General features: G+C 40.5%; 12 protein-coding genes and 1 long non-coding RNA gene across 25 annotated transcripts in view; 7 read left to right on the forward strand and 6 right to left on the reverse strand.

The window, feature by feature from the left end:
* Positions 1 to 9,061: 9,061 nt before the first annotated feature.
* On the reverse strand, positions 9,062 to 23,056 carry BTF3L4 (basic transcription factor 3 like 4). 3 transcript variants are annotated; one of them, XM_063138920.1, is made up of 6 exons: positions 22,990 to 23,056; positions 18,701 to 18,764; positions 15,859 to 15,972; positions 14,603 to 14,804; positions 12,365 to 12,424; positions 9,062 to 10,865 (listed from the first exon to the last, which is right to left on the reverse strand). In XM_063138920.1, the coding sequence occupies exons 2-6, from the start codon at positions 18,752 to 18,754 to the stop codon at positions 10,819 to 10,821; spliced, it is 477 nt and encodes a 158-aa protein (XP_062994990.1). In that variant the 5' UTR covers positions 18,755 to 18,764; positions 22,990 to 23,056; the 3' UTR covers positions 9,062 to 10,818. The 3 variants fall into 3 exon arrangements, with proteins under 3 accessions (XP_062994990.1, XP_062994973.1, XP_062994981.1); XM_063138903.1 differs by lacking the exon at positions 22,990 to 23,056 and adding an exon at positions 21,805 to 21,908; XM_063138911.1 differs by lacking the exon at positions 22,990 to 23,056 and adding an exon at positions 21,820 to 21,857.
* A 117-nt stretch (positions 23,057 to 23,173) lies between these two features.
* On the forward strand, positions 23,174 to 33,163 carry TXNDC12 (thioredoxin domain containing 12). The gene is made up of 7 exons (XM_063118341.1): positions 23,174 to 23,356; positions 26,099 to 26,159; positions 27,767 to 27,819; positions 29,762 to 29,835; positions 30,432 to 30,501; positions 30,589 to 30,672; positions 32,212 to 33,163. Exons 1-7 carry the CDS (start codon positions 23,263 to 23,265, stop codon positions 32,289 to 32,291), a joined length of 516 nt encoding a protein of 171 aa, XP_062974411.1. The 5' UTR covers positions 23,174 to 23,262; the 3' UTR covers positions 32,292 to 33,163.
* Positions 33,164 to 37,610: 4,447 nt separating this feature from the next.
* On the forward strand, positions 37,611 to 152,290 carry RAB3B (RAB3B, member RAS oncogene family). Of its 2 annotated transcripts, none has more exons than XM_063118360.1 (5): positions 37,611 to 37,756; positions 49,667 to 49,894; positions 92,037 to 92,155; positions 147,479 to 147,603; positions 152,049 to 152,290. In XM_063118360.1, exons 2-5 carry the CDS (start codon positions 49,667 to 49,669, stop codon positions 152,234 to 152,236), a joined length of 660 nt encoding a protein of 219 aa, XP_062974430.1. In that variant the 5' UTR covers positions 37,611 to 37,756; the 3' UTR covers positions 152,237 to 152,290. The 2 variants fall into 2 exon arrangements, with proteins under 2 accessions (XP_062974430.1, XP_062974422.1); XM_063118352.1 differs by lacking the exon at positions 37,611 to 37,756 and adding an exon at positions 38,006 to 38,059.
* Positions 152,291 to 161,038: 8,748 nt separating this feature from the next.
* Positions 161,039 to 198,699, forward strand: NRDC (nardilysin convertase). Its single transcript, XM_063138934.1, has 31 exons — positions 161,039 to 161,403; positions 165,593 to 165,866; positions 166,353 to 166,434; positions 168,713 to 168,866; positions 169,641 to 169,714; positions 171,071 to 171,166; positions 172,638 to 172,760; positions 174,110 to 174,167; positions 175,664 to 175,737; positions 175,923 to 175,992; positions 176,424 to 176,501; positions 177,374 to 177,494; positions 177,585 to 177,643; positions 178,652 to 178,706; positions 180,452 to 180,556; positions 180,800 to 180,923; positions 181,574 to 181,660; positions 182,389 to 182,508; positions 183,471 to 183,522; positions 183,924 to 184,074; positions 184,163 to 184,290; positions 186,106 to 186,268; positions 187,453 to 187,484; positions 188,502 to 188,640; positions 189,268 to 189,315; positions 191,313 to 191,365; positions 191,956 to 192,039; positions 195,627 to 195,717; positions 196,581 to 196,697; positions 197,477 to 197,566; positions 198,336 to 198,699. The coding sequence occupies exons 1-31, from the start codon at positions 161,054 to 161,056 to the stop codon at positions 198,528 to 198,530; spliced, it is 3,447 nt and encodes a 1,148-aa protein (XP_062995004.1). The 5' UTR covers positions 161,039 to 161,053; the 3' UTR covers positions 198,531 to 198,699.
* Positions 198,700 to 200,580: 1,881 nt separating this feature from the next.
* On the reverse strand, positions 200,581 to 280,854 carry OSBPL9 (oxysterol binding protein like 9). 4 transcript variants are annotated; one of them, XM_063138948.1, is made up of 24 exons: positions 280,675 to 280,854; positions 265,858 to 265,908; positions 258,584 to 258,662; positions 247,938 to 248,014; positions 243,262 to 243,357; positions 242,167 to 242,214; positions 239,505 to 239,534; positions 238,058 to 238,108; positions 233,320 to 233,358; positions 224,900 to 224,993; positions 224,246 to 224,347; positions 222,864 to 223,023; positions 221,783 to 221,895; positions 221,393 to 221,511; positions 216,047 to 216,132; positions 215,469 to 215,643; positions 214,335 to 214,419; positions 213,997 to 214,107; positions 212,709 to 212,772; positions 212,484 to 212,624; positions 211,917 to 211,995; positions 211,231 to 211,322; positions 201,320 to 201,455; positions 200,581 to 201,234 (listed from the first exon to the last, which is right to left on the reverse strand). In XM_063138948.1, exons 1-24 carry the CDS (start codon positions 280,783 to 280,785, stop codon positions 201,160 to 201,162), a joined length of 2,214 nt encoding a protein of 737 aa, XP_062995018.1. In that variant the 5' UTR covers positions 280,786 to 280,854; the 3' UTR covers positions 200,581 to 201,159. The 4 variants fall into 4 exon arrangements, with proteins under 4 accessions (XP_062995018.1, XP_062995028.1, XP_062995036.1 ...); XM_063138958.1 differs by lacking the exon at positions 233,320 to 233,358; XM_063138966.1 differs by lacking the exons at positions 247,938 to 248,014; positions 258,584 to 258,662; positions 265,858 to 265,908; positions 280,675 to 280,854 and adding an exon at positions 245,946 to 246,048.
* On the forward strand, positions 280,707 to 307,040 carry LOC134407285 (calreticulin-like). Of its 2 annotated transcripts, XM_063138985.1 has the most exons (11): positions 280,707 to 280,796; positions 284,570 to 284,682; positions 288,467 to 288,609; positions 291,077 to 291,178; positions 293,126 to 293,329; positions 294,989 to 295,083; positions 297,378 to 297,587; positions 299,447 to 299,560; positions 301,434 to 301,577; positions 303,841 to 303,933; positions 305,796 to 307,040. In XM_063138985.1, the coding sequence occupies exons 2-11, from the start codon at positions 284,657 to 284,659 to the stop codon at positions 305,925 to 305,927; spliced, it is 1,263 nt and encodes a 420-aa protein (XP_062995055.1). In that variant the 5' UTR covers positions 280,707 to 280,796; positions 284,570 to 284,656; the 3' UTR covers positions 305,928 to 307,040. The 2 variants fall into 2 exon arrangements, with proteins under 2 accessions (XP_062995055.1, XP_062995064.1); XM_063138994.1 differs by lacking the exons at positions 280,707 to 280,796; positions 284,570 to 284,682; positions 288,467 to 288,609 and adding an exon at positions 289,351 to 289,596.
* A 7,810-nt stretch (positions 307,041 to 314,850) lies between these two features.
* On the forward strand, positions 314,851 to 376,110 carry EPS15 (epidermal growth factor receptor pathway substrate 15). Of its 5 annotated transcripts, none has more exons than XM_063139015.1 (26): positions 314,854 to 315,018; positions 328,175 to 328,216; positions 331,537 to 331,626; positions 332,424 to 332,471; positions 334,256 to 334,351; positions 335,468 to 335,530; positions 337,552 to 337,677; positions 339,327 to 339,386; positions 341,090 to 341,290; positions 341,378 to 341,523; positions 342,465 to 342,618; positions 346,078 to 346,163; positions 350,502 to 350,574; positions 355,717 to 355,878; positions 356,406 to 356,450; positions 357,034 to 357,231; positions 359,104 to 359,301; positions 360,371 to 360,451; positions 361,020 to 361,110; positions 363,377 to 363,412; positions 364,691 to 364,821; positions 365,751 to 365,820; positions 367,700 to 367,776; positions 370,319 to 370,481; positions 371,081 to 371,247; positions 373,862 to 376,110. In XM_063139015.1, exons 1-26 carry the CDS (start codon positions 314,992 to 314,994, stop codon positions 374,006 to 374,008), a joined length of 2,778 nt encoding a protein of 925 aa, XP_062995085.1. In that variant the 5' UTR covers positions 314,854 to 314,991; the 3' UTR covers positions 374,009 to 376,110. The 5 variants fall into 5 exon arrangements, with proteins under 5 accessions (XP_062995109.1, XP_062995085.1, XP_062995076.1 ...); XM_063139006.1 differs by having other exon boundaries at positions 314,855 to 315,018; positions 342,465 to 342,624; positions 346,081 to 346,163; XM_063139039.1 differs by lacking the exon at positions 371,081 to 371,247 and having other exon boundaries at positions 314,851 to 315,018; positions 342,465 to 342,624; positions 346,081 to 346,163; positions 373,862 to 373,955.
* A 5,499-nt stretch (positions 376,111 to 381,609) lies between these two features.
* On the forward strand, positions 381,610 to 434,950 carry TTC39A (tetratricopeptide repeat domain 39A). 2 transcript variants are annotated; one of them, XM_063118375.1, is made up of 18 exons: positions 381,610 to 381,674; positions 393,633 to 393,737; positions 403,909 to 404,040; positions 405,846 to 405,922; positions 407,802 to 407,869; positions 410,527 to 410,591; positions 411,232 to 411,331; positions 413,529 to 413,594; positions 419,960 to 420,068; positions 421,301 to 421,368; positions 421,484 to 421,543; positions 422,082 to 422,243; positions 423,933 to 424,024; positions 424,524 to 424,644; positions 427,376 to 427,487; positions 430,193 to 430,307; positions 431,230 to 431,346; positions 434,720 to 434,950. In XM_063118375.1, exons 1-18 carry the CDS (start codon positions 381,631 to 381,633, stop codon positions 434,838 to 434,840), a joined length of 1,734 nt encoding a protein of 577 aa, XP_062974445.1. In that variant the 5' UTR covers positions 381,610 to 381,630; the 3' UTR covers positions 434,841 to 434,950. The 2 variants fall into 2 exon arrangements, with proteins under 2 accessions (XP_062974445.1, XP_062974440.1); XM_063118370.1 differs by lacking the exons at positions 381,610 to 381,674; positions 393,633 to 393,737; positions 403,909 to 404,040; ... (5 more) ...; positions 423,933 to 424,024; positions 424,524 to 424,644 and having other exon boundaries at positions 419,964 to 420,068.
* Positions 434,951 to 438,628: 3,678 nt separating this feature from the next.
* Positions 438,629 to 472,336, reverse strand: RNF11 (ring finger protein 11). The gene is made up of 3 exons (XM_063139051.1): positions 471,750 to 472,336; positions 444,572 to 444,741; positions 438,629 to 441,090 (listed from the first exon to the last, which is right to left on the reverse strand). Exons 1-3 carry the CDS (start codon positions 471,870 to 471,872, stop codon positions 440,919 to 440,921), a joined length of 465 nt encoding a protein of 154 aa, XP_062995121.1. The 5' UTR covers positions 471,873 to 472,336; the 3' UTR covers positions 438,629 to 440,918.
* Positions 472,337 to 477,540: 5,204 nt separating this feature from the next.
* LOC134393354 (uncharacterized) lies at positions 477,541 to 505,195 on the reverse strand. The gene is made up of 7 exons (XM_063118385.1): positions 505,141 to 505,195; positions 497,350 to 497,529; positions 491,406 to 492,227; positions 488,185 to 488,290; positions 484,147 to 484,273; positions 480,882 to 480,915; positions 477,541 to 478,123 (listed from the first exon to the last, which is right to left on the reverse strand). Exons 3-7 carry the CDS (start codon positions 492,103 to 492,105, stop codon positions 477,642 to 477,644), a joined length of 1,449 nt encoding a protein of 482 aa, XP_062974455.1. The 5' UTR covers positions 492,106 to 492,227; positions 497,350 to 497,529; positions 505,141 to 505,195; the 3' UTR covers positions 477,541 to 477,641.
* Positions 505,196 to 530,490: 25,295 nt separating this feature from the next.
* On the reverse strand, positions 530,491 to 536,000 carry CDKN2C (cyclin dependent kinase inhibitor 2C). Its single transcript, XM_063118396.1, has 2 exons — positions 535,722 to 536,000; positions 530,491 to 531,553 (listed from the first exon to the last, which is right to left on the reverse strand). Exons 1-2 carry the CDS (start codon positions 535,848 to 535,850, stop codon positions 531,164 to 531,166), a joined length of 519 nt encoding a protein of 172 aa, XP_062974466.1. The 5' UTR covers positions 535,851 to 536,000; the 3' UTR covers positions 530,491 to 531,163.
* A 9,201-nt stretch (positions 536,001 to 545,201) lies between these two features.
* LOC134407346 (uncharacterized) lies at positions 545,202 to 550,901 on the reverse strand. The gene is made up of 3 exons (XR_010026033.1): positions 550,644 to 550,901; positions 546,666 to 546,785; positions 545,202 to 545,876 (listed from the first exon to the last, which is right to left on the reverse strand). It is a non-coding gene; the product is annotated as an uncharacterized LOC134407346 (long non-coding RNA).
* Positions 550,902 to 551,248: 347 nt separating this feature from the next.
* FAF1 (Fas associated factor 1) overlaps positions 551,249 to 576,716 on the forward strand; it is a 201,166-nt gene continuing 175,698 nt past the window's right edge. Inside the window, exons 1-2 of the mRNA XM_063139063.1 lie at positions 551,249 to 551,354; positions 567,608 to 567,676. Of these exons, the coding sequence (XP_062995133.1) occupies positions 551,310 to 551,354; positions 567,608 to 567,676 (114 nt within the window). The 5' untranslated portion in view covers positions 551,249 to 551,309. The remainder of the gene's footprint in view (positions 551,355 to 567,607; positions 567,677 to 576,716) is intronic.

Consider the following 576,716-nt stretch of genomic DNA (forward strand, 5'->3'; position numbering starts at 1 on the left):
ACCTCCTGCATACAAAGCATGTGCTCTATGACACTGAGCTATGCCCCCTCTTTATGCCATAATAGATGCATTCATCTTTCAGGTGCCATAAGGCTCTTTGCTGTTTTTGCTGCAACAGACAAACATGACTACCCCTCTGCATATAGGGTTGGCCTCAAATGTCACACAACATACAGCTCAAAAATTACTGTGTAGATATACAAATGCCATTGATGCCACGTACTTTAGAGCAGCCTTCTCAAACCTGGTGCCCTCCAGATGTTTTCGGCAACAACTCCCAGCATTCATGACCACTGTCCATGCTGGCTGGGGCTGATGGGAGCTGCAATCCAAACATCTGGCGGGCACCAGGTTGGGGAAGGCTGTTCTAGACTGTATTCCGCATTACTTCATTCAAAATTATTGCCACATCTTTGTTTATAGGAACATATATCAGACTAAAGCAACAGGAGAAATGTGTTTGTTTTAGAAGTATTCTGTCATTCTTGGAGATAGCAGGAAGGAAATTCAACAAGGAGACGGCTACTAGAGCAAGGACAAATATTTTAGCAGTCATTAGAAGAAAGAAGAAGGGGCAGGCCTCAGATGTGTTGAAGCATAAGAAGTTATTTGACAATGTTTGACAGATAAGTAAGTCTTCCTTTTGCTGCACACAGCTAAGGTATGACTGCCCAGGTGAAATACAATGTTGTTGTTGAAGGGAGTTATTATCCCCATGGTACTTGTGTCTCAGGGGTATCCTATTTGTTCCCAGCATCCTGATCAAATATACACATCTGGCCATACATACATAACTCAAAGAGGGGAGAGCTGGAGACAACCAAAACAAGTATACATTCATTGCAAAAACCCAACAATTTTTTTAGAATAAACAGGTTAGGAAACAAAAGCCAAGTATTCCACTTTAAAATGGTCATGGCTTGGGGCAGTGATGAAATTTGTAGTAACTTAAGTTTGATGGAACCATTGTTATAATCTTAGTTAAGCCATGTTGTTGTTGTCATTGTTGTTGTCATTGTTCTTTCTCCAAGCTTCTCTTAAATCATTCCTTTGCATGGTAACAGTATGTATATGTATGTGTGTGTGTATATATATATATATATATATATATATATATATATATATATATTGGTGGAATGATTCATACTTCAGTATTTTCACAATGATTATCAGCTCATCAGCATCTCTCAGCTGGAGTTTGCTTTTATATATTGCAAAGGACTGTGTGCTTTGGAGCATGGTCTGTCAACTTGTTGTGCTTATACATGGAGCACAACAGGAGTTCTGTTCCATAATTGTAGCTTCAAGTCACTACCTCAGAAATACATTTCAAAACAACATAACAATTTGCAAGACCAACTTTGCAGATAGACCGATTCACCTTGAAATGTTTTTCCCACCTTTCTTTTATCAAAAGGAGAGGATGAGACTCACATTTTACAAATATTATTTTAACACCACATTCCTATGCATGTCTCCTCAAAAGTAAGTCCCACTAAGTTCAATTAGATTTGCTATGAAGTATATACAAGATTGCAACATAAATGTGCTGTGCATCATTTATTTTATTCATTTATTTATTGCATTTATATACTGCCCCATAGCTGCATAGAAGAGAAAGGTCTTAACCTGGCGCCCAAAAAATTAACAATGTTGGCACCAGGCGAACCTCGTCGGGGAGATCATTCCATAATTGGGGGGCCACCACTGAAAAGGTCCTCTCCCTTGTTGCCATCCTCCAAGCTTCCCTCAGAGTAGGCACTCGGAGGAGGACCTTAGATGTAGAGCGCAGTGAGTGGGTAGGAGGGCCTTCTCTGCTGTGGCACCCCGGCTGTGGAATGAGCTCCCTAAGGAGGTTCGCTTGGCACCTACATTATATGCTTTTAGATGCCAGGTGAAGACCTTTTTATTCTCCCAACATTTTAACAATCTATAAATACATTTTAACATGGTGTTTTAAATTTGTAAGTTTGCATTGCTGCTGTTTTTATCTGGTTGAGCTTTTATATTGTATTTTATATTATGGTTTTATACTGTTGTTTTATACTATGAATGGTTTTAATTTTGTGAACCACCCAGAGAGCTTCGGCTATTGGGCGGTATAGAAATGTAATAAATAAATAAATAAATAAATAAATAAATAAAATAGGTTCATCATTTCAAACAGGGAAGAATTGCACAGCCTGCCATCATTATGAAACTCATGAGTGCTGATGTAGAATCTGGAAGTGTGAGCTTGGAAAACCCAACTGAAATGTTACTTCATCCATTAATTCTTCAGATGGCCTTTGATAAATTATTCCCTCTCCATCTCTATTTGTAGAATGGGACTAACAATACTGCCCTAATGTACAAGGCTGCTTTGAAAAGAGATGACTAAGAATGTACATGAAACACAAACACTCAGAAAAGGTATTGTATAAATGCAAAGTATGTTTTTATTATGATGATTGTATACATTAAGAGCAAAACAACTCCTCTTTTGGAAAAAGGGGATATTTTGGTTTTAATTATTTCCCCAAAGGCCATTATAAGTCAGTGGACAACGTAACAAAAAAAAATCCATAATAACATAGTACAATTCACTTTTCAACTGTAACAAATAGTCCATGCAGTAGTTATACAAACAATCCTTTAAAATCTACAATTAAGAACTGTTAGAATCATTAATAAAATAAAAACAGAATTTCCTACAGCAAAAAACTGCTACTATATAGGAGATATAGGATTGATGGTCTCCTAGCAATTCCATGAAATGCAAAGGAAATGTATTGTCAAAGGTGCCAAAGGGAAACTTCTTTATTTGAACCCAAACTGTTTGAGACGCAAAGGGCAGCTAAGACATCCCAGCCAACAAGCCATGCAGTATGGGTGGAACAACCCATGATGGACCCGACAGACGATCAGGCTTGCCGTGGCTTGTTGTCCCTCTCCTGCTTCCAGTCTTCCTGCTCATTGCACCACGTATCCCAGCTGACTTCCCAGCGGAATCCATATCCTGTGATCCCTCACTATGTCAGCAGCCTTGTTTTGATTGGTCCACTTTTGCTCAGGGTGTGTTCTACCTCTGCCAGCTCCTGTTGGGAAGATTTCTTATTCCCACCCACTCTGTGCCTGCAGATACCTGCCTACGCTTGTCTTTTCTAATGAGAGCTGTAAACCTTTTCAGCGCCTTCTGTGTTTTTTATTACTGCGCTGCTTTCTTTCCAAGCCCATGCCAGTTTGGGTTGCTACCTCGCCCCGCCCCGCCCCATCCCATCCCATCCCATCCCATCCCATCCCATCCCATCCTGCCCTGCCCTGCCCTGCCCCACCTGCTCCCACCCCATGGCCCAATTTCTCAAGTAGTTTTTCTTCCAAAGCCAGCCTTCCTCTCCCAGCTCTCCCCCCTACCAGGGAACTTATTCTACAAGAAAACTCCACAGTGTTTAACTCCAAAGAACTTTATTGAGACACAACTGGGTTGTAACCCACAATGGCTTATTTGGCCAAAATAACCCACAGTCTGCGGAGTGGGTTATTTAACCCATCACAGGTTATTGTCTTGTGTGGTGGTCACAATGGGTTATTTTGGTCGCCTACAGAGGCGCTTGGCAAGAGCGGTCAAAACCACTGCCACTGCGCTCCTCCAGCCAGCAGATCTGTTTCCATAATCAGCCTCATAACTGATTGTGCTTGCAGCCTGAGGCCACCTTTCCCCTTCCCCCAGCAGTGCACTCTCCAACCTCCCCAAGTGTCAAACACCATCTTGGTTGGGTGGCGGCAGCTCAGCAGGGTTGTTATTTGGGATGCTGTGTATGCATTTTTGTGTCACTCCTGCACACTTCCATGGAGTTTTAGCCAGCACCTCCTTTTTGGTGAAAAGATGCTTTAATTTGTGTGACTTTAACAGTGTGCAGAGTTTTCAATGGGTCTCATGTGCATCCCTGCTAGGGGAGGCTGTGTATAAAGTTTGGTCCTGATCCTGCAAGCTTCCAGGGGTTTATCGGAAACACCGTTTTTGGTGCACGCAGGGGTTTGATAGTACATTGGATGCCTCCTGACTAGGGAAGGCTGTGTATTAAGTTTGGCCCCAATCCTGCATACTCCCAGCACTTTAGTGCCACCCCTCCCTTGTTGGGGTGGTGCTGGAATCATGGAATTAACCTCTCCCCTCTCATTAGGATATTGTGGAAAGTTAATACAGGCTGGGTGAAACAGCACCATTGCTGGGACAGGACTGCAACAGGATGGGGAGATGACTCAGATTACACACAGCAGCTATATAAAACTACACACAGTAGGTTATTTGTCTGATCATGTGGGGGATAACAGTAACTTATTTTCAGACTAAGCTACTGTTAGTAGCTTATTAATTCATCATGGCTTAAAGTGATGTCCGAACACAACCAAACTTCTTTTGCCTGCTCTAAGAACTAGAAATCTGTTATCTTCTGAAGGCACTATTAGGCATCAGCTGGATGAAGATGCTGATGACTGCAGAGGGCAGCTTATGTGGGGGATGCTATGCTTCTACAGATGCTTAGCAGGGAGGGATGCTTATATGGGGTGGCAGTGATGTTTGTATTTCAGGAGTTGGTAGGGATGGTTGTAGTGGGGGGTGGAAGGGGGGCTTATATTGGGGGGGTGCTTTGCAGTAATGTGTACATTGCTGCAAGAATAGCATTTGATGATGAAAAAGGAAGATCTGCAGCAGGGGTGGCAAAAGGGGCAGCGGGAAGCTAGCATCATTAACATAGCAAGTTAGGTGGACATGGTGTGGAATGTGATTATTGCCTGGAAAATAGCACACTCTAGCCTCTACAGCCTACAAACCGCAGCAAGTAGGTCTTCATTCATAGATCAAGAACGTTCTGCAGCAGGTACTGGCTGAGTGGTTTGTACTGCCTCTCAAAAAGTTGAACTAGGGTTGTGTTAACCAGCTGGGTGGGGGAGTAACAGGCAGAGAGTATGAAGAAACAAAAACAAAAAATTTGGAGCACATAAGCAGTACTCCCCTTTCTGTCCTATCACCTCCAGCAGAAAAGCAGCCACACACCCCACTAGCTGTAGATACACCTTGCCACCCAAGTCACTGGGTTTTCCAGTGCTGACACATGAACATACGCAATAAGTGGACAACAGCTCTTCTGTTGTGAGGTGCTTCTTTGGCTCTAGGAATGACAAACAGTTCCAAACAGTCCCTTAAATCTCCCAATCAAAATGAAATGCCCACAGATCAACAAGGTTGCTTTTTGCTGTCTGCAGGTGTCCTTGAAAGAGCAGGCAAAACATTACTGTTTTAGTCTTTATTAACTAGTGAAAATCCCATGTCACCACTGGGGCTAGTAGTCTTTGAGAAAGTTCTTCTTAAAAAGAAAATTTACCATTTCTTGACATTTGAGGTCAAAAACACAGGATGTATGATTTTTCTCTTCTCCCTCTAGTGTCCTTTCAGCTCTTTCTCCTCAGCGTTTCTTCCTCCTCTTCTATCAACAACTGATTTTTCTTCAGCCCCTTTCCCAACATTATGTGTCTCTCCTTTCATTGGCCCAGTACTCTAAAAGCTCACAGGAGTCAGCCTTATTACATGTCCCTTCACATGTTGTGTCACACACACGCATAGCAGCAACAAGCAAAAGAAATCAGAGGAGTGGGGCTGGTGTGGTGTGGCTGGAAAGAGAGTTACTGAGCGCCACCAACATTTCAAGTTGCCAAATGTACCCTATTTCTTCGATTCTAAGACACACTTTTTTCCCTATATAAATATCTCTAAAAATGGAGTGCGTCTTAGAATCGCAGGTGTGTCTTAGGTTTTTTTTTTTCTGTTGGTGGTACTGAAATTAGTGTGCGTCTTACAATCGATGGCGTCTTACAATCGAAGAAATACGGTACTCAAGTGCATTTGCACCCGTGACAGAGTGCAGGAGGTGAGGGAGGAGACTGCTGAGGAGGGAGGGTGCAGATGACATGGCACAATCTGTTGCTAGGCAGACTTCAAGAACCAAGAGTAGTTACAAGGAGAGGAGCGGTTCTGTTTTCTGCCACTCTTGCCAAGTGGCTCTATAGCCCATCATTGCAAGCCATTATAAGCTTGCTGTCCTGGTTTGGATGACACAAGAAACCATCATGGGTTAAACAAGCCATGGTTTGTCAGCATGGCTTATCTGTGAAACTTAAGCCACCCTTTAGGAACAGTTTCAGGTTTGGCTTACAAGACAACCCACTGTGGCTTGTTTCAAACAACAAGCCACAATGGGGTATTGTCTTGTGCAAACCCAGTCATAAGCTCAGTTTTCACAGACAAAAGTTGCATTTATGAATAAGTTGAAAAGCATTGGTCTCAGATCAGATCCCTGTGGACTCCACTGTTTGCATCCCTCCATTGGGAGAATTGACCATTTATTCCTACTCTCTGCTTTCTATTCTTTAATTAGTTACTGATCTATAAGAGGACCTCTCCTCTTATTCCATGACTGCTAAGTTTGCTTCCAAAGAATTGGGTGTTATAAGGACCTTAGTTCCTACAGCTATTACTAACAAATGTGGAAGTCCAATGGCCGCAGTGGGCAAGCTTTGATCTGATGTTTTTGTGTAATCCCATTGTCATTGTGATATTTACTTGCAGTTAAAAAAAACCAAAACCTTCTACCGTGCAATTTACTGTATAGGAGACATGAGCAACAGAGGGGTATTTTGGTCAAGATTCCCTTGTAGGTAATCTGTCATGTGTTGCATGTCTGAGGTGGGTGGGGCCAAAGTAGCTGGTATGGCCAGAGCCAAAATTGAGTGGGTCAACTTTTCTCTCTCTTCCTCTTCCTTCCCACTCAGTGGCCTGACAGGGAAAAAACAAATAACTTATCAGAGATCTGAACTGATTGCATGCAGAGGGCTTTTGAAATTAGGCCGAGGGACTGCATGCAACCCTAGACTAGTGCTGAAGGTTGCTTACCCCTACTATATAGGAAATTAGAATACTTATTGGGACAAAAGCAGAAAGGGAAAGGAAGCAGTTAAGTTGAAACCTCAATAATACACATTGGCATATGCCTTCCCACCAGTAGTGAGAGTCTGTACTTGGCTGCATCACAGGTTTTGGAGGTAAGGCCCCAGTTAGGTTCCACCCAGTTGAAGTATTAATCAACAAAGTAAACAACCATTTCCTATTAATTTCCACCTAAATGTTCATAGCGGTAGTTGTAGTGCTCTTGGCAAGCTCTCTGTAACGAAAGGGAGCAGAAAAAAAAAATACAAACATCCCCCATGAATCCAGTCTATGTATTAAGCAGCCTCATCAACAACTCTGAACCAATTTGCCATTTTTGTCTGAAATAGGCAGTTGCAATATAGGCAGGATTTCATTGACAATTATGCCAAAAGCCCCCTCCCCACAATTTTGTATCTATGTCCATTAAATATTTGTAACAATCAGAAATTTCCAGCCTGATGAGTATTCGTTTTTTCAAATATACTGGTTGCCCTCACATAGAGGCCCAGATGGTCCTTTATAGTATTTCAACCAGAGCGGATCCCTTTATATTTGTTGTTGTTGTTTTCCTTCTGCATGATACTTAGTTTTCCTGCAGCAAAGCTCCTGGGAAACATGTTGCTGACAAGCTTGTGTCAGAGCACAGAGATTTAGTACTATGGTTTAAATATAACCGGGATACATAGGTTTTAATCATTGAAAATGGGAAATGAACAGTAACTCCAGGAAACTCCAAAAAAGAATTGGTGGTTGTGGGAAACAGGTAGGGCCAGAGGAAGAGGGTATGGCCTTCAGGGGAACCCCAGAGGGCTAGGTTTGGCCCCCGGGCCTGAGATTCTCCTACTCTTGTACTATGCAAGTTAATTCTAAAAATCACACACACTTAAGAAATAAGTTCAATTTACATGAACAAGTTTAAAGTTAGGGTCCCAGTGATACATAATTTAGATTTCAATCAATTGCTTTAATATTTGTTTAACCTTCAAGAGACTACATAGTATCATAGTTGCTAGAACATTGCTACTTATAAAAACTTGATGGGGTTTACAAATTCTATTTACTCAAATATTTGACATGAACAAATAAAATTACCACCTTTATGAGTGAAGAGCTGTGTCTGATCAGTGTGCCATGTGGCATCAGAGGTGAATGCATGGCTTGATGGTTTGCTCCAGGGGGCTGTAGGTCCCAGACAAGTATCAAGAGAGGATTGGGCAATATCACAAGAGCCTTAGTAGTTCATGCCTTCAGTTTTTATCAGTTTAATGATTTTCTGTAAGCTATAGTACTTTAGTAAAAAATAGTAAGCAGTCAACAGTTCTTTGCATACAGTAAAAAGTAACGATCACTATGTAAATTATGTTTTGAAAGAAGCAACCTAAGTAACAATAAGGATTACAAATAAATTGGCAACTGAAAAATTAATAGCTGGAGGTTTATGTGTTTTGTAAATAAGCAACCTAAATGTAATCCAAATGCTTACCCTTCACTACCATGAAAAGTTTTCAAATTCCGTATTTATTGAAGAAAACCATGTTTATATTGTAAATTTTCACTAATTAAATCAAAGAAGTGAAATAAAAATTTAATTTGTAAGAATGCAGTGAAAATTTTAGTTTCATTCACACTAATCAGTAAAAGCTCTCTTCAAAAAGTTATCTTGATGTTCATTTGATGTCTCATGGGGAAAAAACGTATGTGCCAGTTCACATGTAATGGCAGTAAATTGTGGGTTAATTAATTAACCCATGATTGTCCAGGTTGTATGCCCAGTACATGCCACTTTGCAAAATCAACCTCTGATCAAACCAATTGGAGATTGTTTCGTGACATGTGAACTCAAGACACTATGGGTTATTCATGGATTAAACGACCCACAGTTAACCTATGAGTAGGTTAATTAACCCACTATTTGCCATCTGGGTCATTGTAAAAAAGTATGCCTATAATTTGTGTGTGTGCAGAAATAAAATATATACCTCATAAATGTAGCTTGACAAGTGTATTGCTGATTAAAGCATCAGCTGCATCCACATCTTGCTCCTCTAGTAGTGCTGTTGTGAAAAGGAGATAACACACATGAGGGAACATTGCCTCCTTTGAATTATTTTATTAAGATCCATGTATTATATAAAATAGAACAAGAAAACCAAACAAATCTATAAAATCAAGTGAGCAGTCCAGATGACAAACCACTTCAAGCGCTGCTTTTGTGGTTCAGTTTGATGTCACTAGAATGCTGAGAGACATTCTGTATAGTTGCTGAGTGTATATAGCTACATAGAAAGCTGATATGTCTCAAAAGTATGCCAAAGTAAGCCGATAAGAAAGATGGCTTTCTCAAGCCATGATTGCTCTTGACAAAAGGTTACAACGATGCTAAACTGTAAAGATTACATCAAGCACCATTGAAGAACCATTAGGAAGAGCTTCACATTGAGCATTTTGAAAGAAGGTTCAGCAAATACCGCACCGTACCTGTGATACTGCCACTATCCTCTGTGTACCAGAAAAGGGCTTTGTTTTCAAAATAACCAGTACATCCAACCCAAGTGTAGGATGCAAATAAAGGTAAGGAAATGTTACCCTCAAAATTAACAGGTTAAGCCTTTCATTGAAAAGTTTGTGCATCCAAATGACACTGCCAGATTCTAGTGCCCTGAAATAACAGTGGCTCATATGCTCTTAATTGTTACACTAGAACTATTTTACATCTTCTCACAAAATAATCTAACTGTGCTTAAAGATGCACTATTTCCTATCGAAAATCTGAGCAGAGGAGTGCTATCCTCTTATCAAAGTGAGTAATGCCACTAGAAAATATACCCACAGGTTAAGAGGAATACTGTTTAGTTGAGATGAAAAGGGTCAAAACAGCACTCAGGACTTTGAAGAGGGATCTAACTGAAATACAGCTAATTGTACCAAATAGAAACCACAAGGTATTAGATTCAGTATTGAGTAGAGTCTAACCTCCAATCTTTATCACAGTCATAAATATTGTGACCTTTTCCCAGCAACCCTAAACAAGCCCATCATCTGGCTTCTTGCAAAAGTACAGGGTTGGCACTTGCTTAGCCCATACACAGTACTTCACAGGATAGTGGTTTTATCCAAGACAAAATAGATTATTCCATAACATGTGAATGCAACATAAGTTAAGTATTAAGGTGAATGAGAGAAGAGCTCTAAAGAGAAAAGAACAAGCTCTTAAGTATAATGTTGTTTAAATGTTGCAATAAACATGCATGTTAATACCCTGTCTTTGGTACAATTTAAAATCAAAAGGAGGCCGGATGAGAAACAACACATATACACTGTCAATATGAAAGAGAAATACATTTTCAAATACAATTGTTAACACAAAATTAAACCCAAACGTTAATTAGTAAGAAATATCGAGTTCATGAAATGTGGACAAGACTCACTGTTCACTATTTTATGAGAACTGTTTGGTTGCAATAAGAAAGGTTACTTTAACCAAGTTAAAGACTTGTTTTATTTCTACTTTAGAGGGAGAAGTGAAAGTCGAACAGTTCTGTTCTCCGATTTCATCTCAACTGTACGTAAAAGCCACATACATACATCCACACACATGCACACACCCCTTAATCGGAACTGAAAATGACTTATTTTTTCGTTTTTAACTGAAAAGGTAGATCCTGGGAGTAAGTGCAAAATGCAAAAATCAACTGACAGGAAATGCTGAACAGGCAGCATAATTAAAATACAAAATATTTTATATTATTGAACTATTAAACGGGTAATGTTCACTGTTTCTGTAAAACTTTGGAACCACACAGCTGATTTCTTAAATCTAGTCCATGTCAACTTCCAGAACTATTAATGAATTAATTAGCTTCATTTTTTGATGCTTCATCGAAGTTTTCTACAAGATCTGAAAAAGATGGAAATATATAATACTGGAATGTTAAGTAGCAGAGTCAAAAAGAAACATTTTAATTAAAATAAATATTTTACCTAGAAGACTAGTATATATAATATAATTCCTTCAAAATATAATAAATGTAGGATTAAATTCAATGTTATGGTAGCAGAAATCTGCTAGCGCAGCAGGACTCCCTCCCTCTCTCCTTCCTCCCACAGCCCTCTGTGCTAACCAAAAATCTGCTCCTGAGGATTTCCCAGCCAGCCAAAGAAAATTTTGAGGGCACGCAGGGGGCTGCCAGGTGAAGGACGACGACACACAACTGGATTCAACCTATTATTCATTTTTACCTCTTTTTTGTCTTTCAGTGACTAGCATTTTTATTGCACATCCCCTGACTTACAATTGCACTAAGTCAGCAATAGAACAATCACCTTGTAACTGCCATCTTTATGCCTGCCATCAGACAATGGCAGCTCCTAGACTTAAGTCTTTTGTAGGGCCAGCCTATGAATAGTCATTCTACCAAACAGATCTGTAGCTCAATTCTGTGCTTTTTTACTTGGAAGTAAACTCCACTGTACTCAGTGGGTTTCACTCCCATGTAAAGTTGTAGCCCTAATCCCCATCAACATGGCAACCACGGAAAACACAAAAGAGACCTCTGCACAGCAACTGACAAGTACAACCAATATTTTGTCAATATTTTTCAGGTGTTTACCAACGGTGGCCTCAATACATGAAATCTTTGGACCTTAGTTGCAAATAATTTAGCTGCAGTTGTAAGTGTGACTTTTCTAAAATATAATGAATAAGGGGCTAAATGGCTTGAGGTTGATTACCAATTAATGTATGTATCTAGCAAGATTAAAAGTATTTGAAAGACAAAAGATGCAACAATGAGTAGCTCCCAGCTACTGTTTACTTTAGCTAAGTGCAGCTATCTGGGCTTGCTTGTTTTTAAAAGATTATGCTAACATTGAACCTACGATTTAAGTTATAAAACATCAGTTTAATAAGTTAGAACAAAATTTAACGGTAGGAAAATTCTTACCCTTTGCAGAAATGTTTTTCAACAATGCTGCAACAGGAATGTTTTTAGGAGACAACTGCAGAGTGGTAGCTAATCTACACTGTGAACTGCTGAACATGAGTTCACTGTAAAGTGCAGTTTCCTTATGGATGCACTGAACCTTAAGACAGGGAACAGAGGGGACAAAGGAGATGCCCATGATCTCACCCCATCTGAGAAGTACCTCTGTCTTTAGCACAGAGTATTCTTTAGAAACACGGCAAGCATACAGCCTTCTGTGCTTGCTTCCCTGGATTGAAGACACTGACAGTTACATAGTGTGTTATTCATATGATGCATCTTTCTGGTAATGTGTATGCTCAATCCACTGAACGGCCTCGCTAATTATGAAGAGAGCATCATTATGTATCCAGTCAAATAAACACCCACTAAAAAGCAGATTTATATATATAAAAAGGAAGCGAAATAATCCTACCGGGAACGTCATCATCTTCTTCATCAATATCTTCTGATTTTGGTACTTTGCTATCCAACACTAGGAAAAATACGTATAATAATTTATATATGGAACAAACAGAATTCTCTCAGTTTAAGACAATATGCCATGGCTAAGAAAAAGGACGTAGTTTATAGAACAAAAAGTGCAACTTGGCAAATAAAATTGGATTGTTTTTAGTGCAGACTTTGGCTCAATTCAGACAACACGTTAGTCAACGCAGTGTGAAAATTCCACTCAATGGTTGAGTTTTTAGAAGGTACTCCCCACACATGTTCTAACTCTACTGTTGTGTGACTGTAGGCTACTGTGGAATTAAAAACAGTAAAACCAATTAAAACGATTAAAACTATGTACAGGCTTGGTGAATTTAGCCATCAAAGGCTTTGTTAAAAAGCCTTTTAAAACAGATGTTGATGCATGTTCTTGCTTTTTAAGAGCTAGTGCCGAAATGGAGCTTGCCGCCGAAATGGAGCCAGCGCCAACACCAGTCAGGCCTCCATGGTGAGGGCATTCCACAGCCAGGGTGCCACAACAGAGAAAGCCCTCTCCCACGTCCCACCATAGCATACATCTTGAGCTGGTGGGACACAGAGGAGGGCTCCTCCAACAGATCTCAAGTCTCAGGCAGGCATATATAGGGAGAGGCACTCCCTCAAGTATCAAGGTCCCAAGCCATTTAGGGCTTTAAACAGCATTACCAACATCTTGAATTTCGACCAGAAGTGTATAGGCAGCCAGCGCAATTCCTTTAAGATCAGTGTTATATGGTTTCTGTGAGATGTACTGGTCAGCAGTTTAGCTGCTGCATTTTGCACTAGCTGTAACTTCCAAGTCGTCTTCAAGGGCAGCCCCACGCAGAGTGCAAATTAGGAAAATGCATCTTTGCTTTTAAGCAAAATGGCTTTTCAATAAAACAAAATATATGGTTAGTGAAAACTACTCTTTTTAAATTCTTCTATTAGGATAGTTTTAAAACAGTTTGATCATAAGCGATAAATAAATGCATTGCCTTCATGATTCTGAAAAGCAGAGCCTTATTTAAATTTTAGTAAGTGTGGGCAGTGTGATGTGTAGTGGATGCAGTGTTAGGTTCAAAAATGGGTTAACCCTAATTTGCCCCCTGAGATCCTGGGAGGAAGTATGGGATAAAACTGGAAGTTTTCAAGGCTGCAATCTGATACAGTTATCTAGGAGTAAGTTCCATTGAGCTCAGTGGGACTTAGTTCTGAGTAGACATCTCTAGGATTTCACTATGTCTCTAACTTGTTTTGGACTACAACTCCTAGCATTCCTGACCACTAGTTCTGGTAGCTGGGGCTAATGAGAATTAAGTCCAAAGCAACTGCAGGACACCAGCTTCGGGAAGGCAACCCACAAAGATCCATTTTCTCTTTCCATTACAACTTCTGTTCAGTACAACTTCTCTTATATTCATAGCACTCCAAAAATCACTCCTATAAGTATCTCATTAATTAGTGTGCACAACACCATTTTCAAAGCCCCTTCCCCCCCAATGTATAAGCCTTCAGTCATGAATCTGGGATGTGGAAAAGTCCACATAAATGATATAACGAACGAAAGCACAATACAAGGCACCCATAGAGTTCATAAAATCAAGGGAGTAAGCAAGCAAACTATTAAAGGCTTGATTTTAATTAAACGCTGTAGTCCTGTGTATAATTAACATAAGAAGAGCCATGCTGAATCAGACCAAAGGACTATCTAGTCCAGCCTTTCTCAACCTGGGGCGCTCCAGATGTGTTGGACTGCATCTCCCAGAATGCCACAGCCAGCAGAACTGGCTGGGGCATTCTGGGAGTTGTAGTCCAACACATCTGGAGCGCCCCAGGTTGAGAAAGGCTGATCTAGTCCAACCTTGTATTCATACAGTAGCCAACAAGCTGCCTGTGGGAAGCCCACCTGAATGCAATAGCACCCTCTAACTCGTGTTCCTTATTTAGGGGGAAAAAGTCCATTAAACACAGTAGGACTTACTTCTGAATAAAAGCAGTCATGCTACAGAAACTCTAGAGAAACTATGGATGCAATAAAAATTTCAAATCAGATGGCCTGCAGCACAAAAAGAGCTATCTAAATTAAGAAAAGCTGATCCTTATAGCTAAACAGGAGATTTGTGTTAATAATAAAAGCATGGAAATAAAAATCACACAATTCAATTTTTGGGGGGTTGTTGTCTCAGACAGGGATACCTACCTTGCCTTGGGAACTGTTCAGCTAACTTTCGGAGACTTGTTAAGCTGTCAGCACCCAGCTGGCTTAAAATGCCAGGTAGCATTTCCGTGATTGGTTTGGCTTCAGCATGACCAGTAATAGCAAAAGTGTTTGCGGAGAGCGAAGCCTGGACCTTGGGATTGTTGAAGTGAATAACTGTTCCATCGTCTTTTATCATATTCACCTGTTTTAAACATAGATCTATTAAAAGGCATGCATCTTAATTAGTACATGAGAAAGTATTATCAAATTAAAAGCTATCCATAACAAAAGTTGCACACATAATTGACCTGGCTTGAAAATGAGAGCGAGATGTATATACTGTATGCACTTTTATTTTATGTATATTAGCATCAGCTGAGAGCACAAGGTGTTGTAAAGCAATCAGAATTCAGATTAACATGTAACTAAAGCATCAGCTTCAGATAAAAGGAATCTTTATAGCTTAACATTTTGTTCTACATGCTACATATTTTGATCAACATCAAAAAGGAATGATCAGACTTCAAAGCAAAAGCTTACAAATATAAAGGCACATCAACAATACAATTGTAAACTTCTTACAAACATGCCATTGTTTTTTATCAACATTGCAAAAAATAACTGGAAACTGATAGATCTTTAACACTTTGATAAAACTAACAACGCACTCTCAGGATTTGCAGACCTATGATTCATTTTCTAAGTTTTATGAAATCAGCAGGCATTTTAAATTGATTTCAAATTGGTTAAGTGTTGTAGTTTGGATGTGCCCCCAGGTAGCAATCCAGGCTGTCCTTTGTTTAATGCCCCTTTATTGCCTTATCCAAACTCAGAATGCCATACTGTCAAAGGACATCAGCACATTTTGAGGCCCAGCAAGACCTCTACAGAACACATTAGTGTCACTGTCCCTCCTCTGGAAGAGGCCTAAACCACCCAACCAAGTGCCAAACATGATTCAGCGGGTTTGCAACATTTTTCTACTTTCCCAAGTATCTTCTATATAACATTCATAAACCTACACATTCTCAGAAGTTCCTCTATTTCTCCATGACTTGTGAAACTCTCAGACTTTGAACCTCATGATGTTTAAAATTTGGTAAGGTTGCCAGGGGCCAGGAAAAATTGTTCCAGGGATCTGATCTAGCCCACAGGCCACCTTATGGTAAACCAAAATGAAAGATTTTACATTATTTCTATGATTAGACAAAGAATAGATAATTCAGATACGACAGAAGATATTTATACTGATATACCTCTTCAATGCCAGCAATATTGTTTACTGCCAATTTTTTGAGCGAACTCTGAAGTTTTTTATCATCAGCTGTTGCGGTTCTGTGGACTACCTTCTTCTTTCTACGAGCTGTACCCTGTACAATAAGGAAAACACACATTTCTCCTAGATGAAGAAAAATGTATCTAACACATCGACTTATCAAAAATAACAAAGCTATCCTGTGGCACTAATAAATGTATACCAACATATACACACACACACACACATTAGGCAAGAGCCTATTTCAATAGATGCTTGTCAATGTATCAAACTTAGATGAAGGAATGGCAAAGTAAGGCATTCCACATCATCCCAGTTGTTGCCAACATGGCAAAAAGGGAAACTTCATTCAATGACAGGCTCCACTAGGGAGAAAAAAGGAAAGTTGAGGGTGCATGATCATATGCCAAAAGCAGTGGAATTGCTTAGACTTCAACGGGCCTCCAGTTGCAAGGGTCAACTCTGTTTCTGCTGCCATTCCTTTAAGATGGAGACAATCCCTTTCCAGTCTCATGTGCTCTACGCCCTTAAAAACTTGCCAGTAATAGACGCTTAGGCACCACAAGACATACTACTCTAGTTATTTTAATTTATTATGAATACACATTGATTTGATTTATACCCCACCTTTCTACCAAAATATAGCACTCAAGGTGACTTACAAAAACAATTTAAAATAAATTAAGGCTGCAATCCTATCAACTGCACCCTTGATGAGCAAAAGCCCCCAAACTCGGAGGCTTCTGATCATCCAATGCGAGGTGGGAGGGCTAGTGGAGTGGATCTTTGCCTCCTTGTCCTCCTAGCCCTGCTTTTTTTGGGGGGGGGGGGGCTATATGGACTTTTTGGCCTATCTAGCGATGCCATTTCAGAGGAGGAGGAAAAGAGGCTGAAACAGGTGCAGGACAGCTAATATGCTGGCCTCTCTGCTCTCCTCCCCTTTTTCTCCTCTCGGAGGTCAATTTTCTGACCTCAGAGAGCAGCCATTGCAGTTCTTTCTGCACCAGCTATGAGGAAGCTGGGGAGGAGGTTTGATCTCCAACTCTCCCTTACAAGGTCGGAGTGTTGTCTCTGACCTCAGAGGGGAGAATGCCCAGTATCCTTTGGCCCCTAAGACACTGTCAGGAGACCATAGGATTGCTCCCTAAAATAATAAAAAAGCATTAAAATATAATAAAGACATAGCAGCTCAGTTCAGACAACACATTTCTCAACGGTGGTTTCAGAATTCCACAGTGGAGGGGGTTTTTTTAGAAAACACTCCACGCTGAATATCCACACTGTGCAGAGAAGAGTTCCTGCACAACTGTTGTGTTGTGTGGAGGGCTCCATGGGAGTTTTCCGTTGAGTTGACTTTTCCCAGTGGCTACAGAGTTCTCTGGCAAGAGCGGTGAAAGGAACGAATGCTGCTCTAGGAGAGCTGCTGGGATTGTGATTTTTTGCAGCAATGGCTGATGGGATACAATCAGGAGGACAGGGGGAGGAAAGAGGGTGGAGGAACTGTCAAACAAACATCTTGTTGCCTTTTACGCAACTCCACAGTACCCCACAGTCACACAATGGTGAAGTTAGAACATGTTGTGTGGTGAATACCTCCTAAAAACTCAACCATTGAGTGGAGTTTTCCCACTACATAGAGAAACATGTTGTCTGAACTGAGCCAGCAACTTCAGAATAAAAGCAGCAAGCAAACCAACAGACCCACTCCCAGAGCCTGTCTAGACAAGAGGTTTGCCCTGGAGTGGATTCAGAGTGGTGGCAGGTCATTTATATGATACAGCCGTCATCCCGCAGCCATCCAGGGGCAAACCCCCTAAACTCTACTTTAAAAAAGTTGGGCACTTACCCTGACTTTTTTTTAAGTGGAGGCGTGCCACAGCCAATGGCGCCCCCTGATTGGTCACCATCAGCTGGAGAAGGGCTGGTTAGGGTGCTGCGCATCCCTTTCTTCCTCCCCCTCCAGCTGCCCTGTTGCTCCCCGCCCCCAATTAAAAAAAAATAGGGAGCGAAAGGAACAGGGCAACCAGAGGGGGAGGAAGAGGGAGACATGCAGCACTCGAACTGGAGTTTGGGCATCATGCATCCCTCCCCCTCTGGCTGCCCCATTCCTCCCCCCCCCCCCGCCACTGTTGTTTTTTTAATCTGTAGATGAGAAGGTTCACATCTATAGATTAAAAAACAAAAAAATGGGGTGGGATGGGGGAGAGGAACCGGGAGGCCATAGGGAGGAGAGCCGGCTGCCCTGTTCCTCCCCTCTCCCCAGTGCTTGGCCAAGCAGCGGCAGCAACTCCTCATTGGTGCTCCTTCACGTGCAGATGCCAAGAAGGAGCACCAATGCAGGAGCCTGATGCCTCGCAGTGCCAATATCAAAACAGGGCCTCAGGCTAAAGGCTTTCTTGAATAAAGTGGTCTTTGCTTGCCAGTGGAAGGATGGCATTATATTAATGCACCATACTGTGGCTTCCTGTGGGAAAATCTGCTTTGCTTTTGGCGGGTACATTTTGCCATAAGATAGCTCAAGAACAACAAGACAACCTGCACCTATTTCCTTCTAAAACAATGTAGTCATCATTATTATAACTTAAGGCATGAATCAGGCTGGACATAGGCCTGTGGAAAACAAAGAGCAACAAACCCCTAAAGTTTGGGAAACACACACACACGTGTGTTCACATGCACACACGCGTGTGCGTGTATGATATATATATATATATATATTATATATATATATATATATATATATATATATATATATATTAATCCTATTTACATCCAATAATTATAAAGGAAAACTATGATATGCCTATATTCACTACTCATACCTTTCCACCTATTCGGACCTGAGCCTGAAGTTTAGCCAGCTTTTCTTGATTCATCTTGCTTTATCTGAAAAATAAATATAGTGACTAGGTTTACAACGTATCGAGCCTGTTCAGTCAACACACTAAGCCATGGTTAGGCTGCTAACCCTTTTGCAGCAAATGGTGAGTTTAAACCATGGTTATGTATCCACCCTGGTTAGAAATGGTTCAAATTACATGCTAAGTCATATTTCACAAGACACGCTAAGCCGTTCAGCTCAAAATGCCTAATCACAGTAGTTTAGCATGTCATTTGATTACTGGAATCTCACTGAGATTCCAGTATTTCACTGCCTTTCAAAACAGCAAGTATATGTATTTTAATACACCGTGAAAGACAAGTAACTTTCAACTCAGCTTCTGAGAGGCGGTTGAAGCATCGAAATTATATTGCTGTTTCCCACTCCCTAATCCTGGATTGTCTTGCCCCTTCCCCCCCCCCCCCCACATCCCTGTTGCTGGTAATTGGTTTTACAGCCACAGCACTGACCTCAACTGCAGCACCTGCTTTTCCCTATATGGCCTACAAGATTGAATGGCACCCAAGCACTCATACAGGAGAACACAAAGGCATGCACTCAAGAACATGGGAGCAAGTGAGCTAAATGTGACCCCTCTGGGCAATCCCAGTCTCTGGAGTAAAAAGGGTTTTGCCCGTTTCAACTGTGTCCCAAACGGAAGCCTGTTTAAGTTGTCACATCGCAACAGAACTTAGAAAGAATTAAACCTGCCTCTATCAGCATATTCCCACATTTTTATCTGCATAGTTTCACCTGGGTACCATTTCTTAACCATGGTAGACTATGACAGAAAGTTGGGAATATGTGTGACAAAGACAGAAAATTTGGGGAACTGGATATCAGTTAGTTACATCCATATCTTGCTCATCCGCTAGGGAGCTTATAGAAGCATTTTACCCGTCCTATGGTGTAAATGACATAGAGACAGTGACTTACCCAAAACTACTTGGTGACCTTCATAGCTGAGATTTGAACCTGGGATTCTCAATCTACCATAATAGGTTCACTTTAAAGCAGAATTCTAAACATATTTACAATGGGTTCAAGTAAGTGCGCATAGGACTGTTGCCCTAAAAAATACAGAAGGCCCAATCCTAAATATACTTACATGCAAGTAAAAGCTAACTAACACATTATGCTTTTGTATACAGTGGATCATGCTCATATACAAAGATATGTATAATATATCATAGGACTGTAATTGTGAGCACAAATTGGGGAACCAATAACTGAATCACGAAAATACACACTCATTCAGCCTTTGCTATGTAACATATCATAGATGAGTCTACCCTCTATAGAAAAACACTTAACCAGATAAGGAAACCATTCCACCTATTTTAATGAAATTTATGAATATGTTTTGCTTAGAATTTTATGATTATTTTCTTCTTACTTAAGAGTACAGTCCCACAGATCCAAGTATATCTAGGACTGGGGCAGAAAAATATTAATAACCAACAGAGACACATCAAATAACTAATTTGCACTTGTACTATTTGGGGTCTGCACTATTCTGCACCTAGCACTATTTTATGTTTGTTTACACTGGGGTACGAATTGCTTCCATTTAATTTTTTTTAAGTCCATCCCATATTAGAGTCTAAGCCATGACATTAACCAATCATCAAGTTGCTATGGAACTAGACAGATCTCCAAGTTAATAATCAGCTTAAATCTTATCAGAATTGGAATCCCTGTAGGATGAAAATGACGTCTAATTGTACATTTGGCAGGGAAGCACAAACTTCCCTTTGATGAGTTGAAGGAGAAAGACGTTCTCAGAAACAAGAAACCACAAATCCTTTATCAATGACTTGACAGAGAGATTTCACCATATGATATACTGAACCCTGAGATTATAAAAAGCTCAATTCACAATGGAAAGACACAATGAAAATTGACTTTATTTCAACCTTGAATAATGGAATCTTTGGCACATCTACAAAAGAGGATGAAACAAGCAAGAAAAGTACCTCCTCGAAGAAGAAAATTAATAGTCAGAACCTGGACACTGGGAAATCCAACTCTACAGTAGGAAAACACCCAGATGAGACGCTTTCCATTCCAGGATATCAGAGAAATCTAAATGCTGATTCAGAGGATAGTAACCAACTAGTCATGGGAATGGAGATTTTATTATTCAATCTCAAAAGGAACAGGAACATTCCTTATTTCAGAATATTATTACTCCACTGATCCTTATTCCATTACATTTACACATAAGGTATACTACAAGTCCTTAAAATGAGAGTGCCAACAAATAGTAAGTCTGCATAATGTAGGATTCAATCTTACAATATACAAACTCTAATACAAAGGAGCCCATGCACTGAAGACCAAAACCAATTTCACCAAAATAAAAACATGGCAACTGATTGGGGGAAGAAATCTATACATGGGGAGTGCAAGCTACCCAATGGGTGGAACGCCCCCACATTACCAATTTCCAGAGACAGTGATAGGGAGGGAATATTTCCTAAGGAATAAAAAAAACGATTTCCCAACGAGGAACCCCCTACGCCCGTGTGGGGACAATCCCTCAATATCCATCCCTGAGGAAACAGAAGCCCGTCACAACATTATTCCCCTCTAAAGGAGGAGATGGGGCCCCAGGAAAGCGAGGTCCTGAAGGAGTATTTATCCTTACGGGCAAAAGCGTCCCCGCTGTGGGCTTCAAGAAAGAGGAGGAGCTTGGAACCACAGCACCCCTCGCTAGCCTGATTCTGCTGCGGAAAGGAGCTTGAATAAAAGAAGGGCACACACAAGCCAACCCTGGCGAACGGAATAAAGGGGGTGTTATGGCCAAGGGCCCCACAGCTTTAAGTACACAAGCAACCCATAATAGGGGTTACCGTGGGCGACTAATGGCCAGGCCCACTCTCCTTACCCCCACCCCTCGCCACTTGCTCCTCGGCCCACCACCGCTCATGGTGCTCCACGCGGGCGGGAGTTAGAAGAGGGGAGACCGTAATTTCGATCTGTGTGGGAGTCATGAGGGGCGCAAGGGACACAGGGAGGGGGTGTCAAGCAGGAAGTTTTCACCTCAGTCCGACGAACCTTCTGAAGGCAACACGCGGCAAGAACAAGATGGCGGCTAGGTGGGGGAAAGAGAGGGGCCCAGAGAAAGGAGGCCTCGGACCACGGGATCGTTGCCCCGCCCCTCTCCTCCGATTGGAAGAAAAACAGGACTCGTCTGCATAATACGGGCGGGGGCCACCTTCGTCCTCTCTTACTGTTTTCCCTACCTAGACAATACAACTACAAGCCTCAGCCGGCAGTGCCGTAGTAGTATGATAGACGGGAGGAGAAAGGGAAGAGAGGAGACGTTTGGAGCGATGTATGCTGGGAGTTGTGGTCTTCCTTAGGAGCGGTGCGGAAGAATAGTATACCGATTCGGGGTAGACAAAAAATATTACTTGTCTGGCATGTTGTAGGAAAAAAGTGGTATTTTTAAGTGCATTTGGATTTTTATTTATTTATTTTACTACATTTATACACCGCCCCATAACCAAAGCTCTCTGGGCGGTTTACAGAAGTTAAAACAGTGAACATTAAAAACAAGTATACAAAATTTAAAACCATCAAGAACATAAGAACAATATCCTTTTTAAAACAACTATTCTGGGGTCAAGTAAGGGCAAACAAACTCAGTATATGTTGTTTTCCCAGGTTATGTTGTGTACACTATTGGGGGGGGGGGAGAGACACAACCTGCTGTCCTCCAGATGTTTTGGATTACAACTCCCATCAGGCCCTGGCAACATAGCCAATGGTCAGAGATGATGGAAGTGAAAGCATCAGGTTGCCTAGCCCTGCAATAACCCATGTCGTGGATGAAAATGAGTTTGAATTTCTGAGACTAGCTTTTCTAAAATTATTTTCTTTCCCACTCCCCTGTCACTCTCTAAAACTTCAATCCTATATATCCACTTACCTGGGAGTAAGTCCCATTGAACTCAATAGGATTTTCTTTTGAATAAGTCCTACTGAACATAGAGTTTGCAGCCAAGTAAACACGCAAAAAAAAAGTATGTTGAAATTGGACAGGTTCTATCTGTGTTTAATTACATTTTTTCAACCTTAGCAGCTTTAGATAAAATCCTATTATTCGAGTCTTATTAGTGCCTTTCACGAGCCATCGGCGCAGAGTCTGCCTTTTAAAATATACATGAAACGAACCGCCCAAATAATTTTCCTTGGACAACAAAAGCGACTTTTTAACAATACCTGTAGGTCGAATTTCCAGTGAGGAAGGAAGGAAGACACTTGAAGCAACTTTCTCATGTAGGGAGTGTGAGAGCGGTGTCTACCCCCACTTTTTTTAAAAAAAATAACTAACCCCGGACCCAATTCTACGAAGCACCTCCCACATCCGTCCGATAACATCACTTCCTTTAAAACAAAAAAGCTGACTTGGATCAATCGGATAGTGCTTAGGCTGAGAGAGGTTCGCGTATACTGAGTGGAGTAATTGTCCTGGTAAAGATCTCGCCGGGCATCATGAAAGTTCAATTAGCAGCGCTGTCCCCTTTCTGCGTGTCCTTCATTTGCCAATTGCTGGTCGCTGTTTCTGCTGGAGAAGCGTTTGGAAAGGGTTAGACATCAATTTTCTTTCCGTTTTTGTCTTGACGTGCGTTTTTAAATGAATATATTTTGCAAAATTAAATAAGCAAAGGTTTTCATACCGAGGGTTTCAGTATCCACAAACGGTATTTTTAAAAAATCTTTACCTTTTCCTTTGTAAACAAAATTCTTGTCGGAGAGAATCGGTTTCGAGAGAGGAGTTTTCCCTCCTAGGCCATGAGTTATTCATGAGTAGCCAAGGAAATCCATTCATAGGAAAGAAGAGGCGGAGTTGGGTGGGCTCCTTTATGTTTTCAAAGTTCCGTTCAAATACAAGATTTGTAGTCTGAAAAAAAAGAGAAAGAAATGAAGAGATGATCCCTATTAGTTCTGAAAAACACTTAAACTGTTCTCCATTGATAAATTCTGTAATTAGCTTTTCAGATAAATTAAAATTAAATGTTTTTCTTTCCTTGCAGAACAATTTGTCTAAAACGCTTTTTAAAGAGTGGTGTTTTTTTTTTTACTTGCTATAATTAAATTAGGTCAAGATGTCATCTCCTCATCCTGTCTTGTCTGTTAAAATTTTGCTTCTCTCCTGTTTCAGTGTGTAAATCTTACATGACATGTAAACTTGTTTAGAGGGTGCCGCACTGAACTGAGTTGGGCTTATTTCTGAGTAAGCATGTATACCAAGGGTGGCAGCCTTGCAATTGCTGTCTGTCTGTCTGCACCAGTTTTAAAAGCCCTGTATAAATGATCAATCCAACCTATTTACAAGAGCAATCTCTCTTTCCCTGGTAGCCTGCATGTGGGAGAGGGGAGAGAGAATGAGGAAGACAAAGAAGGGGTGTCAGAAAAAGAGAGGAGATTGTACTTGTCTACCAACAGAATGTAGCCCTCAATAATAATAATGATGATATTTTTTTTAAAAGGTTCAACTGCCTGTGCTATTTTGAATATTGTAGTTATTTGGCCTTTCATGTTTCTTATGATTTCTCAGATTTTCCTTGTCTGCGGTATTCAGGCCCTCACACAATGACTGAAAATACATAAAAAGAAACATGTGTATGGTTACGTTTATTAACAAAATTCAATTATTTTGCATTCCAGCTTATTCTGTAGTTATCAAGCAATAAATAGATGTTCGTAGGTTGAAAGTGGGAAATAAAAAGCGACTATTGATTATTGCATATGTGTTATATAGTTTGTTTTCTGTCCTGCTTTGTAATGTAACGGTTCAGTCCCAAAAACAGAAAATTGGCCATGACTGCAAAAAAACCCAATTTAATATTTATAAAATTGCTTTTCTACAAATGTACACAAGGAGAGGTATATCATAAGCTGGCAAACTCTATTTCAAATACAAGTCCCATGTTTAAAGAGGGAAAAACCCAACAATAAACATACATATGTGGATTTAGGCTGGGGTCCCCAACCTTTTTGGACCCTTTCGCACATACAGGAATTTGAGATAATGCTGTAGGCACCACCACAAAATGCCTAATCAGTGGGTTGCTGCTTTGGCATCTACCTTTCACATCTATGGATCTTAGGCTGCTTCTTATTCAACAAAAACTTTTGTGTCTATTGGACATTGCAATGTCTCTTTAAAAAGGGATTGTCTAATTCAGCTAATTGCTTTCAGAGCAATGCTACTTTTAAACATATGTTTTGTCAATATCTTGTCCTTTTACGCAGAAAAATATTGTACTGGAACTGTCTTTAATATTCCCTGATGCACAACACCCTTTTAAATTATTTACCTGATGCATTGAAATGAACAAATGGATTTTCTGCATCCTTTTGATAGCTAAAATATGAATATTACAACAATGGAAGTATAAACACTCACCTCCTATAATGCAATGCATTGCGGACCTTACCATACTTTAAAAGGGTAACAGACATCACTTTCAAGCAGATACTTATTTGGATATTTGGTCCCATTTTGTTGCAGCCCATGTATAATTGCTAGACAGTTGTATAGATTTCATACAAATCCATGTATGTATATTTTTTAAAAATGAGAATTTTTTCATCTGATACCTAAAAATCTGCTGTACTTGTACCTGCAAAGCAGTCTTAAAATAATCAGTATTCAGTGGAATTTTAATAGTACAATTTGGAGGGATGGATAGATTGCAAATTGGGATTACAGTTCTTAAATTACTTCCTCCAGAATAACTTCACTGAACTTCCTGGAGTCAGAGGATATTCTGAGTAATGTTATCTGTGATAACCATGCATTTATTTCATCATACATGATTAAGAGTGCAATCCAATCAGATTCTCCTCTCTGGGTACTCTTAAGTCTCTAAATTTGGTGGCTTACAAGTATCCAATGTAGAGCAGCAATGCATTGTGCCTCCCATTCAGCTTTTAAGCTAGACAGGCATTTTCACACATTTAGCAGTGGCTTCAGGGAGGGGAAGGGAAAGCAGCTGGGACAGCCATAGGATAACTTGTATGGCTTCCGCCCTGATCTTCTCCAGTCCCCGCCCCTAGAACTGCCCCCGTTTCCCTGCCTCCATGCTCCTATTTTCCAAGCATGGTGAGGTAGCTGATGCAGTTCCCCATTCCCTGGGGGGCGTGCATAGTTTCCTGGGTCCAAAGTCAGAGCCCTGTTTCTCACCAGGAAACTGAAATATCCTCTGTCCCCCATACTCTGTCTAGGGGACATAGGATCACACCCTAAATATGGGAAATTATTTTTCCCTCCTGTGATAAATGTTCTAAATTATGTAACATATATCTATCTTTCCTTTCCAAGGTTTTGGAGATCATATTCACTGGAGGACACTAGAAGATGGGAAAAAGGAGGCAGCAGCCAGGTATGTTGAAATCTTGTTTTATTTATTTAAACAGATATATATTATAACACTATGCAACATCAAACAAAAAATAAATTCCTTCTGAAATGAAACACAAAGATCATTTCGTAGTAATGAAGAAAGAGTATGGATTAATATCTTGAAATGTATCATTCCAGAATGAAACAAATATTACCCATTTTTCAGCAAACTTATTTTCCAGTAAGTGATTTTCCCTCGCACAAATATAATAAGTCTGTTTCATCATTGCAGCAATATCCTAAATTCTCAAAAAACAAAAACAAAAACCATCAACCACCAATCTGTTCGGGGGGAACCCTACACTTCTTCCAATGAGCAGCTATTGATATTTTGACAGCCATAAATAAACTGTTTCTACATCACAATTCTCTGTGTGAGCTTTAAGATTATTTAGCAACATTTATGTTCTTATGTCCTGTGATTTGTTCAACATATTGTAAAATTCTATGCCAGAATGGCTTGATTTTTGTCACAATGCCAAAAAGATACGTAGATAGTCTGCTCTTAATTGTCCACACCTCCAGCACCTCTCATGCTCTAATGTTTTAACTTATACAGTGTTAAGTAACATTTTTGCAATGCTTAAACATTTCGCTTTAAATTCCTTGCTATTATGTTTCTTCTGGTATTATACCATGTAGTGATTAGGAATGCTGCTCACATGACACTTGTAAATTCCAGGCATAATCCTACAAATGGCTTGCACATCTAGAAGTGAGTTCACATGAGGAAATGACACCATTTCCCCTCTGAGGTGATGAGTTACCCTGTACCCACTTACCTGGGAATAAGCCTTTGGAAACTCAATAAGTCTTACTTCTGAGTATGGGGTGCTAGTTGGAATTGCTGAGTGTTGTAGTCCAACACATCTGGAAGGCACCAGGTTGGGGAAGGCTGGTATAAGGAGACCACCTTCATATAAGCAGTCGTAAAATTACCACTAAGATGAATAGTGTTGCAACAGACTTGCAAATGGAGGGGGCATGGAATGTGAGAAGACATTCCTATCTCTTTGTCCCCACAATTTTCAGCATGGTAGGTGGATCACATTTCAACTCAACCTGGAGTTTACAACCAGGTGTAATCTCTGAGATTAATCCTGCAATTCTAACCACACTGGCTTGGATCCTAAAGTACTCTTATGTGAGTTGAAGGCCTGCTTTTTCCATATACTGTCTGCTCCAGACGATCCCACTAAACCCCAAGAGTGGGTTTGGGGTGACTGCATAGAGGAGAGGGAAGCCCTATTTCATGAATGGAACAGACAATCAATTCTAAACCACTAACTAGAGAGTAAACCCTGTTTCAATCTGTGGAATTTTCATCCTGTGCCAGTTTACATGGAAGCATATCTTGTACTCTGTATATAAAAAGAGCAAGATGTAGTAAAGATAAATGAAACTTCTTTCCTTATATAAACTACATTCTGTAGCTGTACTTTACAGTGCAATCCTATGAATATTTTCTCCAAAGTAAGTCTCACTGTATCCAACAGGGCTTGCTCCTTAGTAAGTATGTTTAAGATTGCACCCTTAAGAGGTATAAGGTAAGCTAATTTTGTGTTTCAATGTCTTCTCTTTTTTTAGTGGATTGCCTCTCATGGTAATCATTCACAAAACCTGGTGTGGCGCTTGCAAGGGTAAGATAAATTAATCTTCCTTGACAGCACTTCAGCATCCTTAACTGGACAGATATGTAATGTTTGTATAAAAGGGAATACAATTTTACAGATTTTTTCATTTTATTTAAAGTGTTACAGAAAAGAAAATGAGTACAAACAATCCCCTAATACTTAATATCAAACCAACAATTATATAGATATGTATAATATACAAAGGAAAAGGGGGAAAGTTTGATTGATATAATTACTATGGGAAGAAAGCTTAATCGAAATTGAAAGAAAAGTTAAAAGGAAAAAAAGGAAAAGGAAAATTAAAAGAAAATAAATAAAAAATATACATGTGCTGTAATCCTTCATTTGTTGTTACAATGTCCATATACTCAGAGCTGAAGCAGGCATACATTGTTGTACAGCCGGTTGTGATGCATATTGAGCGAATCTCTTCTATATGGCATTGAATGATGTTAATTCTGATTTTCCTTGAATTTGAAGCAAGTCATAAGTTATTTTTTCTGATATTGCCACAGACCATATATTTCTATACCATGCAATTAAATTCAAATTGTCAAATTTTTTCCACTGCTGCGTAATTGTCTGACGAGCTGCCGTCAACAAGAATATTATTAGGTCTTTACGTTTCAATCCAGTATTAAGTCCTTTGTATATTGATAATAAAAATAATTCTGGATCATATACATTTTTTCTTTAGTAATAACTATTAATTCTCTATGTACTGCTCTCCAGAATCCCTGTATATATGAGACCATAAATGAAAATACATGCCTTTTATCTTGCAGCCTCTCCAACAGAGGGGACTGCAAGTTTTAGTGATGTGTGCTAGTTGTACTGGTGTTTGATGCCATCTATGCAATATTTTCAGAAAAGTTTCTCGAATAGAAGCTGATATTGAGCTAAATGGTCTGTTGTCCCATAATTTGTTCCATCTGGCTTCCCCTAGCTCTCTTTCGAAATCACCTTCCCTCACTTTCCTCAAGTCCTCTACTGTGCCCATCTGGGCGTCTGTTAATATAGCATAAACTAAAGATACTATTCCCTTCCCTCCTTCCCCTACCATTAACAGTGCTTGTTCAAGTGGTGTTAAAGTTCTATGTGCATGTATCTTTGTGTTAGTATCCCTAAGGAGATGGGGTAATTGAACTTTTTGTAGCCATCCCAGGCCTAATTCTCCTATATCAGCTCATACAATTTTACAGATAATGTAACTTGTATATATATCCATTCATATGTAAACCCATAAGAATATACTAATTGTGGACACAAAATCAGCTACAGTAAAAAAGTAGACATGTAATCTGCAACATATACTGATGAATAAAGTTGCTTCAAGCTTGAGTGAGAAGGTAAAATTAATACAAACTATATACTTGTAGTTTAGCCATTTATTTTGCTTTTGGATCTTATAAAGCTGGAGGAAAATGTTGGGCAATGTTGGCATTGATGTAAGTATTGATCATGTAGATGTAATGGTGTTTTTCTTTTTGATTTGTATAATGTCTGTTTTGTACTGCTTTTTTATTGTATAAAATTAACAAATGCATGTTTGTTAAAATAGCAAGGTCTTTTTTAAAATGCAGGGATACTAGATTTTCATGACAAATTTTGGCTGTGATTCAGTAAGGGTTAAGTCACACTGAAATATATAGTGAGCTATGACTTGCCCTATGTTGGTTTCAGTGAGATTGACCTGCACTGCGATCCTTCCATGTCTACCCAGAAGTATGTTCCATTACATTCAATGAGGATTACTTCTAGGAAAATGTGCATAGCCTTCTTTCCCATTGAAATAAATAGGACTTTAGTTTGTCAGGACTAACTTTTCATGTTGATTTCAATGGGATCTAAACACGACAAACTTAGTCTACATCCAACCCTGTGAACCTTGTTTGCCACTTGTTTACTTTTTTGTCTTATTTAATTTTCCTTTCTATCCTTTTCTTAGCTTTAAAACCAAAGTTTGCAGAATCTAAGGAAATCTCAGAGCTTGCCCATAACTTTGTGATGGTCAATCTAGAGGTACGTTTCAGTTAAGATAGTTGCTATGATACCAAAATGGAGCATTTTCCCATCTTCATTTGCATGCTCTTTTTCATATATAAGTTATGTAGATACAAAAAACATAGTTTTAAAAAGTTATATACATTTCTGAAAAAAGAACAGTCTTCATTGATTTGTTCATAATTTTGCATTGTGCAGTCCTAAACATATTGAGTGGATGAACTGTTGTCCTAAACGTATACCCTGCTATTTTCATTAAGGGATATTATTGACAACAAAGTATAAGTAATTGTAGCAATTTGTCCTTTTCAAGTTATTTTTGCTTCCTAAAACCATGACTACCTTAAGGTGTATTTTAGGAAGGTAGGAATACCAAGTTAGACCATCTAGCTGAATATTGTCTACACTGAGTGGCAGTAGCTATCCAGGGTTTCAGGCAGGATTTTTTCTCAGCTTATCTGGAGACATCGGGGATTGAGCCTAGGACTTTTGCATGCTGTGTGTCTTTTATGTGCTATACCACTGAACTAGGGCTGTTCCCTTTTGATATACAGTAAGGCCGATTTTATGTGGAAGTAGGGCTAATGTTCTTTGACTTTATATTTTACTTGCAGGATGAAGAAGAACCCAAGGATGAAGCTTTTAGCCCTGATGGTGGTTACATTCCCAGAATCCTTTTCATGGGTGAGACATAAATGCAGTTGCTTATTATTAGGGGATACATTGTTGTTTCTATCATATTAATGTGTTTCATTGTTCTTTGTTTTATAGATCCCAATGGAAAAGTCCATCCAGAGATTATAAATGAGAGAGGAAACCCCAGCTATAAGTATTTTTATACCAGTGCTGAGCAAGGTACATGTTAATTAAGTTTAAATTGTTCTTAAGATTAGATGGCCCTGGCCTGAGCAGCTTTGTGACAACTTGTGTTTCACTAAAGATGGGCTTATAAACAAGGAATACAAAGAAGGTGGAGATGGAGCTCAATACCTTGAGGGGCCCCTTTTTTTTAAAGGCAATCTAATCCAGACACTGATTTTGTGCATTATCTATCTATGTCTTCCCATATATCAGGGTACAAAAACTCAACAGCCCCCGCCCCAAGCCCTGTCTAGTGACCTCCCCAGGAAGAAAAGAAAAATGCACTAGGAGTAGGTGCTGTGGTTCCTGTCATAGAAGCCTCCTTCTTAGAGCATCCCTAGAATGTCCTAGGAAGCAATGCTCAAAGGTTCCTGCCTGCTTCCTAGGATGCTCTAGGAACAGAACTTCTATGGCAGGAGTCATAAAGCCTATTTTTTCTACACTATTTCTGAAAATGTTCCAGTTAACAGAGTATGGAATGTCAGGATCTTTCAGCAAGGGAGTAGATTGCAGGGGTGGTGGAGGATAATGGCCAGGAATGCTAGGAGTTGAATTCCAAACCATCCGGAGACCTACTTTCTTCCCACCCCTACAAAAAAAGAGGTTGCTGAGCTAGGAGTCAAGATTCCTAGATGGCTGGCTGGTTTGAGAATGGGGGTTTCTGGAAGGGGTGTTGAACCTCTTTCAACAGGAGGATTGAATTCTATTTCAGAAAAGCTTTCAGAGGTCACATACCAATGGCGGGCATGGGCAAAGGAAGCGGGGCCAAGTACAAAAACAATGGCAGGGTATTTTAGCGTAAAGCTCTTACTGCCAATAAGTAAGCCTTAGGTGAGGCATTTCAACATATTAGAATGAGGAAAACAACACACACAGGCTGAGAAAGTAGCAAATGGTTGGTGGTCAAGGGAAGGAAAGTTGGGGCCAGGGGAAGGGGTGTGGTCATCTGGGGAATGTCAGGCAGGCTGGATTTTGACCCCAGTCTTGAGGTTCTGCACCCCCTCTCTGGCCCAAATCTATTTTCCTGCTGACTTGACTACCCAGGAGGGTACTATGAATCAACAATAAAAAGGGGAAGTTCCCCCAAAATGAATAATTCCCTAAAATAACAGAATGTGAAGAATTAGGGCTTAATTTTATTTTCCTTGTGATTTTTTTTAAAACTTGGTTATGCTGCCATTATATTTATGCATTTTGTCTCTGCTGCCATGAGGGATACACTTCAAGCATTCTGTCACAGATAATAGAAGCTGTATCAGGGTATTGACAAAGAATCACTGGTTTGTCAGCCCTCTTCTCTTCTTGTCAGCTGTTAGGAACAACAGGGGAGGGAAAAGTTGAACCTAAGAAGTTCATGGGAGTCATGAAAAGAAAAAGGGAAAAAGTCAAGGATTTTGTTGATACAGATAACCTGACTATTATTTCTGTGTGTGTTCCCCCAGTAACTTATGAAAGCTGTTAATTTTATTATTGCTTTGCTCAGTCATGTGAACTGAACCCAGTAATAAGCATCTCTTATACTTAATGTTGCAGTCATCCAAGGAATGAAGGAAGCCCAAGAGAAGCTGACAGGTGATGCTTTCAAGAAAAAACATCTTGGAGATGAATTATAATACACTGGAGATCTGTTTTATATAGGCTCAGAATCTAAAATAAGATATGAATCTTTATCCTCCCTAACTTTTTCAGATGAGGAACTGTAGCTGCACTGAAAAAAAAACTTTTCCTATTGATACCACAAGATCAAATGCTGTCTAATTTTCACACAATGAAATCAAATAAAGCATGATGTCCTCTCTTGTTTACATTTAAATGCCTATTTATAAGCGAAATAAAGCTAACACAGTAACTAATGAACAAATGAATAAGTGCTTCAACCGCAACAACATGACAAATCAGAGTTTCAATGGAATTTAAGACTTAACTCTTCTTAAATTACATTTTTCTATATTAAGAAAAGGCTGATATGTGATTTATAACGAGGACATTAATTTTATAGAATAATCTTTGACTATTATAAATATGCTTACAACTCTTGGTCATTTCAGTAGGAATTTCATCATCAGGAAGTTTAGGACCACAATCAATGATTTTGCTGTTACTATTTAATATGAACTAGAGCCCCAAGCATGAGCCTCAACCAAACCACATACACTAAACTGATCATTCTGCCATGAATACCATAAGTAGACTTATTTTCCTGCCTGCTCAAGGAGTGTCATGAAGAATATTGGACGTTCAAGTACATGTGTTCTGTTTCCCCTTATATATTGCCTGTTGTCCCTTCTGACTGCATTTAGCCACAAACATTGCTTTTACATTTGTGCATTAATCTTTTAGTTCTTTTGCAAAAGGAAGAAATAACATATTTAAATATTTTGTGTGAAAATCTGTCATGCTGAATGTTCTTGGTGGATGCCTTATATCATCATATTGTACTGTATTTTTGTACCAGGGTAAACAATAAAATTGATTTTTAATTTTTTTTTTAATTTTTCATTTCATTTTAAGAGGAGTGGACTAACATCCCCCTCCTCCTTTTAGGGACTGAACGCTTAATGTTGAAGTCATGGCATTAGTATTGAATGTCTCATCCTTTTTTTCTAAATGCTTATACACATTGACATCTGTAATTCTAAAATTCCCTTACATTCAATGGCTATGTCAATAATACTATTTTGTCAGCATTTAATAATGCCTCTTAGACCAGGGAATAGGTCTAAGAATTTGCCTGTTATGAAAATAAAATGACTTCTAATGGTTCTAAATAAGTAATAGCATTGGCATCTTACATTAGGTAATAATTGTGCAATCAGCCTTTAACAAAAGCAATACACTTCTTGCACACAAGGGAGAAACATACTGTATGCTAGCCAGGATGCTCCCAGATGATAGGCTTCTAGCACTACCAGTCAAAAGGCATTGGACAGCTATTCCATCTTTCTACTTAACAGATTTTCTGTGGTGAAATAGGCAGAAGTGAGGGGTAGAAATCTAACAGGCTGTCTGTAAAGTTTTGTGAACGAGGCAAAGGGGATTGCACAATCAAAGCCTCATCTGGAAGTACCCCTAGCTGACATAGTTAATTTACTGGTGCACTTTCCCCATTCAGAAAGCTAGGTTTCAGATTGAACATTTTGCTTTAGCTGACGTTGGTATCCCCTCTTAATACAATATAATCAAGAGTGGTTGCTTTGCTCATCTTTAGTGCTTAAAGGCAGAAAATGATCCATTAGACTTAGAGCAAAGTGAAGAGCTTTGATTAGTTATTGCTTTATACATGCTAAATCCCTAAATAAAAGAAATTAGTTGCCTATATGATCTTGGATTATGCAAATTAGATTCTCTCCCAAGCAATCTCTTTCTCTTTAGCTTGGTGGTCTATTCTCTACAACAGGAAATCGGGTGATAGTTCTGTCAGATGTGGTATGACCTCCCTGAGAAGGCACAATTAGATTCACTTTTACTAATAGTTCCTGTGTGTTTCAGGGCTGCCCTACCCATAATTTCCATTTCCCCTCACCAGGTGTGGTACTGCTGCCCTACCTGGGCTTATTTGGCCACACTGACCACAACTTACTATGCGAGGGCTAAGTGAGAGGGCTGCCCCGTGCATGACCCTTTTCTGTTTTTAATTAACCACCTACAATCAGCCAGGTCATATCTTGTGAGCATGATGTGTGAACACAGATCACTAGGTTAGACAACACAGTAGGCTGGGCTCGCAAGTCATGCTCAACACTCTATAACCTGGCCGATTGGACGTTAGTGGTTAAAAGCAGCAGTGGCTGATGCGCTGCAGCAGTGCACCTGCACTCCCTCTACTTATGCACAGCAAATTGTGGGTTGCCAGTTCACACATAATTTGCCATTATGTGTGAACTGACCCATTATTTCTGTAAATCAGCAGCTCTAGGTAAGTTCTCTATTTTGCTGCCCTGATTTTCCAGTTGTGTCAGTGATTGAGAAAAATGCCGTAATCATCATGTGAATCAGAATACTTGTCTAAAGACTACTCATAGTGGCCCTGGTTCATACAATTGGAGTTTCACCCAATTTGGCAATATGAGAGCTGTACATGTGAATGGGACCTGGGTCTGTTTATTTCTATCCCGTTTTGTAGGGCAAGCCCTCCAAAGGTGCCTTACAATAAAAACGTTAAAAACAAAAATGACAGCAGAATGAATAGAGCAGTTGATAAAATCATATGAAGGGGACTATGGTGGCGGGGGGAGAATAACCAAATGCTTGGTGAAATAAAAAAGTTTGGGTCTGCTTAAAGTCCATATGTGCAGGTTCCAGCAGAGTTCCCAGGGGAAAGGAATGACCAGTGCAACTGCTGCAAAATTGTTGTGATATGATCAAATTCCCCACAAACAATCTGGTAGCTGAATTTTTCACCAGCTGAAGTTTATGGATTGTTTTTAAAGGCAGCCCTATGCAGAGAGCATTACAGTTGTGTAGTCAAGATCTAATGAATCTAATGCATGTGTAATTGAGGCCAGTTTCTGCATCTGCTAACAGCAATGATTGTTGTCCATTTCTTCTTGATGTATTGGTTGGCTTGAGAATTGTGATTTAATGGGTTAAATTCCACTTTGGGAAGAAAAATAAAATATGTTGTAAACCATCTACTGTGCCAAGCAAGTGAGGAAGAGATTATCTTAATTATAGCACATTTATTTCCATTAACAGGTTATCTTACATGTGTAAAATTATTGCTTAAAATGTTTCCAAAATAACCGTACTAGCAAAGTATGGAAAGTTAGAACATTATTTGAAATTTCAAAAATATTCTTCATTTGCCACCAGGTGGTGCAGTTTGCCTTTCTCATTGTTAAGTACTGTATGCAGTTCAAAGATCAAGACTTTTTTTTGTATATCAATGCATTATCAACATTTTCACAGGATGCCAGGGGCTCTTTCAATCTTTTTTGGTGCTATTGTCATTCTTCATTCACAGTATTTCCTGTGTGAAATACACAATATTTCACACTGAAATGGCTGTTCCACACTTTCCCCCTGTTTTTCCTGTGATATTTATGTAAGCAGAAAATGCAGTATTATCTGCAGCTGCACAACAGATCCGCCATCACCTGTCCATATATTGCTGGTAGCACACTACGACACGCTTTGTGTAGGTGAGTGTTGGGCGGTGCAGTGGTGACGTTACCTAGTGACAATAATCAGGTGGCAATGCCACCCTCCTGCGCCTCCCTTGACCTCCAGTCCCTTTGCCATTCCACTCCAGTGAACAACAAAGAGAGCTTTGGAAATGCAGTGTACTGGCGTTTCAGCATGTAGTACAGCATGGCAGAGACCATTGCTGCTCCAAATGCCCACAATGTTGCAACGTATATACTCAAAGAAGAAAAGTGTTGCATCTTGCTTTTATAAGGACAATACTGACTTGTGCATCTGGGTGGCGGGGATGACTTCAGAAGTGTGGTATATAGGAGTTTTACTAGAACAGAGTGGCAGAAACCACTGCTGCTTCGAACACCTGCAATGTTGCAACCCTTTCCACTCAATCCCTTCTCCCAATGAATGAAAAAAGTGTTACTGCTTGCTTTTACAAGGACAACACTGACTTTTACACATGGTGGGTGGGGAGAGCAGACTTCTAAAGTTGTGGAATTGCTGCTTATGTAGGAGTTGCTTATGTAGGGATAGGAGGCAGTGAAAGTGAAAAGTAGGGGCAAGTAAGTTGAAATGGAAAAGTTAATGCTGAGACGGGGAAAGACAGTGGACGTAATCCTGCTGACATCTGATAATACCCCACTAGGTTTCACCCACCAATGTAAATGTCAGGCAGCGTTATGCAGTAAAATAAAAGCCAGCTGCGAATCCTGCAAAGGATCTGGAAGCAGAAGCCCCAGTAAGTTGCAGGATAAAAAGCTTGGTGTGGTGAAGTCCTAACTGGTTTGCTAATTCAAATCAGGCTGACAAACAATTCCAGATGAATTGAACAAAATCTAAATGAATAATGTTAATTGCTCTTTTTTTCCTTTGCAAGTTTATAAAATATTCCTTCCCACCCTTCTTCGAAGGCATTTTTAAAACTATGCGTAGGGTTGTTGAGGGGGTCAGAAATACCTCAGTGGGTGTTGTTTATTTGTTTTTTAAATGGAGCATCTTGTAATCTTTTATTTAGTCGTGTTGGAAACTAATTTTTAACGTTTCTGTCCGTCCCGCCTGTTCTTTGCCTGCCTCTTATACCACTTAGCTTGATGAAGAGATCTGGAGAACTCGAAAGCTTGCACAATTTTGTGAGATTTTTGGTGGGTCTTAATAAAGGTATTCTCTAACTCTGGTTTTTGGCTTTATCCGAGACTTATAATTAAAAATAATAATTTTTACTCCACCATGACTGTTTTTGTTTTGTTTTTAGCGTTTGTGTGTATGCCTAAAAACTATGTGGTTCAGAAAGGAGAATATAATGGGGCAGAGACGTGTAGGTCCGTAGTCAGTCTAAAAGTTCGGGGTGGGGGCGCCAAAAAGTAGCGAGGGGGATTCATTTGGTTTGCAAGTCTTTTAAGGGCAAAATTGTAAACCGTTTTTTAAATTACTTGTTTGTAAAAAAATAATAATAATAAATTAAGCAGGCAGAGAGAAATTAGGGAGGATCACCTTCCCTACTCCCAACCCTGGCTCTGGCTACGTGCGTGTGCACGGTCGGTGAGGGAAAGGTGGACGTCCATTGAGGGGACGTTCTAGTAGAGAGCTTGATGAAGAGATCTGGAGATCTTTAGCCGTGGCTTGGCCCCGGGGGTCGGCTAAGGGCCAACTTTGCCTTCCTGGCTCGGCCTCCCAAAAGCCACCACTGATTTCTCCTGGCGCGAAAGAAGGCGGGAGGTCTTCACCACAGCTCCGCCCCGAGGACCATCCTCTGAACGCCGAGCGGGCGGAAGAGCTGCTGGCTGTGAGGCGAAGCCGGACGCAGCTCTTCTCCGCCCGGAGGTCTCTGTGGGCAAGAGGAGCCTTGCTCGGGTTCGGCTGAGTCTCCAACCAGCGCCGCCTCCGCCTCGTAGAGCTTGGCTCCCTCACTCGCGTTGCGGCTCCATCACCTGCGCCCCAGGTAAGAGCGCGAGAGGAGAGGAGTGGTCCCCACCCAACTTTCCCCGCTCCCAGGGCAGCGGCACGCTTCAAATCATCCTCTCGCCGCTGCAATCGGAGGGGCCGAGCTATCGCCGCGAGCGCCAGGGCGAAGTATCCTTGCAGAGCCAGGCAACTCTCCCAGGCTTGTGTGTGTGTGTGTGTGTGTGTGTGTGTGTGAGAGAGAGAGAGAGGTAACGGGAAAACCTTAAGCCCCTCTGTACGAAAGAAAACAGGGTCTCTCGGGGTTAAACGTTTAGCTCCGGAAGCTGCTTTCATTGCTAAGGTAAGGCAGTAATAGGCGTGCCTCTGAGTACGTACAGAGCGCCTTTTCTGTAACTCTCAGCCAATCGCCTCCCCTTGTCCAAGATTTGAGGCAGATCTTTCCGGCGCAGATGTTTGATTTCCAGAGGCTTATGTAGTGTGGGACCCCTGTGGTAATTATAAGAGGGTTCCTTAATCTATCTCCTTGATTTAGTAGCCTCACAGCAATAATAACGCGCGCCAGAAGGTACCATTAAGGAGCTGATATTTCTTACACTATCAGGTTGGGCTTTAGTTTCTTTCTGCTTCATTTTTCTTTGTTCAAAATAAGCTGTTCCCCATAAAATGGGCCATTTAAAAACAAACCCAAAAACTGTCAGTAGCAGCAACAACAAAAGATTATCTCTTTCTCATTGAAGGCTTGTGCTAAGAGATTGTATCTTGCCACTTTTAGTATCTTTCATTAGCTTTTGCATCCCCCCACTGACTGGAAAGTGTAACAGTTTCCTAGCAAATAGGCAAACGTAATAGGACATGTTTAAAATTTTAGCGTAGGGAGTTTTGATTTATCCAGCCTAAATATATCAGTATTCATAGTAATCTGTTAATATATATAGCTCTGCTGATGGTGTAGCTATTTGCCATTTCTTGTTTCTCAAAACGAATTAGTAAATCACCCCAGATTTCATTAAAAAAGCCACCTAATTTATTTGAAAACCAGTGCTCTTCCCATTGTTTTGAATGGAGACTTTTTTCAGACCCTCTTCTTATAGAATATTTGTGGCATATCAGACAGCAATTCACAATGTACCGGCCTTTAAATCCATTTATACTAGGTAAATATGTTGAGTCTTATCTGCTGTGTACATAATATTAGCAAAATACAAATGGAAAGATAAAGAAATATTCTGGATATGCTAAACCATATTAATGCAAAACTAATCTCAAGATAAACATATGAGCTGTCTTCTCAGGGTAGTGGTTACCATAGTGCATATTAGGATTGCCATATTAATTAAAAAAAGGAGGGGACAGTCTGGAGCTGGAAAGACTATTTTATGGAGCTGGTGTGTCCTAAAACAAAGGACATACTTGCACAGTTTGAGTAAGCTGCTGGGCACAGGATTGGTGATTTTGCAAAATGCAGACAATTAATAGCCAGAAAATTCAGATAATGCGTTAAGAGCATATTACGCTGACCAATGTGTTATGCAAATGACATGAGTTTCTTAATGTTAGGCTCTATACCAGCCTTCCCCAACCAGGCACCCTCCCTCAGTATTTGACTGCAAACATGTTGGCTGGGGATGATTGAAGTTGTAGTCCCAGACTTATGGAGGACACCAAGCTGGGAAGGATGCTCTCTATAAAAAAATGAACTATAGATATATCTGTGACTGTTGTGGAATATGGAATTTCTATATATGTTTTGGGATGAGTATGAGAAGTGGAAAAAGTGTTGGAGCCTTTGAGCATCTAGGGTGCAGAGAGATGTGAGACTGAGAGAAGGGCAGAGTAACAGAAAGCATTGCATTTGACTGATGTGGCCATTGGGTTCCAGAGCAGCCTCGTCTCTCAGTTGTGGGGTTGGCGAGTGAGTGACAGTGGTTGGCAGCTGCACAAAAGAACAGTAGGAATTCTGTGGGAAATTTTGCAAAAAGGTTGGCTGAATTGCGAAAGACCACTGATAATAGGGTACCCAGGTAGGAGAGATGAGGGAACATGTATATTACAGATAAGTTAAATGTTTAAGTTGAAGGAAGAATCTTTGTCCTCACGTCTCCTTTTTACACATTGCCAATCTTACGTTTTAAAACATCACTACATCTGCCTTCAGTAAATAAATATTATTTAAAATAGCAATAAAATAAAAATCATAATCAGAACAAACATGAAACAATAAGACAGCAGAAATAGAAACAGTTTAAAATAGCAGGAAGTTTAAAATCACAATTTAAAAGCATGTAATCAGAGTAATCCATTAAAATCAACTTTAGACAATCAGGTCTTTAGAACTGATTTAAAAGCAGTCAATGAACCAGTTTGGATAGTTGTTTGTGAGCAACTGGGAGCAAACAAGCATGTTGGCTCCTGCAGCCCCATTCCTTGGTTGTTCACCATGACATCCAGACCTGGAACTCCAGACTGTTTAAGGAGAAACAACCCAGACTATTAACCCAACAACAAAACCATGGGTTAAAAGTCAGGGTTATTTCTCCCTCAACAGCCCAGAGTTCTGGGTCAGGAATGGGTCTTCTTAGGGTATTTAGCAAATTGGGAGTGGACGAGCAGGTGGAAGCCAGTACGTTTACTCACTTCCATGTGCTCACAAACAATCCATGGTATGTTAACCATGATTTGTGTAATCATGCACAGTGATGGAGCCAAGACCTTTCCTGTACTGATGAGGCCACCACAGAAAAGGCCCTATTTCTTGTGCCTACCAACCTGAAAGACCTTACTAGCAGGCCCGTAACCAGGGTCCAAAGCCATTTAGGATGTTAGAGGTATCCCCAATACTTTAAATTGCGCTGAAAATGCACTGGCAACCAATGTAGGATGAGTCTTACATGCTCTGATCACCTAGCCCCCAGAAGCAACTGGGTGCCTGCATTCTGCTCCAGTGGAAGCTTCTAAACTGTCTAAAGGCAGCTCCACATACAGCACATAATAGTAGTCTAGTGTGAATCTAACTTGCACATGAATGACTGTAGCAAGGTCCACTTTCTCTAGGTGGGAAACAGCTGGCAAATCAGCCAAAGCTGATTAAATGCACTCCTGACAACTGTCCTCATGGATAGTGCAGGAGTATCTCAGGCTGTACATTTGGTGCTTTACGGGGAATGCAGCTCCATTAAGCACTGGTTGGTCACTTCTGTCCAGATCAACAGGTTTCCCCACCCACCATACCTCCGTCTTATCTGGATTAAGTCTCGTCTTATTTGCCCTCATCCATCCGAAAACTGCCTCCAGACTGGGACTAGATGGAAAAGATGTGTGCCACTGAAGACACTTTATTATGTATATATTTGTTAATTTATATTCCATTTTTCCTCCAAAGAGTTTTAAGGTTGTGCGCATGATCCTCATCTTCTCCATTTTATCCTCAAAATAACTTTATGAGATAAGTTAGGGTGAGAGACGGTGACTGGTCCAAAGTCACCCAGTGAGCCTCATGGCTGATTGGGGACTAGAACTTGGGTGTCCCAAGTCCCAATCCAAAATCACATTGGCTCTCTTAAGCTCAAACCTCCAGTTGACTTCTCCCAGCAGCTTCATGTAGATAATGAAAAGCATAAGGGATGAAATAGAACTTTTAAGCATCCCAAAGGCCAATGTCCATGGGGTAGAACAGGAGTCTCCTCAGCACCGCCATCTGGATATATCCCTCCAGAAAGTACTGAAGCCACCTCGGTGGTGGGCCTCCTCTGTGGCAGCACCTACCCTCTGGAGGACCCTCCCTCGTGCAGTTCCGGAGGTGGAAAACATATCTTTTAAACATTTCCTGAAGACATACCTTTTTACACAGGCTTTCCCTGGTCTTTAATGTAGCTGGTTTTATATTGCCTTTTCAACTTTTAATGTTTTAAATTTATAGTTGTATTTTATGGTTTTAATTGTGCACAACCCAGAAAGTGTCAGCTGATGGGCAGTATAAAAATGTAATAAAATTTATTATTTATTATTTTATTTATTTTATTTACAATATGTATTTACTGGAGCGGTGTACAAGATAAAATACCAAAAACCAAAACAAAAACACACACAGAATAAAACACCTTAAAATAGATTTTTAAGGTACTTTATTCTGTTTTTATCAGGGTGGAATGATTTAAAAATAATTTTAAAAAATTAGATTTTTTTTTAATTTAAATTGGATTTTTTTTAATAAAATGCTTTTTGAGGAAAAATCTATCTAAAAAAGTTTTCTATTTAAGATACATTATAGTCCGAAGGTTATTCATCATGAAATAAGGATTAATTTTTAATTATGTAGCATGAGGCCATTTAATTTTTTTGGTAAATGAATTCCATTAATCCATTCACAATGTCATGCTCTTCCAGAGGTTTTTGGAATATTATTTTTCTCCTTCCAGTAAAGTACAGCAGGAAAGTTGTCCAAATATGAATGATTAACCTATTAAACTGGAGATAGTTCACCTCACAATAATTTCATAATTATCTATCTATGATGTGTTTCTAATATTATAACCAAATCAGTATTTTTTGATATAACTGTAAAACTAATCTGAAAAGTTTCTATTCTAAAAATGAAAACTTCAACTAGTTGTAAATCTTAAGATTATACCCAGCAAGAATGAGTCTTTGGTCACTCTGAGTTGTGTAAAATATAGCGAGGAAGAGTGCACATTTTTTTGCTGGGGGGGGAGTCACATGATTAAATTGAGTCTTTCTGAGTAGTGATTTAAATCAAATCCACCCTGGTTTTTATTGTATTTTATTTTTAAATAAATTAAGGAACCTCCCCACCCCAGTTCTACCTGAGCTAGGCAACTCAGAAGAATACCATGGTCAATGGTATTGCAGGCCGCATACGTTTTACATAAATACATAAGCATAGGCTTTAAAGTCTAAATACAAGCACATAAATTTATAACAGTTTATAAATGGAACATTTTGTAACGCCAAATACCTTATACATTTCAACTCCATTCATAAAAAATATTTGTTTGGATCCATATTTCCCTCTAAAAGAACTCCACTGACCGGATCCTCCCACCTGCAAGCAGAAGCGGATATGATCTTTGCCTGTTCACCTTTCAGACCCCTATGCCCCACTAAAATCTGTGCCAGAGGGTTGGGGGAGTCTCTGAAATAGCATGGGGGGTGGCACTGGGGGCTGCAGGGGGAAGAGGAAGCCGGTGAATTTCACCTCCTCTGCCTTCCTGCAACAGGAGCCTCCACGAAATCTGAGTCACTTCCATGAACAGAAACAGCCCTTCCATACATAGAGCAGCAGGTCTGGATCTGATCCATTGTGTTCTGTCAGCAGATCGCAAGATATATATATATATATATATATATATATATATATATATATATATATACATACACACACACACACACACACACACACACACACACACTTACTGCTTTGAACATTGCTAAGCATAATATGTAGTATTGGGAGCATAACAAAAAGGTCAGATTATGAAATATTTACACCACCAATATGGCAGCTTTTGCTCCCATATCTGCTATGGATCCAAGAGGCATAGAGAAAACAGAGCTGAGGAACAGGGCAGTCGTCTAAGAGGCTTGGGGAGCTGACAAAAGCTCAAGGGGGGAGGGCGGGGAGTTAGTGTTTTGAGTTATATCATATCTATCTATGCATATGGTTTTGAGTTATATCTATCTATGCATACTATATTGGGACAAAAATATATGAGTATCCATAGGATATCGGACAAATACCAACTTTGGTGGAGTTGGGAACTGTGAAAACTGCATGGGGGAAGGGGTTAACTCTCCCCTGTCCCAGTCCTGAGTCAAATCAGAGGGTCCCATGATACCCATTAACAAAACGCAGGAGACCCTGTGTATGGATTTATATCATGTCTAGTTTAGCCCTGTCACCTCTGACTCAGTGAAGAAGGTTAGCTATTGTTCACCATTGACTAGCTTTGGCAGAATCTATTTGTGTATTTATTTATTTATTTAAAGTATTTTTAAGTACCATCCCAGGAGCCTTTTTAGCTCTTAAGCGAAATCAGTAAAAGAAGAAAATTCCTGGAATCAGTAAAAGAAGACAGTCCCTACCCTCGGACTCTTGGTCTAAAAAGACATGACATGCAAGGAAAAAGGGGCAGGTAGGGAAGAGGAAAAATAAAGTAGTCTTTCAGCAGGACTGGTGGAATGGCCCTGCTTCACCATCTCCTTCCCCTGCTGGGGTGGCTGCTGGTGATGATGGTTAGGAGGGAAGGAGTCTTCTAGGGGGGAGGTCTGCTGTTGGAATGGCCCCACTTCCCCCCCTCATCTTCTCTTATGCATTTCATCACTCCTACTAGGCTCTGGTTTCCACATGTGGCTTGGCATCTGAAATGTATAAGGGAAACATCCTGACAATCTCTGTTATTGTTCACACTGAGGATTAAGGAACCTGCTGCCAGTCTCTGAGATTGCACATGAGAAAGCTGCCAAAATGAATAATAAAAGAGAAGGGTGTCCATGCAGACAGGAGCTATACTGTTCCTTCTGACATATTTAATCAACATTTGTATCTCTTATCATTGCTAATAAAGTATATTTTGATTTTTACTTGAATTAAGTTGGTTCCTAATACAGTCTGTAGGTGTGAATGCTCCCTCACAATGTAAAAAATGAAAGAAGAACAGCTCCCTGCTTGTAGAAAATGAGCACATCAGTGAATTGATCAGACTAAAACCGTTCTCCATGATGAGCAGTTAAATATGCACTCCCCTATTTGTAGTTCGAATTGGTACACACCAGGAAGGACTGTTCCATTTCACTTATTATATTTCTATACTGTGAAATAGCCAAATCTCTTTGGGCAGTTCACAAAGATTGAACACCTTAAAAATATAATTTTGCACATAACATAAAACCACTTACATACAGACATATAAGCAGGCAACACACACATGTTGGAGGGAGAATGCTGGGAGTTATAGGCCTTTGTTCCTGTCTAACATGCATAGCATTGCACCCTTAAAGTCACAATATGCTTAGGCAGCTCCAGTGGACCCTGGGTAAACATGACACACATGGAAGAACTTGGAGTTGCCTTGTTTTCCCCAACACAAATGTCTGTGGGTCAAAGCAATTATTCTTCTCAAGATCTTGGTTTAGAAAAATCTGGCTGCTCTAGGTCATGGATATGACTAAGAGAGAAAGTCTTTACTTATCCTACATGGGAGACATGTTTGTGCTTCAGCTGAACTTGATGCAATTGCTAGTCTTCAAGAAGTAGGCTCTAGTAATTTATAATAAGGATTTAAATTAGATTACTGTAAATGGCAGATAATCTAATTTTGTAATGAAGTTTGTCTGGCGATTGTAACAAAGCTAGGAAGCTCTTTGCTTCAAAATGTTTTTGGATATGTAATAAATCACCATTGAATGAATGAATGAATGAACATCAAGTCGTAGGTTTTGGTAGTTGTTTAATTGACATAGAACCATCTCCCTTTCTTTATTACTACTGGTAACCCATACCTTTATGCTCAATCATAGAATGAAATAAAGTGGGTTGTAATTCAAGGAACCCTCTTCCAGATGTATATTTTTTCCTTGCGCACACAGTTTTTACAAGAATCACATGTGAAGAAATCAAACAACATCTCAAGAATCTGTTTAAGAGTAAAAAGATGTATAGCTTGTGCACATGAAGTAGGAGGGTTTATTTTATTTTATTTTAAATTTTGTTTTAGTGTCTACTCATGTCTTTCAGTTGCCTGCATAGAGTCGGTTGCCGGATTCCCCTGCAGCTGAGGATGGGACATGGGCCCTTCCTTGTGTTGTGTTTCTAAGCCCTCCCACTGCGATGTGAGACAATAAAGGGGTCTGCCAAGTAATCCAGAAAACTTTATTCAGCAAATAAACATCTCTTAGCACCTGAAGAGTGTGTAACACTAGGAACTTTCTTCTAGGCTAAAACTTGGCTAATTAAGCTAGACAATTGTCCTTTCAACAAAAGGGAAGCTTTTTCCTCTGAGCTCTTTAACTTCAGGGAGCGTTCCTCTGAAGAAGCCTTTGGCAAGAAGCTAGCCAAGCTGATCGCCTCTCGCCTTCTTTTAGCTCCGCCTGTTTGAATTGGCGGCTGATTCTGGAATTGGTCAACTCTGAAGTCCCTTCCCCCTCTGAAGATTGCTGAGTTCCCACAGACTGGGTTTTTAGCATTTTCGTGATGAAGTCTGGTGACTATTCATCCCTGGCTGCTGAAGAGCCTGGGAGAATCTCTGCCCCCACTTCTGGGTAGGCCAATACATTTCTAGTCCTTTTTTTTTTGGTTCAGAATCTGATTCTGATTGATAACCTGAAACGCCTTCCCCCACACTAAGGAGAACAGGCCTGATCATGACACATTGGTTGGCACCCAAAATAGCCAGAGTGTAATAAAAGCATTAAAGTAGATTACATCTCCTAGGAACAAAATGGAGCTCAACCATATCTACATCTCTGATGCACAGACCACTTTTTAGCTATTAACCCTTACATGGGACTGCTGGGTCCTAGTACCTGACCTACCCTGGCAGCCTCTCTCAGCTTGCTGCTTTCTAAGTGTGTTGGACTGCAATCCCTATCATCTTCAACCAGCACAGTCATATGCCAGGAGAGATGTAGTCCAACACATCTGGAGGGCAACAGGTTGGGACTGCACCATGGCCATGAGTATTTCTTGCAAAAAACTCCATGACTGCCAAATTCTGTGAAAGCTCCCCAAAATGGCAGAATATCTAAGGTCATATAATCAAATCATAGTGAAAAGATGCAGAGCAACAATTGTGCACTGATGCTTATACATTATATTGATTCATTTGACTATTTTGAGGGGTGTGTTGCTCTTCTCAGCCCATGTCAACTTTTTCCTGTATGGACTGAAAATTTCTGTGCCTGGTAATCTGTTCATGAGCTGCGTGACAGAATCCACACAACTCATTGTATGCATGCTATCCCAGTGGTTTGTGCTTATGACAAATGCTTTGTCTCCCATGCAGTCTGTGTGAATTGTCCCCTTTGTATTAGTGACTGTTGCATCAATAAGTAAATTTAACTGAAGCTATAATGGGATTTATGGGTTTCATTTCATTCCCAACTCTGCTTCTGCCCTGACCTCTCTATTGCGGTTCTCCTTCCTTCTATGTGATTAGGCTGATGTTGGGAGCAAAAGTGCTTTATTTCCTTGCTGCAAGAGAAATGTGTTGACACGCTAGAGGCAGCACCCTCAGTCTAATTTGTTTATATTAGCTTCCCTCTTGTACAGAAATACTAGATGTCAAATGCATAATGCATCTTATGACTCATAGTTGAACCACAAAATAGTCTGAGCAGTACTTTATGCCTCTGATCCATTTTTTTTTAAAAAAAACACATATAGCTAGGATGTGTGTTTCATTAAACAGCCCCGACTAACCAGTAATTGGGAGGTCATTCTGTGTGCTGAATCCTTAATAGGTGAGCTTGATCATTATATGTAGGCCTGCTGCGCTGCTTGTGGCTGCTTCCTCTAATCACATATTTACATTGGGCTATAGATCAGTGGCAGGGTCCCAGGTTCAGGAACACAGGAAGCTGTCTTATATTAAGCCAGACTGTTGATTCACCAGAATTGTCAGCACTCAGTGGTAGCCGCCCTCCAGGGTTTCAGGCAGGAATTTTTCCTACTCTACTTGGAGATGCCGGGGATCAAACCTGGGACCTTCTGCATGCAAAGCAGATGCTCTGCTGCTGTCATCTCCCTAAATAATGGAAGAAGGTTATAAGTATCCAAAGATACATGCAGCTAATAACAACATAAACATCTGGCCAACATTGCTTGGGGACACTGCAACGCAACTGGGATTAGAGACTAGGAAGTACACAGGACTAGGCATTACACCGAATGAAATCCTACCCGTAGCATTCTTTGACCAACCTGTCATTTTCTAGACATCTCTTTTAGACTTTTTTCTGCCACTGTGATTTCAGAAAAACAAAATGAAACTGTTCCATATTCTGAATTCCATGGGGACTATTGTACAAGACGTTTTGTTGCCTGAAGCAAAGGATAACACGTTGTCCCCTCCCATTTCATGTACAGAAGCTGACCAGACTGACAGTTAAATCTTACTTTGACACTGATGATGGGCAAGCAATTTCCACTGTGCTTGAGATCAGCAGGCTTGCTTAAGGGAAGCAGAATAGGACATGTAACACACACCGCGCCTAGTAACTACTACCTAGGGCAGCCATCTCACTTTGCATAGAGGTAGGCAAAGTGTTCAAACTATATCCAACCCTGATGGTTTGAGTAGCTGCCATTTGAGGTAATTGTTTCCAGTCAGGAATCAGTACCAAATAAAAAGAGGTGAGAGACATAGGAAGCAGATATCCCAAGTGTATCCCATTATAAATTGTTTAATATATACATTTTTTGGATGGATGGAATCCAATGCTACATTAGCAGAATGTACTCCCTCTCTCCTCCCTTTGAAAATCTGCTCTGAAGGGTCCCCCAACCTTCTGGAGCAGATTTTTGAGGGTGTACTGCTGGGTGCTGGTGTGGGTGCGGGTGGGCAGCAGGGTGAAGAAAGAATCTCCCCCTTCCTGGTTCCACTGATGCAAGTAGTTCTATCATTGATTGGATAAACCTATAGATTTATCTCCATGCATTTTGAGTATCTCTTAGCACATTAATAGTGCAAAAGATCTGTGTGGGCATGAGCATATGTGAGGGCAGTTATTACTTTATTGCATACCCCTACTATTTGTTTACATTGATATTTATTTATTTAAAGTATTTTTACCCTGCCTTTCTTCATATAGTTCAAGATATGTTCATAAGCTTCTCCCTGCCACACTCATGGATTTTTTATTTATTTTTTGCTATTATTATTAGATTGCAAAGAAGCACAGTGCTTTTTCCTAAGGGAGAAACATACAAGCAATAAACCTTGCAATGCCCACTTAGAGTGAGATTGACATGGTAAATGGGAAACCACTATATTATCAAGAACTAGTGAATTTCCCAGTGGGGGAAATGTACAAGGAGCAAATCAAGAATAAGTGCCAGATTTAAATTGACTAGGTAATTGGCAGCACTACTTTGAATGGGGAAGATCTTCCTCAGTCACACTGAGGTTTCTCAAATTAGTCTACCATAAGTCAGTTTTATTGTACTTAGCACCTCTACTATCAAAATCTTACTGGGAATCTTTTCTTCTTGTATTAGTGAAAAGGCTACTCATACCTTGTCTTGGAATTTTTTTTAGCAAAATGTAATAGTAACAATGCAGTATCACAATGATAAAACATGCACAGAATCTCTGTTCTCGTGGAGTCTTACTACTTATATTTCTTGTGCACTCAGGATTAACACAGAAGTAGGCACCTTTTCACTTTAGGTGCCAGTCAGTAAAGAATACAATAATTAAGGCAATCTGGAAGCCAGGTGGCCCCATCTCATCTTGGCACAAATTTGGATGTTTTTTCCTTTCAACTTGGTAAAATGTTAGCTAGTAATGTTGAAATCTAATAATGAAATTCAGTTTGTTCAGTCCATATTATCTAATATAGGCAGGATTAATAATCTTTTAAATATCCTAGCTGTTCATAATTAACCCTAGAGGCATGCAGGTGTCTTGGCTACATCATCCAGTCAGCACCCCTGCCAAGTTTTTTGTAATTCTTGCCTGATGAAGAGATCTGGCGATCTCGAAAGCTTGCACCTTTTTTGAGATCTTTGAGTTGGCCTAATAAAAGTATTATACTATATCGATTTTGGCATTTTTCTTATGGCCAACACAGCTGCCTTTGTTTTTTGTTCAGTGTATCCCTGGATTGTGGGGGTGGGGGTAGAACATGTCAATGGGGATCACAAAGAGCGTGTACTGTCCTTGAATGAAATAAATCACAGAGAAAGAAAAAATGGGTGCTGTTGTTTTCTTAGATGGCTTCCGTAACAGATGCCAGATATGGACACAAGGATGCTTCCGACCAGAACTTTGATTATATGTTCAAACTCCTGATCATTGGCAACAGCAGCGTGGGCAAGACATCCTTCCTCTTTAGATATGCTGATGACACTTTCACTCCAGCCTTTGTCAGTACAGTGGGAATCGACTTCAAGGTGAAAACTGTTTACAGGAATGACAAGAGAGTAAAACTGCAGATTTGGGTAAGTACCCAACAATTCCTGAATCATTTATCTTATGCACTAAATGACCAATATTATTCCCAGATCCCAGCATGATTATAGTTCACAGGGTGTTCGTTTGTTTGCATTTTGTTTGAACAGAAGATTTATTTATTTTTAACCTCCTAAAATAGAGACTTTTGAAACAGGGCATTGCATTCTTTTTAAAGTCTGTGTCTGAAACTATTCCCATTGCCCTTTATGGGCTGCTGAAGTTTGTCAGTAGCATTGTGGCCGTGTGTTCCTTCTTGTGTATGAATGCAGATTCAAATACTCCTTCTTTCAGGGATGCTCTCAAGTTTTTTCCTCTGGAATTTTGACATGCTTTGGTGACCCTCTTTTTATGGAGCATTCAGACAAAGATCTAGAAAGCTCATTGTACAGTGTTTTCTGTTTTGTCCTGCTGTGGTTTTTTCCATACCTGATTTGTGCTGATGTTTTTGTAACAATACAATTGCAGCATCAGCCTGTCCAATGAAAACAGAGAAATTACCATTAAGGCTTGTAGGACTCCTATTACTATAAACCAGGGTGTTGAATCTCAGGCCTGTGGGCCAAATCCAACCCTCCTGGGTTCTCTATAGGGTCATGCCCCGTTCCTCCCTTTCCCTCAATTGTTTGGTGGTTTCCCAGGTTTTGCACAATTTTTACCCATTCTAAAAGGTTGACATGCCTCTCCTAAATCCTGATTACTAGCAGTAATAGCTACAAACTAGAATATGCAGGATTTTTTTGTATTTTAGCTTTGCTCTTTTTCTCTTTGGCCCTGACCGTCACTGAATGTGGCTCCCAAAAGCTTCTCTGAAATGGAATTTTCATCCCTCAGGATGGAAGAGATTCAACACCCCTGCTTTAAAGGAACATTTCATCTTTGAAGATATAGCCCATTTTATATTATTCCCTGCTTATGCTAGCTGGGAGAGCTAGTGATGAATAGCCACTGAATTGCCCCTCGAATAGCCTCTCTGAATTGTCCCATGTCAGCTTCCTTTCCAGGGGTGGGGAAGGCTTTCATTACTGATTTTCTATCTATGTTTTCCTTATTGTATAATGAAACAGAAATGTTTTTCTGTTATAAAAAGAAACAAGAAAATGCGGTGGATCCAGATTTAGGCACATACAACTAGGCTGGCCACCCCCTCCACCCCATGGCAGCCCCTCCAGCCCCCTGAAAATGCTACACAGAGGGCCAGGGGTCCATGCTGAATGAGGTGAGCTGTGATGTGGGGAGACGGGTGTTACTCCAAAATTAGGTGAAGGCACCTTCCATGAGTGGAGCGCTTTTTTCCACAGAAGGCACATGCTGGATCCAATCCAATGTAAGGAAATCAGTAATGCATTCTACCACCAACACAGGAAGAAAAACTGACATGCCAATTCAGAGTGTTATTGAAGGAGCTATTAACAGGGTATTCATCACTAATCCTGGGATCAACAGGAAGCAATGAAGTGGCATTTACCTGCAAACAATGCACTTTTAGTTGAAGTCACTAGCGATCATTACAAAACAAGACTTATTTGTGTGCAAAACATTATATAAGGACATTGCCCATGGGGAAGGGCATTGGTGTATAATACAGTGCTATATTAAGTGCTGTGTGGAACTTCAATTTTAATTCTGCTTTCAGCTAATTGCATAAATGCAAAGCCTCCAACAGTGATAAAGACCTATGGAAGCAACTAGTGGGGGGTGAGAGCATTTGGTGTTTTGGCCTTTCAAGCCAAAATAGTGGAGAGAGGGGGGAGATTCCACCATAGCTTATTTTCCTATCCCACATGCACCACCTAATTACCCAAATCACCTTCCCTGGGTGTGGCTTGTTGTAATGTCTGGACCTGGCGAAGGTGGGAGGCCAGTGTGGTTTGCATGGATGTGGCTTATCATGACAAGCCACACACGGCGATGGCAATTATGTTAATTAAGTGGTGCACAACTGTCATGCGCAGGGTGGGAAAATAAGCCATGATGGCTTATTTTCCCACCTTGATCACAATGTGGCCCATGAAGGTGAATTGCTTTCCACCTCTGGAGCATATTTCAAAGGAATATTAGCATTGGCAATGAATTCAGATATGAATTAGATATTATGCCCCATGCTGAGGAAGAATTTGCTATACCTAAATCAGCCTTCCCCAGCCTGTTGTTCTCCAGATGTGTTGGACTGCAAATGGCCATGTTGGCTGGGATGGATAGGGGTTCCAGTACAACACATCTGGAGGGCAGCAGGTTGGGGAAGGCTGATCGAAATAATATCTGTAAGAAGGTTATCCTGGCTTCTAAAAGAAACTTATACTACCAGCTTTATAGTCAACGTGGACCATTTGGCCATGCATACTGATGAAGAGAAATCCTATTGTAATCTGTAATATAGAAGTATCCTTTGGGGAAACCTGTTGCCCTTTTTTCACCAGTGGGAAGAGCGGCTCTCTCTCTTTTAGCTATTGTTGCAAAAAATCTGATTGTGGAGTTAACATAGTACCAGTCAAGAGTATACAGTATCAAACTGTATCATTGATGCTTCATTCTGGCCACCATCCTTAAGAGAAAAGAGTGCTGGCTGAGGAATGCTGGGAGTTTTAGGAGTTTTTTCTGTCTAAACATGCATAGGGTTGCACTTTTAAAATGTTAGTCCTGCAACACTCTGTAAATAGAAGTCACCAATAGCATTCTGTTTTTCCATATATGGTCTTATTCCTTTCCATACATCATACCCGGTTAATGGCTTTTTCCCACTAGAGTAATTGGTAGCTGAAGTTTTCAGAAAGCAGAGATTGTGTTAGAAAAATGCATGAGAAACACTTAACTTTATTGTGCTAACAAATTGCAGTGATTTCAATTACACCTCTTAGATACTGTTCTTTTTAGCATTATTAGTGTTAAAGATGTTTCAATGTTATTTCTAAATAAGGAATTAATGCAAGTGCTGAGCAACTCCATTCTGCTATAGATATTAATTTATTTTTTAAGGTGTCAAATTTGTTTCACAGATCTAGGTCCAGAAGCTGCAGCCAGTGCAACAATGAGGTTGCTAGCAAGGGTCTCTTTCCAGCAGCACATTATACATAGGGATATACGAATTTGGTTAAAACTGTTCCATCTCTATTGTGTAGATTGACTGGTGTCTTTCATCCCATTCCATTCTAAAACAGACATGACACGCAAGGAAAAGGGGATGGGGAGGGAAGAGGGAGAAAATAAAAAGAAATTCAGGAGACTGTTTAGGCTGGTGGGAAGGCCCTGCTCCGCCCTCTCATCTCCAAATGGAGGGGCAGACCAACAGCTCCTTCTTCTTCCCCACAGGGTCAAGATGACAATTAGCCTGGGGTGGGTGGTCCAACTGAAGCAGGTTCTGATGGTCTCTGCCTGCTCCTGTCTCCCTCGCTTCTTCTTTCCATAGGAAGAAGATAGGCACCCACAGTTTTGACATTTAGGGCACAATCCTATGTATGTTGAGACATAAAAAAGTCCCACAACTCCCAGCATTCCCCAGCCAGCTTCCCCAAACATGCTTAGGATTCCATCTTCTTAAGACCCATTTCTTCACACAGACTTTCCCTGAGGTGTGACCCATCATGTTAGAGTCTGTAGTGCACAGTAGGGTGTATAGTTTTATTACTAATTAGTAATGATTTACTATTGTATGGCTTTATTGTTGTGTTTTATTTGATACCTTTGTGGAAATTGGTATATGATGTTTATACTGAAATAAATAAATAAGGGCTGGTCCGATGGTAGTGAGTTATTACAATTTCAATGGATCGTTCACAATCAGTTACAGAGAATAAAATAAATAAATCAAGAAACATGACTCAAAAGCCTTATTCCAGTCATTGGGAATTGCCTTTCGAAACATGTTTATTCTTTTCAATACAAAACCAGTCCCAATAGGCACTGCTTTGTGCTAATATAACCCAATGGACACATCGTTTGGTCCACCCCACCCCTGAGCCTGTGATAATATGAATATTTTAGATCTATTTGGGATAAATGAAGTTATACATGGGATTTATTTGAGGTTAATGAAGTTATCTGTAATAAAGCAGGTGAAAGACCACACAGTCCTCATGTCAGGTATTCTTTGTTCTGGGTTGTTGTTTTTTCTACTCAGCTTTGTTGTCTACTTAGTTAAGGGATTTGTGCCTAAAAAGAAAAGTCACCCTTATATATAAGGCTGACTTCTCCATTTAGGCCAGCTTTCACCAACCTTGTGCTCTCCAGAGGTGTTGGACTATAAAACCCCGTTTTTCCTTGCCAACGTAGCCAAGTCTGAGGCTACAATCCTATGCCCATTTACCTGGAAGTAAGCCCTATTGAACTCAGTAGGGCTTACTGCTCAGTAGACCTGAATAGAACTGCACTGTTAGATTTATTTTCCTTACACAACAGTACATCCAGAACTGCTTTTGGAGTAGAGGTAATTTTCTTGTGTTTACTGCTGCTTTTCTAATGTTTTATTGTTGTTTGTAGCTTATGATTTTCAGTTGTTGTTTTATTGTGAGCAGCCTTTTGTGCACGCCAGTGTAGGTGGATGCAAATTATTTCAATAAATATTTTGTAACAATTGAGGAGTTTCAAAAGAAATTTGTATTTAAATATTCCTTATCAGCTGCACAAAGAAAAAATATCAAAAATTATATTGGCTATCACAAATCCCTTGTGTGAGTCTATACAGTTCTTTGGATCCTGGCTTATATGTTTAAGGCTGCTGTTCAACACCTATTTACCTGGGAGGGAGCCTCATTGAACTCAATGTGACTTACTTCTGAGTAGACATGTATAGGAGTGTATTGTAAGAAGGTAATTTATAACATTACTTTGTCTCCCAAATGAGTATTCTGCAACACTCTATTCTGAACCCTCAAAATATTAATTATTGATAAAAAAAAGAAAAGAAAGACGTATTTGTGGACAGTTTTTTTTATTTAGAAAACAAACCTACAAACAAAGCAACCCAAAAGGTAAGCTAGCACAGCCCAGAACAGATGGCAACAACATTATTGTACATTCAGGTTGCCTAGCAGCCAGAGAAGAATGTTTTGCATAGGCCAGGAGGGAACCAGAGTGGATGAATGGAAATGGACTTCAAGTGAGAAATGTCTACTTTGTACTGAAAAATCAAACCAACTCCTATGAATTTATTTGGTTGTTTATTACTGGTATTAAGTATCAGGAAAAATAACAGATAACAGGAAAACCTTAACCAAAGTTACAGGAACGCAGATCTCAATTGAACTTTGAGAAAAGCTTTCTAATGATCAAAGCAGTCACATAATGGAACCCACTGCCTAGGGAGGTGGTGGGATCTCTGACACTGGAGGTATTCATGCAAAAACTGGACAGCCATCTGTCAGGGATGCTTTAAACTGGATTCCTGCTCTGAGCAGAGGATTGGACTCAATGGCCTAAACAGCCCCTTCCAACTCTATAATTCTATGATTCGTAATCACAGGGTCCTTTGTCTGTCATCATCTCATGGCTTAACCTATCTTGCAGGATTGTTGTGAGTCTAAAATGGGAGCCGTATACACAACCTTGAGCGCCTTGGAGGAAAGGGGGGGGGGAATATAAAATTATTATTATTATTTGTTATTATTGATGATGTCTTCATACTGCCATAGTGAGATCCAGTTTAACTCTGCTTGTAACTCATTCCAGAGTTGATTTATGCTAAATGCATTCAATAAATGCCTGGCAGGTATGTGGCATGGTTCTGGCCCAAGTGAACTGCAGCATCTTGGCACCATCTTGATCATTGCTTACTGACTGTGAATGGCACAAGAGTAGTTCCAGGAGTTGGACTAATCCAGGGAAGATTTTGACTCTTGGAAAGTATACTAATATGCATCTTAAATGTTCCTACCAACCATATTTCTGGCATCAAAAATATAAATCCTTAACATGCTTAACTGAGTGTTCTTTCCCAACTTTGCTATTTGTCTGAGGACATCAATATTGCATTGCTGTCAGATGCTTTCAGTAGGTGAGTTTGTACATCATTAGCCAGCCTGAAAACAAACCATGGTAGGTTGATTGTTCACATGCTAACCCACGTTACTTCGCCAGATGATCAGGCGCTCTGTGATGTCCCCCCCCACCCACCCCGTTAGTCCTCCAGCCTGCTCCCTGCACATATCCCAGTGAACTTTGCAGTACAACCTCTCTTGTATCTTCATCCCTACAGAGGGAAAATGTTTCTGGCTTTCTGCCCCACTCTGCGCAAATTTTCTGCGCAAATTTTCCATTTACACAATAATAATAATAATAATAATAATAATAATTCAGTGCCTTGAAAGTAGGCAAATGGATTTGGTTATTTATTTTCTGTCATTCACAATTGCACACATTTGCCTGTCCACTATTTACTTTCTTTTGTCTTATCAGAAGTACTGCTGTCGATATCTGGAGGTTCATATTCTGGTTGTACTTTTATATTTATTTTATTATTTACATCACATTTCTGTACCACCTCATAGCCGAATCTCTCTGAGTGGTTTACAAAAGATTTAAAACCAATATACAAAATTTAAAAACATAAAAACATAAAACAGCATACAAAGATAACATACATTTAAAAACAGCTTTGAACTCTCAGCCGAACCTAAAGATAGAACTGGGCTTGATTAAAAACTCAACATATGCTGATAAATGCCTGGGAGAAGAGAAAAGTCTTGACCTGGAACCAAAAAGATATAAATGTTTGCACCTGGCAGGCCTCGTCGGGGGCATCATTCTATAACAGGGGGAAACCACTGAGAAGTAGGCACCTGGAGGAGGACCTTAGATGTTGAGCATAGTGTATGGATAGATTCATGTTGGGAGCGGTGTTCCATCAGGTTGTGGTCCCAAGCCATGTAAGGCTTTATAGGTTAGAACCAGCACCTTGAATCAATAGTGCCAATATGTTGTTCTTCCAGATCTAAACTGAAGTTAAAGAGCATGTATCACAAGAAACATGTTGGCCTGCTGAGTGGGTGGGGTGGGGTGGGGTGGGGGCAACTGTTTATTGAATGTGGACGGAGTTTTCCTAATGTTAATTTTCTACACAGTTTTCAAATAATACAGAGTGCATTAAGTATCTGCATATACGGAGTCTATCATAAAGACCATATTGCTGTCTAAAACGTTATCATTTCCTATTGCAAATAACACTTGTGATGTAAGCAAAAAGATAAGAGGAAAAAAAATATTTTTAGCAGCTTATTTTTACATTGGACCATTCCTTCAGATTTAGACAGTTAACAGGCCAAATTGCCCTGGTATTTGTGTGAACTTCTCATGTAGCAAGAGGAGAGATAAATGTTTAAAAGATATAACAAGTGATTGTAAATACCACAAAAATCTTACGAGCAGATGTTTTTGAAAGTAATTTCCATAAGCTCTAGCCAATATGGCTTTTGGTCAGGAATGCTGGGGATTCTACCCTCCTGCACAGCTTGGGGAATGCTGTGTGTGTGGGGGGGGATTGTTATTATTACACTCTGGGGCAGGAGTGATAAGCACAGAAACAGGCTTTCACACATGAAGGGCCCAGATGAGGGGTGCACAACCTTTTTGGCTTGGAGGAACACATCCAGTGTTTGCTGGAGGGCCAAGGGCCACACATGAGTATGCATGCATGCATGCATGTGCACGCACACACACTACCACTAGCAGGGTGTGTAGTTTTTATGCCACCATTTCTATTTGTAAGTAAACAGGACACTCAAGAGCACTGTCTACGCTAGGGCTGGGCACCTCTTTCAGCCTGAAGGCTGAATTCATTTTCAGATATGTTCTAAGAGGGCTGCATTTCAGTGGTGGGTGGAGCTGAAGGCAAAAGGGGCGTGGCCGAAAATACCAGCATATTGTAGCGTAAAGCTTTTACGGCCAGTAACTAAGCCTTAGCCAGAGGCATTTGCTAAGGGAGGAAAACTACACAACAGAGAAATCATCAAATGATCAGTGGTTTGGGGATCAGAGGAAGGGGCGTTGCCTTATGGGGAGCCCAGAGGGTTAGATTTGGCCTTCAGGACTGAATTCCCTAACCCCTAATCTAGGACCTAGATGGCTGAGGGGCTGTGACTGCAAACTGGACCTAGTTGCTGTGTTGTGCACATGGTTCCTCTCTCCCCCACCCAGGGCTGGTGCCAGACTATTTTGCGCCCTAGGCAGGTGAACTGCTTTCACCCCCCACCCCCACCCCAGTGTACCTAGGCGCAGGGCGCCATCTCGCCTGCCCAGCTGAAACAAAGCCAGGACGCTGGGTTGGGGTGGGCGGCTTTGGAACGGCGCATCCGGCCGGAAGCCACTCTGGGAGAGCGACTTCCGGGCGCGCTGTTCCGAAGCTGCGCCCCCCCACCCCAACATTCTGGCTTTGCTTCGGCTGGGCACCCATCCAGCCGAAGCGAAGCCAGGACACTGGGGTGGGCGCGTGGCTTCGGAACGGTGTGCCTGGAAGCCGCTCTCTCAGAGCCGTTGTGGGAGAGCGGCTTCCGGGTGCGGCGTTCGGCGCCCCCCTTACCTTGGCGCTCTAGGCGGCCGCCTGAGTGGCCTCTATGGTAGCACCGGCCCTGCCCCCACCCTCTAACTCAAGCTGCTAGTCGGGTTGCACACATAGAGACCGATTGCAGCTGGCAATAGTACTGAGCAGCTATTTAGGAAGGGCAATTGGAATGTATTTCCATTTCTCCCACTTCCACATACCTGCCAAGAAGCAGCTGATATTGATAGTTAGTGTCTTTCTAACTGGGCTCTGCTCTGGAAACTGTCCACATTATTATTTTAAAATAAACAGTTGATTCAAAGGCAATTGTGCTATTTTTAGTTGAAAAAGGTATATCCAGATTTTAGAGTGTCACTGAAAATCTATAGTCATCTCATATTCAGTTTTTTAAAAAAGACATATTCAATGAACTAGACTTCTGGGGGATATTAATAGTTTTGATGAATGGTAGAGATACAGTTCTTCAGCAATCATGTACAGCTGCAAGTAGAAATATAACATCATCCTATTTTTGTGTGGATAATTCAAGCAAATTGAAATTTGACAGCCACTAATTATGTTGAATGACTGTTTCTTTCTTTTTCTTTTTTTTTCAAAATCAATTTTGCTGCAGCTGCCTACATGTAAAATCTGTTAATGTTTTTTCTTTCAAAAATGCACTTTACATTAATTGGCAGGAACTATACAATGGTGAGAGCTTAGCATGCTCAATTTTTATTTCTTTGAATGAAACAGAAATCCTGTAGTTGTAGTTTTGTAACTAGATATGCATCATTTCATAGCGCGAGGTTACAAATATATAATTTTATCCAAACAGGAATAATTGTGCACATTTAAATTAAATGCTCATCTGCTCTCAGAATTTGCCATTTCCATTTCAGCTGTGAAAAATTCTTTTTGAAAAGCTACTCTAGAACTGATGCTTGTATCAATTCATCCCTGAGAGATGCCCAGCTAGTGGGTTTGATATATGAAAAATGAGTAGTATATAGTTTATAAAGGATATTTACAGTTTGACACGTCTTGCCAAGATGAATTAGGCAGTCTCCCCTAACATGGAACCCTCCAGATGTGTTGGATTACAATTCCCATCAACCATGGCCAGTGTGACCCTGCTGTGTGGGAATGATGGGAGTTGTACCTAACTCATCTGGAGGGCACCAGGCTGGGGAAGGCTGATTCTAGGGAGACGAGGCAGCCCCCCCCCAAAAAAATACTGTTCCAGAACTCAGCCCTCTGATTCTGTCTTAAGTCTTCCTCCAAAACTGTCCAGATTCTTTGTAGACACAGAGTTTGATGACCTCATCCCCAGGGAAGGGAGTGTGGAAAAGGTAACTCCTGATTCTCAAATGGTGCTCATCCCTTCTAGAAAAGTCTATCCATTCAGAGATTTATTTTGTTAAGTAGATTTCTTGACCACTCCTATCAAGATTATCTTCAGAAGTGCTACTGGCTCCATTATTTCTCTCCTGATCAAACCCCAAACTTGCGACCAAGGATCACAGAGCCATAAAGAATTTCTGAAAGATCATTTAGACAAACTCCAAATCTTATTATACTGTATATTGCAATTGGAAGGAAATTATGTGCACTGTATTTCAGGAGTTCATATTCCCCTTTGATCTTTTTGTTATTGCGCTTGGTTACCATTATGTGATGCTATTAAGACATTACTTTCAGATGTTGTCTTGATTCAGAGGAGCAATGAGATAAGCAAAACCAAAACATACTTATCTTTGAATAGCAGCATCTAAAACCATTAAAGTATATTTCAGAGTTGCAGAAATTATGGAAATTGCAACAGCTGACATTTTTGATCTTTAGCTTGCATGTTACATTTTTCATACATACATATAAATAAATAAATAAATAAATAAATATCACATGAGTAATATCTGAATTGACCTAGTTCTATCAGTTGACTCAAACCACACATTAATGTAAGCAAATACTTTAAGGGTGCAATGCTACGCATGTTTAGACAGAAAAAAAGTCCAACAATTCCCAGCATGCTGGGAGTTGTAGGACGTTTTCTGTCTAAACATGCATAGGATTGCACCCTAAAGTGCATGCTTGTAATTTAAGCCCCAGAAGGTCCCAGATTCAATTTCTGACATCTCTGCATAGGGGTGGAAAAATTCCTTTCTGAAACCCTGGAGAGCTACTGCCAGTTAGGCCATAGCTAGACGGGGTGATATCCCGGGGATCGTCCCTGTGCATCTACATGATGCATTGGGGATCCTGGGAGCAGGGAGGGATGATCCCTCCCTTTCCCTGGGATATCACCCTACCCTTTTTTCACGGTTTTTCCACGGTAGCGATGATCCCGAGACAGTGGAAAGTGTGGCCTGCTGTCGCGGTTTGTTCTGGCTCCTCGTGAGTAACCGCGAGGAGCCGGGAACCAGGCATGGGGCACATCGGGGGGGGGGGAGTGGGGAAATTATTATTTTTTAAAAAACCTTACATTCAGCGATCGAGCGCTCCTGCGCTTCTTCTCCTTTAAGAAAAAAACAAAATGGTGGGCGCAACATCCTGTTCCTCCTAGGACGTCGCACACCGTGTGTAGACAGAGGGGAGATCTTGCGATAACCACATTGCGAGATCCTCACCCCTCTGTCACGCTAGACTAAGTAGGTCTAGCCATGGCCTTAGTGTCAACAATACTGGAGTAGATGAACCAGCGGTCTGACTCAGCATAATATAATCTGAAGAAAATATGGCTCTTCTAAATGCACATCCCACCACAGCACATGAATGATCCAAATTACATACAAAGTGCTTTCATCTCAAACATGTATGCAAGGATACACGTAATATATTCATATATATGTATGAAACACCTGAGAATATTTATTTATTTGTTGTACTTGTATATGGCTTAATATAGTCGAACCTCTAAGCAGTTTACATACAATAAAATCAACAAAGAATCCAACTACAGAATGCCAGTACACATCCATTTCTACAAATAGTCTTTATCAAGGTCTTATGATTAATTCTAATCATAAATCTAATTCCTATGGGAAAAAAATTTCTGTTGGAATCCAGTTTTGTTGTTATCAAGCTGAAAGCTGCCCACTCATCTCGTGGGATTTATGCCTATCAAGCCTCCTACAAAGAACATCACAATAACTTCACACGCAATTATATCACACATGGTAAAACTGAATTAAGTTAATACCCAAGTGTCAAACTCTGGACACTCAGTATGAGGCAGCTACCTATGTTCATAACTACAACCCCTTCCTTTCTCAAAAAACAGCTGCAGCACACACACACACACAATCTGGATTGGGTCCATGTTGTATGAATGAGAGGATTTACTCTTGGGGGTACTATACTGGGACCCTTTTGTAAATAGCTAAAGTAGAATTGGAACATGCCCAGGGAATGCATATTTGACTTGGCTTCCTTTTAACGATTCATGCTACAGCAATTAAGCAAACTAATGGTGTGAATAATGAATTATTGGGGCCTCACTCTTTCCATCTTTCATAATAAAGTACTGTGCTGTCATGCAGTATTAAACAGCCACCTGAACGACTACCACAAATAAATGGATGATATTACTGAGCGTTGTAGATGGTCTGAATTTACCATTTCTTTGCCTTGAGGTAAAAACGTTACTGAAGGCAGTCTCCTCCAAGCATTGCACTTGTGCAAATCCTATTCGTTTTTTCTAACGGCTGGTGTGTTTTATACCTGGTGGATTAGGAGAGGAGCAAGCTTTAACCTACACAGTTACTTGTGCCAGACTTTCCTGTCAAATGCTGTGTTATCTGAAATTCCAGCTGAACTGCAGCCACAACTAAAACCTCCCCAGCGTAACGTCAAGGGCTGCATTTGTCAAACACCTTTTTTCTTTCTGCAGAACTAGACCCTCCGAAACCTGTCCTCTGTTCATGTCTCAATTTTGCAGCAATGTCGACTTCTTTATTAGATGAGCAATCTCTAGCTGACAGCGACGAAGAGCTACAAAATGAAACCCGCAAATGTGAAACAGGTATGGAAGTATCTTTTCATGCCAAATAAACATCAAAGACGAATCTCAGGGAGAATCATGTCATCTTTCCTTAGCCATCAACAAGAAAACGGAGCCTGAGGTGCAGAGGAAAGGCCAACAATTTTCCTGTCAAAAAAATAAAAGTTGAAGGATAAAGGTCAAGATTATTACTGTCAAAGAGGTTTAATTGATGGATCAAAGGGAAGAGAAGCATTGTTACAACAAACAAAAGCTCACCATGCTGATAGAATAAGGAAATTGACCAGCTCTCTGTGATTGCATTTATATTTTCTGAAGGAAAAGACAGTCCAATGATGAAGAAGCAGGCACTTGTGTTCTTCACTTCAAGGAAGCAGATTTATTAAGCCAAGGTTACTAGAATAGCCCTACTTGGTAACTTCTAAAATATAATGGGCTGGATCCAGAGTAAGGCTTAGTGGAGTTCCACTTGTGCTGAAAGAAGAGGGCAGGGAGGCAATTCCTGTGACTTCTCCTTCCCCCAGCAGCTTGCTGTGCCTCCTGAAAAGCTGCGCTGGAGGAGCAACATGAGAGGTGATACACAGGGTTGCAGGGGGGAAGAGGGAATCATGCAGATTGCCTCCCTGCCCCCTTCCTTTAGTGGAGAAACTCTGCAGGATCCTAGTGCTTCCTGTGAATAGAAGGAGCCCTTCCAGTCACAGAATGGCCAAGATGTTGCTGCCACTTTGCATTCACAGGGAGATCTCTCCATACAACCAATATATGTCCTCCATATAACCACTATAACTACAGGCGTGTGGTAACAAAGTGAGATGCTCATTTGCCCAAGTGCCTACAGCATATTGTTGGACTGATATCGTGCCTGCTCTACTCATAACCCACCAAACTAAATGCAGCCCAACATCCATATATCAGAACCAGTCAGGTGCTTGGCACTCCACCATCCCCTATTTTATTTTATTCACTGTTTTATATGATCAACAATCAGAAAGTATTAGTTCAGATTTGCTGTCCTGACGTAATTTCTGTCTACATGAACAGGAAATTCCAGAAAGTTTTATCCAAACTCTTGGTTACAAATCATTATGTTTTTCTATGGAACTGTGCACAGTACCCAATAGAAATAGCAAACCTACTACTGAACATCTGAGGGATATATATATATCCTCTGGGAATACTCCCAGTTATGCTGTTTAGGATGTGCTCCTCTTCTGTTTGGGAAGGATATGATAGCCTGCAAGGAAATGGTTACCCAGCCAAATTATCACACAAGAGAATAGCAATGAAAATGCTACAATTTCCTACCCTGTTCTTATCCAGATTTTCCAAAACAAAATGACTCGGGACTCACATTTCTATTACCTTTTTAAAAAGTAGTGATGAAGGAAACATCCTGTTGGTTCAAGAACTCTTCAGAAGGCTGGAGAGACAATGGATTGGATGCAGATTTTAGTCATATTTAGAGTAGACCCATTGAAATCAATGGGATTACTACTTTAAGCATGAGTAAGTCTGGATTCAACTCACGTGTATGTGGGGCAGATGTATTCCTGGAGCAAAGATCTTGTTCTTAGGGTGGTTCAGCCAGGCTTTTCAGGGGGCTGTAGTGGGAGGGAAGTGGTGGGAAATCCCCATACATGGATGGATGCCCTTGCTCTCACCTTGCATTGGATTCAATCCTATATCTTATAGGATTGCAGTGCAGGGAGAAGGGATTACTCTTTGCCTCTTTCCCCCTTCCCCTACAGAAGCCAAAGAAGAGGAGCAGAAAACAAGAATGGCCAGAAATTGTGGAGAAGGGCACTACTGGCTGTCCCAGAGTTTAATATTTAGAAGACAGTGGTTTGTTTGTTTAAAGTTTAGTTAATATATTACTGTATGCATTTAAAAATACATTTGTTGCTATGGTGTTACTTGATATCAAGACGACATATTTGTGGAGGAGAGATGGTTAATCAGTAGGTTCATAACACGAACATGTGTCTGGATGTGCTTTTATTCCCCTTATTCCTGCAGGCACCTCTGATGGGAAATAGTATCATGATTGCCTAGTTTCTGTTCATGGCACACTATGGGTGAGTTCATACATGCAGATTCATCACTTGATTGCTGGAATAATAAGTGACGGCTTGCATGTCTGAATCAGCTATTGTAGATCAATCACGATAGACCTTTATATCATCTCAAACGTAACAGTTTTTTAATGGATGTAGTTCACATGTTGAATTGTCAAGTGATGAGGCTTGAATTGTCAAGTGATGAGATATATTATGATAATAACAGTAATAGCAATAATGAGGATGAAGTAAATGCATTTATGAATCAGGCCTATGGTGTGCTATATGAGAGCCCTTTTAAATCTTTGAGTCCTTGATAGTGCAGAGCAGTTGGACGTGGTTTCTTTCACAACCCTTCCTAAGCCATGATTTTATTTATTCAGAATGACTCAAAAATCTGAAGCATATTGTATACATATTCTTTATGTTTTTAAGGAGATTTGCAGTAGAATTGTTGGAAGTACTTCTGTTGGCATGTTAGGGGGGGAAAGCACCCTGAAAAAGTATCAATTGTCATAAATGAACAGGTTTTAATTGTTGGATTAAGAAACTAGGAAGATTATCAGATCTAACTTGAGTAGTTTTTGTACATACAGTTGAGGTTTGATAAAAACCTTTCATTGACATTTTGGTCTACTACTGCTTAGACTGTGCATATTCTCATTTTTCCCCATAAGAAAAATCTGTTACAAATTATATCTCTAAGGAATATACTATTGAATCTAGCCAGAATTAGAATTCAGTAGAGCTCAGGTTAACTCCTTATGTAAATCTAATCATGTGCATTTATTGAAATTGTGATTAAGTATCATAGCAAAGTGCCACTTGGAAAGGTTATACTGTTGGAGAAAAAGGATGAGATCTGTGTAATTCATTTAATGCTTTTTCTCAGAAAATGAAAAAAAGGGCTTTTGATTTCTCAAAATATTTATATTGTGCAAAATGAAATTCTGAATTACATTTTGGGGTTAAGTTGTATTGTAGGTCCAATACAAATTTTAAATTCCTGCCACCCCATATATAGGCAGTAGTATTAAACTCTTGGAAAATATCCAACTTTCAAATTAAAAAGGTCTAGATCCAAGAGATATTAAAATCTGGCAAGAAAACAAATCAAATACCTGGGAGAAAACTGACCAGATCTAAGAGATCAACCTGGAATAGGAAAGGGAGGAGACAGCACATTTTATTTATTTATTTATTTATTTATTTATTACATTTTTATACCGCCCAATAGCCGAAGCTCTCTGGGCGGTTCACAAAAATTAAAACCACAAAAAACATCCAACAGGTTAAAAACACAATTACGAAATACAGTATAAAAAGCGCAACCAGGATAAAACCACACATCAAAGTTGATTATAAGATTAAAATACAGAGTTAAAACAGTAAAAATTTAAATTTAAGTTAAAATTAAGTGTTAAAATACTGAGTGAATAAAAAGGTCTTCAGCTGGCGACGAAAGCAGTACAGTGTAGGCGCCAGGCGTATGTACACATATGTACACTATGTACACTATGTACACATATGTACACATATGTGTGTACATAGATATTACATCTGGTTTTATTATTAGCTCAGATTAGCCTAGGTGTTGCCTTTCTTGGGCTGATTTCTGGTTATAGCCAAAGATTATTAATTTATATTTTCTCAATAGGAGATGGTGTCCTGATAGCTGGGAATCTCTTGAATGTTTGTAGTGACATCCCCATCAGATCTTAAAGAAAGTAACAACTCCTCTGTCTAAGGCGAGGAGGCAAAGAAATGCTTCTCATGGTGTCTCTGTCCACCAACTCTCCAAAAAGCACAGGGGCCTTTGGGGGAAGATGGAATCGATGGAGATTGCCTTCCCATCCTACCCCCTTCCTCTAATATGAATGGAACTATCCTAAGTGTGACTCTGGGTGCTACCCAATTTATTTAGTAAATTTATATCCAACATTTCTGTTTGCAACTCAAGGTTGCATACATGGATCCGACCCCCCCTTCCCATTTTATTTCACAACAACTCTTTACTTGATGTGATGTATGTGAGGTATGTGAGGCTGAGAGAGTGGGTTGGTTTGCACCATCACTGAAGATTAGACAAGCCACTGTGGCTTGTTTAATCCTTGGCACATGCTGGTGCGGGTGGGACACAGTTTGCTTAATTACCCTTGTTGCTTGTCGTGTTTGGCTATGTGGACTGCATGATGAGCATGACATAATTGGTGCTACTGCACTCATATCCTGCTTGTAGGCTTCCAAAAAGTAGCTGGTACCCCTTGTGTGAACAGAATGCTGGATTAGATAGGTCTTTGATCTGATTCATCATGGCTTTTCTTAATGTTCTTAATTTTTGGCACCATTGGTTGTGAACAGCTCCCATATGCTTTCTCTAGAAGATTTTGCCCCAAACTTGTTGTCACCTGGCTTAAATAAACCCACAGAAAACTGCCTCACCCTCCTGGAATTTTTTGTTGTTGTTGTGTAAATGCACAACTAAAGTGTAGGCCTATTGTCTTCAAAATATAAGTTTTAGCCACTAAGGCTCACACAACTTTCTCTGGAGGTAAAATACCTGTGATCATTATGTCTTTATTGGTATGGGATCTGCCATTGTTAGACGAGCTGTCATGTCTCCCTCTAATCTTCAAGGGAGCTGTCTCATTGCCACTCTGGAAATTTGTCTACAATTTGTTCTCCTGTTTTGTCTTAGTCAGATTGCTGTAATGTGTTTCAAAAATGTCTCTTTCTTTGTTGAAGTTTTATTAACAGTGGCATTAGCAATTAAGAAAGGTGAGTTTTGCATATGGTGAGAAATTCAAACCACTGTTGCAGTAGCTCTGTAAGGGCGCAATCTTATGCATGTTTAAACGTGGCTAGCTGGGAGTTGTAGGACTTTTCTCTTTCAACATCCATAGGATTGTGCCCCAAGTTACTTCAGCTAAGCTCTGCGGAAGATTATCTGCTCTATAGGTGATGATAGAGCACTTTGTTTGTTTTTAAAAAAAGCTTACCTGCATGTATACTTTTGATTTTTTTTGGTGGAAGGCTAAATATCTGGTTGGCCAAAAAAGTTTCCTAAAAACGAGATCCAATCAGCCATAGTTTTTTTTTTCTCTTTTGTACTTCTAACATTATTTTAGTATATCAAATATATGCATTTTCTCCCAGAATATTTACCCATCTCCAGGATCTCTGACATATCTTGAACTTCAAGCACAGAACATAATGAATCATCCAAGTGTTCTCCAGACATCAAATTAAGCAAAAGTCAGGAATAGATTTCTAGAAGATTGTGATGAAGATTGAAGTAATATAAAACCCATGTGCTTAATCACTGTGAGGATCAGAAATACAAGGCACTTATATTAATACTTCTGATCAAGCTGTGGTTTTGCTCTTTATAAATGAATGAGCACAGTATTCCCAACTGAGATTTTAACAAGCATGTTCACTTTAATTACCAGATTTCCCCTCAAAAAAGTCTTATTTGAAAGATGCCTTCATATTAAAACTAAACTTCTTGGAAAGGCTCAATAACGAATGGCTATGCATTTTATGTTGTCATTTAAGTCAACAATGCAAAGGCTTTTTTAAATCTCCTTTTGCGACTTTAGGTCTAGTTTATCTTCCAAGATGTCCCCATCCCCCACTTTATGAACTAATGATTCAAACTACATGTCACATTTTTTCTTTACTTATATCTGGGTGACTAATGGATTTTCAATAGCCACGGTAGGAAGTCAGGAAAAGTAATAATGCATATAAACATTATTTTGGGGGGAAATATATTACATTGCTTGTGGAACACTGCTTATAATATTGCCTTTGAAATTAAAATGCTGGCAACTTTCCGCAGTCATACTATTTGAAAAAGATTATGGAATTCATATTCAGAAATAATGAACAAATCTTCAGTGGTGGTACATGTGAAACTTTTTCTCTGAGGAGTTGACAAAAATAAACAAACATTATTGCTTTTAATAATACAGGTTTCACCAGCACAGTAGCTTTCTTAAACTAGATGTCGGACTGCAAATAAATTGCCAGATTCAGAACTCAAAACTGAGGCTACTTCAAACCAATAATTATTTTTGAAGTTTTATGTAAGCAGAATAGAGATCATCTGACCTAGAATAAGATCCAGGTTTTGTGTATCTAAGGAGTGCTAGATACACAAAGCATTGCACTTCCACTGGAACCTACAAGTAGAACTGCAATTGACCATCCACACTCCAGAGGTTTAGTGCGTTAATTGCTTTGTGCATCTCAAAATGTTCCCTCTACAGGGTGGGCATGATGTAGATATGGGGACAGTGTTGTCCCCTCCCCTTTCCCCCTCATTTGTCACTCCCCCATCTCGATACATTTGGAGCTGGTGCATCTCAGCACCCTGTTTTGTGTCTGTGTTGTTGTTTTGAAGTAGCACAAATGCAAACTAATTGCATTTCCAAAAACAAATCCAAAAACAATGCCTGAAGCACAAGGCAAGGAGATTGCCACAAAGCTTACTTTCTTGTAAACCTGAGCTTTGAGCTCCATTAGGCTAGAGTGAAGAGAAGGCTGTAGGAGAGATGGATACAGTGAGTGCTGCATTTAAGGGGAAGAGCCATGGCAAGAGAGCTCTCTATCACTGGATAGTTTAAAATTAAGGATCTCCTAACTACACTGGCTTTGATCTTGCTTTTCAATTCTGCTTTGTCCCCTTCCTTTACTATATCAGTATTCTTTCACTGTAAGGCTTGGCACTTATTGCATGACCTTCAGGCTGTGAATCCATTTTGTAGGGTGTATGTGAGAAAAGGTCAGATGCTACAGGACCTAAATAGTGATGAATAAGGTTGTTTATACCTCTGTGAGCTTTAGTTCTAAGCTGCGACACACGTAAGCATGAGCAAGCTTCACTATATCAAATATCTGGCCGCTCTGTTTGGGGCTCCTGCCAAGCTGTCAGAGCCAGAAATGCATTTTTGAATTAAATAAGAAGACTTAAGAATGCAGAAGTGGCAGACTAAGGACTGCCCTGTTATTATGTGTGTGTGTGTGTGTGTCTTTTTACATATTCATTTACATTCACAAATACATAGATTATTCTTGTATGCTTTCATCATCGTTAAAAAGTCACCCCTATTTTTTTAAACTAAACATTTACATTATCACTCATGATGTATTTCTTACCAATTTCATTCCTATTTAGAGATAGGGGACTCTGGAGTTTATTATTTATTTTTATATTCATTTATTGAAAACATTTCTATATTGCTTTTCTGGAAAAGCCTATCAAGGTGGTTTACCCCCCAAATTAAAAAAAGCACATAAACGAATACGTAGGAAAATGTTAAAAGCAACCTGAAAAACCATAACAATTTCAAAAGCTGGATGAGCAAGATTTATCTTGAGCCCCTTCCTGAAGGCAGAGAAAGTGGTAGGGTTCAGCCACTGCTGGCCTACCATTAGGCAAAGCAATGCAGCGGTCTCAGGCAACAGATGCCTGGAACCAGGGAGTGGAGGCGAGGTGTGGAAGGACAGAGTTGTGATGGCAAGCTTGCTCTGCATCCTAAGCTAGCCTGTGGTAGAGGATGCCTTTCCATTCCAGTGCCAGTGTTGAAGGAAGATTCAACTGCCAGTCCCGTCAGATTTGTACATGGAATATGGGGGCAGAGTGAACAACAGCATCTTGTCTTTTACCTCAGGCAGTGAAAATATCTTGGGCCAGCCCTGGCTTCAACCACAGTCTTTACAGACAAGATGAGTTTTGAGGAGGGAACCGAAGGAAAAGATCACATTAGTATTCAGGGATGAAGTTCCTGGCATAAAGAGCAATATTGGAAGAAGTTGTCTGGATTCAACTCAGTGAATTTGTGGTGGCTGTATAAGGGAATGGGGGAACCGATTAAAAAAACTGAGTGTAGATATTAATTTTCTGGTTAATGGCATGCTGAACTGCTTTTTCTTGGGTTAGCATTCCAGTGTTTGTTAAAGAGAAACGGAGAATATGATAAGTCTGCATTATTTCCCTGCTTTTAATTGGTTTTTCTATCTTCTGCTTTCTGCCCTCCTTGAAAGATGTTGCTTTACAGGTAATACTCAATTATTATTATTATTATTATTATTTATTTATATAGCACCATCAATGTACATGGTGCTGTACAGAGTAAAACAGTAAATAGCAAGACTCTGCCGCATAGGCTTACAATCTAATAAAATCATAGTAAAACAATAAGGAGGGGAAGAGAATGCCAACAGGTACAGGGAAGGGTAAGCAGGCACAGGGTAGGGAAAAACTAACAGTAGAAAGTAACAGTAGAAGTCTGCACAACATCAAGTTTTAAAAGCTTTAGGAAAAAGAAAAGTTTTTAGTTGAGCTTTAAAAGCTGTGGTTGAACTTGTAGTTCTCAAATGTTCTGGAAGAGCGTTCCAGGCGTAAGGGGCAGCAGACGAAAATGGACGAAGCCGAGCAAGGGAAGTAGAGGCCCTTGGGCAGGCGAGAAACATGGCATCAGAGGAGCGAAGAGCACGAGCGGGGCAATAGTGTGAGATGAGAGAGGAGAGGTAGGAAGGAGCTAGACCGTGAAAAGCTTTGAAGGTTAACAGGAGAAGTTTATATTGGATTCTGAAGTGAATTGGAAGCCAATGAAGAGATTTCAGAAGCGGAGTAACATGGTCGGAGCGGCGTGCTAAGAAGATGATCTTTGCGGCAGAGTGGTGAACAGAAACCAACGGGCTGATGTGAGAAGAAGGAAGGCCAGAGAGAAGAAGGTTGCAGTAGTCCAACCGTGAAATAACCAGTGCATGAACAAGCGTCTTGGCAGAAGAGACAGACAAAAATGATCGAATCCTGGCAATATTATACAGGAAAAATCGACAAGATTTAGCTACTGCCTCAATATGAGGAATAAAGGAGAGCGAGGAGTCGAAGATAAAGCCAAGGCTACGAGCTTCCTTGACCGGAGTAAGCGTAACATCATTGACAGTAAGAGAGAATGAGAGATGAGGAGAAGGTTTAGGAGGAAAAACAAGCAATTCAGTCTTTGCCATGTTAAGCTTCAAGCGACGATGAAGCAGCCAAGCTGAGATATCTGAAAGACATGCCGAGATACGATCGTGAACATCAGGAGAAAGTTCCGGAGATGACAGATATAGTTGTGTATCATCGGCGTACAGATGATATTGGAGACCATGAGATTGAATAAGCTTGCCCAAGGGCAACATGTATAAGGAAAACAACAACGGGCCAAGCACCGAGCCTTGCGGAACCCCTACTGAAAGGGGAAAGGAGGAAGACGAGCTGCCATTAGTCAACACGCTGAAAGAGCGACCCGCTAGATAGGAGGCAAACCAGTTATAGACAGAGCCACAAAATCCAAGGTCATGAAGGGAATCTAAGAGAAGATCATGATCAACCGTGTCAAAGGCTGCAGTTAGATCAAGGAGAATAAGAACGGAATAATGGCCTTTAGACTTGGCAGTAAGGAGATCATTGGTGATCTTAGTAAGGGCTGTTTCGGTGGAATGCAGAGGACGGAATCCAGATTGAAATGGATCCAAAGCAGAGTTACTAGAAAGAAAGTCAAGACAGCGAGAGTAGACCGCACGCTCCAGGATCTTTGAAACAAACGGCAACAAAGAGACAGGTCGGTAGTTAGACAGAGATAGCCTATCAAGAGTAGGTTTCTTGAGAATGGGAGAGACTGTAGCATGTTTAAAAGCAGAAGGAAATGAACCAGAGGACAGAGAAAGATTAATAATATGTAGCAAGGAAGGGAGGATAGCAGGAATAAGATTAATAAAGACGCGAGAAGGAATCGGATCACGAGAACAAGTGGAAGGCTTCGAAGAGCGCAGTATTGTAGAACTGAATTCATGTGCATCTGAGGAAGGTGTCCCCAAATGCATTGGGAATTTTATCATTTTATTAAAGTTCCACATTTTTAAAAAAAATTTACTTTGAATCCTGTCCCTTTGCCTCTTATTTCTCTCCCTCTCTTTTCTCACCTCAGCCCACTTGGTTTCCAATCCTACTTGTGGCTGCTCACAATTTGTCATAATCTGGAGCCTTTCTACATGTCAATGAAATAATAGCAGTACACAAGATCATGTAAAAGACTTTGCCAATCTCCCATTTCCCCGCAGTGTGAAATTAACCTGGATGGATGAAGCTTTCCAACCTTTTGTCCTGCATTGGCTGTAGCAATCTCAGTGATAGGGCTGACCAGAAGGCAGAGTAATAATCCAGCCCAATGTTCCAGCAGAGGTTTCAGTTCAAGGGTGTTCATGCAAAGGCAGAAATGATCAAGATAATAGACATCATGCTATGCCATCACAGTTAAGGGTTTTGGCCTAACTATGGCGGTTTAGCATGTAGTGTGTGTGTGTGTGTGGGGAGAAAACTACCATAAGGATGGTTAAGGAACTATCCAGGCTAAACATCCCAATGCAGTAGCATTAAAGGGCACTGGGGTGGCTTACTGTGACATGTGGCAGGCTCCCTGGTAGTTAGAACAGGCTCCATTATGTTTCTAGGCTATGACCATAGAGTCCACTGGGAAGAGCAGAGTTGCCACTTCTGGTGACATTCTTGCTGCCGCAGAGTTTCTTTATGGTTGCCATTTTTTTTGTATTTTTGTAACAAGAGAGCCTGTTTGCACAGCAGAGAAGGCCAGGATACGTGGTAAACTGCATCAAGATATGTGCTCCAACAATGGAGGAGGGTGGGTAGTGGAACCACATGGTACAGTGGTTTTGCCACCCCTCCCCTCTCCATTGTTACAATGCTCCTAGTGGTCAGGGGGTTGCTCAGTCTCTGCTTCAGAATCAGAGTCCCCTCCCCCTGACAGGGAAGGACTTAGAGCCATCTTCCCCAAAGGCCCAGGCTCTTCCTGGTCTGGTGCCAGTGACTGATCTGTTGTGTCCTTGGTTTCTGGAGGCTCTGGTTCTTCCTCTGAGGAGGATGCCTCTAGTGAGGGCATGACGCATTTTAGGGGGAATAAGGCGGTGAGGCAGATGGGCTGACCCCCTCTGTTTTGCTTCAGAACTTCCCATTTTTTGTGAACAAAAACTATAACTAGAATGGTAGTCTAGGCACCATTCCTCGTTTTCTTTGGCTGTGGAATATGATGTTTGGGTGTGTTTAGAGAGCTATACAGTAAGCAAAGGAGTAGAGTGGACCCATTGGTAGGAAAGAGGAGACAGAGCTCCTGGGAGAATATGGAATAGATGGGACACAAACTGGGGCTGTTCACACATCATATTAACTCACACTCAGTGGTTGAGTGTGGGCTGTTGTTCAGATGTAGGTTGTTGATTGAACTGTAGGTTAGCATGTTGTCTGAACTCAGGATATTTTCCTCAAGGTGACTTGTTAACCACCCTGAACAACCCAACAACAAACCATAGGTCCTCAACATGACTTTCTTTAGAAAAAAATAAGCCAAACTATTGTTGACAAGCCATCCTAAGAAAAATGTCCTGGGTTCAGACAACATGCTAACCTATGGTTCAACAACAACCTACACTCAACCACTGAGTGTGGTTTAGTGTGTTGTGTGAACCCAGTCAATGTAAAAGATATGGGGATAGCCAAAAGAAAAGGAAGAAAGGTGCGCAGGACAGTCAAACGTTGAGGCAAATGCAAGTGCCATATATAAAGAGGGGAAGGTAAGGGAAAACAAGGAAATATAACTATGTAATATTGTACTGGAGAATCAAATGGATGTGTGATAGCACATTTCATCCAATACTTCATTCCTGGCCTTTTCACAAGTTGCAACCAATGTGCGAACCAATCCCTTCTTTGCATGACCTACTTTATTAATAGATTCTGTTGTAAAGGAGTCACATTTGCAGCTTTAGGTTGCACAGGGTATTCACTATTTGGAGAATCTGCGATTTCTGGTCCTAGCATTTGACTAGCTTTGTCATCGAATTCAAATTGTCATAGAATTCAAAGGAGAGAGATTCAGGAAGGTTTCAGGTGTTCACAGATTCAGCAAGAACAATAAAAAAATTATGAGGCACAAAATGTTTACTATCATTAAACTGTGAATTTTGTTTTTGTTGTCATTTTCTTGTAAAAAAATACCATCACATATAGCCAACTGAAGGGGTGGGGGACTATAAAATGTAAGGAACAATTTTCAAAAAGGTCATTTAAAATAGAAAGACACAAATTACACTAATGCAAAGGCGAGTTGCCTAAATAGAGCCTCCAAATGGACCGTTCCGTCCTATATACCCGCAGGTGGCAGACTGAAATGTAACCTCAGTCCTGAACTGTCAGGAAGAAAACGAAGCAGCTGTGACTACTGTATACTGCATTGCATACCATATTTTGTGCTTTAACATCTGGAGCCTGTAATTAAAATATTGCTGTAGCTAGCTGGAATTCTCATGTTTTGTTTTCTGTCAGCACTGAATGATAGCAGAGACAAAGCCTTCCATCTGTAAAACTATTTGCAAAAATCCTCCCCCACCTGAAGTCCAATTCACCTGGGAATTTACCTTAAGATCATAAGAAGAGACCTCCTGAATCAGACTAAAGCTCTATCTAGTCCAGCATCTGGCTTCCCATGATGGCCAATTGCTCTCCACTGTTATCCCCGGCAACTGCTATTCAGTGGACCCTTAGCATGCAGTTTCTGAATAGCCCTTGATAGACTTTGAACCCCCATTGTTCCCCCATGAATTTGTCTATTACCCTCTTAAAGCCACCTCAGCAGTTATGCCACCACTTGCAGCAGTAGTTTCCATAAATTACGTACTGTGATCCTGAGTTCCAGTATTGTAGGAGAGAAAGAAAAAATTCTCTATACCCACTTTCTCTGTGCATAATTTTGCAAATCCCTATCCTATATTTTCCCAACCTGGTGCTCAGTCATGAAACTCATTGACCTGGTTTGCATGATCACAGTGTGGTTAACAAGGCACAGTGTCTTATTAACCCTAGTGTATGTGCAATGGGCTGTTGGATAATTTGAGGGTTGCTGCCTCCCTCCAACAAGCCATGCTGGCCACGTTCGGATGATTCTGCAAGCTGCGCAGGTAAGGGTAATTAGAGAAATTAATCCGGCACACAATAGGCACAGCAGGGGAAATAAGACACTGCGGTTTATTTCACTTGCTGTGATCATGTAAACTGGCCCACTGGGTGACCTTGGGGCAATCTCTCATAGGGCCAGTTTGTATGATCAAACATGCCATGGTGAGGGAAACAATCCTCTAATGACCTAACTACAGGCCATGGATTATTTGAAAATTTGATGACACAACAAGCTGTGCCTGGGCAGATAATTAGGCAAATCATGCCCCACACATTCTAGCACATGCCAAAGATTAAACAAGCCATGATTGAACAAGTCACAGTGATCGTAGTGACTTGTTCAATCATGGCTCGATTTGCATGACCAACAGGGGAAATCGTGCCCCTACGTATACCCACCATTTGCTTAATTGTAGGGGTGTGTAGTGTGTTAGAAGCCGCTCCCTCCATGAACCTTGCTGGGTTCAGATGACATGGCAACCCGTGATGCATGTGGATAATTAAGCAAATAGTGGGCATGAGAGCAGCATTGGTGGGGACAGGGGAAACAAGTTACAGTTGAGGTTTTCCTTGCCAATTGTGTGAACCAACCCACTCTCTCAGCCTCACATACATCACAGGGTTGTTGTGAGATAAAATTGGGAGGGGGAGATCCATGCATGAAACCTTGAGCTTCTTGGCAAAAATGTTGAATATAAATTAGTTAATAAATTGGGTAGCACCCAGAGTCGTACTTAGCAGAGCTCCATTCATATTGGAGGCAGGGGGCAGAAAGGCAGTCTCCATCGATTCCACCTTCCCCCAAATACTCCTGGGCTTCCACAAAAGTGTTTTGGAGTGTTGGGAAATAGGGACATGAAGCACCATGAGAGGCAGTTCAGGAGGATGCAGGGGGAAGGGGAAATTTGTAATGATCACCTTCCCCTCCTTTCTCCAGTAGGGAGCCTTCATTTGATCCGGTTGCCTTCCCTGAACTGGAGCCCTCCTATTCATGGGATGGCCAAACTGGATCTAACCCATGACGAATTGTGCTTTGCACATCAAGCTGCTTGTATTTGTTGGCTTTTTATGGTGAATTACTCTAAAAATAACATTTATATAAAGGAACTGAGAAGAAGGTGCTTCTTTGCTGTTCCTAGAAATCCCAGAGGGCTGTGGGTCAGTCTTGCTTGAGGTTGATGCATCTTCCAGTATAATTTAGAGCAGTGGTGGTCAGAAAATTGGGATCTGCTGATAGATCTCTGAGTGATTTGCAGCCAATCAGCAAGGCTTTCTGATTCCCAATAGTCTAACAATACCAACAGCTAAAAAGCTTTACCGCCACCACCAAATCAAGTTGCTGCAAAAGAATGCTTGGGGGAAACCATGAGGCTTATTATTATCATTATTTATTGCATTTCTATACCAGTCAACAGCTGAAGCTCCCTGGGCGGTTCACAAAAACTAAAACCATTCAAAGTATAAAACAAACAGTATAAAAACATGATATAAAATACACATTAAAAACTGATTAAAAACATACCATACATGATTAAAACATCTTTAAAACATCCTAAAAACATTCTAAAATTTCACTGGATAGGCCTGCCAGAATAGATCAGTCTTTATTGCTTTTTTAAATTCTAAAAGACAAGTTGACGATTCTCCTCTGGCAGGCCATTCCACAGTCTGGGAGCAGCAGAAGAGAAGGTCCTCTGGGTAACAGTTGTGTGAAAGGACTTGTAAGCTTAGTTTTGGTACTGAACAAAAATTCCTGGGCTGAGCATGTGCTCAAAAACACCTTGCTTCTTAGTGGTGGAATGGTAAATTTTGAATGCAGTTGCTCATCATAACAGTCCCCATAGCAACGCCCCCAAGGAGAGTCCAAATATTCAAACAGCTGTCTTGATCAATATCTACAAACCAATTCTAGCAGTTTTCCTCTCCACCAGGAACAGGTCTTTTGTATAGCTAATGGGTCTCAATTACCTATTCAAGACCAAGCCACTCCAAAATACTTTGCATTAAAACAGGGAACAATATCTTGACGCTGGGAAAATTAATCTCCCCACTCCCAGAGCTACTGTGAGAATTGCAGCTAAGCTCAGAGGCAATAGAGAATTCTGATGGGGTGGCAGGTGATGCCAGTGTCCCTGCTAATGAAAAAAAGCGCAGGGAGCTAAATTCTTTCAATACTGTAACTTAATTGTGAGCATATGTCCACCTACTTGAGCCGTTGTTTTGCATCTGGGTATGATTGGTGGATCTCAAGGTTCTAGTAAAAAATAGATCCCACAAGCCTGATGTTTGCCACTGCTGAGTTTGAACAGCCTTTAACTTGAAATGATAAACTTCTTGGATGTTGTATAGTGTTGTCCCAAGCAGTGAACAACAGCTGGTCTCCCCCTGCAGATAAATTACTGCATCTGGTGGGAATAAATTTCTTCAGATCTCTTACCTGCTTCACATGATGATGGGTAGTGTGATATTTAAATAAAACACATTGTCTCTAATATTGCTGTTAACATTTTATCCGTTTCAGAATTTGAAATGGTTAGCTAGTCAGACATGATTTTACTCCATTAGTCACAACATAATCATTCATATTGATAGCTTCATCCTCTACATTGTTCATTAATCTTATTTGTTAACTGCTATTGGGTACTAAAGAAACCAGGGGACTGTCTATATGTTCAGGAAGCGCTGAGGTGGCTCTGCGGTTGTGCTGCATCAATTATACGATGCAACATCCACCTCAAAGCCATTGTGGTTCTTTCCAGAGAAGCTCAGCATTTTAAAAGTTGGGGATTTACCCCGACTTTTCAGGATGGAGCTAGACGAACATGGCCCTTTCTGCCACCTAACTTCGCTCCATCCTTGATGCAGAGCCATAACCGGGCAGATGGCAACCCCTGATTGGTTGCCATCCGCCTGGGCAGAGGGAGGGCCCGGCTGCCAGAAACCCCGTGCTTTCACTGTGCATGGGGATTAGTGCCCCATGCACTGCGCCACCCCGACGCAGCAAAAGTGTGGGGTTTTGCTTATTGTGGCGGCAAACCACCACCATATGTGCAGCCCCCAAGCCAAACAGATCCTGAATACAGCTAAATGTGTCTTTGCATCCAGTGACACAGTATGCTTTGATATGGGAGATAACAAGAGCAAGAAGAACAAACACCATTATAAATTGCTGGGGTTTAAATCCCTTTGTTGATACCTCTTTTTCAATCAGCTTAGAGACAGCAGTAAGTGATCATGGTGTGATTCTAAATGCATTACAGAAAAACCAATCCCATTGATTTTTCAAGGTATTTACTTGAATGGACATGCCCCAAAGTTCATGGCCTTTGCTATGTATTCTGAGATAGATAGATAGATACATACATACATACATACATATTCATTCCACACATCACTGTTTCATAAATCCTATAAAACCTTTAATAGTCCATTAAAGTGATAAACAGTGTCAGAAAAGATGTTTGTACAGAACACAGCTGTGTTTCTAGTTCACTTGCTGTTTGATACGCTGAGCAGGCAAATGGTAGCTAATCCCTGCTGCATTCTCAAAGGAACACAAAAAACCTAAACCATTTACTGTGTGATAAGTCTTATAATTAATCAGAGTTTCATAGCCCCACTCTGCACTGAGATAACTGAGATATCTTATATTCAAAAGGACTAATTTTGTACTAATTTTTTGACTTTTAAAATGAGGAAATTCAGGGCACATTTTGCTCTGTGTTTCCTTTCTACATTTTTTTTTTAAAAAAATGGTCCCTGAATCTCCAATATTAAGGAATTGTAGAACTTTGTAGAATTTTGTAATGTCATAATGTGACATTACAAAAACCAGTTACCTTGTTAAACTTTGATTGCCCTGAGCCAGTTGAAGGATGCCTAAATGAAAGTACCTGCACTTTTATAATCGAAGAATGCATGTATGCAATCAATCACAATTTTGTGGGAGGTACTAGTACCCAGGCATTCAAGTAAATGTTCCTCTTTCCATGTAAGTTAAATATTTTCATCCTATTGTCCTAGAACTCTTGCTCCAAGGGAAGAGTTGTCCAATATAGTTGGGCACAGTACCTCTAATGTACACTCAGAAAGGCTCCAGAGGTTTTAATGTATTTGTAGTTGGCACAAGAAATGGGTGGTTCCTGCATATTCAACTCTTGTGGTTGATAAAGAGTGATTTCAGATAGATGACTCCTAGCATTGCCAATCAAAAGACATTTGCCCTGTTCTGACAACACACTAAGACCCTGTGGATCACTCAAAAACATTTTATTTATTTATTTGTTTTATTTATTTATTTATTTAAGGATTTTTATGCCGCCATTCAGCCAAAAAAGGCTCTCACGGCGGCTTACAAAAGTATTTCTTGACAGTCCCTGCCCACAGGCTTACAATCGAAAAGACATGACACAAAAGGAAAGGGGATTGGGAGGGAGGAGGAGGAGGGGGAAAAGGAAAGAAAATTCAGGCACTACAATCTTAGTTGCAAAGTTCAGCAGTTACAGTTGACAGCAGGAGGGAGGGGGCTCTCAGCTGGAGCTGGACCCAGGCACGGTGGAGAGGTGCCTGGCTGCTGCTTCCTCTCTCACTGGTGGCCTCTCCAGAGACAGTTGGTAGCAGGAGGGAGGGGGCTCTCAGCTGGAGCTGGACCCAGGCACAGTGGAGAGGTGCCTGGCTGCTGCTTCCTCCCTCACTGGTGGCCTCTCCAGAGACAGTTGACAGCAGGAGGGAGGGGGCTCTCAGCTGGAGCTGGACCCAGGCACGGTGGAGAGGTACCTGAAAACATGAGCCCTGGTGGCTTAGCGTGTCCTGTGAGGTGAGAATCCTCCTCCAAGGTGGGCAGACTACCTACACCTGCAACCCACCGGATGCAAGAGGGTTAGTGGGCATTCACACTAGTTCCTGTTTCACCTGGTGGGAACTCTGTGGTTATTTTCATCATTTTCAATGGGAAAAAAAGAAAAGAAATGGTGGCACTCATAGAGTCCATCACAGAGTTTCTCAATGGTCACACAATTTTTTTTTTACATTTTTTCTGGCGGTTTGGCTACTGGGTGCCCGTTCAGGGTGCAGAGGACCCCAGGAAGTACAGAACCATGTGGAGGTACAGAATTTAAGGCGGGAATCACTTGGCACTGGGTGGTTCCCATTCGTGTGATGGGCCCCCTTGTTGTGGTTAACATCTTGCTGCACGGTTCCATTGCCCCTCCTCCATGTATGTCTGAATAGGGCTGTTGACTGGGTTTGCATAACATGTTAACCCATGGTTGAAGTGGGTTATTGTTGAATTTCTGGTAATTTATTGAACCGAGAGTTAGCATGTTGTCTGAACCAAGAACATTTTCCGCAGGGTGGCTTGTTAGCCATGCAGTGTAGCTTATTTTTTCTCAAACAAGCCACCTTGAGAACCCATGGTTTGTTTTGGGGTGGTTCAGGTGGTTAACAAGGCATGCTGCATGATTAACAAGCCACCCTGTTGAAAATGTTCTGGGTTCAAACAACCCGATTCAACAATCAATCCATGGTTCAACAAAAACCCACACTCAACAACTGAGTGTGGCTTAACGTATTGCGTGTTCAGACCCATTGTGCAACTACTGCATTTCCCCCTCCTTAACAGATATGTTTGTGGAAAGAAAAAAGGTAGAAAAAGTTGAAGGAAAACACAAGCGGGTTATGAGTTGAAGACATCGGCATCTGGACCTCACTTAAAATTCTGTGAACAAGACAGGGTACTTGTACAACAAAAACCTAGCCTGAAAGCAGCCTAATTCTCCAGAGCATTGAGCTGATCAGGGCTCCCCAGTTACCTCTTTCCTTCTGCTGTCAGTGCCACACTCTGAAGGGGTTTTACCATAATTGGCACTGGCAGAGTGTACATGTGGCCACATACTGTGGGAGCCATACACAATAGCTACCTGGGATAATGACAAGCCTGTTAGGATGACAGCATTTCTGCATGGGACTTTTAACAGACTGAATGTGCTATCTGAGCGCAGCTGATCTCTACCTTTGGCCTGGAATCATGCCATGTGGTGTCAAAAACATTATTTGTCTACTATTAAATTCCTCCTTTTGTTCTGGTTTGGTGCTAAACCGAAATAAGAAAAGGAAGTAAGTTATGTGTGTAGACTATCCTGACAAACACTCCCATTTTTGTTTCAGCTAATGAGCAGCAACCCACAGCTGTCTGGACAGAACATTGGGATTAGGTCAAGGTTCCGTTTGCAGCCGACTTGCTGGCTCACTGGCTTTGAACATATTGCCCTATTTTAGTTTGTCTCTTTGTTCTGCCTTACAGGAATGATTCATGACCTACCTCACAGACAGAGCAGACTTTATAGCAGAGCGACTTCATTCTTCAAATAAAAACATCACTTGAATGTAAAATAAAAATGGATCAGATTGGAATTATTATTTTTTAATTATTTTTTAATTATTTTTATTAATTACATTTCTATACCGCCCAATAGCCGGAGCTCTCTGGGCGGTTCTCAAAAATTAAAAACATTCAGAGTATAAAACAACAGTATACAACCATAATATAAAATACAATATAAAAGTTCAACCAGATAAAAACAGCAGCAATGCAAAATTGCAAATTTAAAACATTGGAAAATAATAATTGCAATACAATTGGGTCAGACACGACACTTCATAGGCATAATACATACTTATATGCAATAGTCGGCAGTAAGGTTCAGGACTACTGGGTTCAGACATAATGATAAATCATGGCTTAGCACTGGGTGAGTTTGCACGACACGAACACCCACCCTGAAAAATAAGCTACAACGTGTGAGTTGTGGTTGGAAAGTATGACAGATGATCTCTCCCTCCTTCCCACTAGGTCCTCCAGCTGGCTCTGGCATGTATCTCAGGGGACTTGGTGGCAGAACCCATCTTGTCTGCTGCCAAGTCCCACTTCCTGCTCTGATATCACCCCTAGTTGTATTCAGTTTTGTGTGTGTGTTTGTCCTGACATTTGTGCAAAACTGGGCCAAAAAGTACATTAAAAAAAACAGACCCAAGAATGTGCAGGTATGTCTTTGGAATCTCTCTTCTTCTTCTTTTTGCAATTGCGGAGGTGCACAACTATGACTGTCAAATTATATATAGCCATACCTTCTTAATTAAATAATTCTAAGGGTGATCTAGGGTCCATCCCATTTTCGGACCTCTCATTTGCACTAAAGGGGAGCTCCAAAGATGGGCTGGACTCTAGATCACCCTTAAAAACACTTAGGGGAGGCTCGGGGAAGGGTGGAATGTAAGGGGAGATCTCCAAAGATAAACCCCACACTTTAAAACTTCTGGATAACTTTGCAAAGGGACCAATTTTGTGTCCTTCCCCCCACCTGACCTTCAGCTGTCAAAGGCTGTTAAACTAGCATATACATAGCCCTATCTTGTCAATTGCCTTGTAGGTATCCTAATATTCCTTCCCTTTGGCAGCTGAAACATAAACAGCGATAGAGAAGGCAAGGCTATATATAGTTTGACAGCTGCAATTGAGCACCTCTGCAATTGCAAAAACCCCGACCAATTTTAAAAAATATTACAAAGACATTTCTGCATATTCCCGGGGCTGCAAAAATAATAATTAAAAAAGTTAGGCCCCATTTTGCACAAATGTTGGGGTGTTATTACTTCTTCTTTTTTAAAAGCTTGCTGAGCACTCCAAAGTGCTGCTTGGGAACCAGTAGAGGGTCTGTCACTGCAGCATGGTAGAGATTTCTTGGCAAGAGCGGCAGGGGGTTGTGCTGCTCTTGCTGAGTGGTTTGCTCAGCAATGCCCGCAACCCTAAAACAATCCATGGTCTAAATTGGTCTGGGTTCACACAACATGACAACCCACCATGGCTTGTCACCCCTGATGGGTTGTAGAGTCATGTAAACCTGGTCGTTATGTGAATGAGCCTGCATGAGTCTCGGGCTCACAGATTCATCCTCCCCTCTATTTCCTTGCATGTATGAGGATAAGATTGAAAGCTTTGACTTCTAAACTAGCCAAAGTTTTTGGTCATTTCTGAACTTGGGAAACTGTGCCTTCCTCTGAATGTGGTTAGTTAAAACAGACCAGGATCACAGTGTGGTTTGATATCCTGGTTTGTTAACTTATCGTGCTCTTCGCTCCTCTGATGCCATGTTTCTCGCCTGCCCAAGGGTCTCTACTTCCCTTGCCCGGCTTCGTCCATTTTCTTCTGCTGCCCCTTATGCCTGGAACGCTCTTCCAGAACATTTGAGAACTACAAGTTCAATCGCAGCTTTTAAAGCTCAGCTAAAAACCTTTCTTTTTCCTAAAGCTTTTAAAACTTGATTTTGCTCTGACTTTATACTGTTAGTTTTACCCTACCCTGTGCCTGTTTGGTGCATTCTCTTCCCCTCCTTATTGTTTTATTATGATTTTATTAGAATGTAAGCCTATGCGGCAGGGTCTTGCTATTTTACTGTTTTACTCTGTACAGCACCATGTACATTGATGGTGCTATATAAATAATAATAATAATAATAATAATAATAATAATAATAATAATAATAATAATAATAATAAAACTCACCATAGTTCCCTGAGTCTGGGGAATTGTTCTTCAAAATGGATTATGGATGCTTTTGATCTCATGTACACAAGGGAACAGGAGTGGAGGAGTTCATGAATCCAAAGTTCATGTAGGCTTGTTCTCATCTGAACCTGGCTATAGATAGAAGAGGCTAAGACCCATTTACAAACAATGGGCACATTAAGATGACCATATCTCATCTTAATAAGCCAAGAAACCAACAAGCTTTTGGCCTGCACATCCAACCCCTTAGCTTCCCCATTTGGAGTACATCCCAATAAGCCAGAAAGTTTCAAATGAACCAGAGTTTCCTGAATTTGAAAACTGTGGTTATCCATTTTGGAACAAGCCTGAATCTTAAATCATGGTTTCAAGGTGGTTGTTGTTTTTAAAGTTCCTGGCTTGATAACTGTTGGTTCCCAGTTCAGTTCAGACAAAATGGGAAACTGATTCATTACATATTTGTTGGCTCTTTGAAGTGTACTATGATGAGATAAGCAAAGGCTCAGGCATATCTTGGCTTATTAAGTCAAGTTATGGTAATCTGAACCTGACAGACCACCTATGCCCAAAGGGCTGCAGGTTGCCCACCTCTGACATATATATTGGAAAGCAGCCAGCACCCATGTTGCTAAGGTTAACATGTAAACAGTTTTTATATAGACAAGGTAAGTTTGCTCTAACATGTCAGGTATAAGAGGAATTCACTATAGGCTGATTCGCCAGGAGTTTGGTGAATAGGAATAATTGGTAGGGAGAAAGAGAGAAATTACATGGCTAACTCTTTTAAAAGGAAGTGCTTTCAGGAGAGCTAGGCTCTGCAAATACTTTGACATTTCTTCCTAGCCATTGGGGGTGTGGGGGGGTTAATCTGCTCTGCCAGCAGGTGAAATCAGAAAGCAGCTTTGGAAGTGATTCATATTTTCTTCCCATGGTAGCCACTGAGTCATCATCTGCTCCTGTTCATTTCTATTTCTAGATTGTAGCAGGAACGCTGGATGACTGGTGACCAACCATGTAGTCCTTTGTTGTTTGTTTTGTACATTTCCCTGAGGGCAATATGGGACATCGTTCCTCATAAGCAAAGGCTAAAGATTCACACTTTAATTTTGTGCATTCCTCCCTCCCCCGCCATTATTACTGTTGGTGGACGGGAATGTTCCTTCCCCCCTTTTTAAATTTTTATTATTTGTATCTGCGCAGATTACTTCTCTTCCATCCCACAACCCCTCCTGCAAGCCATAGCTTGTGGCCTGGGTAAGAAGCCACCTCACCACGCACTGTGCTGGGTTTGGCCTGTATAGCAACCCATGCTGCATCATGGGTAATTATGCAAATTGTGGTTGCATATGTATGGGCAAGGGAACAACCCACAATGGGTTCTTTTGCTCCCACAATCGTCCACACCTGCTGAATGAGTTTAACTTCTTTCAGTATCTCTAAAAGGCATATATATTGAATTTTTGGTAAATGCATTTAAATTAATCAATATACCAACTAATTGGTAAAAGGGCATGGAATTAATCACCTATCCTTCTTTAATTGGTCGACAGCCTAACGTACAACCACAGCCTGCATTCCTAGGTAGTCTAGATACGCCTTTGTTTGTACAGATAGCTAATCTGAAAAGGATGTTCACTCAAAGAGCAAGTTGTTTGTTCTAATATTGATCACATATGCTCCTCCTTTCTCCTGCTCAGAAAGGAGATGGCTAAGAAGTGATATGATAGAAATATATAAAATCATGAATGGTTTCAGCAAAGTGTAAAGAGAACAGCTGTTTACCAGTTTACATCACAACCCTTTGCAGAAATCAGCAAACAGAAATTCAACAAAAGAAAAGCTTTTGTTTGACTGCACATTTCACACAATTAAATTGTGGGCCCCTGCCATGGGATGCAACCTTAAGGGCCAAATGCTGTGTATGAGTTGAGGAGAAGAGAAGCCTATAATTCAAGAAAGAAAGCAAGGAAAAATAAGAAGCTCCGCTTGTGCAGATGCACAACTAAGTGCGTCACAAAATGCACAGATTACTTAGGATAAGATGGATCTTGAATGATGCCATTGCTCGCTGTACTACTTATTCTTCAAAATGGCTGGATTATATTTAAGTGATTTACTACAACAAAAGTCTTCTGTTAAATAGAATGGGAACTGATTGGTTCTTCAGGACATTTCATATTTCTAGGGGCCCTCCCACACTCAAAACAGCTCTGTTTCCTAGCAAGGAGGGCTGGCCCTAGCAAAGAGGGCTTGCAGAGTGAGGTGGCTGCCTTAGATGGCCGTTCTTGAGGGATGGTGAGTGGCAGCAAGGACACAAACTGCCCTGCAGCTCCTAAGCTATCCTGCTGCCCTTAGGTGCAGTAAAGGCAGCCAGCACTGAAAAAAGATCCAACTGTCGGCCTGGTTGGCTTCTGTATATGGAATTCAGGGTGGGGCGTGGGGTGCCATCTTGTCCTTTGTCCCACAAAGTCTGCTAGCAAGAACACATTTGGACAAAGCTACAGCCTGATGTTATGCCCATTTACTGAGAAGTAAGCCCTACTATGTTCAGTGGGCTTCCAGGTAAATGTGCATGGGATTGCAGGTTTGGTATCAGGTTGTCTAGTTTAGGCAAAACCTGTATATATTTCCCCAGCAATAAAACAACAGCCCTCTCTGGTAATTTGTCTAGGCAAATTAGAATTGCAGCAGAGTCATCCACTGTGTTCCTTGCTTTTTGCTTGCCACAGCATAAGGGTGAGCGAGATTTTTAAAATGCCAGTTCTTGTTTCTATTACACTTTGTCTCTATCCTCTCTTTTACACTGACCTAGCTACACAGAACACAGCAAAATCAGTGCAATCTTACGTCTGTGTACTCAGAAGTACATCCCTCTCTGTTCATGTTCAATGGGGCTTCCTCCCTAGTAAGTGCATTTGGGATTGAAACCTAACAGCACAACCCTATGCATGTCCATTCAGAAGTAAATGTTATTGAGCTCAATAGGGCTTACTCCAGGGAAGTATGTATAGGATGGCTGCCTACGGCTGCAGTACTACACACTTACAAGAGAGTGAGCTCCACTGAAGACAAAGGAACTTATGTCCATGTTTAGGATTGCACTCTAAGGGTGCAATCCTATGCATATTTGCTTGCCACAGCATGGCTGGCTGGGGAATGCTGGGAGTTGTAGGACTTTTTTTCTGTCTAAACATGCATGTGCTTGCACCCTAATTCTAAAAAGGCCAACATCATCCCCTGCATATCTGAGAGATGGCTGGTACAGATAGTTTTGTTTGCCTGAAAGCCATTTTGCTAATTGATGGATTTTCTGCCAAAGTTATCTGAGCACTAAGGACCTTTCAGACTTGGTCTTTTTTTTTCTGGAGTGGGTAGAAAAAAGAGGAGACTTCCCCATTCATCATGTTTGATGCTTGAGACTTTTTTTTTAAAAAAAGAGAAGCTAAGCTTGAGAACCAGTCCTTTGCCATTTGACTAAAAATGTAACACGTCGGGGAAGAACTGCCGCTGTAATGCCAAGCGTGTGCCTCTAAGATAAGGCCGCTGTTTTCTCTACCGCCAATTCACAGCATTTCTGTGGCTGCTGAAATTTGTGCAAATGGAATATTTAAAAAAACAAAGAACATAAAATGGACATGCATTTTTAAGCACTTGGAATGTCTGGTCAAGAGACACTGAGGGGAACTAATTAGAGTTGTGCTGAGCTGCAGTAAAATCCCGGGAAAAGGACATTGAACCAGAGTAACTTTACAACATGGACATTCCTAATGCTGTTGCATTAGGGGGATATACTTGTCTGAAAACAATATCTGCCTTTTGTTTTTAAATTGTTTGGTGTGTTTATTCTTTTTAATTTTGATTGTGTTTTTTCACTGAAGACCAATAAGGCCCCGTGATTTCTCAGCCACAAAGGTACTTAAAAGAATATTTATAGGATTAATACTCAAAGCTACTTAAGGAGCACACAGAATGTTAACCAAGGCATGTATAATTCTTTTCCTCTACCGTAGCTCCGAGTGGTTATGAGAAATCCCTAATAGTATGTTAATAAGACAGCCAAGTGGTTTATTTCATTTATTTATTTATTACATTTGTATCCCATCTTTTTTTCCTTTTAAAAGGAACCCAAGGCGGCTTATATGGTTCTCTTCCTCTTCCCCATTTTATCCTCACAATCACCCTGTTAGTTTAGGCTGAGAGTTAGTAAATGACCCAAAGTCACCCAGTGAGCTTCATGGCTGAGTGGGGGACTAGAACCTAGATCTCCTGAGTCCCAGTCCAAAACTCTGTCTACTATTATACCGACCCAAATTTGAGTCCTTACTCTGCCATGAAACTAACCATGTAACCTTGGGCCAGTCACCAACTCTCAGCCAGTGATGACTCCAGGTTTCTGAGGACCCTCAGTGGGGCTCCTCGCTTAATGAGTCTACCTTCTCACCAACATTGTCACCAGCTGCTATTGTTGCAGCTCCTCTTTCTTATTTCTCATCATTGCTACCATTTGTTTGTTTGACAGGCAGTGCACTAATGGGTAAGTAAGTAGTGCTCCTCACCACCACCATTGTCTGGGCAGGAGTGAGATGCAGGTGAAGAAGCAGATTACAATAGTGAAGAGGAGCAGCAACTCCAGGGGAATTCTTATCAGTGGAACCCCCAGCTGGTGCCCAGCCAAGCCTACTCTTCACACTGGCCCTGACCCCAGCATTTCCTTTGTCCCAGGGTTGTTGGGATGATCAAATGGGCCAGGAATCTTGTATGACGAGATCCTTAGAGGAAGGGCAGGATAAAAATAAATGAATGGTGCCAGCATCTCCTGTTGCAGCCATTAAAAATATATTGATGTGATCAGAAATAAATGGGTCACGTATTATACTCCCACTAATACCAAGGGAAATAACAGTACTGTGGCTGGCAGGTAGATCTCTAAGCACTTTTGTTGTTATCTCTCTTTATAATTGAAAAGCCCAGGCTCAATTTCAGATAGGTGTCCTTACTTAGTCCACTCTACCCCACCCATCTGGAACTTGAAGTGCATCCTTTCCCCTTTCAGTAGGGGTTCCGCAAGGCTCGGTGCTTGGCCCGTTGTTGTTTTCTTTATACATGCTGCCCTTGGGTAAGCTTATTCAATCTCATGGCCTCCAATATCACCTGTATGCCGACGATACACAATTATATCTCTCATCTCCGGAACTCTCCCCCGATGTTCACGATCGTATCTCGGCATGTCTTTCAGATATCTCAGCCTGGCTGCTTCATCGTCGTTTGAAACTTAATATGGCAAAAACTGAACTGCTTGTTTTTCCTTCTAAACCTGCTCCTCACCTCTCATTCTCTCTTACTGTCAACGATGTCACGCTTACTCCGGTCAAGGAAGCTCGTAGTCTTGGCTTTATATTTGATTCCTCGCTCTCCTTTATTCCTCATATCGAGGCAGTAGCTAAATCCTGTCGTTTCTTCCTGTATAATATTGCCAGGATTCAACCATTTTTGTCTGTCTCTTCTGCCAAGACTCTCGTTCACGCACTGGTTATCTCTCGGTTGGACTACTGCAACCTTCTTCTCTCTGGCCTTCCTTCGTCTCACATCAGTCCGCTGGTCTCTGTCCACCACTCTGCCGCTAAGATCATCTTCTTGGCCCGCCGCTCTGACCATGTCACTCCACTTCTGAAATCTCTTCATTGGCTTCCAATTCACTCCAGAATCCAATATAAACTTCTCCTGTTGACCTTCAAAGCTTTTCACGGTCTAGCTCCTGCCTATCTCTCCCCTCTCATCTCACACTATTACCCCGCTCGTGCCCTCCGCTCCTCTGATGCCATGCTTCTCGCCTGCCCAAGGACCTCCACTTCCCTTGCTCGGCTTCGTCCTTTTTCTTCTGCTGCCCCTTACGCCTGGAATGCTCTTCCAGAACACTTGAGAACTACAAACTCAATCACAGCTTTTAAAACTCAGCTAAAAACTTTTCTTTTCCCTATAGCTTTTAAATATTGAGTTTGTTCTGACTCTATACTGTTAGCTTCACCCTACCCGGTGCCTGTTTACACTTCCCTGTGCCTGTTTGCATTCTCTTTCCCTCCTCATTGTTTACTACAACTTTATTAGATTGTAAGCCTATGCGGCAGGGTCTTGCTTTTTACTGTGTTATCTGTACAGCACCATGTACATTGATGGTGCTATATAAATAAATAAATAAATAAATAAATAATAATAATAATAATAATAATAATAATAATAATAATAATAATAATCCATCTTCCTTTCTTCCATCTTTAAGAGCACAAGCACATCAACTGTTGCACTGGATAACACTGCTGGGCTGCCATCTTAGGCTGTTTCAACAGCTGCGTTACTCATGCTATCTATTATTCATGGCTTCACATGACTACTTACATGATTTTTGCATGCATGCCAATGGGAGTAACTATCAATAAGTATCCAAGATAGTTGACAAAGTACAACATCTGGAACTACACCATTTCTGAAACAATCCGTCTGGGATAAGCAATTATCCACAGGAGATCAATAGCTGGTTGCCTGTGGCTAACTGCCTCTCCTTAAAAAGGAGTCTGCGATATAATGTGCTAAAGCTGGTTCAAATTCCCTAGCAGAAGCATCTGAACAATTTTGCTCAGGCAGAAATGAAACAAGAGCACTTAAATGGGGACAGCTTGAAACATCTCAAAAGCTTGCATTCTGTTGTGAAGGCAAGTTGACCCATGGAGGGGGTAGCACTTTATCCCCAAATCGCAGGCCAACTATTCTGTTTATCAGGCTGGGAACAGATAATTCCATTAAAATATGTGCTTAGATCACTGTGCTGCTACTTTAAGCTGTAGTCTTCAAAGTAGCCAGACAGAAGTACACGCTGACTGTTATTATTTGTTTATTTATTTGAAGAATTTTTGCATACACCCATCTGCAGCTGAAAAAGGATCCCAAAGTGGCTTACAATTAAAGCTCCATCACACCAATGTTATAGTCTGCTGTCGCAGTGCATTGCATGCAAAGGACTCAGATGACATCGACCAGGTCCTGCTGTGATCGCGGCTGTTTCCCCCCTCTTAGCAACATTTTTTGGCATGCGGAAAGTCTGGTTCTTCCGATAATGCAAAAACACGCCACTCAAACTTCAATGTGTATTTTCATCCATCGTTTTCAATCCGATGTTCTGTGGGCATGTTTTCAAGGGGTGGTATTGCTGACGAAAGAGAGGGACATGCCTTTTCTCCAGCGGGTGTTTCTAAATGTAAATTCACATCCTTTCCTCCTCCTGCTTCCTGGCTGCTGGGTTGAATGAAAGAAGGATCTATTGTACTTTCGTTCCTCCACCTTTGCTTCATGACTTGCTTTGGGGTGGGGGTGGGGGTGGGGAAGCAAGAGGGGGATGCATTGGTAACATCATAGAGTGGGGTAGTGAGGGAGGGTTGAGCCCATTGAAATGAACAGGATGCAACTGTGAATAAGCATGCCCAGGCAGCTGCAGTGGCTTCTTTTCTTATTCCAGGTGCCCCCTCCCTCTGTTTTGCATCAAGGGGAGGCGGGGAAGCAAGGAGCTTGATGGAGCTGACCTCAGCAGAGCTGATGGTGGCCCTGCTTCCCTTTCTCCTTTGCCTCAGTATATTTTATGTTGGGGAGTCATCTCTGTACAGGGCATGCATTGGTACATATGAGTACAATATTTGGTCACTACAAACACAAGCATTGGCATTCAACTGTTCTCCTGCAGAGTACGGGCCTAAACAGACATGTCATAACAATCCAGAGGGTTATTTAAACGTTGGTTGTTGTGAATAAGTGCCCGATCGCTTCAGCTGTGAGTGGGAGATGGTTAAACAAGCCAGGGATGCTGTGCTTCAAACAAAACTGTAAACCCATGTTTTCCCAGCAACATTACCTCTGCATAAGAAAAGTTCAACTTATGAAATAGCCCTCATGCTATCTATGGGATTTTGTGGTTTCAGTGAGAATACATACACTTAATGCCTAATTGCTTCTATTTGTTGTTTTGTTTAGGACACTGCTGGACAAGAAAGATACAGGACCATTACTACTGCCTATTACCGAGGAGCCATGGGATTTATCCTTATGTATGATATTACTTGTGAGGAGTCCTTCAGTGCTGTTCAGGACTGGTAGGAATAGTTCATTGTTGCAGTTTATTTTAGTCCAGTTACCAGGTAATCATGTCACTTGTCAGCTCATGCCACATCTTTGAAGAGAGGAAAGGAAACCCAATAGTTAATGAAACATCAATACATGTACTGCTTGTGTCTGTGAATTCGCACATGGACCATTTAAAACATTTCTCATTTATCGAGGAACAGAATATATTTTAGATATGCAGCATATAAATATTGTAAATAAATAAACACCTGCCACTTTATTCAGTGGGACATGATCCCAGGAAAATATGCATAAGATTGCAGCCTTATCCTCAAAGATGCTCCATTAATGCACATCAGGGGTGTGTTTCCCCCCTCCCCTGGAACTATTTTGCAGCCAAAATATTCTACTGGTGGCATTCACTGTCAGCCTCAAGTTCATTTCATGATGTCAGTGAATAACATCAGTTCTTGTCTAATGTTTATTTATGAGATCTCAGAGTCACTCTAATTATGCAGAAAGCTTATGTATTACCAGAAGCTATACATCACTTTACCATCTGTGTGACAGTATGTGGTTCAACCTTCAAACACTGCAACAATATAATTCAATATTGCAAGCAATGTAATTCTGATTCAAAACATCTGGCTTTGACCCAGTGTGCCTGATTAGATATCAAACGTGGATGGAAAAATATGTCTCATGCTAATAAAAAACCATAAATTTCAGAAACTCTCATTTGTTTTGGTTAAGCAGCCTGGTGCCCTCCAGATGTTTTGTGCCACAACTCCCAGAAGCCCCAGACAGCATGGCCAATGATCAGGGATGATCGAAATGGTAGTCTGAAACATCTGGGGAGCACGAGGTTGCTTATCCCACTACTCTTTGTAGAAAAATATGCTCATCAGCCTAGGCACATTGAGCTAGTGAGCACACATTTCAGACTTCCTTCTAGTGCCTAAATAAGGTATCAGTAGCCAGATCCAAGCTGCTTGCCTTTTGTGATGTCATGACAGCCCACCAACAGATACATCTCTTGGTTTGCTATCTGCTGCTTGTGGCTGCTATGAATGCAACTGCCCAGAAGGAGGTACTGCGACTGGTTGACTCATCAGTTATCAGATGACACAAGGGGCCCATGGGGGTTCACCATGCCATATAATGGGTGGGCTGCAGAGGCAGATTGGGATCTACTGGTAGATCTCTGGGTGATTTGCTGTAGAACAACAAGGATTTCCATCTCCCACTTGTTTAACCATAGCAAGAACAAATTATACTGTTGAAATGAAGGATGCTTGAGGTAACCAGGAGTTGTTTTTTGTATGGAAGGAGGACTGGGAGCTCCCTTCAGTTCTGGTACTGAAAATCAATTCTTGGGCTCAGAATTGTTTAATTCTAAGTGTATGTCTTTGCAACCAGTTGGTGGGTCTTGTGGTTCTAATAAAATGTCTAAGTAGATCCTGTAAGCCTGTGGATTGCCTACTCCTACCCTATAAAAACATCTCCGCCCTGGCTTCACAGCCTGCACAATTAATCCTGGGAGGCATGTTTCAACTGTCTCCCTTATCCCCTCCATTGTCTACTTGTGCTACCTCCAGTATCGGAGGCAGTAAGCCTATATACACCAGTTGCTGGGGAACATGGGCTGGAGGGTGCTGCTGCATCTGTGTTCTGCTTGTGAGTTCCTGATCAACAATTAGTTGGCCGCTGTGTTAATGGACCCTAGATGAACCCTTGGTCTGATCCGACATGGCTCTACTTATGTTCATACTTGGTGGTGACTGTTCTTTTGTTTTTACACTGCCTCTAGCCTATCTGCCTTGACAGCCCATCACAGTTTTTCCTAAATGATGGACCAAAGTAACTGTTATGTCATGAGATAAGGATTAAAGTATCGCCATGCACCGAGCACTGGAAGCCTGAGTACAGCTCAAGGGACTTGGAGCCAGATACACAGAAAGAAACAAAAGGCTTAGTGATACAACCCAGACAGCAGCTCATCACAAGCCTTTGGCGTCCTCTTTTGTAGGGGTAGCAGAATCTCTTTCAGCCTGAGCTCCAAGTTTAATTTAAGAGATGCTCTTGGCACCACATTCCAGTGGTGGGTGGAGCCAAAGGGGAAAGGGGCAGGGCCAAACCCCCAAATATTTCAGCATATTTTAGCTCAAAGCTCTTATTGCCAATGACTAAACCTTAGGAAGGGCATTTCAACCTTTTAGAACAGGAAAACCCCATGCAAAAGCCGGGAAACCATCAAACGACTGGTGATCAGGGAAAAGGGCGTGTGGCTATTTGGGGATCCCAGAGATTACCCCAGGTATCTTGAATGCGAGATTTAATTTCCCCCCCCTGTATTTAGTGGCATAGAATGGCTTTGATGGATGCAGGAGTGGGCAAATGGCGACCCTCAAGACGTTTCAGACTACAACTTCCAACACCCCTTACTATTGGCTGTGCTAGCTACAGCTGATGAGTATTGTAGGACAAAACATGTGGAGGGCTACAAGTTGCCCACTCCTGTGATAGAGAGCATGGCTGCAATCCTGTACCTACTTATCTGGGAGTAGGACCCATTGAACTCAGTGGGGCTTACTTCTGAGTAGACATACACAGCATTGTGCTGTACATCTGCAAAATTATGGCATTATACTGAGAAGCACATCCTGTATACATGCCAGTTCATATCAGTACTTGTTAATTGCCAAAGACTGTTTGGCTTCAATCTTCTCCTTAATTTCCATGATGGGCTTGCACATTGTCTTGTTTTCTTTTAGACCTAGAGCTCTCCTTTGCTTCGGATAATTGTATGTAACAGGCAAAAATTGAACAAGCACATGAAGAAGCAATGAATTCAATATTCACCCATTGAATTTCTGCCTGTCATGCAGCTGTCAATAATGCAGGAGCCCTGCCACAACTCCCCTCCAAATACAACCCCCCGCAAATGGCAGGAGCCCTATCTGTGTGAGAAACTGGCTTACCAAGAAGCTTATGCCCTTTTCTCTTTTATATCACACCTCCTTGCAATAATTATTTCACACATCAGAGTAGTGATTCTAATTAGAGCTATGGCTTTTCATTAAATCAGAAATATTTTTCTTGTAGCACAGTTGTACTATGTCAGTCAGGATGATGTGGTCACTGCCCTCTAGAACGCATGCAGACGGAGTCAAACCTTCCCCATTAGTGAGCCTAATAGGATCACATGGGTCAGCAATGGAGCCTGCAACTTTATTCAAAGAGTCTGTCAGCTTAAGCTGTGTAATTAAATTCAGGGCATTTTAGGGTAGATTTGGGTGACCACATCTCCATCACCACGTGACAACTGGCAGTGAGTTGGAAGTCATTGTGTAATAGGTAAGAAAGCTTTCTGAATCAACTCAGTTCCACCAAAATGTAATAAATGGTGCCAATCATTTGCACCATTAGAGTGCAAGTGTACATTAGAGTAAACTTTAGAGGATGTTTAGACAGAAAAATATACTACAGTTCCCAGCATTTCTCAGCCAGCACAGCTTTGCACCCTTAATCATGAATGGCTCTCATAAATGAATGATAGTCACTGTGAGTGATGGAACAGAGTCACATATATGGGTAGCCAGCTAGGTGTGCCACTTGGCAGAAATCTCTGCAGCAGCAGTGCCTTCAGTTACTTCACACACATACTTTCTGTACAGATTGTGTTTTTCTCTGTTTATTTCAATATGCTTTGTTATTTCTATTATGAGTAACACTTAGTAGAATGTGATCTATGATCCTTGTTTGGTAGATGGTTGAGGACTACTGTAAAATAAATACTTTGTGTGGACTACTGGTTTAGGCTTGCTTAACACAACTAGATTCAAAGTGGGAAGAGTCAGGATAAGTTTTCTCTCCTCCCCCACCCCTTGTTTGGCAAAATCACATTGCCACATTTTGAAAACTGATCAGTGTTTAGGAGGCAGACTTGTAAATTTTCTACTGTTTTTATGATTTTATCGTAAATCTTGAGGACTCATTGGGTTGGTCTGCGTGATCATCCTAGGCTAAACAAGCCAGGGTGGCTTGTTTAAACTGTGGTGCATGCTGGAAATGACTTGCATAATCCCCTGGCCGACCATGGCTTGCTGTGTTGCCTGAACCTGAGTGGTATGGTTTGTTTGAGGGGGAAACAGCCCTTAGCCCATGGGTTGTCCAGCTAAGTCATTGAATGGAGGGCAATACAGAAATATATTAAATAAACAAACATTACCAGAATGGATTGCTTTTAAAAGATCACTGTAATCCATTGAAATCCATGGAAATAATATTTCAGAGACTTCCCCCCCCCTCAAAATTGTTTCTTTCAGACATTCCTTAATATTCTTTCCAACAGTAGAAAGTGCCAGGCACGGGAAGTGTTCTTCAGGAACGTCATCTGTCTGTTTATGGATGGGTTTAAAGGAGGTCGCTGAGCAACTGTATAGCAAGCTGTGGCCTAACTGTGTTCAGTCTGTCGTGAAATTTAGGGCTTAGATCTCAGTGAAATTCCAATTGCTTTAGCAGCCAATATTTTCTTTATCACATTTCTTTGTTACCAACTTTTAACACAAATGTCTCATGAGGTGGCTTACATACCAATAACATGGCTGACAAAGTCTCACTGGGTTGGATCCAGGATTAATCATGCACCAGGAGCGCAGAGCCCCTTTCAGACCAAGGGCTGACTATCATTCTGGAGAGCCACATTCCAGTGGTGAGGAGGGCTAAATGCAAAATGGGTAGGATCAAACAAAAAATACCAAAAAAAACCGCCCCATCATATTTTAGCTTAAAGATTTTATGGCCAATAACTGTGGAGGGCAATTACCAAACAACTGAACATAAGAAGAGCCATGCTGGATCAGACTGAGGGTCCATCTAGTCCAGCACTCTGTTCACACAATGGCCAACCAGCTGTCGACCAGGGACTAACAAAACAGGACATGGTGCAACTGCACTCTCTCACCCATGTTCCCCAGCAAACTGGTGCATACAGGCTTACTGCCTCGGATACTGGAGGTAGCATATAACCATCAGGGCTAGTAGCCATTGATAGCCTTTTCCTCTAGGAATTTATCCAACCCCTTTTAAAGCCATCCAAATTGGTGGCCATCACTACATTTTGTGGGACTGAGTTCCATAATTTAACCCAAGGGACAGGGGAAGGGAGCATGGCTACCTGGGGAACCCTAGAAGGCCAGTTTGGGCACCTAGTCCTGGGATTCTGCACCCTTGGATTAGCTCCACTGAATCAGTGTGTCTACTGTAAGCATGATTAAGTCGGATCAAACCCATTGCCCTCTTTACACTGAAATCTGTGGGAATGTAACATTGGGAAGCTGAACAGGAGCTGGGGAAATAATGATTTTAAAAAAAACCTGTACTGCAAGAATGTGTCAACTGCTAAAAGATATTGAATGTTAATACCACAAGCGCTTCACAAGTGGTAACGTGCTATGAGAAGTTAAAATGTGTGCAGTCAGCTCCCAAGAAGTGCTGAATTCCTTCCAAAGCTAGAAAGGCACGTGATAAGAACTCACAGCAAAGGCCAAATTCATCTCGGTTCCATCATCTTGTCGCTCTATGGAAGTGATTGCAATTGAGGGCAACTATTGCTCGCAAGTTGTTTCCCCTCCAAGTGCCAACTTCCTTTGCTTGGCTGACAGTGGAGTGCTCTTGTTTCCAAATGCAGTGAGCCAGACCTTATGTAAATAAGAGATTGCTGCAAATCCTGTGTGGAACAGAAGGCTGGCTGACACCTAAGATACTGGGAATAAATCAAAAACATCTAAGAACATTTTACCAACCAAGGCACTGTAAAGCCAGCAGGAAATCTATAAAACCAACTTTGCAAAGAAAGCATTCTCAGTTATTTTGGAAAACACGAACAATACTTTTAGCCTTTTATAAAAAGAGATTCTGCAAGCTATTGAAAGAACTCGTTTAGTTTGCTATCTCCTGTGATTTTTTAAAATGGCTTTACAAAGAGGTTGCATATGGCCTTGAAGAAAGCAATCTTTTTAGAGCTAGAACATTAAAAGCCTGTAAATTAGTTGGTGCACTCTGATCTGATTTAATTTAATTTGTTTCTGAGAAACCAGGAGAACATATTTCAAGAAAATAGGGACAGGAATTTTAAGCCTAAATGAGAGGAAACATTTCTTTTGAAATGACTGTTGTATTGTCAGTCAGTCAGCGGATGTTATTGTATGTAATCATAGGTTCTTACAATTTTGCCGTACACACACAGACACACACACACACACACACACACACAGAGATCCAGTCAGAAAAAGTCTGAACAAACTACTCAAATCAGCTCATCATACGCACAATTTATAGCCACAGTTTTAGGACTGTTGTTATAATTTTTTTAGCAGCCACTGCTAAGGAAGACATTTACGGAATTCTGCTTCCATACTATGCCACCTGCATATTTAAATGGTAGGTATACAAGTATTCCCATATTTCAATGGCTTTATATATATGGGGCTCTACAAAAGAGGAGTGATGTATTGAATAAAGACCACACACACATACACATACACACACACACACACACACACACACACGGTGGCAAGAGGCTTGCATACAATGTTATGGTCTTGTGAGGAAACGTGTGCTTGCGCAAAAACAAAAGTAATATGTTATGGCCAACATGTTAAGTTGGGACGTACTAAACCGAAGGACACCGAATGGCCATTGAAGTGCATTGTGTCATTCTGAATGGCCATAGGAAATCATTGAAGGAGTTTAGGGATCATCTACAAATTAAAATACCTAAAGGAGTTAAACATTTAGTTTTCATAGAAAACCACACAGAATCAAAATACAAACCAACAAAGTGGTTTTGGGGAACAATTCCTATGACCCCCAACACAGTGGTTTCTAGGGATCATCTCCAAACATAAAAAGAAAACAGAATACAATAAAGAGAAGGTGACTGCCGTTCCATGCAATGCTTCATAGGCGCCAGTTTTAAAAGACCAAAATAAGTGGAGGGGGGTTTGCCAAAAACTGTCACAGATTATTTCCATGTTTACAAATCCCCCCCCCCCCCCGCACCCTCTCCTCACAATTGGCTTACATTTCAAAGTGGTCATAGGAATACATGGGAATGATACCACAAGCCCCTTAAGAATCAGATGAAGCTGAAAATGCTTACGGAGGTTGAAATTAGAAACCCAAGCATCCTAAGACTCTGTGCTTGATACATGTTGCATTGGACTTGCCCCCAACTTGCGCATAGCCATAATACGGGGTGTCATTCAGAATGGCCATGGGAAAGCATTAGGCTGTCACAAGCAGGCATGCAGAAAAGAGGGGGACCCCAAAACGCTCATGGAGATTTGAACTAACCCCCCCCCAAAAAAACCTAAGAGTTTCTACTGGAGACATGCTCCACCGGAAAGACCCCCACTTTGCACATGGGCCCATAAGGTTCCATCAGAATGACCATAGGAAAGCATTGGACAGTCACACAGCCCCAGAAATCAAGGGGAGCCCCAAAATTCTCATAGACATTTGTAATGAGACCCTAAGCATCCTAAGAGTTTTTGCTGCAGACGTGCTCCATTGGAATGGCCCCTAAGCTGCACACGGCCACGTGAGGTTTCTTCAGAATGGCCATAGGAAAGCATGGCGCTTTCTGGCAGCCCCAGAAACTCAGGGGGAGCCCTGAAATTCTCATAGATGTTTGTAATGAGACCCTAAGCATCCTAAGAGTTTTTGCTGCAGAAGTGCTCCATTGGAATGGCCCCTAAGCTGCGCACGGGCACATGAGGTTTCTTCAGAATGGCCATAGGAAAGCATGGCGCTATCTGGCAGCCCCAGAAAATCAGGGGGAGCCCCGAAATACTCATAGAGGCTTGTAATGAGACCCTGAGAATGCAAAGAGTTTTTGCTGCATGTGTGCTCCATTGCAATGGCCCCCAAGCTGCGCACGGGCACATGAAGTTTCTTCAGAATGGCCATAGGAAAGCCTTGCACTTTCTGGCAGCCCCAGAAAATCAGGGGGAGCCCCGAAATTCTCATAGATTTTTGTAATGAGACCCTAAGCACCCCAAGAGTTTTTGCTGCAGATGTGCTCCATTGGAATGGCCCCTAAGCTGCGCACGGGCACATGAGGTTTCTTCAGAATGGCCATAGGAAAGCATGGCGCTATCTGGCAGCCCCAGAAAATCAGGGGGAGCCCCAAAATTCTCGTAGAGGCTTGTAATAACACACTAAACATGCTAAGAGTTTTTGCTGCAGGTGTGCTCCATTGCAGTGGCCCCTAAGCTGCGCACGGCCACATGAGGTTTCTTTAGAATGGCCATAGGAAAACAATGGGCTTCTCTGGCAGCCCTCCCAAATTAGGGGGAGCCCCAAAATTCTCGTAGAGGCTTGTAATGAGACCCTGAGCATCCTAAGAGTTTTTGCTGCAGACGTGCTTCATTGGAATGGCCCCTAAGCTGAGCACGGGCACATGAGGTTTCTTCAGAATGGCCATAGGAAAACAATGGGCCTACCTGGAAGCCCCCAAAAAACAGGGGGAGCCCCAAAATTCACACAGACATTTCTAATGAGACCCTAATTATCCTAAGAGTTTTTGCTGCAGCCGTGCTCCATTGAAATGGCCCCTACGCTGCGCATGGGCACATGAGGTTTCCTCAGAATGGCCATAAGAAAACAATGGGCTTCTCTGGCAGCCCTCCCAAATCAGGGGGAGCCCCAAAATTCTCATAGAGGCTTGTAATAACACACTAAGCATGCTAAGAGTTTTTGATGCAGGTGCTCTCCATTGCAATGGCCCCTACGCTGCGCACGGGCACATGAGGTTTCTTCAGAATGGCCATAGGAAAACAATGGGCCAATCTGGAATCTCCAGAAAATCAGGGGGATCCCTGAAATTCTCATAGACATTTGTAATGAGACCCTAAGCATCCTAAGAGTTTTTGCTGCAGAAGTGCTCCATTGGAATGGCCCCTAAGCTGAGCACGGGCACATGAGGTTACTTCAGAATGGCCATAGGCTTGTAATAACACACTAAGCCCATTCTTTTCCTATGGCCATTCTGAAGAAACCTCATGTGGCCGTGCGCAGCTTAGGGGCCATTCCAATGGAGCGTGACTGCAGCAAAAACTCTTAGCATGCTTAGTGTGTTATTACAAGCCTCTACGTGAATTTTGGGGCTCTCCCTGATTTTCTGGGGCTGCCAGAGAAGCCCATTCTTTTCCTATGGCCATTCTGAAGAAACCTCATGTGGCCGTGTGCAGCTTGATTTTCTGGAGCTTCCAGATTGGCCCATTGTTTTCCTATGGCCATTCCGAAGAAACCTCATGTGCCCGTGCGCAGCGTAGGTGCCATTGCAACGGAGAGCACCTGCATCAAAAACTCTTAGCAGGCTTAGTGTGTTATTACAAGCCTCTATGAGAATTTTGGGGCTCCCCCTGATTTGGGAGGGCTGCCAGAGAAGCCCATTGTTTTCTTATAGCCATTCTGAGGAAACCTCATGTGGCCGTGCGCAGCTTAGGGGCCATTCCAATGGAGCACGTCTGCAGCAAAAATTCTTAGGATGCTCAGGGTCTCATTACAAACATCTACGAGAATTTCAGGGCTCCCCCCTGATTTTCTGGGGCTTCCAGATGGCACCATGCTTTCCTATGGCCATTCTGAAGAAACCTCATGTGCCCGTGCGCAGATTAGGGGCCATTCCAATGGAGCACGCCTGCAGCAAAAACTCTTAGGATGCTCAGGGTCTCATTACAAACATCTATGAGAATTTTGGGGCTCCCCGTGATTTTCTGGGGCTTCCAGATAGGCCCATTGTTTTCCTATGGCCATTCTGAAGTAACCTCATGTGCCCGTGCGCAGCTTTGGGGCCATTGCAATGGAGCACGTCTGCAGCAAAAACTCTAAGGATGCTTAGGGTCCAATTACAAACATCTATGAGAATTTCGGGGCTCCCCCTGATTTTCTGGGGCTGCCAGAGAAGCCCATTGTTTTCTTATGGCCATTCTGAAGAAACCTCATGTGGCCGTGCGCAGCTTAGGGGCCATTTCAATGGAGCACACCTGCAGCAAAAACTCTTAGGATGCTCAGGGTCTCATTACAAGCCTCTACAAGAATTTTGGGGCTCCCCCTGATTTGGGAGGGCTGCCAGAGAAGCCCATTGTTTTCCTATGGCCATTCTGAAGACACCTCATGTGCCCGTGCGCAGCTTAGGGGCCATTCCAATGAAGCACGTCTGTAGCAAAAACTCTTAGGATGCTTAGGGTCTCATTACAAACGTCTATGAGAAATTCGGGGATCCCCCTGAATTTCTGGAGCTTCCAAATTGGCCCATTGTTTTCCTATGGCCATTCTGAAGAAACCTCATGTGCCCGTGCGCAGTGTAGGGGCCATTGCAATGGAGAGCACCTGCATCAAAAACTCTTAGCAGGCTTAGTGTGTTATTACAAGCCACTATGAGAATTTTGGGGCTCCCCCTGATTTGGGAGGGCTGTCAGAGAAGCCCATTGTTTTCCTATGGCCATTCTGAAGGAACCTCATGTGCCCATGCGCAGCTTAGGGGCCATTCCAATGGAGCACGCCTGCAGCAAAAACTCTTAGGATGTTTAGGGTCTCATTAGAAATGTCTGTGTGAATTTTGGGGCTCCCCCTGGTTTTTGGGGGCTGCCAGATAGGGCCATTGTTTTCTAATGGCCATTCTTAGTAAAACTCATGTGCCCGTGCGCAGCTTAGGGGCCGTTCCAATGGAGCGCGACTGCAGCAAAAACTCTTAGGATGCTTAGGGTCTCATTACAAACATCTATGAGAATTTCGGGGCTCCCCCTGATTTTCTGGGCCTGCCAGATAGCACCATGCTTTCCTATGGCCATTCTGAGGAAACCAAATGTGCCCGTGCGCAGCTTAGAGGCCATTCCAATGGAGCACGCCTGCATTAAAAACTGTTAGGATGCTCAGTTTCTCATTACAAACATCTATGAGAATTTTGGGGCTCCCCCTGATTTTCTGGGGCTTCTAGATAGGCCCATTGTTTTCCTATGGCCATTCTGAAGAAACCTCATGTGCCCGTGTGCAGCTTTGAGGCCATTCCAATGGAGCACACCTGCAGCAAAAACTCTTAGGATGCTTAGGGTCTCATTACAAACATCTATGAGAATTTTGGGGCTCCCCCTGATTTTCTGGGGCTGCCAGAAAGTGCAAGGCTTTCCTATGGCCATTCTGAAGAAACTTCATGTGCCCGTGTGCAGTGTAGGGGCCATTTTAATGGAGCACACCTGCAGCAAAAACTCTTAAGATGCTCAGGGTCTCATTACAAGCCTCTACGAGAATTTTGGGGCTCCCCCTGATTTGGGAGGGCTGCCAGAGAAGCCCATTGTTTTCCTATGGCCATTCTGAAGACACCTCATGTGCCCGTGCGCAGCTTAGGGGCCATTCCAATGGAGCACGTCTGCAGCAAAAACTCTTAGGATGCTTAGGGTCTCATTACAAACATCTATGAGAATTTCAGGGCTCCCCCTGATTTTCTGGGGCTGCCAGAAAGCGCCATGCTTTCCTATGGCCATTCTGAAGAAACCTCACGTGGCCGTGTGCAGCTTAGGGGCCTTTCCAATGGAGCACGTCTGCAGCAAAAACTCTTAGGATGCTTAGGGTCTCATTACAAATGTCTATGAGAATTTTGGGGCTCCCCTTGATTTCTGGGGCTGCGTGACTGTCCAATGCTTTCCTATGGTCATTCTGATGGAACCTTATGGGCCCATGTGCAATGTGGGGGTCTTTCCGGTGGAGCATGTCTCCAGTAGAAACTCTTAGGTTTTTTTGGGGGGGGGGTTAGTTCAAATCTCCATGAGCGTTTTGGGGCTCCCCCTCTTTTCTGCGTGCCTGCTTGTGACAGCCTAATGCTTTCCTATGGCCATTCTGAATGACACCCCGTATTATGGCTATGCGCAAGTTGGGGGCAAGTCCAATGCAACATGTATCAAGCACAGAGTCTTAGGATGCTTGGGTTTCTAATTTCAACCTCCGTAAGCATTTTCAGCTTCATCTGATTCTTAAGGGGCTTGTGGTATCATTCCCATGTATTCCTATGACCACTTTGAAATGTAAGCCAATTGTGAGGAGAGGGTGACGGTGGGGGGGGGGGCATTTGTAAACATGGAAATAATCTGTGACAGTTTTTGGCAACCCCCCTCCACTTATTTTGGTCTTTTAAAACTGGTGCCTATGAAGCATTGTATGAAACGGCAGTCACCTTCTCTTTATTGTATTCTGTTTTCTTTTTATGTTTGGAGATGATCCCTAGAAACCACTGTGTTGGGGGTCATAGGAATTGTTCCCCAAAACCACTTTGTTGGTTTGTATTTTGATTCTGTGTGGTTTTCTATGAAAACTAAATGTTTAACTCCTTTAGGTATTTTAATTTGTAGATGATCCCTAAACTCCTTCAGTGATTTCCTATGGCCATTCGGAATGACACAATGCACTTCAATGGCCATTCGGTGTCCTTCGGTTTAGTACGTCCCGTACATAAGGTTTCTTCAGAATGGCCATAGGAAAGCACTGGGCAGTCAGGCAGACCCAGAAAAAAAGGGGGAGCCCCAAAATTCTAATGGAGGTTGGTAATAAGACTGTAAGCATCCTAAGAGTTTTTTGCTGGAGGCGTTCTCCATTGGAATTGTCCCCATTTTGTGCATGGCCACATTAGGTTCCACAGCCCAGTGCTTCCTGTGGTCATTCTGAAGGAACCTAATGGGCCATGCGCAAAGTGCGGACCATTCCAATGGTGCACGCCTCCAGCAAAAACTCTTAGGATGCTTAGGGCCTTATTACAAACCTCCACGAGAATTTTGGGGCTCCCCTTTTTTCTGGGGCTGCCTGACAGCCCAATGTTTTCCTATGGCCATTTTGAAACCAGCCTGTTGTAAGGTGTGGGCGCTGTGGTGGGGCATATAGAAACATTTAAATAATGTTTGGCATGTTGCGACAAAATTCCTTTCTCATATTTGGGTGTTTTAGAACTGGTGCTTATAAAGCAGTGTATAAAACTATTACCCTCTTTTTATTGCATTCTGATTTCTTCTTGAATTTGGGGGTGATCCCTAGAATCACAGTGTTGGGAGTCATAGTAGTTGTTCCGTAAAACCACTGTTAGTTTGCATTTTGATTCTGCGTGGTTTTCTATGAAAACGAAATGTTTAACTCCTTTAGGGATTTTGATTTGTAGATGATCCCTAAACACCTCCAATAATTTCCTATGGCCATTCGGAATAAACCAATGCATTTCAACGGCCATTCAGTGTCCTTTGGTTTAGTATGTCCCTCTTTCTAGTTCACACTTGTTACCAGCTTCACAATAATACATATTGTTGTGGCTTTCCAAGAAAATGACAAAGAGACCAGTGAGACACTAGCAACAGCTTTATTTTCGGCAGCAAAACAGAGCACCTATGCGGGCTGAACCCCGAGAGGAAAGGCCCAGAGAATAGCTATGGCAGGCGTTTTGTATTGCTGAGTAAACAACCTCAGTGTGTGTGTCTTTTTTCCATGGGAACTAGCTAAAATGCATTATCTAATAAATTTCTATTCCATAGTTCTGGCTTATGTATGTGCAGCAAGAAGTGTTAATCATGGCACAGACTCTTCTTCGTGCTGCAAGTAAGACATCAAGGGTCATGCAGTTTTGTAGTGTGACTTGTGAAATCTCTTGTTTCAGCTTAAAGGGCAGAAATGGCATCAATTGTGGCAGTTTCAATTGGCCTCTGCTGTGTCAGAGGTTTACTGGAAGCAAGATCTTCATGAATTCATGGGATCTAGTGTATCCCGTTTCCAAAGGATTATTAATAGCCCTTTTGACCTTATGGTTGTAAATAATGTCTGCTGTTAAACTGGTGTGTGAACTGAGACCAGGCAATAGTTCTATGGCAGGATCTTATATGCCCATGGTCCACATAGCCAATAGAGTCTGTGGACATTTAACACTGGATAGATTAACCATTTCTCACCTTTCGAAAAACATACTGGTAGAGGAATATGCTCTGCACCTTCTGGAATACCATATAACAGAAGAGGGAGATCTCTCTATTATTTGGTTGTAATCCTTACGGCATTTTGCTACATTGGGTTTACTGATTTTACCATTATCTGTCAGTGTGTAACTGCTTTTGAACACGACAGTAAAGGAGGAAGAACAGTGCTACTAATAAAGAGGTCTTTGTATTTGCTAACCATCTCTAGCTTGAATCCTCCAATTGCAGGAAGTGTCTACCTGAAACTTGAATGAAGTCTAAAAAATTAACATTGTTTTATCTTTAAACCAGCAAGTGCAATCACATTATGGTCAAAGGAGAGTAGACAAAGAACTCGGAAACCCAAAATCTTGTGCAGCGTTCTATCTCTTAAAGCTTTCCCATAATTAGTGCCAATCAAGGCCAAATCTACACATCGTACTGAAGGCGCTTGTGTGCGCCGTGAAAACGATGGTGTAGACGGCGAAAGAAGAGATGGAGGAAGAGGCGGCTGGGGAACCGGCTGCGTCCTTGCCGCTGCCGCCTCCTGCTGCCGGGGTAAGTGCCACCCAGGTCGGAGAGCTCGGCTTCCGCCGGCGGCAGCGGCAGGGATGCGGCCGGTTCCCCAGCCTCCTCCTCCTCCACCTCTTCCTCCGTCTCTTCTTTTGCCGTCTACACCATCGTTTTGACGGCGCACTGGAGGCGCACGCGAGCGCCTTCAGTACTACGTGTAGATTCCCTCCAAGTAATCCACAATAACTTTTGCTGTTTGCCTAACTACGGGTTGTCACTGAGTATGTGTGGCATTCTGATATGGGCCATTGAACTGGCAGCGTAGAGGGGTTTCAGACTGGGATGGATTATATTCCATCCTTTATTTCCTTATTTATTTATTAAGCACTTTTATCCTGCCCTTTAGCCAAAAAGGCTCTCAAGGCAGCTTACAAAAATGTTTCTTAAGACAGTCCCTGCCCACAGGCTTACAATCTAAAAAACATGACACAAAAGGAAAGGGGGTGGGGAGGGAGGAGGAGAAAAGGGGATGGAAGCAAATTCAGTCACTAGATTCTCAGCTGCAAAGTCTATATATCTCTGTACCAAAGTTTGTTCATTTTCTTTGGTGATGTTTTGTTCAAACTGGTATGCCTTCTACCCTTCTTTTGCCCGAGATAGGCAGGCACACCAATTACAGGTATGCCTTGTTCATGATGGGCTGGCATTTTTTATTATTATTATTATTATTATTATTATTATTATTATTATTATTATTATTATTTATTACATTTATATACCGCCCCATAGCCAAAGCTCTCTGGGCAGTTTACAAAGATTAAAAAGATTAGATTAAAAAGACTGAACATTAAGAATCGATATACAAATTTTAAAAACAAAAGCATAGGAACAGCTAAAGTTTAAAACAATAAAAGCACACATCCAACAGTTTAGTAAGGTTAACTAAGGTTAGTAAGGTTAGTAAGGTTAACTTTTATATGCCGCCCCATAGCCGAAGCTCTCTGGGCGGGTTACAAAGATTAAGACTGAACATTAAAAATCGATATACACATTTTAAAAACAAAAGCATAAAAACAGCTAACACTTAAAGTAATTAAAGCACACATCCAACAGTTTAATAAGGTTAACTATTTCTGCTACTGCTATACTTAGTTGTACTATTCCCTTCTTTATTTCCCGTAAAGCATAGTTCAAAGAGAACAAGACCACCGTACTGGAACAGAGCGGCCATCTCAGTCATCGTTGGCTGCCTGGCGAAGTCTGTCTTCATGCAGCTGGCTGGACTTTTGCCAACTCTACCAGTAGGATGAAACCTTTTTGGTTTCTGGAGAGTGGCTGGGCATTATTATGGCCCTTAAATATTTGTAGAGTAAAGTTAGGTGGTCTCCGGGCATGATCCGCTGGGTCTTGGGAGAAGCAGTAGACACCTGCTGTTGGCCGTGTCGAGGAGAAATCGCCTGCGTTGTCCTTGAGAGCACCGCCTCGGTTGCTGTCTACACTTGACTGGCGAAATCTGGGTCAACGGCCCTCTTGCAGGGTGATGTGTGGATCTGGGAAGATCTGGTAGGGACCTTTCCACCTGGACGCCAGGGCACTCTTGTCCACTGAAGAACCGTGATGCCGGTGGTCGTGGCAGGGCTCATCTGGGTGTCTTTAATCTGTGAATGACAACCTAAAACTACCTCATTAATGCACGGCCATAGTCTTAATACTTGATCATCTGTTAGCTGGAGTTCGGTGGCCTGAAATTTAGTAGGGGTGGGGGGAGAGTCATTGGTTTACCCATGAGGGTTCCCATAAGGACTAATCTCTTGTTCGTAAGTGCCAGAGGCCGGCCACACACCCAACTGCTCTGCCCAACTAGAGTAATTACGCTGTTAATCATGGCGTTATCAACTGCATATAGCTCAGACTACACAGAAGGTATGAGCTTGCCCTTTCCTGGAAACATGGTGTGCCCTGATATCCTTGATAATCCCTTTTCTTAATTGCAAAAAAAGGATTTCATCAAATTCCAAGACCCCCAGGTGATCAGGCTGGAAGTTTGGATTTCATGAAGCGGAATCAGGAGAACACACACACCATGCTTTGCAGCAAGGTCACAACATATTTAGGGCATCAAGAAATGCTTCATGTGGTGAGTAAACCTTTATTTACAGAATAGCTTTCTGCTTAAAGAGGAAGCATGTTGGTCTGGATAGTGAGGCGGTTAGTTAAGAAACATGCCTACAACAGTTATAGTTTTTTTAGTAGACATTGTAGCTGTAAGGAAATCTTGAAACGTTAGTGTAGATCAGCTAGCTTTATGAGGTGTCTGCATAAGCTGGCCAGGCTTATTAGGACACTCATTTTCTAGCGACCAATTTCACCACAATAGTGGCAATATCCTAGGGTGATTTTGCTTTTTGCTCACACCATGTTCTCATCCATCGCCTCTGCCCTTGAATCTACCATGGATTCTGCATTGTTCTTGTTTTGTGGGCTTCTTAAAAAATGAGATTCTTAATTGCTTGAACTCTAAATGCAATTTAACTCTTCAGAGTCTGAAATTTCTACTCCTACAATTCAATACTAGTGATACATTTAAAAAAAATGCAGGTAGCTTAAATATACAACAGCCTAAAAATTCTTTCTTTCTTTGCCAGGAGAAATCTCCCTCCCCTTTCTTTCTCGGTTCTTGTCTCTAGGCTCCACAACACCTTTTGCTAGGTGCCAGATTTAAACTCTTCTTCTTCTTCCTGTCTCTTTGCAAACTAAGCCACAAACCATTCAACTTCTTCCTAGCTATCTTAAAGAGAATCTGAACAATTTAAGTGTTTTCGAATTTGCAGGTTCTGGCCCATAACTTTTGTACATATACACCGTGGGTGTCAACGACAGCTCTGTTCACTTGCTTCCTCAGGTACCTGTTTTACTGACCTGTCTTTTGCACTGGGCCCAGCCATGTTAAACCTCATCTGCCCCTCCAATGGACCAGGCCCACTTTTCTAAGTCTGTTTTGCTGGGTCTCACAGAAGTCTTGGGTTGGGAGTCCAGTGTGAACCAGACCCACGGTGTCACCTGAAACAGAAGGCTAAGCCAATAGGGATTTCAAAAGGTCTCTTACCTTGGGTACGTGCTGGAATGGCAGTCCCCAGAGAGCTTCTGCCTGTGTGCTTCTGACGAGTGCTGTCAAATCCCAGACGAGGCTCCCCAGGTATTGTCGTGGATCTCCAACGCACAGACAAAGAGACCAGTGAGACACTAGCAATAGAATTATTTCCCACAGCAAAAGAGAGTTTGCACAGCGGTGGGCTGAACCCCAATAGGAGAGGGAAGGCCCAGAGTACAGTTAGAGCAGCATTTTTATACTGTGAAGTAAACAATCTCAGTGCAAATGTCTCTTTTCTGTGAGAACTATTTAAATACATTCTGAACTCAGCCTTCAATATTAGAAGCCTGTGTTCTGTTAACTCCAAATTACAAGTTTGTGATCATGCCTGTCAGTTCTGAAATCAGCCATCCCCATGAAGAGGCAGGCCAGGCTGCTAAGTCCCTGAACTTCAAGCATGGCCTTCTCCATGAAGGAAGAGCTGGCTCTGCTTCCTAGGGCACCTTCACTGGCCTGAGACATCCCATGAAGGGAACCCTGGCTGTGTGTAACACAGTTCTAAGTCCAGGTCTGGCCCAAGGTATTTTGCTGCCCGAAGCAATCCCCAAATTACTTTAGCAATCCCCAATAAAACATGATTAGGTCATGAAACAATTAGGTCGACCTGAGCCAGGTGAGGGACGTGCAAGCCTGCTTGTGTCCTTTGCCGGGAGAAGGACCTGCAACCCTGTGGACTCCCTTGGACCTCTTATGCTATCCTTCTGGGAAGGCTGTCTTGGGTTGGGATGTGAAGTCGTGTATTGCAACAGTTCCACTCCTGCCTAGAATGCCCCTTAGAGAAGGTGGTGGCAGGGGATAATGGGTCTGTCCTATGGTGGTCTTGCTACAGGGTGCCTCAGGGCTGTAGTTGACCCCCATGCTTTCCAACATCTACATGAAACTGCCGGGACACGTTAACCAGGGGTGCGGGCTGAGGCATCACCAATGACACGTAGCTCCACCTCTCCTTCTCAGCTAAACAGAGGTGAGGCAGTTGAAGCTCTGAACCAGCGCATGGGCAGAGGAGTGGGCTGGATGAGGGCCCAATAAACTGAGATTCAATCGAGACAAGACAGAAACACTGTTTGTGGGTGGCTCATCTATCCGGTTAAGTGTCAGTCACCCTGTTCTGGAAGGGGGTTTCAGACTTCCTAAAGGGCGAGGTCTGCAAGTTGGGGACGATGATGGATCCGTCATCGTCCGCAGAGGCGCAGGCTCCCTCAGTGGTTCAGAGCACCACCTTTTAAAGGGATGTTTTTACTTCTTCTTAGTTATTTTAAATATTATTAGACACTCAGCGATTTTAGTGATTTTCTCTCCTGCTGGTTTTAGTTTAGTATATTTATTTCTGTTGTTTGAATCTTGGCTAGTTTTATTCTGTTTTAATTTCTTATTATTTTAAATGCTTGAAGAACTTTGGGATTGGGTCCAGTAAATAAAAAGAAAAAAATGAACTAAAGTAAAATAAAACACAACTAAAATACAAATGGAAATTAAAAAAATGGTGACCTCAGTTGTTTTGGACTACAATCCCCATCAGCTCCAGCCAGCATCGCCGATGTAAGGGGATCATGGGAGTTTTAGGCCAAAACAACTGCAGCTGTTCCTCCCTGGCCTAAGCTAGTGAGAAGCTACTCTGAGCCACGAAGGGAGCCTGTGCCTCTACGGGCAACGATGGATCCATGACCATCCCCAAACTACAGACGTCACTGATTGGGAAGTCTGAAACTCCCCGCCAGAACAGGGTCAATGTCACTAAGCCGGAATGATGAACCACCTGCAAACAGTATTTCTGTGTTGGCTGGATTGAATCTCAGTTTATTGGCCCTCATACAGTCCATTCTCCTGCCCGTACGCTGGTTCAGGGCTCCAACTGCCCCACCTCTGTTAGCTGAGAAGGAGAGGCGAAGCTAGGTGCCATTCGTGACGCCTCAGCCCGCACCCCTGGTAAACGTCTCCTGGCGGTTTCATGTAGATGCTGAAAAGCTTGAGGGTCAAATAAAGCCCTGAGACACTCCGTAGTAAGACTGCCATAGGACAGATCCATCATCCCCTACCAGCACCTTCAAAATTCTTGGCAGGAGCAGGACCATCACAATAATGACTTCACATCCCAACTCAAGGTAGCCTTCCCAGAAGGATGGCATGAGAGGTCCAAGGGAGTCCACAGGGTTGCAGGTCCTCTGTCCTTCTCCTGGCACAGGTCGACCCAAGAGTGACCCACCCTTCTCTCAAACAGGAATTTCTGAACACCTGGACCCAGCCGTACATCCTCTCTTAGATGAACGCTTCTTGGCTAGGGATGTGCGTTATCAGGAAATCCAGTCCTTTAAGGGCTCGTGGGATTTCCAATAGGAATCCTGGACATATGCTAAGAATTTAGGAATTTAGGCACATCCTCAGTAGAGGAATCAAGCGTGATCAAGATCACAAGTGTGCTCACATGTAATTTCACACAAGAATACCACTCTTAGTACTCCCCACAGTCAGCCATGAAATAAAATGTAGTACACAACAACTAAAACCCTCAAAACGCATGAAAGAGGGGCTGGCTCTGCTTCCTAGGGCACCTTCACTGACCTGGGATATCCCCATAAACACAGTCCTAAGTTCACAGTCCCTGAACTTCAAGCATGGCCTTCTCCATGAAGGAAGAGCTGGCTCTGCTTCCTAGGGCACCTTCACTGGCCTGAGACATCCCATGAAGGGAACCCTGGCTGTGTGTAACACAGTCCTAAGTCCAGGTCTGGCCCAAGGTATTTTGCTGCGTGAAGCAATCCCCAAAACTGTGCCACCCCACACAACCCCCCCCCCCCCCAAAGTGACTAGGTAATGCAACAATTACCAGTAATGCAGCAGGAAAACCAACAATGTCTTACCTTCCAAGATGTGATGGGAGCAGGCCTGGTCCTCAAAATCTGCAAGCATGGAAGCTAGGAAGGAATCTTGGTAAGGGGTGTTTAACCCTATCACTGCCAACCGTTCTTCCTCTAAATCACCCTTCCCCAACCTGGTGCCCTCCCATTTCACAGTCAAACACATTAGCATTTGCTTCTAATTAAACACACATAGGATTGTGTGATAAACCCTAAAAAAGGGCACAAACCAACTCTTTGCAGTGAAGCACTTTGGGCAATTCACAACAATTAAAACCACAAAATGCATGAATGCTGGCCATGCCTGCTAGGGCATCTTCACTAACCTGAGACTTCCCCATGAAAGGGACGCTGCCTGTGTGTAACACAGTCCCAATCAGTGGTCCTCGTGAAGAGGAGGCAAAGAAGTCCGCTAAGTTCCAGCACTTAGACCATAATGTTCTCCGTGAAGGAGGGTCTTTGGAAGGGCACCATAGCTAACCTGAGACATCCCATAAATGGGTTGCAAGCTGTGTGTAACACAGTTCTAAGTCCAGGTCTGGCCCAAGGTGTTTTGCTGCCTGAACCAATACAAAAAATTGCACCACCCCGCACAACCCAATAAAACGTGACTAGGCAATATAACTATTACGAGTAAAGAAGCAACAGAACAATGTCTCTGGTAAGTTGAGTTTTTATGATTCTGCTTTCACACATGTAGAAATTATACACTTACCTTGTCAGAAGAGATGGGAGCGGGCCTGGTCCTCAAAGTCTTCAACTGATGGTAATGATCCTGTTTGGACACGTCATTCCTATGCACAATTACCTTGCAGAAAGCTTGATTGGGAACTGAACACTGTTAAGCTTTATCACAAAGTCAGCACAAACAAACTCTTACAACCAAGCTCTTAGGTCTCTATATCTGAGAACTTCAAGCATAACTTTCTTCAGGATTGCAAGTCAGGATTGCTAACCTGACATATCCCCATGTAGGGGGATGTAGGCTGTAACCCAGTTCTAAAGCCAGGTCTGGCCCAAGGTATTTTGCTGCCTGAAGCAATCCCCAAAACTGTGCCACCCCACACAACCTAATAAAACATGACCTGGAGCGGATCTACACAGAGTCATTGGGGCACCCTGAAGGTGCTGGCGTGCGCCTCCAGGGCACCCCGAAACTCCTAGTGTAGATACCTGTAGATACCTGTCCAGAAGAGGAGGAGGCGGCAGCGGCAAAAAGTTCCCAGGGCTGCTGTCGGATGCGAGGGTGCCTAGAGCGTCCTTGCCGCCGTCGCTCACCTCCCCGCCGGCCTCCTGCTGCCGGCGAAAGAGCCACCCGGGTTGGAGAGCTCGGCGGAAGAAGCTCTCCAACCCGGGTGGCTCTTTCGCTGGCAGCAGGAGGCCGACGGGGAGGTGAGCGACGGCGGTAAGGACGCTCTAGGCACCCTCGCATCCGACAGCAGCCCTCGGAACTTTTCGCCGCCTCCGCCTCTTCAGGACAGGTATCTACACTAGGAGTTTCGGGGCACCCTGGAGGCGCACGCCAGCGCCTTCAGGGCGCCCCGACGACTGTGTAGATCCCCTCCTGGTAGTGAAACTATTACCAGTAAAGCAGTAAGTGAACTAACAATGTCTCTGAGAAAATATGTACATAGGACTAAGCTGAGTTTTTATCATTCTGCTCTCACACATGTACAAATTATACACTTACCTTGACAGAAATAATGGGATGTGTCATTCCTATGCATACTTACCTTACACAAAGCCTGATTGGGAACTGAACACTGTTAGGATTTATCACAAAGTGGGCACAAACTCTTTACTCTTTGGTCTACTGACAACCATTAAAGGCACAAAATGCATTTTGAAATAAAATGCAGATAGCCAAATTTTGGAAGGGCGCAAAAGGTTTAAACTAAGGACGACGGTACAATACAGTATGGGAAATAGCATTTGCCAACTGTTGGAAGGATGCAAAAGGGTTTAAACCTAAGACGACGGTACAATACAGTATGGGAAATAGCACTTACAGAGAAACATACTCAACATTTTAGACTATTAAGAAAGCAAAGGAAGGAGATGCTTTTGCAACAGAATGCCGGTGTTTTATTATATACACACAAACAAAATAAAAGTACCAACACAGGTTTCAGATGCTTTTATTAGGTTATGGTTTCTCAGGAGAGAAAAATTAAAGTACATAATAATAAAAAACAGTCTTCCTTTCTATTTGATACCTATCCTCCCATTAATTTATCTTATTTTAAACCTGCCTAATAATTAATGTTAAATTCCTACTGGGTATTTATAGTGTCGGACTCTTTCTTTTAAATATATATAGCAATTTATTACTTATTCCTTGCTTTTAAGATTTCTGTATTATGGTGATATTTAAGTTTTATAATAAAATAATAAAAATCAATACACAACAATGAAAACGTGCAATTAGGAAACTTGGTAAGGTGTATTTAACCCAATCACTGCCAACAGTCCCTCTAAAACACCTTTAACCAAGCTGGCCCCTCACCCACCATTTCACAGTTAAACACATTGCGATTTACTTCTGTCCACTTTGCAATAAACCCTTAAAAAATGACACAAACTAACTCTTCCAACAATGCTCTTTGGGCAATTCACAACCATTAAAACCCTCAAAACACATTGCAAAATAAAATGCAATGCACAAGAATTAAAACCATAAAATGTTTTGCAATATAAAATGTAAAAGCGCAGTCCTGGTAAGGGGTGTGTAACCCTATCACAGACAACCACTCAAATTCTAATCCAAACTTCACCAATTTGGAGTCCTCGCATTCCACAGTTAAATGCATTGGGATTTACCTCTGAATAAACACAAATCGGGCCTTGCGATAAACCCTAAAAAAAAATGACACAAACCAACTCTTACAACTAATTTCTTTGGGCAGTTCACAACAATTAAAACCACAAAATACTTTGTAAAATAAAATGCAGATAGCCAAATGCACATAAACAAATTTTGGAAGGATGAAAAACATTTCAACATAAGATGATACATTATAGCATGAAAAATGGCACTTTCAGAGAAACTTAATAAACTTTTTAGAGTAAAAGAAAAATGACACTTTTGCAACAGAATGCTTTTATTACATATTCACAGGCAAAATAAATGCACACGGACAAAATAAATACACCAACTCAGGTTTCAGATGCCTTTATTAGATTGTTACATTAATATCTCAGGAGAAAAATAAAATAAAATTCATAATGAAAACATTTCTTTTGCTTTAATATCCTCTCATTAATTTATATTTTAAATCTGCCTAATGACTAATGTTAAATGTGTACAGTAAATGCAATACACAACAATTAAAACCTCCATAATCCACGAAGACCATTGCTAACCTGTGACGTCCCCATAAAGGCGACGCTGCCTGTGTGTAACACAGCACTAGTCAGCCAACCCATGAAAAGGAGGCAAACAGTCTACTAATCTTTGCACTTAGCGCATAACGTTCTCCATGGAGGAAGGCCAGCCTTGCTTGCAAGTGACCATTGCTAACCTGTGACGTCCCCATAAAGGGAACGCTACCTGTGTGTAACACAGCACTTAGTCAGCCAACCCATGAAGAGGTGGCAAGTAGACTGCTAAGTCCTTACACTTAGCGCATAACGTTCTCCATGGAGGGCCAGCCATGCTTGCAAGCGACCATTGCTAACCTGACACATCCCCATAAAGGGAACGCTACCTGTGTGTAACACAGCACTTAGTCAGCCAACCCATGAAGAGGTGGCAAGTAGACTGCTAAGTCCTTACACTTAGCGCATAACGTTCTCCATGGAGGGCCAGCCATGCTTGCAAGCGACCATTGCTAACCTGACACATCCCCATAAAGGGAACGCTACCTGTGTGTAACACAGCACTTAGTCAGCCAACCCATGAAGAGGTGGCAAGTAGACTGCTAAGTCCTTACACTTAGCGCATAACGTTCTCCATGGAGGGCCAGCCATGCTTGCAAGCGACCATTGCTAACCTGACACATCCCCATAAAGGGGACATTACCTGTGTATAACACAGCACTTAGTCAGCCAACCCATGAAGAGGTGGCAAGTAGACTGCTAAGTCCTTACACTTAGCGCATAACGTTCTCCATGGAGGGCCAGCCATGCTTGCAAGCGACCATTGCTAACCTGACACATCCCCATAAAGGGAACGCTACCTGTGTGTAACACAGCACTTAGTCAGCCAACCCATGAAGAGGTGGCAAGTAGACTGCTAAGTCCTTACACTTAGCGCATAACGTTCTCCATGGAGGGCCAGCCATGCTTGCAAGCGACCATTGCTAACCTGACACATCCCCATAAAGGGGACATTACCTGTGTATAACACAATCCGAAGTCCAGGTCTGGCCCAAGGTATTTTGCTTCCTGAAGCAATCCCAAAAACTGTGCCATCCCACACAACCCAATAAAACATGACTAGATATTTAAACAATTGCTAGTAAAGAAGCAACAGAACTAACAGTGTCTGAGAAAAGATGTACATAGGACTAAGCTAAGCTGAGTTTTTATAATTCTACTCTAATACATGTACAGTCTTGCACTCACCTTGTCAGAAGTCTTCAACTGATGTTAATGATCCTGATGAGATGCGTCATTCCTATGAACACTTACCTTGCAAAAAGCCTGTGGGCACAAACTCTTATAACCAGGCTCTTTGGGAAATTTACAACAATTAACCCCCCATGCATAATTATGTCGAATACATCGACACCTCTGGCCATTAAGCCAAATTATTATTATTATTATTATTATTTATTTATTTATTTATATAGCACCATCAATGTACATGGTGCTGTACAATTAACACCAGCTGTCTGATTGTATCCTGGTGTCAGGGTGATGGTGTTATCATTTACCTTGTTTACTGATAATGCAGTTGCAGCTTTTTGCAGTTAAATTTATTTTGACCCCACTGTTCACAATTATCCCACTATCTGTATTGTTCTATGTTGTTCCCCGCCTCAATCCAGAGGGAGAGGCGGTTAAGAAATAAAATTATTATTATTATTATTATTATTATTATTATTATTATTATTATATGGATTCCTGCACTGAGCAGGGGATTGGACTTGATGGCCTTATAGGCCCCTTCCAACTCTACTATTCTATGATTCTATGAGCCTGGAATTATTTTTTTGTGAACTTCCCAGAGAGCCCCGGCTATGGGACAGCATAAAAATTTAAGAAATGAAATAAAACACAATAAATTGCAACACACAACAATTAACCCTCCAATTTGAATAGTAAAATCAAACACAATACATAACAATTAAATCCCCAAATTGCATAGTAAAATCAAACATAATACACAATAATTAACCCCTCAAATTGCATAGTAAAATCAAACACAACACACAATTAAACCACCAAAATGCATAAAAACACAACACACAACAATTAAAACCACAAAATATGTAATAAAATGCGCTTTTACATATTATATTGCAAATAGGAAGCAAGGAAGGAATCTTGAGTTTACATTTTATATTGCAATTAGGAACCAATCTTGCGATGTCCAGCCCTGTCTCTGCCAATGACGCCCTTTGAGGAACTCACAACAATCAAAACCACACAACAATTGAACCTCCAAAATGCATGTTCAAATAACACGCAATACACAGTTAAAACCACAAAATCCATAACAAAAAATGCAATGAAAACCACAAAATGCTTTATGAAATAAAATGTGCTTTTACATTTTATATTGTAATTAGGAAGCCAGGAAAGAATCTTGGTAAGGGGAGTTTAACCATATCACTACCAGCCATTGCTCCTCTAAACCACCCTTCCCCAACCTGGTGCCCTCCCATTTCACAGTTAAACACATTGGGATTTGCTTCTAATTAAACACACATAGGATTGTGTGATAAACCCTAAAAAAGGGCACAAACCAACTCTTTGCAGTGAAGCACTTTGGGCAATTCACAACAATTAAAACCACAAAATGCATGAATGCTGGCCATGCCTGCTAGGGCATCTTCAATTAACCTGAGACATTCCCATGAAGGGAACGCTGCCTGTGTGTAACACAGTCCCAAGTCAGTGGTCCTCGTGAAGAGGTGGCAAAGAAGTCCGCTAAGTTCCAGCACTTAGACCATAATGTTCTCCATGAAGGAGGGTCCTTGGAAGGGCACCATGGCTAACCTGGGACATCCCATAAAGGGATGTATCTAACACAGTTCTAAGTCCAGGTCTGGCCCAAGGTGTTTTGCTGCCTGAAACAATCCCAAAAACTGTGCCACCCCACACAACCTAATAAAACATGACTAGGTAATGAAACAATTGCTAGTAAAGAAGTAAGAGTACCCACAATGTCTTACCTTGTCAGACGTGATGGGAGCGGGCCTGGTCCTCGAAGTCTGCAAGCGAGGAAGCGAGGAAGCAATCCCAACCACACCATCACTGCTCTAAACCACCCTTGCCCTGGTGCCCTTCCATTTCGCAGTTAAACACATTGGGATTTACTTCCAATTAAACACACATAGGATTGTGTGATAAATCCTAAAAATGGCACTATCAATTCAATTCTTTTTATTACAGTCAACAGACCAATAAAACACATGAAAACACATAATAAATATTTAAAATACATGGAATTAAAACTGAGTATGATTGCATGAAGCCTCCTTAAAGTTCTGTACTAGAAGCAAAAGGAAGTCCTGCTCCTCATTCCCTGCAAGGGGAAAGGGCAAAGTTGGCACTAACCAACTCTTACAATTGAGCTCTGTGGGCAATTCACAACAATTCAAACCACAAAATGCATCATTAAATAAAATGAAATACACAACAATTCAAACCACAGAACGCATCATCAAATAAAATACAATTTAAAATGTGAAAGCACATTTAGGAAGCAAGGAAGGAATCTTGGTAAGGGGTTTAAGTTTAACCCTATCAGTACCAATCATTCTTCCTCTAAACCACCCTTCCCCAACCTGGTGCCCTCCCATTTCACAGTTGAAGACCCTATTGGCCCTGTTCAGAAGGCTCCTTAAACCACAGTGGTTCAGACTTTTTTGTTAACAAAAAAGCCTGAACCACCGTACTTTAAGGTGCCTCCTGAACAGGGTCATTGGGATTTACTTCTGATTAAACATATGTAGGATTGCGTGATAAACGCTAAAAAAGTTACACAACCCAACTCTCACAATAATAACCATTCAAAACACAAATTTCATTACAAAATAAAATGCAACCCACAACAATTCCAACCCCAAATGCATCAGAAAATAAAATGCAACCCACAACAATTCCAACCCCAAATGCATCAGAAAATAAAATGCAACCCACAACAATGCAAAACACAAGAAACATTATAAAATGAAATCCCAGGCACTTAGCTTTCTTTGATGCAAGTAGATCAAGCAGACAAGCTGAGAAGAGAAGTGAAAACGTACAATTACACACAAGAACAAATAAAACACTTAAGACTAATGCAAACTAAAACTTACTAATTGCAATATCCAAAGAGACACCTTTAGTTTTCAGATGTCCCTCAAACAGAAGCTGCATTTCAATAGGGCTTGTTGGCTCGTTTGCTGTTCAAGACAACCAGGAGGAGAAGGGGAGCAAAGCCACTGGCCAAGTAACTCTCTGACCACCCCAGCCATAACTACAGCAGACTAGCCAAGAGAGCAGAACCCTATTTTATTCCTTTATTATATATTTATACTGCCCAACAGCCAAGGCTCTCTGGGCAGCTCAAATCATAATACACAAAATCAAGAATAACGATTTTAAAATGTCATATAAAACCAATGCAAGTTATAGTCCAGGGAAAGCTTGTCTAAACAGGTACGTCTTCAGGAGGCTTTTGAAGGAAGTTTATTTATTATTTATTTATTTATTTATTACATTTTTATACCGTCTAATAGCCGAAGCTATTTCCGCCTCCCAAACTGCACGAGGGAGGGTTTTTCCAGAGGGTGGGAGCTGCTACAGAGAAGGCCCTGCCGTCGAGGATCTTCATGACAATAGTCTGTTCTTCTTGGAACGAGAAGCAGGGCCTCCCTCTGATGATCGTAAATGTCGCCCGTGTGTTGAGGCTTGCCCCCGAGTAGCAGGGCTGGTGGTGTTTTTTTTAAATGAGCCTCTTCCAGGTGAGGCTCCGGCCCAATCCCCCCACCACACAGTCCCCAGAGGCAAACCCTTACCAGCCAAGCTGCAGATTGAAGCCGTCCAGGTCAGCAGGCAGGCCAAGCGAGAAGGCACTCTTGCTAGCAGGTAAAACGCAGCTGAGGCAGAGGGCTGGGTGTCTCACGCTGCCAGTTGGGCCTTTGTGCTGCTCCCAGGAAGGAAGGACACAGCAGGGCTAGCTCTTTTATGAGCCTCTTCCAGGTGAGGCTCTGGGCCAATCCAGCCACCACAGAGTCCCCAACAGCAAACCCTTAGTGGCCAGCTGCAGGTTGAAACAGTCCCGGTAAGCAGGCAGGCCAAGCAAGAAGGCGCTATGCCATGTGGTGGCTGTGCCCGGCTATGCCCCCTCGTGGTGGCTGTGCTCAGCTGTGCCCCTCGTGGCGGCTGTACTCGGCTGTCCTCCCTCGTGGCAACGTGGCAGCTGTGCCCCCCCACAAGGCTGCTATGCCCGGCTATGCCCTTATGAGGCAGCTATGCTCCTACGAGGCGGCTATGCCTGGCTATGCCCCCATGAGGCGGCTATGCCCCCACGAGGCAGCTCTGGTTTTTTTAAATGAGCCACTTCCAGGTGAGACTCTGGCCCCACATGGCCAGTTGGGCCTTTGTGCTGCTGGCATAGCAGGGCTGGTTCTTCGTTTAAGTCTCTCCCCTGCGCAAACTCTCCACCTAACTGAGGTCCTGAGGGAGACGGAGAGATTATGCGCACGCTGGCTCTGTTGCTGCAGCTGAACGGAGTCTGGCTCGTTGGCATTCACAGCTGGTCCTTCCTTCTCTTGAGTAGACCCCTTCAGTCTCCACCCATTCGATGCTTTGCAGCACTGAAAGCAGCTATTAAAAAAAGAAGGGGAAAAGAAACTTTAAAAGGACTGGTTCCTTCTCCTCATGAGCAGGCTTTTGCTCCTGAGTGGAAATTTTCAGCCTCGAGCCTTTGTGTAGTCTGTAATGCTACAAAGTGGCATTAATATATAATATAGATAGTGGGGAACTGGTTCTTCCAAAGCTGATTTGGAAGCGCTTTTTAACAGTTTTGACAACTGTTGGGGCCCAGGACACACTGCATATACAGGTTTCAAAACATTTTCAAAGCGCTTTAAAACGCTTTAAAAGCAATAGTGTAGATCCCCCCTTTCTCACACAAATTAGGTGCTTTTCCTACTGAAGCAATGCCCCAGTCCTTAAACCCCTTTACCTCTGTGTTTGGGAAAGGGGGAGGATTGGGCCCCTTCTGTAGCTGAAAGCTCTAGATTGAGGAAAACCAGGACTTGTGCTCCTTTTCCATTAACTTCATTATTTTATGACATTTAGATACTTCCCCATAGCCAAAGCTCTCTGGGCGGTTTACAAAAGTTATAAACAATGAACATTAAAAACAAATATACAAAATTTAAAATCACCAAAAGTTTTTTTTTTAAAAAAAAACTTTACTCTTGAGTGCGTGATTTTGACTGGGCGATTTGTCTTAAAAGGGGACATGGAAGTTTGGGTGTGTGGTGTGTGTGGGGGCCCCTGAGAGAGATTAAGGACTGAAAGTGTGGGGTGCAGGAGACAGCAAGAACTCCAGACCTGAGGGGACCCTAATATTTACTTTAGGATTTTCAAGATTGCTTGGTGGCAACTCTGAAGGACTACAAGCAGCAATAGTGATTTTTTAAAATCGCTGATTAAATCACTGATTAAAAATCCATGATTTTTAAAAAAAATCCAAAAAAAAATATGGATTTTTTAAATTTAAATTTGATGCTTTTGATATGTTTTTTGAGGAAAAATCTATCTAAAGATAGTTTTCTATTTAAGATACATTATAGTTCAAAGGTTATTCATCATGAAATAAGGATTAGTTTTTAACTACGTAGCATGAGGCATTTTTAATTTTTTGGTAAATGAATTCCATGAATCCATTCACAATGTCATGCTCTTCCAGAGGTTTCTGTAAGATTATTTTTCACCTTCCAATAAAGTACAGCAGAAAAGTGGCCAAATATGAATGATTAACCTATTAAACTGGAGACAGTTTACCTCACAATAATTTCATAATTATCTATGATGTGTTTCTAATAGTATCACCAAATATGATACTATTAGAAACTATTAGATACTATTTTTTTATATAACTGTAAAACTATTCTGAAAAGTTCCTATTCTAAAACTGAAACCTTCATCTGGTTGTAAATATTAAGCTTATACCAGCAAGAATGAGTCTTTGGTAACTCTGAGTTGTGTAAAATTTAGCAAGGAAGAGTGCACCTTTTTTGGGGGGGGGTCACCTCAAAGTCTTTCTGAGTAGTGATTTAAATCATGATTTAAATCAAATCCACCTTACAAGCCTCTTAATACTTTTTTCCCTTTCTTTTTTTTTACCTCAGGCCATATTCCCTAAACCCTCACTCAGGTCCACCTCGCCTTCCTCTGGCTCCCAGCAATTGTGAGACTGAAGCCAGCTGTTATTAATTGCATTCTATTATTATTATTATTATTATTATTATTATTATTATTATTATTATTATTATTACTATATTATTTATTTATTTATATAGCACCATCAATGTACATGGTGCTGTACAGAGTAAAACAATAAAATTCCTTCTGAGGAGATTTTTCTCTCTCTCCTCAGCACTGGGGTTTCTTATTCATGGCAAATGCCTCTTATTTAGGGTGCCCATATGAAAAGGAGGACAGGGCTCCTGCATCTTTAACAGTTGCATAGAAAAGGGAATTTCAGCAGGTGCTGAACCTGGTGAACCTGGAGAACCTGGTGAAATTCCCTCTTCATCACCACAGTTAAAGCTGCAGGAGCTATACTAGAGTGACCAGATTTAAAAGTGGTCAGGGCTCCTGCAGCTTTCACTGGTGTGATGAAGAGGAAATGTCACCAGATTCTCCATATATACAAATGACACCTGCTAAAATTTCCTTTGCAATACAACTGTTAAAGATACAGGGGCCCAGTCCTCCTTTTCATATGGTCACCCTACTCTTATTTCAGGGCTTAAGGAACTCTCTTGTTCCAAAGCAGCTCTTTTGCAAGTGAGAAGTAGCGGCTCCCTTTTGAGGCAGCCCAAAAGCCAAGACGTCTCCATCCCCCCTTGGGAGAAAAGCCCAGGGAACAGGGCTGAGAAGAATCAGCGAAGCTGGACCAAGCAATTCAGTCCCTAACAGACCTCTTAAAAATGTATTCTCCAAAGGCAAAAGTGTGTGGTTTTATTTTAAACCCGAGCAGAATATGAATGCTGGATAGCCAGAGTGATCGTTAGTGACACACCTGGTCAGTCTGCACACCTGTATTTTAAGGCAGCCATTAGCATGTAAGGCCATCTTTTGTTAAAAGCAGGTTTCTGGCAACTACAGCAATTATTCCCTTTGGTTAGATGGGATGGAAAGGCGGCCCAGTTTTTCTCCCATATCAAGGAGCATCTTTTCCAGGGCTTAGGACCCATGGCACTGCACTTCTCCATGGCACTGTGTAAGTACCTTCATGTCTGGGAGAGTCCAGACTCCCCTTCTTCCCAGAGGCATTTTATTTATTTATTAAAACATTTACATCCCACCCTATATCACAAGGATCTCAGGGCGGCATACAGATAAAACCATACATATAAAATAGAATAAATATACAATCCTAAAATAAATTAAAACATTAACATGTTAAAACCAATATGAAATTTTAAAATCCAATTAAAAGAAGACAGTGTGCCTTACCCCCCCCCACTCCCCAGGGCAACTGAGACTCTCTTCCCAGAGGAAAGGCTCCTGCTGAAAGCACTAGGCTTCTTGCTTGCCAGAGCAAAGTGCCATTGTTGGGTGTCTCGCCTCTTCTAGTCAGGCCACACACACAGACACACGTTTTCCTTCCTCTTCACTGGCCTGGCTCAGACAACATGATAAACCATGCTGCTTAATCACAAAATGGTTGATGGAATGCATTGACCTTAATGCATTCCATTAACCATTTTGTGGTTAAGCAGCATGGTTTAGCGTTTTGTCTGAACCAGGCCACTGAGACCAGGCACTGCAACACACACTAGTTGCAGTCTATAGGAAAGGGTTTCAGCAAAGGGAAAGGTGTCTTGCTTTTGGGGGTTCCCTCCCCTCTTCCCCCTACATGGTGTGTGCATGAGTGTATGATCTAAAAGCTCCATCACACCAGTTTGGGTTTGTTAACAAAGGACAGTACTTGCCCATAGACAAACCGTACTTGCCCATAGACAAACCATACTTGCCCATAGGGATCCAATGCAAACCACTTGCCCATAGAAAACAATGGGACAGAATTCTCCATAAGAGAAACCATACTTGCCCATAGGGATCCAATGCAAATTCTGTCCTATGTTTCCCTATGGGAAAGTGCTTTTCAATGGATCCCTATGGGCAAGCATGGCTTCTCTATGCAGAATTCTATCCTAGGTTTCCCTATGGGCAAGTGCTTTTCAATGGATCCCTATGGGCAAGCATGGCTTCTCTATGCAGAATCCTATCCTAGGTTTCCCTATGGGCAAGCATGGCTTCTCTATGGAGAATTCTGTCCTAGGTTTCCCTATGGGCAAGTACTTTTCAATGGATCCCTATGGGCAAGCATGGCTTCTCTATGCAGAATTCTGTCCTAGGTTTCCCTATGGGCAAGTACTTTTCAATGGATCCCTATGGGCAAGCATGGCTTCTCTATGCAGAATTCTGTCCTAGGTTTCCCTATGGGCAAGCATGGCTTCTCTATGGAGAATTCTGTCCTAGGTTTCCCTATGGGCAAGCATGGCTTCTCTATGCAGAATTCTGTCCTAGGTTTCCCTATGGGCAAGTGCTTTTCAATGGATCCCTATGGGCAAGCATGGCTTCTCTATGCAGAATTCTGTCCTAGGTTTCCCTATGGGCAAGTGCTTTTCAATGGATCCCTATGGGCAAGCATGGCTTCTCTATGCAGAATTCTGTCCTAGGTTTCCCTATGGGCAAGTGCTTTTCAATGGATCCCTATGGGCAAGCATGGCTTCTCTATGGAGAATTCTGTCCTAGGTTTCCCTATGGGCAAGCATGGCTTCTCTATGCAGAATTCTGTCCTAGGTTTCCCTATGAGCAAGTGCTTTTCAATGGATCCCTATGGGCAAGCATGGCTTCTCTATGCAGAATTCTGTCCTAGGTTTCCCTATGGGCAAGTGCTTTTCAATGGATCCCTATGGGCAAGCATGGCTTCTCTATGCAGAATTCTGTCCTAGGTTTCCTATGGGCAAGTACTTTTCAATGGATCCCTATGGGCAAGCATGGCTTCTCTATGCAGAATTCTGTCCTAGGTTTCCCTATGGGCAAGCATGGCTTCCCTATGGAGAATTCTGTCCTACGTTTCCCTATGGGCAAGCATGGCTTCTCTATGCAGAATTCTGTCCTAGGTTTCCCTATGGGCAAGCATGGCTTCTCTATGGAGAATTCTGTCCTAGGATTCCCTATGGGCAAGTGCTTTTCAATGGATCCCTATGGGCAAGCATGGCTTCTCTATGCAGAATTCTGTCCTAGGTTTCCCTATGGGCAAGCATGGCTTCTCTATGCAGAATTCTGTCCTTTTTTTTATATATATAATAATTTTTATTCATTTTCAACACTATATAAACATAGATAAACATTTCCAAAATATAACTAAAACAAACACAATAAGAAAAAAAAATACATCAAATATCTGCTGCATACATATTGAATAATTGTTGAGTACAAATATCAAAAACTATTACATATGCCTTATCACACTACAACATCTTCATTCTTAACATAAATGTGCACCCCCCACTTCGGGATCATTCTTGAGTCCAAAATCTAATCATTTCTTCTGCTGGTGGTTTCCCACTTCCCTTAGTAAACACGAACACTAGGAACTGTTTCCAGATTCCTTCGAACTCATTTATTTTAGTTACGCCTTTTCTCCACTTAATATTGCATGTCAGTTTATCATTAATGGCTATGTCCCATACTACTTTATACCATTCCTCAATAGAATATTCCCCTTGGATCTTCCAGTTCCTAGCTATCATCAATCGTGCTGCAACCAACAAACTCGATATCAGCTCTATAGTTCCTTTTCCACACTTTATATCTTCAAATAGTGACAGCAATGCTATTTTTGGTGTTTGTTCTATTTTCATTCCCACTATTTCTTCAATTTCTGAAAACACCATCTTCCATAATCTTTGTACATATTTGCATTGCCACCACATATGTAAATACGTTCCTTTTTCCCCACATCCTCTCCAACAATTTGCTGAATGTTGATCACTTATCTTATTCAATCTAACCGGGGTTAGGTACCACCTCCATAAAATTTTAAAATAATTCTCCTTTATTCTTACTGATAAACTTCTCAACACTCTTTGTTTCCATAGTCCCTCCCAGCTCTGTCGCCCTATTTGTATCTTCAAATCTGATTCCCAAATCATTTTCTCTGTATTCTCTCTAAACTCCTTCTCTAACAATATTTTATATATTTCACTCATTAATCCTTTTGAAACTATACTACTTCCTTTTCCTTTCTCCTTACTTACTACTAATTCTTCAAACCTCGTCATCTTTCTGCACATTCTATTATCTTTAATCCACTTTTTATTCCATTGTTCTAATTGACCATATTCTAGCCAAGATAGCTTCTTCTCCTTTAACAAATTTTCCATATCTTCTCTTGTTTTAATATCTCTTACCCAATCCTTTAATTTTATTTTATTTTTCTCTTTTAATATTTTACATAATCTGCCCTTTAGATCCTCTGGGAAATTCTTTAACATTATTATCGGTGCTAAGGGAGAGTTGCTCGGAAGCAGCTTCCCTTTAAATTTACTCCAAATTTCCCATTGAGTCCTCAGGAGTGGATTATCTATACTTCCAACCCACTTTCTTCCTCCATCTTTAAAAAAAACATTCTCCAAATTCATCTCTACCTTACTTATAATTTTTTCTTCCATCCAATATAAATCTCCTACTCCCATAATTGCTTCTACAACATGTCTTAATCTATTTGCTACGTAGTATAATTTTATGTTTGGGAGACCCATTCCCCCCTTTTTTTGGCTTAGGTACCAATTATTTTTATTCACTCTTGCTCTCTTTTCTCCATTACAATATTTATTAATAATATTTTGCCAACTTTTTATCTCGGTTTCTGATATTTTTATAGGTAACATCCTAAATACAAAATTAATTTTAGCTAATATCTTCATTTTTATCAAAGCTATTCTCCCAAACCAAGATAAATTTAATCTTTTATATTTTTCCAATTTCTCTAGTACCTCCTTCTTTAACCTCGTTAAATTTTCCCTTTCTAAATTCTCTAGATTTTTTGTAATTTTAATTCCCAAATATTTAATCTCGTTCTTAACTTTCAATTCCATTCCCTTAAATTCCCAATCCTTTTCTTCCTTCTTAGTATAGTTAAACAACATCATCTCTGATTTAGACCAATTTATTTTTAACCCTGTAATTTCCTCAAATTCCCTCAACTGATATTTAATTCTTTCTAATTTTCTTAATGGATTCTTAATGGTCAATAAAGTATCATCCGCAAACATGTTTAGCTTTATTTCCCTTACCTCTCCAATTCCTTCTAATTCTTTATCCTCCCTTAGTGGCTTCGCCAAAACTTCCATAACCATTACAAAAAGGACCGGCGAGAGCGGACATCCTTGTCTTGTTCCTCTGGCTAGTCGTATCTTTTCAGTAAGTCCGTCATTTACCACCACTACCGCCGTATTTTGGGAATATAGCTGTTCTATTACATTTTTAAATTTATTTCCAAATCCCAATTTATCTATAATACTCTTTAGTGCCTGCCAGCTCACACAATCAAAAGCTTTAAAAATATCTAATGCCATAATACCTGCCTTAATATTTGCTTTTTTTATTACATTTATTACATTTAAAACTCTACCCACTAAATTATGCATATGTCTTCCTACCACAAACCCACATTGATCTGCTCCTATATATTCTGCCAAAAATTTATTTAGTCGTTTGGCCATAATAGATGTAAAAATTTTAGCATCCTGATTTATTAAAGAAATAGGTCTATAAGAATCGGGATTAGTCAAATCTTTATCTGGTTTTGGGATCAGAATTATCACTGAATGTTCCCATGATTCAGGTATCTTCTCTCCTGATAATATCCTATTATAAAGTTCCATTAATTTTGGAACTAAACAATCTTTGAAGACCTTATAATATTCTGGACCCAAACCATCTGCTCCTGGTGATTTACCCACTTTTAACTTATCAATAACCTCTTCAACTTCTCTTTGAGTTATTACTGACTCCATTAACTCCTTATATTCTGATTTTATTTCCTTCTTTATAAACCTTCCAATATACTCCTCCACCTTTTCTTGTTGAATTTCTTTACCCTTGTACAATTCCTGATAAAATTCCTGAAAATTTTTTATTTTAGCTTTCATTGCATGACAATAATTCCCTCGGCTATCTTTCAACGTTTCTATCCCATTCCTCCCTTTTTCTTTTTGTGTGAGCTTGGCAAGCAACCTCGAGTTCTTGTCACTGTTTTCAAAATATTCCCTTTTCATATACATTAAATTCTTTTGAATCTCTTCTATATTTAAATTTTCTAATTGTTTCTTCTTAGCTTGTATTTCCACTAATTTATATTTATCTTTACTTCGCCAATATCTTTCCTCCAAGTTTTTAATTTCTATCTCTAACTTTTCCTGTTCTGCACGTTGTTGTCTTTTTAAACTACATGTTTCTCTAATACAGATTCCTCTTGCTACAGCCTTCATGGTGTCCCAAATGACTGACCCAGCTGTTCCTCCTTTTTCATTAATTTCCCATGACTCCGACAGTTCCTTCCGAATTTTATCTACTATTTTATTGTATTTCAGTATCTTTGTGTTCAACTTCCATCTATATGCCTCTTTATAATCTTTCTTAACTGTAAATTCTAAACTTAACAAGGCATGATCAGTTACTTTTATTACCCCCATTTCCATTTTACAAATCCTCGTTGCAAAGTCTTTTGAAACAAATATATGATCTATCCTGGAGTATGTATGATGAACTGGGGAAAAGTATGAGAATCCAGGCCTATTCCCGTTAAGTAAGCGCCACGAATCTAAATAATCATTTTCTTTTACTAATTTATTCAATATAGTCATATTGTTCCTCTTTTTAGCATTAGTGGGATTTGACCTGTCTCTTTTATTATCCATAACCATATTAAAATCCCCAGCTAATATAACATACCCCTCCTTAAATTCTTCTATTTCTTTAAACAACTTTATAAAAAACTCTCTATGCCTCTCATTTGGGGCATAAACATTAATCAAAGTATAGACCTTTCCCTCAATTTTACCTTTTAACATAAGATATCTACCCTTATCATCCTTTTTTACCTCTTCTAATGTAAACCCACTTTTTTTTGAAATCAAAGTGGCCACTCCATTTTTTTTTGATGTCCCTAATGACTTTTCATAATAGGCTAGCCACTTTAATTTTATCATATTCGAATTCTCGGAGCCTTGGTGTGTCTCTTGGATCATTATAATATCTGATCCCTCTTTATTAAGCATTTGTTCTATTCCCTTCCTTTTCACGACTGCCCCTAAACCTTTAACATTGAGTGTTGATACCTTTATCTTTTTATCCATAATCACCCTTTTGAAATCTCTTCCGATCCCTTGTGCTCAGCAGTTCAAACTTGCTTACATAAAAACACAAACTCCATACATAAAACCCCCACCCTCCTACCCCAATCCCTCCTCCCCTACCTTCCCCCCCTCCCCACCCCCCCACTCTAATCCCCCCCCCATATCCCCGTGAGTCTAGTACTCCAGCCATCTACTTTAAAGGGGGAGGGGGGAGGCAGTGCTGTGCCTGGCCGGCACGTTTCTATATTAGCATTTTTATTTGCAATTATCTCCAAACATAATTAACAATTCTCTTACTCTCCAGATGTCCCAGAATTCTGTCCTAGGTTTCCCTATGGGCAAGTGCTTTTCAATGGATCCCTATGGGCAAGCATGGCTTCTCTATGCAGAATTCTGTCCTAGGTTTCCCTATAGGCAAGTGCTTTTCAATGGATCCCTATGGGCAAGCATGGCTTCTCTATGGAGAATTCTGTCCTAGGTTTCCCTATGGGCAAGCATGGCTTCTCTATGCAGAATTCTGTCCTAGGTTTCCCTATGGGCAAGCATGGCTTCTCTATGGAGAATTCTGTCCTAGGTTTCCCTATGGGCAAGCATGGCTTCTCTATGGAGAATTCTGTCCTAGGATTCCCTATGGGCAAGTGCTTTTCAATGGATCCCTATGGGCAAGCATGGCTTCTCTATGCAGAATTCTGTCCTAGGTTTCCCTATGGGCAAGTGCTTTTCAATGGATCCCTATGGGCAAGCATGGCTTCTCTATGGAGAATTCTGTCCTAGGTTTCCCTATGGGCAAGTGCTTTTCAATGGATCCCTATGGGCAAGCATGGCTTCTCTATGCAGAATTCTGTCCTAGGTTTCCCTATGGGCAAGCATGGCTTCTCTATGGAGAATTCTGTCCTAGGTTTCCCTATGGGCAAGTACTTTTCAATGGATCCCTATGGGACAGCATGGCTTCTCTATGCAGAATTCTATCCTAGGTTTCCCTATGGGCAAGTGCTTTTCAATGGATCCCTATGGGCAAGCATGGCTTCTCTATGGAGAATTCTGTCCTAGGTTTCCCTATGGGCAAGCATGGCTTCTCTATGGAGAATTCTGTCCTAGGTTTCCCTATGGGCAAGCATGGCTTCTCTATGGAGAATTCTGTCCTAGGATTCCCTATGGGCAAGTGCTTTTCAATGGATCCCTATGGGCAAGCATGGCTTCTCTATGCAGAATTCTGTCCTAGGTTTCCCTATGGGCAAGTGCTTTTCAATGGATCCCTATGGGCAAGCATGGCTTCTCTATGCAGAATTCTGTCCTAGGTTTCCCTATGGGCAAGTTCTTTTCAATGGATCCCTATGGGCAAGCATGGCTTCTCTATGCAGAATTCTGTCCTAGGTTTCCCTATGGGCAAGTGCTTTTCAATGGATCCCTATGGGCAAGCATGGCTTCTCTATGGAGAATTCTGTCCTAGGTTTCCCTATGGGCAAGCATGGCTTCTCTATGCAGAATTCTGTCCTAGGTTTCCCTATGGGTAAGTGCTTTTCAATGGATCCCTATGGGCAAGCATGGCTTCTCTATGCAGAATTCTGTCCTAGGTTTCCCTATGGGCAAGCATGGCTTCTCTATGGAGAATTCTGTCCTAGGTTTCCCTATGGGCAAGCATGGCTTCTCTATGGAGAATTCTGTCCTAGGATTCCCTATGGGCAAGTGCTTTTCAATGGATCCCTATGGGCAAGCATGGCTTCTCTATGCAGAATTCTGTCCTAGGTTTCCCTATGGGCAAGTGCTTTTCAATGGATCCCTATGGGCAAGCATGGCTTCTCTATGGAGAATTCTGTCCTAGGTTTCCCTATGGGCAAGTGCTTTTCAATGGATCCCTATGGGCAAGCATGGCTTCTCTATGCAGAATTCTGTCCTAGGTTTCCCTATGGGCAAGCATGGCTTCTCTATGGAGAATTCTGTCCTAGGTTTCCCTATGGGCAAGTACTTTTCAATGGATCCCTATGGGACAGCATGGCTTCTCTATGCAAAATTCTATCCTAGGTTTCCCTATGGGCAAGTGCTTTTCAATGGATCCCTATGGGCAAGCATGGCTTCTCTATGGAGAATTCTGTCCTAGGTTTCCCTATGGGCAAGCATGGCTTCTCTATGGAGAATTCTGTCCTAGGTTTCCCTATGGGCAAGTACTTTTCAATGGATCCCTATGGGCAAGCATGGCTTCTCTATGCAGAATTCTGTCCTAGGTTTCCCTATGGGCAAGCATGGCTTCTCTATGGAGAATTCTGTCCTAGGTTTCCCTATGGGCAAGCATGGCTTCTCTATGGAGAATTCTGTCCTAGGATTCCCTATGGGCAAGTGCTTTTCAATGGATCCCTATGGGCAAGCATGGCTTCTCTATGCAGAATTCTGTCCTAGGTTTCCCTATGGGCAAGTGCTTTTCAATGGATCCCTATGGGCAAGCATGGCTTCTCTATGCAGAATTCTGTCCTAGGTTTCCCTATGGGCAAGTTCTTTTCAATGGATCCCTATGGGCAAGCATGGCTTCTCTATGCAGAATTCTGTCCTAGGTTTCCCTATGGGCAAGTGCTTTTCAATGGATCCCTATGGGCAAGCATGGCTTCTCTATGGAGAATTCTGTCCTAGGTTTCCCTATGGGCAAGCATGGCTTCTCTATGCAGAATTCTGTCCTAGGTTTCCCTATGGGTAAGTGCTTTTCAATGGATCCCTATGGGCAAGCATGGCTTCTCTATGCAGAATTCTGTCCTAGGTTTCCCTATGGGCAAGCATGGCTTCTCTATGGAGAATTCTGTCCTAGGTTTCCCTATGGGCAAGCATGGCTTCTCTATGGAGAATTCTGTCCTAGGATTCCCTATGGGCAAGTGCTTTTCAATGGATCCCTATGGGCAAGCATGGCTTCTCTATGCAGAATTCTGCCCTAGGTTTCCCTATGGGCAAGTGCTTTTCAATGGATCCCTATGGGCAAGCATGGCTTCTCTATGCAGAATTCTGTCCTAGGTTTCCCTATGGGCAAGCATGGCTTCTCTATGGAGAATTCTGTCCTAGGTTTCCCTATGGGCAAGTTCTTTTCAATGGATCCCTATGGGCAAGCATGGCTTCTCTATGCAGAATTCTATCCTAGGTTTCCCTATGGGCAAGTACTTTTCAATGGATCCCTATGGGCAAGCATGGCTTCTCTATGCAGAATTCTGTCCTAGGTTTCCCTATGGGCAAGCATGGCTTCTCTATGGAGAATTCTGTCCTAGGTTTCCCTATAGGCAAGCATGGCTTCTCTATGAAGAATTCTGTCCTAGGTTTCCCTATGGGCAAGCATGGCTTCTCTATGGAGAATTCTGTCCTAGGTTTCCCTATGGGCAAGTACTTTTCAATGGATCCCTATGGGCAAGCATGGCTTCTCTATGCAGAATTCTATCCTAGGTTTCCCTATGGACAAGTACTTTTCAATGGATCCCTATGGGCAAGCATGGCTTCTCTATGCAGAATTCTGTCCTAGGTTTCCCTATGGGCAAGCATGGCTTCTCTATGGAGAATTCTGTCCTAGGTTTCCCTATAGGCAAGCATGGCTTCTCTATGCAGAATTCTGTCCTAGGTTTCCCTATGGGCAAGCATGGCTTCTTTATGGAGAATTCTGTCCTAGGATTCCCTATGGGCAAGTGCTTTTCAATGGATCCCTATGGGCAAGCATGGCTTCTCTATGCAGAGTTCTGTCCTAGGTTTCCCTATGGGCAAGCATGGCTTCTCTATGGAGAATTCTGTCCTAGGTTTCCCTATGGGCAAATGCTTTTCAATGGATCCCTATGGGCAAGCATGGCTTCTCTATGGAGAATTCTGTCCTAGGTTTCCCTATGGGCAAGCATGGCTTCTCTATGGAGAATTCTGTCCTAGGTTTCCCTATGGGCAAGTACTTTTCAATGGATCCCTATGGGCAAGCATGGCTTCTCTATGGAGAATTCTGTCCTAGGTTTCCCTATGGGCAAGTGCTTTTCAATGGATCCCTATGGGCAAGCATGGCTTCTCTATGCAGAATTCTGTCCTAGGTTTCCCTATGGGCAAGTACTTTTCAATGGATCCCTATGGGCAAGCATGGCTTCTCTATGCAGAATTCTGTCCTAGGTTTCCCTATGGGCAAGCATGGCTTCTCTATGGAGAATTCTGTCCTAGGTTTCCCTATGGGCAAGCATGGCTTCTCTATGCAGAATTCTGTCCTAGGTTTCCCTATGGGCAAGCATGGCTTCTCTATGGAGAATTCTGTCCTAGGATTCCCTATGGGCAAGTGCTTTTCAATGGATCCCTATGGGCAAGCATGGCTTCTCTATGCAGAATTCTGTCCTAGGTTTCCCTATGGGCAAGCATGGCTTCTCTATGGAGAATTCTGTCCTAGGTTTCCCTATGGGCAAGTGCTTTTCAATGGATCCCTATGGGCAAGCATGGCTTCTCTATGCAGAATTCTGTCCTAGGTTTCCCTATGGGCAAGTGCTTTTCAATGGATCCCTATGGGCAAGCATGGCTTCTCTATGCAGAATTCTGTCCTAGGTTTCCCTATGGGCAAGTGCTTTTCAATGGATCCCTATGGGCAAGCATGGCTTCTCTATGGAGAATTCTGTCCTAGGTTTCCCTATGGGCAAGCATGGCTTCTCTATGCAGAATTCTGTCCTAGGTTTCCCTATGGGCAAGTACTTTTCAATGGATCCCTATGGGCAAGCATGGCTTCTCTATGCAGAATTCTGTCCTAGGTTTCCCTATGGGCAAGTACTTTTCAATGGATCCCTATGGGCAAGCATGGCTTCTCTATGCAGAATTCTGTCCTAGGTTTCCCTATGGGCAAGCATGGCTTCTCTATGGAGAATTCTGTCCTAGGTTTCCCTATGGGCAAGCATGGCTTCTCTATGCAGAATTCTGTCCTAGGTTTCCCTATGGGCAAGCATGGCTTCTCTATGGAGAATTCTGTCCTAGGTTTCCCTATGGGCAAGTGCTTTTCAATGGATCCCTATGGGCAAGCATGGCTTCTCTATGCAGAGTTCTGTCCTAGGTTTCCCTATGGGCAAGCATGGCTTCTCTATGGAGAATTATGTCCTAGGTTTCCCTATGGGCAAGTGCTTTTCAATGGATCCCTATGGGCAAGCATGGCTTCTCTATGGAGAATTCTGTCCTAGGTTTCCCTATGGGCAAGCATGGCTTCTCTATGGAGAATTCTGTCCTAGGTTTCCCTATGGGCAAATGCTTTTCAATGGATCCCTATGGGCAAGCATGGCTTCTCTATGGAGAATTCTGTCCTAGGTTTCCCTATGGGCAAGCATGGCTTCTCTATGGAGAATTCTGTCCTAGGTTTCCCTATGGGCAAGTACTTTTCAATGGATCCCTATGGGCAAGCATGGCTTCTCTATGGAGAATTCTGTCCTAGGTTTCCCTATGGGCAAGTGCTTTTCAATGGATCCCTATGGGCAAGCATGGCTTCTCTATGCAGAATTCTGTCCTAGGTTTCCCTATGGGCAAGTACTTTTCAATGGATCCCTATGGGCAAGCATGGCTTCTCTATGCAGAATTCTGTCCTAGGTTTCCCTATGGGCAAGCATGGCTTCTCTATGGAGAATTCTGTCCTAGGTTTCCCTATGGGCAAGCATGGCTTCTCTATGCAGAATTCTGTCCTAGGTTTCCCTATGGGCAAGCATGGCTTCTCTATGGAGAATTCTGTCCTAGGATTCCCTATGGGCAAGTGCTTTTCAATGGATCCCTATGGGCAAGCATGGCTTCTCTATGCAGAATTCTGTCCTAGGTTTCCCTATGGGCAAGCATGGCTTCTCTATGGAGAATTCTGTCCTAGGTTTCCCTATGGGCAAGTGCTTTTCAATGGATCCCTATGGGCAAGCATGGCTTCTCTATGCAGAATTCTGTCCTAGGTTTCCCTATGGGCAAGTGCTTTTCAATGGATCCCTATGGGCAAGCATGGCTTCTCTATGCAGAATTCTGTCCTAGGTTTCCCTATGGGCAAGTGCTTTTCAATGGATCCCTATGGGCAAGCATGGCTTCTCTATGGAGAATTCTGTCCTAGGTTTCCCTATGGGCAAGCATGGCTTCTCTATGCAGAATTCTGTCCTAGGTTTCCCTATGGGCAAGTACTTTTCAATGGATCCCTATGGGCAAGCATGGCTTCTCTATGCAGAATTCTGTCCTAGGTTTCCCTATGGGCAAGTACTTTTCAATGGATCCCTATGGGCAAGCATGGCTTCTCTATGCAGAATTCTGTCCTAGGTTTCCCTATGGGCAAGCATGGCTTCTCTATGGAGAATTCTGTCCTAGGTTTCCCTATGGGCAAGCATGGCTTCTCTATGCAGAATTCTGTCCTAGGTTTCCCTATGGGCAAGCATGGCTTCTCTATGGAGAATTCTGTCCTAGGTTTCCCTATGGGCAAGTGCTTTTCAATGGATCCCTATGGGCAAGCATGGCTTCTCTATGCAGAGTTCTGTCCTAGGTTTCCCTATGGGCAAGCATGGCTTCTCTATGGAGAATTATGTCCTAGGTTTCCCTATGGGCAAGTGCTTTTCAATGGATCCCTATGGGCAAGCATGGCTTCTCTATGCAGAATTCTGTCCTAGGTTTCCCTATGGGCAACTGCTTTTCAATGGATCCCTATGGGCAAGCATGGCTTCTCTATGCAGAATTCTGTCCTAGGTTTCCCTATGGGCAAGTGCTTTTCAATGGATCCCTATGGGCAAGCATGGCTTCTCTATGGAGAATTCTGTCCTAGGTTTCCCTATGGGCAAGCATGGCTTCTCTATGCAGAATTCTGTCCTAGGTTTCCCTATGGGCAAGTGCTTTTCAATGGATCCCTATGGGCAAGCATGGCTTCTCTATGCAGAATTCTGTCCTAGGTTTCCCTATGGGCAAGTGCTTTTCAATGGATCCCTATGGGCAAGCATGGCTTCTCTATGCAGAATTCTGTCCTAGGTTTCCCTATGGGCAAGTGCTTTTCAATGGATCCCTATGGGCAAGCATGGCTTCTCTATGCAGAATTCTGTCCTAGGTTTCCCTATGGGCAAGCATGGCTTCTCTATGCAGAATTCTGTCCTAGGTTTCCCTATGGGCAAGTGCTTTTCAATGGATCCCTATTGGCATGCATGGCTTCTCCATGGAGAATTCTGTCCTCGGTTTCCCTTTGGGCAAGTGTGGTTTCCCTATGGGCAAGTATGGTTTCCCTATGGGCAAGTACTGTCCTTTGTTTTAGTACGTCCCTTTGTTAACAAGCTCTTGCTTCCTAATCAACTGCCTTTAGATAGAGAAAGGACTACAAAAGTAGAGCCTCCAACTGCAGGAAGTGTTTACCTGAGACCTGAATTAAGTTTAAACATTAACACTGTTCTGCCTCTAAACCAGCAAGTAATATCGGATTACAGTCACCAGAGAGTAGACAAAGTATTGGAAGCCCAGAATCCTGCGCAAGCTGCCTGTGTGAAGCCAAATATTGGTACCACTGTACTTTTATTTTTAAATGCACCTTTGGCTTCTCAACATCACAGGTGAAACAAATCCAGACCAATCAGTTTGCAGACAGAATGCTCACCCATGCCAACGCCCTAGGAGGCAGTGAGACAGTTATATTTTTGTGCTTTAATAATCTTCCTTTGTTTTAAAAGCCGTGTAGACAGACTCAAGACTAGAAAGGTGTAAACCCTACTGATCTTAGTGGGGCTTACTTCTTAGTAGACATATTTAGGATTGTGCTGCAGCTCTGTTTTTAAGGTGACACAAGATATACACACACACACCTCATGTTTACCAAAAGAACAGTTTGCTGGTTACTGCATTATTTTTGCATGAAAAAAGGGTTTTTTAGACACCCTAATATAAGCAGGGGCAGATAGGAATTGTTTTAGGAAGCCCTCTGGAAAAGGTGCTACTGAATCCTTTTTAGCCAGGAAGGACCTAGGGCATTGCAATTTTCTCCTGATCCTGCTGGAGCCCAGATTTTGGGTGTGTGTGTGTGTGAGGAGAGAACACACAGAGGCCTGGTTCAGACAACACGCTAAACCATGCTGCAGCCAGAGACACACAGTAGCTCTCTCTTTAACATTTGATTTTAGCAGTCTTGTGTTGGTAGCAATCTTAATTATAGGGCTGATGGAAGGGACAAGTAATAACCCAGGCCAAAGTTCCAGAAGACAAGTTTCAGAAGCTCTGGCAAATGCAGGAGGGGTCTAGATAACAGGCACAGGGTCAAGACACAGGCAAGCAAGCCAAGATAATGTCCCTGTTCAGAAGACATGTTAAACCATGGCTTTAACCACAGTGCTTAAACCTGTGGTTTAAGGTATCTTCTGAACAGGGCCATAGAGTCAGCCAAAGCAGAAGTAGTCCAACAGAGTTAGGCAGCCCAATACATACACAATCCAATAGCAGGGTCAAGCAGGAGTCCAAGTTGAGTTCAAGATGGGCGAAGAAACCAGGAGAAGTTGGGGAGAGGCTGTTTCCAGCAGCTACCAAATGCTGACTGCTGGGCTTTTCCTAATAAAGGTTGCTGAGCCACACCCAGACTCAGCTGCTGCTGAAATTCCCTCTTCATCCCAACAGTTAAAGCTGCAGGAGATATACTAGAGTAACCAGATTTAAAAGAGGGCAGGGCTCCTGCAGCTTTAACTGTTGTGATGAAGAAGAAATTTCACCACGTTCTCCATATATACAAATGACACCTGCTAAAATTTCCTTTTCAATACAACTGTTAAAGATACAGGAGCCCTGTCCTCCGTTTCATATGGTCACCCTACTACTGACTCCACTCCATTCTATTCCTTTAGGTAAGTTCAAAGGCTGTCCTCATAAAAAAAATACTGTGCAGGATTTCATAAAGGGGGGGCATGTAGTTCTGAGGCTGTAATAATTAGGAAGCTCAGGTGTTTTTATCTACTTAAACAGTAATGGCAGAATTCAACAACTTTTGAAAAAAGTACAACTAAACCAAAATATTTTGTTTAAAAAAAAGCCCTTAAAATGAGAACCCAGTTTCAGAACTGAATAGTCAATGACTTTAAGCAGATAAAAATGTGTGGACATCTTAATCACAATAAAGCTTAGTCCTTATTAATCATAATAAAATAACATATATTGCAGTCCATGCTTTCCTATAGCCATTCTGAAGGAACCTAACGTGACCATGTACAATGTGGGGACCATTCCAATGGAGCACGCCTCCAGCAAAAACTCTTAGGATGCTTAGGGTCTCAGTTCAAACCTCCACAACAATTATGGGGCTCCCCCTTTTTTGGGGGGGGCTGCCTGACAGCCCAGTGCTTTCCTATGGCCGTTCTGATGGAACCTAAGGTGCCTGTGTGCAATGTGGGGGCCATTCCAATGGAGCATGCCTTCAACAGGGGCTCTTATGGTGCTTACAGCCTTATTACCAACCTCCCTGAACTTTTTGGGGGCTCCCCCTCTTTTTTGTGGGGCTGCCTGACAGCCCGATGTTTTCCTATGGCCATTTTGAAACCGGCCTGTTGTAAGGTGTGGGCGTCGGGAGGGGGCTCATATAGAAACATCTAAATAATGTTTGGCATGTTGCGACAAAATTCCTTTCTCATATTTGGGTGTTTGAGAACTGGTGCTTATAAAGCAGTGTATAAAACTGTCATTACCCTCTTTTTATTGCATTCTGATTTCTTCTTGAAGTTGGGGATGATCCCTAGAACCACAGTGTTGGGGGGTCATAGTAGTTGTTCCCTAAAACCGCTCTGTTAGTTTGTATTTTGATTCTGTGTGGTTTTCTATGAAAACTGAATGTTTAACTCCTTTAGGGATTTTGATTTGTAGATGATCCCTAAACTCCTCCAATGATTTTCTATGGCCATTCGGAATAAACCAATGCATTTCAATGGCCATTCGGTGTCCTTCGGTTTAGTATGTCCCTGTTAAGTTCTCTGATTTGATATAAATCAGCTGGGAAATAATTGCATGATTAACACAGGCATGTAAATTATGTAAATAACATTTTGAATGGTATATAAAATCAGTACTCCAATTAAGGGAAGGGTGGTCAACTTCTGGATGTCCAAATTTTTGGCCTACAATCCTATCAGCCCTAGCCAGCATAGTTAATATTGAGGGCTTATGGGAGTTGTAGGTCAAACCATCTGGACATCCACATGTTGCCCACCTGTAAATTATAGGCTCTCTGTTGGTCCAAATAATCTGAGAGGCTGCTTATTATGTTTAGGTATCTGCAGTCTAGGGTTATCATATTTGTTGTTGACTTTCCCATCATGTTTGCATTGATGGGAGTAGAAAATAGGGTATAATAATGGCACCAAAACGAGATACAGTGGGGCCAGTTCCATATGTTTAAACAAGGAACCGATACAAGGGGAGTAAATTCTGTTTTTACAAGCCAACAAAGGAGTGTGACTGAGCAATTGAGAACCTGTTGGGTTCTGGCCATTAGGATTTTTATTTATTTATTTATTACATTTATATACCACCCCATAGCCGGAACTCTCTGAACCAGCCATTTTTACTTCGGTGTTTTCCACCCTAGCCATTTTCTCTGGAATTTACATTGTTGGTTCACTCAGTTATTACAGAGAATTTAGATAGCGCTGCTGCCAAACAGTAGCATTCCATTGTTTTCCCCATTGCCCTCCTACATTTTTAAGACTAATTTTGTGGGATTTTTTTCTGACTTAAATGCAATTGCTATACCTGCCTGCCTGGTGCGCACTGGCAAAGTACTGTTGATGCACCTGGTTGGAAAAGAGGTGGGTCGGAGCCTTTCTACATGAGGCTTTTATTGTGCGTTTGTGATTGCTCACTCATGGTAGTTTGCAAGTCCTTCACATGATGTCATCAACCTCCAAGGCTTCTCCCATGTTTTGCAACCATTCCCGTGGCTTTATTTGTAATGGGGGAAATGCAGTATTTAAAAATGGCTATTTAAATCCCTCTGTAATTATAGAGATGTGCTACAACCACACGTCATCTAGTGGCTGTATAATGAAACATATAGAATTTTCAGAGAAATGAAATTCTCGGGGGATGGGAGGGGAAGCGCATCTAAAGGGCTGATCTTAATCCTGCAAAAAATCTGGAAGCTCTGGTAAAGTTGCAGGATAAAAAGCCTGGTGTAGAGAAGCCCAAAGTGGTTTAAATGTTCTATGAAATGTGCTATGAAAAATTTAGAAGATTAAAAATGAAATCCTATGTATGTCTTCTCAGAAGTAATCCCCATCAACTTCAATGGAACTTCCCAGTGTGTATAGGATTACAGCCCATAAGAGAAACAATTTATTTTATTTATTTATTTATTTATTTATTTATTTATTACATTTTTATACCGCCCAATAGCCGAAGCTCTCTGGGCGGTTCACAAAAATTAAAACCACAGTAAAACACCCAACAGTTTAAAACACAATTACGAAATACAGTATAAAAAGCGCAACCAGGATAAAACCACACAGCAAAGTTGATATAGGATTAAAATACAGAGTTAAAACAGTAAAATTTAAATTTAAGTTAAAATTAAGTGTTAAAATACTGAGTGAATAAAAAGGTCTTCAGCTGGCGACGAAAGCAGTACAGTGTAGGCGCCAAGCGGACCTCTCTGGGGAGCTCGTTCCACAACCGGGGTGCCACAGCGGAGAAAGCCCTCCTCCTAGTAGCCACCTGCCTCACTTCCTTTGGCAGGGGCTCACGGAGAAGGCCCCCTGTAGATGATCTTAAGGTCCGGGTAGGTACATATGGGAGGAGGCGTTCCTTCAGATAACCTGGCCCCCAACCGTTTAGGGCTTTAAATGTTAATACCAGCACTTTGAATTGGGCCCGGACCTGGACTGGCAGCCAATGAAGTTGTAAAAGGACTGGCGTAATGTGATCTCGCCGGCCAGTCCCTGTTAATAACCTTGCTGCCCTGTTTTGCACCAGTTGAAGTTTCCGGACCGTTTTCAAAGGCAGCCCCACGTATAACGCATTGCAGTAATCCAAACGAGAGGTTATCAGAGCATGGATAACTGTAGCTAAGCTATCTCTGTCCAGATAAGGGCGCAGCTGGTATATCAGCCTGAGCTGATAAAAGGTGCTCTTTGCCACTGAGTTCACCTGTGCCTCAAGTGACAGTTCTGGATCGAAGAACACCCCCAAACTACGGACCCGATCCTTTAGGGGGAGTGCAACCCCGTCCAGGACAGGGCAAACATCACCTCGCCGGACAGAAGAACCACCCGCTAACAGTACCTCCGTCTTGTCTGGATTGAGTTTCAGTTTATTAGCCCTCATCCAGTCCATTACCGTGCCCAGGCACTGGTTCAGAACAGCCACTGCCTCACCTGGGTTTGATGAAAAGGAAAGGTAGAGCTGGGTATCATCCGCATATTGATGACACCTCAGTCCACATCTCCGGATAACCTCCCCCAGCGGCTTCATGTATATGTTAAACAGCATAGGGGATAAGATAGAGCCCTGTGGAACCCCATGGCTTAGGTGCCACGGCACAGAGCAATAATCCCCCAGCACCACCTTCTGGAATCGGCCATCCAAGTAGGAGCGGAACCACTGCAACGCAGTACCTCCAACTCCCAGCTCAGACAACCTATCCAGAAGGATACCATGGTCGATGGTATCGAAGGCCGCTGAGAGGTCCAGGAGAACCAACAGGGTCGCACTCCCCCTGTCTCTCTCCCGGCAGAGGTCATCCCACAGGGCGACCAAGGCAGTTTCCATTCCAAAACCAGGCCTGAAGCCCGATTGAAATGGATCTAGATAATCCGTTTCATTCAAGAGTGCCTGGAGTTGTCCTGCAACCACCCGCTCAAGCACCTTGCCCAGGAAAGGGATATTAGCCACCGGCCTGTAGTTGTTAACATCTTCCGGGTCCAGATTAGGCTTCTTCAGGAGTGGTCTAATTACCGCCTCTTTTAAACAAACCACAGACATTAGATGTTAATGATATTTTACAGACGTTAGCAGTGTGAAGCTCAGGGCAGCATTCCATTTTTAACTATGCAGTATGAAAATTATTACAGCTGGCTCTTTTTAGATTATTTGTTACAAATTCTGTTCCATGGCAGAGTTTATTTAAGGTAAGCCTTACCATCACAGAGAATCCTGCCTCGTGAATATTCATGGGCTGTCTTGACTGACATTGCTTTCATATAAGATGCAGGATGTGGGCTGTCCAGATACAACTAAAAATTGTCAGGAATTAATCAGAAGGCGGAGGTTGCTTCTGAATCAGAAATCAAGCTCCACAGACGCAATCCATCAGCAATCTCTCCACTGTTAATGTTGGTGATATAAATGGGGGCAAAAGTTACAGGGAAAAATCCCCAGTCAGTTATGCTTCATGTCACTGAGAAAGATGTAACACATGGCAAAAATCCTCACTCTCCTTTACCATGAGGAGAAATTAAATAAAAATAATGACATGTAAGCTTTGTGTGTTCAAAAAACTTCTGAGTAGAAAGCCACTGCTTTTTCATTCAAGAGGAAAAAGATGTAAGAGGTACAAATATTGGTAGATATTTTTAAGTAACTTTTTTTACCTTATACTTCGCTTATGCATATATACAACCACCCAAATTTCTAAGACTGAGCTAGAATCTTCACTCTAATGCAATATAGTAATATTACAGATGAATTAGGAGCAACAAATAATCAGTTTTATATCTTCTAGCTCCCTCTGCTGGATTTAGGTTTAGGTTTTTTTTGTTTTTTGGGAGGTAGGATGTTTTCCAAAGCCAAGCTAAACAAAATAATTGCAGTGAACTATATGTTCAGTCCATAAAACTATGTTGTTAATTGGTTAAAAATGTTAGTTAATTGGTTGAAAATGTTAGTTGATCTAATCATCTGAATTCTAACAGATTAGTTAACTGATTAAATTTAAATAAATGCACATTGCTCAACTTTGTTTTCTTTTGAGCACCGAATCAAAATGTTCCTATTTACTCATGCATTTTAAACAGTTTTTCTTTAAACTAGTTTTTCCTTTAAACTGTTTGTTTGTTTGTAGAATAAATTTATGCCTCCTATGTAATTTTATTGTTGCTACAATATTGTATTTGCCTTTTTATGGTACGTGCACTACCCTGAGATCCCTTGTTAATTAAAGGCAGTTTAGACATGTCAATCAATCAATCAATCAGTCATTACAACAACCTTGGTATAGGTGCCTGTGTGAGTTATTAAAGGAAGTTTAAGATTACAATATAACAAATAAAATCCACTGTGGATTATTAGATGGAAAAGCCATCTTTTCATATTTTATTTGTCACTTCTCTATTACAGCAGAAACAGAAGAGTTTCAAAACCAAATGTGCCCTTAACTCACCCCCTCATCTAAAACTTTAGTTGATTAATCTACTAAATAAACTGATAAAAGATTACAATCTCGTGACATTTTACTGAAATGTAGGAGAAGTGCTTGAAAATGTCCCACGGTTGTAGATATAGCCAGGGCACTGCTGTTACTGTGACTGCCCTATGAGCTGTGATCTCAGAAACACAGTTGGAGCTAATGCTTATTTTAACATATGTTTTGTCAATGTCCAGTAGTTGCTTCTTTTTGCAGGGAGATTATTAAACAGATTTTTTTGTACTGAAACAGTCTTTAATATTCACTGATGTACAGACTCTTTTAAATTATTTACCTGCTTCTTGGAAATTAATGGCCACTCTTTCCTCCAAGGAGCCAAAAGTCTCGCACAAGATCCTCCTCCTCTCCATTTTATCCTCACAACAACCCTGTGAGGTAGGTTAGGCTGAGCGTTTGTGACTGGTCGAAAGTCATGAGCTTCATGGCTGAGAGGGGACTTGAACCTAAATCTCCCAAGTCCCAAGAGGACAAGTAGTTACAATTGGTGGACATATCGCGATATTTTAGAACCGTGGCAAGGGGATTATAAATTAAAGTCAAGAGAAGAGTTGCCAAAAGAAGGGTACCCATGTCAATGGTCTGAATATATGCAAATGTCAGAAAGGTTTAAAATGGACAAAAATGCCTGTGGCTTTGAAACAACAAAGTCAGAATTTGAAAGGGCATTATGTATGAATGACGAACATGTTATTGCTAAAATTTATGAACTTTTATTGAGGTTTGAGATGGAGGAAGAACAAGTGAAAGAATGTTTGATAAAATGGAGCCAGAATATGGGATATGGTATACCAATGGCACAATGGGAAAATATGTGGTCAAGAGAGCTAAAATTTACCTTAAGTACTAACCTTAAAGAATTTTTTTACAAAATGATGTATAGGTGGCATATGTCACCAGCAAAATTGGCTAAAATGTATAAAGGGGCATCAGGATTGTGCTGGAAATGTGAAGAGCAGGAAGGAACATTCTACTATGCATGGTGGACCTGCAAAAAAGCAAATACTTTCTGGATACAAATCCATTCTGTAATCCAAAAAATCCAAAAAATTAATATTCAACTGAAACCGGAATACTTTCTTTTGGGATTTATGGATGAGCAGATGAAAAAGAACCATAGGACTATATTCTTATATATGACGACAGCTGCAAGGTTACTATATGCACAAAGATGGAAGGGCAAAATAGCGACCACAATAGAGGAATGACAACTGAAGATGTTTGAGCTAGCAGAGACGGCGAAATTCATGGCAATAATGAGAGAAAAATCGACTTTAAGATTTATAACTGAATGGGAACCTTTCTGAAGGGACGAGAAAAAGATGACTTGTATATCTGTGGATTCAACCAATAATGTAGAAAATGTTAAGAGAGAAATTAGAGATTTGGATTTGACAGTGATAGAGTAAGAAAAAAATAACATTGTTACATATTTTTGCTGAGGAGAATATTGGAAGAATATTGTGGGGGGGGGTTGTTTGTTGATTTTTGTTTGATTTTTCTAGTGTGTTTGTCTATGTGTATTATATTTTGCTCTGTAGTGTATTTTATTTATTGGTGTTTGGAAATAACAAAAAGATTAAACCCAAATCCCAGTCCAACACTCTAACTACTATACCACACTGTTAGAAGCAAGTGATTGAAGGTAGTTAATAGAATGTTTACAATCTTATGTTTCAAAGGACACTTTGTGGCGTTACACCCCACAAGTCAATTCCAAATGTATGTCTGCAGTTTGTAAGTCTGTGGTTTTTAGAATGTTGGCCGGAGTGGGCGGAGTTAGAATGTCTTGGGAGGGGGGAGGAGTGATATATAAGGCAATGACTGAGGGGTTTGTGAGTTCTGTTCTTGTTCTTTTCAGAGGTTCTTTTGGAGAGAACCTTTTCAGGGAGACTTGTTAGGTACTCTTAGAGTCTGTAGTGCTCTCTGTATTTATGGTACTTAAGTTCTGGGAAATTTGAGAGTCAGAGTAGTGAGTGGTGTCTTTAGGGTGTGGTGTGCACGTAGTGGAAGTATATTAATCAATACTAATAATAAAGTTCAAGAGTGATTGTGTGAGAAAAAGGAAAGCGCGAATGTGAGAGTGACAGGATTGTATGGAAGGTTTCAAAAAGGTTTTTAAATGTTGTTATTTGAAACAAAGCTTATGAACTTTTAAAAATAAATTTTGATAGTTTTGTTTTTAAAACTACCACAAAAATCCCACGTGTCTGTTTGGCATTTATCATCTTAAGTTTACACATATAACACCCACTCTGACAATCATTCACCTAAGCAGATATAACTCACAGCGCATTATTATATATATTAAAATCCTTCTCCATTTTAAACCCCTTTCTCCACATAGTTTGGAGGAAGGTGGGCTTTATCCCTTGCCTCAGGCGTATCAAGCGCCGGGTCTGGTGTTCAGAGCCTGTGTCACCCCATAAGAAGTGGTGGCAGACGTGAGGTCTGGTGTTCAGAGCCTGTGTCGTGGCACACTTCCCTACATTAAATTCCCTAAATCAGGGGATTTTATCGGAATACAAAGGTTTTGGTTCAAATAAAAATCATTAGAATTTTTAGAACTGGGAAATTTGCTGCAGTGTTGTTGACAATATTGTCTTTTTGCAAGCTACATGATGGTTGTTTTTCATTTGGGGTTGGAGGTTTTCTCTATTCAGAATTCACGCTGTGACATATTATTGGCTACAGTTCTCTCACTGCAACATCTTTCTTCTCTCACAGGGCTACTCAAATAAAGACCTACTCCTGGGATAATGCACAAGTCATTCTGGTTGGAAACAAGTGTGATATGGAGGATGAGAGAATAATTCCTATCGAGAAAGGGAAACATCTGGCTGATCAGTTGGGTACATGTTAAAGCTTCTCTTTTCCTCGCTCTCCATTCTCCCTCTAATTATAGCCTCATCACATTTATTCAGGCTTTCCTAGATAACCTGTTCTTTATAGGCTGCCATTTTAATTGATCAGGTAGATTCATCAATTAAAAAGTCAGGCCACCTTTTAATCAATTAGAAGTTTTTTAAGAAGTTTTTAAAAGTACTATTTTAGTACAACTGCTTAAAAAAGCTAAAGATGGCAATCCCCTTTAGCTGTGTGAGAAACACTCTTCTCACACAGGAGCAGTGCTTCTTCTAATTATGCTTTTTGCTTCAGATATATTGTTTTACTCATATATACATTTAATTGATAGATGGGGAAAGGGGATATTCCTCTACTTAGGTTCCTACGTTGCCTCTATGTCTCAGCTTCAAGGTCTCCTTTCTGTCCTTAACTAAATATATCCTTCCTCATCACACCTTGCACACTACTCCGTTCTACTTAGATTTAAGTAGAACAGCCCCACTTTCCCTCCTATCTTAGTCATGTCTCCAAGGTCTTAGAGCTTCTCTAAACAAGCAATTTATAGCATGCTCATAATTGGCCACCCATGGAGGTTTGCAGGTCCATTACACGACATCATCAACAGCCAGGACGTCTCCCACGTTATCCCCTGGAAATCGTGTATTTGAAAAAAACATAGATGATGGCGTATTATCCAGATATTGCAGGATCTTTCCGCCACCAGATGGTGCTGCCTCATTAAAACACAATAGGGCCTTTCCGAGGAGGGAGCAAATCACATGGTCACATGTGAAGGAGCACGTTGTGATGGTGGGTTATTGTGAGGACAAAAGCAATGCTAAGGCACAGGCTTTTTCCTGTGTGTAGAGAAGCTCTTATTCTGGCAGTCTTACTGTATTATCTCCGTCTCTCTGCTACTTTGCAGCAGAAAGGCACAATGCATTACCGATCCAATAGCTGACCACTTCTGACCTACATGGCACTCCAGTATGAATGTACCTTGACTAACATCAAATATAAAACTCTCCTCATTTAGCTTTTATTAGTGTGCAACTTCTGATGGTTCATTTGGAAGATCTGCTCTGAAGCAGCCCCCCAAGATAATAATCTTATTGAATAGTTTCATTTTGGTCATTGTTCTGTTTCCCTTTTGCAATATTTGGAATGCCAATCAGCATAATGTCCAACATTCAAATGGCCACAACAGCTAATGCGCTCCACTACTTCTTTGCATCATATTTTGTTCTGACCCATTTCTATGTACAGTCTCACATTTTGGGGGGACAGCATGCAATATATCATGCATGCCTGTTCTTACTTTACACAACAACATACAGCTCTATAGTGTAAATATTTGCTTATTTGGCAGGGCAGTTTTTAGTGGATTTATGGGATTTCTTTAATCCCTAGTTTTATTTAAAACCTTTCACGTTGAACCCAATTCTTCAATTCTCATATCTCATGTTCTTAACGGAAGGCACACAAAATTGTTGGCAGAAAGGCATCACAATCAACCTTTGTTCCTAACTTTAGCTTCTTCCCAGATGATTTAATGAACATCTTCAGTTGTGATAACTGAGCTTAAATATTCCAGTTTTTTTAGCAAGCTATGTATATAGATATTTTTTATATTCCCCCTGATGGACCTAGATATTATAAGATAGCAGCATTTTAAAAATCTGGTAAATCTTGTTAGTTGTTGTAGGCTTCTGTTAGGGTTCTACCTATGATCTGGACCCTCTGAGCAACTCCTTAAGGATCTTTTGCCTCCTTAAGAGTCCCATCTTCCTTCCTTTACCTTCCCAATAACATGGGGTTTAGTCTGTAGACGTGGGGTGAGTGACACTCCAGACATTTGTGGCTTACCACAACAGTTTACTAGTATATTAAAACAACCAAATTACAAGTAAAGATATTTAGTCAATAGAACTGAGTGATATAAATACATGAATAGAGAAGTTGCAAAAACATTAGTTCTTTTACTCTAGCTGCACCTAGAATTCTTCAGGCTGCTTCTTTCTGCTCTTTCCTCATGCTCTGGTCTTTTCTGGCTCTCCCTTTCTATACCCCCTTTCCCCAAAACAAAGTATTGTTTCAGCCTTGAAGAAATGAAACAACTGTAGAAATAAAACTTAACTGTAAAAATCAAACTTAAGCAGGGAAATGAATCTTAGCCAGAAAAATTAAACTTCTCCTTTCAGGGATACCCCCCTCCCAACAGAAACCCCTCAGGCCACTAAGTCTGACTTAATTACATTGCCTTTGTAGGCCTCAAAACTTCACAGGCTCTCGCTAGCAAAATATTATCAGTATGGTGGACTATATATCATGTCTCCATAAAAGTGAATGTCTTCCGTTGATTTCTATGAGAGAAAACAAAAGAGCTACAAATTGTGGCAGAAAGGGACTACAAAGGGACCAAATTTGAACACTATCCAAGATACTAGTAATCTTAGTGTCAGCAGAGAGAGAGATGTACAACAACAGAAAGGAGCCCACACAGTTAACAAGCACGAAACAAGAGACCATTACACTAATAATATGAATATAAACTGTGCAACTAGATAATTGAATTAGCTAAACATTCAATTCTTTATTGTCACAACAATATATGCATGACCATAAAATGTTCTAAAAAAATTTATATATGAAAAATCAAAGCTACTTTTTTGCTGTAAGTGTAATGCACAGATGATAGATAATTATAAAGCAGAATGTTTGCTGAGAAACTGCACAAAGTGAAACATATTCTTATAAAGAACATATTTGCTGTAAAAACACTATACAGAGTGAAAACTGCACAAAGTGAAACATATTCTTATAAAGCACATATTTGCTGTAAAAACACTATACAGAGTGAAACGACTACTCCGGATTGTATTCACGTTTCATTACTTCATCAGTCACTCTGTACCAGGAAACTTTAGTTCATGTACGGTGCTTCATATCTTATACATTTTCCTCTTCCTGAGCGTTGTAAATAAAGCTACAAGCACAAAGGTGATAATTAATAAACAACTACTCATGCCTGCAAAACTTACTGAAAGGTTGCTTAACTCTTTTAATAAGGTATTCTGAAACATGGTACCTTCCTACATTAAGACTTTTAAATTTCTTAGAGCCAAACTTCAGTAACATTCTGCAGGATCTCACCTACAGGCAAAATTAAAAGGTGAGACAATTATAAATTTAACCATTCTTTTTAATGCATTATATATCAAATAACTTGCCTGTAAAAGCCACAATGTGCTGAGCTAATCTTGACCAATGTACAGGAGGAAGTAACTTACTGATAGGAAGAGGCACCATAATATATAGTGTGATTTATTGCAAACAGCTGCATTAATGAGACCATTTGGTCAGAATAAGATTGTTTAAATTTAATTGTGGTCATGGTGAGGGCTTTTTCTGAAAATTGGCTAGCAGTTAATAAGACCACAAAATATGTGTGCGTATCCAACAATTAAACAAAGTGAATATGTTTAATCACTTTCATACATTGAATAATTGATTAAAATTTATAATATGTTCAACAGGTGTTAATTTTACCATAAATTTAGCCAACTATAACCTCAAATACAGTACATGCACAACAACAGAGAGGAGCCCACACAGTTAACAAGCACGAAACAGGAGACTATTACACTAATAATGTGAATATAAACTGTGCAAGGGTGTGTCTGAGCAAAGGGGTTGTGAGCATAGACTTCAAAAATCTATTGCTTCTTACCTGCAAGAACCTTGCCATCATGAATGTCTTCCCATGGCCTCTTCAGGAGAAGATACACTGCTCTGAACACCTAATGTGACCAAAATGCACTTAACTGACATTTATACATATGATTATATCATAGATATGTCAGGCAGTTGCATAAATACTTCTGCTCCTTCTCCAGTTTTCCTGTTGCCTGTAAAGGCATTATGAATTCCCCATATGAGGATCCAGGGGTAGTGGCCCATTACTTAATCACCCTCACGCCTGTTGGTTGCTGGGATTCTTACAGAGAATGCTAGAGTAAGCGCATATTGATGAGATTTAGAAAGCCATTACTTGTGTTTTTAAACCAGAGTGCATTCTCAGAATCACTAATTATGCCCCTAATTATTAAAAGGATATTGAGTGTGTGCTGTTTCTAAATTTAAAACACAGTGGATGACCGAGCCTCTAGGTAGGATGATAAAGACTGAAATAAGCAAATTCCTGGAATAGTATATCTAGTCTGAGAACTATTGACATCTCCAATGCTTTATAATAGGAAACTCTTCTACAAGCTGTGCTAATCTCAGAAGATAAAAGACCTCCTTAGCTGTTCTGAACTTCAGGTGTCATTCAAAGATGAACCCAATGGTTTATGATCTGAACAGAAAATTTAAACCCTGCATAAAACTGAGACGCAATCTTGGAATAACCAGATATTGATTTGTGTACTTTTTTAAAAATAAAAACCAGGTTTTGATTATTTTGAAGCTAGCGCCAAGGAGAACATCAACGTGAGGCAGGTCTTTGAGCGCCTTGTCGACATCATCTGTGAGAAGATGTCAGAGAGCATGGATTCAGAAGCTTCTAGGACTACTGCCGGGAAGAACGTGCGTCTCACATACAACCCACCCCCATTGCAGCAGAAGTGCTCCTGTTAGTGCCTCAAAACCTAAAAAAAAGCTCCTGAGGGTGGGAACAGTTTATCAGTATAAACAGTCTTTAAAAGGAGATGTTTTAGTATTGGTGGAACTGGATACATTTGTTCGATGTCCCCAAAAGTTTGTTATCGCTTTAACTAATTGAATATAAAAATCAGTGTCAAGTGCAGCTAGCATTCCAGTGAAAAGTTTAAGTATTTTATATATAGTCTCACATATTTCTGAGTGATCCTTGTTGTTACTAAAGTTTTGCTACTGGGCATGACATCTGGACCCAAACAATTCTGCCTCTGCTAACTCGAAGTCACTGTTAAGAATTACCTATATTTCAATGCCTTGTTTTAAAAATAAAGCCGCAGTTTGAACCACCTGACAAAAAGAAGCAGGATGGAGGAGAACCAGAAAGGATCCAATGATGCAGTTTATGTTGCACTAGTGGAAACCAATGCTTGCACAATGTCAATAGGGCTTGCTAGTGCGACGGGAAAACTGTCATGCTACCAAGCACTATTGACGTTATGCAAATATTGATTTCTGTTAGTGCAACATAAATAGCGCTAGTGGCCAGATACCATTGGATCCCTCCTAGAATTTCCAGATTTTTCAAAAGACAAGGAAACAGCACTGTTCTGTGTGTAAACTTCTGTGGTCTCTGTGCCTCATAAGGAGTTATATAGCTAGAACACACTTGGACATAATTTCAGTCAATACCCTCCATTGTGGCAAAGCCCTCCTTGCTCAGTCACCCCATGCCAGACAGATTAACAAGTGTGAAAAGTAAATATTGGCTGGGTGAACATGCAGAATGTCAGAATTCTTGTAAAGACAGCAAAGGTTAACTAACACCAGGAGCAGAACATGGGAGCATTGACCTATAAAGCAGGTGTAATAACTCTTAGGCTGCAATCCTACATCCACTTACCTGGGAGTAAGCCCCATTGAACTCAATATGTCTTCCTTCTGAGTAGACATACAGAGGCTATCCCCATTAGTGAATGAGCACACAGATATGTAAATTCAAGAGGGCTGCATTGCTACATTAACAGGAAAAACTAATTTGTGCTGCAGCTAACTACCCCTCCCTTTTAACCCATTCTGTTAACCCTTTTATCTTTTGTGTTCCCCACAGGGTGCTCTTTTCTTGCTTTGCATCACCACATGCCTCTCTAGACCCGGCAGTGGGCAACTTGTAGTGTTCCAGATTTTCGTCTTCCCTAGCCAGCATAGCCAATGGTGAGGGATGTTAGAGTTTGGGACCAACAACATCTGGAAGGCCATACATTTCCCATGCATGCCCTAAATTCTTCTGTCAAACTTCCTTCTTTTTCTTTATTTTCCATGGCATATACACTCTTCTCTCTGTCTAGGACAGCAGGTTATCAGCACCCCATCTCTGTTGCCACAGTTCTTTGCCTTCAGCCTTTTATTTTTGGTTCTATGTCTCCCCTGCCCTCACTCCATTTTTTAGTCCTTCCTATGTTTACTGTCAACAGCACACAAAACTTTAACTGTCCCAACACTCAGGAAACCTGTGCCTACTCCTCCATATGCTTCTGAATTGAGGGGTGTGTGTAGGGGGAAGCAAACAGACATTCTTTATTTTCCCACCTTTAATGGCCTTAGCCTGGACTTTGGGTGTTCCACAAAGGAAAGGACTTCCAACGATGGGTATTTTCAACTTCCCCAGGGGCTACAATAACCTATGGGCTTTATGTTAGGCATGCCTGCTATAAACATTAGGTTTTAATTCACCCAACAAACTCCAAAGTCCACAAGATTTTTTTAAATCTTGTGAATATCCAACTAGATATTAAATGTATCACAACACTTTTGATCACAAATTGTTCCTTGGGGCAACCTCCCTCCCCCATTTAAGAATGGTCACCTTTAAAAGCTCTATTACCTACTCAAAGAAACATTGGCTAACTTCAGAAATGGGAATCTGAAAAGCTTGAGTTTCTGCATAGAATACTCTTTGGATTCTAGTCTTGGTTACAGTTGGGCTGCAAGGCTAACAATGACAAACTCCCAAAGCTGCTCAACAAGTTTATGGATGAACTGAACCTACTGCTCCTCAGGTGGATATTCAAACTGCATTCTGTTTCTTTTCATCAAATTTTAGCACTTGTTGAAGTGATATTAGGGATTTTCTACATGTGACATTTATCGTGTGCTTATCATTCCCATCTCACAATTACTTACAGATACTTTAGACAATGTTGTAACCCTCCAGTTTTGCTTCTGTGTCTAAAGAGCACTTCTGGTGAGCTTTTTTAGAGCAAGAAAATGGAGTATCTAATTGTAAAAGCAAAAGAAAATGCTTTTTTCACTTGTGTATTTGTGCTATTCCGCTAGATCACAGTGCCGTCTCGAGGTTATGTAGCAGAAAAGCTGGAAAGGAAACGCCCCTTGTGTAGTGCTTGGATTTCAGTTCTGTGACAAAACAAAGTAGATATAATGGATTAACAGCAGATTAATGGCCTCATGTAGAAAAGCTCTAGTTCACAGTGAAAGGCCAAGAAAAAAAGGTCATAAAAGTATTACTGAAAAAGATTGAAATAGCAAAAAATCCTGTAGCACCTTAAAGACTAACAAATGTTGTGGACTACAGCCCACATGCGGTGTAATCCTATGTGTTTCTACTCAGAAGTAAGCCCCATTGAGTTCAACCTCAGAACTAACCCCCAGGAAACTGTGTAGGGGATTACAGTTTTAATTGGATGTGTGAAGAATTACCAGTTGGCAAGTACACACACACACGTACACACACACACACACACACGGAGGTGCAGAGAAAACTTGGATATAGTGGGGGTCAAACAGCAAAAGGAATGCATCGACATTTTTATTTTCCTGCCAATAACCCCTCTTACTGAGGTTAGTTAATCTCAGCGACCAGTTTTTTACAATTTGCAGGATCTGCCATTTGGAAGTTGCCCTTGACAATGCTGCTATACGAAGGCTGTAAAACTATATCCCAGGTGGGCAGAACCTCACATCTGTGGGGAGGGGTAAACCCAGCCCTCCTGGTGTGAGTACCCAGATAGCCCACCCCCCTTTCCCCAGCCTCAATTCACTTGGTGATTTCCTGGCTTCTGTGCATTTATTTCTCCATTCTAAAAAGTTGTAATTCTTGTCGTCCGAATCGGCTCCCTGTGAGTAGCCATGTGTGTTGACAGAAGAAACATCAACATTATTTAACAAAGCCTGCAGTATCAACATCCAATATACATAGGTGAACTATTCACATGAAGCGTCTTTTGTATAAAGCGTCTTTTATATAAACAGTAGTCCGGTACTATTTTACTGTTTCGAGGGTTCTTCTTCAGTATAACGCTGAAACGTAATTCAAAAACACCATACTCAGCATTTATAAGCAATAACATATTATTATGGAATGCAAACAAAGCAGAAAATATTGGCCTCACCCACTAAGTTTACAGAAGGAGCCACAGCTACAATAGAAAGAAACCCACCAGGGTTTATCTAAAGAAAAAAATAATGAAAATTTATCATTATAAACAATTCACAATCTCAGTAAATGATGCACAGCCATGCTGTAAAAACTATCTAAGCTTACCACCATATCATTCTCGTTTCCTCAAGCCGACAGTAACGCTCTCAGTCCTTTAGAGGGTTTTCAAAAACGCTCCCAGATCTTATAGTATAATTAAAGTGATTTAATTGGCTAATAAATCATCCTAAGAGAGGAAAGCTGTGAGCTCTAAAGTAGCATTTAGTCCGAGAGGTTGAATGCAATTAAGACGATGTATCCATTCAGCTTCCCTTTGGAGAAGTTCCTTGTTCAAGTCACGATAATTATACTGAAGGGGAAAGATTCTGTCAATAACAAAAAACTGGAAATCGTTATAATGATGATGGTACTCAATAAAATGTTGAACTAATGGTGCCTCCGTTGTCCCATTTCTAAGTTTTGAACGATGTTCAATAATTCGTGCCCGTACACTCCTCATAGTTTTGCCCACGTAAATTAAACGACAAGGACAGATAATGATATAGACCACCTTCTCCGTAGAACAGTTAGAAAAATATTTTAAATCAAAGGTGCGATTTTTTGTAGGGTGTTGGAATTTTTTAATTTGTAATGCCAAATCGCATACTGAACAACCCCCACACCTATAATGTCCTTTTATGCTATGAGTGGGGTTCTTTGGTGGATCTATATCTGAACGTATTAGATAATCTTTAAGATTCTTAGTCCTGTTCCAGCCAATTGTGATGCCGCACATCCTGGAAGATGGTTGATAATATGCCAATGACGTCTAATAATTCTCATAATAACCTGTGCCGATGGTGAGTACTCAAATGCACATGAGAGACGGTCAGTAGTTGGACGTGAAGATCTGGTCAATAGAGAGTTCCTAGAAATTGAATTCACACGTCGCTCAGCCTCATGAATCACCCTATGGAGGTATCCCCTATCTAGTAGTGATTGACGAAATGTTAGTTTTCGATCATTGAAATTCAAGTAATCCGTTGAAATACATTTAAAGTGAAAAAGTTGACCCACCGGAAGATTATTTCGTAAATGGCGAGGATGGAAAGATGAATAATGAAGGAGGGAATTCCTATCCGTAGGTTTAACAAAAGTTTTAAAGCACAAAGCATTATTTTTCCGATATGTAATTGTATCCAAAAAAGATATTGACCTAATATCACTCTGAAAGGTAAATTTAATGTGATCATGAAGTGTATTCATCCAGTTTTTGAATGCTTCAAAAGTGGTTGGGTTTTTATAAATCAAAAAGATATCATCTATAAACCGTTTGTAGACAATTAACTCATTATAGAAGGGGTTTGTTATAGGATGGCAAATATACAATTCCTCCAAATTAGCCATGAATAGATTTGCAATGCTAGGTGAAAATGGGCTCCCCATTGCTACTCCCTTTACTTGGAAAAAGAATTCCTCAGCAAACCTGAAATAGTTTTTTTTTTTTAAATGATGTCAATTAATTGTAGCAAAAAATGAGTCGGTGGAACATTATTACTGCGCTTATTTAAATAAATTTCTGCAGCAACGCGGGCTTCATCATGTGGGATGTTGGTATATAAAGCCTGCACATCCATAGTGACCAATAAAGATTGTGATGGAACATGTAATCCCTCAAGCTTCTTGATAAAGTCCGTGGTGTCTCTTAGGTATGTAGGCGTAGCTGCCACCAAAGGCCGTAAAAAAGAGTCAACATATGTAGCCGTGGCTCCTTCTGTAAACTTAGTGGGTGAGGCCAATATTTTCTGCTTTGTTTGCATTCCATAATAATATGTTATTGCTTATAAATGCTGAGTATGGTGTTTTTGAATTACGTTTCAGCGTTATACTGAAGAAGAACCCTCGAAACAGTAAAATAGTACCGGACTACTGTTTATATAAAAGACGCTTTATACAAAAGACGCTTCATGTGAATAGTTCACCTATGTATATTGAATGTTGATACTGCAGGCTTTGTTAAATAATGTTGATGTGCTTGTATTTTGTACATTTGTAAAAGTTCTGAAATATTCATTTATGAAAGCTATTTTGATATCCTTGTGGTTTGAGTGTTATCACTCTTATTATACTGTTGTTGTTTCCAAACCACAGCCTTCTATTTTCCTTAGACAGAAGAAACACTCCAGTGGTGGTTTGAAAGAAACTTTACTTTAGGACTAAGTGACTTTCCATCCTAGGGTAAGATGGCTCAGTTCAGCCATGCGGTCAGCAGCTCATGAGGCAGGGAACAACAACAAGGAAGAAGTAGAGGGAGGAGACAGGAAAGGGAAGAACAAACACCCCACCAATCCCCTCTCACCTTGTTCAGGTACACATTAACCCTTTAGCTCCAGGTTCAGTGACCTATAGTCCGAGTTCTGCTAACAGAAATGTCTCTCCTAAGGCTTAAGTGCTTGGCAGTAAGAGCTTGAAACTAAAATATGCCGCCTCCTTTTATCTCGCCCACCACAGCCTTCCTAAGCACCTGCAAAATGGAATTTGGCCCTTGGGCTGAAAGAGATTTCGCACCTCTGCATTAGTCCCTTTGAACTCAGTGGGACTTGTGTTCAAGCGGTCGTGCATAGAATTGTACTGTAAAGGCTGCAATCCTATATTCACCTGCTAATAAATCCAACTGTAGTCCATGTGGTTTTCTCTGAGTAGGCACATGTAGAAGCACACTGTTCGTAACGTTCACACACACTCTCACTTCAGCTCAGTAGCGATATTAAATGTGAGAGTAAGTAAAAAGGCTTTCAGTAGAGAGTTTGAATTGTTCTCATTTGTGGCTTAATTACAATAAAAGTTCTATGAGTTGGTGTTTAGAAGGCACTGTCGGTGTAGTGCTTAAAGTGTATATATTGTTCTTAATTATAAGATGCTGACAAAATAAAGGATGTTATTTAGTAACTGCAGTATCAGAGTATTAATTTAGATCGCTCATTCAAACAGGAAAGACTTCTTTCATGTTTATAGCTGTGCCAGTCTATTGTTATAGTACATGGCAGAGGCAGTACAAGCACATTGTGTAGTCAAATTAGTTGGTAATTGCAAGTGCCACCATTTTCTCCCTTAGAGATCGTATATTGTTTTTATTTGCATACCACCCTATAGCTGAGGCTGTCTGGGTGGTTTACATAGGATAAAAACACTTAAAACAATATGCAAAATTTTAAAATCACAAAAACATACAATTCTAAACTACAAAAACATACAAAAACAAATCCAGGCTAATTACATATTGCAAATGCCTGGGAGAAGAGAAAAGTCTGTACTCATCCATAGAATAGTACTGAACTCATCTAGATTCTATAGTATAGTACTGAACTCATCCATAGAATCGTTCCAGAATTAGCAAATGCCTCCCTCCCTAGCGGGATTTCCAACCCTCCCTTTAATTTTTTTTTCCTTAACAAGGCTCCGCAGAAGTGCAGAGCCTCACTCCAAGCTAAAAAAGTTGGGGTAAGTACCCAACGGTTTAGTGCAGAGCTTTGGGGCTTTGCCCATGGATCGCTTCGGAGTGGCGGCTGCGTCATGTAGATCACCTGCTGCCACTCCAAAGCTACCGTGGGGAAAAGCACCCGTGTAGAAGATCCCAAAACAGATACTCTTTCCCTTTGGTGTGAAAGTCAAACCTGGACAACTCAAAAGGTGTACATTATCTTATGTTTTACATCTCAGAAATTTTTAGAATGTATTAACAATTGTTACTCTGGTCCCACTATTTTGTTTTTTATTTTAATATAGGTTTTATTGGTGTTTTTTTAATGTATTACTGTACACCACCTTGGTGACATCTGTGGTAATGTGGTATAAAAATATTAATAAATACGTAAATGTGAATGTTATATTTTAGGATAACACTTCATCCATCTGGAGAAGTGGGACTCATCTAGTCCATGGTTGCTTGTAATCAGACATTTCAATAGTCATGTGGCTGTAATACCTTTACTATGCCAACCAAAAGGTCACCCCCAAATTGTGCAAGCTTTCAAAATCCCCAGATCTCTAGTTCAGGCAAAATGTTATACAAGGCAGGTGGCAGAGGAAGAAAAATAACTAAATGTTGAAAACATATTGTTTGCAAGTCCAGATTAGTTAATTCCAGGTGTAGTGGAGGGGGAGGAGTCATGGATAGAGGAGGCCTCTGTTACCCTTGGTCATGGTGAGAAGGAAGGTTTTTTCCTTCTCTCATAATCCTGGAATCCAGGGTCATCTCATGAAGCTGATTGGTGAGAAATTCAGGACAGAAAAAAAGGAAGTTCTTGTTCACACAGTACATAGTCAAACTATGGAACTCATTAGCAAAAGATGTTGAGATGGCCACCAACTGGGATGGCTTTAAAAGGGGGATGGCTAAATTCCTGGAGAAGGTCATCAGTGGTTACTAGTCCTGCCACCTCTATGGTACCTCCAGTGTCAGAGCCAAAGCAAAATTTATTGTATCTTAGTAAATTGTCATTATACACCATTACAGGGAAAAACCACCATACAATTTGTAATTCTACTAAGGGGCCATAAAAATACAGCCTTTAAACTTTATAACACACATCTCTAAAGCCCTGTTGAGGAATTTAAATATTTGAAAGATACGTATTTGTCAGCATTAGACAATAGAAAACAAACCTTTAAATGGGATGACCTTTGTTTCAACAATCTTAACAACAAATGAATACATTAGGTTCTAAGATAATTATAGAGAGAGCATTCTAAAAGTACATAAGTGATATCTTTAGTATACCATAAGCAATAAGCCTATGTACACCAGTTGCTGGGGAACATGGGCGGGAGGGTGCTGTTGCACTCATGTCCTGGTTGAGGATTTCCCGTCGTCATCCCATGAAGTTAGCCGATATCACTGTAGTCCTCTGTACCAGATTATTGGTCTGCTTTGCTATGACCCGGCCTGGGAGATTCCATCTTTAAAATGGGCATTTTAAGTGGTCTTCACAAAGCTACTGCCCAACCGTAGATTTTGTATCCTTAACAGGCAAACTTCAAAATCCACTTTTGAGCCAGAGCAGCAAACTTGAATAAACAAACGTAGGAAAAAGCCCAAGCCAAAACGGCTACTTCGGTTCTTAACGGAACTGTATCCCTTTCCCCCACCTTACCTAACAGCAATGGTTTGCCCTGCTCCCGCCTCCTCAGGCTGAGTGTGTCCTATCAAAGTCGGCCTGTGCTGTGGAGTTTAGGATTTGCTGGCGTGTGGCACGTGAACGCTCAGAGCGGCTCTGATTGGTCCATAGTGGAGGGTTTCGGTCCTTAGCACCGGCCTGAGGCGGAGGGCTGGAGTTGCTGGGCCGGGGTTTGGCCCGCGGTGGATGCTGAGACGCGCCTTCGCCGCCTTCGCGTGCGCGAGCCCGATCCCGATCCCGGTGGCCAAGCAGCTTCGAGCCCTCAGCAGCCGCGGTCGTCGTGACCATCAAGCGAGACCCCGAAGGAGCCTCACCACCTCTGCTGCCGCCCCCGTGACAGCCATGCCGGGCCGGGCCAAGGCCTCATCCGTCTGCGGCCCCGACCAGCCTGAGGACTTGGAGGGCAGCCGTGGAGCCAAGGCCGGCGCAGTTCAGGAGGAGGCCGATGGAGGAGACGGAGGCGCCGCCACTGCCGCTTGCGAGCCCAGCCCCAATCAGGAGATTGTCAAGTCCCCCAGCGATCCCAAGCAGTACAGGTGAATGGGGGAGGGGAAAGGTCGCCAAAGGTAGTGGGCGAGTCGGGTTTGCGTTAAGCATCTAGGCCAGCCTTCCCCCAACCTGGCGCTCTCCAGATGCGTCTGGACTACAGTTCCCATTACCCCGGTGATGGCAGTTGTAGTCCAGGCGCATCTGGAGAGCGCCAGGCTGGCGGAAATGCAAGGGGTGTCACATGTGAGGGAAGGTGAATTGCCTCCACACTATGCCATCTAAGCTAATAGCCATGGGTGAATCTTCACTGATCATATAGAAGGAGCTGTTGGTCACAAGCTTAGATGCTGTCAAAGGGTGTGAAGATACATAAACTTGTACAGGATTGGTCTTTCTTTGGCTCACAGCCTTGCTGGCTGTATGGATACTCTGGCCAAGGTAGGTGATAAGACCTATTTTCATGCCCTGTTTCTGGGCATGGCAGAGGCGTCCTGTCAGCTTCTTTGTGAAACAGGATGCTGGATTAGATCAATTTTTGGTTGACCCAATCCAACAGGACAGTTTCCTTGGGTCGGTCGCCACTCATGGTGGCCCAGTTTTATAGCTCTTGATGGGACCTCTTCAAATAGAGCTTTGTGGGAATTAGTGTATTATACCTGGACAAGGAAACTTGGGTTGAAATCCCCCTTCAGGCATTGAAGTCACTCTCAGCCTAACCCCCAAGATTGTTTGAGCTTCTTTGAGAAAGATCAAATAAACATCTTTCAGTCTGATCTTGTACATCTCTGCTGTGTTGATTGAGCATATTCCTAGATAAGTATGCGCATGATTGCATCCTTTCTGCCAAAAATCCAAACAAAATTAATAAATGGGCTGTACTACCTAAGGCAGGGGTGGAGAGCCATTTTCTGTTGAGGGCTGAATTTCCTCCAGGGTGATCTGTCTGGGACTTCATGCCAATGCTGGGTGGGGCCCGAGTTAGAACAGTGCCAAACTTTTCTCTTTCTCCCTCTTTGGCACTCCCTTCTGTCTCCCTGTAAGCCTAGTGAGCTGTCTGGAAAGGGACAGATACTTTTGACAGAGGTCTGAACCCCATCGCTTCCAGAGGGTTTTTGAAATTAAGCTCAACACTGGTTGGCCATTTCTGATGTGAAGCTTTTTCACAAGTAGCCTCACATTGAGCCAGTGGAATAAAGAGACAAAATCTCGGGATGGTGAAGAAACATATGTGATTTTATCCCAAGATACACATTTTGGCCCTAAGTATGGGCTTTCTTCAGTGGTTAGATTAGAGAAAGAAAAACAGGATCCATTCTTATATATAGATGCCTGCAGAGATCTCTGAAACAGATGAACTGCCCAGAGAACTTCGGCTATAGGGCGGTATAAAAATGTAATAAATAAATAAACAAATAAATAAAAATAATCCTGCAACTGGTGACTTTACTATAGTCAATATTACTATTTTGATCTGGCCATCACATAGCGATGTGCCTCAATGGTATGAAATGTTTCAGCAGATGTTCTCCTGCAGGCACTTCACTTCTGCTGTGTATCTATGTGAGCTGAGAAGAGTCTGATTGTGAACTATTTTGGTTCCTTGGGAATGAAGGGCTGTTTCTTAGATCACGGAATTTCCAAGTGCACTGCATAAACCAGGGGTGGGGAATGTGTGGCCCTTCAGATGATGTTGGACTGTAACTCCCATGAGCCCCAGCCATCATAACCAATGATGAGGGCTGATAAAAGTTGTAATCCAATAGTAAACTCTGTATACCACCCATGTTACAAGATACACTAAATGTGAAGTGGGCCTCATCCAAAAAATAAAATGTTACCAGAGCTGTCCGTGAAATGTATTGTTTCTGAACAGCCATAGATCATGCTGGTCAGTAACTCTTCCATGACTTTACCCACTGAGTTGCCATGTTTGTGTCACAACCTATCTGTGGCTGCTAGCCATGTTGGCTATATGCTACTTCTGGAATAAGCCTTTGAATATCTCTGAAGCTTTTGAGGATCCATTCCTGAGTACCAGGTGCTGGGGAAAGAACAGTGTGTGAGAGAGAGAGCTGCTGTCCTAGTGGGCATCCCATGGCATCAGGTTGACCACTGTAGGAAACAGGATTCTGGACTTTGGTCTGGTCCAGCACAGCTCTTTTTATGTCTTAAAATCAATTGGGATTGTAGTATTGCTCTAAAGAAAAGGAAAAGAATACAAACTATCCTAGAAAGATGAGAATCCCCCCCTCCAAAAAAAAGTGTTAGGGAAATTGATTCTGAAAAGTTACACATAAAATGCCTATCAATTACTGAAAACAAACCCTTTAGGGCATAAGAGGAAACAGTTAAGCAGGTAAATTCTAAAAGATGGCCACTGTTGCCCATTAAATAGCTGACTCCTAAGATTTATAATTTGAGGAAGGTATTCAGTAAAGATAGGTTAGGCCATTAAACCTGTGCAATATAAAGCTTGTATATTGAAACTGCATCTTGAATATAAACATGAACACTGCATCTGGTTTGCCCTTGGGAGAAGCACCTATGACAGAAATAGAAAAAGAGTAGTGTAATTGCAGCCTGAATTTCTGGTGTTCAATTGAAAGCTGCCATTTGTCATCATTCTATGTGAATGAACAGAGGGGCACAGCTCTCTTCCTGCATCTCTGGAGTGAAACCTTATCTACCTCTCACTGGAGATTAGTTGTAGCTAGTTCAGTTTAATGCTGGAAGTGCTAGTATGAATTGTGTTCTGTATCTCCTTGGCCCCTACAGGGAAAAAGTGGTGTCTGTACCTCCTGGCCCCCACCGCACTTCCCTGCGCTGAATTGTGAATGTGAGGCACTGCACTCCTCTTTACCTTGCAGACACTCCTGGAAGGTAAAGAAGCAGTGATGCAGCTCATATTTGGAATCCGACCAGGTGAAGTGTGGGAGGCAGGCTGCTGGTTGGCCCTGGGACTGGAGAGCAGAAGGGAAGCACAGTCTAGCTTCTGCCATTAGCCAGGGGACTTAAGGCCACTTTGAGGCTGCACCTCTTGCTTCCCAGGAATGGCATCAAGGCATGAGGGAGACCAGCCTGGACCATCTATTGGCCAGAGAATGGGCAGCTGCAGAGCATTCACTTCCCCATCGCTGCTAGAAAGAACATTCATCTGAGCACCTGTTGTCCTGGGACTGCAGAGGCAAGGGGGAAAAGACTATCTGTCCTCATCTATTGGCCAAAGGAATCAGTGTCACCAGTTGCTATTCAAGGAAGAACAGCAGTAAGGGAAGACCCGCCTAGCCAAGACCAGATAATAATACATGCTCATAGCTCACTGCTTTGTTCTGGCTTCGAAGAACAGAACTCCCTCCTTTTTCTTTTCCTTCCACTCTCCTTCCCTTAGGTGTCTTGTCATTTTGTTTTGTAAATCTGATGGCAGGGCCTGTCCCTCTCTTTGGTTGATGTGAACTGCTTTGGGAGACAATAATTGTCTGAACAATGGGATAGAAATACAGTAAATAAATAATAAATATGTGTTCTATGTCTTAGGTTTGTGTCTTAACTCTTATTATGCTATCTATAGCTGTGCAGGATGTCCTTCCTAATATAGCGTATTTCATTTATACCAGAGGCAGGCATGCCATCCTTAGTGTCCGGTATTAAAATGTACAAACCAATCAGTCTTTATTATGGCCATATGGCCCATTCAGTTTAAAATAGAGAGCAGAAATGAGAGAACGAAACCAACTATTTATCCAGTTTAGCTAATACATTCATAAGAATTAATGTAAATTATATAAATATCAAATATTTGGGGGTCTTGGATTCAGAGTAGTGCTTGGTGGAGGTCTGTTCATGCTGGAGGAAGGAGGCAAGGCAGGAAGGTGATCTCCACAATGCCTCCTGAAAAACTGCTCTGAAAAACCACTGGAGGCTAGGAGACCCTTGGAGCAGCATGAGAGGTGATAACAGTGGGATAGAGGAATCAGCAGGGAGCATCTGCTGGATGCTGGTGACTTTTGTGAATGGAAGGAGTTCTCACGTTGATGGAATTACCAATCTAGATCCAACCTATTAACGTTGAAATCTATTCATAAAGGGAAGAATGACTGTTTACCAGATCTGATGACTTCAGTGAATAGTTCATTACAGGGGCTTAGAGTGATTATGGCGCATTTACAGGAATTTTTGTACATATTGGGAACCCATGGAAATGTTCAGTGTTTTGATGATGATATGCATGCTTTGTAGGTACATCAAGCTCCAAAATGGCCTGTGTGTGTTGCTCATTTCGGACTTGAATAACCCGGATGGTAGCCCTTGTCCACTGTCTTCCGAGGGAGAGGGTGACTCTGAAGAAGACACTGATGAAGATGAAGATTCTGGAGCAGAAATTGAAGATGATCAAGAAGGGTATGATGATGAATGCGGTGGATATGATGAGGATCTTGATGACCCTGATAGCGAATTGGAAGAGCTAGGAGATAAAGAGGAGACAAGGAAAAGGAATTGTACAGAAAAGCAGGTATGTCTAATTGATTTAGATTGAATAGTGATTATGGCTGGCTGTGAACTGATATTGAGAAAAGTACCTTGCTACTAGTCCGGAACCTTTTTGAGCTACACTTATGCCTCATCTGGGGCAAGCAATATTCCAGTCCGTAGGGTAGAGATGCAAAGGAATGAAACACAACAACGATACTGTTTCCCCCCAACCCAACCTCCAACCCTGTTGACCCCAAACCAAAACCAAGTGAGAGCATTGTTTTTGTGTGCTTTTTCTAAACCACTTGATACATGAGTAGCTCTCAACAGGTCTAGCACGCAGGTTCCTTTCTGTCTTGCAAAGAACTGAACAGTGAATTATTTATTAATTTATTTATTTATTGCATTTCTATACCGCCCAATAGCCGAAGCTTTCAGTGATCCTTGTAGATTCTGGGGGATTTGGTAGTTTTATAAGTAAGTTGGTAATGTTTTTCTAACACATTCCATGTGTCTTTTCTTCCAGTCTGCAGCTGCACTTTGTATTGGTGTAGGCAGTTTCTCTGACCCTGAAGATCTGCCTGGGTTGGCACATTTTCTGGAACACAGTATGTTTTTGTTTAAGTTTCATCTTTCTGTATTTTTATGAAAAAGTTGCTGCTGCAGAGTTTTACATCTGTGATGGTTTTTAACACTGAGACTTGAGAATTCAGCCATATTAATGTTCCAGTTGCAGATATGCAAAATTAAGTATAGTATATTGCTGGAATAGGAATAGATATCTATAACATCCATATTTTTTAAAAAATCAGAAAGAGCCCCATATAGCCTGTGACAGAAGTAGCCTAGGTGGGACCCTCTACTCTAGGGCAATCCCTCTGCTAACATCAAATGTGGCTCAATGCCTCTTCTTACTGGGGCATTCCTACTGCTACCACTTTTGGAGGATCACACCCCACGATTGGGCAATCCCTCCCTTCATTTCTGCTGCCACTGTTTAAACTACACCCATGTATTTAATATATGCCTTTTCTCTAAGGTAGCTAGTCATTAGGCATGAGACAAACAGATCAGAGGTCCAAGGAAAATATACAAAGATATATAGTATTTTATTCCAAAGGAATAAAACAAGAAAGTTTATTTATGATTGCTGTTACTTTACAAACAAGGTTTCTATACTATTATTTAAAAACATAGCTATATTTTTACGGTTACCACCAATCATGATTTCAAAGCCCCAGTTCCTAACCCTAACCAAACTTAAGCTGATTCCCCTATCAAGCTCCACCCCAGTTAACTGACAGGCCTAGCAATGAGGACTTGAAAGGCAGTCCTCTCTCTGGTCAGGTTTGACTTCCACCTTAAACCTCTAAGGCTATTCACCAGGCTTCTGCTGAAGTCTTCAGTTTGGTCCAGCAGCTGTTCTGTCTTCAGACCACTGTCACCAGCTGACCCTCAGGCTTCTACTCCTTCCTCCAAAGGCTTCTCCAGGAGTCTTCCTCTCTCCACTTGCAGATTTCATGTTCTCCTAGGTCTCAGGTTGGCTTCCTGGTCTTGTGGGTGCTCTTCTTCCTGGCTGACGTATTCCTCAGGCTCCCTAGACTCTTGCAAAGACACCTCCTGATGACTCAGGCAGAACTCTCCTAGGCAAACTCTTCTAGATGTCTCCCAAAAGCTCCTTATATTTGCTCCAGTCAGAATCCTCCAGCCAATCAGCTTTGATGTGGCGAATATCCCCTCTCGCAACAACTGTTTAAACTTGGAACCAATAGGCATCCAGAACAGGCCATATTTCCAATCACAGATTAGTTTTTCTACTGAGCATTAAAATCTTTGTTGGGTCTTGATTGAGTGTCAACTTGTTAGTCCGTATCCAATCCATCATAGTATCTATGTGACAGTTCAGTGTTTCCACAGCCTCCTTAGCATCAGTTGAAAAAGTGTGATAGAGCTAGGTGTCATCAGCATAGTAATAGGACTCAAACCCTGGATGACCTCTCTCAGTGACTTCATGTAAATGGCAGAGCAAAGAGGATAGAATAGAGCCCCGAGGATTCCCTTTGGCCAGCTTTCCAGATGTTTTGGATGACAATTCCCAACCATTTGCAATGCCAGCTGAGGCTGCTGGGAGTTGAAGCCCAAAATATCTGGAGGGCACCAGATTGCCATAGGCCAATAGCCAAGGGGTTGAGCAATAATCCCCCAGATCCACCTCCCTGGAGTGTTTATCCAAATCGAATTAGAGATGATGGGGGCTGTGTGGATGCAGTGGTGATGGCGAAATATAATTTCTCTGCTATGCATTAAAATGGGTGCTAGTGCATGTCTGGATTTGTCCCAAGTGGAGAAAAAAGAGACGAGCTCTGGTGCTGTGTACGAATGAAGCAATGAACGTTTTATTATTTCATGATGTAAAAAGCTTTTTACATAGTGAAATAATAAAATGTTCATTGCTCATTCGTACACAGCACCAGAGCTCATCACTTTTTTCTCCACTTTCCATTGGTGCTATTCCCACTTACCCAGCAATGGATTTGTCCCAAGCCTTTCTCCAATGCTGCTTTAGCTGTCTACTCATACATTTCATCATTTTCAGCTCCCCAGAAAACAATTTGTTCCTCCAGTGCTTGATATTCTACATTTCTTTAGTATAATGTAAAAAGAATATAAAGGTTGCAAAGGTGTTTTTTTTTAGTTTTGAAACATTTTATGTGTGTGACATGCATTGATGGAAAAATTCCACCTTGCATTTGGGTTAAAATGATGGATGGTGTGTGTGTGTGTGTGTGCGTGCTAATGAATTACTACTCATTCCTGTGGCATTCATACATTTGTTACAAGTAGAATTAATAATTGCTTCCTTAACTTTTTTTTTTTTTTGCTTAGTGGTTTTTATGGGCAGTTCAAAGTATCCAGACGAGAATGGGTTTGATGCTTTTCTGAAGAAACATGGGGGCAGTGACAATGCTTCAACAGACTGTGAACGGACAATCTTCCAATTTGATGTGCAAAGGAAATATTTCAAGGAAGCTCTTGATAGGTATCTCAATTATTTTAAATTAAAAGCTGGCGTTACAGCTGGAGTAGTACTGGTTCCCATTTCATTTGTTACTGTTGCATCTAATAGTTTTCAGCTTTCAAGTAATTGCTAAAAAAAGTGATTGTAAGCAGCTTAGTGATTAGGACCTTTTGAAAATAGGTGACTTTGCAATAAATGTGAAGGTTATTTAAGGTAACTGCTAGTTAAACATTTGCTTAATTGGAGTAGGAGAATTTTTTTAAAGTTCTATGGGAATTAGTTGTATTGAGGATTGGAGCCTTTATGTATCACTTGATTTAAGAGGTTTTTTTTGGCAGGGTTTATAATTCACTGTCAACATTAATCCACAAAATTCATAAACAAATGAATATGTGTCTTGATTTTTGTTAGAGGAAATAGTCAAGGATACAATCCTGTGCATTTTTAAACAGGAACAAGTTGTACAACTCCCAGCATGCTCCAACCAGCATGGCTAGCTAGGAAATGCTGGGAGTTGTAGGACTTTTTTCTGTCTAAACACGCATAGCATTGCACCCTTAAAGAGATAGTGTTATTCATGTTGGGTCATAAAAATGTAGTGGATGTAATTTAAGCATTTGATAGAAAGTTTAACCACATAAACGCAAGGCACATTAACATTTTCTTGCTTGCTACTGCAACTAAATGTATCTTCCATGTTCACAATTGCAACTCTTCTATATTGGACAATTAATTTCATGTCAGCTTCCCAGATTAGTAGGAAAAATAGAAGTTTACAATATTTTTCTGCTTCAGGTGGGCACAGTTTTTCATTCACCCTTTAATGATCCGGGATGCAATTGATCGGGAAGTTGAGGCTGTAGACAGCGGTAAGAATCCTAACTTTTCTTGTTGTTTTATATTTAGTTTTTAAAAACACAACTTTACTTGGCATAAAGGTTTTAGTAACGTACTTTCATGAAGCAGTGCATCTGTGCATGCTCTTATTAATCAACAACCTACATTCTAAAGTTTTCAAGAACATATAGGGGAACTTACTGTTTCTAATAAATTACTACCTGCTAGTACAGGAAAGCACTGATTCCCCCCCCCAAATTCATTGGAACTTCAAAACGATGGTTAGGTAAAATGAAGTCAGATCATAATCAAAAGGGAAAGATGAGTTGATGATGTTTCTTGTTGCGTGATATTTTCAACTCAATATTAATATTCCAGAAATTGACTAGAAGCATATGTTGGAAGGTCCTGCATGTCAATCCAACAAGGGCAGTCTCCATGAGGAAGCTGGCTTCTGTTTACAGTTTATCCTCTGGAATGGGTCTTGCACGTTCAGAAAAGTGCTTCATAGGGTAAACACGCCATGTCGTTGGGGCACTGGGGCAGTGTGTGCTGTGATCCGTGTTGGTTGGCTCAGTTCGGACAGCATGTTAGTCAGCGCAGTGTGAAAACTCCACTCAACGGTTGAATTTTTAGGGGGTACACAATATGTTCTAACTCCAGCGTTGTGTGACTGTGGGCTACTATGGAGTTGATTGACAGTTCCTCCATCCTCTCTCCTCCCTCGGTCTTCCCAATGGTACCCCATCAGCCATTGCTGCAAAAAAAAAGAATCCCAGCAGCTCTCCTAGAGCAGCACTTGCTCCTTCCACTGCTCTTGCCAGGGAACTCTGTAGCCAGTGGGGAAAGTCAACTCAATGCACTGGAGAACTCCATGGAGCCTGTGACACAATATGCAACACAACGGTTGTGTAGGAACTCTCCTCTGCACAGCTTGGATATTCTGTGTAGAGTGTTTTCCAACGAAAACCTCCACTGTTGCGTGGCGTTTTCCTGCCAGCCAACACATTTCTCAACGGTGGTGTAACAACTCCACCGTGGAGTTCTAAAACCACCATTTACTAACATGTTGTCCAAACTGAACCCCTAACAAATGGCTGGCGGTGTCAAACCTAGCTGTCCTGACCATTTCTTGATCCAGTAAATCTTCACCAGAAACTGCAAGGCTCCTTGTGCCTTTACTGCTTGTTTTGGTTTCCTCCTCCAGAAGGAAAAGCAAAACATGTGAGCCTAACATCGTTTCAGTGTTAGTCCTTCTGATTTGCTTTTTCTGTTTTGAGAAAATGAATGCTTTCCTGGGCATAGCTTCGTCATATTCTTGTAGTCAAGGCTGGTGCTCAAGGCCAGTGTTGCTTTGAATCTGAAAATGGGTTTGTTTTTTTAAACAGAATATCAGCTTGCAAGGCCCTCTGATGTAAACCGAAGAGAGATGTTGTTTGGAAGTCTTGCCAGGTCTGGCCATCCTATGAAGAAGTTCTTTTGGGGTAAGTATGTCCTACTGTGACCCTAAATACGATTGGATCCAGACTAACTGAAGTCTTAATATGTGTCTGTTAAAAAGTAAGTCACGTTGAGTTCAGTGGTGCTTACTCCTAGATAAGTGATTATAGGGTTGTAGTCTAAGGGCACAATGCTTTGTAAGTTTAGACAGAAAAAAAGTCCGACACCTCCCAGAGAACCCAGCATGGCTAGCTGAAGAATGCTGGGAGTTATAGGACTTTCTTTTGTTTAAATGTAAATAGCATTGTGCAGTCGTTGAACTTAGTTTCCATTGCTACAACCTTTGATCTGTTCCAGCAAGGAAGCTCTTAGTTATGGTAGTTAGGAATGGAACCTCTTTTTACAGAGGCACTATATCTCTGAATACCAATGACTGGGGAGAAACAACTGGAGATGATGGAAATATGAAGCCTGTTTGATTTCACAGTGTGGAAGTGCATGTAATACTAAGTGGGTGTTCTCTTCTATTGTATTCTATAGATAGCTAGGTATGAGAGAAATCGCAGAGCACAGAGCTTTCTGGCGAGGCCTTTTGCCACAAGTTGTTCTCACAGTTTATCCTGAGTCATGTATGCAGGTTTTGGAGAGATTTCCTGTCCTCTCCCATACGAATTCTCTTGGAGCCCTCCTTCCTAAGTGCTTACTGTCCTGGTGTTCTGTACAGTTTGTTCCTGGCAGCAGGACAAGGAAGAATAGTGAGATGAGAGGGCAGGGTTGGCATTAAGGGTAGGCGTGGTTGGGCCCTTGGCAAGAGATGACAACCTAGCATGGCCCATGTGGCAAGAACCTTCTGGATCTGCTCCTTCTCTTCATAATTTCCAACCTGTTTCCTCACCTGCCACTTTCTCTGGCTTAGACAGTGGTTGTGGTGGTGAGAAGGAGTAGTAGATGCCACTACCTACTTGCTCGCTGGCTGTTTGTCTCTTAAGCAAGCAAGTGGTAGTGATGATGATGATGATGATGATGATGAGCAATAGCAGCTGGTGACAATGGAGGTGAGAAAGTTGATTCACTGAGGGAGGAGGTCCATTGAGGGTGCCATGCCCAAGGGCCTTCAAAAATCTTTTGCCAGCACTGTGAGCAAGAGACCTCTTTCTTCCTACTGCTTGAAATGTCTTTCTGGCAGGTAGAGGAGAAGTAGGGGAAACTTATGTTGGCAAATGGGATGAAGTGTGGGGCAATCTAGCCAAGACATTGCCAGTCGTTTTGTCAGTGCAACGTACTTTTTGCACTGTGACTTTTGCTGTTGCAACTCTTTGTTTTAGATATAATTAATGGGGATGGGGTGGGTGGGGGAATGATGTCATTTTCCCTTAGACTTTGAATTCCTAGTGGCTTCTTCGTTGTAGATGCCTGCAAAGGATAAGAGTGTTAGGCCCTTTGAGCAAAAGTATACGAATTTCAAGCAGCATGTTTTAAGAATGCACAGCCTTTTATTTTGAATGTTCTTTACAGGTAATGCCGACACTCTGAAACATGAGCCGAAACAAAATGACATTGATACCTATACCAGGCTGAGGGAATTCTGGCAGCGCTATTACTCCGCACATTATATGACTTTAGTTGTACAGTCCAAAGGTAATGTCTGTTGATTCAAAACTATAGATGCAAACATTGCATTGTGTAGGCTGCAATCCTATATACACTTACCTGGGAATAAGTCCTATCAAACTCAATAGGACTTCTGAGTAGACATGCTTAGAATTGCACTGTAAATCAAGAAATACTTGCATGTATCTGGGTTAACACTTTGCCAGCCTATCTTCCACTTCTATATCTAAGTTGCTAGTTAATCTTGATGAGGTATTCTGTTAAGATTATCTATAAGTATGGAGGAGATGTTTTCCCTGTGGGGATCTTAGTTGTCCTGTCATCTTTGAAAACTGAAGCCTGTGCTTGGGCACTGTCATTCATGTAGGTTTCATTAACTGCATCACTTAGCCCCCTTCTTTGGTCCTAATTAGATTAAATGAACTTTGCTATATTGGATGTATCATATGCTTAGGAGTTTGTTTATAAAAAGACATAAATGGTCTCGAAGTCAAATGTACTTCTGAGTTTCCAGGTTATGATATGGAAACTGCTGGTATATCACTTGGGATCCAGACTTGGTATGTGAATTTTCCTAGTATTTTGTATGCTGTTACAAACATTGTAGTGATGTCTCTTCCTCAGAAAGGAAGGAAAGATGGCTCTCCCTGCAACTCTGTTCTAAGGACCAGTCTGTGTGTCTACAGCTGCTCTGTGGAAGCTGCTTGAAAAAGCCTGTGCATGTTGCTGCTGCCATGTGAAATATTTCTGGTAACATCTTCCAGGAATCCCAAGTGGCAACCCACTTGTGGCAAGCAGCTGACACATGGAAGCTGTTTCTGATAGCTTTGAAATGGGGCCCATAACATTTAGACTGGCCCTATTTTTGTTTGGGGTAGGGTTTAACTTGGCCTTCCCCAACCTGGCATCCCCCAGAGATTTGGAACAATGACTCCCATAATCCTCAGCCCACATAGCTAGCGATCAGGGATCATGGGAGTTGTTGTTCAAAGCCTCCAGAGGACACCAGGCTGGGAAAGGCTGATGTAATTGATATAACCTGATTGGGGAAGTAGGAGAGCACAGAGATTTACTGCAGCCAGCTGCTCCCTAGGCTTTTGAATGCCTATTGTAGGAAACACAATTTCTACTGGGTTCAGCCACAATCCAAAATGTAACCCAAGTACCAGATGCAAGTGCAGGTGAGTATATTGAGGCAATTGAGCCTACAGGTCTTACAGTGCTTACATCCCTGCTGTAGGCAGTTGATCAACAGGTTTGCCATCCTGAAAATGACTAGAGAATGAATGGGTTCTCCAGCTTCCACCAGTCTTTGTGAGAACAGGTTTCTTGCCTTCCCTGAGTTGGATTCTGAGCTGTTTTTCCCCCCTCCCTAGAAACCTTGGATATCCTGGAAAAATGGGTGACTGAAATCTTCTCAGAGATCCCAAATAAGTAAGAATCTTTTTTCCTACTGGTTTTCTAATAACTACGACGTAAAATTGTATCCTCCAATTTGCATGCAAGTCCTATGAGGAGATCACATTGTACCCCCTGCTCTGCCCATCGTTTTGTTTCTGACCCTTTCCCCAACATTCCAGTGCTGCTACCTTACTTTATCCCACTCCCCCCACCCGGGTGCCACAACTATCTTAATGCCTGGGGAGAGGGAGAAGGGAAAAAGGTTGACCATCATCGTATACTGAAGCCTGGATTTCCCAGCTGACGTAAAAGAGCTCAAGAAAATTAGAGAAGCACATTTTGCATAGTCATCAGAAACCTATTCTATGCTTTTTAACTGTAAGTACTAGTCATCAGAAATCTATGCTTTTTAATTGTAAATACTAGGTAATATTTTAATTTGGAAGCAACATGTAACGTCAAGGATGATGGGAACAGGGAGCCTATGTGGGCATCATTTAATTGTCATTACATTGTATGTTGCTATGTGGAGTTGGCTGAGAAATAGCCTGCCTGTGCTGGCTAGGACCCTGGTCCCCTTTGCTCTGAGCAGAAATGCTGAGAACAAATTGTATCATATTATCAAGTTAAGACTCTCAACAAACATGTCAAGAAGAGCAAAAGGTATGCAGTATTTCCCCTAAACTATAGCTATTCCATCTCACCTGGTTTAGCTTTCTAGTGTTGATGGGTAGTTCATTATGTTTCTAGTTGTGCCATGTTTACGATACAACACAGGCTTACTAAGATAAGTAGCAATGCAAATCTATCTATCTCTATCTAGAATGCTGTTCACTTGGGCTTAATTGTATAAAGTCTGAACATGGTGTTTGATGACTTCAGTTCACGTGTTTTTCATACTCTTGTGGTTCGTAGTGGGATTTTTTTCCTTCTTCCTGAGAATGCTACTTAAAGATACCTTTGTGCCTAAGAGCAATAATTTCTGCCTTGGAATTTTTTTAAATTATTTTTTAAAGGCAGAGTCTGTAAAATTGATTAAGTATTACATTATCTGGTCAGTCTGCTGATTACTTTTTAGGCACAATTTTTTATTGTAGGAAGTGTGTAGGGGGAAACAATGTCTGTCATTTTTCCCTTCAAATTTTGTGGCAATTCTGAATAATGAGCAGGTGGTAACACCAGTCCAGAGATCTTTGTTCATAGCCAAAACAGCAAAGAGTCTTTTGTTACCTTAAAGACTAACAGATTTCTGATGTGGCCTGTTTGCTTCTACCCCTCTGGAAATAGTTCAGTGCAGCTGACTGTGTGCATGTTGTGCTACATAAGTTTCTTCCCTGCCAAACACATGGCAGCATTTTCACCTGCAGTGCCTGGTATCAAATCCTTCCCCCACAGCAGGTGGTCGGAAAGTACTAGCTATGGCGGCTATATCCAGAAAGATGATTCATGCATCGGAGTGTGATTTGGCGTGTGGATCAATCTTGCTGGGTTAAGACGATGGCATATAACTTTTTCTTTTGTTTTTAAAGTGATTTACCCAGACCGATATTTGGCCACCTGACCAAACCTTTTGATACACCGGATTTTCATAAACTTTACAGAGGTGAGTGACCAAGATGGGCAATTCCCAAAGTGCTGACTACATTGAATACACCTTGCATTTAAACCTAGCAATTTTTAAAAATAATAGTCTGCTTTTCTTTTGAGAGAGAAATTATGATAAGAAAGTTGATTAAGGCAGGAATTAATCATGCGTTTAAATTTACGTTTGATGTTTTTTATCTCTAGTTGTTCCAATCAGAAAAACGCACTCTCTAAATATCACTTGGGCTCTTCCTCCACAAGAACAACATTACAGGTAAATTTAGTCTCTTGCTCTGATAGAATCCCTCATGTAGATACCATAAAACTGAATTACTGGAATAAATTAACAGTGCAATCCTATACATCTCTACTCAGAAGTGAGTCCTATTGATTTCAATGAGGCTTACTCTCAGGTTAGTGCGTATAGGATTACAGCCTCAGTAGTTGAGATAGAATGAGCACTCTGATGCTTTCAGTGATGTCAATTTCATTTGTATAATTGTATCTTGTATGCTTAAATGATTTATATTTTCAGTTGTTCTCATTCTCTTTCTCTCTCTTGATAGTGGTGGTAGGTGGTGTTTGTAATGTACTGATCCCCAAATCCTAGCATTCTGATTATGGCTGTTCTGCTTGCTAATTTCTATGATGGTTAGAAACTAGAATGTTCAAGGAATATTTTATGGTCTCTCCTTTCCCCTTCAGGGTGAAGCCACTTCATTATATTTCCTGGCTTGTTGGACATGAAGGAAAAGGCAGTGTTCTTTCGTTTCTTAGGAAAAAGTATGTATTCTGACAGTGCAACGTAATGATGTTGGCAATGACAAAGGATGAAAGAACAAATAAATATATTTTTAATCCTTAATTCCTACATTGAAAAGAAATATACACTTTTTATTATTTCTGTAATGCAGACTGTTAAGAAACAATAGTTTCCACAGTGACGAAGTTAAAGGAAGTCAACCACAAGGCATCTTGAATTTGTAAACTGTATAGAGAAGTGTCTATTTGTTAAATAGGCAAAGGCAATCTGTTAACAGTAACACTGATGTCAATCCTAAATCCACAGTTGTGCAAAACTTTTATTAGAATCCATTCAGTATGCAAGCTTTCGAGTCCTCCAGAGCTCTTAATCTGGCTAAATGTTACAAAAAGCATGGGATGGGGGCATAAATAGAAAAATCCAAAAAATTAGGCAGATGTTGTGACTGTGAAGTTTGCAGTTTAGGCCCAGTGTCAAAATGGAGATTTGCAGACTAAATGAATGAGGGTTCACTCCTAGGCATGTTTAGACAGGAAAAGAAGTCCTACAACTCCCAGCATTCCCCACGCTGGCTGGGGCATGCTTGGAGTTGTTTAATATTTTTCTGTTTAAACATACATAGAATTGCACCCTTAATCATTTATAGGTATTGCATGTATTAGATTACAGCTAGCAATGCATTCTCGATTAGAGAAGAAATGGCCTTTCTGCATGAACGTGTGACAGTGACTGAGCATGATCAAATAGGTGACCTTGAAAATGTTCAGTCTGCAAACCTCCGTTTTGAGACTGGGTCATAAGCTAAAACATCTGTCCAAAAACATGTCAATAATTCTAAGTTCAGCTGAATTTTAACTTTTGCAAGTAATGATATGTTAAACTTTTCTGACAGATTCTGGGCACTTGCGTTGTATGGAGGAAACGGTGAGACAGGATTCGAGCAAAACTCCACATACTCTGTCTTCAGTATTTGTGTGACTCTGACAGATGAGGGTTACAAGCATTTCTATGAGGTAAACTTTAGTTGGAGCTTAGGAGTTTTTATTCTTTTTGCTTATTTTAGCGGCCCAAAACTTTAAAGTGCTTTGTCTTCCCACTTTCAGGTTGCTCATGTTGTATTCCAGTATCTGAAAATGTTACAGCAAACAGGACCTGAGCAAAGGTAACTAAAGCTTTTCAGCTTGATTCTAGTGAGGGACAGATGTTACTGGCTTTTGTTGTGTGTTTTATCTCTCATTCCTATGTTTGAGCAGAAATAGGAAATGGCAGGAAATGGTTGTTAAAAAGAAATGGAGGAATTGGAAGTCACCCTAACAAACAACTATAGGAAAAAAAATAAATGAACATTAGATAATTAAGGGTACAATCCTATGCACGTTTAAAAAAACCCTACAATTCCTGGAATGCACCCATCCAGCATGGCTGTCTGAAAGGATACTGGGAGTTGTAAGACTTTTTTCTGTCCCTTAAGTGCTTGAAGATGTCAGAGTCAGTTTAGAGTAATTGGATTATTCACTATCCAGAGACACTATCTGTAATTGAAGTATTATTAGTAATAGTCACTGTATCTGTATACTGTATACTGCTTGTCTTTTATACATTACCCCCAAAGTGGTTCGCAACAAAAATAATGAAGAATTCCAACCCAAAAATACAAGGGTACAAGAATACCTTGCTGTCTTTTCGAGAGAGAAGGTACAGATAATTCAGAACAACTTAATAATAGATACATAATAAAACATCAACATCAAAATAATCATTACTAATAGGAAGAGACCTAGGTGGTAGCAGCAGCAGCAGAATCAGCCGTGAAGGGCCACGGGGTGAGCTCTCAGTCCCAGGTGTGGCAGGAATGGGCTAGAACATCTTCTGGCCTAGATGACAAATGGCAAAGCTCCCCGCTCTGGCATAGTGGTCAAACTCCCATGCATTTTTGTTTTGAAGTTTTATATCTGGAAGTTGTTCCTCTTGAATGCCTCTAGTTGTGCCTCCCACACTAGAGGCCTTCAAGAGGCAGCTGGACAACCATCTGCCAGGGATGCTTTAGGGTGGATTCCTGCATTGAGCAGGGGGTTGGACTCGATGGTCTTGTAGGCCCCTTCCAACTCTGCTATTCTATGATTCTATGATTCTTGACAAACGTGACTGATTTATCCTGTATTACCCACAGAATATGGGAAGAAATCCAGAAGATTGAAGCCAATGAATTTCATTACCAAGAACAGGTATTTATTTTCTCAAGTGTCTGTGACACCAAATTTTAAAACTGTCTCGGTGGTTTTGCCTTGCAATTTTCCTGTTACTTTCTGAAATGGGTGGGTCCTGCATCAAAATGTTGCAGTGTGGAGTGCATTTGCTCCAGTCTGTTAGCCATGGACTCCTCCATCATATTGCACTCTATTCCTCTTCCTACTTGGGTTTTCCCTCACAGTAGTCAGTCAGAATTCTGTAGCCAATGAACATGTTCAGTCCTCATTGGGCTTTCTCCGTACCACCCTTTGTTTGTTTGTTTCCCTGTAAATATTCCTTTTGCACTTCAGCAACCTTTGGGGTTTCCCAAGCTCTTGTGCCTGAGTGATGCTGTTTTAGCTGCATATTGGTCCACACTCACCTCTGAATTTCAGAAATAGAGCAAATGACACATGAGGAGAATGAGAATTTGTATGCTGCCATTGATGTATTTCTCATAGACTCAACATGTAGCTCATTGTACTGTCTTTTTGTTTTTGTTTTTCATCTCTATTTGATTTAGTTTATGTTGTTGTTTATTCGTTCAGTCGCTTCTGACTCTTCGTGACTTCATGGACCAGCCCACGCCAGAGCTTTCTGTCAGCTGTCGCCACCCTCAGCTCCCCCAAAGTCAAGTCTGTCACCTCCAGAATATCATCCATCCATCTTGCCCTTGGTCGGCCCCTCTTCCTTTTGCCTTCCACTTTCCCTAGCATCAGCCTCTTCTCCAGGGTATCCTGTCTTCTCATTATGTGTCCAAAGTACTTCAGTTTTGCCTTTAATACCATTCCCTCAAGTGAGCAGTCTGGCTTTATTTCCTGGAGTGTGCACTGGTTTGATCTTCTTGCAGTCCAAGGCACTCTCAGAATTTTCCTCCAACACCTCAATTCAAAAGCATCTATCTTCCTTCGCTCAGCTCTCGCAGCCATAGGTTACTACGGGGAATACCATTGCTTTAACTATGCGGACCTTTGTTGTCAGTGTGGTGTCTCTGCTCTTAACTATTTTATCAAGATTTGTCATTGCTCTCCTCCCAAGAAGTAAACATCTTCTGATTTCCTGGCTGCAGTCAGCGTCTGCAGTAATCTTTGCGCCCAGAAATACAAAGTCTGTCACTGGCTCCACGTTTTCTCTCTCTATTTGCCAGTTATCAATCAAGCTGGTTGCCATAATCTTGGTTTTTTTGAGGTTTAACTGCAACCCAGCTTTTGCACTTTCTTCTTTCACCTTTGTCATAACGCTCCTCAGCTCCTCCTCGCTTTCAGCCATCTAAATGCTACGTAGGCTAAGCATCCTTCCAGGTTTCATGTAACACTTTTTTATCTGGCTGGATCTCAAATCTTGATTTTTAGAGTCCTGTTCGGGAAGCATTCATGAACTTTTTTGCTGAAATTTTGGTTCTTGTTGAGCCTATGGGGGATTTGGATAAGCAAGCCCCTCCCCCACCCCAAACCCAAATATGCATTGACTTCTGCAGTTGCTGTGCATTTGGGAATAAGGTGAATTGGGTACGGCAGAAGATGGGCTGTCCTGCCAATGCTCATGTGGAGAAGCGGCTGTAATCTGGGACTTCTTGACTAGTTGGACTTCATTCTTGATACACAGCAACTGCCAAAGTCAGTACCCATTGTGTGGGGAAATGGATGGTCTGTATCCATCCTTAAGCTCAACCAGAAGTAAGTTTAAAGCAGAGGGGCAGGGAGAACGTTCAGATAGTGAAAGGTAACTGTTTGTTTTACAGACTGATCCTGTTGAATATGTTGAGAGTCTTTGTGAAAATATGCAGCTGTTTCCAAAGGAGGACATTCTGACAGGAGACCAGCTTCTCTTTGAATACAAGCCGGAGGTAAGCAGACTTTCTGTGTCTTGGTATGTGGGATGAACGGCCTTAGAAGAGTGAATTTGAAAATAACTTTAAATCAGTCAGGTTGAAATCTGTTTCAGATTTGGAAAGCAGATTCTCCCAGTTAAAGGGTCACTGTTTTTACAGTCTTTTATGTTCTGTTTTCAGAGTGAAATAATGGAATAAACTGCTGTCATTTTGCATGAATAGAGAGACAATAAGTATTTGACTCCTTTACCTTTGCAGGTCATTGCTGAAGCTCTTCACCAGCTCTCTCCCCAGCAGGCCAACCTGATTCTGTTATCCGCTGCCCATGAGGGCCAGTGTCATCTGAAGGAGAGGTGGTTTGGGACACAATACAGTGCTGAAGGTACAACCACTTTGAGTCTTCCTGAAGCAAAGTCAGGTGCAGAGAGAGGCCGTGAAAGGCACTGCAGTGTGGGTATATTGGAGTTAGACTGTCCTGTGGGGTGTTGAGCCTCTGCTCCTAGGAATTGAGAAACCTCTAGACCAGCCTTCCCCATCCTGGTGCCACCCAGATGTTTGGGCCTTCAACTCCCATTAGTCCGAGTCAGAATAGCCAGTGATCAGAGAATGCTAGGATTAGTTGTCCAAAACATCTGGCCGTCATCAGGTTGGGGAAAGCTGTCCTAGACAGTGGAGAACTAGGGTTGGATCCAGACTTAGTTGTGCTTAGAGTAGATGCATTGTAATCAATGGGACGTGTTTGCCATGATTTAACTTGATGCATTGCTTTTAATTGCTCTATTCTAAGCATGAGGAAGTCTGGATCCATGGAATTTCTGTCATGGTTTGCGAAAGGCCATGATTTGGATCCATGAAGTGTGTAGGAATCTGGTTAATCAGCTACATGGATGACCTGCTTGCCTGCACAATGCAGAAATGTGTTGTATGTGTTGGAGAAGAGGAGGATCAGCGCTGTACCTTGTCTATGCGGATCTCTACAGCATCCTCATCACATGCACTTTTACTGAGTCCATCTACTTTTAATATTCACAGATATTGATAAACACTGGAGTGATATATGGGCCAGTGACTTCATGTTAAATCCAGACTTACACCTGCCTGAAGAAAACAGATATATTGGTGAGTGAGACATGGATTCATACATACTTAGTATAGGGTTGAATTGTGGCTATGTTTCTTTGTCTATATGTTAAACAAGCGGCACCCACCCTCTGGAAAACCCTCCCTCACGTGGTTAGGGGGATGGAACGGAAAATGTAATAACTTTTAAATGCCTCCTAAAAACATATCTTTTTAAACAAGCCTTCCCTGGTCTGTAATTTATTCTGGTTTGATGTGATTTAAAATTTTTAATACGGGTTTTATGGTTTTAGTTTTAAACTACCCAGAGAGCTTAGGCTGTTGGGCAGTATAAATATGTAATCAATCAATCAATCAAGCTGTTCCCATTTTAAACTGACGACAAACCACCTCTTAGGTTATAAGTGAAAGGAACATATTTATTTCATTGGACCTATATCGTGTTGTATCCCAAAGAATCAGGGCGGATTGATTATACAGCAGGATTTGACATTTAGGATGCAACAACCCATTGCATCCTAAAGAAACTGCAGCGGATCCTAAGAAACTGCTCTGTCACTACCAGTTGTATCCTTACACTGGTGCTGGGATGCTTGAACTACTTAATAATAGTAATAATAATAGTATATTAATTTGTTACCCCGCCTCTCCCTCTGGATCGAGGCGGGGTACTTCTCCAGTTCAAAGCCACCTAGGTTAATTAAGAGATGTACTTGTACTGTTGATTTGTGGATGTGAAGTAGTAACTCCTCCTTTCTCCATTTTAGCTACTGATTTTTCTCTGAAAGCCCCTGACTGCCCACAGACAGAATATCCGCTCAGCATACTGAGCACCCAGCAAGGCTGTTTGTGGTACAAGAAGGATGATAAATTCAAAATCCCTAAAGGTATCATTTTTATATGTGTCTTTCATTCAAACTTGTAATGTGCTCCCATCTTATAAAATAGTGGACATTCTAGAGAGTACTCTTTCTCCTTTAGGTTTCTCAAATGACTTCTTTTGAAATTACTTCTTTGGTTTAACAGATGTTTACCCTAACATTGGTGTCTCGCCTGAATCAACATAGATGTTTAAAGTGTGTGTGTGGATATCTTTTTGCACATCTATATCACCATTGAATTACACATTTGCCTGGCAGCTTTAATGGTTTTTAGAACATACTTTTTAGTAGTAAAACAGATATAAATTTAAATGACACCTTCATGCATCTTAGAGATCCATGTCCTAAAATGAATTTCTGGTTCCAGACAGAATTAGACCAAACTAAGCAATCTATTAACATCATAAAGCACCCCTTTGTTTCCATTTTACTCTCATGCCTAAGTTGGCTGTGTTGGTGCCTTGTCTTTAGAAAGTGAAGGGTTGGAGCATTTTATTTGACATCTATGCATTGGTTTGGGGCTGGGGTATTTCTGAAATTCTCTGTACCATTTTCTTGATGCTGGCCGTGGAGTGTTCTGATCACAATGTTTCAATCACTGATTTGTGGAATTGCACTGCTCTGCAGACCTCCCCTCTTCTGAAAGCCAGGGGCAGACGCATTGCCCTAGTGTTGGGTGCAAAGGTGTGCTCCTTTCTTCTTCCCTGCAACATACAGATTTCCATCCCTCCTCAGTGCCAAACCAGGATTTAAAAGGTTCTCTCTGAATGCCAGCATGTCCTACAGCAATCCATTTGGATTGGAGAAGTCAATAGGTCTAATCAACAGTGGTGTATCTAACTGAACAGCCAGGGTGTCATGCGTTTAAAAAAGACTGGGAACCATGGGTCTGGATGTCCCAAAGAGAAGTAACTACCTGACGAAAGCGCCCTATTCTTCGCAATTGATCATTATAACCTTTCTTTCAGCTTATATCCGTTTCCATCTAATCTCCCCGCTGATCCAGCAGTCTGCTGAGAAGTAAGAGTGACAGTCTTATTGCCTATTATTTTCTTTACTTTTATTTTTCTGCTGTAAAAAGTTAAATTAACAAAGCATTTAACAAATGGATTCTGTTTAGTTTGTAGGCCTCTAAGGGTCTCTGCTGCTTTAGATTACCCCCCTTACTAATACATACCTGGAGGATAATAGGTGGTGGCAGTGAAATTCCAAATGCCAAGCCTTTACATTGCATAAAATGGAGGTGTATATTGTGCAGCTTATGGGCTAAAAGTATTACGGTCTGATATTGTGTAATCTCTTGATATGTGGAATGCAGTCTTTGCCAATGTAAATGAACTGTATCATTCCAAAGAATTTTGCTAGGAAGGAATTCAAATTCTTACCTTTGTTTCCCCACCATCTCAAATTATTGTGTCCAGTTTGGTGCTCTTTGATACATTTGTGAACATCCTTGCGCACAACCTTGCTGAACCTGCTTATGAAGCGGATGTTGCTCAGTTGGAATACAAGCTGGTAGCCGGCGAGCATGGATTGATCGTTCGTGTGAGAGGATTCAATCACAAACTGCCCGTAAGTACTGGCAAGAGTTTTGCGTTGGAAAAATGGTCCTATTTGATTTACCTGCTCTTGGGAATCAGAGTTTAATTTTCTATTGTAGCTGCTGTTTCAACTCATCATTGACCACTTAGCTGACTTCAGTTTTACTCCGGAAGTTTTTGAGATGATAACCGAGCAGCTGAAAAAGACTTACTTCAACATCCTCATCAAGCCAGAGACACTGGCCAAGTAAGTCTCTGGAGCGCTTGAAACAATAAGCAATCTCTGGGCTGAAGTTGTAGTTTGCAGTTAGAGACAGGATTGTGCTTACTCTGTGGAAGGTAAATCCCAGTTCTGAACTCAGACTGCACAGTTGTGGAAATGTAAGTCAGCTTGCTTCTTTTCATCAGATGTCAGTGTTTTGGTTTGTATGTCAGTATTTTTGGCAAGGAATTGGGTAATAGGAGCAAACAAGTAATGGGAGAGTTGTTACTTGTTTTTGAGGGGAGTTCAAGACAAGGGTCTAGGAACTAGGGAAAAGACGTTTTGAGGGCATGCAGTCTGCCAGTGGATGGACACTTCTGAATACTGAAAGCTGTGCTGATTGTTCCACTACTTCTGCCACTGGGGAATATCCCTGGCACAAAAGACAACAGGCAGATGCTAGCCCTGAGAAAGGAATGGAATACTAGGATTTACTAGAATAATAGGGATAAATGCCAAGTTCTACATCTAGGAAAAAGAAACCAAATGAACAGTTACAAGATGGGGGATACTTGGCTCAGCAATACTACAAACGAGAAGGATCTTGGAATTGTTGTAGATCGCAAGCTGAATATGAGCCAACAGTGTGATGTGGCTGCAAAAAAAGCAAAAGCTATTTTGGGTTGCATTAATAGAAGTATAGCTTCCAAATCACACGAGGTACTGGTTCCCTTCTATTCGGTCCTGGTTAGGCCTCATCTTGAGTATTGCGTCCAGTTCTGGGCACCACACTTCAAGAAGGACACAGAAGCTGGAGACTGTTCAGAGGAAAGCAACGAGGATGATCAGGGGTCTGGAAATAAAGCCCTATGAGGAGAGACTGAAAGAAATGGGCATGTTTAGCCTGGATAAGAGAAGAATGATAGCACTCTTCAAATACTTGAAAGGTTGTCATGCAGAGGAGGGCCAGGTTCTCTTCTCGATCATCCCAGAGTGTAGGACTTGGAATAATGGGCTCAAGTTACAGGAAGCCAGATTCCGGCTGGACATCAGGAAAAACATCCTGACTGTTAGAGCAGTGTGGCAATGGAACCAGTTACCTAGGGTGGTTGTGGGCTCTTCCACGCTAGAGGTATTGAAGCAGCAGCTGGACAACCATGTCAGGAATGCTTTAAGGTGGATTCCTGCATTGAGCAGGGGGCTGGACACGATGGCCTTATAGACCCTTAGACCCTTATAGGCCTTATAGACCCTTATAGGCCCCTTCCAACTCTACTATTCTACATTTAACCCACCCAAGGTTGCTTTGGCAGTGATGCGCATCTGAGCACTTCCTTCTACGTTGGGAAGGCGCTCAGAGAATGCCTCTGAGTTCAGAGAACTCCTAGTAGAGACATATCATTCTTTAAAGGAAAGTTACATCCATCAAAGTTGCACCAAGCACAATTGACATGGCAGTGAGGGGCATCTTGTTGTGGGACGAAACAAGGTTGAGAGTTCTCTGAGCCAAGTTTCACCTCCCCCACAGAGTTAGAAGATAAAGGAGGGCTTCGGCATCACAGCTACTGTTGGGGAAAGGGCTCCATGCAAATTTTGCAAGGTCCCTGCACTGGTTGCTTATATACAACAGTCCACGTTAGCTGCAATTACGATGGAGTTATAAAAGTATGCTAGGTGTCTACTCTGAGGAGTCTTGGTTTCTTTTTTATTAAAAATGAGGAAATGAGCAAGAGGCAAGATTTGAATGACAGCAGTTGCAAATACTTAGCTTACTTTTGGACTGGGTTGTAGCTTATTGAGTTTCACAGGTAAGCCATTTTGAGTTGATGTGCATTCACCACAATTTCTCCTTGGCCGTAGAGATGTACGCCTCTTAATACTGGAGCATGGCCGGTGGTCTATGACCGACAAATACGAGACACTGATGAAGGGCCTCTCGTTAGATTCTCTGCTCTTGTTTGTGAAGGCTTTCAAATCTCAGCTCTTTGCTGAGGGCCTTGTCCAAGGAAACTTCACAAGCAGCGTGAGTACAAATTCATCTGTAAGGTCTGCCTCTGAGAACTGTCTTGCGTTCTGGTGAGAAATCCTTATGATTTACTCTGCTGAGCTACAAGTAGCCCCATATCATACAAGCTATTGGTGATTTCGACCTCCCAATTGTGACTATGTCTGTTCATAGCTGCTTTAGTACCAAGCCATGCAGAAGAGAGCCTGTGAACAGGTTATTTGCCAATAAATGCACCCAAACAGAATATAAATGAGCTATTGTGCAGCTGCAAGAGAAGAGCGCTTTTCTTTGGGAGTGATCCATGTGATGGAGAGCAAAATTGCAGTGTTGTCTTCTGCATGTGATGGTCTAATTGCTGGTATCTCCTGCTTCAGAGCTATGTGATGCTAGTGTGCTAAAGTACCATGCATTTAGATCAAGAGTGAGGAACTTGTGGCCTTCAAGATGTTTGAGCCTTCAACGTCCATCATGTCTCAGCATTGGCTGGCTGGGACTGATGGGAACTGTAGGCCTACAACTTCCTTATCCTTGATCTAGATGGACAGATACAGAAGAGGCACATGGTAAAGTGTTTCCCACATGAGAAAGGACTCCTTAGTGATAACCACAGGTAGTGACTAATGACACTTCATGGCCATTGCAGGGACAAGTTGTTGTTACAGGCTCATCCCTGCTAGTTTTCCTCACACGCATCTCCTCTTTGATGTTTGGAGAGGAGTTGCTGAAGGACTGGGATCCATGTAGATTTACAGAAATACAGCAGTAGTGTGACTTGTGCTCATTCACAAAATATTTGTTGCACAGCCTGTGACAAAACTGTTGTTGTACATGAAGAGAGACCGTTGGGTTGTCTCTTGGTTTTAAAGTTTTGAGGCAAAAATCCCTGGTGTAATATTGCAGGGGGCTTTTTTCAGGGAGGAAGTGTATCATTAATATTCTCCTGATGGCCAATACAGAGTAATCTGGAGAAGGGTTTATGATTGCAGCTTTGTGGTGAGCATATAATAGGTTAGAGTGGAGTGGGGGATCAGGGCCCTAGGTTATTCTGTAGAGAGGGGGATTTATGTGCAGCAAGTTCTCTCTACCTAGTTTATTTCCTTAGTGTTGAGAGTACTGTGGGCAGAAGACTGTTATGTATTACCACATGTTGGCATTACGTACGTGTGTTAGGAATAAAAATGTCTATGGTTTTATTTTAGGAATCAAAAGAATTTCTGCATTATGTTGTTGAGTGAGTATATTTACCTTTTATATTAGATAAAGGAGGAATTGACAACTTGTGGCCCTCCAGATATTTTGGCCTATAACAGTAAATGGCTGTGCTAACTGGGAATGGTGGGAGTTGCTGAACCATTAATCAGGGGCACCCATTTAGTTAATGGGATCGACCCATTTAGTCGATCAAACATTGCAGCCCTACTAAAACAGAAGTTTCTCTTCCTAAAATTAAGTTTTCCTTTTTCATATGATTGGGGGTCTTCCTCAATGCATACTGGGCAATCTGGTTTTTGTCTTTTTCTTTACATATATGATCTATGTAAAGATTTCACCACCACAAGATGTAGTGGCGGCCACCAATTTGGATGGCTTTAAAAGGGGGTTAGATAAATTCTTGGAGGAGAAGGCTACTAGCCCTGATGGTTATGTGCTACCTCCAGTATCCAAGGCAGTATGCCTGTGTGCACCAGTTGCTGGGGAACATGGGTGGGAGGGTGCTGTTGCACCATTCCCTGGTCGACAGCTGGTTGGGCACTGTGTGAACAGAGTGCTGGACTAGATAGGCCCTCGGTCTGATCCAGCATGGCCCTTCTTATGGTCTTCTCTAGCCTACTGAATATTTATAGCATCTCAGACTTCAAACTTGAAGGATCTACTTTATTTTTTACTGAAACCCTGGGATTCATCAACTAGAGCTTGGGGCAGAAGAATCAAAGTATGCTGAGCCTAGGAATTTGTTTTGAGTACCAGATCTGAGTGGAGCTCACAGTCCTTCCACACAAAAATCTACTCCTGGTTGCCTCCAAGCTGCCATTCAGCAATATAGTTTTGTGCAGTCAGTGGGGTGGGAAATGTCATTTTGCTGCTGCTATTGTTAAACAATTAGGAGTCAAAACCCCTTGCCAGCCTATTGCAAATCACTGAGAGATCTACTAGTAGAGCCAGATCTACTTCTGCTCAGCCCTGGTCTAGATGACATTGGTGTTAAGGAAGGAGTTTGCAGCTAATGCGTTGTTTGGACTCTTTTCAGAAAACTGCAATTCCTTCCTCTGGTACATCCATGTCCAGTTCAGTTCCAGGTGATGAACTTGCCAAGTGACCATCTGCTGTGCAAAGTGAAAACACTTAACAAAGGAGATGCAAATTCTGAAGTGACAGTTTACTATCAGGTGCTGTGGTGTAAAGAGTGGGTGTATTAATTTCTCCATTGTGCATTTTTGGCTTGTTGTTAGTGGGCCCTCCAGTATGATTTGGAGACATGATGTGATAATATGAATACAAATGTTATTTGAGAACATATATATAAATGTTGTGCTAACATGTGAAAGAGTAGATTTGTGACTTGTTTCCTTGCTTGCTATAGTCAGACTATTCCTCCCTGCCCCTCCCAACACTTTCTGATTTGAGCACCTGCTTTAGAATTGAGAAATTGCCTATCCTGTAATCTCTGAATCAGTTTACATTTTGTTTCTTTAAAAATCGACCTGCAGATACAAAATAGTACACCAGGGCGAAGGTTAGATTGAATCCTTTCCCCTGGTAGTCAGTTTTCTATGTGAAGTCTCCTCTTTCATGTGTTGTGTTTGACGTTTCGGCCTCTCCACATGTCCTGGTTTTTAGGTTCAGGTGGGAGGCTGGAAAGCCAATGTGAGCTTCCATCATAAACTTGTAATGTACATAGTATTGACATAATTTCAGTATCTTCCATCTTGGGAAATAACTATTAACAGAATTTTCAAAACCATGGACTTGGTAGTGAATTAAATCTGTGGTGTTTTTCCCCCCTTTTACTTTAGTCTGGAGCCAGGAATATAAGAGAATATTCTCTCATGGAATTGCTTGTGGTAAGTTTGTATTGTTTCCTAGAAACACCAATAGGTTAATCTCTCACCTGCATCGTTGTAATGGTAAAAATGGGAACACTTGAGTGTAGATTCATCGTACTTGTAAGTGGGTTTGTGCTAAAATTGTACTGGGATAATAGATGGAAAGTCTCTGTAAAGGGGCAGAAAAGTGATCTGTATGGGAACTGATAGCAATGTGAGGAACAGAAATCACACCTGTTAGGGTTTTTGAAACCTCTGTCTTACGGGTCTTAATCAGTTTATTACACAGTAGAATGTGCACGTTTTCAACACACTCTACAAGCTGTGCCTGTTGTGAAGGCTCCACACTTTATCGGCATTTAAGCTGCAATAACTTTTGGGAAATCCTAGTCTTCTGCTAGGCATTGCAATTGCTGCGTGAACCGTGCTTGTGCATCTCAAGGGCCGTATGGGGACAAAAATTGTCTGCTGGAACAAGGCTCTTTTCTCCCATTCCTCAGTTAATCTGTGATGTGTAGATGGGACACAGGGCCATTGTAACTGAAGACCCTGTCATACAAAAGCTAACATGCAATTGAGGTGCACAGTTTGTAAAACATAGTTCTCGAGTCTTCAGCTGAGATTTCAGGCACTCTTTCTTGTAAGTCGGTACAAGCAGCAAAATGAAACTTAGAAAGCGGCTTTCTGCAGGAGCAATTTCTTATGGAATCAAAGGATATGCAAGATTATCCTGCACGTGTGAGGATCTGGAATATGCACAACCCTTTTTCTATCCACTGCTGTATTTTATAAAGAGGTTTTCTGGAAGCTTTCTATGTACACTTTAGATATGGCTTTCAAACTAGATTTATTTATTTATTACATTTCTATACCGCCCAATAGCTGGAGCTCTCTGGGCGGTTCACAAAAATTAAAACCATTCAAAGTATAAACAAAAGTATAAAACCATAATATAAAATACAATATAAAAGCTCAACCAGATAAAAACAGCAATGCAAAATTACAAATGTAAAACACCAAGTTAAAATTTATTTATAGACTGTTAAAGTGCTGGGAGAATAAAAAGGTCTTCACCTGGTGTCTAAAAGCATATAATGTAGGTGCCAAGCGAACCTCCTTAGGGAGCTCATTCCACAGCTGGGGTGCCACAGCAGAGAAGGCCCTCCTCCTGGTAGCCACCTGCGTCACTTCCTTTGGCAGGGGCTCACAGAGAAGGACCCCTGAGGATGACCTTAGGGTCCGGGCAGGTACATATGGGAGGAGGCGTTCCTTCAGATAACCTGGCCCCAAGCCGGTTAGGGCTTTAAATGTCAATACCAGCACTTTGAATCGGGCCTGGACATGGACTGGCAGCCAATGAAGCTGGAAAAGGACTGGCGTGATGTGGTCTCGTCGGCTGGAAAAGGACTGGCGTGATGTGGTCTCGTCGGCCAGTCCCTTTTAGTAAACGGGCTGCCCTGTTTTGTACCAGCTGAAGCTTCCGGACCGTTTTCAAAGGCAGCCCCACGTATAACGCATTGCAGTAATCCAAACGAGAGGTTATCAGAGCATGGATAACTGTAGCTAGGCTATCTCTGTCCAGATAAGGGCGTAGTTGGTAAATCAGCCTGAGCTGATAAAAGGTGCTCTTTGCCACTGAGTTCACCTGTGCCTCAAGTGACAGTTCTGGATCCAAGAGCACCCCCAAACTACGGACCCGATCCTTTAGGGAGAGTGCAACCCCATCCAGGACAGGGCAAACATCACCTCGCCGGACAGATGAACCACCCGCTAACAGTACCTCCGTCTTGTCTGGATTGAGTTTCAGTTTATTAGCCCTCATCCAGTTCATTACCGTGCCCAGGCACTGGATAGATGTACGTGATGTGATACAACATTGCTAGGGCCAGGGTTTTTTATTACTTGCTTTTTGAAAATACCTTCTCTGAACCCTTGGGGATACAGTGGGTTAAATATTGTTTCTCCTCCTTTCCCATTAAAAAGCCTGCCTTGACTGAAACACTACTTAATTTCAGATGTACATGGAGGAGCCTTGTTTTGACTTCCTACGAACCAAGCAAACCCTGGGGTAAGTTCCCATTTAACTGCCTTATTAGAAGTGAGGAAAGCTGTCTACTGCATTAATGTGGAAAGTCCCCATTGCTGGGTAGCAAATTATAAAATACTGTAATATGGTATTACTGAAACTGCCAGTCGTGCTTTGAATCCGGTGGTTCCCTATCATAAGCAGAAGGGACTTCCCCTCATGTAAGAGGGAGTCCCTGACTTTTGCTGATTTCCCCTTGCCCATATCCCTTGCCATTGCAGAGGGATCCTCCAATCCTCAGGAGCAGCCGATGGTAGTTCCAACCCTAGCCAAAACATTTCAACAATTCCTTAATTTGAGTTAATCCAGCAAAATTGATAGAATTTTTTTTCTATAGTAAAAACACAAAAGCACCCAGCACTGCTTTGAGGATTTTTGGGAGCCTTCCCAGGCAGAATGTTCACTTGGCACATGTACCAGTGAAGCTTGAACATTTGAGTCTTAAGTTGGTATTCTTAGATCACAGTTATATTAGCATCCATATGAAAGTACCTCAAAACAGACCATTCCTAAAATGAAATGAACCATGTTCATGGAGTGATCTCTTTCTTCCCCACCCCCTTCATTTTTAGATATCACGTGTACCCAACATGCAGGAACACATCCGGGATCCTTGGCTTCTCTGTTACTGTGGCAACACAGGCAACCAAATACAAGTGAGTGGTGCATTTTTTTTCAATTACATTTCTATCCTGTAAGCCCAGTGGTTCTTCAGACTTCATATTTTAGTTGCAGCATTTCCAGAATGGGACTATATGAACTCTTCCCTAAACCCTTCTCTCTGTCCATCCCCCGCACCCAAAACAGTATAACATTTTGGGGGAGTGTATGCAGCCTTCTCTCCACTGCCAGATGTGGGACAGTAAAGCAATTCCTTATTCTGTTCAGGTGTCATGCTTTGCAGCAGCCTTTAACCAATACAATCAATTGGTCTCTCTCCCCCCCCTTTTTTTGTTGAGCCGCTTGCTCCTGGGGACAAAAGTGGCCATGAACAATTCTTGTTCTTTTGTACCTCCAGTTCACTATATCCTTGCTTTCAAAATACCTGCAGATGTAACTATACTGAAGTTTTTAATCAAAAGAGCGGTGGGGAAGGGGGGGCACTGTTCCAGAGAGACTACAATAAGCAGCCATGTGCCTCTAGTAGCCCATCTTGTCTATGCTGTTGACAGAACAACAGAAGAAACCCTGAAGCAGAATGGTGGAGAGAGATTCTCCATCTCCTGTTGGGGTGGCATAGTCATTCTACGGATTGTTCGTCTGGTTGATACATTAATATTCTAATTTATACATGAGGTGTGTATGGGGATCCGCAAAATAAAAAATAATGGTGGACGGAGGAAGGAAAGAGATTTGTTTCACTCCTTGTCTCTATGTTCCTCCCCTCTCTTCCTTGCTTCCGGTGCTAGGTTCTCCCTATGCATGTATGTGTCTTGACAGGGGTGGCATGAATGGGTGGGGATTTACCTTTCTCCTTCCACTGGTGAAGGCCAGTCCCATCACTCTAAACCCATCAGGGCTAGGAATTTTTTGGTTCAGTTGGTTAGTGCTGCAGCAGCTGCCTGTGCCTGTGTGGCCCATCGACACAGGTGCCGCAAACATGGACCTTGGTGCTGCCGTAAGCATTGGAACCAAGAGGTATACATTCATGTGCCCGTTCCTTCCGTGCTACAATATAAAAGGTGATGAGCATGTGAGCGGCACCTACAGCACGTGCTGCTTTTCTGTTTGGGAGCCCAGGCTCAGCCAGCTTTAGCCTTCAATCTCCCCTATCCCCATCACTATTAGAAGTGAGCAGAAGACCACTTAACTTAGCCCTCATGCTACAGCACAGGTGCTAAGCTTGGCTTTCAAGTGAGTTCCAGTACCTGAGTTGTTTGTGCATACACTAGTGGCAGCCATTGAGTGTGGACAGGAAGTAGCTCTGACCTTTTGTGTTTTGGGGTTAAAGTAGAACAGGTGTGCCCAACCTTTTTGGTACCATGGACAGATTTGGGAATCTGACAAACTTCTGTGGGCACCACCACAAAATGGTAGGGGATGTGGCTAGTTCACATAAATGGCTGCCGTGGAATTCTGGCTAGTCACAAACGGACAAGTAACCCACCCAAGAAACCAAATACAAACAGAGGTAGGATCTAAACACCAAAGCCAATCCACAGAAGCACAACAAAATACCCATTTCGCAGAAGGTAAACTGGTGAGGCTGAGAGACAATCTACCTTGTCATGTCCATCCGCTGCGTGTGCATGCACGCACGCACACACACAAATTCCTTCTCTCATCTATCCCACCCATCCTTTCTAAGGTTGCAGTCTGATAGATGCTTACATGGAACTCACTTTTGAGAAGACCTACATAGGATTGTGCATCCTATCCACACACATACACCTTCCACAACCCCGAAGGAAAAAAGTTTTCCCTACCTCAACCACAGCCACTGTTCCCCAGCTAGCCTTCCTGCTTCCTCCTCTGCCATTAAAGCCCCCCCCCCCCGAAGATGTTTTACATTTGGGTGTGTTGAAGAACAAGAGGAGAGAGAATCAGTGAAGTAAGAGGGGGCAGGGGAGAAAAAGCAGGGCTAGGGAGGGATATAGAGGAAGTGGTTACAGATGGGAAAGGGAGAAAGCACAAAGGGAAACATTGTGAGTGGGCAGAAGATCAGAAAGAGCCAGGAAGCAACTATTTCCTGCTCTTCCTACATAACAGCTGATCAGCAGCAGGAACGGGAAGGAGAACCTGTTATCCTAACCTTTTTCAAGGTTTTTATTAAAAATATTTTTTCAAAGGGGTCAAGGAGTAGAGAGCTTCATGGGCACCATGTTGGAGACCCCAGGGAGAGGGCCTCAAGACTGCAAGAGACCCCAGCTGTATCAAAGTCTTTCCTTTTGAGATCTCTTTTGTAGCCATCATAAGCCAAAGCAGGGACGTCTAACCTTTTTGGGCACATCAGGCATTTCAAGTGTCCTAGGTGCCTCCACAAATCAACTGTTGTTTGGAGGTGGGAGGCCAGTCACAAAAATGTTAGACATGTCCCCTTATGTGTTCGTGTGTGCATGAATGTGTATCCTGTGTATGTGCTACCACTCTGTCATCTCTCTCTTCCCCCACTCCCCCCATCTCTGGTTTTTCGTCACTAACTTTCTCTCTCTGGCTTCCCCCCCCCCCTTCTTCCTTCTGTCCTCCCCTCTGGGTTTTTCTTTTTCTTCCCTTCTTCTGTCTTTCTGGCTCCTCTGCTTTCTCACTCCTATTTTATTCCTTCTGTCTCAAACACCTTCTTCCTTTCTCTTGCTATCTAGCTTTATCTCTCTCTGTAGCTCCTGTCTTTTCATACTTCTCTCTCTCTGCCTGTTTTTCTCACTTTTCTTTCTTTCTTTCTTGGCAAGGGGCAAGTCTCACCCCTTGCCAAAGACTCTGTTCCTCCAAGGGTCTTAGGTGGTGGGAAGGGTGGATCCCCACCACACTCTAGCTGATCTTTTTAGCATAGGAGCTTTTTTGCTCCCTATACAAACCCATGGAACAATCTCCATTGGCTTTTATAGGGAGCGAATGCCCACCTGGAGAAAATTGGCTGGAGAAGCTCACCCCCTCTCAAGGAGAATCACTGTGGGTACACTGGTGTCCTTGGGCATCACATTCAGAACACCTGAGCCAGAAGTTTACTAATACATAGAATGCTAAAGAAATTTTCAATCATAAAAAAGCTATGTTAGTGATTTGTACCTGCTATGAAATAATGCACTAAGAGGATGTCAGATGAGATAGATGGTTGAAGTCCCAGCTCAGCAGACATCATAATATCCTTTGCCTGAAGGCTGATTTTTCTTACTAGTCCCAGGTATGGTGATATTTTCACTTGAATTAATTATGGTAAAATTGCACTCAAATTTAATATTCCATTTTTTGATATTTACAAAGGGAAAATTCAGCACCCGTGCTCCTTTCTCAAAAGGCATCAGTTGATTTTAATATCTAACTTGGAACATTGTTTTTATCTTTCCATTTTATTGTTTAATGCATTTTGTACACTACACTATGATTTGCTAATGAGCAAATAATGAGCATTGGGCAAAAGATGTGATACAGAAAATTTAATAATAATATAATGAAGGGTGGTATATACTTTAAACAACTAAAAGAAAGATGATACTTTTAGACTTCAACTTCTATTCTGCTAGGCCAAAGCGTTTGAAAATTGTGTCCAGAAGGAATACATGGTTGAGTGTAATGATATTTCTCTCAGCTCTGAACTAGTGGATGGGAAGATAGAAGAATTTCTTTCATGCTTTGATGAAAAAATCAAACATATGACTGAAGAGGCCTTCAATACACAGGTAATCAATGTAAAGACTTTTCTAGAAGTCTTCTCTAATGAAGTCTTGATCAGGTCATCTTCAGTTTGTGTATGCATGTACCAGTAATAGCTTCAATTTTGTTTTACTCATTCTGAGACAGAGAAGGGCAAACTTTGCATGTTGGAGCTTTTACCATTGAAATCCTGAATGGACAGAAGTCATACGTGGTAGAATTTCCCCCTTTGTGCAGTGCTTAAGTGCACCTGCCAATCCTTGTGATGTGTTAAAATGGACAACACATGAAATAGGACTGTTACCTAAACAATGGGTCTTAAAAAACCAGAACCTTGCAACAGGTCATGTTATACTGCTAACTAATATTTTTGCTACCTATGTTTAGCTGATGTATATACACTGTCAGGTTCTGGTGGTGGTGGTGGGTGTATCCTTGATGGTTATGTGCTATCTCCAGTATCCAAGGCAGTAAGCCTGCTTTGTTGCTCCCTGGTTGACCACTGTGTGAACAGAGCGCTAGACTAGACGGATCCTTGGTCTGATCCAGCATCAGGGCACTTCTTAAGTCAGTCCTTCAGTACACATCTCAACTTCTCAATGTCTGCAGTGTCCATGTATGATTTTTCTTTGGAGATGTGTAGTTGGAAAGAGCATAGCACAAGGTGGGATAGTTTCATTTCATTGTACCACTCAAATTTATTTACTTAAAATATTTATAAAATGCTTTGTAATTGAAAGATTCAAAGTGGTTAAGAACTGCACTGTGTTGAATTATGAGAATTATATTAGAGTAGCAAAATACTAGAGGAATCAGTGGTAGAGAGATCTTATTTGTTCTAGAAACAGTGACTGCTCTGTAATGGTCTGACCTACCTTTTCTATCTCAGGTCACAGCTCTCATTAAATTAAAAGAATGTGAAGATTCCCATCTTGGTGAGGAGGTGGATAGAAACTGGTCAGAAGTGGTGACTCAACAGTATCTGTTTGACAGGCTAGTCCGGGAGGTATGTCTCTCTCCCCCACCCCAAAATTGTAATATCCAAATTCCTTTATGGGTCAGGTTGAAACTTTTATTTTGGGACTTTTGTAAATATCATAGTTGAATCCCCAAGCACTACAGGCAAATGTATCTAGTGATGACAGGATTGGAATCAAATTGAGATGAACAAGTGGAAGGTATCAGCATACTTGGGAGAAACCTGAGGTGTGCACGAGTACAAAGCAAAATCAGAGGGACTGAGCATACTCCGTGGCCTCCCAAGAGTCATGGCATTAAGCATGAGTTGGAAAAGAAAACTTGAGTGGGGGATGAGTGAATTGGCCTGCTTGAGGTCCTTACAGTATTGCAAAGGAAGGCATAACTGGCTGGAATCCTGAACAGGAACAATAGGTGATGAGGATACGCTGCAACATTTTTGTTGCCAGTCCCACTTGTTCGTTAGATTTCTGAATAGAGATAACTATTGGCTCACCAATCTATTTATTTGGAATACTCATACATCGCTTAGTCTAATACTATATTTTAGCGGTTATAAAATTTCTAACACTTGTATGATATTCCAACTAGCCTTGTGCAGGACTGTTTGCTTCAGTAGTCAGTACAATCTTCTGCAAAATGGCCCACCTCACACATTCAGAGTTAATCATAACTCAGGAACCCATGTAAAACACCTTTCCGTCTTGAACTTTAGAGGTTCCTCTATATTTAAATATAAAAGAAAATGGCTCAGGCTTTGGGCTGTTTCCCACATTACTAGTAATATACTTGTTTTTATATCCTTAGATTGAAGCTCTCAAATCCCTTTCTCAGTCAGAACTAGTTGCCTGGTTCCAAGCCCACAGAGGTAAAGAGAGGAAAGTGCTTAGTGTACATGTGAGTATTCATGGCAAATATTTAAAGGATGATCAGCTTAGACTGAGCTGTATGCAAGTGCCAGGCCTAGATGCTGAACAGAGCATGCCTTTAGAGGGGGCTGAGGGAAAGCTTTGATACCTTAGAAGTTTCAAGTTTCAATTTAGAAGTTTCAATTTACTTATCTCTATTGTGGCTTGGTGTGGGTACAGGGTAGGTTTACTTTGACTCCCAATTGTTTAACAGCAGCAGCAATTTTTTTAAAAAAAACCTCTGAAATAGGTTGTTAAAATCCTTCTGTTGTAGTCCTTCAAAAGTAGATTTGCATTTGTATAGAAAGAACATCCCAACTCACAACATGGAATAGAAAACTGGCTTCCTTTAAGCCACTTTTCTGCACCTAGCTCTGCTTAGTTGCCCTTAAAAGTTCTAATAAAAAAACAAAGGAAAGTATCCAATGCTGCCACAAGTGCCACACCAAAATTCAATAGCAAATCACCTTTTTCTCCCTTTGGTTTATGCTAGCACAACCTCCCCCAATCTAACACCTCCAGATGTGTTAGACTACAATTCCCAGAATTTCTTACCATTGATCATGCTGGCTGGGGCTGATGGGAGTTGGAAGTCTAAAACATCTAGAGGACACCTGGGAAGGTTGCACTAGAGCAATGAGAGCACTGGACCATTCAAGGGTTTATGCCTGGTTGAGGTTATGAATATGGGCTACTCTTGCTGTGATGGTGGATTGTATTGTTTACCACCTGGTAACTTTTATATTTTCACACTGCAGGTGGTTGGATTTGGAATACATGAAGGTGATGTAGAAAGTTCAACTCCCTCCAATATTCACAGTCCCTCATGCAATGAAATACCTCAGCTAATGTTCCTGGACCCTTCCTCTATGACGGATGCCACGTGTATCAAGGACATCAAAATGTATACATCAGCTCTCAATGTTCTCCCATACCATAAGATATTAAAATAACTCATCTCAGACTGCAATAACGTGTAGTACAACTTAACTACTGACCACATGGGGGAGATATGCTTTCCACGAGGAATCCAACCCACCATATATAATTGAATATTCTCTACAGTCTAATCTACTACAAACATGTCTTTGAAATGGCATGGTATTCATAACTGTTATTGGTTGAACATACACAAGATAGCTGGCAGGTGAAATGTCTAGGAAGACTGAAAACATACATAGATACCAGCCATCTAATGTAGTGGGTCCTTTTGCTTGAAGTGCTACTTGACCTAGACATAAGGGTGGATATGCAACTTCAAGTCTTCAACTCAGTTTGTGTTTTTTAGGGAATGCCTACTATTGCTTACTATCCAGAGAATTTGATTAGACTACTTAAACTTGATAAGCTGCCTGTGTGCAACAATTTAAAGAAAGAACATTGCTGACTTCAGAAAAAAAAGAATAATCTGCATGAGATAGTTCAGGAGGAGTGCTGAGATACCATGTGCAATAAATTAATTACTCAGATGTTAAGTTCTGTTTTTATGTGCAGGTTGTTGGAAGGTATCATAAGGGTTCCTGAAATCTTCCCATGAGTCATCTTAATGTTTTTTTAAAGCCTAGCCCTTGAAGAAAAATTTGAGAACACTCATAGTTTGATGAAATGAAACATGATTAGAAGACAGAATAGTTAAGCAACCCGCTCCAATTCAGCAGATCTGCATATTTGTTGTTTATGCCTGATCTAATTAATCTCTACTGCACATTTCAAGGCAGAAGTCATCTTATTTCTGCTCACTGCTTGGAATAGGACACATTCAGCAGTACGGCCACAGCTAATCATGTATAAACACAAGCCTATATTCTCTCCATTATTGCAGCCATAATCCTTTCACCTATACTCTTGTTTTCTGAGGGAGCAAATGGTAACTGAAAACACAGGTTTACAGATTCTACACAACAATGTTCTATAATGACCAGAAAATAAAGGAGTGATTTTGCACAGAATTTAAGAGCAACTTGCCACAGCGTTTTTCACACATACTTCTCCCCTAGGCAACAATGCTTGTGTTCCTGTAGATTAAAACTGTGCCACAAGGATAACTAGACAAGATCAGAGTCTGGAACACTCCTTATATAGGAAACAGAAGAACTGATTACATACATTTGCCCGCTCAAAATAACCCACAAAATTCTTAAAATGATTTCTGCAGAGGCTATCATGTGTCCTTAATCCCAAGCAGACTGAAGTGGGGAGTTAATCAAACAATCTTAATTCTTGGTACAGCACATACTGAAGGAAAGAAGCAGTCTTTTACTCATTCTCCTTGGATAGGCCAGTTGCATTGGTTAGAAGAGTAGGCAGCCTCCCCCACCCCCAGGGACAGACATTTTACATTTTGGGGGAGTGCACTGGAACATTTTCTTACACCCCCTTCTTGGATTTCCTTTTTTCTTGTCCCTTGTACTCTTACTGCCTACCATTGCAGCCACAAGAAGTCAGTTGATTGGGATACTTCTTGGCTGCAGAGGTGAGGAGAAGCAGCATCAGGTGGGAGGGAAGGAGTCGGATGCTGGGGTCCCAGTGAGTGTAAGTGCAAGGAGTATTGCTGACTTCTGTGTTGGAGGCTTCAGGCTCAAGCATTTTTGTGTGTGTTCTCTCCCCCTCCCCCCCACAATACTTTTGGCCACTTATAAGACCGAAGGAAATAGTAGTAAACCAATAAATAAACCCATTGAGTTTAAAGCTATCACAACTGCCTGGAATAAAATCAACCTGGCTGCTTGCTTTTCCACTTCTGAGTAACCATTGTATAAGCTAGCACTGACATAACTGTAGGAAACTGTCATCTAAACTCCACTCTAGATCATGTTCCAGGTGACTGCCGTACATGAAAGACGATCTTGAGTCTGCTGTATTTCCCAAACAGATCTGGGTAGTGAAATTAGTATTTCCTATTGAAGAGAATTAACACATTATCAGCATAGTCGTAGCTTGAATATAATGCTGCTCCAAAGTACTCCTGCTGTGAAAAGGTTTACCATGAAATAAAACAATGCATACGTTTGAAAATCTATTTTATGAAGCATTATAGATGCACCAGCAAGAACCAAATGGTAATCTATAATTACATTTTCATTTCTAAAAATACCAAAGTTATTTTGGGGAAACAATGAAGTGCCAAAAGTTTTGATTTTCTTTTAAATACACTAGTTGGTAGATTAGAATCTTGCATTTTCTAAACTGACCAAAGGAATCTTCATATTTACATAGAAACTAACTGGCTCTAATGAAGTGAAGCCATGTGTATGTATTATGTAGGATGCCAGTATCATATGTAACTGGCATCAAATGCCCCATTGCACCTTTTACAGCGGTGGCTAGAATGTACACGAAGGGGCTCAAGCCCAGGTTTTATTAATTCTCCTAGAAGCATGGGAGGTCAGACAGGAAAGGCCAATATAAATTACTGCTACACAGTCAAGGCTCTTCCTGTTTTAATTGTTCGATGCATCAATAAGTCCAGTATCCCTGAGATAGGAACGTCACTGGAGGAGACAGGCTCTCCAAAAGAAGAGGACTTGAAAGTTACAATTATCACCACTAAGCCAAGGCTTGAACTTCACAGGCATGGCCCAGTTAATATTTAGTGGCGGCAAGTCGCTTGAGTAGTGGCTCATCGTAAACCCAGCATTCTCCGTCTTCGTGGAATAGCTGTAAGAAAAGAGCACTCACTTAACAGACTCGTCACAGGAGCAGGGAGGACTTAAACTCAACTCATGGGCTGGATGGAGCTTACCCGTGTCTCCCACGGAACCTCGTTCTCTTTCCTGGCTCTAGCTTCAGCTCTTTGCCTTTCTTCAAGCCTGTGCTTAGCTTCAGTAGCTGCATCAATGTCTCTGATCTTTAAGTTGTAAGTTACATCTTTCCATAGGCTAAAAAACGAAACAAAAAACATTTATTTTATTTTTATTTTTTAAATTTTTTATTTAATACATCCAAACAATACAACAATACAATATAAAAAATACAACATAATACACAGTAATATAAAATAAACATTTGATAAACATATGTTCTAACTTAATTCTCTTTAACATAATCATAATTAACATAAAAGTGCTCCCTCCAACCACGGGATCTTATTCATATTTCCAAAATCTCATCACTTATTCTGGAGGTGTTTTCCCTCTTCCCTTTAATACAAATTCTAAAAACTGTTTCCGTATTCTTTCAAAGTCATTCATTTTTATCATTCCTCTTCTAACTTTTATATTACATGTTAGTTTATCATTAATAGCTATGTCCCATATTTCTTTATACCAGTCTTCTATATGATAATCCCCTTGAACCTTCCAGTTCCTAGATATCATTAATCTTGCTGCTGTTAACAAATTTGTTATCAATTCTTTTCTCTCTTGATTACAATTCAATTCTCTATATACTGATAACAATGCCACTATAGGTGTCTCTTTGATCTCCATTCCTAAAATTTCTTTTATCTCGTTAAACATCATTTTCCATAATTTTTGTACAAATTCACATTCCCACCACATATGTAAATACGTTCCTTTCTCTTGACAACCTCTCCAGCATGTTGCTGAATTCATCTTATTTATTTTATTTTATTTTACCGGGGTTAGGTACCACCTCCAGACAATCTTGTAATAATTTTCTTTTATCCTCACAGTAAACCTAAGTGGCAGAAAAGTCATCCTTCAAATAACACCGCTGCGCGCCTCCAAAAATTAATTGATTCTGACGGAGATAACGAAGAAAGCGATGGAGACTCGAAAATGGTGGTGAAAGCTGGCACGGAGCCAGGCTCACACCTTGCAATTATTGATGAGCTGAGAGAAATGTTGACCTGTATGAAAGAGGCAATTTTTAAGCGGATTGAGGAGCAAGCTGAAAAAATAAATAAGCGTATAGATCAATTAGCTACAGAGATTGCTCATAATGATAAGCAAATAAAGTCTCTTAAAACAGAAGAAGACCAGTTGGAGAAACAAGTGCAACAAATGGAGGAAAAGCACGTTCTGGAGTATGATGAGCACGAGAAAAGGCTGATTTTTTGGGAAGATCAAAACAGAAGATCGTCAGTTCGAGTTCGTAACCTCGCGGAGACCCCAGGGGAGGACCTCAGAAAGATGTTGCTATGCTGGTTTAAAGAATTGGTCCTAACCCTGGAAATTGGAGAAGATGACGTGGAGCGCGTTCATAGGGTCGGAGGCTTCAGACGCGGTTCAACACCAAGAGATATCCTGCTAAAATTTTCAAATTATTTTAAAAAAGAGCAACTTATGGGTAAGCTGAGATCACTGGCGGAGCTGAAATTTCAAGGAGTTACAGTTCAAGTCTACAACGATCTCTGTCAACAAACTATAAACTGGAGACGCAGTGTTAAGCCAATAACAGCAGAGCTCAAGAGAAGATCGATAAAGTATGCTTGGGGCTATCCGGTTTTTCTGCGGTTCATGTATGATGGGAAACATTACAGGGTTTCCTCTTTGAAGCAAGGGATGGAGCTACTCCAAAGTTTAGATCTGGATCCCCGAGATGGCGTTGGTTCAAAGGATGCTGATAGTGGAGAAGGAGGAGCTGCCACAAGTGGGAAGTAATTTGGATAAGACTGAGATGATAAGTAGCATTGAATTAATTAGAAGGCTTGCCGGTTCTAGACTGTTGGCTTCATTCCCCCCCCAAGGGTTAATAAATAATGGCCGGAGTGTTAGACTACCGGGGATTTAGTGGGGGGGAAAAGACGTGGGAGGGAGGGTGGGGGGAGAGGAGTATGGTTGGGTGGGAGAGAGGGATTTGAAAGGGGTTTTATGTATGTGAATTTGAGTTTCAGTGCACAAGGGATCGGAAAGAATATCAAAAAACTAAATATGGATAAGAATATAAAAATATCAGTGCTCAATGTCAAAGGTCTGGGGCCAGTCGTGAAAAGGAGGAGAATTGAACAATTGCTAAATAGAGAAGGATCTGACATTATTTTTTTGCAGGAAACGCATCAATGTAAGGATGGGGCAAATGAAATTTGTTTGAAATGGTCAGTCTATTATGAAAAGTCATTGGGGACTTAAAAAAAAACCGGAGTGGCCATTTTGATTTCTAAAAGAAGCGGATTTACGTTGGAGAATATAAAAAAGGATGGGAAAGGTAGATACCTTTTGATAAAGGGTCAAATTGAATGTAAAGCATATACTTTGGTTAATGTTTATGCCCCAAATGAGAGACAGAGAATTTTACAAAGAACTATTTAGAGAATCAGGGAGAGTCAAATCCTTATCTGACTTGGAATTAAAATTATCAACGAATACTCCCATGACTCTGGAATCCTCTCTCCTTCCAATATGGCATTATATAATTTCAATAATTTTGGTACTAATAACAATTTAAAAACTTTGTAATACTCCGGTCCTAAACCGTCTACCCCAGGTGATTTACCCACTTTCAACTTCTCTATAACCTCTTCTATTTCTCTTTGATTTTTAGAACTATGGGAGTTGTAGTCTATCAAGATGCTAATTTTTTTTCAACTATTCTGGCAAAACGATTAAATAAATGTATAGCTAATTATATAGGAGAAGACCAATGTGGATTTGTAGCTGGCAGACAAATGCATAATTTAGTGGGAAGAGTTTTAAATGTAATATAGGGCATAAAAAAGTTAAAGGATCAAAGCGGGAATCAGCGCTGGATATTTTTAAGGCTTTTGATTGTGTGAGTTGGGAGGCATTAAAGATGGTTTTAAATAAAATGGGATTTGGAAATAAATTTAAAGCTATAATAGAACAACTATACTCTCAAAATACAGCCGTAGTGGTAGTAAATGATGGAGTTACAGATAAGATACGACAAGCCAGAGGGACAAGACAAGGATGTTCACTCTCGCCTGTCCTGTTTGTAATGGTTATGGAATTATTGGCAAATGCAATAAGAGATGATGGGGAGATAGAAGGGATAGGTAGTATTAAAAAAATAAAACTGAATATGTTTGTGGATGATACATTGTTAACTATTAAAAATCCAATAGGAAAGATGGAAAGAATTAAACAGCATTTGGAAGAATTTGAAGAAATTACTGGGTTAAGAATAAATTGGTCAAAATCAGAGTTGATGTTATTTAACTATACTAAAAAGGAGGAGAAGGAACGGGAAGGAAAAGAAACAGAAATGAGAATTAAAGAACAGATTAGATATTTGGGAATTAGAATCACTAAAACTTTAGAGAATTTAGAAAAAGAGAACTTAAATGGCTTGAAAAAAGAGATATTAGTAAAATTGAAAAAATATAAAAGATTGAACCTATCATGGTTTGGAAGAATAGCATTAATAAAGATGAAGATTTTAGCAAAGATTAATTTTATTTTTAGGATGCTACCAATAAAAATTTCAGATTTAGAGTTAAAAAGTTGGCAGAATATTATAAATAATTATTGTAATGGGGAAAAGAAAGCGAGGATAAATAAGAGTAAATGGTATTTAAGCCAAAAAAAGGGAGGATTGGGAGTCCCAAACATCAACCTATATTATGTAGCAAATAGGTTAAGACACATTGTAGAAGCAATTTTAGGAGTAGGAGACTTAGATTGGATGGAGGATAAAACCACAAGTAATATTGAATTAAATCTGGATAATGTATTTTTTAAGGAAGGAGGTAGAAAATGGGCTGAAAATATAGGTAATCCGTTTTTAAGGTTCCATTGGGAAATCTGGAGTAAATATAAAAAGGAGCTGCTTTCGAGCAGCTCCCCTTTAACACCGGTAATGTTAAAGAATTTCCCTGAGGATTTAAAGAGTAGATTAAGTAAAGTTTTAATAGAGAAAAATAAAATGAAATTAAGAGAATGGTTAAGAGGGATGAATACAAGAGAAGAGATGGAAGAGGTTTTAAAAGATTATTGGCAATTGGAACAATGGACTAAAATTTGGGTAAGAGAAAACGGAGATTGTAGAGAGATGTCGAAGTCTGAGGAACTAATTGTCAAAAAAGAAATTGATAAGCGAGAAAATACAGTGACAAAAGGTTTAATGAGTCAAATATATAGTATATTACTTGAGAAAGGGTTGATGGATAGTGGAGGAAAATTGGTTTGGGAGACAGATTTGAAGGTACAGATAGGACAGCAGAGTTGGGAAGGACTATGGAGACAAAGAGTGTTGAGAAATATGTCAGTGAGAATAAAAGAGAATTATTATAAAATTATATGGAGGTGGTACCTAACCCCGGTTAGATTAAACAAGATAAATAACCAGCATTCAGCAAATTGTTGGAGAGGCTGTGGGGAAAAAGGAACGTATTTACATATGTGGTGGGAATGTAAATATGTGCAAAAGTTGTGGAAGATGGTGTTTTCTGAGATTGAAGAAATTGTTGGAATGAAGATAGAAGAAACACCAAGAGTTGCATTACTCTCACTACATGAAGATTTAAAATGCAGTAAAGAAATTAAGGAATTGATAACGAATTTGCTGACTGCAGCAAGGTTGATTGTAGCTAGGAACTGGAAGATTCAAGGTGATTATTGTATTGAAGAGTGGTATAAAGAAGTATGGGAGATTGCTATTAATGATAAATTAACATGTAACATAAAAGTGAGAAGAGGTATAGCAAAAACGAATGATTTCGAGGAAATTTGGAAGCAGTTCCTAATATTTGTATTTTCTAAGGGAAGTGGGAAACCACCAGCAGAAGAGGTGTTAAGATTTTGGAAACAGGAATGATCCCGAAGGGAAGGGGGAGCACTTGTTATTATGTTGAATTATGTTGGATTATGTTATGATAAAGTATTATATGTTAACAATTATATATTCAAGAAATTTGTTAGGTATTAGTATGTTAATTGTTATGTTGGTTTGTATTTTATGTAATAATAATAATAATAATAATAATAATAATAATAATAATAAAGGAATACTTCAGTGAACTCAAACGAAAATGGCAAAAAGAAAAAAAAGAAAAAAAAACGGAAAACCCCCCCGACATATTTCTCAACACTCGTTGTTGATGAATGGCAGAGGGCCAAAAACAGCGCAGGATGACATGCTGACTAAGCTGGCAGACATAATGGAGAAAAATAATGAGGTTCTACTCCGGAAAATGGAGGAAAATAAGGATGAGTTCATCAAAACTGTGCTGGAAGGAGTAAATAAATCAATGTTGGAGCTTAAGAAGGATGTGGAACAAAGTCAGAAATCCAACAATTAACGAAGCAGGTGGATACGAATCAACAACAGCTGAACCAACTCAATATAAGTTTTGATCAACATGAATTGAGACTGATTCGCTTGGAAGACCAATCCAGACGGCCAAACCTGCGTTTAAGAAATTTCCCTGAAATGCAAGGTGAGAATTTGAGAACCAGCATTTTGGGATGGTTTAAGGAGCTGGCTGCAGATTTAGATCTGGCACCGCAAGACGTTGAGAGAATACATTGGGTGGCTGGAGGAAGAGCTAGTGTGATGCCTCGAGATATCCTGGTTAGATTTGCCAACTACTATAAAAAGGAGAAGCTTATGAAGAAAATCAGGCAAATAACAACACTGAAGTACCAAGAAACACCAGTTAAAATCTACAACAATCTGTGCCCACAAACCATCGAATGGAGAAGTGTCAGACCAATAATAGCAAACCTTAAGAGGGAGAAGATTGCTTATTCATGGGGATATCCGGTGTTCCTGAGATTTATGCGCGAAGGAAGACAACATAGAATAATATCGCTGGAACAGGGAATGATCAAGTTGAGACAATTAGGGATAGAAGATGAGACACCAACCCAGCCGGAAGGAGAAGAGGAAGAAAGTCTGGGTCCAAGTAGGGAGTAAAAGATTTAATAAAAATTGGAGGGAGGGAAAGGGAAGGAGATAAGAAGAATGGATAATGAGCTGGAGGGCTTACTGCATCAGGACTGTGGGTTCTATCTCCCCCCCCCCCCTTGAAGGTTGAATAGCCATGACCGGGGTGGTCCACCTACGGAGAAGCAAAGGGAATAGAAGGGGGGAGAAGGGGAGGGGAGGGAATAAAAATTTTGATTGTTAGTTGGTTTAAGTTTAAGTTAGTGTTGTTAATGTGGGTGGCACAAGGGATCTACAAAATGCAAATCAATTATATTATGAATAAGAAAGTACATATCTCAACACTCAATGTGAAAGGTCTCGGGGCAGTTGTAAAGAGAAAGAGAATAGAGCAGTTGTTAAACAAAGATGGGGCCAATTTTATCTTTCTACAAGAAACTCATCAGGCTAAAGAAGGATTAAATGAGTTACGGTTAAAGTGGTCAGTGCTGTATGAGAAGTCATTGGGGACTTCAAAAAAAATGGTGTAGCTACAATTATCTCGAAGAAATGTGGATTTAGTGTACTAAAGAGTAAAAGGGATGGGAAAGGGAGATATGTTATAATACAGGGGCAAATGGCAGGGGAGTACTACACTTTAGTTAATATTTATGCCCCTAACGAGAGGCAAAGAGAATTCTATAGTGAAGTATTCAGAGAAATGGAGGAAATAAAAAAAGGGCATGTAATATTGGCTGGAGATTTCAATATGGTGATGGACAATATTTTAGATAAGTCAAACCCCACCGCCTGAGAAAGAAGGAATATTACAAGTTTAAATAAAATGATAAAGGAAAAGGATTTTACAGATGTTTGGCAAATGACAAGGGGGGGAGGTTGGGTACACTTTTTATTCACCAGTTTACAGAACATTCTCAAGGATAGACTATATCTTTGTTTCAAAAGAGTTAGCAATAAAAGTTTGCAACACACAACTAGGGGTAATTAAAGTAACTGACCATGCATTGGTAAACATGGATTTTAAAGTGAAGAGGGACTACAGAGAAGCTAATAGATGGAAGTTAAATACTAGAATATTAAAATATGAAAAGGTAGTGGAGAAGATGGAGAAAGAGTTACAAGAGATATGGGAATTTAATGAGAATGGGGAATGCCCCCATCAGTACTGTGGGATACAATGAAGGCAGTAGCTAGGGGGATTTGTATTAGAGAAACCTGTAAATTAAGGAGACAACAAGAGGAAATACAGAAAAAATTGGAGGATGAATTTAAGAAGCTTGAAAGAGAGTATTTGCAAAGTAGAAATAAACAAATGTTAACAAAATTACAAGCAAAAAAGAAGGAATTAGAAAATAGAAATCTAGAAGTACAGAAGAATTTGATTTATTTAAAAAGAGAGTATTTTAAGAATAGTAATAGGAATTCTAAGGTGTTGGCGAGGGCCACACAAATGAAAAAGACAAAGAACTCAATAGGGATAGTTAAAGATAAAATGGGGAAGCCATGTAATACGATGAAAGGAAAAATAAAGGTTTTCCAAGAATTTTATCAGGAACTATATAAGGGAAGAGTCACACTGAAGACAAGAATGGGAAGCTATATAGAAAAACATATAAAGACAGGTCTGAAGAGGAAGGATAAAGATTTAATGGAAGGATATATTACTCAAAGAGAAATAGAAGAAGTTATAGATAAATTAAAAGGGGGAAAATCCCCCGGTACAGATAGATTGCGATCGGAGTATTATAAAACATTTTTAAAAATATTAGTGTTGAAATTAATGAAATTGTATAATGGAAAAATAGAAGGAGATAAGATACCACCATCGTGGGAACAGTCAGTAATTATATTAATTCCAAAGCCGGATAAGGACTTGACATTCCCAGATTCATACAGACCTATTTCATTAATAAATCAAGATGCCAAAATTTTATCAGCTATAATGGCGAAGCAAATGAACACATTTATAGGTAATTATATTGGGATGGATCAGTGTGGCTTTGTAGCGGGAAGACAAATGCATAATTTGGTGGGAAGACTTCTAAACATAATACAGGAGATAAAAAAGAGAAAGCTGAGAGCAGGAATAATAGCTTTAGATATATTCAAAGCTTTTGATTGTGTGAGTTGGCCAGCATTAAAGATAATAGAAAAGATGGGATTTGGGGAAAGATTTAAAGGTCTAATAGAACAATTATATTTGCGAAATTTAGCTTCAGTAGTAGTAAACGATGGAGTTACAGAAAAAATACAACTTGCCCGAGGAACAAGACAAGGTTGCCCACTTTCACACGTTTTATTTGTATTGGTCATAGAACTATTGATGAACATGATAAAAGAGGATGATGTTATTGAGGGAGTAGGATGGAAAGAGGAAATAAAAATAAATGTTTGCAGATGATATGGTATTAACAATTAAGAATCCATTAAAGAAAATGGATAGAATAAAATATCATCTGAAGGAGTTGAGGAAGTGACGGGTTTAAAAATAAATTGGACAAAAGTCAGAGATGTTGTTTAATTATAGTAAAAAAGAGGAGAGAGAATGGGAGAGCAAAGAGAAGAATATGAAAGTTAAAGAAATAATAAAATATCTAGGAATTAAGCTTACTAGGAATTTAGAAGATCTAGAAAAGGAAAACTTAAATAGTTTGAAAAAAGAAGTTATGAGCAAATTAGAAAAATATAAAAGGATAAACTTATCTTGGTTTGGAAGAATAGCCCTTATAAAAATGAGGATTTTACCAAAAGTAAACTTTTTATTTAGAATGATGCCAATAAGAATATCAGAAAAAGAATTAAAAAGTTGGCAAAGTATAGTAAATAACTTTTGCAATGGTGATAGAAAGGCGAGATTAAACAAAAAAAGTTGGTATGTAATGCAAAAAAAAAAAGGAGGGCTAGGGCTACCAAACTTAAAGTTATATCACGTAGCTAATGGGTTGAGACATGTAGTAGAAAGTATGATAAGATTAGGAGATTTAAGTTGGTTGGAAGATAGAAAGGGAGAGGATATAGAATGGAAACTAGAAAATATATTTTTCAGAGATTATGCAAAGAAATGGGGGGAAGAAATAGAGAACCCCCATTTAAAAAATCACTGGGAAATATGGCGATTATATAAAAAGGACTTACTTCTGAGTATTTCCCGAATATCACCAGTGATAATGATGAGGAACTTTCCGGGAAATTTAAAAAATGAGTTGGGAAAAAGCTTAAAAGAGAGAAAGGTAATGAAGTTAAAAGATTGGCTAGAAAGGTTGAAAACTAGGGAAGAAATAAAAAAGATTAAAAGAGGGAAACATAACGTGGTTAAATTATATTCAATTAGAACAGTGGATGAAGAAATGGTCAAATGATAATGGAGAGTGTAGAGGAATTACAAAGTTTGAGGAGCTGATTTTAAAAAAAGAAAAAGAAAAGAAAAGAAACCAATAAAAGGTCTAACGAGTGAAATATATAGAATATTAGTGGAAAAGGGAGAGACGGAAAGTGTAGGTAAGACAGTATGGGAAACTGACTTGAAGGAACAAATAGGGCAACAGAGTTGGAAAGGGAAACAAAAACATTTATATGGAATGATAGAAAACTCAATTTTTTCAAAATTGCACCCATTGCACAAGTTAAAAAAATGGCCCTAGTTACAGATCCATACTATGACTTCAGGAAAAAAAAATGCCTCAAATTTGGATGAGGGAAAGAAAGAAGTCTCCCACCAAGCAATATGATAAGGTTAAGTCTTCAAGTTTGATCCCAAACTTTAGTGGACCACATAGTCTCTCATTATATGTTTACTGTTCATTCACGCCATGCTATTTATTTAATTCAGACAAATTAAGTCTCCGTGATCTCTGAATATTTTCCTGATTTTAATAGACCACTAGGGGAAGTATATTACGGTCTTACCAGCGGGATTCATGCTCTTCTTGGTCTTCTAGTTTTCTTACTTTCTTCTTAATGATAGGCATTTTCTTGGTATCTATAAAGACTACATTCTCCTAAAGAAAGAAGAGCTCTATTACTGTTTACATTTTCAACTTTATTTTTATTCTTCATCTAGGTTTTAATTATATATCAGTAGTTCTAGTATTTACTATATTTCCTGTACCAAGACAAGCACAATGCAGCTAATAGTGAAAGTAGTTCCATAGCAAAGATACCGTTAGCAGCCATGGCCCATGAATGCCTTTGACATAACCCCAAAGCATACTGTGCCTCCTCCTGCAAGAGGCTCAGTTTCTTCCACTGTCTTGAAAGGCCTTTAGAGCTGGAGTCTGAATTTATTATTATTATTATTATTATTTATTTATATAGCACCATCAGTGTACATGGTGCTGTACAGATAACACAGTAAATAGCAAGACCCTGCCGCATAGGCTTACAATCTAATAAGTTGTAGTAAACAATAAAGAGGGAAGGAGAATGCAAACAGGCACAGGGAAGTGTAAACAGGCACAGGGTAGGGTGAAGCTAACAGTATAGAGTCGAAAAACTCACGATGGATCTTCTGGATTTCCTTTTACAGGGAAAATGACAAAATGTAGTGACATGTCTGTTGATTAAACAAAACTAAGAAATGTAGGATGATTTACCCCTGTTGCATGTTTTGCATACATGACACCATTCCATTCTCCTTCAATTGAGTAGAAGGATTTCTTGTCATTAGGAGAACTAAAGGAAAGGAAAGATGAAAATCAGGAGTCATCTTGGTTTCAATCTTGTATGATGCTTACAAATACCGTGGGTTTCTGGCAAAGCACTTACAGTAAATCCCAGTAGCTTTATGCCAGGCGCGCCAGGCATCTCCCCCGCAGATGGGAACCGTCCTTGCTTCCCACACCCTACATTAAGACTTTTAAAAAGCCTAACTGCAATCTGGGAGGGTGGCATGACGGGGGTGGGGAGGAGAGTAGTGTGTGAGAGAGTGTAAGAGAGAGAATGAATGAAAATGTGGTCTGGGCTGTCATGTCAGGGTCAAATGCCAGAAGTGGCTCTGCCCACTTTGGGATGCAGGCCCCAAGGGGCTTGCTTGGAGTCAATTCGGCCCCTGGGCCAAAACATTTCCCTGCTCTACGCCATGTTTTACTACAGGTAAGATTCTTTTATGCCACAACCTTGAAATGTGTTTTAAAAACAAAGCAAAACCCAAATATACTCACAAGATTTCTGCTGTAACTCTGTGCTTTTTCCCCCCATAGAAAGGCTTTGTGTGGAAGATTATGCTAGCATTATAGCCTGTCTTGGAGCAGCTAATGCTGCATTCTCCTCCAAGCTCTATCCATGGCACTGTGAGAATAGATCTGTGAAGATAATGTAAGACACCTTTCAAGAGCTAGGCAAAACAAAATTTACAAAATTACTGAACAGTATAAAGTGTCACTTGCCTCCCGTAGCCATTGGGAAAAGTCAGAATGTAGTGCTCATCATAATCTAGGCATGACACACACCCTGTAAACAAAACAGGTATTATGAGAGTTAAACATGACTCTTGCTTATACAGAGAAAGAGAACAGGGAAACAGAAGGCTAAAAGATTAGAGCTGCCTTCCCCAACCTGGTGCCCCCAGATGCTGGTGCTGAGAACTATGGGAGTTGTAGTCTATCACATCTGAAGGCACGCAGGTTGGGGAAGGCTTAAAGAGTGATGAACAGAGCAAACTGAAACCTTGAAATCAAATGCAGTCCCTTAACTTATTGAGCCAACTAAACAGCCAACAAAAAGGTAAGAGAAGGCTGCAGAGAGTCAGACTGTTCAACCAGTATTATTATTATTATTATTATTATTATTATTATTATTATTATTATTATATAATAATAATTCATATATCTATATTGCCCCATAGCTGAAGTGGTTTACAAAAGATTACAAAGATTAAAACATTAAAATCAATACACAAAATTTAAAACCATAAAAACATTCAACATACAATCAAAGACAACGTACATCTAAAAACAACTTTGAGCAATCAGCCAAACCTAAAAACAGATCTGGGATCCAACTGGTAAATATACTGGTCTGGCAGATGTTTTCCCAGCTCTATTACACAAATGTTTTCCCCACACAGACACTTTTAGACTGGCAATGCCTGGGATCCTCTACAGACAATGCATATGAACCATGTGTCCCACAATCAATGGCACTCATGCAGTGTTTGCAGTTCTCATGGTGCCTTTTCGAGTTAAAGTCAAAAAGTTAGGCCAGGTCTGGGTGCTCTATTTCCCTCCCATTAATACAGAGAGGAAGGGAGAGCAGGCAGAATGCCATAGTGACCTACCCTCTGAAGAGACAAAACACATTGGACACCTATAGTTTTAACAGTTGCTTGGGAGGGAAGGAGAAAAACGATAGGCAAGAGGAATTACAAGTAGAGAATACTTAGAAAATGAAGGGGATCCCATACAGTTATGCAGGGCACAGAAGTTCAATCCCCATATATTGGAACCTGCAAACACTACTTCAGGGTAAAGTATAAAGCTAGAATATTTGAAAATGAAAGCAAAAACCCCAAGGATTCTAACCAATTTGTGGCAATTGCCTACGATCCTTACCAGCCTTCCAACAAAACCAATCCGTCTTTCATGAAAAATATTTCGGGAAATACTTTTGTCACAAATACATTCACAGTTATGGAAGTATGGACCAGGTAAGTTACACATTTATGGTAAGACATACCTTGGCCTATATTATGAACACCAATAGACATTCCCAGGAACTTTGACTTGGTCCAGATGTGGGCATTGAATTGTATTTTCTTTCTAGAGCATTCTGCATAAAATGCTGAAACTGAAAGGACAGGCAGATATGGTAAATTATAAAGCAGTATATTCACCAGAAACAACTGTGATACACACACACACACGGGTATTTGTTTCCCAAGAAAAACATCTGCAGAGAAAGCTTGTCTGCACTTTCAAAATTCATTAGAAAACAAAGCTCACAGAATGAGCACCAAAATTAAAACTATTTTTTTTAAAAAAAAAAACTGTAATAGTAAAAAGTTGTCAACTTACTTGGAGGGTGGTGAGAAACCTGCTCTGCTACAAATGTTACGCTGTTATGGGTTACCCAAGGAAGTGGTCCATCTGCAACTGTCTCCTGCAAAACAAAAAGTTCCCCAATTTTACATGGTACATAGCTTTTTAAATGTGTACAATAGGGTGTTTAGATATGTCCTCTACTTAAAGCCTCATGGGACAGAATAAAAGGTAAATTACACCCAACTTTTAGTAGGGTCTATTGCTTAAAACAGTTCCCGAAGTCTGCCATCTGATGTCAAGCATCTGCAACTGCAGGAAAGAAGCTGTTTTTCAAACTAGAGGATGCTACACAAGGATCAACCATCAAATAATCCATAGCTTGTTGTTGGGTTATTTGAGGAATTGTTTCCCCCTCAAATAAGCCATGTTGCCCAGGTTCAGATGACATGACAAACCACATCAAGGGCAGGTAATTAGGCAAATGGCATCTGGCATGCATTGTGGCTTAAACAAGTCACTGTGCCAAAATGGGTCATTGTTTGAATACAATTTTTATCAAACAATCATACATTTACTACATGAAGCAGTATTAGACTGAAAGGGCCCTAACAGCTATTTAACAGGCTCCTATGTATTGTATGAAGGAGGTTATAGAGAAGAAGAGAGACAAGCAGGTTGGCCAGACAATAATACTATTATCAAAGGCATCAATGTAATGCTATGCCAGTTACTGGCTATACTACTGGACTAGGGCTGGGGGTTCACCTCCCCAGTGAAGCTCACTAGGCGACTATGGGCCAGTCACTATCACTCCACCTAACCACACAGGGTTGTGAGGATAAAGTTAGTGGGGTGAGAAGAACTATGTATGCCATCTTGAGATCTTTGGAGGAAACCATCAAGTCAATCGTCTTGCAAGAGATCCTGAACAAATAATCAGAAGACAGCTGTCAGTAACACAAGACAGCACGATGGCTTGATGTTGAACAAGTAAAGCCACATTTTACACTCCGAGTGGCTCAAGGCATTTTGAGCTTAAATATTGTGAATCCTCTGCCCACTTCCACATAATGAAAATCACAGAGGGAAAACTGCTGAGAAAAACTTTGTAATTACTAAGTAGACTGCTGTTTACAAAATATACATTATTTAATTAATGTTACTAACCATATTATCTTCTTGTTCAATATTTGGCAGCATCCAGTGACATCGGAAGATTTCCCCCAAGATGGGATTGTAAGGCTTTTTAGCAACAGATCCTTTCCGTCCTGCATGGAAAGCTGAGAGGTACCACTTTACCACTTGAACCATTCGGTCCTTCGGATCTTTTTGGTCACTAATACTAGAGAAAACACACAAAGTTTAAAAAATCATCTTACTTTGAAACTACTCACAAAGTTTACTCATCATGTTTAGTTTCAGGCTGAGAAAAAATCTGACTAATGGCTTAACTTCAGAGGACCTTTCCAGTCCCCTGAAAGGCAAGCTGCTTCCTAACTAGTAAGTAACTTCCCATTTACTAGGGTATATAACACCTATATTGCCAACGCTAGCTGGAATCAGCATGCAGGTAGGCAACAATTTGTATCTTTGCACAAGTTTGACAATGGTGCCTACACAAAAATGCATCCACTGAAGTGGGAATTACACAGATGTGCCCAGGTTTGGATGTAATGCAATTGAATATCAAGCTTTGTACCCTGTAATCTAGACAAAACCAATTAAAAAATAAAAATCCTGAATACCTCACAAATAAGTCTGGATGCGCAAAGAAGTCAGCATACATTTCTAAGAGTGATCTTCTTTCCAGAATAAACGTTGGAAGAACCACCTGAAGAGAGAAATACACAAGGCTTCAGGATTGGGGTTTTTTTTTTTATAGATATTGGAATAATGAAGTCTTCAAGCATGGTTTGATGATTCTAAGGGGTTGTATTCCAAATGTGGTAATCTGATTTGCTTTGGCAAAGTAACTTTCAATTTGTACATACAGATTGCAGTTGGGCCTTCTAAGCTTTCCACAGTATCAGAGGGGGTTGGGGTTTTTGTTTAGCACAATACATCAAAGACAAATGGAAAGGAAGGATAGAACAATGCTTCAGGCTTATTATGTTTAGCGTTTTGCAAAACATGGAACCTAATAAATGTTTAATGTTCCTCATTAGACATGGCAAACTAGTACATTTATGGGGCTGAATTAACTATAAAAATTACATTGTAAGGTCTATACATAATAATTTCACCTGTTTTGAGATTCAAGAAAGTACTACTCATTTATGTATTTATTTTTAATTCACCCAATAACTAATGTTCTCTGGGCAGATTAAAACAGTTAAAAGACAAAGATAACCAGCTAAATATAATACAAATATTTAAAACAATAACATAAAATACAATAGAACTTCTAGTTTAAACGCAGTACATAATTAACTTCATACTGGTCTGTTTTTGGTACTACTGATACTAGAGAGTGGTATCTTAAACTTATTTGGCGGATTAAACAACAAAATATTCTGATATTTTTTTAAGGCCTGAAGACCTAATTTCACATGGCTAAAGACAAAATCTTATAGAGTGAAATATTATGATTAAATCTCACTGAAATTGAAGGAGTTCAACATTTAAATCAGATCAAGTCCAAAGCAGGGGTGCCAGTATCGAGGAAAGAAGACACTGCCACTTCTGAAGACAGAAACAATTTTGCACCGAATGTGAAAACACTTGCACCGAATGTGACCCTGTTGGTTCTCCTGGACCTCCCAGTGCCTTTCAATACCATTGACCATGGTTGCTTGCCTGTAACTGCAGTTCTTCAAGTAGTCATCTGTATAATTCACACATACTGGCTCTCCAACTGTGCAGAGACCCATTCAGGAAACTTCTACAACTGAGGAATCTTTGGCAGGAACCCTCCTACACAATCCTATCTGTTCCCAAGCCAAAAATTAGCTAAGGAAGTTTCCCAACATGGGATCAATACAGGCACAAAACTCATATGTATGATGCACAGAGACCATGAAGAAGAACCTTCTCTGGACTTGGGGCAACTGTGTGACAGTTGCTTCCATTCTATGTGGAGACTAGGGTTCAACAGTGGTGCTGGGATTACAGAACCAAATGAGTTTGGATTTCTATGAATCCACCCTGTGGATTCCACAACAGACTGGCTTTGGGTCATTTTTCTAACTTTTGAGAAATTTGCACAAATTTTGTTATGGAAAAATATGCAAGTCAAAAATGTGCATTTCCCCCTAAACTAAAGTTTGAAAATACATATCTGGGGGGAGTTTGCACATTGTTGCACATGTGAATTTGTGTAAATTCAGAAACTAAAAAAAATCCAGTTCCATCAATGGGCAGACAACGGAACAACAATCCGTAAAACATAGACAGAATGGATTTTACACAATCCGTATAGCCCTAGCTGGAACACTTTAATTCTATCCCTTGGCCACACATCTGGGGTGCCTCAAGATTCCATTTTATTCCCCATGCTTTTTACATTTACATGATACTGATGGGTGAACTCAAACGAAGGTTTTGTCTAAGGTGTCAAGAACATGCAAATGACACAGAGCTTTCTCTTTTCCATTTTTGACGTTCATCTAATTGATTTTGAACCAGGCTATTTGAAGGACTACCTACCATCTCTTTATGTTGGACCATATCATCCCTGACAATTGGCCATGCTCACAAGAGCTGACAGGAGATGAAGTCAATCCTCATTTGGAGGGTTACAGGTTCTCCATTCCTGGCCTACACCATACATACCTGCCCAAGCTTTAAGATCAGCATCATAGACCCTGTTCCTTGGTCCACCAGTGAAAGTGGTTAGGTTGGAGAGTACCAAGGACAACAGGGCTTGTTCAGTGTTGGCCCTGTGAACTGGCCAGAGAGCTTCGGCTATTGGGCGGTATAAAAATGTAATAAATAAATAGAATGCCCTCCCCAGGGAAATCTGTATGGCCCCTTCTCTGTTAGCCTTTAGGAAATCACTAAATACTTCTCAAATATTGCTGCACATTAGGGTGATTTTTGGTTGATATATTTAAGAACGATTTTATCTGCTATGGCTATTTTAATGTCCATTGTTTTAACTGGTATTTTAATATTTTGGAATTGTAATGTGTTACATTGATTTGTTGTAACTTGCCTAAAAGGTGGGCTAGAAATCAATTTAAAAATATAATTTCCTCACCAGTGGATTTGCCAGTTGTGTTGTTTGGATCTTTGTTTGGATGCTAAAGTTCTAGGCATCCTGATTAGGAATCCATCCAGTTTCTATACTCTTGCAAAAGGAATTCCCTATCTCAACCCCTCCCCACCCTGCAGTCTTCAGCTTGCTGCAAAGCCTCTTCTGAGGGTAAAGGGTTTGAGGGGGGCACATTGGACTACAGCTGGGAGGTGGCAGAAGGGAATTCTCCTTGTGCAAGCATTCTTGCACAAACACAACAGTTGGATGCCACCCTGTACATTGATCATGAATAAGCAGTAACATATCACCTCTGATAGACTTATCAATAAATTAGTTTAAAAATCTGCAGAGATTAAATTTCAACTATCAATGATAATTTTACTCCATTTTCACAATCATAGCTAGGATTTGGGATAAGGAAGGTACAAGAATCATAGAATCATAGAATAGCAGAGTTGGAAGGGGCCTACAAGGCCATCGAGTCCAACCCCCTGCTCAATGCAGGAATCCACCCTAAAGAATCCTTGACAGATGCTTGTCCAGCTGCCTCTTGAAGGCCTCTAGTGTGGGAGAGCCCACAACCTCACCAGGTAACTGATTCCATTGTCGTACTGCTCTAACAGTCAGGAAGTTTTTCCTGATATCCAGCTGGAATCTGGCTTCCTTTAACTTGAGCCCATTATTCCGTGTCCTGCACTCTGGGAGGATCGAGAAGAGATCCTAGCCCTCCTCTGTGTGACAACCTTTTAAGTATTTGAAGAGTGCCATCATGTCTCCCCTCAATCTTCTCTTATCCAGGCTAAACATGCCCAGTTCTTTCAGTCTCTCTTCATAGGGCTTTGTTTCCAGACCCCTGATCATCCTGGTTGCCCTCCTCTGAACACGCTCCAGCTTGTCTGCATCCTTCTTGAATTGTGGAACCCAGAACTGGATGCAATACTCTAGATGAGGCCTAACCAGGGCCGAATAGAGAAGAACCTATTAATGCAGCCCAAAATAGCATTTGCCTTTCTTGCAGCCATATCCCACTGTTGGCTCATATTCAGCTTGCGATCTACAACAATTCCAAGATCCTTCTTGCTTGTAGTATTGCTGAGCCAAGTATCCCCCATCTTGTAACTATGCCTTTGGTTTCTATTTCCTAAATGTAGAACTTGGCATTTATCCCTATTAAATTTCATTCTGTTTTCAGCCCAGCACTCCAGTCTCTCAAAATCACTTTGAAGTTTGTTTCTGTCTTCCAGGGTATTAGCTATCCTACCCAATTTTGTGTCACCTGCACATTTGATAAGTGTTCCCTGCACCTCCTCGTCCAAATCCTTAATAAAAATGTTGAAGAGCACTGGGCCCAGTTGCCTCTCCCCAGTTTGAGAAGGTTCCATTGATAAGTACTCTTTGAGTCCGATTCTGTAGCCAACTGTGAATCCACCTAATAGTTGTTCCATCTAGCCCACTTTTAGCTAGTGTGTTAATCAGAATGTCATGGGGCACTTTGTCAAAAGCTTTGCTGAAGTCAAGATATATGACATCCACAGCATTCCCACAGTCCACAAGGGAGGTTACCCGATCAAAAAATGAGATCAAATTAGTCTGACAGGACTTGTTCCTGACAAATCCATGTTGGCTTCTAGTGATCACCGCATCGATTTCAAGGTGTTTACAGATTAACTTCTTTATAATCTGCTCCAGAATTTTCCCAGGGATAGATGTCAGACTGACTGGTCTGTAGTTCCTAGGTTCCTCCTTTTTGCCCTTTTTGAAGATAGGGACAACATTAGCTCTCCTCGTCTGGCACCTCACTCATCTTCCATGATTTTGCAAAGATAATAGACAAAGGTTCTGAGAGTTCTTCCGCTAGCTCCTTCATTACTCTAGGATGCAGTTCATCGGGCCCTGGAGATTTGAACTCATTCAAGGAAATTAGGTGTTCTTTGACCATTTGTTTATCTATCTCAAATTGCAATCCTGCCCCCTCAACTTCTGCTTCACTTTCTCCAGGAGGGTCATAGACCCGCTTTTGGGAGAAGACTGAGGCAAAGTAGGAAGTGAGCACTTCAGCCTTTTCTTTGTCATCTGTTATCAATTTGCCATCCTCATTAAGCAGTTGAACCACCATTTCTTTCCTCTGTCTTTTACTACTCACATATCTGAAGAAAGCCTTTTTATTTCTTTTAGCCTCCCTCGCTAACCTCAGCTCATTCTCAGCTTTAGCCTTCCTGATGCCATTTCGGCACTTCTGCACCATCTGTCTGTACTCTTCTTTTGTAGTCTGGCCTTCCTTCCACTTCCTATATGTATCCTTTTTTGTTTTCAGGTCATCTCTAAGCTTTTTGTGGAGCCACATTGGTTTCCTCTGTTGTCTTCTATCTTTTCTCCTTGTTGGAATTGTTTGTAACTGTGCCTTTAAAATTTCCTTTTTTAAATACTCCCACCCATCCTGCACTCCTTTTCTCATTAGGTTCACTTGCCACGAGACCTTACTTATTATAGTTCTGAGTTTATTAAAATCAGCTTTCCTAAAATCCAGAGTACGTGTATGGCTACACTCAACTTTTGTCTCCTTCATAATCAAGAATTCAAGTATGATGTGGTCACTTTCTCCCAGAGTTCCTGTAACTGCCACTTTATCCACTAAGTCATCCCTGTTGGTCAATATCAAGTCAAGGATTGCCGATCCTCTAGTTCCTTCCTCCACTTTCTGTAGGAGAAAGTTCTCACCCACACATGTCAGGAATTTCTTGGAAGGGACAAGGTTTCAATTCAATTTACAAAATCGACTACGAAAATCCCAAACCTTCCATTTATTAAATAAATGAATAACCTCACATTTGAACTAACGAAAGCCACTAACCCTTATTCATCATTCATATTTCATGAAGCTTCTTTTAAATCTTACCTTTGTTAGGTCCATTCCTAACCTAACTTGTGATAAAAGGTGCATGATAACACTCTTATGTTCTTCCACTGACTCGCCTTCACCATCATCATCTCTATCATCATGAGGATCAAAAAGATCTGTAAGAATAAACTGCATTTAATACACACTTTACTGAAAAACTAGAAGATATTTAACCAACCATGATCTTGTATATCAAGATTGGCATGCAAACATGTTACTGCCCTAACGATTTGTCTACTTGTTGATTTTAACAGAAATACGAAGGCTAAAAATAAGCATGCCAGACAATGAATCTTTATTTGTACTACTGAAACTCATAGTTGCTATATGGGAGAATAAGCTTTCTTTAATACACCAAGTATCTATAATTGAACATGCTTCTCTTACCAGCATCATTTGTCCCATTAGACATGGAAGAATTGAGGGATTCTGTAGTGTCTGGCCGTTTCATACTACTTCCTGTGCTGCTACGTGTGAGGATTGCCCCAGGCCCTGAAGGACTATAGAAAAATACAAAACCATTGTGTTTGAATAAATTTGAGACAATTTAAAACACAGTAAGGGTGTGAATAACTTAGGGAATAACTGACAAAATATGTGAATATGTTCCAAGACAAATTGAGTAAGTCTAGCTTTAAGCAAGTCGAATAGTTTATATTTCATAGAATCATGGAATTGTTAAGTTGGAAGAGAATTTAAAATATTCAAAGGATTGTATCTAAAAGTTATGTAAGCAGAAGCCTGCTCACACAATGGGGCTTTCCCAGGTGTTCATATCCATGGCCAGGCGCAGGCAGCTCACACAAGAGGAAAGGTGCCTCTGTCTGGCCTTTATCAATTATCCCCTCCCACTGCACCCCCCCCCCCCCGTGCCATGTCCTGAACATTTCCTAGGGGTCTGCTGCCTCCCAGGAGAAGCTTACAGGGAAGCCCAGGGGGTTGTAGTGGATAAGAAGGCGTGGAAAAGCCCCCTTGTGTGAGCAGTCTTCCACTGACAACACCTGGATAGAAGCCAAAGTTCTCTAAATATATTGTCTGAATTTTTTACAATAGCTCTAAATGGTAGGGCAGTGTTAGCCCATATGGAGAACTAAGAGGCTAGTTGGCTGAATGCAACTCCCTATTGAGTTCATGGCAGGGGTGGTTCACTTTTTTATTTTAAAACTACTCTATGCTGCTATACCAACTTATGCATAAAACTTCATCTCTAGCAGCATCTATACTAGATAGTGCATAGTTTCCAAATGTATGCAATGCTTCTGAAGAGTTCTTTGTTACCAAATAGTCAGTTCACAATATGGATGTTACATATGCAGTGACAACTTTCAGAACCAAAATGCTGCCCTAACAATTTATTCCACAATTGGAATCTCCTGTGATAAATTCCAGAAATTATTCAGAGTTCCATACATGTCCATTTCCCCACAATTCTCAAGAGGAAATATTCTGCAAGCTTTTCATCACTTACTTCAAACATCTTTTTGGGGATGAGCTACTCTGATAGAATTCATCAGCATCATAAAATTCATCTTCACTGCTAGAATAGGAAAAGTCTGGAACTGTATTTGGAGAAAGATTGGCATGGCTCGGGGAAGTTAAACTGCTGCTAGGTGCTGACTGGCCACTTCCTGTAAAGATTATAAAAATAAGTTACAAGGAATTTGTGGTTTTCAAACAACTCATTTCCAGTCAAGATTGCTAGCCATTTATAAACAGATGGCACACATGATCTTTGACAAATAAATTAATAAAAATCCAAAGGATGGAACACACTCATAATAGATGATTGGATTCAACTCTTCCATTTATCCACATTCAATCAATGTACTCAGTTCAGATTAAATCACATGCAGGGAGCAGGACAAACTAAGTGCACTGGTACAAAATAGAGGTAACTGCTTCAAAGGTAGGCAAAAATATCCATGGTTACCAGCTAATATGATTCAGAAGAAAACTTTTACAATGACAGATTATGTCAAATGGAGGAATGAATTAGTCCTTAAAGTGGACAACTCATCAATGCTGGTGTGAATAGAAATGTATATAAAGGAGATTTTTGTGTAAGAACATATGAAGGGCAGCAAAGAGAAATGACAAGTGTATACCATGTAAGAGGATTAACTCATTCAAGAAATGCATTAAAGTGACAGCTTGGGGAAGTCGTCAAGTGACAGAAGTACTGTTAGATGCAATTAAACATTTTAATTTCAGGGTTATGCAACGCCATGTAGCCTGCTTAAAACAGATTAATTTATGCTTCCATATTTTACTGAAGTTAGTTTTGTTAGGACCAATACTCTTCTATCAGAGAAGCAATCTCTAGGGCATTAGTGTTGTAGTCTCCCTTCATTGCAGAGTTTCCGATGACCCAAACAGTTCACATACTGAACATTCGCCCTACCAGGAAGCCATTTAACTTAACACAACTAGTATGTGTTAAGTTAAATGTGTTAAGTTAAAAGCAGAAAAAATTATAGAACTGGTAGTAGGGTCTTGCCGGGCTTTCTCATCTCCACAACACTCCTTCTGTGCATCAACATGGTAACTTAAGCTTGTTAGTTCACGGGATACAATTAAGGTCTTTGCTGTAGCAGCTACAACTACAGTGTAGCTAAAAGCTTCTTGGAGAAAAGAAGAAAGACTGGTGCCTTGATCATCAGCTAGCATTTTCATTACCTCCTCTTGGAGAATGGTGGTCTACAGAATTCCCAATAAAGCATGCATTTCATGAACAGGGTTACTGTTCAAATAAAATACGTGTTTAAGCTTTTATATCAAGGTCTTCACTAACATGAATCCTAAAGAGTGCAATTTCCATATTTCAAAACAAGACAAGCAATCATGCTGTACCTGTACTATTTGGTGTTGGAGTCTGATTTCCAAGTAATGCTACAACAGGTCCAACAGGCAAGGATGAAGGTCGTTGTTCTGATTTACAAAGCTGAGCTGGTTCTGAAAGACATTGAACAGAAAAATGAAATGGAGTAGACAAAAATCTTCATGTTTTCTGTGACACACCCCTAATCAACAGTATTCAGTTATTCTACCCACCATGCAATTCCCTCTACCCTGCAATTCCTAGTTTGGGCTGTTATCGTTAAAATGAAATACACTGAAAGGAACAGGATATCAAGATAGAGAATGCAAACAGAATGAATTTAATGAAGTGAACCAACTCTAATTAGAAGCTAACCACGCTCTGTAAAACAATCCATTTGAAAACAAGAGGAGTTAAATGCGTACATCTGTAACGAGAAAAAAGGTCCTTTTTCAGAAGCAGTAGCACAGCTAGAAGAGCTTATAAATTACCTTAGCTATGTCACAATCCACGTCATTTCTATAACTACATTCTCTGAATATATGCACTCTAAATAAATAGGACTAGGTGAAGGGAAAAAAATAGCACATTTGAGCTAAAACAGAAGATTCTACTGTTAGTAGAAAGCATTACATGTTCTATTATCTAGGAGATTCAGAAATAAAAGGAGTTTTCAAATACAATACCTGGAGGTAAGACAGTCTGGGTAGGCATTGTGCTGATCACAGAAGATTCCAACAGACTAGGTTGATATATTGCATCAACAGGGTTAATAGTGCTCTATGACACACAAAAAACAAACAAATTAAACTCTTTTTGGGAATTACAGTGAAATGTGCTCTGTGCAGGAACTTTCCTAATGCAACAGCAAAGTCCTGAGAAAATTGCAAAGAGACAGAAGCAAAACAAATGTTTGTCAAGCATCAGTAGTCTGTACAGAATATTGGTTATCGTGCAGTACAACTGAATGTAGTTGATGTAAACATAAACGTGCCTCTGTAAAGATCTAGATTCCCACTTTAATTTTTAACCCTTACTGATATGGTGGCAAGACAACAGGTAATCAAGGAATTGTATAGAAGGTATCATAAAAAATTGTCAAGAGTCTTGAAGAGAAGTAACTGCGATTCATAAGGTATTTCAGCCTGACCATGAAAGGCTGTGCCGACTGGGTGAATGCAAAAAAGCTTGTTTAGTGTTAGTTTATTATATGTTGAGGTACAACTCTGTACCTCCCTCCTCTTCTGACATCTTTTAGTAAAGCAACTTGTCAAGGAGCTGACTCTTGTTAGTCTAAATAACTCCTTAAAACCTCCTCACAAGCCACCTCATTACCAGGTCTAAATATATGGGTTCCAGATTCAATACCACTGAAATACATTTAGCAATTTTGGAAACATAATATAAACACTTCTTGCCAAAGAAGTAAATCATGATAAGGCTGGAGAGACACCAGTATAAACACCCAATCAAACATGATCTTTTTAAAGCTAGCTATTGTACAATATCACATATCAAAGAAAAAGAATGAAGCTAGAAAAAGAGTAGCTCAAAAGATTAAACACAAATAGGCTGAACTGAGCATGAGCTTCTAGAACAGCAAGACAGCAACAAATATAAGTGGGAGCCCTTGAAGATATAGTGGGAAAGGGAGGAAGTTCACGGATAATACAAGAAGACACATTTATCTTTGCACAACACATTAGCAAGAGTGCCAGTTAGTTTTCTGCACATATTTAGAAATAAGTGTTGAAAGAACTGAGTAGCCATAAGCTTAACAGATACTCAAGGGGTGGAAATGTTTCTTGCAGCAAGTAAGCTGAAGAGAACTCAGTCTCAAACCACTTAAAAATAAAACAGCAAAGGCGGTTATTTTATGAGTATCTTCCTTGGAGGAAGCACTCTGTCTTGAACAGCTCCAACCTATACAAAATAAGAAATTCGGATGACTAACAATTACAATCTGGACAAGACCAAATTGATAATTTTCTTCACTGACAATAACCAGTATAACTTGCTCATTTGCACTTTAAAGGAACATCTGAATCAAATTTGAAATATTTTGAGGTTGCTTCGAAATTATGTCACATCATACAATCTTGTTTAAAGGTACGACTGTTTTGTATCTATTGCTTCAACATGATAGCATGAGAGCATTGTGGTGGACAGCTCGATGAAAATGTCCATCCGGTGTGTGTCCGCTGTAAAGAAGGCAAACTCCATGTTAGGCATTTTAAGAAAAGGAATTGAGATTAAAATGGCCAGTATCATACTGCCCTTATACAAATCTATGGTGCGACCACACCTAGAATACTGTGTACCGTTCTGGTCACCACACCTAAAAAAGGATATTATAGAGCTGGAAAAAGTGCAGAAAAGGGCAACTAAAATGATTAAGGGGCTGGAGCATCTCCCCAATAAGGGAAAGTTACATCAACTGGGATTGTTTAGCTTGGAAAAAGGGAGACTAAGGGGAGACATGATAGAGGTGTACAAAATTATGTATGGTATGGAGAATGTGGATAGGTAGACATTTTTCTCCCTCTCTCAAAATACTAGAACCCTCGGTCATCCCATGAAGTTGATTGTTGGGAGATCCAGGACAAATAAAAGGAAGTACTTCTTCACACAGTGAATAGTTAAATTATGGAACTCACTACCACAAGATGTAGCGATGGCCACCAATTTGGATGGCTTTAAAAGGGGGTTGGATAAATTCCTGGAGGCGAGGGCTACCAATGGCTACTAGCCCTGATGCTTGTGTGCTATCTCCAGTATTCAAGGCAGTAAGCCTGTGTGCACCAGTTGCTGGGGAACATAGGTAGGGAGGTGCTGTTGCACCATGTCCTGCTTGTTCATCCCTGGCCGATGGCTGCTTGGCCACTGTGTGGACAGAGTGCTGGACTAGATGGACCCATGGTCTGATCCAGCATCAGGGCACTTCTTATGTTCTTATGATTTTTTTCTAGATTTTGCCCATTTCTTCTTTGCTCTCAGACTTTTATAGAACTTGGATAATGGTGCTTTACAGCCCAGTGTCGAAATGATGTTAAAAAGTAAGCATTTATAGCAATGTATCCATTGTTAGTCTAAGTTAAATCCCATTCATTTCAATGGGTCTTCTCTAAATTGGACTAAGATTGAATACAATCCTTAGAAAATCTCAGTGCACAAAATCATACCAGTTGACAGAATGGCTGTGACAGCCAACTAACAAGGCAGGAGGTACAAATGGAACAGTAATTATTATAGTATGAGCTTTACCTAGAAAGTTATTGATCCCAATTATTGTGAGGCAAAGGAGTAGGTGATAGTGAAATTGATATTGTGGCCTCACAGTCTAATAAATGCCTCTAATAAACCTCACAACAGCACATGTAAATTGTATGCCAGAGGAAGAACAGTAGAAAGGACTAAAGGGATGGGACAAAGTACTGGGAAATTCTGCCCCAGCAATCCTTCAACCCTTGTTCCAAATGCTACAACATAACTACCTAAGCCAGAGTTGTGATTCCTCAATCATCAAATTTAGTCAAAACATGAAAGACTTATTTTTACCAAGCACAAGTCTAAACCTGAGCAAAATCTGTTAAGAACTCAACTGAAAACGTTGGAACTCAAACTAAAACAATTCAGATATCTGAAGTGATTCTAACATTCTCTCTCTTCTTCAGGCATCTAAATTTCATTAATTTCTTCTACTTCATTTGCAGATAGAGGAACAAGTGAGGAAATAACGACACGGATGCCAGAGATTGAGGAAAACTAGGGCATTTTTATTTAAAAGTGGTAATTCACGTGAAAGTGCAGTAATCTAAACATCTGTCTCCAGGCTACTAGCCTGCATTATGGGTGAGCCACTCAGCCAAGCCAGGAGTCAGGTGAACGTAACTCCTTTCTTGTGCTACACATGTGTGCTCAGGGAAAACCATCCCGTCTCTCCCCCGCCCAGGCCGTTTAAGTCTGAGTAGGTGAGGCAGTGAGGTCCCCAAAGGCAGGCCGTTTCCTGGGTTGAGAGCCACTCAGTCTCTGAGGACCAGGCCTCAGAACCTGCCAATCATCATAAAGGTGCCCAACGAGTGCTCACCAACCTCCTCTGATATCCTAAGATTCCCGTACAACCCACCAAAGGAAGGCATTAAGCCTCAGCTTTAGCACCCGGGGCCCGCTTTTAAGGCCAATCCTGCCCCCGCCTCACCTTGTCCAGATGTTGGCCATGTATGCAGTCCTTCCCGCCCGCAAAAGCCTGCCACAACCCTAGCCATGCTGGCAGGGCGAGGAAGGAGCATATTATGATTAAATTTGTATACCATAGAACCTGTATAATACATTTACAGAGAAGATGAGCAGTTAGATGTTATAGAACAGACGTATCATACAGTTTACTATGAATATTATCAGGAACTAGACTTCAAAGTAAAATTGTACTAGCTTATATAAAAGGCTTGCATACGGAAATTAAAACAAATTCAAACATGCAAATATAACCTATTGTGTCTGTTTTGAAAACATGGAGATTCATAAATAAGTACTCTTAATGAGCTCTAAATTTCACAACTCACATCTGGAACTTAATCCAGATGGAAGTACTATTTAAGTTGGGGGCTCTTGTGATCCTGGATTAAGTATTGAGCCTGTTCTGGATGGGGTTGCACGCCTCCTTAAACAGCTTTGCAATTTGAGAGTAATCCTGGATCTAGACCTGCACTTGGTTGTGTTACAAAATTTAATTTCAACCCAATTAAATCCAATAAAAAGCAATCCGGATGCATCATTTCGGGTTCAAAGAAAAAGCTTTATTTTCCACCTCAGGTACCAAGATATCTCTTTGTGCAAAGGTCCCCTCTCCCTTGCCAATTTAGAGGGAAAAGGGCATGTAACGGAAGTTTACTTCTTGCTTTATACAGAGAGAACCATTTGTACACATATAATTGGCTGCTAGCCCAAATCGTCACCTGACATGCTCAGCTGGGAAGGGAAAGGGTTAATTCTGCCCAACTCCCCTTCCTGCCCAACCCCCTTCGCAATGTCCCCTGGGACATTCCTGTCCCACTTTGCCTACGTGGCAGAAACTTTCCCGTTTCACCTTCTCTCCATCCAATCAGTATTCACTATCTCTTCCCAAATTCCCACCAGAGCGTGTGGAAAGGAAGGTGAAGAAGGAGCCCCCAGCCCCCAAAAATGACGCCTGACATTTATTTCGATGGGCGAGCTTCCCACCTCTTATTTCTCTCCCTGGTTTCCTGCCAAGCCGTGGGTAAAGGAAAAGAGGTATGTGTGTGTATGCCAGCTGCACAAGCAAGCGCCTGGCGATTTTAACCAGGAGCTAGGACTCATCCCTTACACTTGAGTAAGCAACCTTACCCAAATAGGTAAATGGGGCTTTTCTTCCCTACCTGGGAGTAGAGGGTCTACTCTACTAATCTAAAACCAAAAGATTGTATTTCGGGGCGGGGAAGGAGGATTTTGGAGAGAAGAAGGGAAGGGGAGAAATGGACGAAGGAAATCATGGAAAATCAGTTATATTTCCTTAACAGTTGCTCAGGTGATAGTAGTGACCAGGACTATTTTATCAACTTTGTCTTGTACGTTAACTGCCCTCAATTATTCAGGCTCATCACCCTCAGGTTGTAATGTGCTTTAAGTGCTGCTGCTGCTGCTCTTGAAGACAATACAGAGTATTCAGTTGATCCAGAATGTGGCAGGAAGGGTTCTGAAGTGAGCTACCCATCCAGAACATATTATACCAATCCTCTTCCAAGTTCACTGGCTATCAGCTTGCTGCAAGGCTCAATTCAAAGTGCTGATTTCAATAGATAATGGCTTCAATGCTTGGCAGGATTTCAAAACTCTGACACTTGGAACTACAATCTTATTGCACTGAAGAATGAAAATGAAACCTTTATTGTAAACAGAATGCAGACAAAATAGCGCACAAGGCACACAACTACTATAATATAAATGTTAAAGACAAAGACAGGGTGAACAGTTATAGCGAACCGAAGGTATTATAATAAGAACAAAAATTCAACATTATTGTTAAAAAAAACTGTCTTTAGCTGCTAACATAAATGTTATAAACAATTGCAATGTTGTACAATTGCAGTAACAATCAATAATATTGAGACACTGTAACCACATTATATTGTATTGTTTATTAGGTTTTGAAATATTGAAGAGACCTATACGTATATCAATATTATTGTTACTGCAATTGTATAACACTGCAATTGTTTATAACTTTTATGTTATCTGCTAAAGATTGCTTTTGTTACAATAATGTTGAATTTTTGTTATTTTAAAACCTTCAGTTCACTATAACTGTTCACATCGTCTTTGTCTTTAACATTTATATTATAGTAGTTGTTTGCCTTGTGCACTATTTTGTCTCTATTCTGTTTGTATCAACTACTGCCTTCTCTATTTATACACACCTTATAGTAAAGGCTTTTCTGTATGACAATTTTAAACAGTCTTTATTGCACTTTGCCCAAAGCTGCCATAGCTTTACTGTCCTTCCACATTATTATTAGTGCTATAAAACACCATTGCCCCTGTTCAGACAACATACTAAACATTATCGGTTAGTGTGTCACGTGTACCATGACTTAGTATGTTGTGTGAACGATTCCTAACCATGGTGGCTAGATAATCACATTCTAAACACGCTCACTAACCATTTGCTGCAGAAGGGTTAGAGGCATAATCATGGCTTAGAGCATGTTGTCTGAACATTGTGGCTTTCAGCTGTAATGACAAACCATGGTTTGCTGTTATGTGCACAAGCAGCAGACAGTTTGTGATCTCGTTTCCGGCAAGCTATGGTTCGCTATATTCAGCTGCAGCAGCAAACCATCAAGCAAAAGCTTCTAGTCTCTTCACCAGCTGCATAGAAGGGAAGGAAATGGCTCACAGCTGCTTGAGCAACAAACACTAGAGCGATATTTGCTGATATGTGTCTGAATGCAGCCACTGTCTTGAATCTCCTTGTCAGGAATATTTGATTTTAACAAGTATACATGCATTGTTTATTTTGCTACAGGAATGTATCTGACAGAACTCTTCATCTAGTGTTCATAACTTGTTTTTATAAACTAGCCTAATCTTGCATTATACACTATAACAGAAACAATAGGTGGCCTCAGTTGTAAAAAACAAGCTCAGATATTTTGAATGGAAAGTCTGGTTATGAAACGCTATTGCTATGAACAGTTATTTCAGCAGTACTGGTGTGGAATTATAAAGGAAAAACATAAATTATGCTGACTTCCATTTTTTTAAAAGCTTTCACTGTAATAGTTATGTATGCTGAGAAAGATAACAAGATTCCTGCTGATCTGCAAGAAGCACAAATTAAACAATAGGGAGTCTGAAAGTTATACATTGTGCACCAAAGGGTTCAAGCTAATAGGCAAATATCATAGACCGAATCCTGACTTGTATAGATATGCTTTAGAGATTGTAGGAATTCAATACTGATTCTATTAGAAACTGAAATGTTTAAGTGCTGTTATGGGCCAAGGTTTCCTTTACTATAGTATGCTTGTCAAATAGAATTCTGAAAATGTACTGCCCCAAAACCATTACTATTCCTTGGCAAAGTGCCAATCTCCACTGCGCCCAAAATGCAGAGGCTCTAATACTGCAGAATTTAGATGTATGATTTAACATCATGACCTGATTTACACAACACGACAAGTCACCATGGCTGATCCTCCATAGTGGTTTTTTCTGTTGTATTGTGCGAACCCAATACGGTTTCTGCAGGACGGCTTACTTTTCATGAACTAGCCACCCTGAGAAACTATGGCTTGTTTTAGGGTTGCTGATACTCATGATGGCTTGTTGTCCGAAACTGGCAGAATTACTTCATCATAGTTTGTCAGAAATGGCTACACAGCTGGCCAGCTAGAGCAGCAAAAACCAAGACAATGATCAAGGAAATGTGTTCTGTCATAAAGACACCTGGGACATATGCTCAAGCTATCATGAAGAATGAGAGGCAACGAGGGGTAGGTGGAAACAAGCCACAGCAAGCCTGATTGTCTGTGAGATTAACAAGACAATAACCAATAAACAACCCAGGGTGGCTTAGCATGATGTGTGACCCTTCCCTACCTATCCAATCTTATTTTCAAATCCTATATAGGGAAAAGCAAAGCTTACTTTTAATTTCCACTCAAAGACAAGAAACATGCAGACAATCTCTGTTTTGAGACAATGTTTAAACATACATGAATCCATACAGTTATCATTCAACTCTGAAGAGAAACTAGCTCTGCAGCTTCTTCTTATTTATAGGAGAAACAGTGAAAACATTTCTCAGGTTATATAGAAGCAAGCTACTTTATATTCACAACATTATGATACGAGAACTCTTGGAAGTAGTTCTGTACCCTTCCTACTACACTGCATTTGCATTTGGCTATCATAGGGCCCAGCCCTATAGCTTTAAGAACTTTTAAATGCTTTTCCAAGTTTCAGCAATGGGGAAAAATGGACTGGGGAGAAATGCTCGATTGTTTATTAAAATATTTATAGACTCAACTTGAAAATGGATATGGCAAACAAGTGAGTGCACAAAACTTTGCTGTATTCTTGGTTCATCTAAAATGCAAATACAGTCTCCTATCAAATGACGTACACTCAGAAGAAAAAAAATAATCAGGAAAATGTATATAAATGGAAGCTACATTAAGTATATACAACACAACATAATAAAACGCAGAACTTTGAAGAAATAGGCTGTCATTCTGACAGCAAGTATATTTTGGGTATGATCAGATTCAATCCAATGATAGTTATCACCCCTATTTCATCTCATTCACATTGGTGGCTTTAAATCTGCTTCATTAATAAGACTCAGTATTCTAATATGAGAGGAAAAGCTGGAATTTAATATTCTTAATTATGGCGGTAGTAATAGATTTTAGAAGCTTAAAGAAAGTGACAATATACAGGAAAAGAGATACTAGAAGACATGACTAAGAGAAAGAAAGAAAGAAATATAAAAAATGAGTGGAAGTTCAAGTCCCTGTGTTCACATGACTGTAGATTTAAAGTTCTGCAGAAATAAAGGGAGATAAAAGATTAGATTTAAACTTACTATACGTCCATCTGCGTGCTTCTCCTCATTACTTTGGTCCTTAAGGAAAAATGTTACAAATATTAACATATCGATTTGTTATACATGTCATTATGTTTATATGAGAATGACTCACATTTCTCTCCCCAACTCTTCTAAGCCTCATGAGATCCTTTGAGATAGGTTAGGCTGAGAGTGTATGACCCAGTCAAGGTCACATAGTGGGAGGAGGGGTTCAACCTGTTTCAAACACCTCTCCTCCTAGTTTACAAATGCCACCTCACAACTATCAGCTGGATAACTTTAAAAAGTTATCTTTGAACAGTGTAACTGAAACAGGATGGACAGGAAACAGCATTAACTCTCCAGACTGTATTTTAATATACTACCTACGCAAAATGCAACTGCTCTTGCTATTACAACATTTGAACTTAACTAGGAAGCTTAAAGGCCTACAGCTTCCTCACGTTGGAAATAACTATACAATAATTACAATACTAAGTATGAAACTTAAGACAATTCTTCTCCTACCCAAATTAAGAACACATCTGCAATTTCTCAGACCGTGAACAGAGCTCCTGTCTCCCCACTAACTTCTTAATCAGGCAGCTTGTGATCCTGTTAATTCTCCTAGCGATTTCAATACCATTGATTATGGTATCCTTCTGCCTAGGATGTCTGGTGTGGAGACTGGGATTGGGGACATGGTGTTTTGGTGGCTCCATTCCTTCCAGGTTGGTGATGCTAAAAGATACTGCTGGATAACAACTCCTTAATCAGATAGCATTTGTTCCATTGAGTCCAACATGCTATTTAACATGTACATGAAACTATTAAACGAGGTCATCCAAGGATTTGGAGCAAGGCATGATCAGTATGCTGACATCTAACTCTCTCTCTTTTATATCAAAGACAATAGGATGTGGGGTGCCAAATCAGTGTCTAGGACAAGTAAAGGACAAGAAGAGGACCATTAAACGGAAGTTCAGTCCTGATAATATGGAGATGCTGCTCGGTAGTTCATATGCTTGGGAGGCATGGTTCAACCAATTCTGGATGAGACTGCATATCCATTAAAGCAAGTTTTCTGTCTCCTTCTCCACCCATGCCCCCCTACATCTATTCTCTCTGAAGGGTTGGGGGCCCCTCCTGAACAATGTCAGATGGGATGCAGGGACTGCTGGGAGGGGCAATGACTCAAAATTGGCCTTGGTTCCTAAGTTAACTTATGGAAATTCTTGAAGTTGCCCATCCCTTCCTTCCCCAGCAGCCCCTCATTGTTCAGAAAGAACCCTAACCCTCCAGAGAGGCTTTTTAGGGTTTGCAGTTGCTGCAGGGGAAAAAGGGAATGGGAAACTTTCCTCCCATGAATTTCCTTAAATTGCCCTAAGTTATGGAAGGGTGGGCTATAATTTGATCAAATAAATGGAATAATTCACAATAAACAATCTGCTGGTAATAAATCTGCCGTAATAAAATTTGATTTGAATTCACAATATACTGGAGCAACATTATAGTGCATATACATTTAATATCCTGTAAATGTAAGAGGAATACTGAATCAAAACTGGTGTCCATGTTTAATCAAGTAAAAGGAGTCTCTACATGAATATTCAGCATGTTACATAAGAAGAATTAGCAAAGCTAATAAATGGGTATGATGCAAATGAAAATGACATGCAAGCAGTTTTTATCTGATGGCATCTGGGGGCTGCTTTTGGATAACATGAACAAGAGGCAATATAAACGGCCAGGATGCAATCACCAGCACAGCAGAGAAAGATGCCCAACTATTGTCCTTTATTAATCATATGCCATCTTTGAAACCAGAAACATTATCCCATGAAGTAGTCCTAGAATGATCACTGCTTTGATCAAGTGGCAACAGCAAAGCTAAAGAAATACAGAGCAACGATACCAGTAGCAACTGAAGGCAGTCAGCACCACATGGAAGGTGAGGTCACAAATTTGATACACAAGACTTCCTCGACATGTGAAACTGCAACATGGATTTAGCAATGGCATGGGATATGGCTCTAGATGTTTTTAGAGTAGCTCTTCATTGGGACAAACCTATAGAGTCATTCAGTACTCCAGAAATATCCTCTAAAGAATATTTGAGAAATATCTTCTATAGAATAGTTACAACAAACAATCAGTGATGAGTAGTTTAATCATAGTGACAGTATTATCAAAAGGCATATCAGAGATTAGAAACACAGTAGAATTCTGAGAACTGACCAAACATATATTAACAACTTTATTGGGGCTGTGAATAATGATGAATGTTTATATCAGATTTAGTATTTTATCTGTTGTATATCCAAATACTTGTGCAATGAGTTTCTAATAACTTCTTAAATTGCAATATATAAAGAGAATTACTTTTATCAGATATGCTGAGAGACATATTTGTTCATACGTGCAGGCCCCGCCCCACCACCTGGCCAAAGAGATTGTTCCCTCCCTGATGGAGGGCAATGTGGGGAAGCATGTTGCGCTTTGGAGGAAATTGTGCTTTACCTTAATTCATCAGGTTTTGAGATACTGAGTAAAGCCTAACATAGGCCTGTAAGGCAAAACAGGCTCCAAGTAGAGAAATGGAATAAGAGAGCACTCAACATAATAGCGAATGAGTTAAGAAAGAAGAACAGCATTTGTTGCATTTTCCTGGAAGCTTGTCTTCCTTTCTCTCCTCCCCCTTCTCTTTCTTTTCATTCTCTCTTTCTATCAAAGTTTTAACTGATATGGATGTGGGGAAACTGGAAAGGGGAGGAAAGAAGCCTAAGAAATAGATGCACGTGCCAAATTATTATACCAATCTATATTCAAAATTCTGCATAAAATACTGTTGATAAAAAATAGGTATCCAAAGTAAGGAACTATCTGGTCCTGAATCAAACCAACAGATCCACCTGACCCAGTAATGACTATCTTTAGTGGCACTAACTTCTCCAGGGTCTCCAAAAGTTACTTCCTATCCATCCTGCTGCCAGAGATCCATCTGATGTTATAACATCTGGAATCTTAAAACATACAATGCATGGTTTCTACCACTGAGCTGTAACCATTCCTCTCATTTTTTTTCCTTGGGAAATTGCCAAGGCTGGCTACAAATATATGGAATATGAGCAGCCCTGATATAGTTAGGCTTCTACAATAAAATAAATAAAATCAAACAAATATGTTATGTAATTGTAAGAAATTTTTAGGATAAATATTTAAAACCATAATTATAAGTTTGTTAATCAGTGAACAATGGCCACCGTAGAATATGGTTGTCTTTATATCACAAGAACATACTGGATAGTGCTTATGACAAGCTTTCTTTTAAGCTATTTCCTGAGTTGTAAGGCACAAGCAATACTTATGTATTTCTCTGTAGCATTCTTCTGTCATTCCAGGAACTTCGCTTATACTTATTGTTAGTTTTGCAGAGTGCACTCCCTTCTACAGTGTTGAGTCATGCACATATTTCATTCTCTTATACAACCAAAAGGAACAAATGTTATTTTACCCCCTACTCCACAGCAAGCCTCTCCCCTTTTCAACAGCAATCCATTATATGAGAACTATATAACAACACAGCTGTCTTTTAGAGAACGTGTTATAAAGTGTTGTATTACAGCACAAATACACTGGGCTCACCTTTTTTTGATCATGTATAAAAGTTCCATAATCCAATTTATGATTAGGACTTTAAGTTTCCCAGCAAAACTTAGTGGGTTTTTTCACTTCTGATATGGCAGGAACTTCAGTGCTATAGGTTAGGGATTTTTAGGCCTATTAAGGTTAAAGAATAAATCCAAAATTTTAGAGTAGATTAGTACATGCAAAGCCATTTGGACACTAAGAAATAAATCTGTTAACTTTTGTTTCTTTCTGCTTTAACTTGGGGATTTATACAAATTTGGCAAGATGAAGTTGCATGTGAATGCTTAAGACAGACAATTTAATTAAAGGACCAATCCTACAGCCACTAGACACTGTTGGATTTTTTCAAATGGCCTGTCCCACCTGCTCCCCTGCTGCTGGCACAATTTTCTCTGCACTAGGAAAAGGAGTGCAGAGAGGGTGAAAAGGGAGCACACATGGGACCAGGAAGTAGAGGAGACCATGGAAACTCCTTTGTACAGCTTACTATGCGCCACGCAGCCTCTCTCCCTCCTGCTCCACAGCTAGACGCTCGCAATCGAGCATCTAGCAAAAACTGCAGGGTGGATGGAGCACAGAGGAGAGCACTGTGCTCCGTCTGCCCTGCATTGGATAGTCATTAGCCTCTGAGGTCAGACACTTACAACTATCCCGATAGGATTGCACCCTAAACAAAGATATTGGAGAATCTGTTTATCTGCATTCTCAAACCACCCCGAAGAACACAATGACAACATTCGTGATGGTCAACAACACTCTACCATGACTAAAGGATAAGTATATTCACCACCAATTTAATATGAAGTGCACAGCATCAGTGTATGCCACCTCTGTCAGACAAGGAACTACATGCAATGACTTTTTCAAGAGTGTTTGAGAGGCTACTTGCTCAAGTTATGGAATATTTTACTTAAAAACACAAATAAACATTTATCTTCTATCCACCCACAGAAAGCAAAAGGAGGGAAAATAGTACATACACATACTTCTTCCAATTCTTGAGAACTTGAATTGTTCACCACAATGTAACAGCACAGAACAATTTATTCCAAAAACATTCTATTGGACAAACATTGTACTGTATATTACCATCAGAGGTACTTACTTTAGCAATCTGCAGCAACACAATGCAGTGTTTTATTGATTCGACCATGCTCTAAGGGGGACAAAAATAAACATTTTAGTAATTCTGAAAACTATCAACATGAGTGAAATACATACATGTTACATTCATTATCAATTTGGTACTTATTTACAAGAGATATCTTTGAGAACATTCATAACCCTAAACTGCTATACTGAAATGAGTAACTGAGTGCAGTGCAGATCTTTTCAATTACTTTTTTGCCATTAATTTTAAAGGGATACGATTTTGCCCAAAGTCTCATAACACCACACAGGCAAAGGATACTTGACACATCCCAGAAAATATAGTGAGCAGAATTGGAAAGAAAATTGGGGTAAAACTTCTTCTGTTTTGAGAATACAACAATATCCCAACAGTCTAAATCAGACATATTTTGTCTCCACTGAGGTTCAGCATGTTATTGTGTACAAAAGGTACTATCTAAACAATAGTGCATAGGTGGCCAACCTACACCCTACATGCAGGCCTTGCCTGCTCTTTCTTCAGCGAACTGAACCCTAGGTAGACCCACACACTTTTTCCCACTACCCTGATGATCCAAGAGAATGAGGGTGGAGGGAGGTTGTGTGCAAGGGAAAGAATGGCCCAGTTTGCATGACACGCCAGGTTTACTGAGGGCTATTTAACCCATGATATGTGGTGCGAATTCAGCCCTGGTTTATATGTGGGTGAAACAACCCTCACATAACCCTACAATAAACCAAGGTCTGTGTGTGTACCAGAAGAAGGATATTTGTCTGTGTGTAAGAGTGTGTGTGTGTGTGTGTGTGTGTGCACGTGTGTGTAAGGATGTATCTCTATTTCTATATGAGCTTGTGTGAGGTGGGGGAACACTGGCCCTGGTCTCACCTACTCAAATGCAGCTCCCATCCACCCACTGCCACATGTGGCCAGCAGGAGTAAAAGGGTTGCCCACCCTGCAATAGAAGGACTACTAAAGGTGTCAAATTGTTCTGCTTCAAGCTTTTAAGACTTGGTTGGTAAGCAAATCATCAGTAAACATCTAAGTGCCCTCACTATATTTCAAATTTAACATAAAGTTAGAATAGTGCCCCCCTGATGATGTTACACTCCAACTCCCATCAGCCAGCATGGCCAATGGTCAAGAATGATGGGGGGTTTAATCCAGTAACAGCTGGAGGGCTATAGGTTCCCCACCTCCAACACAGAACATAATTGTAGGGCAAGGTCTCAGTATGCTCTTCTTCTCACCTTCCTTAGAAGACAGTAGGAAATGCAGATAACTTTGAACACAGCAGTGAGAGGTTGACCCCTTCTCCTGCTGATTTAGTTCAATCTATTTTGCAAGTTACTAAAAATGTTCTTGACATAGAATACACACAAGATGCTAACATACTTTAAACGTAGTGATTACACACACACACACACACACACACTTACTTACACTGGTTGTTTCTTTGAGGTTTTCAATCTTCTACAAAAACAAGAAAAACAAGAAAAACATTTAACGATGTACTGGCCTTCAAACTGATTTGTGCTGCTTGCTGTCTATCTCTTAACGCATAAAAATCAGCTTAAGATACGAAGCTGAATTACACAATGAGTTTGATAGACCAAGTATTAGCTATTCTAATTGGGAACAGCTGACCAAGATCTCAGGCATACATTTTTCCTTCCTCTACCCAGATGGGATCCTATTAATTAAAGATGCCGGTGACCTTAAGTAGCTAAAGCATGTGCTCTACCACCAAGATAGAGCAGAGATCTTCCATCTTCATATATTGACTCCGATAGCTTGATGATTATTTCTAGCTATGAACAGAATACTTAATACACACACATTTTTTTAAAGGAGTAGCCCAAGAGGACGAGCAGCAGACTTTGAGCAAAATATATGTTGTGCAAAGTGAGCTGAGTTTTTTCTGGCATGCTTCATTACAAAGCCATTTTACTCAGGGGTCAAAGCTAATTAAGTTCTGGTTTAAATTCCCAATCCCACCTTGTACGTAAACAGTTTCAAAAGGAAATTTTGAAGGGAGTTGCCCTTAGCTACCCATGAGTGCTTCAGTTATAACGTTTTTGTCCTGAAAGTTCTTATTCTTCATCCCATACTGTTTCCAACTAAAAATATTGTCTCTGGATTTTTAGTCAGTTCAGACATGCACTTGAATGGGTTGAATCAAGCAGGATGGTGATTTTTACCAATTCCTCCTTCCCTCTGCAGCAACTGGTGCCCCTTAAAAAACTGTTTCAAAGGGACCCTCTGGAACAGCATAGAAGGTGGTACTGAGGTCTGCAGAGGGAATGGGTGAAAATTGCCTCCCTTCTCCAGTGGAGACCCTTTGCCCAGTTCTCTCTGCAAATAAAAGAAGCCCTTCAATTCAGAGGGGCAAGTCTGGTTCCAATCCATTACATTCCTTTAATCTTGCATGAAATTGTGTAGCTCAGAATTGTACAGACAACATAAACTTTCATATTGTTAATTGTTGCTTATTCTAAGATATATTGAGAATGATAATTAGCATTGAAAGGCAGGATATAAATACTGGATAGTGGGGAGAATTCTTATACTGGCAAGGCCATATGTAAGTATAATCTACTACTGATTGTGTGAAGCTCAAAGCAGATCTACAAGATCTTTTGAGTTAGACTTACACCAAACTGGTCCAATGAGATGAAGGTTCAAGCCTGTCTTTGTCCCACTAACACTTTAGCTATATACAGTAGTTGTTGTTTTTAAAATGTGGTTTTGTTTCTGATCTTATGACACTATACTGCTGTGATAGTAGAGCCATCTGGTTTTTATGCTGGCACCACAGATATGTCAATTTCTGACTAAAATGCCCATAAAGACTCAAAAGAAAATGAGAAGTGAAGCCATGGATTTCAACAACATTTTCTTCAAATTATGTTTCTACAGGAAGCAACTGCAGATCTTGCTAGTTGTTGTGGGTTAGTCGGGTTGTTCAAAGGGGGGAAAATCTATCTTTATGCTTAATCAGGAAATTCATGATGTTACCAATGGAGTTTAAAAAAACACACTTCAGGGTAAGGATAATCTGACCCTTTTTCTTCTGTCTGAGAACCAGCAGCTTTTAAAATATTGAATGCCACAACAAATCAGGAAGAAAAAAGCTCATCCCTTATAACACTAATCTGCCATTACAACAAATTAAGACTAGAGGGCAAATAAGTACAAGGTCGTACTCCTTCTGCAAGACTGAATAATGACCAGACAGTAGTAGTTTTCTATCTAAAATACGACGTATAATCAACAAATTAACCTGCTCTAAAAATAAAGAACTACTTACTTAGGACAATATCAAAGCCTTCAGACAAATAGCAAGCTGCATGGCTAGTTGGTTTAGTATCATGTTAACAGTGCTACAGGTTGTTACTGAGAACTAAGGCCCACCTACCTAGGAGTAAGCCCTATTGAACTCAATGGTACTTACTTCTGAGTAAGCTTGTATAGGATTGTTTTGGTTTCAAAGTGACAAACCAATGTGCTCCTAAACTGACATTTTTATATTTTGTTTTGTTTCAATTTTGTCTGATAGTATTTGACAAGTAAACTCCGCTATTTCATCCTCACCTTACTTCATCTGTACCATCCACTGTAGCCTTACTATTCTATCAAAAAAAATTCTAATTAGGGGGAAAGACTAACCATAGAAGATATAGATCAGAAAGAAGGAAAATTTCAACGTCTGATAAACTGTGCTAATGGCACAGTAGAAGAAGTTCATGAAAAAGCGGGACGCGTACAAGTCATTCCCAACTTCTCAACTTTTATATAAATAAAAGCCTTTTAAAGCTTTTCTGGTACTCTCCAAGCTTGGTTTCATGGGTGTTTTTAATTATACTCCAGTATAATTAAGCGGAGCAATTAAAGAACAATTTCTAGTTACTACTATAAGTATTTTCTATTACAGCAGCTCAAAGAAATCAGCATCTATAAAAATACACTCAATGTAAATTATCAGCAATTATAAAAGGACTTCTTGTTTAAGACCTTAGCCAATTATAACAGACTGAAAAGTGAACAGCCGGGGGGAGGGTGGGGGAGGTGGAATACAAAATATCTATGCAAAACATATACTTGCTTTTCTCTGTTCATCATCTTTGCAGTTTTGAAGCTTTTCATCAAAGAGCTAAAAAGAAAAGAAAAAAGACAATGACAAACATTGATAGTAGGGGTTTTAAAGTAAGACAGCAATTTCATTTTAAAAAGTACTTTTACAGTCTAAACAAATACAATTTACACAGTACTCTCCTACCAGAAACATTTTTTAAATTACCATAAATAGTAATAATTTCATCTAAATTGAACTGTTTCACCTAAAAGTTGACCTTACACTGGTTCAAGAACAGATTTCTCTACTTTAACCCAAGCTAGAAAACATTATCAGAGTCTGGTGTGGTGTGGTGGTGACAATATTAGGGCACAATCCTATTCATGTTTATACAGGAAAAAGTCATACAACTCTCAGCATTCTTCAGCCAGCATAGCTGACTGGGGAATGCCGACAGTTTTAGGATTGTCTGTATAAACATGCACAGGAGTATTCCCTTACAGAACTGCATTTAAAAAGCCAAAGAATCAGAGTAGTGCTGCAAACTGTTCACAAGCATAGCAACTGTCACTCTGATCTGTTGCTTCTTTCCCCTCAATTACGTATTTCAGGTCAAGCTGATGCCCTAGCTAAAGGACTTTAGAACAGAATGGGCTGCCCTGTTAAGTACTGAATTCAGCAACCTTAAGTCTCCAATCCATGAAAAATGCAAAAGCTTCTCTCTCTGATACACACATTTTTACTTCTCAAATGCATACTCCATTTCCAAGATCAAATATGTAAGATTTAACTGATAAACCACAAGGGGAAAAGTTTTTCCACTGTGTCACAGAAGTATAGTCCATGACATTACCATTATTTTAACTGCAAGAATAAAAAAATACAGAGCTCTTACAGAAAACTTTCTTTAAGCCAATATCCTACAATATCACAGCAAAATTTTCCACACATGTGGGAAACCCAATATATAGGAAAAATACCATTAAGTACAAGTGTTTAAAAAGAACTTTTTAAAAAGCAGAAAAAGTTGAAAAATTTATTGCAATTAACCTTACAGACTTAAAGTGCATCATCACTGAATCCACCCAGAGTGGAAGGATACAATAAGTCTAGGATTTAACATACCTTTAATTGGTCTATTAAAATTTGTAGATAAGCATCTGCTTCTGTAAGCTTTTTATCAAAATCTTGGACACTTGGAACAAATCCAGGATCCACACCCTATAAATACAAACCAAAACCAAACACAACAGTTGCAGGATTTCTTTACAGAATACACAGAACAGCAATTGATTTATTCCCCAACGATTAACTGAAAGCCATGAAATAAACTTCTTATATACACTTTCAAAAATATGAAAGATAAATTACCTTTTTGCTGCAGATGTAAATGAGAACAACAAAATTATTAACGCACACAGCAAGGCACGATGGGACCTTCTTAACGCCATTCTGAAGCCTTGATACTGTGTTTTTGCACAGTAACTATTTTGCTACCTAGTTACCAGTTTAAAATGGGAATCTAAGGAGAAGCATCTAATAAAGACATTGCTCCATGCAAGTTTCCTTGTAAAAAAGAGACTGGCACGTGAATTCTCAAATAGTAGGAAACAGAGACAACAATTCAACACAGGCTTAATAGCGCAATCCTATACATGTTTCCTCTGATATAAACAATGGCGCTTACTTAACCCTGAGGTTTCATCCACAGTTACCCAGCAAAAGAGTGCTAGAAGTAATGGGCCAAGTTAAATTATTATGTCCTCATATCTTATCATTTATAAAGAGTATTTCCATGCTTTTGCTTCTCACAGAGATTATTAACTCTGTTTTATATCTATTTCAGTTAAACAGCTCTCTCAGCATTTAAGTCACCTTCCTCTAAAATGGATGTAAATCTTAGATGCAAGACCTTGCACAGAATGTAACAAACTAAGAATACAGAATGCACTAAGGAAACATTATTTTATATTAGGAATATCAGAGAAAAAAGAGGCTTAAAAAAATCTGTGCCTCAAATTGTGTCACTCTTTTAGCTCCCCTGTTTATGCTTGTCTTGCTTCCTGCAACACTGCACATATTTACAAGGCTATCTTAATTAACTATCATGCTTGTGTAAACATGGAACAGATGTCTTTTCTTTAACTCTAAAATACTATCATGGCTTTAGGGGGTAGGGCACAATCCCATACATGTTAGGCAGAAAAATGTCCTACAACATTTTTGAATATGGAACCCTCGCTTGGGGGTTGTTGTGTCATGCAAACCAAGTCAGTGTGCGTTATGCAAAGCTGAGTTCGCACAACACTGCAACCCCCAAGTGGGGGTTGGATATCCAATGTGTGTGTGGCATGTGAACTTTGTCATTAAGAAGAAAGATCACTGGAATGCATCAATTCCTTCTGAAGTACCAAAGAAATGCATGACATGCTCAAAATGGCCAGAAAAGTTCCCTAGTGAAGCTCAATTATTATCCTATTATCATGAACTGGATATAGGGATATATATTATGGTCTTTGCAAAGGGCCATACCTTACTCTCTGAAGGTTCACTGCAATGAACTGAACTGGAATTAATTATCCTACTACATTATATCCCTTAATACATATCACAGCCACTACATACATTATACTAGCCTACCTGCTAAACAGTGTAAGTTATTTTAGCAATGTTCACAATTTTTGAATAGCTACATATGTTGGGAGGCATTTAGATCTTAATAAACGTTAGAAAGCATTAGAAGCCCACAGTGGCTATGTGTATTTCGTCCACACTGTTTCCAGTACCCATGTTCCCAATATCAACAAAAATACATTGACTTTCCAGGGAATCATAGAAACATGTTTTGCATATGGGTACTCTGCATAGGGGATTTCAAAGTATTGTAATATAAGTCCTCCCGTTCAGTGTTCCAGCTATCCATTCATTCCCTTCTTTCAGCACACTCCATTCCATTCCCCCTCCTCCTGGGTTTCTGCCTACTGATCTCAAGTCTTGTATGTGGGTGGTGCCATTTTGCTAAAGGGCCAGCAGTCAGAGAATTGACTTCACCATACTATATATACAATATAAGGTGATCACAAGGTCCACTGGTTATAAAATGTTCTAATAGTCTGTGCAGGAGCTCAGCTCCCATGTTGGTTCAAGGGCATAGGATCTTTGTGCAGGATCACAAGGTAAGTTTTCTACAGCCACTTGGGAACAATCAATGCATTTCAGTTTGCTATATAATCCAGCCCTATATAAGGAGGGTCAGAAGGAAATCAAATTCAATGGGATGTACAACATGGTAAATTTGACAGAAAACCTAAGTTGCCCCTCACCCCGCCTCCGAGCATCCAGGCTTTTATTTAGCAGTAATCGCCTGGCACGATCCAGGTACCTAGACCGGCAAAGGGACCCTTTAAGCAACAAAAATCAATGGCAGCTAGTTCCACCAGTGACCCACAGGGGAGACTGAAGTTAGGCGAAGCCTAAAGCCACATTTAGCGCGCGCACTTCGCTCCTCGTTTCCGACACCGGTCTGTAATATTGGCCCTCAGATCTACGTTTTGTTTTCCAGAGCTCTTTCTGCCGCTGCCGCCGCCCCCGCCCCTTTCTGCCCGCACGCGCCGGCCCTGACGCCAATTTCAGGGCGGGGATTTGGCAGAATCCCCCCCACACACACACACACAACGCGTTATAGATAGGATCGACCAGAGAACCCAGGCGTCCGGGTGGGCCTCCTCAGACCAGGCCCGCGGATTTCGAGGGCGCCCCCTCCTGCCAGTATCGACGTTACGCCACCCCCAACGTCTGGACCTACTCACGCAAGCCATGCTCCCCCTTCTCTCCGGGCGGGGTCTGTTTTAGGATTGGGCCCCTGCCCGCAGGGACGCCGCGTCGCAAGTCCGCCGCTCACGCGGCACTCGCCTTAACACTGAGGTGTCTCCCGATTGGCTACGGGTCAGGTGCCTCCCAGCCCAACCCTTCCTCCCCCCCCTCGCAGCGATTGGAAGGGGGGGGACACAAAATAGTCACGCCCGCTAAGCCGCTTCCTTCCAGTCGGCGCGCCCGGCTTCTTCTTCCTCTCGGGGACTCACTTTGTCCGCTGGGCTCCCACACCGGCAGACTACTCACGCAGACGCCGAGAGAGAGAGAAAGAGAGAGAGAGAGAGAGAGAGAGAGAGAGAGAGAGAGAGAGAGAGAGAGAGAGAGAGAGAGAGCTCTACCGGGAGCGGAGAAGCCGAAAAGTCAGTTCACCGGGCGAGTCAAGCAAATCCTACTGAAAAGGGCTTCCGCGGCAAGGTGGAGACGCCCGCACCCGAGCCGTTCCGAGAGACGCCTTCTATCGCCTCACAGGCGTGTTTAGAGCCTCACAGGCAATGCCACCGAAGACCTGCGTTCATTCAGAGATTTCTTCCGCCCCCTGGTTTTGTTGATCCTCTAAAATGCTTCCAACAACGTTCTCGCAATTGGCTACGGCGTTGCTCGCCCGCTCTTTCCGGTTGAGACGGCATTCATCATCCGCGTAGTTTTCTCCGATTGCCAAGGTTTCAGCTTTGCGTGCGTAGTATTATGGGCAGAATTCCCCGAACACACACATACACACACACACACATTCTGAAGATTCTTAAGTTCATGTTAAGGCTGAAAGTCCTACGTAAATTTACTTGGAAGTATTCCCATTGGCCCGGATCCAAAATTGCGCCAGCTCCGCTCACGCAACGGACTTTCCCGCCCCTCCTCAGTGCAGTCCCCCGCGCGCCCCTCCGGAAAACCGCTGCTGCTGCGTCAGCGAACCCTCCCGGAAGGGGCTACAGGAGAAAGAACCAAGGTGTCTCCACCGGCACAAAAGGCTGCCATGAGGAGGGAGGAGAGTCATACAAATTAACTGGACCGAACCGTACTTACTCCCAAGTAAAACATGCTTGCATCCCAGGCTGCAATTTTCAATGTATATACAGAGTTGCTTCACCAGAGATTTCTCACTTGAAACTTCACTATAATCAATATGCATTAATATACTAAAACACACAATCTTGTCTCCTCTGTATTTGCTCAGTAACCGCAAGATCAAAATGAAAATGCTCTTATGGGTAGTCAGTACTAATGTCTCCAAAGCAAAACCCTTTCTGTGATGGCACCTTGAGATGACCAACATCCTCGCTAGGAATACAAATTAGCTTTCACTCACATTTACCCGCTTCCAAGCAACAAAAGCACTGCGTTATGCAAGATGCATAAATGCTATGTAAAAGACTATGCCAGTTCCCCCAAATAACCTCCTCTAGATTTGAAGTATTCCAACATCCTTTAATTGGTCCATTTGTGTATCTATGCAGCTGGTCCCCACTATAGTTCTGAAAATTCTGGTGTCGATTACTTAGCTCATACACCTTCAAGTTGTAGATGTATATAAAAGTTCTCAACAGAACAATGTATAAAAAAAGTACAAGTTAAAGACACAAAATGAGCGGAGCTTACATAAGACATCCTTGCGGGTAACTTCCAATCTGTGTTAGTTTTCCAGTTCTAGAAAATTTTCTCATATATATACTGGCAATATAGTATCAATGCAAAACTTATCAACTCAAGTGCAATACTTTCAAGATGGAGACATGTTTAATAGCTTTATTTTATACTCAACATAAAAACGAATGAGCACTCATGACCTTCAAAACAGATTGGTATGGGTTATATTTTATAAAACGTTAATTATTGTATATTAAATGTAGAATGTATATATCACTATTGAGATGCTCACCTTAAATAAGTGTTCTGACAACTAATAATTCTAAATGGACTGCAGATAAGCTCACCTGAAGCTGAAGAGTATGACGAAGGATGGTTTCCTCTAAAGCATGAATCCATTTCTCTCTCTCATCAGCATCTCGAGCTGGAAGAATATTAAAAATTATACTTAAGGCAATAACTGGCAAAATTAAGCCAATCTCGGAATGGTGGCCATATTAGACTGTTGCAGCAATAAAGAGTCATGTTGTTAATTACATAAGACTGTAAATGTGTTGTTCAAAGACAGGCTGTTAATTCAAGCATCACAGATCAAATTATGCCCTAGAAATCCAAAAACAAAGGCAATTTTAGGGGCCTAATAACCTATCAGCAGACATTAGCTCAGAGTACCGGCATTGCTTTCAATGGGTCTAACACAAAATGCACAGGCCCAGATAGGATGGCATGCTGAAAAATGCTGAGGGGGACATTCTGGGGGAGAAAGGAAAAATAGATCAGTTAACATTTCTAACTTTGACATCTCTAAACTTGCTTTCATATAGTAGAAACAGGCTACAGTTGAACCATAATTTGGAGGAAAGTAAACATGCATCAACAGATTTCTACTATTTATTTCCTTTTCCCAACATTAACAAAGTTCTAAGTAAAAACACTGGAAAATTTACAAAGACATTTTTGGTTTTCCTTGACATTCCCAAAAGCAGCATACTTAAACTTTTAAATATGATAAACTAAAGTCATAAGCTGAGAAAAGTTAACACCAAAGAAAAAAGGAAGGTATTTGCATTAAAGAAAGGAATTGTCTCAAAAGGTAGAAAATGGAAGATTAGGAGGTATTTTATTTATTTTGATGGGGAAAAATCAACAGGCAACCGTTTTCCAGCTAAATACTGGAGTAGAAGTATTATGTATGCTTTTTGTTAAAACTTGGCCATACAAATTTTATCAGGCCTTTCACTCCTCCTTGTATTATTATAACTCCAAAGTGGTCAAATTGACTAGACCCGTTATGAAAATTTGCCACTTATCTGCAACTTATTTCAATTGCTTTAGGTGAGTAGGCAAATGACTCTCCTACTGCCAATAATTTGTGCTGTCCTCAGAGCCTGTCCTGTCAAACTACTGCAGGTATGAGATCAAGGTGTTGGCTTCTAGAGCAGATCTAAGTCCTTGAGAGCAAATGTGGTAGTTATAGGCCAAATCTGGGTCTATCATAAAGCTCATTGATTGGCACAGGATGCTGCTATAGCTTAATTGCTAAGCTAATAAACTGAAAGCCAAAAAGTCTCTATATAAAATCTCCTGAGCCATGATCTTACTGGTGCTCTTAGTCAAGCCACTGAGCCTCTGCCCCAGGCTAGTATGGAGATAATACCAACTTGCCTTATGATATCAGTCTTTGCTAACTTCACAAGGTTGTGGAAAAGATAAAACAGGACAATCTCATGTACACCATGTGAACAGAAGGGTCTGGATTCAAATGTGCTAAGTTTTTTTTTACAAAGATAGGCAACTATTCTCAAATACTCATTTGCAAGACTGGGCTATGTCAAATCAATAAGGTAACATGTTCCTAGTTGAATTCTCCTTCAGACAGGCCAATACCTAACCATCTCCAGGAAACTAAAAGTGCCATCTGTTGTGGGCAATTTTAGGTCTCAATACTTTATATATGTTTCAATATGTGTTGCTTATTGAACTGCAGTACACAATTAGTAAGGCATTTTGTACAATGTGCAGAAAATAACAAAAGTTTGGGATTTTTTCAGCCAGTTTAGCATGATACAAGCTTGTAGCCCTGCCCAACGTGCCATATGCAATTATTAAGTAGCAAGGACATGGGAGTATGATGGAAGTGGACAAGGCTATGCCAAAGCTCAGTGGCCCTGCACTCTTATCAACTAATCCTATCCGCAAAGTGAAGAATGCCATGCCCCTAGGCAGAGCTTGAGTTTAGAAGTGCTAGCAATAGCATATTACCCTAACCCATACTCCCCCATGTGCTGTTTATGCTAATCAAAGAAAGCAGAACAGTGTTTGTTCAGGAGTTTATGCTTTTGCGTTGGATTTGTATTTTGTTTTAATATGTCCTCTAATGATCAAGCTGAAATCAAAATGCATAGTATTAAAATAGTACTTCATTTTACAAGTCAGATGAATAGTGATGTTATGCAGAATCTACATGGAATGCTAAAGGATTGCACCAGATTTTAACAGCCTTCATATCACTGAAAGGTAAGTTTCAAAACTGTCAAAAAATTTACAGTTACTTCTAATCCATTCATATCAAGACACAAGAGCTTAAAAACATCAGTTCAGATAACTAACCCTAGAAATAAGTAGTAGTCAAAAAGCAGAATAAAAACATATGGAAGCTCGGTTCTCACATTAACAGTGCAATCCAATGCACATTTACTCAGATATCCCACTACATTCATACACCCAAATGGGTTTAGAATTTCAGTCTAAGACACCAATGGAGTCCAGTGTGTTATTATCTAGGACAAATTAGTATTATTTTGATTGTGAACAACATGGTCCGCTTTTCTATATGTGGTTTAAACTCTGAAAAATGAAACCCCTATTATACCCAATAGGGTTCATGTGGACAGTCTTACCAGTAAAAACATCATTTTTAATAATAAAAAGCCAATCCATTTACTTGTTTTGACTCAATAGCCACGATTCCAAATAATAAGCACAATACAAGATAGTCATGCTTGTTTCACATATTGTCACATTTCCATGCTGTGACATTAAAAATTAATTACTCTTTCTAGGGTGGGGGCATTTTTATTCATTTTTGACAGAAATGACCATAGAGAGTAAACTACTTAAATATTTCATGCAACAAATGCACTATCACTTTTCTTTCAATCTCATATGCTTGATCCTTACCAACCTAAACATAAAACACTCTGAATAAGTAACCCAAGAGCAGCCATGCTGGATTGGGCCAAAGGCCTGTCTAATCTAGCATTCTGTTCCTATAGTAGCCAACCAGATGCCTACAGAGAGCTCACAAGCACAGCATGAGTACAATTGCCGTCTCCTGCTCATGTGCCCTAGCAATTGGTATTCAGAGGCATACTAATGAAGAAAATATATAGGCATCATGCCTAGTAGCCTTACGCTCCGTGAATTTATCTAATAACTTTTGAAAGCCAGATGGTGGCCATCACAACGTTCTGTGGTAGCAAATTCTAACATTGAGCTATGTACAGTGTGAATTACTTCTTTTATTGTCCTAAATCAGCCACCATTTAGCTTCATTGGATGATCCTGGGTTCTAGTGTTCTGAGAGAGGGAGAAAAACTTCTCAATCCAGTTTCTCCAAACCATGCATAATTTGATGCACCTCTATAATGTGCCCCCTTAACTCACCTTTTTTCTAAACTAAACAGCCCTAAGCATTGTAATCTTTCCTTATAGGGGAGTTGCTCGAGTCCCTTGATCATTTGGGTTGCTATTTTTTGCACCTTTTCCAACGCAATATCTTTTGTGACATGTGGTGAGAACTGTACACAGATTTGTATAAAATTGATTAAGGACAGGTAATCCCAAATGGTGTAAATCCAATCTTATAAAATACAAGACCAATTATATTCTTAATTTAAGCCATTTGGCATTGTTGTTCCAAGCGTGAAGATCCCAAACAGTTCTCTCCTTTTCAATCTGTTCTCCAGAAGTTTTCCAGAGCCGGTCCTTCTCTCCAAGATCCAGAATTTAAAGTCCTTTTCGGAATGTCCCACCTCAATGAAATGTTTCACCATGGGAGCATGCAGTCTTTGATTTCTGATGCAGCTCCTATGTTCACAAATTCTTATTTTTATTTTTCTAGTGGCCATACCAACATTCAAAAGTTTTCAGGGACACTGAATAAGATATACAACTCCCCACGGACTCACAATTGTACAAATCCCTAAGGACGTATTTCTTACTATCCTGTGGGTTTGTAAAGTTCTTTGTTTTCATGCAATTCTCACAAACACTACAGTGGTGGCATGGAAAATTACCCTTAGTTGTCAGATGTAGGATTAAATCTTTACTACCCTCATTACTGCTCTTGAGGGTGCTGTGCACTAATAGATCTTTCAGGTTCTTGGCACATTTATAAACAAAAAGGGGTTTGGTTTCGCACCCAGGTACACCCACCAACAGATTCCAATGTTTGAGTATAGCAGTTTGTATACACCCATTATTGCCATTATAGGTCAGAGGTACCAGCATTCTGGAATCATGCTGTTACTTATTTTAAAACATTTTTTTCTGCTCCATTTTTCTTACTTTAAACATAGCTTGCTTTAATTTTCTTTTAGGGTACCCGCATCTGGAGTTGTCCTATCAGTATTTTGGCCCGCTTATCAAAATCGGATAGAGTGTTACAGTTCCTTCTGAGTCTTATGAGTTGAGATTATGGTAGATTCCTCCTAATATGTGTAGGATGGAAACTATCATACTTTAAGTATGAGTTGGCATCTGTAGCCTTTCTATAGGTATCTGTATATATTGAGGTACCAGTTTTAATTACCACCACGTCCAGAACATTAATTCTAGAGATGTCATAGTTAAACTCAAAATTTATGGTATCATGTATACTATTGAGATAAGTTTTAAACTCCATTAGTTTTTTTGAAGTGCCCTTCCAAATCAAAAAGATGTCATCAAGATACTTCTTGTAGGTTTTAATGTGGGTTTGAAAAGTATTCTCCCGATTAAGGATATGTTTGTTCAAAGCTGTCCATGAATAAGTTTGCAAGCTCGAGGGCAAACTTGCACCCCATAGCTGTGCCTGATATTTGCCAATAGTGTTGATCTGCAGCAAGTGAGAAAATGAAATTCGTTGGGTGATGTTTCCAGTCTGTTCTTTTATTAAGGGTAAGTTCTATAACTTCCATCGCCTCTTTGTGCATTATATTGGCATACAGTGATGCCACATCCAAAGTTACCAACAGGCAATCACTATTTTCTAATTTAATTGTATCCAAAAATTGCAAGAAATGCCCCGTGTCTTTCAGGTAAGTTGGAATCAACGGAACAAATGGTTTGAGGAAATAATCCACATACTCAGCTATTTGTTCAGGAATAGATCCACATCCTGATACAATTGGCCGGCCGGGAATATTCCCTTGTGTATTTTAGGTAACAAATAATTCGCCCCTCTGATTGTAATAAATATTCATAGATTTTACTGTTTATATCCTTCCAGTAATCCCTCTTCTTCAATTTCAACAATTTGTTTTTTGATCTCAAAACTCGGATAATTACAGGGGATATAGTGATTTTGCATCTTTAGTTGTCTTTGAGCCTCCTTTAGATAATCATTAATATCCCAGATAACTATCACTCCTCCCTTGTCAGCAGGTTTAAAGATGATAACTGCATATTTGCAAAGATTACTCAGTGCTGTTTTTTCTGGCTGTGTCAAGTTATGCCATATTCTATACCTATCTTCCTGTGGTGACTGGATTTCCTTTAGTACCATATTTTCAAAGGCCAGGATTTTATAGTTAGATGTGATAGGGTTGAATGTTGGATTTAGGCCTAAAAACACATTCCCCCCTATTTAGACAATAGTTTTGATTCTTGAACCAATCTGCCAATTTAATTTTCCAAAATAAACGCTGCACCTCAATCATGGACTCAAAGGTATCATTTCTTATTGATCTACAACATGTAATTTGTCTTCTTCACAGCTGCCATGCACTGGGTCAATGTTGTGATCAAGCTATACACCACAACTCTCAAGATCACTTTCCTGGTTAAAAGTTTGTGTTTAAGTAAATATTCTTTTCTTAACAACTTTGTCCCAAAGTATTCAAGTGACTGACATTTTTTAAAAAAATATAACAAGGTTCCCCTCCCTTTCACACCTTTTCTCAACTACCTAAAGCCTGCTGGAAGTGTTTTTAATGCCTCCAAAGATGCCCTGGCAAATCTTGCCAGGGAGGAACAGCTATCAAACAGGCTTACTATCATGCTATTGCTATCAAAGGTTATCAACAAAAGTTGATTCGCAAATTGACAGAGAAAGTGATGGTGTCTATTATGCTCAAGTTCAGATACTACGTGTATCAAGATGAACACCTTGAACTGTGCCTGAGACGCAATGGGAAGCCAGTGCAGATGTTAGCTAGAGCAATGGTGCAATTTGTTCCCAGGAACCCACCAACGTCCATGAACAGATATATCCAACAGTGCATTATCAAAGCAATTTCTCAACAGTAATCAAGAGCAGCCGCATAATAAAATGCATTATAGCATGGCCTTGAGAATTATGAAGGCATGAATAATGACAGGGCCTATTAAATAAGAAAAGACTGCAGTTTTCTAATTGGCTAGTGCTGGGCAAAAGAACACCTGATCACCACCTGAATGTCCAGCTACAACAGCTACACGAAAGACTAATGGAGATTGAACCCTAATAATTATAAACTCCTATTCCACCATTCTCCATTTCAAGGCCATTGTTACTTTACTCCTCCCTTATACGCAAACAGTGAAAAAGCACTAATTTTAGGGCATATGATGAGGCAACACTGAGCCCTTTTGTCAGTCAGTTGATGATGTTATGAAACCTAACAGGATCGTATTCTTGTTGAACAGGACAGGAGAAAACCCTGCAACTTCTGCACAGGAAAGATGCTAGGGAGATAAGTAACCACCACCCGCTGGAACCTCCCACCCAGAAATAAGCAGACAAAAAGTTGAATAAATATTTTAGATTTCCAGGAATAAGCATTAAAATTTCAAACATATGGTCAATTGCAGCCCTGAGAAGAGTAGCTAAAAATTATCCAATAAACCCTTGTCAGTGCCACAATTGGCAGTAAGGGTGCAGCTTGATGCAACATGAGCACTTTGATCCAGAGAAGCCCCAGAACCTTCTGAATCAGCATGGGACCATGGCTCAGAGAGAGAGAGAGAGAGAGAGAGAGAGAGCTGCAAATTCTATTTGCAGGGGATAATATACTGGTATACTACTCCATGATCAAACTGTAATGTCCCTTATTGAACTATTCTTACGTTAAGGGCAAGGGCCAGAAGGCATGAAGTATATTGATGCTCTTAAAAGATGCAGACCACTATGTGCTCAGCAACCTTCTAATGGAAAGAAGTATGGAAAATAAGGCAAAATGTAACTGGAGAAATCTGATTTCTTTTGAGAGGAGTACATACAAATAGCTGGCTGCTCCTTCCCATACAGGATCCCTTTCTGTGTGCTGAGAGTGCTTTCTCTGTGTGCTTTTTTCTCAGACACAAAAGTAAAATGGGCAGGATAATGGAATCAGTGGGTGGGGCCACACTCACTAATATCAGCTCATGGAGAGCCTCCAACCCAAAAATGGTCTGGCATCCTGATATAACTGAAAGCCATTCAGTACTCTAGCTTCCTACAGGGATGCATTCATAACTTTAACCAACAGTAAACACAGTTTTCCCCCAATGCCTTTCACCAAGTCAGATTGGAGTGGGATAACTGTGAACTTACATGATTCCTAAGCACACTCTGGTGATCCCCAATGACATTAACTGGTATGTATCAGAACAAATAGGACAGGACTGAGCTTTCCATACCACTGATACTGATGTTTAACATAAAATAGTAGTCCCAAGTCTATCCATAACATAGAATGAAGAGATAGGTGTGTGATCTGTTAGTCAGACTAAAGTAAATACTGTGGGGAATACCTGCCTAAATAGTATTGTGATATAAGGGTATGTATAGGATGCTTCTTATGTGGGTGGACTGTATTTTATGTTACTGTAAGATATGAATAAGGAATGTATAGCAATCCTGAAAATAACTAAACAGCATTTGAAAGCATGTCTAGATGAACAGACATTTCTATACCATCGACAGACGCTTACTACAAAGATCCTCTTCTTTCGTTCATACCTCCTAAATCTTGGGACACCAAATATCAAATGACATTGTGTCTTAGAAGGATGTATATCTGTTAAATGAATTATAAACCATCATATACCAACAGCACAAAGACGATAGAATAGGTCTAAGAAATTTTCAGAGAAGGATAGACATTACAACATGCTAACAAGGGTGGCACTGTTGTCCTAAAAACAAGAGACTACATATCTAAAGGAAGACCCAAGACAATTGAATGACTATAAAAGTCATACAAAGACATCACAACAGATCATAATGACTATATTACAAAAACTATACAAGAGTTCATTAAAAAAAAGGTATGCAATAACAAAGGGAAATGAGGACGCATTCCTCATTTCCCCTTCAGGGCCTGGACATATTATTCAATTGGGCAATTAGTAGGCAGAGCCAGGTTTTGCAAAGCAGGCCTGGGCCCATTTCAGGCTCCAACTGAGGCAAGGAGGGAGGGAGTACGTGCACATTAAGGAATAGCATGGGGGGAGGGAGTGCAGAATCATTAATCCCTTTCCTATTTACCTACATCCATCAAATTTAACAATTAAATAGCATTAAGGAGAAAACCCAGATGCTGCAATACAGTATGAAGAGAATGTTCAGTTCAGAACAAAATTCAACTTCCTATCATTCTTTCCTATGAGTAAGGCCAAATGATTTCCAACAGGGGTGCAAGAGCTCACAACCCAAATCGAGAAGTACAAAGTACTAAGACGTAAGATTCCACAATTGTTTATCATAAAGAATGTTGAGCATCTCCATTGCTCACAAATGATGTGCAAGTCTGACGTGGTCTAGAGAAGCCTTGTGAGCAGTTAAACTTTTTTTATTGTTTTAATAAGGGGGGAAAGGGCCTACAAAAACTGAAGTAGTTATGCCAAAACACGCAGGTAATGCAAGATATTCAGGTATTACCAAGCACCCTGATCCAGAAGTTCCTTGCTGGTGCATGAATAGTGATGTGCGCATTAACTCACTACCACCAAGGTCTTCCCCATTTGCTTCAGCAGAAGGGAGATCTTCATGCCAGTATACACACAGGGCATACTAAACAAGGTACAATATTAATGATAAGTTTTGGCCAAATACTGAAATAAATGTGATACTACACTGTCAGCATTCAGAGTAATTGCACTTGCAATTTCACATCTCAGGAGAATGCTTACTGAAATTAGATAAAATTTAAATAAGATAGTTGGTTATACATTAGAAGCCACAAACTCACAAGAAAACAGTTTGTAAACTATGGGTTGCCATCTTAAATAATTCAAGTCTTTATTTATTTTTTAAAAAAAATTGCAAGATCATCATGGACACAAATCTGTAGTAATGCCAACTCATAGTAAAGTTACATTTCATTGAATTAAACCCTGGCACTTTAGTTATTGTGTATAATATAGTTCTTTGAAGGCAAAAATTGTTTATCCACATCTATATATCAATCACTTGGTTCTGCTATAAAGTGACCCTCTCTTATGGTGTTTTTGTTTCTGCAGGCAGGCAACACAAAAGCTACAGAACTGCTGCAAAAGGAGAACTGCAGAAGGTGTTCCTTTAACAGTGCAGTAGGAAACTGCAGATTTTGTCCTTTAGCCACATCTACAGCCACTATGTTTTGAAGAATGCCAGTGATATAGTCTATCAACATTCATGGTTAATTCCTTTGCTCTCAAGAATAAGTGATCTGCCAGCATGGTGTTATCCAGAAATGGGAAGACTGATTCATGCTGTGATTGTTTTGTAGTACCGCAAAACTTGTAATGCAGTACTTTTTGCACCTTATGATGCTTGGCTTAATGCAGTCAGTGAAAAGCCACAGGACAACCAAGCCATATGGATCCTAAGATTTAACATTATAAGTGTTTGAGGAATATGCCATCAAACATCAGAATCTTCAATATCAGACAGAAGAAAATAATGCAATACTAACATTACAAGTTTTGCAGTATTACAAAAATAGCATGAATCAGTCTAATTTCTACAACGAAATGCTTGCAAACTTAAGGCATTTACATTGCAGCTCATCTAAGAATGAAAAGAAAAATATCAGAAAGCAGCAGGGAAAATTATGATTTAAAGTAAAACAACCATGAAAATGGTAGCACTTTATAAAAATGGCACTATTTACCAATCTTATAAATAAAAATGTATTTCGGAGACATATAGAAGTACAAATGAAAAATACAGTACCTTACCCTTTCTACTGGTGAACCATAGCATGCAATGACGAAACATAGCAGTAACAGATGGCATTGAAGTTAGTAAATATGAATGAAAAACAAACAGCAGGAAAATGGTGACTGGCAGACAAGAACTAAAAAATATAGACGACATTAATAAAAACTTGTAGATCCTGAAGCAAAAGTCCACCTTTAAATCAAACGTTCCCTCTGGTCTCCTCACATATTCAAGCCTTTAACTTCTATGTTAACAAAAGCTGCAACCTCACGCGATCTTGTGGCTTTCTTCATGCAGGAAAGCACAACAGCACATCTTGATAATAAAGATCAGTGGTGCTTTTTTGCAAGCAAAATCCATCAACGAAAGCCCATTATTCTCTCCCCCTTGACTGATATAGCCTTTAAATTTTTAATCTCCAGATCCTGCCAAAGCTACAGTCCTTTCTATCACGTATGTATACACTGCAGATATAAATCCCTGCCTAACCCACAGTGCTTCCGACTCCAGAATGTTCCCTGTACATTGATTCATGCAGTCCAGTTTCTAAAATGCTTAAATCAGACCATTCAACTGTGAATAAAGACAATTTTGTGTTATAAGAAAGAAGCTCTTATTTTAGCTCACCCTGGAAATGGAAGGTTTTCTGATCAACAGTTATTGTGAATGTGCTGTCGTCCTCATCATCTATACCAATCACAGCTCCCTGTGAAACAAAGAGCAAAAATCCTGATAAGGCAGTGTAGTGACATCAGCAGCATGCAGTCTATCGCTACACGACTAGAATGCAAAATGCATGGACAAATTTTGTAAAGCTTCCAGAGTCAATACCTGAGAATTAAATGAGATTTTTACTAAGCCAGTTATACCCCTTCTGCAGAAGAAGTATACTGTACATTTCCTTCTTCTGTGAGATTGCTATGTTTGACTTCAAAACCCAGCCAAACACTTTTTACATTTGTTAAGTATAAGAAATTACACACTTTTGAAAAATGATTATTTTCTATACATAAAGGAAATCGAAGTACCCACAAAGGAAGCCTCCTAAAATCTCTGTTCTTTAGTCCAAAAATAAAGCTTTGGATGCCTTACAAAATTCTATGGTTCATGTATTCAAGAACTACATTATTTAAGCAATTCTAAAAAAGATTTCACACCACAATTTAAGGATATATTCTTAAACTGCAAAGAATTTTTCAATCTCCAGGGCAATTATTTTTATAGCAATTGTACAATTTGGGTTTTGCACAACAGCTTTCAATTATATCTTCGGATGGCCAACAAGATTCTACAGACAGCATAGACATATTTATCAATACCTAGAGAAATCTGTGTCTGCACGCTTCACTAATTTAGAAGCAAATACATTCAAGAATGGTCAGTGTAACCCCATTTCCCCCAAAGTTATGGAAATCAGGGAATATGTTACACCACACTATTTAGAAAGTAGTAGCTATCTATTTGCATCAAATTCATCACACATCTATGAAAGATGTTACATTTCGGTCATAACTCAGTCAACTACATTTCCCCATTTCACTCGAAACAATTGGTATAAAACAGTAGGTTTTTTAAAAAAATGAGAATTGAACACAGATGGCCTCATCAGAATAAAGTCAGTAGACTTTATGAGCTATGTTCTGCAAGTTTTATCCCCCATTATAGACTTGTAACTTTCCACTTTAAGGATAAGTAAGAATTTACCCGAACAAGTAGATTAAATAGCATTCCATTGCTTGCCTGTTCATACAACTGCTACATTTTAAGCGACAGTCTTCAGTAACTCTTATATCAAACTCTCTATTTACCATTAACTTACAATCTTTTCAGTCCTCGTTAGTCAGCACAAGTAGGTAGTTTTTACATTTCTTTTAGAAATTCAACTTCCCATCCTTCACTCAGCAGTAAGTGCATATAACTCAGAAAAGCTTGTTTCTAGAAATGATTAGTCAAACCATAATGCTATCCAGTAACCTACCTCAAGGTATTTACCTCTTAAAGCATATTCATATATCACATATCACATAGAAATTTCTCCCCATTATTATAGTTTATTAATAATCATTCTTTCTTGCATGGATTACAAGCTACTAGCAGAACAAAGGGAGTTGCACACACAGCCTGAAACAACAACAGCATAAGTGATCTTTTTTTATTGCTGCTCTTGGGCTCCTGGGTCCAAGGTAATTGACAACAGGGAATTTGTTTCCCATAGGAGGGGGGCAGAACTGGCACCATCTTCCACACACTTTCCTTCAACACAAGATCCTCTGGTTCAAAAGCAGCGGTGGCAAGCAGGGGATAGCAGATGTAAGATGACAGATGGGAAGATGGGTGACCACTCTGTCTTGCAAGGCTGCTCAGCCTCCAACAGGTACTCGATATATCATCTGTGCTTGGACTGAATCAAAATAACTGCTTTACTGCATACTCACTTAGAGCATGGCCCACATTCTGCCACGCCACAAAAGTCATATCAAGGAGCACATGGACAGCACATGATGCAGTCTAGAGAAGAACAGAGTCTAGTGTAGGTCAGAGATGGGGGGGAACCTCTGGCCCACAGGCCTGGTAAGACTCACGGGAGTTCATCATCGGCCCTTGCAGCTTCTTTCCCTTGTCCCACCTCTGCCATGGAGGGAAAGGTTCTCTGATCAGCAGCTTATTGGGGAGAAGTGCCTTTCCCAGCTTAGCACTGAAAAATACTCTCTTTCTCAGTGCTCAGCAGGGGAAAACATTTATCTCCAATCAGCTACTGCTTTCAACTGAGGGCAGAAGAGGGACAAGGCCAAGAGAGGATGCAGCTGAGTGATGAGAGAACAATCTTATGATCTCTAGGCGAATGTCCCAAGGACCATAGGATGGTTCAGACAATCCTTTCCAAGGTTGGAGACAGCGCTCTGAACTTGGAAGGGGGCATTGGAGATCCGCTCCTTTACAGTCAGTGTGGAGAAAACTATGCTAGCTGCCTCTCCGAGGTCAGAAAACAATGGTGGCGGAAGGGGGCATGCCAGTGGGTGGGGAGGGAAGGAAATCAGATAAACCAGGATATGATTTACCCTGACCCTCCTCCAGCCTCCTTCCCTCCCCTCCGAAGCACCTTTGCTAAATGGGCTAAAAAGCCCATCTAGCAAAAATAAAGGAATTCGGATGACAGGGAAGCAAAGATCACCTCTACTGCTCCTCCCACCTTGTTGATTTTAGTCAGCCTCAAAGTTCAGGGCTTAGTCCTACATCCTTCTGAACCTTGTCCTGCATAGACCCATCCTACTTACTTCTGAGGAGTCATACAGGGATTCACCTTCCTTGTGAGTAGCCATGCTGCTCATGCTTCCTTCTGAGTAGATATGCTTATTATAAATGAAATTGACGGGAGGTTGGATTTTTCAGCCCTGACCACTTTTGCCTGTGGTCCCGCCTGCTGCTAGAATGTGGCCTGCCAAGAGTTTCTCCAAAAATGAATCTGTTCCTTAGGCCAAAAAAGGTTCCCCACCCCTGGTGTAGGTGCTTGTACATATTGATTACACATTCTACAGCTATAAATTCTAGTAAAGAAACAGCATCTGACAGTTAAATAAACTGAAGAATCACTAGACTCCCTTCAAACATTACACAACTAATACTTAATTCAATCCGCTTCCCACTCCACAAGTTATTAATTATTTGTGGCTTTATTTCTGAAGAGAGAGAAAAAACTTACACTATCCAGAATGAGCAATTAGCCTAGCAAACAGTGGGCTTGGATGTGCAAAGCTAAAATTATTTCCATCTATTTTTTGTGTAATATATTGCCAGTACATTACAGTTCTAAATACAACATTAGCCCAGTCCAGCAATCCTACTTGGCTCTCTGGGCTTATTCCAAATATACGTAAGGATTGCAACTAAGGCAATATTTAGAACACACTTATATAAGCCCCACCAACCTGCTTAGACTTTTTCTAAGTAAACATGGACATGAAGCCATTTTTGCTAATATGTAAATAATGCTTGACTGATACTGAATTGCCATGTCTGAAAGTCATAGTACACACCACTAGAGCCAAACAGGGCAGTACTTTGCCAATACAGAAGATCTCATTGGCAGGGAATGTCTCAGAGCAAAATGCAGCCCCCTTATGCTCTTTTGTAAAACTAGATGTGAATTCTAAAATAAGTTTGTGACTGTGAAGAATTCTAATATGAAAACTGCACATTTTGCAGCATGACAAATCTGTAGGAATGCAAAGTAGACCTGAAACACCACAGAAATTGCTTTTATCATATGCAAAAGGCTGTTTCTGCACAGCATATGAGGAGTTTTGCAATTGCACATTGCAACATACAATAAAAAGCACTTTGAAGGATGAAGTGGGAACATCCTGTTCAAATTCTATGATAAACACAAAAAGCTTTTACCAAGTTCCAAAGGTGGTTAGACTTTGCCAACGTTGCTGCCTGAATTATTTACTGTAAAACTTGCTTGAGAAGAGAACAATTATGATCAAACAAATTCTTGGCAAAAATAAAGCTCCTACCAAATCCTTTTTGGGATCCATAACAATAGAAGAAACTAACAGGGTTGGGATAGGTTAAGAGGCAATGACAAACAAATTTTAATGGGTTATACTCAATGTTAGTCTTACTTAAGAGTTCTACAGTACCTCTGGTCCTTCATGGAGGGGCCATTTTTGGAAGGTGGTGTTGGGGGATTCCTGTTCAACACTGTGACCACTGGCCTGTGGTGTCCCTCAGGGATCATGGTGTCTCCCCTGCCAGGTAAGTACTTGAAACTACTGGCAGAGGTTGTCCAGAGTTTTGGGGTTTGGGGCCACCAGTTTGTTGTTGACAACCAACTCCATCTCTCCTTTCCATCTAAATCCAAGAAGGTTGTTCTACTTCTAAATCAATGTCCTGATGTCAGGAATGGATTAGAGGAGGGCGAACAAATTGAAGCTGAATCCAGACAAGACAGAAGTGATTTTGATCAGTCAAAAGGCAGATCAGGGAATAGAAACTCAGCCTGTGCTGGATGTGGTTACATTCCCCCTGAAGACTCAGGCTCCTGGACTCAGCCCAGAACTTGGGTGCCCAACTTGATGATGCAAGGAGTACATTTGCACAGCTGAGGCTAGTGCACCTAAACCTATAGATGCCTGAGCTAGTCACAGTCACACATGCCTATCTCTTTCAGATGACGTGTTCTATGTAGGTATTGCCCAGGACCAGTTACAGGGAACATGTGACCCCATGTTGCAACAGCTTCACTGGCGGCCCAGTCTATTTCTGGGCACAATTCAAAGTGTTGTTTATGATCTATAAAGCCCTACACGGCTTGGGACCAGGTTACCTGAAAGATCTATTAAGATAATGGAAGCACCTTCTTTTGTTATCACCATCAGAGGTGCATTTGTTGGGAGACATGAGAGAGCCTTCTCAGCGGTTGTTCCCAGGCTTTGGACATGTAAGCTGGCCTGTTTGATTGAATGATGTTGTTATTCTTTTATTGTTGTTTTTCTTAATTGTGTTTTAATGTATTTGTTTCATGGTTGTTTAAATTGTTTTTATTTTAAATTTTGCTTTTTGTTATTGTTAGCCACCTTGAGCACCATTTCCTGGTAGAAATGCAGGAAATCAAATAATAAATAAAATAGTAATAGGATTAACCCATTAAAACTAAGTGTTTAAGCAATCCACACAAGACTCCATTTATTCAAAGCAAAAAGCAAAAAGTACACTATTTGGACCCACTATTTGCAGGAAGGCCTCAAGAATTACAAAATTAAGCCACCATCAGACTAGAAGCAGATCCATTTTCCCCCTGTAGTATACAAGGCAGCTAAACTCCACACATACACAGCAGGAACATTGGGTTGGATCCAGATTTAGTCTTAGAGTAAACCAACTGAAATCAATGGGACTTAAGTTAGTAATGACCAACTTGAATTAATTTCAATGAGTCTACTCGAAGTATGGCTAAGTCTAGATAAAGACCAAAGCATCCCAGCACACTGAACTGGTTTGCACAATAGGCAACCCATGGGCTGTAGAATGGTTGTGGGGTGGCTTGTAAACCATGGCAACAAGCCACCTTGCACATCACAATAAGCTGCACAACTGCCCACCGCAGCATGAATATTCACAATGGAGGCCATCACACAACACAACCCACCCTGTCTTATTTGTAGTGTATTCTGGCAATCATGCAAGCTTGCCTACCTACTTCTACTTAGTGGCTGGTTCAGATGCAATGAGCCTGACCTCCTCCTGGATTCATACAATCTCCCCTCTGGCATGGCCATGAAGAGGAGTTTTGAAGTTTTCATTTCCATTTTTTATTAACCTGCTGTGTTGTCTGAAACCAGACAAACTATGGTGAATCTTAACTACTGTTAGGAGAAGAATGCCAAGTTCAAATTATAATTTATGAAGCTGGCTTGTTTCCACTAACCACAGTTAAGATGCATCATAGTTTAGAGTTTGGATAATACGCTAAACTGCTGTTAATCTAAAATGGAATCAGCAGCTTCTGATCTCATAGTTAAAACTGTGCCAGAGGAAGAGAAGGGAGGGGGAAGCACATGGGCCAAGGGAGAGACTAGGCTCATTCTTGTAATTCTAAAGTTTGAACCATGGTTAACATTATCCAAACATGGCTTTGTTTGAAATGGCCCTTAGCCGGAGCTTTAAAGATACACATAGGTTTCACAAATGAGAAGGCAAAAATGAGAAGTTGCATGTGACAAAGAAACAAGTGTTCTAATACATTACCACTGCTCTTTTGTAATTTCAAACACTGCACAAATCTTACATTTAATAACAGTGTTTTCTGGGCCCTATTTATGTCATTCTAAATATTTTCTTATTTTTCCTGAGCTTTTGAGATCACTTCTGAATGACATACCACTGGGGCAGAAATATATATATGCAAGTGGATAACATACAACAAGGAAATTGTAACAGAACAATAAGCCCAGTAGCAGACACATCCATGTGAATAATTAGTAGTATGCTGAAGAACAGGCATCTCAGGATATATATGCACATTTTTGCTCTCAAGTCATTGCTTCTACTTTCCAAAATGTACTGATTTGTCATTTCACGCTTTTGTAAATCAACCTATTTTACTTTTTCTGTCTCATCTTATATATTGTTCAATTCAACATATAGCAGTAATGGCTGTCACCAACAATGAATGTTGAAAAATAACCAAGAACCCAAATATCAATTATGCAATGATACCAAAATCGACTGAAACAAAGATCTAGTTCCCATGACAGAACAACCCATCAAGGGCTAATTTACCCTCAAGGACCTGCAGTGCATGCCAGCTACCGTTGTGAATACGCAACTCCTGAGTGGAGGTTGTTGTGTCATTTGAACAAGGCCAAGTGGCAGTTGAGGGCTAAACAACCCTTGCATAACCAATGGTCTGTTGTAGGGTTATACAAGAGTTGTTTAACCCTCAAGTAACCCCAACCGGCTGGGTTTGTCACAAGAACCCCCAGTTGGGGACTGAATATTTATAATTGCTGCCGGCATGCACTGCAGCTACTTGAGGGTAAATTAACCTTGAAGGTCTGTTATGTTGTGCAAACTAGATTGTACAGTTGAGAGATCAGAGAATTTAAGGTGGCATTGTCACTAGAACGTTGCTGTCATAACATGGGCAAAAGCTAGTCTCAATACCAATTTTAATGAAATATTTCAACTATGTACTCCAAGCACTTTGCAATGGAGTAACTGTAAACAGTATTTGTTTTAAAGTTAGCAAAGGTTAAGATAATTTCTCCTCGGTCTTCAAAAGATCACTGATAGAACACAACACAGAAACCATTCCAACTGATTTGAGATGCCGTATGTCCAGCCACACTCCCAAATAGTCTGGGATCCCAACGGCCACAAAAAGATAACATACTTACTCTCAGTCTAACACAGCCTCGGCGCGATCCTCGCATCATTTTGTCCTTTGACTGAAATAAGAAAATAACAATCAGTTTCATAAAAATTCACCACTGCAAATTCTTTGTACAAAGTTGTTAAGATTACAAAAACATTATCAACAGCCTGTGGTTCCTTTCAAAGTGTACATATGGCAAAAACAAGATGCATCCATACGTGCTAAATTTGAAGTGGCCCACAATGATCTACAAAACAGAGAGGCTCCATAATATTCATCTTTTACTCATCTTTAAGGAAGAATCCTACTTGAGAATGCTCAAATGTTACTCAACCCTCAAACATTTATTTATGTAAAATATTTCTAGGCTGCCTTTTAGGGTAGGAGCCCTGCCAAGGTGGTGTACAAAACTTGAAGGAACAAGCTCTAGGAAATAAACATCTAAAGAAAATAGGAGGTTCCAAGAGACTCCTGGGGCAGGAGTCAAGCTACCTAATCCCTAATAAGCTATTGGGAATCAAGTATGGCTCGAGTCCCAAAAGTTCAACCAGTTAAAGTGGCTGTAAGCCAAGACTATTTTTGTTGCTTAATTATTTCTTGGATCACATAAAACTAGTTTGTAAGCCTAGAGACTAAGACTGGGTTCGGATGACACAATAGTCAACAGTTGATTAAATAGTCTCCCATTGCTTAAACAGTCAACCGTTGACTATTGTGTCGTCTGTCGAGCCTTTTAACCAAAGCACTTAATCAACGATGTGTAGAGCTGACTATCTGCACAACTATTGATTATTGTGTCATGCTCCATTGATAATTTTACATGCCTACAGAGTCGCAAGGCAAAAGCAGCAGAAACCCCTGAAGCTCCTGCCCAGCAGGGCTCTATAGGCATATGAAATAATCCCATCCTGGGAAGCATGCGGGAAGCCTCTGATCATGCCGTCCCTTGGTGGGGCACCACGATAGATGGCTCCCCACGTGTCCCCAGAGATGTGAACATCCCTTGCCAAATCGCCCCATGATCCATCCTCCCAAACTCCTTCCATACCCTCAAGCCGATATACAAATGGATTGTGGGGGGCGGGGCGAAGGATGTCCCCCATGGCTTGACGTGTATCCTTCCGCCAAGAGCGTCCTCCTACGCCCCACCATCATTCTCCACAAAGTGCTGAAGAATGGGGACGGGGGATGCTAGGGACAGCATGAAGGAGAGAGAAGTCTTTTTCCTTCGTGCCATCCCAAGATGCACAAATGGCAAAGGAGAGTGTGGCAGAGGTAGACGCTGTGAGGACAGCATCGGTCTCAGCCACGTCCTCCATTTGCCATTGGTGGGTATGGAGCACGCGAGGGAGGATCTGTGCGTTCCATACCCACCAATGGAGAAAGTGTGCGTGGTGGAGGACGACACTCGGCAGTGGCTTGCCTGCATCTTCCTTCCCTCCACCCCGCATGGTGGCAACGCTCCCATTTTCCATATCAGGATGCCATGGAGAAAGACGCAGGAGAGCCACCCACCCCTTCAGCACAAAGAACGTTCTTTGTGCTGAAGGGATGAGTGGCTCTCCTGCGTCTTTCTCCACAGCTTCCTGATATGAAAAGTGGGAACCAGCGTTGCCATTTGGTGGGGAGGGCAGAGGTGGGGGAGCAAAAGCAATAGTCAACCCTGTGTTAATAGTCTACTCCCTGGATGACTATTAGCATGTCACATTGGGGATACTGGTTAGTTTCAAAGTTAAAAAAATACTTATCAGCCACAAAATTCAGGAGGTAGTGGGGAATAAAGAAGTTTAGTAGCCCTTTTTTCTAAGTTGCAACTAGGCTATATCTTACAAATAAATGGTACAGGACAATATGTTCCACTACAGAGAAGACAGTAAACTCCATAGAAATGAATACTCGAGGGCCTCTCCCATTTGTGATTAAGAATACAAATGACAAACTACATTATTTAATTCTAAGGGCATAAGCACATAAAAATCAATTCAAGAAAACCTACAGACGTAGTAAAACACAAGAGTGAAGTTGCAATTCCAAACATGTTTTTCTTCACTTAAATAGTCTCAGGAGGTCAAATATTTCCTTCCTATTAAGCCTACAAGTCAAAGTACATATAAGGCTTTTATAACAGAAGTTAGAGCTTGATCTAATAGTATTTATTTATTCTAAGACAGATTCATGCCTCTATTCAGGATCAGTGCAAGCAACCTCGGGAATATCGGCATCATGCCAATAAACATTTTATTTACAGCCACTGTGCTAGGTACTATACACAACCATATTTATACCCAGAGGATTTAGGTAAAGTTCTCCCAAACAGCAGGTGTCTGCTGTACTCCCAAACAGCAGATCTGAGCTTGTTTCAGATTGCATCTGGGGATTCATGTAACTGAATACCTCTTCATACAATTTCTTTTTATGTCCTGCACATAGAAAACTAGCTCTCAAGGAGAAGGGTTTTAGTCTAGTATTCTCTCTAGCTAGCTAGTTCTCTATAGGAATATTTCTTGTAAAGCAGCACTCCATTTATTTATTATTTCATTTATATCCCACTTTTTTTCTCTTTCAAGGAACCCAAGGTGACTTATATGTCCCTCATGGTCCCCATTTTATCCTCACAACAGCCTTGTGAGATAGATTAGGCTGAGAGCCAGCAACTGGCCCAAAGTCACTCAATGAGTTTCATGGCCTGAACAGGCACTAGAACAGATCTCCAGAGTCGCAGTCCAACACTCTAATCAATAAACTATATTAATTCTCGTTCCATCATGTGAGCCCTCACTTGCAGTCTGAAGTGATATGGTTGAAATTTTCAGATTTATCACCTCATTGCTGTTTGTGAGAAATAGGCTTTATATTAAAAGGATATGTGGAGAGAAGGTACAATAGTGAGGATGGATGTGGGAAAAACAAGCCGGTAAGCAGAAGATGAGGCAAATGCAACTTCCCCTGAGGGATGCACATGTCTCTGGGGAAGTATTTTATCCATATATACATCTTAAAACAACTGCACACGCCCATGTCTTAAGAAAAGGCACATCTAAAGTAAGGTCACATGTTTAAGTTGATGACTCTAACCAACTGATTCAAAACTTGTTTAAAATGTTTTCAAATAACTGGCCACCATTTCAGATGAGGTACTTATGCAACTACTTTCTGTACAGCAAGGGTGGGCAATTGCAGGGGATCCAGGTGCCATTATCACCTCCAGTGGCCCCTCATGGTCCACATTCCTGCTGGCACCCACAGAATTCCCTCTATGCTCTGCAGTAGCAAAATATACAGTAGCAAAAAATGGTAATTAGGTAAAAAAAATTCTTCTCTCAAGTTAAATTTGACTTATTTACCACTCTGTAGCAGTAAATGGATTTTAAAATAATAATAATAATAATAATAATAATAATAATAATAATAATAATAATAGCAGCAGCAGCAGCCGCCGCCGCCGCCGCCATGGGCAGGGGATACAGACTTGGGTCTAACTGCACAGTTTGATCAGACTGTTCAGCTGATAAAGCCAAAGAACATCCTCCTCTTAGGCCACCAAGGAAACAGCAGCTATGGAAGTTAGGGAATGCACAAACACCATTCTCCTGGGTCCCAGCCCTCAGAAAGTCTGCTGCCAAGAATACCCTGCTGCCACTAAGATAAAACACAAACTGACTTCACTTCACCTGCTTCTTTTGCCTCTGCTGTGTGCACAACAGTACTGCTACAGCCTCTGCTGCATGTTTTGCTGTCTTTCCAATCCCTCCTGGGAGGCAAGTCAGCAAATTCTGGGTCAAGGCTAGCTTCTCCAGAGTGGGACCCAGATTGGCTAGAGTTTTTTGGCAGTAGCAGTGGAGAAGCCGGGAGTTTTGGCTTGGTGCAGCAGACCTGTGGTAAAAGTGCTAGCAATGGATCACCATCAGTAAATACAGAGTTCTTCCCACTCCGCCTGTCTCATATGCATGCCCCCTTTTATGTGTCTTGTGTTATGATCACAATGTGAGGTGTTAAAAGAGGATCGTCAGGCACCTTCCCACTGTACTTTTTGCTATCTCATTATTATGATTTTGTTCAGGCAACTTTACATTAGCCCATAAAAGTTTCTATGCTAACTTTGGTTTTTAATCTGTCCCATGTCTCTTATGCCTTTTTTTATTTCACCTTGATGTTTGTATTTTGACATGCTTTATGAAATTGTTGTTACCAGCCTTGGGTGTTGTCATTGTTGTTTTTAACGGAAAGGCAGGATATAAATTACCTTAAATAAATACATTTTAATAAGTGCTATGCAATTCCTGTGTTTATTGAGAAGAGCCACTAATTTCAATGGGACTTACTCCCAAGGAAATTTGCACACCAGTATCGCAGCCTTATAATGTGTATGCACAAGCACATTTAATCAACAAAATTCATATCTAATCAGCTAAGATTTCTTTGATCAAGTGACATTCCTAGTATGAAGCAAACTGAACTTGCAACACTACCTATACCATATTAAAATGAATTTGCCAGTCTCACCTGTATTATTAAACAAAATTCTACAATTTTGCTTACCATGGCAAGTGTCCTGCTGCCCTCTGATGAGCATGACAAACCCCACCTTTCCTCGTAACTTACAGACTGCAGAAGGGAATGAGAATTACCCCTGCATTTACGTGGCAAGCCCCATTCCCAGCTCCAAGGCTGAGTTTGTTTGGCTGCTCCATTACCAAGAAGCTAAGTGCAGTGCCAAGCCTAACAGAAAAGGGTCTGCCATCCTTTCAAAGTCCAGACTTAGAGCTGCAGAGGGGAGCAGGAGATTGTCCCTAACCTCATGAGGAGACATGAGGTCAAGGACCGATGGAGGAGCAGAGTCCTGGCAACAACTATCTTTTGGCTTGGCTACCAAGGCAATAATTATGGACTCCTGACTGAAACGCGGTTTTAGGGATAAAGATGAGAAAAATAAAAATCTGGGGAATAAACATTCATACTTACTTATTTTTAACTCACAGAAAGTCTAGACAAAGATTAATTACCTCAATAGAAATAAACTGCAATACTTAAGCACTTTGAAAGTCTAATCCACAGTCTTGCATCACTCTGCTGCACCATGAGAGGAAGACACAAAAACAGAACATTGCCAAACCAAGAAATTGAAAGTATCACATATTTTGGCTCCCTCATGTGGATGCTCAATGCAACAACAGCAGTTCCATTAATTATATCTAATTCTAGCCCTTTCCTGATCAAGCAAGGCTCCTCTGTAAAACAGCAAATAGAGAATTCATAACACCAATGAAGCATTAATATATGAACATACTTTATACTAATGAAGGTAAACCTCACCAAAAGTTAAGCCACAAAAATTAAGGTAAACATATAAGACCCTAATCCATCACAACCCTGAGAGGGATGCACGGATGGGAAAGCAATGAGTATGTAAGATGACTTATGAACTATTTGTTAATATACATTGCTAGTATGTCTCCCACATCTAAACTTTCTAGGGCTGCAATCTCTACTTACCTCAGAGTAAGCCCCACTGGATTCAGTGGCACTTACTTCTGAGTAGACATGCCTAGGATTGTGCTGCAGACCTTCAGCAGCACTCGCTCAATGAGGAAAACCCAACAATCTCACACATATCTCACAGCTTTTGCATGCCCAGTGCCATTTCTCTATCTCCAGCCCTTCTCTTCACTTTAGGTAACAGAGAGTGTAACAGTGAGGAAATCACAACCCTGCACCTTGATTTTCCTTAGTTATCACAATGAAGTGACAACCCATACCCTTGGGAAAACCTGAACTTACATTGTTTATAGACCTATTACCACCAAAGAAGCCAAAATTATTTTATGCTTCTTCCCATTCCTTTCAAACAATCTAGATATGATCCTAGGTTGTTATTCTGTTCTATTTGGGGGGGGGAATCAATTAAAATATTATAAGAAAACAAGAAACCTGGGCACACCTATAAATGCAAAAGAGTCAATTAATAACACAATACTGGATTAATGAAGCTGATCCAAGAGAGGAATTGACACAGGCCAAAAGGATGATGTATTTGATCCAATAAGGTCCATACCAAGACCCAGGCAATAATGACAACATTTGAGAGAATAAGCTACTTTTATGTTTGTGCTTAATCCAATTGTTAATCCATTCTCTTATTTACAATTGGAGAGGTAGAGATGCCCAGTTAACGCACACACACATGTACAATGATCATCTAAACCTTAATTCAAATCTATGTACGATTTTCACTCAAGTTTTATGATCATCTAATTATGAAGGAGATACATCCAAGTAAGTAAATCCCAAAGAGCTAAAGTTCATTGGCAGGTGAAATCTTAAGCATTACGCAAAACAAAAAGAGTAATCTCCAAGAAAAGATTGTTTAAGCAAAACACAATATAACACAAAGTCAGGCAGTTAATAGAGGAACAGCAACATGGTAAAGTATCTGGAGACAGAAAATACTGTGACAGGCCAACATGCATTTATTTTTTCATTTAGTCTCAGCAAACTCAAATCTACCTCACCACATTTCATAAGCTAGATCTAAAACAGGTATTCCTCCTCCAAGCAAGAAAATGCCACATCCTCCTGTATAAAAGTCTTAATGGCTGGATGTTTTGAACCAATCCAGGAGTTTTACTTTCATTTCTACAAGAAAAGAAACTTAGTTTAACATGTAGGTTAGATCCCACCTTGGTGACAGAGCATGAAAAAGCAAGTAGACTCTCACAGTGTTTGCCTGGAATCACCAAATGATCAAATCACTATTTGAAAGTATCTTCCTCCACAGATTACAAAGCAATGACACTCTTTAGCTCTCACTGCCCCTGGTATTATTTTAAAAACCTATGCTGAAGTTAAGATAAACGTCAAACATAACATACAACAGCATGCTTGCTTAATATCCTGAATACAGGCCATTCAGAGAATTTATTTGCTCTCCTATACAGCATTCCTATACAGGAATCCTATACAGCATTCCTATATTTGCTCTCCTATACAGCATTCAGGAAATCAGATGCTCTACGAGGTCAGTGGACAATTCCCAGATACAAGCCATATCCTAAGCTACAACTGAAAAAAAAGGAATTGCCAGAGGCACTCTCCTCTCTTGCAGTGCCCTAAGGAAGGGAGGGAAAGCCGACAAGAACCTTAATGTGTATGCATGCATGACCTGGAACTCATAAGCTGCTTTCCCATGCTAAAAGGTTCTCTCAACCCAGGCTGTGGCTATGACATTTTTCATTGTGTTTTACATAAAACTTAGGTAAGTATCATAATAATTCTCTCCATCTTCAGCATTCTTAGCAATATTGCTCTTCAGTATCCATTTTAAAATCTATTTCTGAAAATGATGGAAGAGAAGGACATAATAAATAATTGTAATCTTCTCTCTTTTTCCAGTCACTGTTTTTTAACCTATAATTTGTGACCGATTACATCCTACTAGGATTTAGAACACATTTGAATCATGTAGGAGGAATTTTCTGGTGCTATTTTTAAGAGGTACTGAACATAGGCGCAGGTTCCTGCAATATCTTGCAGTATTACTCCTTAAATTCCCCACTATAGGTGTAAAGAAGATCCGGAGATAGACATGCAGAATGATTGACTTCACTCAGACTCACAAACACAATGAAAACATTTATTAAAACAATTTAAGAAAGCTAAGGTCAACAGACACACAAACCTCCATTCTGCAAAACAAATTAAAAGAACATACTCACAAGTCTGGCAGATTTGGAGAACAAGACAAACATAGACAAACACAAACAATCACACACCCAATGACAACATGACAATACCACTCATACTGACTGTGTGAAGGAGCTCTTCTCCACAGAGGGACTCCCATCTCTCCCAGGCAAGACCATGTCATGTCTGAGGGAAATAGAAGACATCTTATCCCTCTGAGCTCAGCATTAAATGCCTAATTTGACATCATCAATTCCTCCTATTAATGTCTTCTAAACTCCTAAACCCATTGGACAACCTCATAATTTAGCCCATCCTCTCCTGGAAATCTCCTCCCCTTTCTGACGCTTTTGTTTACGACAATGAAAGGTCAAGCTCCCTGTACTTGTGGTTAACCTGTCTGGGTTACTTCACTGTTCTAGGTACACGTGGATTTTTCCAACCACAACCTTAACTGTACTTATCCCTGGACCCTTCCCCTAGTTACAGTTAGTACATGTCACAAGTTCTTATGATTAATGTCTTTTGAGCAATACCAAATTGCAAGTTCTCATGAGTAATGTCATTGAACAATATCAAATCATATTTCCAAATCATTTTCTAACAAGCCTTATCTAAACTAAAGCATCTAAATCTTGATACAGTGTTCTATGTGTGTATGCCTACTTGCCTATTTAATATTAAAGCATTACCCTTATCACTTTTACACCCATTTAAACCCATTCTATGCCCCAAAAGCTTCTTTCTCCATGCTATGCCAACAAACTTTTATAACCCCAATCTTACACATTAGTAAAATTTCAAATGAAGAAATAATCTTACTATCAGTAATGCTCACTTACTGTTCAGGTCATTGATACATACATACATGCATACGTAGACATACGTTCCCAACAGTCCAGCATGCTCTGTGACCAAAAATAACAACAGACGATCTATGCAAATTGTCTCAGGTTTGTCTCAGGGCCAAACTGCACATTACTTGCCATCTGATCAAAATAGTAGAAGATGTGGGATGCCTTCCTCCATGCAAGTCTCTCAATCAAAACTTCCCCCACAATTTTGTTATCCCAATAAGGGGGGAAATGCAAACAGCAGCTTGGAGGAACAATTTTGATTGGAAGTGGCAGAGAGCAAGGAGGGTTAAACACGACTGTTTCACATCATCTCCATTTGTCTCATTACACAATCAACACGACTTGTTGGGTCGTCCACATCCCGGCAGCATGGCCGAGAGAGAAACAACCCTCAGATAACACATGGCCTGTTGTTGGGCTATTTGAGGTCTGTTTCCCCCTCAAACAAGCCACACCTGGACATTTAATTAGGCAAATGGCGCCCAGCACGCACCACAGCTTAAACAAGCCATAGTGGCTTGTGTGAGCCGGGCCACTGGGTAATACTATGATCAGATGGGCAGCACTCCAAGGCTGTATTTCAGTTAAAAAGTTAAAACATGCACCAGAAAGTCCAGTTAAAAATCTCCTGTGTAACACATGGTCAGACTTTCATAACTAATTGCCAAAGTTAAACAGAACCAGGAAGCTTAACCCTACCCTAACCTGCATGAGGGGGTACAATGTGCCTCTGAATGCAAAACATAGGCTCATACTTTTCTTAGACCTAAAGGGAGGGTACAAAATAAATTAAGTGCACCTCCTAAGGATGTCCTTACAATCTATAAGTCCTCCAGAACAGAAAGAATCCACTATAATGACTAACATTTTCCTATCATTGTCAGTGGTTTCAAGGAGGAAGTATGGCGCTGCTCTGCACAAAATATGCTGAGAGATGAGAGGGTGGGAAAATGGGAGAAGAGTCTTCCATCTCATCCTCCCATCTTTCATTAGGACCACAACTACAAGCTGAAAAAGAGATGGAGCCAGAGTTATTTTCATTCCTATGTTTACTAGGATAAGGAAGCTAGGAAGTGGAATGGAAAAGGCTGAAGCAAACAAAGTAAGAGAAAGAACTGGAGTTCTCTTCACAAACTCCTCTGCAACCCATTCAAGAAATTGCATGGGCCTTTGGTTGTGTATACAACTTTTCAACAAAACCCTAATATATTATATACTAAGTTTAGTACTAAGTATTATATACTAAGTACTATATTATATACTAAGTATTAGTACTAAGTATTAGTACTAAGTATTATATACTTTAGTATTATATACTAAGTACAATTATGTAGAAAGAAAAGGTAGCCAGCAAAACAGGACATTCAGAAATAAATAATTTAAAAACATTTATTCTTCTCTCCTTTTACTAGTGATCTTACTGGTCTCATGCCTATTAGCTGGACCCCAAAACAGGACCTCTCTGGGACAAGGTAGAGGCTTCTGCATACTTACCTAAAACATTTTCATACTGCCCTTCATTCTATGTAGAATTTCAGTGCTGTGTGCAATCTATTCTTACAAAAAAGTTATAACATAAACACACAAAATAGATAAACACCTAATAATTAAAATACACACAAGTTAAAATACCTGGTCAACAAAAGTGCTTTAGTCTGGTGTGAAAAAGATTGCAACGGGCACTAAATGAGCTTCCATAGGAGGAGAATCCCATAACTGGAGTGCCACTGCCAATCAAGGCCTCTCCTTTGTTGGCACATAACATACTTTGGATAAAAGCCTTGGCAGAAGATCTTAATGTGTGGCCAAGTTGTTATGGAAAGAGGTGCTGCTCCCAGATATGGAGAAAAATATTTGTAATTTCTTTAAAAAGCAAAACACAGGAGATCGAGCTCCTCTAGGGGACATGGAATGTTGCAGGTATCAACTGAAGGGAGAAAAAAGGAAACAGGATATAGGTAAAGGAAGCCATAGCAAGACACTAAACTGTGAGGGGCAGACTCCTTAATAATTTGAAATAATCTGAAAAGAGGAGTGAAATTAGGATCTAGAGATACCATCAAGAGACAGAGTTTTCCTCACCACAATAGGAGAGGTATGTAAATCCCACAAACTCTGCCCTTTACATTGAGGGTCCCTTAAACTTCAGCAGTCAGCACTGTAGGGCTATTACACAATAGCACTAGATTGCTAAGATTCAGGGCTAAGTGAACAGGAAGCTACATATCTACTCCCAGAACTCAGCATTCTCGTGCAGTAACAAAGCACAAAAATAATTCAAGAGCAGAAATGTGAACAAGTCATTTTCTGGTATGTATTCATTGTTTTGTTTGTAAAGCAAACTAAGAACCTTCTTTATACACCATGTTAAACAGCAGCTCATTACAAGCACAAGAGTCCAACAAAAGAGATGGAATGCAGTGACCTCATTCTGGAAGTTTATGTAAGAACATTTATTTTCCTTTGTAGCAACATAGCAAACTGCTACAAACTGTTGGAAGTGTCAGAGCACGACAACAGAAATAAACTGTATATAAAGCCACCAATCAAGTTCTCTACTAAGTTTCAATACTTGTGCCTAACACAACACAGATTTCTCAAATGGCAAACTTTGCTTATTCCTCCCCCCCCCCGCCCCACCGCCGCTGTCCCAACATTCTTCTTTTATGTGTAGGCTCAAACTTTGGCAGGACAGCTGTTTGCAGCCTTTGTAATCAACTTTTTCTAGTGGTTAAACAGGCTACAATTAATTGTAGGTCTACTTCTTTGTAAATTCTGCAATAAAAAGTGAATCTGAGATAGGACTTCTTGTTAAAGCAAGTTTAAGAAGCTCCTAGGGTTATCCTGAAATGCCTATTCCACACCCTCTTCCAATATACACACCACATACACACCACAAGAGGATAATGACTTCCCAAAATAAACCCAAGGAGTAGGCTATCACACATAACTTCAAAATTCTACTCCAAGGACCAGCAATGTTACCCTTAAGGCACAATCCTATGCATGTTTAGACAGAAAGAATGCTGAGGATTGCTGGGAGCTGTAGGACTTCAAGATTGGACATTTTTCTGTCTAAACATGCATTGGATTGCACCTTGATTTGGTTATCAATGTTCCTATTTTGCTTTTTATGAAATTGTTTCAATTATCCCACTGTTCCTTCTATTTGATTTTTTTTGCCCCTTGATTTTTACAAATATTTTTAGCCTTGAATTGGTTTTATTTTTAGCCTTGAATCAGTTTTAATTATGAACTGGTTGTGTTTTTTTAAATTGTAAACCACCTTAGGAGCTATTATGAAATGTGGTTTATAAATACAGTAAATAATCGAAGGATATATATCCAAACAGATATAGGACAACTGGAGGAGATACAGAAGTGAGCAACATAATCAGGACATTAAACATCTGCATAAACCCTACGGGATGGCAAAAGAATAAAGGTATTATCCTATATGTGTTACTCAGCACTGCGTCCCATGGAACTCTTAAGTAAATATGTAAAGGATTAGAGCCCTGAATAAAAGAGAACAATTGGCCACCTTACAGATTCAGATCAAAAGCATGCAATAAATTTGAACTAAATGAGCTGAATGCTGAACTTGTTTGTTCCAGCAGGTCTTTGGAGAATAATCTGTCCCTCCATCTATGTTAATTGACTTATAATTTTTTTTCCTTTTCAATGTATGTTTTAAACAATGTATGTTTTAAACTTTGTCCTGTATTGGGCAAATGGCGGAATACAAATAAATATAATAATAATGACGATAATAATAATAATAATAATAATGAGAGATTTTTCTCACACAAAACAGTCTGGCAAGCCTGTTACTAAGAACAGTAGCAACAGACAATTTAACTGAATCTTAACTAATCAAAACTAAAACTTTACTTTAAATTCACCATTATTATTTAGGAAGTTTGGGATATCTATACTACTCTAAACAAGCTATCAAAGACAGAAGCTGAGTTTGGACGACACCCTAATCAGGGGCTTATTTCCATTTTGCTTCTATTAACACCCCACCCCCCATTTATTAGCATGTTGTCCGAACTCAGCCAGAGAGTAGAATACAGAATATTCACTACTAGATTCTGGGGGTAAACAATAGAAGATGGTTGTCTCCATCATGTCCTGCTTGTAAGCAGGCCACTGCCGCAGAGTTCTCTACAAGTTGAATCTGTATCTAGCTGTATTAGTTTGTGGTACCTTAAAATTAACAAATTTATTATGATATAATTATGCAACAATAAATTTCTTAAGATTCCACAAGACTCAATTGGATTTTGCATCTCATTCCCTCAAACAAATCTTAATGGTTTTATTAATACCCTAACCCAGGGGTTCTTAACCATTGGGGTACGCCACCCCAGGGGAGGCTTGGACTGACTCCAGGGGAGGTGTGAGTAGCCTCTCAACTATAAATTGTTTATTTTACAAGTACATAGCAGCGCAGCTTGGCCCAACCTTATTTCTTTCTACTAATCTTGGGAGCTACGACGTAGCTCATTTGTACACCACGTGCGTTATCGTAGTTATCATTACCTGCTACACATGTGTTAGTGTTCGTGAAGAACAATAAATCTTTCAAGGTAAGTGACTGCTTTGTTCTAAATCACTTTTCCCCCCCGGTTTATTGCAAAAAGTTGAGCTGGGCCGAAAGTCTTGATTGTTCCATTTTTTTGCATTTCGTGGAGGTGTGGGAGGAAAATGAAAACTCTGGAGAAAAAGGCTTGGGGAAGGTGGAATTTTCGGAGAATTTCTTCTTGGGGAAAGGGTTTCCACCTTTTGAAGTTTAAGCAGTTGTTCCTTTCTTCTTTCAATTTTTTTATATTTTTAAAAGCACCCCTTGAAAATGCAGCAGCCCAAGAGTTCTATCTGAATGCTGTTTGGAGAGGGTGAGGTAACATGGTCTCCAACTGCTCACCTAGGAGCACAGGAGAAAAGGCCTACAATAGGGTGACCATATGAAAAGGAGGACAGGGCTCCTGTATCTTTAACAGTTGCATAGAAAAGGGAATTTCAGCAGGTGTCATTTGTATATATGGAGAACCTGGTGAAATTCCCTCTTTATCACAACAGTTAATGCTGCAGGAGCCCTGCCCTCTTTAAAATCTGGTTACTCTAGTATAGCTCCTGCAGCTTTAACTGCTGCGATGAAGTGGAAATTTCACCACATTCTCCATTTATACAAATGCCACCTGCTGAAATTCCCTTTTCTAGGCAACTGTTAAAGATACAGGAGCCCTGTCTTCCTTTTCATATGGTCACCCTAGCCTACAACTCCCAGCATAGGCCTCTTCTCCCTAAACTTGATTGGATTGTGCTGCTGGGATTCACCAAGTGCTATGGGGTGGTAAACAAACAAACAAACGACTCCTCCACAGTCTACAATAGCTACAAAACTATTCATTGCTTGTGTTAGGGTTCCTTTAATTGAAAATGCATTTTTTTAGTCCAGTGACAGAACTAAAAAATGCAAACTCGTCCTGCCTAAGCCTAAATTTTGGGCCGTTAACACATGGGAGGTGTGGGTCATAAGATTTTTCACAAGGGAGGTGTGACACCAAAAAGGTTAAGAACCACTGCCCTAACCTTTACAGATTTCAATACCACCACTGTAGAGGGGCACAGCAACAAACCCAACCGCCCAATCCTGTCAGTTCATTTAGAGGCAAACTCCACAGAGGTCAACAAGGTTTACTCTCAAGTTTACGTCCAGGGGATTGACAGAGGAGAAAAGTTCTGAATTCCTACCATACCCTTTAATCATCTATCCCTACCCCAGAAGGAAGCGCTAAATCTAAAACAATCATAATGGTTAGCTTCAACCCCCGAAATGCAATCCTAAACCAGCCCCATTCTACCAATCTTTACTAAACAGAAAACCTATGCCAGAGAAACCTGTTCTCACTCTCCATCCCCGCCCCAAAGGCTAATCTGTGTTACACCAACTCTTCTCACCCTACCCCGTTTCATAATGAAACCAGGGCATTACGCCACACTAAAAACCAGGCCACCCGTTTTACCCTTCCCACCCCGCTGAGTCGCCAGTAAGTTAAATACCGCTCTCCCCCACCCCTCCCATCACATAATAAATCTCTCAAAGCCACCTCTCCATTGGCTACCACCGGAGTCTCCCCCATCCCTATTGGCTTCCTGCGACCATGACACTCCCTCTCTCAGAAACCCCCACCTCCTACCCCTAGTAAGCGGGCAGCCGCCTGGCAGACCACTCCCTCCCCACCCCCACTCCGCTCTCCGTTTGTCCCCTTCGCGGCCCCTCCTTCTCTACGCACCGTATAGTAGGAGAGCAGCCCTGCGTTGTAGTCGAGCACGAACCAGCGGTACTGCCAGCCTTTCATCACGTTGGTCCATTTACTCAGCGGGCCCTCCATGATGGACGCCATCTTGGGAGCCGGTAAGATGCCAAACAGCCCCACTGGAGCGAACGCTGGTCGCGCGGGCGGGGGTTGAGGGGAAGTGGGGGGGCAAGAGGCAGAGCGCGCGCGCGCGCCCGGCCAGCTCCGTCAATGGGCGACGCCTGAGTGAAGCAGCGCGAGACGAGGAGGAGCGATACGGCCGTCGCGGCAGGGAAAGAAGAAAGGGGAGGAAAGAAAAGAGCGGAAAAAGCAAGCTGCGGGACTAGCGAGAGGGAGGGGATAAGCAGGGAGGGGGCGTGACTTGCATAAGTAGGGAGGGGCCCTGGAGAAAACGGTAGGGGGCGCGCGCGTGGGCCCCACTGGAGAAGAAATTGGGAAATGCTTCGAAAGAGTAACGACGCATTGAAGGCCGCCTCGGGTTGGCGCAGGGGCATTTCCCCTGGCGCTCGTCGGCTTGGGACGCTACCGTATGCTTTCCACATTTTGGCGCGCCTGCTGCCTTGTGTGTTCAAGGCACTTTGGCCGTGTATTTGGAAATTCCTCGGACTTTGTAAAGCGAGACTCTTCCGTCGTTCACATCTTTGCCTCGTTGTATTTGTTATCCGTGTTCACATTTCCTTGGCATGACCAATAAACTTTGCCCCGCACCCTGTCTTTGGCTGCCTAAACTGTATTTCCAAAAGCTGAGGTTAGTGACTGAAATGTTAGGAATTTGAGGAAAGGAAAGGGAATGTCATTTGGGGAGGCACTGCATCGGTTTGCCTTCCTGTCGCGACTCCCCTGCTTGGGTGTAAGCTCTGTTGAACTCAGTGGGACTTCTTTCAAATAAAAATGGAGAGCATCAGGCAGGGCCAGGGAAGAGCGATGTTAAGGGGGGAAAGTTGGCAGAGGAGCTTTGCCTGTCGTAGCCCTGCAGTGTCTGGAAAAAGCTGTCACTGGCCAGGAGTTTTCTCTCGTTGAATGTACAGAAGTTTTTGCATGGTTGGACCACCTGGTCTCAAGCAACACTACCCTGAGTTTATTTTCTTCATTCCTGAAAGAAAAGGGGAATAAAATAGATGGGCAATTTGTGGCCCTTCTGATATTTTGGATTACAACTCTTATCAGCCCTAGCCAGCATAGGCAATGGTGAGGGGTGAGGTGAGTTGTAGGTCAAAACATCTGGAGGGCTTCAAGTTGCCCACCCCTGCAATTTATTTATTTAATTACATTTATATACCGCCCCACAGCCGAAGCTCTCTGGGCGGTTTACAACATTTAAAAATAGTAAACATTAAAAGTATACAATTTAAAAACACACACACACACACATAAAAAACAGTATAAAAACAACAGTATCCATTTAAAAACAACAATTGTGGGGTCCATTAAAAACAAACTTAACGTTGTTAAATGCTGTTAAAATGCTGTTAAAAATGCCTGGGAGAAGAGAAAAGTCTTGACAATAAAAGGAAAGGAATAAAAGGAAAGGCAAACTTTGAGCCAAGGGAAGACGTACAGAGGTCAGCTTTTTACCAGAAATGCTGGGAGAGGTTGTGCAGTGAGGACAGGAACGTACTAAACCCCCTCCTCCCCATAAGCCCTGGCTACTGTTATGTTTCAAAATTAATCCATTTTTGAGCAGGAGGAATTAACCAGGGCAGCAGGGTCAAGGTGAAGAATGTAACTCAAGCCAAAATTGCAGATCTGACTGAAAAGCACAAAGCTGAGTTTTGAGGAACTTTTCCCACTAGACACTAAAGGAATGGTTAGTGCAATTTCTCATACTGCTTCTTGGCATGTGGTAATATGTGTCAGCACTACTGTTGATAGTCTCAAAATGTCTAGGATGGGGGTAGAGAACCTCTTTCAACCTGAGAGCTAAATTCAATTTCAGAGACGCTCTCAGTGGTGCTGAAAGCCATGGTGGCTGGGGCTAAAATGCAGAAACATTTTTAAAAATACCAGCATGTTTTAGCTTAAATCTCTTACTGTCAATAACTAATCCTTAGGAGAAGTATTTCAACCTTTTAGAATGTCTGGGTGTGGGTGGGGACTGCACAAAAGCTCCAAACCACCAAACAGTCAATGGTTGCAAGAAATGGGATGAAGCCATGGGAAGCAGCCATGGCCATCTGAGGATTATCAGAAAGCCAGATTGGCACCTGAGCCTGAGGTTCCCCACCCCTAGTCTAGGGAATGTATCTTTGCCTGATATCCATTTTTCACATATGTGTTCCTGGACTATTTAGGATCTAATTCTCTGTGTAAACATGCATAAAATCAGAATGAATGTTTCCCCAGGTGTGCTTATATTATGAGGACGTTCATTTGGAAATCGGTAGCATTTAATGCACATACTAGCTAACATTACTTTTACATGATCCAACAGCCTTATGAGAAGAGACTGAAAGAACTGGACATATTTAGCCTTGAAAAGAGAAGACTGAGGGGAGACATGATAGCACTCTTTAAATACTTGAAAGGTTGTCACACAGAGGAGGGACAGGATCTCTTCTCAGTCATCCCAGAGTGCAGGACACAGAATAACAGGCTCAAGTTACAGGAAGCCAGATTCTGGTTAGACATCAGGCTGACTTTTAGAGCACTACAACAATGAAACCTATTACCTAGGGAGTTTGTGGGCTCTCCCACACTAGAGGCATTCAAGAGGCAGCTGGACAACCATCTGTCAGGGATGCTTTAAGGTGGATTCCTTCATTGAACAAGGGCTTGGACTCGATGGCCTTAAAGGTCCTTTCCAACTCTACTATTCTATGATTCTATGAACTTGCTTCCTACAAAAGCTGCAATCCTAAACATGTGGAAAATCATACTGAAATAATAATAATAAATAAATAAATTTATAAAGCTCTAACATTAAAAGATAGGCACAATACAAAAGGAAAAGGGAATGGGGAGAGAAGAGGAAAGCAGGTACTGGAGCAGCAAATCATTTTTTGACCTATGGATGGGGCCAGGTTCATCTCCTCCTTGCTATGAAGTTCTTCCTGAGAGGCAAGAGGTGTCCCATGGTCTGCTAGCCAGAGGCTGGAATTGGAGCAGAGTGTTCTTTCTGGAAGAGAGGGAGATGCTAGTTCCTTGCAGCTGCTCTTTCTGTGGCTGATGGTAGGGCCAAGTTGGTCTCCCTCTTATTTATTTTCAACTTTATATACCGCTCAATTATCTAACACAGATTCCAGAGTGGTGAAATTTTCCCTCTTGCAAAAATTTAACTCGTAACTTTCTTCTAAGTAAACATGTATAGGATTGAGTTGCATATCTGTTATCTTTCAGGCTCCAGGTAAAGATTTTTCTCTTCTCCCAGGCATTTAACAGCATTTAACAACGCTAAGTTTGTTTTTTAACAGACCCCAGAACTTTTGTTTTAAATGGATATTGTTGTTTTTATACTGTTGTTTTTATGTTTTTGATGGTTTTAAATTTTGTATTTTTTTTTTTAATGTTTACTGTTTTTAACTTTTGTAAACCGCCCAGAGAGTTTCGGCTATGGGGCGGTATATAAATGCAATAAATAAATAAAATATCTAAGGAGGACTGGAATTATGTTGATTTATAAAAGTTTGAGAGGTACAATAAACAGTTGCAAATCATAAGATTCTCTGAAAGTTCTGTTCCAAATTATATGATAGAGGTTGATTCTTCATGAAACTTTGAGTGTGTGCACGTGCTCCAACTTTCTGCTCTTATAGGTTGCTGTGAGGGGATTTATGCACATGAGCAACTGGTTGAGATAGTAACACTGACAATGTAGTCAAATTGTGAATGCACATAACTTTGCCTTATCTTTTTTTAATGTTTTCTCCTCCAGAATGCTGCCAAAAACTTATTTTGAATTCAAAAATGGAATCCATCCTAGAAATGGTAACATTTCTCTTTGGAGAACTGTTTCATTGCGATGAGCAGTATATTTCTGAAAACAAGGTAAGGTATTCTGATGTACTGAATTATAATGAGTTAGTCTGTACTTGGAGCTCCACAATGGGAAAGGTACTGGGAGGGATGTGATCTGGAGTGAGAAAAGAGTAAACAATAAACACCACTACATATTCCATGGTTATGCTGGCTAGGCTGATGGGAGTTGCAGTCTAATAACATCTGGAAAGCAACTAGTTGCCCACCCCTGACTTATCCAGACCCTATAATCACTCTGGAATTGGTGTTGTCTCTTTCAAAAACAAACTTTGTTGTAATATTACCTGCATCTGCCCATGACTGATGCAGGAATTAATCAAGCGATCAAAGACACTTTTGCTGCTCTATCTCTATTTAAAAAGCTTACAGGGGATGGAGTAAGTTGTCAGTATCCATCTAAAATCAGGGAAGAGGGAATGAGGCTGCTTGCACATATCAACAATAAATCATGGGTTAATTAATTAGTTAAACCATGATTTGCCATGTTGTGTGCCAGGTATGTTCTGAAGCGTTTTTGGATATTCAATCCGTGATTGGGGTTTGCCACCTGGCATCCAAACCCAGATGCTATAGGTTAGTCATGGATTAAACAACCTACAGTTAACCTACCTATTAATTGTAGGTTAACTATGGCTTGTTTAACCCATGTGTAATCTACAGTGTCCAGGTTCAAATATAATGTGGCAACCTCTGATTGGACCAATCTAAAAAAATAGAATATACAAGAAAGCCTTACATGTACACTTTTCAGGCTACATAAGATCAATTTTGAACTACCCAGAGAGCTTCAGCTGTTGGGCGGTATAAAAATGCAATAAATAAAATCTCTGAGAAGATAATGCATTATTCAAAATTTGCCAATTAAACCTAAGTAAATATTTTTCTAGACATCTGCATATCAAGCTTTTTAATGTGTATACCTTGCATAATATTTGTTGTCCATTCATTGATAAGTGAAAACTTAAGTACACTTTTGACCTGGAATAATACAGTCTCACACCTGTTCACTACTCAAATAACTTTTTGACTCAGTGACAGGGCTTTAACTCAGCATGTTCTCTTTGGATACTATCCAAGTCAACTTGACCCTTACTTTTATCCCAGTTACAAGAATTCATTATGAACCTGCTTGTGAACCTGTAAATAACAGCTTGTGATCCAGTTTTGACATTCAAAACAAGCAAGTAAGATAACTTAGCTGAGGAAGAGACCAGAAGAGAGAATAGGTGTAAGATGTGTAATGACTCTATCTCAGCCTTCCCCAACTTGATTCCCTCCAGATGTCTTGGTCTTCAACTCCCTCCCACCCCAGTCAGAATGGCCAGTGTTCCAGGAATGCTGGGAGTTGAAGTTCCAAAACATCAGGAGGGAACTAAGTTGGGGAAGACTATTTTACCCATTACCTGACATGTCAAACCCTGAACACCATGCTTCCCCCTACTTGTAACAACTGTTAAAGGGGTGGAATAACCTTTCCATATCATTCTTAGGGCCTTGCTAGACCTAATTTTGAATCCGGTTGGGAGGAGGGGCCCGCCCGCACTAGAAGTAGCACGGGCTGTCGCCCCAATTTAAACGTCAGACGCGTCGGGCTGCAGGAAAGCCCCGTCGCGTCCGCCATTTAATTTTTAAAGGGCCAGGTGCACAGGAGCGCACCACCGATTAAAGTAGTTTTTTTAAAAAAAAGGTTCACCACTCCCCCCTGTCCCCGATTTCCCCACCCTGGCCACGATCCCCCCCACCCGCGATCTCCCATCCCTCCCCCCCGGCTCCGTTTCCCCCCATCTCCCCTGTAGCCATTTCCCCCCCATCCCCCCTGGCTCCGTTTCCCCCCCTGCCCTGATGGCTGCAGCGCTCCTATGGAGCGCTGCGCACCATCCCCCACTTTCCCCGGCTACTCGTGAGTAAATGCGGTAGCCGGGAAAAGCGGCGGAACAGGCTACACGCCCGCGATCTAGGGCTCAGCCCAAGACCGCAGGGAATACTGGGCCACAACCGGTGCCGGTTATCCCGGGCCAAGAGAGGGTTACCCCTGCCTGAGCCCTGGATCCCCTGTGCATCATCTGGATGCACAGGGGCCGGCCCGGAGCTCACACTGGGCTACCCTGTGGTCTAGCAAGGCCCTTAGAGTTTCTCAGGCTCATAGCTCAAACATTACTGAAAAAGCTAGCTGTTAAAAGAAAAGGCTAAAAAGCAACAGTTAACTATTTAAAATCAATGAAATTCACAAACAATAGGATACAGCTACCTCATATAAAATTGAATTTTGAACCTAAATTTAAAAATAATAATCATGACTCAATAATTCTTAATCATGACTCATTCTGTTCTAACCAAAATCACCCTTCATAAAGAATTCCAAAATGCTACCCCACAGTCCCTCCCAAAAAAGAAAATGGGGTGGCCTTAAACTACTGCACCCTGGAAATAGGAATATCTTTTGGTGGCCTGATCTCCAAGCGAGAAACTATGAGTCAGCAAGAAGAATTAAATCCTTACTGGGAGGGGCAGATCCTCCAGGTTTTGCTGTTCTCAACCACTGATGTTTTCTCTCTCTCTCTTGCAGCAGAGAGCGCTAAATAGCAGTAACTCAACCCAGCAGCAGATGTTCCTACCGCTGTGGTTAAAATAACAGGAAGCTTCATTACATGAGATATATACATGTTTTATACAATTAGATTTTCTGCCTTTTAAAATATTACCTGTCCTGAGTCTTTGAGACAAAGAAGAATGCAGTGGAACACTATTCTGCTTTGCAACATGAACAGGCAGAACTCACTCCTATATCTTCCTCTGATTTGGACATCACTTTCCTGCATTAAAATACACTTAGGATGCAGTCCTATGCATCTTTAGATAGAAAAAAGTCTCACAATTCCCAAAATTTCCAAAGCAACATGGCTAGCTGGAGAATACTGGGAGTTGTAGGACATTTATTATTTATTTATTTACTCTATGGACTTGAAAACTGTACATCTGATTGTTATAAAACTTTTAGGATTTGTTCTACCTCTATTTGAGATGGTTTTAGGCATAGTGAAAATTTTGACTACTATCTTTAAACAAAATGGCGGCCAATGAAAGTTTTTACAAATTTACTGCTTCAGCACCAGTTGATCAATTCAGCACTTTCAGCACTGTAGAAAGCAGATACTAACCATAAAAAATGTGTCTGCCATTTTGAAACAAAATTGTGGCCAATCAAAATTTTTAACTATTTATAGCTTCAATACCACTGGATCAGTTTCAACCAAACTTAGCATGATGATTCAGCACTACAGCAAGCAAATTTTAACCAGACAAAAAGCACTATAAAATTAATAATGGTTAGTAAACAACTGAAATTGGCTGGAAAGTAATATAAATACAATACAAAGGTAACTCCATGGCAAAAGCCATGTCTAGGATGTGTCTCCAACTCCGTAAGGTGTGTACAGCTTTGTTGGATCAAACCAAGGGCTCCTCCCAAACCATGCAAAGCCAGGTACGTTTTCAAATTTATTTATATAGCCCCTGTCAGTGCACATGGCACTGTACAGAATAAAACAGTGAATCCCTACCAGAAAGGTGCACATTCTAATAAATCACTAAATAAAACCAAAAACGGAAGAAGAGAATACACTAAAAATAAACGTTTTTAGGTGAGATTTAAGAACAGTAGTTGAACCAGTTGTCCACAAACATACATAGGTTGTATTCGGTTTGAATACACTGTTGTATTCGGTTTGACTGACTATATCGGGAAATAAAGAAAACAATTACTGTTTTAGCTCTTTCTATATCTTTCTTGCAGATCATTTTACTTCTTCATATCTCCCAACCATTCAGTTATGACCTTCTTCTCACTCTCCCAATTACCCCAATTATATATATTTTTTGTTCTGATTCTCATAGGAGTTCCTTACAATTCATTCAATAGCTTATTGTTCAACACAAGTAAGTGTAAAAGTCACTTCATCTATATCATTGTCATTATCTTATTTTATTTAGGAAGCACCAAAATAGGAACTGTACCAGAGTAATTAAAAATTACCGTATTTCTTCAATTGTAGGACGCCATCGATTGTAAGACGCACACTAATTTCAGTACCACCAACAGGAAAAAAAAAACCTTAGACACACCTGCAATTCTAAGACGCACCCCATTTTTAGAGATGTTTATATGGGGAAAAAAGTGTGTCTTAGAATCGAAGAAATAGGGTACAGCTAAATGCCTGCAGGTTTACAATGTAAAAATTACAGACACATGAGGGAAAGGAGAAGATAGATGATATAGTATAATCTGAATCAAGGAAATAATAGTAGATTAAGAAATAATTGTATTTGTTATTTACAGGCATTTTACATTATTTCCATCTATGTTTTGAACACTGTAATTGCCACCTTCTCAAAAAATATTTCTGATTGGAAGTACAGTTAGCAGTCTGCAAAGACTTGTCTGTAGTAGGGAGCCAATGCATCTGTTGAGTGTGAATTCATCTGAATTAGGTCAGGGCACCTGTGTCTTCTCATTTCCTTTGAGACATTCCAGGTAGTTTCTGTGCTGGTCCAATTGCGTGGTCTTTTGTGATTGGTCCCTGTAGCATAATTATTCATACATTCTAGCCAATGGGAGGGATCCATCTGCTCAGCATGACTATCAGTGTGGCGACCATAGAGGCTTTGGGGCAGGAAAAAGCAGCAAAAGATTTCAGAGGAGAAGTTACTGGACTCTTCCTCCTGTAATTTAAAGAAGCCACCTACAACTTTAACTAAACTAAGTTACTATGATATCAGCAATGCAGTTGATTTGCTTAGTGGCCTTTTTGATAGGTCTAGCATTTGGGGACCTAACTGACAATGCTGATAGCTCTTCCACTGTGGTAGAGAAGCAGGAACATATTATAACAAAAGAGTATTTTAGGGAAGAGTTTGATGATGAGGGTAAGTGATATTTTACTTTTTCAGAACTGTTGACTTCTGAGTCTTCTTAAATATATATAGTCTCCCTCATTTTAAGTGTTGTTTCCTTGTTTGATTTTTAAAAAATGAATTGATAAATAATTGTGAAATATTTCTTTTCTATGATATATCTATTCTACTGACTTATATGTGTAGTTACTACCACTATAGAAAACCATATAGAACAGAAACATGAGAGAAGACTGGATTTTAGCAACATATTTCTGAGGGCAGGAGAATGAATGTTCAGAGGCAACTGTACTACAATTTTACTGAGTGATGCATGGAAGGAAAGATTCAATAACTGATGCCATCTGGGATCTCAGGGCACAATGTATCTGGAATTAATATTTTCATCTATTTAAATAAGACTAGGTGACCAAAATTAGTCTTCAAAGTAGAATAAAAAAGTTTTCATTGTATCTCTTGCAACATCTAGAGTATGCTGTCTAGAATAAGCTCTCCCTTTTACATAGAGTATGCTCTGTATAAAAAAGCATATTATTAACTATCCCAATTTAAGAGTCTTTCCTTTATATCAGTTGTATATATATATTAGTTTTTTATAGTATTACTTTATATGGAAGCAAAGTCTAATATATTTAATAATGTAATGCTAGGTTTTTGGGTTTAGTTGATTTAGCTTTGCTTAATAGTTCTTGAAGATTTGTTTCCTAAGAAGAGAGAGGCCAGAGTATGGGAGAAGACCTGCTCCATGTCTTTCATCCACCTCCCACCCTGTTTCCTCTCTTCTTTATATCCCATGGGAAGATCAGTAGAGATTGCTACAACTGTTTCTTCCCTTTACCCAGTCTTTTTATTTCCCATGAGAAGATCAGTACAAATTGTTGCATCTCTTCCTATCTTTTCTTTTGGAGACTTGCTTTTCCTAGGAGTTTGCCTTGACTAAATAATCTCTATCTTGAATTACACTTACCCCATGTCGTGATTCCCTCATAAAATGGGTGGAATGCTAATTGAATCAGCCTTTTTATTACATTTGTTTGAAGATTTAGTCCTACGTTCAGTGACTTAAATATGAAATGAACCAGGCAGTTCACCAGACATGATTCAACATGTACCAATAGTCCCTTGGGACCCATCAGCAGTTGTCTCAAGCTCCAGATGGAATTAAATGTAGGCTTTTATGATAGTTAAGCATTCCTGAGTAAGATACTTTGGGGGAGATGTTTTTAACTACATGTAATGCAAGCTTCACTAAGAAGACTTATAAAGGTCATTGGTTTATAGTTTTACAGAACTGTAAATAAGAAAAGTGTAGATGCTGATGCTCTAGTATAATTCTGTTTGTCAGTGAGTCAAGTCCCACCTTGTAACGTGGTTGTTAAAAACTGACTCTCCAAGGACAAGTTCATACACATGAGTCCATAACATTTCACATAATGAAAAATAGCTGTTTACTCTATTTTAATGAACTGTATTGCTACTTTCACTTTTTCAGATGAATGGCAGAAACGGTGGGTTCAATCTAGACACAGAACTGATTATGGCAAATTTCGGATAGGATCAGGAAGATTTTATGGAGATAGAGAAAAAGATAGAGGTAAAGGAATGCACTTTTTCCCTCCGGCAATTTTGAAAAGTGAGATTTGTGTGGAATATTCTTTAAGAACTTACTGCAGAGCTGGGAAACCATGGGAAATGTATTGGGGGCCATAACCCATCTATGGGTGGGGCCAGAGACAGTTGACCATTTTAAGACTCCTCAGGAGTAAGCAGGAAAAGGCTTCTGTATGTCGACTCAGAAGTAAGCAGGACTGAATCACTCAACAGTACTTTCAAGAAGGATCCCAAATATCAAGCCTCTGCGTATCTATTCACAAGTAAGCAGCTCTCCTGCCTGCAAAATGCACAACTCAGTTCTTTACAATTTCAGTGAACATGAAGTGGAACAGAAGTTTTCCAAAACCACGTTCTTGATCAGTCCTGCCAAAAAGAACCGGAGCCACCGTAACAGTGTGTCTCCAAGTCCCACCACAGGGAAACACTCCAGAAGAGACTGGTGGTATTGAAAGCCACTTTCAATACCACCAGTTTTCTGAAGTACTGGTTCAGAAAACCCAAAAGGGTTGCATTTCCCCATCCATTCCCTGGCATAGGTTATCTGCTAGGGCAATGAAAGTTGGAATCCATATTGGAATGGACCCAAATAATCAGCATCAAGCTTTGATTTGAACATAATATTGAGGTTGCAGTCCTTTACACACTTATCTGCGTAAGCATCATTACATTCTGTGAGACTTGCTTCTGAGCAGACATGTGTTGCAAGTGCGTTTCATTGAATTTTTTCCTTCTCAAATATTTCAGTTACTATATTAAAAACACTTTTGGGATATTTAAACAGCAAGTAAAATTAACAAGTACTTTAAAAACTTTTGTTTACTAATATGGCAAATAAACATATTAAATCAGATAGTGTCCTGTTGTAGCTGGTTCAGGCTTAGTCCTGAGACAGTCTATAAGGCAAATCTAAAGTGTCAAAAGGCAGAGGTAAGAAGCACAGGCTTACAATCCAATGCAAGTACAATCCAACATCAGGAATCAGCAGCACAAGAGATTAGTCCAAGGTAAACAAAGATTTCAAGGGACTGGGAGATGAAATAAGGTATTGTTCTTGTAACATGAGATCATGCTCTCCTTCAAAATAATGGTAAATTAAAGTCAAAAAGGCCCCATGACCACCACCTCAGCAGCTTTCCCTGCCTATGACTGAGGCTTATAAACTGGACTTCCAAAGCCCTACCCAAGACTCAGCTGCAGCACATCAGAGGCATCTGGCAGAAGTACTCCTCATGAGCAAGGCCCTACTCATAAGGAGTCCTTTATACATGAGGAACCTTCCTTTGCAAATGGACACTACTCACAGGGATTGTTCTGGCCTGCTTCTTGGGATGCCGACGCGCTCCAGCACTAGGTGGTCACTCAGCCTCTCTCTCAGAGTTGGAGTTCCCCCCCCTCATGCAAGATGGACATGCAGCCATCTTCCCCAAGAGCCCAGGCTCCTCCTGGTCATCTGACATGGGCTGCTCTTTGTCTCTGGGATATCTAGCTCGTCTTAAGAGAATTCCTCCAATCAGACATGACAGGTAGGACATTGGGGAAAAAATCCAGAAAATTTTCTGAAAAACACTTTCTGGAAAACTCATATCACTGGTGGAAGTATTCACAACACATGGGTTCCCTAGGCTTGTTGCCTAATGCCAAACCATGTCTGATGTCTGAAAAAAGTAAGGCTTGTGTTTCTTGAAATTCCTTGGAACTTCCTCAGTAATCAGCATTTTGTACATTGGTGGTTCCTGCTCTCATTAACAAAATACCTGGCAAGAGGTTAGTTATAATCATAACTACATAGTGCCTGATTGTTCTCACAGTTATGTTGAGGGAATCACACACAAAAGAGGAATGATACTTGTCTGTGTGAGAGAGAGTGAAATAAATTTTTTAAACAGTACCTATATTTAGATGCTTCATCATGATTTTGTCTTTATAGGTCTGCAGGCAACTCAAGACACTAAGTATTATGCAGTGTCAGCAAGGTTTCGTCCCTTTAACAATGAAGGCCAGACCTTAGTGCTTCAGTACACAGTAAAATATGACCAACAAGTTGATTGTGGTGGTGCCTACATTAAACTTTATTCTGCAGACTTAAATCAAGAGACTATGAATGAAGATTCAAAGTACTATATTATGTTTGGTAAGTTTTCTCGAATGTCTCTTGTTCAGTGGTCAAACAACATCCATTTCATGTAATAATATTATGTCAGTGCATATCAGGGGAGAATTGGCTCTAGTGCTGTGAGAAATGTTATCCTTCCTGACCAGAGCATTGTATACATTGGTGGCAATCATTGTTTGATCCTTTATATTTGCAAATGAGCTCACAGCAAAGTCTATACCAAAAGATCATAAAATGTTCTGGATTAGAATCTGCTGGATCAGACTGAGGACCCAGCTAGCCCAGTATTTTATTTCCCACAGTGGCAGGTAAATGCCTCCTGGAAGATTGCAAGGAGGGTATGAAGCCAGCAGTCTTTCCCTGTTATATGTCGCCAGCAGTTTGTATTCAGAAGCATAAACCAGCAACCATTTTAGTTTGTTTTTTAATGGGGGGGGGGGGGGGCAGAACAGTTGTTTTTAAATGGATACTGTTGTTTTTATGTTTTTAAATTTTGTATACTTTTAATGTTTACTGTTTTTAACTTTTGTAAACCGCCCAGAGAGCTTCGGTTGTGGGGCGGTATATAAATGTAATAAATAAATTAGCAGACTGTTTGGAGAGAGATGAGCCATTCCAACAGCCCTACTAAAGACCTCCCTCATGAAGGTTCCTCCTTCCTCCCATTCCAGCAGGCTGAGCTGTGAGAGAGCAGGGCCATTCCAAAAGAATTAATTTCTCCCTCCTTCCCTCCCCATTCCTTGTGTGTGTGTGCCAGGTCTATCTAGATTGTAAGCTAGTAGGCAGGGACTGCCTTATTTAATTAACTTTTTGGCTGAGGAGTGGCATAAAAATACTTAAGATAAATAAACAAACATGAAGATTTTATTTAGCTATCATGGCTAATAATTATCAATAGACAAATTCCAAGGTTAGGTCTAAGCCTTTTAACAACACTGAAAATAGTGGCCCTTTGCATATTTTGTGGCAATGAATTCAGTGACTTAGCTGGGCATTGTGTAAAATAATATTTCCTTTTGTCCATTCTGAACTTAATACACTTTATGTGGAACTGCCCTTGAAAAGTCTCCAGAAACTTCAACTAGTGCAAAATGCTGCAGCCAGATTGTAAATTGGCAGAAAGTGCATATTATGCCTGTTTTGTTAGAACTACATTGGTTGTGAGTGTGTTTCTGAGCTCATCTGAAGGTCCTGAGTTTTAACTTTTGAAGACCTAAGTTCGATCTGGATCCCTTAAGGACCTCCTCCTTCCATTTTCCTGCATGCTTTAACCAACTTTTGAGGACCTGCTTCAGATTCTTCAGCTGTCAGTGACAAGGCAGGTTGTTCTTAGAAGCAGGGTCTCTTCAGTAGTGGTACCCACGTGGAACACTGTTTCAAGTGAGATCCATCACACCCTCATGTTGTATGCCTTACTAAAACATGGCTGTTTACAAAGGCCCTTGATTCCCCCTGTTGGAAATAAAGTAGGATATTACCTTTTAAATAAATAATAACATGTAGGTTGTGGGGTGATTGGAAAGTATTAAATAAAAGTTCTGTTAAAAAAAGACTTTTTGGCTGAGGAGTGACATAAAAATACTTCAAACTATCATTAAATTGAGTCACTTATATTTGTTCAGGTACAACTGTGACCAAAATCATTTGGATCTTTAAGAGTATTGTTGTTGTTTTTAGGTCCCGATATATGTGGAGAATACAAAAAAATAGTGCAGGTTATCTTCAACTATAAAGATGAGTACTACTTGATTAAAAAAAACATCACATGTGAGGTAAGGCATAATTAGAGTTTCCTGGTAGCAGAAACATTATTGATCCATATTTTATTTATTGTGTGGGTTATTTTTCCTATTAATTGCTTTGTGTTGTTTGCATATTTCTGTCCTCTTGCAATTCTACTGTCAACACATAAGCAACTGTGAAAACCCTATTATATAAAAATCTGAGTGAAGCAGTGACTTCAAAGCTAATTTAGGGAGCAACGCTATGGCCCCTAGACAGCATCTGAGACAGTACTCTGACCTTTGAAGGGGAGTCGGAGATCATCCCCCTCCCACCCCCCTCACAGCCATTGCAGAAAACTGCACAAACTCCTCTCCAAGGTCAGAAGAGCAGCCTTTGAGAAGTGAGTATTTCAGTGGGAGGGGAGGGGAGGAGACTGGAGAGGCCAGGATGTGAACTATCCTGAGGCCTCTCTAGCCTCCTTACCTCCCCACTGGAGTGCCCCCATCTAGATAGACAAAAAAGCCCATCTAACAAAAAATGTTGGATGGAGGACGGGGAGCTGAGGGTCACCTCCACTGCACCTCCCGCTCTGCATAGGATGATTATAAGCCTCCGAGCTTGGGGGCTTACGATCATTGAGGGCACAATCTAGAGGATTTCGCCCTTAATACTAGATCAAGGTTTGTAGGTTTTAGATTTTTTCAAATGCCAAAACCTGACAGCAAACCATATAGAACGTTTGCAGAATGCTTACTCTCAAGAATCCTCATTTTTAAGGGGTAGTAACCGATACTACAATTATACTGGAGAGCATGAGGTACACTTAAGCTATAATTGTATGCACCCAGGGGCATTGCTCGGCCTGGACTGGACCCCTATTTCCTTGGATCCCAGAACAATTCTGCAGAGCCAGGATTTCCAGGTGGATCCCAGCTGAGAAGGGAAGGTGCCCAATAGAAGCTTTTATTCTAAGCTTAATTGCATGGGGTGTGATTAATTTTCCTTCAGGAAGGAAAGAGAGGGAGGAGGAGGAAGAAGAGACGAAAGATTACCAATTAATTGTAATTGAAGACAAACTATTGATTTGGAATTATCTGTACAAATTAATTATAGAAGGTATTTTATTTGGATGAGAAATTAATTGGCTGGCTCTGCATTCTCCAAAAATTTAATAAATGCTAGTGATTATTTCTAAATTTGCATATCTAGAGGTATAAATTAGCATATGAAAATTATGCAGATTTGTATCCTGTGGGCCTAGGCCCCAAATCTTTTAAGTGCTTAGCATTGAACTCACTGGGGTTTTATTCTGAATAAAAATGTTTAGGATTATACTCTGTCTTTATAGTGGGATAAAAATCCATAGTCTTTCTAGAGATTAGAAGTAATGTAATGGAATATATTGGATTAAATAAGAAAATATTGCTGTAAGAAAATGGAGTTGACAGCAAACTCAAAAAAATAATGTTGGTGGAAATGTGGATAAGTTGCATATTATGCCCATTCTGATGGGCATCGAATGTTAGGCTTGCCACTCTTGTGAGCGAGCAAAAAAGCCAAAAGGCAAGGGGTGGAACCAGGAGTTGTGTGTCCAAAAGGATTTTTTATTGCCAACACATTTCGGGCTAAATTGAGTCCTTCATCAAGGCAATCTAAAGGAAATTTTAAAAAGATAAAAGTTTTACAAAAGTAGGGAATTGTACAATCATAAATGCTCATACAAAATACCTTAAAACAGTTTTCTAAAATTCATTGTAATGAGACGCCAAGTTATATAACAGTTCATGTAAAATAATTAAAACAATTTAAAATGAAGTGAAATCAAAAGGTATATATCATATTACAAAGATAAAAATACTTACTCTTATAACAATATAAAATCACTTACCTCCTAAGCGATGGTGTCCTATGTGTGGTGAAACTTTGTAAAACTATATCTTTTAAAAATTTCCTTTAGATTGCCTTGATGAAGGACTCGATTTAGTCCCAAACGCATCAGCAATAATAAATCCTTTCGGACACAAACAACTCCTGGTTCCACCCCTTGCCTTTTGGCTTTTTTGTTCACTTGTTATCTGGCGTTTCCTTTCTCTTTCAGCTATTTTTTGCCACTCTTGTGACCTATTAACACACACCACTTATGCAGCATGGCTGTTCCCAATAATATGCTCATCATGAACTTTCCAGGTCTCCAGACTGTTCATCCAGTGATGGAGAACATCAGTAGACCCATTTTTCATTTTGATTATATGAAATTTAACATCGAGGCTGATGGTCAGTTTGGCATACTGGGAAATGGTTCTCTATTTCTATGTAATAATAATTATTCTTCTTTTTTGAGACCGACGACTTTACCCATCTCTACACTCTAATAGTACGTCCAGATTTAACATATGAAGTGAAGATTGATAATTATGTGACTGAGGCTGGCAACCTAGAAGATGACTGGGATTTCTTGCTTCCAAAGAAGATAATAGATCCTGATATGCCAAGACCTGATGACTGGGATGAAAGGGAAACTATTGAAGATCCCCTGGACAAGAAACCAGATGTAAAATTTCACTCTGAATATCAATGCTTTGCACTCTATATGTCAAAACTGGCTGCCTTACTAGTCATATTTGCTAAGTGATGCTCTTGTTGCCTTCATTGTCACCAGTCAGTGTTGCAGCTACATATTTAATGCTAGAATTACCTGTAACAATGATCTAGTATCCATAGTTCCTTTTTTATCATTGTTTTCATAATTTAAATAGTGCTCAATTCAAGGACACTCTCTATGGTAGGTCGTGTTTTACAGATAAAAGAAGCTATGTACGATCATTCACTAGCCTATCACTGGGTTGGGATTAAGCTTTAAAATTCTAAAAGCAATACTGGATCTCAGTGACATTTTAGTATTCTATGCTTCAGTATAAAATTGAATTATAGAAGGTTTTTTTAATAAACAGGTTTTTTGTTCATCTCTTTCCTAATCCCTCCTGCTCTCTCTGTTTCCATTGGAGTAAAGGAGGGAGGAAGAGAAGCAATTGATTCACAGACATTTATCTCAATAATATACTATTATAGATAGTATTATTTACTATTATAAATGAAAATTCTATTGACAGCTAGTGTATATAGCGCATGCGAGTTTTCACTCTGAATTGGAGCAATTGTGTAATTGCTTATCAGCCTGTTTGATGCCCACCTCATACTTGGCTGCTTCCCTCTGATAGAGCAAAACCACTGGAAATAAGGGAAGGGAAAAGAGATCTTGTCCCATTGCTGTCTTCTGGGTTAATTTAAAAATACTGTCTTAATGAAGAAACCACATTCTAAAGAGATTTCTGGTAATAGTTACTCCACAATTGTGGAACTTCCATCTTCTGAAGGATGGAATTATGCAAGTATCTACTGCAATATTTTTTTTACCAGTCTCTGCTCTTGAATATTCTGAGATAATAAATTTTTGCAGCCAGCCACCTTTGAGGTCAATTGGGCACAGGGTTCCTGAAAACCAGTTTTTAGAACCATAGACATTTGATGACAAAACACAGCATCTTGACTCTTTGACAGGGCATGGGTGGACAGTAATATATACATTATAAAATATACAGTGCTTATAGAAGTATGGTAGCATAGAAGGTTGGATCCAAAATCTACATCCTTTGGATGGAAGGACTCTAATCATGGAAGGTACCTACCCGCAATTTTTGAGGATTCCCACCTTCCCTCCTCACCACAGCTGACATAATTCAGCAGAGTCCTCAACTCTGTAGTGTTTTTAGGGAGCTGGTGGGCTTCTGTGGAAGGATGTGATGAGCAAGCCCACTTCCACCAGCCCTGTAGCACACACCCAAATCTGGATCCAGTATCTTTCTGTCATTACTGCACTGTCAGAGATCAGGGACTGAAGTTTCAGGGATCTGGATCCCCATCAGCTTGATATGCCAGCAAGACTATTATAGCCAGAAGTAGGTATTTGTCCAGTTTTGGCATTTTACATTGTTAATACAAACAGACTCCCATATCTGATAGTGGTAAAAATTATTTTTGCTGAATGTCATGTAACCCAAAATACTGTAAGTACAATTGCTAATTTATTTAATTGTAGCATATAAGTGAAAGCAAAATAACAGTGAATTCCATAAACATATTAATAATTTAACAGTGGTATAAAATGAGCAAACATTTTAAATAAATAATTAGCATTGTCTTAGTCTGTTCCTGCTAAAATACATCTTAGAGCTAACAATCTTAGGGCACAATCCTATGCATGTTTAGAGAGAGAAATGGTAATTCAACTCTCAGCATGTACCAGTCAGCATGGCTGACTAGGGCATACTGTCAATTGTAGGTCTTTTTTTCTGTCTAAACATGTATAGGATTGCACTCTTTAATTGGTTACCTTGACCATTACTATTTTAGGATTGGGACCAGCCAGAAAGAATTGCTGACCCAGATGTGACGAAGCCAGATGACTGGGATGAAGACATGGATGGGGAGTGGGCAGCACCATTGATTCCAAACCCTGCATATAAAGTAAGTTTGGTATAGGTTTACATAATAATAAATATACCCTTGTAGACACCTGGGAATTATAGACCAGTTAGTCTGACATCAATCCCTGGGAAAAATTTGGAGTAAATTATAAATAAGTCAATCTGTAAGCACCTTGAAAACAATGCAGTGATTACTAGAAGCCAGCATGGATTTGTCAAGAACAAATCCTGTTGGACTAATCTGATCTCATTCTTGGATCAAGTAACCTCCCTTGTGGACTGTGGGAGTGCTGTGGACATAATATATCTTGACTTCAGTAAAGCTTTTGACAAAGTACTACATAACATTCTGATCAGCAAACTAGTTAAAACTGGGCTAGATGGAACAACTATTAGGTGGTTCCACATTTGGCTACAGAATTGGACTCAAAGAGTGCTAATCAATGGTACCTTCTTAAACTGGGAGGAGGTAGCGAGCGGGGTACCTCAGGGCTCAGTACCCTTCAACATTTTTATTATTGACTTGGATGAGGATGGTTGTCTATGTTTTTCTTCCATTGTTATGATTTGTCTCCCATCATCCTGCCACCTTTTTGTATTGGTTTCAAATTTCTAGTTTTAAAGCTTTTCACTTCTCAGATTTCTGATTATATCTCTACTTTCGCCTTTTTCCCCACTTCTTCTTGCTTCCTCCATTCTATTCACACATCTCCTGTCAGCTCCTGTTTCCATTCCTTTTATTTCCATTATGGTAGTAAAATGGATAGCATTCAGCATGATCCACACTTGAAACATTTAATTCTATTTGAAATAATTTAAGTGCAAGTCAATAGTTTTGGTTTGTTTTTATTGTACCATAACATTTCTCTTGGCATTGACATTAGGAAGGGCCAACACTCAAAACTGTAAATAATGTGTTGCTCATTACACCATTATCATATGATCATCATGGTCCATGGTAACCTTTGTCCTCGGATGATTCTAACACCTCATCTTTAGAAGCAGAGCTCCTGAGTTAACAATTCAGGGAGAGGACTTTGTTACAGAAAGGCATCACAAGGATTCTGCCTCTTCGGGACCCATTTCTCCAGGAAGACTTGAGGGAATCTACTACCTGCTTCCAGAGGAGGCTGCATTGCTATCCTTGGACTCTGAGGATGGCTTCTACGAAGACTCCAGCATATGCCAGAACCCCAACATGGCAGTCTGATACTGTTAATACTAAGTCACAATCTGCTGTTTCTTGGAGCAATGTACAGGGCTGGTTCACATGATCAGCAGTGGGTGAATAAGTCACTGGGTTGCAGTGCATGTTAGCCGCCATTATGAAGATTCAAGCCATGGTGGGCAGTTGCTGTAGTTTATTGCAACATGCAAACCTAGATAGGATGGCTTGTTGCCATGGCTAACAAGCCACCGCAGAACTCTACTGCAACTCATGGTTTCAGGGTGGCTTGTTTCCCAAGGCAACAACACCATGCCTGAGTCTCCACATAACACTAAGCTGCAGCAAACACCTGCTACAGCTTGAATATTCACAATTGTGGCTGGCACATACCAAAACCCACCGTGGTACTGGCAATTTGTGAACAGGGTCACTAACAAGCTCCAACATCATTCTGAGCTCTCCATGGTGCTTTCCTATTCCCATTTCTGCTTTTCTGGGAAACCTCACTTGCCCAAAATCTTAGTGAAAACCTAATCTATAGTAGACACCTTGTAACTCACACAAGTGCCCAACCACACAAAGTCCCCTCACCATGATAGTGATAGAGCAGAACAATGATAGTATATTCCATTTTTTTTTTATTTGACTAGACTTTTACTCAAGGTTTATGTTGACTAACAGATACTTTGATTGATCTGAGTTTGAAAATTGGTATTCAACATTGTCTCAACTATTCTTTTTTTAGGGCATTTGGAAACCTCGTATAATTAAGAACCCCAAATATAGTGGCATATGGGTCCAGCCAGAAGTTGACAACCCAGAATATGTACCAGATCCTAATCTTTACAAATATTTTAACATTAGCGTCGTTGGCTTAGAAATTTTACAGGTGTGTATATTATTCAGTTTGAAGAATTCATTCCTTAATCAGAAAGATTGGGTAATATCTAATGATGGCACACCCAATGTGAACACAATGTTAACAAGTGCAAAGGGGGAAACTGCTGATTTGCACTACCGCTGCACCACCCATAACTTACAACAATGCCAATTAGAATTCTGTACCACTAAATTGGAAAACAACATACTTCCTAATTTGTCCCATTCTCATCTAGGAGATCAAAAGTATTAACCTGCACCTGTGCATTCATTTTAGTAAAGATGACGTCTACTGCATTTCCCATTTGCAACCTCTGTAACTAAATATACAATGGCATGGCAGCCCCAAAAGAATCTGCTTAGCTGGGATTCTTCCAACCACTTTCTCAGGAGTAGGATTATTGTGGAGTAAACAACTTGGGGAAGGTGGCCTCTGAAATGAGATGATTATGAGAAACCAGAATTGATGGGATGATGAAATTGTTTTGAGTAAGAAGGAAATGTTAATTGTGAATTTATTTATTTATTAAAAAGGGAATGCTTTACTGGTAGATGTAGTTCATTAAACTATTTTTTGTTAATATTTCTATAATGGTAGCTTTTTAGACTAAACTGTATTGGATACATTACAAATACATGTTTTTCTTGCAATACTAGCAAAATCACCTAAGTTTTAGTATTCTAATGTGTCCTTTTGAAGGAAGCACATATTACAAGACCAGTTCACATAGACACTAATTTCATTTGTCTTTACCCTTTTTTCTTGTTTTTCTCAACAATTTGAAGCTGGAATAGATTATTCACACAGTTGCTATGCCACTCCAGGCTGGGAAGCCAATATCCATGTAAAATTATAAACTGTCACTAAGTACTGTTGTGTTACCTACAACATCTAGACTAGTAGATAACTGTGATTTAGAAATTATTAAATGTATTCACAAAAGCAAAATATAGCTTCAAATTATTGGAAAACTATGGAACGCTGTATAATTAAGAAACTAGTACTTATAAGTCTGGTATCTTATCAGCATGATTGCCAGTCCAAACTTACACATGTCTACTCAGAAGGAAATCCCATTTAATTCAATGGGAGTTACTCCCAGTAAGTATGTAAAGGATTACAGCCTCAATTACATAATATTATGGGGAAGAAGAACATAGGTCAATAACCTTATGAAAAGATGGTCTTTATAATGCACTGCAATTATACATTTCAGGACGGTTTATATCATAATTATTTTCTGTTGTGAAATAGAAGATATTTGCACCATATAAAATTTCCTTAAAAATCACATATTAGGGCTGCAATCACATACCAGTTTTCAGGGAGTAAACTCCATTGAACACAATGGGACTTTTTTTTTCTCCCCACGCCTTCATTGCCAAAGGCAATTCTCAGGCAATGAATATAAATATAAAAATTAACGAGAGGCATGAAAGCTATAAAACCAGAAAATAAAAATAATCTAAAATTAATTCCGACTGTAGATTGCACTGTAGAACTTCTGATATAAAACCTGTTAACATCTCTGCAGTCGTAACCCAAAAATGTATAAGCATTTTAGATCTGGCTTCTAGTCATTGGATAATGAGACGACCCTGAGTCCTTCTCCAGGGATTCATCATCTAGTACTATATCCATTGTTTTCCAATGTTCTAGTTCAACCCTGCCTTCTTAGTCCAGCAACAGGAACAAAATTATCCAAATTCCGCAGCATGCAAAAAATAGTCAGCTAGAATAAATATAAATGCAATATTTATATGAAAGTTTTACAATATGTGTATTTTGTTCCAGTCACAAAATTTAGAATTTCTGGTTGCTCAAATTACTGTGATGTAATTTGAGTGTGTGATCTCATAGCACATTTTCTCAAAACTAGGAAAATGAAATGTTGTGCATGTAATATGCTTTCTAAATAGCAACTATTGAATGCAGACTTGAGAACAAGGAACAGAGCTGGCTACAAGTGCACTTCTGGAAACAATGTATCACCCACACCAGACTTGCAGCATTCTATTGTAACTATATTGATTTATTGCATCAGCTTTGTAATAGCATCCTTTATTTATTTTATTTATTACATTTTTATACCGCCCAATAGCCGAAGCTCTCTGGGCGGTTCACAAAAATACATATTATGCGTATATTATGAGCTATTTCTGATAAGGGCGGACAACCATTCTTGTTGATGTAAAATTCACTTATAACCTGCAAATAAGGTTGGATTGCATGCAATTAAGTAATTTCAGTTCTGCCTTTTTAATTCCAACAGGGAAAGTCTGGTACGATCTTTGATAATTTTCTTATCACAAATGATGAAAAGTACGCTGAAGATGCTGGAAATGAAATGTGGGGTGTTACATATGTAAGTGATGATGTTCTTTATGTTTGAATCTAATGATTGCATATATATTTTCCTCATTCTCTTGTATTTCTAGTGGGGTGTGTATGTGTCTCAATAAAAACATTAAACAATAGTTAACATAATTCCCTCAATTTTCCCTGTTCAGGCTATGAGCACTCCTGTTTATGTAGCCAAAACAAGTTGGTGGCCATAAAATGCTGATTGACTGTTGGGATGAGAGAAGAAAACCAGGTGGGAGGGGAAATGGAATGGAGTATTGTGGAAGAGAGCATGCCTGACCATCTAGAACAGTGAACAGAAACACTCTATGCTGCAATATTGTGTTGCCGGTCCCTCTAATTGTTATTGTTTACATGCTGTAGTACTGAACACAGGAGGGAGTGGAAGCCACTGAGGAATAAATAAACCTTAATGTTGCAAGTTGTGATGGGTATCAACTATGAGCTAGAAGTTTCCAGCGTTGTTAAGGAATCTGCCTTAATTTACCAGTTTTATCCTGTTGGTGAACAAGATTATTTGCCTTGAAAAACATTTTCACCATCCTTATGGTAACTTACCAGTGAAAATAGTTAACTCCATTTAGATATGGGGATTAGAAAATAATGGATTTTTTGTGGACATAGCTGCTTAAATGATCAGAAGGTATCTGTGTGGACAAGTAAATCAGACTACATAATAATGCCTATTTGTTTATTTAATAATATAGCTGTATTTTTATATCATTGTGCTTGTTGATATTTTGTAAGCTGTATGATAACATAAGCAGCATAGCACATAGTGGCTCAGTTCAGACAACACATTTCTCAACAGTAGTTTTAGAACTCCACAGTGGAGTTTTTACACCACCATTAAGAAATGTCTTGTAGGGCGGGAAAACTCCACTCCACAGTGGAGGGCTTTTTTAGGGAAAACACTCCGCGCTGAATATCCATGCTGTGCAGAGGAGAGTTCCTGCACAACCGTTGTGTTGCTTGTTATGTGGAGGGCTCTGTGGAGTTTTCCATTGCATCGAGTTAACTTTTCCCACTGGCTTCAGAGCTCCCTGGCAAGAGCAGCAAAAGAAGCAAGTGCCACTCTTGGAGAACCGCTGGGATTAGATTTTTTTGCAGCAATGGCTGATGGGATACCATCGGGAGGACCGGGGGAGGAGAGAGGGTGGAGGAACTGTCAATCAAACATTGCAATGGATTTTACTCAACTCCACAGTAGCCCACAGCCACACAACGGTGAGGTTAGAACATGTGTGGGGAGTACCTTCTAAAAGCTCAACCATTGAATGGAGTTTTCACACTACATTGACTAATGTGTTGTCTGAACTGAGCCACTGTTTAAGAAAATAGAGCATGAACCAGGAAGTTATGGAGGACTTGTAAGGATGATCAAGAATTATGTGAAGTGCATTTATTATTTTAGGAAAGTATTATATAACTATGGTAGTAAATAAGTCTGAGCTTATGTAGACTGTTGCATTTTCATAATGGCAGCTAGCACCATTATGATGCCAGCTGCCATAAATTACCCCATGATGGGCTGTCGTGTCATGTGAACCAGGTCTCTTTCTTCCTTAATGAAACCCACACAGACTAGGAATAATACGCATATTTTTACTTATAAACAATTCACAGAAAATTGCATGTCACAGATGTATCATTACAATGCTTCTGTAATTTTTGTATAGTTATCAATATTAAGCAAAAAATGTCAGATGGGGATGATGAGATTTTAGTTTTTAATAAAAACATTCACTGGAAGTATACTCTCTTAAAAACAGACAAGCTTTGCATGCACTGAAAGATTTTGGTCGTCAAACGGGGTTATAACTTTGAGTCTATTAATCACTTATTATTTGTTCTGTTAAACAGGAGAGAGAATGGAAGAGAAGAGAGAGACGAGATGTAGTGTATAATAAAATTAATGAAAAGGAAGAAACAAAGGGAAAGGAAAGCAAGAAAGAAAAGAAGGGGAAAGGTGTCAACGTTAAAGATGAGCTCTAATCAACCAAAACCTATTGCATAATTACTGTTACTCAGTATGTTCATCAGCTGTTCTTCACTTTGCGATTGAAATTTTTCAACTTCTAAATATTGTACTTATTTTCTAAATATATGGTACTGAAACTCTAAAATACAGTGGCAATAAAAACTCGTGACAAGTCATTTTTATACTAATAGGTAGGTAGGAAGGAATGGAAGAAGTAATGCTTAGATCTCTTACCCTATCTGTTGTACATGTCTACTCAGAAACATCCCCTTGAGTTCAATGGGGGTTACTCCTAGGTAAATGGATATAGGATTGCAGCCCTTTTGTGTTCTGGGAAGGCTATCAGCATCTGCTGTAGACACAGAAACCGCATAGATGGCAATAAGTTGTGCAACGCAGGGATGTAGAAAATACCATAAAACCACAGGCTCAATTCAGAAGTCACATTCCATGCTATTGAAACTAGGTGTGGATTGAAACAGCCACCTCAATTCACCACCCCTTTTGCAAGGGGAAAATTGAGGATGGCTGTTTTGAGGGCCACATTTCAACTTCTAAAATGGTTTGCAGGGTGGAAGGATTACCATGGGGACTGCTTAACTTTTTTTACTTTCTTTTATCCTTCCCCCCCACCAAAAAAAACCCCTTAAGTAGAGAAAGGAAGAAAAGAAGCCCCCTCCCATATCAGTCTGCCACCACTTTTAAGATCTACAACTGAGGTCCTTCTCACATCCCTGACAGTAAGAATAATGAGGTTGGCAGATAAGAGATTTTCAGTGGTGGCCCCACAGTTGTGAAGTACATTTCCAGCTGGGGTCCAGCAGGTCCCATTGGTACAGGCATTTAGAAATATCTTAAAGACCTATTTGTTTACCATGACCTTTTTATAAGAGTTTTTTTTTAACTGCTGCTGATTGGTTTGTATTTGATTTTTGTTGTATTTCTATTGGTTTTTAGTAGCTTGGGATGGAAGCTTTATTTTTGTTTTTGCTTTAATACTGTCTTATAAATGTATTGTTATGTTGAAGTTTATTATCAAATGTTTTTGGTGGAAGTTGTCTAGAGAGGTTTTACCTGTAAAGGTAACAAAATGTTGAAATAAATAAATACATTTTTAAAAACAACAACTAATCATTGGAAGAAAGACATATAAGTGAATGGCACACAGTTTGACCGTAAAAGATGAAGTGCTATATGCAGCATATGTTACAAATCTTTCTCCTTGATCTCTAGACAGAAAGAAAAAGAATCAGTGGGCCCTTACATTATCTAAATATAAAGCTGGTGCAGAAAGTAGACCAAGCATAGATCATGCTGACATTACACAATGAAATACGACAATAGTGCATTTTATTCATACCATAACGAAGTTAGATAAAATTACAGAAACAAATTAACAGCAGAGAAGAATCATTTATCCATACCGACATACCCCACCACAAAAGCATGAACTAATTTTTATTTGCTAATAGAAATTAAGGACACAATCTATGTCCCCTAGACAGCATCTGGGGGACATAATTTTTTTTGGTTTCTGTGCTCCCTGCCCATGTGCCTGCCCTCTCGTTGCTGGCATGGTTCTCTCAACACCAGCTACGCCTCAATATGGAAACGGCATGTGGAGAGAGCAATGGGGGGGTGTCCTGGGATGGGGAAGGAAGGAGACCATGGAAACTGCTTTATGCAGCTTCCTAAGTGCCATGTGACCTCCACCTTTCTGCTCCGAAACTCCCCAGCTAGTCAGGAAAATCACCTGTCTACCCAGAAATGCAGGCTGGCCTTGGATAGTCGACAGCCAAAAAAGTCCTACAGCTCCCAGCATTCCCCAGCCAGCATGCTGGATGGAGAATGCTGGGAATTGTAGGTGTTGTGTGTGTTTTCAATCTAAACATGCATAGGATTGCACCCTAAATTTATATCCTTGACCAGTAAATGTTTTCCCCACTGCAAATAGTCCTAAGGTGATATCAACTGTCCAGAACTGCAGAAGGCATAAATAAAAACATACGTGTAAATGCTCCTGACTTTAAATTTTGAAAGAACAGTCAAACATTTTAATTAATCGTTAGGCTGCAATCATATTTCCCCTTAACTGCAAATAAGCTCCATTGAACTCAATGAGATGTACATATGAGTAGACGTGCGTAATGCTATGATGTTAATTTTATCATATAATACTAGTGGATTCTTTGATTTCCTTCAACTTTGCCGTATTTCATCATATAAAAATATTGTCAATCTGTTTTTATAACTGAGCCTTATCCATATCTGTCTTAAATGATTCCAGTGAATAAATTAAATGGACAGTTCTCATATACCAGCAGAACAGAGAATCACCAGGAAGCAGATGTGCAGTTACTACTCCATCCAAACTCCTCTGACCCTGAAAGGGCAGCCACTGGAAAAAGAAAAACAATGCTGGCAGGGAAAAGCAGCCACACAGTTGGCATCCATGGAAATTATGCTGCCAGCAACAAGTAAGAAGCCCACACCCACAGCTTGCCCAGCAATTCAGGCAGACCTCCGTCCTGTCCCTCCCCCACACACACCATGCTACAAAGCCACATAGCACAATATCAGGCATTACAATAGAGCACATGTTGATTTGAGATGTGCAAAAGGAAGTTAACACAAGTAGTACAGATCAGGCAACCAGCCAAGAACACAACCAAACCCACCCATCTGTCCCATTGGAAACACAGCAGGCATGCCCCCCAGCCAGCATTGTGGATAGCTACTGGGCCCCTCAAAGACAAAGGGGGAAATCCACCACCTCTCCACACTTCTGCCACCACCTGCCCGCTCCAAGGGCTGTGATTCATCAGCAGCCTCATCTGAGGGCACAGTGACTGTTTTGCCACCACTCTCATCTCTATTCCACTCCTTGCCCCAAAATGGTCTCTGTCTTGCTGCTGCTGAAGTCACCATCCACTCCCAGCAGCTTCACCTCCCCCTCAACAAGTCTGTTATCCATCTCCCCCATGTAGAGAACCTCCTATAGAGGACTGGCTCCCTGGGATATAGCATCAAGGTGGCCACCAATGCAGTGAGAGAAAAATGGGGGAGTAGGACAATCCAAGAGGCCCATGCTGGCAATTATGAGGCCCAGAGTAAGATTTTGGAGAACAATTTAGAAAGAATCCCACCCCCACTGTAGCTCCAACATTTTAAAACATTGCTGGTTGCCTGGTTAGGCTTTATTCTAGATCGGGATAGACAATTTATGGCTCACCAGATGTTTCAGTAGGCGAAAACATCTGGAGGACCACAAGTTGCCCATCCTGTTCTAGATACTTCAAAGTTTTTGTGCCAGCCACTATTGGAGAAATGTAATAATAGTAGGAACTCTTGTTACTTGATCTCATGCTCATTCACTTTTTTTCTTTTCTGTCCTACATAACCATCTTTCTCTTATTAACATGGTTAATAAGCAACAAGTGCCTTTTACAATAGCTTGCCGAGTTTAGACCAGGCTTTTCCCCATGTGGCGCCCTACTGATGTTTTGGATTACAATTCCCATCCAGTGGTATAGCTAGGTAGTTTTAGACCCTGGATGTAATGATGTAATGCAGGACCTCTTTGTGGCCATGCACATTACTTCATTTGTAAAAACTAACATTTCTCTCCTCACCGCCCCTATTCCATGCTTTATAATGTCATCTACATTCATGATGTTAGATCAACACCAACAATAAAACTGCCAACAAAACAAGTGATTTAAAAACAAAGCACTGCTTGTGCATAGTTTTGCATTTTAAACTCACTTAAATCATAGTGTCATCATGACAACATAAATAAAATGGAATTTGCTACTTTTGCCATTATGTCATCATCAACTTCTGCTCTCTGCATAGTCATTTGGAGGGTCTTGGGCTGTGGGGCCCTAAACTTTGGCCCAAGGTCCAACCCTAGCTGCACCACTACTCCCATCAGCCCCAACCAGCATAGTTAATGACCATGGTTGATGGGAACTATAGTCCAAGTCAGTGTCATGGCCTCCCCTAGCAGCTAGTTAGGAAAGGGGAAGGCACAGCCGTCACATTTAACACCATCACATTGTGCACCTAGAACACGATCTCAGATGACACCATCCAGGAAGACTCTCCTAAAATAGGAGAAGGAATAGTGAAGACAAAAGCACACCATCACAACAATTCTTATTTTCACTTGACAAAGCAGAGAGGTTTTTGTACACCACAGAGTCTTGTGTTACAGGAGTGCTATCAGGTTTCCATACACAACTGAGAGTTTATGTTCTTCTGGGTTCATGTTCAGTTTAGCACTGGGGTTCATCCACAAGAAGAAGCTTGCTGCATATTACTTCTTGTGGTTGTGGTGGATATAGCTTGATGACAATGTTGACTCCGTGTATGGCTGCTATAAAAAAAGAGCAAATTCCATATTGGGTATCATTAGGAAAGGAAGTGAAAATAAAATTGCCAGTATCATAATGCCTTTATGTAATTCTATGGTGTGATCATACTTGGAATACTGTGTACAGTTCTGGCCACTACACCTCAAAAAAGGATATTGTGCAGCCAGAGAAGGTGCAGAAAAGAGCAACCAGAATGATCCAGGGACTGGATCAACTCCCACATTAGGAAAGGTTACAGTACTTGGAGCTGTTTAGCTTAGAAAAAAGGCAAGCAAGGGGAGACATAACAGAGGTGTACAAAATTATGCATTCCTAACCACCATGCTGACTAAGAGATCAGACAAATTCTGCCAGCCAGCCGGCAATCTTATAACTTGTTTATTTTTCTAGCCAAATTCAGACTATGCACCTTTAGTGCCTAGTATAGGCATTCCCCTGCCACCCCAAGATCAAAGTCCAAACTGGCCTTTTTTAGACAGGTGGATGAAATATTCCAACCTGGCTTTTTAAATAATAGCCTGCCTTAATGATCCATTTGCCCTCAGTAGGGCACACCAAATCTATTGTAAAATTATAAATAGGCTTTTAAGGATGGAATCATCAGTAACCCCCCCCCCCCCCCACACACACAACAGCAGTTCTTTGTTTTTGTATGTGCTGCACTTCTAACTTTTTAAAGCAAGAAGCCACTTTGCGGTATAAAAATGTAATAAATAAACAAACAAATAAATAAATAAATCTATTGGGGAAGAAGCAGTTTTTAGCAAAGTGTATAAAACCATTTGTCTCCAACTCCTTTTGCTTGGAAGATAAAATACATTATGTTGGTGTGTTAGCTTTTGCTGATTCTGCAGTGGTGTCATTTCATGCTCTATTTCTGTCAGAGTACATTACTGTGTATGAGCAGTGGCTAAACCTTTGGAAGTTATACGCTGGTTGAAGGTCATGTGGAATTCATTCAAGTTTGTACATTTGTAGAGACTTCAGATGGTAACCTTGGGTTGAATGTTTTAACCTCCGCTACTAGGCAACTTCTATGTGTTCGATTGGGGCTTGTCAAAAGAAACTGAGGAATCTGTAGATAAGTTCCTGGCCTATATACAGAAGTATCATACGTTCTTGTATTTCACAGATAAAAATAGGGACACGTTTGAAGACATGTAACACCCTTACTCAGGATCTGTGCCTCAGTACCCTTCCCCCACATTCACTATTACCTACCCTGCCTGCTGAATGTTGCATTCATTTGCACTGCAATAGTCTGGCCTTCGCTGGCACATCCCATTAGGGTGCAATCATATGCATATTTAGACAGCATTCCCCAGTCTAAACATGCATAGGTTTGCTCCCTTAAAAAACTCATTTATTTATTTTATTTTATTGATTTATTATTGTATTTATATCCCACCCCTTTCTCTCCCATAATCCTTCTCCTCTTCATTTTATTCTCACAACAACAACCCTGTGAGGTAGGTTGGACTGAGAGTCTGTGACTGGCCCAAAGTCACCCAGTGGGTTTCCATCACTGAGTGGGGACTAGAACCCGGATCTCCCAACTCCCAGTCCAACACTTTAGTCACTACACTGGCAAATGTAGTGTGTAATCCTATGCATGTTAAGGCAGAAAAAAGTCCTACAATTGTCAGCATGCGGCAATCCTAAAGTGGAGTGATGGGAACAAAGTGGTAGATGCCACTTCCAAACCCCATCCAACTCATGCAGGCCAGGCCAGGAGGTGGTGGTAGTGCTTTAATGAACTTTCAGCCCAGCAGCCGCTCTTCAGTATTTGGAATTCTCTCTCCCATTGAAACCTGGGGGGCCTACTGCTGGTGGGAACACCCGTAACTGGGCCTTTTGGGGGAGATGTTCTCCCCCCACTGCCAATGTAGTGGCATTAACCCCTGTCATCCAGGGGTTCTTCAGGTTGCTCTGTAAATATCAGTTGCCTTTTTAATTTCTTCTAATTTTGATTGGGTGACATCCAACTTTGGGTAAGCCGACTTCTGCTCGTACAATGGTGTTTTACCTTCTTCGCCTTCCTATTGCTCTATGCATGCACACAATGCCTCCAAATCTCCCCCATCCTCCAGTTCTTCTGAGCAGGCTTGGGAATGGGTGCACAGAGGAATCCATTCTGCCAACAGTGTCTGTGCAGCTGGCAAATGGTCAATATTGTAACATAGGGTGATTATATAAAAAGGAGGACAGGGCTCCTGTATCTTTAACACTTGTATTGAAAAGGAAATTTCAGCAGGTGTTATTTGTATATATGGGGAACCTGGTGAAATTTCCTCTTCATCACAACAGTTAAAGTTGCAGGTGCCCTGCCCTCTCTTAAATCTGGTCACTCTAGTATAGCTCCTGCAGCTTTAACTGCTGTGATGAAGAGGGAATTTCACCAGGTTCCCCATATATACAAATAATACCTGCTGAAATTCCCTTTTCTATCCAACTGTTAAAGATACAGGAGCCCTGTCCTCCTTTTCATATGGTCACCCTATTTTTACATTTATACCCTGCCCTTCAGCCCTCTAAGGATTTAAGTGCTGTTTTTAAACTAAGAAATGTTTTATTTAAAATGTTTTGGGGCACCTTTCAGGGTAGAAGCCTTCCCAAGGCAGCTTACAGCAATAAGATACATAGCAGAATGTTCAATATCACACTAGATTTGGTTGTACTGTTTATAAAAGAAAAACTGCAACTCAAACACCTTCAGCAATATTTTAATAATATGTTCCAGGAGAGAGCAGGAGCAAATGAAAGTACAGAAATTGTTATGTGTCAGGAGCCTTTTCCTGGAATACTATAACTGTATTTGGTCCAGGCATAATAATATACAACAGCTGTTTTGCTCTGGGTTGTGAACCGCCCAGAGAGCTCCGGCTATTGGGCGGTATAGAAATGTAATAAATAAATAAATAAATAAATAAACTCACTTTTCATAATCTATTGCCTGCACATAATCTCATTCTCTACTTGAGAAGAGACAAAGAAATATAGAATGTACTTGTGCCACTCTCATAGGCAATCAGAAATGGCTATGTTATGATCTTACAACTGGAGCACTACTACCCCTTAATTTTAGACACAGTGAGCCTAAAAATATCACCTGCATTGTCAAAAATACAAATACAATGGCAAAATATCCTAACCCCAGGTCCAAAAGTCTTTCTCTCTGATCCCAAGTGTGGCAAAACATAATGTATTTTTCCCCAAGAGCCCTATTTGTCAGCATGGTGTGATTTTGAAGTGACTGATTTCGATCTTTGGGGCGGAGGGTGGGGGGGAAGAGACTTGTGAGTCAGCAGGTGGGGGATGTTTGCATTAGAAACACAAGTATCATAGTTTGTCTCACATGCACTACAGAAGCAGATAGAGATACCGACAGGCAGCAATTTATGAAAGCCAAGTGTATCAAATATTGGAACACATCATAGCTATCAGATTTTGCAACCATGAACCAAGGAAATCAATGAGAGAGATTCTCAATATTTGACAATCCGTCCACCATAAACACATGTTCTCTGATTTACTACAAGAAAATAAAGCAATGTTCCTGGTGGCAGCTTCTGAGGGGTGAATGTGTGTCAGAATTTTTCTCCAAATATCCTATTGGAAATTTTTGCTACTCGTGTAGCAGGGAATACGTAGTAAAGCGGAGCAGTTCTCAAAGTAGCAATGCTGGACAATCAGTTTGGTGTACACACTTTAATTAATTACCCCCAGGACAAAAAACCCCCGTTTTTGATTGGTAGTCCATGCTAAAGTACTATTTAATACCTGCCCATGCAGCCCAAAGCAATGCAAGGAAGTCCTAATGAATTCATTGCGACTTTCTTCTAAGTATACTATGTACAGAGTTTTGAATGTTAAAACTACATTGTTTAAATATAAACATTGCTCTATAAACAGCTTCCTTTACTGAAGCAAAAACTATCCAGTTAGGAAGGAAAGAGAATGAATAAGGCTGCGATCCTATCTAAAGCTACTTACTTGGGAGTAAGCCCCAGTGAAGCTGAGGCGACGTGTCAAGGCTTGCGCTATTAAATGTTAGTGAAATCCGAGATTCACCCTGTGGAAACCATAAGAGAGCGAGCAGAGGCATAATTCATAATAATTTACTCTCTGATCGTAAAGTGAGCATTTTATTGAGAAAAGAAAACGTGGCGTGCAACCTAACCCAGCTTTACTATTTGTGTTGTCAGGCAGTCTCATGAACTTAGCGGTTTGTAAACTCATGTTGACATCCTACGCATGCCTGCTTGGGAGTAAATCCCATTGAGCACTGTGGGATTTACTTTTGAGACAACAACACGCATGAGCTCGCACAGCACGGCCTGCGCGCATGCCAAACCCTCCAACGAGGAAAGGCTGCCCAGTCCATCCATCTCCGAGGAGCCAGGCCACATTTTCATAGCTGCCGAGCCTTTCCAGGCCAGGCGAGCGTGTTCTGAGACCGAGCTCAAGCGGTCGGTAGGCGGCTCCAGTCCAAAGGGGCTGCCGGGAGAGATCCGGCGCCGGGATTTGCCGCGTAGCGGGAAGGCGGGGCCTAGTTAGGGTGGCTCGGGAAGTTGCTGAAGTTGGGCAGAGTGTGAGGGACGGAGCCTTCCAGCGTCTGCCTACTCGACCGGGCCTCTCTGGGTGCTTTCCAACCCCGCTTCTTCCCCTTCTTTCTGCCCGGACAGTGCATGATGGAAGCAGCATGGCCACCCATTTCTCCTTGACACAGGTAACCGCTTTCTAGGTAGTAGCGGGAGGGTGTCTCTGAGTCCCAGTTAGCTCGGGGATGTGGGTGGCAGCCGCGCTGGCCTCCTCTCGCGAGGAACCGCCGTGGGGGGGGGGGGTCTTGTCTCCAACGCTCGCCCGGTACGCCAGACCTTCCCTCGCTGCCTTGACCCCCCTCACGTCTCTCCCTTTAGCTCCACACCTTCTGCCCTCTCCGCCCCCAGCGCTTCCGCCTGGCACCTCACTCAGCTTTCCGGGCTCCATACCCAGTTATTTGTTTTTTCCTCGAAGCGTCTTGCTTGCTTCCTACTATTCCACACGGTTTCTTTCCCTTCATAAGCTCTCTAACAATCTTCCACAGTCCTTCTATTGCTTCTTCATAATCTCTTCCGTGTTCTGTTGTAGTCCCGAAGCTACCGTCCTTCACTTTGCTGCCGTGCCCACAGAGATCCACGCCTTGTGCATACAGCGTGCCTGCCTACCATCTTCCAGGCCATTTCACCTATCTGCCGAAGTGGGCTGTATCTTACAGAAGCTCGTACCGCAGTTAAATGTGTTGGGTCTCCCCACCCCACCCCCACCCAAGCCTTCTCTATAGTCCTTTCTTAGTTGTGACATGTTCTTCTTGTCACTTTTCTGTTTCCTAAGAGGCACACACTTCTCCCCTTTGGCTTCTGTTTGTGATTTGTTTTGGTTTTGTACTTCTTCTTTTTAGCAAATACCTTTTATTCCCTTGGTCCCAGAACAGACTAGGTGTGTTAAGTGCTGAATGGACACAATTGAATAAAACTGCACCCTTTCTTTGTGTTTGTAACTGATGAATAGCTTATTTCTAGAGTTCTCTACAGCATAATAATGACAAGCAACTTTACCATAAGTTAAAGGTGGGTGATAATGCAGAACTTTGAGTTGGTGGGTAGAACACCTACTCCATGATCCTCATTCAAAGGGTATGTATGTAGAGAATAATCTTGTGTAACAAATTTCAGAGGAGATGACATATAACAACATCTTTAGTTTTTGGGACAGAAGACTTGGTTACTTCCTTTTATGTTAATTGGTCTTTCCCATATAAACAAGAAACTATCACCATGACTTATGTAGGTGTTGCGTATTCCTGCTCTGCTCATCAGATACCTGATGGTAAAAATGGTTTGAATGCACATTCTTTGACCAGAAAACAAGTGTACTGAAATTGCATTCAAATCACTTCTGCTACATTTGGATGTAACATGTGTTTACTGCATTCCAAGGCATTTGTTTTTCAGTTCAGAGAACATGTGTTCAAACAGGTTTCACCCAACTCAGGTTGAAGGCATGCATAATACAACTATCACCTCTCAGCCTAACCTACTGCACAGTATTGTTGTGATGCTAAAAAGCTATGACCTCCTTGGAAGATCAAGATGTTAATGCCAACGTTTATTGAAGCTTGTGAGTTGTCATGTCTTACAAGAAAAGATAAAGTAAATAGCTTGTTGATAGCTGAGTCGAGAGATTTTACCTTCAAAATAGAATTTCGGCCTGTACTTGTGAATGGCACATCTTGCACATCTGACGTAACATTTATTTACTAAATGTTCCAGTATTTGTGTAGCAAGTGACTCTTAATGTGTAATGCTAAAAACTGGACCCATTTAATGAGACTTAATAAATGTGATAGTTTCTGAGGCCGTTGAATATCTTGACATTTATTTATTTATTTTATTTATTTAAGGATTTTTATGCCGCCATTCAGCCAAAAAAGGCTCTCACGGCGGCTTACAAAAGTATTTCTTGACAGTCCCTGCCCACAGGCTTACAATCTAAAAGACATGACACAAAAGGAAAGGGGATTGGGAGGGAGGAGGAGGAGGAGGAGGGAGAAAAGGAAAGCAAATTCAGGCACTACAATCTTAGTTGGAAAGTTCAGCAATTACAGGTGACAGCAGGAGGGAGGGGGCTCTCAGCTGGAGCTGGACCCAGGCAGGGTGGAGAGGTGCCTGGCTGCTGCTTCCTCCCTCACTGGTGGCCTCTGCAGAGACAGTTGGTAGCAGGAGGGAGGGGCTCTCAGCTGGAGCTGGACCCAGGCACGGTGGAGAGGTGCCTGGCTGCTGCTTCCTCCCTCACTGGTGGCCTCTGCAGAGACAGTTGGTAGCAGGAGGGAGGGGGCTCTCAGCTGGAGCTGGACCCAGGCACGGTGGAGAGGTGCCTGGCTGCTGCTTCCTCCCTCACTGGTGGCCTCTGCAGAGACAGTTGGTAGCAGGAGGGAGGGGGCTCTCAGCTGGAGCTGGACCCAGGCACGGTGGAGAGGTGCCTGGCTGCTGCTTCCTCCCTCAAGTAAAAGTTGACATGTAAAGTAAAAGTTCAAAACAATAGAATTTAAAACTATATTGAAAACAGAGAGAGACCCTGTTCAGATGACATGATAAGCCATGATGGTTAAGCATTTTGAGCTAAACATTATGACTTAGTGTGTCATGTGAGCCATTCCTAAGTATGGTGGCTACATAATAACAGTTTAAACATGCTCACTAACCATTTGCTGTAAAAGGGTTAGCAGCCTAACCATGGCTTAGTGTGATGTCTGAATAGGCCCAGAGTGATTCTAGGATTTTGGCAAGTATTTGTCATCTATATGAAGATAGCTCTGAATCTTGGCATTAATTGTTATTCCCTTAAAGGGGTTTGGCCTTGTTAGCAGTTAAAGAGCATGCAAGTATGCAGTTATATTCATAGTTGTACTATTTCTGTGTTCTATCTAGTACACATTTATGCTCCACAGGACTCTGTCTCACGCAGAACTCCATGTGAACTGGAGCTTTCTCATCTATTTCTTTTTGGTGGATGTGAGATTGCGGGTGTTATAATTTTGCCTTAACACATTGAAATAAACATAGAAGAGACTCTAGTCACATGAGCCTCTGTTCATTAGAAGTCCCTGGTACTCGCCAGAGCTGCTAAATCAGGGCTTTTGTATTGCAGGACTTCTCTTCCCTAGTTGTTATAATAAAGCTAGAGTAAAAATGTTGAGTGTACGTGTTCCATTAATACTGACTTGGTTCACACAACATGAGAACCCATGATGGTTTATTTTCCACAACAACCCATGATGGGTTAGTGAATTGTCTCTGGGTGCCCCCACCCCCACCGAGTGGTTTATTTCTCCCAAATAAGCCATCTTGAGAACCCACAATCTGCAGTAAGGGTTATTTTATCTATGGTTAGCATGTTGTCTGTCGTGCCAGTGTGGGTTACAGGATCACTTACAAAATTGCTTGGCAGGAGCAGTCAAAAATGCTGCCCCCCCCCCCGCTCCTCTGAAACAATCTCTATTCCCATTGCAAAGGAAGCTGTGATATCTGCCTGGCTGAGTGGGAGGACTACAGGAGGAGAAGGGGTGAGGGGGTTGAAAAAATACTCTGTTTTTTATTTGCCTTATCATCTGATGAGATTACAGTTTGTTGTTTGCATAACCACTTACCTGGCATAGCTTGCCACCCATCATGAATTAGTGTGATGTATAAACCCAGCCTCTGAGAGGTTAGAGTGTGAGGTCCTTTCTCATTTCAAATGCTTAGCTTTTGTAATTTCATTTTTTATCCTGCTTTTCTGCAACTAAGTGCAGTCAAAGCAGTGTGCAATAGGAATATCAATACTAATATTAAAAACAAATAAAAACAATCTAAAAGTGGGAAAAAAGTATAAAATGAATTACTTGAAATCTGCATGAAGAAAAAAGGCACAAACATCTGACTGAAAATGGGAAGTTTAACAGTTCAGTCCTTATTTCGCACAATATACTGAGCACTGTATTTTTTAAAATGATGTTTTCCATGGTGACAAGATACAGGTTTAGAGTGCATGCAGGGCATGATCAGCCTTCCCTAAATCATCAAGAAAAGAAGCACTGTGATGTCACCTGAATCTCCTAGTTACCCAGATTGTGTATACCATACAGAGTCTCATGAACGTTCCTTAATTATAATTTAATTGGGAACGTATTTGTATTAACTAAATTATTTGCGTTGCTGAATTTCAGTAAAGTTTTGTATGAAACTGGTTAATTGAAATAAGCTCTATAAAGCAGGGCTGTGGAGTCGGCACATGAAACCTCCAACACCAACTCCGACTCCTTTATTCATGGCATTTCTGACTCCTTTAATTATATATTGATAATAGGTTTCCTATATATTTCCTACATTGACTGCAAGCACACAACTTTTTAGAACCCTAACCTGTTAAAGCCCAGGTCTAAAGGCTATAGCTAAGCATTCTGTTTTTTTTAAATTTTATTTATTAAAGAAGCCCAAAAATGAAAACAATGAGGTTATATTTTTATTTATTTAATTGTATTTATATTTCCCCATAGCCGAAATTCTCTGGGAGGTTTATCAAAAGACTATAGAGTATAAAGTAATAGGATATGAAACTATAAAAGAAAATAAGGAACAACTTTCTCTACTAGTTCAAAAATCTAAAGTATATACTTTGATATCAAAGTCAAAACTACAAAAAAGTAAAAAACAATTGAACACCTAAAACAACTTAACAAATGACCATTTTAAAAGAAATGAACTCAGGTACATAAGTAATATAAACCTTTTTCGAGATTAAAGTATCATTTGAATATAAAATTCAAGTGAATATACATATCGCAACTCTATATACAATTTAAATTTATTAGGAGTCGGAGTTGGTACATTTTTACTGACTCCAGTAACCCAAGAATTGCTTCCGACTCCACGATTCCGATTCCACAGCCCTGCTATAAAGTATGCAATCATATTGCAATGAGAAGTATTGATTGTAATGATCTTAACAAAATGTATGTGTGCCAATCAGATTTTTATGTTCCTGAAGGAATTAAAAAGGATTAGGCATTAGTCAAGAAAAACAGAATTGTTTTAAAGATATAAACATGCTTTTTTGTTAGATTTTGTCACATCCTAACAACTTGCAAGTTGGATATTCGCTAAGTTTGACTACTACTTCTGGTAAAGTCAGTTGACTTTGACATTATCATTAGTGAAAGTTGAATATTCTTCTGCAATAATCTAACAGGATGTAGTTTAATTTTGTCTGTGGAGTGGTTGGCGTGTTTGCATTATAATGGAAAACAGAAGTTATGCTGAAATAGTGTTTTGAAGGGAATGGGTGAAACTGTAAAATCAACTTAAAAAAAACACGCCCCTGTTTAACAGTACATCACTTCATTTTAACTTTATAATTGTAAGAAAGAAGATCCATGTGAAGTATAGTACCTGCCTTAAATGTATCTTCCTTACTGTAATGAGATTTCTATATATTAATGCATGATCTGTAGACAGGACTTGTGGGTATGCAGCAATCACACAAAATGTACTATTTATGTGGCTTCTGGCATCTTTAGAACTTGGCTTTCTTTTTTAAAAGTGAGTGCTTAAGTTTGTGATGATAGGCTTGAAAGTGTGGAGCACTTCCTATGAAATTACAAGGAAAGTGGAAGGGCTAATCAGCATTTCTGGTAGGAAGGGGTGGGGCTTCAGTGTCCTCTTTGCCCCATATGACTAACAGAATTAGATAGCAATCCTATACCCACTTATCTGGGACTAAACTCCATTGAACTCAGGGGATGTGCTTCTGAGTAAACACATACAGGATTACACTGTTACAATGAATTATTCAAAACCATCACATTTATGAAAGTGGAATATCTGCATAACTGATACAGGATGTGGAATTAAGATTCTCTTGGTACAGATCCATTTTTTTTTATTTTGGTGCAGAGTACATAGAGATGTTTCTATTAATGTTCTCTGTAGAAGGGCAAACAGGGAAGAGTGTAATATAGAAATTCCTTGCAAGGAAATATCAGCACTTTAAACATTCTCTCATGTAGTTTTAGAAACATGTTAACAAAATTAGGACTGAGAGAATCAGATTTTGTTGTTTCTTGGCATTTTAAAAACAAAGACCAGTTGGTACACTGTGTGGTGGTGGTGAAGACTTTGTGTTTTTCTTTCTAAATGATATTAAGTTTGCCTAAAATCGCACTTGCTTAATCTCCATACTTCCATTTTGGTGTGACTCTAATATTGGTTTGCTAAACTTTTCTAATATACGTTTACTATGTAGAGTGACTTGCCCCTTACTAATCACCTTCATAGCAGATCTCTTAGAGTATCATTTCATAAATGGTTAAGTTCTTGGATTCTTCAAGGGCAGGTACTAATGATGTAACAGTTGTGAATTTGGTGTGAAGTGTTTGAATTAGAACAACAGTCCTAAACAAACTTTGAACTAGTGGAGAACTTAGGGTAGAATCCAACTGCAGTCTTACTTGGAGTAGACCCATTGAAATGAATGGGAATAAGTTAGTCATGACTAACTTAAGTCCCATTCATTTCTAAATAGGGTTTTAATTGGATTCTACCCAAATTTCTTTATTGAAGATAAACATTTCTTTTGGGGTAGATGCTTTATCCCTAAAATGGGCAGGGGTGGTGATCTTGGACTGGAATTTTAACCAAACCTCACTTTACACAAGTAACTAGAAAGCACTAATGGTCTGGTCTTACTCAATGATTTATGGATCATTTTAATTCCTGACATTTTAAATAATTTCTTTACCAGCTTTTGTTTGTTTGCTATGAATAGTGCAGCTCTCTTCTAAGTAAATCCATTGGATGCAGCCCAAATATATTGTCTGAAGATGTGTTGGGTCACTTAAAATGAAATAACAGATGAATGCTACAGATTTTGGCTGTTATCTTTATTGCTATGTCATCCTTCAGCATTTAATCTTGACATATAATTGGCTACAAATCTGTATAATTCTATGGCTGAGGGCGGAAACTTGCCTCTGTGCTCCCTGGTTCTGTGCCACTGAAATAGCTTCCCAGCTTTGCTATGGCTTGCACCACCTGGAAATGTCATCTGTGGGCACTGTAATGTCATGGTTAAACTGGTGGGAGAGGCTAGAAAGCCCTCACATAATGATAGCATGCAGAAGGCTGGGTAATAAACTAGAAGCAGCAGCAGGAGTAGGACAAGTCTAGTAAGTCCAGGAGACTATTCTGGGCAGGAGTGTCATGGGCCTACAAGCTTCAGCAGAAGCCATTACTGTTACTGCTTTTGTAAGTAAACTGAAAGGGCCACTCCAAATTTCTCTTTGGGGTGTTAAGACAGCTATAAATTGACTGAGGGCTTGACTCTGACATGAAAGAAGTATTCGAAAAAAGGTGCTTAACACTGCTGATTTTATTTCGAAGGGAAAGTCGATTAGTGGGGAAAAGTAATCACAAGCCCTCCTCCTTGGCCCTGCCTGTTCACTCACCCATCATCTCCTTCTGAGAAGTGGAGCATAGAGGGTTGGTCATAGAAGGAACAGCCACCCCATCCACTCACACTTACCTGTGCTCTCCCTTTGAGTGTTGTGGTGGTGAGGCTCCGCCACGACACTCAGTGGCCCTGTTCAGAACACACCTTAAACAACAGTTTTACCCATGGTGAATAAGGCCTTGTACTTTCCAGCTGCTCACCTGCCATCTCCCTCTGGAATACTCTTATCTGCTTGTGCATCATAACTCTTTGGGCCATGCAGTGGAAGAATTGCATTTAGCCATCCAATGGGAGCAAGCAAATGGTAGATGCTCGTTGGAAGAGGAGCTGCCACCATCTTTGCTTCCTCAGTCACCCTCTTCCTGGTGGTGTTGGAGGATTGGGTTAATCCCTACCACAACACCACTCAAAAGGAGAGTTGGAGGTAAGTGGGTGAGAGGATGAGGTGGCTACTCCTAGGACCAACTCTCTGAGCTGCATTTCCTCTCATGGCAACATTGTGGGCCTAATGCTTCTTACTGTGGTGCCCAGAATGGGTGAGCAAAAAAGGAGGTAGGAGCAGCGGCTACTTTCTCTTGGTTGCATCCTTCCCTGTCCACCCCCAGAAGTGGCAAATCTCAGAGGAATTACCACTGTGGGAGTGGGGCCTGGGAGCTCCCTGAACCGGAGCCCCTTCTCCCTTGTTCTTTTCCAGCCTCTACTTGAAGCGACAGGGGAAAGGAGGGTACCTTGCTTTTTGTTGTTTACTGTATTGCTTCTCACCCAATCAATGTCTTTTTCTTCAAAATAAAAGAAGCAGCGTAAAGCACACATTTTCAAATACATGTTCCATGTCACATTTAGTTAGACCCTGAGAAGTATACCCTGGAAGGGAATACTACACAAAACCTAGTGTAAGTTTGATCCTAATAAAGTTTGATCCTGCATTAATACTTCCCTGGTTTTGTGCCTGCTGAATCTGTGATGGATACTGTGCGTCAGTCCCTGGCCCTAATAACAAATACATATGTTCAACTTGTACTGCTAAAAGACACCATACAAATGAAATCCAATTATAACATCCAATCACTTACCTAAATGCACTTCCTACGCTATTTGTTAGGAAGTCAAATTACTGCTCATATATACAGGCATGAAGCTGGTAAAGCATTCATGAGGATTGTACCATCTCAAAATACATGTGGGAGTTGCTTGTTTGAAAGTGTTGCTGTGTCAGTCTTGCATATGGAAGGATAAGATATACATAGATGGTACGGTCACATGATGAATGTATCAAAGGCTGAATATTTTGAGTTTTTTGTCTTGAGGTAAGTGAATTTTCAGTGATGTCACTATGACTGCTAAGGTTAACTGAGAAGAGCTGTACAGTATGACAAGAGAGAAAATGGCAATGGAACAAGTGGGAATGAACGAATGAAGTAAGGCATGCCCTGGTGTAGGGGAATTCCATTGATTCCTATGTCTCATTTAGAAGTGTGCATCATCTGAAACACTGTACTTGGAATCTTGCAGCTAAAAAAATCAATTTATAAAACTATCTTACTGTAGTAGATTGAGATTTGGATATAAAATATAATCATTTAAAATACAGAGAAATTCAAAAGTAAGCAATTCCTGCTTTCTATGGTCAACACATAGAGTTGGATGCAACCCTTGGATGAGCAAAAGTCCACTTGGGTAATGGGACTTCCCTCCCCATGCATGCTTCAGATTTCCTCTGGAGGTTCCCCCAAACCACTGGAGCTGATTTTGAAAGCATGGAGAGTTCCAAGGGGAGAAGGAAATCTTTTCCATCAGCAGTTCTGTCTTGCTGGCAGAACAATACTGTTGGATATAACTCAATGGCCTTAAATTTTATGTTGGTTGAAATACGAGAGACATAAAGTTCAGAGAGCAACTGTGATAGTTGAAAATGTAATGCAGTTAATATTTGGTGAAATAGATGGCATTCTGTACTATGATTTTCTATTTGCATAATGAAAAGGTGATGTCCAGTTATGAAATATTTCTAGGAATAGCTTTAGAGACCTTTCATTATCTTGTGTCACAGGACAGAGATAAGGTTATTAATGTAATAAATTATAAAATTAATATATGTATATTTAATATGTTGTATTAATGGCCTGCTAACTGTAAATAAAGGTTTGTTACTTGATAATAAATTCTAGCATTCTAAATCTTCTATTAATACTCAAAGAGATGCTAAAGCCGTATAGTGAACATTGCTCAGTGTTGTATCCCTTGGTTTTTTTGTTCTTATGCATGATCTTGGCTCTTTTTTATTAAATTCTTCATAGTGTAAAAAGCTACATATTCACTTATTCACAAAGGTCCGGTTTGCACACTCAAACGACCCACCATGGCTTAACCTACAGGTGCCATCCTGAATATTCAAGCCATGGCATGTCCTTGTCATCCGAACCCAGGGACCATGGGTTATATGAGGCTTAAGCAATCCTTGTATAAGCCTGAAATAGGCCATGCATTGTTTAACCCTCACATAACCCACAGTCCGTCAGTTTGTATGACACAACAGGCCTCGACTTGAATATTCAGGATTGCACTTGTGAACATTGCAACTCGTTGCGGCTTAAATAAGCTGCGATGACTTGCGGTGATCATGTGAACCCAAAAGAGAGATGAATAGTAGCATTCTTAGAAATATTAAGAAAAATAAAATATTTAAGCATCTTTGATGAATAGCATTAGTCAGATTGGCATGTACCTAGACGGAAACTTCAAGGAGCCTTGTTGATTTGTTGGGGTGGGTGGGTGGAGAAGTAACAGAAGACTCAGTGAAGGATGGTATTGCCCTACTTTTCCTTTTGTATGTATATCAGGCATTTAAGTATTTTCCAAAAAGTGATTTCATTACTAAAAGAGGAGTTAGAGGATTAATGAGGTGACATTTGAATGGAAAACTTGTGCAAGTTGACTATCATAGAATTTTTGCAATGAGGTGCATTATGTTTAGTGGAAATCCTTCCTGATGCATTTTAAAAACTTTGATTGGACAAAACAAGTGTCTAAACTGCTCTGTGCTTCAAAGATTGGTAAGATAATTTTTGTAGCCTGTGTTCTGCCAATAGGCTTGGCAGGATTCCTACTGAAGACAAACCAACAATTGCTAAGTACTTGAGAGGCTTGGAAGTGGGTGGGTTTGGCCATTTCCCTGTGCTTGTACTGAGGTATATGTAAATATATTGAAAGAAGATGGTGGAATGGTGACAATTTTATATGGAAAAGCTCATCTGAATGGCAGATGAGAATGCATAATGTGTGAAGGGGGCATTGGTGTGGACTAGTATGAATACGTGTGTGTGGTATCCTGGTACACATTCACTTGCAATAAATTCAGAAGGTCTGAGCAGTCACAGGATGAAACAGATCCTGAAGTACAGTACTTAGGTGAGTGGTACAGTGGTCATCAATGTTCAGGAATCTCTCAAATGGCTGATGGAGGCTTAAAATGGAAAACTATCTTTATTAGGATGCAGTCATGTACTGAGTATTTGGGGGGGTAATCAAACTCATGCATTTGTAAGTTATGACTTCAAACATTTTATTAGAGATACAGAATATTTAATTGCCTATAACTTTCAGCAAGTTTATATTGTAGACCTGACACTTGAGGTTTCCAGCTGTGCTGTCTGCATCACAACAGGAGAACATAGGAGGAATGTACTGATTGTTTCTTGTCCAATTTGACTCTTTTCATAAAATGGGTCTTTTGCCAGTAAAAGCAAATGTTACATTGCCTTCCAAGCTTTCCTCAACTGGAAATGATAGTTCAACTATTCCCCCCTTCATATTTGCTGAATAGAGGGCTGCTTTGGAATTCAAAAGTGGCGTAGGTACAGGATGTGAACCACCATATGTTTCCTATTCAAGAGTAACATTAGATTTGGCTTAGTAATGTTTCGCTAACAAAATTATGATATTGCTGTAGTTGACTCAAGATGTGAGATTATTAATTGCTCTATTGGGGAAGAGCCGGAGCAGCAATGGCTCAGAACTGCAGCAGTAGTTCTGCAAAATTGTTTCCCCTCCCTAGTATGCATCATTGCTGGTGTATAAATCTTGGCAACATTTGATACATTTGAGTGGACGTTAGCTCCAGGTTCTTATAAATTGGGCTTTCTAATGATTACATTGTATATTCAGACTCCCAAGATAACATTCCGTGCAATTTTACAGGTGATGCTAGGGGAGGGGGTAATTACTATCCTATTACAAAGATGTATGATGTAAAAGCAGTTGTACTGATAGAATTTTAATACATCTGCTAACAAATTAGTCTTTGTTCATGTTGTAGTGTGTTACAAGCCAACAATAAAAGTTGCCAAGGGCTGGTTGACATTTATGTGAGCGCTTTAGAGGCCCGTCTTGGTGTTGCTGTTCTGCAAGCCACAATGACTTACGTATATAGATGGCTATGGAGATACCACTTCTCACAAATCTCTACAACAGTGCTGCCCTGCTGTGAGTCTAATAGGGGTCCCAATGTGTTTGAGTACAGGCTGCCATAGGTTCAAACTGACAGTTAAATGGGAATGTGCCTATAAGGCAAAAGAATTTAAGGCAAATCCAGATAGTTTAAAGCACCTGCTCTATGATGAATCCTGCAGGGAAGTAGATATTATGCTTTTCATGGTTTTAATTTTTGTGAACCGCCCAAAGAGCTTCGGCTATTGGGCAGTATAAAAATGTAATAAATAAATAAATAATATTTTGGTCAATATACTTATTACTTTGCTATAGAGCAGCAATTTGTTTCTTTTGTATATGTGTGTGCACTCTAAAAGCACACAGTTTTAACTTTTAGTAACCTTGTATACAATTACTATTTCAATTTATAGGCCATCTTTTGCATCATCACACACCCAAGATGGCTTATAACATTCCTTACCTTACTCTTACTTCAAAGTAAGCCACACTGTAGAACTTAATTCTGAGTATATGTGTAGAGCAGCAATTCATGTCACTGTTTAGTAAAAGCTGAAATTGTTTTAGTACAGTGTTGCTTGTCCTTGCCCGTTAGATGATCTTGTCTCAAACGTAGTGTGTAAAGTGCTTTGTCATTTGCCAGATGTTGGTATGACCTGGAGTTGTATGCACTTGTTTCCCCACTATGAAATCCTATAAACTGGACACTTGCAGGATTTATGGCAAGCAACCTTCTGCAAGAGTAATAGAAATACTTTGCATCATGAAATCTCATTGACTAAAACCGAATATGCTGACCAAGACATTTTCCTATCTAACATTTATTGAAATGAAGTAGAAACCCACACACACAAACTCGGTCAAATACTAGTGTGTGTGTGTGTGTGTGTGTGTGTGTGTGTGTGTGTCTGTCTGTCTGTCTGTCTTAATGAATGACATGTCTATTTTACTCTAATTCCATGCCAGACCAATGATTAATCTAAGGACTGTATTCTAAAGCATCTGATTATTATGACATCTTTGAACAAATTTACCTTCAATGTAAATTCCAGCAAACATCTGTTCTAGCAAAAACACTCTGATGGTATGTTAAAGATTCACAAATGTACTGTAACATGAATGTTTATGGGCAAGAATCTGTATCAGAAGTCATGCTACAATACATTTATGAGTCTTTTCACAAGCCTTCACTGTAGCTTTAGTGGTTTTCTTTGAATGCAATCTCTTGTCACGATTATGCATGTTTTCAGTTTCTGAATGCATATCTAATCCCTCTTTTAAACTTTTAATCTTTGACATTAGCAGAAAAAGCTAAATAAAACAACAGTTTTATTATACTCTTTAAAGTTGAGCAATGTTTAAAATATATTTTACAGTTCTAACTCTCTTTTTTATGTTTATATTATTTGTAGTTGTCAAGTGCAAATCCAGTGTATGAGAAGTACTATCGTCAGGTAAGTATGGTTTGTTTTCTGTGCTTTTACATTTGACTAAAACTATTGTTCCTCCTTTGATTGTTATGGATAGTCATATTAAATAGGAGAATAAAATATCTTCTTGTCTTTAGGCTATAGAATAAAATTAATAGTGAAGCTGTCAAGTTTAATCTTTGGGATATCATTTCACCAGTTCTACAATACAATGGGGTCTGGTTTATGGCATTCATTTTAATACAAATAATTACTTATACCAATACAAACCAGTAACTATTGGACACAGATGGCAATTGCAAAGGCAATTGCTCTATACCATCCACTTTTCACACCAGACAATAATGGATTTATTCTATTACTGTTTCTTTATAATGAATCCTTGTTGAAATAAGCTTGTTGAATGACTTCAGTAAAACACTATCAATAGCTTAGAACATTTATTTGAAAGCATAATTTAGCTGTACTGCTGTTGTTTTATGCCTACCAGTTTAGACAGTCCTTAAAATTTAACAAAATTATTAGATATATGTAAATATTAGAAAGGAAAGGCTTGTTGTTTTGGGTACTGTTATGTCTACCAGTATCATAACAGAGGGCAGAGGTCTGTTCTGAGTTATTTTCAACACAGTACACAGAAATGTTTATGGCCTGTATCGCCACAGGGCTAACACTGAATCTAGGTCACTCTTTATTTTTGGCAGTCTTAGCCATTGCTGCTTTAGTAGAATGGAAGTGCCATTTCATGTGGCTATGAAACTAAGTGGAACTCCGCTGCATTCCTGAAGATTATAGATTCCCATTCTGCTTTTGAATACAGAGTTGTTTGACTTCTGACATAGTTGAGTACCTTTTGGTTATCAGATATTAATTGCATTGATGCAGAAGTTAGAGAAATGTAGTAGTTTATTTCAAATGGTCATCTACCATAGAACAATAATATAATAATTGGATGGCTTCCCTCTAACAAAGTCTGGATAACTGAATGCTATTTTTTTTTCTGGAAAAAAACAGACTTTTATATTTTGCATTCTGTTTAAGGGTAGCTGTGGTAAAGTGAAAGATCTTTTAAAATTAAGGTCTTGCTCAAAATGACTATCTAGTCTATGTAGTTGAGGGTACCTTTTGGGAACCATCCGCAATAGTTCACTGTTAGTGATGGAATTCCTGAAACCATTTACTTGCTTCAGTGAGACTGATTGCCAGCAATTGGTTTCAGGGTTACTGCCTGTATGTAAAGACTCTGGTATTTAAAATGCCCCTTGGAATGCACACCTTATATCTCCTGACATAACTAACATTAAGGGATGTAGTTTCTACATAGGCTAGAACCCTGTGTCTCTCTTAAAAGTCAGCTGCTAAAGTGCTAAACCAAGATTGGGGAACTTTTTTTCAGTAATGGGCCAAATGACATATCCAACCCTCTCTGGACTGGGCAATGGCAGGGGGCATGGCCACACTCCCTGCTATCGTCTGGTCTGCAACTGAAGCACAACCAGTGCTTTGGCTGAGGTCCTAGCTTCACTGCATGCAGGCTTTCCAAGCCCATGCACAGCAAAGAATCCCCTATTGAGGCAGTGCCTGGTGGAGCACTCCAGTGCTGCCTTGGTCAGGCCCTTTTTTCTCACTGCTTCTTGATTATGGTGATAAAATGGCCAATGTTTCTAGCTACTTATATTTTTGAAGCATATTAAAATAATGCTTTGTTCTTTATGAGTGGCATTTAGACCCACATTTTCAGTTTTCTCAAGACCTTAAGAGACGTGGCACTCTATTATTATTACTCTATGGGCAGGTTCTCACGTAACGTTAAGCTAGGTTGGGCTTTGAAGTGTGGATTGTCAATGTGCCATAATTCGTCCTTTGCCATTAGATTGTAAGCTATTTTTCAAAAATTGCAAACTTCTTTGCGTGCTTTGGCAAAAAAGTGACATATAAATGTAATAAGTAAATGCGTTAAATACCACATGGTTATTCTTTCCTTTGAGAAAAGAGAAGTTTGACTTGATGCTTCAGAACAAGAATGCATTTACATTATACAGCAGTTATTAGATTGTCCCTCAGATTTGCACAGTGGTCCCATGAGTTGAGATAAAGGAGCTTAAAGTATATTTTATAGGCTATATGTTGTTGTCTACCTAAATCCTTCATTAATGTAAAGCTTCTTTTAGCTCTTTTTTTCGGCCTATGGTACAGTTACCTTTTAAAGTGTTAAACAGCAAGCAATGCAGAGCACAGCAATTATATTCAATATAATAGAAAATAGCTGCCTGCAGCTAATGATAAAAATACAAACTTACCATCCTTTTAACATCCACAATCAATTAACCCCTGGCCAATACCATCTTAAAGCTTTGCTGCTGGAGGCCCGTAAGGCAAGACCCAGGCATACCTCGATGGGCCAGAGTAACATGTCACAAACTGGGAGAGATCAGGGCAGCACTCTAACATGATGTAGCTGAAACATCGGAAGCTGTCTTATACTGAGTCAGACTATTAGTCCATCAGGTTCAATATTGTTGATGCTGTGGAGCAGCTGCTACCCTTGGTTTTTGAGGCAGGAATGTTTCCAGCCCTACCTGGGGATGCCAGGAATTGATCCTGGGATCTTCGGCATACAAATCTTGTGCTCTACCACGGAGCTATGTCTCTTCCCTTTTACAAACCCCGAAAGGTTGGGTAAGTCAGTCTAACAAACAAAAATTCAACTGATGGTGTATCTGCTTTTCTTCTTAGCCAGTAAAATGTAATGCTGCAGTCCCAGCTGCTAGTGGCCTGCCATTCTCAGTCTTTTTGACCTTAACAATAGGAGCAAGTGAGAAGCCTCATGAGTACCATGTTGCTACATTAACTTTCTTTCTCCAGGAAAACCCTCTTCCTGCGATGACTGCAATCCCCTATTCTCCATCATTGTTGCCTTCTCACTTCTAGGTTTAAAGTAGGAAGGTGGGGGGACCCCCAAGTGCTGTACTGTGTTTTCCAATATGGAGAATGATGTGTGCACCCTTATGGTAACAGCAAGGAAGTGAGCAGATACAGTTTGCCGCTTGGACATTCAAACTTAACTTGTCCTCATGAGCATTAATCTGCTTAAGAGTTCCTCTGTTCACAATATTGGGAATTATTTAGCGCTGACCATTGTTCTTTTTTGTAGTTGCATAAGAACAAGCCCACTGTTATAAGTAGTAAATGTATGGTGCTGTTGCCTATACCACATGACTATTTAAATATTTGATAATATGAAAGTAGTGTAAGTTGTAATTATATATTTACATTTTTGAAGGTTTACACGTTTTGAAGGTTTGCTTTGGAACAAAGCATCAATAGTTTGTCTTTTTTGATAGGTTGATCCTGGTAATTCTGGAAGGGTGTTGGCTTCTGATGCAGCTCTCTTTCTGAAGAAATCAGGACTGACAGACTTGATACTTGGGAAGGTATTGCTTTGTGTCAAATTTGGTGTGTGTGTGGTGGGGGAGTAATCATCTTGTGTTTGACAAGAATAAAATTCCATCAGTTGCAGAGCTTTCATACATTGCAGTTTCTTTACAATCCTTTAACTCTTGCAGTCTCTGCAGGAATTATAGTAACCTTCCTTGACAATTAAGAATTTTCATTTTAGTACTGAATAAAACCAGTATTGGGTGGTTTTCAAAGCATTCAGTAGCCACAATCCAACCCAGAGTTGAGCAGTCTTAAGCCAATTGAAATAACTAGGCTTAAGGATACTTGGTTTTCTGATGGATGTTGGCCAGTACATTTAGTATCTCTAGGAACTAATCAGGAGGCTCAATTGCAGCTGTGTGCATGCAGTGTGTTTTTAAACACATGGCATTTCAATCAGTGCACTGGTTAGATATGAAAAAGTTCAATTCACTGTAATATGTGAAGTAGTCCTCAAATGAGAGAACAGTACTGGAGCCCTTTGTCTGGAATATATAAGTGAAAGGTGATTATATCTATATTGTTTATGGGAATGTTATAATATTTGTATACTAGGTGCAGATTGTTGAGCCACAATAACTGTAATAAAGCTATTTCTTCAACAGTCAAAACTAAAGGCTTACGTTGAACTGGAATTCAAGCTATTGCTTTGAACAAAAAGAATAAACATTTTTGCTAATGTTTCATATTGTGGCTAAATATGTGGGATTATTTATTTTTATATTGCCTGTTAAGGTGGGAAGAAGATATTTCTGGCACTACTTTACATGTCTCTTCCATCTGTTTTTAGGTTTGGGACCTTTCTGATACAGATGGCAAAGGTATCTTAAATAAACAGGTAAAATGTGCTTTCTTCTTTACATTAATATGGTCAAGGAATAACAAGAGTAAAAAACCCAAAACATTTCCCCAGTAGTTTATAGCAAGTCAAAATAGGCTTATTTGATCCTCTGCGTTTAGGTTATTAGCAAAATGGAGCTAGAGCCAGTAAAGGCCTCACATACATGCTCCTTTGGCTTCACTTGTCTCCTGTTCTTCCTTCAGTGCTGCCTGAAATTGCTGAGCAGGAGAATAGGGATGCCTATGTTTATTAGGCCTGCAAACATGTGTGTTTGTCTGTCTTTCTCTTTTGCAGAGTAGTAAGACAGTGCTCATGGTGTTGTTTATAGAATGAGAGATCAAGGAACATGTGAAGAATCTCCTTCCTTCAGGAAGGAAGATGAGCAAAGCCTGGGCAGGAAGGTGCATTTCTGCCGCGTCACATACTATTCCTCATTAGTATTAAGCTGTTTGTTTCTACAGTCCACTGCCAAATGAGATACTTGGCAGCTTCATGGCTTTGATAAGTTGCATTGCAAGAACTCATTCCTTAATCTCTTCTGATTATGGCGAGCTCTCTCCCCAGTCTCCATAACTGTCTGACAGATGCATCTGGTTCGTTGATGAAATGAACTTAACATTCTGGTTGATAGAAAATATTTTCTTGAGCTGAAATTCTTCCTTAGTGCAACAACTTGGCAAATACACTGAACTGCTAACTGAAGAAAAACACAGTGACTCTGTTAGGACTCATGTGGTTGTAATCCTCTCTTAACCATTGCTAGACTATCAAGACTGCCTGCTACCTCCTCCCAATTCCTGGCAGCCTTAACTAGAGTTAATGCAAACCAGAGTTGCATCATTTAAGACTACCTTAATCAGCTTCTGGAGTATTAACTATAGCAGAGGCCAGTAGAGGACAATTGGAATAATTTGTGTGAGGATTGGGGCTGAGAGATTAGAATATGCAATTCTGTGGACCGCTCTAGATCTTGTAATGTACCTGTGATTTAATCATGGTTAAGTTGACACCGCCCCTTGTTTTGTTCTGTTTATTCTTATACATGGGGGCAGAATATTAATTAGCAATGCAAACGCTCTGTGTAGGATCCAGAGTGTGCTGCTTAGGCACATCCAAGATATTCCGCGAGTACACTAGAGCTCGTCTTTCTTGTCTCCCCATTGCCCAATTGCAATTTTTTGCACTGCATTAGAGTCTGCTAATAAAATTTACCTGCTTCTTGGGGGCAGCTAACAGGTAGCTTGGTGAGCTGCTTTCGGGAAGTGAACGTGGGGTTCAGACTCTCCTCATGGGCCTTTGGCCCAAGGCTTTGAATAGTAGCTTGTACAGCAAAGAATACTTAAGGCGTAGATTAAGCAGCCTGATGTTGTATATTATACAATATCTTTAAGATGGAAGAGGGAGAAGCTACAAGCCACAGAATGTTGAATCACACATTAAATAAAAGTTTTAAAACAAAACAAAAAAACCCTGCACAATTTAACCTTTTGGGGAAAGTGCAATATTTCTAAAGATTAGAATGCCAAAAAAAAGTATAACCAGACATAATGTCCTTTTAGTTTCATTAGCTCTTTGTATACCCCCTCCCCCTTTGCAGAACAGTGATGCACATTAAAACTGTTTAGTGAAGCATGTCAAGTTGTTATGTGGTAACTAAACACTTTTGAAAATATTACTTTAAAATGCAGCAGATATCAATTGTTCATATCAATGGTGCTTTGACTAAAAATACATTTTCTGAGATAAAAATGGTTGCATATTCACTTCTTCCTTCTCTTTAGGAATTTTTTGTGGCTTTACGGCTTGTAGCCTGTGCACAGAATGGATTGGATGTTTCGCTGAGCAGTCTTAACTTGCCTGTTCCTCCACCTAGATTTGTAAGACACTTTCTAAAATCAAGTTAACTTATTTAAGTATATCAAAAAGCAGCTCAAGTTATGTAGTGTATGCTAATAAATCATTTTAAAACTGATCCATGCAAGTTTTTCTTAATTTCTCAGAGATGGGGTGAAGGTTATTAGTTGTAGTCTGGTAAATTCTATTCCTTTTTAATGTTATAAATATACATAAATCTGGATGTTAACAGTTAAAATTTCACGGATGTTGTGGGGATGATGATGTTGATGGTGATAGGAAAATCAGGGTTCTAAATCTTGTGGAGTATCTCCATAGTTAGAAGAGGATGTGCAAGATTCAACCTTGGAAGTCCGAGGCCATTTCACAGAGTAGCTGCCATGTCCTGCACAGCCCTTGGATCCAGGGAAGAAAATCCTACAACGCCCAGCATGCCTTGGCAGGGAGGGATGGAGCTACCGGGGTCAGGGAGCAACAGGTGCTTGTGGCCTTGCTGCTATTGATCCCAGTGCATCGCCTACCCGGCCATGCGAGATCCTGCATGGCTCACCGCAGGGTCCGTGAGCGCCCTGTAGCCACCCACATCCCCTGAGAGCTGCCAGCTTCCCTCTGCTCCTTGTTGATGCTGGTCCCTGAAAAGCCATGCAGGGTCTCATGTGGGTATCCACTGGGATCAGCAGCGAGGCCACGAGCACCCATTGCTCCCAAACCCTGGTAGATCTGTCCGTTCTGCCTTGGCATGCTGGAGGTTGCAGGATTTTCTCCCCTGGATGCAAGGGCTGTGCAGGATGTGGCAGCTACTCTGTGAAATGGCCACCGAAGCCTCGGACTTCCGAAGCTAATGTCAAATCTTACAGAGTCCTAATCTCCACCCTACATGTGTAGAAGCGTGAAAGCAGAAATGGAGCTAGTGTGCTTGGGCCCGCTTCCTCATGTGAAGAGCTTTCACACGTCGCAAATGCCTGAATAAGGTTAGGATCTATAGAGACCTGTCATCGCTTGGCATTGATTACTTAAGAGAAATATAAGATACTATTCACGTTTGAATATGACCAGAATTGTTAAGACAATTACCAATCTAAATAAGAAAAACTAAAAATAATATTGAAGAGTTTTTCTTAAATTCTCCTTTCCACTAGACTGATTCCACTAGTCCCTTATTATCTGGAGGAGCACCAACTGATCTCCCATGGGCTGTTAAGGTAAGTGAATTGAAACATTGGCTAAGTGACTACTTCTTTTGGTGGATCACAACTTCTGCTTAATAACTGTTTCTTAAGGGATGATGCCCCACTGAGTTCTTTTTCCTTGCTTTGCCCATTTTTAGTGCAAAACCTGCTGCTTCGTTTGACAAATACTTCCCTGATAAATAAAATTTCCTCCCTCTCTATACTGGCTTGGCTTGGTTTTATGACTTTTGATGGGTGTAAGGACATTCCCGCTTCTCTTATCTTGGATAGCTGGTCAACATCTTGAAGAGCGCATGGGTGTGCCTTTCTCACTTCTGGTTAACTGCTGGAGAGGTCTGTGGAGTGGTAGATATGTGTGTCATTTCTTTCCCCCCTCTGTCTTCTCCTGAATGTGTGTGAAAACCATTTGGAGGATGTCTGTAAATCATAACTGGCACCAGTTACTGCTTAATATCACAAAAATGGTGCTTTCTCTTTGGGAAACCTTTTCCTGTTTGGCTTCTTTTCCGCATTTACTACAATCTTTTATTCTCTGGCCTTCCAACGGCTACTTTGCCTTTAACCATTGCTCTGCCAAAATAATTCGCCTCATTTGTCACTCTGGCCATGTGATGCCCCTCCTTAAATCCCTACACTGGCTTCTTGTCTGCTCAAAGATATTGTACAAATTCCTTGACCTTGTTGTCCATGTCTCTTCATTGCTGTCATTTCCCAGTATGTCCATATCTGCAACCTTTGCTCTCCTGGAGTGACTAACCCTATCCTTCTGAAGGTTCCTTGTTGTCTCAGAGAACTCTGCCTTTTCCCTTCTGTATATAGTTAGTTTGCAGCTGAATGGAGTGAAAGAAAGAATCCCTGTGCTTTTGAGAGCTGTTGAGATTATGCTAGGGTTTTATGGACCCAGCAGGGTCTGCCCTGCGAGAGCTCGCTCACACCCCTGGCTCACGTGGCCTGCCCCCCACGAACCAGGCCACGTGAGCCCCTGCCAAGTGCTTGTGTGGCTTGCGAGCGTTTGGCAGCTGCCCACCATGGCTTTGGCCCTTTCCCCCAGCTACTTTAATGGTGGCCACCATGAACGCAGCAGGGGAAATGCGCACTTTCTGGAGGCTCTGGAAAGCATGCTTCTCTCCCCCCTGCACCGGTGAGGGCCTTGAAGGCCCCCATCAGTGCGGGGGGGGGGGGGGAGTGTGTTTTCTGGAGTTTTCAGAAAGAGTGAATTTCCCCTCTCCATGGTAATGGTGGTTGCTTTTAAGGATCCCATTGGCTTGTGGGGGACGCGCACAATTTCCCCAAGGCTGGAGAAATTGCGTATTTCCCCCCTGCTACATTCATGGCGGCTGCCATGAACGCAGCAGTGGGGGGACAACGATCACGATCACTATAGTGCGCCAAAGTCAGAGGCAGGCTTGGGAGGGGCAAGCTGGGTCATGCAGGTGTGATGTGGTCTGCGAACTCCAGCTTGGGGTGGGGGGCAAGCTAAGGGGAGCTCGCTAGGCTTCAACCCCTGGATGGACTCTCACGCCATCCCTAATTGTGGCAGGAAAATGTTCTTTTGATGGGAAGCTTCCAAGGTTCTTTCCAGCAGTAATACTAGCACTCTCAGCTTAGAAATACCTATACATTAGATATTCAATGTATCTGATATAAAGCGTTTGTGCTTTTAGTCCCATTTCACCTTTAATTACAGCTAACAGGAATTGACCTCCATATATGCATATTTTAAGAAGTAAAGTGGAGATAAGAAAGGCACACTTTCTATATTCATTGCTTACGCATCTATTTTGTATACAGATGTTCACACCAATGTCTCCCCCCAAATCTATAAGAACTGTTCCACAGAAATCCTTCTCCAGTGTCCAGTTTTCTCTCTCTTGTGGTCTTTTCACCTGCTAAGCCTCTTGTCACACTGACTATCACATGTATCTTGCAGCAATGACTCATTCATTGTCCTTTTTTTGGTAATAATAATAGGTCATTTTTGTCTGTGCTGATCTTATTCATTAAGTGCAGCCTTTTAATCTTTCTACAACCAGCTAGAAGACAAGGTCAAGTATGATGCTATCTTTGACAGCCTGAACCCAGTGAATGGATTGTTGACAGGGGATAAAGTAAAACCTGTTCTGCTCAACTCCAAACTACCAGTTGATGTCTTGGGAAGGGTAAGAATGGCAGGCTGTTCACTACTACAAAATACCTATTTACCTTGGGCCATGGTGCAGCTAGTTAATTTTTGACCCAGGATTTAATGGTCTAACGGGAGTCCCTCTTTAGATGATCACATGTATTACTTCAGCTGTGAAGCATACAACTAACATTGCTCTTCTCCTGCCTTTCCCCTCAGTATTCCAAGCTTTACAACTAGTTCTCTATTCCCGATATGTTAGAGCAGAACAAAAACTATGCCAGCTATGGTAAACAAAAGCATACTCTGAGCATGTGCAGTTTCACATTTTATACTTAAAGGAATGAAGTGGAATTCGCTTGCTCTTTTTTTATGCTAAATAATAGCAAAAGGAGAATCTGTATCCATGTACATGCCTAGCCATCCATCACATAACTCTAGCATTTTTTAAAAAAAGAAAGAGGATGGTGTGGGCAATAGCATCAGCCCTTGTAGGCCATGGCCTGCTCATGCCAGCCCAGATGCTTGACCTATTTGCCATTGTCCCCATCACTTGCTGCTCTCTTGGTGGTCATTTGGCATCTGCCTGGGTTTGGGGGCCCTGGATTTTGGTCCCAAGGTCAACTTTAGCTGCACCCTTGACCCTGGGATTCTATAAATTAATGCTTCCTAATTGGTGCAGTGTACTCTAATTTCCTGAGGATCTCACTCTCATGCATAATTTTTATACATCATCTAAGCAACTGAAATCTCTAGAAGAAATGCTCCTCTTCCCAATCAAAATCTGCTGTTTGATTAGTGTTCTGCATGTTACACAGAGTTGCATATACATTTCCCCTCAGACCTTTTTTTTTTTTAATGAAAAGCAGCTGATTGAAGCTGCGAACGGGATCAGAGGAAGGACAGGTAGGGAAAAGATGCTTAAATTTTTACTGTCTGCCACTTTTTTCTCTGAAAATCCCTTTCAGGAATTCAGGAAGAAAAGTAGTTTAAAGGGGTAATTTTGGGGCAGGAAAGGGTTAAGCACTTCCCAACTGCAGTCCGTCTTCTGATTCCAGCCTCCCTGCCTCTGGTGGTCAAGCAGGTGTCAACTTTGTATTCCTTCCGGCACCTCCTGAAAACGTTGTTGTTCCAGGAAGCCTTCCCTTAACGACCAGCTGCAGTTTATTTTGCACTTTGTTTCTTTTAAAATGTACTTTTGAAGCATTTTTATTCTGTTTTTATTCTATTTTATTTTGTCCTCTGCTCCAAAATTCTGAATGGGGAGCAGTATATAAATATTGTAAATAAATAAATAAATAAATTGGGTACTTTTTATTTAAACAAATAAACCAGCAATCCCATGGAAATGTTTTTGGGAAACTCATATAACATGCACTTTGGCTCTTAGATAATATGGTTGGAAGGGTTGCTCTGGTAAGTTTGAGGTATCATTAAATGCCATTAAGTATTAATAGCAGTAATAGTAAAAACAAAGGTTAAAATATTTTAAAATTGTGATTTTTCCTTAAAAATTAGTTGATAACTGATGAAGTTTAGTCAAGGGCAAGACCTGAATGGGGAAGTGACATGCATGGTTGGTCTTTAACAAAATCAGATTTGTTAAGATGGCTAGTTCTGTTGACAGTATGAAGGAAAAGGCAGACTATTCTGTTGTCTTGAATATGTGTGTTTTGTGTGTGTTAGGTATGGGAACTGAGCGACATTGACCATGATGGAATGTTGGATCGCGATGAATTTGCAGTTGTAAGTATAGTGATTCTTTCTAAGTTAAGGAACTTGTAAACTTGTGTGTTTACAAAAGTTAAAGAAGGGTTAATAGAACATATCAGTTAGAATAGAACCGTTCCTCTCATTGGCCCATGGATATTGCATTTTTCCTCCAAGATGGTTCCTAAATTTTTCAAAAACAAATTCATCCCAGCTTTTCTGTAAATTGCAGCTAATTCCATGAGTGTAAGTATTATCACAAACTTTTGAAAATAATGATACAAAAAAGTGCCCATCCCTTTACTGTCATACCTAAGATGCAGTCCAGAGGTACATATGCCTCAACGTATTCCTGATATTTTCCTTCTTGGTCGTTCATCCTAGTGAACCCCTAAATTGCTGTTTAAACTGTACTATATTTACAGAGTGTTCAGCTGATCTTGCATCATCTGCCCCTAAAGGACTATTGAGAGAAGGGTAAAAAATGCACTTCTCCTTGTTGTCAAATTACTTGCGAAACAATTTAATTGCATTTTAAAATTGTTTAAAGTTGTTTGGTATGGTGGAACTCATGGAAGGGAAATACTTTACAAATTTTATGAAGTGCCTTAATTATCAGTATCTCCATGTCATTACAGCTCTTTGGGGAAAGCTTTTCTGTATGTCTTGTTAGAGGGAACTTTGTTTTTAGATCATTTGTGGAAATGTTGATTGTGATAATTTTTTCCTGACTCTTTTTTCCAGTTAGATTTGATATTTTGGTCTACATTAACTTTTTTTGGAGAGGGAGAAATTCTGTGTTTTTGACAATTTAACTTTAAAAAATAATGAGTTCTGAAATTGTAGTTTTAGTTTTCTATCCAGTTTGCTAAAATATTTTATTTTTTGTTTATTACATTTCTATACTGCCCAACAGCTAAAGCTTTCTAGGCAGTTCACAACAATTAAAACATAAAATACAACACGATAAAATACAATATAAAAGTTTAAATCTACAATATTAAATAAAGTATTAATCATATAAAACCTAGCAATAGTGCAGAGACTTAAAATGCAGTAACAGGTTTAAAATAGAAACTGAAAGACCAAAATGCCTGTGAAAATAAGGCCTTCACCTGGCACCAAAAAGAGTACAACGTAAGTGCCAGGCAAACCTCTCTAGTAAGACTTTCACATTAATACAATACCAAAAGAATGGTGTATGGCCCAGTTTCTAAACATTTTTGTTAAAAGAAAATATGACTTTCAGTTTATTTCAGAAGAGTTCTCTGAAACTTCATGGCAGAAGTCTGTCCAGTTCCTTTTCCAAAGTGAAAAATATTTTTACGTATTTAAAACTCATCCTGCATCCTTTCTTTGCCTCTGCAAGTTGAGGCAAATAATAACATTAAACAATAAATGATCTTGTCATTGAAGGTAGGTATTCTCACAGGTTTCCTCAAGTTAAGTAAAACTGAAAAGTGTAAAAAATATTGCTATTAAATTTTAACAATTAAAGAGTGCCTATTTACTGCTATAGCAGAAAATATTTTTAATTTGCAGTATTTTATGAAATTACCTAGCCTCAGACTTCTAATAGCTCTGAATGTAACTAGCAACCCAGACCGATGGAAGTAGAACTTGAATGTGTGAGGTTCCAAAGCCTTCTAGTTTGCTACACTTGATTGTATAACTGGACTTGCTTAATAATAAACTAATGTTCTATCCACCTTTTGTGCATTTTTAAAACTTTTATTCAGGCCATGTTCTTGGTATACTGTGCTCTTGAGAAGGAACCTGTGCCAATGTCCTTGCCACCAGCACTGGTACCACCTTCTAAAAGAAAAGGTGTCGGTATTCCAGGTGCAGTACAGTTGGCACCACCTTCATCATCCACTAAAGAGTCTCATCAGTCCATACCACCTATAGGCCTCTTGCCACCCAAAGTACCATCAACACAGGTATACTTGAGAATGGGCAGCACTTTGTTCTACTATAATTCATGAAATTTAATGGAAGCATGACTTATATATTGCTTTTCTTCGTAGTGGGTTGTATCGCCTGCAGATGTGAAAAAATACCATGAAATCTTTCTGAAAACTGACAAAGACATGGATGGCTTTGTCTCTGGTGTGGAGGCTAGAGAATTATTCTTAAAGACAGGTCTGCCTTCTGCCTTACTTGCACATATCTGGTAAGAAGTTTCTTTTATGGCATTTCTTGTAGGGAATCAAAATGTTCTGTTTTCTGATGAAGGGTAAATACAGAACACTCCTTCAAAGTAGAGTTGCTGTGTGGGCTCACTTTTTATAATACGTAGCAGAACAATATGATGCCTTCACTATGGAACATTGGTCACTTACTGTGAAGGTTCTTTCCAGTCTGGCATGACAGAGGCATCACACAGTGCACCATAGATTCAGTTGGCTGAATCTAACTGGGGCAGAGGCATCCCAATATATATTGTCCAATTCTGCCGCAACCTGTCATTGAGGAAGGCTTCCTTCCTTTCAACATCCTTCTCATCTGATTTGGGGGCTCCTCAGTATCTATCACATCTTTCCTTAGGCATGGGATAGAACTAAAGAAGAGGCCTCTTCTCTAACACTGTGATAAAGCTTTGTCATGTAATTCAGACTTTAACCCATTTGTGGATGCCTTCATCACACCAAACCAGAAGGAACCTTCATAGTAAGTGACCAATGTTCCGATCTATTTACCTCAGTCAGGTCTATTTTTCCCTGAAACATTATTGTAATGGCCTCATAGAACTTATTAAGTAAAGCAGAGCTTGTTTTACTTGTCTCAGGAAAAGAAACACTGGTTTGTACATCTGCATTCAATATAAAAAGTAAGGAAGTGCTATACACCTTTTCTTGTAAGAATTGTTTGCTAGCTCAGACAACGGTCTGCCTAGTCCAGGATTTTTCTGACAGTGGCCATCTGGAGGCTTCCTGAATTTCCCACCCACGTTTGTTCTTCCCCAAAGTCTGCTACTGTATGTAAAACTGTTTAAAAGTACCGAAACCACGCTGTGATGTCAGAATCCTCCTCATTGTGAAAAATACATAATTTTCATACTGGATAGCAAGTTAATATTATTATTTTTTCTTTATCTCCCTTTGGCTTCTACAGGGCTCTCTGTGACACACAGGACTGTGGGAAGCTTTCTAAGGAACAGTTTGCTTTGGCCTTCCATTTCATCAATCAGAAGCTGACAAAGGGCATTGATCCTCCTCAGGTGCTAACTGTAGATATGATTCCTCCATCAGAGAGAGCTCTACAAAAGGTGACACTTGGCATTTTATGAAAGATCTCAAGTATTTGGATATTTAACCTATGACCTTGAAAGAAGTGTGTACAGTGATTTAAACTGTGCCGCTTAACAGAGATACGTTAATCAGTTCAGTGCCTTCTATTATTTTATTGGTAATTCCTTCTTCATCACTGGCCAACCAAGCAGACACATATGGTTTGTTTAAACAAACAAAATGAAGAGTTGAAGGAATTTGTTGGGGAAAGGGACCTATTTGATGTTTACCAGCAGAAGGATGGTCAGCTTAATCTGATACTATCATGTTCTCATAAGCTCCTAGAGATCGTAATGATTCAGGACAATGCTAGGGTGGATGAGAGTCAATAAAATATTGGTGGTAGTTCCATGTACACAATGGAGACATACATACAGAATTATTCCCAGTGTTGCACTCAAGGGAAAAAGTCACTTGCATGTTGGAGTCTCTGCATATGCAAGGAACACCTGGTCAGGAAGTATTGTTTACACATAAATACTGTTTCCTCATTCATATTTTTTAAATAATACATTGTCACCTGAGAAAGGGTCTGGTTGGGGTGAGTTAGTGTCACAACATGATGACAAGCCACTCTTGGACTGATGGTGGGCTCTGGCTGCTAATATATTTGGAAACAGCTTCATCGGGATGTCTGTCAGGTGGTTGGGGATATTGAATTTAGGGCAGGACTTTTACTTGGTGAAGTTAAATGGTTAAATGCCAAGAAGGAGAAGAATGAAAGCTAGGAAGGAAGGAGAAAGATAGATGGCAGAGGTGATTAATGGAATGATGGGCTGAGGAGACAGATCAAATAGAGCCTTGCATGGAGGAAGGAAAAACCTAATAAGTGTCACAATGGATTTGGATCTGAGCCAGGTAACAGGGCAGAGCATATAAGCATGGAAGAGCCGGTGCCACACAAATGAGGCTTCCCCAAGCAGTTGGAGAAAATCCAGTCAACCTCCCATTCAAACAAGAACACGACTGAAATAAGGAACTACAGCCCAAGGAGAGGTGAACTCTGCCTCTGCTTCCCATAAATACTTTTCTTTTTGCATATATTCATAACTATATGTATATACATATTGGGCCAGTCGCACAACACCAGGATGGTTACTAAGCCACGGTGGCTTGTTAATAATTTCTGCACATGCTACCTAATTAATTTAATTTCCTTCTCCTGGTGTGGCTTGCTATGATGTCCAAATAGAGATGTTGCGGGAGTCCATGGGGGGATGGAGTCCGACAGACTCCCCCGCCTCCACCTGACCACTCAGACCCCGCTCACCAAGCTGCCAGTGCCATCTACCAAAACCCATTCACCAGGTGCTCACCCATCCCTTTAGTGAACCCCCATTTTGTGTAAAAATGGCAGCCCAGGGATTTCCAGAAATATAATATTATGTAAATGATGGCCATGAAGGAGCCATTTACGCAACATTACAGGTGTAAATAGTCATTTGTGCCTATAATGTTGAATAAATGGCCCCTTTACGACTGCTTTTTACATGACATTTGATTTCTGGAAAGCACAAACTACAATTTTTATGCAAAATGGTGGCTCACTAACGGGACAGGCAACCCACAGCATTCCCTGGGCAATCTAGCAACTCATACAGTGCGAGGAATTCATCTATCCCTTTCTCAAAATCTGGCAAGGGTGGGTGACTGGGGTGGTTAACGGTGGCTTCTGGATGGTTAGTATCACACCAGCCACCCATTAGGTTCAGATGTCATGACATGCCACACCCAGTGTTGAGGGTGGTTAACAAGCCACCATAGCTTATTGACCACACTCGTGTTGTGTGAACCCTGTCACTGAATGAACAGGACTTTAAGGCTGAAGAAAAGCTTATTCTTCAGTTACCTTGTTAGGATGGCTTTATCGAGATGGAAAAGGTGGAAAGTGGGTGTTTCACCATGACCCTGCCACCCTCACCCTGATCTTGTCATATGTGTTTGTGTTGAGGAACTGCATGATTCCTAACCTCTTCATTTAAACCAATTATACGCCATAATTTCTATTTTAAAAAGATTTAATTGCCATTCCTTATATTTGGTGGTTGTGTTGCTGTAAAAAACAAAACATCACAGAAAAATCTGATCTGTATTTGTGCCAATGTTTCCTTCTTTTATTGGCACTAGACGGTTTCTTCTTGGTTGTGCTCAGCGGTACTATCTTCAAAATAAATTGAATTTCTTGCCCAGAAATGAAACATAAAGGTTTTGCATTTTGTTGGAATTCAATAATATTAGGTTTATTTTTGCATTATTTTGAAAAACAACAACAGCCTGCTTTTATTTCTTGCTTTACTAATCTTTTTTGTATGTTTGCTTTCCTCCTATGTCTTTCCTAGTTTGGACTATATTTTCCATTCTGCACCATTCTCCTTTACATCTTTATTATACTGTCAGTTTCTTAAATCTGCCATCTCAAGGTTAGAGATTCTTCACTTTTCCAATATTGACTGTTTAATAATGAGCATCTTTCTCATGTCACATTTTCTTTGAAACAGCAGGATGCTGCTTAGTTCTCAAAGAAGTAATCCTGTTTTCATATAGCTATTCCCATCCCAAGGTCTCTGTTATATTTGAATATTTTGACAGAATATTTATTTTATTTTTATTTTATTTATTACATTTCTATACCGCCCAATAGCCGAAGCTCTCTGGGCGGTTCACAAAAATTAAAATCATAGTAAGACAATCAACAGGTTAAAAGAATAGTATGCTATATACTTGATTTTGATATCTATATAAAGATAGTAGTCCTAGAGCTGTTTTATTTATCCTTTTTTTCTATCTTCTGCATCAATTACTTGGGGTTGAATATGCCCTGATATAAGATGTATTTAACCTCAGAATTACACATTTGACTTAATTAACAAATAGTCAGTGAATGGCCAAAATACCGTAGAGTAATACAGCTTCTGTGTGGGCACATTCCGCCGTAATCAACTGATTATATGACTTAGTAACGTAGACAGTAGTTGTACCGCTGGTAGTTGAAGGAAGAAGAGTTATAAGTCTTACCAGGACAATGGATTGTAACAAGGAATTCAGCAATGACATATCTTGTTAGTAAAGTAGAACTGTACTTGTGAACCTGGAATTACCTTCTAAACAAGTGTCTTTCTCTGATTAAAATTGCATTCTAATCTGGGCTTTGACAGTTTCATTTTCTACTCTCAAATTTGTATAGGAAGGTGAATAGCTCATATCCTCATGCCTGCTGTGTAATGCACTGTAAGTTCACAAATGCAACTGCGGAATTCACTGTTACAAGTGCAGAAATTGGAGCCATATGTAATTTTCTAACCATATGTAAAATTCTAACGGGCTTTGGGCAAAGCAGGCTATCTTTGCCTCCTTGTCAGGGTTGTGTGCACCACGACAAATTGGGTTGCCCATTCTGATAGAGATTAGAGACAAACCACATTTTCTTTATCTTGCAGAACACGTTAGGACCGAGTCCTGTAGCAGATTTTTCTGCAATCAAAGAGCTAGATACTTTAAGCAATGAAATAGTTGACCTACAGAAGTAAGTAAAAATAATTATTTTGTTTGCAGCATTTTCATTTAATCTTTAGTATTTCTGCACTTTATACTTCAAAACTGTAATAGCCACAAATAATAATAATCAGGCATGGGATTTCAGTGAGACCGATGTAATGCAACAACATATTATCAGCTTTTTAAGGCTGATATAGATTTGAACATACTTGTGGAAGACAGACAGAGGAGCTAGACGGAGGGATCTACACTACTGCTTTAAAGCGCTTTAAAGCACTTTATAACAGTTTTGACAACTGTTGGGGCCCAGGACACACTGCTTATACAGTTTTCAAAACGTTTCAAAGTGCTTTAAAGAGCTTTAAAGGCAGTAGTGTAGATTCCCCCCCCCCCCCCCATAGCTGGCTCCAGTTGTGAGCAAAGCAGGAGAATGGCCAGGGGCCAGAGACAGACAAGGGGGTCTAGTGTGGAAGAAATGAGGCAGACCCTCAAGGAATGGCCCAGTTTTCAGATGTCCAACCTTGAGCTTCTAAACCATGTTGCAGTCTTGCACTTGGATTCATTCAACCACTTCCTGGTTTTCTCTCACCATTGTTTGCTGTGAAGTCTGAGTTGACAAACTATGGTTAGCACTGCCTCCAAACCATGGGTTGTGATCCTACTTCAAACCATTGACTTGGAGACAATGTGATAACCTGTTTGCCTATTGGAATGACATGGCAAATGTGGATGAAGAAAACCAGGAAGTGGAGGTGGAAACCCACATGATGCAGAAAAGGGAGCTCATGAGCCTGTGGCATGTTGCCAAGCAGTTCATGGCCTCTGAACTGGGCCAAATTAACTACATGGCTCCTGTTTTCAAGTTTTAGTTATGCTTTTTGCTGTCCTTACTGGTAGTTGAAATATAAGCAACTTGTAAACTCTTTTTATAGGCTTCCCAAAAATCTGGTTTGACAATTTGCAGTCTACCCATCTGTATCTATTGGGTGGGGAAGTGCCACCTATATGCATGCCATGTGATGTTCCCCTTACTGTTGCTCATGTCTTGATGGACTTTCAATAATTTTCAAATCTATAGCAGGACTCTGCATGCTCAATTTCTTGCTCCAAACTTAGTCTCAATTCTGGTTGGCTGTGTTGATCTACAAGCTTTATTCTTTGCCTCCAGAGTTTTAGAGCAGGTGATAATAATCAGACGCTATGTTCTATGGCAGTAGTTCCAAAACGGGGAGAGGGAACAACAGCTGCTTATCCTAGTATCAGTAGCTAGGTTTTTTTTAAATCAAAACAATGTGATGGCTTCCAAAAGGAAATGGGGTATTAACTTCAGAGAAGCAGGGAGCAGGTTTAGTTAGAGAAGGAGAAATGAGGCAACTTGGAGCTGATGGAAGGAGACGTATGTTGAATTCTCCTTGTTGTGTGAATTCTCTCCCTTGAGTAGGCTGTTCCTTTATATGATCTACTGTACATTGTTTATTTAAGTTTCTTCTGCCTTGTCTGATTATAGGAACTTATATTAATTTCTTGTGTTATTTATGGTCTTAGTCTCTTGTGGGGAGAACTCATCAGTAATAGTGCAGGGAAGATATGTAAGACCGGATGCAAACCTGCATATGAGATTTTTCTTTGTCTTGAGTATTTTGGCAAGGGAAACCTATCACTCATTGATCAAGTGGTAGCTTAGACTGGCTGTTGGGACTAATGAAATTCATGAATACTTACCAAGAGAATGTCTAAGGACTTGGGGCTATTTTTGAACCTTTCATTAGTAGTTTGGGAAGAGACTGAGGAACTGAGTCTGTGGAAAATTTAATGGAAACTGATGTTATTTGGCCTATCTCCAAATACTTGCTGGATGATTCCCTACCCCCATATCAATTTTATGAGCTATTTCTTCCCTGAAATTATTGCTTAATGGTGTTCAACTGTGAGGTGAGAGAAAAGTTACTATAATGGTACAACTACTATGGATTGTTTACAATCATCAAAGCATCACTTAGTCATTCGAATGGGCAGTGAAAAGTACACTAGACACAATATACAAAAGATCAAGGGTGCAATTCTATGCATGTTTAGACAGAAGAATTTCCTACAACTTCTAGCATTCCCCAGTTCACATGTAATGGTTTGAAAGCTGATTTGGTTTTATGTACCAATTGGTGTATTCCCCAGAGCTGAGACACGGCAATGTGAGGGACATCCAAAAAGGAAGTTGAACAACAATTGCTCAAACTCCGAGGCAGATATAGGGTTCAACACAAAGGGAACAAAGAGCTTGATGGACCCATAATAACTTAAAACAAGGATTCTCTAACTTTCTACTACCAGGGTGCACATGGGAAGGTGAAGATTGCTGGGGCCCACTAGTCACAAAATGAAAGTGCAGGGTTAGAATAAGTTTTAATAGCAATGGATAGAGGCAAGGTTTGGCATAATCATCTGGCAATTACTGATAACATTTTTAGTTATCTAAACCCTCTTTGGAAAGTACTAAATTCTTTGCTACAGTGATTTCCTTGTGGCAGGAGCGCCATAGTTGAGCTTTCCTAGAGCGAACTGCAGACATTAGCTTTGGAGGTATTGTGACTCAGCTTCTTCAATTTAGGCAGAATTGCTGGTCCAGAGGCTGTAAATGAAGGGTTTTTATTTTATATCCCCACCCCCACCCCCCCGTCTCAAAGGATTTCTATTCCTTTCTTGTGATAACTTCTCCTTTCATATTTGAGTTGTATCCTATTTCCCCCCACCCAAACTGAAAATTTATTTCAACACTTCTCCCTGCTATTTTTACATTCACTTCCTCCTGTAACTATTTCTCTTCCTTATCCCTTCCATCTATCCCCAGTTCTTAAAACTAGCATTTGTTGTAGTGTTAGTGGTGGTGGTAGTAATATTGTATTAACTTTTTAATCTCTAATTTCCTTCAATGCTCCCCTAGCCCTATCCCCTCAAAGAAGAAAAACCTCTCTTCCTTTCCTATTTCCTTCGTTCTCCCAAATATCTGTCTCCTAGCCACCTTTAATCATGGTAGAGATGGGGGTGAGTGTCTGTGAAGCAAAGGAGCAACAAAAGCCCTGTGATATATTTTTTGGCTCCGTCAACTTTGTGGCAGTTCTTTGTGGAAATTAATGTATTCTGTATATGATGTTATTAGCTGATTTGAGAGGGGAAAACAAGATGCAAATGAACTATGATGATGATGAGTTCTAGAACACCTTCCAGGCTATGCTCACTTAAGTTCATAGTGCATACTGCACATGCCTTAGTGCCAGCATAACTGGAGTCCCTCTGTAACAGGTTACATTAGCACCAGCATCCATATAAGAGTATAGTGTTTAAGGTTTATTACTAGAGATCTATCAGACCGATTTTGCTCATTTTTGTTTTAAATGGAAGCTTGAGCAGTATAGACATGCAGAAAATTCTGAAAGTTCGAGAGGAACAGGACTGCTGGCAGCCATGGCGACTAGTATGAGAGAAACTGTGAATCATGTAGTGTATAAAAGTGTCCTAGTGTGGCTGCAGCTGGATCAAAAGGTACCCTCCTACATTATGAAGGTGTCTTCTGCTTATGGAAGAGCTACCTTAAACCTCATGCTAGAACATTCCATGAGGAAAACGGAAATAGACTCCACTATCTTTCACCACTTGTGCTATAGGTTGTGGAAGCATGAGAACTGCTGTAGAATCTACCTATCTTTTCCCAGTGTGAACTTTTCTGTTAACACTTGCCCCCAAGTGTATCAAAAATTGTTCTAGCAGCTATTCCCTCCTGCTTGTAGTTTTTGGATTCATCCCATGAGCAGGAACCTTCTGTGTATAATTGCTTCCTGATGCAATTAGTGTTCACATCACTATTTGTTCTTATAATTAATACACTACTATCAACATGAATATTAGTACTTTTATAGGAAGAAAATAATGTGCTGGCAAAGATTATATATTATACATAAAGATTATATGCTAGCTTTTTAGAACAACAATTCTGGTTCTAGAAGGGTTAAACAGATGGGAGCTGATGCAATCCCTCCCCATTTTCACCAGACAATTGCTCCATAGCAACAGTGACATCACTGAAGACAGTATTTCATTGATTTCATCCTCAATCCCTCTCCCTCTGCTTTCTCTTTAAGCTGTTATTTCCACCTACCCATGAACGGGAGAGTGGACATCTTTTGTGTTTTAATTTTTGACATATGTAGAGCTTTTGTTTTGTGTTTTGTACATAAAGGAACAAAAACAGTCTCCTATAGACTTAATGTTCCACTATGTACTTAAAAAGAGAGACTGGCTTAGGGGGCTGGATAACGGTTCCTGGTGTAGCTGATGTTCTTAAATATTCTTGTATTGTTTGCTGGTCTTCTAGGGAAAAAAATACTGTGGAGCAAGATCTAAAGGAAAAAGAAGACACTATCAAACAGAGAACGAATGAGATCCAGGTAATTGAATTTGGCTGACTTAGAGCTTATTAAGAAATATATCGCAATTTGAAGTGTCCTTTTAGCAAGTATATTGTAAGGGGGACAGGGTTACGCATATATTGATGAAAATATTTTATTGCCTTTGGAAATGAGACTTGAATGAAAAGATCATATTAAATTATAAGATAATACTACTTGACAAGAGACATACTACGCAAAGGAAAGTATGGCATTTTCTTTATGTTAGATGCTTGTCTGGTGGATGGTATTACAATTTAAGCACCATGTACCTTAATACGTTAAAAATTTTCATCTTTAATAAAAATAAGGGCTTGCACCTAGACGTATACCCATTAAGGCTGCAAACCTGCCTCTAGTTTGATCTAATTAATCTAGCCATTGATCTAATTGAAATTTCCCATATGTATTTATAGAATTGCACCCAAAGTGTTTAAGGAATTATTTGATCTGTCTTGTAATGTAAATAAATCTAGTATGCTTGTTTGAAAAATATATAGATGCTTTTTTGAAAAATGTGCCCAATCCAGCCTCCCTTTTTGGAATGTCTTTTTAGATTGAGCCGCCCCCCCCCATTTATTAACCCTGTTTTTGTTACAATGCTTTTTTCTGATGAAACAAATTTAGACAGTATTTTCCACAAAGCTGTGAGCTGTTTTGGCTGGTAAATGGTGATGAAGCAGGGGTTTTCATTAGGTAATCAGAAATGCATGTCTTAATGATAGCAAAATAATTCTGATTTGTAGCCTGTATATTCCTTTCATTAAACGTGAAGCCTGAAGCAGGCCAGTTCAATAAAACCATGTCTGTCTAAAGGATTCTCCCCACCTCACTATTCTGATCATATTAATGCATAATACACACCCAGGAATTCAGATGGTTGAAGAAATTTTCTTTTCCCTTGTGGCTTCTCCTTAAAGATCCTTATAATACTGAAGGTTCAATAACAGAAAATGAATCCTAGGATTTAGAAAATGGGTTGGGCAACTTGTGGCCTTCCAGATATTTTGGCCTAAAACTCCCATCAGCTCTAGCCAGTAGTGAGGAATGATGGGAATTGTAGGCCAAAAAATCTGGAGGGCCACAGGTTGCCCACCCCTGATTTAGAAGATGCATGTCTAGTGCAGGGGGACTGTTCTGATGTGCACATATGTTGGACCCAGTCTGATTTGAACTAGATGCTACATGTGGATGCCTTTTTTTTGTGATATGGACTGTTAAAAACATGAGAAAATAAGAAGTCCCATGCTGGATCAGACCGAGGGTCCATTTAGTCCAGCAATCTGTTCACACAGTGGCGAACCAGCTGTCGACCAGGGATCAACAAAGCAGGACATGGTGCAACAGCACCTTCCCACCCATGTTCCCCAGCAACTGGTGCACACAGGCTTACTGCCTCAGATACTAGAGGTAGCATATAATCATCCGGGCTAGTAGCCATTGATAGCCTTCTCTTCCAGCTATCAATGGCTACTAGACCTGTTGTTGATCTACCTGTCCCTCTAAACTTACGTACACAGTTCTGTTAGTATGAAGACTAAATCTGCAGTGTTTCCAAGAAACTTGTTGGAACACAAATGTTTAAGATGGTAATGTAAGAAAGGCTCCCCCACTGGGGAAGTTTCTTACTTTTCTTATGGTGGGGCAGACATTGAGTATATTTCCTTTTCTACCAATCTGTGTGTGTAAGCTAGGCTCCTTATTTTATTTCTTCCAGTTAAAAGAATGCTTTACATTTCTGAGTGAGAGGCTTATTTTTAAATTATGTTGTTATAACAGGCACAAGGGTGAGCATTAAGTGAATTACATTTGAGCGTCTCAAAAGATGCTGTTGTAAAATCAGTGAAATAACTTGAAAAAGCAAGTGTAGCACTACCGTAAAGTAAATATCATGACTACTAAACCTGAAAGTGATCAAGAATCAGCTCAAATTTTAGAAATAAAACACTGATCAGATTGAAAGGTAGTTCTTCTATATATCTGCTGTTATTCAGATCTTCAAATACCTTCTTACTAGAAACTGTATGTACACATCTAATTTCCTTTTAGAAACTAGGTTGTGAAACTACATATCCATTCTAGATCATAATAAATAAGGTTTCTAATGTAAAGTCACATAGCTGACTTCACTTTAGATTGATGGTTTTGATTTTCTCTTAAAATGCCACGATTAATATACTTCAGAAAGTTTGATTCCTCCAGCAATATATGTTACATATCTCCAGCAATATGTTCTGATGTGGACATACAAAGCACATATGTGGAAAGATCCTTTTAATTAATACTAGTATATAGCATCCTCCTCATCCCTCCACCCCCATACATGCACACTTTCAATGCAACTTTTGACTTTTTTTAAAAAAAATAATGCTATGGTATCTGTGTTGAGCTTTAGTTTTGTATGAGTATAGATTATATATGACTTGTATTGAATATAAGTATAATTTAATTTTTATACATATAGGATATATGGTTTATGATGAGATTGGAGCAAAACTCTTGTTTCTAGTACAGGACTTTTATTTACATAACCTAGTCCCAGTTTAGTATCACCGCCCCCAAATCACCTCAGTTTTTCACACACACACACTCAAACACAGTGAATAGTAATTCTGCTCACCTTTTCCTTGCAGGTCTTCATGCAGCCTTGATAGCATACGTAGCTTTCTGATAATGTCATTAATGTAATAGCCATCCTTCACAAGTTCCTAGGGTGACTTACAAAAACTTAAAACTACAAGAATGTTCAAACAGCACAATATAAAAGAGTAATAAGGAGCAGACAGCGGGACTGAAAACAAATATCAACCAGCATTAAACCAAAGTACAAAGAAGTAAAAAGCCAGAGAATTTTTTTTAAAGGCACTGAAATGACACTGTTAGGTACCGGGTTTACTTCCCTTGGGAGAGTATTCCATAGTCAGTGTACCACCACTAATTAGGCACTTATCCTGTTGCTACCCACTGCACTCAGATTGTGGAGGTGCGCCTGAAGAAAGGGTCTTTTGTTTATTATTTTTTAAATTCCGTATGCCATGAGTACTTTCCAGGAATCTAATAATACACATGCATCCCTCCGATTTTGTGTGAGGCAAGGAAAGTTCAATACATGGACAGATGTAGGTAGAATTCTCCAGATAATGGAAGAAAACATTAAATCTCCAAGATGCATACAGAGCTCAGTAGGCTGATTCAGACTAACACCAAACCATGACTTGGTGCTATATGAATGAGCCTTGAAGGACTCTCGGGCGTGCCCATCCACCCCTTGGTGCATCATGGTTCCCTTCTTTCTTGATCCTGTGGCAATCCTTGACGGTTTTGGTGAAATGGCAAACTATGGCTTACTGTAAACTAGTATTGGAGGGAGGGAAGGAACTGCAGTGCATGAGGTGAGAAGAAAGTATGAGAGCCTGAAGGTCCTTCAGGGTTCATTCATATAGTCACTACATGCAAAAACATGGTTTAATGTTACCTCTGAATCATACTGTGATTTATCTGTTCAAAGTTGCCTTGTGAGGACATGACTCTAACAATCTTTTAAAACATTGTAAAAAACAACAACTAGTCCAATGTGTAAGATATCCTATATTAATCTAAATAGGCCTCTAGTAGTGATGCTGGGAAGTTCTACCCGGCAAAATTCTAAATGGATTTAAGGGTTTTGTCTCCACCAATTCTTAGAGGAACTTTTCACTAGAGAAAACTAGTGAAAAGTCCATGTTGCCATGCTCACTAAAAGGAAGTACTTCTTCACACAGCGCATAGTTAAATTATGGAACTCACTACCACAAGATGTAGTGATGGCCACCAATTTGGATGACTTTAAAAGAGGATTGGATAAATTCCTACAGGCTACTAGCCTTGATGGTTGTGTGCTATCTCCAGTATTCGAGGCAGTAAGCCTATGTGCACCAGTTGCTGGGGAACATGGGCTGGAGGGTGCTGTTGCGCCATGTCCTGCTTGTTCATCCCTGGCCGATGGCTGGTTGGCTACTGTGTGAACAGATTGCTGGACCAGATGGACCCTTGGTCTGATCCAACATGGCACTTCTTACGTTCTTAGGTAGGTCTGTTCCTTTTTTGCAACTCAGTCCCCTTACCATAGAAGGGGTAATGAATAATGCAAAAGTGTCTCATGCATAGTGAATTCCCCATCCGAAATGTTCATGTGGTGTGGGCCTGCCCCCTCCCTTGCATGCCGTAATTGGCCACCTCTGTCCCCTCCCCACTGGCATTGATAGCCTTACTAATTGGCCAAGCAAGGCCGTCTGTCATCCCGCTGGTGGAGGGGCTGCCCTGCCTGTTTGGTGTGGAGGAAATTAATTGCTGCTAAAGCTCAAGCTTTGAACATTTTCAAAGTTTCATTTTTTTCTGCACATCTACACTGCTCAAGCTTCAGTTTAAAACAAAAATGAGCAAAATTGGTCTGATAGATCTCTAGTACTAAGCCTTACACTAAAATATTCTTATATAAGAATCATAACAGATTTTGCCAGGTCTTTCTATCATGCTGAGTCTAGACAAATATCTCTCTCTTGGGGAAGGCTGATCAGGATAGCATCCATCCCCCTTGCTGGTCAACTTTTTTGAGTGAGGGCCTACAAATTGCACCAGAAGTAAACTCGGGAAGTATGAGGTCTTCCCACCACCACCACCAAGTACATCCTTCCTTTTTCTACCAGGTTTTTTACTCGTTGAATCCTAGTTAAACATGCCAGTTGTTACGTGCTGAAGATATCAGCTAATTTTCAGAGCATGTTCCATTTCTTATTTTCTTCCTTCAACCTCTTTTTCTCACATTATTTTCATTGCTAACTTTATATTTATCCTATATTTTGACTGATTTGTTTTTTCTTTCTGAAAGCATGTCCCATAAACTTCATCTGTCTCTCTTTTTTACATATTAACTACTGTAATCTATTTGTGTGCGTTGAGCTTTCCTTGTCCTTTTCCTGGAAATGGATTCCCCACCACCACCACCACATTGGATTTCTTGATTTCTTTTTTGTGTTCTATTTATACCACAAGGTTTAAAAATGCCTAAAAGGGAGCATACTTTTCTCTCTTGATGGGCCTTTTTCTTTAGAAAGGAATACAATAAATGTTTGCAACTTTCACTTTTTTTAAAAAAAAAATCAGGATCTTCAGGATGAAGTAAAAAGGGAGACCGATAGCTTGCAGACGCTGTTGGCTCAGAAGCAGGAAGCAGAGGAAATCCTTAATGGTCTTGACGAGGAGAAAGCTAAGCTGGAAGAGCAGCTTAACACCATTCGACAAAAATGTGCTGAGGAAGCTGATTTGGTAGGCATTGGTAGCTCATTTGTGAAAACCTGCACATTTTTTGCATCTCTTCCCTGAACCAATAGTAGTGTATACTTGATGTGGAAAAGAGAATAGCTGGAATAGGGAATGTGGTTGTTATTCCCAGATTTTATGAAGAGCCATAGACTGAAGATTACTTAAATATGTGTTTCAAATTTAAGCCTTAAATTTATCACCATAATTGTGATATGGTACTCATTAACATGCTTCCAAGAGTTCATGTTACTGTAATATTTGATTCACAGGTTGTAGGTTCTTTGTGGGGACTGTAAGAACATTTTGAAACTTGTTTGTTATGGTGCTTTGTTAAGATCTGTTGAAGCTAATGCTGGCTTAGATTTGGATGGACCTACTTCATCCAAATTTCTATGCCCAAGGTTTTTGTCTCTTTCATTGTATGAAAATAACTCTTTGTTGCTAAAACGTAATCATATGTTTCTAGAAATGTAAGAAAAGAAATACATAACTTTAGTTCATTCAAACTAAAGTTGCATGTGCTTGTTTAGGTCAAGAATGCAGAAGGTCCCAGGTTCAGTCTCCAGCATCTCCAGGTAGGGTTAGGAAAGAATCCTGCCTAAACTCTGAAGAGCTGCTGCCATTCAGTGTGGGCTAGATGGACCAGGGGTCTGACTCACTATAAGGCAGCTTCCTATGTTCCTAATAATCAAATCTAAAAATCAGCAGGTTTGCGAAGTGGCTGCATCGGTTCAGTTATAACATTTGTAGTACTTGTAGCCATGAATTTACTAAAATAGACAAACTAAGGAAAGGCGGGAGGGAAATCACAGTATTCCAAGGAGGAGGAGGGAGCTGCAGCAGATTCCCAGCTTTCTAGCCGTGGTTTTGCAATCAAGAACACAGGGTCTGGACTGACCAACCAAGATGACAGTGGAGATAGCATTTATGCAGTATACTTTCCATATCTCCAAACCATACCTCATAGATACAACTATTTCTTAGGAGGCAAATATCTGCAATAAAAAGCACTCTTACATTAACAGTACTTGTTGGAATATTGCAGTGAAATGTGTTTAACTTAATTCAGCTGTCTGTCTGTCTGTCTCTCTCTCTCTGTATGTATTTAAATGGGGGTGGAAGTTTAAAGTTCCTAATTTGCTTCATCTTCCTCTACAGATTTCATCACTAAAGACAGAAATAACAGATCAAGAGTCCAAAATCTCAACATATAAAAATGACTTGAGTAAAGCCCAAGAAGAGCTCAGCAGGCTACAGCAGGAAACAGCAGAGCTAGAGAAGTGTGTAGAAACAGGAAAATTGGAGCTAGGACCGCTACAACAGGATCTTCAGGATTCACAACAAGAAATTACTTCAGTAAGGACATCTCTAAAAGAGAACCAATTTTCCTTGTTGGCTTTTCCATTTTTCTTGTTACAGTGCTTATTTCCTCAGTTGCTGTTGATACATACACTGCATTGTTGGGAATAACTCTGATCTTTAAAGCTGTAATGTTGCTTGACACATAGTGGCCCCATTCAGACAACATGCTAAACCATGCTGCTTAACCACAAAATGGTTAATGGAATTTATTCCGTTAACCATTTTGTGGATAAACAGCATGGTTTAGCATGTTGTCTGAACGGGGCCAGTGTGTGCGAAAGCATAGAGGTGCGTATTGCTACTTTATCAGCATTAATCATAATAGTAAAATAACTGTAAATAACCAGAAATCTTTAGGTCATTATTTAAACAAAAAGTTAGAATACTCAAGGCTTGCCAAGCTTTAGAACTTCAAGTACCTGGACAGGAGGTTGTTGTTTTTCAGGACTGAGATGTGTAGAAATTTCCTGTGCTGTTTGAAGCTGTAGTTCTAAAAGATTCTGCTGCTATGGTTATGGGGTGTTGTATGTGTGTTTTTTAAAGTAAGCTTGCTCAGAATTCTTTGGTCTGCTTCAGAGATTTAGAGTGTACCTGCTTGTATTCCACAAACTGAATCCATCTCACATATGTTTGTTCTATTGTGTGGATTTCCTTTCATTTTTTACATAGCAGAAGTTCTCTGGATGGTTTACAGAGATTAAAAATACATTATAAAAACCATTTACATACAAACGTATAAATAAACAGCACACATAGAGACATACATATCTAAAACAATTTTAAATAATCAACAAGAAAAATCCAGGACCTATTTAAAACCTGATCAAATGCTGCCAAAAGCAAGCTGTAGACCCACCCACCCCCACTGCATGTTCTCACAACAGTGAGGATAAAAGCATGAAAGCTTGCACACTGTCAAAGATTAAAAAAATCCACTATGGTTGTAAGGCAACTCTGATTATTGAGCGTAATACAGCTGTATGGAGAAAGTCCTACAGACAAAGAACTTCTCAGTTGGCAGTATGAAAAGCAGGTATATGTATACATAGTAGCATCTTAACCAATTAGCAGTTCGCAAAGTTCTAAAGCAAAACAAAGACAGATCAAAGAAAACATCTTCATTATACCTTATTAACAGATGGCCCATAACTCTTCTGGCAGTGTCCGATTGACCTGGATTGTCAGTCCTCCTTATCAAGTCCTAGCTTATTTGTCTTCCATATCAAGAGTTCTTGACAGTTAGAAATGCCAATCAAGCATTTCCTTGCTGATATATCAGTTTTAGCATTGCAGCACATTCAGGCACGTGTATTATTCCAATCTGATCATGCAGTTCACATGTAAAAACCAAACTACATACAGAGGCCTACATATAGAGCAAGTATATCAAGGCTTCTGGACTTGTCTTTTCAACACTAATCTGAATTTTCTGGAAGAAGGATGGAATAAAAATGTAAATTTGTATAGCTGTTTCCTACGAAAGAGGGGAGACACTTGGATTGCCATAGTATCATCTATCCCCCAATTTCTTATGATGACCATTCCCCATCTTATTGGATACACTTGCCACACAAAGGGTATATTTATGGATTAAGGTCATTCTAATTTTGGTGAATTTTTGAGTTATTGAAAGAGTTGGGAGGGAAAGAGGCAGGGGACCACATAAGGGTTTTTTGCAAGAGATTTGCGAGATTTATACAAAAGTCTGGTTCACTGCAGCGGTTTTCATCTTACAGAGGAAGCTAAGTTAAAAATTAAATTCTGAAAATAAGCATGTAAGAACATGAAAGGAGGGTAAAATATTGCATGTGTTATTTTTATCCTCTTCTTTGTTGTTAGACTATGTTTATGATTTTCTCTTTACAGGTGGAAACAAAACTGTATGAGCTGAAAGAGTTGGAAAACAGCCAGTTTAACTGGGAAGCTCAGCCACATAGCACACTGCTTAATGGAAATGCAGATCATTCTAGCCTCAGCAACAGCAGCAGTGAAACTGCTAACTTTAATGAGAATGCTGAAAGAGAGAATTCAGCATATACTGAACAAATAAATCATGAATCTCCTGTGAGTAGTTGGGGTGTCTGGTTTAGTTATAAAATTGGCTCAACATATATAGTCAAGCTTTAGTTTTCATAAATACAACAACCTTATCAATAAGGTTTCTCTTCCAAGAAAGTAAAAAAAAAAGTTTACTTGGATACATGTATGCATTGATGAATTAGTTAACTCCTTTGCCAATATGCTGTCCTCAGTCAACCAGTTAATAGAGGTTTGGATGTGCTGCCTTAATCTCCTTCTGTTGTGTTCACACTTTTCAGAGATTGTAATATTAAGGATGATATTTGAGAAGGGGCATAGTTTGAACCATAGACTTTCTTTCACAAAGAGAAGTGTTGAAAACGTCTATTTTCTTGAAGAAAGGTATCATTTTTCAGCCTTAGGGTTGCAGAGGGCAGCAAGGTTTGCGTTCATGTTCTCAAGCATAAGCACCAGAAAGAACAAAACTGGTAAAATATCTAATCCATATACAAAGATTCTTTTCCAAGGACAGTCTCAAATTTTTCACACTTTAGAGGTACACTATTGGTCTACTTATAACTACAATGTATCCAATAAAGGGAACATCTGCTGCCTTTGTGAAAATGATACAATGCAATTAAAACATGCAAATTTCTTTAGCTCTCTGTGTCCTGATATTAGTGGTGAACAAATTGCACATTCCTCCTGGAATTGGAAAAAACAAAAGCTGTTACTCCACAGAGTACCTCTGGTTTTAGATTGTGTTTTATTGCCCTTTTCTGGATGTGAGTCATTCTTAAATGTTAGAAATAATAAAGCACGCTCCTTTTTATACAACGTGCTGCTCCTTCCAGCTGCTTATAGCTACATGTATAGAAGATATATAAGCTACCGCTTATAAGCTTCACTTCTGATATTGATTAAATGTGTTTGTGTAAATGCCACTGATACTGGAATTGAACATGTGCCATAAATGTATATATTGTGAATAGCAGTTGTGTTAATGAGTATACATCTCTCTTCAGTCTCTAAAATGTTGCATATCATAGAAATATTGTATATCATAGAGAAACTTTACATGTGTGAATTTACTTTCCCCCCCCACCCAAAAAAGGCCAGGAATAGTCCAGAAACAACGCATGTAGAAGCAGAGGAAGAAGAGAAAGAGGTCGTGCCATCAGATGTTACCAAAAAAGTGGGTTTGAACAGCATTTTAAAATACAGCACTGTGAAGGGTCTAAATACTTGTGCATGAGTTCATAATGAGTTTTATTTCTTAATTCTGATGGGGTAGGTGTGGGGTAAGAAGTGATGTGAAGTATTTCAGTGCTAATTCGCTGGCTTGGCTCCAGATCAGTTCTCTTTTGAATAGAAGGGCTTCTTCTACGTGTGGATGGTCTGGTGATCATGGAAGCTGGAGAGGAGGCATTTTTTTGCAAATTTCTCCCTTCCTCTTGCAAACTCATGTGCTACCTCCTATTCTTTTCAGCAGAGTTTTGTAACACGCCAAAGAAAAATTTCAAGGAATGGGGGTCAGTTAAAGTTACTTTGCCGCCAACCCCAAAATTCCATGACTGGGAGGTTCTATAACTAGAAATTCAGTGACTGGATCTCTGGATCCAACATTCTGTTTCAAGTGTGTTAATTGATATTGGGGAAATCATGTTCCACTCATCCTCAGTTCTACATATGTAAAATAGGATTAATTATCGACTTCATAAAGATATATACGGTTGAACAATAAAGAAAGTCTTTCCTCCTAGGAAGATCCATTTGATGAAGAAACCCATCAGCTCTCTGAACAGATTGCAGGATCCAATTTAGACTTCTTTGAGTCTGACCCCTTTGTTGGTAGTAAGTAATCTGTCCTTTCTTTTTGTAGTAATTTGCTAAGAAAAGTATTAATGACACTAAATTGGATTGTCATTAGATACAAGAACTGGGATATTTGGGATTCTCAAATGCTTTGGAATTGGTCTAAAGGCTAAGGGTAGGATCCAGCTGTGCCCCAGCACTAGCGCTAATGACATTGTGCTAGCATAAGCCAACACGTGCACAGCATAACTAGCACTTGCTAGGGCAATGAGAATACATTGTAATGTGGGCCCCTAAATTTGGCAGCAAAACACTGCTTTTTCCCATTGCCCTAGCAAGCACTAGTTAGATTGCACAAGCATCCGTTTATGCTAGCGCAGTGTCATTTGCACTAGCACTGGGGCACAATTGGATCCTGTACATAGTTCTCATTTTAAAATGTTTGCCCAATTTTTGTGCTTTTCTACAGCAAGAGAAGTTCTTTGAGTGATTTACAGGAAAATGCAATAAAATATAGAAATGGAAAACCCCAAGCCAAATACAGTATAAAAATAAAGACGGTCTAAGGGCCAAAGTATAAGCAAAAAAGCCCTTTTAGGACACGGCTGGGGGAGAAAGTTGGGAGGTGGCCAAGCCTTCCTCCTTGGGCCTGTCTTCGCTCCAGTGTGCTTTCTCAGTGGCTCCTTCTCTTTCACCTCCCAATCCATTCATTTCTATATGTAGTTGACGGATCTACAGACTTCGTAGGCACAGCATTGAATGGCTATTGGAGGGGTCAAATCAAGCTGAACTATTTTCTCTGATTAAGTAAGCGATACTAAGAATGTCATATTTCGCCTTTCATAATTGGCACGTGTGCTATCAGCAGACTACTGTGTTCAGAAAGGCAGATAAGTGGCATAAAGAACATTGCCAGCACTTACCATGCAGCGATCTACCTAGGTAATTCCTGATAAAATTCATGTGGGGAAATAGTAGTAAAATTACTTTTATTAAGCGTTTATTCTCTTGAAGAGCACTTTTGACAATTCTTGATTTATAAGAATAGCCTTGGCACATTAGTGCAGGGCTAACTGTGTGTCACACACCAATACTTATAAAAGTTCTTCAGCTCTTTTTTAAAAACAAACCAAAAACAAACCCAAGATCCTTTCTGAGGACAGGGAATTTGGAGCAGAGAAGTAGCAGGGGAGGAAGGGAACATTTGCCCAAGTACCTCCTCATCTCACAGGGTTTTTAATACCTTTTTGTGTGTGTGTATGCAAACATGCATTTGAAACCACATTGGGAGGGTCTCCTTGTGGTGTATGATGTGGAATAGGAATCAATTAAATACCCTCCCCGAGCCCTGTTGCTTCGCCACACTATGTTCTTTCCTCCTGAAGTGGCTTTGCTTTTTATAGATGATATCATGCAATATGCAGTTCTTCTGCATTGTGGAATTGTGTAATAGCTATACAATCACCCATAGCAGAAGGTGCAGTCTCCCCTCCCCCCCGCATGACTAATGAGCTTATATCTGCCTTTCCTCACATTTAAGCGAAAGGCAAGCACTCCTAACCTTGCTTTGCCATTATGGGGAGAAGATTGTCAATTTTTCCAGGTTTGTGTTCGCTTATTGCTGTCAGGATTGTATGGGTTTTATTTTCCTGTTTTCACTATGCATTTTCTGTTTTGTTTGTTGATATTCACAATAAAAAAAGTTTATACATTTTTAAAAAGGATTGTTAAAATAATGTTTACACAGTGATACATTCTGGAACCCCAAACCCCTTCAAGTATTAAAGGGAGAAAGGAACACATATCCAAACAGCAGAAGATGCAGCTGCCATTGCTGCCCCTGGCTTCTTCCTTTCTGCCCTTGGAGAGTGAAAACACTTGCAGTCCTGGGAGGAAGGGGTGGGTATGCTGACCTAGAGCTGTGCCATCTGAGGGAGGAGGTATACGTTCCTATATTCTCCTTAGATATCCATGCCAGAAAAGCAAGCAATGTGTCATCTTTTTTCACAAAGCTAGTAAGAGATGTTGAAGTGTAGAAGCTGATAATGTATATGTAGGGGCTTCCGCAGAACAGCTTCCTGAAAGAACTGAGGAATGTCAATATATTCCCTGTTCTCCCTGATGGGTTGAAAAGTAAATAAAACTACTAGACATGGAGGAGTCCTTTTTGCACTTTGAAGGAGTTCTGGAAAGTTCAGGCACAAACCCACTCAGTGCATAAGTATTACTTTGTTCTTACCTGTAGGATTCTGTACAAGTGATGGGGAAGGTTTATTTACATGCAGCGTTTCACTCTTTAAAATAGGTGATCCTTTCAAGGATGACCCTTTTGGGAAGATTGGTGAGTGTTGCATTTTTCTTTCTTTCAATTGTTCAGACGCAGGATGTTCAAAGAACTTTGTGGGGATTGTTAACAGTACTCAAACTAGTAATGAGACCAACTAATAATAACCTGTGAGTAACTTTGTTACATTAGGCCATGAAATGATGTTTTCTGAGAATTTCTGCAGAGAGGGCTATGGCAAATGCCAACTTTCTATTTAGGGCAAGAAACGGCCAATTTTGACATTTGGGCACAGCAACTTCCTTCCAACAGAAAATGTTTGTGGGTGTAAAGTGCTCAGACCCAACATCCTCTACTATCTGGCAGGGGGCCATGGGATGCTATTGCCTGCCAAATCTTCCCATTTTGGGAAAGGAAAAGAGAACATCCCAAAAAGATTATGAAAAGGTTATTGAAAAAATAGTTCAGGAATCTTCCATTGGATTTCAAGCCTTTTCAGAGAATTCTAAATGCAGTTACAGTAAGATTCATTTTCCTTCCCTTCTCCCATTGTGCTGAAGTCATTATTATAAAGCATTTTCATTTTATTTTTCATGACCTTTTCATAATATTTAATCCCTTCTATTGTGGATTAATAGTGTTGTTAACTTTGTCATCTTCATTTCCCAGGCTTTTAAAATTCCTTAATATTCAGGCACTCTAAGAACATCTGTTTGACAATGGTATTTCTTCCCTCACTACTGCTTCTTGATTTCTCGAACCATTTTTTTTTAAAAAAAACCCTACTGTTCTCTCTCCACTGTCCAGCACCCCAAATATACCTCAAATTTAAAAGTTTTCTTTCAAGACTGATCCACACAATGCATCTCTTGTACATGTAAGCAGGCCTGGAGTTTGGGTGGATCCATGCTTGAACAAATGTTATGTGTGATTCAGGCAATAATGACAGCTTGCAAGCATTTCTGTGGTTCCAGTGGCTGCAAAAAAGATTGTGGAAGCAAGCTACCAAAGTTTCTGTAGCAGAGTGAGATCACACTTCACATAAGTTCACGTGAATACATACCCAGGGAAGGGAAGGATGGTTCACGTTGTAAGGATTCATATATTGTATAAATCAAATATTGGTGTAAATGAACAGTGAGTGCATTTATAGGGGGAAATCATATAACAAGCTAACTCTGTAAACAACAGAGAATTATAATTGATATGGATTACTTAAATAAGCAAGATTATATTAAAGCTGAGCATATTTTATGATTTCTATATAATATATTCCCAGCAGGAGAATGCTAAAGATGCCTTGAGTAATGTAATCTTGGCTTGGTTTTCTTTAAGATCCTTTTGGTAGTGATCCTTTCAAAGGTTCAGATCCTTTTGCTGCTGACTGCTTTTTCAAGCAATCATCCACAGATCCTTTTGGAAATATTGACCCCTTCAGCGCAGCCAACAATAGCAGTAATTCCACAGTAAGTCTGGGAGAAGTGAATGTGTCCTAAGTCTGTTCTACAAACATTTTGGGCTTTGATATGAAATGCCTCCAAAAGAGTAACATAGGGAAAGCTGCTAGTTTCCTTCCCTCTGTTAACATGTTTGTTTTAAAGGCATTGGGCATTTGGCCGTTGATCTCCGCAGCTGCATTGTCATCCTTGTAAGAAGTCAATTGAGGTGCTGTGCCTAGACAGTCTGGCTCCCTCGGTCTGAAATTATAGTCTAGAATTATTAAATCATGTGGCACTTTGAAAACCAAATAGAGAGATGTTGTCACAGTTGCTCCCACTTTTTAAAAGGTGAACTTACTTGGAAGCTACTTACATGTGCAGTATGACTTGGTTTTGCAAATGTCCAGGTGATTATTTCTTCAGAATGTTGGTGCTTTAATAGCCTCTGGATAAACTTGTTTGTCAGATGGCTTGGTCTACCCAGCAGTTCTCTGAAGTTTTGTCTTCTGATCATGAGACTTAAATAGGTAGCTTTGTATCCTGGCTGCTTTGAACAATTTTTTGTTTATTATTACTCCTCATTTGAAAATAGCTTTCTGAAAAGTTTAAATACTAACAGCTGGAAGTAGTAACGAAAAGGGAAGAAGGGAGCTAAATATTTAGATTTCGCTCTTAATGGGTGTTCAGTTTCTTTTGAAAAAACTTTGTATGAATTAATGGAAATTATACTGTTATGAGATGGTTCTAGTTATTGGGATCCAAACCAAACTTTTCTATATTCTTTGGCAAACATTGATTGACTAATGATTACTTGAGCATAGGAACCTTTTAGAAATCAAGAAATTTAGGTGACGTGCAGGCCTGAAAATATTAATTCTGAAGCAAAGATTAGCTTGTCTAACACTGAGAATCTTGATGGTCTGCAAAAAGCAACCTTAATGGATTTTAACTTTTAGACCGAAACACTGAAGCATAACGATCCTTTCGCTCCTGGTGGAAATGCTGTTACTACATCAAGTGATCCAGGTAAGGAATTATAGGTATCCCTAAGTAATAAATATATAGACAAAACTTTTGTTACCTGCAGCTTATCTTGTGTGTAGACAGTGTTCATGTAAGTGTGCATCTCTTCAAGTTTGTAAAAACTAATCAAGCTCAGTCACCTAACCATGGTGCCTATCTCCTAACCATGGTTAGTCCTTATTTCTGTAGATATTTTCCAGCATCCTGAAACATGGTATCTCTCTGACATAGGTTTTTCTTGGATGCTGTCCAATTTTTTTGTAAGAATGCTGCAACACTACTTTTTAATTACTGTGTTTTTCTAACGTTGTGCTTGGTGCATCAGTTTGTCTAGGATGGGGCTGGGCAACCTCAGGGCCAAATCTGGCCCTCTGGAGTCCCAATTTGACCCTCCAGGGTTCCCCAGATGACCATGCCTCCTTCCCATGGCTGCACCCTCTTTCTCCCAAGCACTGACCATTTAGTAGTTTCCTGAATTTTGTTTCACTGTTCTAAAAGATTGAAATGTCTCTTCTGAGGCTTAATGCTGGCAGTAAGAGCTGTAAACTTCAATATGCTGCTCCTTTTTTTTTTTGTACTTTTGGTCTAACCCTTTTTGCCTTTGGCTCTGCCTCTTTGCCTTCAGCCCTGCCAACCACTGGAATATGGCCCTCGAGAGCATTTCAGAAATTGAATTTGACCACTCAGGCCGAAAGAGATTCCCCACCACGAATTGCACAACTTTTAATTTAGAAAGTAGTTATTTAAAAGATAAATAGCCATTGGGGCATGAAAAGGAGTCTAAACATAGGTTGGCAATATGTGCTGAAGGCAGTCTCCCACCCACACCCACGCTATTAAAAGAGGCTTTGCATGTGGCTTACAAGAGTAGCCAGCTAGTGGAAACCAATGGGATCATTGACCTGTACACCATGGCCACAGCTAGACCTAAGGTTTATGCTGGGATCATCCAGGGTTCGCCCCTGCCTGAGCACTGGATCCCCTGTGTGTCACCTAGATGAACAGATTTGACCCCTGGGCGATCCAGGGATAAACCTTAGGTCTAGCTATGGCCCATATCTGCCCAACTAGCTCAATAGCCTAATAAGTTACAATGCTGGGCCTTCTGACCAATCCTAGTTACTTTGGATTTTAATGCATTCATCCATCTATCAATATCCAGGACAGCCAAAAAGAAGGAATTCTTCAGACAACACCTAATACGACTGTGGAATCCATAACCATAAGATATGGCTTTATAATAGGCTTGGATGAGTATTTTTAGAAGGACTCCATTCTTTTTAATGAAAGGTAGACTTAGTAATGGATGGTAGCCATGACAAGCTATGTGGAGTTTCCATTATTAGAGTGTACTGCTCAGGGCTAAACACAGCATCAGGGCCTACCTGTGAACTTCCTATGTAATACGGCTGGCCATGTTAGAGCCCAACCAGTGGAGTACGTGGACCCTTGGTCTAATTCAGGAAAACCATTATTTACATTCAGAGTCTCTTGCTCGTCTGCCTAACAATATGTCACTCTTTCAAACTTCAAAATGCCATACATTTCATTGTGGCAGTCAGTGGACACACAAGTTTTGTGAAGCTAATCTCAAGACTTTGAATTGTGAATTTTGAGGAGTTGGCGAAGTATGACAGGAGTAAAGGTAACTCCTGCCACCTTTTGGATTGAGCTTCACAGCCTTCTTCAAATGTCATTTAATTTAACTTCATGTTATTAAGCAAGCTTGAGGCAGGTGACTTTCAGTCCTACACAGGTGTTGCCTATATCTTGCTTAAGTTACAAATGGTTCAAGAAATAAATTGACTTGTTTCCAATCTCTTCTTTCTTTAGTTAGCCAGAATTTAATTTTTCTACTCTTTTGCTCTTTTGCTTGCTTTAGCTGCAGATCCTTTTGCCTCTTTGTTTGGAAATGAATCATTTGGAAGTGGTTTTGCTGACTTCAGCACATTATCAAAGGTAATTTGAAGTGATTAATGCCTGTGGAAAAAGTATACAAATGGTACAGTAACTAAGACACTAGAGGCTCCAACCTATTAGAGTACAAAACAAAACTTCAGCAAATGTTGAATATAAATCAACAGGTTGATCACTTCTCAGATTGGTTCTGAGTTGGAATTACTTGCTTTATTATTATTATTATTATTATTATTATTATTATTATTATTATTTATATAGCACCATCAATGTACATGGTGCTGTACAGAGTAAAACAGTAAATAGCAAGACCCTGCCGCATAGGCTTACATTCTAATAAAATCATAATAAAACAATAAGGAGGGGAATTGCTGTGTAAGCAATGCAATTAATGGAAAACTACACTATTGTGACTATAGTCATTTGCATAGTATTGCTTGCTAGTCTGCCTTTTGCTTCCATTCAAAGATTGATATATCCTCTTTAGAGTGGATGCTGTTGAGTTTATTTCTGAAGCTGTTAAATTCCGGGCATTCTCACAATAGCAAAGCATTCAGCCAAGACTTGGGTTGGATTCGTACATTCTGTAACAGTGGAATTGCTGTTGAAAAAATGAAACTCTGGGTGCAGCATAGATGCTTGCACTGGTGGGGAAAATCACTACAAGTATATGGAAGCCACTTTACGCACATGGGGTTCATGCTGGTCCAGAGCAACGAATCTGCCATGCTCCTTAACTGTTGTGGAACTGTGTAGCTGCAAGACAGCATGGAAGGCCATATTTCTGACTGGCTGCATTACTTTGATTTTACAAGAAGTGGTATGCTGCAGAGAAATAACTTGACCAGTTTTCTCAAATGTACTTCACTTGGTTGAAATGTTTTTATCCCAGTTCTTGAACCACAAGGTGGCCAATATTAAACTCTAAATTTATATTTAAAAGATTAAAATAATCAGCCAATAACTAACTAAAGTAGCAGTAGTAAATAACAATTTAAAAAAACCACAGAAGGAGCTCAGTAGGGTGGCTATGGAAGGAATTCCCTTCCAATTTGGAGGTCCCCCAAACACAATCTTTACCAGGCATTGAAAGGCCAGCAGAGAGTGTGTGGAAGGGTTCTGTGAATAAATTTCCCCTGGAAAGAATTCCAAAATCTTGCTGCAACTGAGATGGCCCTGTCCCAGGTGTCCTGACCTGCAAATATGCCATAATGGTATGGAGACACAGAGTAGAACCTTCAAGGAATATGTTGAAGCTTGCACAGGTTCATTAGGCAATTCTTTTAGATATACTGGACCCAGACCATTTACAGTACAATCCTATACGTGTCTGCTCAGAAGTAAATGCCATTAAGTTGAATGGGACTTACTTCCAGGTAACTGGATATAGTGTGCTAAAGGTCTACACCAGCACTTTGAATCACACGAATTTTGTGAATCTTTTGAATTTATCTATTAGTGGTTTATAGGGAGGACACAGCTGTGATGAAAGGAGTTAAGCAAATAGTTCATTTGCTTAACTCCTTCCATCAAGTGATGTACATTGGGGCAAAAAAATGCCAACCAAGTATGACCCGATGGGATCATAGTTAGCGGTGACCAACCAAGAAAGAGTTCCTGGGATTATTGATTGATTGATTGATTGATTGCATTTGTATGCTGCCCCATAGGCAAAGCTCTCTGGGCAGTTGTGGTGGAGAGCTCAATGAAAATGTCAACCCAATGTATGGCTGCTGTAAAAAAAGAAAAACTCCATGTAAGGCATAATTAGAAAAGGAATTAAAAATAAAACTGCCAATATCATACTGCCTTTATCCAGTGGTGCAACCACACTTGGAATACTATGTATAGTTCTGGTCACCATACTTTTTTTAAAAAAGATATTGTAAAGCTGGAAAAGGGGCAACTAAAATGATCAAGGGGCTAGAGCATCTCCCCTATGAGGGAAGGTTACAACAGCTGAGATTGTTTAGCTAAGAGAAAAGGCAATTAAGGGAAGACATGATAGAGTTGTACAAAATTATGCATGGTGTAGAGAATATGGATAGGGAGACATTTTTCTCCTTCTCTCATAATACTAGAACCTAATGGGGTCATCCCATGAAACTGATTGATGGAAAATTGAGGACAGTTCAAACAAAGGATTTCTTAACACTTCGCATAGTAAAACTAAGGAACTTGTTACCTCAAGATGTAATGATTGCCATCAATTTTAATGGCTTTAAAAGGCTGTTAGATAAATTTTTGGAGAAGACTATCTATGGCTAATAGTCCTGATACCTATGTGTCTATATACTCCAGTATCTGAGGCAATAAACCTATCTACATCAGTTGCTGAGGAAAATGGGTGAAAGAATGCTGTTGCACTCATGTCCTGCTTGTGGGTTCCTTGGTCAACAGCTGGTTGGCCACTGTTCGAACAGAGTGCTCGACTAGATGGACCTTGGTCTGATCCAACATGGCTCTTCTTATGTTCTTAAACAGTGATGGTGGAAGGAGGTATATGTTTATTATGGTTAACCAACCAATAAAACAAAGATCATAACTCAGAAAAAATGTTTTTTCCTATTCTTGTTTTTTTAAGGCAAACAATGAAGATCCCTTTAGTTCATCGACAACAGGCTCTCTCAATAATGTGGTTATAACCAAAAATGTGTTTGAGGAACCTCCGGCCAAAAATGAAGATGTCCCTCCTGCTTTGCCTCCCAAAATTGGAACACCTACCAGACCTTGTCCTCCCCCACCTGGTAAGAGGCAGCATTACGTCTCTCTATGTGGTGGTGGTGGTGGTTTTTGATGTAATTATGGGTGTAAGAGAAGTGTTCTGTGATTTTCCCTTCTTGTTTTCCTTAATGTTTTGTAATTTGCTTATAAAATAATTATGATTTATATAACATCTACTAGAGAGTGTAAGTAATTCTTCCTAATTCAGGTCATCTTTTCTTAAATATATATGTCTCGAGCCATAAATTGGAGAAAAGGCTGTGATTTTAAATTGCAATAACAGTTGTAAAAGCTGGTTCCTGGGTAGCAATTTAAATTTGATAAACAAGCCAGCTTACAGCAGTTTTAAAATTAGCTAAAGCAAGCACTCTGATCTAAATGAACGGACTGGCTCCTGCCCACACTGAACCATTCACAGAACAGAAATATTGGCAAATGAATACACACACAAAAGACACCCCAAATTCTGAAAAAAAATTGAAAGATTTTAGGAACCACATTTATTTATGATGACTAATACTAAGCATTTTTTGTCTAAATAGTAGGATGGTGTATTCTAAAACACTGTTGTACACTCGGTAAATATTTCTGCCACATTCATAAAGTGGTTATTTTGATGTAGGAAAAAGACCTATCAACAAATTGGAGTCTTCAGATTCCTTTAAACTGAATGATCCTTTCCAGCCGTTCCCAGGCTGTGATGGTCCCAAAGAACAGGAAGCTGACCCATTTGCTCCCACTGGTGTGTGCAAAGAGATGGACACCAGCAATTTTGCTAATTTCAGTGCTGTAAGTAAACAGGATGGGGAAGCATCAAATTCACTTTAATGACTATTTTGTAAAGAACAGTGAATGTTACTATAAACTTGAAATGAGTGCAATGGGTTCCATACAGCAATGCATCAATACAGTACATTCTAATATTAGTACTGCCTCTCTTAAAAAGTGCATTATCCCATACATCTGGGGCATTTGCAGCCCGTTAGAGCATATTGTTTGTTGCCCGTTAATGTATTATTTAACTTCACATGAATAATTGTTGCTCTGAAAATTTCCTGGTCTTTTTACTAAACTGTAATTGCACATTGTGCCTTGGGGATTTAGTGTCTGTATATCAAGCTGCAGAACAGTTTATACCCATCCATATGTCACAGTTAGGCAGTTAGAAAATAAACAGTACAGACCTTACGTTATACTTGTAACTACCATTTGAAATACTTAATCCCATTTAGGACTCATACATATAAATTGATAGCGTAACAAGGAGTTCTTGTCCCCGAGTGCCTTTCTTGGCTACCAGCCACTCAGTAATACCCAGGTGCAACCTCTGCTGTAAGAGTAGTCTGGGGAAGGGCTCTGGCCCAGACATCTGACACAGTGGCAGGCTTGACAGGCAGGGCATCCCTAAGACCAAGAACAATGGTGGAAGGTGGAGAGGCCTTGATTGTAGAGGAAGGCTGGTGTGGACTCTGATTTGCTTGGTAGGCTGGCACAAGAAAGTGAACAGACCTAGCCAAAGAAAAGCCATAGACTTCAGCGAAGGCTTAAACACCTGGTGGCTGAGAGAATTTTATGATAAGGCACTGAGCTATTGGCTCAGCTTACCACCAATTCCCTGTTAGTAGTACCGAGTGGTTTTCAAGTAAACTCTCACAAGTGCACACCCCTAGAAGTTTGAAACTGAACAAACATGAAGCTAATTCCCCTCCAAAAACAAACAAACAAACAAAAAACCTTTTGTAAAAGCTCTCTGGGTCAAGCTCTGAGAGCATATCCAAATATTTAAGCATACTTGCCTCCGTGTATGTATGTATTTTATTTAATTTTTTAACCTGCCTTTCCACAATTGCTCTGCTCCTAAGTGTTTTAACAGCAATAAAAAATAAGAATTACAAAAATAATAAAATGCAATAGAACTACTATAAAAAGCATATAAAACAAGCACTAGAAACCATCTGCCATCATGAGCCAGAAGAACATAATCAACCTAACAGTCCAAAGATCTGTCTAAACCAACATCTTTGCCTGCTAGCAGGTTGGGGGCAACATTCATTGGGAAGGCCATCTCTCACATCTCTACTAAACAAACCTCTGAAGTTGGCCAGATGCAGAAAAGGGCCTCTCGATAATCCTAATACCCAACCAGGCTTGGATTGGAGAAGTGGTCCTTCAGATAACTTGGTCCCAAGCCATGTAAGGCTTCAAAAACCATAACCAGAACTTTTAATTGCACCTGGAAACAAATTGGCATCCAGAGAGGCTATTGTAACAAGGAATGGCATGTTCCCAACTAGCCCCAGTCCGTAATCTGGCCACTCTCTTTCTGGACCATCTACAGTTTCCATACTGTATTCCATACCATACCAAAGGCAGCCCCGTATAGAGCATGCTACAGAGATGAAACTAAGGCATATATTATCATGGCCAGACCCCATGTTTTAAAGAACAGGCACAGTTAGTGCACCTGCCTCAGCTGTGTGAAAGCACTCCAACACCTGAGAAGATAAATTACAATGATGAAATATATTATGCGCTACACATAGTTCTGCATACTTGCCCTTAGTAAACTGAATCATGTTTTAATCTTAGTACTTTGTTAATTGGCAGTTGTGGTGGTGGTGGTGGACTTAAGAGCTTTGTGTTGCTCTGTTGTATGGCAGTCATTTGAAATTATTTTAGAGCTGAGATATAAGCTTTAGAGGAAGGAAAAGTAACTTTCTGTTTTCCTTCCATAACGATGTTGATGATGATTTCGTAGGGATTTCGTTAAACTAAACCTGTGATCCAAAGCTTTCTGTGATTTTAAATATCTAGATAATGTTAATAATATAAGTGTTGCTTTCTAAAATAATTATTTTCTGTAATTGACTTGAATACATTAAACTGGCTGTGCCAAACATTGAGCAGCACGCTCTTATCAGGAACATGCTATTTTGCAAGCTAAATCCAGAGGCACACTTTCAGTTTGCCTTGGATGGTTTGAGAAAAGTAAAATATTATTGTTTCTTTTTATAAAAAAACCCCCAAATTTAGATACAGACCAAATACCTATCTCAAATCTAAGTGATACTTAACAATAACATGAATCAACTCAAAATAGAATCCTGCTTAAACATATGCGGTTAACTCCATTGTAATGCTAGGAGTGGACATCTGCTAACATGATGGAACTTCCTCCCTCCTCCCCCTGCAGCTCTATGCCCTGCCCTAACTTCTGCTGGTGGGGTTCCCAGCCCTCCAGAGCAGAATTTGAGGATATGTAGGGGGCTGCGGGGAGGGGAATCACTCCCCCTCCCAGTTCCATTGAAGTTACTGATCTGTCAGTGGAATGACAGCATTTGATCCAGTCCTAGAACTTTTACCTGCTGTTCCAGTTAACAAATCCATGGCTTCTCTATTTTAGTATCCTACTGAAGAAGACATGATTGAATGGGCAAAGAGAGAAAGCGAGAGAGAGGAGAAAGAGAGACTTGCAAGGTTAAAACAACAGGAACAAGAAGATCTAGAACTTGCTATTGCACTCAGTAAATCTGAAATATCAGAAGCATGAAGAATTGCCTCAACCATTTCTCCCTTTCCCTGGATAATTAAGCTGTTTGTAAAGCTAATCAGAATGACATATGAACAGGGAAGTACAAAAGGCTTTAAATTCCTGCAAATGTGATTCTTGAGCAACTGAATATCTTGTATTATTTTCATATTCACTATATTCACTAATCTCATCTGACAACTCTTTAATATAGCGAACTTCCATTTGTGTTTATCTTCGAATTCTTCTGTACTATAAACCATTACACCAAAGTAGCTTCTTTTAATGCAAAAAGACAACTCGATACTATTTTAAAATTAGAATATTGAGGCACAGCAGTCTGTTTTTGAAAGGTCTCAAAAGGCAATTATGTCTCAACATTTTCTTCATTGCACTGATATTTTTTTTTGTAGGATTGAAGATCTAAAATGTGCAGGTGCATGTAACTACATGAAATCAGTGCATTGTAAAGCCTTTAGTCCTATACTGATGGCTAGGTTGTATGTTACTGATTTCTCTTTTAAAAAATGACTAGATGGCTTGTTACAAGTCTTGATTAGCTGTCTCTTCAGAAGGGTCATTTTTGCAAATTGCTATAATACTGAATTGTTTTTGTTCCCCCAGATGGTCTAGATAGCAAAACATATTTTCACTTGTACGCAAAGCTGGTCATACAGCCAGCCAAATTATAGTTATAAAAAAAAGCTAGCTTGCAAATATTCAGGCAACTATAAATTTCTGATAATCCTGCCTTTTGCTTGAAATGTTCATGTCTGGTTATCACAGGTATTAGAAGCTTATCGTACATTTTACGGAGATGATGGCAACTGATTCTGAGCATATATAGTACTTTTATGACTATTGTTTTCCTCTCTTTTTTAATGAAGGCTCCAATGCTAGACTGGTTGTCTAATAGAAAGTCTAGGGTTCCAGATGCAATAAGTATTGTCTGAAACTGTTAACTGTCATTTTGCCTGTTCAGTCAGCTTTTAAAAACTGGAAATTTTAGGATTTTTCCAAGGGAATTTGTAAAATTAAACTGTTTGGCAAAGTTCACTGTCAGGAAATCTGATGCCCCACTGCTTTGAGCCAAATTTTTCTGTGAAATACGCAGCTAAACTGGGAAGTTGACAGCTGAATTTGAAATAGGGTAGGAAGTAGACTGCATAAAGATATAGTTTACAACAGACAGTTGCTGTTATGCATAATTTATTGAATGCCAACTGATAGTTGCACCTTAAACTGAAATATCGTTTAATGGTCACTGAGTCCAAGTAAGATTGAGTATTAATGAAAGTAACTTATTGCCTCTTCTGTGTAATGTGTTCCGTTCTGCAGAGTGATAAACCCATTCCAAATGACTGTTTTTCCACTCTAAATGCATGCACAGTTAGGCTACAGCCTTACAAAATTGGTGGATTCCCCCGCCCCCAAACCTGTGGTGTTTGTACCTGTAATAAAAAGTTTTAAAGTGGTTGTCCTGCTGCAAAGAGTTGCATAGTCACCACTGTCAGGCTGAAACAACTCCAGTTACCTGTGGATGCTGCTGCAAGAATCTTTTGAATATGATAGTTTTCCCTGAGTTTTCCTCAAAAAAATTGAGACTTTCTTTCTTGCACTGGGAAATGAGCATTTGAAAACACCTAATCAAAAAGTAATTTAGCAAAACGTCTTTCAAGTATTAATATCCATAATTTATCTACACAATCTTTGTAATAACATTAACCATGCATATTGTATGTTTAACTGGACTACATAAATTTCTTTTTTGTTAACTGTATACTTGGTGGACCAATACAATCTCTCTCGTGTGTGTGTATGTGTCATATATATATATATATATATATATATATATATATATATATATATTCAAGCTTTCTTGTATAGGATTGAAAGTTCTGAGTCACTTGATGTTACATTTCATGTTACTGACTGATTACAGAACCTCTACTCGAAGGTTTCTAAATAAACCACTGCTGTGTCCGCTTCAGCGGCATTACTGTTAAAAGTTTTAAAAAGGCTTTTAAGAACTTGTTCAGGTGGGGTTAGCCTCTATTTATAGACCTTTGTTTAAAAATTCTAAAATAGCCTGTAATTATGAATAAAACACTTTAAGTATATAAGATGGGTCTGTATTTCCTTCTTTTTTTAACTTGTAGCAAGCAGTAAAAATGTCTTATGGAAACATTACAGGTACATGAGTTTCTCAAGTTTGAAAATTATTTTGAACTGAACTTTGTACCTAAAAGTGTATATATGAGAAGCAGCTCAACTGTAATATTGCTGTATTGGATTTGTAGCATATCTTACTCCAAGATTTCAGGGTGGATAGACCTTATAGACAGGAGACAAAAAATGAACCCCTGTACCCAAAACTCTTCCTAATGTTCCCATGCTAGTTTTGAAACAGCAAAACCATTGTGCATTTAAACTTAACAATTATAACCTATATTTTAAGTTTCAGTCACTTCTAAAATTAAAATAGTTAAGTATTGTGATATGGATCTGGGATTCTTTTTTGGTGAGCTATCCAAATATGACTCTGTTGATATTTGTCCATTCTCTGTGCTCATAAATAAATTAAATTACAAATATGCCAGCTTTTGAACACAAACATATGCATTATAAATGAATGCTGTTTGTGTCATGCATTTCCTCTCTCTTTGGAGGGGTTTGCTGGGTGTTTTAAAAACAGCTTGTAGGCCCCTCAACACAAAATGGAAGATTGATCAATTCAGGTGCTATTTCAGGGAGTTGGCACTGCTGTCCTAGTAGACAAAATACAGGGTCAACTTTTTTAGGTCAGTAATAGGTAAATAATAATAATATCCAGCAGCATACAATTTTCTTTTCACTTAGTTTGGCTTTTGATCTATCGCTACCTCTTACTGCTTGCTTAGTCATCCTACTGATTGTCCCTTCAACCATTCTTGCCCGCCCCCCAGCCCTATGACTATCCCTTCCCTAGACATCTTCTCTAATGTACCTTTTGCCAGCTCACAGATTCAAATTCTTATAACTTTACAATTTTATTACGAAGAATTCACATCTCAAAAGCAAGGAACTAAAAGTCTTTTCTTAGATCAGTTCATTATTATATAGTTTTAATATTGCCTTCCATGAAACATTGATTCAAACCTATTGTTGCTTTGATACTGAACTTACTGGATCATCAGACATTTCAGTAAGGACTTTCCAGTGTCCATAAGAGGCAAGGTAATTGAAGTTTCCAAAACTTTTAATATGGTCAGAAAAGTGGTCAAAAAGAAGGTATTTCTATAATGCACTGAATGTGTAAAATTATTTATAGTTCTTGAGAATGTTAATAGATGGTACTATCACTAAATGGGAGCATCAAACTCACTGTTGTGTAAGATATGGAAGATATCATGTGTAATAATAATGATTCAAATCTGCTCATGCTTACGTATCCAAAACTAAACCACACACACACACCTCTAAGGAAGTGGGGGGAAACCCCTGAAGAGTCTCATAATAACTCAGTTGTAGGGAATGTTGAGAGATAAGGGGGGTTAACTGATGGACTGGGTGGGGTAGAGTAGGGAGAGAAAGAAGAATGAAGTGGCTGGAAGAGGAAGACAAAAAACATACAGGCATAAAGAATCACCTCATCTGAATCAGTAAATTCTTGGTTAAATCATTTTTAAGTGTCTCCAGGTATGGAAGAAAGCTGCCCATAGAAATTAGTGAATAAACTAAAGCATTTAATGTAGAGCCTTTAATGTAGCTCAAGATTGGGTACAACGGTATCCATCTACAAAATTGATGAAAAACCAGAACACCCAGTGAGGACTGAGCATGCTCGTGGATATGGAATGCTGATTGACTCTTAAGGTTGGGGAGAGAGAATCTGGGGGAGAAAGTGGAGTGGCTCAAACTCTGAATAGAAGTACTTTTTACTCCAATGCTTACTCCTTCTAATACCAATTCAAGTCACTCTGTGCCAGTGCTAAGGTACTAAAACTGCACCACCCACACTCAAGAGCAAATTTATTACCAGACTTGGTAATCACAAGGTTTGTAGATGCTAGAAAAATATAGGGGTCTACTAGTTAAAAAAATAAAGTAAAATCACACTGAGTTTGGACAAGTCCCTGAGTTTGCTAAAATAGTTCATTGGATTCTGGACCTGCTCTGCATAGGGGTCCAGAATCTAATTAACTATTTTAGGAAACCCAAGGACTTGTCCAAACTCAGTGTGATTTTATTTTATCTCTGGACTGTTTCAAAGAAATTAAATTTTCTTTTCCATGTCCTCATCTTCCCTGTAATATTGCTCATCCTTTTGCCACCTTCACAAGGTTTTCAGTTAATCACTGTCATGTCTAGCCCTGCTCCCCTTAGGTTGGGGGAAGGAGTTTCAGGCAATCAATCAGAATCAGACTCTGAAGTAGAGGAGACGGCGCCAGAAACATGCCAGGCTATACCTGTGGGGAGGCAGCTCTCACAGGCTCTTCACCAGCTAGGAATGAACCTTCTCCAGAGCTTATCTCCTCAAGGGTAAACAACACACAGTGGGAAATCAGTATTCTTCTGAAGGGGAGGGCACGGAGAGGTTCGCCAATCCTAGAGTACACAGCAGACTTAAATGGGCAGAGCTAAAGGAAGGTGAGAGAAAGTCGTCCGGCTAGCATCTCAACAGAAGCTGCATCAGAACCAGTCTCCCTGAAGTTAAAAAAATCACCCATCTCTTAATACAGGGATGAGGAACATCTCTTAATACAGGGATGAGCCCTACAGATTATGATGGACTTCAGTTTCTATCATCCCATACCATTGTCTATGTTGGTTGGGGCTGATGGGAGTTAGTCTTCTATCATTAAAAATCAACAATGCATGTCTATACAGTAGTCCCAATGAATTCAATAGAGCTTTTAACAGGTAATTGTGTATAGGATGGCATCCCATTTAAACAGGTTTTCAAACTTTTAAACACTACCTTAAATGGTTTACTTCAGTGACTTTCTTCACCCAAGTCAGCCTGCTTGCACATTTAAGAACTGCAACTAAAGACCTCGTGCCTACCATGGAAGGCATGAGGGAAAGGGCTTTTTCAGTGGTGTCCTCACAGTTGTAGAATACAACTCCAATTGGGGTCTGGCAAGCCCCATAAAGGTCTTTAAAACCCATTTGTTTACTGTGGCCTTTTTATAAGAGTGCTAAATTTGTTTGTTTTGAATTGCTGTAAATTGGTTTTGGTTATATTTCTATTGGTTTTTAGTATCCCGGGGCTGGAAGTTTTAAATTTGTTTTTAAACTTGGCTTTTATTAACGTTCTAGGGTGCAATCCTATGTATGTTTAGAGAGGAAAAAGTCTACAACTCCCAGCATTCCCCAGACAGCCTTGCTGCAGGGTTTATTTCTTTCTGAACATGCATAGGATTATGCCCTTATTTGTTGAAGTGTCTTTTTCTTCTTCCTGGAAGCCTCCTTTAGAGAATTTTAAAGGTAGCAAATAAAACTTTCAAATTAATAAAATTAGCAGTTGTAAATAGCAAAAGAAGTTAGAACATAAGAACCATGAGGGTTTTGCATTCACACTATGCAGGTAATGGTATATACAGATTTCCCCTTCAGTGGGATTGGTGACTGATATGCTGATTGGACGTTTCAGCATGCAAAGAGTTGAGTGAAATCAGGTAAGCTTAAAACAGATTTGATCTTATGTGCCACTGGCCTGGCTCAGAGGACACTCTGGGCTTTGTGGTTAGCTTAACCATGTTCAGCTGTGGTTAACGCTAACCACATGCAGAATGCTTGCAGGAAACACTTTTAACCCTTTTGTGGTTAAGTTTTCCTTAGTGAGCCTAATCACAATGTGGTTAACGGGGCAGATAGTTAGGGAAAACGTGTGTCAGACGACACCATAAACCATGGTTAAGCATTCCGTTAACCATTTTGTGGTTAAGTAGCATAATTTAGCGCATTGTCTGAACAGGGTCATTATGTCATACTGTTAATACATAGGGTTGGATCCAGATTTAGTCAAACTTAAGAATAAACCCATTGAAATCAGAGGCTCATGACAAACTTAAGTCCTAAGTTTACCTCAAGTATAACTAAGGGTGCTTCCAGACGAGGCTCTTATGGAATCCTGCCTCATTCATGGAATTTTATGGGAAGTCCAGATGGCGTCTTCCACTCTTAACCTTCCCATGTTTTCACTTACTGCAAAAAAATCCATTAGGAAAGAAAAGATGGAATAGCTGCACGACACCTTATTGTGATTCTAGGAACCGTCCTCCATCTGGAAGCTCACTAAATCAGGTTCCAACCCAATATAGTTGATCTAGCATAGTGGATAAGAGCAGGAGCAGCAATTGGCTGGAAGCCCTTGCTTCAAATCCCAGCTCTGTAATAAACAGGATTCAGCCTTCTGCTATGGTTATAATAATAGTGGCCTACTTGGCAGAGTTGTTATAAGAGTTGTTGATGTGCATGAAGAATGTTGACCATTTAGAAAAAGCACTATATAATTAAACACAGTGTTGCTTGTTATCCAGTATTTTGTTATTGTATGTGTGTTTCCTTTCCTCTGTAACAATTCTGCATCACCTGCAAATTTGATACCAGTCCCCAACCAGCAATGATCAATTCCTGCAGAATGGATACATTCATCCATCTAACATGCTAGTTTCTTCTCCCTCTTAGTCATAGATGGCTGATGGGTGGATTTGATCTAGAATTGCTATGATGGTCCTGCACAAAAACAAAATGAAACTCCAAAACAACACATTTTACAATGCTTGCACAGGTGCCCTAGGCACAATTGAGTTTGAAATACTTTGGCAACCTTCATTTGGACCTTAGTTCTCATGCTCTGTCAGGCCCACCCTAGCCGCTCCCTTCTAGGGTGGCCATGTGACCTCTTTTGTAGAGGACAGTCCTTTTTGAAAGGCTGTCAGAGGACTGTCCTCTCTTTTGAAGATGTCATATTTTAATGGCTGTCCTGTCCGAGTCCGATACAAAGATAAAGAAACAAACGAAAGAAGAGCTGGGTCTTGAAATTGCCAAGCAACAGCATCTAGACCAAAGACTGAGCAGGCATGCAGGTCGTGTCATCAGTCTTCCAGACTACAGTGAGATGTGCTGTATTACTATTTAAAGTATAATAATTCTTTCTAAAATTGCATCTATGCATATAAATTAGCATATGCACCTTTTTTGGCAAACAGGATGCTTTTGGGGCAATGCCTGCCCTCTTCCTTGGCGATTCACACGTGGCCACCCTCCTCCTGTCTGAGTTTGTGCCGTACCCTGACCACACGCGATGGGTGGGGCTGATTTCTTTGATCCAGCTGGGTTAGCAAACACCCTGTGCCCTTTAAGACCTAGAGGTGGCAGTCGCTGCTCTTCCTTGTCTCCTAAGAATCAGATGCCGCTGCGGCTGCCTGCCGGTGACCTATAGGAGCGGCCTCTTTAGCAAAGCGGAGGAGGAGCCGAGCCCAGCCCAGCCCAGCGGGAAGCGCACTCTGAAGCCGCCTGCCTGCGCTGATCTGACATTATGCGTGCGCCGCTGGCTATCGTGCTAGAGAGAGGAGCAGCTGGACCTGCCGCGATTTGCGTATCAGGGAAAACCCTTGGACGCCAGCCCAGAGCTGACCGTCTTCCCCGCTCTGCCCATGGACGCGCAAGGCAGCAGCAGCAGCAGGAAAAAGGATCCCAGGTACTCTAGGGGAGAGGGGCATGGATAGCGGGGCGGGAGGGGTCGGCCCCCTGTTCTCGGTTTCAGACTCGCCGCTAGGGGGGGCGCTCCTTGTGCTTTTTAACAGCTGCCTGGCAGGCAGAAAATCAACTGATGACGCTTTTCCTGACTTGGAGATGGAGCGAATCACCTGTTGAATGTTTGCACGGCTGGGCCGATCTATATAGTGGTGTATCGGTGGGTGTTTCTTCTTTCCCCCTTACTGATCGCAAGCTGCCTTGAATATATTATAGAAAGGCCGAGTATGCATGTAAAAAAACAACAACCATATATACGAAAAGTGTCGGCATTCGTGATGTGGGCTGGCCTGTGCTCCTGCAGCTCTTTCCTTGGGCTAGAAGCCTGAGCAGATGCCCGAGCCCAGGAGATCTGAAGCTGATCCTCTTGGCTGGCCACAGGAGCCCAAGCCTTTCCGGTTATGGGGAAACCAGCTCTCCAGGAATCGAGATTAAACTACAGGGTACAGGAGGCTGCTTTGCAGTAGTGCTGCTAGTGGGTGTGTAGTGCTACATTGGTTATTGGAGCAGCTGGCACCTGACTTGGTGTGTGTGCGCATGCTTTGAGTACTGTTAATGAGAAGGCACTGTGCAGTTATTCTGTCTTTTCTTTCTTAATGGGTTATCTGATGTAATAGAAAAGTCAAAAGAAGTGGTGGAAAAGCGCCCTTTAGCCTTTAAAATTCCCTAAATGAAGCTGTGCGATTGGTGTTATTAAAAACCTCATCTAGAAGCACACAGGTGACATTGGCTAGATCTACACTACTGCTTTATAGCGGTATTGAAGTGCACTGATAACTGTTTGGGCACCATCCACATTCCATATACCGCTTTCATAGAGTTATATCCTGCTTTTTATTCCACATTCGTAATGATTTCACACAAGGTGTGCAATTGAATAGTAAAGGTCAGCAACAGGCCTCTGAACCAGCTTACTTCATAGGGTTGTTGTGGAGATACAATGGAGAGGAGGAGGAGGATTACGTACGTCGCCTTGGACTCTACGGAGAATTGGTGGGCTATAAATGTAACCCAAAAAAATAAAAATAAACTCTGTCCCTGAGAAAATGCCAATTGCTCTCCATCTAGTGACTAACCTAGAGGCAAAGTCAGTGTGAGAAAGTAGTGTCCAACACAACAGACCTTAGGGCACTTTGTGGAGTAGGACTTGAGTGTAAGTCCATTGCTCCTCACTCAGTTCTTGAAATGGCCTTCCAGGAAAACAGGTCTCTGGCCAGGATCATATGGCTCCGTGAGAGATTTCAATAAGTAGGTCATTTTTTGGATTTCTGAGAGCAGTAGGCATTGCTATCTGAGCATGTAGAACGGGATGGGCAAAAGGTAGATTTGAATCTATTGGTGTGTGATTTACAGGAGGTGGGCAAGGATTTTTGAAGCCAAATATTTAACAATAAGCAACAACAAAATGAAGACCCATCTGCCACAAATTACACTGCTGTATTAAGGAAAGTTTGGGGATAACTAGGAATAGATTTTTGGGTACGAATGTGAGCTTCACTCAGTTCTGGTACTCAAAACAAATTCCTGGGCTCAGAATTCTTTCATTCTCTATCTTTTGCACTAGGCTCTGGTTGGTGGAGCTTAGGGTTCTAATAAACAAAGTAGATCCCAGAAGCCTGAAGTCTGCCCACTCCTGTCATAGAAGGCACTGCTAGTCAAAAGAATGGTGTCAGGGTTGCACAGTCCTTGCCTCACAGGTGCCTCTGTCTCATAATGAGAGGTTTGACAACCTGGCTCTGGTTGTCCAACCTGGCAGAGTTTTGCCCATATAGATGTCCCCTTTTGTGAAAAACTACAAGAGAGGTCCTTCTCCACTCCAGATACTTCCTGCTTATGAAATAAAATCTGTAGCGGCAAAGCATAGGACATTCCTGGTACTGGTGAGGGAGAAAAGAAGAGGTGAAGAAGTTAATTGAACTTGCAAAACAGGTAAGATCTTGAAAGAAAGGAAGGAAGGAAGGAAGGAAGAAAAAGAAAGAAAATCCCAGCATGTCCCAGAAGTATGCTGGGAATTCTAGGACTTTTTTCCCCGTATAAACATGCATAGGATTGCACCTTAAGAAGTACAGATGCCCCTGATTTAGAAAGTGCTCTTACACTATATACTTATTATACTAATAAGTGCTCTTATCAGTATCTACGTTTTCTGCTATGTTAACACATCAATGTTTGCCATAGTCTATTTGTTTTTTGGTTCTCTCTCTGTGTGTGTGTGTGTGTGTGTGTGGAGAGAGAGAGAGAGAGAGAATAACACTTCCTTTGTTCTTATGGTTCTGCAACACACACATCTCTCAAGAATCATTTAATCCTGCAAAATGTAGTTGAAGAGTGAAGTGAGACAGATCCCATTTTCTGTATGTGAGGACAGCATGCGTTATAGACAGATGGTTATTTGCTCTCTGTTAATGTCAGGGGGCGACAGGGAACCCCTGCCAGCCAGCAAATGTGGCAGGCTAGCAGGATTCTGGGTCTCCTTACTGTGTGTATTCAGGGGAGGGGAGAAAGGGGGTCTCGGTAATGTGTAAAATATTCCCAGCCTCTTTAGACATGCACACTGTTTCCTATGTGGATCCAAGCTGAGTCAAAATATACAGTGTGTTTCTCTACAATAATGCCCAAAAGAAAGTAGTGAATTTAAAAATCTGGAAAGGGCTAAGGGTATTATTCGGTTCCCACTTTGGTAGATTTGCCGGAAATGGATTCAAATAATAAACTACTCAATGAGTGGAAATGAATTAGATATTTACTTGTTAGTAACCTTTTAAATAGCATACAAAGTGACTGATTTCTAGCCGTTTAGTTATCCTGACTTCACAACAGTGCCATGAGGCAGCAGAGGATGTTGCTCTTCTCCTTCTATAGATGGAATAATAATAACAATAATGATAAATAATAATAATAATAATAATAATAATAATAATAATAATAATAATACAATTATTTCTTACCCGCCTCTCCATTTTGATCGGGCTCAGGAGTGGTGTTTTGCCCCAGGCAATCAGGAAGAAGTGATCCACTGACCAGCACTATCTTTTAAGCCATCAGTCTAATCAAAGCTGCCTAGTCTGTGCCCAAGTTTAATTGACACTGTAAGTAGCATCATCTGTATTGTGTTCTTCTTCAGCAGGGTTCTCTAACCTAGTGCCCTCCAGATATGTTGGCTTAAAACTCCCCACATCCTGCTAGTCCAAAACATCTGGAGGGCACCAGGTTGGGAAAGGTCATTGTCCAGTCACTCAGAAAATTGGTTGTACTTTTTTGGCTCACCACCCCGAAGGTCAGCATTGAAAGGAGTTCGCTTACAAAGCAACATCCCGCTTGCTCAAGTGAACGAGTCATGCTGCATATGTCAACAGCAACAAAAAAGAAACACACCCCTGCTCCATTGGTCAAACTGATATGAGGGGAAAACTCTCACACACAAACATAAATATCTACTTTCCAAGCTCCCTTAATGTACTCGCTGACCCAGGAATGGTGTGCTGGCGTGGACTCCAAGAGCGCTGCTACGTGGCATGGTAAGTAAGTTAAAGACACCTGTGAGCTTGAAGTGCCAGTCTGCAAGGGAAACTGCCCACTGGATCTCTGTATATCTTACTTCTCCAGCTTGGCGGTCTCGGAGTCAGTCTCCATTGAGAGCACGTAACTTTGCTGCTTCTTTACAGCAGGAGGAATTGGGCCATTTGATTACTCCTGATGCAGTGAAATGAGAGACAGACCAGGCCCTTGGAGGACGATGCCTAGAGTCTCTCTGTGTGAGTCTCAGCTGGCCTATTTCCACTCATCAGGGAAGCCTAGATCAGTGATGTGCACAGAAACACAGGATGTAGACTCTTCTGAGAGCAAGTGGAGTCAGAATTTTAGTCTTGGAAGGGACTCTCTCTGCTCAATGCAAGAATCTTGCAACTGAATGTCTCTTACAGCTGGCCACCCAGCCTCTCCTTAAATACCTCCAGCGTAGGAGAGCCCACCACCAGCTCCTGAAGCAGTCTGTTACACTGCCAAACAGCTCTTGCCTTAGAACAAGTGTCTTTTTTGGATTCGTGGGCACATTTGGGGATTTGAGATATTGCTGTGGGCACCACCACAAAATGCCTCATCTGTAAATCACCACTTTGACATCTGCCTTTCACGACTATGGATCTTGGGTTGTGTCTTCTCAGCAAAAAGTTTGTTTCATGTCTATGTATAATTAATCTAATTCCTGGCAATGCAATGCAGTGGATGCTTCTTTTAAACATACGTTTTGGCAATGTCCAGTAGTTGCTTCTTTTTGCAGGGAGGTTATTACACAGGTAAAAGTTGTACTGGAACAGTCTTTAATATTTACTGACATACATGCTCTTTTAAATTATTTACCTGCTTCATGGAAATTAACAAATGATATTACAACATTGGAAGGATAAAGACTCACCTCCTATAATGTAATGGATTGAGGATGCTTTCAGTATTTGAACTGGTTGCATATAGATTACACCTTTAAATGGATACTTACTTGGATATTTTGTGACACCTTTAAATGGATACTTATATGCTTTTATTGAAACCTATGTATAATTTAATACAAATCCATGTATATATATTGAAAAAAGGGGACTACCATGTTAGGAATTCCCTTGGAGGTACCCGATGGGCACCATGGCACTCATGGGTACTGTGTTGGAGACTGCTGCCTTAGAAGGTTTCTCCTTAATGTTTAACTGAAATCTGAGTTCTTGCAATTTCATAGAATCATAGAATCATAGAAGAGCAGAGTTGGAAGGGGCCTACAAGTCCAACCCCCTGCTCAATGCAGGAATTAACATTTCTACATGTTAATTCTAGCCCTGCCCTCTGGAGCAATAAAAACAAGCCTTAATTCTGACAAGGTGATTCTTATTAATTTTAAAAGTGAACATTTTGGATGTACGGGCAAAGAAGAAAAACTTTCCTTAGCTACAGAAGGTTGGGTAACCCTGTGCTGACTTCTTCTCCCTGCAATCCCCTCCTACCACGCTGTTCAAGAGGGTCCCCCAGCCCTCCAGAAAAGCTTTTCAGGGGGCTGCAGGGGAAGGAGTTGTTGTAAAGATTGCTTTCCACCTCCTTTCTCCAACACAAGCAGAACAGCAGTAAATGCTTCACTGAATCCAACCCAATTATCACCATCCTCACCATCATAATGAAAGTAAATCAAACAATGTGGTTCGTATATTATTTGTATTTTTTAAAAATAGAAATATGCACTACAGTTACATTAAATGTCATTACTAATAAATTATACTAAAATACATGCTGTTCAATAGCTTCAGAAGAGTTTCTGTTTCAGGTTTTGAACTTGGCTTGAAGGTCTCCTTCTAAGACCTTGGATCAGACTGATCTCACAGCTCAAATGGATGGGGTGGGTAACATTGTGCCCTCCAGATATTTTGGACTACAACTCTCACTGACCCTGGCTAGCAAGGCCAGTGGTCAGGGATTATGGGATTTGTAGTCCAAAACATTGGGAGGGTAATTACCTATACCTTTTAGCAAGTTGCGTGCAGCCAGGTTTATAAAAACCAACCAAGAAGCTTGCTAGGTTGAGGCAAAGCTCTTTGGAAGAGACCCAAGTTTTTATTTTGATTTAACAGCACCACTCACAGATACTCTTAATTGCCAAAGGCAAAGGTTAAAAATACTTCAGTGAATGAGAAATTGGCCCAGTTCCCATGACATGCTGGGAATCACCATGGGTTATTTAAGTCATGGCGAGCTATGACATCTGCTGAGTGCAATTTGAATACACAGCCTCCAATCTGGTGTTGTCATTGGGGTTATGCAAGGGATAAACATAACCCTACAACAAACCCTCACATAATCCTGATGGTTGGGTTTAAACAACATGGCAACCACCCAATTGGGGATTGCATATTCAAAATGGCAACCAGCACGCACCATGGGTCATCAGGGGGTTAAATAATGGCTGCCTATCATCCTAATAGCCAGTGTGATGACTGTATTTAATAGACAGCAATTTTCCAGCATGCACAGTCCAGAGAAAGGAAGGGTGGAGGTACAATCCAGAGAAAGAGTCTTACTAAAATCTTGGAGAAACCAGTGCTAATATCAATAGGCTTTAGACAAGTTGAGCTTTGTCTAAATTGTGCTCTGTATTAATCTAATTGATGGTTGTACCAAACTATTGATTCACTTTGGTTTTGGCAAAATAGTGTAATTCTTAATGGACAGTAACTGTGTGATTACCTTTGCTGATAGACAGATTTAAGTTGGAAGCTAAATAACACCCACAAACACCCACACCCACACCATAAGCTAGAGTGGGTGGCATCTCCAAAATAGCTTGGGTTGGGGTGTTGTTGTTGTTGTTGTATTGCATTTTGATTGGCCACTCTTTGTCCTCCTCTTCATTGTTGTCTGGTTTATGTTCACTGCAAACACTTGCTAAATGAAATCCGTTGCTAATTTGTGAATGTTGCACATTCTCAAAGGCTTCATTTCAAATATTTTGACTTCAATTATTTTCTAGGAAAAAACATTGCTGGGAATATTGTTCCATCTTCCCCCATCTCCAAATTCTGCTTCTGCAAACTTAAAATCCCAGAATCTCCCACTTATTGCTCAATTTGTAGTTAGACTGCACTAGTTAAGGGATGGACGAGCTTGTCTACGCTGAATTAGCTGCCAGCTTTCTACAAAGCACAGGAGGAGATGTAGACCTATTAAATGTTAAACAGCCCTTGGTAAAGGACAGGATATGCCAGAATTTATTCTCTCTTTAATGTGCTTATTCGTTATTGAATTATTCATAAGCTTTTAAATTGGCTAAAAAGACAGCATCGGTACGAAAAAAATTAACAGTTGTGGGGGCTGATTGTTCATTTTCTCTCTCATTTTGGCAGTCATGAGACGGCTGCTTGTATTAGATTATTGTTGAATTTGCTTTGCTTTTGTAAACTCTGTAGAACATTGAAGGGGCTCTGTTTGATCGACTGAAAGCTGTTTGGCACTTGGAGGAGAGAGTGTTCGTACATCACTTGAAGCCATGATGGGTTGATAAACTACTCTCAGTAGCTTATTTTGAAAATAAGCTAGTTATCCCCTACACAATCAGACAAATAAGCTACTGTGAGTAACTTATTAAGCTTCTGTGTGTAATTTGACTCTCTCACACACACACCGCCCTGCTGCAGTCGTCTTGCCCAAGCAGTGGCGCTGTTTCATCTCTGAAGCGCTGGAGGTTTGCAGGATCAGGACCAAAGTTCATACACAGCCTCCCCTAGTCAGGAGGCACCCAATCCACCATCAAACCCTTGTGCAATAACTCACCAAGAAGGGAAAATCCGGAGTGCCCCCCAAAACGGGAAGTGGCTGGAAAATGTTGGGGATTTGCAGTATTGGGACCAAATGCCACACACAGCTTCTCCTAGCTGGGAGGTCCCTGATCCATGATCAAACCACTCTGCATTTACTCCAGAGGAGCGAAAATCCCAAGTGCTCCCAAAAGAGGAAAGTGGCTAGAAAACCTTGGGAGTTTGCAGGATCAGGACCAAATTCCACACATTGCCTCTCCTAGTTGGGAAGCACCCCATCCACCACCTGAGCATTTATTCCAGAGGAGCAAAAATCTCAAGTGCCCCCAAAAGGGTGGGCTGGGCTGGACAAGCAAGGGGGCAGACCGGGAGCTCTAAGTCGGGTGCTGCAGGTCTCTGTAAATAAATAAATAAAGGGGAGAGAGGAGAGGAACAGGATAGCCAGGGGGCCACCGCCACTGCCGGGTCGAACACCAGGGAACGGGGTAGCCATGAGGCCGCTGCTGCTGCCGGGCTGAACACTGGGGAGGGGGCAGGAATGGGCCAGCCGGCTCTCTTCCCTCTGACCTCCCTCCAGCTGCCCCATTGCTTCACCCCTGGGTTTTAATTTTTTATTTTTTAAATCTGTAGATGTGAAGGTTTGCATCTACAGATCAAAAAAATGGGGAGAGGAACAGGGCTGTTTTTTATCTTGTTAAAAACACACACACAAAAAAAAATCGGGGTGGGGGGAGAGGAACGGGGTAGCTGGGAGGCCACCACTGCTGCCAGGCCAAGCATTTGGGACAAATGGCGCAGCCGGCTCTCCTCCCTTTGACCTCCCTGTTTTTGTTTATTTATTTATTTTAATCTGTAGTTGCAAAGGTTTAAAAAATGGGGGGGGGGGGAACAGTGCAGCCAGAGGGAGGTCAGAAGGAGCAGAGCCCACTGACCCATTCCTCCCCCCTCCTTGGTACTTGGCCTGGCAGCGACAACTCTACATTGGCACTCCTTCCCATGCAGATGCTGGGAAGGAGCGCCAATGCAAGAGCCCAACACACAACACCATAATCCATGATGGGTTATAAATAAACCACTTTGCAGACCATGGGTTATCAGAATGGATTATTTTGACTAAATATGCCATTATGGGTTAAAAAAAAATTCCCACCAGACGACACAATAACCCATAATGCTTAGTTAACCCATCATGGTTCATTGTGTCGTCCAAACCCAGTCACCTGGAACAGTTTTTTCATTTAGCTTTAAAATCTGATAGTCATTCTTCAACTCTGGAGCTAGGAGTTTTCACATTTGAAAGACTTGGAGCTATACATTGTTTTATAAACTTGATGTAACTTAAGTACTACTTGAGCTGCAAGTGGGAAAAAAATATTTTCAAATCAGCTGGTAACAGTCTACTCAAAGTATTTTTCCATTTCTGAGGCCATTCTGTTATTGGAACTCTTAACTGTTTCTCCCATTTTGGGGTAAAGCTAGAAGACTGATAATTTAATAGTAAAAACTAACATCAAACCTATATTGTATTTAAATGTAATTTGTCAAACTACATATTATTTTAATATGTAGCTTGCTGCAACACCTAGTTTTTTTCTTACTCCAAAGTAAGTGTGGGGTGCAATTTAGATTTGCACCACTGTGTGTGGAGAGGTGAGATGTAATCCTTTCCTGCCATAACGCTTCTACTCTTGTCACATGCCACTCTTGTCACATAGGGATTGTGGTTGTTGTTGATGATGATTTCAAGCTTTCATTAGTGTCTGTCATTTTTTACATGAATGGCCCAAGTTTTTTGTGTTGCACTTGACAAATTTGTCCTTGTTCCTGTACCTCTCTCAGGGATTCCAAGCCCTCCCACTCAGTAGTGATGCAATAGAGACTCCCTGTACAATCCGCAAACACTTTATTCAGTTAACAGCACCTCTTCACACCTGTAGCATCCGCAAAGGCTAGGAGGTGTCTTCTTCTAGCCTAATTAACTAAATAGGGTTTTCGTTAAGGGAGCTACAAAAGCAGAGCAGTGCAGCTATCCCATCTTTCCCTCCTGTAGATTTTCTGTAGAAAGATGAAAGACAGAAGAAATAGTAGGAAAACATGGAAGGTTGCAAGTGAAAGACAACAACATCTGGGCCTATATCAGGCAAACCAACAGTGCCGTAAAAGCCTTTTCTGGAAGTGCGCTAGAAACAGGTGGATCTCTATAGGCTGCATTAGTAGCGCTACAGCATGGCTGTGGCCAGGGTGGTCCTTCCCCCACCCCTTTGACCAGTTGCCACAGTGGTACAGATGGTGGGGTGCATGGATCTTACTACGGAATGAGTTCAACGTTAAGAGTGCTATGGGCATTTTTATTCTTTATTCTTAGCACTTATATACTGCCATATTTACTAAACAGCTATCAAGGCGGTGTACAACAACTTAAAAGAATAAAATCTTATCACAAGAAGAACAAGAACATTAAAAACAGTCAAAGCTTGAACCTACGACATAGTTTAAAAGGCTAAAATTAAAAAGCCAAGAGGGCAGGGGCCTGTCGTAGTTGTTGAGGGGAGTACATTTTGGGAGCAACACAAGAGAAAGACCTTTCAGGTATGCCTGAAAAGTGGGTCTCCATGGTGCCCAGGGCTGGTGCCAGACTATTTTGTGCTCTAGGCAAGGCGAGCTACTTGCACACACCCCCCAAATGGCAACTTTGATTCAGCTGTTCCAAAAGAATTTCTGAACTATTATATTTTCCTTTTATTATTATTTTTCTTAAAACAGCTAATTTGTATAAAACTGTGACCCTTAAAGGGTAGTACTGTGCCACTCTGAGGTCTGCACCCTAGACAGCTGCCTAGTTGGCCTAATGCTAGCGCCGGCCCTGATGGTGCCCCCTAGGGTGCCTCTCCTGCAGATCTTAACAACCAGGCAAGTTCATAATGAGACAGGTGGCCTCTTAGATAGCCAGGTCCTAAGCTGATTAGGCCTTTAAAGGCGACACCTTAAACTGAGCCTGAAAAGCAACCAGCAGATGGTGCAGGTCTTTCAAGGCAGGTGTATAGCATCCTGATGGTGTGATATGGTCCTGATACCATTTTCTTATCAATTTCACTTGAACAACCAGTAGCAACCACACCAGCAAAAAAAGAAGTATGATAGAGGGTTTTTCTTAAGAACATGTTGGTAGTCAGAACCTGGGAATAAATTGATGGCACTGCTATTCATACTGTCTGCTGCACATTTTGAGTTTTGGGATTACATTATTTTACTATTATTTTGCTCCTTGTCCTAGATGGTGAGGCAAGAGCTGGTGTGGATTGCTTCCAGCTATTCTGTGCTCTCTTGCTGTATGATGCTGACAATTGAAGCTGCTGGTTGTGCCCCAGATTACCATGTTCAAAAGACACCATGGACATGCTGGAAGGGAAAGGGCACGAAATGGATATTTCCACCTGTGTTTCTGCAGCAAAGACAATTTTTACATTTGCTATGGAAATTGCACAAGCTCCAGGAGAATGATGACTATTCAGTTTATGAAATGTTAAGTGCTTCATAGGTTAACATTTTATTTCAGATTCTTTATGGTATACAAAATGGTGGCATATTATTTTTCATAATTAAGCAGTGCAGAACATCCTATATATTAGGGAGGGCTCCATAAGATGCAGATATACATACTTTTGTGAATTAAAAGGAGTTTTTTTTTAATAAGTGCTGACAGTGACCTTTGATCATCTATTTTTATTTATTCTTTTATCCTGCCCCTCCTGCTAATTGAAGCCTGAAAATGTCATCAACTAGGGTAAGCAAGACTCTTCCAGGTCTGAAGCCAGACTGAAACGGATCTTGAAATGTGAACCATTCACAGAGTTTTGGCTATTGGCTAGTATAGAAATGTAATAAATAGATAGATAAATAAATTTACAAATCTGCTTCATCCCTTGTAATGCCAGCACTTCAATCAATAAAGATCCAACTGGTCCTAGGCTGCTTCCAGATAAAGCTTTTATGATGGCAGCACACTGCATAATGTACAGAATTTTACATGGGACTCAGATGTTTTTATATTCCAATTGTAAAGCAGACATACCTGCAGCTGGCCAGCTACCACACTCTTCGCCAACTTGCCCAAGAAAGGGATATTTGTGACTTGTGGTAGTTATCAAACACCTTTATTTACAACTGCTATCAAAAAGAAGAAAAAACCCGAAGGAACTGGAAGTTGGGCAGTTTCTCCTCTGTTCTCCCTGCCACCCCCCAGACTAGAATAGCAGCACAGATTTCCTATTCCCAGCTGACTGGAGCCCTGAGCAACAGCATGCCTAGGGGTGAGGATACGCTGCAACGTTTTGTTACAGGTCCTACATGTAGATGATGACAATAATGAATAAATGTTATCCTATCATGAGTACAAAATACTGTACCTGCTCCATCGTTTTTTTAAAAAAGGTTCTTTCAGACGAGAGTGCTTGATGATATTTTCCAATATGATGGTGATAAAAGATAGGTACCTAAGAAAAGTATTCTGATAGTTATCATGCTGACCCTTCATGGGGGAACTTTTTTTGTGTGTGTCACATCACAAGCAGAGAAGTTAGCAATAATTCTTCTTCTTTTTCCCCCTCTCCCAGACCATCTACACTGGACTTGAATGTTGCTCTGGATGAATGTATGGCAGCGGTGGATTTATTTCTAAATAACAAGTTCCAAGATGCCCTTGTTTCTCTACAAACGAAGTAAGCTGCTTGTAGCTTTCCTCTTCTAATTATTGTTAGTGTATGTATTTAAAGAAATTTGGAGACAGGCAAAAGTTTCCCCAATCTTCAAAAAGTGGGAAAGGAAGACCCAAGAAACCAGAGACTAGTCAGTCTGACTTCACTACTGAGGATGATATGAGAACAGATGATAAAAGAGTCCATTTATAAGCAACTTGACAGCAATACAGTGTTTAGCAGAAGCCAGTATGGATTTGTCAAAAATGAATCCTGTCAGACCAATTGCAGTTGATGTTCCACACTTCTGGGGGTGTAGCATTTTTCCTGTGTGTAAATCCCATAGCAAGCAGATTGTGTGGCGCAGAGCGGTAAAGCAGCAGTTTCTGCAGCCAAAACTCTCCCCACGGCCTGAGTTCGATCCCAGCGGAAGCTGGTTTCAGGCAGCCGGCTCGGGTCGACTCAGCCTTCCATCCTCCCGAGGTCGGTAAAATGAGTACCTAGCTAGCTGGGGGAAAGGTAATAATGGCTGGGGAAGGCAATGGCAAACCACCCTGCTATAAGGCCTGCCAAGAAAACATCAGCGAAAGCTGGCGTCCCTCCAAGAATCAGCAATGATTCAGTGCTTGCACGAGAGGTTCCTTTCCTTCCTTCCAAATCCCATAGCATTCCATCCCTGCAAGTAGACAGGAAAGGGATGGTTTACCTCAATGCACCATTAAAAACGGTTTAGTGAAGCACTTTTTATTTAGGTACTTTTGTACAATTACTTCAACTTTAAAATGGAAAAGGTTGTTATCATGATCAATAAAAACAGTCTGGAAAGGCAACATGTTTTTTTGTTCTTGTTCTTAACATTTTTTAAATGTTTATTAAAATGCCCTTTCCATTTAAGAGCTCCATTTGGCAGAGCCAACGTTAATCTTTTGGCTAGTCATCTGACTTCTCTCTAGCAGGAGTAGTCTTCAGGAGTAGTCACAAGTTGCCCAACCCTGGTTTAAATCTATGGAATCTTTAAAAATATAGAATTTTGTGAGTGTGTCTTGGGGTGGGTGGGGTTTAAAAGAGATGGGAGCCACATTTTAGATTTAAAAACTTCACTTTGTTTTACTGTTCATTGCAGATGTTTTAGATTATTGCATGGATGTGGCCTCATTTAACTGATCTAATGATCTGACTAAGAGTGCCTTCAGATGGGGAAATCTCATTCCCTTACCATGTCTCTGCTTCCTGCTTTTCTTTGCATTTGCAACCAGCTGTAATTACATGAAGAAGAGAGCAGTGACCATATGGCCTGTACATTTCAATGGGACAGCACCCTCTTGTGGGCATTTTATAGCGCAACTTTCCCTGAACATGGCAGGAAAATCCGACAAATATTGATATATTTGTCGGGGTGTCTGAGGTTTATTTTTAGCACTAAAACCAAAAAATGGAGTGGGAGATGCATAGGAGGCTGATGTCACCATCAGAATGAGTGGCCAGTAACGAGCATGCTATAAAATGCTCATTTAAAGAAGTCCTAAGTGGCCTCACATCATGTTTGTGTAAATTTATTTCTTACTGCACAGCTGTCTTAACTTGGAGAGCCAGACCCCCCTTTCTTTTCTTTTTGTCCTACAGTTCAGAGTGATAGCCGCAAATGAGCGTTGATGTGTGCATTGTCTCTAGAGAATTAGTAGAGGGGTTGGGCAGGTATATAAGATACAATATTTTCTTTGAGGAACATCTGTTTCTCATGGCTGGTTTTTAGTATCCTGAGTGTCTTAATGGATTTCACGGTCTATAAACACACAAACTAGTGAAAACACTTAATGTCTTGCGTAATCTGGCAGCAGAAGAAAATGGATCTTTATGCTATTGAAGCTTAATTACTCTGTGTTTAGTTTGTGATCTCTAAGTTCCATTCTTGTAAGGCTACTGAAATAAATTACAACACACTAGCTGTGTGTTGTAATTTAACCATATAAGCAAAAATGCAGCAATGTGCTCAGGTTGGCAATTGCTATTTCTTTTGTGGTTGGTGGTGCAAATAAGAATACATCCTTGTGGGGAAAGAAGTGAGCTGTGTCAGGAAGTCCCCGCGGAGCTATGGAGGGAGCTATTACTATGTCATATAAAATTCACATTTTCCTTTGGTTTGACAAAATTGTCCCTTTTTCTGGGATGTAACAGCTGCAGATTATTGCTTCTCCTAGGAGAAAACAAAATGTCTTAATTCTTTTAAAAATAATTACTGTTAGCTTCCAAAACATTTATATACCCTTTAAGTTCCCAAAAATTTATGTGGCGTTTATCCAAGAGCCAAGGAGTGAACTGTGTTGAGTGCAAGTTGGAGGAGTTGGTGTAAGCAGGGCCGGGCAGAGCTGGTAATAGGCCCGGGCCAGATAGGAAATGTAGGCCCCATTTCAAGTTCTAAATACATATGAACTAGAACGATTTATAAAAAATACACTTTTATTCAAGATGTATATATAAGACATCACTGCTTCACATTCAGAAATGCTTTACGTGCTTTTCTTTGGGCAAATTCATCATCAACAACAGAAAAATCAAGCAACTTTGCCCAGGAAAATCAAAATCATAGGCCCATGCCAACTGGCCCCACTGGGGCCCCCTCTGCCCAGCCCTGGGTGTAAGTTATGAAGTGAGTGCTGGCAGTTTTTGCAACCCTGTTCGTTTGCCAGAGCCCCTGTGCAAAAGTTATTGATAATTCCAACGTGGAAGGAAACAGGTTCCTTCCATCATAAAATGTAGGGTTAGGTAAGAAATATGTTTGCATTTTAATGCAAACTTACCAAATTCACAGGTCCTGAAACTAGACATGAACCAGAACGCATCGGAATCCAGACATTCCAACGTTTGCGATGCAGTTCATCCCGAAGTGCACACAAAAATGTTTTATTCGTTGGGAAAGCGCTTTTAGAAATGGGTAAATTTGCAAAGGGCCTGCAAGGAATAATGGTTCGTGAGTGTTTGGCCAGCTGGGGCAATAGACAGAACAGAATGCTTGTTCCATTCCAAATGTGTCTGTGTGCTCCCAATCCTTCTTACCAGAGCATAATGGAGGCATCCCTGGATGTGGAGGCTTATTGGCCCACAAGGGATCTGTGACGAAATGATAAATTGTGTTATTCTTTATATGTGGATATTTAAGTGTTTGGTTCAGGTTTGGATTTGCTGTGGCCAATTCTTTTATTTTTAGGAAATGTTAAGTGGAAGGGGGAGTTAGAATGGTGAGCAGTGTGAATGGTGGTGTCTAATTAGTTGGTTGATTTGAAAGGAGAGAGAGGAAGGGGAAGGAGAGGACAATTTGACAGTTTTGGTAGTTAAAATCAGGGAGTTGAGAGAGTTAGGGGAGTCAGGGTTGAGGAGTTACTGAGGGTAGGAGTGAGGTTTAGGAGAAGCTTGTTTCAAGATAGTATTAGGAAAGTGGGATTATAGGATTTGGAGGTGGTTAGTATTTCCTGTGAGGTTGAAGGAGGTAGATGTATGGGGATAAAGTAGATTAATCTTGAAGTGTCATTTAAAATCTTTTTCTATATAAGTTAACTTTTGTTCTTATTATGTTTATCAACCATGTCTACTCGGTCATTTGCGTTACTTCAGGTAGACAATACATATGCACACTCACGCACAAAAGGTTTATCACTCCCTCATTCTTTTAGAAAATAAAGAATAGGGTGGTGGCAGCGAAAGAGAGGTTTAATAATAGGCATCACTGAGGTTGGTGACGCCACAGGATCCTTTCTACATAGGCCTACTATGTCTTGTGGGAGATGCTACTACAACCTGTTGGGAACTGGGAACTTGTTAAATGGGTACTAATTAATTATTGGTATGGCTTTCTAGTATAAAACAAGGTGTTTTTATAATCTTTGATTGGAAGTTACCTTGGGCTGCAATAAATCCACGTGCTATTTATTTATTTCATTTCTATACCGCCCAATAGCTGGAGCTCTCTGGGCGGTTCACAAAAATTAAAAAACATTTAAAGTATAAAACAACAGTATAAAACCATACTATAAAATACAATATAATTAAAAAGAAGAAGTTACACCACCTCTTTGAAGAGAGGATTCCTCCAAAGCTCCATTCCTCTGCAGCCATCCTTGCTCCATCCACTTCTTTCCCCCCTTGCAGTGACATTTTTCCCCACTGGTGCAAGGATGTCACTATGCCAAGGTAGTTTCGGTGCTTCTGTGTCTTTCAGCTCCATTAACATGGGTCGGAGAAAGATTAGGAGCGAGCCACCTAGCAGGCACAATTTGAGGACAGGCTCAAATCTCGTCTCTTCTGCAGAAAGGGCATATAAAATGTCTACATATTAAGAGAAAGGCAACTCAAAGGAATACAAAAAAAAAATCCTTCCAACTCATAGATGGAAGACAAAGCCTAGAATCATAGAATTGCGGAGTTGGAAGGGACCATGAGGATCATCTCGTCCAGCCCTCTGCAATGTGAAGGAAAACCAGTTAAACCATCCATGAGAAGTAGCTGTCCAGACTCTTCTTAAAAAGCTCCAGAGATGGAGAACCCACAACCTCCATAGGTAGATTGTTGCACTATTTCAATAAATTCGGTATTTCAGTAAATTATGGCTCCTTTGAAGTCCAGATATTCTAAGTTAAATGTGGGATTTGGTCATTAGACTGTTGGCCGGTTAATTTCCAATTGCATTGTTTTGAGATGAACTGGAATAAAAAGCTGCAGCTTCTGATAGTCCTGGAGACACTGACCTGAGGGTTTGCCAATACTGTCTGAAAACATCACATCACTAGATTTTATTGAGAGACTGAGACTATAACACAGCTTTTCTCAACCTGGGGTGCTCCAGATGTGTTGGACTACAACTCCCAGAATGCCCCAGCCAGCTCTGCTGGCTGGGGCATTCTGGGAGATGCAGTCCAACACATCTGGAGCGCCCCAGGTTGAGAACCACTGCTATAACACAAGATAACGTTTTGATCTCTCCTCTTGTCTCGGTAAATTGAAATGGAAGTTCGCATCCATGATGTCTGTCTTTAATGTGGGAACCAAGAAAGTGTGATGATATCTAATTTATTGACATTTTGTGTTTTGTCAAGGCCAAATAAATATATAAGATGCTGGAGTGAAACAGGAATACAGCTGATGCAGTGGGGAGGGGAATAAAAAGAGAACAATTTTTATATCTTCTCTCAAAGTCAAGGTCACTGTGAACTGTAGGAACACTCCAAGAGAAGATAGAAGACGATTGGCTTTTTCACACCTTATGACTAGGTTTATTATTATCCTGTACTATCTAACACCGAATATCCACCCTAGGACATTGCAGAAGTCTGCATCACCCCTCCATTAAATAATTATGTTTACAAGCATCCTGATGCAGTAATGGGTTTGATTTTATAGTGCCATAAATGTGACATGGGAATGCTGTTGCTATAGGGGGGGAAATGCCTTAAGGGATTGCTGTGATTAGCTTAACTTACAAATAAACAATTACAAAAAAAATTAATTTTTGTGAACCGCCCAGAGAGCTTCGGCTATTGGGCGGTATAAAAATTTAATAAATAATAAATAAATAAATAAATAAATAAATAAATAAATAAAAGCACTTTGTGAGTTGCACAGGCCCATCTCTTCTCCGCCAATATTGGGTGCTCCCCACAGAATAGTTTTCTGTGCTTTCTGCAATCTAATTAAATGTCTCAAATAATAGGCCTTACTTTCCTTACTTTGGAGACTGTCATTTAATTAACACACCGCTACACGTCGCCATCTGTGTTAAATGGAGCTTTGTAGAAAGCAAGGCCTCTAACCTGAGACGCTGCTGCTTGGCTGCCAGGGAGTCGGATGGGAGACAGATGAAATAAGCCCATTGTGTCTTGGGATGATATTACACCTTTCCCCAACCTGGTGCTCTGCAGATCTTTTGGACTTCAACTCCTATCAGCCCCAGCCAGCATGGCCAAGGGTCAGGTGTACTAGGACTTGGAGTCAAAATGTCTGGAGGGCACTAGGTTTGCAAAAGCTACATTATTGTATAAATTGCAGGTGCTGTATCTTTTAGGTTTCCTTTGAAGAGACATTGAGTTTATTTATTTATTTATTACATATATATACCACCTCTTAGGCGAAGCTCTCTGGGTGGTTTACAAAAGTTAAAAACAGTGAACATAAAAAGTATACAAAATTTTAAACCATCAAAAGCATAAAAATAACAATATCCATTTAAAAACAACAGTTCTGGGGTCCGTTAAAAACAAGCAAACTCAGCATATGTTGTTAAATGCTGTTAAATGCCTGGGAGAAGAGAAAAATCTTGACCTGGCGCTGAAAAGATAACAATGTTGGCGCCAGCCGAGCCTTGTCGGGGAGATCATTCCATAATTGGGGGGCCACCACTAAAAAGGCCCTCTCCCTTGTTGCCATCCTCTGAGCTTCCCTTGGAGTAGGCACTTGGAGGAGGGCCTTGGATGTTGAGCACAGTGTATGGGTAGGTTCATGTCAGAAGAAAAAATATGGAACGCTTCACGAATTTGCGAGTTGGATCCAGATCCTTTATTCTGCAAGTGGAAGGATGATGCTTGCAGAACAGGACATCTGCATCCTCATCTGCAAACCTCTATACACCCTCCAAACTCGCTCCAGAGATCCGTCAACCCTCTGTAGCAGACTTGGAGAGCACCTGGGAGAGGGAGAGGCAGAGAACTCTAGGGAAGAAGAGAAGACATGGGAGTCCCTTTTAATGAGTGGTGTCTTTTCACTAGTAGAACAAAGGCTCTGAAAGGATCCAAGTCATTGACTGGAGAAAAGGGGATCCATTGGTCAAAAAGAATAAGGTGGCTTTGACCTTAGATAGTAACAAACAGCGAGAAATTAATTGATAAAAAAGAAATCGATAAGGGAGAGAATACAGTGACAAAAGGTTTAATGAGTCAAATATATAATATACTACTTGAGAAAGGTTCGTTGGATAGTGTAGGAAAATCGGTTTGGGAGACAGATCTGAAGATACAGATAGGACAGCAGAGTTGGGAAGGACTATGGAGACAGAGAGTGTTGAGAAATATGTCAGTGAGAATAAAGGAGAATTATTATAAAATTTTATGGAGGTGGTACCTAACCCCAGTTAGATTAAACAAGATTAATAATCAGCATTCAGCAGATTGTTGGAGGGGCTGTGGTGAAAAAGGAACGTATCTTCATATGTGGTGGGAATGTAAATATGTGCAAAAGTTGTGGAAGAAGGTGTTTTCAGAGATTGAAGAAATTGTTGGAATGAAAATAGAACAAACACCAAGAGTTGCATTACTCTCACTGCAAGAAGACTTTAAATGTACTAAAGAAATCAAGGAATTGATAACGAATTTGTTGACAGCAACAAGGTTAATCTTAGCTAGGAACTGGAAGACTCAAGGTGATTATTGCATTGAAGAATGGTATAAAGAAGTGTGGGATATTGCTATTAATGATAAATTGACATGTAATATTAAAGTGAGAAGAGGTATAGTAAAAATGAATGATTTTGAGGGAATCTGGAAAAAGTTGCTAGTATTTGTGTTTTCTAAGGGAAGCAGGAAACCACCAGCAGAAGAAACTATGTGTTTTTGGAAACAGGAATGAGATCCCGTGGTGGGGGGTGCACTTTTATGTTGAGTATGATTTATTTCTTTTTCTTAAAAAAAAAAAAAAAAAGATAGTAACAAACAGTATCAAGGGTTCCCAATTGGAGCATTCAAGATGTAGAGGAAAGAAGCTACTCAGGACTGGGTTTTATGGGAGTATGCAAATCTGCATCCTCTCTGGTGGTGTCCCCACCCAATTCCCAGGGTGGTGCAAATATCCAGGTCACCACAGACCTGTGCAGTCAATTGTGCAGTCCTTACACATGAGTTAATAATTTAAAAGGGGGATGATCAAGGAGCATGATAGATGAGCAAATATTTCCACATATCCTTGAGGACAGTCTAGTTGGGTCACCATCACTTGACAAATGCAGACATATGGGGAGGGGGAAAGAAAAATCCACGTGAGAAGTGGGAGCAGAGGAAGGAGCAGATGACAAAAGGTGAATGTGCTGTAAGCATTGCAAACTAAATCCAACAAAAATATAACCAGGAAATCCTGCAGAGCAGACACAGCCTTAGTAAAAATGTAAGCCTCGTCTCCTCGGTGCTTCTACGACAAGCACACATTACAGAAGCGGATGTTAATACTAGAGATTCCACTTTTAGTGCCAAGATTGTAGTAAAGCAGCTAGTCTTTCAGTGTGTGTGGCAGGATGGGAAGACACAGCTGCTTTGTTTTCAAGCATGTAATGAATAAAGTGAAGCCGAGGCTATGTACTATTCCTGTCAGCATCATACTGCCTCTGAAAAGAACATTATCTGAGCCTCTTCTTTAGATCTCTCCCGGCCTGACCCCTCTGCCTTGTATGAACTTGGTAGGATTGTATGGATTACAATTTTAAAAGTAAGGGCACAACAAACTTGTAGTGCCTATTCTATACAAAGGAACCACTGGCTTAGTTCACACAATCACTACAGCTTAAACAAACTATGGTGCATGTCCGGCACTATTTGCCTAATTACCCATACAGGTGCAGATAATTACGCAAATTGTCATGGGTTATTTGATTGTTGTTTCCCCCTCCAACAAGCCATGCTGCCTGGGTTCGGATGATAAGCCATGCCCAGGCTTGTCTAAATTTGCCTGAGTTTCGTTCCGAAGACTGGATGCAGATGAGGGAGTCACCCAGGCTCAGCTTGTCATGTCATCTGAAGCCGAGCAGAACAACCCTCAAATAACCCATGGCCATTTCCCTAATTACCCATGCCTGGGCAAATGGCACTTCGTGAACATACAACAACAGCTGGTTGGCCACTGTGTGAACAGAGTGCTGAGCTAGATGATCTGATCCAGCATGGTTCTTCTTATGTTCTTAAGGGAGGGGAGAAGGTAGATCTAGGGGGTGGGGGCTGGGCCTGTAGAGGGTAGATCTAAAGGGGATTTTATAAATTCCATAAAGAGAAGGCTATCAATGGCTACTAGTCCTAATGGCTATGTGCTACCTTCAGTATCAGAGGCAGTAAGCCTATATACACCAGTTGCTGTGGGTCCCTGGCCAACAGCTGGTTGACCACTGTGTGAACAGAGTGCTGAAGTGAAGACCCTTGGTCTGATCCAGCATGACTCTTCTTACATTCTTATCAGCCTTCTCCAAACTGGCACCCACTGGATATTTTGGACTACAACTCCCAGCATTCCTGACGATTGGCCATGCTGGCTGGGCTGATGGGAGTTGGTCCAAAGCATCTGGCAAGCATCAAGTTGGGGGAGTCTGATCTAGATCTGTTGGTGGATATCTATGAAGTAGATCAGCAAGTTTTTTTTTACTCCCAATCGTTTAACAATAAAGACTCCCCATTGCTCGATTGGGGTAAACAGGAGTGGGTTTTGTGTGGAAGGTCCATGAGCTCCATTCAGTTCTGACCTGCAAGAGAAATTCCTGGGCTCAGCATGCATTAATTCTTTTTCACCAGCCTCTGGAGTTGCAATAAAAAAACAAAGTAGATCTTGCAGGCCGAAAGTCTGGCTAGCCCTACATGGATGGGGCTGTGATGTTCAGAGACAACATTCGGTTCCTTAAAATAAGAGTCATCCTCCTCTCATAGATACTGCTGCTTCTAACAACCTTGCATTTTTATTATTATTATTATTATTATTATTATTATTATTATTATTATTATTATTTCTTAACCCGCCTCTCCCTTTGGATCAAGGCGGGGAACAACAGCAAGCATAAAATACATAAAATACTGATTAAAAACAAAGTATATACTGTTAAAAAACATTCTAAAAACATCCTAAAAGCATCCTAAAATTCCACTGGATAGGCCTGCTGGAAGAGATCAGTCTTTATAGCTTACTTAAATGCTAAAAGACTGTTAAGTTGACGAATCTCCTCTGGCAGGCCATTCCACAGTCTGGGAGCAGCAGAAGAGAAGGTCCTCTGGGTAATACCTGTCAGCCTAATTTTGGCTGACTGAAGGAAATTCTTCCCAGAGGACCTGAGTGTGTGGGGCGGATTGTATGGATTGTTAACTACTCCCCTTATTTAAAGTCCATCTTTTTTCCGCTTCCCTTGCTTGGCTTCTTGTACCTTCTGTGTATCTCATAGATGTATCTCTCTCCCACTTGTTCCCTTCAGAACAAAGGACAGTATGTATCATGCACTGACTTATGCTACCATATTGGAAATGCAAGCCATGATGACCTTTGACTCCCAGGACATATTGAATGCTGGAAACACAATGAAAGAAGCTCAGGCCATATGTCAGAAGTAAGCACAGAAAACTATCCTTGGTAACTGATACCATTGCGCAGAGAACCATAGAATAGGTATATACAATAGTAAGAATTAGAAACATTTGCTGTTTTTGAAAAAGCAAAGATTCTTAGGAACCTACATGTATGAAGCATTGTTTTAACACTTGGGTTCCACCATGTGTAAATACACTGATAGCCATTCAGCGTTCTACTGTTTCTTAAAGTCAAGAGGTATAACTTTTTTTAAAAAAACAACCCAGCCACTTATACATGGCCACATTTGTGAAACTGCCTCATGTTTCAGCATCTTTATTTGTTGGCATATGGTCAAAATGATATTGTAGCACTAAACACGTTATGAAGCAAGATAATGTTTCCAACTGAGATTAATTTCCGCGTCAGAAAATAATGTGTAGAGTGATCATAAATGCACTGGGCCTGCTATCCTACAGAAGTGAGTTAGATTTGATGGGTGCTCCTGCTCTGCTAACTAGACAGTCCTGTGGGCCTAAAACAGCCGGGAGGCAATTCTCACCCATTTCCCCTTCTCCCTGCTGCCCTCAGCAACCACTCTTCCAACCCTCTGGAGCAAATTTTCAGGGCCATGAGGGGCTGCAGTGGGGAGGAGGAATCAGCCGATATCACCTCTCCCCCCACCCACTTCTGACCATGGGAATCTCTTGTTGTGGGATTCTGCTCCTTGCAGGTCTGGATCCAGTCCCTCGTTGTCACCAATTTAACATCCCAATTGGCATGGGTGCACTTATAGGCCATTTTCAGAAGACACCTTAAACCACGGCTTTAACCACAGTGAATAAGGCCTTTTGCTTTATTCACCGTGCTTAAAGCTATGGTTTAAGGTGTCTTCTGAACGGGGCTTTAGAAATATTTGGTGATGTAAGTCAATAGGAATGTAAAGTGAGAAAGGTAAATTGAAAATAGTACGTGAGACCTTTAATTAAAAACCCATGTCTCCAATCTTAGGAGATTACAATCTAAATGTTGGCAGAGAGGCAAAAACAGATGGAGAGGAGTTTTAAAAAGAAAAGAGGCAAGGGTACTGGAGGAAAAATATCTGCAAAATGCATTTAGTGGTGCGTAGTCTCCAATCCTATGAACATTTACTTAGGAGTATTTCCCATTGAACACAGTTGGATGACTTCTGAGTAAACATGCATAGGATTGCCCAGAAAGACGTGGTTTCTGTAGGGTAGGAGTAGGTAGCATGTGGCCTTCCAAATGCTTTGGCCTACAATTCCCATCACCCCTCACTACTGGCAACACTTGCTAGGGCGAATGGCAGTTATAGGCCAAAGCATTTGGAGCACCACAAGTTACCCACCTCCGTTGTAAGGGGTGAGCGCTAAAGGTTAAGTTAGAGCTTTCAGGGAAAAGATTAGGGAGGTGTCTTCATGGTGCTGCTTTGGCCACGCGTTCCCTTAAAACCTCATGGCATTGCAACTGCAGGGTGGGGACAGTTAATCTCCACAGCAGGAGGGAGGGAGTGCTTTCTGGTGGCCATTTGGCTCTTTGGGCCTGTCCCATGCCCGGCTCTTCCAGTGACCTATCAGTGGTCGTGATCCACCCCCGGGATGAAGCAAGGTCACCACTGACAGACGGTGGAGACCTCACAGCAAAGCAAAGATTCGCAGTACGTCCCCGACTTTTTAAATCGATACGGCACCACTGTGCAGCCCAAGATGGCACCTGACATAGGTGTTCTGGAATATATATTGAACAGATTTCTGAATGATTAGATTAATTGTAGTATTGCAAATGGTATGTTTCAAATTACCAGCCTCTGTCCTTTTTCTTTAGGTTTCGGAAGAAATCCACTGTAGCAGATTCTTTCAACAACTTAGTGCACAGACACAACCTTGACCAATTAACTGAAGGTAACTAACTAACTAAACAGGATGATCTCATGCTGTTTCTTCTTCACACGACTAGCAAATACAATGCTCCAAGCTTCAGAGATTCAGTATTGGGCATGTTGAAGATTTAGTACTGGGTTTCATAAATACTTTCACATTCTCCTTGTGAGATGCCTGAAGGTATGGGTGACATGGCTTTGCTGTGAGGTGAATTTGGGGAGGTGCTATTATATTTCCAGGCATGCAATCCACATCAAGTGACAAGCTTAAGGTCCCTGATGGAAATTAAACGTAGCTGCAAAAAATTGGATCTGTGTTTCTGACAGAGCAATCCTATACATGTCTGCTCAGATGTAAGCCCCATTGCATTTAAGGGGGCTTATTTCCAGGAAACTGGGTATAGTATTGCAGCCTTAGGGGGAGTCTACACCAACCATTTTTTGCAGGCTTGTATCGCAGTCATCACTAATAGGGAACATGTCGTTCACCTGCTCCCATGGTGATCTTGGCTCCACCTCTCAGTTTTTTTGGAATATCCCTCACTGCTTTTGGTCCGGTTTTTCAAGCTTTCTCATTTCCATTTTGAAGAATGTTTGTGGTGTGTCCCTCCTCCTTTGCTAGGTCGTTGTTGTTCGCTGCAGGTTCCAGTCTCAGCAAACAGTCAATCAGTTGTGAGGGACGTGTGCGTGGGAGTGGCCCTGTCCACCATTACCATATATTTTGGATGGGTATCGGCATGTTTTACCGCTGAATGCATATATGCTTTTAATACAAACATATCTCTGTGCAAGAGCACATATTCGATAGAGTTCTTATCCCCCATGTGTTGCTGCACGTCTACGCTCATGCGCATGCCTCAAAAGTCATTAAAAACAACTCTGCCCCGTAGCCATGTCATCTGTCCAGCACCGCCCACTTCTGCCGATCCACATGTGCAAGAGGCGTAATGTGGCACATGTGCTCCCGCAACGACACTCCTGAAATTGCAGTACACATCAGCGTTGTGTGTCCTGTGAGTGCCGATTGCAGAAGCGGTGTACATTTGGAAGCATCCCTCTTCATTATTATATTTACTTGTATCCCACCTTTTGCCCAATACTGGGCCTCAAGGCAGCCAAACTAGATTAGCCCCTAGTATGTGAAGGGCATTTAGATTGCAAGAGGAAGGAAGGCCATTTCTGTCAGTTTGACAGAATAGTTTGTTTCGAATGTCATGCTAAACTGGGAGTGAATATTGCAGAGGGGGTAGATGTTCCCTCCACCAAACCCTCCCTGGGCCGGATGATGTCAGTGGCCATGACCATGCCTACTGACTGACCTGGCAGCAGACAGATGGCGCAAAGATTGCAGGCTTTAAAAGTGTTTGCTTGTTTACTTCTATGTATTCCACCCATGTATGTTGTTTGTTTCAGGGTGGCTAACAGAAATAAAAATGTTAAAAATAGCAAAGCAATTATTCCTACACACATAGCAGGAATAAAACCAGTTCAAAACAGTCCATCAGTCTTGGTTCAGTCATCATGGTCCACAACCTATGAAGAAGCTAATCGTAGTTCATGGAATACAAGCGAAAGTGGCGGGCTCTCTCCCACTTGACCCTGACAACCCACAATTTATTTAACTGACAGGTTCTTGGTATGTGCAAACAGGGCTGATGAGTGGACACCAGGCAAGCCACTGCTAATGTCCAAAGACCGGGGAAGGGGACCTAGAGAATAGACTCAGGAGATGATCTTAATATGTGGATAGGTCTATGTGGGACTGGAGGAGGTGGTCTATGTTTTTTGAGGCATGCTTGTTTTATGAGATGGGAGACAGTCGTGGTGATATAATGACATTGTCACATTTGATAGTGGATCCTTTCCTGCCCACTTCAAATTTGTTCCTTTTACTTTTCTAGAGGAAATTCATGCAGAAATTTGCTATGCTGAATGCTTGCTTCAGAGAGCTGCTCTTACGTTCCTCCAGGTAAGAGAATTTTTTCCTGAAACACTACTGTAAATGCAGCCATGACAATGTGAGGACAGAATTAATTTCAATAAGTCCTCGGAATATATCCACATGATCTAGAGCAGCCTTCCCCAACCTGGCACATCCCTGATGTGTTGAACTACAACCCCCATCATCCCCAACCAGCATGGCTTGGTCATGTTGGCTGGAAATAGTGGGAGTTCAACATATCTGGAGGGCATCCTGGTTTGGGGACAGCTGATCTAGGGAATGGATTTCCTTGTGATATCCAAATACCGATTTTACCTCATTAAGAAAGCTGTGAGAAACCATTTTGTGGTGGATCAGTAAATTAGTTGGTCCCCCCCACCCTCCAAAGCAGATTTGGGCTGCACACTGTGGATGGTGGGGGTGGGGGATGTGTTCCCTCAGCAGGTCCCTCTCTCTGGTGGAACACTGGAACAATATCATTAGATGCAATCCATTAAGTGAAATGTTTAGTTTGGCCCTCTTTCACAACTCTAGCGTAACTGTAGTGGAGTCTGCTTTCCTCCTCCTTTTTGCAAAGCCCCACTTGGTTTCTTTTAAAAAGGCAGTAACATATTAACAATCAATAAAAGGCTAAGCTTTAAGGCAGACTCTGATTACTTCTCACAGAGAATTCCTTGGTCTTTAGAAATCTGAGATGGGGACAGCTGCTGGTCTTTGGCAAAAGTGTACAGTTACAATGATGTTCTGGTTGCACTTTGCAAAGTTCTGTTCAGTTGAACATTGTTCAGGTACCTGTTTTCACCAAGGATTCTGGTACTTTGCAGGTGTCCAGTGTTCTGGCTTTGCTTGCTGGACAGTCAGACTTCAAGTGCACCAATACTCCATTGCTAGTCCAAGTTTGCTACAACGGCAAAGTGAGGTAGGAAGTGGCCATCTCAACTCCCAGTGTACGGAGGAGGAGACCTCAAATGCAGCGCCAGGACCTCCAATGACAGAGAAATTGAGAGGGAAATCACAGTTAGTGAGAGGATTAAGGCATCCTTTCCCATGTGGGGGCTCCCAATAAAAACTGGACCCCCCATTGTTAAAAAAAGAAAAGAAAAAGGTGGTGGATGCAGGATCCCCCCCATGGATTACATTTCCATCTCTGCTTCCCCCTGTTTGTGTCTCCTGCCATCCCCCACTCAGCTTCACATGCTCAAAGGTATGGAAGTACAATCTGTGTCCTTCCCCCACCAACTCCCCTTCAAATAAGAACAAAAGCAACACATGTTTTTAGGGAGACAAATCAATAAGGGAAGAAACACACAGCCTGTGTCTGTGATGTTGGGAGGAGCCCCACCCCCACGGAGAGCAAGGAGGGGGTAGGGGAATGGGGCAGAGTAGGATGGAAAAGGACACACACATACACACTGATTCAGAAGCAGCAAAAGGACTTTGCTTGAAACTGACAAGACATTTGGGTGAAACTGACCAGCCTTGGCTTGCTTTGAAGAGCGCTTCTACAGACCTACATAACAACTCGTTCCTTTGCAGTGGAAAATAGTTAAAAACACACTCAGATCTAAAGAGTCTCTCCCACACACACACACACCTTCCTTTCCTCCCTCGCTGTCCTGTCTGCTTGATTTGTATATATGTGGGTGAGGGTTGCTGCTGCTGCTTTTTGCTTGTTCAACTGGGGGATTTAGTGGCTCCCGTTTCCGTGCCTGGAGGGAGCGGGGGAGTTCAGAAGCAGCAGGAGGAAAGGATTTGAATTTGCACACCCTTCTCCTTCATCAGCAATTCCGTCCCTTGAAAACACGCCCACAGTACAGCGCATTGAAAATGATGAATGAAAACGCATGTTGAAATTTGAGTGATGTGTTTTCACATGCCCGGAAGAACCAGACTTTCCCCGCACCAAAATATTTCACTATAAGGGGGGGCGGGGAGAGAACTGCAATCACAGCAGGACATAGTCAATGTCATCCGAGTCCTTCGCAGTTAAAGCAGACTATAATGTCGGCGTCATTTGAGTCTTTTGCGTAGATTTCACTGCAACAGCACAATATAAGGCTGGTGGGATGAAGCTATATAAGCTCCATCACACCGGGGCGGGGGGGGATACGCTCCCTACCTTCACTTCTCAGCCGGTGTTTTCGTTCCTCAGTTACTTCCACTTTTCAAAAGAGGAAGTACAGAACGAACATGAGGCCCATTGAGTCCGCTGCTCTAATGGCGCGGCTTCTCCTACACACAGCAGGAGAGAGCAGCGATTCAGAGTTTTAAAAAAATTGGACTTAATGAGGGGTGTTTTTTTCGTGCAAGGAAGGCCAGAAGGGGCAGAAAGTGTGCGGGATGCAGATGACGTCATGTGAGGGACTTGAGCAAACTCCGTGAGTGCCCAGTAACGAGTGTGCAATAAAACGCTCATCAGATAGAGTTTAAAGTTTATACTTGAAGATCTGGAGCTCTCACAGATGTATTAACTGACTGCAAGGTCAACAAAACTAACAGTTAAAGCTGAGGGGCGTTAAATGGTGGTAAGACTTTGTCCATGAGAAAAAGACGATGCTGTAGCAATTTACCAACCTAGATTTTGTCACAGTTGTTTCATATTAAGTGATTGCCCGCCCCTCTAAAGCAAGAAGATTTTCATTTATTCACAAACTGAAATGCACAATAAGTTGTATTTTCCTCAGGATGAAAACATGATTAGCTTTGTCAAAGGCAGCATCAAAATCAGAAACAGTTATCAAACGTACAGGTATTTATTTATTTATTACATTTCCTTATTGTCTAATAGCCAAAGCTCTCTGGGTGGCATGTAGCGTATTAATGCGTGTCTTCTTTGCAGTGGAAAACAATTTTGTTCCAGATGTCTCTCAAAAGCAATTGTTCTTGGTTATTATGGACAGTGCTCTCTAATTCTCATGTGCCACGCGGGCCTAAATTAATTTTGTTTGGTCTTTGATTTATATTTCTTTTCTTTTAATGTATTTATATCCTGCTTTTTAGGATAAAACCTCCACAAAGAAGTTTAAAGCAATGAATAAATACAGTATCTGAAACAACAAAACATTAAAAACAAAACCAATCATTTAACAATTAAAAGAGCAACACCTAAAACAATGAAGCCAAATAAAGCCATCAATAAAATGCTGAGCTTTTATTTTGAAAGTGCTCTTAAAAGCCACATGCACCTCCCTCTGGGAGGGGATTCCAAATATGTGGAGCCACCACTGAAAGCCCCCTGTCCCTGTTACCTGTCTCTGATTCAGGTATGAGTTAAGTGGTATATAAGCAGTAGCCCCTAATTATTGTCATATCTTAAACATTGTAAAATCATGATTGCCTTTGTACCTGGGTTATATACTAATATTTGATAAGATCTTTTGCTTTAATAGGGAGCTGGACAGTCTAATACGTTCTCCCAACTACATTAAAGGAGAACATCACCCCCATTTTGAAGGTGGTGTAAAGCTGGGTGTTGGAGCTTTTAACCTGGTACGTAATACAATTTCTACAGGGAAAACATCTTTAAAGCTTTGAACTATTTGACGTTGGGACCAATCTAATGCAATAGATGCCATGTGGAAGTTGCTGAACTGCTCCTTTATGGGTGCAGTTCCATGCAGTGGCTGTAATATGTGTGAGTTGCTTACTTGTGGATTTTCCCATCATATGAAGAACATCCATGCCTAGAATGGGTGGGACTGGTGTGGCAACTCTCCGCAGTCTGAGAGTAATTTCTTATTTATTTATTTGTTTATCCATTTTGCCTGTGGCTCTTGAACACTGGGGCTGCTAGAACAGCAGTGGAAATGGAAACATCCTCCCTGATGTTTTGTGGCATAAAGGGTGGCAAGCACTTATTGAAGTTTATGGAATATCCGTGTGTCTTTGGACATCTCTCTTCACTTTTAAACAAGGGTGGGGAACCAGTAGCCCTTCAGATGTTGTTGGACTACAACTCCCATCAGCCCCAGCCAACATGAACATTGATCAGAGATGATGGGCACTGTAGTCCAACAGCATCTGGAGAGCCATAGGCTCCCCACCCTTGCTTTAAAACATTAATAGTGAAAATACTACAAACCCAAAGAAAATAGAAAAGGGCCAGGAGACATGGCTTATGCCTTGCATATTGTGAGAGCCTAGTCTGGCATCCAAGTGGAATTTCTGGGTGCATCTTTGGTATAAGGCTCAATATGGGGGAATCCTATCAAATTATAAGAGGCATAGCAGAAGCTCATCAGACACCTCTCTCTCTCTCTCTCTCTTCCTGCTTTTCACCTGTGCCAGTTGTCTCTCAAAAGGCCACTTATACAGAGGGTTTGGTTACAATGTTAAAATCCCAAGCACCTCTGGAACTCAAAAGAGTAATGTATGAAATGGAGCAGCGTGTATTTGAAGCTGAAACTGATCCAACTTTTCAAGATTGTCAAGAGCTCCACCCATCGTGCTAGAACTGCTCAAATTGTTCCATTAAATAAGAAGCTTATATAATTGGAACATTATAGGGACAGCATTGTGTATTCAAGAATTACTGTGTAGATGGAGGGCTGTTTTTAATGTTGCAATTTTTCATTCACATGAAGGTAACTTCCATTATAAACATTCTAATTTGGGTACAATTTATATCTGCATCCACCTGTGAGCCACTCCTAGGATTATTAGTTTGCTCATGTGTGATTGCAAGCAGACACAGGTAAATCCATCCAACATTATGAATTTCACCAGAAAAGTGACTTGAACAAAAATAATACCAGAAGTGCCTCTTACAAATGCAGAAAACTATTTTCCTGATATTTCGCTTTCATTTCTAATGTTCCATGCCAAAGTTATTATTTGCAAAATACGGAGTTATGCTATGGGCTCATAAGCTTTGTGGGTCCTTATTTTCTGCACTGACTGGCAGTGGTTCTCCAAGATCACTGGCAGAGGTGTTTGCTAGTTACTTGAGATCTTTGGAGATACCTGGCATTAAATCAGTTATACAATGTTATTCAAGTGGAACATGATGCACTATGATGCCTATGTGGGGACTTTTCATGTGGCAGTACTGCAAGGAGGCAAGGAGGCTCAGAGATCGCTCAAGGGGCCCTGGAGGCATAGAGCAGCTTGCCTCCTCAAAATCTTCTTTGCAAGCCCGGGGTATTTTTATTGGTGCTGCCACTGAGTAATGGCTGGTCCTGGCATGGAATCTCTGCTCATTATGTGTAAGAACAACATGGAGTATAAAACTGCATTAAGGGTTGGCATAGCAAAGATGCCACGCAGAGACCATTTCAAATGGCCTCTGCATAACAGTTTGGATGCTTCCAGATGGAGGGCTCCTACTGCTAGAAATCAGAAGGCATTGTGTAGCTGTTCCATCTTTTTTCCCTCCTTAACTAATTTCCTGTGGTAAGGGGGAAAGATAGAAGTAGTGACAAGAAAACATGGGAAGGTCACAAGTAGAAGATTATGACATCTGGACCCCCTTTCCTGGTAAACTTCCATGAATGAGGCAAAGTGATGATACCATAAAAGCCTTGGCTGGAAGTACCCTCTAACTAGGTGCTGAACATAGTCCTGAGAGAGAACTAGACTAGTAATTATTTTACTCCTTTTCTTTGTGAAGATTTTCTCTGAGATTTGAGAGATCGGTGATATGCCATTTACTTCATGCCATTTCTGTCTTTGGTTATTATTTCTACAGACTTTATCCATGTTACCAACTAGGATTGTACGGTTACTGGAGTTCATTGGGTTTTCTGGAAATAAGGCAAGTATTCAGTTTAATCTAAGGACTACTTCAGGTATACTTGTTTTCACCTGCTTATATTTTACAGGTACATATGTCAAGGAGCCAGGATTGCATTCATACACCCAAAGCATTCATATGCAGAGGTAAATACTTGGGGTTGGATCCAGAATTCCCATGTGTGGAATTCTGTTCATGGGACCTTCCTCTGGAGGAAGTGGGGAGACAATTTTTGCCGATTCCTGCTTTATCTTGCAAAGCTGCTCTGGAGAGTGAACAACTGAAAAATCATGGATGGTGGTGCTGGGGGCTGAAGGGAGAATTGGTTCAAAGTCCCTTTTGCAACTGGAAAGGCCCTTCTGTTCATAGAAGGGTATATCTGGATCCAACCCATTTTGTACTGCAAATGTTTGCTAGAACACGCAACTTTTATTTCCATGTTTGCTGTATGTATCATGTAAAAGCTTTTTCCACACACTATGTAAACATTTTGAGATGCAATCCATGTAAAATTATTTGGAGGAGTTCTCAGTAGGTTGTGTTCAATACACCCAAGGAATTTAAAGGGAAAATATTCTAAGGAAGTAACACTTAAGCCAAACTATGCATTGGTGCCAATGGAGTCTTCCTTGAACTGCAAAGAGCAGCTTCAGTGAGGCAGGTTTTGTCAGGATCATGGCAGATGGAGAGAGAATTCACCTCCCTCACATCATAGGATCCTGAGGCTGCTGTTTACATAACAGAAAAATGTGGAATAATTGCCTTCACATAATTAATGTCAAATCTAATTTCGCCCTAAGTGTACTTTGATTCAAAGGCATTGTTTTTAGGCCAGCCTTCTCCAACCTGATACCCTTGAGGACTGCAACTCCCACCTGGAATTGGCCGGGAATAATGGGATTTTCTGTCCCATACTTCTTGAGGGCACCAGGATAGGAAGACTGTTTTAGATGGACTCAGAACAGAGGCTTCTGATGCCAGTTTGATCACATGTACAATACGTAAAGATGGCAGCTGGCTAGTTGGAAGGCTAATTTTGTCCTTAATAGGTCAGCTAGCTTATAGTTTGTTCTAGTGTGTGTATGTAAACATAGCTCAGGCATCATTCTGCTGAAATGCCTATTTAATATAAGAAATTAGCATATTTGATCCTTACTCAAACCACTACAGAAAATCTGGTTTACATTAGAAGTTGTCTTTTGAAGCATGATGTTTAAGGCAATACCAGCTAATAAATTATGTAGCAGCATCAGTATGCATGCTGGACCCTATTTCATTCCTGCCGTGATTAGGCAAAGCAGGTTTTGCTATACCTGTTTTATAGACAGAAATCTGATGCGGAGGGAGACAGGCTTATGCAAAATGACTCGGTAAGCCTTTGCAGGAAATTGAATCCCATCTTCTCTGATCCAAGACTGGAGGAACACAGCACCAAACACTTCCTAGCATTCTTTTAACTTATAGGAAAAACTGTCATCATGCTGAATTGGCTCATCTTGAGTCATTTCTATAAAATCAGGTAGTAATTCGGAAATGGCATTGCATTTCCTTTAACATTAGTCAAAAATCCTTGAAGCTTTGCTTTCTTCATTTATAGTCTTAATAAACATCTTAAAAAGAATGAACTCCCAATCTTGATTCAGCTAAATTGAAGTAATTGCAGTAAAGGTGCAGAAAAGGGCAATTAAAATGGTCAAGGGGTTGGAGCCCCTCCTCTGTGATGAAAGGTTACAACAGCTGGGATTGCTTAGCTTGGCGAAAAGGCGAGTAAGGGGGGACATGACAGGGTTGTACAAAATTCTGCATGGTGTGGAGAAAGTGGAGAGCGAGACATTTTTCTCCTTCTCTCATAATACTAGAACCTAATGGTGTCATCTCAGGAAGCTGACTGGTGGGAGATCCAGGACAGATAAAATGAAGTACTTCTTAACACAGAGCATAGTTAAACTATGGAATTCGCTACTACAAGACGTAGAGATGGCTACCAATTTGGATGTCTTTAACAGGGAATTGGAGGATAAGGCTATGAATGGCTACTAGTTTTGATGGTTATATGCTACCTCTACTATCAGAGGCAGTATGCCTATGAACATTAATTGCTTGGGAACACGTGCAGGAAAGTGCTGTTGCACTCATATCCTGCTTGCTGGTTGGCCACTGCGTGAACAGACTGCTGGACTAGATGGACCTATGGTCTGATCCAACATGGCTCTTCTTACATTCTTATGTTGGTAGGATTTTTTTTTTTTATCTACAAGCAGATTCTAGTTTCACCTGTTCATAATAGCTAGTGCACATTTTGGCAATGTTGAAGCAAAATTAATTGGTGAATATTTGGTGAAGCTGTATTTTATAGCTTCAGAGCAGGGGTGCGTTACCTCAGGCCAGGGGGTCAAACCTGGTCTTGATGTCCCAATCCAGCCCCTTTTCCCTTTCCTTGACCACCAACCATTTGATAGTTTCCCAGTTTCCCCCTGTTCTCAAAGGCTGAAATCTCTCTCCTTAAGCGTCTGTAGATGCCTCTCAAATTCAATGAGTTTGAATGAATTTTCTACATAGGATTTGCTACTTAATATCAAAATACATGATAAAAATGCCCTATAGAGCCCAGTAACACTCATCAACTCACCATCAGTTAAGCTTTTGCACAAACCGTCTCCAGCTTCCCTTTACATCACCATCCAGGAAAAGAACAGAAATGCCTGAAATTTAACTCAGTTTATTGTAGCTTTGGCATCCACTTTCCCAAGAGGGCAACCAGCTTTTAAAGAAATGTGAATATCTACCAATAGGAAAAGAGACACGACACTCAGCTTGTTAGGCTCATTACAAAAATGCTGACAAATCAAATTTCTCTGCTAGACCACAAGAGATAACTATCTCTACTTTCAAAATCTCCATTAGGAAAGTTAAAATATAGGGATATTGGGTTTTTTGAACAGATGTGTGAATGTGTTTAATAGCCCATGAACTTTAAATCTTGAGCTCTCTGGTTAAAAAGTGTGAAGTCAATGGAGCCTCAAATGTTTTACTTTTATGTTCACTGATTTGTAATTTTAAAGCTCTACCTGATTGCCCGATGTATCAATAAGAACAAGGGTACAACGCTAAATATTTACATGATTTGACCGTATGGTAAAATCTCACAAAACAAAAACCTATACTAGAATGAACTATTTTGTATTTCACATTAAATGTTCTGAAGAACTATTTTAGATTTAAGGAACAATTCTATTAAGTAAAATAGTTTATTCTGATATTCCATTAATAAGAAAACAACAACAGACCTATCACAACTGGGCACTTTACATTTGGTAAATCCTCTTGCAGGTATGGTTTTTGTTTTGACTAGTCACAGGAATAGAAACTGACCTTGGGGCAATTCAGAGAGGCTATTGGAGGGGCAATTTATCAGTAATCTCCTAGCCAGGGTCAGCAGGATACAATAGAAGAGGATGAACCTGTAAGCAATAAATGTATTTGAAGTTGCTAAAAAATTCTTTTCTGAATGGGAAAGAGTTGTGAATAAACATTATAGGAGGATCATGGCCATGGAGATGGGTTTTTCTGGGTAACAGCATTGTATGGAACCAGTCTAATACTGTTTACAACAAATTGTGGAAAAAGTGCCTCAGCATTGCTAATGGGCTCCACTGTGGAAGAAACCTGCACTTCAGAAATAGTGTTGACATATCTCTGAATGTACATGTGGCTCAATCCACCACTTACCGGGACCTCTGCCATAACATGAACGAATGATCTGTCTACTTCCTGACTAATGTAACTAAATCTGTTCCTAGGTAATAGAATACTACTTTGTTAAATTATGAGACAAGAAAGGCAGCTTTGTGACTTTACTGTCTTAAAGCGTTTATAATTCAGAAATTGTGACTTGTGAATTTGAACAATTTTTTTCATTAATTCAATTTGCTTTGCTTAATGAAGGTGAGAAAAGGGCACTCCAAAATACACTCACTCTAAATTGGGACTGCTTTTATTCCCCCCCCCCTTTGTATTCTGCTAATTGCATTTCCATCCTGTGTATTTCAGCTGTCTTGAATAAAAGAATCCTTTTAGCAAGAGTTAGTTTTTGAGGCAATTATTTGGGTGCAGTTCTTCTTCTTCAAAGTAGGCGATTAATTCAAGATGCATTTGGATATTTTGACCCAAGCTAGGCCAGGATTCAAGCCTTAGGCTGGCTTCCTGTGCATACTTATTTGGGGGTAGGGTGGAATGTAATGATACACACTCCTATGTGTAACAAGACCTCAACAGCTAATTTGGATAGGAGAAAGCACCTTGGAGTAGTGAAACAGTGGGAGTGTTTGGATGCTTAGTCTTTCTCGCCTTCCACTTTTCCACTGTAACTGCCCTTCTGCTGCTTTCCCTACCTGAGTTTCAGATTTATTTACTTCTTCTTCTTCTTCTTCTTCTTCTTCTTCTTCTTCTTCTTCTTCTTCTTATTATTATTATTATTATTATTATTATTATTATTATATTTATTTATTTATATAGCACCATCAATGTACATGATGCTGTACAGAGTAAAACAGTAAATAGCAAGACCTTCTATTTAAATATTTATATCCGGTCTATTGATCAAAAAAGATCTACAAGTTGACTCACTCAGAAATTTAAAATCCATATGCATCTAAAATAGCCAGAACAGACACAATAAGCAAACAGCAGAACAAAAGATACATTTATGAATTAACCAATTAGGCAATAGTGTGAAAATCTGAATTGCCCTAAAGTCAATTCTGTTCCCACTAGTTGGGGAGCTATTTCAACTGTATTTAGATTATCTTTTACGTCTTTTTGGATTAAAAGGTGGAGAACAAGGAATTTAAAAAAACTTTAAAGTTGAAGATGGAACCAAATTGTGCCACCAGAGATACCTGCAGGTGGCGGAATAATGCGCCCCCAGAAGATCTGAGCAACCTAAACAAACTTGCTACATACAGTCTGTTTGCTTACAAAACTAAGCATTTAAATATGATAAGGGGGGCTTTACATTAATTTAAAAATGCATTCAGATTTCAGGTGAGGATGCAAGAGATGATGAGGTAATTGAAAGTTCCCATTAGGTGTTGTTGTTGTTGTTGTTGTTGTTGTTGTTTTAATGAGCTGAAGTGGGGAAAGGATGCAAATGCATTTCCCATGCTTTGTTCCCTTTCGGACTCAGGCCAAGAGGTATCTTCAAGAGTGGGAGGCAAGTTCCTCCCTGGAGCTCCTTCCCCCTGCCCTACTTACAATGAAGTTTCAGGTTTGCAAGGATCAACCATTCCTTATGTGCATCTCTTGCAGAATGCAAGACCTGCGTCAGTGGATTTGGGGTCATGCCAGGTCGGTAAAGCAGGCTCTTTGCATGGCCTGAGGTATAGCCTACATGGGGGATTGATGGGAAGTCAGGCAGGTTTAGACATGAGCCCCCCCCCCCCCCCGGCCATCTCATGTTCATTGTTGAAGCTTTTGCCATAGGTGGAGTAAGGAATGGGAGAGCTGGAGAGACATTGGGATGCTTCAGTGACAGGGGAAATGCTGGGTGGGGCAAAGTTGGGGAAAGGATGCTGACAAGAAGAATGGATAGAAGAAGACAGAATGGTGGGGCAAGAAAGGAAGAGGAGGAAGAGGAAGTAATTAGTCTTCTCCACAAAACCCATAAGAAGAGCTTTGCCACATCAGACAAAAGGCCTAATCCAGCATTCTGTTCCCACTTTGGCCAACCCCATGCCCTTGGGAAGCCCACAAGCAAAGCATGAACATTACAGCATCCGCCCACTTGTGTTTCTCAGCAACTGGCATGCTGCCTCTGATACTGGAAGGAGTATATAGCCATCATGATGAATAGCCATTGATAGACTTATGCTCCATGAATTTGTCTAATGTTTTAAATCCATACAGTTTGGCAGCATATTCCATAGTTTTAGCTATAGGCTGTATGATGCTTCCTTTTATCTCTCATGGATCTCCCACTATTCAGCTTAATTGGACGTAGTGGGAGTTTAGCATGTGTGCTGTTTTATAATAATTCACTGACGTTGCATGCCTGATACAGAAAGACCGCAACATTTTGTGTACTTTGTGTGAAATGACTCAACTAAGGAAATGCATGTAATTGCTATTGCATTTTCTCCCAATATTGTGTAATCATCACCTTGTTCATTTAGTATTTTGCAAAAGAGAGTCTGATAACTTCATTGGGAACTATGGTAACTTACGTTGATACTGTTATCTCTTTTGCTAGCTGTGTAAGCTGATTTAACCACATGATGCAGATACATGATGTGTTGGAAGATACTATTCTCTTGTTTCACTGCTGTGGAACAAATACAGCAAGCCAAAGATGTAATTAACTTACAACCTTTTATCTGACTGTAATGCAGGAACATGGTCTGCAGCAGCTTCAAGAGGGAGCATCAATGTACAGTTTTAGGTCCGTGCTGTGTACTATGCTACTGCTGTGCTATCACACCTTCCTGACTTTTGTGCTAGGTAGGATTCATTTCCTTCTCTAAATGGGACTCTTCATAAATCCAGAATTGCCTGAGGATGGGAAACAAACCTGCCTAAAACAGTTTTGAATTATTTGTGCATTATTAATTCTTCACAGATTTTCTTTTCTTTGGGAAATATCAGGCTCTTTAAGACAGATATGATTTTATGCCCAGCTTATCCCAAATCCTTTTAAAACATGGTTGCACTATTTGAACCAGACTAATCCCAATGATTTGATACACATCATAAAGTATAAATTTCGTAAGGAGTTTGCCATTCTCCTCCCTTAACGTAAGGGTGTGTACCTTATCATCCTATTCAAGAAGCAGGCACCGTTATATAATTTTAGAGTGTAGTAGTCAACACCTCTGCTGTGGGGTTACAAATACCTCTGTTGCTGGGATCCCAGCACCAATCATGAAGCTGAAGATAGTGGGTTAAAGGTGATTCTACATCATCACTACCCTGCACTAACTAGTGCCTCTGTTGCTGATAAGATTATAAAATTGTTTTATGCCTGTCATGGGCACCTCCTGAATTGTGTATTATGGCTGGATGAAAGTGAATGTGCTAGTTTAGTAGAGTCACGTTCAAAAAAGGCTACTACTTGGAGCAATGTATAAGTGAAGAAGTCCTCAGCCTAGAAATAATAGAAGTCTTTCTTGCCCCCAGTGCCAAAAATTGTTGACATGGGTGGGTAGATGTCAGACAGTTCCATTATGACTTCACTAAGAGGTGTTTATGTGCAGTCCCCTCAGTTTCATAGAACTCATCCTTCAAGAATTAAAACTGGTCCCCAAAATACTTTGTTATCCACATTTGTCTCTGCAATGAGGAAGCTCTCTCATTTGTTTCCACCATTGTAGTCAAACCAGACTGACTAAACCAAAGCTACATCAGTTTTGGTTTCACTCTGTATGTAAAAACACCCTGGGCTATCTGCACTTTCTAATTTTATTATTTATGTATTTATTTATGAATTATGCTTTTATACTATAATGGTTCTTAGTAAAATACAACTTAACAATATAGAAACAATATAAAAATAATTAATAATTAAAATATTAAAAACTTTTAAAACATTATCATACCATAACAATAAAACAGGGTTGTAACAGAGTCCCTCACCAGTCAGGGAAAGCCTGGATGAATAGATGTGTTTTCAAGAGGCATTCAAAACGTGCCACTGTTTTTGCCTCTCAAATTAATTTCTCTCTCAATTATTTTAGGGACAGGAAAAGGAAATGTTGAAGAAGCAGAGAAACTTCTCAAACCTTATTTGACTCGATACCCAAAAGTAAGATGTATCTTCAGTTGGCCTAATAGGTGCAGCTACATAATACTTCACGGTAGAAAGTCAATCAGACTTGTATGAAAATTGTTGCCAATGCTTTCTTTTGGATTTATTCCAGGGAGCCATATTCCTGTTTTTTGCAGGGAGAATAGAATCAATCAGAGGCAATATTGATGGAGTAAGTAATCTGTTTTTATCCTTTCCTTGCCATCTCTTGGGTTTAGAAAATCTTCTTCTGGCCTATGATCATGCCATACGATGTAAAACTCAGATGATCCTTGAAGAATCAGCACTTGTGCAAAGTCAATAGCTCTTGTTAGCATGTCCAGTTCCCATTATACTAGCAAGCACTATCGTTGTTGTGCAAGCAGTGGTTTGCACTAGCTCAGCATCAATAGCACCAATAGCGCACCGTTGGATAATTTCTTAGGTATATAACCTTGAATTCCTTGGAGGAGGGGTTGAATAAAAAGGCAAATCTATAAATAATGGCTTGGGTGGAAAGTGATGATGCTATGTACTGTATTTGCTTCCTCTTTCCTTGGAGATGGAAACCATCAGAAATGGTCCTAGTATATTATTGACACAGTAACTGAAATATATGGCTTTTAGCCCTATCTTTCCTTTTCTTAGCCTGAATGCATATTTGGAAACTTCATTCTAAAGTTGATTTAATTTTGAATGAAAGCTGTAGCTATATTTGGATTTTTTTCCAGGCCATCAGTAGGTTTGAGGAATGTTGTGACGCTCAGCAGAATTGGAAACAGTTCCATCACATGTGTTATTGGGAACTGATGTGGTGCTTCACATACAGACGTCAGTGGAAGATGGCATACTTCTATGCAGACCTGCTCAGCAAAGAGAACACCTGGTCAAAGGTGAGCCAAAGGAAGATGTGATGAACACATCTGATAAGAAAGGGTATCAGATGCTTTCTTCGGCTGGGGAAATCCCAGTTGAAACCTGCTGACCATGGGTTAAACAATCTGCTTTTCTTTTGTTCTGAGACAACCTGAGACTGACTCCATTTTGAAATGGCTTGAGCGGATGACTTTCTTGAACCCATATAAGTTTGGGCCCTCCTGTCCAAAAAACAGGGCGGGCAGTGTAGGAATCTTGTATTTTATATTTCATTATAGTTTTTTGCCTTTTTCAGAAATCTACCATTTACTTTTAAATACCACGTCAATTCTAATTTCTTTAAACAAACCCAATTTTGCTGTTTGATTGCATACTCTGCTGGGGGTAGAGAGGAGGTACGACTGTGTTGCCACTGGTCATACTACCTGGTCTGGACACTTAGAAAATATTGGAGTTCTCATTATAGGGGGAAATTAAGGTATTTTACTAAATGGATTCTTCTAAATTTCTTGCAAGTTTTGACCCCTTGTGGATAATCCAGGCTGGGAGCTAAAGAAACAACTCTGAATGCCCAGGGATGTGATTAGAAACATTGCTAAAGAATGTGATTCCTGTCCCAAACACTGATGGCCCCCATCTCAAGAGTGTTGCTAGAAGTGGAAGCCATTTGCTTTTATAGAAGAAAATAAATACATTATCTTGTCATTCTGCCCTTTATTTGATTATTATGTAATAATGGGCAAGAGGTTACATCATCTTTTCCCCCCATAGTCCATTGTAGTGGGAATTTATAGTAAGTTTTTCCTTGGTAACTGCAGTTTGCAGTAAGGCCTAGTTTTTAGTTGGGTAGTAAACCTGTTTTGAGTTGTACCACTTCAGACTGCGAGTGGGACCTCATGTGCCAAATGTTCCTCCATATAAAATAAATCCTGCATATAGAAATGTAAATGGGAGAAGGTTCTAAGGTTCTAGTCTAGTTGTCTCCCCAACAAACATCTAGTTTTTATTTCTTATTTTTTGTTTGAAAGAGCATTTGATCATATATGCAGTGCCATATTTTGTCTGAAGTGCTACTGCCCAAACGTAGAGATATGACCTCTAGTGAGGATGAGGCCTAAGAAAAGCCTGCTTTGTGGGCTGACACTACAAAAAAGTAGTACTTTTAAATTAACACTGTAGCCTGATGGTGTTCTTTGTGTGTCTATGAATGGTGTTTGTCAGCATGAATTCAGGCCATCCTTAGGAATGAGCAATTAGCATCTTGCAGGAGTTAAAAGGGCTACAGCCATGTGTCGGAGTAGATGTGCCATTTCTCTTGGTGTCAGACGCCTGTTTTTGACTTTGCCAGGTGCCAGATAGCTGTTCTGATGGGATGAAGTTGAGCTTTTGTATGCCTTTTTTTCTTTTCTTTTCTTTACTGGATTGTAAATGTGTGTATCTGTATGCAAGTCTGCTTTGCATGTAGTTACTGGATACAGAACTTGAATTCAATGGTGATGATGATGATGATGATTCACTCTGCATGTCTGCTTCTCTTAGGAAGTTACAATATCCTACTGCAAGAATATATGTTCTGAGTAATGTCACTTTAGAGTCTAGAGGGTGATGCATCTTAACAGTTTCACCATGCTGACTTGTAGACTGAAGATGACATATGAATATAACTTAAAGTAAGGATTCTTATTCATGCCTCATTTTCACCTTAGGCTACATACATATATATGAAAGCGGCTTACCTCTGCATGTTTGGACCAGAGGATTATAAACCATTTGGGGATGATGAAGTTGCATTATTTAGGTAAGGTTTTTATTGTCTTCACAAGGTATATATCAAGCTGGAGGATAATTATTAGTAATGAGAGAAGAGTTACCCATTGTATTGTCTCAAATTCTAAACTTGTCTATTGTACTTTTTGATGTGCTTTATGTCAAAATCATCTATAATCAATTTTTACAAAGATCTAGTGGAATAATTCCATAATGTTCTTGATAATTGGTTACATTCTGTCATAAGGTGAGGGTCATCCTACATACAGTGATCTCAACTAAATATCTTCTTCTGCTGGTGGTTTCCTGGCGCTCTCTGTAATCCATTCACTGCACTTCTTCTGATTCTTCCCATCTCTAGAGTGGAAGTTGATCATCTTTAGGATGAAATTCCCCTACTGGACAATGCATATAGGAAAATGTACAAGCAGGGATAGTTTTTCCATTCTGTTTTGTTCTCTCCCCACCCCATGTTGTTCAATGCATTACAGGGAAACCATTTTAACTTCTTTGTCTGTTTTTCCTCCCAGAGCTGTGCCTAGTTTGAAACTGAAAATAGCAGGGAAATCTTTGCCTACAGAAAAGTTTGCAATTCGGAAATCCCGGCGGTACCTATCCCCAAATCCTGTTTCACTTCCTGTGCCTGTTTTGGTAAGCTGAGGAGACTTCCCTTACTCATTCATTGCTTAGAGGGACCAGTATTTATATAGAAACTTCCCAGATAATTTCATTTTTAAATTAAACATCTGTGGGCAGTATCCAACATGACACTACTGTTAACACGACACTACTGCTAACATAAATAATGGTGCAGTAGTTTAAACTACCTCTAGAGCACCTCCAATAGCACTTGCTGGTATGATGAGTTTCCTCAGAAAACCCATTGAACTATTGGCATTGCATTAGAATTAGTTTACAGACGCACATTATCATTTACATTAGTGGTAGTGTGGCATTGGACTCTGCCCTGTGAAATTAAAGGTCCAAGGAGAGGCTTGAATTGCTCCTGTCATTGCAATTGACACAGCTACTTTGTACACATCCTTTCATGTGGTCAGCCTGCTCAGTTGGATATATCTCCCACAGAAAAGACATGGGGGTCTCATTTGGACGATGGCATACGCTTGTAGGTATGGACCCATGTATGAGCCTGTGAAGAAACAGAATTATCCCTCTTTTTAGCATTTAGTTTGGTTGTGGGATATTATGGGGCTACATGTTTTCTTTGTGTGTGGTATTACTACAAAGGTTAATAGTTTAGTGGTCAAACATTTAGTTAGAATATAGAGATCATGAAGTTTATCTCAGGAACCAGGAGGTTATAAAGTTTTAACAGAAGGTCAAAGGGAGAGAGAGAGAGAGAAGGTTTTAACTCAGGAAACAGAAACATAGTTGGCAAAAATGAACAAGAAACTACCCCATTCATGGCATGTTATGTAGTGTCAGCTTATCCCTGAATACATTTTCGTCTTTATGGTGCTTCAAGACTCTTTCTTGTTCTAAAGATGATAAAAACCTTATTTTCATCTGTATCCAATGATTGTGACCACTGGGAGCAAAGAAGCAACGATGCTGCTTCTCCTTCAGGCTAGAGTTAGAGGAGTCTGGTTTTGAAACCCACAGCTCTTGTAAGCCCCCTGACAATAAATGAGGATCTGTCCTCTGCTGAAGCTGCACCACAAAGTCAGCAGATGGCACTAGTTAACAATTAAGCTCTAGGTGGAGGAATTGGGAATTGGCATGACACTTTTTATAGCAGTCTGTTAATAGTTAACTGTGCTAGGCCTGTTTTGGTTTGGATGAGGGATTCTTACTGCTGGAAGTTTTTAATCTAAACTTTACATGCTACATGCATGTTTCATGGTTCTTTCTTAGAATAAAATCACTGTGCAAAATACTTCTTCCATACCTTCCCTTTTCAGCATGGAGGAAAATTTATTTTGCGCTGTGATTTTATTTCTTCAAATTTTTGCTTGAGTAATCTCGACAAAAGCAGTTTCTCAATTCTGTGACAGAATTGACAAGCACAATAAGATACATCGGATGGTGCTGCTTCAGTTGAGCGGGTTTGTAATCTGTCAAGACAAGAAGAAAATTTATCTGTAGAGAGCAAAGAGAATCCCTAAACAGAAAAGAAGCTGAAAGGGTGAGATAGAATAGGATAAAATACCCTGGTTTTTATTTGTCCAAGTAGTCTAAGAATCCTTACAAGTTTTCAGTCTTGCCAGAGTTTATCTGATGGGATGGGTGTTTAAAGCCGAGATAAATAAAACAAGATGGAATACTTACTCAAATAGCTCAGCATAATAGGGGTGTGGTCATCTTCTTTGTCTGAGAACAAAGGAATACAGCTGGGCTGGATAGGGAGGCTGAACATAGTTCTGCAGGAAAAACTGCAAGTCTGAAATCTCTGGTTCATAGAAAGCAAAAACTTCACTGACATGGTATTCGGCATTACATTCTGATCTTTCTCAAAGGAGCAGTCAGATATATTTCAAATGTCACCTAGTATTCAAGTAAGAGATTGGATAATATGTTGTTAAAAGGCATTGGTAGAAGCAAATATATAACACTTTGAACAAACCCCATATATTACCTCTGTAATCCTTACAAGATAGGCTAGTATTCTTATATTGCAGATCAAGGATAGGTAGACTGAGAGTGAGACATGGTGGCTTGCTTAAGGGCCATAGAGTGAGTTTTGTGGACTGAGGTGAGATTTGTACTGTGGACTTATGGGTTCACATCTTAGTCACTTGAACACTTTTGGGCGCATTTTTCAAATTAAACTTTTTTATATATGTACATTTTCAAATGTATGCATTGTAAACTTTGAAAAATTGCCAAAATCTAACTGCATTCCTGTTTGTGTTTCAGTTTGGGAAGTGTGAATTTGGTAAATTCGCATTGAAAGTTCACATATCCCTGTTAAAAAGTCTTGTGTTTGCACTGCACCGTTAGAAATGGCTGCTAAATCGAGTAGGAAGGGACAGGAGACTCCATTTAAAATGAGTACTCCCTTATTCCAAATAGTAGAGTGGCAGATGACATCACTTTCTCTTTCTCTTGTCTTATATCACTACTCTTATGTCTGCTGGTCCTTGATTCTTCTAAGCAGGGTTGGTTGTTGGTGACAGGGAGGAAACAACAGAGTCTTGCAGCAACACAAAGCCTTAATGCCTAAAAGTGCTACAGTACATTATTACTTTTTGCTGCAGCAGACTGCCTCCTATGTAGGAGGGGTGGCAGCAGCTGTGGCTGTATTTCAAAGACTTGTATATTAACTAGCCAGCTAATTCTTTGGCTGGAGGCTTTGAGACTTCAATAACGTAATCTTTCCATTGTCAAGTTACAACATGCTCGACTCTCTGATCACTTCTAGGAAATGATGTATATTTGGAATGGTTATGCAGTGATTGGGAAATGTCCTGATTTGACTGAAGGTATGTTGGAGTCCTTAACAGATGCGGAAGCAGCCCTGGAAAGAAGCCCAGGTAACTCATGTCTAATTTCAGAAAGTGCATTACTGCTGATGGTGTAGCCAATTAGAGAGATTGTGGTTGTCTATGGAGTCCTAGGCAGGACTGGGCAGAGGAGGTGGGTGGGGGCAGTTGGCATGGGCCTACGATTTTGAGGGGGCCTACTCCGAGTCCCCCTGGTTGAGGCAAAGGGGGGCCCTTTGATAAAGATTTGTTACAAAGTAGCTCTCCTGTGAGTGAGCAATACTAACATTGACAAGGCAAAGTTGCTTGATTTTTCTGTTGTTGATGATGAATTTGCCCAAAGAAAAGCACGTAAAGCATTTCTGAATGTGAAGAAGTGATGTCTTATATCCATCTTGAATAAAAGCACTTGCCATTATCTTTTTTATAAATTGTTCTAGTTCATATGTATTTAGAGCTGATTAAAAATACTTAATGAGCAGTTTGAAATGGGGCCTACAATTCCCATCTGGCCTGGGCCTATTACCAGCTTTGGCCAGCCCTGGTCCTAAGAAGCTAAACCTGTTAATCCCTTTTTCTTTAGTCAGTGATTGGATTATGCATCAGAGAGTTGATGATAAAGATGGTAACAATATTTTTTTATTGTTGCTTTGTTTGAATATTGTCAAATAATACTTCATTAAATTATTAGTGTTAGTTTTAGGAGAGATTTGTCACTTCCAGGAATATATTTGCAACTGTTTCTGTTTAGGTGTGAACTTGGGCAGTCTCCTTTTCCTCATATAAATCTACTGGCTTCAGTCACAGTTCTGTGTTGAGAGAGTTTGACTGTCCTTTAAGGCTGTTATGGTATCTATCCATGTATGAAAAATGAGATATAGGAATTAAGTGGCTCAGGCAACACAGAGACACACAAGAGAACATGTGAACAGGATGGAAGGGCAAAAATTAAGGTTATTTTATTTAGATATCAAATCAATCTTTTGCTGAAGGGTTGTCGGGTTTTTTTATAAATTATTTTTTAACTTGGACAGGTACTATACAAGAGTGCACATCCTTATCTACTACTTGCTGGTTCCCACTGTCAATGGATTTGTTTTAAATTGGCCATGGGGTGATGATATTCTGACTTGGCAATTTTTTTTAAAAAAAAGCCCAGATATTGGCAATACAACCCCTTCAAATATGCATATAGTCAATTCAAGATAGCAGTTAGGAATGTTACTTTTCTTCTCACAGCTGAGACAATTCTGCTATATCTTATCTCTAACTTCCCTTTTTGCCTTCACATATTACAAAGACTCCCTGTAATGATTGCTTACAGTGTACCCCTTCCCAACACACAAACACTGAGTTATGTCTTATGGGCCTTCCTGCAATTAAAAAGTGCCACCTCTGTAAGAAATAGACCTTGAGACCGTTTGTAGCAAAAGGGGAAGCGCACTATTTGCTATAAGACTTCAGGCAAGTAATGCAGGCACAACTGTGTAGAGCCAATTTAAATCAGACTTGAATATCTGCTACCTTACTGGAGTTGTGTCCTCTAGACATTTATAGCAGACAAAAATGGCCTCTATTTTCCTAGCCTCTATTTTTGGACTAATCTGTCAGCAACATCCCCTTTTTTGCTTGTATGACATTTTCCTCTTCTCTATCTAGAGTTAATTCCCCCCCCACACACACATACACCCCACATTTTTTTTGTTGAGCTTTTATTTGAAGCAGGTGACTCAGGCACACCATCTTCCTTTTTAAAAAAGAACAGCACGTCCTTAGTTTTTCTCTTGTAGGTAGATATTTGTGCATTACCATGCTGTTCTCTGCATGGATTAGCTAGAAGCACCCTCATTTGCATTTTTTTTTAAATTGCCATCACTCCATTCAGTTCAATTACAAAATCATCCTTCAACAAGTTTAAAGCATATATTTCTTGGGATCTTTTGCCAGTGTGCAAATAATTAATGACAAGGGACAATGGAAATGACATTGGTGATGATTACAGTAATATGTATATGTCATTGGTATAATCTCATGTTCTCATCACAATTACTTCTTCCTTATTTCTTTCCAACATACATTATGTTAGACTTCATTTGTGCTATCCAGTGCATGAGACTTACCTTGAGGACTATTGTGGACACATGGAGGCATCTCAATGTGCTTTACAAAGCTCCATGAGCCTAAGATTCAAATAATCAGTTATTTAGATAACATGGGATGTGGTGGCTGCGCATAACGTAGTTATGCACATTTGATATATGGTATAAGGCAGAGGTAGGCAACCTTTTTGGGCCATAGGAATATTTGGCAAATGCAGAAACTGTCCTGGCACTACCATGCAATGGTTGCCATGGCAGATGTGGCAATGGACAAATAACCTGTTCAAAGTATTGAGTATAATGCCGAGGTGGGGCCTGAGCTTCAATATCCTAAATGCCTTTGAATCCACAATTTTTAGCGCTGTAGAAATCTATTTCACCGCAATCTCAGCTGCCAGTAAGAAATTGTGTTATTTTTTTAAAAAGTGGGAGGGGTGGGGAACCATGGTGGGTGTCACAAAAGGTGTCTGGGGGTGCATTGATGTCCCAGACACCACATAGCCCACTTGCGGCATAAGGTGTACGTGTAGTGATTTTAGACAAAAAAACTTCAAACACAATGGATACGTTCTTTTGTGCATTGCCCCCTTTCTTTTTCAAAGTACAAATGCATCACTATACAAAATTGCTTCAATGCAGTGCTGCTTTGTTTTTCAGCTACAGATTTTCTTGCTGATGACCAGTGTATGATAAAGCTGCTGAAAGGGCTGTGCTTGAAACACCTTGGCAAGCATTCTGAAGCAGAAGACCACTTTGCTTACATTCACTTCAAGTAAGTGTTCTTGCTAGGGAATGCTAGGATGCTAATATACACTGAGCCGCTATTAATGGCATCAAATGATAGAAGCCTTTGAGCAGAAATTCTCACTATGTACATTGACTACATAGAAATTTCATGTCTTGAGGTTGATTCCACATGTTTTGTATGATTAATGGGCAGCCATGCAATTATATAGGTTGTGCAAAGACAACACAGCTGTGGACATTCTCTCTTGGATGCAAAGGTGTATCATAGCATCCATTTCCACCTGTAGAAGTGCTACATATGACTGTATCCCCAAGATGTGTTCAAGTATTGATTTAAACTTGCAGCTTTGAAAGCTCAGAAGGCAACAGATAAGTGGACAGGCTGTGCCTCTAAAATAAGACACTTCATGGCGGAGCAACCTAGTTCTGATAGTACTCTTCACCCTAGATAAACAGAGGCAGAACCATCACACCACAGATTCTTTCAGGAGCCCAAAATGCAGTTGTGCATTAGAGCACAGGCAACATAAGCATGGTGTAGATCACATGAATGGCCGGTGTAACATTTACCTGTGGATTTCATGCAGATACAGCATTGCATCACAAATTCAAAGAGCGAATCCCATCTATAAATAAATGTGGTACCCTCCAGTTTCAATGTTACATTCTGTGGTGTGGTTAGGGAAGAAGGTGCTGTGCTGTGGTATGGGAAGGCAGGTCCATGTGTAGTTGCTGTGAGGGTTATGTTTAACTGAGGATTCAGGAGCTTGAGTGATGTGCAAGAATAGCTATGGGATGTACTTCTGGGCCAAAATGTGGATTACTTATTAATGTAGAACACATTGACACAATGTGAATTAGTTCTTGTCAACTCCACATGACTTTACTCTTTGGTCGTGCATGCTGTACAATACCAATTGCATTGCCATTTCCTCTTCAACCTGCAGTGAGAAGAAGATAAAGTATGATCATTACTTAATTCCAAATGCCCTGCTTGAACTTGCTTTATTATACCTGGACCAAAACAAAAGAGAAGAGGCCATAAAGATGCTGGAGAGAGCAAAGTAAGTCCGCTGAAACACCCACTTGCTCTTTATTAGTAAATTTGGATAGAGATGGAAGACAGAAGCAGTGATGAGGCGAGTATTTGAAGTGGGGGTGCTCAAATTTAGAAGCACCCCAGCCCAAATGATTAAAGTGGCACCAATGGTGACTCACACCTTGTGTCTATGGTGATTGTTCTGGGCCTTGCAAGTACCCATTCTCTTCAGCTGCAAATGCCTTTTAGGACTGCATAGCCCAGGAGAATCCCCGCTGGGCTTCTCTTGAGCTGCATCAGCCTGGCTGCCATCTGCAGCTGGAGATCATGAGTGTTCACCAATCAACTGTGTCCACAGGCTACACTCTTCCTCTCCATGGCCTGTTAGTCAAAGGTAAGGATTGTTTTCCCTTGGATAGGGTGAATGGGGGTGCTGGGAATGACTGAATTGCTCAAATGTTGAAGTCAAATGTTGAAAGCTCCTTGCAAAAAGAGCATTTGGAGAGCAGGAAGTGTAGCATTTTACAGTTCCACAGTGCCCCTGAAAATTATATTCGGAATGCATTGGGCTAAATAAAAAATACTTTGTGCACTTAGAGCAAGGGTGACCAGATGTTGTTGGATTGCAACGTCCATCATGCCCCACCATTGGCTGTGGCAGTTAGGACTAATGTAAGCTGCAGTTCAAAATGTCTGGAGAGCTGCAAATTGCCCAGCCTTGACCTCTACATTTCCATGGCAGGGGGCTTTTGGGTTGCCTTAATTATCTCCACTCCCACCCTTATTTCTGCTGCTCTGATCAAGGTTGCCATTAGTTCGTTTTTACAGGATGTTTTTAATATTTTGGAATGCCTTTTCATATGATTGAATTGAAAAGTGAACTAAAAGTATTGAAGGAATAGAAGGATGGGGAAGGCTTTCTAGAAAGAGGAGTATTGGCACCTGAGTTTTGGGGAAAGTGCCTGTTCAACAATGTATCCATCAGCAAGATCCCACTTGTATGCTCCAAATGCTCTAGACAGAAAGACGGAAGTAGCCACAAACTGCCCATTTTGATAGAAGATCTATTCTCTGACTTAGGACACTATTCTATGCATGTTCAGACAGAAAAAAGCCTTACAATTTACAGTGTTCCTCAGTCAGCCATGCCGCCTTTGCTAATCTGGGACTTTTTTCTGCCTAAACATGCATAACATTGTGCCCTTAGTCTTATATACGCCTTGTAGTGTGCCATGACTAGCTACAGAGTAATATGTTTATATCCCTTTCTTCTGTCATGATGGAGTTTGTTGGAATCCTATCCTCCAATGAGGTTGGAGAGGGGGAGGGAGGAAAGAGGTGAGGGAGCAGTCATCTGTGGTTGTCTACTGACTTCAATGGAAGTACATTATCATAGGCCACCTCTTTTACAAGGCATAGGATTCTACTAATAAGGGTGGGGTTAACCTGTGAGTCATCCTAGGATTCTTATTAATCCCTGATCTACCCTGTTTTTGCCCTTTGCTGATGCTGACCTGCTTGTGTTGGGGCATTCCACCAGTGCAGGAAATATAGTCACTATTCTACCCTTGCCCAGCAGATGTAGCTAGAGGATAAAATCAGGGCCGGCCCTCACTAGACAGAGCAAATTCCCTTCCTCAGGTGGCAGTGTGGGGGGAGTGGCAAACTGCATGCTCTCCACCCATCCAGCAGGAACATCCCTCACCACTGCTGATTGCTCCGGAGAGCCCTGTGGTCATAGTAATAGCGCAGTTAGCAGAGCTCTCCATAGTATGGACCCGCCCTCTGGCTCGTTTTGAGAATCCAAGAGGGAGCCAGAAGACATGCAGGCTGAAGAGTTCTCCCAAGTCAGTTTTGCTGCCAACGCAGCTCTACAGAGAACCAGCCAGGCCCAAATGCCTGTTTCTGAGGGGATCCTTCCTCAGTCAGGCACTGTGGGAGAGGTGTCCCTGGGGATCACCTGTACCACAGGTGATCTCCAGGGGCAACCCTCCCACTATGCCTGGCTCTGGGGAAGGATCCTCTCAGAGCTAGGCATTTGGGCCTATCTGTGGCCAGCTCTCTGAAGAGCCATGCCAACCAAAGTGCCTAATATAGTTCTTCAGAGAGCCCAGGAGATGACAATGGTGGTGAGGGTGGGAATGGGAGTGGATGAGACACAGCCACAGGAAATGGGTGGGTGGGACACACGGTAGCAAGGGGATTGATGCAGTGAAGAGGCTGGGGCACAGTGACAGGGGCTGCAATGGAGCTGATGCATGCATGCTCTCCTGTTTCATGTGGTGGGAGATCTTGCACCAGTGCTGAATAAGATTCTGCTGCATACGTGGAAATAGCGCACATCCTTACCATGTGGTGATGCTTACTTAAGACCACCTTACTAAAAATTAAGAATATAGAAGTACCCTTGAACTGCTTCCCTGCCCCCCACCTTAAAATGGTTGTGTGCAAAAGCCCTGAAATAAAACACAAACGCTTCAGTGTGGCTTGTATTCAAATCACTTGTCAGCGTCTGTGGAGACAAGTGAAGGTTTGTGTCGCTTCTTGTGTCAGGTTTCAGCCTAACAATATGTAGAACAATATTTGACATAATGGCCTTGTCTAGCTTATTTAAACTAAGTATTTTTTTAAGGGGGGAATAATGAGCTGATCTGTGTTTTTAATGGTGTGTCTGTAAATTGCACAACTGAAGTATCTTTTCTGTTCTTTAAAACAACCTTTCTGTTACAATTTGCTTTAGTTGCCACACAGTGCAGTGCAGTGCATGTTTATTTTGTAGTTAGTGCCACTGTGTTCAGTCAGGGTTGCTCCTTAGTACGTGTGTTTAGGATTGCAGCCAAGATAGTCTGCATTAACAAAGAGAGATAACATAAGGCTTCTCTCATAAACACAAAGTTTAAAAAAGGGATCTAGTCTTCAGGTTTAGAGCTGGTTGGTATTATGGAGAATTAGGCTGGAACCTTATACACACCTGGGAGTAAGCTGCATTGTACTCAATGGACACACATGCATAGGATTGCATTGTTAAGCTGAAATCATATATACTAACTTACCTGGCAATAAACCCCAGTGAACATAGTAGGACTTAACTGAGTAGGCATATAAAGGATTGCACTTTTAGTGGCTAAAATGTTTTGTTTATAAGGAAAAACACAAATCTTTAGATTGCATTTTGCCTGATGAATGCCAGGCATGGGAACAACAAATAAGTGAACAGAGAGCTGCATTGTTTTACTAATTATCGGTGACTCTATTTTAGAGAAAGCAATGGAGGAATTTGTCAAGTTTTCAATTTTTGTTTCTCCTGTTTAACAATTGTTCTGTTAAACAATGTAATATAAAGAGGATGGGAAGTGCTATAGATATTTGCCTATCACAAAATGTCTATTTTGTTTTAGGCAAAATTACAAGAATTATTCCATGGAAACAAGAACACACTTCAGAATTCAAGCTGCTTTGCACCAAGCAAAATCTTCCACAGAAAATGGCGTTCATTCTGTAGCAACTGTGGTTTTGTAATTTTACTTTAAAAAAAAGATTTTGTTTTGTATTCAAACCTTCACAACAGGATATTACTGGCAATATTTTAACATGTTTTTTCCACTCTCAAGTTTAGCATAATTTTTAAAAAGAAACTGAGGAATTAGCGCTAAAAAAACCAGTATTTCTTTCCCTCAATATTTATGTATGTGACTTCCTTTTGTGTATAAGTTTTTGTTTTTAAGATTACATATTTGTTGTCAAAACTATGAAATGGGCATTCATGAAGCCTATAGAATTACTGCTGATACCTAAATCACAGTTGATTGTGATTGTAATTTTTATGTTTTCATAGATGGCCTTATTTAATAAAAGAAACTTTTAAAATGAGGTACCCAGTTTTCTGGAACAATGACACCAAATAATAGCCTTTCTGATATTGAATATGACAGTGTACTGTTGTTTTTAAAATAATAGATATTTTCAGTTTCTCTTTTCTACCAGTTTTTGTTTAATATTTATGCTAAAAACATAGAGATAAAAGATTCAGCTGCATGATGCTGGTGCTTTGTCAGTTTAAGATTATGGATTTTCGGACAAACTTATTAATGTTAAAGTAGCCAAAGAACCATGGGAAACAACTCTGAATCTTTTTCTGGAACAAAAGCCATGTTTAGATTGTGCGAAAATAATTCAAGTCTTTAAAGTAGTTTAATGTCATATTACTCCTTTTTGACCAGTATACCAGTGCGGCGTAGTGGTTGGAGTGTTAGCTTGGAATTGGGGATATTTGGGTTCAAGTTCCCACTGGGCAACTTTGAGCCAGTTACTGACTCTTAGCTAACCTACTTCACAGGATTGTTGTGAGGATAAAATTGAGAGGAGAAGGATCATGTATGCTGTCTTGGGCTTCTTGGGGAAAAATGCGGAATATAAAAAACAAATAAATAAGATAATAAATATTTTTTTCCAAAAGTGGTCTATGGGATTAGGCATTGTGAACATTCAAAATTGCTTATAGAGCAAGGTATTTTGAACTAGGACATGCCCAGTATGGACTACCACAGCATTTTCGTGAATCTCTTCTATTGTACTCTAAGAAGTTGATTCTTTCTTTTCCAATCCAATATCCCAGATCAGCTAGAGGCCATACACCCAGGTATTATGCACACATAGCTGGCTCTTGTGTGACAACCAAATCTGTGTCATCTCAGATTTCACCTCTGCCCAACTTCTGTAGAGAACTGAAACACAGATTTCACATGGGATTTATTTTCTCAAAATGTGATAAATTGGAACTGGAAGTGGAATGCTGGGCTAGATAGGCATTTGGTGTGATCAACTAAGGCTCGTCTTAAAGTCTTACATACCAGAGAACTCTTTCTCATAAAATGAAGTATTAGTTTTCTCTCAAAAGTAAAGATCAATGATTTAAAATTTATCCAGCCTTGAAGGAGATTACAATTTCTAGAGAGAGTGAATCAATTCTAAGGCAAATACAGTACACTAAAGACTGTTTACACCGGATGCAGAATGTGTATAGTGCAGCTAGAATCACAAGATCAACTACTGCTTGTATTTTGGTTGTAATATTAAAAGTTTGTTCTACTTGATGTATGTAGCACGTCTTTTTCTTCAATGTCTTTCTTTTCAAAATACTCTTCTTACTGAATGGACCACCAGCACAATTCAGCAAAAGTTCATTGTTCCACCTAAGTCCTGTTTGAAAACAATAGGAGTCACAACTATAATCCTTGGCATATTTATTTGTGAATTCCATTTGAGTTCAATGGAATCTACTTCCAGGTATGGTGCTTAAGACTGGGTCCGAACGACAGGATAACCAATGGTGGGGTAAATAGACAATGGCAGCTTAAATAGTCAATGGTTGGTTATTGTATCATCTGTTAGGACTTTTTCACGCCATGGTTGGTTATTTGGCTGAAATAATCAATGCAAATAACACCATATAGAGTTGATTATTTGAACAACTGTTGGTTATCGTGTCGTGTGTTGGGCATTGTTGACTATTTTGTCACACACAGCTGGTTATTTTCAGTGACTACAGAGTCCCCTGGCAAGAGTGACCAAAGTGGTGGCTGCTGCTCTAGTCCAGCTGGCAGAACTTGCAGTGGCTGATAGGATACCAGTGGGAAGACAGAGGTGGGGAGAGGGCGGAGGATGTGTCAAACACACCATAGACTAATAGTCAACTTGACATTGGCCTTAATCCACACCATGGTTGATTATAATAATGTCATATGGGGAGTGTTCTCTTGATAATCAACCATGGAGTTGACTATTAATCCACCACTGAAATTTTTTTTTAAAAAAAAATCAGCAATATAGTTCTGCTGCTTTTATTGAAATTTAGAGGAAAGTAACTTTTGCTAATGATGCCCATACAAGTAACTAAGTTAATCTTCAGTTATGTTCCATTGAAACTAATGAAGGATGTGCAGGAGTAATGCTTAATGATAGTAACATTGTTAAATACAGTGACAAGCATATAGATAAAGAGGTAGTATTCCTTCAACTATGAACTGAAAAACAGTTAATTGACAGTTGCAGCATAATTTGGAGACTTACCTGTAAATGCTGTGAATTTCATCTGCTGCACATGCCCTTCAACACTCAGAAATAAATAAAGCTTAAAAGTCCATGGAGTTGCTGTAGTCCCAGTAATTAATTTTTTTTTTACAATAGCTATGACATTTTAAATAATGCATCCACTGTTTCTATACCAAAAGGTTTAGAGTTATGTCTATTATAAACATTTACCTGACAATGTGCTCATTTCAGTGGACTTACATTGTTATAGCTTACATTCTCAAAGACCTACAGCTCATCCTGGAAGATGAATCCACTCTAAGACCTTGTTAGGCAGAAACGTGTTCCGTGAGCAGAGCCCTTCCGTCCATAGGTGGGCGATCCTGGATCCCATTCAAGGCACTTAGTTCTATATTAATATGTTCTTCTGAAAGATGACATGCTAAGCCACAGTTGTTAAGCATTTTGAGCTAAACATTATGGCTTAGTATGTTATGAGAACCATGACTTATTGTGTCCTGGGACCCATTTTTAGCCATGGTGGCTGCATAACCAGTTTAAACATGCTCACTAACCATTTGCTACAAAATGGTTAGTGGTGTAACCATGGGTTAGTGTGTTGTCTGAACAGGCCGTTTGAGATCTAATAGGAAGCACCCCTATGCTAGCATATAGGCAGCCACTTAACCTGAAGCAATTGTTTACCAGGAACAAAAACCAAAAGTTAGTCTTGATTATGTAGGTCTATTATGCTATGAAGAAATGAGTTTTAAAATCAATGTATATTTGGTTTGGTGTGCTGGGAGTCAGAGGCCATGATCCAACACAAAATTAAGCACAAATCAGTGGACTGGATCCAGCTTTAGGTGTATGCAACTGAGTTGGTGGAGGCAGACTTCCCTGCCCTCTCCTCCCCATGGAAGCCCTCCAGTTCAGGGGACACATGGGGAGGAGACATGATTCCCCCACAAATTAGGCAGAAACACATTTCGTGAGCAGAGCCCTACTGTCCATACATGGGAGATCCTGGATCATCGAAGGGCACCTAATTCTATATTAACATGTTCTTCTGAAAGTCTCTTCAAATCTTAGCTATTTATAAATATTGGAATAAATAGCCTTTTAAAAATAGGAGGTTTAAGTGGCAAAATTGAGTTGTAAAGAGAGCGTCAAAACTCTGTGAAGAAACTAACTTTTTCACAGCTCCCACCCACCCCACTCCATTTGGGGGGGGAGGGGGAGAGAGTCTTGGAGGAAATAACAATGAACATGAAAAGGGTGTTTAAAAATTGTTCATTTGCCAATTTAACAATCCAAGGTAAAAGAAGAAAACTGGCTATAATACTTGACAAGATAGACATCAACATTTATGGAAAACAACACATGGAATGATAAGGTAGTATGGTTTACTACTGAAAATATTGCACAACTTCATCTTTCCTCTCTTGGATTTACTTTCTCTAATTAAGAACAGCTGAATTAAGGAGGGAGGACTGGAAACGGTTTCTTGTAGAAATGTAAATCAACCCAAGACTGTATTTGCTTTAGACTGCTTTCTTTTTCAATCAGTGCACCATTTACACTGTAACGACTTCTGCAGAGCTGTTTTGGAGTACATGGTTGACTGCAGTTCTCACCCCAGTTCAACAGTCTCTTGCAGGTATGCGGTTTCTGACACACACATAGAGCTTCTCCCCACCCTCTCTGTTTCTTGCAGTTACAGGGGCAAGTCTAAGAATGCTCAATATGCAATGTCTGTCAAAATGAATGGAGATGTTTGCTTGCATGGGAGCTGTGTGTATACATTGGGTGAACTGAGGAATTTGAATGTCAATAATCTACAGTGCCCTGTTGCGCATTTTCTGCAGGGTAATAAATAAGCAATTATGCAGACTTTTGCATTCTACCCAACTAATCTTGTAGAAATTATTTGACATTTAATTGCTCTATACTGTTAAGCATACAGTCTTCAGTGGAGTAGTTTGTTTAAATACAGTTTCTTAGAATCATGTATTCAAACATTCAAGAACAGTCCTTAGTACACTGCTGTCAACTGGAGCTTGCATCTCATGCTAAACTAAAATACTTCGCAACCTATTGGCTTTAAGTCATGTGTATAAAAGTTACATTTAAAGAACATTTAAGAGGACGAAAACCCACATGCTAAGTGGATAAAAAAATTTACAGCTACATTCTGTTCGCATGACTGTCTCTACCAAGCACATACCTTTTTTAGTTTCCAAAATGTAAATACTTGGAACAGTCCTTACCAGATGTAGATCACTCACTTGATCAGTCCTATGTAATTCTGTGCCAAATACGAATTTTGCATTTTTGTACAAAACATAAAATATAGATTATTTAACATCTGCCTGATAGACTGCTATGCCAGCCAGCAGAATACAAAAGGTACATTTAATACAGAGACCGAGACACAGTATGGTCTTGAGAATCTAGGAGCTACAAGAATAAGAGATGCAATATCCTTTTTATATGGTCCAAAATACCACTATCTGAAGGAAGGAAATCTAAACAAACTTTATGATTACAGGTAAACATTTTGCCTTCAACTTCAACATGCTCCATTTTAACTTGACGAATGTAAAATTCATTTGAGTATTTGAATTCTAAAAACTATTTAGGCAGAAATGAAGTAAAAACTAGAACTATAAACACTGGTTTGTTTTCTGATTTTCTTTAATACCCTCACATTAGAATGTCACATATAGAAAAAAGATAGTGCATCTCAAGTTTGCTTACAAGCTAGGAGATCTTTTTAAAGTCCACATAATCCTAACTGCAAACAAAATATAGCACTTTTATAACAGGTTATAAATAAACTGGTTTTCAAGCATAGAGCCAGCCCAAACATAAGAATACACTATTTAAAAAGACCTAAGGCAAAATGGATTCCATTTCCAATGGATAAAAAAAGAACTGTGCAAACAAGCTTAAAACTATTTTTGTGCCAGTGTTATAAAATGTAGCTTTTTTTTGTAAATAGAGCATTGACCCAAATATCAGGAACTTGTGAAGCAATTTGAACAAAAATGGCAATTTTCTTTAGGAGAAGGGATACTCCAGCATTCTTTCCTTTTCCGTTTTAGTAAGGGTGTGCATATTCTCTCTCTTATGCGCGCGCACACACACACTCTCACACACACACACACGTACTTTTGTTCACTTCAATTATGCTTGAGCAGGAGAACTTCCTGGTGGCTTGACTGCACACAATCTAATCTTTAACATCTGCTATTAGTCTTCACACAGTTCCTCTGGTTGGGTATACTAACAGAGCTTTCTTAAGGAGCAACTATTTTTAAGCACTGGATCAAGGCTTTACATAAAAATAATGTCCTACTTTTTTCTATATTGTCTAAAACACATTTCTTCCTCCATCCCTCTGCCAATACCTGCAGCCATTCAGGGTCTTTAAATGGTTAGGAAATGAGTTTAGATTGTGCATGATTTTGTTTCCTAATCTCTGATTCTTTGGGAAGAATGACAAAGGATAAAACCCATTAAAATTAGATGTCTTCCTTGACAGGTCAGAAGAGAAGCTCTGGCTCAGTTAGTCTCATACGATGACAACAATGCTGCATCAACTGGCTCCATGCAGGAAGGACATGTGAAAGATCTCATCAACCAGTCATCTATACAGTCCAGATGGTAAATGTGCATGCATGGCAGGAATCTGATAGGGTCCCCGTAAACAAAGTCCATCATACAGATCACACATCTAGAAAGGAAAAGGAAAACAAGATGGAGAAAATCTTAACAAATATTAACTTGTCCAATTCTCATGAAAGCATGAGGAGAAAGGTTGGTTGCTGAACTCACCCTCTAATCATCATCATCATCATCATCATCATCATCATGTTTTGCGGAAGCGGTTAACTGTATCATTTTTTAAAGAGATATAAACCTTCCAGAAGTAGGAATTACACTGTAACTATCACAAACTTATATCCAATTTATTAAGGTTGGAATTCTATGCATACCTCTCTGTGAGTAAGCCCCATTGAATATACAGGAGACCTATGAGTAAACATGCATAGGACTGTGCTATAAAACAATTTGTATAATATTTTAAATTTCCATAGGTATGGGGATGGGGGGGGAGAGAGAAATTTATCTGTTCTACAGATTTCTGTTCTGCAAGTAAACCAACCCAATTGGACTTAATGTTTGGGACAAATGTATGGGACTGCACTGCAAGTCGACAAAACACTTGCAGGACTCCATTTTAGACTCCATTTACAATAGTTAGAATAACTACTACAAACTTTAAGGGTTTAATATCAGCTTTTTCTCTTCCTACCCCACTGCTTTAGCTTAATATCCAGCCTCATGAAGAGTTCTGAAGAACATGAATGATTGCTCACTATTGTATGACATTTTGCTTGATCTTTAGAAAGATTCTGTAGATTTTGGATTCCCCCCTCCCCTCTCCTATGGATGAACAATGTGGTGCATGCATTTTGAATTTGTTGTGGCTGCTTTATAATTTTCTGAAATTGTTTTATATTGTAATATTTAAAGTTGTATGCTGCTTTAAGTCATGTAGGAAAGCAGACTTTGAATCAAATTAAAAACAAAATAATAATCCCATGCTTGAAAGTTTTTAGAAGTCAAAACTTTCCATCTTTGTTTTTTGTGAATCTGTTCTTACATCTAGAAATGTGTCTCCAAGCTGGATAATGCAGATGCAGCGTGATAAATCTTCCTTCCAGTTTCAGTGACAATGGGTTCTAAGTACTAAGCCATATTCCTTAGTGTTGCCACATATCAGTTCTCCAATCCATGCCTATGTGCTATTCTAGTGAAGCTGATCAAATTCCAAACTATAAGAGCTCCACAGCATGAGTTTTTCTTACTTTATGTTTATTTGCCTTGCAGTGACATTATGGAAATTATTACATCCAATTATTAGCTGAACCTGAGCTCTATAGGTGTGAAGGAAGCATGCAGAGGAAAACTGTTTGCTCCCTTATGGTTTTTTCCAATTGCAAAGTGAAATATTTCTAGAAACAAATTTACTATTACATCCATTACCTCTCTTGATAGAACTTTCTTCCCTGTAGGCCCATCTTCAAAGATCAGTAGAATGGCTTATAGAAGAACAGAAGAGGCCACGCATTCCAAAGGAGTATCCACCCACTAATGAAAGCACTCTCTTACTATTCTTTTGCAGTCACTTTTTTATCCCGGGTCCCCACCCTCTCATCATACTTTAAAATGTTTCCATGACTGACAGCCATGGTAGCCCATGTTGGGGTCATTATGCACTTGAGCAAAGCATATTAGTAGATGAAGCTCATCTTCCTACTTTGTTCCTCTAACAGAAGAAATCATAGCGAAGTCTGCTCCTGATGACTGGGCCCCCTCAAGAACAGTGCATGACAGGGCATGGAGGGCTGCAGTGGGAGGGGGAAATTAAAGAAAACCAGAGAGCAGCCTCATTTTACAAGTGGCCCTGCAAAAAAGCTAGATCTGAGCCATTTTACTTTCGTTGTGCACTTAAGAGCAAAGGTGGGCATTGTTTTTCTGCCCAAGAGCCACATTTCCTTTCATGGAATCTTTCAGGGGCTGCATGTCAGAGGTGGGTAATCACTCACTCCACACTCACATGCATTCATTCACAACACACATAGCCATTCTCTTTCTCTCTCATTCACACATCTATTCATGCACACCTACCAACTAGTACATAACACACACACACACACACACACAAATTCATATATGCATATACCCACCCGCATACGAAGGTCCCTACCCTGCACTGTAATTAGACTTAGAACAAGCCTTCTCCTGAAGCCAATGGAAGGTTTTTTCCAAGTCTAATTGCTGCAGTCGGTGTGGAAGGAAGGCTGCAGGTCAGACATTTTGCACCCATGAGTTAGACACAGACTAGGTTCGGATGATCATGGCAGTAAAAGAAGCTCCTTGCCCCTTTGCGTATCATGTGTGTGCCACTGTCATTTGCATAGTTCCCCATGATGCAGTACAGGCTGGCGTGTCACCCAAACCTGGTGTGCGGCCCAGTTGGGATGGCTTTGTACCCATCCTACAACCCACAACTTGCAGTAGAGGTTGTAGGGCAGGTACAAAGCCACTCCCACTGCACTGGGCACCGGGTTTGGACAACACGCCAATCCACTCTGCATCATGGGGAATTATGCAAATGATGGTTGCATACATGGGGAGAAGACAAGATGGTTTCTTTTACCAATGTGATTGTCCGAACGCCTCTAACTGTTAGAGCGATATGAACCTAAGGTAGAAAATATGCCTGTACTCTATGAAATCTTAAGCAGTTTGCAATTTAAGTGTTGTTTATTTGCTGTATGAATTGTAGCAAAAAATAGAAATGGAAAGTGGCTTTGAACACTCTATCTAACCACAGGAGATGCAATTTTCAGCGTAGCAGCTAGGCTTCCACAGGGAACTCAAGCATGCTGCTTACACCCCAGTTCAAAGGCAACCTTAATGACTGCAGCTAGGCACACTTGTTGGTAAAATTGCATCAGTTAATTTCCTAAAAGATATATGGTATAAATTCAAACTACTTCTTACAAGTATTATTCAAGCAATATTTGTTGCATTTCAGAGTTAAAATCTCAGTACAAGGCGTAAATATTAAAACAAACTATTCAGAGAAAGGATGCTGAAGCTTTTGGACAAGGAAAGGGCTATGCCCACCTTCAAGCCCAGTATTGGGCAAAAGGCGGGATACAAATAAATATAATAATAATTATAATATGCTGTTTAAGGGTCTAAACTAGACACTAAGGGTGCTTCCAGGAGTAGGTCTCCTACTACTACGCATCAAATGGTACTGTGCAGCTGTTTGTTTTTTCCTCTTTAATGGATTTTCTGTGGTAAGAAAAGAGGATAGAAGTAGTAATGAAAAAAACATAGGACAGCTACAAATGGATGACAATGGTGACTGGACCCCCTCTAGAATTCCATGAATAAAGCAGGGCACCTGCAAAATAGAAGCCCCATCTGGAAGCACCTCAAGATGCAAGAAAATATCTGGGGACAGAAAACTTTGTTTACCATAACAACTAACTGAAAAGAAGAAGGGAATAAATCCAAGTAGGAGAGTGAGAAAGCAGTATCAGAATAAGTCAATAACATTTTGGAGAAGTGTATGAGGGCGATCTTTCTGGAGAGGTAAGGTTACTGTAAAAACTGGTGTTTCGGTAACTTACTCTCTGATCTTTTTCTCAGAACCATCTCTTCCTGGATCATAGACGCCTTTCGGCAGGTGCTGTATAAGGCCTATCCGTTGCGCTATCCTAATTTGTTCCTCTTCTGTAAGCTGCGTTGCTAGGCGGGTCTGGCTAGGAGTTGGATGGTAAACTGGAACTGGAACTTGTTCCTAAAATTAAAGGGAGTGGGGTTGAAGAGAATAGAAGGAAAACAAATAAATTTGCTTTGCCAATTTTAAGTTTATGACAGATGTGGATTTTAAAGTGTATGGAAATTATTTACTCACATTTCTCTTTCTGATGGAAAAATTATTTGTATGACACAACCTTCTTTGCCCATAGTTTTATGGCTTAATTATAAAGAAGAGAACAGAATAAACAGAGTTGCCAACTTCACTGGGAAGCTGGCACAGATCTATTTTAGGCTGTTCTCTATAAAGACCATTTAATTTTGTCTCCAGGAGTTCTCTATGGATTAGTTAAACAGATGTACAAACTTGACATGAGAACTGGCAAATTATGCTTGAAGGCTGTGGCTAATTGATTGACTTCTAGCCTTTCAATACAGAGAGGCTGATTTATGAAGTTTTATTTCCACAAATGTCATCTTCTTTTTAAGCAAGCAGTAAATCAGAGGTTAAAAACGATTTTACAGAAATGAATTAACTGGACAAATGAAATGTTCACTAGATAACAGACCTGCCAAATATCTGCAATTGTGAAGCAAATAATTCTCTATCACACCTTGTGGCAATACAGCTAGTTTTTTCTAGCTGGAAAGACACATACACAAATATTTTTAAAGTAAGAGAAACATCATCATAAAATTCTTGGAAAGACATTTAAGGTTTAGGTATTAAATTGGGATTTAGGAAGACAAAATTCCACATTCATATATTCATACTGATAACAGGCAACGGGTTGGATCCATATTGGCAATTTCATGAATAAGTAGTAATCCTTCCATTCGCAGAAGGCACCATGATCCAGTGGAGTATCCTGGCTGGAGGAAGGGAGTGGGGAGGCGAAATTTGATTCACGGTTTTGCTATTAGCAGCTGATTTTTGTTTACTTCAGTTTCTTAACAGGTGATGTCTTGGGCTGTGATGCTACTCATGAATAAATAGATACTTCCTATCTTACTTTTGTCAATGCCTCCATGTAAATATATCTGATATAAAACTAGGCATTACAGGAAAACTCACGGAGAGTACATTTTCTCATAATGGAGTGCTTGTGTACGGGTGGGTAGGTAGTGGGTAGATAGCAAGTCACTGCCAATAATCCAGAATCTTGGACTTACTTAACTGGCAAAAGTATTTGTCCAATCTGGCAAAAAGTGGCTTTGTCCAAGCTCATTTCTTCCCCCTTGGCCCCACTGCCTATATTTCCAGCACCAACATAAATATCCAACCCAGCAAAGCAGTGGAAGCTCACATCTGCATATGTGTTTGTCGCTGACATTCTCATTGGTCTGGGCTTCCAAGAGATAGTACAAGATGAGGCTACTGTGCAGTGTATGCACATCACTGCTATCACACATCTCCCCAAGAGTCATCACACATCCCAACACAGAGTTACGCATGTGTAAGTCCATTTTGTCCAATATTTTAAACAGCACCTGTGTTGAAGTATGACTACAACATATAGCTGGAAGACACTACCTAATAGCTGTTATTTTTTTATGGCCATTTCCATTTAGTTCAGCTTCCCAAACCAGAATACATTTCTGATGTTAAGTTCTTATTATTTGAAATATCCTTAAATTTGGAACAACAGCCCAATCCTTTTCATGTTTACTCATAAATAATTCCAACTAAGTTCAAGGTGTTGACTCCCTAGAAAGAGGGTTTAGGATTGCAACCTTACGGTGGCTTTAAAGGACCCAGGAATTGCTATGTTATGTGCAAACCACATCACTCTCTTATTCCCCTCTGTTTAAGTAGATGACTAAAACAGCTATCCTTATGTAATGGCTAGAATCAAATTGTCAAGTGGAATTTTTTTCATAGGTGTTTGCTCTTTCATGTAAAATGCAAAATTACCACAAAGTCTACCATAATCTTGAATACCAAATATAACTCCTTTAAAAAGATGAAATACTAATGGGCTGGTATCCCAGTTTCAAGTAACAACACACACCCCTCCCGTAAACCAGGAACAGATGGCCACATGAGAGATGCCAGATGGACATCTACTAATCTACAGAGGACGGTGTTTACAGGCAATGAAAATGAGGGCTTCCCCATTCTGCTCTTGTCTATGTCCTTCAATTCTCATCCAGAAGTGCTCCTTTATTGTTGGACAATTAGCATATGTGATTCAGAAGGTTCTCACTATTAAATATCTTGACATTCTTACTGCCTGACATTATTTATTTATTTATTTATTTAAGCATTTTTACACCGCCGTTCAGCCAAAAAAGGCTCTCACGGCGGCTTACAAAAGTATTTCTTGACAGTCCCTGCCTACAGGCTTACAATCTAAAAGACATGACAAAAGGAAAGGGGATTGGGAGGGAGGAGGAGGGGGAAAAGGAAAGCAATTTCAGGCACATTTAAGGGGGGGGGGGAATCAAAAGTACTGTAATCTGTTGAAACACTAATTTTAGCCACTCAAAGCTTATGCTGACAACCAGCCATCTACTTCAACAGAGTTCAGCTCTCTCCTACTTAGGGTGTTGTGGCACCTTCAATTTCACAATAACTACTTATTAGTTCCATTTCACACTGAGACATATATGTATTTCAATGACATATTTAAATACACACATTCTCTCAATTACGTCCTGGGGCTAATCACCTAAAAAATATTAATCACAATTTTGAAATTGCTAAGCTGGCCTAATACTGTATTTGCAACTGGCATCCATTCATTGTAACTGGTAAACCTATGAAACAGAAAATGTTCTGCGAAAAAATAAAATGTTGGAAAAATTTCCATCTCATATCATGGAACACAAGTGTTGGAATCCCTATAAATGTGAGGTCTGATTTAAGAAGCAAAAGGGCTGTGTGGGAGCTGAATCCCCTTGTTCATGGGCCTTCACTCCCTGCAATCTGTTCTGCAAGGCATTTGGTGTTTGAGAAAGCGAACTACAGAACTGGAGGGAATTAGCTCCTCTTACCAGTTTGCCCTCTTTACTCCTTAAATCAGTCCTTAAATTAGTTACCTCTTTGACTGTAGAGAATCCAGGATTAAACAGTGAGATTTGCCACAATGTTAAGTTTGCTGTAGAAGGCTTTCCATCACAATTGACAGTTTTATAAAAAGTAGCCTAACTATTATGCAGTTGATAGTGCTAATTATTTCATTTTTAAAAACCCAATTTAAAATTTTCTGGTGCTGGTATTACAAAAGAATATCAATACAAACACTCCAGGTATGAAAGTCCTGCAACACAGCAATAGGCCAGTGAGTTACGAAATTTATAATAATTAGAAGTACAATTTCAAAACAACTAGATCATTTATGATGAAGCTCATTAAATGGATAGACAGAAATCCTGCTTCCTACAAAACTGAGGAAGGCCTTAGCTAGACCTAAGGTTTATCCCGGGATCATCCCTGTTCATGTAAATGACACACAGGATATCCCGGGAGCAGGCAGAGGCGACCCTGGGCCGATCCTGGGATAAACCTTAGGTCTAGCTAAGGGTGCGCTTCTCATTTTTAAAGCTACAATCGACTAGGTCCTTGGGCCAACATTTTTATCACATGAAGAACACAAATAATTTCTACTTGAAGTTATTCAGCATGTATAGTTCTCCTCTCTACTGGAAAATCTTGATGACTAATGAACGTTTGTTATTGCCTATATATGTGTCGAAATAGAAATTATTCATAATGGCGATTTACCTCCCCCAAATCCATTACATCAGGCAAGAGATAGCAGGAATATCCAACTTATAACGCGGCCTTCCCCAACCTGGTGACCTACAGATGTTTTGGACTCCAAACAGTGCTGTAGTGGAATCAGGGTTCACAGGGTTGGAGCACCAAAACATTTTGATTAGCAGAGATGATATTTATTTATTTATTTATTTTACTGATTGATAATCCACTTTTATACCAAAAAATGACACTCAAAGCAGCTATATCATCTGCCATGCTCTCAGATGTTTCTGTTGTCTCTGAGCTTAGCTTCAATATCCGCAGCTGGGGGAAATGGATTTCCCCCAACAATATATTGTAAGAAGCATTATTTATTTATTCATTTATTAAAACATTTGTATCCCACCCTATTATCACTGGGATCTCAGGGCGGCATACAGATGAAATCACAACAATATAAACATAAATAATTTACACACCAAAAATGTATTAAATCATTAAGAAATTAAACCCTTGAAAGGTATGATAAAAAGCCATGTTTTAACTTGGCACCGATATGAAGCCAGCGTAGGTGCCAGGTGGGCCTCCAAGGGGAGGGTATACCACAAGCGGGGTATGTCTCGCGTTGGTGGGATGCAGAGGAGGGCTCTGCCAACAGTTCTCAAATCTTGGGCAGGCATATATAGGGAGAGGCATTCCCTCAAGTACCAAGGCCCAAGCTTAGAATGTCATTGCCAACACCTTGAATTCCAACCAGAAGTGTACAGACAGCCAATGCAATTTCTTTAAGACCGGTGTTATATGGTCTTTATAAGATGTTCCGGTGAGCAGTCTAGCTGCTGTATTTTGCACCAGCTGCAACTTCAGAGTCATCTTCAAGGGCAGCCCCACGTAGAGTGTATTGCATTGCAGTAGTCTAATCAGGAAGTTACTAGCACATGGAGTACTGTGGCTAGGTTGTCCCTGTTCAGGAAAGGCCGTAACTGGCAGATCAGCTGAAGTTGGCCCCAAGTACTCTGGGCCACAGAGTCCACCTGGGCCTCCAGTGACAAGGATGGGTCTAGGATTACTCCCAAGCTACGTACCTGCTCCTTCAGAGAAAGTGCAACCCCATCCAAAACAAGTTGTTTACACAATTCCCAGACTTGGGAACCACCGATCCACAGAGCTTCCATCTTATCAGGATTCAGCTTCAGTTTATTAGTCCTCATCCACTGGTCCAGCATCTTCACCGCCCCAGCTGACTCCGATGACAAGGAGAAATACAGCTGAGTATCATCAGCACACTGATGGCATTGAACTCCCAAACCCCTAATGACCTCTCCCAGTGACTTCATATACATGCTGAACAGAATGGGGGATAGAATAGATCTCTGTGGCATCCCCACAGTTTAATAGCCATGAGCTTTTAACCACTTGGAATAATTCTGTTGGGCAACATCTTGAGGATGAGATAATGGAGGCAAAGTAAGGTTTTTTTGCCAACCTCACACAGGCATAACAGGAACACCAAAGAGTTTTGCTGATCTTCGATCATACTTGCTCTGAGACCTACACCACCTGCACTCTAGCCATTGCCCAACCTGTTTCATGCCCACAGGTCTTCTGTAAAGCAAGAGGAATTATGGTCTCCACAGCACTGGAGTGGGCACTCTGGAGCAATTGTATCGATGGCCTTTCTCATCTCACCATTCCATAGTGAGACCAAGGCCTTGACCAAATCGCCAGCCCTATCAGCTGGAAAATCTCCCAGAGTATTCAGGTATCCTTCGGATTCCATAAGTCTCTGGGGGCAGACCGTCTTAGTTGGTCCCCCACCCCTGCAGGAAGGATCTGCTACCAGCAAACCAAATTTCACAAGGAAATGATCTGTCCATGACAATGGAAGTAGTAGTAAAAGTTTTCTGCTACCTGAAGCAGGAAAACACATGCTGCCACATGCCCATCCTAGCCCCCAGTGTCTTGCTCTAAGGTCTGCCTCTGAGCAAGTGAGTAGGCACTCTGGTGAGCCATGGCAACTTAACAAAGTGGCCAATGTGGTTCTGCAGAAAATCAGGCCAGACCCCAAAGTCTTGCTCTGTGCAGATGTTCCTCAGGGCCATGCTGCCTAAAATGCCTCACTCTGAGAAAGATTCCCTCATCACAGCGAGGCATTTGGACGTGGATGGCTTTCCAGAGAGACTACTCCCTCCCCCGATCTCTTGCTCTGAAGAACTTCATGGAACAAGAGATTGGGTGGATGACTACTTTGGAGAACTTCACTGTGGCCTTTGCGGCATGGGTGAGTGAGCTGGCAAAGTGGTAGTGGTTGACCCTCCCTGCAGTGTTCCCCCCAATTTACTCCTCCAAATCCACTGCATGTGAAAAGGGGGGAGATTTAGCCACCTCATGAGAGTGCCAACCAATGCGAAGTTGCAATGCAAAGTATTTTGGGGCGGCTTGATCTTGAATGGGCCAGTAAGGCTTTACAAAAGACCTGCTTCTGACTGAGATAAAGACTTTTAGAAAGGGGTTGTTCATTTTGAGATCAATTATTTCTCTCCAGTACTGAGAAAAGAAACTCCTAGAAATTCTTAAGCTTGCTATCTTATGCTTTTTGGGGACATGTTGTCGTTTAGAGTATTTCATATATAGGCAGCATATAAATTGGAATAATAATAATAAATGTTGTAACCCTCTCTTTCTCTTTCATGCAGTCTTAGATCTCTCCAACATACTAACTGTTACACTACTCTTTGCCAATTCACTATTCTATGGCTGCTAGCTAATCCGAATAAATTGGTTATTATACTATGTAATGCTGCTTTTTGGTCTGTGTGGGTGTATATGTGCATGTTTTCTATATACACACACTCTCACAGGGAGAAAAGGATAGAGAGATGGAGAGGAGGCATGGCTTGTGGACTGTTATGATGAACGCTTGCACTTTAAACTTTACCCGTACACCAATGATTACAACTGCACAATACTGACTTTAAAGGAAGGACTGTAGTTCTGTAGTAAAGCAGATGTAGAAGGTTTGAGGGTCAATCATGGCTTCTACAGGGAGGGCTAGGGAAGTCTCCTGACTGAAAACCTGGAGAACCGGTTTCAGTCACTGTGTAGTGTAGATAATACTGTGCTTGATAGATCAATGGTCTGACTGTGTTAAGTGGCATAGGAACCTGCCTTATACTAACCTGCTTTCCCTCCAGCTTTGGGATGCATACTATTTTTATTTATGTACTGCATTAATAATGATTTTGTAATACTCTGAAAACAGGTCAATGGTAGCTCGGGAATTCATAATCCTTGGATAAAGATTATCTGAAGATTACTCCATATAATAAATTGATATGTGTTGTGTTTTTGTTTTGTTTTTTTAAAAAAGAGTTTCAGAAAAGCGTTCAACTCCCTGCTCAAAGAGTTCTTGACAGTAATTTTCTTATAATCCCCCCAAATATTCTGCTCATTTCCATGTCTAAAAAAGCCAAGTTTTAGCTTTATCATGTATAACTATGTATACTTACTTTGAAATAAGCTACTTTGAAATGAAATGAATGGAACTTATTTCCAAGTAAACGTATGTAGGTTTCAGAAGCAAGTTCATTACAAACCATTTTCTTATAGCTTAATTCTAAAATCTACTGTGGTGCAAATAATTGCTTAAGGGCCCAATCCTATGTGTATTTAGACAGCAAAAAAAGTCCTACAACTCCCAGCATTCCTCAGACAGCCACATTTGTGCCCTAAATGTGATATATTGTTTACCAGACTATTACAAACCATGGTCATAATCAAGCACAAAACTACTGAAATAATTGGGCTTAAGGGAGTCTACTCTGTGTTCGATTCTGGCTAATTATGATTTTCTACTGTTATTATTATTATTATTTATTTATATAGCACCATCAATGTACATGGTGCTGTACAGAGTAAAACAGTAAATAGCAAGACCCTGCCGCATAGGCTTATAGTTTTAGTGGCAGACACTTACACTACCAAAATGACAACAACAGAATATTGGAATTGGACATTCTATTCATCACTTCCTTAAGATATGTGTGATACTGAAACAAAATTAGTTCAGTAGCCAAAATTACAGACTCATCCAACTATCCAAAATCAGACAAATCATAAAAAGATCTGGACCACACTCAAACAGATGACAAACTAAAATAGTGGAGAGAGACAGAAAACAAGAGAGAAGGGAATTTGCCCTTCAAACTCATCAATTTTGGGATCTCCTAACAGAGGCTAGATACACAGAAGATCAAGGAGGCAGCATGGGAACAAAGCAAAACACTGAACATTCAGCTTCATAAAAAAATTAAGAGTGGATGTTTTCTCCCCTCTGCCCCACCCCTGGCTTTTTATTATTAAAAATATAATAATAATTACAAAGGCATCAGAATCCATCTTATATATAAAAACATTATCTTGAGCATACTGAGTTGGTTCCAGATTTTGTAATTGTAGACCCATTGCAATCAGTGGGACATAGCAGTCATTTCAATGTGTCTATTCTAAGAATGAACTAGTATCTATGTAAGGCCAATTCGGATAGGACATTTTCAGATAAATGGAGGGGTAGGCAACCTGGTGCCCTCCAAATGTTTTGGACTACAACTCCCACAATCCCTGACCATTGATCATGCTAGCTGAGGCTCATGGGAGTTGTAGTCTAAGGCAACTGGAGGGCACCAGGTTGCGTACCCCTATGTGATGTAAAACATTGATTTTGTTTGCTGAATATGTATCCTGCATGTCACTGTAAACAAGCATTTCCCAACTGGGTGCTCTCACTACAATTATCAGGATTCCCCTGTAGATTCATGCAAGCATTTTAAACTAAAACAGAAGCCATACAGAAATTTCTATTTGGATAGTTGCTTTCCTCATTTCTAAATGTACATAGTCCTGTATGTGTGAAGAGTGAAAGGCACATCTGATACACAAAAGAAGGCTCCCCCTGTAAAAAAAAAAAGAATTTTTTAAACTTCTCTGGCTTTCAAAAGTTTATGATATAGTGGTCTTCTGTAAAGCAAGAGGAATTATGGTCTCCACAGCACTGGAGTGGGCACTCTGGAGCAATTGTATCGATGGCCTTTCTCATCTCACCATTCCATATAGTTGAACAGAGTCTTGCTATTTACTGTTTTACTCTGTACAGCACCATGTACATTGATGGTGCTATATAAATAAATAATAATAATAATAATAATAATAATAATAATAATAATAATAATAATAATATGGAATTCCTATGGAATTCCCTGCTTCTGGAGGTCAGACAGGCACCAACTTGGTATTCCTTTCGGTGCCTCCTTTCGGTGGCACCAATACCAACTTGGTATTCCTTTCGGTGCCTGGAACAATGAAAACATCATTGTTCCAGGAAGCCTTTCCTTAACGACCAGCCACAGTTCACGGTTCACTTTTCAATTTGTTTTTTTTTAAAATCTATTTTAAGGTGTTTTATTCTGTTTTTATTGTATTTTATCTTGTACACCACTCCAAAATTTTTGAATGGGAAGCATTATATAAATATTGTAAAAAAAAAAAAAAAAAAGCAAATAATGTAAGAAAAATGTGAGATTCTGCATCTGATCAAAGGCCTAGTTCAGCATTCTGTGACTACAGGAAGCCTATAAGCAGTTTAGCACTTTTTCGGTTGTGTTCCTCAGCAAATGGAAGTCATAGGCATATTGTCTCCAATATTGGAAGTAACATATAACCATCATGACTACTAGGCACATCTACTAGGCTCCTTCCAGGACAAATTACAATCTCATAATTTTAGAGTGCTTTCAGACAGGTGGTAAATCCCGTTTCCTTACTGTTGCTCTCTTCCTTGTTCTCTTCCACTTTTGAAACAAGCTCAATTACATGGAGAAGAGAGCGGCGACCACATGACCTGTGTATTTCAATGGGACAGCGCCCTCTAGTGGGCGTTTTATAGCACAACCTCAGAAGAGTCAGGTTTTCTAGGTTTATTTTGTGATGCTGAAAATGAGTGGGCAATGTGCAGGAAGCTGACGGCATCATCAAAAGGACCCGGGAACATCCATGAGGAGCCAGTAATGAGTGTGCTATAAATTGCTCATTTGAAGAAGCTCCCAGTCAACAATAATGATTCCTGCAACTGTGGGGGATAGACCCCCCCATTTTTTTTAACATGGAATGAAAGATGTTTTTTCTAGGAAGCTGGTGGATGCCCTGGATACTCTGGTGAAAACTAAATCATATTTGATTCACTGCCAAGTAGTAAACTACTGCCCGATTATACTTCTGCCAACTTAATATTTTTATTATGTACAACAGCACACATGATGCAGTTTAATGTGAGTTCACATGAAATATCTAATTAAGTTGTTACCCATTATTTTTCTTCAATGAATTGTTATACAGATAGCTATATCTTGGCTGCATGTAGCAATTCAAAAAGGCTCTTTTTATGTGTGATGGTTGAATAATTCAGCTTATGGCTTTGAAACCCAAAGCTAAAAAACATTGATCCTTACAGATAGAAATGATGGTGTCAAAGTGAACAACTAGATACATAGAATAATGACATTATCTAATTATATCACAGATGCAATCCATTTTACAAAACATACAGTAATAACAAAGTTCAACACTCAACTTATCATTATTCCTTAAATTAGTTATAGATTCTTTGACCTGTTTCCATACCTCAATCAAGTCTTGTATTTCCTCTGCTTAGAAACTAAACCCACATAGTTTCAAGACTATTTGCTTGAAAATAATAAAGTCTACTTTGTGTATTGCTACTAGTAGAATAACTATTGCAAATTTCATTAAATTCCTGCATTTCCCTATAAGTTATCCCAATGTGGCAAAACAACTGGGCTGGAATCCGACTATCCATCCTTGCAATTTAAAACAGTGGATACCAGGAAAAAAAAAAGAGTCATGAGAAAAATAATAATTTTAATGAAGCATAAAGCTCCTTGTTACAAGCAACTGATTTTTGCACTTCAATTATTGCACAGCATGTTCTCCTCTTTGCAGGATAATGTCCTAGGGTGTACTTGAGCCAGATGAGTTTTCACCCACAGTTGCTCATCAGTGTTGCTCTTCACTTGGTTCCTGTCCCTACCAGGTGTGATAAGTTTCATTTTATCTGGCAAAAGTCCCATGTCAGGCCTCATTGGAAAAGCACATTCAGCAGCATAGTTTAGATCCAAGCCTCCAAGGTGCTCCACATGGACAACCCCAGCTTGTACTTCTTTAATGAGGTACCAGATTTTATGAGATTTTTTTTAAAAAGCCAGGAAACGGAGTGCAAACAGTGATAGATCACAGGATGTGGTGTGGAATATCAGAAGCAGTTGCATAAACAGAAATTCTGGTCAGAATACACCCTTGGAAAGCTGTTTTGTTTTAATATAGAAGGAGGGAAGGCTCTATACAGAATTCATAATTATCTGGATCTTCTGCTGTTAATCCATGTTCCCTTGAGTTACATTGTTAGAAAAACACTGAATAACTTTTAAGCACTGCAAACAGAGGAAGTGATAAGTTTCTGAGTTGAGACCAGCAGAAAAGTAGCTTGGTCTGGTGGGTTTTTGGTGGATTTTTGTTTGCATATGTCTGAATAGTAGATTTATACAGAATCTTTCTTGGACTGAGGAAGCCACTCCAGTTACAACAGCCTTGCAGGGATTTGCCACCCCCACCTCCCCAATGGAGCCAAATCAAATATTAGCTAGCAAGGCTAGTTGTATTATGAAGCAAAATGGAGAAGCAGGTAAGAAATAATAATAATAATAATAATAATAATAATAATAATAATAATAATAATAATAATAATACTAAGAAGAAGAAGAAGAAGAAGAAGAAGAAGAAGAAGAAGCAGCAGCAGCAGCAATGGAGCAGCACCTAATGGAGGGTGGCAACATTTTTCTCAGTAAGAGTGGGAGAAGAATTCTTTGCCATTATTATTATTATTATTATTATTATTATTATTATTATTATTATTATTATCAACATTTATATACCGCCCCTGGGTGGTTTACAAAAGTTAAAAACAGTGAACATTAAAAACAAATATACAAAATTTAAAAACATAAAAAGCATAAAATACAAACAAACAGACAGTATCTGTTTAAAACAACTATTCTGGTGTCAGTTAAAAAACTCAGCATATGCTGTTAAATGCCTGAGAGAAAAGAAAATCTTGACCTGGCGCCAAAAAGATAACAATGTTGGCACCAGGCGAGCCTCATCAGGGAGATCATTCCATAATTGAGGGGCCACCACTGAAAAGGCCCTCTCCCTTGTTGCCATCCTCCGAGCTTCCCTCTGAGTAGGCACCTGGAGGAGGACCTTAGATGTTGAGCGCAGTGTACGGGTAGGTTCACGTCAGGAGAGGCGTTCCGTCAGGTATTGTGGTCCCAAGCCATGTAAGGCTTTATAGGTTAAAACCAGCACCTTGAATTGGGCTCGAAAACGTATAGGCAGCCAATGCAAGCGGGCTAGAGTCAGTCTTATATGATTGAACCTTCTGATTCTGGTTATCAATCTGGCCGTTGTATTTTGCACAATACTTGGTTTGCTACTGCTGGCTGCTTGTTTGCTTTTTCTCCCTCTTCTATCAGTCATTATCTGCATTATTTCAGGCATCAGAATATAAGACAAATCAGCAAGCAGGGAGGATATAGCTGTAGCAGAAACTGCTGCCAGTCAGAGTAGACAATATTGGCTTGATGGTATCAAATACCTGAGAGTCTAGGAAGGTCTTAACCTAGCACTGACAAGATGACAATGTTGGCTCCAGATGGGCCTCATTAAGGAGATAATTCTATAATCAAGGGGTCTTTGCTGAGAAAGCCCTCCTCCTTGTTGCCACCTTAGGAGTCTCCCATGGAGGAGGCACCTGGAGAAGGCCTTAGATGATAAACATAGATGATTTTGGACAAAATGCTAAACAATGGTTTAAAGTTACATGCATAAGCCTCAAGTTTGCACACTTCTCCCTCCTTTCTCTTCTGGCATGGCCATAAGGAAGAGATTGGAAGCTGTCATTTCTGCTTTTAATATAGCCAGAAGGCCAAAACAGATTTTACTTTAAATCTGTACCTAGCAGCTATATCATTTTTCAAACTTTTACTCTAGAATAGGTGCAGGGGGCCTGAACTGGATGTTGAAAAACCCCTTATCCCCTACACTAGGGTCTTGATCAGGGCCCCTGTGCCTATCCTGGAATAAAAATGAAAAAAAGACATAGCTGCTAGATAAAAAAAGACAACTGATTAGCTAAAAAGTAGAAGCAAATAAATATCCTTTTGCCATAGTTTAGTGTTACATCTGTACTGGGTGACTGTCTCTTTCTTAGAAATGTCCATTGCCTATATCATAATATTTCAGTTTTCTATCACATACTTTCAACATAGCCCACATTTTAAATTTCTACAGAATGAAACCAAACACATATTATCTTTGGGCCAACCTACACTAAACTTTGCATCTAGCCTACAGATTTTTTAAAAATGCAAATTGCATCAGCTGGGGGTGGGGCTCTGTTGATAGTGGGATCAATAAAGGTCCAAAGATATAAAATGTTGGCTCACTAAAAGTTTACATATAGTTACTCTCACTTTGTAATAACATTCACAATATATACACAAGCATTCCAGTTATACACTATAGCTTACAACAAGTAGATTTTAAACACACACACACAGCCTGACAGCAAGTAAAAAGAATCTGCTGTAGCATTTGCAATTGATAAAATGTGTTTTCATTAATGTATCTAATACGAGATGGACGCACTATGTTCCTGTTTGTGATTACCAAAGGCTTGCCTCTGCAAGCAGTGACAATGCATTTCAGTTCCCAGGGCACAAATCCAAGAGTGATATCATTCACAGCTTAAGCACTTCTAATACAGGAGAGAAGTTTACACTAAAGACACGTACAAGAAACCGAAGTATGTTCACTAGGGATTGATAATACAAAAAAAAGAAAAAAGAAAAAGAAAAACGTTAAGAAATGATTGTCTGCTATTTGTTTTTAAAGCCTTTAAATCTACAGATTGTCCAGGTTCAAGGAAACCATCATTAGCTTTGCATTTGCTGCCAAGAAACAAATGGAACATAGTGGTCAAGAACATGAACATTTTAAGGTTTGTTTTAACCTTTTATTTTCTTTATTTTCTTATTTTCTGGATTTTTGTAAACCACCTTGGTTAATTTCAGAAATAAAGAATAAAGAAAGCAATAAAGAAATTCAATAAATAAATAAAATAAAATAAAAATGAACTGTGAAATTCCTAGTTAAAATATCAGATGTGTCCTGAACTTCTGGTTGACATTATTTATTTATTTAAAATATTTATATCCCACCCTATATCACTAAGATCTCAGGGCGGTGTACAGATAAAAACATACAGTATAAAACAATAAATATACACAGTTAAAAACAAATTAAACCATAATCCAAGTTAAAACAATATATAATTTAAAAGCAATAGATGCAGTTAAAACAGTTAAAACAATGTGCCAGTGAATTTAACCATCAAAGGCTTTGTTAAAAAGCCATGTTTTTACTTGGCGTCGAAATGCAATCAATGTTGGCACCAATCGGGCCTCCAAGGGGAGGGCATTCCACAGTCGGGGTGCCACCACAGGGAAATCCCTCTCCCTTGTCCCATCATAACGTATATGTTGCATTGGTGGGATGCAGAGAAGGGCTTCCCCAACAGATCTAAGGTCTCGGGCAGGCATATATAAGGAGAGGCGCTCTCTCAAGTATCGAGGTCCCAAGCTGTTTAGGGCTTTAAAGGTCATTACCAGCACCTTGAATTCCGACCGGAAGCGTATAGGCAGCCAGTGCAGTTCCTTTAAAACATGTGTTATGTGGGCTCTGTAAGATGTACCTGCCAGCAGTCTAGCTGCTGCATTTTGCACTAGCTGCAATTTCCGCGTCGTCTTCAATGCCAGCCCCACGTAGAGTGCATTGCAGAAGTCTAATCGGGAAGTTACCTGTGCATGCACTACTGTGGCTAGGTTGTCCCTGTCCAGGAAAGCTGTAGCTAGCGGATCAGCTGAAGCTGACCCCAAGTACTCCATGCCACAGAGTCCACCTGGGCCTCCAGTGACAATGATGGATCAAGGAGTACTCCCAAGCTAAGTACCTGCTTCTTCAGAGGGAGCGCCACCTCATCCAGAACAGGCCGCTTCCCCAATTCCTGGACTCGGGAACCACCAATCCACAGAGCTTCTGTCTTATCATGATTCAGCTTCAATTTATTGGCCCTCATCCAGCCCATTACAGCCTCCAGGCACTGGTCCAGCATCTTCACAGCCCCAGCTGACTCCGACGACAAGGAAAAGTAGAGTTGAGTATCATCAGCATACTGATGGCACCCAACCCCAAAACCCCTAATGACCTCACCCAACGGTTTCATATAGATGTTGAACAGCATGGGGACAGAATAGAACTCTGTGGCACCCCACAGCTTAATTGTCATGGGGTGGAACAGGAATCCCCCAATACCACTCTCTGGGATCGGTCCCACAAGTAGGAGCGGAACCACTGTAACACAGTGCCTCCTACTCCCATCTCGCTGAACCGACCCAGTAAGATACCATGATCAATGGTATCAAAAGCTGCCGAGAGATCCAGGAAGATCAACAGGGTAGCACTCCCCCTGTCTTTCACCCGGAGTAGGTCATCAGTCAGAGCCACCAAGGCCGTTTCAGTGCCGTGCCCTGGCCTGATACCAGACTGAAATGGGTCCAGATAATCCGTTTCTTCCAAGAACGTCTGAAGTTGCCCAGCCACCACATGCTCAGGCACCTTGCCCAAAAAGACAATTTGGGCGTTAGACAATACATCATCGATAATATTGCCCAGTTTATAATATGGCAATAATAATACTGTTCTACTTCAGAATATTGTTGTATGGATTACTAAAACAGTATAAGGGAATTGTTTGGAGCACTTTGGGGGGGGTACAGTATGTTGTATGCAAATGATAAGAATTCTGATTATACATTAGTCACTGGTCTTACATTGCTTTGAAACCAATCTGTACTGAATTCACGACGTTATTAATGTTCAACTAGTAAGAATGGTTATACAGATAAATTTTAGAATGGTTTACACAGTACACCCACACCCACACCATTCATTTAATATCAGCAATTCTGGATTCTTGGATAACTGTGGACTGAAGAAAAAAAGTGCTTTTTATAAAACAACAACAACCATGTGTGTGTGTGTATATATATATATATATATATATATATATATATATATATATAATCTCCAGCACAGTAGAATTCAAATTATAATTGCTACTTCTATTTCTTAACAGATCAACTAAATTATCACAAGAATATTTTAACTCTAAACAATTTCTACCCTAGCTATATTATCTGTGATACCGCAGTGAAGAAACTGATACAATACTGAAGAATAGCAGAAATGAAACGGTAGTTGGCAGAATCCAAATTAAACATGCTTGACTTCCTTTGCAGTGCAATCCTATACATGTCTGCTCAGAAATAAGCACAGTTGAATTTACTCCCTTCAAAGGTAAGGGAGTATAGGATTGCAGCCTTGAGTAAAGACAGTATTCTTGCAAATGTTCCATTGAAATATTGTTTCATAGACAACCATTCTTGAAAAAAAAGCATTTTTTTATTATTGGAACCATAAAGCAAGACATACATAAGAAAGTTACTGCAGGGCTAAAAATCCTAACCCAAGTCTCCTGACTCCCAGTCCATTGCCCTATTGCCCAGATTAGTCATTCTAGGCTAATATCACACTATTAGAATAGCCTTGCCAAAGCAATAACTGCAGTGTTATCTAAAGGAAACCTAAAATAACTAAAGAAACTGACTGTTCACACCGCTCCAGCACGTAGTTAATGCTGTGTGTTCCTCAGGGTATTATGCAATGCTTTCCATAGACCAATAGCAAAAATGCAGGCAACTCAGATGCTAACTACCAATTCAGCCCTGCAGAACAATCTATCACTTCACTTCCCATGATGATAAAAGTGAATCACAAGATCATAAAAAAACAACTTTCAGAATCATCCGTACATTAGGTCCTCTGATTAAATTCACACATTCCACACCAACCAACCATGTACTTGCGATTTTTGTGATGATGATAGAATTGCTTCCTGACATATTTTTTTCCACACAAAGGAGGATGGTCAAGAATTGCATCTGTGATTTTTGTATATATACTCAGCTTGACTGCAGACAGATTTAGAAAGTTTCAAAAGAATTCCAAAGTCATGCAATTCATGAATCAGTGACATATACTAATTTAGAAAAACCATACATAAGAGATGGAAGTAACTTGAAGGAGTCATCTCATGCCTGAAATAAGTAACACGAGAGAAACTTCTAAGTCGCAGCTGCCACTTTATGTGACATTAGCTTGAAGGCAGAAAAAGCAAAGTGTCAGGCCAGGTTCCAGATGCTGTGTCTGACAGATTCTAAATAGGCCACAGCTATGCAATATGAAACTATATTACAAACAATAACTTAAGAACACTCATTAGTACTCAAAGGTAGGGGAATATAGTTGTGCAGATTAATGCTGGTTCCCTGCAAACCATCACTTGGAAATTGAGGAAGAACTACTCTTTGGAATGTTCTCTACCTCCCTCTTCCCAGCATGAATTCCTGCCTTTCCCCCATTTTGTTTGTTTTACCAACTAATCTAGAGATATGCAAGAAGAGTGAGTTATGCACGTACGGGTGTGACCTTTGTTTATTTGTTGGTAAACAGCAGTAGCACCCTGCACCACATTGTACATCATCTCTTTAAATTCCCCTGTGCTCATAAAGGGGATTGTTGGTTTGGGAATGAGGCTACCTAAAGCAGTGACTGTGTGGACAGAAAGTTATGCATTGCATCAGTTGAAAAAATCATATCATGTAATTTGGCCAGAAGTATGCCAGCTCCTACAGCGAAACATTATTCTTTTCCCAGCTTAGAGTGACTATTACAATTAGAAGTGAAGAGTCAAGTATGGTTGCATAGGTATAAAGGTCATATGAACATGGCGATGTATTTTAGGGGAGGATCTTCCTAGCAAACTGAAATTGCATGTTCTGAAATTGCATGTTCTGATAATCAAACTGATTATGGCATGTTCAAAAGAATTAAAGTGGGTATTTTGTGTTGAGATAATTTGTTCCCTCTTGATTTTAAACACAGGTTTTTGGACTTCCAAAAGGCATTATTTATTTATTTATTACATTTTTATACCGCCCGATAGCCGAAGCTCTCTGGGCGGTTCACAAAAATTAAAACCACAATAACATTAGACGAAGTCCCTCACCAGAGTCTCCTGAACAAACTTCACAATCATGCAATAAGAGGAGAGTTTGTCTTATAGATTCATAGCTAGTTAAAGAACAGAAAGCAGAGAATAAAAATAAATGGCCAGTTATCACAATGGAGGGATATAAACAGTGCAGTCTTCCAAGGATCTGTATTGAGACAGGTGCTTTTGAACATTAAAATGGAAAATGTGGTTCAATGTAAGAAAGTGTAAAGTGATGCACCTTGGGATTAAAAAATCTGTTTTTGCGTATACACTGATAAAATCTAGCTGACAGGACTGACAAAAAACGGTAGCTTTGGGTTGTGTTGGATAGCTCAATGAAAATGTTGACCCAGTATGCAAGAGCTATGAAAAAGGCATACCATGTTAGGAAAGGAATTGGAAATAAACCTGCCTAAAGTGCCACTGCACTTGGAATACTGTGTGCAGTTCTGATCACCATTCATTAAAATAGATACTGTACAGCAGAAAAGGATATCCAAAATGATCAAGGGATTGGAGCATCCCCTATCAGGAAATGTTACAAGCTCTTTGGCATAGAAAAATGTTGCGTAATGGGGGACATGATAGAGGTGTATAAAATTATGTATGGAGTGGAAACAAGGATAGAGAGACGTTGTTCTCCCTCTCTCATAATATTAGCATGCAGGTTCACCCAATGAAGCTAAACAGTGGCCCTGTTCAGAAGCCATGGTTTACTGTGTCTTCTGAACAGGGTCTGTAAGAGGTTCAATACAAATAAAAGGATGCACCTCTTCACACAGCACATGAACTATGACATTCACCACCACAAAATGTAGTGATGGCCACCAACTTGGATGGCTTTATAAGATTAGACACATTCTTGATTAACTAGAGTAAAGCCCACTTCACCATGGGTGCTAGTATCCCTGGGCAGGATCTACACTACTGCTTTAAAGCGCTTTATAACAGTTATAAAGCGCTTTAACTGCTTTAAAGCGCTATAAAACTGCTATAAAGAGCTTTAAAGCAGTAGTGTAGATCTGTCCCTGCTCTTTTCCTGATTTTTTGCCCGTTCCCTCACCACAAGCTCACAAATAATGCAAATGTGGCTCACTCATAGTGAATTCCCCTTCTGAAATTCGCAAGCAGTGGGGCACTGCCCTCTCTTTCATGGCCCCCGATTGGCTGCCTATATCCCCCTTATAAATGAAGTTATAAAAAATGTAATATAGCATCCAATACTGCCACAGCACTAGCGGGAAAGACTGCTAGTGCAATGGAAAAGTAGTGCTTATTAGTGCAACTGGAAACTATCTAAAACTCCTGTTTCCGTAATAGGACAGGTCAATGGAGGCCGTGGAATGGATTTTGACTGCTAAAAGACTGATACTACAACATTGGAAAGATAAAAGGTCACCACTTATAATGCAATGGATTGAAGACCTAACAACACTAGCAACATTTAAAAGTGTGGTATACAGGTGCCATTTATGAATGGACTTATATTTGGATATTTGGTCTGTCTTTTCAGAAGTTTATGTGCAATTTACTCCTTATTCCTTTTTAAAAGAATGTTGTAATATTTGAAACTGAGGCCTTTAATTATGTAGTTACTCGTGTGTTTGTTTGTTTTGCTGAAACTTACAATAAAAAATTGATTTTAAAAAAGGAGATGCAAACTAAGACTAACTTTTAAGGACAGCCCCATCTAGAGTAGTCTAACCAGGAGCTTACCAGTGTGTAAATTACTATGGTCAGTAATTCAAATTATTCAAATCCAGTAATTCAAATGAAATTGAAATATTTACAATCTGTTAAAAAAATTGTGATGAAACCATTAGCCTATAGAATACTTTTCCAATGTCTACTTTGAGAGGTATGTGAATTATTAAACTACAAATCCACACCTGCAGTAATAGTAACCTAGGAGGCTGCCTTACACGGAGTCAGACCCTTGGTCCATCTAGCCTAGCATTGTGGACACTGAATGGCAGAAGCCTCCCAGGGTTGCAGGCAGGTGTTTTTCCTTGCCCTACCTCAGGATGCCGGGAATTGAACTTCAAACTTTCTACATGCAAAGTATGTACTGTATCACTGAGCCCTTTTACATAAAATTATGAAGGAAGGTTAAAAACATGTCACTCGATATATTTGGTATCCTGTCTTGTGCATCCCTAATAATTAATTCTGCTTATTACTTCTGAATCAGCTTCAATGTATATGGCACTTAAGGGAACAAAACAAGATGGACTCTAACTCCGTAAAAAGAAGTCCTTGAAATATATGATTCATCAAATGTATAGTTAGAGAAAGGGGACAAACAATAAAGGGAACTGAAAAGAAAATGTTCTCTATTGGTAGCATAGTTTACAAGTTTAGTTCTAACGACTGATGCAACCTCAGTGTCATGATTAAGAATCACTTCACACAACAGCCCAGGCACACTGGCACTGCTTGTAGCAAGCATCTGAAGTGAGGAAAATAGATGCACATCCATGCTGGTGACCTGTAATTGACCTGTCTCTCAGGTGAACTTGGGCTCCACATAAAGCAGAGGCTCATACCTGCTGGCCTCTGGGCCAATTGCAGCTTGCAGCACAGCCACATCCAGCCTGCAGCCTTTCTGCTTGGGCCTTGCCTCCTCCTCACTTCCCCTGCTCACTGCTGCCCCTGGCATCTCTTGTGCTTCTCCTGCCTTTTTCCATAGAAGGGCAAGGGGGAAAGTGTTCCACTGGGAGCTGCTGCCTTGAGCACTTTGACGTGGAGGCTCCTGAAGTGTCTCTCCTGGTCTTCAGTCAGGAAAAGTGAGGGGGGAGCTTCAGGAACGGCTGTCTGTGTGAACGGATGGATGGGATGTGTGAATAAATTATGTGTGTGTGTAAGAATTAAGGGATGTGTGTGTATCTGTGTGTGAATGGGTGTGCAGGGGTGTCAGAGGGAGAGAGAAAGAGTGTGGAGGTGGCTGTGGCCCCGCCCTTTGCTAACATGCAGCCCTGGATGGATTACGCATGAGGGAATGAGATCTTGGCATGGTGCAATAAGGCCCTGAGCATTGGCCAACAGAGGGAATGGCAAGAACCATCTCCTGAACACCAGCCAACCTGACCAGAGTAGGTCATGTAACATCTGATTTTTATATGACCTTACAAGCCAGGCATGCTTCTTTGATTTAAGCAACAGAGGAAGTTAGCTTGCTTCTACTCGTGGTCATAAACATGCCTCACTCAGTCTTTGCCAACACCCAATGATTCAATAGGAACCTGGCTTCACAAAGCGTTGTTACACAGTGTTGTCACAGGATATTGTTTATTTTGAAAGCACGTTATACCAGCTAGCATATCATCTTCTCAAAACTGACTTCCTCCTAACATTTTGTTTGATGGGAAGAGACCCTGTGGCGTTACACCCCACAAGTCAATTCCAAATGTATGTCTGCAGTGTGTAAGTCTGTGGTTTTTATAATGTTGGCCTGAGTGGGCGGAGTTAGAATGTCTTGGGAGTGATATATATAAGGGAATGACTGAGGGGATTGGGGGTTCTTGTTCCTGTTCTTTTCAGAGGTTCTTTTGGAGAGAACCTTTTCAGGGAGACTTGTTAGGTACTCTTAGAGTCTGTAGTGCTCTCTGTATTTATGGTACTTACGTTCTGGGAAATTTGAGAGTCAGTGTAGTGAGTGGTGTCTTTAGAGTGTGGTGTGCACGTAGTGGAAGTATATTAATCAATACTGATAATAAAGAAAGTACAAGAGTGATTGTGTGAGAAAAAGGAAAGCGCGAATATGAGAATGACAGGATTGTATGGAAAGTTTCAAAAAGGTTTTTAAATGTTGTTATTTGAAACAAAGCTTATGAACTTTTAAAAATAAATTTTGATTGTTTTAAAACTACCACAAAAATCCCACGTGTCTGTTTGGCGTTTATCATCTTAAGTTTACACATTCAGCACCCACTCTGACAATCATTCACCTAAGCAGATATAACTCACAGCGCATTATTATATATATTAAAATCCATTCTCCATTTTAAACCCCTTTCTCCACATAGTTTGGAGGAAGGTTGGCTTTATCCCTTGCCTCAGGCATATCAAGTGGTGGTGCTTGGCTTGAGCAGGGAGTAGCCTTGGCCGGGTCTGGTGTTCAGAGCCTGTGTCGCCCCATAATAAGTGGTGGCAGACGGGAGGTCTGGTGTTCAGAGCCTGTGTCGTGGCAGACCCTTTCCCATTTTCCTTTTTGAATAAAGTCTTAAACAATTTCCCGAGCATTTATGTAACTTTCCCCTTTCATCTGAAGTTAGTCAAAAACTCTTTCAGAATTAAATTAAAACATATTAATTAAAACATTTTTACGCTATCTTTCCATCTATATGGAACAATCTCAATAACAAGCAGACTTCTGTATCAAGCTAGGAATATGATTTCCCTTATAATAGCTTTACATGTAAAGGAACCATAAAAATATTCTTTTGGAATCATTACTCTAAGCAGACTTACTTGGAACTTATAATTTTAATTAATTCCAAGTAAATGAAAACTTACATTTAAAAAAAAACTTCTGGTGGAAAGGGGATTTAAGCCAGAATTGTAAAAATATACTGATAGGTAAGTTGGAACTAGCTCAGATTTGCATGCATAAATCGGCTTGATGCTGTTTCTTCACAGAAAATTGAAAAAAGTGACTGGAAAATGGAAGGAATCCTTTATCACATCTTTCCTGTATTTTATATACTATACAGTATATTCATGATTTTATATGCATATGTAGTAGAGTAGGTGCTTAGATCTTCCTTTACACTGACTTTACTTGGGAAAACTTTCCTATCTATAGGTTGCTGCAGAAGTCAAGCATATTGTTGTCATGCAGCAGTAGTAAATTAGTCCTTTATCAGTATTGCATTTAGATATCCTTTTGTATGGTGGTAATGCAGAATCATAGAAGTTTGGCACTAAAGATGTTCTGAGATATAAGTAATATTTGTGGACCTATGTTCTGCCAATGATTCCCACAAATTAGTAGAAATTATAATGGGAAACATCAACAATAGAAAATGGTAGCCGACAAATGTTTTGAGAGTTTTTTGTTTTGTTTTGCTTTACCTCCTACTGCTCCCTTAGAGTGTACATGTCACACCCTATACACTCAGCACAGAATTGGAAAAGATATACAACTTTACCCTTTATACTTGTTTATTAGTATCTTATATTTTACTTGTAACATACCATAATCAAAGAGTCAAAGAGGTTAACCTATTTCTGTAGGAGTCATGCCCATGAGTAGGAATGATATGTTCTGTTTTCATAACGTTAGTAATTATTCATTTACAAGTAAAGGAATCACTCATACAATGGTACTTAGGTGAATCACAATAAATAAGGCAACCAGTATAATTCAATACAGCGAACTTTGAGGCATCTGACCAGATATTTACTATCATGCCTCTGCAGCAGTTAAGTATAAAAAACCCATAAATGATAGAGCTGCAGCATAAGAAATAAAGTGCCCATTAGGGGAAATGTTAATTAAAAGCAAAATCAGAAATAAGTTACACATCTTCAGTCTTTAGTAACCAAATGTGTAAGTTGGTATGAACTGTATATATATGGCCCATATGGTACTCCAGTTATTTAGGCTGCAATCCTAAACACACTTACCAGGAAAGGAAGTAAGTCTAACTGAATATAGTGAGACTCACATCTGCATAAACATGTAGGATGTAAATACGTTCTGAATGCCAAATTAATGCTATCTGTGATGTTGAGTTGTGTTCCACAAGCATTCAGGTGAATATACCCCACTTATTTACTGAGGATTAAATCCAATGTCACATGAGCGAACATCCACTCATATAATGGGACTTCCCTTTGCTCTCCTTCCCTCTACAGGAGTCTGGAACAGATGTACGCCCCACCCTTTATATCTGGCCCACATTCCTCCAATCCACATTCCACCAGCAGACAGGCAGGGTTGGATCCAACACTATTGCACCAAGTCTGTGATCAGTTTATAAAAAGAGAATTGCATGTTTTCTTGTGCATGCATTGTTTCAACTGAACACTAAAAAGAGGCTTTAGATATATTAAATAATAGACTTCTTATTCTTACCATCAATACAGTAAAAATCAGTACAGTTTGCACATGTAGTACATATACAGATGAGACCAAGTTTTGATATTTTGGAGTTAGGTAGGTATAATATGGTTTGAGAAAGTTCCTCACACGAAAAAAAAATGTTTCTGAAAATGGCTATACACAACATCTTGCATATATTAAAATGTTAAATACTGTTCAAAGCTTTGCAGTGCTATAGCCTTACAGTGCAGTACTAAATATATTACTCAGAAGTTGGTTCCATTGAGTCACTGGGGCTTATTCTCTAGGATGTGTGTTAAGATTGCAGCCCTCCATCCCATCCCTATGCATATTTATCTGGAAGTAAATTCCACTGAGTTTACTGCGACTTTCTCCCAAATATGTGTGCAAATGGTTACAGCCATACAGAGCTATCCTATACATGATCACCCAGATGTTTATTGAATTCAGTGGCAGTTACTCTCAAGTAAATGTACACAGGAACTGTAGCCTTACAGCACAATCCTGTTTATGCCTACTTGGAAGAAATTCCCACTATTTTCAGTGGAGTTTACTCCTAGTAAGTGTGCATAATAACATGCTTACTAGGGAGTAAATCCCACTGAACACAGTGGGACTTACTTTTGTATAAATATACATAGGATTGTGGTGTTAGTGTACCATCTGCAATAGCACGGCATTCTTCCCTTCTTCTGAATAGTAAAAAAAAAATCAATTGTAGCTAACATATGATTAGCACATAAAACATTTATAATGACTCTATTAAGCTAAATACCTCCTACAATTTTGTTAACTATGAATGATATGGAAATTCTTGATTACCTTTTACACCCTGATCCTAAATACACGGAAAAAAATCTTTGAATAGTTGTGGTCCAGAGCAGGTGCACGGCAGATTCATAGATTCATAGAGTAGTAGAGTTGGAAGGGGCCTATAAGGCCATCGAATCCAACCCCCTGCTCAATGCAGGAATCCGCCTTAAAGCATATCTGACAGATGGTTGTCCAGCTGCCTCTTGAATGCCTCTAGTGTGGGAGAGTCCACACCAAACTGCAAATCCCTGATTTTAAATGTGGTTTAGTGCCAGAGACTGTTGAGGTACACAATCCAGATGCACAATCTCTTGTATATGCAGACTTCACTGGACTATGACTAGTATTTTTAGAAGTAGCATTCTACCATACACTACATTAAAAGATACCAAGGCTGCAATCTTATGCTTACTTCAAAATGTGTTTCACTGAACTCAGTGGGACTTTTTTCTATATGTTTAGGGGGATGATGCATGTCATCATTCAAGATTGGTAGCTCACCAATAGTTTCCCAAGAAAACATCCTACCTCATATCCTGAAAAAATAAGCAAGTGCTGAAAATAAATCAAGACTTCATGTATCTTTAATAAAAATATGTAAGAATAAATACTTAAAGAGCCTCTGCTATTGGGCAGTACAGAAATGTAATAAATAATTAAAAATCATAATACATTTCATTTTGTTTACTGTTCTAGTATCAAGCAATCTAGTATCAAGCAATCTTCTAGCAATCTTTGGGATTATTTCTTCCTTGAGCATCCCCCTGGAATGCCTCTCATGAACTCTGGAGGGTTCCCTAAGCCTTCAGAGCAGCTTTTCAGGAGGCCCAAGTGGCTGTGTGGGGAAGGATCATCTCTCTGTCACCTTCCTCTAGCAGGAGCAGAACTCTGCTAAGCTCTACTGTGGATTGATTACTTTTCTTATCTGTCTTCATATAATTTAATAACTGCAAAAATATTCATGAATAGCAAAAACAGATAATATTACTACTTAATAAAAAGTTGCAAATTCATATTTTTTAGAGGAGAGAGCAAGGGAAGAGCAGGGAAGAAGCATCACTTCCTATGCCTGATGCCAGTTACACAATGGGGAGAAATAAGATCTATTGTCATAACAAAGTTCTAAATGAAATGACTTGTTATTAAGAGCAAGAATTTCAAAGGCAGAACAAACAAACTGAGACAATAGTGTGTGTGTGTATGCAAGTGGTCGTCTCTGGTTTAACAAGGTAATGAGAAAAGAACAACACCAGACAGTGATGTCACCGCATGCAGAAACAAAGGAAGCTGCACATGATGAAAAACTAGAAACCCTTTACTGTGGCCAAAATGAAGAGAATCATATCCAAAATCACTACTTTAAAATTTTATGAGGTCTACGTAAACACTGTAATCAATTAGGTGCAATCCTAAACCCACTTACTTGGAAGTAAACTTCAGTAAAATTAAGAGCTTTCTCCCAAGTTGAGGATGGTTAGAATTTGAGTATTTGTCTTAATCTGTGATGTGGTTCCATTTGTTAGTTTTCAAACTAAATTTCACCCAAACTAACTTATGGAAGTTGTTTTCTATACCTTTGTCTTTTAAAAATGAAACCCCCAGTGTATAGAAATATAAACACACTTGCAAAAAGAAAAAGAAACAAAGAAAGTCTCCCCCCTCAGGCTAAAGCAAGAGGCTCAATTGTGAGGGAGGTTTGGCGAGTTGTCAAATTTCAAACCTCAAGAGTAGAATAAGCACTTGGAGGAAGAGGAGATGGGGAGGCACCCCCGCCCCCAATTTTCGACACTTTATTCATGAGGTAGAAGTCTTTTGGTTAATATCTGTTCCAAGCCGTTTTGAAAGTGAAAGAAGTCCACAGAGGCTTTCATCAAAACATCAACCAAAGGGGAATTTGCATCCTCACAATATCAATACATTAAGCAAGCCATGAAGGGTCTTTTTCTCCTCTCTATTATTCTCTCCTTGCATTCTTACCACCTTTTTAATCTCGTTATTTTATCCTCCCCCGTGGGTCTGTCTGGCATACACAGCTCTTTTCATGACCACCGCCGCCCCTCGACCCTCTCTCACTCCGGTTTCCCCCCTCTTGTTCTCCTTTTGCTCTCTTCCTTCCAGCACCACCCCCGACCCATTTTTCTCCTCGCTCTCCAGCAGTACCTGATATGGCGGCGGCGGCTCCTGATCCGGATCAGTCCCATCCCCATAGCTGGCTCTGTCCGACTGGGACTCGTGCAGCAGGGAAATATCGTCTGAGGTGGGGGATTTCAGGCAATTCCCCATCTTCCCCAAAGGGAAGTGGGGTGTCTCCTCCTCCTCCTCCTCCTCCTTCTCCTCAGAGACACAACGCCAGCTCCAGACGACGGCGGCTGCTTTCCTTTGGCTTCCCGTGGGCAGCAGCACCAGCAGGAGCCCAGCGCAGGAAGCTCATGCCAGCTTCCTACCCTGCATAAGCGGCTTAGCCCCTAGTCGGCTTGCCCCAGGGACCCGCTGCCTCTCTCCCTCTTTCTCTCAGAATGCTCCACACTCGCAGCTCTGGCGGAGAAATGGCAGCGGGAGGGAAGGCAAGAGGAGGTTTCAACCTTCCGCCGCCATCAGGGCCTCAGCCAGGGGGTTTGTTTAGACCTCTGGCGGGGAAGGGGAAGGGGGAGGTGGCGTCCAGGTATACACAGAGCCCGTCTCCTCCCTCAGCCCCAAGCGCCGTTCTTCTTCCTGGTCACCCGCCTTCTGCGCACTGTGCTTCGTCAGATAGGCCTCTCGCTAGCTCCTCCTTCCTCCCTTTCTTTTGCGCGGATGCCAGCCTGGGTTACAGGCCCGATTTCTCCCCGCTGCATGCTTCGCCCCCACCTTCCCGTCGAGTCAAAGGGGAACAAGCACTTTAGGGGCTGCCTTTTTGTTCCCTGTACTAAAGGAAGTGCTTCCCTGCCGCTCTCACTAATATCCCTCCCATATAATTTGCCATCAGATTAACATTTCCATTAAAAAAAAAAAAAAGTAGGGCCGCGGCAGAGCTGTATCTGCTTTTTAGGGGTGTAATATTGCATTTCCTAAAATAATAAACGTCTGGCAACTTTTCACTGTAAGATCAATATGTTAATCTAGTGTAAACAGTAACCTGTAGACCCATCCTATCCTTGTTAAACCAGAACTCACATTCATTTCAAAAGGACTTCCAGTAAAGTATGTTTAAGATCACAACATCAATATTACAGAACGTTGGGTGCTTTTTCCTTCTAGCACTAACACTTAAGGCTGTTAATGTTGCAATCCTAATAACATTTACCTAGGAGTAAGCCCCACTGAATTGAATGAGGCTTATTTAATATGTATAGGAGTACACTGTAAAAGTAGTAAAAGGGTGTATTTTTCCCAGTAGTTAGTTTGTATATTCTTATACAAGTTAGTGATGGTGAGCAATGTATAAAACCAAAAGGTGACCATTATTTTGTATTAAATAATCGGAACCAAATAGAAGTGTTTGTTGGTGTGGGTGTTTTTAAAAAAACTTTGTGTATATTTCTTCATTAGTGTTTTGAAGTCATTGCCCCCCCATCAATCCCTTAATAGAAAATAGTTATACCAAATATGAACTGTCACTTGCTATTAAGAACATTTGATAGTGTTATTGTCAGCTTCCACCTTCCCACCTCTCCCAGAGAACCTGACATGAAAATATTAGCTGCAGTCTGATACACGTGTACATTTGAACCACGTTGAAAATCACTGGAAGCACCTGAAAACCATACCTGCATCTGAGGAAGATCAATGAATACCTATTTTTAAATTTGTGACAGAATGGGAAAGTTAGCTGATTAAGCCACATTAGTTGCAATGATTTTGATAGATTTATTAGACTAGGCCACCCAACACTTTTAAGAGTGCACAGGATTGTGGCTACTCTTGCAATTTTATTGAACATTCTCTGGATTTTTGCAAAAACAACTTTATTTTGTGCATACTCAACATAATAGAACAGCTTGATACTGAAGGTATGACAGAAGTTGGGGTTAAAGTATTCAGGTTTGTTGCATTGGATCCAAGATCTGCTTTCTGTTGATGGAAAAACTCTGTTCATGGAAGGTGCCTCCAACTGCTTTTCAAGAATCTTCCCTCAAGTTCACCCCATTCAGCAGGATCTCCTGCCCCTCTGTGTAGCATTTTCAGAGCGCTGAAGGGACTGCCATAAAGAAGAGGGGGTGGGGAAGTCCACTTCCATTGCCCAGTTGCACATGACTAAATTTGGATCCAACCCCTTGTTTTGTGCCAGTTTCCTTTTGGATGGAAACTTCTGTCAAGCATTTACATATGACAGCAATGGCTATGTTCATAAGTTTGGGGGAAATGAAGATAAGTAACACTGTGCTCAAATTATATACAACATAAACCATCATACATGGAGAGGTTTATCTTCTCTTCAAAGATCTTGCATTTTTGAAAATACAGAAGTTAAATCTGTCTTGAGCGCCAAAAAATAATGTTTTAGAAAAAGACCCATGTTGCCTACAATATTTTATAGAAGTCAAATCTCAATGGGGCCACAGGGTAGGTGTTTTTGGATTAGGAGTGAGGCTGCTACGCTCTGACACTCCACTAGTGACAAAAAGCCAGGGAGGGGCTGTTCACTTAGAGCTCCATCACACCGGGGTGGTGGGGTGTGTGTGGACACACTCCCTACCTTCGCTTCTCTCGTCTGCAGGAGGCAGACGACATCATGTGAGGAACCTGAGCAAACTCTGTGAGTGCTCAGTAACGAGCATGCAATAAAACACTTGTCGGATGGAGCTCTTAATTATTATTTATTTATTTATTTATTTATTTATTTATATAGCACCATCAATGTACATGGTGCTGTACAGAGTAAAACAGTAAATCGCAAGACCCTGCCGCATAGGCTTACTATCTAATAAAATCATAGTAAAGCACTAAGGAGGGGAAGAGAATGTAAACAGGTACAGGTTAGGGTAAACAGGCACAGGGTAAGGTAAAACTAACAGTGTAAAGTCCAAACAACATCAAGTTTTAAAAGCTTTAGGAAAAAGAAAAGTTTTTAGCTGAGCTTTAAAAGCTGCGATTGAACTTGTGGATCTCAGATGTTCTGGAAGAGCGTTCCAGGCATAAGGGGCAGCAGAGGAAAATGGATGAAGCTGAGCAAGGGAAGTAGAGACCCTTGGGCAGGCGAGAAACATGGCATCCGAGGAGCGAAGACGACGAGCGGGGCAATAGTGTGAGATGAGAGAGGAGAGATAGGAAGGAGCTAGACCGTGAAAAGCTTTGAAGGTCGATAGGAGAAGTTTATATTGGATTCTGAAGTGAATTGGAAGCCAATGAAGAGATTTCAGAAGTGGAGTAACATGGTCAGAGCGGCGAGCCAGGAAGATGATCTTAGCGGCAGAGTGGTGGACAGAAACCAGTGGACTGATGTGAGAAGAAGGAAGGCCAGAGAGAAGAAGGTTGCAGTAGTCCAACCGAGATGGTTAAATCAAGATGGGTTAATCACCTACACTGTGGCCCCAGCAACCAATATGAATCAATATTGTTAGTTCAGCCTTGCATTAAGCGCTTTGTGTTTGATGTGAGTCACAAAAGGCAACTGAGTGGGCTGGTGCAGGTGGGATGTAGTGTTCCATCCCTCCTTTACACATTGAAACCAAGTGGGCTGCTAGAGCGGGGGAGCCCCCTCCTCCCTGCCCAGCATACAAATGCAGCTGTGCATCCCTCCTCTCCTAGTCCACAGCAACCTAGTAAATTCTTATGTAGGCTATTAACTTTGAGGGAGTGGGGGAGTTAATTACAAGGCTGTGTTAGTTTGTGGTGTGAAGATGGTTGATAGGTTCCTACAGAATCTAAGAATGAACAGCCTTCCCTTTAACAGAAGCCTGGTGTGGCGATACCCACCTTTCTGTCACTTAGGTATGTCTGAGTTTGTATGTTTAGTGAGTGTGGAATGTTTGACTGAGTGGGTGTGGCTAGTGATGCTATGAGAAAGGGGGAGGGAGGAGTATAAATAGGTTGGCTGAGGAGTTTGTGAGTTTAGTTTTAGTTTGAGGTTTGGTTTTAGTCTGGCTTGTGCTTCGTGAGCGTGTTTGGTGTGAGGAGTGAGAAGCGATAGAATTTTAAGGGACTTGGGATTGTTGTTTGGAATATAAAAATATGCAGGTTTGATCTAAATTGAAATACGAAAGATTTGTTAAATTTCAATAAACTTTACTTTGTGTTCTGTTATCATAAACCACGTGTCAGCTCGGATTTATTACCTGCTATATTACACAGTGTAAAAACATCTAACAATACACCTACAGTGCAGTAACTCAGTAATAGAACCTATTTTCCCAAAACCCTTTACCTTGTTCCCTCACATGTAGGGGAGAGGTTGTGTTAGTTTTACCCTTTCCTCAGGCTTTTCAAGAGGTAGTGCTTGGCTTGAGAAGGGTGTTCTAGGCAAGGCCTTCTGTATGAGGTCGGTGCCGTCACACCTGGCTGGCCACCTGGCACAGATCTTTTGTCCAGATGTGCACCTGCATTCTCTACTCCATGTGGGAGGGCAAGGTTTTGCCACACATTTTATAAACTTGTAAGAATATGTTGCTAAATAGTCATGTTGCCCCTACCATTAGGCAGAACGAGACACTCACCTCAAGCAGCAGATATGTTGGTGGTAGCAACGTGTTGGAGAGAGCTGCCTTGAGGAGTGGAGGTAGATACTGTCCCATTGTCCCTAGTTCACTGCCTTGAGAAGTGGAGGAAGATGCTGTCCCATTGCCAGTGTTGAAGAAAGGTGCAGTTGCAAGTCCAGTAAGTTTTTTATACGTGGAATGGGTGGGGGTGCCATCTTGTATTTTGTTTCAGACAGCAAAGTGCCCTATACCATGTGCAGCCAAACTCTGCAATATGTTGCCCCACAATCAAAAGTATTGTGTGGTATGGTCAGAAAGGAGTGCTATCACTCACCATGATCCATATCAATAGAATCAATAGAATTCTTCTTCCCCCTTAAGCTAATTTAACATTGTGACTCCAACAGTACTAATTAAAAAATATAAGAATTGCCAAGTTTGAAAAAGCTTCCACAATGTGTGAGCTTGTGACAAGCCTATGTAATAAACAGAGAGCACCGCTCTAGACCACACACCATCACACCCAGGTATCTGTGATTCATGAAGGGAAGGAGACAAGCAAAAAACACGGTGAAAAGAAGCACTGAACAAATAGCAAAAACAAAGTCATCTGAGATTACCAAATGGTCACTTTCTCATACTTGTACAACGAACTGGACAGCAGTACCAGGTTTCACTGTACCACAGCTACTGCCCATGAGCTGGTGTACCTTAGTAACTAAGAACAAGTCATGAGCCTCAATGCCACCAGTTCAAATCTCATGAGCTCACCCTGGTAGACCTTGAACTCAAAACTATATTGCTTTAATCAAGCTACTATTCTCCTAGCCGATCTGCAATATAGGGATACTAAAAATGGTCTACTTTGCAGGGCTGCTATAAGGTCATTAATAATATATGTGATGTGCTGAAATGCTTAAAGCACTTTTCTTAAATGCTACATAACATATACTCCTACTAGAAACTGTATGTTTCAAAAAGATGTTCAAATTAAAAAAAACATAGCTGAAGAAAAATTACTGTTTGGGTTTTTTGAAATTGAGTATATGCCACTAAAAATATTGTATTTGACTAGTAATATAGTATTTGACTACATGTCTATTCACGTCTTATAAAAATTAAGTGGAAACTCAAAGACAAGTCCATACCAAATTTTGAATACAGAGATAGCCACCTTCTCACACCCAAATTAAAATGACTGAATATGTTTAGTCAGATTTAATTTCTGGGAAAGAATGTTGTCCAGTAAATAAACAAAAATAAAACAAAACTTGAGACACATTCCAACTATCAAAATTTTTTTCTGTCACAAAACTCATCTTGTCATTGCTTCATTTAAACATATTTGTTCAAAGAATTTGCTGTTGGGGGGTGAAATTAGAGTCATCAACATTTGTGAGATTAGTGAAAACTATTCAATGAGACATACAGATACTGATCATGGATTTTGTACTACACAAATATGGGTCAATGACTTGACTGCACGTGATACTTTACTAGAACTAGAGGAAAGTCTTATGATTTCAGTTTCAGATTTTGACCTTGAAATTGTTGCTTCGTTTAGCTGTGGTAACAAGCCACTCGACGTACGGTGTTCTGGATTGTTACGTAGACAGAGGTCTGGCTGATTTGCAACCAGAACCCATTCCTTTTCTTTTGGGGTAGTGCTGGTCAGATTTAAGTTCCTGTTTTCCATGATGATTTCTGCCGATAAGGAAAGTTGTGAAGAGGAAACATCACATCCATCATCACAGAACGACTCTATGCTCTCACTGGACTGAGATGGAAACACATATGCTCTGGATCTTACAGTCAAACTTCTGGGTGACATTTTTGAACTGCCTCCTTCTGTATCAGAGCTGCAATATATTTCTTTTATAGTAACAAAATCAGATTCCACTTTGGAAGAAGCTCTAGCAGCTGTAACAAAAAGGTTGGTATTATTCATTAAGAAGATGCATGATTTATAGATTTAATACATCTTTGTATTTTTATTACATATGGTGAAAATAATTTTAGTGCCATTGATTCATGTATACTATTTCAAAATTATTCTAGCCATATACTATTTTCCTGCAATGTGACAATTTATTATTTATTTTATAGAATCATTTATATCTTTCGTCTTCAGCCGTGAAAAGAACTCTCAGAATGGCAAGTAAAACATTTTTTAAATTGAATCATATTAATAAATAATAAAACATCAAAATTAATTCAACTAATTTAGTAGCAACATAACATAACAAAAATGGCTTGGATCCAGGATACCTAAGAGATGGCCTCCTGCCCTATCAGCCTCCCTGATCTCTAAGATTTAGTGGAGAGGGCCTGTGCAGAGTTGGATATTTGGAACACCATTGGTTGTCGTGTTGTGTGGAGGGAACCATTGATTATTTCCTTGGCCACCCTTGGTTATTTCATCAGCTACAGAGCCACAATGCAAGAGCAGTTTAAGCAGTGGCTGCCTCTCTAGTCCAGCTGGCAGGATAGATTGTCAGCATCAATGGTTGATGGGCTACTAGAAGGAGGACTGAGGGGAGACAGAGGGTGAGGGATGAGTGAGTCAACTCAGTGTGGACTAATAGTCAACTCATTGCTGATCCTAATCCACAGGACTGTTGATTAATACTATGTTGTATGGGAAGTACTCCCTAGATAAACTGTCAAGTTGATTATTACCTCACCATTGATTATTGTGCTCTCTGAACGCAGTCACAGAGAGAGAATCCTTGTGTCTGCAAGGAGATTGGAAGCTTTCACTTCTGATTTGAAACAAACCATTTTCCATGATGTCCAAACCTGGGAAACTGCAATTTGATTATGGTTAGTGAGAGCAAGCCAGGATCAAGGTGTAGTTTCAGATCCTGGCTTATTTTGAGACCATTGATTACAGATCCATGAGTCTGGATGTTACTGGGAATTCTGGTTTGTTTAAGTGCATCATCAGATGGGAGTTGCAGTTCCCTACCATTGCTTTTCAACTCCGCTCCTGTCCCACATTACAAAGACTACATGGCCCATTCAGGGGCCATTTTTATCATGCCGCTTTTTCTGCACACAGCGGCACATTCCATTTCCCAAAAAAAGTTTGATTAAAAGGGGTTTTTGTGATGGACAAAAGGAAAGAAGGAGCAGTAGGTGGGTGGGAGGCAGATGCTGTCCTCTAAAGGATGCGCAATAAACATGAGTGGTCAGTAGCAAGCGTGCAATAAAACACTAATCTGATGAACCCCTAAATTCCGAAGTAGATGTTTCCCATATGTCTCCTCCTTTGGTAAGCAAACAAGGAGTGGAAAGGAGAGGGAAGAGCGCACAAGCGCAAAGCTTGTTATAGCTCAACTGGGCCATGGATAACAAAAAGTCAATCCAAATACCAACTTCTATGTTAACACCATAACTATGTTGCCATCATAAAAGGAAATTTCGGTATTGAACTAATACACGTCATGTTCTAAATTTGAATTATAATATATATTTCCTCATCCAGATTCTTACATATTGCCCAATGCTACAAGTTTGTTAATATTTTAACTGAGAAGTTTCTACTAACAGAATGCAGCAGTAAAGGAAATCAAGCAATCTGAATGCTAATGGCTCACCCTCTTTTTTCATGGGAGGTATTTTATTTATTTCTGCATATATTTTTTCTGTGAAGGGAGTAAGATTAGCACTCCTCATTTCATGCAACATAAACATTGCAGTTTTGACATTATGGTCTCTGTATAACAGCCCCTTCTTGTGGACAGACATTGCCTGAACACCAGGCATCTGTGAACATTAATGGAAGAGGAACCTTTAGTTTGCATTTAGAAAAAAAAATACATTAAGATGGGAAGCCTTTACAGTTAAGTGGTAATAATTAATAATGTACAGATGCACAAATTCTTAGCATTTTGTATATAGTAAGAAAAGTATACTGAGAACTGGAACAGAATATGTTTTGGGCTCAGAAAGATATATAGGCTTGGATTCTATAGGCATTTCCATTTGCAAAAAGGGAACAAAGACTCTGATTTACATTATCCCCATCCACCTACATATACACCACACTGACTGGTGTTCTGGAGCATCGATTGTCCCTCACAATTGACTTTTCAGGGATATAGAGACCACAAAGGAAAGAAGATGGGGAAAACCCATTCTGACTTAAACTCTGCCCATGGTTGTTAGGATCCAAACAGTGCTACATGTTAATTAAGGCACTTTTTAAAAGGTTATGGTTTCTCCACACAAATGTGTTTTTTCTGATGCACACACTGCAAAATATTATTGTAATTTTTTAAAGATGGGAAAACTTCAAAGGGCACCTTTTAAATAAGGCTTGGAGGCAGGATAATGGGTGTCTCATGTCTTTTACTATCTAGATCAGCCTTCCCCAACCTGGTGCCTTCCAGATGTGTTTGAATCCAATTCCCATCATTGGCTATACTGGCTGGGAATGATGGGAATAGCAGTTAAAAATAGCTGGAGGGCACTAAGTTTGAGAAAGCTAATCTAGATGATAGCTGTGGAAAAGTTTCGTACATCTACAATACAAGGAGCAGGCAATCCGTGGAAATGCAGAAACATAAGAGAAAATTGTGAGCCAAACACGTATGAGCAATTTAAGCTTGAACATGATACTTTCTTGTCTTTACTTTGCATTGTCTTTCATCATTCTTAGAAAATGTTTTAATACCTATTGACAGTGATGTCTGTTTCTTCTTTGATTCCTATCAAACATAAAGGAAAATATTATCAACGCATTCACATTATATTTAAATGTGATATACAATAACATACTTTATACTAAGAATGTTGGTAATGCTCTGGTCCCTGAGGGCATGTCTATACTTAAGGGTGTAGAGGTAGGGGGACGTATCTGCTTCCACGATTCTCCTCCAGCATCTAGACATCTTGGAAGTAAGGAGGGATGTTGTGGCCGCCAGTTTTTTTGTTTTTGTTTTTTTTACAGAAGAGGAGCCATGTGCGCGGGGCGGCAAAAATGGTAAAAAAATAAAATGTGCCCACCCACCCCTGCCATCCCAGGGATGGCAAAATTGTAGTCGTCCCCGCCCCCCAGCCACCCCATGTGGCTCCGTGCCTGTTTCAGGCCCTGGGACTGCGCAACACACCAACCACGATCCTTGGGATGGTCCCAGGACTGCAGGGAAAATCGGGATAACTGGACAACCAGTTATCCCATGAAAATGGAGGGGTTGTTCCTGCCTGCCCCCGGGATCCCCTGTGCATCATTTGGATGCACAGGGATGATCTAGGGACGACCCCAGGGAAAACCCCTGGTGTAGACATGACCTGAGTGTAGCTTATCCATTATTAATACAATTAAATATCCTGATAATTTACAGTCTGTTTGGTTATAATTTATTACTAAAAGTTAATGTTACCCCAGAATTATAGGGCTCTTTATATTCTATCCATAGCCACCTAGAGCGCCTCAACATTAAGAGAAATCACATTTACCAGGGCCTGTTGTGCTTCCTGGTTCTTTGGCATGATTGATATGGGCTGCATTACACGCAACAAGAGGGGTGGCAAGGGAGAAAATCCTGCTGCTTCCTGGGGCTCCTTAAAATGGCAGACACATTTCGAGGGAGTGCCTCCCTCCCTATGTGTGCAAAGGAGCAAGGGGGGATTCGTGTGCTGTAAGTCTACAACCCTCAGCACCCTTACTTGGGAATTAGCCCCATTGCAAACAATGGGACTTACTTGTGAGTAGACCCATAGGGGACCTACTAGCACAAACTAACAGAAAGAAGCAAAAAAATTTTTTTAAAAAAAGATTCATAAACCCAATTCTAATCTAGCATAAGGGTTTCCCTTACTTGGGAGTAAGCCAGATCTGCTTTGTTGTAGGGAGGCATTTTACCCTCTTCTCCCTCCAATAGCTGGGAAATTCCTTCCTTGGCAAGTTTATAGTGCAATGTCAGCTTTACACACTGCCAATTTTGTGCCATTAAGGGTTATCTCTAATTATCTCTTAATTAAAAAAAAAACAGAATGAAGGAAACCATGGGAAATGTCCTGTTTGTTTACAGCGTCACACAGTCCACTTGGAAACTTCTGTGAATGACCAGTCACAAGCGTGCTATAAATAGCTCATTTAGAGAAGCTCCTAGAAAGCACACAAAATCCAAAGTGTATTTAATGGCACCGACGCATGTGCATTTTCACATTTTTATTGAATAACCATAAGTTGTACAGAATAACGGCTGCAGTGCCACAGCACTGCAAATTATGGTGTTACACCAGCATTGCAGGGATATGGTCATTCTGTTGCTTTCAAAAACTTTAGCATAAATGTTTGAGAAGAGATGTTAACATGAAATGCTATGACTGCAGGGTTTTTCATAAATCATTGGCATAACATTGTTTAGTAATTAGCCCTAGAACCTAAGAATGAGGGGGAGAGGGACTGAGATACACTAACATAGGGCATGACTAGATGAGGGCTTATTCCATGGATCGCCCTGGGATCATCCCTGTGTGTCCACATGACGCACAGGGGATCCCGGGAGCAGGGAGGGATGATTACACTGTTAGTTTTACCCTACCCTGTGCCTGTTTACCCTACCCAGTGCCTGTTTACATTCTCTTCCCCTCCTTATTGCTTTACTATGATTTTATTAGATTGTAAGCCTATGCGGCAGGGTCTTGCGATTTACTGTTTTACTCTGTACAGCACCATGTACATCGATGGTGCTATATAAATAAATAAATAAATAAATAAATAATAATAATAATAATAATCACTCCCTTGCCCCGGAATATCGCCCTATAGTTGTATTCCGATTTTTCCACTGTCTTGGGATGATCCCGAGACTGCAGAACATGTGGCCCGCCATCATGGTTTTGTCCCAGCTCCTTGTGAGTAACTGCGAGGAGCCGGGCACAGGGTACAGAGCTCCTCAGGAGCTCTATGCCAATCGGGAGTGGGGTGGGGGGAGCGAGAGGGGTGTTTTTTTTTAAAAAAAAAAACTTACCTTTTTCATAGGAGAGCTCCTGCGCTCTTTTCCGATTTAAAAAACCAAAACAAAATGGCGGCAGCGACGTCCTCTTCCTCCTGGGACGTTGCACGCTGCGTGTAGATGAGGGCGATGATCTCGTGATCATAAAATCACAAGATCATCTCTTTCCACCCCCCTTGTCTAGCTATGCCCATACACACACATGAAAAAAGGAAAGAAAAAGGCTAGGCAGAATTAACACACATAGCATAGGAAAACAAGAGCAACCCTTGTTCCACACCAACCCCTCTAGTCTCCAGAACACATTTTACCAATCCCCTAGCTTACCTTTTTTCTTTTTCTTTTTTCTGGACAGCTGGGCACACTTCAAAACAAAGCACTGGGCGCCAACCAACCACCATTTTATTTTCTAAGAATGCCTCTGGGGGCCCATGTGGAGCATTCTTGTAAATAAAGGTAATGCTGGGGGCCAGTGCTTCATTTTGCAGCACACCAGCCTCCCAGTTACACTTTTCCCCCTTTTAAAAAAAGTAAATAAAAATCTAACTTTAAAAAAGATAAGAAAAGATCAGGAGGGTCAGGGAGCCTGGCAGGCATCAGGGGAGTTGTCTGTCTGTTGCCTTGGGCATCATATTGGGGACCCAAGGCATAGACACTTCTCCAGAGCTATTCTGCCTGCATGTTCCCCTTTATCAGTGCCTCTCGTTTGGTTCTGTGTCTATATTATCACTCCTATAGATCTTTCCCTGTAGTTTAGTTCCTATTCTGCTTGAACGCACCCACTGAGTTTTCAGCTCCCATGTATTTGGTTTCCTATAACCCAGTGTTGCTATCCATCCAAAGGTCTCCTGTGCTGAATTGAAGCAATATTTAGGAGTGAGGTATTAAATTAGCCTCAAAATAGTATCAGTCTAAATGAACCTCTAAATGTACTTAGAGGTTCATTTTTCATCAGTAGAAAAATATTTTATTTACCTGTGGTTGTGCCAAATGAAAACTCCGTGAAAGAGAAATAGGTGCATCACATTGGGAATCAATGGATTTAGATTGTTTTCTGGTTTTTCCACCATTCAACACATTGTTGAAAAATTGACCAAGTTGCCTGAAATACGTTTTAATACATAAATATGATTACATACACAGAAAATTAAGGTCCTGTTTGTAATAACTTCTGAATGTAAAGAACAATTATATCTAATACTAAATGCAAAGAAATAGCTCATTATTATTTTTTACCTTCTTCTAGTATACATGGATGAAAGCATGTAGTGTTTTTTTTAAAGTATAATTTCAGTGTATTGGTCCAAAGCAAGCATAAAACCATAGAATGATATCCCTTTCAAATTATTGTTGTAGGAAAGATATTGATAGAAACATGGAACTGTCACACAATAATCAAGATAATTCATAACTCTAGAATTCCACTTTATTTAAATTGTTGAATGATGATATATTACTGACCTAGTTTAGGAATAAAGTAATTTATACACGTTTAAAAACAACAACACCTAACATCTTGATTGAAAAAAGCCTCCATTTGGCCTTTAAAATCCTAATAGCAGCATGGGGAACAATTGGGATTGGGCATTGCAGTGTGCAGAGAGTGGAGACTTAAGTATGTTTATAGCTCTCACATATGGCCTCTCAAACTTATCCACCCCATTTGTGGCCAGAGAAATGGGGAGGGGAATTTCAACGAAGTTCTTGAGTGTGTGTGGGGGGATTCTCCAACAGTTTCTCACAGGTAGGGATTCGGCTGTAGAACAATTTCTTTCTTTTTTCCTAAGGGTTTTTGTTAGGGTGACCGTATTTTGGAAACCAAAAAGGAGGACAACATGGTCGGCCCCCAAGGGGGCGTGTCCAGCACCAAGGGGGCATGCCACCCGAACATAGCCTTGGTCACATGTCTGATTTTTCAGCACACATTTAAGACAAATCTGTTCTACATAACATCTTAATGTTAAAATCACTGAAATAAAGAACAAGTGAGAAATTCAATGTCATTTTGATTTGTGGATGCCTTGCCTCTGCTGAGCTCCAGGTACCTGACTGCCCACTAAATCTGCAACAGGAAAGGTGCCCTGCTTGCCCAAGACTTCTTACCTAAAGACTGGAGATCCCCTTAATGCCAAGGGCTGAAAATGCTCAATGTGCACCACCCCAAAGAGGAGGTTTGACAACCTGAGTTTGAAGGATATGGCTCCAGCAGTTTTAAAACACAATATTTAAAACTTTGAACTTTTAAAAAAACCCTAAAAAAAATATGGATGAACAGATCTGATTCAAACTTGGCATGGCTAAATCTCTCCTTAAGAGCTATCATGGTGCCAGCTTTCTGCCCTTTATCTTTAAAAATGTAATTAAAAAAAAAAAATTAAAACCTCAAACTTTAAAAATGGATGGACAGATCTGTTTCAAACTTGGCATAGCTAAAGTCCTTGTTAAGAGCAATCATGGTGCCAAGTTTCATCTCTTTATCTTTAAAAATAACATTTTTTAAAAAAAATTAAATCCTCAAATTTTAAAAAATTCCTAAAAATCAATGGATGAACAGATCTGTTTCAAACTTGGCATGGCTAAATCTCTCCTTAAGCGCTATCATGGTGCCAACTTTCTGCCCTTTATCTTTAAAAATGTAATTTTTAAAAAATAATTTTAAAACCTCAAACTTTTAAAAAAATCCTAAAACTCAATGGATGGACAGATCTGTTTCAAACTTGGTGTAGCTAAAGTCCTTGTTAAGAGCAATCATGGTGCCAAGTTTCATCTCTTTATCTTTAAAAATAACATTTTTTAAAAAAATTAAATCCTCAAATTTTAAAAAATTCCTAAAAACCAATGGATGAACAGATCTCTTTCAAATTTGGTATGGCTAAAGCTCTACCTAAAATCTATCATGGTGCCAACTTTCAGCTCTTTATCTTTAAAAATGATGGTTTAAAAATAATAATTTTAAAACCTCAATTTTAAAAAAAAATCCTAAAAAATCAATGGATGAACGGATCTGTTTCAAATTTGGTGTGGCTAAAGCTCTACCTAAATCCTATCATGGTGCAAAGTTTCATCTCTTTATCTTTAAAAATGACGATTTAAAAAATAATAATTTTAAAACCTCAATTTTAAAAAAAATCCTAAAAAATCAATGGATGAATGGATCTGTTTCAAATTTCGTATGAATAAAGCCCTTCCTAAGAGCTACCATTGTGCCAAGTTTCATGTCTTTATCTTAAAAAATGTCAGAGTTATAAGCATTTTTGTTAAGTCCCATTAGAGCTGCTCTTTGGAAAATCCGGATTTCCCCTCCCCCTCCCGGATTTGTCATCAAAAACCCAGGCAAATCCAGTCATATGGTCACCCTAGTTTTTGTTCTATTACACACCTCTCCACTATCTGCCTCTGCTTCTTGATCTGAAAAAGCTCTATGGGAAGAATATCTTCCCCTGGGCTTTAATTGAAGTGTGGGAAGCTGAGGAAGCTATAGGCTGCCGCCTGCTTGAGAAATGATTGTAGAATGAAAAACAGGACACTCACACACAATCGTCAACCACTTCATAAGTAAGGTAAGCACAAGAACCCCAAAACCAACCCATGAGGATTTATCCAAAATGGTCTTCATCTTCACATTTGTTTTTGAAAGCAATTTCTTTTCTATCAAATTGAATGTAAAGGTTGGAAAAAGTGTAGAAGACGTTTTGGCACAACACTAGTTTATAGAGTGTGTGCTTAGTTCAAAGACAAATGCATTGCATAATATGTAGATTCAGACCACTGTGTGTTTGAGAAATGGTTCCCATATTGGCATGCAATACAAATCATTCCATTTGTTAAAAAACAAGGGTCTTTCTAGATCAGCTTTCCCTAACCTGATGCCCTCTAGTTGTTTTAGATCTTAACTCCCAGCATTATTGGCCAATGGCCATGCTAGTTGGGGCTGAGTGGAGTTGAAGTCGAAAATATCTGGAGGATACTTGAGGCTTCTCTAAATGAGTGACTTATAGTATGCTTGTGACTGGCCACTCATGGAAGTTTGCAGGTCGATTACATGACATCATCAACAGCCTGGCCATCTCCTGCGGTTTCCCCGGTAATAGAGATAATTCAGTATCTAATAGAGATACTTCAGTAGAGATAATTCAGTATCTAATTTATGATGGGATTTATTCCATTAATAGATGGCGCTGTTCCATTGATAAAAATTGGCACCCTCACTAGACAGGCTGAAAAGAGAGGGGATTGGAGGTTCCAGAGGCAAAGATTGCCTCAACTGTTTGTCCTGTTCTGCTGGCTTCAGCCTGGCAAGTCATAGGAATCTCGGGAGCCCCTGAGTTTGGGGGTGTCCAAGTAGCGAGGGCACAGTCCATAGGATTGTGGCCTTATTTTCTGAAAAGAAAATGCTTAGAAATACCTTAACAGTGCAGTTCTATGTATGTTGATTACAATGGGAATTACTCACAGGTAAGTAGATATAAGATTACAACGCATACCCTCTGTGAATACATACTGTTGGATATATAGTGGTAACTGTTTCAACTTTGACAAGTCATCTCATTTTATTTGAATTTAGGAAGGGAGAAACATGACCCAGATCTACACAAAGCAGGACATAACACTTTGAAAGAGGTTTGAAAATGGTATATGGAATGTGTTATGTGCCCGTTATAAACTGCTATAGAGCAGTAGTATAGATCCTGCCATGGTGACAAAGTTGTGATATTGTACCTCAAAATTTTACAAATACAATTTTCTAGGTCATCACTCCTTGCTAGCAGATCAACCCACCATCAAATATAAATCACATTTGATCCTAAAAGCATTACTTTACCCAAGTAATTTCAGTGACATTTATTCTTAAATAAATTAGTTTAGGACCAGGATTTTATGGTGGCTTAAATTGGTTACGTACTTGGCTTTAAATATCTTACAAATTAATCACATGCAAGCATTAATCACCAAAATATTTACAAGACAGTAAATATTTTTAACAATTCGAAATAGTAAAATCTTTAAGCCTACCTTCTTTTATAGTACAGGTAAGCTGCTCCTAATGCCAAAATAAACAGAGCAATTCCAAAAATAGTAGCACATGCTATAATAGCAGAGGTTAAATGCCTCAAATAATCTAAATAGAAAAATATTGTAAAAGTTAATAAATTATTACATATCCAGCATTTGCTTTATAATAATTGATTGTTAAAACAACTTTAATAGTATAATTGATGGTTAAAATATGTATAATATCCTCCAAACCACACTTCAGCAGACCCATGTAATCGAATGCAGGTCTGTCTGCTGCATAGCTGCAAAGTTGAGAGGTGTAGAGCAATTTAAAGTGACGAAATAGCGGGTGGCAGATAAGTACTGAACTTGCATACAAAAAAAAGCCATTTAAAATTTTTTACAAAATAAAAAGCAACAAAACATTCAACAGTAACAATAAAGACCAGACCAAAAGAACAAATAGGAGCAAAAGCAACAGCCAAGGCCTCAACCAACCCACCAGTGCATAATCACCCAAAATGGAAAGCCCATTGAAATAAGAGTCTTCCTTAAACATCTAAAGAAGCCAGACAAGCCTCCTAGAGCGTTCCACAGTCTGGACACTATAACCAAAATTGCTTTGTCCTACATTCCCACCAGCAACCTATAGGAAGAACTGTGTGGCCAGAGAGCCCTGATCCAGGAATTGTTACATATTCTGCTTCCAGATCTGGTCCAGGGGAGATACTTCCAGGGAAAGGGTGTTCTTTTCCCCACTATGAAAGCCAAAATGGCCAGAATCACCACTGACATTGGTGAGAGAGAAAGAAGTTCCATTACACCCCCTCCTTACAACAAGCCAGCTTTCTGTGGGGGAAATTGTGACCCAGAAGGGTGGGGGTGCTTCTACGGACGGGTTGCTCTATGCCCCTTTGCTGAGATCATGACAGCCAGAACCTGAGTAAACATCACATGTAGGGCAAGGAAGTCTGTTCCTTTATAAAAAGGTGGAAGCCCATTCCTGCTGATATTGTAAACAACTTTATTCCAGCATGTTTATATGTCACCTTGCACTAGCTAAACCTAGAATGTAAAGATTATATAAATACTCTAAATAAAAGCTAAACAAACTGCATGGCAGTTGAATGCAAAACAAGGCCTCCTGCAAAAGTCTCATGTACGAACAAGCAATCCTTTAAATACAATAGCTTGGATCCTAACTTTTCTTGTTTACAGAAGAGTTCACAGAACCATGCTTTCCTAAATCCAACTTCCCTCTGCAGCTCCTATGCCCTCTGAAAATCTGATACTGGAGGTTGGTGGTGTGGGATATGTTATGGGAGGGGTGTTGATGGAGGGGGAACCTGGCAGAAATCACATCATGTTTATATGAACAAGGGCTTCTCTTATAGCATGCTCATGACTGGCCACTCACAGAAGTTTGTGGGTTGATTATATGATGTTGTTGTCAACAGCCAGGACATCACCCGTGGTTTCTCCTGGTAATCCCATGTTTAAAAAATACATCGCAGTATTTAATTCATGATGGGATTTATTCCACAATTAGATGACGCTGTTACATTGAAATGAATAGACTGCAATAGCAACCCCTTTACAATTCAAAATCACATGGTCGTTGTTGGTCGCTGTTTAAGGGAGGCCATCATGAACCCAAAAAGACCCAAGACCTGGCAAAGGTGTGGATTTTTTCTTGATGTAGAAACACTCCAAGAAGCAACTTAGGATTCCAGATATTTTTTGCAAAAGCCAATATGGTGACCCCTCCCATTCCAAGCTGACTGGAATGGTAGTTGAATTTTTCTTCAACCCTGGCAATGGGGCAGGATCCTCCACTACACCTGAAGGCAGAACACTATCTCAGGAGGCATAGAGTGGCCACATTGCCCACAGATCTCTCTTCCAATAACACCTTGCCTTGCTGTTGCCTTCTAGCATCTACCACTTGAGATGACTACCTCACTCCACCAATATTAGAGCTAACTGCTGAACTGGCAATCCTTATGTGGTAGGGTGACCATATGGAAAGGAGAACAGAGCTCCTGTGTTTTTAACAATTATGTAGAAAAGGAAATTTCAGTAGGTGTCATTTGTATGCATGCAGCACCTGGTGAAATTCCCTCTTCATCACAACAGTTAAAGCTGCACAAGCTATACTAGAGTGACTAGATACAAAAGAGTGCAGGGCTCCTGCAGCTTTAACTGTTGTGATGAAGAGGAAATTTCAGCAGGTGCTGTATGTGTACAAATGACACCTGCTGAAATCCCCTTTTCTGTGCAACTGTTAAAGATACAGGAGCCCTGTCCTCCTTTTCATATGGTCACTCTATTATGTGGGCTGGTATGGAGAGTGAACTATTTATAAGTTATAAACCTAGTCCCTAATCTTTTTAGGATCCATGTTTCTGGAGGCAAAGGAAGAGATATAGAAATAATCTGTATATATTACAGTATTATAAGATGCCTGTGCTTGCTTTTACAAAATAGGCAAAATAATCATTAAGGCCCCATTCAGACAATACGCTAAATCATGCTGCTTAACCGCAAAATGTTTAATGGAATGCATTCCGTTAAAAATTATGTGGTTAAGCAGCATGGTTTAGCATGTTGTTGTCTGAACGGGGCCTAAGTCTTTTTCTATCTTAGCCATTCACAACTTTGGTTTATTTCCACAACTAAAAAGAAGGTAAACATTCTTTGTAGGACTATCACCTATTCAAAGAAATTTTACATTGCAATCCTATTTATGTCTACTCAGAAGTAAATATCAATGGAACTTATTCCCAAGTAAGAGTAGGACTGCAGCCTTAGTCAATTAATCAAACTGGTTTTGTTTAATCAATTAACTAAAAAATAAATCTGCATAAATGTACATATGATCAAACAATCATTTTGAAGAAAAAGGGCATCTTTTCTTTGTTTTTTAGACGATGCATATATATGTTCCAGTAGGTACTATATAAAAAAATGGTATTCCCTCCTGTGTAAGAGTGAAGAGGAAATGCCCCTTCAACAATGGTGCTTACCATCTACAATTTTGTAAAAGTTACTTATTTTAAAAACAATTAGCATTTTAAAATTTTATTTCCTAGTTAATCAGTGCTACCTTTGTAGTCTATTGAAAGTTTTTTTAACCTACGAATCTAACCAATAAATTAAAGATTGTGGCCTTAATTCTTTCAAAATCACTATATAAAAATATGGTATTTATAGCATAAAGAACACCAAAATAAACATACCTACAGATATTGGTACAGTTTCTTCTTCTGTTGATCGTCTGGTTCTTTCAAGAACCGAGGGCTCATTTAAAATGTGTTTATAGAGGTATAACAACGTTGTAAAATTCTCTTCATTATCAAGACACTGTCTTACCATGAATGCCTTCAGAGTTGAAAGTCTAAGTCCCTTCTGAGCAACACTAAAATATTTCTTATTTACTCTCTGTGAGAGTTGTATGAGATGTTTCAGCATTTTTGTCATGTAGACTGATGGCTTTGCTTGATCCGTTTCTGAACTAAATAATTCATGTTTTATACCTATGACAATTTTAATGGCTGGAAATGTCATTATGGAAGGTACCATACAGTAAATTGTTGATATTTCCATTCCATTTTCTCCCGATTTGCTTTCTTTTTTAGCTCTGAACAAACTGGCCCATTTTCTTATTATTTTGTTGATTCTGTATGTTTTTCTTTGAAATGCAGACAGTTTTTTTTCTTGAACCTTAAACAACAATGTTTTACGTGCTGAAGATATCTTCTGTATGCTATCATGATTTCTTTGGTAAATAAATACATGTACAAATGGAAACTTCTGATTTTCATTAACAGATTTGTTAGTTATTGTTTTTTGCATCTGCACCTTGATCTTTTCTTGCATGAGAAAGCTTGTTTGCTGCTGAAAACATTTAGGTAACAGGCCATATTTCTTAAATCCCATATTTTGGCCTTTCCTTTCTGCATTTATATTCTTCAGTATGTTCCTTAAATTACTTTTTCCTCTCAAAATATGTTCATTTGTTCCTAGGTGCTTTCTTGAAAATTGGGTGCTTGTGCTTTTGCCTGCAATTAGATACAGAACCATGAATGCTGATGAGATTTTTGGAAGGAAGACAGTATATAAATATAATAAATACATGAATAATCTAAGAATTAAAGTTGCAGATGAATGAAAACAATATTTTTGAAGAAAGAGGCATGCTTTCTTTTAGATGATGCACACAGGTGTCATAGCAAGCATTGTCTTAGAAGAGGTGTTCTTCCCATGAGCAACAGAAGAAAGAATGCCTCTTTTAAGATACTGCTGCAGTTTTTATAAGTGCTGTTTTTTAATCCATTGCCTGATTAATTGAGGAACCTTTTTAGTCAATTCAGGTTTTTAATCAATTAATAAGAGAGAGCAATCTTATACTCCCAGTAAAGCATTCCAGGAACTGTAGGATTCTTCAGTGTCCCACTTCTGAGGCCTTAGACACTGCTACGACCTCAGAAGGGAGTCTCTGGAAACTGATCCCGACCCCTGGCAGTTGCCACAGGAAGAACCATGTCGGCCCCAAACAGTCTTGAAGGATCTCAGAGAGGTCTGCAAGGAAATGTTCCAGTGGATGGGGAGGGGAAAGTCCAGGATATGATGTATCCTATGGGCTGTCCAGCCCAGGTCCTGCCCCTGTTAACATGACTACTCTAGATGGGTTCAAAGGCCCATCTAAAGGAAAAAGGGGGGAATAGCCTCTGTCACTACTCCAGCACTCCTGAGATCAGATGTTTTTGTCTGAAGCATGACATTGCAGTTCAAATGACAGTTCATCCACTTATCTCATAGTAAGCCCCAATAGAACTTACTTTTAAGTAGCCATATATAAGATTACAGTTTTTAACAACTGCTAATGTTGTTCTTATTTCAGGATGTTTAGGTAATCATGCATAGTCCTGTGACTGGAGATGTACTGCATCATTAGAGCAATATAGCAGAGATTCTACAGTGTTTTCACAGTGCTGTGGTCTGCATCTTTGAGATCCTGGCAGGTGAATTTCCCATAGCTGTAAAATACTGTAAGAAATGTTTAAAATGCATGTATTGTCAAATGGCATTTAGACACCAGAGAGGTGTAAGGTTCTTTCTAGTGTTGGAGTCTATATGCCTTTCCTGTGTGCCTAAAAAGCTAGATTCTCACCTGTCATGTCACCTATATTGATACACCATTTGGTAGCTTTAAGTTTTAACAAGAGTAATGAGCTTTTAAATGGGAGAATTTGGTTTTCAAGCACATAAGGGAATGTGATAATAAACTACATTTCAAGCTGAGGCGAAGGCTATTAATGGCTACTAGCCCTGATGGTTGTGTGCTATCTCCAGTATTCGAGGCAGTAAGCTTGTGTGCACCAGTTGCTGGGGAACATGTGTGTGTGGGGGGGGTGCTGTTGCACAATGTCCTGCCTTGTTTGTCCCTGGCTGATGACTGGTTGGCCACTGTGTGAATAGAGTGCTGGACTAGATGGACCCTTGGTCTGATCCAGCATGGCACTTCTTAGGTTCCTACATTTATAATTAGCCATCACAAGAGCCATGAAAATATATCCAAATCAAGAGGAAGGCCAAACTATAAGGCATATAATAATTCCCTGATTGGTAGGAAATAGAAGGGATAAATGCATTGGTAATTTAATGTGGATGCCTTTGGGATGTCTCAGGACTGAAATGTTTTTTCAGCCTTCTGTAATTCAGTTCTGACATCTCTGTGAATTCCCCCATAGGACTAGCAGTTTAATTGTGTTTGCTATGGAAAGTAGACAGTGCTACTCTAAACTACTATGATTATTAGTATAAAATCATAGTGTTTGTATGCTGCCCTGAGATCCCAAGGAAATAAGGTGGGATACAAATGTTTTAATAAATAAATATAAAATATATAATTTTGTTTAATTCACAGATTTTTAAAGCCATTCTTGTGGCTTCAAAGGACTGACTCTAGGTTTGTTTTTAATGTTGGGGAATGACAATACTTATTAACTTGGAAGCTAAAGTATCCTCCCACCCATGTTTATTTAAAAGTTTGGGAGGGCACGATTTTTCTAAAACCATTGACCCCAGTAAAGAAGCCCTATGCCACAAAATTTCCCCACTTTTCCTTTCAGAACTAGGGTGAGGAAAAAATAGCCCTGTTTCATTATACAAACCCTGTTTCCTGCTGACCCTACTCTGTCCTCACCTGGCCACACTTCCCAAATGACAAGCAGATGACCCAGTACGGGAGACCACATTCCGAGAACCAGCAATGTGGCCATGAGGGCTCCAGCCCTCAGCATGTTTTTCCCCCATGCCCAGTGTGGCATAGGATAAATAGGAGTCATTGTTACTAGGTAACAGTGGCCAGGAAAATGGAATGTTGGGAAGAGGGGGAACCATGGCAACAGTTGCTAGGGAGGGAGGGAAGGTTGAAAGGATGGCAGTTTTTTAAAAAAGGGCAGATAGCGAAGGGAAAAGAAAAAGAAGAGGAAGAGGGAGGAAACAAGAGGAGGGAAGAGGCTTTCTCTCTATGAGGAGGGTGTTCAACCATTGCCAAGCAATAGACTGGAATAGAAAACCACCTGATCATGAAGGGACGAAATACCTGTGAGGGGCCTGTGGAAGCTGGAGGCCTGCTAGGAGAAAGTCACCAGAGGAGCAAGCAGTTGCACTATGTGCACATATAGCAACTGGAGTCAAGGACCAATGAGGAGGAGGAAAGGGATAATACAATTGTTAGAGCAAGCGATAGGGGGAGATGTATTTCAAACAGATAAAACCTGGTTGATTTATCAAGGTATTTGGATTCTTTGATCCTCATCTCAGAATTCCGTTTAAATGAACCTCCCCATTTGCCTTATTTCTCACCTTTTTGACGCCAATAGCACCTTTTTTTCCCTTTAGCCCCCACCCCCACTGGTGCGGAGGAGGAAGTGAATTTAGTGCGGGAAAGTGGCTAGGTGAGAAGGTTTAACACCCCCTACCCATACGTAATCTGGGCCACACTCACACTAAAGTAGAAAAAAAGAAGAAGAAAAGAAGGTAAGATCTGCAAGATATTACTCATTTAACTTATTTTGTGGTTTATCCCTGAGACGGAGCGGTTGAAAGTTCAGCAAACATGGATACATGTGTAATGCTTCCTCCACCACCAAGGCAAAGTTATGGTCCCTTTTCTATGTCACCATATTATGCTGATGCCCAGGTATTCCCTGTTATTCTGGGGACCCAGGAAAGGAGAACACTGTAGCTGATTATTAGGGGAGAAATGGAAAAGATATTTAAGCTACTGCAGATACCACAACAAGTCAAGGTGGGGATTATTCTGAGGCAGCTTGAGGGGCCAGCTAAGAAAGAGAGCAGTGCTTGGGTGCCAGAACAAAAGACAACAGTGGAACAGATTTTTAAGAAACTGAAAATGGAGTTTGCCCATAAAACCTTTCTGCAAATACAAGGCCAGCTTTTTTTCCTGTAGGAAGGAGGTTGGATGAATCACTGCTTCATTACATTTACAGTCTGGAGGAACAAACTCAGACTATTGACCTAGGTTTAGCTGCTTAATTTTCTAGAATCGCTAATTCTCAAAGTCTCTAAATCGCTAAACCTCCAAAATTATTAAATCACTATAGTGCTATTTTGCTTTAGAGCTTTGATGATATACCAAAGCTCCCTATGTGCAATATTGCTGTATGGTTCCATCTAGCAGTAGATGACATGGGAGTGTCATTTCTGTGGAAAAAGATTGGCAAGCACACTTGCTGGTGGGAGTAAGGAAACTTCCAGACAAAAGACTTTGCTCCTTTTGTTTTGATGCCTGATATTCTTTACAATACATTTTCTTTCCCTGAGCAGGGGAAAAAGGGGCAGGGTTGATGATGTACATTTCAACTGGTAGGACTCCACCCACCCCACCCCAAAGTAAGGCAGATTAGAGTGCAGTGTGACCTTGAAATCAGTTGATTTGGAAGGGATATTGTTTTTTTCAGCTTAGTGTGCCACTGATGTACCAAAGGCAATTTCAGGGAAAAGCAGTGAAAAGCTGAGTGTGATTCTCAATGCATTTCTATGAAGACAGCCCCCAGTATTGGGCAGAAGGTGGGATACAAATAATAATAATAATAATAATAATAATAATAATAATAATAATAATAATAATAATAATGCACTGACATCCTCCTGCTGTGTGAACAGAATACTGGACTAGATGGACCTTTGATTTCATTCAGCATGACCCTTCTATGTTCTTATATTCTTAACCTATTATGATTTTTAAAAAATTGCTGAATAAGACATACCATGAGATCCATGGAAGCTTTAGATACAGATGCTAGGGCAAACAACGCCCATTGGTTAGGCAAAATGTAAAGTTCCCTTTAATTCTCAGTTTTTAAACTCATTTTTGTGGCTTTGAAGATCAATTCTAGTTTTGTTTTTAACACTGGGGAATGACAGTGCCTATAAGCCCTATGCCACAAAAGCCTTCCCACTTTTTCTTTCAAATAGGGCTAGCTTTGTGCCTAGTCTGGAAACTTCAGCTAGTTCAAAATATGACAGCCAGGCTGGTCACCGGTACACCTAGGGGTGACCACATTACACCAGTTTTAAAATCTCTTCACTGGCAGCCAATCAGTTTCTGGGCAAAGTATAAAGTGTTGGTTATCACTTTTAAAGCCCTACATAGTTTGAGTCCAGGCTGCCTGCGGGATCGCCTTCTCCTGTACAATCCGCACCACACATCCAGGTCCTCTGGGAAGAATTTACTCCAGTCAACAAAAAAGGCTGACAACTATTACCCAGAGGACCTTTTCTTCTGCTGCTCCCAGATTGTGGAATGGCCTGCCGGGAGAGATTCGTCAACTTAACAGTTTTCAGGAATTTAAGAAAGCCATAAAGACTGATCTCTTCCGGCAGGCCTACCCAGTTGAATTTTAAGATGCCTTTTAATAATGTGCTGCTTTTAATAATGTATTAGTTTTAAATGTTTTAATCAATTATATGTATTAGTTTTAAATGTTTTAATCAATTATATGTATTTTACGGTGTTTGCATTTGTGTTGTACCCTGCCTTGATCCAGAGGGAGAGGCGGGTGACAAATAAATAAATAAATATTATTATTATACCAAGAAAGGAGAAGAAATCACCTTGTTCCAAATGCACCAATCCCATTCTGTACTGACCCAGTACAGTCCTCACCCAGCCACACTTCCGAAAGGATAAATAGATGACCTTGTATGGGAGACCCCATTACTGGCATCAGAATCAGCAATGTGGCCATAAGGACTATAGCCCTCACCATGGCTTTTTTCCATGTACAATTTTCTCCCAATCTGCCATGGTAATTCTAATTGCCTTCTGAGCTGAAGGAATGAACAAACACAAATATGATAAGAGAGGTTCCAGTGGTTGTTTTGATGTCATGTGTGAAGAAAATGATGGGCTGTCAGTGCTTATCATTAAGGAGAATGAGGAGGAGGTGGGATGGGATGTAGCTTTGTAAAGGCAGCCTGTGGAGTTAGGGCTCAGATATTCCTAAACTGTAGAACAAGCAAAAAATAAGCTATCTACTTGGGTGTTTATTGTTTTTATTATTTTTATTGAGTAGTTCTTTTGCAATATCACTCAAATGCATATTGCTACTTTCACACTATTGTGTGAGCTGCCCTGAAAAACCTTTTGTTTATAGGGTAGCATATAAATAATATCATAAATAAATAATGCATTTCTTCTAGTGTACTTAGTGTTTTCTAGTTTTGCAAGTAGGTTTGCTGCAGGACCATGATTCATATTCTTATATCAAAACAAAGCATTTGGTAGATACACCTGGTCACCATGTCAGAATCTAGCTTTATGGAATGGACCATAGTGGACCATGGAAGATGGTCCTTTGCCCAAGTATATTGCCAGCGTTTTCCCATTCATCCCTGGTGTCTGTTGATGATTTGGCTGTGGAGCCTCAGTTTACTGATCCTTAATACAGCTCTGTTCGTTCTCTCTCTCTCTCTCTCTCTCTCTCTCTCTCTCTCTCTCTCTCTCCAATAGGTTTATATTGCTTACCTACTTAAGAATACTTAAGTGGGTTACAATTTTAAAAAGTCTTAAATAACAAACAGCAGTAAAAAAAGGTTAAAGAGGAGTGTTGGGAGAAGCAAGCAAAGGGTGCTTCCAGATTAGGCTTCCAGAAGGATCTTCGAATTGTTGTAGATCACAAGCTGAATATGAGCCAACAGTGCAAGATGGCTGCAAGAAAGGCAAATGCTATTTTGAGCTGCATTAATAGAAGTATAGCTTCCAAATCACGTGAGGTACTGGTTCCTCTCTATTCAGCCCTGGTTAGGCCTCATCTAGAGTATTGTGTCCAATTCTGGGCACCACACTTCAAGAAGGACGCAGACAAGCTGGAGTGTGTTCAGAGGAGGGCAACCAGGATGATCAGGGGTCTGGAAACAAAGCCCTATGAAGAAAGACTGAAACAACTGGGCATGTTTAGCCTGGAGAAGAGAAGATTGAGGGGAGACAGCACTCTTCAAATACTTAAAAGGTTGTCACACAGAAGAGGGCCAGGATCTCTTCTCAATCATCCCAGTGTGCAGGACACGGAATAACAGGCTCAAGTTACAGGAAGCCAGATTCCGCCTGGACATCAGGAAAAACTTCCTGACTGTTAGAGCAGTACAACCATGGAACCAGTTACCTAGGGAGGTTGTGGGCTCTCCCACACTAGAAGCATTCAAGAGGCAGCTGGACAACCATCTGTCAGCAGGTATGCTTTAGGGTGGACTCCTGCATTGAGTAGGGGGTTGGACTTGATGGCCTTATAGGACCCTTTCAACTCTACTATTCTATGATTCTATGCCCTCCAGTGTTTTCTTGACACTTCTTCCAACTTTATTCTTTCCACAAAAATCCATTAAAGAGGCAAATACAGAATAGCTGCATGCTATGTTCTCACTGGAAGCACTAGAAGCTATTTGTCTGGAAACACCTTAAGCTGAATCAAACTTTTTTAAACAAACAAACAATAAAAGCAGAACCCAGTTATCACACATTAAAAACCTTAGAGACCAAAAAGATTGATGAAGAAAGCTTCCCCAAACCAGTCTGAGAGTATTGCATAACAGGGCACACCATGAAACCACTTGTATGAAAGATACGTATAGGCTTGATATCATACAGTATATTAGACCAAATTCTACTGGCATGAGCTTGCACAAGCTTTCCAGTCATAGGGCCAAACTAGACAGGCAAGAAATATGGGGTTGCATTTTTTCCAACGTTATTTAAAAATAGCAGCCATGGAGCCTCCAAATCCAGATTGAAACGATGGAAATGTGATGGGGCGAAGGGTTTCATGGTAAACTTCCCCCCAACAAACCCCCCCTAAAGATTCTGTCTAGGAACAAAATATGGGTGCCCATTTTTTCCCATCTGGGGCAAAGAGCAGTTTGGGGATGATATTTAACCACTCTCTTCTATGTTGCAGTTACAGTGTAGATCAGGGACCTCTACTTTTTTTTAACTTAAAAGAAATAAATCAGATCACACATTTCTTATGATAAAGTTTGGTCAATAGTTTTAAAGCAAAGGGAGTTTGTTTGACAACCTAGTCCTATGCAGATTGATTTCAATGGACATAAGGGCATTTACTCTGCATAGGATTAGGCTCCAGTATAACAGGCTCTTAAACTGACATACTCCCAAGTAAGTGTGAACAGGATGTCAGTCATTACATTATTGTTTGAATTGCAAAGCTATTTGTACTTTGAAAATTACACATCTGTAAAGCTAATACAACCAAACTTAAGCAGCATATCAAAAACCTTTAATAACATTCAGAGTCTGGTGCAAAGGAAAATTATTCATGCAGGAAAAATACCACCAACCCAACAGGAAACCCAATAGCCAGTGAAGAAAAGCCAGTACAAATATCCCCCAAAGTCCCAGCCACTCCAAGAGCAAGCAGTAATTCACTGTGGCCCTGCCATATTGACATAGGCTATTTCCTCTGCAATTCCTTGATTTCATGCCAGTCTAGATTTTTAATAAATGGGTAATTCCTGTGCAGCTATAAGAAGGGCTAAACACTAGTTTGAACAAAACATAGTGGTGGGTAAGTTCCATTGACTGGCATAAGTATAATCAAGATAATTTCCCACAGGTGTATACAAATGTAAAGATTTGGACTATGAACTTCTCTAAATGAGCAATTTATAGCATGCTCGTGATTGGCTAGTCACGTAAGTTTGTGGGTTCATTTCATGATGTCATCAGTATACAGGGCCCCTCCCATGCTGTGCCCTGGAATTTGCAGGTTTTAAAACCCCAGAGATGATGTGGGAATATCCAGGAAAGCACACCATCTCCCAGTGTGTAATCTTGGCATTGTGCTTTAATTTCACCACCAGATGGCACGGTTTCATTAAAGTGAATTGAGTACATGGAACAAGCAGACAGAGGAATTCGATTTCATACCACTTGGCTGCCCATGAAATGGCTCCAATCAATTCCAAGAAAGAAAGCGGATGCAGGAAACCATGGTAAGACAGTGCGGTTTTTTTTTTAATGTAGAGAAGCCCTATATATCTCAACACATTAGGCCTTGCCCAAGGCAATACAACACATATTAAAAAGTCCACTGGAAGTAAGACAGGAGTCAACAATGATTTTTATTTCTTAAAGGGTAATTGCTGTTGTATAGTATCATCTGGCAAACATTTTAGTGAAAAACATATTCTTAACTGGTGAGACATTTTGCTTTGTCATCTACAGTTGTTTGAAAAAGAAAGTACACCCTCTTGGAATTGTATGATTTTACATATCAGGACATAATAACAATCTTCTGTTCCTTAGCAGGTCTAAAAAATAGGTAAATACAACCTCAGATGAACAACAACACATGACATTTTACACCGTGTCATGATTTATTTAACAGAAATAAAGCCAAAATGGAGAAACCATGTGTGAAAAAGTAAGTACACCTTATGATTCAATAGCTTGTAGAACCACCTTTAGCAGCAATAACTTGAAGTAATCGTTTTCTGTATGACTTTATCAGTCTCTTGCATCGTTGTGGAGGAATTTTGGCCCAACATTTACAATGTTGCTTCAGTTCATTGAGGTTTGAGGGCATTTGTTTATGCAAAGCTCTCTTAAGGTCCTGCCACAGCATTTCAATCAGGTTGAGGTCTGGACTTTGACTGGGCCATTGCAACACCTTGATTCTTTCTTTTTCAGCCATTCTGTTGTAGATTTGCTGGTGTGCTTGGGATCATTGTCCTGCTGCATGACCCAATTTCATCCAAGCTTTAGGTGTCGGACAGATGGCCTCACATTTGACTCATGAATACTTTGGTATACAGAGGAGTTCATGGTGGACTCAATGACTGCAAGGTTCCCAGGTCCTGTGGCTGCAAAACAAGCCCAAATCATCATCCCTCCACCACCGTGCTTGACAGTTGGTATGGGGTGTTTGTGCTGATATGCTGTGTTTGGTTTTCGCCAAACGTGGCACTGTGCATTATGGCCAAACTTCTCCACTTTGGTCTTGTCTGTCCAAAGGACATTGTTCCAGAAGTCTTGTGGTTTGTTCAGGTGCAACTTTGCAAACGAAAGCCGTGCTGCCACGTTCTTTTTAGAGAGAAGAGGCTTTCTCCTGGCAACCCTTCCAAACAAACCATACTTGTTCAGTCTTTTTTTAATTGTACTGTCATGAACTTTCACTTTTAACATGCTCACTGAGGCCTGTAGAGTCTGAGATGTAACTCTTGGGTTTTTTGCAATTTCTCTGAGCATTGCACGGTCTGACCTTGGGGTGATTTTGCTGGGACATCCTCTCCTGGGAAGATTGGCAACTGTCTTGAATGTTTTCCACTTTTGAATCATCTTTCTCACTGTAGAATGATGGACTTAAAATTGTTTGGAAATGGCCTTACAACCCTTCCCAGATTGATGGGCAGCAGCAATTGCTTCTCTAAGATCATTGCTGATGTCTTTCCTCCTTGGCATTGTGTTAACACACACCTGAATGCTCCAGACCAGCAAACTGAAAAAACTTTGGCTTTTATAGAGGTGGTCATACTTGCTGATGATCAATTAATTACGGGCATTTGATTAGCAGCACCTGTCTGCTACTTAGCATCTTAATTCCTATGGAAGCAGTAAGGGTGTACTTACTATTTCACACATGGCTTCTCCATTTTGGCTTTATTTCTGTTAAATAAATCATGACACGGTGTAATATGTCATGTGTTGTTGTTCATCTGAGGTTGTATTTACCTAATTTTTAGACCTGCTAAGGAACAGAAGATTGTTATTATGTCCTGATATGTAAAATCATACAATTCCAAGAGGGTGTACTTTCTTTTTCACACGACTGTAGAATTAGGAGGCATTCTATATACATTTATTTGGTAGATACTCCCATTGAAACCAGAACTTACTTCTGGGTAAACATGTATAGGATTGCACTGATAATCTGTTCCTTTATTTTTAGCAGAATTCTGTCCATTTTTGTATGTCATATCTCACCCACCCCATTTTTTACCACTCCATATATGAATAACAGTACATGGCATCAGGATCAGGAGTTCAAATGCAGCCTCTGATGTAGGCTCATTGTACAGCACTGTTATTTTTGTCTTAAATATAATATACACTATTGATTTTGTACCCCTAAAAAACCAGCTCCCCAGTGGTGATAATTTTAATTGGATTCTACAAGTTTTATACATTTTAGCTGTTTTTATTGTCCACAAGGTGGTGCTCTGTCAAACAATGAGATAGAAGATTTGTATATTAGAAGTGTGATAGCTTCTCCAGAGAAATGATTAGGTTATATTTTTCAAAGTTAAAATTAAGCTTTTTATTTTAAATTATTATTTGAATAGTTGACAGATTTCCTGATAATAGAGTTTTACAATATAGCATTCTGCATATTGAAATCCCTATAATTTTGGTTTTTTAGACATAAGCATTTTTAAAGAACTATGTATTAATTGTTATTAAATAGGATATGCAATGGTGACAATGATTATATTATTTCATTTCTCTCTTACCTTAAGTCATACTGTTCAAACTCAGTGAGCAATTTGAAGAGTCCATTCTCAATCAAATATCAAGACTGCAATGAAACATATGGAGAGGCACTCTGTAGGACAGCCTTCTTGAACCTGGGCCAGATCTACACCTTGTGTCAAATCATTACGATTCCATCATGGTAATGCTATATCCCTCTTGTGCATTTATACCTCATAGGACACACAATGACATTTGTTGCGGTACATTGGATAATGTGGAATAAAAAGCAAGAAATAACACTATGAAAGCAGAATGTGGAATGTGTTCCAGCAGTTATCAGTGCACTTCAATATTGCTATAAAGCAGTAGTGTAGATCTAGTCCTGGTGATTTCCAGATGTGTTGTACTGAAACTCCCATAATTTGTACTCAGCATGGGAATGACAGGAATTGCAGTCCAATACATCTGGAAAGCAAAAGGTTGGGAAAAGCTGCTCTAAGCAGTATAGAGATTAAGCCATTCCAGTGTCTATAATTTAGCACCTTACTTTTTATTTAAATAACAATAAGATTTCAGTGTTATGTTTTAAATTGGGAGGTTTTTAATTGTTCAATCATTGACCTGTTGTAAATTGGCTAGGGGATGAACTAAAATGACAGACTAGGACCATAGCTAGGCCTAAGGTTTATCCCAGGATCATCCAGGGTTCGTCCCTGCCTGAGCGCTCGATGCCCTGTGTGGCACTTAGATGAACAGGTTTGACCCCAGGACAATCCTGGGTTAAACCTTACATCTAGCTATGGCCTTAAATGTCCATTGGAAACAATGGCAGCTATACATAGGTCCATAGGAAATACTGGGATTGTAAGCCTATGCGGCAGGGTCTTGCGATTTACTGTTTTACTCTGTACAGCACCATGTACATTGATGGTGCTATATCAATAAATAATAATAATAATAATAATAATAATAATAATAATAATAATAATAATAATAGGCAATTGAGATGAACGGGCTTGATTGAAATCAATGCAAGCTACAAATGAGCTTCAAATAAATCAAGGAATGGATCTTGAAAGGCAATTAAATGGGCCACAGGAATAGAAATTAAATGAGATTGTTAATATTGCTCTCTTAAATGTTCATTTTTATGTTTGCCTTAATAATGATTTTAAAATATTCTGATCACTTGGAAAGTTCAATTTTGAGAAAGGTTTTCATGATGGAAAGCAGTCCTCATTGCCATGATAACCAGAGCTGTCATCCAATTAAAGAAATCTTACTAGGTTAATTATATGAATGCCTTCCCTGTGCTCCCAGTGTTGGGAGAAAAGAATGTTAGGCCAAGATAGTTTAGACTAGACACAGTATTCACATGTAGAAAAGGGGTAGTGAAGTTATACATTATAGTAGAGATCTGTTCAGACACATACAGAGGGTGAGTGTGTAGGGGAACAACGGAGAGGGGAGGGTAACACAATTGCAGAACTTTGCCGCACCCCCTAGTTCTGCTACCCACTCACCCTCCTTGGTTAGTGCACTTACCTCCTCACAATTTAACTGTGCATCCCACCATTCTCTGCACGCCAAACAAACAGCCGGAAGCCGCTCTGTTTGGAAAATGGGGAAAAATGGCTGCTGACCATAGAGAATGTCTGCGGCAGGAAGAGCATTGCTGAAAGTGGCAGTCGCTTTTGCTGGTGGACACTATGATGGACACCATTTTTTCCCAGCTAAACAGGCAGAAATACCCGGGGGGTTCCTGTCAGATGACACAGGAACCACCATGGAAGCCCCGCTAACCATCTTGCAGAAGATGGGTAGCGGGCGTGGGTACTCTGCCCTCTGTGGGGAGGGAATTCTTCCTCCCCATGACATGCTAACTCATTGTGGTTCCACAGTGATTTAGCATGTCATCTGAACAGCCCCTAAGTATTTCCCACTCCCTTGCTTACCTGTGTGGGGTTTCTGTCCATGCTTCTCCAGTTGTCGGTGTGGAATTTTGTTTTGAGTGTTTGCATCTGGAGTCCCAAGGTGAAGTACTTGTTAGGGTTTAGGCAGAGAAACGTTAGTAACATGCTCAGGTTCCCATGAGTGAAGCTTAATCAAGACAAACTAGAAGTATTGTGGGTAGGGAAACAAGCTGATTTGGATGGAGGGGTGCATTCCATTTAAAGAATCAAGTTCGCAGTCTGGGGTTTCTTCTGGAATTAATACTGTCTGTGGAAGCACAAGTAGTGGTAGTGGTGAGGTCTGCCAGGTGTGACCCTATCTAAAGAAAGCAGAGGTAGTCCCAACTATGCATGTACTAGCTACCGCTACACTTACCTCTGCACAGTTTAACCATACAGCCCGCAATTCTCCACACGCTGAATGGGCGGTTGGCAGCCACTCCATTTGGAAAATGGCAAAAAATGGCGGGGACCATAGTGTCCGCCGGCAAGAGCGACCACCACTTCTGGCAATGTTCTTGCTGCTGGAGATCTTCTTTATGGTCAGCGGTCATCTTCTTTTCATTTTCCAAATGGAGTGGCTGCGGACTGCCTGTTTGGCGTGCAGAAGATGGCGGCATGTGCAGTCAGAACTTGTTACTGGTTGCATTGGTTATTGATGCATTTCTGGCCCAATTCAAAGTGTTGGTTTTGGTCTTTAAAGTGATAAACAGGTTATTCGAAGGACTACCTGAGGCCATATGAACCTGCTCATTCTTTATGATCAACGTCAGAGACTTTACTTGTTGCTCCACCTTTCAGATCAGTTAGGTTGGCAGATAGTAGGGGCAGGTCCTTCTCAGTAGTGGGGCCCTATATTGTGGAACTCAAAGCTTTGAACGGGCTTTTAATTTATGTTTTATTGGTCATGCTACTGTTTGATTGAAGTTTTATTACAGTGGCTCTGGAGACTGGTTCCATTATACTGGCTGTATTATTTTCAATGTTGTATTGGTCTCTTGTATATTTTTAATGTTAAAGTTTTATGATAATATATTGTTTTTTTAATTTTTATACTTGTATCTTTTTTCTTACCTTGCATAGACCTGGTCTGGAAAGGCCGTTTATAAATATTTAAATAAATGTTTCTAGGTAATTGGTTTTGTGTAAACTGCCCTTTTCCCATAGATTCCAGAGTAACCCTTGTGAGCTGTAAGTATGCATGGCATGAAGCCAGTGAGATACAACTCCATGCATGGGAAGGCAACCCAGTGTCCTCCAGATGTTTTGGACTACAACTCCCATAATTCCTGACCATATTGGCTGGGGCTTATGAGAACTGTAGTCCAAAACACATTGAGAACACCAAGTTGCCTATCTCTAACTCTGAATCGTGCTCCTTGTCATCTGACTTATAGTCTCCCTGTATGAGTTTTGTATATTGATGGTGGTGTGCTGTGATTGGGTGCTGAGTTGCACCATATCCCATGTTAGGTCATGGCAATGTGGGTGGGTCAGTCATCAATACAAGGGTGGCTATAAATTTATAGCTATTAACTATTTGTTTTATACTACAATATTTTTCAGAATGCCTGTAGATGAACTTCACAGTGGGTACTTTGTTCAGAGCAAAACAAAACTTCAAGTATATACATGCACATTGCTCACAGGAAGGAATTTAGAGTTGTAGTGGTATCCTGTAGGATGTGTATATTTCATTCTGATATATGATGATTTATAGAGCGCCACACCAGTTATGCGTTTTGGTAAATGTGGTATTGTGATTACCGGCATTACATGTAACACAGGAAATAGCTACGTATATTGATAGATGGAATATCTATTCCCCACTTTTAAAGTGTTTTTGAAGCAAACCTATTAAATGTCCACATAATATTACAACTAAAATTAATGCCTTAATCAAAATGGAAAGGCGGGTAAGAAATATTTATTTTTATTTTTATTATTTCCAAAGGTAGGGCACTTGCCAAAAGAACTGGATGAGGAATACGGGAAAAATCAACTCAACCGCTATGCTAGTACGAAGTATGATTTCCAGGCTGAGGGGGGAAACTACACACACTATAGTGGAGATGTGTGAATGCATTTTTTAAAGTTCTTGCAAATAGCAGTGGAGGGGGTGGGATAGGACAAGGAATCCAGATAGGGACTGTGGGGAGGGGTAGCCATTTCCTGTTTTATTTGCACCCACCAGATCCTTGCAAGAAAGGCTCCTGGGTCTTCCTCAAGCTGACCCCATAATGTGCTAATGTTGCAGGTCCTGTATGGAAACCAAGGAGAAATGTTTGACTGGCTGCTTGCCCAGGTACTGCCTCTTTAATGGAATCAAAGTCACAACATCTATTAGCAGAATATGGTCCTTAAGGATAGACTTCCAGGAGCTATCTTGGCTGAAGAAATATAAAGGCAGTAATTTCAGAGGAATTGTTGGTGCAGACTCAATTTGGGGATAATCTGGTCTTTGGCCAACTCTGCTGTTGGTTTCCTGTCACCTCCATGATAGGGGATTCATCTTATAGCTCTGTCAGCCTTATGGGGCTTTCTGCTACCTCTTTTACTGGACCCAGTTCTGTATAGGTTGAGTTCCTGGATGATCCTCTGTCAGGCTGACGAAATGCAAAAGAGGACAAGGCGTCTGCACCTTTAATAGCTGTATTTAAGAGAGAACTTTAGCAGGAGTAGTTGGAATGCAATATATAGAATAATAGAATAGTAGAGTTGGAAGGGGCCTATAAGGCCATTGAGTCCAACCCCCCACTCGATGCAGGAATCCACCCTAAATATAATCTCTCTCACACTTTTCTTTTTATAATTTTTTTGTTTTGTTTTTTGAAATGTCACTATTTATTATTTATTTATTTATTACATTTCTATACTGCCCAATAGCCGGAGCTCTCTGGGCCGGTTCACAAAAATTAAAAACATTCAAAATATAAAACAACAGTATAAAACCATAATATAAAATACAATTTAAAAGCTCAACCAGATAAAAAGAGCAGCAATGCAAAATTACAAATTTAAAACACCAAGTTAAAATTTATTTATAGACTGTTAAAATGCTGGGAGAATAAAAAAGGTCTTCACCTGACGTCTAAAAGCATATAACGTAGGTGCCAAGTGAACCTCCTTAGGGAGCTCATTCCACAGCCGGGGTGCCACAGCAGAGAAGGCCCTCCTCCTGGTAGCCATCTGCCTCACTTCCTTTGGCAGGGGCTTGCGGAGAAGGGCCCCTGAGGATGACCTTAGGGTCCGGGCAGGTACATACGAGAGGAGGCGTTCCTTCAGATAGCCTGGCCCCAAGCCATTTAGGGCTTTAAATGTTAATACCAGCACTTTGAATCGGGCCCTGACCTGGACTGGCAGCCAGTGAAGCTGGAAAAGGACTGGCGTGATGTGGTCTCGTCGGCCAGTCCCTGTTAGTAACCATGCTGCCCTGTTTTGTACCAGTTGAAGTTTCCGGACCGTTTTCAAAGGCAGCCCCACATATAACGCATTGCAGTAATCCAAACGAGAGGTTATCAGAGCATGGATAACTGTAGCTAAGCTATCTCTGTCCAGATAAGGGCGCAGCTGGTATATCAGCCTGAGCTGATAAAAGGTGCTCTTTGCCACTGAGTTCACCTGTGCCTCAAGTGACAGTTCTGGATCCAAGAGCACCCCCAAACTACGGACCCAATCCTTTAGGGGGAGTGCAACCCCGTCCAGGACAGGGCAAACATCACCTCGCCGGACAGAAGAACCACCCGCTACAGTACCTCCGTCTTGTCTGGATAAAAATAATTTTTTTAAAAAGAGAACTATGCCTGGCATTTACTGTGTCCCTGTATGCCCCTGGCTCCATTACATCACTGTACAGAATTGTATGAAGACATTGGCCAATCTCGATTTATTTATCCATCAATATATTGCCCGATGCTGGTTACTTAATAGGCTGTTCTATATTGCCTGGTTAGGGATGATTTTTTTTGTCCTAAAATTCCGTGATTAATATGAGGTGTGTATGTGTGTATGAAACACCCAAAGTACACTAGTTGTTGCCCCCAAAATAAAATGAATAGAGGCTCACAGTCTGAAAAGCACGAGACAAAAGATGGGACTTGGAGGGTAAAGGGTATTCTGTCATCATTCCATTTCACTCTAATGCAATTGTATCCTTGCTCAACTCAATTTAAATATGTGTGGGGAAATTAAAACACATGAGGCTTAGTACATGTTGGATGATTATTTTCTTAGTGTTGTGTATTTTCTTAGAGTTTGTGTATGTGTATATGAATATAGATTTTTAACGAATTTTTAACAATTTTTCAAACATTATTGTAATAGGTGCTATGCATTAAAAAAATCTTGAAGACCAAAATAATATTCTGCAAAATATATTAAGACTTCAATCCTATACCTACTTTCCTGAAATCAATGACACTCAGTTCTGAGTAGATATGTAGAGGATTGTAATGCATTGTAGGATCAGAGACACACTTAGCTAGGAGTCCATTGAAAGCAATAGGGCTTACTTTGAGCAGATAAGTTTGTTAATTGTTTATTTTATTTATTTTACTTTATTTATTACATTTTTATACTGTCCAATAGCCGAAGCTCTTGTTTCCACTATTATGGTCATATAAACTACAAATGCATAAACCAAAAATACATAAATAGAAATACACATACACAAACTCTGTAATACAATGGAATAAAATAGAAAAAAAAGACACTAACAGAATCCCCATGGTGGTTGGCCTCTGTGTGAACAGAATGCTGGACTAGATGGACTCTCGGTCTGATCCACCATGGCTCTTCTTATGTTCTTACGTACTGATAGCAGTCCAGTGGTACCTGTACTGAAAGCAGGTAATGTCAAGATCTTTATTGCCTCATCTCAAAAACTAATGCCATATAAATCCCACTAGCCTACTCAGCTGCTAGCTTTGGATACAGATCTATGCAGGCTACTGATTGATGGCCAGACTTTTAACAGATTCTGGCAAAGTGAATCAATTTGAAGCTCATTGTGGATAGCCTGAAATGTCTTCTGGTTATCTATAGGCCTCAAATAGCATAAATGGGGTAGAGATCATGATGAATTTTACAGACTGTCTTTTTTACAAACCTATCCACTCCTTATGATCTGCATGGGGATCTTTTCATTGTATCCTACCATTTGTGGAGACACTTTTGGTTGGGATGGAGAGGCCTTTTTCTGTGGCTGTGGAACTCCCTGCCATAGGAAGTCCATTTAGCCCCATTTCTTGCCTTTTTGTCAGTTTGGGTAGGCTTTTGGTCTGTTGACTTGAAGAGTTTTTAGTGGACCGCTCTCCTGCATGAGATGTTTTATCTACAGCACTTGTCGCTATTTGGCCTTAGCTAGACCTAAGGTTTATCCTGGGGTCATCCCTGCCTGCTCCCGGGATATCCTGTGTGTCATTTCATAGAATCATAGAATAGCAGAGTTGGAAGGGGCCTACAAGGCCATCGAGTCCAACCCCCTGCTCAATGCAGGAATCCACCCTAAAGCATCCCTGACAGAGGGTTGTCCAGCTGCCTCTTGAAGGCCTCTAGTGTGGGAGAGCCCACAACCTCCCTAGGTAACTGGTTCCATTGTCGCACTGCTCTAACAGTCAGGAAGTTTTTCCTGATGTCCAGCTGGAATCTGGCTTCCTTTAACTTGAGCCCGTTATTCCGTGTCCTGCACACTGGGAGGATCGAGAAGAGATCCTGGCCCTCCTCTGTGTGACAACCTTTTAAGTATTTGAAGAGTGCCATCATGTCTCCCCTCAATCTTCTCTTCTCCAGGCTAAACATGCCTAGTTCTTTCAGTCTCTCTTCATAGGGCTTTGTTTCCAGACCCCTGATCATCCTGGTTGCCCTCCTCTGAACACGCTCCAGCTTGTCTGCGTCCTTCTTGAATTGTGGAGCCCAGAACTGGACGCAATACTCTAGATGAGGCCTAACCAGGGCCGAATAGAGAGGAACCAGTACCTCACGTGATTTGGAAGCTATACTTCTATTAATGCAGCTCAAAATAGCATTTGCCTTTCTTGCAGCCATATCGCACTGTTGGCTCATATTCAGCTTGCAATCTACAACAATTCCAAGATCCTTCTCGTTTGTAGTATTGCTGAGCCAAGTATCCCCCATCTTGTAACTGTGCCTTTGGTTTCTATTTCCTAAATGAAGAACTTGGCATTTATCCCTATTAAATTTCATCCTGTTGTTTTCAGCCCAGCACTCCAGCCTATCAAGGTCACTTTGAAGTTTGTTTCTGTCTTCCAGGGCATTAGCTATCCCACCCAATTTTGTGTCATCTGCAAATTTGATCAGCGTTCCCTGCACCTCCTCGTCCAAATCCTTAATAAAAATGTTGAAGAGCACTGGGTTTGAGAAGGTTCCATTGATAAGTACTCTTTGAGTTCAATTCTGTAGCCAACTGTGAATCCACCTAATAGTTGTTCCATCCAGCCCACTTTTAGCTAGTTTGTTAATCAGAATGTCATGTGGTACTTTGTCAAAAGCTTTGCTGAAGTCAAGATATATGACGTCCACAGCGTTCCCACGGTCCACAAGGGAGGCTACCTTATCAAAAAATGAGATCAAATTTGTCTGACAGGACTTGTTCTTGACAAATCCATGTTGGCTTCTAGTGATCACCGCATTGATTTCAAGGTGTTTACAGATTGACTTCTTTATAATCTGCTCCAGAATTTTCCCAGGGATGGATGTCAGACTGACTGGTCTGTAGTTCCCAGGTTCCTCCTTTTTGCCCTTTTTGAAGATAGGGACAATGTTAGCCCTCCTCCAGTCGTCCGGCACCTCACCCGTCTTCCATGATTTTGCAAAGATAATAGACAAAGGTTCTGAGAGTTCTTCCGCTAGCTCCTTCATTACTCTAGGATGCAGTTCATCGGGCCCTGGAGATTTGAACTCATTCAAGGAAATTAGGTGTTCTTTGACCATTTGTTTATCAATCTCAAACTGCAATCCTGCCCCCTCAACTTCTGCTTCGCTTTTTCCAGGTGGGTCATAGACCCGCTTTTGGGAGAAGACTGAGGCAAAGTAGGAATTGAACACTTCAGCCTTTTCTTTGTCATCTGTTATCAATTTGCCATCCTCATTAAGCAGTTGAACCACCATTTCTTTCCTCTGTCTTTTACTACTCACATATCTGAAGAAAGCCTTTTGATTGCTTTTAGCATCCCTCGCTAATCTCAACTCATTCTGAGCTTTAGCCTTCCTGACGCCATTTTGGCACTTCTGCGCCACTTGTCTGTACTCTTCTTTTGTAGCCTGGCCTTCCTCCCACTTCCTATATGTATCCCTTTTTGTTTTCAGGTCATCTCTAAGCTTTTTGTGGAGCCACATTGGTTTCCTCTGTTGTCTTCTATCTTTTCTCCTTGTTGGAATTGTTTGAAACTGTGCCTTTAAAATTTCCTTTTTTAAATACTCCCACCCATCCTGCACTCCTTTTCTCATTAGGCTCATTTGCCATGGGACCTTACTTATCATAGTTCTGAGTTTATTAAAATCAGCTTTCCTAAAATCCAGAGTACGTGTATGGCTACACTCAACTTTTATCTCCTTCATAATCAAGAATTCAAGTATGATGTGGTCACTTTCCCCCAGAGTTCCTGTAACTGCCACTTTATCCACTAAGTCATCCCTATTGGTCAATATCAAGTCAAGGATTGCCGATCCTCTAGTTCCTTCCTCCACTTTCTGTAGGAGAAAGTTATCACCCACACATGTCAGGAATTTCTTGGAAGGGCCACTTTTGGCAGTATTGGTCTCCCAACAGATATCAGGGTAATTGAAGTCCCCCATCACTACTACATCACACTTCCTGTGATGGCAATTTGTTTCTCAAAAGTTTCATCCTCGTCTTCTCCTTGATTTGGTGGTCGGTAGTAGACTCCGATTATCATGTTCTTTTTATTCCTTGCCCCATTTATTTTAATCCAGATGCTCTCGATGGGGCTCCCTGTCTGATCTGCCTGTATTTCTGTGCAGGGATAGGTATTTTTAACATATAGTGCAACTCCATCTCCCTTTCTATTTCTTCTGTTCTTTTTGAACAAGTTATATCCTTCAATTGCTATATTCCAGTCATGGGAGTCATCCCACCAAGTTTCAGTTATACCTATCAAGTCGTATTTGCCTTCATGTAATAAGAGTTCAAGTTCGTTCTGTTTGTTTCCCATGCTCTGGGCATTGGTATATAGACATCGAAGACCATGTGTTTTATAGTCTGGCTTTGTTCCTACATTGTTGCGGACACTATTTTGGGGCACTATTGGAGCTGTTCTCTGTACTGTGGTGCCTTTTCCTTCATCCATTGTTGCCTTGAGGTTTACGTCTCCCGCCCCCGTAAGATTCGGTTTAAAGCCCTCCTGATCAAGTTCTTCATGCTGTGGCCGAACACATTCTTTCCAGCCCTTGTGAGGTGCAACCCATCCCTTGCCAGCAGTCCATGTTCCAAGTAGCGTAGCCCGTGGTCCCAGAATCCAAAATTCTCATGTCGGCACCACCTTCGTAGCCAGTCGTTCATCCGGAGTATTTTTCTTTCCCTTCCTAATCCTCTTCCAAGAACTGGGAGGATGGATGAGAAAACTACCTGGGCCCCAAAGTTCTTCAGTTTCCTTCCCAGAGCTTCATAGTCTGAAATGATTTCTTCATAGCTCTGCTTGGCGACATCATTTGTTCCCACATGGATGAGAAGAAAGGGGTATGTGTCCGTGGACTTTATGAGTTTCGGTAACCCTTCAGTCACATCTCTAATCTGTGCTCCAGGGAGACAGCACACCTGGCGAGTCCATGGGTCTTCACAACATACTTGGGTTTCAATCCCACGCAGCAGGGAGTCTCCCACAACGACTACTCTTCTCTTCTTCTTGGTTGACCTACCTTCTGCCTCTTGTTCATTGTTGCACGGTGTCTCCTATACTTCGTCCTCTGCAAACTGTCCTTCAGACTCATCCTCCAGAAGCTGAAAGTGGTTGCTTAACTCTAATGGTTCCACCAGTGCAGAATGCCTTCTAGTTCTTCTGCTCTTGTCACTCTTTTCCAGAGAGTTTCCTCTTCATTGGCTTTCCTCCCCTCAGCATACTCCACTTCTGCTTCAGCTGGCTGTTGCTCTTCAATCTCGTGTGCTTCTTGTTGCTGTTGCAGTTCCACCGTTCGTTCTAAGAACTCGTAGTCTTCTCTTATTCTTTGGAGGGTGGACACTCGCCGCTCAAGTCCTCTCACTTTTTCTTCCAAAAGTGCCACCAGCTTGCACTTGTTGCAGGTATACGCCATGTTGAGCTCAGGCAGAAACACGAACATTGCACACCCTTTGCAGGTCACCACCTCTAGACATCCATATTGTCTATTTCTGCTTTGTTTTTTCCTTTCTGATTATAGTGGAATTGCCTTTACTTTGTCCTGTCCTCTCTGAAGGTACACAACTATATGAGTATGTCTTAAGGGAAAATAAGATTTTTTGGTTGTTGTTGTTTTTTTGGTTTTGTGGGTGGGTGGGTGGGTTTCTTTTTATGTTTTTCTTTGTTTCCCCCCCCCTTTTTTTTTTCTTAGAGGCCTCCCCCTTGGCCTCCCCTCCCCTTACATGAACAGGGATGATCCCGGGATAAACCTTAGGTCTAGCTAAGGCCTTTGATGTTTTAGTGGTTCAGATTACAATCCTATAGGATTGATACTCTTTAGATAGAGGGCTCAGAGAACCAAAGCTTTGTCAGCAGGAGCTAGGTTGTTCAGAAGGAATGATGGAAGTGTTTTCAACTCCCATTCTCCCCCCACCTTTTGTTGTTGTTGCTGCTGCTGAGTTACACAAGTCTCTCAGTCCATCTTGGTTCCTTACATTGATGTGGTGAGGGGCAGCAAAAGAAAGGATTGTGGATCCAGTATCAGACGCAGTAAGCCTATATACACCAGTTGCTGGGGAACAAGGGCATCCATGTCTTGCTTGTGGGTTCCTGGTAGACAGCTGTTTGGCCACTGTGTGAACAGAATTCTGGACTAGATAGACCCTTGGTATGATAATGATCTTCTTAAGTTCTTAACCATGTCTCTTCACTTCCCTCCCATCATCACACCCACTTTCCTCCCATCCCTCTTCTGAGGGATGGGGAGCAACCTTGGAAGAGGACCCGTCATGGAGGGGTGGGTTGTGGTGGTGGTGAAAGTCCCTACTCAGATTACACACACACACACACACACACACACACACACACACACACACACACACACAGATTGTAGGTGTGTCTATGTCCTGGTGGGGGAATTCACCATATGCTGTGGTTCTGAGACACCTCCCAGGGATCAGAGGATTGCCTGCTTGTTGTTTTAAAATGCTTTTTATTGTATTTTTCATTTCTTCTAAGTTACCCACACAGTGTCTATTACAATAGATAGGCACGGTTATTATTCTTATTATTGACTTTGTTTTTCTAGCAACTCCATACTGCAGGTTAAACAATCTGTGGCTGGCTGAAGCTTTCAGTAGCTGTGAAATATCCCTGAGAGTCTGTCTACAGCTATAATAAAGCTTCCCCAACTTTATTCTCCTTACACTGAAAATTGTGTAAGAGGGCATAACACTAATCTTTATGCTTCTCAAATCTTGAGGTACTTTCACCAGAGGCATTAAGGTCAAATACAACTCTCTTTTCAACTAGTGCAGAGGCAGGAATGGAACTGGCCAGATGTCTGTTTTTATCTTCCATTGTAAATTGAAAATCTTCAATCCCTTTAAATACTCTTCATTTCAAAAATGCTTTCTGCCTTCAAGTTATGATTTATAAGACAGACTATCAGCAGTGTGATTTCAAAATATGCTCATTGTGATTTTCTTAAATGAAAGGACAGTAATCTACTTTGCATGTATGTCAGACAATATGGTTATGCCTTGCCCTGGGGAAATATAAACAATCTACCATATGGCTCTAGAGCCTTTGCTCTTTATTGTTTTTGTAACTGGGTTCCCAAGAGTACATTTCTTCATCTGACACAATTGCTAAATAGAATACAATTGTGTTCTTGAGATTATACAATCCTGCAGACTATGTGAAACCCTGATATTTAGACTTTCCTCTAGCTTGTACAACATTCGTGGTTTAATAAACAACTACATTGGTGCCTCAGTTCAAGTAGAAATAGGTTTTTTAATGCTTCAGGGAAGGGGAAAGGGCATATTGTATACTATATGTTTACTCTATTAACCTTCAGAGTAATTTTAATATAAGGATTGCATATATATATATATATATATATATATATATATATATATATATATATATGCCCCTCAACATTTAAAATCCATTAATTATATATTCTATAGATATAGGTATATAACAAACATTTTGGGTTGTACTAAAATAAGATAATTTTGGATTAATATTACATTTACTTGTACACTTTCAGAAGCCAAAGCATTACATCTTCTCCTCTTGAAAAGCTAAATAAGAATAAAGGATTAACATCCAAGGTGATATACAAACAGTTATTATCACTAAAGTTATAAGCATGAACTAAATTATAAACAGTTACTAGGGGCACAATCCTATGGATGTTTACACAGAAAAGGTCCTACAACTCCCCTGGCTAGGGAATGCTGGGAGTTGTAGGCCTTTTTTCTGTCTAAACATGCATAGGATTGAGTCCTAAATCAGTAAAATCTGTCAGCAACAGAATCAGTCAAACAACCCCTCACACTATCCACACACACACAGCGGTAATCCAGTATAAGGCTTTCGTCACATGTCTGGCAGAAGAGATAGGATTTTACTAACATTTTTAAAGTCAATGATGAAGTGCCTTGTTGAGGTTCCCTGGGGAGGCCATTCCAGAGCTGAATCAGCTGAAATGGCTCTCCTCTGGGCTCCCAGAGTTTCTTTTAAAGAGGGCAATCAGAGAGAGCCTCTCCCAAAGATATCAGTGGCATCAAGGGTGGGCATGTTTGAGTACCTACCAAGGGCACCCCAACAGGGGTCCACTGACGGGAACCCCCTGAAAATTAAATATGAGTAAATAACTAAAAGCCAAAAGAAAAATTGGGTTTTTTAAAATAATAATAATTAAAAAACGACACCCACCAAACAGTACTATGAACTGATGTTTGCATATTATGAAGGATAAAAGTCTTGAAGAGATTATAGTTGGCTTTAGAGGGGATTGCCTTTTCAAAAGCAATTCAAGTGGATTTTCACATTGGATGTACAAAAGTAGAAGAGCGTGAAATATGATGTAGCAATCTTCCAGACATTCAGTCACAGTGATGAAAACTAGACAAAAAGTTTAATATATACGCAATGAATATACTTTCAAATTGTGGCATTGATAAACAAAACCTTTTTTGTCTAGCAGGGAATTGGTTTGCACTGCAGTTTTCCATGAGGCTTCACTGGGGTCATAATCCAAAAATGCACAATGCAATCTGAGCTTATTTGCAACCTGAGCTCATGGTAAAGCATTCTGGTGACAACACTGTAACACTGCTTGAGTCAGCCTCACACTCTGCTGTGCTTCTAGAGTTGTGCGAATTGGCCTTTAGTTCCATATACATGCCATTTTAGATTGGGTGCCAAAGAATCTTTATGATTGTTTTTCTTTCTTTTTATAGATGTAATGCAAACATGAACACCTGCCTGTCTTAAGTTAGGCACCTGAAACCATGGTTGGCAGTTAAATAAAAGCCTGATTCTTTACTGTGTTTTTTCACATGCAACTTCTGTAGCTTTTATGAATCAATCTTTTCCTATCAATCGCATGAGCTCCAGCTATTGGGCGGTATAGAAATTTAATAAATAAATAAATTTAATTAAATGAGCTGCTTCATGGGCATAGCAGTTTCCAAGATCAGGAGTGAGGGTCCTGATTCTGGGGAATGGCACAACTGGCATCTTTGTAGTCCTCATTGGGAAGAAATGGCTGCATGTTTTCTTGTACACACCATTTATTGGGCCTTTCTGGCCAGTATGGGCCAGTAAAACCCTGGATTCCACTGGGAATGGGAAATCTGATTACCTGATAAATAGGAGCAGGGCCAAAGAATGCTGGATCTGTCTTTAGATGAAGCTGTGGAAGCCACTTTTTCACAGCTCACAATGCAATAATTGAAAAAATGCAATGCAGAAATTATTTTTAAAATGCAAAAGATAAAAGAATCATGAAAAATAACCTGCACAAATATATAAAGCAGTTTGCTTTATAATGTTGGATTTTGTTGTTGTTGTTTTCCATCACCACCTGAAGTACAAACTTGTAAATAACTGGATCATGGCTAGTATAGTATTCTTCAGTTTGGATGAGTTACACATTGTAATCTGCAATCTTTACTTGCAAGCAAATTAGGTGCTGCTTTCCCATAAGCTCTAAGAAAATTAATGAAGGTGGTGTCTGCGCATTACTTGGTGGAATGGTCCCACAGTATGGAAACATGGTTGCCAATATGTCTAAGTAGGACAGCTCAGTTTAATTATTACCATAGAGCAGAACAACCTTTACAAGCCTTCTACCAATAAATAAATAAAGGTAAATCCCCAGACGTTTGATGCTGATGAGTAGGAAAGATGCTGAGTCTGGATTATATACATTTCCTCCATATATTGAATTAAGATATCAACCATCCAGATTGACAGAGTATTGACTCATGCCACATCTCTCCTCCCCACAAAGAATTGCCAGGATTTTATTCTGTTTCCCATTACATTAATATAAAAATAGTGTGCAATTGGCATTAAAAGTTTAGGCAATCTTCAGACTTGCCTAATGCAAAAGGCAGACAACCATTGACCAATAAATAGAATGTATTACCTATAGGCCAGTGTAGGAAAGAAAATGTTGTGGTTTTCCAAATTACCTGAAGTTCTTTTTCACATTACCAGTACAATCCTAAAAACCTCTAGTCAAAACTAAGTCCCACTGAGTTCAGTGCGCCTTACTTCCAGGCAAGTTATAGGATTGCTGCCTAAGACTCTCTGTTTAACTTCTAGACCTTTAACATAGTATCTTCAAAAGTAAGGAGCTTTTTGTCTCATAGTGATAAAAACAACCCTATTTATTTGACATTTATGGGGATTCCCCATGCAGAGATGAATTCTAAGAAAAAATACATGAAGCAACAACACTTCTCTCTGGCTTTAAAGGAAGTTGGGTGCATAATGCAACTCCACTTTTGCATTCGGTGGTTTATGGAGGACAGCTTTACTGTGCCGTGCTTTGAAAGAAACATGCTTTAAAAAATTCTTTCTAAAAACAGGTTTTCTTTCTTTATTTTTGTCACAGTCAACACTTTGAGAGATCTTTACTTTGAACAAAACAACTGTTGTTACACTGTTATCTTTCCATTGCACATTTCTCCATAATGCAGTAGCTAATAACTGCAAATATTGTGTGTCAAAAGAATAGGCTACTTTCAATCTGTGGAAGGTTTGACCTCAAGGGCATAGAAACTGTTGACTCATTGTTTTTACTGCATATATGCTATTAGCCTTTTGTCACATTCGGAGAATGACATCATGTTCATTACTGTTCCGGAGCAGGTACTGAAGGAACTAAGTGCTTTTTGCCATACTGGATTTGTTAACAAGACAGCACTCGTATTAACAGTATATTTTTACTTCCACCAATCTTGGCTTTGATTTCTGACTACTCTTATGAAAGCTAAGCTTGTAAGCAGAAGAAGAGTTGTGGAGAACCTTCACCCTGCCCCCACTGGGCACTCTCTTGCAAAGATCCAGACTTCTAGGCATGTTGCCAGGGAGGGCAAGGACTGGAGGATGAGTGCTGTTGTTGTCAGCACTTGCCTCTGCGAAAAAGGGTGGGATTTGACAGGAGGGGTAGGATCTGGGGCAGAGGGGACTAGGTCTTTACCCTCTTTATGGTCGAGCAGCAGCACACCCTGAGCCTCTCCCTAGCTCTATTTATTTGACGCACAAGGACTCCCAGACCTCTCCTTGGCTTTGCCAGAGCTCTGCATTAAAACGCAAACAGAATCAGACCCTTAGAGTGGAGAGCCTTTATCAAAGGATATCTCCAGGTTATGATGACATCAAGCAACTGGACAGCTGTGGAAAGGCACTGCAATCTGGAGGCCTGACACTTGCAAAATACATAGATAGCTCAGAGCTGTGGTTTATCCTTCATTTAATGTGGCATCCAAAAATGACATTAAAAGAATGTTATTTCAGGTTGCCTAGTTAAAAAAAAACAGGCAAGATAAAAAAGTCAACTTTATGGTTACCCATAAAAGCCTTAGGCTGCAACCCTATACACACTTACCTAGGAGTAAATCCAGCTGAACTTGGTGGGGCTTACTTTTGAGTAGACATGCATATTATTGTGCTGTTAGCTTGCTTTGCTGGGGCAGCTTTAACTTTGAGTTAGGCTTGAGAACTCTGAGAAAAACAGCTTGGCTTCTTTTCTTCTTTAAAAGTTCAATCTCTCAGCTTATTGTGCCAAATATAAAATCATAATGGGATTATCTGGTGCTAGATCACCATTTATATGGAGACTTTTCAGAGAAATGGTCTTTGAATAGCTTAAACTTCAGCTACAATTCTATGAATGTGTTTAGTTTTATTCAAATATTTAGTTCCATGCTGAATCTTAAATGCTGAGGATACTTTTTAACAGCACTTTGTCAATGATAAGGCATTTTGGTTTCTTTGTTTGTTTTGGCATTGTCTCAAGATAAGGTGTGGCTTAAGATGTCTTGTCAAAGAGAAACAATACTCTACAGGAGTAATTTAATTTGACAATAACAAGATTCTGTAAAGGGCCTGAATAAGGGCCTCTTTAAATACTTTTTAAAGGAGGAAGTTTACTATATAAGGAACAACTGAAGCAGTGTGTGTGTGTTAATGTAGATATAGCAATTAATTCCCTTAACTGAGCAATAAACTGAAGAATACTTCAGTCTTGGGGGGCGGGGCGGAATGCACTCATTTTTTAAAAAATAAGAATATAAGTTTGCTTCCTCTTTCTTGAGCACAAAGACTTAACCGGCAGTCTTTCTAGAGTTAGTTTCCTTTAGAGGAGAAAAGCCAAAAATATTACACTACCTTTGAAAATCTGTTTTATTTACAGATTTGCAAGTAGGTACAGTAAGATGAGAAAACAGCAGTAATCACTGATAATCTTGAAACAGAAGACAGCCACATCTTAATCACAAGCCTACATCTCTAGTCTTTTAATTTGATTTTGAAAATCCTGCGAACTCCCCTATTTCTTATCTGCCAAGTAGGCAGAGGGGGATTCTCACTTTAACGAAGTTGTTCTTCATTAACTTGAATTGCCTTGAATCACACAGAAATGCTTAGGACTTTAAGTTAAAGCCTATTTACAGAATAGCTGTCAGGACCATAATATTATTTAAGACAAGTGGTTCATTAACGTGTAAAATGTTCTTTAGAGTTTACATGTGTCTACTGAAAAGAATGAATATTTAGTATAAAATTAATATTTAGTATAAAATTAAAATATCAAGGTTTAGGCATTACTCCTAGCATCTCAGCAACACTATGAGTTAGTCTCTGCATAAATTAATTGTTCATAATATCAACACAATAATAATTCCTTTCTCTTTATTTATTTATTTATTTATTTATTTATTAAATTTATAGCCTGCAATGCTTTAGCACACAAGCATTCTCTGTGCAGATAACAACAAAAAACACTTAAATAGCAGAAACAAAATTAATGAATAAATAAGATATAGTACTCATAGTTGCATAAAAGGTCTCACAAGCCTGGGACAATAAAAAGGTCTTCAGCTGGCACCAAAGTGTCACTTAAGCCTTCCTGAGGACAGCATTTCAAAGTTGGGTCACCAACACTGAAAAGGCCCTTTCTCTGGTCACCACCTACTGAACCTCAGAAAGTAGGAGAACCAGCAGGAAAGTCTTAGGGCTCATCTACACCAAGCAGGATATTCCAAGCAGGATATTCTACTATGAAAGCAGTATATAAAAGGCAGGAGCCACACTACTGCTTTATAGCAATATTGAAGTGCACTGAGAAATGTTGGGACCCATTGACACATACCACATACCGCTTTCATAGTGTTATATCCTGCTTGATGTAGATGTGGCATGGGCCCCAACAGTTGTCAGTGCACTTCAGTACCACTATAAAGCAGTAGTGTAGATCCTGCAGTGAACTTCAATGCATCTATAAATCAGTAGTGTGGCTCCTGCCTTTTATATACCGTTTTCATACCGCTTTCATAATGGAATATCCTGCTTGGTGTAGATGAGCCCTTAGATTATGATCTCAGTGATTTGGGGGTCTAGCGATAGCTTTTGCTAAACCAGTTTATATGTTTTGAGATTGAAAGAGAGCTTTAATGAGAGTGAGAAAGAAACCTGGTGAACTATATAAGGGACCAATGTTAGATAAGAGTGTGCACACTGGCCTAGATTCAGATATGTTTGTTAGCAACCAGATATTTGTATGCGACCAGTACTACATAGAGAAAAATGCATGCACCAGCACAGACATTAATGTGGCTATGTACCTGCATCAAGTGATGGATGGGAATGTATGCCATAATCTGTGTTCCAAAGGGTGTCAAAATGCACTGCATGGGGCACATTGGCATGTACACCTGCCCAACGGATCTACTGCTTCATCTATGCAGGCAGGGGTGCCAAATGGGAGGGCACCCACCATATTTTTCAGACCACATGATTTTCTCAAGAACATCTCTGTCTCTAATTATTCTGATATACACTAAAGGCTAATTAAAATAACCTGCTTTTATTGTAATTAAATGTTGAATATGTCCAAGAGTAGGCCTTTAAAAAAAAACTTGCCATGAATGTTCTCCTTGCTGTAAAAATATCCAAACTCAACCATCCTTAAATACCACTTCTGCAAATGGGTTGCTTTTTATTTATTTATTGCATTTCTATACCGCCCAATAGCTGAAGCTCTCTGGGCAGTTTACAGATTTGTTTTGTTTGTCCACATGTAACAGCCACTTCTGTGTGGAGATTTGGGCACATTGGGTTGTAGCCAATGTTAGTCCTATACAGAGTAGACCCATTCATTTCAGTGGGTCTACTGTAGGTAGGATTACCATTGGATATATGTTGCTATAGCTAGAAATCTATGCAACTGTGGAACAATACCCTATCTGTGAGTGTGCATGCATGTGATATATTTGAAGAAGATAAGACTTCATACATCTGATGAAGTGGGCTCTAGTCCATAAAAACCTATGCCACAAGATGGAACCACCAGGACACTTCAATATTCTCATAGTAATATAGCACAGTACAAAGCTATATTGGCTCTGGTTCATTGCATGATTTTTTTATTCAAGCTGTGAAAAAACAAGTCCTTTCCGAAATGGGATGGAGATATTATATCTTGTGACGTTGTTGTTGTTATTGAAAATGCATAAACATTCTCCAGTGAAAAGCTTCTGCCTTTTTTTTGCCTCTAAGGGGTACAAATTAAAGAAAATTGGTAGGGGTAATTGCCTGGCACCTAATTTACTCAAAGCAATGTTTTCCCCCCCTATTACTCCAATAGCAAGTAGTGGTAGATAAATCATGCTTACTTTAAAGGAAATTGCTTTAAAAGCAAATATGCTTATAACTGTAACTAAATAATGTTCATAGCACCCACTCCTCAAATACTGAACTTTAATCCATGTTGTAACTCATATGACCAGAAAAAAAGACAGGCTTCAAAATGTTGTATATTACACTTAAAGATTATAGGGATCTGAAATTTTAATATACACTATACCCCCCTCTTTTTTTGTTTTTCATTATTTTGGTTGTTGCCAGAAGATAGATATGAATAAGCAGAATTGAGAAACCCATCAAGTGGAAATTCAAGTGTATTTAATAAAATTAGGCTTTTGCCAGCCAAATTTATTTTTCCTATTTGAGGATTTGTTTAAGAAAGGACTATATGGAATACTGAGGAGATTTTAATTAATAGCTCAATAGCTCTGTTTTCTTTCTAACCACTGGAAACTTTTAAAACATCTTGCATTCCTTGTTCACCAGCATCCCAAAATAGAAAGAGCAACTGATATTTGAATATATTGCCAAGATGCACTCTCCATTATAATCCTGGATTAGAGGTGTAACCATGCAAAATGGTGCTGCATCACCTTTGTACCAGCATACATGTTGGAGAAAATGTCCTTGGCACGGACATACTCTAGGCCTAAGTGCCATGTTTCTGCCATTTAGAACAGGGAACAAATAATGCAGGGCCTGAAATGGTACTTCCTACTCTCAAAGCTCCTGTAAAATGGCTGTTGCTTATAATGGCTATTTTGTTCCGTTTTTTTGGAAATGAGGATAAGACAATTTGAATTATATATTGTACCATGTGATTGTCTAAACCCTGAAATGAACTCTCCTAAAAGGTTGTATAGTTTACCATCTTAAAGGCATGTTGTTTGTCTACAGAGTTGTTTAAATATCAATAAAGTAGAGCAGTAAAACTACAGACTTCCTTAACACATGCCAACACTCTCAAATACTGACCTATCTCCTCCCATGCATGAATCCGTTAGCTGAAAATCCTGATGATTATAAACAGTTAATTCTGAAGATTGGTTTTTTTTGTTTTGTTTTTTGAATGTATGTTATATAATAGTGCTTGCTTTTATTGTTAATAATATAGAAAAAACTCTACCCTGTTTATTAAATCTAATATGTTAAAAGTAACAACAATCTGAACCCACAAATGTTTACCATTTCCTTGGATAAAAGTGAAATGTAACTAGGAGCCTGAATTAATCAGTTATACTAACTTATTACTTCTCTGTTCCAACATGGCTGATGGAACAAAGAAATAGAAGGGAAAGATAGGCTGAAGTGAATGGGTACAATTTCCTTCACTAATAACAGTTTAGCTTCTTTATAGTTTAACAGATTATATTCTTTATGCTTTGCATATTTTCTGCAGAGGTAAAAGTCTTGCAGTAGCTACTAAAATGGTTTGTGCCTAAGAAAGGAGTGGAACTTTTAATTAAGATAAAGCATAGCTGATATTTTGTCAAGTCCCTGACTTTCATCTTTTATAGATTGAAAGAGGTGAGGGACCCATCCCAAAAGTTATTTAGGGGAATATAAATCTATACATGCTTGTTCCCTACTTTTTAAACATTATTCCTTCACTTTTAATGGTGATGCAACAATGAAAGTTTAGGATGATATTTGTCAACCCAAACTGACCACCTAGATTTTTTCCCCTTAAAAGCCCAGGTAATTCATATCTGCAAAGCCATGGACTCACTCTCTTGTAGAGTTGCTTTGTAAACATGGTTGGTAATGGGATCCTTCAGATATTTAACTAGACTTCTTTCTTTTCAACCCCCATTCAACATAAATTTGAACATTGTCATCAAGGGAAGATAACAATGGCAAGATTATATTTTTCATGTAGAAGCTTGCCCCCTTCCCCTTTTATGAAAATGATAACAGCATTTGACCTAGTTTATGGTTAACTTGATTTACAAAGGTGGTTTGCACTTCTTCTTTGATCTCATGTGAAATATTAATGTTGGTAGGGTAACTGGAATAAAAAGAAAGAAAAGTAAGACTAACTTTAAGAACATCAAAGAGCCTTGTGGGACCTTAAGGGCCATCACATTTACACTGGCATTAGCTTTGGTGGACTATAGTCTACTACATCAGATGCATGGCATATTATGGAGAATTGCAGGTATTGTGGGCTATACTCCACCTAAAGTTATGCCAGCATAAATGTGCTAGTCTTTAAGGTGCCACAAGACTCTATGCTGCTTTTACTTCAATAGACTTACACGGCTGCCCTCTGGAAATAGTTACAATGGAAGGCACTACTTTCAAAATAACCAAATCAGGAGAATACCTCACTTGCTGGAAACCTGAAGAACAAGCGGTTTTCTTTTTCTCTCTCCATGGGCCAACCCGCCTTAAGCGAAGAGAGGCTGCCGCCGCCCGGCGTGTCTTTTGACAGTTGCCTTTGGCTTTCCCGGGAGGAAGAGTAGCAGCCCCCGCTGCAGTTTCCCAGGAGTGCGCAAATGCACACCTCCTCCCCCCCCCTCCGGCTGCTTTTCGCTGAAGGAAAACTGCGGGAGGATGGAGTTTCTTCGGAGGAGTTTCCGGTGTCTTTGGCTGTGGAGGGAGCGTAAGGAAGGTGGGGAGGGGGGAGAGCGAAAACCCGCAAAAAAAGAAGAAAACAACCTCGCCGAGCCTGCGTGGCAGCAGGTTGCAAGGGCCAACTGGGACCTCCTCGAAGCAAGGTGGACCAGGAGGACGAAGGGAGGGAGGCAGGGAGGAGGGGGCGCGTGGCCCATCGCCTCGGGGGTCGCTGCTGCCTTGCCTGCCACGGAGGAAGGGGCTGCAGCAGCCCACGCCCGGCGCGGTAAAGCAACGGCAGAGCGGGGCCGGCGAGGCCTGCGGACCAAAGCAAATAAATAAAAATTAGACTGTTAGCGAAGGCGCGGAAATTTAAAAATGTTTGGACAGGAAGAGAAGGGGAAAAAGAAACCGTCAAGGGGAGGGACGTGGGGGGAAAGTAACGGTTCTCAAGCTGCCTCTCTTCCCTCCCCTTTGGCCGCCTGGCTTCCAAGCACGGGCCCCGGATGGGCCCCGTCTTCTGCCACCACCCCCTTCTCGAGGGCCTGATCCTCTGCAGATCCCCGACAGGAGACGAGAGAGGAGAGCCGCGCTGACCCAAAGGACGCGCGGCGCGGAAGCCATGAGCGGCTCCGACATTTTGAGCGCCTTCCTTGCCTCTGGCGGGCCAAGCTTACTCCTGCTGGCTCTTCTTGGGAAGGAAGCGGGTCTTGGATGCGGTTGGGCATTGCATATATAGCCTGATTTATTACTAGGCCAGACAACAATAGAGAGGCTTCAGAAACAAACATGTAACGGAGGTGGCGGCGACGGCAGTCCCTTCCCGCGCCATACCTGCTACGAACCGCAGCCCGCGCCGCCTGATGGAGCCGCTCAATTACGCACGTCTCCTCTGCGGAGGGGAGCATCCATCCTTTGTCAAACACGGGCGAGGCCAGGAAAGAAAGGATGGGTTGATTTCAACGCAGCGTCGTCTTACAACTAAGTTTTGTACTTTAGCAACGAGACATTGTCAGGAACCTGGGCATGAACTTTTTGTGCCCTGTTCGGCAGTTACGCGCTCTTTAGTGCCATGGATCGCCATGGGACCCGAGTACCATGTGTGGTGCTGAGTGCGCACTGGATGGTTGCCTCGGTTTCCTGACACCCCCTTCCCCCAATGTATTAGAATTTGACTTACATCTCCTTCGTCCCTTTATCTGGAAGCAAATGGTGCTGATTTCAGTGAAACTTGCTTCCAAGTAAGGGAGCACACACACCCAATCCTAAATACCCTTACGCTTGGAAGAAGTCGGTCCTATTGAAATCAATGCCACTTTCTTCCGAGTCCAGTGCACCAGGGTTCGGTCGTTCGCAGGAAATAAGCTCGAAGGAAGTCAGAGGAACTTTGCTCCAAGTAAAATATGTGTAGGAATGAGAAGTAGCAGGATTGGCCAAGGGGCTGGATTTCCTTGAAAGCGTCTCGTGCTGAGATCCTGGCCCCATTCTCTCTCCCTGGGGAAGGTAATTCCACTGAAATCAGTTGGACCCGTTTCCAGGCGAACGGTGCCCATGAAAGCCCTCTTCCCTTGAAAGTAGGTTTGATTGAAACTCATCCCAGTCACATCCAAAGACTACAGGGATTATTTTATAGTAGAGCGCTAGTTGATTCACACGCATCTCTGCCCAGCGCAGAAATCAGTCGCGTGTACGTTTCTTTATCTCCATCTATATTAGGTTAGTCATTAACCATTAAGCCCGAGACGCATAGATTTGTGTTTGGTCGTCTCATTCGATTTCAGTGCTGCCAAAAGAACACACTGGCTCTTTGGTTCCAAGGATTAGTGCGCTAAAACATGCACCTCTTTGGGCTCCGGGAATTTGAAATGAGTGAGACTTACTTGCAAATACGACTTCAGTCATAAGCTTGTTTTCCTGGTAAAAAGTCCTACTGAAATACTTGTTTTCCTGGTAATAAGTCCTAGTGTAATCTTCAGATGGACTCCACTCAACCTTTGGCAGAGCCTGTTCGTCATAAGATAAAGCCCCCTCCAAGTTAGGATGGCCTTTTCATTGTTTTTTTTAAATGTTCTAACACATTCGTGTATCAGGACAATTATGTAGGTCTGCCCTCCTTTTACTTTCCGTCCTAGAGAATGGCTGTATTCGAATATGTGTCCTGAACTTCTCCTTACAAGTACTTGTAAGGATGAGCCCACGACTTCTTGTGCGAACTCCCAGCAAACAATTATACCCCCCCCACCCCCACACACTCCAAGTATGATTTAAGAGAAACAACATTCCAATTATTTGTTTTTAAGTTGATAATATCAAGGGCAGGAATTCCTAAAAATAATACTGAAACTTCTAAAAAAATAACTTACAAAAGAAAAGCGTGTGCTTGTTCATTTGGCCTTACAGCCGGTGAACCATAAAACTCATTTCTGAAACCACACTGAGTTCATAATGCTTCTTTTAAGCAAGGATGATTTGACTTTTGTTTTGTTTTGTAGCCCATTAGCCAACGCCTATCACCTGTTGGAGGAGTGACAATGTACACACCAGATTAGAATATTAATAATTTAAATTCTTTAAATAAAAACAAACTTTTAAGGGGCATCAATTCAGGACAACTTATTCCACCAGAAAGAAAATGGCAAATTCTCAAGAAATTGCAAATTACTTTTTTATTCAGGGTTAGGATCTGGATATCGACTTGCTTTTTAATGTCTAGGCTCTGGTTTCACTAGAAAAGAGACCATTTAGAGAGGGCTATGATTGGGTTAAATGTTGGCTTGCAGAAAAGGTCGCTGTTTTTATTAACAGTGGAACTCGCTGTTTTTAAACTGACCCTTCCAAAACCTCGGTTTAGAGAAGAAGCTTATACAATTCAGAAGAGGCGAAGCTTATACGATTCAGAAGAGGCACTCGTTTTAACATTGGGCAAAGGTGGCCGATGTAATTGATAAATTCTTTTTTAAATTTGGGAAAGAGAATTGGACTTTACTAGATCCTATTTTAAGATGGATTTTGAAGTTTTGTAGGTAGTGAAATGAAACTGACAGTTCAACCCGACCCACATTATTTCTTGAATACAACAATCCAAACTCTTAATGAAAAAAGGGGAATTTTTTTAAAAAAGCAAACACCCCACTTTCCCACATTTGTAATCCTGATATCCTTCAGTGTCTCCCTTCCTTCCTTCGGCTACAGATCCCACCTTTTCAATTATTTGTCCCTCTGGGGGGGCGATATTCTTGGGAAAAGTGAGAATAAAAATAAATGCACTCCAACTTTGTAACACATTGAGGTTTTAATCAGAAAACTGTAGCAGTATGAGAAGTGAGAGCACTTTAAATACTTGATAAAAGTTACAAGTTTTGTAGTTTATTTCCATGCAAAGTGTATCAGTTTTTAACACTCCCCCTTTTCTAATGGAAAGGTTAAAAACTAAAACATCAGACCTAAAATAGTACAATTTGATTAAGGTGTGTGTGTGTGTGTGTGTGTGTGTGTGTATGTGGGGAGGGTATTTCCTTGAACTTCTATATACGATGTTTAGGGTGATTCATTAACTCATTAACTCTGTAAAATAATCGTTGACCGAAATTTACAAATCTTAACCCATAACATTTACTCTGGATTACTGTGGATTCCATTGGACCTTTTCTGGAGTAAGTGGTGTCAATCTGAAGCAAACCAAGGATCTTGGGGGCATTTCCAAGTCAGATCAAGCCAGTAAACACAATCTAATCTTACAATTTAATCTTCATATTTCAAGGCCAGTTTTGAAAACTGCCTTGCGTGTTTTTGTGAATAATATCCAAAATAATGTGTCCGCCCCCACGTGCCAAATTTGTGAAATTCAGGACCTGATAAACGGATATTTACAAACAACTCTAAGAAAAACAAAATACTCTTTTTCTGAGTATAATTGCCCTATTCTGAAACATGAACATTAAAACAAATCCAAGCACAATCACCTTTTGCCTCACCCACACAGAGACACACTCAATGAATGACTTAAACCTCGATCCTAAACGCGTTTACTTGGAAGTAAGTCCCATTGATTTCAACAGAACACTTTTCAGAACAAAGTGGTTTAGGAAGAAAGCCACAATAATAACGGCAACAATATTACTAATAAAAATCACAATGAAATAGTTCTAGCAAACTTTCTACTCCTGCAAGATTTTGTTAGTGTCACCATCAAGTATCAAAATATATTTTTTCACACGTCCAGAAATCTCTCTCTCTCCCCCACCCCACCCCACCCCCCCTCACATTTCTCCCACTTCGGACACAAAGCCCTTTCACAGCATGGTGGCACACTCCTTCATGCAGTGTTTTATTTTTATTTTTTTTAAATTTTGTTAGGCAAGATGATTTTCAGGGGAGAGGAAGGAGAAAAATCACAGTGAGCCTCGCAAAATCTTTTTTTATAAAAAAGCAAAGCAGGTCGTGATACCATTACTTTTTTAAAGTGAAAAGCGGGGTGAGTAGGGACAAACCAAGTTAAAAGCAATTGCATTTATTTGATTTGTGTCCCGCCTTTCTATCAAGAAAAATGGCGCTCCAGGCGCGCTCCTATGCATGTTTAGGCAGCAAAACCTCCTACAATTCCCAGGGTTGGCTGGGGAATGCTGGGAGTTGAAGGCTTTTTTCTTCCCCGCTCCAAACATAGGATTGCGGCCTAAAAGAAAGCGAGCGGCCGTGGGGGCTGGCTGGTTTAGCCTGCCTTTGCGGAAAGCTGCTACTGAAGTGATTTTCTCTCTCTTGTTCTTCTATCAGAGACAGAGAGGAAAAAAATCACCCCTACGTCTGCAATTGAAAGAGACCTACACAATTTGTTGGTATATTTTGATTAAGAGGGAGAAAGGAGGCGGTTGTGGGGGAGAGGGACAGGGGTGGGAAAAGCAGGTAAGTTTGGGGAGAGTTCGAGTCCTGAGCGAGGCGGGGTAAGTGCTTCAGTCCCCGCTGAGGGCGCCCTCCCTCCGCCGGCTGCTGCAGCGGCCCTCGAGCAGTTCGGCGACCGCCTCCCGCTTGTAGAGCTTGGCCAGGTCGTAGGCGGTGGCGCCCTGCTTGTTGCGATGCTCCACCCGGCTGGCCGTGCGCTCGAGCAGGAAGGCCACGACGGGAAGGTGGCCCTCTTGGGCGGCCAGGTGCAAGGGCAGGTTGCCCCCGCTGTCCTCCACGTTCACGTCCGCCTGGAACTCCAGCAAAGTCTGCAGGGTGTCCAGGAAGCCGCTGCGAGCCGCGTCGTGCAGCACCGCGAAGCCGGTGCCGTCTTTCAGGTCGGGGTTGGCGCCTCGCAGCAGCAAGCGCCGGGCGATCTCCGGATATCCAAGCTTCATCACCTGGCAGTAGAGGGCGGGGAAGACAAAGGGGAGAGAGAAAGGGAGGAAACACGCAACTGAGCTGGATTCACACATGACGCGCAAATGCAGTTTGAGGATTAAGTGTGAGACATTTCCAAAAGAGGGAAATGACACTTGCTGCCCCTGAGTTCTTTTCTACTTAATTTTTGTGAACCGCCCAGAGAGCTTCTGCTATTGGGCGGTATAAAAATGCAATAAATAAATAAATACATAAATATGCCCACACCCTGAGTTGTTGGTTGATTTTGATTACAGAACCACACTTAGCGATTTTTGTTTGTTTGTTTCAATTGGGACCGCCCAATCCCAAGGGATCGGAGCAGATAACAGGATGCTAATTTTCTCCTCTAACCTCCGCCACTTTCAATACAACAGCCTTACATTTCATAGAGCCACTTTCAAACGGCTTTTAGGATGCTCCATCTGTTGCCTGCTACCTGTTTTCAGCCTCTCTCACTGCACAATCCTCAGCATTCAACAGCCTGCATTTTATAAGGATGCCACCTCTCAGCCCTTCCCAGGCATAAATTGTATTGCCCATGGGGAAGCTCCACCTGCAGAATCCAGGGAGGGAGGGAAAGGTGGGTGCACAATTGCCAAGGTGTTACTGATGGGATACGAAGTTTTCCTTGCCCTTTGGGATGCCAAGGACTTAATACTGGACTCTGTGGTAGTAGAGAGATTGGGGATGGGTGGGAGGACCTCTCTTCTGAGATATAACAGGGGAAACTAACTGGAATAATTTCGATGTATGGTCCTGCCCCAATACTGAAGACTGGACATCAGGGGACCTCAACTTCCTCTCTGCTAATATGATCAATCTCACTCTTTGTACTAACCCCCCAGTATTGGAAAGTAAGACTTGGTGAAATCCAGGGGAGTCATTTAGTTGGAAATCACTGCTGGTAAAATCAAGGGGACAACAGATCAACAAAACACTTTCCCATGCCATGTGTGGGGGAATCAAGCATCAAGAGCTTTCTTCAGGCACCAACCAACTAGGTCTACCACAAAATGGGACTCTGCCAGGCTGAGTGGGGTAGAGGAAAAACTGGAGGAAGATAAAAAAATAATGGTCTGTTGCTCCTGCATTTGCAAGCAACCTAATATAATATTATGTGTACATTTTAGACTTAACACCCATCACAAAAAGATAGCATTTGCATAATTGACTATAGTGGGTGTGTTTCTCCCTCACTGCTACCTGTTAGCAGCCAAGTTTGATGCAGAATTTTACTGAGAAGACTATTCTACTGAATTCAATGGGCCTTATTTCCAAATAAGAGTACATAGAATCACAGCCTTAGTTTCATTTAATATTAGTACAATTAGATGAATGCAAATGGACACATATTCTGGTTTCCTTTAGTCAATGAGGAGGGGCAAAAACCTTTCTGAAGTTCTTAAGTGTGGTTTGAATGGAAAGTTTTTAAAAACTGCTGGCTTCCCTAAACATCCCTTTTCTTTCCTTTTGTGTAAACACTATGTGACAATCACCCTTAAGATTCAGCATCATCCCTGTTTTCTGTTAAGACAAAATTTGATCTGATATCACAACATCATAAAATCATGAGAGGGCCTGCACGCAGCACATTTTCGGCACTGGAGCAGGAGTGCCCAGCTCAGAGCGCCCCCAGGCTTGCTGAAACCTCTAGTCCTTGTGACTTTAAAAAGTTGCAGCCAGATCTTTTGTAATATCACACATTGAAGTTTGCTCTTTAGAACAGACAGTTTTGAAGGATGATGTGTTCCTTTGCTTTCAATATTTTTTTCATCCCTGTTCGACCCACTCTTCTTGAAGGGGATAATATATATATATATATATATATATATATATATACGCCTCATATTATTTTCTCTTGTACTTTCAGCATATACAAGAGCAGCAGTCACAGTAAACAAAACTGGAAAGTGCTGTAAAAATAAGAGGGAAGTCAAAGCTTTGTAAGGGGGAAACACGAGAACCGGAATGTACAGCAGCATCTAGCCTGAAATGGCACATAGGAACAGGGAATTGATGGGGAAATAGCTGTGTGCTTTGTGGCCCATCTTATTTTCACTGCAAATCGCAGGAGTGTTGTGAGTCTTCTGGAAACAAAAAGCATGGTCCTTCAGCAGATTGACAGAACCAACACACAGCAGTTATGCTTTTAAGCTCTCACCCAGCATGTGTAACCCTATGCAATTTGGGCATAAGCAAGAAAAGCAGGACAAGACACCTAAGGGTGGAAGGCAAAGGGAAGAAGATGCATGAGATCAAATAGGGAAAAAGTTGAAGTTTAGATAACCTTGTGAGTGTTTCTGGTGTGGATTTTCCCCTCTCCCCAAAACAATGGAAGGCAACAGAGAGGAAAGAAAAGGCCTACAAGGGTAAACCTGACCTTTCTTGGCCAAATATAAAAAGGAGGCCTGCTCTAAAACACCTGATTCAGAAAGGAGAAGGTGGGGGTGAAAGTTCAGAGAAAATAATAGTGAAAAACTGTTTGAATGTGCCAGAGGACAGAAGCCAACATGTGTTCACTTTCTTTGGTGTATAATAAAGGGCAAGCAATATTGGGGACTGTGTTGACTATCAACTTTCTCGAGTTCTCTCATCCACCCACTAGATCTATCTGGATTATACATACTGAAAATAAGCAGTCAGCCTCTTCTGTTGTGTTTAGCTTTTATTCTAGGGTGTGTACGTGTGCATTGGTAGTGTGCCTCAAATAATAATAAAAAGTGGGCAGTGGAAAAAGACATGCCTCTAGACAAGACAGTTTGGTGTGGCATTCCTGCTTAGAAAATATAACCCTGCAAAATGTGAGATTGTCGGTGTGTGGTGTGTAGGAAATCACTGGTTTTGTTTTTAGATTTAGAAGAGAAATGGGAGCCCCATTTTGGAGGTGGAAACGTGGCTACACCTCTCCTCCTTCTTCTTCAGCAGCCCTTGGTCACCCTGGGCTTTGAAGGTTTCCCTATGAGATGTCAGAGCAGAATAATTTTTACATTTATGTCCCTCATAGACAAGGGGGTGGAAATAGGCTTTATGAGCTGGATTGGATGAGGGAGGAAAACACCACCAAAAGGTTATTATTAAAAAAGAGGTTATCCTTTAAAAACAAACAAACAGGGGGTGTCTCTTGGTTCTCTGATTTTTCAGCCCCCAGCAACATGGTACCCAATGACAACATTTTGGAAAGAGGGCTTCCTTCTTGCATTTTAAAGCACAAATCAGATATCTTTAAGAAGCCAAATCAATACACTCAAATGTAGACTCGATCCGCTGCCTCTGGCACACAAAAAACGCGCAGGCTTTCACCTATGGTTCTTACATCTCTTGCGTGACTGAGTTTTTCATTTTCGAGAATGGTAACGCTTTCGGCACCGTTATGCGATGTTCTCAAAAGAGAACATCTTGCAGCGGATCCAGGATTTTATTAGTTGGAGGGGCTCCAACTGCCGCCTGTAAATCTAAACACTGGAAATGGGTGTAGACGTTATACCTACGGCAAGGAAATCCTCGCCGTGAAGCGATCCACCAGTTTAATCCAAGGAATAAGAAGGATGGGAAATAATCGGGCGCTGTTTTGAGTTTTTTTTAAGTTAGAGCTTCAGATGGCCCAACTGTTTTCATGTACATCTTAAGCTACTCAGTGGCAATAGTTGGGAGAGGGGAAAAATATGCTCGCCACGGTGGGAGAGAAAGAGGGAAAGTGCAGGGAAGCGAAGCCCCAACTATCCTCGCTTTCGTCAGCTACAGAACACCCCCGCTTTTAGAAACCTAAACATATAATCGGGACTGCAAAGAATAGAAACGCGGTGTTTACCGACCTGCTCTGAAACACGACCTAGCCACGATGGTTTCTTCCCCTCCCCCTCCTCCACTTGCTTCCCTGCCCCAGAAAAAAAAAGGTTGTTGTTCTTTTTTTTTAATCGAGTTAACGTGTAGACGATTTAAAAACATTATTGAGCAGATTGACTTAAAGTACGTCACTCTAGGGAGTTGGAGCCGCTAAAGTTATAAAATATGGCAACCAGCTCGCTTTTTAAAAAATGCTGATATTTCTCTCTCCCCCACCCCCTTCCCTCTTTAAAACGGTCCTCTCCCCCGTCAAACCAGTTCACCTAGTGGTGAAAGATCGCCTCTGTCCGTCTGGATACCAACCTGCAGCGCAGTCCTCCCAAATCCATTTTGTGCATTGACGTTTACATTCCTTTCCAACAAATTAGTAACTTGCGCTAGGTCCCCTCTGGCAGCTGCGGACGCCAACTCATTCGCAAAAGGTTCGGCCATTCCTTAGGCGAGTGCCGATCGGCAACGAGCAGATGACTTGGGCTTGTATTTTTTTTTTTTTAATGAGGATGAGGATGGGGTTTTTTTAAGCGGGCATGGCCATCGGAAACTGACAGGACTGGGGATGTTAATCTTCTGGAGTAGACCTTCTTGTAGTAAATACTCGTAAAAAAGCTCCTTGCCAAAAGCCCGCCCCTTGGGTTCACACGTGATACACACTGCGCCGCAGCTCCGCTTGAAAAGCAGATCTCTGCACCTCTAACACGCACAACCCCCCCCCCCCGCGAGGACCTTGGCCAAGGCGAAATACATGGCTATGTCCCCTTTGACAGGCGTCTTAAGCCCCTAGAGAAACACGAGCAGCTTAACTAAAACGTGCAATCACAGACGAAGGAGGTGAAGAACAAGGCGGAGGCGGAGGAGCAGAGAGAGCGAGAGAGGTGGAGAAGGAGGAAAAGGAGAAAGGCGAGAAACAGGCACCCACCTTTCTTTCCAGGCGGTGTCCGACATCCAACGCGGGCTTCTTTCTTCGTAGCAACTTCCATTCATGATCTCGAAAGGGTAGGTTTTTGTTTTTTTTAAGTGGTTTAACACAAACCAGTACCCCACCCCCCTCTCCGGGGCTGACTTTAATCCAAGCAGTGGCAGCGAGGGGGTTAATTGTAGCCGGCAGGCGATCAGCTGCCAAACTCCCCCGGCCGCTGCAGGCAAAGCAGGAGCCCTCTAGCCTACGGCGACAGAGAGAGGCGCTCCTCAGACCCGGCCGTGGCAAGTTCGAGGCTGAGCACCGGCGGGTCTCCGTGGCCAACAAGAGCCCGCCAGCCAGGGCGCGCGGTCGCACCCAAGAAGTCGCCTCCTTCAGCGCGCGGATCGCCGCAGCTTCTGTTTCTAGCGTGGCTTCGCTTCTCCCGGAGGCGCCCCTTTCGCAGTCTCTGTTCGCGCGGGCTGCAGCGAGAGAGCGCTGCCGCCGCCTCCTCTTTGACAGGAGTCCTGGGGCGCAATCCCTGGAAGGCGGTAAAGGCACCTCTCTGGGGAGGGGGTGGTGGAAAAACCGTCTGCCTGCCTCTTTTTGCCCGGTTGCCGCAGCTCTCGCAAGCTTCCCGGAGCCCGTCTCGTTGGGTCGAGCCCTATCGAATCCGTCGCGGGCTGCAGCCGAAAGAAAGCCGGCTCCGGCTCCTGCTGCTGCTGCTGCTGGTTCCCCGTTTCTCCGGCTCCTTTCCCTCCCCTCCAGCCAACTTCTAACCCTCATCAGCTTTTTTTGAAAAAGAAAAACATTTCAGCGCTCTTTGACTTGAAACACCCGCCCACATTTTAACGGCACAGATTTAAGGAGGCGCCACGGAGTTGCCGGCAAAAAAGCAGGAAGGCCTGGGCGGGAGCGCGCCGCCTCCTGCTCCTTTTCGGAGGGGCTGAGAGTCAGTCAGTCAGTCCAGGCCCCGGCGCCTCCGTTGGCGGGCAGGGAGGTGAAGAGGCAACAGGCCTTCCCGTCCTTTGCCCGAAGACGCCTCCCTTCCCCGCTGCCCTTACAGAGGACTCCGACGGAGAGTGAGTGAAAGGCCTGACTGGATAGGCAGTGGCAAAGAATACGACCCTAGATCCACGCATGTGTCCGATATTTGCTTTTCTACAGATCCATTTTAGACCGATTTGTTCACACCCTGCCCTCCAGTACTATCTTTTGGGTACCCTATATGATTGTGACGTTGTTGAAGAGCTCCTCTCGCTTGCTACAAGCCGAGCCAAGCGGATACACGGCACGTTTTACTCTCGGTCGGTATGGTGCCTCTATTTACGCCAGATAAGGGTAAAAGGGGGCGGGCCAAAAAGTAAGGCTACGTGTAGTGATTGTGCCCTCCGCGCCACAAAAATGCCCCCACCCAGCCACCCCGGAGTGAAATCGCTCATCCAAACTTCCTTTGCTCCGCGCCGCAAATTCTCTGAAAATCGTGATATCAGGCCGGTAGAAAAAGGTAGCTGAAAGAGGCAATCTGCAGGTTTTTCTCTCGCTGGGTCCCGGTTACTAAGGAGACGGAACCCAGACAAGGTCACGCTGAAGGGTCAATGTCAGACTGTTCTGACTGTAGCAAAGGAGAAACCTTTGCCTACCTTTCCTCCACTTGTACCTATCACACCTTGGAGGAAATGAGGAGCTAGATGAGGAGCTAGATGGTCACCACGTTGCAAATTATTGCCAAGGCAGAAATGAGGAGAGGTGCCCTTGTGTACAGAGCTGAAGGAGGGGTGGTGGTGAGTGGTTTACTGCCAGTAATGCCAGATTTATATATGACTTTAAGAAGAAGAAAAAATGAAAGAAAAATGATATTCTAAACTTGGTGCAAAATTGAACTCCAACACTCTGCTCTGAAAGGCATATGCTTAGTTTGTATCAACAGAGACAAAATAAGTAGGTCAAATGTAAAGATGGACTGTAAATGTAATAAAAGAAACACACAGCACTCAATACATGCTGAGAGGCATTCTCTTATTATTTCACGAGTAGAACCTCAACATTCAAACACGTTCTGAGTCTGAACCCGGGTAAGTTCTAATCAAGACAACTTTCCCCATGCAAAGGAACACTACTTGTGAAGTTGTACTATTGGACATAATATTACATCTCCAACTTTCCCATTACATGTTCTAAGTCATTTCTCTCTCCCATCTAATCCTTTGTTTTAGTAGATGGGTCAGATGAATGGATTAAAGGCCTGAGGAGGCAGGACTCTTAACACCATAAACCTAATCACAAGAAGTTTAGAACTGCAGCTTAAACATGTGGCCCTAAGTGCACTTACTCAAAAGTAACTGTGTACATACATTGTGGGATTTACTTCTGAGTTAATGTCTTTGGGCACTATCTAGTGCTGGCAATTTGCCAGCACCAATCATGTGCTACCAGGGATGACTGCTAGTGCAACTGGAAGTTAGTATGTGCTAGCTCAACCCAGGAAAGTCGCTAAAACAACTACTTGCAGAATTGAACACGTCATCAGAGCTCCCTTCTGGGTGCCACTATCATGTTCCATTCCAGAAGCAGTAGTTTCAGCTAGTTTCCTGTTCTACCAGTTTTCCTTTGCTGTTGTTCTAGTCATTCCCACTAGAACAACAGCAGCATTGGATACTACCCTTTGTCTTTAATACAACAAAGAGTCTTGCAGCACATTAAAGACTAACAAGTATATTACAGAATAAGCTTTTGTGGAGTACAATTCTCTTCATCAGGTGCATAAAGTGCTATCCTGAGTACAGGTATATATATAGAATGGAATGTAGAATGTATAGTTATTAACAGTGGCCATTCACAAAACAATTAGAGATAACATAGACCTAGCACGGGTAAGCAAATTAACACATGTAGTGTCTATACGTTCTACAGTGCATTTCCCTCTGGCCTCACTGTTTACACCAGGTGCAATTCCCACTATGTGTATATCATACCTGTAACTCAGATAACATTTCACACATCTGATGAAGGGAGTCATAATAAATGTGTTAGGGTTGAATCCAGGGTAGTGCTTAGAAGAGTTCTGCTTGTGCTGGAGGAAGTAGGTGGGGAGCTGATCTTTGTGATTTCCCTTTACTGGTGCCTCCTGAAAAGCTGCTCTGGAGGGCTGGTGGATCCTCTAGAGCAACATGAGAGATGACCTTGGAGCTGCAAGGGGAAGGGAAAATTGGCACTCCAGCAGGGAGTGACTGCTGGATCCTGGATCCTTACATGAATGAAAGGAGCCCTTCCATTCACAAAACTGGATCAAACCAATAGTCTTTAAATTGCCCCAAGACTCTGTTTTTGTTGTGACAGACTAACAAGGTTAGGCCTCTAGAATATGTCTTTATAGTTAATATCTGGGTTTTGGAGGGAACAGATGAGATTAATCAAGATTGAATCAACTTCAGAATAACAGAATCTGAAAGTAGATACAGAGATGAAAACCAGGCCTGTGCCTCAGTATTTTGTGCCCAGGCAAGGTAGTATTTTGGCACCCTTGGTATTTTATCACTACACCCTCCCTTCTCTTTCTTCCCACCCTAACTCTGAGCTGAGTTCATCTCTTCTCCGTCCCCCTGCTTTGATCCAGCCTCTTCCTCTAATGGATCCTCCTCTTCTGCGTGCTCCCTACCACCTGCCTCCCCCTTCCTTAAAGTGAGGCATTCTGGGTGAGCTAGCCCTGGAGATTACCCATGCGGTAACAGCATAGGTGATTTTCATAGCCACCATGTCACCTAGAATGCCTTGTTTCAAGGGAGGTCTCCTAAAGCACAGCATTTTGGCCCAGCTGGCTCTCTGACAAACTGTTGGATGCTTTGTGCAGGTGCTGTGGCTCTCTAAAGAGCCCACCTGATTTCTTACTTCGGGAGATTCCTCAGAGTGAGAGATCAAGTAGGTGGGCTTGCTCTCTGGCAGCACAGATGGTTTGGCGGCTGGCATAGGAGAGAAGTTGGAATGCACCTTTGGGAGGTCATTTTGGTGCCCCCAGAATTTGGAACAGAAGGTGGCCGCCCTGTTCACCACCCAAACAAACAGCCCAGATAATGACTTGGTTATAAATCTTTTTGAAAACATATATTCACTACCAACTTTTCCAGTTTTTAAACATTCTTGCCTTTTTTTTTTGAGATAATAGTAAAAATAGATAAACTAATGGACTGAGCAGGTAAATTTTATAATATGGACTATACTAAATTTTCTGTCACAAAGATGGATATTTTCTTAGTTTCATTCAGTTATGTACAGTAGCAACAGTGGGTTCCACCTTTTATACATAATTGTGATTTATCAGTCCCTACAAAATGAATTTTCAGAGCAGTGTATTCTGACACCATTAACTTTTTTCAAGCATTAATATACCAACCTTACATCACTGCACTAGGATAGTAACTACAATGCTGAATTTTGACTGGCAGGCAGCTGTCAAGCTGATTAAGGTCAAAATGTGAGCCATCTGCTAAATCAGCACCTTGGTGGGAAGGCAAACGTCAGGTCTATAACTATTTACTATATGCTATTATTTCATTAAAGCCACTAGTGAAACACCCAAAAACCCACTGTTTATTGAAGTATATTCTTCCATTACTAATTTTTCTACTGTGGTGGCTGTTAGTCAGAACAATAGTGCTCCTAGTAGTGCATCGAGTTGCTTGCAAGGAGGCACAGTGACATAGCAGGTTGAAATTCCTGTCATTTGAAATTCCATTATGCTTACTATACCAATGAACTGCTGTAGATCTGGATGCACAAGATATAAATGCTAAAGGTTCGTGGTAGCTTAAAGGCTCTTTTCAGGATAGAGCTATGAGCCAGCCTGAGTCTTACTTGTAACTTGGGCCCTACTGTGGTCACTTTCTGCCACCCTTGCTGCATCACATCTGGCAGGCAAGAGCATTGGTGGCCTTGTAACATCAGCATACATTGTGCTGGCACAACGTTATGGCTGGGCTTCTGGCCCCACTACAATGCCACCATTATTGTTTGGGAGTGCAATAGTAATTGTGATCAAATTATTGAGCTTGTTTTGCTGCTACAATGTGCCATGGAGTTGTGCCATACATTGATAACCTGGAAGCACAGAGTCAAACCAGTGTTTATGGAGCTGTCTATACGTCTTCTTTGCCCCGCAGTGGCTGCATGCTGCTGCTGCATGAGTTATTTGATGCAGCTGCCGACTCACAGCCACCATGGGGCTTTCCCCCGAATCCGTGCCTTAAAAAAGTTAGGGACTTGCCCCAACTTTTTCCTTTGAAGCGAGGTCACCATGGCCCTTCCACTGTGTGACCTTGCTTTGGTGTCAAGCTGGGGGCGTCCTGGGGCAGATGGCAACTGCTGATTGGTCACTGGAAGCTGGGAAGAGGGCAGGGGCGGGCTCGAATACCCAGATCACCACTGGAAAACCCCACGCTCCCTCCTGGCATGGGGATTTCCCACCCCTACCTGCAGCAACTATACCTCAGGGTTTCAGGAGATAGGCTCTATGTCTTCTATTTTCAGTTTTGGTTTCAGGTTTTGCATGCAGGGGGTTCAAATTCAGATTTTGCTCAAAGAAGGAAGAAGCAAACTAGGGAAAGAATAATATCTGTTTGATTTGCCACATTTATTTATTTATTTATTTATTACATTTTTATACTGCCCAATAGCCGAAGCTCTCTGGGCGGTTCACAAAAATTACATAAGTAATTTAAACCAAAACTCTGTCTTCCAAGCAAAATACCATAGTTCTAATCAGAATTGAACATATTAAGCAATGAAATGATTGGAGAGAACTACTGTTGGGGTGGCCAAAGGAAGGCATGGTTGGGCACCTGCTGAGGGCTTACACCCAGCTCCGCTTCATAGTTTCAATTTGCTTGTTCACCTGCCTCTTGTTCTGGCTCAAATAATTGTGGTGGTGAGAAGGAGCAATTATAGGCCATTCCTACACCTGCCTCCCCCCCCCCCCCCGGGGATTGTCCCAGGATCATCCCTGTGCATCCAAATGACACACAGGGGATCCCGGGAGCAGGCAGGGATGATCCCTCCATTTTCCTGGGATAATCCTTAGGTGTAGAAAGGGCCATAGATGACACTGCTTACTTGCTAATTGACTCTCTGGTGGCTGAGTTTGGACAACAAGCTAATCAATGGTTGATTTCCATTTTGCTCTTATTACCGCCCACCCACCCTGGTCGATTTATCGTGTTGTCTGAACTCAGTGTCTGCCTGACAAGCAAGCAAGTGGTAGCAAAGATGAGAGAGAGGATGAGAAACAATAGCAGCTGGTGACAGTGATGATGAGAACGAAGACTTACTTAATCTGGGAGTAGGAAGCAATGTTGCAGGGAGAGGACCTTTCCACTTCTTTAACTGGCATATCTGAATTGGGTGAAAACAGAGCAGCTCCACAAGTAGGGGACATAGAGGAGCTGGTTTGGTAAGTAGAACTGAAAGTTCTGGTAATCTTTCTTGGCCTTGACTATGACAGACAGCATTACATTTCTTTCTGAGCAGCTGTGGTGGTGGTGATCTGAGGCCGGCTGTCACATGCAATGTGTATCTTGTGCTACTTTCCTCCTCCAACCCTTCTTTATTTGGCTGATCTTCCATTCTCATTGTAGTGAGATAGACCTTTCTGTGAGAAGTCTGATGTCTATTAGTTATTTGCAGCCATGTTTTATAATGAAAACAATACTATAATTATAATTAAAAATATTTTTTCGTATTCCATTTGGGGGAAAATACTGAACCTTTCTTAACTAGTGAAGCAAGTATTATTATTTTTTGTTCTTAGCTCCATTTCAGGTTCAGTTACTAGGATAAAGTTATGGTTCAAGTTTCATTCTGATTAAAACAAAAATACCACCACTCGGTTTCCACTTTGTAGTTCAACTATGGTGTTTTATGTGGAATATGCTCACATAGAAACTTGATGTACTCCTATGACTGAATTACATCACTCAATGAGATCATAGCTAAACATGTGAACTGCATCTATTGGGCATGAAGTGATAGTCGATGTTCCATAATAACCTTTTAATATGTGTAAGACATCACTGAATTTTGCAGTCACTGAATGCTAAACATGCACATGCAGTCTCACCCTTTGTTTAGCATTTACTGTGTGGGAAACAGTAGCTGAAGGAAAAGAAGGTATGTTCTGGGGGGATGTCTAAATGTGTTCAAAGCCATGCAGTGGCTACGAATCAGCACTGTGTCAATTTTGCAGCCGCAGATTCCCAGCCACCGTGGGCTTTTCTGCAAAGATGTGTGGTTAAAAAGTCAGGGACTTACCTTGACCTTTCAGTTGGGAGTGAGGTTACTCTGTCTCTTCCACCATCTGATCTTGCACCATGGCTGATCTGGAGATGGCAGTCCTGGCTGAAGGCGACCTCCAATTCATCACAAAAGCCAGGAAGAGAGTGGGGCGAGGGGCTCTAGTATCTGGATGACTGCTGGAAACTCTGCACTCTTTCCTCGGCATGGGGATTACCCAACACAACCCCGCAGGAGAAAAACTGCGGGCTTCAGGAAGAACGCAGTGTCAGGGTGGGGCCGTCGAGGCAGCCCGATAGTCTAAGGTTTCCGCACAGTCATAACTCCTTTACTTCTTGAACTGCATTACCTGTTTATAGCAGGAGATTGCTGATACCTGCTGTGAAGACAGCAGGAAGGGTGAGCATGTGGTGTAGAAGATGCTGTGTAGATTATAGGTAGGGTGACCATATGAAAAGGAGGACAGGGCTCCTGTATCTTTAATGGTTGCATAGAAAAGGGAATTTCAGCAGGTGTCATTTGTACATATGGAGAACCTGGTGAAACAGTTAAAGCTGCAGAAGCTATACTAGAGTGACCAGATTTAAAAGAGGGCAGGGCACCTGCAGCTTTAACTATTGTGATGAAGAGGAAATTTCACCAGGTTCTCCATATATACAAATGACACCTGCTGAAATCCCCTTTTCAATACAACTGTTAAAGATACAAGAGCCCTGTCCTCCTTTTCATATGGTCACCCTAATCTAGCATTCTTTTCACGTAGTGGCCAACCAGCTGCCTTTGGCTGGTCCACCAGTAGTACATGAATACAGAAAGAGAAAAGTGGTGATGTACCCACTTTTGGCTCTGGCCTTGCCCACTGCTGGCCTGGGCCCTACCCACTGCCAACATGCAGCCCTCAACAGATTATCCATGAGGGAGTGTGGGCCTCAAGATGGAAAAAAAGGTTGCCGATGCCTGGTCTAGAGAAAAATTTGCAGTGCAGTCCTGCTGACATTGCCCTGAGCAGTGGTAGCATTACGGTAGGACCTTGGGTCCAAAATTCAGGACTCCACTCAGCAGTACGAGCAGATGGGCCCCTAAACTCAACAGGTTTAGGGTCTACATTTTGTAGTAAGCAAAGTAATACACATGACCATCTAAGGAAGGGGACCTCTGTAACATTATGATTGAGTCTAACTGAACAACTGCCACAGAGAATACGGGGACGTTCTCTAGTAAGAGTGCGAAGGACTGAAGCCTTACAGACTGATCCTATGTATGTTAACTCAGAAATAAGCCAGTTAGTCCAGTGGGACCTACTTCTAAAGAAACATACATAGGATCAAACTCTTACCAAAAAAAGAAAAGGAAAGGAGTGTATTTACTGACCTGATTTTACATTTTAGTCCCCATAAGCACCACTACTAAATATTTATTTAGAACCTTGATATGGTAGATGTATTAAACACAGAAGTAACATGATCCCTACACAGGTTTGCAATTTATTATGGGGTTTATCGTGATACCATTGGATGTACTGAGACGTCAGCTACTAGCAGTGAATAATGGGAAAAGAACTTAAAACCTTTCATTCCCACATAATTAGAAGAGCAAATATTAAAATATTGTTTCCTTTCTGGAAAATCATACTTTTTATTGGATGAGTGGGAAAACAATTGTACTTGTTTTTTCTATAAACTAAGACCAGGTGTGCTTTTACATAATATACATTTACCTCATTTCAGATCTTCCTTTATATTTTTGGCTGGATTCAATATGCCTTAAAAGATGTCTATAAGCCTCTTCCAACATTGTCCATAGGAGCCTTAACTCACTAACACTCAAACGCAGCTGTTATCTGTGGATGATGGTGCAACATTGTTGACAATGCAACAATTTTAAAGTCTGAACACAAAATGGCTTTCACCCAATTTTCAAAACTTGCTTTTCAACTTTTGTTTTTGTTTTAAAAAAGCCACTTTATAATAATGTGTGGGTGGACATATTTGCAGCTAAATATATACCCTGTTTGGCTCAAAACTGCTGGTTGTGTGTTCCACAACATTTATTTAATGACAAACTCTGATGTCTGATATTTTTAAAAATGCAGAACACTGTAATAGTTGTTTCTTCTATCAGTTCTAATACAATTTACCCAAAGTGTGTAATAGAAGTTTATATCAAAAATAACCATGGCTGTATATATGGGGTGGGTGGGATAACCATTGTCTATTGGTTATCTTTTTGAGTCTGGATCCTGAAGTCCCTTCCATTTCTCTCATCCATGTTCTGGTCCCTTCCTGTGGAGAAAAGAAACTGTTGATTGTATGTATAGAACCCATTTAACTCTTAAGTTGCAACCCTGTATCCACTTACTAGGGAATAAGCCCCGTTGAACTCAATAGGACTTACTTCTCAGTAATGTATACAGTTCTGCAGTTAACCTTGTATCCCTTCTACTCCTTTGTTTTTAGTTTTCATTCCTGTCTTTCTGTCTCTGATACTCAGCAGGGAAGCATATGGGCTCTGAAGGGGTTTGTATACATCTCTTGATAAAAGCATCAAGAAGTAATTAAAAAGCCAGACACACATCTAAACTCCGTGCAGCATTTTGTCATTCCTGCTACAGTCAGTATCAGCTTGTGACTGATTTGTTTTTGACCTTGGGGGCTTTTGTGTCACCATAGATTACATAGAAGATTGACCAAGGCAGACAGAATTCATGATGCTAGTTAAAGAAGCAAAGTGGTTATATACATACATAGGAAGACAAGAGATGGAAACTGTGAGGAAGTATTTCATGGGAGAACCAAGGTTTTACAAAATAGATTTAGAGAAACTTAGGTTACTGCAGCAGAGGCAGCCTCTGAAAACCAGTTTCACCTGTGGAGCTAAAATCCCACTGACCTTCTCTCACTAGTTCCACCTTGCATGAAATTTTGTTGAAGCAGGACAGAGAGAACAGACGAGTAATCAAAGGTATGTTCTAGACAGTTAAGGTTTTATAGACAATCATAGGCCCCTTTAATAACAAGTCAAATTAATGTCCTTAATGAGGTAATTACTGGCTTGCATCTAGTATTTCCAACCTCTATATGTTTTTGGTTGAGGGTCACTAGCAGAGGAACTCTAGGGAGTGGAGCTTCTGTACATAATTTCCTGCCATCATCAACTTCTTTTATCTTCTTCCTTCATAAAGATGCGTTTGTCTAAAAGGCAAAATCATGGATCATCATGGCAATGGTACTATATTGCTACCACTAACATTTTGCATTCTATCATTTGTAGGGTTGCCAAGTCCAGATCTAAAGTGCTGATTTGAATGTTACATCTCCCACACAAAGGCTGTCAAAAATGCTTCTGTGGGTTGTAGCCACAATATTTAAATGCTGTTTTTGTCATTTAGCCCAATTGCGTGGAGAAACTCCATGCTGCCGCTACCGCCTGATTCTGGCATGAAGCAATTCCACACAACTGCATGGTGAATAGAATGCAAATTCAGAACTGCAGTTTGGAGTGATTTTTCACGGCCTCAATATGGAGGGTGCAACTTTCTCTCCCTTCAAGGGCTGCAAATAATGGAAATATCTGCCAGGCCAGGCTTTTTTGTTTGTGTTGTAGTGATAAGAGAAATGACACCTGATGGACTTTCCATTTCTATGCAGGTCTAAAAGGTACAGGAATTCTGTGTCTGAACCTGGCAATCCAAATTACTTGCTTTATCTAAATAATATATACCCCACTGGGAACTTGTGGTTTGCCTCTCTGTGCTTATAAGTTAAAAATACTTAAATAAATAAATAAATAAATAAATAAGTATGAGCATATGCACTTGGAAAGGAGGAAGGTACATAAATCTCCCACTTGTTTCCTCCCCAAGGACTCATTTATGTTTAGATAAATGGTCAGAAAGAGGTGCATTGTTTAGATGTCAAGCAAACTGACAAGAAAGATTTTCTTGTTTGCTCTGGTGACTTGTTGCTAGACCCAAGTTATATCTTAACAGGGCACGCATGAATATAATAGCCATGTAAACAAAACACTTAGAGAGTGTGACTTTGTCATGCTTGACAGGTTCAGCTTGCTAGGCAGGTAAATCTAGGCTTCATTGGTAGTTGTCAGGAAGTAGGTGTGAAATAACTAAGAAACTTTCATCACCATCTAAATGATGAGCAGTCCACTTAGCAAGGTAATCAAATTCACTTCCTGCAGGGAGCTACTCTAAAATACCAGGATGAATAAAGGAGAACTTAATTGTAATGGAAATCTGCAGGTAGTAGAATCTGAATTGGCATATTCGTGCATACACATCCCACTGTTCTCAGTGAAGTGAACTGGAAAGTACTATTTTTAAAAAGCTCACGGACTGCAGCCATAGCCAGGAAAGGCCTTGAAAGGACCACCATTCGTTTTCATATTAGTGAGACTAAATCAGCTGAGCCACATACATAAAGAGTCAAGATCAACCAATATGATTCACATTTATTTTAGGGTTTTATCAATATCAAAGATTTAGTTCCACATACACATATTTAATGAAGTACAAAGCAATGTTAGGACACATATAAAAACAAGTTCCACAGAAATCAACAGGATTTGTTTCACTGTGACTCAGTTTATTTTCTCACTGCCAGGCAGGAGAGGAGAGACTGTTTACAGTTTCTCCTTCTGATTTCCATGGCAAATTATGTTCTCTCTGGTGAACTCATCATGGATATGGATATTTTGCAAAAGGGGGCTCACAGTGGAAGATAGTGCAACCATCTATATATGCAGAAACATCCATGAGGGGCACTGGTCACCCTAAGCTCCAACTGTCAGTGGGAATTACTTCTGAGTAAACAGGCATAGGATAGCACAGTAAATCTGGGTATTGGACCAGTAACATAGTACACATCATTGCCTGCTAAATGTAGTTCAGTGCTTAATTTTCAAAATTAAAATGAAGGATGCTAGGCCTTAAACATATCTGGAGTCACACTTTTACCTAGATGCCTTCCCCTTTAATTGTAGCTGTGTAGGTGCATGTCATATTGTTCAGTGTCACAGAAATGTACTATGTACATGTATAGAAACTATTTTTATGGTTTCGTCATATGTTCCAGATATGAAATCAAGTATTGAAAATATGCCTTGGGCTTGAACACTGGTCCAAATTAAGCTCATCAACCTTAAAGCTAGGGCACATTGAGTTTGCCTCCTGAGAACTGGCAGAGTAGCAGCCTTCAGTGCTGTTATAAATAAATAAAAATATCACCCACAAAAAAATAAAAGAATTAAAAAAATAACAACCACACATTCTTGAGTTGGGAAATGTCAGAAATTTAGCATTGGCAAAGCTGCCATATCAAAACTTAAAAATTCAAATGTTCCCCTTTTTTAAAATCTCTGGTACTGGTCTTAAGCACCATGATGGAAGTAGGAAAAAAACCTTACTGGTAGAGTTATTCTTGATTCTGCAGCTCCAGCCTTCTTCTTTCAGCAAAGCTCACTGAGCACCTCTCAATTTTTTTAAAAAAAATATGTAATGCTTATAGTGGTACTAAGCTCTGAACCATATGCGGGTACTCTCTGCCTACTGACTTTCAACACTGCAAAAGTGATCCAATGCTTAATGCTAGATTCCATCTCAACAGTTGAGAAATAGTGCTCCAGCACATAAGTGGAGTGGCAGTTGATGTGGGAAACTCAATTCAAATTCATCTTTGATCATGAACTCATGGTGACAAGTCTCCCTAGTGTCAGTCAACCTTTTATAACAGGGTTGGGCAACTTGTGACTATCTAGATATTTTGGCCTATAACTCCCATCAGCTCTAGCCAGCATAGCCAAGTTGTAGGCTGATACATCCAGAGGGCCACAAGTTATTTTATAGTATTCGTATTTTAATACTATACTGCTCAATGTGAGTGTAGCTAGCACACATTCAGTAATATGCAATGCATGTCAAACCATTTACAAGATCTGGATGTATGTGGATAACCTCTATGGTATGAATAGACTTACAGAGTGGTGTGGCTGGATCGTATGGTAGCAGTAGTGCAGCAGAACTTATATTGAATTACTTTACAGGAATAGGTTGAGATGGTTTTCTACTGCCAGCTGACTACTAAAGAACCACATTACTAAGAGTTAAAAAAAGAATTGCCACTTTTTTTAAAAAAAAAAAAGGTAGGGGGGCTCCTGTTCCTTTAACAACTGCATAAATTACACCAATTCAACAGGACAAGATGTTATCAGTTGCATCTCCATGCCAGGCAAAAGCATCACCTCCTTAATTCCTGCTCATCTTGCAGCTAGGTACAGCAGCTTGTACCTGTAGTTGACAAGTTTCTCTATCAACCCACCCCGAAATTAAGAACCGACAAAACCATCTGCAAAGTGATAAGACGGCTTTAACAGAGGCCGCATCTACACCAAGCAGGATATTGCACTCTGAAAGTGGTAGGAAAGCAGTATATAAAAGGCAGAAGCCACACTACTGCTTTATAGCAGTATTGAAGTGCACTGACAACTGTTGGGGCCCATTGGCACATACTATACACCGCTTTCATATCACTATATCCTGCTTGGTGTGTCTCCTGCCTTTTTTATACCGCTTTCATACTGCAATATCCTGCTTGGTGTAGATGAGGACTACAGCGCATAGCCTCCAATTCCCAAAGGCTGCAGCCCGGCTTACTTGGAGATACCCCACCCCCGTTGTTCGAGTCTGCGTATGTTTATTCGGAAGTAAGCCCCGCTCATTTCAACGACAACAGGGAATAGGATCGCGGCCTCCACTTACTCCCGAGAGGCATACAATAGGGTCGGGGGCTGTTCCGCGTTGCTGCCGCTCTCCCGCATTCGTCCTCACGCTGGAGCTTCCCTCTGTCGAGCAGGGGAGGGTGGGGAGAGGGGGAATCTGTTTACGCCGTGGCGCAGAGAGGGCACAAGCAGCAGCACATACGCGCGGGGTGGGAGGCGGGGAGAGTGAATTTACGACAGCTCCATGAAAGCACAGCGCAAACCCTCCTCTCCGTGCCTGAAATTCCTCATTTACACTAGCAGCCCTTTGTCGAAGTCACCTTGTTGCAGCTCCTGCACCGCCCCGTCCCGAAAGAAAGGAAGGGCACCACCACCACCGCGGCGGCGGCCCCGCCGCACTCCACGCTCTCCTTCCTCTGCCCGGTGCAAGCCGGTCCCTTGACGCGCAGCGAACGACGCCCGCCGACCGGTCCGTTCCGCTCCTCCCGAGGGCTAATTTTACTGCTCTTACACAACTCCGCTCCGCTTTCTCTCCGCCCAGCCCAGCCAGCATTTGACAGGAACACGAGTCACGTGGCAGCCGGAAAGCGTCTCTTTGCGACCTCAATGACAGGCAAAATGTGCGACAGCCGCTTGCAAGGCAGGGAGGAAGCAGCTCTAGTCTAGAGGTTCCTCGCCTTTTTTTTTTAAAACCATATTAAAGGCAGGGCTGAAGGGTTGCCTTGTATCCCTCGGATTCCCAGTCTCTCCCTTTCCTTTTCTCCGTGCCTAGTCGCGAGGACAGCGGATCCTGGGAGAAGGAGGTGTATTTGGGGATCAGCTCTGAGAGATTGACCGAGTTTTGGAGTTTTAGATGAGATCTTAGTCTTCTTTCTCTTCCCTCCCTCCCCCTCCCCACCCCCCCCAACTCCCTTGAGCCCAGTTCTCGCCAGCAGCAACCTCCAGGTGCATAGTTCAGGCAGCAGGAGGGGACACTGCCGGCTGCAATGGCGTCCAACATGGATAGAGAAATGATACTGGCTGATTTTCAGGTAAATTTCAAATTCCAGCACCTCCGCTGCTACCATATTCTCATCGTGATCTCTCTCTTTCTTTCTCTGCTTCCTTTTCTCTCTGTTTTTCTGCTTCCTGTGCTTTGGTGGGAAGGCTTTAAGCTCTGGAATGGTGAGCTCGTTTCTGAAACAGCAGGGGAACAACAAAATTTGAAACAGTTTATCCTGTGTATCCAGTTTTCAGTCATCCGAGGAACATGAACAGGGCTTAAAAAAAGGCTGTTTCAATTATAAATAAGACGTTTATTTTTGTCCTTTACAAAGAAAAATCACCCCACGCAGAGGTTTATGTCTGTTGTTGTTGTTTAAAATCTTCTATTTGTATTCTTCATCTTTCCTGGTTCATTCTCACCACCTCTGTAAGCTTTTAATAATACATTTAACTGGGCAGGAAAGAAAATGCTGTCATTATAAGAGAACTGCCCACATTTCAAGGGACCATACCTATGGCATGAGAAGAAAGGTTAAAAAGGGGCTGGTGTGGGAAAGGCATCTGGAGTAAAAATAAAATAATCCACTAATGCTCTTTGCATTAAAAAATATTTTAAACGTCCCAGGATGTATCTTCTCAAAGAAGTATTTAGTGCTTCTGTTTGACTTCATCGGTTGAGTGCCTTGTTTTATAATATTTATTTATTTTATTTGTTTATTACATTTGTATACCGCCCCATAGCAAAAACTCTCTGGGCGGTTCACATTTGATATTGTTTCTCCATAATTTCAGTTAGCAAACAGTTTTCTCATTAGGGTTATATCTGAGGATATTTGCTAGCATTAACTTTTCTGAGTCTGTAGGATAAGATCCAAAACCCAAATATGTGCATATATTTAGGAAAAGCAGCATTTTCTTATATCATGCTGCTTACCCCTAGGTACTGGGATCCTGTACAATGCAGTCCTGTACATGTCTATTCAAAAGTAAGCTTTACTAGGGTGACCATATGAAAAGGAGGACAGGGCTCCTGTATCTTTAACAGTTGCATAGAAAAGGAAATTTTAACAGGTGTCATTTGTATATATGGGGAACCTGGTGAAATTTCGTCTTCATCACAACAGTTAAAGCTGCAGGTGCCCTGCCCTCTTTTAAATCTGGTCACTCTAGTATAGCGCCTGCAGCTTTAACTGTGGTGATGAAGTGGGAATTTCACCAGGTTCTCCATATGTACAAATGACACCTGCTGAAATTCCCTTTTCTATGCAACTGTTAAAGATACTGGAGCAATCCTTTTCATATGGTCACCCTAGCTTTACTGAACTCAGTGGAATTTACTCTTGTGTAAGTGTGTATAGTATTGCAGCCTTAAAGCAGTAGATAGGTCTGTTTTTATGAATAGTTTTAGGTTAAGGTTATCTTACTAGAAGTTTGTCTGTTATCATTAAAAACAAAGTAATGTCACTTTTGTTTTGGTTTATATAAATGCATGTGATTTTTAAAATGATGATCAAGACATATTTTAATTCTCTCTTTCATAGAAAATGGAATGGGTACATATTTAATGGGCGACATGTCACATCACAATACTGAAAATATAACTGGTAAAATGAAAACATTGCAGTCTTAAGCACACTTACTAGTATGAAAGTCTGATTGTACTCGCTTCTGAGTGAACCTGTATTGGCCTTTGTTTCCCATTGAAACTGTTCAGGATCAAGAGTCAGCCTTTGATAGTCAGACACACATGTATACTTTTAAATTTAACAAAAACTCCATGGAAATTCCTTTCTTATTTTAAATGTGAGGAAAACATTAAGGAATATTTATTTATGTGAAGAAGTAAAATAATATGTTAGATATTTCCATTAAAGAATTCTGGAAGAAGATAATTTCATAGGATCAGGAAGCTTGTTCAGGAAACCATCAGCGAGTTCAGTGAAATTCTGAATTTCCCGCTGTGCTTGAACAGGGATAGTCTGGTCTTGCTGAACCAACTCAGGCCTGAACTTTTGATTGAAGTCCACTTTTGTGGTATATTTGTATTAAAATGTATTTGAATGTCTATATAAAAGTTCTGAATAAATGTGCTGACAGCCATAAAATCTGTTGCCTTATAAATAGATAAAAAGCCTTCTTATATTTAAACTTAGTCTTACAATTGGTAAAATTGGGGCATTGTCTAACAAACTGCAACCCATCATCCATTGGTTTTTTTGGGTCAGAAGTTTGTGATACCATAATAATTTTTCCTCCACTACCTTCCCCCGCCCTGCCCAGCAACATCATAAATCTGATTTTGGTAAGGTTAAAATGTAGTTTACAGAGGCTTCCCTCTAACAGGAATGCAACCCATAGGGTGCACTCTTAAGTTAACAATGATAGTTCTTGCTTGCCTGAATAGGTCTTACATTTAATCTCATTGAAGTCCTGTATTAATGACAGTTTATTACTTATGATTATTACAGAAATATTTAGGCTACAATCCTAAACATATCTGGAAGTAAAGCCCATTGAATACAATGGGACTTGTTTTTAAGTAAACATGCATAGGGTTACTCATTCATCACTTAATTTTGTGTAATATCCTTGTAGATATATTTTACTAATCCTCAGAATTTATTCAGATAGATCATCCATTTTTACAGATTGTGAAGCTGAGAATTAATGACTTCCCAAGGTCACCTACGTTTTTGTCCTAAATAACATTTACTTAGATATAAACCCAACTGACTTCTAACTACGTATAACCAAGGACATAATCCTATGCATATGGAGACAGTAAAAAAAAAAGGCCTTCATCTCCCAGCATTCCTCAGCCAGTATGGCTGGCTGAGGAATGCTGGGAATTGTAGGACTTTTTCCCTCTCTAAACATGTATAGCCTTGTTCCCTTGAAATATATTCTTGAGTAAGGCTACAATTCTATGTATACTTACCCGGGAATAATTGCCACTGAAATCTGCTGGATTTATTTATGAATAGGCAAGCATATTCATGTTGCAGATGACCTAAAATGGGAGTAGAATCCAGGTCTTTCAGGTCCCAGTGCATTATTCTATGAGAGTCAGTGTGGTGTAGTGGCTAAGGTGTTGGACTGGGAGTCAGGAGATCCGGATTCTAGTCCCCACTCAGCCATGGAAACCCACTGAGTGACTTTGGGGCAGTCACAGACTCTCAGCACAACCTACCTCACAGGGTTGTTGTTGTGAGGATAACATGGAGGGGAGGAGGATTATGTACGCTGCCTTGGGTTCCTTAGAGGAAAAAAGATGGGATATAAATGTAATAAATAAATTAATAATTTATTATTTGACCACAACAAGATTTGATTTTACTCTTTGGATGTTGTTTTGATGTGTTCTTAAATGTGTTTGCACAACTGTTAATTGAAATATGAATACAGTACTTGTAAGCCAAAAACAAATGCAACTTCTAGGATTAACATGTGTTTAGTTGGCATGTGTTTTAGGAATCCCTCCAAATATCTGGAGGGCATCAGGTTGGGAAACACTGATCTAAACAAACATTAAAGAACTTCTAATGTAGAGGCTTTACATGGAAAAGGGAAGCCCTGGAACTATAAAGGGGAAAAAAACCCTTTCCCCATGAAAGCGCAACGAATAAGGGAAAAAATAGAACATTTTTAAAAACGAATAATTGAATAATTGAAAGAATAATTGAAAGGGTGTTAGTAACATTATATAGATATTCATTTCTAAGCATGCCCTCTAAAATATGATTTTCTTCTGTTTCTGCATAATAATGTTGAGGTCTGTGCAATAGATTGGATACATATTAGCATGTAGTTCAGAACTTGATGCCACAGTTATTGCAGAGCCTGAGGAAGTGTCCAGTGCCCCATCTGGTCATGTTTCCTGGGATCAGTTCCGGTTGTTGCAGCCTGATGTGGAAAGGACTCTTGGATCAGTCCCTCCCACCACATGTAAGCTTGAGCCTTGCCCATCTTGGCTAATACAATCTAGCAGAGGTGGATTGATTGAGTGGGTCCAGGGGATGGTAAATGCCTCAGTCTGTCAGGGGGTGGTGCCTGCTGTCTTGAAAGAGGCCCTCCCTGGACCCAGATGTTTGTGAGAACTATTGCGCTATCTCTGATATCCCCTTTTTGGGCAAGGTGCTTGAGCGTGTGGTGGCTGGGCAGCTTCAGACATTCTTGGAGGAAACTGATTATCTGGACCCATTTCAGTCTGATTACAGGCCAGGGCATGACACTGAAACAGCCCTGGCTGCTCTGACTAATGTCCTACATGGGGAGTGCTACCCTGTTGATCTTCCTGAATCTCTCAGCGGCTTTTGATACCATTGATCATGGTATCTTACTGGATCAGCTCTGTGAGATGGGGGAGTAGGAGACACTGTGTTTCTGTGGTTCTGGTCCTACTTGCAGGGCCAATTCCAGAGAGTGGTATTGGGGGATTACTGTTCCACCCCATGACCATTAAGCTGTGGGGTGCCACAGGGTTCTATTCTATCCCACATGCTGTTCAACATCTGTATGAAGTTGCTGGGTGAGGTCATTGGGTGACCTCACCCAGCACCCTCACCCATGGGGTTGGGTGCCATCAGTATGCTGATGATACTATTTCTCCTTGTCATCAGAGTCAGTTGGGGCAGTGAAGGTGCTGGATGAGTGCCTGGGGGCTATAATGGGCTGGATGAGGGTTAAATAAGCTGAATCTTGATAAGATGGAAGCTCTGTGGATTGGTGGTTCCAAAGTCGGGGAATTGGGTAAACGACCTGTTCTGGATGGGGTTGCACTCCCCCTGAAGGAGCAGGTGCATAGCTTGGGAGTATTCCTAGATCCATTCTTGTCACTGGAAGCCCAGGTGGACTCTGTGGCCCAGAGTACTTGGAGTCAGCTTTGGCCTTTCCTGGACAAGGATAACCTAGCCACAGTAGTGCATGCATTGGTAACTTCCATATTAGACTACTGCAATGCACTCTACGTGGGGCTGCCCTTGAAGATGACTCTGAAGTTGCAGCTGGTGCAAAATGCAGCAGCTAGACTGCTGACCAGTACATCTCACAGAGACCATATAACACCGGTCTTAAAGGAATTGCACTGGCTGCCTATATGCTTCTGGTCAGAATTCAAGGTGTTGGTAATGACGATTAAAGCCCTAAATGGCCTGGGACCTCGATAGTTGAGGGAGTGCCTCTCCCTATATATGCCTGCCTGAGATTTGAGATCTGTTGAAGGAGCCCTCCTCTGTGTCCCACTAATGCAAGACATACGCTATGGTGGGACGTGGGAGAGGGCTTTCTCTGTTGTGGCACCCTGGCTGTGGAATGCCCTCACCATGGAGGCCTGACTGGTGTTGGCGCTGGCTCCATTTCGGCGGCAAGTTAAGTCGTGGCTTTTTAACAAAGCCTTTGATGGCTAAATTCACTAAGCCTGTACATAGTTTTAATTGTTTTAATTGGTTTTACTGTTTTTAAATTCTATACTGGTTTTTGCTTATTAATGGTTTAATTTGTTTTTAGCTGTGTATATTTATTGTTTTATATTGTTTGTATGATTTTATCCCTTAGATTCTTGTGATATAGGGCAGGCTACAAATGTTGTTATTGTAGTAGTAGTAGTAGTAGTAGTAATAATAATAATAATAATAGTTGAATTCTACTTGTACTGGAGAGTGTGACAGGAAGGTGATCTTCCTGTTCTCTTCCCCCCCTGCTCTGGAGTACCATGAGATCCGATGCAGGTGGCTGAGGAAGAAGGAGAATCTGTGAAGGTGGCCTACTTGACCCCTTCTTCCACTAGGGAGCTTCCGTTGGAATCCAGTTGCTTTCGGTGAATGGAAGGAGCCCGACCATTCATAGAATTTCCAGATCTAAGCCAGTATTTTCAAATCTGCGTAATGTGACATTATTATTATTGCTTTCGATAATGATAATGTTTTGTTTTTTCAACTCTTATTTTCATTTTTCCTATTTCCAACACAGCAAAAATACATACAGAAGTACCTTTTTGGGATGCAGCTTCATTTCCAGCACTGAGTGTATTTATAATTGTAATTTGAACAAAATTAAGCTGACTTTTATTTGTAAATGTATCAAATTGTGTAATTTTATGAGATAACATTTCATGTTCTGAAAAGGATTTGAGTTTAGATTTGATGTCAGTTAGGACTGGATATACTTCAGTTTCCTTTCAAACTTCCATTTCTTTCTCCATGGTTTTAAGCTTTCAGGAAATTATAATATATCTTAACTCTTGGATCTTTAGCCCCTGGAAAACAGGAAGCTTAATATGAACATAGTCTAAGCTTTTAAAAATGTAGTAGATAGCTATACTAATAGATTTGGGTACATACTTGCCAAAGTTAAGTACTTTTAACTCCCATTGACTTTAACAGAAGAGCTTTAAATATATGCTTAGTTCTTCCATTGATATATATATATATATAGGATTTAAAAGTGGTTACATTTGGCTGGTTCATGCATTTTGTTTGTCTTTGAAAATTGCCTTGGGACTTGGCTTTTGTTAAAGATGGGGATCCAAAGGGATTTCTGCCTAATAATTTACCTTCATAACTGGCAGATTTGTGAGCTTAGAAAAAGAAGTAAGATTTGGGACAGCTTTCTTATGGCTAGCAGGCCCAATAAAATTCTGTCTGTTGGATTTGAGATGCACTCTTTGCCATCATATTTGATAGCACACTCTACTTCCCCTAAGTCTCACCTGCACATACGTAGATCCCTAGTTTGATTATATTTTGGCTTTGCCCACCTGTATGGTTTGTGTTGGGGGTGGTTGATAATGTATTGTCCAAGTGATGTCCAAATAGCTGATTGCAGTGACCACTGCTGCCTTTTCACTGCTGCCAACTAGATTCAGTTCAGAGCTGTGTTAGCAGAAGATCATTCTGTGCCTGGAGTTTCTGCTTTGTATTCCATTCTCCAGCTGCCAGTCATGTTGGAAATTCATACATGGATTTATTTTCTCCATGTTCTTTCAATTCCATTCCCTGTTGTGCTACCAAGGAGTGTTCCTGAACAGATGCAGTCCTGTGACAGAGTCAGTTGATAGCCTTAACAGTAACAAGTCACTTTCTGGATTGGTGTCAAACATTATTTGTAATTTGATGACACTCTGACATGGGGGCTGCCTCACTTAGGAAATTTTATATTTTTAAATGGATTACTAATATTTGTATGTTATGGCTTCTATGTCTTGTTGGTTACAAATGGAATGTGTTATTGCCATCTGTTTGATGTATGAAATGCCCCCATAATTCGTTGTCTCTGCTCTGATCCTAGAGTTACTTCCTAGGAAAGTCAACACTATCCTCAACACTGTCATGGTTTTGACAGTCTTGTGTTTCCCCTAAGATGTTGTTTGTTGACACTGACCTGGAGTGAAGCTGAGCAGGGCTATGGTAAAAGCTTAGGAGGCTCCTGTTCAAGAGTTTCTTCAGAGCACCAGGTCAGGGATTCAGATGAAATCAAAGGAATTGTGCTTACTTTCTGCTGTCTTTGTCTCTTCTGCAGCTTGGCATCCCTCTTCTTGCTTCATATCATTACGGTCATCCAATTGATCCATGTTTTGGTAATCTTCCAGTTGGACTACTGTAATGTGTTATATAGGGGTTGGCCTTGAAGACAATCTGGAGGCTCCACTTAGTGCAGAATTCTGCCGCTAAATTTTTTAACTGATACAGCCAGATTGGGTCACATCACTCCAATCTTAAAAGAACTGCACTGGTTACTTATTTCCTACCAGGCCAATTGAATGTGTTGGTATTTACCATTAAAGCACTAAATGGCATGAGACCCAAATATTTATGCCTGTTCCCCTGCTAGCCTGCCCATGTCTTAGGATTTTCTGCTGAAGCCCTACTCAAAGTGCCTTTCTTATGGGAGGTGTGCTGTGTAATTACAAAGGAGAGAGCTTTCTCTGTGGTGGCACCCCTGCTTGGAAATGGCCTCTTGAAACCTGGTGCCTAATTTACAATGTTTTCGGTGCCAGATCAAGACAACCAGGCATTTTAAGTTGTATAATTTTAATAATTGAAATGTTTATTTCTGTCTTTTATTGTTGCTTTTGGATGTTAGTTTTATTTTACTGTATGAGTTTTAAATTATGATTTGTTTTGTACACTGTCCTGGAATCTCATGTGACGAAGGTGGTATCAAAATATTTTAAATGAACAAAATGGCTATGTGAGGCAAGGCAGTTATAAAACATTTATCCTAAAGTGGGAAACATGCTTACAAAACTCTGCTGAATTATTATGGCCATACATTCTATATTTCAGCAATTTTTTCTGTTAATTTGCATTCTTGTTTTCTAAATTTCATGCCAAATTCCAGTTTCCTTTTAGACCACACACTTTTGATATGCAAACTGGATCTCACTGAAAATCTGGCACCTGCTATTAAATTTCCATACATTTATACTGTTGGGTTTGCCACACACTACTCTCTTGTGCATTCATTTATTTCAGGTTTAGTATATATCCTTTTAAAAAAATCTAGTCTGGTCACAGGACCTTAAGGATGTAATCCTATGCATGTTTAGACAGAAAAAGTCCTACAATGCCCAGCATTCCCAAGCCAGCCATGCTGGCAGGGAACTTTGGATATTTGTCTGTTGCAGTTCGGATATGAGGCAAAATAGCAAGCAAAAGAATATATATATTCCTTATTGGAAGCTGGTGTTGCACAGTGGGTAAGAAGGTCCTATAAGAATTTTGGAGATCTTGTCTATTGCCTCATTGGGTAGTTTTGGGCCAGTCAGAGACTCTCGTAGCCATCTGTAAAATAGATAATTATTGTCCTTATTTCATCAAGATTATTGTGAAGACAAAGCATACATGTTCTTGAGCATTTTGTAGATAAAATGTGCCATAAAAATATCTGTGCTCCTGTGGGCTCCTGTGGCCTAGGAGAAAATGTGGCAAAGGCCATTAGGTTTTCTAAAAGTAATGCTGTTGTGCAGGCATTCAACACATGGCATCTCCAGGCACCTGGTGGGTCCCCAGCATCCTGGCTGGGCATGACCTCTGTCATCAGGCTCCCTTTTAAAAAAGTGCTCGGAAGCTCCCTTTGTAGCATTGTTGAAAATTAAACCGGCAGCTTCTGGCCACTTGGTGCTGGTTCAAAGGACCACTCTCACCAGGTAAGCCTGCCAGATCCCACAGAGGTAGGAGAGGGCCTGCAAGAGGGCAATTTGGTAAGGACCCCCTCAAACCTGGCATTGGTCTGGCCATTGTTTGTGCAGTTTTGGTTGACCATCCTGGCTGCTTTCAAACTGTCTGAAATTGTGCTAATAAAGCTAAGTTTGGGCTACTGCTTATTAAACAGTATGCATATTTAATTATAGTAGCTAGATGTTTATTTTTATTTTTTAATGGAGAACACTAAGCTAGAATTGCCGAGAGCAAGTCTGGCATGCAAGTCTGAATGCAAGTCTGGCATCTTACTGTATGTAGTGCTGTTACCTAGCTAGAGATGTGACCTGGGAAAAACCCAGAAACATTTGAAAAAACACACACTCATGTCCCCACGGCTGTTTCTCCCCACAAAGCCTTTTTTGTGTTTTGTTGGAAAAATTGAAAAAAATTGAAGAAAAAATGGATTATGGAATGTTTTATTTTAGTATGATGAATAAAATATTTAAGACAAGGTGTTCATATATTTACTTCTCCAAATGATTTCTAAAAATTATGTACAGTATCAGATTATTACAATTGCTGTGCACCAAGGACAAGCAATTCCTAAGTTGCAAACTGAGACTACAACTCTTAAATGTAAGAGCAAGATGCATTTCTGCCTCTAGGGGGCACTGCCATTGAAGTAGAGAGTGAAACTCATAGTAATAGTTATAGCTCAGAAAATGAGTCTGATTATATTTCATGCATTTTCATTGAATCTTTGTTCCCCTTTTTTCTCAGTTCTTTTTATGGGAATGGGTGCTTTATGTCTGCTTGACACTATGCAGGACTAGCGGAGACATAAATAACTTTCTTTGTTACTGATGTTGATGCTTTCTTCTGTTTCTTTTTAAAATTGTTTTTTGCCTGCTCCTCATAAACTGGCGAAACCAAGGAGGTCCCTTACAGTTCAAGTGTTCCTTACAGTTGTAGCTCCATTTGTTACAAAAAGGAAGGCAAAAATTTAAAGAAGTAAATTCAATTTGTAATAATTGCTTGAATACACTGTACTTTTAATATACCAAATGTGATAATTTTATGCCAAACCAACTTGTACATAATTACGTTTTATGTTCCTAAAGTAACAAAGTGACTTTCAGTCTGTAAAAAGTGCTAATATTGATTTTTTGGGTATTTTTTCTGAAAATTTTCATTTCCCCCCCCCCCCCCCCCAAAAAAAAACTGGGAAAAAACAGTCCCCCACCCCATGTCTTTAAAACTTCCGAAAATTTTACATCTCAATACGTAGCTGAAAAAACACTCCTTGGTCATTCAGTTTATTAAATATGCATATGAATGAAACAGTAGATTGCAGGGAGGGGCGGAAAGTAATTCTTTGTTTTAGGATAATTCAAGTATGTGTTGCAACAAGCACCATCATACTGTTTTTATGTTTCTGATGGTTTTTTAAATCTTGTATACTTTTTAATGTTTACTATTTTTAACTGTTGTAAACCACCCAGAGAGCTTCGGCTGTGGGGTGGTATAGAAATGTAATAAATAAATAAATAAATAAATAAAGGCATTCCCCCGTCCCACCAGGTTTAAGGAAAGGGGGAATGTGTCTAAGGCTTCATGCACACCTATCTGGGAGTAGGTCTTGCTGAATGCAGTGGAACTCACTTCTAAGAAGTCATGTGTAGTTTGTGCTGTAATATGCAGGCTTGCGCTTTAAAGATGCAGGGTTGTTGTCCAAACACTTTTCAAACATTTGGGTATCATTTGCTTCCCCCCTTCCCCCATACACACATCCATGCATCTGTGGGAACATTTGAGTTGGCTTGTCATGTGGGTTGGATGGATCATGTGGTGAGTACACATAAGAGTGCTGTGAATCTCAGGGAGGTGCAGCACTTGTTTGACTACTTGCCAAGCAATGTACAATGTACATCAGCACCATGTACATTGATGGTGCTATATAAATAAATAATAATAATAATAATAATAATAATAATAATAATTGAGCCAAAATTCATGGGAGGATAGGGCTGCGGTCCAGCCATCCAATGTGGCGAGCCATTACACTTTTGCTATGACCATAGAACATAAGCACAGCCATTCATATGGTACTCAGCTTTCGTGCTTAAGGACATTCTGGGTGTGAACCTTGCTAACCCGTTTGTGCTCTTGTTCAAGTGCTTTTTGTACCACTTCTGCCTTAGACAACAACTCTATATTTCTTTAGTTCTGTAAATGTGCAGTAATTTAAAATTACTGTTTCTTTCTTTACTGATTATGCACATTGATCTTTATTGAATCTCTTTTGCCTTTTTCAAAGATGGTGTGTGTGGCACATTGCACACATCTCATGTATAGCACCAGTATAGTAATGGGTATGTATGAAACAGCCATAAATCAGTCGGTTAGAAACCAGTCCTATAAAATATTACTAACAAAGTGGAGAATGACTGGAGTTTTGGTATGAGAATAATGACTTATCCAATTTGGCAGTCTGAAGCTGCCGTTTCTGGCTGAGTCCCCTAAACAGTTGCTACTAAATTGCCTGAATCACAGTAATTGTGATGGTATGTCTGTTCTTACACCACATGTGATGCATCTCATGCAGAAGACTCATGTCTACAGTAGCTCATGCCACAATCACTGTTATTAACAACCAGTTGTTAGTCTTTAAAGAGCTGTAAGACTCTCTGTCTGTCTCTTCCTTCCTTCCTCTCTCTTCATTTGGTGTAGCACACTAACGCAGCTACTCTTCTAGAACTGACATACAGATAGATATTTAGGACAGTAGATCACTAAAACAGAACTACTTTATAGCTTTGAAGAAGTGTAGATAGGGGCTTCCTTCTCCAGTTCTAAGACAATTATTGCTTGACCATGTTGACAAAATTAATGTTGACTTTAGCAAAACTTCAGGGTTCCCTCTCCTTTTTGTAGGAGCTATTGACTTCAGGAACAATGGATGTATTTTTATTATTGTAAAATAAATGTTAGGACTAATCAGGAATGCCATTGGCGAAACCTCCCCTCCCCCACCGGACATCTTACATTCTTCCTACTGTATTAAGTGTCATATCTTCACATTTGGTATGATGCATCTTGGTTGTCTTCTCACCATAATACACTATAATCTTTAAAACTTGTCTCTTAAACCCACATGTTAACATTTATTTGGTTGTGGCATCACCTCCACATAAACATATGAGTCAGATTGTGCTAGCTTAATTGTTGCTAGTTGCAGCTCTGCCCTTTTTTCTTGTGTGAACTCATGCTGTGACACCATTTTGCCATGCAGCTCGAGTGCAACTTACTGAGAAAGTTGCCAAAGCTACTAACATAAATAAATATATAATGGTTGAGTACGGAAGTATTAAGTCTGCTGCATTTGAAAAGGACCCATTTCCCTAATCATTTACTTTGATGACACTCCTCCCTTAAAACATTAATTAAGAATTTCTCCCTAAGTGCCATAGTCTACAGGAAAACGTATGCCCAGTTTTCTTCTCCTCTCTCTTGCCCAGGTCAAGTGGGATAACAGAACACCCAGACAAACTTCAAAGTGACCTTGATAGGCTGGAGTGCTGGGCTGAAAACAACAGAATGAAATTTAATAGGAATAAATGCAAAGTTCTATATGTAGGAAATAGAAACCAAATGCACAGTTACAAGATGGGGGATACTTGGCTCAGCAATTCTACAAGTGAGAAGGATCTTGGAATTGTTGTAGATCACAAGCTGAATATGAGCTAACAGTGTGATGTGGCTGCAAAAAAAGTAAATGCTATTTTGGGCTGCATAAATAGAAGTATAGCTTCCAAATCAAGTGAGGTACTGGTTCCTCTCTATTAGGCCCTGGTTAGGCCTCATCTTGAGTATTGCGTCCAGTTCTGGGCAACACACTTCAAGAAGGATGCAGACAAGCTGGAGCATGTTCAGAGGTGGGCAACCAGGATGATCAGGGGCCTGGAAACAAAGCTCCATAAAGAGAGACTGAAACAACTGGGCATGTTTAGCCTGGAGAAGAGAAAATTAAGGGGAGACATGATAGCACTCTTCAAATACTTGAAAGGTTGTCACACAGAGGAGGGCCAGGATCTCTTCTCAATCATCCCAGAGTGCAGGACACGGAATAATGGGCTCAAGTTACAGGAAGCCAGATTCTGGCTAGACATCAGGAAAAACTTCCTGACTGTTAGAGCCATACGATAATAGAACCAGTTACCTAGGGAGGTTGTGGGCTCTCCCACACTAGAGACATTCAAGAGGCAGCTGGACAACCATCTGTCAGGTATGCTTTAGGGTGGATTCCTGGACTGAGTGGTGGTGGTGGGGCTTGGACTCGATGGCCTTATAGGCCCCTTCCAACTCTACTATTCTATGATTCTATGATTCCTCAGTGCTTTGGGAGCTGTGCCCTGTTCCTTACTTATCAGTAGAAATTGCAGAGCATTAGGAATACACTATATCATGAAAGGTGCTTTCCTTATTAAATGTGCAATTAAAAAAGGTGCTCAGATCCCGTGAATATTAGAAGGAGAGAAACACATTGCCCTCCAGCTAGCACGGGTATAACATTAATGGTCCACATTGTCTTTAAGATGGCTCCATGGTGTAGAAACTTCAGTGAGTGCTGTAATCTATCACTGATAGGTTAACTTGCTGTTGCTGATAACACTCTGGAGCAGCCATCCCCAACTTGGTGCCCTCCAGATTTTTAGACCAACTCCCATCAGCCCTAGCTAACATGGCCAGTGGTCAGAAATGGTAAGGAATGCTGGCAGTTGTAGTCCCAAAAAATCTGGAGGGCACCAAATTGCGGAAAGCTCTGGAGGGTTGCTCATGGGTCCAATGTGTCTCATGCTGTCTAGAATGAATGCTTGATATCTTGCAAAATTTGCTGTTGGAGAAGACTTGCAATTGTAGGAGTACTTCAAATAGTCAACCAGTGACAAAATATTAGTATGCACACAGCCTCACGTAGGATTTTTCAGAGATTTAGGTGTAGGCTTTTTTTAAAAATGGAACAACTGGTTTGAATATATTTTGAGTGCCCCCTGAATAACAGACACACTAATTCAAAACAATTCTGCTTCTTTATAAAATATTTTCCCTCTGTTCTTACAAAGGGGACGTGCATATGGAGAGCATCAGTTCGGCATGGTCCTTGGTTTTTATTTAATCGGCTTCTGTTTCTCCTCATTTTCTAATGGAAAAGCTGCAGTTGGTAGTTACGAGAATTCCATTGCAAACAGGAGTATAAAAACCAAGTATTAGCAACACTCTTAAATACAGTTTCATGAAGATTTGTTGATAATGAAGAGCAACTGAAGAGTAATGAACATTGTTTACTTGGCATTCAGCACTGTGTTAGGTACTTCACAGAAGAAATATAAGTTGTTGCTGGAAAGAGTTTATAGATATGATGCCTTCACAAATGCAGAGCAGCAGGTGTGGGGAGGGGGAAAGCAACAAAATGCCCTTTTCACTTCTAATAGTATTCAGGTTGCATTCTTATGTATACTTACCTGGGACTACGCCTTATATACAATGGGGCATTTGAATAAACATGGGCAAGATTGCATGGCCAGTGTAATTTGATTCCCCCCTTCTCCATATGTTGCTTCTATGAGATAAGGTGTTCAGTATCCTGTGTGGGCTCTATAAATGCACATAACTGAGCAGAGAAATTGGCCTCCCTTCCAATAGGTTAAATATGTCCAGTCCTTTTTTGTATCATTCTCCTGAGATTGATTGAAGGAAACGGTAATTGTGGCGTTACACCCCACAAGTCAGTTCCCAAATGTATGTCTGCAGTTTGTAAGTCTGTGGTTTTTAGAATGTTGGCCTGAGCGGGTGGAGTTAGAATGTCTGGGGAGGGGGAGGAGTGATATATAAGGGAATGACTGAGGATTGAAGGACTTTTTAGGTACTCTGAGAGTCGTTAGTGCTCTCTGTGTGTTAGCTCTTGGTGTTTAGGGTACTTGTGTTCTGGAGAATTTGAGGTTCAGTGTAGTGTCTTTGGAGTGTGGTGTGCACATAGTTGATGTATATTAAACAATACTGATAATAAAGAAAGCTCAAGAGTGATTGTGTGAGAGAAAGGAAAGCGTGTGTGTGAATGGGTGAAAGGATTGGATGAAAGGTTTCAAAAAGTTTTTTAAATGTTTTATTTTAAACAAAGCTTGTGAACTTTTAAAATAAATTTTAATTATTTTGTTTTTAACTACCACAAAAATTCCACGTGTCTGTTTGGCATTTATCATCTGAAGTTTATACATTTAGCACCCACTCTTGACAATAATTCACCTCAGCACATATAATTCACAGCGCTTTAATTTATTATTGAAATCTTTCTCCATTTAAACCCCTTTCTCCACATAGTTTGGAAGAAGGCAGTGTTTGTCCCTCGCCTCAGGTGTATCAAGCAGTGGTGCTTGGCTTGAGCAGGGAGTAGCCGCGGCCTGGTCTGTTGTTCAGAGCCTGTGTTGTGGCAGTAATTCTTATGGTTGCTGCCTTTTTCAGTTGCTTCTATTATCAATTGACTTTCCTTTAAAATGAGTGACAAAGGGCATAGTCCTACTTGTTTAGAGAGAGTGGAGATTCTTTTAGCTGGAGATGGCAAAAATCGAACCTGGGACTTTCTGTGTACTCTGCTACTGAGCTAATAGCCTCTCACTTGTTGGTTATTCTTCAAAGTGTACAGTAAATCTGTATGCCATCCTTCTGGCAAGGAAGGGTACTTAACAATGGTAGTTGCATGGTCATCCTACAGGTAGGGTTGCCAGTGAGCTGAGGTTGGATATAGCTCCTATTTGGTGACAACCCCATCAGGGGCTTCTTGGGTAATCTTAGACAAAACTATTGTTCAGCCAAAGCTCTCCGACTATAAAATGGGAACAGCAATGATTTCTTAAGAATGTTGTGTGAATGAATGACCAGAGGATAGTATATAAAGGGTTGGATACAACCCTTGCATGAGTGGAAGCCTGCTTGCACAATGGGACTTCCCCGTCTTCTCTCCCCTGCGGCTCCCTTCATACATCCCAGAGGGTCTCCCAACATAAAGGGACTGTTATCTGTTTAAATGTGATATATCCTATATCTATATCTATATATATTTGGGACTTCTTCAACTGAACCTTTCTCCCTTTTCATTATTTTAGGCATGTACTGGTATAGAAAATATTGATGAAGCTATCACCTTACTTGAACAAAATAACTGGAATTTAGTGGTAAGTATTTATATTTACTGGTTTTGTGTGTGGACAAACTGTTTTAAAAAGTTAGCATTGCCAGTCAGAAATATTAATAGTAATGTATGTTTCATGGTTATGCTTCTGTGAATGGGAACATAATTTTGATTTCCCCCCTCCAAATCAGTATTTGCATTATTCTTAAAAGCAGAGTGCAGTATGGATAAACCTAGCTGGAACAGCCTGGCTTTGCTACTGTACTTTTAGGATTAGGGAGAGAGTCAAGATTCAGAGTGCAGAACTCTGAATCCATTTCCTGGATTCCTTATACATGGATCCAGGGTCACAGCTGCAGAGATAGCTCAAAGATTATCTGACTTGTTCCTTGGTGATTGAGATGAGGCCATTGAGATGAGGCCACTGATTGGTAAGGGACTATTTCTTGTTCTGCTGCCTCTACTGTAGTGGGAAGAGGCAACTTTGGGACCAATTTCTATTCCCTCCACTGACCCAGAGCTCGCAGTGGCAAATAAATTGGTGATTTGCTGCCATATTCAGTGGCAAACCATGTTGTGTGGTGTTTTTTAAACACTGCAACAGTTGCCACAAAATTTCAGCAGTGCATTGCAGCAGTGGCGGTGGTATGGATTGCACTTTAAGCCATGGGCATGACACAGCCCTTGAGCTGTATCATGCCCACCCCTGCGCAACAGTTTACATTAATGGTATCAGGGAATAAGGTAAATCCAGGAGAAATTGGAAGAATTTTAGTGTGGCTAGGCAGAAGGCTTAAAGTAGTGCTTCAAGGGATCCACCTGTTCATTGAATCTAGTGCTGAGCTGAATACAACAGCCCATTTCCATGGTCCCAATTGTAGGACCATGACAGTGGGGGGGGCGGTTCTTCAGAGGGTGGGGGAAATTCTATATATTTTCAGGAAGCAGGGGGCTTGCTGTGATCAGCAGAAGCAGCTCCCCTCCTTTTTTACATGTAATTTGGGTATTTCAAGCAGCAACAGCCGCTCTTTTCTTAGTGGCCCTGTTGGCTTTCATTTCCCCCATAATGCCTCACTCTGAATGATGCAGCTTCATTCCGGAGGCATTGTTGTGTGGGTGGGTGGGGAGATGAATGCCTTCATGTCTGTATGCTTGTATGTAAAAGGATACTTAATTTGACTTTGGGCATCACTGTGGCTTTCTGATCTTGATGCTATGTTCTTGGTGATAAAGCATCGGTTGTGTTTCTTACGCTTTGATCAGATATTGAATGCCACAATGCCACTGTGCTTTCATTAGTTTGATGCCTGTAGTGGAAGTGAAGTAATGTTAGCAATATACAACAGTGTAAATTTCCAGGAGATGACAACCTCTAACTGCAAAAAGCTTTTCACGGTCTAGCTCCTTCCTATCTCTCCTCTCTCATCTCACACTATTGCCCTGCTCGTGCTCTTCGCTCCTCTGATGCCATGTTTCTCGCCTGCCCAAGGGCCTCTACTTCCCTTGCTCGGCTTCGTCCATTCTCTTCTGCTGCCCCTTACGCCTGGAACGCTCTTCCAGAAAATTTGAGAACTACAAGTTCAACCGCAGCTTTTAAACCTCAACTAAAAACTTTTCTTTTTCCTAAAGCTTTTAAAACTTGATGTTGTGCAGACTTCTACTGTTACTTTCTACTGTTAGTTTTACCCTACCCTGTGCCTGCTTACCCTACCCTGTACCTGTTTGCATTCTCTTCCCCTCCTTATTGTTTTACTATGATTTTATTAGATTGTAAACCTATGCGGCAGGGTCTTGCTATTTACTGTTTTACTCTGTACAGCACCATGTACACTGATGGTGCTATATAAATAATAATAATAATAATAATAATAATAATAATAATAATAATAATAATTGGAGAGGGGTGTGTGCTATGGAGAAAAAGGAAGGCTTAAGCTGAGATGCTGAAATTCTGAATAAAGAAGTTGCCAGTCCCACAGTTACTTACTTGCAATACATAACTGCAAGTATAGTATGGAATCCATTTAGGGAATCCAGACTATATACAACCTTCTATACTTTAAGAACAGTTTCTGGAGGGCAGCATGGCTGAGTTCGGCATCAGGTGGATTATTGTTCAGACTCTTCAGGCACAAGGTGAAATATGATATGTTTGGTAAATACATGAGTAAACGTGAATTCAGCAAAGCGAAACCATGGCTCGTAAGATATACATAGGGTTTTGATGGGGTCAGTGAGGATGTGTAAACACCTGTTTGCTACTGTACTGGAATTTTCAGCAAATCCTTTGCAAACTCTTTTGCCAAAAATTCTCAATGCTACGTAATCATGCCAATAAAGAGAATGCATTTTCATGGGTAAGTGAAAGGTTAAAAGTCAGGAAACAGAGAGTGGGTATAACATATTACATTTTACAATGGCAGCAAAAAGGAATGATGGCCAACTCATTTGTATTAGGAGCTGTCTTCTTTAAATATGCCTTGAAATAGTAGAAATATATCAAAAGGTAGGACCTATGAACCTTTCGTATGAATATATGAAAATTAAGAGTGAAGTTTTTATGTGGAAAGCATGCCCATCCTGGCACATTTTATTCTTTGCTGCCCAATAAGTATTTTTATTTCACTTTCACACTTGTGTCCTGTTGTCCCCCACCCACAAGAATTGCTGCGTCAGGTATGAATTTCTCTCTTTAAAATAACATTGAATTTGCACAATTAATGTTGTTGCATTTTCCTCGCAAAGATGGATTATCTGGTTGTTAAATGTTAGGGTGAGATGAACATGTGTGTTTCTTGGCTTCGTAACTTTCAATCTGTGAAATACTGAATTAGCACATTTCATACTGTAAAAGGGTTTACTTTGTTTGTAGGAAGTACTATTTTTCTGCTTCCCAAAGAATTGCATAACTTACAAAGATTACTTAGGCAGTTTATCCAGTTAAAGGTATCATCTGGATCATTTTCGCTCTGTGCTTTAAGAGTTAAGTGAATTTTCAGGGGGAAAGCCCTTGCCATGTTGGGAAGTGACAATTCTCCTTTTGCCAACTGGGTATTATTTGCTTTATGATTTTACAGTCTTTTGCAGATTACTGCTACTGTATCTTCAGTCTCATTTCTGGAACTGTGAGGTCTAGGTACTTAAGGGAAAAAGTGGTTGTCATGATTTTATCAGAAAGCAGCAAAGCACACAAAATTTGCTTCCAGGGTCTCAGTTGCCAATGATAACCATCATCCATATGATCTGCTGTGTTTGTTTTCATGGTATGTAGCCCTGAAAAGAAAGCAAAATACCATTTCATATGAATGTGACTTTTAGTATCCATCTATTTGTTTCTACAATGAAAGGACACATGCAAACTCCTCAAGCAGTTGTGATGAATCTTAATTTTAAACATACATTCTAAAATGTGGCTTTGCTGTTTGCTGAAATGTCTGCTTTACTGCTATATTTAACTTCTTTATCCTTTCTGCTGGCAGTGGTTCAAAGCAACTGTTATTTGCAATAAAGTCAAGTCAGTGGTTTAGCACACCTGTAAATGTGATCGCTTGCAGCTCCTCTTGTATGTTGCTCTTAAGGATCAGAAGACAAAAACTGCTCTGTGCCCTGTTGTTATAATACTTTAGTTTCATAACTTTAATAATTTTATGGATAACGTAATAATAATATTCGTTTCTTTTTTAAATAGAAAAATAGAGAGGATTCTTCTTAGAAGCTTACACCTTAGGGAGGTTAGCTAAATCCTGTTTATAAGGGAAGTACTGTTTAAAGTTTTCTTTTTCTTTTTAAAAAATATTGAACCAGCAAATTCATAGGATTGAAAATCCACACAGGAAAAAGGACATTTTTAATTTTGTGTTTTGTATTTTAGCATTCCTACAAGACGCCTTGGCTAAGGGTCTGTAAGACATGACTGCATTTGTGAAAGTCATGAGTTGGAATGTAACGTTCTCACCTGGAACACTCTTCACTCAGATGTGCATCACTATTTGATCTGTTAGGCTAGAGAATTTGAACATAGTTGGACATGCTGCTGTTGTCTGCTATAGTTATTGACAGAACATCAGACAGTGAGTCATGGTAGTCAATTTCAGTCTGGCAGTCCAAAGATGCTTACCCTGACCCAGCAAGTGAAATCTTTGAATTTGGTGGGGTTACTTGTTGCAGTGTTCATCCAGGTCCCCATGAACCTGTTGAATTCATGTTCTGATATGCAATGACCATTTCGGCGTGGAGCCACTCATAGTTGTACAGAGCTAGAGCTGGATTAGCATTGGAACAATGCACTTCTCCCCTTCCAGGTGCTGCTGAAGGTTGTGCTAAAGCCAAGACTAGTTTGAAGTGAGGGTGGCGTAAAACATCATTTGTAAGTTTTGGTTTCCAACCACTAATAGGTCCTAGACAATAATAAACAGCTCTTTGGTGAGTTTCCTTACCTAACATGGCAACAATGAATGTGGGAAATCATTGCCATAGTCCATAAAAATGCTTGTGCCTTAACTATGATAGCCGAACAGGAGGGCCAATCTTGAGTGATCTTTGATTCTTTTTTCTTTTCTTTTTTGCCTTTGTGGAAAATGTACATTTTCCTCATTGGATCCATAGTCACTCTTTATTTATAAGTTTATGGCTCTCCTTGGATGGTTTATATGGCCTGTTTTAGCAATTTATAGACAGATTGCTGGCATCTTGCCATGTGAGCACTTCTTTTCTTATGTCATTAAATGTAAGCAATTTAAACAGTTACCATATGTAGTATAGAGGACAACTGGGGCAGGATCTACACTACTGCTTTAAAACGGTTTATAACAGTAGTGACAACTGTTGGGGCCCAGGACACACTCCATATACAGTTTTTAAAATGTTTTCATAGTGTAGGGTGACCAACTGTCAGGATTTCCCCGGATTTGTCCTGGTTTTTGTTCTTTCCATGGTGTCAGGGGGGATTTTCTATAATTTTCAATAATGTCCTGGAATGACACACCTTCCCCTTTAAGGTTGCCATTAGCATGGCAGGAGGGAATGACATGCTTTCTTGAGGCACATCATTCCCCCACCCCGAGCTCCAATTGAGGTCTTAAAGGGGAAAGTGGGTCATTCGTGGACATTATAGAAAAGGCCCCAATTGGAGTGGATGGTGGTGGTGCAGAATGAAATCCTTTCCCCTCCTCCACTCCAATCGGGTTCTTTAAGGTGGCGGGAGAATAACATACTTTCTGCAGGACTCAGAAAGCTGCTTCCCCACACACACACTAGGTGTCCTCTTTTTTGGTTTCCCAAATATGGTCACCCTATCATAGTGTTATGTCATGCTTGGTGTAGATCTGGCCTGGGTGAAGATACATCCTTCAATATGAATATTCTGAATGAAATATATGGTCGTTCAAGGAGGCATGTGCTGTTTTACTCTGTACAGCACCATGTACATTGATGGTGCTATATAAATAAATAAATAAATAATAATAATAATAATAATACTATACTTGGATATATTAGAGAAAGATGCACTAGTGATTCTTAGAAAAAAAATGTGACATATTATGATGGTTTTTAGTACTTCAGAACTCATGAAGAGCAAAGTAGATGAAAAACGACATGGAAGGGACTTTACACATATATAATAAATTGGATGCATTACAAATATAATCTGCACCACTCTTCTCTCAATGGCTAGGAGCCATGTTGATTTGGGCCTAGAAGAAGAACACAGAAGAAATTCAGAGACCCAGATTCTGGGTCATAGAAGTTCTGTTTGTATTCTCTGACACATGCTATTAAAACATAATTACAGGCACCTTTTTAAAAATACAAAGTGGCACACTTTATATTTTAAAGACCACAGTCTGGCGTTAATGAAAGCACAGTAGTAATTTAGGCAAACTGAAGATAGGCAGTTATATTGAAAGAGACCAGTCTCATACTTTTGGGAGGTGTGATCTGCACTACCTGCAAACATTTTAGGATGCTGTGAGGCAGGTCTTGTGTAGATTGTGTGAAGCTGTGCAAGTGTAAAATGTGGTGTTCAAAATGTGGTGTTCCTATAACATGACAATATTTGTTTTATTAAAAACCAAAAAAAGCAAGTTACTAGTTCCAACAGCTGCAAATATAGATTCACAAAATATGGGCTATTTGGCAAAATTCAGAAGCTAGCAGGGGGTGTTTTAAGTAGTTTTTTTAGGTATAGGTTTCTGTTTCCTACATAGCAGCTTGCCCCTCCCCATTACTTTCAAAATAAGAATAAATTATGCAAAATAAACACATGAATTTTTTTGATTTATGGGATAAAGCAAGAAGGGTCTACCAGGCTACCTAGTCTGCATAACTAGTTACAGATCCTGTGGAGTCCTTCCACTTGTGTAGGGGTAATCTGTTGCAGCTGCAGCCTCGCTGAACACCTGACCCTTGTGTGAGTAGTCCATTGCGGTGTGAAGGAGTACAAGGGATGGCCCCAGATCTCTGCTTTTAGTTCTTAGTAATCAAGCAGTAGAATTTGCCACAGAAAGTTAACTTTTAATTTATTGTTGGCAGACCAGTTTCCACCTTCCTCGTATTCCTTAGTGTAAATTCTTTAGCCTTGTGGGAACGTGGGAAAAGGCCTTCTCGGTGGCTGCCCCAAGACTCTGGAACTCCCTTCCCAGGGAAACTAGACTGGCTCCTTCCTTGCTATGCTTTCGGAGGCAGGCAAAACCATTTTTGTTCCAGCAGGCCTTCGGGGAATAAGCTGGACCTTTGCATATGCATTGCTTCTGCACTTAATTTTCTTTTTTAAAAAAATTATTTGCCTTTCAAATGTTTTTAAATGTTTTAATATTTGCAGCATCTTTAATTATATTTTACACTTTTATATATCTCTATATGTTTTAACTGTACATGTTTTAATTTGTAAAGCTGCCTTGGGCCCCAGTGTTGGGGAAAAGGTGGTTATTAATTAATTAAATAAATAAATAAAGGGCCAGTTGTGAAATGCTGCTATTCAAATCTTGGAGAATGGCCCTCTAAGTTTAAGGGCAAATTCAAAAGGTGCCCGGTTGAGGTAGAGCAGTCCTTATTTATTTATTCTGGTCATTCTGCTGACAGTGTCCCTGTTCCCTCAGGAAGACTTAAGAGTATTCAGACCACACTCAGGATTTTATTTATCTGTCACCTCAGACATAGCTGTTTCGAAATGTGTTTATCACATTTTGGCATATTGCTCTGTGTTTCAATATTAGATGGAAAAGAGAGGGGCAAACGTGATACCCAATGTTTTGATATGGTCCACAAATGAACTAGCATGTTATGGTGGCAAAAGTCCTGTTTCGTTATATGACAGGCAGTACAGTTCCAAGGAGTATTGAAGCTTAGAACTTGCTAGGCAGCCTCATAGGTTTTGATGTCCTCTATAAAGCATTTAGTTGTAAGGTCCATCATGTTTTATGTGAGGTATGGCCTATGTTATATAGAGATGGTTTATAGTTCCTAGCTTGGCTAACTTGCTGTGCAAATATTCTTTGGCTACGATGTGGTTTTGTATCAATCGTTTTTTAAAAGGAAGTCCAGGCAACTCTTCTATACTTTTTTTTTGCATTTTTTTTTTACTTTTTAAGCTCAAAATTAGGCTCAGAAGTGGTGCCTTTTTGACCATTATATACTATGTCTTGGGAAAGATACAACCATTTCACTAAATCTTTGGAAACTGTGTTGCTTGAGCAGAGCATCCCCACATAGTCTAGCATTCTGTTGGCACCAGCAGCCAACCATGTGTCTCCGGGAAAACCTGTAAGAATTATACAATAGTAATCACCCTTGCCTCTTGTTTGTCCCTAGAATATGATACTTTGGCTAGGGGTAAACCACCTCTGGACATGGAGATTCCATTTAGTAATCATGGCTAATGAAATTGATCAGTAGTTTCCTACTTTTTTCTGGCAATATTAATATGTCTTTAATAGGTACTGGATTGGGAAATTTTAAAGTTAAAAGTTTTAAATTCATTTATAAATGTTTGAGTCTCCTTCAACCCAGATAAGGCCCCCAAGGCGACTTACAATTATACTTAAAAGCAATTTAAAATTTTTAGAACATTACATACAGCAGCATTAAGAGCAGGAGAAAATCTTAAAAACAGAGTCCAAAGACAATACATTTTAAATACTAAAAAGCCATGCAAAACTAAAGTGATTTAACAGTCTAAACCTGAATGAAGAAGGGAACTACCTAACTTCTTTTTAGAGGGAGTTTCGAATAGAGAAGGTCCTATTCCCTAGTCTAACCAACCCAGCCTCTCTTGCTGGTGGGACGTACAGAAGGGTCTCCAGAGAAGATTGTAAACTATAAGCAAGTTCATATGAGAGAAGGAGGTCTTTCAGATTGCAGATGGATTGATAGAAGACATTTCTTTCACCTGTTGTCCATTATGCAGATGTCAGAGGCATAAGTGCTTTGCCAGAAAAAGATGGCAGTCCTGATATCTGATTTGAGAACAAGTCATACCTGTGACTTCTTGCGCCCTCAGAGTGCACTAGGGTTAATTAACCATCACAAAATTCTCTTGAAGTGCCTAGTGTGGATATTTCTTTCAGTTACAATCTAGAGGTATAAGTCTGCTAAAAGGAGCACTATGAAACAAATGGTATATATGCATTTGGATTAGGGGTCTCAGTCAGATGTCTAGGTATGCTTGTTTAATCTGGCCTGGAGTATCAAGATGCCTTTTTTATTTTTGTTTTGTTTAAATCTCCAGGTTGTTCTGAAAATTGTGTTTAGAAAAGTAAAATGTAAGTCAGAGTGCTGGCAACAATTTTCTAGCCAAAGTTCTTTATTTTTGCCATTAAATAACACATTCAGTTAGTATGTAGCTTGTAATATCCAGCATTAGGCCAGAGGTAGGACTTTTGTTAGGCTTGGTGTCAATGTTATGAAAGTAATGTAAGCAGCATGTGCAACCTTATCTAAATAGTAGTTGAAATTTCATTACTGCAGTAATGAACTCTTTCTACTTCTATTATCCTTGCACAGCTGCCAGCAAGAAATGCAGAGTCATCAAGTGAGCGGTGAGGCTAATAAATGTCAATTTCTTTTTATGAAGAAGCTACTCTATT

The sequence above is a fragment of the Elgaria multicarinata genome, chromosome 1 (genome assembly GCF_023053635.1).
Source record: "Elgaria multicarinata webbii isolate HBS135686 ecotype San Diego chromosome 1, rElgMul1.1.pri, whole genome shotgun sequence".
NCBI classification, from domain to species: domain Eukaryota; kingdom Metazoa; phylum Chordata; class Lepidosauria; order Squamata; family Anguidae; genus Elgaria; species Elgaria multicarinata.

Coding starts and splice junctions, on each gene's coding strand:
- RAB3B (XM_063118360.1), top strand. CDS start 49,667: ATGGCTTCCGTAACAGATGCCAGATATGGACACAAGGATGCTTCCGAC. Junction 49,895..92,036: donor GAGTAAAACTGCAGATTTGG/GTAAGTACCCAA, acceptor TGTTTTGTTTAG/GACACTGCTGGACAAGAAAG. Junction 92,156..147,478: donor TTCAGTGCTGTTCAGGACTG/GTAGGAATAGTT, acceptor CTTCTCTCACAG/GGCTACTCAAATAAAGACCT.
- BTF3L4 (XM_063138920.1), bottom strand. CDS start 18,754: ATGAATCAAGAAAAGCTGGCTAAACTTCAGGCTCAGGTCCGAATAGGT. Junction 15,973..18,700: donor AGGTCCGAATAGGTGGAAAG/GTATGAGTAGTG, acceptor CTTATTGTACAG/GGTACAGCTCGTAGAAAGAA. Junction 12,425..14,602: donor TGAACAGTTCCCAAGGCAAG/GTAGGTATCCCT, acceptor TATTTTTCCTAG/TGTTGGATAGCAAAGTACCA.
- RNF11 (XM_063139051.1), bottom strand. CDS start 471,872: ATGGGGAATTGCCTGAAATCCCCCACCTCAGACGATATTTCCCTGCTG. Junction 444,742..471,749: donor AGCCGCCGCCGCCATATCAG/GTACTGCTGGAG, acceptor CTTTAATTTTAG/GAACAAGTTCCAGTTCCAGT. Junction 441,091..444,571: donor TCTGAGAAAAAGATCAGAGA/GTAAGTTACCGA, acceptor TTTCCTTTCTAG/ATGTGTGATCTGTATGATGG.
- NRDC (XM_063138934.1), top strand. CDS start 161,054: ATGCTGAGACGCGCCTTCGCCGCCTTCGCGTGCGCGAGCCCGATCCCG. Junction 171,167..172,637: donor TATGAAGAAGTTCTTTTGGG/GTAAGTATGTCC, acceptor TGTTCTTTACAG/GTAATGCCGACACTCTGAAA. Junction 175,993..176,423: donor CCACAAGAACAACATTACAG/GTAAATTTAGTC, acceptor TTTCCCCTTCAG/GGTGAAGCCACTTCATTATA.
- OSBPL9 (XM_063138948.1), bottom strand. CDS start 280,785: ATGGCGTCCATCATGGAGGGCCCGCTGAGTAAATGGACCAACGTGATG. Junction 243,358..247,937: donor GTCATACTCTTCAGCTTCAG/GTGAGCTTATCT, acceptor TTGTATTTATAG/GGTGTGGATCCTGGATTTGT. Junction 211,996..212,483: donor AGAGTTACAGCAGAAATCTT/GTGAGTATATTT, acceptor CCTTTCCTTTAG/TTCTCCTAATGACAAGAAAT.
- TXNDC12 (XM_063118341.1), top strand. CDS start 23,263: ATGAAAGTTCAATTAGCAGCGCTGTCCCCTTTCTGCGTGTCCTTCATT. Junction 27,820..29,761: donor CTGGTGTGGCGCTTGCAAGG/GTAAGATAAATT, acceptor TCCTTTTCTTAG/CTTTAAAACCAAAGTTTGCA. Junction 30,502..30,588: donor TCCCAGAATCCTTTTCATGG/GTGAGACATAAA, acceptor TTTGTTTTATAG/ATCCCAATGGAAAAGTCCAT.
- LOC134407285 (XM_063138985.1), top strand. CDS start 284,657: ATGAGCAGTATATTTCTGAAAACAAG. Junction 299,561..301,433: donor TTCCAAACCCTGCATATAAA/GTAAGTTTGGTA, acceptor TTCTTTTTTTAG/GGCATTTGGAAACCTCGTAT. Junction 301,578..303,840: donor TTGGCTTAGAAATTTTACAG/GTGTGTATATTA, acceptor TAATTCCAACAG/GGAAAGTCTGGTACGATCTT.
- TTC39A (XM_063118375.1), top strand. CDS start 381,631: ATGGACGCGCAAGGCAGCAGCAGCAGCAGGAAAAAGGATCCCAG. Junction 393,738..403,908: donor CTTGTTTCTCTACAAACGAA/GTAAGCTGCTTG, acceptor TGTTCCCTTCAG/AACAAAGGACAGTATGTATC. Junction 411,332..413,528: donor GTGTTGGAGCTTTTAACCTG/GTACGTAATACA, acceptor TTATTTCTACAG/ACTTTATCCATGTTACCAAC.
- LOC134393354 (XM_063118385.1), bottom strand. CDS start 492,105: ATGGGATTTAAGAAATATGGCCTGTTACCTAAATGTTTTCAGCAGCAA. Junction 480,916..484,146: donor TTCATTTGGCACAACCACAG/GTAAATAAAATA, acceptor TATGTTTGATAG/GAATCAAAGAAGAAACAGAC. Junction 478,124..480,881: donor ACAGACATCACTGTCAATAG/GTATTAAAACAT, acceptor TTTTTGTTACAG/CTGCTAGAGCTTCTTCCAAA.
- EPS15 (XM_063139006.1), top strand. CDS start 314,992: ATGGCCACCCATTTCTCCTTGACACAG. Junction 355,879..356,405: donor GTGCTGAGGAAGCTGATTTG/GTAGGCATTGGT, acceptor GTGCTTGTTTAG/GTCAAGAATGCAGAAGGTCC. Junction 356,451..357,033: donor TCAGTCTCCAGCATCTCCAG/GTAGGGTTAGGA, acceptor CTTCCTCTACAG/ATTTCATCACTAAAGACAGA.
- CDKN2C (XM_063118396.1), bottom strand. CDS start 535,850: ATGGCCGAACCTTTTGCGAATGAGTTGGCGTCCGCAGCTGCCAGAGGG. Junction 531,554..535,721: donor TTGGGAGGACTGCGCTGCAG/GTTGGTATCCAG, acceptor CTCTACTGCCAG/GTGATGAAGCTTGGATATCC.